This window comes from Xyrauchen texanus, chromosome 28 (genome assembly GCF_025860055.1).
Source record: "Xyrauchen texanus isolate HMW12.3.18 chromosome 28, RBS_HiC_50CHRs, whole genome shotgun sequence".
Classification (NCBI taxonomy): domain Eukaryota; kingdom Metazoa; phylum Chordata; class Actinopteri; order Cypriniformes; family Catostomidae; genus Xyrauchen; species Xyrauchen texanus.
This window is the reverse complement of record NC_068303.1, coordinates 12,175,230-12,720,068: the sequence shown is the minus strand read 5'-3', so window position 1 is coordinate 12,720,068 and position 544,839 is coordinate 12,175,230. Positions and strand designations below refer to the sequence as shown.

The 544,839-nt window shown below is 37.8% G+C and overlaps 15 protein-coding genes and 1 pseudogene across 27 annotated transcripts; 10 read left to right on the top strand and 6 right to left on the bottom strand.

The window, feature by feature from the left end:
• Positions 1–22,558: 22,558 nt before the first annotated feature.
• LOC127622501 (EMILIN-1-like) lies at positions 22,559–38,265 on the top strand. Its single transcript, XM_052096603.1, has 8 exons — positions 22,559–23,019; positions 28,822–28,941; positions 30,189–30,328; positions 32,848–34,914; positions 35,194–35,310; positions 36,190–36,207; positions 36,370–36,504; positions 36,625–38,265. Exons 1-8 carry the CDS (start codon positions 22,871–22,873, stop codon positions 36,951–36,953), a joined length of 3,075 nt encoding a protein of 1,024 aa, XP_051952563.1. The 5' UTR covers positions 22,559–22,870; the 3' UTR covers positions 36,954–38,265.
• A 2,522-nt stretch (positions 38,266–40,787) lies between these two features.
• Positions 40,788–51,102, top strand: ankef1a (ankyrin repeat and EF-hand domain containing 1a). Its single transcript, XM_052096377.1, has 10 exons — positions 40,788–40,853; positions 41,071–41,432; positions 42,796–42,995; positions 43,759–43,908; positions 44,071–44,194; positions 45,962–46,787; positions 47,322–47,548; positions 47,830–47,999; positions 48,999–49,139; positions 49,286–51,102. The coding sequence occupies exons 1-10, from the start codon at positions 40,825–40,827 to the stop codon at positions 49,436–49,438; spliced, it is 2,382 nt and encodes a 793-aa protein (XP_051952337.1). The 5' UTR covers positions 40,788–40,824; the 3' UTR covers positions 49,439–51,102.
• A 12,667-nt stretch (positions 51,103–63,769) lies between these two features.
• LOC127621577 (synaptosomal-associated protein 25-A) lies at positions 63,770–109,902 on the top strand. The gene is made up of 8 exons (XM_052095234.1): positions 63,770–63,938; positions 86,401–86,544; positions 90,130–90,171; positions 94,231–94,279; positions 98,931–99,048; positions 106,320–106,439; positions 108,067–108,211; positions 108,391–109,902. The coding sequence occupies exons 2-8, from the start codon at positions 86,473–86,475 to the stop codon at positions 108,457–108,459; spliced, it is 615 nt and encodes a 204-aa protein (XP_051951194.1). The 5' UTR covers positions 63,770–63,938; positions 86,401–86,472; the 3' UTR covers positions 108,460–109,902.
• Positions 109,903–132,979: 23,077 nt separating this feature from the next.
• LOC127622162 (consortin-like) lies at positions 132,980–146,341 on the bottom strand. 2 transcript variants are annotated; one of them, XM_052096133.1, is made up of 10 exons: positions 146,120–146,341; positions 142,272–142,505; positions 140,907–141,016; positions 138,534–138,564; positions 137,995–138,081; positions 136,791–136,908; positions 135,972–135,993; positions 135,580–135,873; positions 133,665–133,806; positions 132,980–133,546 (listed from the first exon to the last, which is right to left on the bottom strand). In XM_052096133.1, exons 2-10 carry the CDS (start codon positions 142,459–142,461, stop codon positions 133,380–133,382), a joined length of 1,161 nt encoding a protein of 386 aa, XP_051952093.1. In that variant the 5' UTR covers positions 142,462–142,505; positions 146,120–146,341; the 3' UTR covers positions 132,980–133,379. The 2 variants fall into 2 exon arrangements, with proteins under 2 accessions (XP_051952093.1, XP_051952094.1); XM_052096134.1 differs by having other exon boundaries at positions 135,589–135,873.
• Positions 146,342–147,220: 879 nt separating this feature from the next.
• LOC127621598 (kinesin-like protein KIF26B) lies at positions 147,221–170,700 on the bottom strand. Of its 2 annotated transcripts, XM_052095263.1 has the most exons (15): positions 170,253–170,700; positions 169,651–170,028; positions 167,728–168,087; positions 160,856–161,013; positions 158,644–158,815; positions 155,693–155,890; positions 154,889–154,982; positions 153,925–154,187; positions 153,287–153,470; positions 152,422–152,566; positions 152,163–152,322; positions 149,250–152,043; positions 148,966–149,135; positions 148,585–148,735; positions 147,221–148,399 (listed from the first exon to the last, which is right to left on the bottom strand). In XM_052095263.1, exons 2-15 carry the CDS (start codon positions 170,026–170,028, stop codon positions 148,200–148,202), a joined length of 5,427 nt encoding a protein of 1,808 aa, XP_051951223.1. In that variant the 5' UTR covers positions 170,253–170,700; the 3' UTR covers positions 147,221–148,199. The 2 variants fall into 2 exon arrangements, with proteins under 2 accessions (XP_051951223.1, XP_051951224.1); XM_052095264.1 differs by lacking the exons at positions 169,651–170,028; positions 170,253–170,700 and having other exon boundaries at positions 160,856–161,027; positions 167,728–167,790.
• A 1,968-nt stretch (positions 170,701–172,668) lies between these two features.
• On the top strand, positions 172,669–188,477 carry LOC127622125 (heterogeneous nuclear ribonucleoprotein U-like). Of its 4 annotated transcripts, none has more exons than XM_052096069.1 (13): positions 172,669–173,235; positions 174,365–174,479; positions 180,826–180,899; positions 182,694–182,833; positions 182,940–183,039; positions 183,307–183,419; positions 183,510–183,773; positions 183,858–183,977; positions 184,844–185,141; positions 185,279–185,548; positions 185,677–185,948; positions 186,134–186,232; positions 186,403–188,477. In XM_052096069.1, the coding sequence occupies exons 1-13, from the start codon at positions 172,818–172,820 to the stop codon at positions 186,451–186,453; spliced, it is 2,334 nt and encodes a 777-aa protein (XP_051952029.1). In that variant the 5' UTR covers positions 172,669–172,817; the 3' UTR covers positions 186,454–188,477. The 4 variants fall into 4 exon arrangements, with proteins under 4 accessions (XP_051952029.1, XP_051952028.1, XP_051952027.1 ...); XM_052096068.1 differs by having other exon boundaries at positions 185,677–185,960; XM_052096067.1 differs by having other exon boundaries at positions 172,669–173,262.
• A 1,645-nt stretch (positions 188,478–190,122) lies between these two features.
• On the bottom strand, positions 190,123–195,199 carry LOC127622127 (left-right determination factor 2-like; annotated as a pseudogene).
• Positions 195,200–197,722: 2,523 nt separating this feature from the next.
• On the top strand, positions 197,723–290,984 carry LOC127621740 (serine/threonine-protein kinase MRCK alpha-like). The gene is made up of 40 exons (XM_052095451.1): positions 197,723–198,694; positions 237,333–237,424; positions 241,326–241,409; positions 241,763–241,858; positions 242,848–242,996; positions 249,766–249,859; positions 249,964–250,164; positions 251,362–251,610; positions 252,118–252,197; positions 252,537–252,697; positions 255,752–255,874; positions 257,111–257,244; positions 261,226–261,468; positions 261,781–261,891; positions 264,189–264,439; positions 264,775–264,880; positions 267,935–268,059; positions 268,820–268,925; positions 269,252–269,400; positions 270,807–270,898; positions 271,282–271,358; positions 273,488–273,526; positions 274,242–274,358; positions 274,839–274,913; positions 276,882–276,987; positions 277,091–277,227; positions 277,520–277,659; positions 277,760–277,841; positions 278,990–279,209; positions 279,662–279,724; positions 280,247–280,539; positions 281,598–281,892; positions 282,022–282,119; positions 282,677–282,761; positions 282,888–283,011; positions 283,248–283,365; positions 286,043–286,160; positions 286,319–286,476; positions 287,673–287,747; positions 290,852–290,984. Exons 1-40 carry the CDS (start codon positions 198,517–198,519, stop codon positions 290,981–290,983), a joined length of 5,376 nt encoding a protein of 1,791 aa, XP_051951411.1. The 5' UTR covers positions 197,723–198,516; the 3' UTR covers position 290,984.
• Positions 290,985–295,859: 4,875 nt separating this feature from the next.
• On the bottom strand, positions 295,860–317,268 carry LOC127621742 (frizzled-3-like). The gene is made up of 7 exons (XM_052095452.1): positions 316,976–317,268; positions 315,646–316,071; positions 306,222–306,418; positions 304,675–305,692; positions 299,210–299,358; positions 296,742–296,987; positions 295,860–296,105 (listed from the first exon to the last, which is right to left on the bottom strand). Exons 2-7 carry the CDS (start codon positions 315,838–315,840, stop codon positions 295,874–295,876), a joined length of 2,037 nt encoding a protein of 678 aa, XP_051951412.1. The 5' UTR covers positions 315,841–316,071; positions 316,976–317,268; the 3' UTR covers positions 295,860–295,873.
• Positions 317,269–317,339: 71 nt separating this feature from the next.
• Positions 317,340–321,250, top strand: LOC127621743 (F-box only protein 16-like). Of its 2 annotated transcripts, none has more exons than XM_052095454.1 (9): positions 317,340–317,494; positions 317,707–317,791; positions 317,961–317,996; positions 318,188–318,394; positions 319,205–319,369; positions 319,493–319,737; positions 320,081–320,180; positions 320,428–320,656; positions 320,815–321,250. In XM_052095454.1, the coding sequence occupies exons 2-9, from the start codon at positions 317,711–317,713 to the stop codon at positions 320,841–320,843; spliced, it is 1,092 nt and encodes a 363-aa protein (XP_051951414.1). In that variant the 5' UTR covers positions 317,340–317,494; positions 317,707–317,710; the 3' UTR covers positions 320,844–321,250. The 2 variants fall into 2 exon arrangements, with proteins under 2 accessions (XP_051951414.1, XP_051951413.1); XM_052095453.1 differs by having other exon boundaries at positions 317,388–317,494; positions 317,663–317,791.
• A 1,489-nt stretch (positions 321,251–322,739) lies between these two features.
• LOC127622385 (CYFIP-related Rac1 interactor A-like) lies at positions 322,740–367,364 on the top strand. Of its 6 annotated transcripts, XM_052096476.1 has the most exons (13): positions 322,740–322,881; positions 350,705–350,758; positions 356,805–356,885; positions 357,375–357,454; positions 362,329–362,450; positions 362,584–362,689; positions 364,924–365,060; positions 365,162–365,239; positions 365,339–365,455; positions 365,586–365,665; positions 366,281–366,407; positions 366,508–366,578; positions 366,682–367,363. In XM_052096476.1, exons 4-13 carry the CDS (start codon positions 357,382–357,384, stop codon positions 366,743–366,745), a joined length of 975 nt encoding a protein of 324 aa, XP_051952436.1. In that variant the 5' UTR covers positions 322,740–322,881; positions 350,705–350,758; positions 356,805–356,885; positions 357,375–357,381; the 3' UTR covers positions 366,746–367,363. The 6 variants fall into 6 exon arrangements, with proteins under 6 accessions (XP_051952436.1, XP_051952440.1, XP_051952435.1 ...); XM_052096480.1 differs by lacking the exon at positions 356,805–356,885 and having other exon boundaries at positions 365,402–365,455; positions 366,682–367,364; XM_052096475.1 differs by lacking the exon at positions 356,805–356,885.
• Positions 367,365–436,249: 68,885 nt separating this feature from the next.
• Positions 436,250–485,014, top strand: LOC127622013 (visinin-like protein 1). Its single transcript, XM_052095867.1, has 4 exons — positions 436,250–436,547; positions 454,027–454,193; positions 482,423–482,638; positions 483,323–485,014. Exons 2-4 carry the CDS (start codon positions 454,032–454,034, stop codon positions 483,518–483,520), a joined length of 576 nt encoding a protein of 191 aa, XP_051951827.1. The 5' UTR covers positions 436,250–436,547; positions 454,027–454,031; the 3' UTR covers positions 483,521–485,014.
• An 818-nt stretch (positions 485,015–485,832) lies between these two features.
• LOC127622014 (splicing factor 3B subunit 6-like) lies at positions 485,833–487,923 on the top strand. Its single transcript, XM_052095868.1, has 4 exons — positions 485,833–486,046; positions 486,826–486,944; positions 487,149–487,287; positions 487,609–487,923. The coding sequence occupies exons 1-4, from the start codon at positions 486,017–486,019 to the stop codon at positions 487,696–487,698; spliced, it is 378 nt and encodes a 125-aa protein (XP_051951828.1). The 5' UTR covers positions 485,833–486,016; the 3' UTR covers positions 487,699–487,923.
• A 794-nt stretch (positions 487,924–488,717) lies between these two features.
• LOC127622010 (tudor domain-containing 6-like) lies at positions 488,718–510,356 on the top strand. The gene is made up of 16 exons (XM_052095865.1): positions 488,718–488,791; positions 492,636–498,049; positions 498,161–498,285; positions 500,588–500,668; positions 500,768–500,798; positions 501,008–501,060; positions 501,147–501,201; positions 501,360–501,421; positions 501,986–502,037; positions 508,862–508,929; positions 509,034–509,097; positions 509,197–509,261; positions 509,353–509,413; positions 509,545–509,609; positions 509,703–509,754; positions 509,872–510,356. Exons 2-16 carry the CDS (start codon positions 492,697–492,699, stop codon positions 509,955–509,957), a joined length of 6,273 nt encoding a protein of 2,090 aa, XP_051951825.1. The 5' UTR covers positions 488,718–488,791; positions 492,636–492,696; the 3' UTR covers positions 509,958–510,356.
• A 125-nt stretch (positions 510,357–510,481) lies between these two features.
• On the bottom strand, positions 510,482–519,857 carry LOC127622011 (platelet-activating factor acetylhydrolase-like). Its single transcript, XM_052095866.1, has 12 exons — positions 519,740–519,857; positions 519,579–519,624; positions 519,135–519,274; positions 518,905–519,055; positions 518,576–518,669; positions 518,405–518,473; positions 516,977–517,148; positions 515,490–515,603; positions 515,254–515,345; positions 511,842–512,012; positions 511,556–511,704; positions 510,482–511,249 (listed from the first exon to the last, which is right to left on the bottom strand). Exons 3-12 carry the CDS (start codon positions 519,228–519,230, stop codon positions 511,149–511,151), a joined length of 1,209 nt encoding a protein of 402 aa, XP_051951826.1. The 5' UTR covers positions 519,231–519,274; positions 519,579–519,624; positions 519,740–519,857; the 3' UTR covers positions 510,482–511,148.
• Positions 519,858–529,562: 9,705 nt separating this feature from the next.
• Positions 529,563–536,660, bottom strand: LOC127622312 (adhesion G-protein coupled receptor F3-like). Of its 2 annotated transcripts, XM_052096379.1 has the most exons (14): positions 536,525–536,660; positions 536,178–536,333; positions 535,971–536,020; positions 535,630–535,688; positions 535,365–535,501; positions 535,042–535,260; positions 534,612–534,845; positions 533,596–533,795; positions 532,874–533,053; positions 530,982–532,295; positions 530,854–530,895; positions 530,729–530,764; positions 530,544–530,615; positions 529,563–530,220 (listed from the first exon to the last, which is right to left on the bottom strand). In XM_052096379.1, exons 1-13 carry the CDS (start codon positions 536,631–536,633, stop codon positions 530,568–530,570), a joined length of 2,784 nt encoding a protein of 927 aa, XP_051952339.1. In that variant the 5' UTR covers positions 536,634–536,660; the 3' UTR covers positions 529,563–530,220; positions 530,544–530,567. The 2 variants fall into 2 exon arrangements, with proteins under 2 accessions (XP_051952339.1, XP_051952340.1); XM_052096380.1 differs by lacking the exons at positions 535,365–535,501; positions 535,630–535,688; positions 535,971–536,020; positions 536,178–536,333 and adding an exon at positions 533,944–534,087.
• Positions 536,661–544,839: the final 8,179 nt, after the last annotated feature.

The following is a 544,839-nucleotide window of genomic DNA, read 5'->3' as shown; positions in this document are numbered from 1 at the left end:
CAGCATCATGTCATCATGACTTTACTCGGTGTGGCACATCATTATATAAACTTACTATCAACTACACTTGTGATGCAGAAATAGCCTGAATTTGGATCATACCTGTCAACACTCCCGCTTTTCCCTGGAGTCTTATGTATTTCACACCCATCCCCATCCCTTCCGTTTTGTTATTTCTCCCGGGAAACTCTCGTAATTTGTATCACATCAATTATTATCCCAAGGTTGTCCAGTTGCTAGATCTTGTATGAAACGAATCCTACTCACACAATCGACACATCATGCAAATTTCAACCAATTTGTGACCTCAACCTGGCAACCTACATCCCAGTTGAGATGTTGATATCTGCGCAGGCAGTAGACGCGGGAAGTTGAATGAAGCATCACTGGTAGATGGGAGGAGAATACTCAGGTGGTGCTCCGGAGAAAAAAACAAAATATACTGGTACATTTAACAAGAGCTGGACGAAAGAATTTAATTTCATATCTCGAAGCCATATCGACAAGGCCCACGCCTTTTGCACAACGGCACAATTTGTATGTATTTAGACTGCCTCTGCCACCCAGCACCACTCAATAGTTACAGATGTATATACATCAACATTGTATAGCTATACTGAATTGAATCATTCTAGAACAGTGTCTCTTTTGGGGTATTTTCAGTCATTATAGTTTGACTATTTTTTTTCTGTGTGTTATAAGAAATTGAAAGTGTTATTAGGAAAAAATGGCTTTCATAAACCACTGGCGCTCCACTGAGCTGCTTCAGTATGGAGCTCAATGGAAAAATTAACTCCCTCTTGTGGAGAAAATAAATGTGCTGAGAGTATTAACTACTGATGTGCTGGTCCAATAGTTTTCGAAGTTTTCGAACATTTTCCACAAAGTAATTACCCGTTCCAGGGTATGGAATGAAGTCACTATATGAATTGTATCTCTCTCCCCCTTATTTGGTCTTCTTTTCATTGCAGTCAGCTTTTCAACATTAGAACAAAGGTAAAGAACTCCAACAAAGAGCAGTGTGGTACCAATGAAAGGGGAGAGGTGAAGTAGGCCTATACAACCCAAGTGACTGCATCCACAAGCTTCTATAGAGTCTGGGCGGAAAAGTCATACAGGCCACCGCAGTGGGTGATTGTGGACAATGTACCACCCTGTGACACCACTCTCTCTGCATCTTTGAGTGCAGATTGTCAGTATAGACTCTAATCAGCAGGGTGTAAGATGGTATTATCAATGGTCTTACCCAAATAAGCCCACACGGTCTCTGCACCTACAGAATTTCACAGATTTCTTGTCTTTCACAAAGATCTATACATCCCTTGCCCCTTGCATGTTTGTTTGTAAATTACTTTGGTGCATGTGATTATACTACCAGCTTCAAATAAGAACTTTCAATTTGTTTAATACATGTTACCATATTTAAATCTGTTCCACAGATTTTAATGTAAAATGCAGAAAATCTAGAATAAAAAAAGAAAATAATTTCCATAGACTAGGGCATGTTCACACTAATTTGTTGAAGTTTCAATGAAAGTGCCTGTTTTCATTGGAAGATAATGTCCTTTCCAGTGTGGATGAGAGGCGTAAACTTAGCAAATATATTAAGCAAATAGAGTATATGACAATATATGTAAAACACACTTATAATATTTACGTTCAAGTAAGGTATTCACTGATGTAAAAAGTCACGTAACTGTACGTATTTTGCAACATATATTTCAAAATAATACCTAAAATGATCGTTTTCATATATATAACATATTTATCCAAATAATAGTTTAATTTCAATATTTACATATATTACCAAATATATGAACTATGATTTTCTATGTATTTTCATATATGGCTGTATATCAGATTTTTGTATGGGCAATATAATTTACTTAATCCTAAAACACATTTTACTTTTCAATGGAAAATATTTGCAATAGGTAAAGCAATAAAAAAAGAAAAAAAAGAAATGCAGCTTATTTGATGAATTTGACTTTAGTAAAAAAGTAAAAAAATAAATAACTCTTCAAAAGGTCCATGACATGAGAAAATACATTTTCTTGATCTTTTCAGATATATGATTGTAATATAATAACTAACTCAAAACTGCCTCCTCGCTGCAAAAAGAGCATTTTTTTTTAAAACAAGCTACCAAAATGACTCATTCTCTACTTTCTCCATATTGTGACGTCACACCGTGGACATTTGCATCTGACTGCCTCCACAATAACACATGAACGCCAATTTTACCTTTAATTACTTCCGTAGCACGCCCAGTAGTGGTGAGCAGTGAGATGATTAGTAGAGAGAGCATGTCAGTCAAGAGCACAGAGCTCATAAGAGTAAGAGTGGACGTTAATGGTCAAGTCTTAAAGAAGAAGCAGCACCAAAACCGAATGTTTTTGACAGAGGGTCAGAATGAGGGAGGAAAATGATCCTGTTTTACAAATATAGGACTGTTTCTTGTTGAAAAAACAAAAATAACTTCACTAATATTATACATGTACCTCAAGGAACAAATTAAAATGAAAAAGGCATGACCTCTTTAAAAATAATTATTGTATGATTGAACACAAAGTTTTTAATTGAACTCCTAGACTTCTCTGTGCTTGTGTTTTTAAAGGTGCTTGTACTTTTATCGTTAACATGTCTCTTCCTATTAAATTTTAATTAATGATGTCAGTTCATCTTTAATTTTAGCCTCCACTGGTGGTTTTGGTTTGATACTTGAAATAATTTCTAGATTTTACTGATGGGAAACATTTGCTCTGATTCATGAGCTACAGGTTAAGCAGGAACAGAAGCAGACCAAATTGTTAGTTGACACAAGGGATCTCTTTTGAGGTTCAGGTAGCTCAGTCCGCCTTCTACACTTGTGACACTGACCTCTTGATCAGGGTTAGTAGAAAACAGGTCTTAAACTTCATTCCAAGAACTCTGTGTGGAATTTGATCATTTTAACCTGAAGTCTATAGTTTGTGCATGGTTGGGAGGGTTACTTTTTAAATGTATTCCACTACAGATTACAGAATAGGCCTACATGCTGTAAAATGTCATTCGTAATGTATTCCATTAGATTACTCAAGGTCAGTAATGTATTCTAATTACTTTGGATTACTTCTTTAGTACTGATCGATTTTTTCACTTGTTTTGACCATAATGCATGTTAAAAATACATTCTCTGAAAAACCTAAATATCTTATGCAGCGTTGTTTCTAAAACAAGATAAATATAATTGAATTGAATTGCCTGGTAACACGTGCATGTAAAATGGCTAGAAATAGCATTTTAGCTTAGCGTAAAGCTGACAATTTACACAAGGTTTATTTCTATTTCTTCTGCTCCAAACTTCAAACTTACTTCTCTGTCTGCTCATATGAATATAACACATCATAAGAAAGTGTTTCACCGCTGTTCAAATGCACTTTGGATCGCAACATTGATATGTATAAATGTTTTCCATCTGAAAGGACTAAATATTAAATGAAACAAATGACAATAAAATGCAAAGTAATCTCTTCAGTAATCAGAATACTTTTTGAATGTAACTGTATTTTAATTACCAATGATTTAAATTGTAACTGTAGTGGAATACAGAATACAGGAAATTTGACATTCTCTCTTAATACTCCTTTACAGGATATCAAAGAAAATTGCGTGTCTGGTTGGGTGTTTTATAAGTCTTGTGTTAATGGCTGAGATGATTTACATGGTCAAGCATGTAGAAATCAAGTGGGAAATGTTGCTCAGTTGATGCTCTTTCATATCTCTGGATGCTTAATGTAGTTCTCAGTTATGTCTCATGTTTTTTCCTTAATTTGTTTTAGGAGAAATACAAATAATTTATTTTTTTTTTTTCATTTTTAAAACAGAAAAATAAAATATAGAGCTAAAAATTGCATGGCTCAGGTAATTTGGTCTTGGAGGAATTTGGAGAAATATTCCTATTTAAATCTCTGACTTTAATCACAGACATTGGTATCAATGAAAATCTGAGCACAGTTAGAGATATGGTTGAAATCTTGCTGAAACTCCAGTGACACTTGAGATGGGGTGGTTTTCACAGGAGAAACCCCTGTAAAACATAAGACTTAAGCAAAGGTCTCCATTTAATATATAATACATTGCTGTCTAGAGGAAACAATTGAGATATTAGCAAGATCTCATTTGTGATTTTTCTTTCCTTTGGGATTATTACAAGGTAAAAAACAATGATTTGTTCATTCTTTTTTTTTTTTTAATAATTTTATCCTCTTTTCTCCCAATTTGGAATGCCCAATTCCCACTACTTAGTAGGTCCTCGTGGTGACGTTGTTACTCACCTCAGTCTGGGTGGAGGAGGATAAGTCTCAGTTGCCTCCGCTTCTGAGACTGTTAATCCATGCATCTTTTCATGTGGCTCATTGTGTATGACACCACGGAGACTCACAGCACGGGAGGCTCATGCTACACTCCGCGATCCACATACAACTTACTACACACCCCATTGAGAGCGAGAACCCATTATCACGACCACGAGGAGGTTACCCCATGTGACTCTACCCTCCCTAGCAACCGGGCCAATTTGGTTGCTTAGGAGACCTGGCTGGAGTCATTCAGCACGCCCTGGATTTGAACTCACGACTCCAGGGGTGGTAGTCAGCATCAATATTCGCTGAGATACCTTGGCCCCCTGCTTTGTTCATTCTTAAGAATTAGTTTTTTGCAGTATTTTTACCTTAAAACATATGTTTAATGTCATTGCTATTAAATACATTGAAACAGCAATGAGCAATCACTCTACTTGCTCAGTTAAGTAAGGCTGAGTTTGCTGTAAATTAAGAACAGTGGCACAAGCTGGCTTATGTCTGAGAGCCTTGTGGCATCTGAATATCCTGGAATAATTTAATCAGATGAATATAAATTTGCCTGTGCAAATTTCACCATTCAACTAATTTTGGTTGAGTTGTTTAAGAATTCCAAACTTAATTAAATCTATAAACCCCCTTTGCTCTCACTGTTGTCATCAGGGAAAAGAAGGTCTTCCATTTTCAGATGCAATGGTGCTATACTGAATGTTAGTAGAGATAAGACTACAAATCTCAAATTGAGATGCAGTAAATTAGTCAATTCATTACCAAGCATATGCACAGAATGCTGGTCAAGGAGCTCAGTGACTAGATCCAAGAGCAAACCAAGCTGTTTAGACAGATTACATGGAGTGACAGGAAACTCATGCAGTACAGGATCTATGCTGCTGGTATCTCTACAACAATTTGATATATCTATGACATACAGATGTTTCATGCAATAGTCTGCCAACACTCCTAAAGAGATAACCAAAGTATGTGATGAATTTGAGAATATTGTGGGTATTTTTTGCCTGCATCACAGCCCGATCATTTTTTAAAGGTTAAGTGTGCAATGTCTGTGTTACTCCCATCACCAGACTGAACTGCAAAAGAATGACTGTTTTCAAACTGGTTTTCCGAACACCCCTTTCATCTTCCATTGGTTGGACAAACAGATGGTAATGCCCCAAACTCACACCATTGGTTGAGTTAATGTTGCTTTGTTTGGCTGGTCGGGATGTTTTGAAATCACAGCAGAGTCACCAGACTAATCACACTATTAATTGTACAACAGTAGGCTGCTGAAAAGGGTCTGTGCTTACTGAAATTTGAATCACTGCTCCCTAGTGGCTGAAGTTAGAAGTGTTGAATAGGCACGTGTAAGCTTCAGTTTCTGGATGAAATATCCACAATATGGCACCAAAGCGAGTTGTAAATGATGTAATTTACCTTATTTTGCAACGTGGAAGTAGGCAAGAGGATGCATTTCCAGCAAGTGAGAGAAAGTTCCACCATTATTGACCACAATGTAAATAACTAGATAGATAATTACAGCAGAATTTAATGATATAGTCTTAAAGCAGTATAATATCCTAATGTTGGATACATTTCTAACGTTATTATTATTTATAATAAAATATTCACTTGTTGCTTTGTGTTGTTTTGGAGAGACAATCATAAAATCTGCTTCTTACTTTACCGAGAGCAGGACGATGCAGTGCTTTCATGTTTCGATAAACCTTCATTCATATGTGCCTGCATAAAACCCAATTATACTTTTATTTATTTATTTCCAAAGGTAATTTTTATTATGCTATGCTGAATGCAAGATCTGCATGTCTGTTTACAATACACAGAAAATAAAGTGAGAATGCTCTTGGACAAGAACGGAAAGAATGTGTATATTAGGGTTAGGGTTAGAAGTATCAATAAGTATTTTTGTATTGCTGAAATGGCTGGAGGTGATCCACATTCAAGTTTGATAATGGCTGCGGACTAGATACGCCGGATACTCTCAACAGGAATGCACATTTTATTAACCCTAACCTAAACCATCACCCTTAACCTAAATTTTAGAGTAAAACATTTGCTTTAAAGTAAAATAAAATGCAACCTCTTAATTCTGCTCAACTTTATTTCCTGGTTCCCATGGAGCCAGAACCACTGTCTCTAAGGTTGCTAGCACAATGCACTTTTGTCTAATGCACTCTGAAAATGGCTAGAATTTCCACATAATTTGCTACAAATCACTTCAGGTGGGAAACTAGACTAAAAATGTGCACAAAATGGTAACTGCTACATGTAAAATACAGAAATCATAGGCTTCTTTCACAATTTAGCGGTTTTCTATTAAAAAATACAAATAAAAATCTTTTTAAAAGATTGGTGCAGGATTAAGGGAAACATGAAGGGGAAAGACATATGGAAGCAGAAAGAGAGAGGTGGAAGAGGAATCCATAGATCTGATGGATGATGGGGGGAAAACGCTGATCAGGGGTCTTTAGTGTCAGACAGGAAAGGAATCTGCAGGGTATGATCATAACATTGAACAATGACTCCACTGTTCTCCTGGTTTTCATCATTATTTATTTCTTTCCAAACGCCCACCAATTCATTCTACACCATACTTGTTAATTAGAGACTGCCTGAAAACCAAGAAAACAGACCTATTGAATAATATTAATGTAATGACTGTATATGGCTTCATTATCTATGGATTGTCCATGATTTTCAAAAAACAGGGCTATCATTCATTATCAGTCTTTTTTCTTGTTGAATACCAGACTTTCAAGACAAACAGCAATTGAATGGAATTAGGAACAAATGAAAACCATGTTTATGATGAATGCAATGGAGAAACAGCTAAGTGATTTTGTAAAAGTATTTGTTTTTGGTATTGGCTCAATTGAATCAATAAACAAAATATTGCCTGGTATGGCATTGACTGATGCAAACCCTCAATTGAATAGGTCTCATAGACTGACCTAAATACACACTGTCCACTTTTCATTTATTTCTATGATTGAGGTTTTATTTCTAATGGCAGTTTGTTCTTGAGCTCTTGGAAGTTTAAATAGGCCCTACAGCAAAAAGTGTCTTCATTGCCTAAGCTCCAGAGATTTACATCTCAAACCTATACTGCTTATATCGGCCCATGCCTAAATGCTGTTACATGAGCCGGTTTTAAAGGAATGCTGGATTAAGCATGCACTTTCCCAGTCTTAGCAGAGAGTCAACAAAGAGAGCTTTTTATTTGAAAGACTTCCAGGCGCTTGATGCACTGCCTGTAACGGGCATCAGTGAGAAAAACAGACCCAAAATCAGAGTTCAAAGGATTTATTTACAATAAATAAGAGCAGTCACTGAGCTGTGGAATCCTCTGTGTAAGACCAGCTGACACGCAGCACACTGGTAAGCATCCACAATCCTGACACGTGGGCAGAGACGAAGTATCCTCCTTGGAAGATACGCTGACACGCATTAAAGTGTACCACACACCCATCATGCCGGCAAAAAACAGATACACGAGGCAGGACCAACTAGGCAGAGAGAGAGTGAAGTTAGTTCCTTAACAACAAACAACAATCTGGCAAAGATACTGAGAACATGAAGGGCTTTAGAAGGGAGTGAATTAGAGGAGAACAGGTGTTGCTCAGCATGCTAATCAGTGGCATGATCAGCGTTCCCCAGGGAACAATCAATGTTCCCATGAAAACACCAATCATGCATGCCGGCTGTGCCTGCGAGACATGAGGGAGAGAAAATGACAAATCATACTAAACAAACTGGCAACCTCACCGGAGCCGTGACACTGCCCCACCCAAGTCTTTCAAATGTCTTTCCATGTAGACATTCTCTTTTAAACCACCAGTCAGTTTATGGTCTATAGCATTCCTAGGGGCTGGCATAGACTCTGTAGTGTACAGTGTCTAATACATACCCTTTCTGATTTCAGTTAAATGTGAATGGGAATATAAACTCCACAACACTTTGGAAAGGGCCAGTGCTTCATACAATGTCTTGAATGGAGACGTAAGTTGAGATGTGCGTGGATGCTGCGGAGAATAGCGTGAGCATCCATGCGTGCTAGGTCTCCGCAGTAACGCGCTCAACATGCCACATGATAAGATGCGCGGATTGACTGTCTCAGACACATAGGCAACTGAAATTCGTCCTCTGCAACCCGGATTGAGTCACTATGCCACCACGATGTCTTAGAGCGCATTGGGAATTGGGCATGCCAAATTGGAGAGAAAATGGGAGAAAATAATTATAAAAAAGGTATATTAGTTTGTTTTCTACAGTTTGTAGAATTTAAAAATGAATTATTTTTATACGTACGTCTGTTTGTGTTTCTGTGATAGCTTAAATGAAAGAGTCATTGTAAGGGAAAAACATGTGATGCTGAGTGTGCGACTTGCGTTCAACAATGAAAAAGGTGGAAATATAGACATTATTTTGAATTCTTTAGCAAAAATACAGAATGTTTTCTGTAAAGATTTTTTAGAAAGTAATTTATATTCAAAGTGAATTTGATGATGTAACACAGTTGAAGGATGGGCAAGGAGGAGGCGAGAACCGGCTTGTCAACATAAATTATATTTTAATGAGAAACTCAAAAACACATAAACAAACACACATGACGGACATGTCCGTAATTCTCTCTCTCTCGAACAATCGTCACCGGCCGCCTTTATCCCTCGCGCGCCTCATCAGGCTGATTGGGGACCGGGCGCGCGATATTCCGACCGGCCCCGCCCCCCTCCGCTCCACAGATGAATTTTCCAACGAAGTAATCATTAAAGTAATCTGATTGCTTTTTCACAGACGTAATTCATAATTTGTAGTGGATTACTTTTAACAGTAAATTGCCCAACACTGGTAGTGTCTGTTTTACTACTGTATTTCTTAACATTCCCAAAGGATGAGGAATGTTCTTAGCTTGAATTTGTCTGGTCTGATCGACCAGTTAGGCACTGACAAAAATATGGAACATCCAGCTCTATGTACCTTTATTTTTTATATGTTCCTGACAGGACTAGCTGTCAAGTCACAAATCAACAAATCAGCTCTAAAAAGACAACTTGGCTGGAATCGCTAATAAGGATTACTGATGCAAAAGATAAACAGTTATATGGCCTATTATCAAAGTTGTTGAAGCATAAACAAACTTTATGGCATGATTTGTGTGATTATTTCCACAAATTTACCAATTAACAATTAACTAAAGACTGAAAATTAGGCTATTATCTATCCTCTTTCATTTACTGATGATCATAAAGCATGCATAACTTTAAGAAGGAAACAAAATGGCTTAATAATTGGAATAATTATTCTTTAAACATATAAACATGTTACAAAATTCAAGGGCACTACCTTTTTTTCTGTTTGGTTCCACTGGCCCCTTAAAACTAACAAACAACTATTGTTTATAGCAGGACACAGGCTCAGTCACGTTCTGTGTCAAGGTCAGCGTGAGTATCTTTCTGGACATTAGCGACAATGGAAAATAGTTCAGAATATGGACCAGCAGCCCTGGACATTCCCACTTAACAGCAGATGTCTGATCTCGGTCACTAGCAGCCAACCTGAGATCTATATTTACAGCTGGCCTTTCCTGTAAGTAAACCAAAAGCATTGAGTGCCTATATCTGTTGGAAGCAAAAACATCTTTCACTTTAAGTTTAGTGCCTAGTCTTATAATTGTCTGAAATTAATTAGTTAATTTTAATACACTGAATTCCTCTAACAAGATTTGTATTTGTTTAATCTGTTCTGTGGTGTTTCTTGTTCCTTTATATATAAAAAATGTAGAATGTCAGATTCCAATCTCCTGGCGATGTCTCCAAAGACTGATTTACTATAAACACTCTTTATACTGATTATACACTTGCTCTTTCTTTGGCTATAGTGAATGCAAGTTTCCAAACATTGGTGCTGTGAATCAAAGGCTTAGGCTTGGTTTGAAATTTGGTAGAGACATATTGCGAGAAGGATGATTTTCATAATGTTAGTATTTAAAAAAGAAACCCCACACACTTACCTGACAGTAAGGTTCATATTCAAAGGTGTTTTTCCTTTATGGACTGAAGCAGAATCATCCATTAATTGGGCAGTTTGCAAGCCCAGGATGTATAGTTTTCTTTATAATTTTTTTTTAACTTAGACTAGAAACATTTATAAACAAAGAAGCTTGTTTAAATTATTTCAATGGATAGAGGGAAATCTGCCCATGTAGTCTCCAGATAATTGATTAAAAAAACCAATTGTGATTGGAGCATCATGAACAGCTCTGAGAAAATGTACTTTTATGCGTAGCTTCAGAGGATGTAGGACAATAATTTACACATTAAAGATTACACTAAAAATTCTGCTGCTTACTGAAATTCAAACCACAGCCCCAGTGGCTGAAGCTGGAAGTGTTGTTGAATGTATGGGCATGTATCCAGATGAAATGTCCAAAGAGTGACACCAAAAGTGAGTTGTTTTCAGTTGTAAATGATGTAGCACAATCAACAGAAATGCATAACCTAATAGCCATATGCACTAATCCAAACTCAAACACTCAAACCTAATCGTCAGGGGGGAAAAAACGTAATATAGAGCAAAAACATTCACCTCATCATTGATCTGCCCAACTCGGCAGAATGGGATCAGTGTTAGGGTACTGGAATATTTGGTATAAACATTTCAACTTACCAGGTGATAATGTTGGTGTCACACAGGAAATGTGTTTATTTCACTCCACAATGGCAAGACATTGTTTCAAAGCAATGGAAATCATACTTCAACAGAAAATTAAACTCTAATATCTATAAATTTTTTGAGTTATCATTGTGTAATTTAAATGTGATGTCTGTTTACAACATATTACATGAGGAATTGTTTACCTTGGCTACTCATAATAACAAGTCGAGTTTGCTGTTAAAACCAATGGAAAATTATATCCAGAAGTTCACAGAGACTAACCCAGAAACCAGATAGGAGACTGCAGGCAAACAAGGACAATTATGTGTGTTGAATGATTTTGATTGCCTCTCCTATTCCAGGGGCCCTAAAGAAATGGCAAAAATTTTATTTAAAAAGAAAAAAAAAAAGAAATTAGAAGTTGGCTGCACACATATAGTCCCAAGTGTGTGATGTCTCAGGACACACAAACACTTTACTATTAAAATAATGAAACTGATGTGAATTTCTTATTTATGAGAGACTATGTTCTCGCTCCCACTGCACAAATTACCTTGACGAAGTCAAAATTAAATAACACTCACCATCCTCCAGCTTTTAAAGCACAAATGGTGCTCAGCAAACCGTATGAATCTGGATGTCCAGTTGGAAGGGGTTAGATTTTAAGTGAACACATTTCAAACCACGCAATTTTTGTTATGACTGCTTTTCTTGACAGATTTGGGTTATAAATGAAGAAATACTCTAAAAGAGTGCCCTTAAAGGGCGGGTTGTTGTTAAAGGTTTCTACAAATGACTTTTTATCCACAATTATGTATACATTTAAGCCAACTGTCAATTACTAGCTTTTTAAACAAAATGCAAATATTTACTGTACAAATTATTTACTACCCAGTGTAATATCTACTCCAGCGTAATGGGTTAACGTTTGTTTTGGAGCACCTATTACTCGCATGCTGTTTGAATAACCAGAAGTTTTAATTCGACAGCACTTTTTAAACCAGACTGCACACCTATGTTGATTTTGGCAGCTGCTGTCTCCTTATGGTCTTATTGCTTTGGCTTCTGTTTTAGAGCCCATACACCATTACGTTTGCTTTCAAATCTTCAGTGGTGGAAGTATGGAGTTTTAAAGCTAAAGCTGTTGACTCTGAATGTTAAGTTGGGATAGGAAAGAGTAACATCGAAAACAATTATACACATCACCTTAAAAAATGTCCACCATTCGAACGCTATTCATTCTTTGATCATTTATTTTAAGAATAAGCATACTATAGATTTCTTCCTAAGTGCCTGCTGGTTAAGTAATGGGGGTTAGCGGCAAGCCAGTAGGTTAATTCTATAAGGCATGCTACCAGATTCATTGTTCTCCCTGAAACCTCGTGATTTCCTTTTAGAATCTAAGTGGCAGTGAGCTGCATTTCTCCAGTCTTCTGCAAGTGTCACACTTGAGATGGTTTATAGGTTCCCTGCACCTCTTGCAGGTCCCTGTGGACTGATTTAAATTGATGGCTTGTGCTTGGAATGCTGTAGTAAAGCACTAGCTGTCCTTCCTCCACTTTTATGAAAAAATGGGGCTAAACTAGGCTTACAACAAGGGTGATGAATTGGCTGCAGTTTTTCACAGAAGAAGATCAAAGGCATTATCTTGGCCAGTGTTGTTTGTGTAAGTAGGGTGGCCAAATCTGGCACCGGATTCACGACTCAGGAACTTAATCAATGCACTTTGGAGTTAGGGTTCTTCTTTATGAGTGACCTGAACTAATCGGGTAAAATCAGTTGAACTTGTTACCATCTGCCTTTTTGTTGCTCAGTGCAGGAAGGGGGGAGGATAGAGGTGGAAGTATTATCAAAGTCTGTGCCATGTTCTCTATACTGTCCTGTCAAACATGGGAGCATATTTCTTCACTCCATGTAAACATTTGCGTCTTGTTTTTGGAAGAAGGACTGCCTTGGCAGTATGCATAAGTTTTGCTTACACACTTTTTGTATTTTATTGCTGATTAAAGACCCATTAAATTTGCCAAATATCTTTTTTTTTCCAATATCTTTGAAAAACTATTTTCATTTTCTTCACAAACAGCCTTTAGGTTAGGCATTCTACTTTAATAATGTAAAGGAGCACACACATTTTGGAAGAAAATATTGCTGGACAAAGGGATTTAAAATTACTAATTTTCCGAAAGACTTCTGTTAACATTTTAAGATTCTTGATTGAAGTTATGTTATGGTTATTTTAATTGCTATGTCAAACTAAAATGGCACACATTCTGTATCTTAAAGGAATATTCTGAGTTCATACAAGTTTAAGGGAAAGTTCACCAAAAATGACCATGAAAGTGAAAGTGGAGATTTATAGTAAAAAAGGACATAAATATTAATCTGTTTCTCACCCACACCTATCATATTACTTCGAAAGACATGGATTAAACCACTGGAGTCTTATGGATTACTTTTATGTGGCCTTTATGTTATTTTTGAATTTCTGGTCACCATTCACTTGCATTGTATGGAGCTACAGCATAATGTGGCATAATGTTGGTTACCACAAAAAAAAAAAAAAAACATACTTATGAGTATTTTACGTTTACGGATTGGCCTTCCATTACACATTATTCTGATATTAAAACAAAAAATGTTTTTAAATGAACTTAGAAACAAGAAGATTTTTTTTAAATAAGTAATTAAGCTCTGTATTTTAGAAATGCTCTCTTGATGTTTGTAGATAACATCAAAGATTTTCTTTGTTGCGTACTTTCTGTGGCAAATGTTATTTAAAATAGGATTTTTCTCTTTCATGTTTAGTTTTAAGGTGCAAATAATTTATGACTCTTACATTTTTGTTCAGTCTTTAAAGGTCAAAACATGACAGAGTTCCTGTCTTCAGTTTCAAAGCTTTTTTGCTCCCTCGTGTAATGCAAATATCGGCCCTAACCTTCCGACTTCCACTTGCTACAATTTATGAAGACGCACGAAAGGAAACGCCTCTTTTACTGCACACTTACATTTAAAGGGGGCCACCCTTGTCAAGGATTGAATCTATGGACAAAATCTCCAGTGACTCCTTCGAAGGGACAGTTCCTCCAAAATTAAATATTCTGTCATCATTTACTCACCCTCATGTTTTCCAAACCCATATAATTTTCCTTCATTGTGGAACACAAAAGGAGATGTTAAGCAGAACATTCAGTCACAGACAACATTCACTTTCATTGTCCTTTTGTGTTCCACAGAAAAAAGAAAGTCATGTGGGTTTGGAAGAACAGGAGGGTGATTAAATCTTGACATGATTTTAATTTTGGGCTGAACGAAAGAGCAATAAAGTTTGTGCTATGTTAAGAAAGTTTCATTATTCCCCCAACCACAAACTGTCTTTATAAACCACCCATTTTGGTCATCACTCGCAAATTATTGTGGTGAAAATCCCCTCACATTTAGAGAAAGAATGGAACCCATCTGGCCACATGGTTCATCCCATAACAACATAAGATAACACAGGCATTCTCTATACAACATAGACACTTATAGTTCATCTTGAATAAATAACCAATTAATTTACCCTAAGTTCTCTGAAGCAGGAGAGGACCTCAGATTTTAGAATGTTGTCAGTTCGCCAAAGGACAAAACAAACAGATGGATGTTCTCACAGATCCTTTAGTTCTTACTCTGAGATTTGGGGAGCTGGTGAATGCAGCCTCTGTGAGAAAAGACAGATGCATTAAGAGGAATCAAAACAGAAGCACAAAGTTAATGTGTCATGTCTCAATCAATGAGAATTGGGCAGCTCAAATACAAGACAATCTTTCTTGATTTAAAGCTTCATGATGCTTTAAATCATACTACTGGGTTGGATTTAACCTTAAAAGTCTTAACCTGCAAAGGTCTGTGAAAGTAAGCTACATGTAACTTTAGGTCAACCCAGAAGAATGCTGAACATGCTTACTAAAAATATAATATGATTGTAGGAATGTTAATGTTTTGAAAATCTTTATGGTTTGTTAAAGCAAACATCTATTTACTTTGTAACATTCAAAATGACAGTCACTGCAGCATGCCAAACCAGTGTTCAATCTTCTTTTCATGTCATTAATAGTCACACAAATCATTACATGAATTCCATTTTTAAATTCTCAGCCAAGAGAATACTGAAGTGCTGATGTACTTTTAAGGCAATGTGCTGTATGAATATTGCAATAATGATCTGCCAAAGATTGGGAAGCACATTTAGATATATGTTGCTTGTCACCTCAACGTTATCCTTTACGAGGATACATTTATCAGCCATAGACGGTGCAATGATGCTGCCATGTGCACATGCATATAAAAATGCTTTGAGTGCTTAATTTTGACATAGACCTGGCCTAAGCCTGTCAAACTTCCTCAGATTCAGCAGTTAATATTACAACACTGTGGTGCTCTATGAGTCTATTCCAAAACTTAGTGAGCTGCCCTACTGTCTACATAGGCAATATCCTTACAGTGAAGGAACCTCATATGTTTGGAAAGTTCTGCATAGGAATGATGTGAAAATGTAATGAAATGTTACAACAATTATTCAATTAAGACAAAAAGATTAAATATTTCATGAGGGTTCCAACAACGGGAGATTCAACTCACAGTTTATGGCTATAGGTTATGGCATTAACAGGTGCCAACAATCAGCCTGTGAGGAATAAGGTGAATACTAGGATTGCCAACTGTCCTGTATCATCCAAAACATCCCGTATTTTGACAGAAAAGAAGATGTCCCACGGATGGCTATTAATACTTATTTAAGCGGCAGAACGCATGAGACCCTCTGTCTGACAGCAAAACGTCCCATAATAAAGCGCTCAAAATACTCATATGTCCCGTATCCATGAGGCAAAATGTTGACAATCATAAAAGTGAGTAAAACCTAGATAGCACACACAAATGTTAGTTCATATTTTAATCTCCTGAGACACTATCATGACTGCTGTATGCATTTTCCATTCCCCTTTTTGATTCGTAACTAGTAGCAGCTACTTTGTCTAAAGTAAATAGTGTTCCTAAAAATTAATGTCCACATATGTGGGGGGCCTGGGTTGCTCAGCGAGTAAAGACACTGACTACCACCCCTGGAGTTGCAAATTCGAAACCAGGACGTGCTGAATGATTCCAGCTAGGTCTCCTAAGCAACCAAATTGGCCCAGTTGCTAGGGAGGGTAGAGACACATGGGGTAACCTAATGTGGTTCTCGCTCTTGGTGGGGCGCTTGTTGAGTTGTGCGTGGATGTCGCGGAGAATAGCGTGTAGCCTCCACACGTGCTATGTCTTCACGGTAATGTGCTCAACAAGCCACGTGATAAGATGCATGGATTCTCAGATTCGTCCTCAGCCACCTGGAGTACACCTGGATTCACTATGCCACCACTAGGACGTAGAGTGCATTGGGAATTGGGCAAGTCAAATTGGGGAGTAAAAGGGAGCGAGAAAAAAAATCCACATATGTGGACAGCCGGACTAAGTTGTGAAATTTTAAATAATAACAAGATATAGAAAGTCAGATAAAACCAAATTATCAAATTGTTTATTATATTTCCAGGACTGTTGGTTATTTATGTTTTTGAGACTTTACAGACATTACAGCTGATATTCTGTAAAGCTGCTTAGGAACAATGTGTATTGGGAAAAGCAAAAAAAAAAAAAAAAACTATACTAATAAAAACTAGTTGACTTGATTTTCCTTTTCTGTTACAATGGTTTTTTTTCTATTTTGGCAACACAATCTCAGTGTTCTCTCTTTGGGATGTAATCATTTTACATCAGAAATTAGCAAAATGAATTCTGATAATAAGTAATGGCTATCATCGTCCATTCAGTACCAACCATGTTAAAATAAAATGACATATTATAAATTCAGATTCTATGAATGGATTGCCATTGTCTCATGTCTGCCAACAATGTTGAGTGGTCCAAACATCATCTGCAGCCTGAAACTGAATGTTTGATAGGAAGTTTTGATTAAATGTACTTGGCTTCATTGGAAGGCTATAGGATACACCCTTGATCCCTATTTAGAGAATGGCTTAACCTCCAGTGTGCTGTCTGTCTGCACTGGTCTCAGAACAGTTTGAAATACACATTATTTTCATCCTAAATCCATAAAAATCTAAAAGTTTTTTCTCAATATGATAATGCACAGTAAATATAATATTTCTAATGAAAACCTAGTGCTCTTGTCCACTATAGTGTATATTGTGTGTATCAGTGTGCCGTTTTGTGATAAATTGCTAAAATAAAATAAAAACTGCCATCTTGGATGAAATTAGAAACTCTAATTCATGCTAGATAGCTAGAACCAACCTAAGATGGTTGGCTGGTTTTAGATTGTCTTAGTTGGTTCAAGCTGGTCTCCTAACACCCCCTCAATATTTATACCATGTCCAAAGGAAACATATAAATGCTTCATGCAACCCCCTCAATGATCAAGCCAAATCTATGCCCAAATCTATGGCACACTATTTGGGCAGCTGATAATTACCACCACAGCTCTAATAAATCTTTACATTTAGAAATTTTAATCATTAACACTTTCTTGTCATGAAACACAAAGGCAACAGTTACTTTGAATAAAATGTGGACCACTTCTCTTTTTCACACCCAGTATTTTGCATTTTGCTCAGGATGTAGACACTCCTTGACAGTCTGTGTATATGAGTTTATGAATACAAGGCTTTATACCGTCCTTGCGGTGGAGCACAACCAACTCCCACTTTTAATTTAAGGTGGAGAAAAAAGAAAACAAAGTATCACATGGTCTTTGTGAATGCAGTATCCTGTTGCAGTTGTAGTTTTTGGTTTAGAATGCCTCGAAAAGAAAACACCTTTATGCTTATCTTGTAATTAAATTTTATGCACTTTAGGGCACTCCTGATTTTGACTGGTTTAATTTCACTCTAAACATCTTAAGGGACTCATTTTCTTAAACATTCACATTGCAGGTTGGGCTGCAGCCACTATTAATCAGTTCTTTTCTTTTCTTTTTTTAACATATATTATCTGATTTAATTAAACCCAACCAATTAAACCAAAAGTGAAGCATGTTTGGCTTGTGTGGGGTTTCAGTGCTAGCTCCTCTGTGGACCTTGTGGCAGGGGCGCTAGTGCAAAACGATAGTAAAGCGAGAACTTATTGGGGGAGGTGGAGGTAGAAGGACGTGGATGGTCTCTCCCCTCATCCACTTGCACAAAGGAGGGCTTTCTTTCCTGATGCCTTTGCTTTCTTAACTCCTACCTCCATTAAACCCCTGCCCTCCACAGTTCACTAAGAACACAGTGGCTTCCCAGTGGAGAACCATTGCTCTGATTGGTTTAAAGACACAGCAGGAGCACAACATATTCAGAGGACCTCAGCGGACCACACCAAACCCTTTCCCGGGCTTGAATCCTCTGGGAAGGACAGCTGGAGTATTTCACTTCTGCACCATGTCAGAGTGAAAGAGTCTTACCTAAACAGAGTCATTCTAGCATTCTGGAACATTAATCACATTATTTATATAATTAATCAGCTACTTTGATCTTAAGTAGAGACTTATCAACTCACACACTGGCTCTGTTCATTTTTACTGAATTCCAAAATAAGCAGAGTTATAATGTGTTTTTATTTTTGGTGTTTTCTCATTGTAATTCACTCAGGATCCAAAGGGTCATATGCATAAACAGCAGAATATTGTGGAAATGTTACGACTGTTTTGATTTGTCTTTCCAAAATGAATAGAAAACCGCATGCTTGTTTTAGAGCAAAAACATAGTAAGGGTTTGATTTTCCCACGTGAGAACAATGCAAACAGCCAACATTTGTGACCGCTAACTGCGTGAATGCTCCTGAACGCAGATGGTAAACATTAAAAGCAAAATAGCTTTCTCTTAAATTAAAAGAGTTGTGTGATTAAGATGTTTTCTCACAGCAGTTTCAGCTCTGCATATACACTGTGCAGTGTATGGAATTGGTAATTAAGCAAAGGTTTAACAGGAATCCGGTGTGTGTGGTTTGATACAGCACACATACAGTATGTTAGAGGTTACTGTTCATTTGTTTCGTAATAGCAACAGAGAGGAGTACTGCTACCATCAGGGTTTCTGGAAAGCTTCAAGAGAGATGGTGGAATTGAATCCTATTTTCAATACTGATAATGCAGTGATATATCATGTTGCATGATAAAGTGAAAGAGACAAACACATTTTTTTTTTACTTAACCAGGTCCACTAACACTGATACATTAAATAATGACAGGATAATCACTATAAACACTGCACAGATCTTTTTAAAAGAGCACTGACATTCTCTAATGGACAATGGGCTACATACTGTGACATATATATAGTCTGCTGGTGAGATAATATAGAAATTACGTATCATAATATGACTAAGGGTCAGTAACAAAATCTATATTTTTATACTGACTGGAATCTGAATTATCAGATACGTTACATGTGTTTCAGAAAAATCGCTAATACAAATTTTAGGGGTTCAATACATGTTAAGCTTAATTGACAAAATTTGTGGCATAATGTAAATTATCAAAAACATTTACATTATGCCACTTTTTTTTGTTCTAAAAAGCAAAAATCTAGATTTTAGGGTTTATAGACATATCGTCATGGCAACGAAGATATAAAATTGGCTATAATTTTACATGTAAAAGGTCAGTATGTGATTTCATCACACTAAAATCACAAGCAAATTGCAAATTGTTTTATCTTGTGTCTATTTGAAACACTGAGTATATTAATGTTTACACATTGGCCCCATTCACTTCCACTGCACGTGCCGAGTCGAAATGCAATTTTGTTGTAATCAACATTATGCCACAAATGCTGTTGATTGAGCTTAACTTTTATTGAACCCGGAATATTCAGTCAAGGCTACTTGACCAGTTAAATCATGGGGTGAGAATTATCACACATTTAAGAAGGCAAACAGCAATTTGCAGTATCATGACACTGTGAAAATAATTCTTTCAAGTTAAAGATATGGTGACTGTGCTAATCTTAGAAGCAATGAGTCAAAGATCTGGTTTAATTAGACTGTGTTTTAGCAGGGGATTTCAGCTGTCATTGAAGTTGATTGAATGTATTTATGTTAACTTTTGGAATGTGTGTAGGAACACTAGCAGCGTGCTGGAGGCAGAGTACAGGGCAGTGCACTGGGGTTTAATGCTCTCGGTTACTCCAATTAAACACTGCTTATCTCCAGCCATGAAATCAATTGAATTTGCCTTTTTTTAATAGCACAATTCCTGTGATCTTGTAAAATACATACTGAAGGTGGGTGGCATTCCGCAATCTCTGGCATACTCAGGGTGCTTCTAAGTGCAAAATAACAACATGCAGAGAACACACACCACTAAACCAAACAAGACAGCATGACCCACTGGCGTTAGGATGGCGGGCCAAGGCAGAAACAATGTAAACACACTTGAACTTCAGAAAATGCAGATTCAGGCAAAAGATGCTCCCATGTTATTAGTTTTGACACAATGTTTTTAGACTTCGTCGTATATAAAAGTTCAGATGTTCAAAGCAGCGGAGGGGGATACATATCAACCTAAGTGATATCAAAGCCTGTGATTTTAACATAACCCAGTGGTTCTTGTCTTTTTTGTTTCAGGACCTAGATTTTCACTGAACATCAAGTGGCAACCCAACACAGTACTTAAATTGTTTGTCTAACAATATGCAAACTTATTAACATGAAATATTGGCTGAATAGAAAAGTGTTCAATTTTGTATTGTATAAACTACAACAGAAGTATGATTTACCAGCATATAAAGTAAACCCAAATTGAATGTATTCTAAATCATATTTTCTTTTATATTGCAATGGTTTGTAAATGGTTTTCGAAGATGAGGGTTTGTCAAATGACCTGTCCATTTTGGCATCTACCTAATTTGACCAGCTCACCCATGTGACATGAATTTGTGCCAAAAAACCATAGAGTTTGATTGGATGCCCATTCTTCGACTTCACAACACAAGATATGGGAAGTGTATCCATGACCCCCCTTTTTAAGATAAGCTTATTTATTTTGTTTACTAATTGTACACAATGATTTGGTTAGTTGCACTTTATTGTTTGCATTCACCATTGTTTTCCCCTGCTCGCCACCACGACCCTGTCTGAACAGACTGATGACCCATTTTTGGTTGATCATGCCACCATAACCCATGTCTACATCATTTCTCACAAATCTCTGTGAATCCATGTGAAGAATGTGACTAGCAAAATACCTACAGTTTGTTATATGTTGTGTACTACAGCTTTTGTTTAACTAATTGCAAATAAACTGTCCCCTAAGGAATTTTAATCTGTTGTGCAAAGTCCAGGGACTTACCAGTGCTTTCTGTTTCAAAATGAAAGTCAGGAAGATTCAGTGTTGGCTGAAGTATGATATTAATGCCAAGTTTAAAGGAAAATCTCAGCATATAATACTGCAGACTACAGTCAAAGCGAAACTGGAAAATGCCATTTTTGTGGTTGAATGACATTAAAATGCAATGAATATCAACATGATTCAGCAAAATTGCACTTTCAAGTTCAAAAGTGTCTCCAGCTTTCTGTGGTAAACAGACAGGGATAAAGCAAGATTTTGATGTGTCTGACACAAAAGAGTTTGGTAAAAAATATTAGTAATATGAATAATAAACTATTTGTGCTATTCCAAAGTATAAACTGTGGAGGGGAGTTTTAAAAGACACACAGATGCATTCACACACTTTTTCCTCATGTCTGGCCAAGAAGAAAGACCTCACTCAAAAACCAACCTTGAATACCTTAAACTTTATTCACATCCAGAAAGCAATAAAGCCTTGAAATGTTCCCTTTCATGTAGAAAACAGTAGCATTTCAGTAGACCATATGAAAGTGTTTTCAACCAGACATCTTATCTCTATAACACTCCTGTGATTGCTCTTCTAAGAATCAATTCAACTTTGAATTGCCGTCTCTCTGGGCTCCCAGAGTTTTTTTTTTTTTTTACATTACCACAGTCATAACTGAGATACTTGTTGTCATAGCAGCATTCATTGCTAATGTAAACCTCTCCAGACAATCCACAATAAGGGCTAGTGATGCTAGATACAATTTAAAAAAATTTGCTGAGGCTGTTGATCTGGTCCAATAGACCGAAGCTGTCTTTGATGATCAGGCTAGGTTAGGTCATGTCTCTTAGCAGCCCAGACCCTCCCTGGGACATTGCTTTGAGATCACAGCAATTATATTCAATGCTATCTTAGCAACCTTGAGATGACAGGAAACTGTTTACTCATTTTAAAATCCAGGACTGGAGCTGCACTGCAATTTTACCCTCAATCTTAACTTTTTGTTTACACCCACAAATAATAAAAAATAAGATTATAGAAACAAGCTTTATTGTACAACAGTTGAAATCAGAACGTGGTTCCTTATAACTGTGTGTGAGAGAGAGAGAGAGAGAGAGAGAGAGAGAGAGAGAGAGAGAGAGAGAGAGAGAGAGAGAGAGAGAGAGAGAGAGAGAGAGAGAGAGAGAGAGAGACGCTCAGGAGTAGTTTTCACATTATGACTGCGTAGACGATGAACAAAAAAACTAAAAAGAAAACCGGACACCTCTCATTAGTGTTTGACTGCGGTTCGTGTGCCATGGGAATACTGACGGGAGCATCTTTAGAGACTAATGGACATTGAGCAAAATGATGGCTAAATTAGTGCTAAATATTGACGCATGGAAAGTTAGTGGCTTTTTTTGGACTTTGCGTAAAAGCGCAATTTCGAATGCGAAGTTGTTTTGAGTTTTACTTCAAACTTTTTTTACTTTTTTTTTAACTCTAGTTTTAAATAATTGGTTTTACTTTTAAATCATGGCACTATACTATGCTCTTATATTTACTCTATCGACAATATGTTTTCCTGGAAATATTTCTGGAGCAGGATCTTATGCACGATACACTCAACATGTGGATCAAAGTCAGTCTTTACCAGCTGGATCTAAGGTGACCAGTAGACATAGGTAAGATATGAACTCAAGAGTTTATCATTAAAGGGATTTCATACATGCCAATAATAGGATTGATAATGTTATTAATAATGAACATTAATTGAGTAAAATCAAATTCTGCCTGTTTATTAATGGCTGTTAATTGGATGCTGCCCAGCTTGGTGTTGGATGGGCTTTTCCCATGTCACATTATGCATTAATGTGAAATTTGTGAGACATATGCTAAAATGAATAAAATGGTAAATGTGGCCTTAATATTCGAAGAGATAGACTTATACACTACATAAATGTTCATCTGGTAACCTAAAAATGTGCCTCATGTGGTAACATGGTTTTATCAGATCCAGAAATATAATGACTGAATCAACCTGGCTACTTAAGCAAATGAAAGTCATGTTTAAATGTCAGGTAGTACTAGAAATAGTTTCTTAAATTGACCCTTTTTTCAATGTGCATCTTGTTTAGCAATGCAATTCAGTGTCATTAAACCTGTTACACATGCTAATCAATTGTGAGCATGTGTGGTGTGTGAAACAGCACAATTGGAGTGGGGGTAAATGAAATAGCGTCAGTTTTAATTTGTCTGATCCTCATAATTGGGTAAATATTGCCAGTGCTAATAAACATTCAGACAAGCTTTTTAGGATCATTGTGGCATGATTGTGTGCCATGCATGTCTTTTATTTAAATTCAGCTGGTATGACCATACTACTGTAATACTTGCTTGTGGGTGTTCTCGGGGCTTAATCCTAAAAGACTAAAGAAATATTAAAATAAAACCCTTGTTCAACTCTTACACTACTGTTGTAAATTTGAGCTCAGAATGGTAGAACTTGAAAGATTGTCAGTAAGTCTATTAAGAAAGCAAGGAGCCATGTGAGCTACTGTTGGACTGGCCAGCCCTTTTTTGGCTTTACTGAGCAGGAGTCAATGCATGTGCATTTGGACTGTGACCAGTTTTTTTTCTTCTTTTTTTTTTTTTTTTGTTGTTGACTGTAGCCAGTTGTGAAGACCTTAAGTGTACTTATCCTGGCACTAGCACAGCCAAGTGGAGTAGAGAGGTTCTGCAATGTTTGGGAAAGAATGTGTTTGCCCTTGGCACAACTTTTTAAGGCTGTCTGTTTGAACTAGGTTTTGTTTTTACAGATGTGTGTAGAATATTATACAACTTGTGGTTGCCGAAAACCTCCTTATGTGTGTTCCACTATCTTGAATGGTCACAGCTGCATGCGTTAGAATTTTTGATTGAGTTGTGCTGTGTCTTGTATGCTACATTATGCCTCATAAACAGCTGGTATGTACAGTGCCAGATGCTTTCTCTGGGTCAGGTGCCAGTAAAATGAACCTTTTTTTGCCAAGCAATCTGTTCTGAAGCTGTTTCTTAAAAACAGATGTGTGATGAATGTAATATGCATTAATTTTTCCCCATAACGTTAATTTTACTGGCATACTTTTCTTCAAATGGCAAAAGTCTGAATATGTGACATGCATTTAAAATGACCTAATATAAATTGGCTTGTTTTGTATTTAATTCGCTTATTTTGTAATGTTATGTATCGCACAGAATCATAAACAACTAGTTCCTGCTATGATAACACTGCTGACATTTTTGTGCTGCTTGAAGTCTCCGAAAACTTATAATGATGACAAACTATTTTGTTAGCTTAATCCTTGATGTAGTGTATGCAAATATGTCCTAGCAAATTGTGCAACATGTTTTGCTTGTTGAGAGTATGTATAAGCATCCAAAAGAGTTTGCTGAGCTCAGCTTTCATGTTAAACATTTCATTTTCAAAGCGGAAATACACACTTTCTTACATCTAAACCATAATTGCAAACATTTGTGAAATTGGATAGAAGTAAATTGGATACGGGAGCAATGTAGGGACATTGACCAAGCCAATACAAATATTATGGACAGATTTTTTCATTTTAAACTTGGTTCTGTTATCAATTCCTGTGCTTCTGAATTGTGCACATTATTCTCCCGAGACCTGTGCATGACTGATGTGTGTATTTTCCATTTCCCTTTTGATTTGTCACTAGTAGTACCTAATAAACGAAAGAAAATGGAGCAAATCATTTTCCTACAAATTTATGGCAAAATATGTGGACAGCAGGACTAAGTTGTGAAATTATAAGTTATAGCAAGCTAGGAAAGTCTTGTTTGTTTTTGTTTATTATGTTTCCATGAGTGTTGTTTTTTATATTTTTGAGATGAAAGTTTAACCCTTTACAGACAGCACAGAGTCTCCTGAACTGAGATCAGTCGGTTTAAATTAATTATAATTACGCATTGCATATAACAAAGTCAAAATACAAACATCCACACATGTGTGCGTGGGGTAGCACGATGTTAACCCTGAATTGTTGAAATGCTGGTCTGATTCTATGTGGTAAAGTATGTAAATAAGTTTAGTGGAAGAAAACAGTGAGAGCTTCAAAAAGGTGGATCTGACCTGTAGGTTAGATCTTTGAAATGTAGGGTCCCCCACAATGTGCATGGTGGTTACTGCCCTGGCTAAACATTGGTTTACTATTTCTGTATATGACTACTCTTATAATAATCTCTGTCCAAGCTCTGTTTCTGTTTGACATGTTGAAGAGATGCTGCATTCCTTGCCAAATTGGGTTCTGTGGATTTATCCCTGTCAAGGGAAAGTGTCTATATTCTGCCCCTTAAAATGAGATTGTCTTTTAGTCTGAGGGACACAGGCATCACGTTGTAACTTGGCACTTTCGTCTGGGCCTTCCTGTCTATGTGGACAACTAGTAAATTGTATTTTATGCAGGCAGGTGCATCCTTACTGCTGCCTGGTTTAAAAATGACAACATTTCAAAATTTTTATTTCAGTCTAACTTAACAACCATTCTTTGTTAATTACCCAATGGTGAGAATACTTCGTACGAGAATGCTGTTGGAATAGGAATATTTTTTTAAAGTTGAAGTGTGTAATTTTTAGATGTAAAAAATTAATTCTCCCACCCCAGCTTAACATGCATAGCCTACAATCAAGCCATTTGTGGGTTGATTTCTCCAAACACATTAAACAATGTGGCTCTGTGGCGAGACATCACTCTGTTTCATTGTGCATCCTGATGAGAGGTATGTTTCTCAAAACCATCGTTAGCTAAATATGGTCACAAGTTCCATCATTACCAACACAGTTCAACGATTTGATGTTTCCTGAAACCATAGTTCCAAAGAAGATTCGTCACGTAAAAGCGAATGCAGCCATTTAAAGGATTAAAAGACTGTTAAGAGAAATCGCTTTAACACACACAGATCTGTCGGAAAACATGACTTATGTGTCCTTGTTAACTTATAAGTGAATTTCTTATATGTTTTTGAAGAGTGCACATATGCCTATGTGCTCAAGTGCATCAGGGGAACCCCAATGTCTGATGTAGAGGGAAACCCTACTATTGCAGTGCAATTTATCTGTTGCATTACACAGCCGATTTTGTGCATTAAACAGCTTTCTGGAGTATGTGTAAATGCCCTATTATAATTTAATATCCACACAAAATATTACTCCTCCCTCTCTGTAGCATCATTAACATCAGCTCTCAGTTTGAATGATGGAGGTACGTCATAGTTAATACAGTTTCAGGAAACAGTTGTAACTAGCTAGTTAATTTCTCTAATGATGCATTGTACTATGCTGGTTAAGCAGTGAGTTACAGCAGGGTTGGCTCAACCAATGGCGTGAGTTTGGAGCGGTACTACTATCTGTTTGTCCAACCAATGGAAGAATGGTGGGGTGTTTAGGAAATATGTTACGCCATTATGTTTGCAATTCCATTTGGTGATGCTAGTGGCACAGAAATTACACACTTAAACTTTAAGAGTGATCTTGTACTGAAGCAAAATGGACTGTGTGGACATGTGAGACAAAGAAGCCTTTGTGACTCCAAGTGTTTTTATTTACTTTTGATCTCTTTTGATCTTACTTTTGATCTCTTTTTACTTTATAAAGCTGAGAACTACACTGCTATTTCCTGTTTTCTAAGTTCCATGAACTTGAGTATTATGGGGTAATATATTAACTCTTAAATTTCGGTCTGTTCCTCACACATCACACTATATGGCTTCAGAAGAATTTCAATCTAAGGCACAAGTGTTATGGATTAATTTTTATGGTGCTTTTATGTGTGCTGAAAAAAGTCATACTGGTTTGAACGACGAGGGTGAGTAAATGATGGCTGAAAAAGGTCAGTTTTTATTTCAGTTGTTATTAAAGTCTGTCAGTATCATTAATCTAATGTTAATTGTTGTCCAGAGGTCCTGACCACTACCGAAATGGTGCATAGCCATTGATGGCACTGTATGATACTTGTTACTTTTTTCAGTGCTGGCCAGGATGGGCCAATCACAGTCAGTATTACTGTCAGTAATGCTGAGGCATATTTGCATTCACAATAAAATTCCTTGCAATTATCAGTTTTTATTAAAAACACCTATCTTGTGTAAAAATGTCTTTAATGAGATATATAACGTTCTGATAGTTAAATGCGGATGAATGGAGGATTACATTTTTTTATAGTTATGTAACACATAAAGTGTTACCCGAATAACAACCTAGGGACAAATATATATATATAATTAATTTATTTTTACTTATCAGGAAAAACTTGAACCGAAAAAATTGATAACCACTGCTTTAGTTCATGCTGCTCTCCATAAGTACATCAAGAAATGTGCTCTTCTTTGATCAGTGTTGAATTACTTAATTAATGCTGGCTGAATATACAGGTTTGTGCCTACTTGCTCATATTTTCCATTGCCTTAAAAAGGTCATAATTGTGCATATACCTGTATGTTTGTAGTAAAACTCAAGTTCTCTTTTGATCACATCCCTCACCCCAAATTACAGGCACAGTAGGATTCATCTGCATTCAAATAATTAACAAACACAACATTTTTTTTTTGATGATGCATTATGAAGAATTTATTGATTATTATAATCCACAAAGAAGCACACAGATTTATGCTCCAGATCTCATCTGAGACTGAGTGTGTAGAGTTTGAAAGGCACAGTTATCCATGGTGAACTTGTGTACTCTCAGTGTCCAGGCCCCATTTGTTTGTATGTGAGACAGCACTTGCAGTTAATGTGTTGAGACATTCCTGTCTCAGCAGTGCTCATGATAACGAATGATTAACCAGGCTCAATGAGTTATTGTGATAAACCAGAAGCTTTGGATTCCCGCCTGGTTTCCATCCCATCTAAACTAGCTCTATGCGCAAAAATAGCAACACTTATCACTCTAATCAGAAAATGTTTTTTAGTTAAGGAAAATATGGTTTTTACTCTGAACATGAGGACATAATAGAATGCCATATGGTCTTTTGTTTACAATATAAAAATATGTTTTTTTTTTAATAAATGCATTATTCATTATGAGGTACTTATTCTAAATTCTGTCTACTGTATGCCCAGTGCCCATTTTCCCTGCTTATATCCAGACAGCTATAGATCTCTGAACAGGATGGAGATTACCCCCCTCATTCTCTCACATGTTGGGTGGATGTCCTAAATAGAAATCAATCTAACTGACAAAAGTGTCTAGTATATTCTGAACTAAGCAATAAAAACCTTGCTAAATGCTTGCACCAATGCAATGCTTCTTGGTTGTTATGGTTAGAGTAGAGTTTGGGGTTTAATTGCAGGGTGACTTTAACTCGAGGACCAGATCAAACAGTTCATTGTAAATAACCGGCTCGATTTGTTCATGATTTGTTTCAGTTTGGGGTGAACTATTCTTTTAATAAGTATAGCATGCCAATGCTTTGGTTGTATATACCAACAGGAACTGGTGTGCCTATGTAGTGACGCGGACTGTAAGCTGTGTAATGGAAGATGGCGTAGAAACCTATGTGAAACCTGAATACCAGCGCTGTGCTTGGGGCCAATGTTCTCATGTGGTTTTGTAAGTATTTGTGCACTTAAAACAGCCGAATTGCATCTGATTTACTCTTGGTCTCCACTTTATATTATGATTGTGTCAAACTAACTAAGTTTGGCCCATGTCCCTCTCTTAACTGCACGAATGTCCACCAGAACTATGTGTGGAATGGGAGAGGAGTTGAGAATCCACAGAAATCTATCACTTAAAGACATTGTCTATGAGACACGAACAAGACTAGATACAACAGGCTCAGGAAAAGGGATGTTTTATCATTTAAAGTGCCAAAAAGTAATGTTGTTGTTGTACTCATTGTTTGTTGGCAAACAAATTTCAGTTGTATGTCCAAGAAGTGCCCCTTTTTCTTGGATCTCAATAAATCTCAATACGACTTCAAAGAAAGCCATATTAGAAAGCCCCCTATAAAATACAGAAGCCACATCATAAGAATGTATGGGGTATTAACAATGTTCTAACAATAGTAACAACTGAACTAGAAAAATGAGTAAGACTTACAAAAAGCTTGCATGAGCAAAATAAACATTTCCAATGATTTTAATATTGTTTCATGTATTTGTATTGAGAGCTTTGACTGAATAAAATAACAAAAACAAGCCCAGAAACAACAGCTCAAAGATAGGAGAACAAGCCTTTATTGTACTTGGTGGCCTAGCAGAGTTCTGACCTTTTGAATGGTGATACATAGCCAAGAATATGAATGGAACAGGACAAATATTTTCTGTCTGCTACTTGAGCAGTAGCATTAGAGACTCTTCAGTTAATCTTGAAAGATGATTAAATTAAAACCGATGGCTTTCACTGACAGTTGCAAAAAACTAAATAAAAAAGTACTGCACTGGAAAAGTACACTTATTTTAAGCTTAAAGGGACTGTTCACCCAAAATGAAAATGCTGTCATAATTTACTCACCATATTGTTGTGTTAAACCTGCATGAGTTCCTTTCTTCCATGAAACACAAAAGGAGATGTTACACATAACGTTTAGCATTAGTCACTATTAACTTTCATTGGATTATTTTTTATTTTTATTTTTACATACTGTACAATAAAAATGTATATGGGGACTGATGCTCCTTTTGTATTTCACAGAAGAAAGTCATATAGATTTGAAACAACATGAGGGTGAGTAAATGATGACAGAATTTTCATTTTAGAGTGATTCTTTTTTGGAGCATAACACATATAGCTCCTATTCATTTAATTAAATCCTCTTGTTTGAACTGAATATTATGAAATACCTCACACCACAGGTATCGGACTTACAGAAAACCAAGGTACAAGGTTGCCTATAAAATGGTGACAGAGTTGGAATGGAAGTGCTGTCATGGCTATTCAGGAGAAGATTGCAGTGACGGTCCTGGTGGTTCCTCTGTCACACAGGTCAACACAGGTAGACCTACTTCTACATCTGGGTCTAACACAGGACATGGCCAAAATGGGGAAGCAGATATGGCATTACACAAAAAAATACTTTAAAGAAATGTTCCAGGATTAATCAGATCAATTAAGATCAATCAGCAGCATTTGCATTATGATGTTGATTACCACAGGAAAACATATAAAGTGGTCATGAATTGCAATTTTTTTATAATTGTATTATTTTTCCTGAGGTCTACTGATAATCGTATTGTGGTGATGTGGGCGTGGCCCAGCGATATCTGTGGAGAGCGAGGCCGGGAGTGGAAGAGCGGTAAGGATTGACACCTGTGGAAAATCATTCCTCTCCCGGCCTTGCTCTCCACAGACGTCGCTCAGCCATGTCAATCCTTACTGCTCTTCCTCTCCCGGCCTCGCTCTCCACAGTTATAAAATAATAATAGTTTAATAATATATGAAAATTTTACACTCTGTTTTTGGCCCTCAATCTGAAATGCTCGGTTTTGGCTAAGCGCCTCCTTAAAACCTCAATGTAAATGCCCACTATTGTGACTGCCTTACATTGTGCAGCCCCTCAAATTCAGCCATATTTGTCCCTCAACATTATAAAATTTCAGGGTTTACACCTAACGTACATCCAACACATTGCATCTAAGTTTGTTAAACTTTTCATCTCAAGCACAGCAGCGCCACAAACATAAAACAGTTTTTAACTGCCCCATTCTTCAACAACAGTTCCTTTGCAAAGCTTGAATCATATTAGGACTGGTTCAAAAAGAATCCACACTGATGAGCTAAAAAAAATGCACACACACATAGTCCAAAGCACGGTGAAATGATGCACACATATACTGTAGGAGCACTGAGGCGCACCTCGCTGAAAACAAACTGAAGAAACGGGTAAAGATGTCCATCTAGTTCATGTTTTCATACACCAACAATTAAAAATGGCACAGATGTGCAAAAGAATGCATCCATGATGCGTTTGTGCTAAAAAAAAACAAGAGTCAGAGCAGATGAATGAAAGAGAATGGTCTCCTTTTCAGATTTGTAAATTGACATTGTGTATTTTAAAAGCAACGAGACACATGACAGTGGTCAAAGAGTTTGTTTAGTTCATGTTTATATACAAAATAATTCAAACTAGTCCAGATGGGTCCCCTTTGGTGTTCAGGAATAGTCTGCCACACAAGGCCTGCTCTCTCTGAGCGCCAATGGGAGGGGCCAAGCATGCGATGATGCATGTTGTGGGATATGCAAATACAAATGAGCAATGTCTCATGATGTCACAAACTGGCAGATTTAAAAATGAGAAATTGCAGCAGGGTGGTAACTATAAACACTCTTTTTAGACTGGGGAGGAAGTTTTGAGTTCTTTGAGTACAGTTACCTCTTATATGTCTAAATATGAAGGAAAATTAGATTCTCCATTTCATGACCCATTTAAACGTGTCCCTTGTCAAAAATCATGGTTACAGTAGAACAATTATAATAGAAGTGAATGGGGCCAGACCATAAACGTTAAATATATTGTTTCAAAAGTATAGCCATAAGACGCAAACGTTAAACATATTAACATGATTTTACTCTATATGTAATAAAATCTCTGTTCAACATGATTTTAGTGTGATAAAATCCCTTACAGGGTTTATCAGTGATATGTTGTTATGACAAAAAAGTTGTTATCATATTAAAATCATGTTCAAATGTATAACGTTTACATCTTGGGACTGCACTTTTGAAACAATGTAAATTTAAATTTTTATAGACTGGCCTCATTCACTTCCATTTTAAATGGAATTACCTTTAACAGCAATTTTTTTTTTTTTTTAAAGAGATGAATCAAAATTATATTTTTTGGTTATCAAATTTATAAATTTACATTTATGCATTTGGCAGATGCTTTTATCCAAAGCAACTTACAGTGCACTTATTACAGGGACAATCCCCCTGGAGCAACCTTGAGTTAAGGACACAATGGTGGTGGCTGAGGGGATCGAACCAGCGAGCTTCTGATTAATAGTTATGTGCTTTAGCCCACTACGCCACCACCCCTTTATATTACAAATGCTGTTGATTGAGCATAACTTGTACTGAACCCGCAACATTCCTTCAAAGCAAGAAGATGAAAACAATTATTGATTTTCCTCAAAATATGTGAAAGATATAGTTCAGCCAAAAATTAAACATTCTGTCATCATTTTCTCAGCCTCAAACCTGTATGACATTCTTTCGTATGAGGAACACAAAAGGAGAAGTTAGGCTGACAACCTCAGTCACCATTTACTTTCATTGCATCCTTTTTCCATACAATGAAAGTGAATGGTGACTGAGGTTCTCAATGACATTCTGCCTAACGTCTCCTCTGTGTTCCATAGAGGAAGGTCATACATGTTTGGAAAAACATGAGGGTGACTAATTGAGGACAGAATTTTCATTTTGAATTGAACTTTCCCTTTAAATAATTTATTTCTTTTTAATTACCTTGGTAAATTCTACATATATTGAAACAGTGATCGATTTCCTTTGTAGGGAGAGGTGACAGTGACAAAATTAGACAACTTGAGGAACAGGTTCAGAGCTTGAATAAAGACCTTCACAACCTCCAGTCTACTTTACACATTATGAATAAGAAAATACATGATGAGTCCCGAAAGGAAGGCGTTAGTGGTGGAAACAATCTGGCTGATGCTGCCCAGCCAGAAATGAGGGAGACCATCCACAGCATTCAAACCAAACTGGATATGCTGGACAACATGACACAAGTCCATGACAAGACCCTCATCACCATCAACAACCACCTTGTGGGTGGTAATGGTATTGGAAACGAGCTAGATGGTCGCTATGACACCTTGAAAGAGGAGATTCTCAGGGAACTGGAACGGAGGGTGACGCTGTCCTGCTCAGCATGCCAAACTGGAGTTGACGGCATACAGAGACAACAGCAAGAAGACAGAGAGAGGATCAGAGCTCTGGAGAAGCACATCAGTGTGATGGAACAGCACCACCGACAATCTGTAGAGATGCTTGAGAGGGAACTATCACGTTCTCAGAGTTGCTGTGATTTACTGACTGATCTAAACAGGAGGGTTGGTGCCATGGACAGAAAGGTGAGTTCCACTGCAGAAGCATATGATATTATTAGAGGACGTCTTGAGAAAGAGTTAAGAGAAACAGGTGGAAATGGAGGCCGAGGAAAAGCATTCGATGAAAAGATGAATGGTCGTCTTAAAGACCTGGAGAGAAGACTGAATGGGACTGTTAGAAAAACAGAGCAAAAATGCTCCCATACTGAGACAAGTATGAAGGAGTTTGTCCAGCGAGAGATCAATCAGATCAAGAACTCTGTTCTCAATCAAAATAATGATCACAGTCATAGAATATCTACTATAGAGAGAGATGTCCAAGTCTTGAGGGATTCTGTCAATGATCACAAAAATAATCTTGAAAGGTTGGGAAACAAAACATCCGATCTCGACAGCAGGCTTAAATCGACGATTTATTTGTGCACTGAGACATGCAGTCCAAAAGGGAGTGAGACAGAAGATACAGTGAAAAGTCTGGAATGGAAAGTCATTGCCAATGAAAAGGACATTAAGACATTTGAAACAAAGCTGAAGGACTTAAGTGTGTCTGGTGACTCCTTAATGAACCGTATTTTAGATCTAAGCCATGATGTCGAAAAAATAAAGGATTTTACAGGGGACAATGGAGAGCACATAAACAAAATTATCAAAGATGTGGAGAATCTGGGACGTGATTGCAATGTTTGCAGTTCAATAGATGGTGAACTTCATAAGATAAGAAACATAACTAGCAATGTTTTTAACACATTCCAGGGAGAAATTACTGACTTGCGCATTAAAGTAGACTCTGATGAATATGCTTGCTCGCAGGTATGCTCAAATCTGCAGGAGGAAGTGGGTAAACTCAAAGAAGAAGTTGAGAAATGCACAGAGCAATGCAAGAGTAGCATGATCGACCATCAGAGTAAAATAGATGATCAAAATACAATAACTTACAAACTTGGCAAAGACCTCAAATCCATTCAGGGTGAACTCACAAGGACAATCCAAACATTCAACTCCATCAATGACACTGTGAAAAGTCTTAGTAACACCATAAATAGGCACAACAACACTATTTATGATCTTGGAACGTCTAAGGACAAAATTAACTCTGAGTTAGATCAGATCCAAGAGGATTTGAACAAGCACATAGAAGACAGTAAAGAGCGCTTTGATGATATTGGGCATGATATCAGTAGCTTTAACAGCAACGTGATGAACGAAATAGGTGAATGCAAGCATTCTCGAGATGGGCTTGAGAAGAGGCTCTTGAAAATGGAGGGTGTCTGCAGCAGACTGGATTCATTGTCAGAGAACCTTCAGAGGATCAAAGAGGGCTTGAGCAAGCACGTATCTGGACTTTGGACATGTGTCAGTGGGCTAAACTCCACAGTGATCTCTCATGGTGAAGCTATCAACAGCATTCAGAACATTCACATAGAGAACATTCATGGCATGATGAACAACCTCAACTCTTCAATACTACATGTTCTCAAGGAGTTCCAGACCTTCACTGAACAGGACTTTACTGGTAAATTCCTGTTAGATGTTTGGCTCAAAGACAACCCTGCTACTCAAATCTTTTCACATGTACAGTACATTTAAATCTGTTAAATTAAAATGTGTATTTTCTGTAATAAAAAGATTTTATAACTGATCTCAGTATGGGTAAAAGAATGCATAATTTGTGTCAATTACATATTATGCAATGTTTATGATCAGTTTGATGACAGTAATAACAAGTCTTCCATTTTTAATGAATAGTACATTTTCAGTCTTTGAATGTAATGTCCTTTGGACCAATCCTCAGGACCTCCTGGACCACCTGGTTCAAAAGGAGAGATAGGATCCAAGGGGCCACCAGGGCCAAGAGGACCTCCAGGCCGTGAAGGAACACAAGGGAAAGTAGGGCCAATCGGACCCCCAGGTAAATACATGACATTCTAGATATGTAAAGTTTGTCAAGACAAACTTGGATGTTAGCTTGACAAAGCCTTGTCTAAAAATTGTTTTAAAGCTTGCATGGTTATGCAGACATTACAGTAAGACAAACAGCCAGCTAGCTAGATAGTCAGACAGTCACATAAATAGAGAGCAGAGAGAGAGAGAGAGAGAGAGAGAGAGATAGAGATAGATAGATAGATAGATAGATAGATAGATAGATAGATAGATAGATAGATAGATAGATAGATAGATAGATAGATAGATAGATAACAACTGAACTGGCCTTTTGTGGATTTGTTTCCCTTTGATTTTTTGGAGAGTTGCTCTGTGCCCATAATTGAGTACTGTTACATGTACTCTATTTGATGAAGGATGAACTTCTTGCTCGTAAAACATGTACTTTCTTTAGGTATGCATGTAAGTCTATGGGATTATTTGATGTTTGATTGTAAGATCAGTAAAAAAAAAAAAAAAAAGACAACACATTAAATCATTACAGTTTAGAAGTATGTACCAAATTTGGAGAATATAGCTTGAAAGCTCTTGGAGGAGTTACACATTTTGAGTTTTCCAAGTTTGTGCAATAAAAATATGTTGGCTTGACAAAATAATACAAATAATTAGGTTCCCATGGTCATGGAAAACAAATATCAGGGAATTTTCTAATTCAGATTTCCAGGTCTGGAAAAGTCATGAAAATTGTTAAAAATCCTATAAGTGAGGGAAATTTCTATAGTGAATATACTGTATATTCTTTTCTAGTCTTCCTCTGCTCTAAAATATCTCATCTTGTGTAGATTAAAACTTGCTTACAAGCCAATTCATATTTCTAATATTTAATATTTCTATGTCTCCTGTATAGGCCTCATAGGTGAACAAGGTCAGTATTTCCAGTGTTCCATTTCCCCCAAAGAACATTGTATTATGGAATAGCAAATTTCAGTGCTATATTTTACGGCTTATATATCTACTATCACTGCTATGACTAATACAATTACCACTACTAAAAATATAGTAAATATTTGGTTTCCCTGCTAACCAGGACCTCCTGGAGATGATGCCAATGTCCCAAGACTATCTTTCTCAGCAGCACTTACACGACCACAAGATAATGCAGGCACTATTTTCTTCAACAAGGTCATGGTCAATGAAGGAAATGTATACAACCCTGATACAGGTATGTTACTGAAAATATGCTGTATATAAATCTAGGATTCCTGTTAATTTGTTTAGGCTTTATGTAATTCTTATGGCGACACTCTTAATCATAAGTTCTCTCCCATATGTATTTTGACAGGTATGTTCACTGCACCAGTAAATGGGCGATACTTTTTCAGTGCCGTCCTGACCGGTCACAAGAATGTAAAGATTGAGGCAGTCCTGTCTAAATCCAATTATGGTATTGCTCGTGGAGATTCAGCTGGCTATCAGCCTGAGGGTCTAGAGAAACCCATGGCCGAAGCAAAACACACTCCAGGTTCCTTGGTCCTCTTCAATATCATACTCCCTATGCAGGAGGGAGATACTGTGTGCATTGACCTAGTCACAGGTAAACTTGCCCACTCTGTGGAGCCCCTTACAATCTTCAGTGGAATGTTACTCTATGAGGACACAGACATATTATAAGAACCATCGAAGGAGATGTCAGGTGTAAAAAGTAGTATGTGGACAACTGGTGAAAATCCTATTCAGAGACTTTTTTTATGAGCAATTTTACATATATTTTCGGTTATCAGAACAATGGACTGAGATTTTTTTTATATATGGTTACATTTTGTACGTTTATTCTTGTCATGAAGGACAGATCATATTCATTTATATGAAGAGCACAAATGCAATTTATTTTTGTTAACGGCACCACACCGATAAGTACATTATTCCCCTCTCACCTTGAGGCATTCACCACTATGCTTGGACACTACAATACACCTTAAGAAAATACTTCAAAAGAAGAGAGAGTCAGTTGGCAAACGTAGATCTGTTATGATACTGTGGTGTGGTTTCATTTTAAAATTAGTTGAGTTTACATTCTCAAAGTCTCCATTCAGGGGTTTTTTCTCCTTGAGATGAATGCCATAAATATCACACATGATCTTTTCTATTATTCCCCATTTCCTCTCAGTGTTATTCTTTCATATTTGTGGCACATTTTTTTCACTTACAGTAACCTCCAAATTTGGAAAAGTATGTATAAATGGACAAGCACAAATAAAGCAGGCTATGCTGTAAAGGAACAGTTTTAGACGTTCCAGAGGCTATAGGTCAGGAAGCCTCTCTAACCCATGCTTTTGTGACTATTCCAAAGAAAACCATCAAAGTTGTTTAAGCTAGATGCAAAATGATTCCATTCTGGCAAGCTTTTTGTCTTTGGATTTTTATTTTCTCCCTTCTCACTGCAGATTTTTTTCTAAATGGACTAATTTTAACAGCTCAAAACCTGTATCTTTGCCAGAAATGCATTTGTGTGACCTGAGCTGTCTTTGTCGTCTATGCCTGTTTGATGTTTTCTTTAATACAAGGGATTAAAAAGGACTTTGCATTGAAGAGTGTAGCACTGTGAGACCAAACACTGGCCATTCAGTCCATTTCAAACTTCAAAAGAGAGGAATTCATTAAAATGTCTTGATAAATATTACTTCACAATGTTTCATTTTGCAGTAAACCAGCTAATTTGCATGATTTGGAATTGGGACCAGATTATATCAGCTGGTCATTCATAACCTGAACCGCACATTCACAAGCGATAGTTTCATGCCCTCCTTACCTCTCATCACTAGTATTACTATGCAGTATTATAATACAGCAAATAAACTATTTGACTATTACACAATCCAAAAGTCCTCATAATTGTTTCAGCCCATACTTTTTTAATGATCACTAATTTACTGAAAGTACTCAGAGCATTGACTATACAATATCATTGCAATGCTGTTTTTTAATAAAAAATATTTAATTTTACACACCTTTCATTTTTAGTAGAGATTATTTTCCTCTTAACAGCCAAACCATCACTCAACTAGATTTTTAAATTGTATTGAGTGGTGCTTGCCTATGCAAAAGTTGCCGCCACAATGCTAGAGTATAGTGGATGGTTTAAGCACATTGCTTTGCGGTTTACGAGGATGATATGTGTAGCTGCTTACAGGCCCAAGAACCCACAAGTATGATATTTTTCCACCTGTGTGCATAAATGCAGAGGGTTGAGTTACATGCTAAGGTTTATGCTGCCTTCACGTGTTTTCAGAATTATAGTTAATATGAGTTTAACACCCTGAAGTTGCACATGAATGATCCCTCAAATCGTAATTACGACTGGGAATCTCTGAGATAATTCTGATAGCCGAGATTCCGAAATGGGAGGAGTCGTAAACCATCAACACGGCAGAGGAGAGAACAGTTTCTGTAGTAAATGACAGGTTTTATACATTTTTCTAAATATAGCTAGCATAATTATTAGTGCTTGCCATTTCAGCCATATTAATTTATGGATATCAACAAACATTTGATGCATGGTGTACATTTTTATATCATGTATATAGCTTGTAATAGACCAAATGTGTATTATTGTCAGCAAGCTAACTAAATATGGTGTCTTAAAGTTCCTCAAGAAATATGTATGACTGAACCTGGCATCGTCCATGTTTCACGTTCTTTCCGACAATAAAGCACTTGAACGCCATACTCATAATTACCACTTATGAAGTGGAAAGTAGGATAATTCCGAGAGCACATGGACCTGAGAAGCACGTACCTCCAAAGTTGTGCATAAGTTGTGCATGTCACGCATTCAAGTGGGAGAATCACAACATCACAAACTTTGTTTTGAGGCAAAAAGTATTTGAAAATCGGACAAAGACAAAGGTACAAGGCGGTTTACTTACCGTCTTTCATGAGGGTACAAACTACAATCCCATGAAGCATTGCGAATTATGTAATTGATTAAAAAACTATGGGCATATATAAAACTATTGATTTTAGGTTGTTGATTATAAGTAAAGAAACTATATATTTTACGTTTATTGCTAAATTTTACGATATGTAAAAATAAAATGATAGTTTATGGGTTAATGGATACTGACTCACATCATTCACAGTGAGTCATGAGAGTGGGCGGTCACTCTGAGGCATGTTTCATGGGTTTTGTTGGCAGCAGTTCTCTGATTGGTGGATCTTTCTGTGCTGTACCAAGGGTAATGTAGTTGTTGACCATACATTTTGCTATCAAACACAATTTTTAAACAATGACATTGAAATAACACAGATGGATTGCTTAAACGGAAGCATCGATGAACAACCTCAGCCAAGAGTAGGTCTGTATTTTAAGGTTTATAAGTTATCGTTGAAAATAAACTTGTCTATGGGATAAATTAATAGGATTTTTACTAATGATGCTTGCCTAAGCTGAATTTATCCCTATAAATATTGATGTTGTGTTGTTAATGTCTTTAAAGCTGCTTGAAGTCCTTTCAGCTGTTCTGCTAGATTTAGTCCCTGAATTTGCCACTGAATAGTAGGCTAAATGAATAAATGTAAATTTCACCACCCCTATCCCTTCAACACGCCCTCTCTCCAAAAACCACCCTTCAAACGACATGTCAGCATGGGCATAGATTTGGCTTGAACACTGGCAGTTTGCAGAGTGAAGCATTTACATGTTTCCATTGATCTTACAAATAATAGGGGGTTTGTTTTTATTATACACCCCCCTCCCCACCCCCCTCTACAGCCCCCTGAATCTACGCCCCTGCATGTCAGCCAACCCGATGCCAGCGCAAGCAGTGAATGTTCTCTTATTGGCTAAAAAACGCGGGCCGCTCACTCGAATCTTTTTGTTTGTTTGTTTTACAGAGCATACAGATGTCACATATACAGGTGTGATTTCTCAGGACCACAATTTGCGGTCAGTGATTCCTGTCAGATAGCAGAGACAATGTACACATAGTATTTTGCAAAATAAATAAATAAAATAATAATAATAATAATCGCTTGCGGCGTACAATTTATGCAGCCCGCGCGCCATCTTGTGGACAATCGTACATCTTCCACAAGATTTCGTGTAGAGGTCTAAACGTGCCCTTATTCTCAGAAGTATTGAGTGCGGTCAAATGTGGTTACTGATTAAATTATTCATGTATTTGACTTAATGGTAAGAGAACCACATCCTATATGAGCATGGCGCGAGTAAGCCTCTCTTTGTGATAGATGTAATTTATTGCACTTACTCAAACAACAGTACTCACACGCTCAAAGACATTTCAATGAAAGCCAATACGATGATTCACGACAGGCTTCTCAACCCCGGTCAAGTGATATCTTAAAAGTGCGGTAATTCTACCTGGCACAGCAACTAAATAAAGAAGAGGCGGGTACAGAAAGGAGGGAATTCACTTCTTGAAGGAGTTTTTAGAGAATCCATGGCGTTCTGTTACCATAGAGACACGCAGCAAGCATAGAAAGAGACGCGGTGCTTGAAAACAATGTTGCACGTAACAGTTACATGTTGATTTTAGGCGTTATCGACAAAAGGTAAGTCTTAAATGGAATCTGATTGTTGTTTGACACTGAATGTTGTTTTGTAAAACAGATAAAAGTTCTATAAGCGATTTAGAAGTTACCAACTTAAAAAAATCGTCTAGTCAAAATGTTAATTTTGAACTCCAATTAACATAACAAGTGAAATGCCTCCAGATAAGATCAAATCAAGTAAAATATTTATGGAACGGTGCAATTTGAATATTTGCAGGTACATGATGATGTCGTGCACTGTAGCTAAGGGTCGCCTTGAAGTTTTGCAGATCTATCGGCTGATTCAGTGTGTCCGGGCGGGAGATAAGCCGTACGTAGAGAAGTTAATCAGCATGGGTGTTAATGACCTCATCAATATCACTGAACCGCGCGAGGGTAACGGTGTCCTGCATCTGGCGTCGATGGCCAACGACTCGGACATGCTGGAATTCCTCATAGCTCAAGGAGCCCGTCCAGACGTGCAGGACAGGAGAGGGCGGACGCCGCTGATGATGGCCGCAGAGCTCGGACACGACATTATCGTGTCTCTCTTGGCCAAGAAGAACGCAGACATGAAACTTTTTGACAAAGAAAGGAAAGGTAATGTTATACATGTAATTTAGGATATAGTTTACTAGCCTAACTCGTATGATTTTCCCTCTTATGCGAAACAAAAACAAAGATATTTTGAAAAAGATACAAGGTGTTTTTGTCCATACAATGTAAGTCAAGGGGGTCCAAAACTTTCAAAATCCAAAAAGTACATAAAGGCAGCTTAACGGTAACCATATGATTTGAGTGGTGTAATCCATGTCTTCTAAAGCATATGATTGCTTTGGGTGAGAAACGGATAAAAATTCTTATTCACAATATAGCCTGGTTGGCATGAGGGTGAGTAAGGGATTGGTCAACTATTACTTTAATTAGCAGCGAAAAGTACTTTTGACAAATATGTTTAAAATGAAATCCACTCACATGGGATGAAGATATTAGTCATATTAGTGGCTTAGAAAAAGCTGTTTTAGTCTACATGACGGCAGTGTACTTTTATGGTGGCCGTCATGTTAACGGGACAGTCCACCTAAAAATGATAATCCTCTTATAATTTACTTAACCTCGTGCCATCCCAGATGTGAATTACTTTCATTCTTCTGTCTCTGCTGAACACAAACAAAGATTTTTAGTAGAATATCTCATCTCTGTAGGTCCATACAGTGCAAGTGAATGGTAACCAGAACAGATTAAGTCAGCATAAAAGTAATCCATATGACTCCAGTGGTTTAATCAATGTCTTCTGAAGAGATCCAGTTGGTTTTTGTAATAGAACAGACCAAAATATAACTCCTTTTTCACTGTACATCTTGACAGCAGTCTCCTTGGTGATCACAATTTCAAGCTCGATTACAATTACTAGTGATTGACGATGCGCAGAATCAATAGGAAGTTTGGAGTCCTGGTCACCATTCTTTTGCATTGTATGGACCTACAGAGCTGAGATATATTTTTAAAAATATTTGATTGTGTTCAGCAGAAGAAAGAAATTCATACACATTTGAAAAGCATAAAGGTGAGTAAATGATGAGAGAATTTTCAATTTTGGACGAATTAACCCTTTAATGGCATTGGTCACTGATACCTTAGCATTTGCACGGTGCTGCGTCAAAGCTGACAGTTGTCAGTATAAAGTGTCTAAAGCATGGGAAAAGATGCAAATTAAATGGTGCCGAAGCTGTCAGTTCCTTACTTTCTGAACAACATGAGGGTAAGTAAACAATGACATCATTTTCATTTTTGGGTGAACTATCCCTTTAATACTTGCCACAAAGTTAAAAGTGATCATCTGTATCTGGCAGCATCCATCTGTTTTAGAGGTTTATATGTAGTCTATCTAATTACAGATCAGGGCATGAGCAGTAAAACTAGTGTGTAAATTGATTAATCTGTATTCTGGCTTCTCTCCCAGGGGTGCTCTTCTACTGCATACAGCCCACCAAAAGGCACAAGCGCTGCCTCCAGGTGGCCCTAAACGGCAATGCAGATGTGAACAATATTTCAGCTAATGGGATGCCAGTGTTCCTGCTGGCCTGCGAGCAAGCTCAGGATTGTGAAGGCATGTGCCTCAGCATCCTAGAGAAAGGAGCAGACCCCAGTGCTACAAATCAGGTAGCAGATTGCAGATCAGTAGGATTGCTTCAGTGTGCCCATATTTCATGAGTTATGTAATCAAAAATGGTTTATTTAAGTTCAGTTTATCCTGAGCAGGATTCAAACCTCTGACCTTTTGAAAAAGATCAGGCATATACAGTTAACCAAAAACCCAAGGAAGGTATCACAATGATTGCAAAGGAAGACATGGCTACCACCACAGCATTTGCACAGTACAGCTTCACTTTCACCTCAGTATTGGAATGAACCTTACTTTCAATTAGATTGCAATTTGACGTGTCTGTCTACCATGACAGGTCATATACTAAATGGCAAAGGAAACTTAGAGAGAGTTATTACCAGGTTACTTGGTAGTCTCATTTAGGTCTGACCTTTCTTAAAAGAAACCATTATTATGTATCATACAGGGTGTCAGGGCTCCAAATGTTTTTATTTCATAAAATAATTGGTTTATCCTAACAGTGACATTCACTTTTGAGCCCATTTGTTCTGAGTTAATCAGATGAAAGGTCTGAGGTCATCTACAATAAATCATTGAGTCATTGGGGTATGCAATAAATGCTGAAATCCAAAAAAACTGACAATTGCAGCAAGTTAGAGAAGTTCACTTTCACATTCACTATTTAATTTAAATGTATTGTGTCAATCAAAATGTACTGTCTAGCATCCTTCAAAGCAATTTGAGGACAGAAATCATCATTTTAAAGTACACTCTTGTGGCAGATGTTTGTAGATTGATATTGTGTGTGTGATCCCCCAGGTGACAGGTCGAACAGCTCTGATGGAGGCAACAAAAGCAGGAGCACTAAATCTCGTGAGAGCCATCCTCAGGAAAGGAGGAAATGTCAACGCTCTGGATAAGAAGCTATTCCATGCAGCTCACTTTGCAGCTGAAGGAGGCTTCTTTGAGGTAATTGTGACAATTATATAAAAGTTATTACATTTAAAAAATATAAAATATTGCTGATATATTTACTGTTCTTGAATAAAATTATCTTAACATTAGGGTGTAGGCATTTGGCTTTCTCCCAATGATTACAATCGCTATTAACTCTAGTTTGGTTCTTAACAGATCATTAAGGTGCTGTCTGCATATGCTGCTGATTTTGGTGTGGTAACTTCAGAGGGGGATACACCTCTGCACTTTGCTGCCTATGGTGGCTACACCGATTGCTGTAGCTTTCTAGCTCAAAGAGGTAAATCAATTTATTTTAAGTATTTTATATAGAATAATTAAAGGGATAGTTTACCCAGAAAGAAAACCTGTCATCATTTACATTTACATTAGATTTACCCTCATGCTGTTCCAAACCTGTATGAATTTGTTCTGTGGAACACAAAAGGAGATGTTGGGCAGAATAAAAGTGAATGGAGGCTGTCATTCTGCCTTACATTTTGAACTATCCTTTTAAACCAGTGGAAGAGAGGTGCTTGTAAATTCTCAAATTATATAGAGGCTGTCCATAGTAAAATAAATTCTATTGAATATAACTGAAAACAAGAAAACTGGTAATAATTCTGTTTTCCTGTTATAAATGTATTCCATATTTTTTTATTTTATTTTATAAGTAAAGTTAATTTTACTTTCCTAAATAAATAATAAACTCCACTGATCTCATCTCCTCAAATAAAGCATATAATTCTATGACAGAGTCACTTCCAGTCCTCTAAAACATCTAAATACATAAAATAAATGACCATAATCCTCGAGAAATAACCTTAATAAATGCACTCATTCATCCATTGAATATTCATAGTATGGGCAAGTGAACATGATATGCCTTTTTATTATATTAATATGTTCCTTGAGGTTCCCTTATAATATTAGTATCATGTGTTTGTAAAAGATGATAATTTCCCACCCTCATTCTGACCCTCTGTCAAAAACATTCCGTTTTGATGCTGCTTCTCCTTTAAGTCTTGATAGTATGCCCACTGTTATGATTGGCTCTCTGCTCTTGACTGACCTGATCTCTCTACTTAGCATCTCACTGCTCACCGCTGCTTGGTGGGCTACAGAATTGATTAAAGGTAAAGTAGGTGTTGATGTGTTGTTGTGGAGGCGGTCAGATGCAAATGTCTACTACAGTGTGACATCACAATGTGGAGGAAGTAGAGAATGAGTTGTTTTGGCAACTTGGTTTAAATGAATTCTCTTTTTGCAATGAGAAGAAAGTTTTGAGTTCTGAAACATACAATATGTTTTTATAGTACAAAAGATCAAGGAAAATGTGATTCCTTATGTAATGCCTCCTTCAACAGCAGATTCCTGTTGACCCACATAGCAGTGTTTTGTTGTTTTCCATGGCAAAAATACTCTATTGTCGAATTAAGCCAGAAGATATATTCCATTCACCTCTAATTGCACGGAAGACGCTGTTGTGAAAATAGGGCTCACAGCATGTTACGTTTGAGTGTGTGGTGTGTAACTTTGGTACACAAAGAAACTCAGACTAGATTTTGGAGTAATTAGCTTTAAATGTACCTGATGCCCATTTTAAGTCACAAAAATCATGGATTGGAAGTAAAGACAGCCAGTATCAGAAATAAATGATTCACAAACTAGCTACTGACTAACGGCTTTGTTTTGTGTTTTCTTTTTTATATACATATTAAATGGTCAATTGACTTTTTGAATATTTTTTACATTTACAATTTTTAATTTAACTGATTGAGATTTCTTTTGGGACTTGTGTATTTGAAATTAACTGGTTGAGATTTTTGGACTTGGGTTATTAAAACCTAATAGCATTTTAAAATGTTTTACCTTAATTTTAGTTTATGTTGCCTTTGAGATAATTTTTTATTGATAATTTCTTTCATAAATCAACCACTGTGATGCCTCACGTATTTGTACAACCAAAAAAGCAATCGTGTTTCTTGATGTGGAACAAACATGATCAAGTTAAATATTCACATTTGATGCCTTAAACTGTATACTTATATTATGATACCTACTTTAGGATGCAATCCCAAATTGAAAAACCAAGAAGGCCTGCTTCCTCGTCAGATTGCTAAGGACTGTGGCCACAAAACTACAGTGAAAGAGCTAAAGAAGGCCGAACGGCTGCATGGAAAGTTCTCTAAAGGGATGGGTGGCACAAGTGAACCATGGGCTCTGACGCTCCACGACTGGTCTCATGAAAATGAGACTGCACTGAGAAGCGCTTTTGAGTCGGCATCAGACAGCTTCATGGACATAGAGACAGTATCCAGGGAGACATTTGTGTCAGTTCTTCAGGAACTTCAAGCTCCTATAGATGAGGACCAAATTCAGGCTCTTCTACTTGCCCTCGACAGGAGAAGAGAGGGCATCAATATTACTGATTTCCTAAGAGGTCTCAAATACCTTCCTAAGACACATGTTATGGCTTCATATGAGCCTAAGAAGAAGAAGGAAAGCAAGGGAGGAAAGACCAAAAAGAATAAGTTCAATCTACTGATGCCCATCTGCAAAGTCCCGCCTGATCTCAATCAACGGCGGGATGATGGTGGGCCCCCACATTTTATGATTGAGAGCTACCAGCATGCTACAGACATGCACAGATTTGACCAGGATCATCGACCGGTACATCCTATCGAAGATGACACAGTGTGGTACATTGATGATCCTGAAAAGATATACATAAATATAAACTACTGTGTGAAAACGGGAGATATTGAGTCTCTTAAGCTGGCACTCAAACAAAAGGTCCCTGTAGATGTTAAAGACTGCTTTTACAAGACACCACTCATGGCTGCATGTTCAAGTGGGAACTACGAAATGGTAAAGTTCCTTCTTGATAATGGGTAAGATTTATGAGCTTCTATATATCTGCTTAAATGGGTTAGTTCACCAAAACTAAATTATAACATTGGGTCAGTGTGGGGTAAGTTACTCAAAAAAAGGTAATTCACAACAAATTCCTAATTACTACTCAAAAGCTATAATCATATTACTGACTTTACTTATTACTTAATTGGAAAAGTAATCACATATCTAATTACTTTAAAATTACTTTTACTTTTCACGGAAGACGCATACAAGTTTACATATTAAAGTAATTTTTTTTTTAATGTATTCTACATATATAATATTATTTTTTAAATATGTGTAGCCCAAGGAAATTAAATGTAACTCAGAGTCAGTAACTTAAATGTAATGCAAGAATTTTAAATGTAATGCACTATACTACTTTTTGTAATAAAAATTAATTAGATCACATTAATTGCTTTTTAATTAGATTACAACCAACACTGCATAGGAGATTGTGAAATGTATATACATTGGCATACAGTATAAACTCTATGTAAAATTATACCTGAATGATGATCATATTACAGGGCTGACGTGAATACATGTGACCAGTTCAGCTGGACTCCTCTGCACCATGCCTGCCATGCCGGACAGTTGGACATCATACAGTTGTTACTGGAGGCAGGAGCTTCAGTGGATCCGCCCACTCTGAGTGGGGCTACTCCCCTAATGAGAGCCATTGAGAGCTGTAGGCCATCCTGTGTTGAATACCTCATCAGAGCTGGGGCAAAGGTCAATGCAGTAAATAAAACAGGTACAATTTAAATTCAAGAAAAGGACTGATGCAACTATTATGCAACCTCAACTACACATAAACCTGCTAGATCATACAAGTATAACTGTATTGATGCAGGAAACTATGATTAACTTTCCAAATGTTGCAGACGTTTCTCTCAGCCATTCTCACATTGCTACCTCATCTCTGTTGGAGAGTGGCTTTGAGCACCCTGATTTACAGTGCATTAAATCTCTGAGATTGATCAGTTTTTGCTCTGCTGTCATTTGAGTCTGGAACTTTTAATCATTTAATTGCAGAGCAAAATTGCTTGGATGTTGCCCATGCTTATGCAGACTTCAGGGTGGTGGATTTGATCAAGGCTAAGATTGATGCTCAACCCAAACATAAGGACAACAAGAAGGCACAGCCTGTCAAAGTCCAACGCAAACCAACACCAGCTTCCACCGCTGGCTCTACAAAAGAGAAGGTAGAATAAGTGTATGTGATTCACAATAATTACATCCCTGCCTTAATTCAACAATAATATTAATTTTCATGTCATTATCATTATACTTAAAATTTAAGTACCATCTGTATTATTTCCTATAGATGAAAATTTTACATGTATTCAATTGATATCCAGAGATAATCTGATTATATTAAGAATGCCAGAATGCTTGAAGAATAAAATATATTTGATTCTATTTTTAGTTATTATTTGTTTGTTCTAATACCATGGTAAATACCACTTTTTACTGACACCTACAGAGTGCAACAGTGCCTGTCCTCTTTTTCACCCATTTTGGTTGCAGAAATATTTTCCCCATTCATTTCTTCCATAGGGATTTCATAAAATCATTCATAAAATCATTCTAAGCCGTGAACCAAATGCCCTTTTTGCAGGTGTATTTTTCACCCATTCAATTTTTTCTTTGCAACTATAAGTTTTGATATTTATAATAATAAAGTAATAGTAGTAATCTGCTGGTCTCAACAAGACAGCCACCATGAAGGCGACCACTCTTAGGTAGAATAAAACAGCTTTATCTAAGCCAAAAAGTCTTCATCTCATGGAGTGTGCATCACTTAAACAGTTCTATTAATTCCCAGATGAACAAAAATATGTTACTTTTAAAATGACTTATGGATTGACACTAATTCTTGGTGTGTCATTTCAAATTGAAAAGAAAAACAGTGTAAGATCCTTTATCAAAAGTGTCTGGGAAGGAAAATGAGATGATACAGTAAATGACAGTCAAGCAAAATGTCATTACAGACAGTTCTATATTAATTATATGTACATGTAACACCAGACAGAGAAAACCCAAACAAAAGGTAAGTAAATGAGCCCAGGTATGTCCGATTATCTCGTGAGTCTGTTAGTGTGCTCAGGGGATCCCCACAGTACCTTTGTAGAAAGTCACACTGTTTCTCACTGTGTCATCACATGTGTCTTGATTATAGTGTTGACGCTTTATCTTCTCAGCAGGGCACCGTTCTCACACCGCTAGCCTCCTCAAACTCAGCAGTCAAGAAAGCGATGAAGAAAGACAGCGTTGTCGTGCACAGCACTCAGATCACCAGCGGCAAGCTCAACAAATTGGACATCAGTTTTGTGCCAAGAACGGTAAGCTGGATACCTCTCAATTACTGCAGCTCTGTTGAGAGAACTGTGAATCAGGCATGAGCCAAATTGCGATGTCATGTGGTACACAGATCAGGTCATTTTATTTTCAGTAGATTATAATATGTTTTCGCTGGTATATGTTCTAGACGTGGCAGAATCATCTGACAACCAGCCAACTAATCGAAAGGAAGGCGAGCAGGAGGCAGCGCTTTACCTATGAGGTGGACTTTGATGACTTCAGGATGCCATTCAATAAAAACATTCAGAAGAAGTCTGTGGAACTTGAACTCACTGAATGAAAGGCCAAGAACTTGTTGTCAACAAAAGAGAAGATGGTAAATATCTAAGATCTAAACTGCACTGGTGTAAAAATATAATTATTGGTGTTTGCTAAGGCATGGATCATTATTATTATTGCTCATATTTTGGGTTATGGATTTGAACAGACCTCCAGCCCTAATTTTTATGCTTTGCTGCATAGCCACGGATATGAATGATACCTCAATTCGCAGAACTTACAACAATGCTGTTTTGCTGTTACTTTTGTAAGCAGACAAGTAATTTTTGCAACTTGGTCTCAAAGAATCATGTTACTATACCTACATGTTTGCAAAATAATTTTTACATATAGTATCTTGTTGTACGTATTGCAGAACTTTTCACACAAGTGAAAAGTTCATACCATCACCTTTAGCCATGTTCCTCACAAAATGTTATACTATATGTTATTATGTTATAATGTTATTACTATAGTGCATGACTTGTAAGACGATATATTTTATCATTTGCATTACATAATGAACTAAATTTACAAGCTTGTTAGATTGTGATCGAAATGCTCTGTAGCCTTCTCTTGCGATGCAAAGGAGTGTCTTAGAAGGACCACAAAATGATGATGTTTTTAATGTCACTTTTATGACACTATCGTTTAGGTTTAGGGTAGTGAGAAAGGTTTTCTTGATTTAAAACTCACTAGAGCATTAAACGTCTAAACCTCATCTGTTTGGGAGACCTTTTAACTCGCTTTTAGTGCCACTCAGTGGACATTTCACTTCAGAACTGCCACAAGACCTGTAAGGGACTTTGCCAAAGTCACATAATATTTTTAATGAGGTCATGCTGGATTTTTGCCTGGCAGATGATAATATGGGTGAGAAAAATCCCATAGACTTACACTGAATAGATCTCGCAACTGCATAGCAATGCACTAACAACCAATCAAAACACCTTAGCAACCTCATAGTAATGCCCTGGCAACCACACATAACACCCTAGCATCATAGCAGCGAGTTTTGCACAGGCAAGCAACACTCATATTTTCTCTTTAGAAAATGTAAAAATCTAGTTTTAGTAACACACTAATATAAACAGTGGGTTTTGAGCTGTAGTTACTTAGGGATTAAAGACGCCATGTCTTACTGCTGTTTCCCTGTCACACATTAAGTAAGATTGATTATGCATTTATGAGAGGTAGGAGATGAGAGCTGCTGCCTACGTGCTGGCATGCTGTTTGTCTCTCTATTTCTCAGCGTCTGTCGTGTGTGTTGGGTACAGGCCTTTCACCACAAGCAGCGCTGCACAAAACCCCTCATGTTGTTTTCTCAGAAAGCCGAGCCACTTTATCCACATGCACCCTTTAGCATGAATCTAAAACATTAACTGCAGAATAAATGTGTCTAATATAGCCATATTGGAAATGTGTGTATTCATTGAGACTATGACTTCCTTGTTAAAAAGATTAGCATATGTTGTGTTTTGAAAGTTGTGTTAACTGGCTGGTTAACCTGTATTTTTCGCTGCTGAACAACATAGATATGCTGCCAGCTAAACCAACACCAAACAAGCATAAACCAGTTGGACTAGCATGGAAATGCATGTGGGTCTTAGCTGGTCTTTTCAGCAGGGTTAAAGAGAGACTTCCATTTCTAGTGCTGCAAAAAAAAAACAAAAAAAAAAAAAAAAACCTGTCCATATTATCTTTTTAGCATCTTATTTTCTTTGCAGATTAAAGTGCCGTCCACCAGTTATTGAGATGGCAGTGGCTTTGGAGTATGTGCTGTTCCACTACTTGATCAAAACCAACAGATGGCGCAACAGTGTTTACATATGATGTCAGTTGTGGAAGGCTGTGCTTAAGATCCGCATCCACTTTTGTGTTATAGCTCAGCACAGAGTACTGCAAAATGGCAGCTAAAACAATTGTGATTGTTTTGAGGCATACTCTGAGCTTTAAAATACCACGTGGTTCAGGGTTCATTCAAATATACAGGGATGGATTGTATGTTTTATATATGATAGCTGCCATTTAAGGCTTTTTGCAAAGTTATTCAGGTATCCTTTCAGGTACAAACTCTTGGATATAGAACAGTCCATGATATATTTTATTCCATTTTAAAACCAATAGAAATATACCAGCAATATGTGAACATGATTCTCACAGCATTAAATAAATAACCACATCAAATCGTTGCAGTGATATGTTTTACTGTAACTGCTTTACTGTAAGCTCTGTTGATAATGTCAACAGTGGCGTCTGAAAAACAGAGATAACGGCGGTTTGTATTTGTACAACGTGAATCTGATTAAATGCGCTCATGTCTGCTGAGACCAGCGTTTACCACTGAATTAGATCATTAGATGGCCTTGCCTTCAAGGTCCGTTGGGTATAGTTACATAACAAAATAAATTGACTCAACGAACAGCTATAAATCAAGAGCCTCATAGCTACCGAAATTATGGTGTTTACACATATCCATCTGATATCCCATCAGATTATCAAGCATTTATGATGATTTCCAGATACTGTATAGCAACAAAATAGAGAGTCAACATAATATATATATATGAATGTGAATGAGTGTGTCTGTGCATATGTACCAAATGTATATGTTTGACCGTACATGTTTGTAGAGCTACTGAGAAAAAGATGATAAACAATAACAGAGCAAACATGAGAGTGGAAGAGAGAAGTGGGGGTGGTTTAGAGAGCAAGTGCGTCAGAGTGACTGACTGAGCGAGGGAAGGACAGGGTGAATGAAACCGCTAGTGTGAGTGTGAACTCATCAGAGACATTCATCCCTGTATGTGTGTTACGAGACAGAGCAGTGCGGGGTGAGTCAGGTACGGAAAGAGAGCAGGAGGAGGAGTACATTTTTATTAAAATCAATGCTCTCAGCTTTAGTGTAAACAAGATCTTTAAAGGGTGATGAGCATGAACATGCAAATTGTGTTTTTGTTCACATAAGTGAACAGTTGGCTTCAAAAGTCTGATGAAAATAACAAAGGATTTTTTAAATTTGATTTAGAATTTTGAAAAATTTAAAACAAAGCAACATGACACGAAATTCTGAATTTCATGTGCAAGTTTTCACCTATACTATTATGTTGGTAATATACTTTGAAATAAAAAATAGAAGCATCAGACTTCAGGATTCTTAATCTAATTGAAACCTGGAAAATGACAGAAAGGATTTAGGAAAAATGTAAATAAACTAATAATATTTCAGATTTTTTTTTTTTTTTTTTTCAGAAGTCACTAATTAAGAAAATGTGTTACATTGACAATGTTAACACCTTTGTACAAGAGGTCAGATCTTGCCTCTATTGCATGCAAGATGCGCTTTGGAACAAATCATGCAGCGGATAACATGAATCATCAGGTTTGTCAGGTTTGGTTCTATCTTGTGGAGTGCATGCCAGCTGGAGAGCATGTTGCCATTAAAACCAAACGGGGACATTCAGAAAAAATTCTGAAATTCTTAGTTAATTTTTCAATAAAAAATGTCATCCAAATTATGACAAATTGTTTAGACAATACAAAAGTGGTTTTAGAAGTCAATATATTGTTTGTAACTGTCAGCCTATACATACGTTGCAGACGGATGCTTTTGTAGCATGTTACTGGTTTTCAGCAGCATAAACGCTGCATTGTTAGGACGCTGTGTCCAGATCTCTGAATTATTTTATGCCTCATCCACTGGGTTGGGAGGGTTACTTTTGAAATGTATTCCACTACATAATACAGAATTCATGCTGTAAAATGAAATTTGTAACATATTCTGTTAGATTACTCAAGGTCAGTAACATAATTTAAATACTTTGGAATACTTCTTCAGCACTGGTAGATTTTTTTATTTGTTTTGACTTTAAAAATAAATCTGCTAGTACAGTAATACAAAATACACATGTTTCAAATACATTCTCTGAAAAACCTAAATATCTTATGCAGTGTTGCTTCTAAAATTAGATTAGATCTTTTTTTAAGGATTTTTAAAATATTTTTACACAAAAACAATAGAAAAATTCTTATAAAGATTAACATTTTTGCCCTAATATCAAAGATCTTAATAGAGAAAAGAAATTATGAATGATTTTCTTGAATATGACCGTGCCTGGTAACAGGTATATTTAAAATGGCTAGAAATAGCATTTTACCTTAGCATAAAGCTAAATGTTTACATGATAATTTACACAAGGTGAATTTCTATTTCTGCTGCTCCAAACTTACTTCAAACTTACTTCTCTGTCTGCTCGTATGAATGTTACACATCATAAGAAAGTGTTTCACCGCTGTTCAAATGCACTTCCAATCACATCATTTATATGTAGAAATGTTTTCCAATTGAATAGTCTAAATATTAAATGAAACAAATGACAATAAAGTAATCAAAATACAAAGTTACATGTACTGTAGTTTGAATATCTCAGATGGTATGAATAGGGGTCTCGAGGCATGGTTAATTGAGTTAATATTTTAATTTTTTTTTACATAATTTCAGTAATCACAATAAATTAAAATTGACAGCCTAAACACATATCTATTCATGTTTTTTTTTTAAACACATACATTGATATATTGCAAAAATGTTTAATAGGATTTGTCATAACTATATGAATAGGTGTGTGTTTTTCTTGAACAGCTGTTTAGGGATCATATATTGGTGTGCATAGACAGTGTTGTTTTGCTCCAGCTGAAATTATATGCTTGGCCTGCTCACCCTGTTTTCAGGGATTAAAGTGTTGCAGCACTGGAGTGCTTTAATTTGACTCATACATACCCATGCACAGAGCTTACTCAGCATTTCAGTTCCTCCTGAGACCTAGGGGAGACAGAGAACTGTGGCCAGGCAGAGGTAGCTCAGCCTGGGTTGTTTGTGTTTTGTTTTTCAGTGCCTGACACAGTTCTGCTCCACTGCCAGGGGCCCCTGATCTGAGCACAGTCAGCTGGGTCGGGACTGAGAAGGACAACAGATACCCTCCCACATTCTCAGTTCAGAAACTGGGCATCTGCATATGCTTAAATAGGCACAGATTAACAATATAAATGTAGATCTCAGTTGTGTACAATGTCGTAAGGAAAGTGAAGTAGGGTTTTACCAAGTCTGGCAAATGAGCAGTGACTTTTTAAGCATAATCAGTCTCCAGATCTAGAGTTTTCTTTCATATACTGGATAGGTGAAGGTTACAGTCTGTGAGAAGTTTAGTAGGGGATATGTTTAAAACAGATGTGGATAGGAAGCCAAAACTAAAGCTGGATTGGATATATCAAATCTATATCATTACCTAATAGAATATTAAAGGTGAGGACTGTGATTTTTTTGTTACTATGCAGTTATATATATATATCATTTATTTTATTGTTTTCTTAGTTCAAAAACATCTCTCAAATGAGCACAGAAAGATTTTACTACCAACAGTCTGAAGTACAGTTGCTGTTGTAGAATGAAGGACTGTTTTGGTTTGAATCGCCACTCAAGTTCTGCTCCCTGGGACGTAGTGTACAATTTCGGTCGATAGAGGAAGATGGTAGAAGTTCAAGTACCTTGCTGTTGAGCATTTTCCTGCAATTAGAGTTTGCATTTGGAATCCATTCTTTGTAGTATTATTTTTGACCACCTTGGCCTTCCGATATTTTGCTGTCCTTCAATTACTTTGATAAATTCTTATCTACCCAGAGGGAAAAAACTAACAGCAGAGGAAAAGGTTTCTCTGCAGTTTTCCTTCATTGTTGAGAGGCCATTTTGAAAATTCATTAAAAATACATTACTGCATTAAAACAGGGCCATGAAACCAATGCCAGTGAAGACCTAGTAATACTCTGAATAATGCAATTACCACAGTGGTCATTTGGCATTTGAATGAGGCATATGCAAGAGTGCCATTGATGAAACCCAGAAAGACATTCAACTTTAATCTCACAACCAGATGCTGAGACGAAATAAATGATATTGTCTTGTTGCCATTCCTGCAGTCAGTGAATAAGATATTTTTATGAACCCTCCAGGGATAATATCAGTAATAATTATGTTGTAGTCAGGTATAAAGCAATGGTGTTGAGTTACATGCAGTGTTGGTGTAAGTGCGTATCTATCAGTGACAGGGTTCAGAGGCTGAACTCTGTGGAGCCAGCAGGGTAAAACTGCCAAAGATCTGCTCTGCACTCAATCGATTTGGCTGAGCTGGAGTGGGTCACGGCTTCAGAACTGAGGAGCTTAATTTTCACCGCAGTGGAGTCGTGTTCTGCTCCACCTCTGGGCACAAACACAGCCACATAAACGCATACGTACACAATCTTGGTTCATTAAGTGGCAGAGGGCACTGGTCTACCTCTGAGCAGCCCTTAAGGGTAAAGTCTGCCAGTAAACCACACTAGCAAAGTGCTGCATCTGGTCTGCAATAGGTATGTATTGCAGGTGCCAGACATGAAAACCTTGGTCCAGGTCTGTGCTATTGGATGCACTCAACATCAACATTGGGGCATTTATACTTGGTCAGCTCTCCTCCGATCATGAAAAAACTGCATACGCCCTTTAAGATGCATTCGATATAAATAGAGATCTGGCCACTTAAACCTCAGACATACAAGATGCAACTAGGCCAAGTATAAATGTGTCTGGCTGTTCAGGCCATGTATGTAAACTTTAGTTCTAAAAAATGGAACTATGTCAGCAAACGGATGTTGGGGAGCCCTGCAACCTGCACGTTAGGGGCAATCATGGATAAGTCACATGCAGGGGAAAATATTAAAGGGGGCTTTGGGCAAATATGCCTCCAAAATTGACAAAACATCCATCTTTGGGGGAATAGGTACCTGTTATAAAATTTTGGATTTGTAATCTGGTATACATTCCCTGAGCACGTCATTAAGAACACCTTTACACCTACTTATTCATGCAATCATCTAATCAGCCAATCGTGCGGCAGCAGAGCAATGCATAAAATCAGGCAGATACAGTTCAGGAGCTACAGTTAATGTTCACACCAACCATCAGAATGGGAAAAAATGGAATCTCAGTGATTTCGACCATGGCAATATTGTTGGTGCCAAAGGCTGGTTTGATTATTTCTGTAACTGCTGATATCCTGGGATTTTCACACACAACAGTCTCTAGAGTTTACTCAGAATGGTGACAAAAACAAAAAACATCCAGTGAGCGACAGTTCTGCGGACTGAAATACCTAGTTAAAGAGAGAGGTCAACAGAGAGTGGACAGATAGGTTGGAGTTAATAGAAAGGCTACGGTAACTCAGATAACCCCTCTGTACAATTGTAGAAAGCAGAACAGCATCTCAGAATGCACAACACATCAAACCACATCAAACATCAGAAGACCACATGTTCCTAACATGACTTGATAAATTACTTGATGTTGCTTTACTTTTATGGATAATAGGTAATAAATTCCCATTTTTATTCAGATGTGAATTTTTTATGAATTTATTAAATCAAGGATGACACTGAAATGTTTTTTAATGTTAAGAGAAAATCTCTCTTAAAGGAAAATAAATCCCCTAAAAATCTAATCCAGGGGGAAAATATTGCCCCTTATTTCTGACACTGGTCACATGGAAGGATCAACCATGAAACTTTAACACTAATTGCCATATGTTGTAGAGAGAGCATTCAACTGAAACGCTCAAGCTATGAAATCATAGCAAATTTAGCTTTCCAGTATTAGTATTATCACGGAGGTAACTTTTATATGCATATAACATGGAGTAGTTAATTGGATTTATACCTGTTTTATAAGGACAAAATGTTTTGCCAAGTGTAAATGGAATGTGCATAGCCAATCAGATAGCAATAGAAATCAATCAAAAGCGTAATAGGTAAATAGTATCATGGAATCTATGGCCTGGGGACCTCCGGTCTCACCTCTTCACATGGTTTCTTCACAAATGTTAGCATCTTGATTAAAAAATTAAGCTGAGTGAGGCTGGAGGTGATGCATGGCAAGAGAACCCCCATGTTTCCATGGCAACGTGCAGGTGTAAGCATCGAAGTCTAATCTGGTGTTCCATCTGTGAAGTTTAAGCATTTTTACACTATACTCTTTGCTTAAATCCATAACACACTCATTAACCATTACCTTTGTTCCGCTGATTTGTTCAACTAAGCCTACAATGATAATGATCAAAGACTGGCAGGTTTGACTCAGCAATCAGAATGATGCTCTACTCATAGCAGAGGAGGAAAATCTGAGAGTGAAAGACAGGGGAGTGATTGCACCATGTGTAGGAACATTGGAATACTGATAGCTTTGGTGACATGCTGAACTCTTCCCCACTTTAATCTAATTGGGAAACAAAACATACACACACATATACAGGCACACACAAACATATCAAAAGAAAATGAAATCAACTCAAAACATTCTTGAAAATTCTAACTAGACAAAGTGTACTACTATGAATTCTGGGCCAAAAACAAAGTGTATCCTACATAGCGGATAAGGCAGGGTTACTTGGCCATGATGCTGCCCAAACAAAACAGTGGTTGTAATGGCAAATGTGGCAACTGCTGAAATTTTGAGTCAAATTAAGTATACATTGAAATGCTCAGCGTTCCACTGCATTTCACGATAAGTCTTTGCATCAAAACTGAAGTATACTTTGGGCTTAAGGCTAACTGCAACACATGAGTTGCATTTGAAACATAACTTACTTCAACTGAAAAACAGCCAATGTTTCCATGTGGTAAAAAAAAACAAAAAAATGTTAGAATACTTTTCTTCATAAACTCGTACACTAGATAACATAGACATAATGTAAGTAGTGTAAAGTGTATGTTCACAGTGAATAGTACATAATTTAAGACAGAAATACTGTTTTTGATCCTGTGTCTGATATCCTTATTTTAAAAGTGTGGTCATTACATCTGCTCAATGGACACATCAGATGTTCTCATGCAGCAAAAGCAACTCAGCTGTTCCACAATTTCTTTCCATAACGCAAATGAGCAAAAGCATGCACACATTCATTGCTTAGCGTAAGTAGATTAGCAAATAGACATCCACACTGTACATGCATATGGAGGGAGGAAGTACACACACTCTGTGTTCAATTGGCAAACACATAAGTCTTCCTGTTCGTTGGCTAGAAGGGATATCACATTCCAGTTTAATGCACACAGGCATCCAGCCTGACAAACACAAAACAAAATTCTCTGCCCTATCAGACGGGATCTACTTAAAGGGATGGTTCGCCCATCCAAACTTGACTTTTTTTTTCGTGGAACATAAAAGGACATTTTTAACAGGATGTCCAAGCTGCATTTTGCCATGCAATGCAAGTGAATGGGATCCAGCAATTGTCAAGCCCCAAAAAGTACAAAAAGCACAATAAAATTACCATAAAAATAGTCCATATGACTCATGAGCTACTGTATACTTCAAGTATTCTGAAGCGTTATGATTGCGTTGTGTGCTTAGACATTCTGATAAATCTCTTTGTGTTCCATGGAAGAATAGATTTAAAACATTTGAGTAAATGACAGAATTTTCATTTTTGGATTTTCATTTAAGAATCTACTGTGGTTGCACTCTAGTACTGACACCTACATAAATACATAATGATGTTGTATGAGTTGGGATCAAATCAATTTAGGTAGTAATTACACTTTGACCTCTGTGCTACTGCATGCTGCATCAGTGCCCAGGGATCAATGTACCTCATGACCTCATGAAACAATATGAAACACAATTACAGCCACACCATTTTAATAACCACACATTTTGGTGCTTTGACGGTCGCTTCCTGTGCTTTCTGATGGTGTTTTTATAAACTTAATGTATAACCTATATCAAAGATGTTGCTTTTATTTTTGGATTGCCCAAACTGTTCTTGTTTGGTTGGAGTGAAAAGGCCTGAGATTTAATTAGTCATTTATAAAGAGGCTTGGTTAAGCTCAGATCAATACTGGTCAATATTTCCTCTGACATTTATCTGCACCAGGCCATTCAGAACCCTAGTAACACACTTATCAATGTTGGAACCCACCTCAAATCTAGCCAATCATTAACTATCAGACTGAATATCACTTTCCCAAATCATCAGGACTCTGGGCCTTGCATTCTAAATTGACCACTGAGGGGCCTTTACACACTTCACAGGGTTCAGTGGAGCAACTGGAGAGAAATCTGAATTACCCACTGTGGAAAATGGGTCATGCACATCAAAATAAAGGTGTTTTTACTAATGTTATTTTTGTATATTATTTTATTTTTTTATTAATTTACTTTTCATTGTTATTGTATTTATTGATTGCAACATTTCATCATGTATTTAATAATATAATTATATATTTATGTATTTAATTTGCCCACTACATTTCATTTTAAGGCATATTTCATGACATATATCATATTGTATTTAATTTCAAGGCATTTTTACATGGTTGTTACAACCGTGGCCTTTCTCTCTCTGTCCTACTGTGGCAGTGTGAGACAATTTCTGGTTGGCTGGGGAAGTTATTGTTTAATTGATTTGATTGGGGGTGTTGTGTATAAAAGTAACCACTGCTTGTGAGTTTCTTTGCTTTATCTTCGGTGTAGGTTCACCTCTCCAGAGTAGTCAACCAGACAACTTCCTTGATGTACTTACCTGCAGTTACCAGCTCCATGTTATGCTTGTTCTTCTGTTTAAATCCCCAATAAATTTTGCTTTATCTGTTCATTTGAATTTATTTAAATACAATTATTGAAAAAATGCATTTTGTGTCTGACTCCCCTTTATGTTGCGGTCTTATAAGCTGGCCGTAAAAAATAAATTGGTGGCACGTCCGGGATCATATGAAGCTGTTATTATGCGATTGAGTGTTCACCTTTTGTGAATGAGTTAACTCCAGTTTGGTAGTGTGTTCCCAGGATTATATTTGAAATCCTTCCTACGGAACACTATTTGTTGTTTTTTGTTTGTTATTCTGGGTGGAGGTTTAAATCTCTGTTTGGGGTACTCTTTCGGATCTTTGGTCTCAGAAACTAATTGTCTCAGAGCTTAATGTTTAATGCCACCCCGAGCCCAGTACACCTTTGAAGACTAGATAGGATTTAGTTAGCTTTGTATTTCTATAGTTAGGAACTGGAGTTTCAAATTTTTACTCAAATATTGTGACACCCTGTGGCTTTTCACTTGTGTTTATTTATTAAAAAGTCACAATATAGTAAACAGAGAAATACCTTGTTTAATTTGTTTATGCTGCTTTTTGCTTATGCCTACCTTGTTAGAGGATCTTCAGTGACTTTTAGTAAGTCTTCGTGGTTCTGTGATTAGGGAGGATTCGTAACAGGACCTTTTGGCTCATGGGATTTGTTGTCATCACCATAGTAATTTGTAGTCATGCCACACATTTGATGGCACTTCTTGCTTTGCTCTATCGAGTTAAGTTTTTCTGTTAACGGTTCACAGATTAAATATTTCTTTGGTAGTTGAAGATTTTTTATGTGTGCCTTTTTGTTGGCAGCTACTATTCTGGCTACAGGCTAGCTGTAATGGTGGTATTTCATGTCATTTTCATATTCCAGTCAAAAACTAAATTTCTTGTTTTATTTATTTAACTAATTATACTAAGTACACACAACCTGTCACTTTATTAGGAACACTATGGTCCTAATAAAGTGCTCAACGTTGTCTTCTGCTGTTGTAGCCCAACAACTTCAAGGTTTGACGTGTTGTGCATTCTAGTATGCTATTCTGCTCACTAAAACTGTACAGAGTGGCTATCTGAGTTACCGTAGCCTTTCTGTCAACTCGAACCAGCCTGGCAATTCTCTGTTGACCTCTCTCATCAACAAGGGGTTACCGTCCACAGAACTGCTGCTCATGTCTGGATGTTTTTTGTTTTTGGCACCATTCTGAGTAAACTCTAGAGACTGTTGTGCGTGAAAATCCCAGGAGAACAGTAGTTACAGAAATACTCAAACCAGCCTGTCTGGCACCAACAATCGTGCCACGATTGAAATCACTGAGATCACCCCCCATTCTGATGGTTGATGTGAACATTAACTGAAGCTCCTGACCCGTACCTGCATGATTTTATGCATTGCACTGCTGCCACACAATTGGTTGATTAGATAATTGCATGAGTAATTAGGTGTACAGGTGTTTCTAATAAACTGCTCAATCGGTCAGTCTATATATATATATATATATATATATATATATATATATATATATATATATATATATATATATATATATATAAATTCCTATTTGTATTATATGGAAAAATGTATCGTCAGCCTGATTCATATCACAAATTATACAGGTTGTTCAGAATCCTGACACAAATCTGAGGACTTACTGGCTGACTGTACATTTTCCCTTACTTAAGTTCTACCTCTATTGATACATGCAAAAAAGCCAGACATTGCCTTACAGTCACTTTTATTAAGGGTCAGTGTGCAGTGTATATTGTAAGCTAAATGTCTATGACAAAACACCACACACAAATATATATATATTTTTTAAACAAACATAACAATCTGAGCAGTCCAATAACTGCAGTTGTTTGTTTGAGTCATTTTTAGTGTCTGTTATAAGGATCCCTTTGTAGCAGCAGAGCATAAACATGTTTTTGGGAGACTCCTGAGTCACCGGTCAAATCCATTGCAAAAGTGTGATCCCCTGCTTCCTCATCTATTCCTCTAACACTCTCTCACTTTCTTTCTTCCTCTCATAACCCTGTTCTCTCCTTCCATCTCCCTCTCTCATTCTGATCTACTCCCACCCACTCCCACTGCAACTTTCTGTCTCTTTATCTCTGTCAGCCCCCACCCGTTTCCTCCAAATCTTTCCCTCTCTGGTTTAATTAAGGAGGGAATGAGTCTGTGAGTGATGTGTCAGAGAGCAAGGTCTAGTCTCAAAGACAGTTGATAATGCAACTGCTAATTCTCTCTGAGCCCAAAACAGGAGCAGGGAGTCAAACACTGAAGCTGGAAAAAAACAAAAAAAAACTTCAAAAGGCTTCAAAGATTCTCTTGGAATTCTTTAAAGGTTCTTTAATCTCCACATTACAAAAAAGAGAGCCAACTGAAAAAATCATAGTGTGATCTGCTTCGTTTTAAGTTACATTTCATGACAAGTAACTTTCTTTAAACAGTCTATGCTAATTACTGTAAACATGATGAGATAATATAACTTTAAAGCCAGTGATATATATATATATTTGTTTAGTAGCTATACATGTGTTTTTATTTGGTATGTACAGTATATACAGTATATACATTACTTTGCAAAAATCTTAGGCACATAAGATGTTTTGCAAAAAAATATATATATAATTTTTAAGATGGTAATTTATATCTTCAGCTTTATTGTGTTAATAGGAAATATACATTTGAGACTCCCAAACATTCCTTTGGCAACTAAATTAGAATAGAAGAACAGTGCCATTCTGAGTAAAGAGTTAAAGCGGCCCCAGCCGCTTTAACTCTATGCAAGAAACATAGAGAGAGAAAAGGCGCGGCTGGCATGGCCTGCTCCCATGCTTGGCACATCGCCTTGTTCCCCCCTGTCGGGGGTAAAGAACTAGAAGGCTCTGATTTTATGGGGCGTGGGGGAAGGGTATGTGCAGTCTGACACAGCTGGTCGAACCATTTTCGGCTCCTCAGAAAAATCCTGAATGAAACAGATGCATTTCCCCTCCTTTATACCGTATGTCCGGGGGCGGGACATGCAAATTCTGTCTGCCAATTTCTCATTGGCCACATAGATCAGAGATGCAAAAGGCACTCACGAGAGACCCCTAGTGTCGAAGTGAGCGATAGACGGGGAACCTCAAATTTCTACCTTTAAACCCTCCAAAAGTTGGCCCCATTCGCTTTCATTGTAAGCACATCACTGTAACCTCGATTCTGGCTTTTCTTTTCTTTTAAGAAAAGGAGGGACGAGTCAAATTAATTTTTTGTGGTAATCAACATTATGCCATAAATACTGTCGACTGAGCTTAACTTGCATTGAAAATTCCTTTAAGATATTTAATTAATTTGTAAATACATGAAAAATGACTGCTAAACATTTGGATAAAAACGAGGCTAAATTCAACAACAAAAAAGAAAATTCACTCTACTCAATGTAAGAGTGAAATGATATGTCTATGATATGTATGGTATTAGCTAAAGAAACTTAAGTGTGACTTTTTAACTTTTTGGTTTTCCCACAATTGAACATTTTTCTTCACAAAGAAAGGTCTCGTCATACAATTACTTTTGGCGAGTTGTGTGGTTTTTGTCAACAAAACATCCGCTTGTGGCTTCCAAACTATGTATGGTGGTGTATTGATTTGGGGTGGCACCTCCTTCAACAGATTTCTAATACACGTTGTTGACGTCAGAGCGGACGCCATCTTTGTCGAGGGCAGCGCCGCTCTCCATTGAAGAAGAACTGGAGAGGCGTCAAACACAAGCATTGCCTTTGCAGCAACTCAGTTCCTTCAGAAGAGGGTCGATGGTGGTTCGCTTTTGAAAATTTGCAGACATTTCCACTTCATTGCTGACGTTCATCCACCGACTACGGGATCAGGTAACCTTTATGTAAACTAGGGGATGATGGAATTGATTTGATGCGGTGACTTTTGTTTCTTCTTTCATTTAAATGTGTTTGACCAAAATGTGGTTTTACTTTTAAGTCGCAGCGCAAGCCTTGACTAGGAGTAACAGTAATGTTTTTTTGTTTTGTTTTGTTTGTTTTAAGCGCATTATGAAAACGAGCTTATTAATAGCAGTCAGTAATGTTTTATTTAGTTTATTCATTTAGCTAATTGACTTAAAGTTTGATAGCCTACACCATTTAGAGGATGTCCGATTTTGGCGTAAACTGGCAATCCTGTATTGTTTCTAAACACATTTGAATGGCGTGTTAGATGCGGCACGATGTGGGCGGTTTCTGCGTTTCGGCACCATGGACAGCGACTTCGTTCCCTCCACTGCATGCTTCACATTGCATCTCTCAATTCCATTGTTTGTCTGGCAAAGTTTTGCGCATTGTTGTTAATTCACTCTATCTGATTTGACCAGATGTTCGAGAAAAAACAAAACAAAAAACAGAAAACCATTTTTGTGAGGCTTTGTTGATGTGACAGTAGGCTATCAGGCCATTAATCACTTAAATAACACTGAAAATTAACGCCTTTGGTTTTCATTTTTTACTGCTAATAGTAGCAGCAGTGTGTGATCAGATTGACAGCTTTTCCCTACCTGATTTCTTACCTTTAAAAATATTGATAATACAGATTCGATCGTAGGAGGCGAAAATGAATCGAAAGTAAAAGTGATCAGCGATTGATTTTGGGGGATGTCAATATGACAAAGTGCGACAGGGTGGTTTAGAATTAATGTGTGTGTGTGTGTGCGTGCGTGCGTGTGTGTGTGTTGCAGAGGAAGCAATCGAGGTGTTTGTGTGGAAGACATTATGTTCAAACTTATGGAATGGAGTCGAACATATTCAAGTAAATTTAACCAAATAATCTCAACCTTGCCTTATGTACGTGATGAGGCAGCGGTAGTTATCAGTGCATGTCTTCCTGGTGGTAGACGATGGGCGGGGGCTTGTGCACAGGCGAGCGGGGGCGGATGCTGGAGAAACCCTCACTGAGGATGATTCTTTGGGTTCACTGATGATGCAGGTCCAAACCTCGAGCCATCTTTCCTACCTCGACCAAATCCTCACGTGTTGGCCTCACTATGATTACACAGTGGTATTATCTCGATCGTAAAATCCCTACATTAACTGGATATCTGTAACTACACGAAATGTGATCTAATCATCCAGTCATATATAGTGGAGCAGATTGACTTGGGTATGTCGGGGTACTGGAGAAGACTTGTTTTTCTGTCACGTGCCTTCCTTTGGAACATGCATATGTTAGGGGCCGTTCACACCGCGTTCTGTTCTTCTCGTTGTGTTGCGCTGCGTCTTATTTTTGGGTTTTCAGCGCAAGAACGCGTTCCGTCTGAAGGGCTAAACCATCAATAATTTGATATGGCCTATTCGATATATAGTTTAGTGTGCTGAAGGATAGTAAATACTCATTATCACTTACGCAGCCGCAAATGATACTACTTCACTACAATGAAATCAGCTTTCTTATGCGCTATTTGTATTCTGTTTCCTCGTTAAGGGCTGTGGTTGTCTTGCGGCGGTTGCGAGAGACAGGTTGGCAAGCTTCTAGCATGACTGTTGAATATGATGGTTTAATGCTGCTTATTGTGGCTTGACAGCAGAGCGCATGGGTTGTTCCCCGAATAAGTGGTGACTCACGATGCCATCTCAGACCTTGATTCATCTTGATTTATCGACAACAAGACCACTTAAATGCATGCAAGTCCCCCCAAAATTACAATTTCATGTAAGAATTTACTCATGCCAATCCAAATGTGCATGACTTTCTTTCGTCTGCTGAACACAAATAAAGACTTATAGATGAATATTTCAGCTCTTTAGGTTCTCACAATGCAAGTGAATGGTGACTCAAATTTTGAAGCTCCAAAGACGATATAAAGGCAACATAAATTCATATCTTCAGAAGCAATATGATAGGTGTGGGTGAGAAAAATATCAATATTTAAGTCCTTTTTTACTATAAATTCTCCTCCCTGCCCAGTAGGTGGATATGAAGAATGTGAATCGCCAATAACAAAAGAAAAATAATGTGAAAGGTAAAGTGGAGATTTATAGTAAAATGTACTTAAGTATTGATCTGTTTCTCGGCCACACTTATATAGTTTCGGAAGACATCGATTTAGCCTCTGGAGTCTTATGGATTACTTTTATTCTTCCTTTATGTGCTTTTGGTGCTTCAAAGTTTTGGTCACCATTCACTTGCATTATATGGACCAACAGAGCTAAGATATTCTACTAAAAATCTTTGTTTATGTTCAGCAGAAGAAAGAAAGTCATACACATCTGGGATGGAATAAGCAAGAGTAAATGTACATTTTTGAGTGAACTATCCCTTTACTAGATCATCAGCAAAACCAACAATATGTTCAAGATAATCAACATGATCCAGTGATTTATCTTGATACTATCTAGACTGTTATACACAGTCTAAGTATATGTGTATATGTGTGAATAATGATAAGAGAGAATAAAGAATAGAATCTGATCATAAAGACTCATACTTTATCAGTGATACACAAAGTTTAAATTAAATGTTCAGTAAACAATCCTAGGGTTTATTATGTGGTCTATATTTTTTACATGCCATATATATAATTGTTTTTGAAGCAACAAATGTGAGCTCAGTGGGCAGTGATTTACTGAAATAATTACCCCATTCCAATTAATGTGTCATTTGAAAATTGATTCATTCATTTTTGACACTGAGACATTGAAGTGCTTTGCTACAGTTGTTTTGATGTCTTGATTAATCACCTACAGTACATCATGATTGGTATCAAATTATTCAGATGAAATGTTTTGATGCACAGAGATATGGGGAAAAAAAGCTTAGACAAGCTTTAGCCTTTTGCTGGTAACTGTTTATGCTGCATTTACATGTGTATTTATCACCATGCATTTCTCGATTTCATATTCCTTATTTCAACACAGACTAGACTAGAGCACCAGAGGCAGTAGAGAATCACCAGCAGTGTAAAAATGAGAATTGATTTGCAATTCCACAGATCAAGAAGAGCATAAAGAGATAGAAGATTAAACACATACACAAAAGAGTAGCTTGCAAACAATAACATTGGCCAAAGTACAAAATGGCTACCAGAGATCTCTGTGACAGTCCTGCACAAGTGCACTTTATATTAAACACATCTCAGCCTGTAAGCTCTACCCACACATGTGGGTTTCCCTTCCATCACCATCATACCAATAGTGCTGGAGGTTTCTGTGGGTGGGAAGAGAGCTATTATAAATCAACATATAGAAATGTGTAATGAAAAATTAACTGATGTTGTCCTCTTTCTGAGAACACAGATTTCGAGAGATCACTTCGGTTAATAAGCACATTCTCAAACCTATTGAAAAAAGAAAGATTAGCAAAGTGCCAAAGGATTAAGAGCTTCTTTTTTTCTTATTTTTTTTGTTGCATTTGGCACATAATAGTGGAGGAATTGAAGCAATCGTAGTCTATGTATTTAAATTCTGGTTTAAGAACATTTTCATGGTATAAACCTAATCTTTATCCAATCATAACTAACCCAAAATAAATGGTGGTTTGTTACCATGTGAGGATATGCGTGAGAATAAAAATCCAGTTCATTGAGTGCTGTCAGAGGTCACACACTTGTCTGAAGCACGCCTGCTCTGGATTAAAACACTACCTCTAATCCCCTTATTCAGTGGGTGAGTTAGCTGGCTAATCTGTACTATCAAAATGACTATGTTGTAACCTGTGTCATCATTTGTCTTTGGTAGGCATCTACATTTTTGTGCCCTATTGTATGGCTATTTTTATGTTCTCGGCTACTTTTGCAGGCTGTGATTGTGAGCAATTTGGACAAATGTTATGGCATTTGTTAATTTGCTCATTACTGGAGTCTGAAGCCATTTTAGAATTGTGGCACTTTCACCATGTAACAAGAGTTTATTTATTGAATGCAATATGCAGCTTGATTTGAACATTTCTGCCTGTTGCAAATCTGCATTGAATATCCTTTTATTTATATGGTGTGATACATATGTTAGATACTTCTACAACTGCATTAATAGATGAGATTATCATAGATGATTCATGCTTACTCAGATTACATGTAAGATTGTAGACAAATTGGAATCAATTTGAAAAGTGGAATCATATTTCTGTTTTAAGTAGCATGCTATAGTAAATGTTACTCAGAAACTCCAGTTCAATATGAGCCTTGCTATATGTTTGCATATTTCTGTCTTAATATTATTAGACTGTTGACCCATGTTTCAAATACGCAAAACAGGGATTTGATAACAATACACACACTGGCTCATTCAAATAATTCAATAGGATGGTGAAAGATAAATGCACTATAAATCAAAATGGACCCTATTTACTTTACCAATGCACATGCCAGGTTTTATTGTGCATGATCCATTGGCGCACGTTATTATGAATAAAAAATGTTTGTCTTCGTAATCTTCTGTCATTCTATATGCAACGGCCAATTTTCACGATCCAATCAATTCCGATCAAAAATCAAGTGCCTGCCACACATTTTTTCTTGTTGGATATCTTTTTTTAAATACATCAGATTATATATTTAAAATGGGTTGCAAAAAATCACGGGGTTTCCATGCAAAAAATTAAGCACATTTCTAAAAATCTGACTTAAACAAATAAGAATTGTTGTGCTTTTCCATCCACTACATAATGTGCATTATCATGAGGGAGCTGCCTCAACATGATGGAGCAGCTGAATGACCTCTCCCTGCTTTGGGTACAGTTTTATTTGCATGATTGGAGCAAGTATCTCATTTTATTAAATGCATCCAGGAGACACTACAAAGTGTAATATCTGATATAATGTGGGCTGAAATAACTGTGATGCCCACACACCGCCAGTCTCCGCTTACCTGGGAGCACCCGCTCTCAAAACTGTTCTGGCAGATATTGAGGACCCACTTTATCGACCAGCTGTGGGTTAAACACTTCCGACTCACAAGCGCTATGTTCAAAGTATTATGTGCCAAGGTTGGACCTTTCGGTGGGCTAGTCACATCAAGCTATTGCACACTCATAACACATGCACGAATGGTCAAAATATGGCATAGTTTTGCGAATAAACCGTTTCCATCACCTTAATGCACATTTTGACTAATGCAAAACAAAGTTTATTCACATATCAAGCATTTCCATTCAGGATTTCTTATGTGCGATTTCAAAATGCGCATAAAAATAGTTGGATGGAAACCCACCTATTTTATGTTGACTTTTAAAACTTTAAGCTCATTCATCAAAAAAAATCCCCCTACACCTCTTCATTTCATGATCTCCACTTACTGAGCACTTTATTTGGTTTCACCTGTACACCTATTTATTCATGAGATTATCTAATCAGCCAATCGTGTGCCAGCAGTGCAATTTCAGTTAATATTTACATTAACCATCAGAATGGAGAAAAAAAGTGATCTCTGTGATTTCAACCGTGGCATGATTTTTGGTGCCAGACAGGCTGGTTTGAGTATTTCTGTAACTGCTGATCTCCTGGGATTTTCACGCACAACAGTCTCGCGAATTTACTCAGAATGGTGCCAAAAACAAAAAAACATCTAATAAGGGGCAGTTCTGCAGACGCAAACCCCTAGTTGATGAGAGAGGTCAATGGAGAATGGTAAAACTGGTTGGAGCTGATAGAAAGGCTGATAGAAAGGCTACAGGAACTCAGATTACCACTCTGTACAACTGTAGTGAGCAGAATAGCATATCAGAATGCACAACACATCAAACCTTGAGGTAGATGGGCTATGACCACAGAAGACAATGTCGAACACTTTATTAGGACCATTGTGTGCCTAATAAAGTGCTCAGGAGTGTATTTTTGTGTGAAACTTTTGTATTTTTTGTGGTTAAAGTAATTGTAATTGAGTTTTAACCTATACATTTTCAATAACAAACTAATTAAACACCATATACACTGGTGACCAAAAGTTTGAAACAATGTACAGCTTTTGTGCCTATGGAAAAATTGGTACTTTTATTCACCAAAGCGGCATTCAGCTGATCACAATGTATAGTCAGGACATTAATAATGTGAAAAATGACTATTACAATTTGAAAAAAAAATTACATTCTTAAACTACTTCAAAGAGTTCTCATCAAAACATCCTCCACGTGCAGCAATGACAGCTTTGCAGATCCTTGGCATTCTAGCTGTCAGATTGTCCAGATTCTCAGGTGACATTCTCAAAAGACAGGCGGTCTTTTTGGGCACCTTTCACATGCATTACAGTCTAGCTGATCTCACAAAAGCTCAATGGGGTTAAGCTCCATAATCTAATGTCTGTGTTTCTTTGCACACTCTAACCATTTATTTTTGTTTTTATGTTTAAAAGTGTTTTCTTTGCAATTCGTCCCATAAGGCCTGCAGCCCCGAGCCTTTTCTTTACTGTTGTACATGAAACTGGTGTTGAGTGGGAAGAATTCAATGAAGCTGTCAGCTGAGGATATGTGAGGTGTCAATTTCTCAAACTAGAGACTCTGATGTACTTATCCTCTTATTTAGTTGTACATCTGGCCTTCCACTTCTCTTTCTGTCCTTGGTAGAGCAGTTGTCCTTTGCCTTTGAAGACTTTAGAGTACACCTTTGTATGAGATTTTCAGTTTTCTGGCCATTTCATGCACTGTATAGCCTTCACTCCTCAAAACAATTATTGGCTGATGAGTTTCTAGAGAAAGCGGTTTCTTTTTTGCCATTTTAGATCTAATATTGACCTTAAGACATGCCAGTCTATTGGATACTGTGGCAACTCAAAGACAAACACAAAGACAATATTAAGCTTCATGTTATGAACAAAATAGTTTTCAGCAGTGTTTGATATAATGGCAAGTGCTTTTCTAGTACCAAATTAGCAATTTAGCATGATTACTCAAGGATAAGGTGTTGGAGTGATGGCTGTTTGAAATGGGGCCTGTCTAGATTTGATCAAAAATGACTTTTTTCAAATAGTGATGGTGCTGTTTTTTCAGTAATGTCCTGACTATACTTTGTGATCAGTTGAATGCCACTTTGGTGAATTAAAGTTCACATTTCCTTCTGAAACCACAAAATCTGTACATTATTCCGATATTTTGGCCTCCAGAATTTTAACTCTGTAACATAGATTAAAGGGGTAATCTAGCATTTACCATTGCTTTCATTCATTGCCATGACGATGTAACACCATAAAACCCTTTAAACAATTTTACAGCTCAGATAATACATTTTAGTAGAATAATTCATGTTAATTCTTTTATAAAAAATTATACGCTTTACACTTCTGCCTTTTAACCCTGCAAAAATTTGCCCCATTCACTTCCATTTAAGTGCATAACTGTAACCTAAATTTTTGCTTTTTTTTTTTTTTATATAAAAGATGGATGAGTTGAAATTATCTTTTGTGGTAATCAACATTATGCTACAAATGCTGATGATTGAGCTTAATTGAACCCTGAATATTCCTTTAATTGAAATGTTTATATAAAATAGCTTTGGCTAAAATGTACTTTGAAGAAATAAATGACTGTTTCCTGGATTCTGGGTTCCTAATTGCTTTTTAATGTCCGTTGTTTATGACTCCTCAAATTTTTAACACCTGCTGAATCTGATGCTATCATTCAGGTGTCATTTCTTCTGTGGATTTTGACATACATACTTTCCTTCCATCCCTCCTGTCTTATTAACTAAATAAATGTCATCTTCTAGAACCACTTAATAGCATCTGCACACTTTAGGAGATTTTCATGTAAATGACATTTGATGGCACTCAATTTGCCATTTTGCTGCAATGTCTGTTGTTGAAGTGTATTATTATGTAAATACAATGACACAATGTTAAGATGACAATCAAAGCGATAGTTTAAAACATATGCATACTGTACATCTTCTGCAGACATGAGTGTGTTTAAATGTGCTGTTGTTTTATAGTCCCTATAGAGTGGTCCTCTCTGTATCTGTAGAACGTGTCAAATAATAGCTGTACCCACTGTTGTGGCACCCTCATTCCTCTGCTGCTCCTTTTCATTTATCAGTACAACCCTATGAAATTGTAATAAAAAACAGAAATGTCACCTTCTTTATTTTTCACACACTCCAAGCACTCCCTCCCCCGAGTAAAGCCTGCCTCCCACATACAGCGGAATCCTTGCCATGTCAAGCTCATCGCTTGACATATCTCCAAGAACCTTGGAGCCAGATGGAGAGGCAAGGAGAATGGGGTGTTGGGCAGCGAACACAGTGTCTGCCTTAATGGCCGTGTTGTTAATAAATCCATCCCGGGGCTCCCCCATGAGAGGTAGTTTGGCTATGAGGTTTACAGGAAGCGAGGAGGGAGGGTTCTCTGCAGCAGGACTTGCTGCTGTTATTGCAGAGCTGAATACAAATGGTTTTGTGAAATTGACTCTTTTAAATCAGTCTGATTGGCTGTTGGTTCCCTGCTAAATCAGAAAGCCCCTTCATCCCAATGTAAAGGGGGGATATACATGAAGTTCTAGGGACATTGTAGTTTATGGCGCAACATCATGCGTGTGTAATGCACAAGCGTATGTCAAGAGAATATTTGTGATTGGAAGAATACTCAGCACGAGTTTAGTGTAATGTATAATTTAGATTGTTGAGAACTAATGAATGTCAAAGATCACAAGGCCAAAAATCTTCTGTTAGAATACATGGTTGGCTTTAATTTGTTTATCAATTTATTTTCATAATTGGGGTTCCTTATATATTTATTTTTATTCTATTAGATTTTTTTTCACCTTTTTCTCCCAATTTGGAAAGCCCAATTCCCAAATTGCTTTTTAAGTCCTCGTGGTCGTATAGTGATTTACCTCAATACGGGTGGCGCAGGATGAATCCCAACAGCCTCCACGTCTGAGAACATCAACCCACTCATTTTATCACACGGCTTGTTGAGCGCGTTGCCACGGAGACATAGCGCGTGTGAAGGCAACATTATAGCAATAACGAGGAGGTTACCCCATGTGACTCTACCCTCCCTAGCAACCGGGCCAATTTGGTTGCTTAGGAGACTTGGCTGGAGTCACTCAGCACGCCCTGGGATTCGAACCTTGCAATTCCTCTGGGGTGGTAGTCAGCGTCTTTACCAATGAGCAACCAAGGCCCCCTCCGTGGTTCCTTATAAGCATCATGATTCCAAGGTTAAATGTCCTCTGTTTGGCGCAAAAAGCAAGTTTTCTCCCAAATAGATGTTTTGAAGGTTAATGCTCTGTCAAGGTTTAAATCAACAAAATCAACCTCCCTACTTTAAACCTAAACCTAACCGATTGTGTGGTAAAAAGCAATTGTGACATGAGAAAAACAATTGCTGAAGCAATGGTGCTGCTGACACTTTTGGCTTACGTGTCGACTTGCATTCGCTTAAGGATTCTTACCACGGCCCTTTACATCGCAAATGTAACATGCTATCAGATGAGCTACCACACAACGTGATTGCACGTGAACAAGCTTGTAAGTGTAGTTAATCATTAAAAGTCATGCACTATAATAAAACATTTTTATGTCACAAAATAGCATTGGCTGATTATCTTCAAGTCATTGTTGTAGTAAAGCCTCTAGTGTTTATTTCACCAGGAAACTGGTGTGATATGAACAACAATTCATGTAAAAAGTATTTTTCAAAAATGTAGGTAAAGTAACAGGATTCTATGAGACCAGGTTAAAGATTTGCCACAATACTCCAATGATGGACCTTTTGTGCATTGTAATCAAATTTCAATATTTTTTTTTTTATCACTTTTAAAAATACATATTTTTCAAAAAGCAACATTTATACAGTACAAACTCAATGGCAGGGACTTTTAGATAGATAAGGAAGAAACCTTGGGAGAAAACATGTCTCAGTTGGGGAAGCCCATCGATAGAAGTGGAGATTCCCTAATTCACTGCAGTATAATCAAATGTAAAATAGATTGTAATACAGTAGAGGCCTTTTTTATTATCTTCAAATGAAATTTCCACAGACTTTAAATGAATGTGCTTATTTGTCTGTTTGCGTATATTACATACCTGATTTGTACAAGGATTGTGAACAGTAAGAGGTTACTGTATACGAGACACGTTAACAGAGCTCTGGAATCCCTCCATGCAATCCTCCACTCAGGAGGAAGGGAACTGATGCTATTATTCACTGCTCATGAGAGGAGGGGGCGGCATTGCTCAGGCCTGTCCTCATCTTGCTGGATTGCCTTGTGAATAATAAGCCATTGCCATAGTTTACATGTGGCCAGCTACATCCATTACTCCACAGCTTTCAATCAAGGGCAAGTCATAGCTGGAGAGAAATGGATGTAGTAATGATCTCAGAGTCCTCTGATAGCTCTCTAAATAATGCATCATCCACTGCAATTTATATCTTATATTTGTTCAGCTGCTGGAAACATAATTGAAACTGTTGACATGTATTCATTACCTTGCTAAGTAACTTGCCCTACCCTCTGATTTCATGTTATTTTCCTAAATACACAATGCAAATCCCATTCTTAATCAGTACTGTACCTTTGTCTTGTAAAATATCGAAACATGCTTTAAAAATATTATTTCACCTGAGAGGTAACATATGCAAAGAACCTTGAATGTACTGTAAGTGGATTTTGTCTTGTTTGATTGGCAGAACTGTGTTACATGTTTTAAACATACACTTCTCAAATTTTAGTAAATAAGTAAATAAACAATTTAAAAAAATCTGCCAATGGAACATTAACAAAACATAGTTTTTTAAGGATGTCATTTAAGATAAAGATAATTTGACAGGAAATTGACAGACACTCATTAAGAATAGGATTTTTTGCAGTGGTAGTTTTGCTCAGAGGACTGTGACTAGTGATAGACTGATATATCATCCAAGCCAATTTATTGGCTGATAGCCATGCTCTCTTGGCTGATTAACAGAAGTTTTAAAGCTCAAGAATGTAATTTCTGTGCCACTAGTGCCACCAAACAGAATTGCAAAAATGTCAACATTTCAAAATAGCTTTCTGAACACGTCCCTTCTACCTTTAAAAACAGATAGTCCCGCCCCCAACTCACGCCATTGGTTGAGTCAATGTTATTGTCTCTCTTGGGAGGCGTCACTCAAAATAAACAGATACATTTTCATAGCACCACAAAGACATAGTGTTAAAGGCTCTATTTTCGGCTTATCCATGTTTCGTGAGAGCACTAATTCTAAGTGTAATTTTCATGCTAGCGGAATGCGCCATTGGCCATTTGTGGGAGTATTTGTGCTACTGTAAGTATAGGCGTGCAAACTGTGGGTGTATTATATGTAAATGGCGCAAAACGCAATTTGCTATTTTCCTAAGAATTTGGTCATTGCGCTAAGATGTTTCAATACAAACTCTTAACTCAGCAGGACGCAATAAAGTTAATGTCCAAATTCTGAAAGTATTGAACATCAAGTCGTCACGCATATTGGTAGCGAAATAAATAACATAAGGCAAAATTGCCTTATTCACTTCTTCTATATTTGCATTTGTGAGAAATTACTGTCTTAGGGACTCTGATTTTGAAAGATGCCAAGTTTGATAGCTCATTGCACAGGAGTCATCATCATACATAACACTGCAGAGGGGAAATACCATAACCCGATTTCAAGGGTAACCTCGTAAAACACGTCTGTTTGCTCAGAGATGTAGAGGTCAGGCATGATAAGTTCATTCCATTTCAGGGGATAAAAGGTGAAGTTAGCACTTAGCTAGGCATGAGAGAGTAAGAGAGAATGGCCACTCAAAGCAGTATCAGTGTAGTATTTAAGCTTTGATTTAAATTTTTGATGAGGAACAGTTTTTTGTGCTGCAGAAAAGGGAGAGGCAGCACATTTGAGGAGTGAAAGCAAAATGGCAGCCAGCAAGAGTCGGAGGATGAGCGCACACACACACACACACACACACTGAGTCTTTGTAAATGATTGTTTGAACCATAGAGCTTCTCTTTGTCTCTGTTAACAAGCACTTTCCATTGTCAGTTAATATAACATAGACTCATACAGCAGACCAATTCTGGATGTTTATTTTATAAGCCATAGTCATATTCACTGCTTTAACAAACTTTATAAGAAACTTTCTCAATGTTTTAGCAGCTTTACTTTCTTGTAATCATGTCTAATCTTATAACTTTACCGTTTCTTTGAATATATAGGCTAGACGTGTTTTTATGCTTCCAAATCAATGTTTTGAAGTGATGCACACAGATCTCATCATATCTATGTTTGTCAGAGTGTTGTGGTTGATGTGAGTGGCTGAGGATTAGCATGGGGCCGATTGGTTTTCTGTATTGCCTGCCATTATTCAACAAGCAAGAAATAATGACAGCCATAAATTGAGCGGGAATGAGAGCATTTCCATGTTTGTAAAACGATACAGGAACATTGTTTTTGTTTCTGTACAGTGGTTTCCTTTCTGCATGCTTTAGTGAGTGGTAGAGCAATGGAAAAATGACAAAAAATCATTAGCCCAACCTAATCCATTATTAATGATACTGGGAGATATAGAAACTGAAAGTAGTGAACTGAAAGAAGAAGTGCATTATATATATATACAAATTCCTAGATTTTTGTACATTTTGCCCTCCACCTTTTCTACTAATACACTCACTTAGCACTTTATTAGGAACACCTGTACACCTAAATATTCATGCGAATTACACAGTTTTGTAAATTTGTCTTCTTATTTTCATTTACGTTCTAGTCAAAGTTTGAAATATTTTCTTTCATTCCGGAGCTGGTTGGTTTAGTTAATGGCTTAGAACATAGGGCTGACAACCATCCCGAATAATACGGAATCACCCCGTATTTTTAGGCAACAAAGTTGCACTCCGGATGAAATCCATACGGGATGCCGGTTGTCCCATATTTTAGTGCAGTGTTTCCCAACCACTGTGCAGTGAAAGATTGTCAGGTGTGCCGTGGAAATGATCAAATTCCACAAAATAAATAAATGCATGGAAAAAATGATTATTTCAGGGATCCAATCTCCTCACCTTTCGGAGAAATTTGCCATATTGAAACCATAATCGTCACTTTTGTGATTGTGAAGAGAAATTATTAATGTGCAAAAGTGACTGATATTTATATGCGTTACATGACTCGCGTCAGTGCTGCAGAATACATTGAAGTGTTTTGTGAAACAGAAGCAAGCCTCACCAAAATAATCTTTATTTTGCAGTTAATTCTACACAACTATAAACTTGAATAAATTTGAACCACTAAAATAGCTGGAATTGGTGCTTTTATTGGTGCTTTCTAATTCTTTAAAAATATATCCCAAGAAAAAATGCTCATGGACCAGTAATTGATTTACCTTACCTTTTGCATCCCTGTAATTTTTGCGGCATTGCAAGAACAAATCTACAAATTAGAAAAGTGATTTTCTTTTTTTCAAATTTGTTGTTTTTTCATTACCCATTTAGTGCTCTTCCCACATGTGACCTCACACATCATAGCCTACATATGTGATTTTTTTTTTTTTTTTTGCATAAGCCGAATTTCAAGTAAACATGCTACTAAGATGGACAGAAAACATATTGACGATGGTTAGCCTATGTGGGATTGTGGTGTGCCGTAGAATTTTTTAGTCGTAAAAAGTGTGCCGTGGCCGAAAAAAGTTTGGGAAACACTGTTTTAGTGTCTCTCACCCAGACTGCCAAGAATGTTTCATTTATCAGGAAAATGGGCTTGAATCACACTGTTTTCAAGTCAGTTGTGTGAGATATCAGCTGTTAAATGGTACACGGATGCTACACCTGACAGAAGCGGCCGGGGAAAATATAAATGAAAACCAGCACATGTCTTCTGTCGTGTTTTCATTGAGAAGCAGGATAATTTTGTCAAATATATAGCATTTGAGTGCATGATAATTGTTTATCACCATTGTGATTTCGAAAACACCAGTAATTATTCTACTTTGCATATTTCAGTGCTCAATCTGGAAGAGAGATTCCGTCAGTGGCCATGAAGTGCAAAACAAAACAACAAATCTAAAAACAAAACAGCAAATCCAAAGACAAAATAACAATTCAGAAACACATCAACAAATCAGAAAACATAACGGCCTCTGTGACCTTCGTGGAGGACTCGCAGGTCCAAGATTGGTCGCAACCTGCCACCTTTTTGGGTACGATGAAGTAAGGGCGGTAGAGACCCTTCTTCATCACAGCTGGAGGGACGGGCTGTATCGCGTCCTTGAGAAGCAGAGTTGTGATCTTTGCCCATAAAGCGTTGCCTTTTTCGCCACGTACAGAGGTGGAGCGAATACCGGCGAAATGAGGCAGGACCCGGGCGAACTGAGTCGAGTAGCCGAGTCGGATGTCCTGGCCAACCAGCGCGACGGGTTGGGCAGCGAAAGCCAAGGGTCCAAACTCGCCGCAAGGGGCACTAGTGGGACGATCGCTTTTGATGTACCGGGCGGGGCTTCGCGACGGGGGGAGGGGCAGGTAATAGCGTGTCGGGAGGCAGAAGAGTGTCCCGAGGCTTGGGTGCTGAGAAAAGACTCAAAGCACTTACCTTGCTCTGAGCACCCGGCAGGGGGCGGGTTACTAAGGAAGATGTCCCAGAGAGACGTCTTGGGAACTCGTCAGTGCTGGCCTACTGGGGCTGAGCAGTCGCGGGTCCGGAGGCAAGAGAGCTGCGCCGGGGAGCCGGGACAGTAGAGTTTTGGGGCAGGGGTGCCGTGAGAACGGCGCACACCGGCTGGATGACCCAGGGTGTGAGGAAATGAGAATGTGGGTGCCGCAGCCCGAAGACGGTGCGGCAAATGAAACAAGTATTCTCCTCCCAGCCCTCCACCGGGGGGCAGATTGGTCTTGGTACCAGCTCTGGAGCGAACGTCTGACTGCCTGGGTCACCCGTCTCAGGAGCGCTTCGGAGCTTTCCTGGTGCAAGAAGGGGTCCTGGAGATGGGGGGCATACGCCGCCTGCGAGGTGCTCGACGCTGGGTCTGAGAGCTGGGCCCAGGTTGAGGCGGAGCTACCTGTTGTTTAGCCGCATGGGGACGCCCTCGGTGAGCAGGTTGGGCTGGTTTGGCGGCGCCACCTCAAGATGTGCCATCTGCTTCTTCGCCGCTGAAAACTGCTGGGCGAAGTAGTCGACGGTGTCGACTGGCCACAAGGCCACAGCTGTTCGGCTTCAGAAAACACAACATCAAATCAGAAAACACAACAGCAATTCAGAAAAGACAACAGCAAATCAGAAAACACAACAGCAAATCAGAAAACACAACAGCAATTCAGTCGAAACGGAAAGGGTATGTACCATAGCTTCTCACCCGATTGGCTATATGAAGAACACCTAGTCCTTTCCTGACTGGTTCTCTGCCCAGTTGCACAATTATTTAAAAATTTATTGCAAATGTTAAATTATTTAAAATTGTGAGTGGTTTGTCACTCAGTAAATCAGTAATTGGACACTTTATAACACAGAGAACAAAAACAGCGATTGGGAAAAGATAGTTTTAGGTATGGTTTTACATATCGACGCTGTGTAAGCGTCAATCTATGGTGTGTAAGGGACCATCTAAAAATTCCAGAAACTGAGCTAAAACACCTGTGTTCAAGCTTTCATTCAATTGACTTACATATTCTAACATAACAAACACTTTTATTAAAAAAGCATTTCTCATTCTAAAGGTTGCAGTAGATTGCCAGTGTGATGGCTCACTTTCTACATTTGAAGCCAGCATGTCCAATTATGAGTATAGTGTTGAATTATTTTAGAAACAATATTGCTGACATTTTTACCAAGATTTTGTATTCATATTGTAAAGGTTGCAGAAGGCTACTAGTAGATATGCTGATTTACTCTGTGAGATTAAGCATACTGTGTGACCAGTATGCTTGCCCGGGCCACCACAAGTCTCGGGCGAGAGTGGAACCCTCCACCCACCCCTGAGCACTCGCGGCTTGAAGACCCATTCTTGGGGTCGGTGTGCATCTCACGGCCACTCACGGCTACGACCCCACCCACGAACCGTGAACCCTGGATGTCTTTCCTCCCTGGCCCTTTGGCTCATGAATTCAGTGGAGGAATTCGTAGTTTTGCCGGTTACCTTGGTAACCTCCTGTGATCTATTTTCCACGGCATGGTCTCCCTTCGGTAGACCCCTTTCTCCCTCTGCCCGTCACTGTGTTTGTAGAGCTCCTCCCCTCCGAGGCAGGACCTAACACCGCACCCCTTCCATGTGCGGCCCTGAGCCAATTTGAAGTATTTGCCAAATGTCAACCCCCGCTTCGGGGCAGGGAGTTGTCTCTGTGGGGTCTTTTCCCCCTGAAAGAACACCTTCGCCAGCACATATAATGAGCGTTAAATGGCCCCAGCTGAATCTATACTCTGTGGAGAGAAAAACATAGTGAGAAAAGGGCGCGGCTGGCGTGGCCTGCTCCCATATTAGATACTAGCTTAGTTCTTCTGACAAAAAGTCTAACTTTTAATTTACATTAAAAGTGAAGATAGAAATTTGTTTTTTCCTGGATGTTGTATTAAAGCATTTTTCATTTTAAGTGTATATGTGACCCTGTTCACAGGGTCACATCGAACATGTTTCTGTGTCCGTCCACATTGTTTTTCAATTGTTTCTATGTAAACAAGCTTTAGGTGGACCTCTTTAACCTTTGCGTGGCGTCTCATGCTGGAGCCTTGCTGGTTAAAAAGTGTTCTGTATTTAAAGCTGGAATGTCCCGTATATTTGGCTGGTAGAAAGTTGGCAACCCTACTCGTACTACTCAAAATAATATTATGTTTCCTCAGTTTAAATTTGACAATGAGAACAATGTGAAGAAAGGGAAGCAAATACACATTTGTTTTTCCAGCAGCTGCAGGAACAGCATGGAAGTAACAAGAAAGAAAATTTGCAGAAAACACGATGCCGAGGTTTCACCGAACAAGTTAACACTACTGTCTAATTTAGTTTTGCTTTTCCACATCACAAATCTACATAAAGATGAAGTACATAAAGCACTTTAAGGCAACTTCTGTTTTGGTCATATGTTCAGCAGCAGATGACAAATTTCCTGGTTATTTCAAGAATACTGTCAAAAAGAATTTACTATGACATCCTCTGACACTTTTGATGTACTCAGAATCTGAATGAGTTCATTCATCAGAGGTTGAGTGAGGACAAGTGAGAGAGAGATTTTACTTGCACTTTATTTTACAGTACATGTACTTTCAGTATACTTGCAGTGTATTTTCCCAAGAAAGTACAGAGTAATATTAGGTAGCTACATGTACTTAATTAAGGTTAGGGTTATGTTTAGGGTTTGTACCTAGTAATTAATATAGTTGTTGTAATTATATAGTGCATAAATGTATAACAGTACTTTAAAATAAAGTGCTTCTGAGATTTTCATATTAGTGTAATGCACTGGCACCAATGAGGGCTCCATGGCATATGCGCCATACTGCACATTCATCAAAAACATGTTGTACTCTATTACCCAAAGAGAGCTTACATCAGTACATAGACTGGGTGATGGGTCAATCAATTCTAGATCGACGTCGCTCCCTGATCTTTTACCAAGTAAGCAGTTGACATTCATTGTAGTGGTGAAGATGGGAGTGTGAAATAGTGTGCCTTCAGAGACTGCAGAGCATTGCACTGTAAAAGGTTCATCAGGCATTTTAAATGTAATTGCTTGAGTACAATTATGCAATTAATTTAGGCAGTATAGCTCTTTAAAACCATCTTAAATAACTGCTTGGAATTAATTGGATTTCTCAGTAATGGTATTGCGGGTGGTAAAGTTAATTAAAAATAGATGTCTTTAAATAAAATTTGTTTACAAGCATGTAAGTTTTGTCAAATAATTTTGTAGATTTTTGCCTTGAATAAGGATAGCAACATGGGAGCCCATGCACTACGGAGCTGTTTGGGGAAAGCTACATTAAAACGGCTGCTTCAAAAGTTCCAAGATACTCATAATTTAATGTAGTTAAACTACAGGAAAGCTACTTTTGAAAATGTTAACAAAAAGTAGCTAACACTGAAGCTATGTTCAGAGTATAGTATAGTATAGTATAGTATAGTATAGTATAGTATAGTGTAGTATAGAAGTATATTGCATAACTAGAATGTACATTTCCTGAAGAAAATGTGAGTGGTGCTTGCCGTGGCAAAACTCGTGAAACAGCATGTTATAACTTGAAAAGAGCAAAAATTATGGTCGTAAATAAATCAACCCAGAAGTCTGTATGATTTTCTGGTGCAGAAATATGTGATTTGTCGCTCGGTCGCTAGGGTAAGCCCGTGTGGTTGCTATGCAGTTACCAAGGTAATACAATACATGGCTCCTTTCGATCCTGAGTGAAATAAGTCAACCCGGAAGTCTGTAGTGTTTTCTGGTGCAGAGATATGTGATTTGTTGCTCGGTTGCTAGGGTAAGCCCATCTGGTTGCTAGGCAGTTACCATAGTGATACTAATGAAGTCTCCTTGGCATCCTGGTTGAAATAAATCAACCCAGAAGTCTGTACGATTTTCTGGTGCAGAAATATGTGATTTGTTACTCGGTTGCTAGGGTACTCTGTTAAGTTACTAGTGAGTGGCTTGGCAGCTGCCAATCATGAATCTCCAAAGGCTGCTTGTCAGTATGAATGATATAAACCAACTCCCATGCCTCTGTGACATTCAGAATGGAAGATATCCCTCTATGGATTTTGGTTGCTAAGGTGCTCGACAATGGTTGCTAGGGAGGGGCTAGGAAGTGTTCAGGTGATTCATGATTGGTTGTTTGCTGCCCCGAGTCAAACGAGACCACCCTGGTGTTTCTATGACACTTCTATCCGGAGATATCCCTTTGATGTCTTTCATTAGAAGTCTATGGGACTTGTTGCTAAGGTGCTTTAAATTGTTGCTAGGGCGTGGCTTGATAGCTTCACAATGATCCTGAGAGACTGATTGGTCATCTGAGTGAAATGAGCCTGCCCCTTGTCTCTATGACACTGTGATCCAGAGCTATGTTCAATATTAAATCCCTTTGAAATTTAATTTCATGGGCAGTCCTACACCATTGTAAGTCAATGGGGGCAACTTTGGGCAGCTCCTGCCCCCCAGGGGTGCAACATTTACCCCATATTGAGGTATGCTCTTACAGAGCCTGCCAGCCTCTTCAAATGTGGCAAATCACACGTTTCTGCGAAATCCTCGCTCGGAGCTGTGACGCGTCAAAGTTTGACGCAATGTTAAGTCTATGGGATTTTTCGGCCGCTTTTTTGCCCCTGGGGCAAACACCGTACCCCCGATCGCTTATAAAAGTCATAGCACACGTATCCTCAATAGGCCGTTCGATTTGACACCTCATTCGTGGGTCTACGCCAAACGGTGCGGGACGAGTTAGGTGGCGAAGTTTTGTACGGAGATATAATAAGAAGAAGAAAAATAAGTATGTGAGATTACAATAGTGATGCTTTGCAAGCACCACTAATAAAGTCATTTATAATGCAAAGCAATTAAATTATGATCAGTATTCCTCTGGACCACAAAAAATGAGGTTTATTGAATGATTCTCAATTAGGGTGGAATTAACATATACATTTACACCTAATACAACTAATCAACTGAAAATGAGTAAGTAGCATCACTGTTTTAGTTGATATTTTGCGATAGTTTGTTTCTGTAAAATCCACACTGTTTTAAAAACAGCTGAGCGGCACATTACTGAAAAATAAATAAGTGGAAAATTGCTACTTTTGGTTAATTCTCTGCTTAGGAGATATTTTGCAGTTGATGCATGTGGAAAGATGATTTTCTTTATTTTATAATTTAACTTATATAATATTATGCTTGAAATCAATTATAATCAGTTATAAAGGCATATACATATATTGGCATTCATGTAATCGTTTATCTAAACATTTATGTAATCAATTTACTTGATAATACTCAAAATGTACTCAGGGATATTAAGTATTGCTTTTTTCAATGTTCAGTGACTATGTTTTGTCCCTCATGATACCTAAGTGCTAGAATTAGTTAAGGCTTTGATAAAAACTGTTATGTCTTAAATGATACCACTTACACAGCTTTGGGCCCTGAATGTCATCCAGACCCAAGCTGAATGCGTTGCTTACTCTGTCAGAACAAAAACATTGAGATTAACCAAGCTTGCATGCAGATTGGTGTTATATAGGTTCGGACAAATATCTTTTCAGTTCTTCTCTTTTTGCTCTATGCATTGACTGCATCTCTGAGGCCTCAGTCTATCCTAATCCTTTCTTTTACTTAGTTCATTAGATGAGACAATATACTATAGACTTAATTAATAGATTATATCTTTAAAACCAATTTATTCAATATTCAAAATATAATTCTTTACTATTTTGCATTTATTCAGTGTTCATTATTATTGAATTTTACAAATCAATATTGTTATTCCTTCTACAATAAATCTGATTTATTGGAGTTATTTCCATCTGCTTGATCACCTTGCATCAGTAGTTTTACTCACTTAATGCAATTATTCAGTAAGCTGTTCCTCTATTCAGTAACAGCCCCCTGTGGATATCTTTCTAGCTGTCAAACCAGCCTTTTCTGGAATATATCCGTCAACCAGTTTCCATGACAGAGGGGGTTATAATTTTTCCTGGTACACCCAGAACCTCAGGGAATAATTTAATCAGCTAAACACAGCAGCCAGCACCTCACCACTGTTATAAAGTATGTATATGAGGAGGCAATGGGTTCCTTGAGAGCAGGTAATGTCCTACTGTCCTTTTCATGACATTTAATTATGCTGTGTAAATTAAATGACTTTATTAGCTGAATATCTTTGACCTCTGCAGTGCTTATTGTCATGTTAGTTGCTGATTCTCTGGATGTTATGGATTTGAGAAATGGAAAGTATTGGTTTAGGATGGGCATATACCAATGTAAAATGATTTCCTTTCTCATTTTCTTGGGTTGCTCTAACAAAACGACAGGGCTCCACATTTACCTGACCTTAAACATCACAAACATTGTTTACCTGATTCTGCTGAGCTTTTGTGTTAGAGATAGCCAACGTTTGAAATAGTTACAATGTTGCTTTCTCAGCTCAATTCTCTGCTGAAACTCACTACCTCTGCTTTGTACTACATACATTAAATACACTACAACTCGGACTGTGTCAGAGTGCAGTGGAACTGCATTTATAACGTTAACGCGGCCAAAGATGGCGATATCGCATTGAGAGAAATAAAAGAGTGCAGAAAAAGTGCTGTTACGTTAGCCGCAAATGCACAGGACTTTCTACCCCGTTTGAACTGAATAATTACGTCAGAAGCATGTACGACTCCTCAAGAATCCCTAACAAAAATTCACAGAATGATTTGATATATTGATTAAAATTTGTCATTTTTATATTTGAATGAGTTGTTAGACAAGAGTAAGATGTTAGGCTCAATAATAGACTATAATTTTTAAGAATTTAAATAGTGGTCACCGTGGCTGAGATGCATAGTGTATAGTAGAGCTATAAATAAGATGTTACTCTAATATGACAATTATGTGGTTTTTGTGATTTGTTTTCTCTGTTATCTCTATAGTTTATCAGCATGGCTTGCTTATTTAAAGGCCGGCTTGTCACTGGCACAGCATAATTTTTTTTTTTTATAAGATATTTTTCTTTGTAGCGTTCATGTAATAACTACAACTGCTTGACAGTGAGCTAACATGTAGTGTTAGATAAATACCAGAATAATGTTGTGCATATTAACTACATACATATTAATTCACCACTTGTGATGATTTAGTTCTAAGAAAGTCCAATCATGAAAATGCTTTTATTTTTTGTATTTATTTTTTTCATTATAACATTGGCAGACGCTTTTATCCAAAGTGACTTACAGTCGACTTATTACAGGGACAATCCCCCTGGAGCAACCTGGATTTAAGTGCTTGCTCAAGGACACAATTCTGCTTACCAGCTCTGTGCTATAGCCCACTACACCACCACCACTCCATATAAAATGCATATTGAAGAATGTAATAGTTTTAGGTGTGTCCCCCTTTTGCCCAAATGACAGCATGCAAGCTGGCATGGACTCAACATAAATCATCATATTTTGCAAAAACATGTTGTCACAGCATGATTTGAAAATGTTCCAAAGCGCATCTTGTTGCCGAAGGAAATCTGACCTATTGCCAAACAGATTTAACATGGTCAATGTCACAAATTTGCATACATTTGATTAGTGAGCTAGAAATATTTCTTCTTCATTTTACATCAAAAATGTATTTGCTTCACATTTTTGAAGATATCCCCCTTAGATTATTAGACTTTTTGAAGAGCAATGTATGGGTATTAGAAATATTAATTCTGAACTTTTTTATTAAATGTTTAATGTTTTTCTTTTTCCTTCCCATTTTTCGATTTATTTCAGCTTCCCCCAGATCTCCAGTAAGACCCACTCTTCCCAGTTGGAGACCAGCTCCACCCAGCCCATCCAGCAGCCATGGCAGATGATTCGGATATGCGCAATGAACTATCGGACATGCAGCAACGTGCAGACCAGCTAGGCGATGAGGTGAGGACATTAACGGCCTCTATTTAAACTTCACTGGTGGCCAAAAGTTTGGAATATTGTACAGATTGTGCTCTTATGGAAAGAAATTGGTACTTGAATTCACCAAAGTGGCATTTAACTGATCACAATGTATAGTCAGAACATTAATAACGTGAAAAATGACTATTTTAATTTGAAAACAAATATTCAGACCTTCTTAAACTACTTCAAAGAGTTCTCATCAAAACAATCCTCCATGTGCAGCAATGACAGCTTTGCAGATCCTATTTAGAACTATTTATCACTTGTCTCTGAATTGACTGATAATGATAAATCAAGAAGAATACTAAAATAAATGACTCTCATCTAACATTTTTGTTTAATTTAGCATTTGTTCATTTTTTAAGTCAATTTTGTTCAGCAGAATTTACATTTGTTTTGCTCCTCATCAGATTGCTGACACTATTAGAAGTTGTTTATTATTGCAAGGTTTTATCATCTGCTGATTAAGGCTTGGATGAATTGCTGGAATAGCATACATTATAACTGACTAGTGTAATTTAGGCCACAGATTTCTTTATTTTTATACAGTCTTTTCTGTGTGCTAGCCTAGGACTGTGAGTTGTCAGGGTCCATATGTGAATGTGCGTATGTGTGTGTCAGGTATTTTAGGAGGGTTCACCTGTACCCAACCTTACATAACGCTGTAGCATTTTCCATGTGTGTGTGTGTGTGTGTGTGTGTGTATAAGAGCTGGGGGTGGTGCTAGTGTGTGTTTGCAGCTTGATGAAGCTTCTCACTGCCACCCCACACTATGATTCTCACAGCTGAGCAGAATATTATAACGCAAACAGTACTCCACACTGCAAATATATCAGGCCTTTTTATCCATAGATATCTGAATTAATAAGAGCCATGACATTTGTGTAGAAAATGCTATAAATTACTCAAATAAACAACTACAAATATTGTGTTGAAATGTGTTCAGAATTCTTAAAAAGATAGCTCACCCCAAAAATGTTGTCATCATGTATTCACCTTCATGATGTTCCAGCCTGTATGACTGACTTTCTTCTGTGAACACAAAAGGAGATGTTAGGAAATGTGTTAGCCTCAGTCACCATTTACTTTCAGTGTTTGGAAAAAAGATGCAATGCAAGTAAATGGTAATTGAGGCTAATATTCTGCTTAGCATCTTCTTTTGGGGTTCTACAGAAGAAAGAAAGTTATACAGGTTTGGAGCAAAATGGGGGGTGGAGTAAATTATGACAGCATTTTTCAGTTTTGGGTGTCCCTTTAAAGGGATAGTTCACCCAAAAATAAAAATTATCTCATAATTTACTCACCCTCATGCCATCCCAGATTTGTTTGACTTTCTTTCTTCTGCAGAACATAAATTAAGGTGTTTAGAAAACTTACTCTGTAGGTCTAAACAATCCAAGTAAATTGTGATGAAAATCTTAAAAAAAGCACATAAATGCAGCATAAAAGTAATCCATAAGACTCCAGTGGTTAAATCCATGTCTTAAGTGATCCAGTTGGTTTTAGATGAAAACAGACCAGAATATAACTCTCTTTTCACTGTACATCTTGACACAGTCTCCTTGACAATCATGATTTCAAGCTGGATTACACTTCTTAGCACCATCTAGCGCATGCGTTAACAGGGTTGGGAGGGTTAATTTTTAAATCTATTCCACTACAGATAACAGAATACAGGCTGTAAAATGTACTTTGTAACATATTATATTAGATTACTCAAGGTCAGTAATTTATTCTAAATACCAGATTAATTCTTCAGTACTGGTAGATTTTTTCAATAGTTTTGTCTATAAAAACTCTGTCAGTACAGTAAGACAAACATGTTAAAAATACATTCTCTGAAAAACCTAAATAACTTATGCAGTGTTGTTTCTAAAACTAGATCAATCAAATTTCTCTTGTTTTAAGGATTTTTCTATATTTTTACAGGAAAAAATAAAAAAAACATTATCAAGAATATGATTTTTGCCCTAATATCATAGGTCTTACTAGAAAAAACTAAATTATGATCTTACATGAATTTTCTTGATTAAAACAATTATTGTATCTGGTAACGTGCATGTAAAATAGAAATAGCATTTTAGCTTAGCGTAAAGCTGACAATTTACACAAGGTTTACTTCTAGTTCTTTTGCTCCAAACTTACTTCAAACTTACTTCTCTGTCTGCTCGTATGAATAAAACACATCATAAGAAAGTGTTTCACCACTGTTTAAATGCACTTTGGATCGTATCATTTATATGTATAAATATTTTCCATCTAAAAGGACTAAATATTTAATGAAACAAATGACAATAAAATAATCTCTTCAGTAATCAAAATACTTTTTGAATGTAATCGTATTCTAAATTGCAATTATTTAAATTGTAACTGTAGTGGATCAATCTTATATTTTGTATTTTAAATACATAATCCTGTTAGATGTATTCCATTACTCCCCAACCCAAAGTGTAATCGAGCTTGGATATTGATTGTGTCTAGAGAGTGCAATGGCAAGATGTACAGTGAAAAAGGAATTATATTTTGGTCTGTTTTTCACTCAAAACTGATTGGATCACTTCAGAAGACATTGATTAAACCACTGGAGTTTTTGGATTAGTTTTATGCTGCATTTATTTGCTTTTTGGTGCTGCAAAGTTCTGTAAACCATCACTTGCATTGAATGGACCTACAGAGCTAAGATATTCTTTGAAAAATCTTTGCTTATATTCTGCAGAAGAAAGAAAGTTATACACATCTGGGATGGCATGAGGATGAGTAAGTGACGATTTTTGAGTGAACTATTCCTTTAATTTTTAGTTAGAAGAGAGAGACAAGGAGCTTTCACAATTCTAGTATTTTTGTAGGGCATTGATTTTGGCTCTTTAGTTCCCTCTGAGCTGAATAAACAAAGTCTCTTAGGCCATGTCCAAATGAAACACATGTGGGTTGATTTATCTACAATTATGCCACCCATTCCTGTTTATGAACATCAGGGTCAGAAATAAACCAGGGCTTAGGGCAAAAAATACCCCAGAATATTTAAAATGTGGGTACAAAAAAAAAATCCACCTAAACATTCCTCTTTTTTATGTATTATTTAACATTTGATATACTTCATAATATTTGTTTCTAGCCTTTTCTAATTATGGGTTTAGACACTGTATTGACCACTTTAATTAATTGATTAAATTAAAGTATTTTATATAAATGGATAACATGTAGTGTGTTCAAAATCTTTTATTATTTTTATTTGTTCCATTTAATGGCCTGATAAAAAAGAAAAGGCCCCTTAAAATTATCCCTGGGGGCAAATCAGTTCTTAATAAGGAGTTTATTACTTTTACAGCTTCAGAGGAATTGTGAAATTCTAGCACATAAATAAAATCAAAGCAACATTTTGTACGGAGTACAAGTTCACATTTCTGTTTTTGTAGTTTGTTCAACATTTGGGTAAATGCATGCTGTATAAAATTAATTAATTGTTTATTGATTATAGTGTTTATTAGAATTGCTTGCAGTGGTCTTTATCTCTGTAATTTCCTAATGAATTCTGTTTTTAACATCTCTTTTCTCCCCCCACAGTCACTGGAGAGCACCCGCCGTATGCTTCAACTAGTGGAAGAGGTAAGAGAAAGACAGCAAAGACATTATATTTAGCAAAATTATTTCTTGCGACATAAGTCAACACAAACTGCATAAGAGGACCCTTTATTCTAGAAGTGTTTAACATACAGTGGGGTCCTAGAGTCCACACTGAAAATCTGGTACTGAAAATTGTATTTTAAATAATAAAAATGAATAGAAAGCTTTAGGATTTAAAAAAATGTGAAATAAAGAAACATTATGATGCAGAAGGTAGAATTGAACTTTTCACTCAACTTTGTTTTGCTGACAATATATTCTGAGATGGAAAAAAATAATAAATTACAAAAATCCCAAGTGAACTGCATTATGTGGTATAATCCAGGTGAACCCACTAGGAGGGAATAGGGACAAACAATATGAGACATGATAGCCTGCCAATTATATTTGGGTATATTAATTCAACAACAACAACAAAGATTATTTATGAGTTATAAATTACATTTAAAATAATGATATGGTCAAACTGAGAAACAAGAGAAGGAATGTCAATGGAAACAGATCAATATGATGAGGACAAGGACCCTAAGATCCTTAGATCTTATAGTATATAACATATCTTACTTTTTGTATAGCATTAGTCTGCAGATAGACAGTTAAGCTAAGCAAAAGATGGGCTTTCCTAATCTTGTTTATCATGGGTTGAGGTTTTGTGTGTGTGTGAGAGAGAGAGAGAGAGAGGCAGAAAGGGAAAAAGGTGTGTATACCTGAGGGACAGAGAACTATAATGAAGTCTCCGCCGAAAATCTCAAGGTCATGTTGATAATCACGGCCCATATCTCTGCAAAGAGCACCTCCCCATTTCCATTACTGGCAAATGTGGGACATGATAAGTCTCCTTTGAATTGACAAATATACAAGTCGCCTCAGGATTCAGAGCCTGACAAACATGGACAGAGAAAAAGAAGAAAGAAAGCTGGAGAGCGAGGGCTGTATCAAATATAAGAGAGATCAAGTATAGATTGGCGCTGCTGACACAGTTGGTCTGAGATACAAGCTGTGTCAGCCTATCACTTGATAGATGGCAGCCATTTTCATGTTTTTAGTTAGACCAATCAAAACTTGCAGATATCTCAGCCCTAATAGATCAGCAGTATTCCTGTGTTTGGCCAAAACAGAGGTAAATCACTTTCATTATTTATGCCAGCATCGAGTTTGTTCCAGGCTTTTACTGCGGTGTGGAAATTCAGCGTTTATGGCACAAACAAATGAATCCCCAAGGACCCATTTAGGGCACTTTGTGATCCCATCTGAAGGGAGGAGGGTGCTGCTTCATGTCCACCTGATTTATGCACCACCAAGCCTTATGATTATCCCAAATATCGATATTATGATTTCCCTTATACTGCAGAAGATGCATTTCCTTGAAATGTCCCACTAAACCGCTGCTGTTTGTATAAAGTAGCTTATTACAGTAGAAGCTATCATTAAAACAGCTGAACTACTGTCATGGCACTCATAATTTTGCTATTGCTACTGTCCCAAACAGAAATCTGAAATATGGCCATTTATGAATATACAGTATATATCCTCCAGACACCCAAGCATGACTGCTGGTTGCATTTTCCATTTCCCTTTTTGATTTGTAACTAGTAGCCCTAAGAAACATGCAAAAAAAAAAAAGCCCCTATAGTTTTCCTAAAAATGTCTGTCCACATTTGTGGACAGTTGGACTAAGTTGTGACATTTTTTAATAATGCCAAGCTATAGAAAGTCAGATTTTAAAATCAAATATTTTATTATGTTTCCAGGAGTGTTGGTTATTCATGTTTTTGAGACGTAACAGACATTAAATCATAATTTAGCATAAATTATTCTGATTCAACGTAATGGCCAACATCATCCAATCACTGCCAACCATGTTAAACAAATTTTTTTGGCACAAAACATTCTGAATCTATGTACTGATTACCATTGTCCCATGTCTACAAAACATATTGAGTGGTCCAAATATCATCTGCAGACTGAAACTGAACTTTTGACCGGCTGTTAGGAGTGAATGCACTTGGCTGTATAGGAAAGCTATAGGATGCTCCCTTGCTCACTAATTAGATATTTAACCTCCAGTGTGCTGTCTGTCTGCACTGCATTCTGAACAGTTTGAAATGTACCTTATTTTCATCCTAACTCCATATACAGCCCCTGAGAGCAACATTTTCCAGTTTTTGGATGCATCCATTGACTCTCAATGTGATAATGCACAATGAATATAGGATATTTTAAGGAAAATAAGCTTATGGTCCATGTATGTGGTCATTGTGTTTAACAGTGTGCTGTTTCGTGATAAATTTATGACATTTATAAAATGCCAAATCGTATGAAACTAGAGACTACTCGTTTGACTCAAACAGGTTTTATTTGTTAAAACGTAAATTAGTTTTCTTACCAGATGTAGTTTTGTTGCTGTTTCTCCCAAAGACAAATTCAGCTGAGATCAGGACCATATTGTTTTGTAACATGACTCAGTGCGTCGAAAGGTTAACCCTTTAATGATAGCCTAGAGTCTATATTTTGAAAAATATGTTTTTTAACTAGTTTAATTTTATAGCACTTTGGCCAACAGTTGTTGTTTTTTAATGTGCTACATATATAAATGTGGCTGAATGACAGACTGATATGTAGCAAATATGTTCAAGTATGTTACTTTTCAGTAAAAACCATACATGGATTATAGATATGTTTCATATACTGGACTTTCATATATCAGATTTTTTAGTTAAGTACTCCCCAATACTGGTGTTGTTGTAGAAGATTTGGGACACCAGTGACCAAACAGTGATGGATGAGGGCCTCCTAAAGCTTATTCTTATAGTAAAGACAATTAATGATTCAGTGAGTAATATATTGAATGTCTTCATCCTTCATTGAGCCTCACCCCTTTGGCTCGCACCCACAGCACTGATTTATAACATTAACATGTAAAGGGCGCTATTAAATTATAAACACTTCAGACATCTAGAGCAAGATATGAATTGGAATTCCAGAGCACATCTACTGTATAGTTGTCTTTACGCCTTTGCTTTTAATATCCCCTAATAACTCTGTGTCTTATGTACGAGTGTAACTCACATAGTGGACTCATTTAGGCACAATCCTTCCGAATATTGCTTATTTCATTGATTGACTTTCATACCGCTTCATTATGAATGGCATGCTAGCATTCTCTTGTCATTTTGTCTAAATCTAGTTATAAATCTAACATATTCAGGGGCTGTCTGTTTCAGTTCAAATTCTGGTCAGTGAGCTCACAAAAGCCTCCACATAGATTCTCACATTAGCGCAGAGCGTGCATTTACAAACAATATTGATCAGGACTGTAATTAGATCTACTTTTTTGGTCGAAGTAAAAGAGAAGAAAGTTATGCAATTTCTTAGGTTTTGATTTCAGTAGTATAGCGTAAAAAGAACAGGTTCATGGGGCCTGGGTATCTCAGCGAGTATTGACACTGACTACCACCCCTGGAGTCACGAGTTTGAATCCAGGGCGTGCTGAGTGACTCCAGCCAGGACTCCTAAGCAACTAAATTGGCCCGGTTGCTAGGCAGGGTAGAGTCACATAGGGTAACCTCCTTGTGGTCATGATTAGGGGTTCTCGCTCTCAATGGGGCATGGGGTAAGTTGTACGTGGATCGCGGAGAGTAGCATGAGCTTCCACGTGCTGTGAGTCTCCGCGGTGTCATGCACAATGAGTCATGTGATAAGAGTGTAGTGAGTGTATTGACTGTCTCATAGGCGGAGGCAACTGAGACTTGTCCTCCGTCACCTGGATTGAGGTGAGTAACCGTGCCACCACGAGGATCTACTAAGTAGTGGGAATTGGGCATGCCAAATTGGGGAGAAAAGGGGAGAATTTTCCTTTTTTTTTAAAGAACAGGCTTAAAAGGGACACCATATATTGTGACTGTCCTGACAACCTTTCTCTGTAGACTAGTTCTGGAATTAATCTTGAGTTACTCTTGCTGATCTTACCTCTTTTTTCTTTGCCCTTATGTATTTTGCACTTTCTTTTCCACCTTCCTCGTCATGGCTCTTGATGCATAGAGTAAAGATGCTGGGATCAGGACTTTGGTTATGCTGGATGAGCAGGGAGGTAAGTGTGGGTGTATTTTAGATGTTGACAGCACTATTTTTTACAGTCTTGGCACATTGTAATTTAAATATGTTACATCCATAGAACAGTATTGTTAACATTTTAAATAAAATGTCAATACAATTTGTCTTTTGATTGGTTATACTTTGTAAAATACAACCATTGTGCCTCCTAAATTGTCATAAGTTAATTATTAATCAATGGTTATTTTAGCTAATTCAGTTGACTAATGCAGTCTGTCAGTTACAGTAATTAATATGAAATGCAATTCATTTTTGTTTTCCTCTGCTTTCTTTGAAGTAACACTAAATCTTTTCAGTCTTTTGCAAACACGTTTTTCTCTTTAATTTGATATGCTTTCAATGATACTGTTTTTACCAAAGAAACAGGACTGGCCACTGCAACTCTCCATTTAATTTCTGCATCTAAAATATATTTACTTCATGTAGTTGCCGTCATAGATTTTAGTCCAGCTTTTTAACAATAAAATAAAGGGACTTTAAGAAAACAAATTAAAGCAACGATCGATTTAGCTGGTAATGACAAATGACACTCTTTTCCATTAACTGCACTAATACTCTTTTGTATAATCCCTGGCCAAATTTTTAATCTGTAAAAAGTTGAAATGGGCCATCAAAGTATCTATGAGGATGTTACTGTCTTGCTTCCATGTTAAAAGCAAATGTTAGCTTGTTTAGCTTAGTGTGATGTAGTAAATTATATAATTGTTCATGCTATAAGTATTAGCTTCTTAGAGGCCCTCTGATTGGCTCCTTTGTGGAAGATCCCCTCTCTGCTATTCTTGTCATAAGGGGTATGAGATCTTACAGGTCCACCCCCTTAAACTATTGCCTAAAGACTATTTAAATGAAACTCTCAACTTAGAGGTAATACTAGGGCTTTGTTCACACTGTACATAAAACTGATTTGTTTTTCAAATCCTATCTTCAGGACTGACAATCTTGAAATGCAATAGGATGAGTTTGTTGATACTCTGTAGTCAGTAATTACATCTACCGGTACTGTACATCGATTTCCATACTTATTGTTTCAATGTCAGAAAAATGCCAAGAGGCAATATTTACCTTTTAATTAAGAAAGTAAAAAAGTTAATATTGTGCATTATTATGACATATCACTGCAGTGCTGACCTGCATACCGCATGAGACAAAATTAGAAAGTGTGAGATTCTGACAAAGACTACTGTGTTTTGTTGTACAATAAAACTACTTCTACTTTTCTGACCATTCAGATTGAAACACAATTCTAAAAATCAGATTAAACCACATATGGGACATCAGGGATAGTTGTCACACTACTCCAGTAAATATTTATCAGTGTACGCATATTTTTAGCTACATACCTTTAAGATAGCTACAAAAAAGCTATTGACCATTTTACCATTCTTGCCCAGGACAACAAAAAAAATACAGTTCATTAAACATGTTTTGTGACATCTTGTATCACAGTGGAACCTGCTACTAAACCAGTGGTGGAGGTTTCATGTGAACATTGTGGGGTGGCAAGGAAACGTCTCCCCATCATTACAACCATCAAAACAAAATCTACACCTCTCTATCAATCTATGCCTGCATTGAAAATCCTATTATAGCCTATAAATATTGTGATAGTAAAAATGTACTTTGGAGAGTAGATGACACAATAATTGAACTAGGTGTCTGAAACCATCATAAAACCTCTGCTAGAGAAAACACACATTTGCACAATTGGACTTTTAATTTATTTGTGTGACAACTAGACCTGTATATTGTTGGCTCATTTGTAAAAATCTAATTTCATGCATTTTATTTATTTGCTGTTGAGACTACAAACAACTAAACAGATGTCAGTTGGATATGCCAAAAAAATCGCATTATGCTGCCTGTGTGGACAAAACCTAAGCTTGTCTTTCTCTTTGACGTGAGTCTTTCTAGTGTTATCATGGAATATAATTTAAATTCTTGTTTTAAATTTTAAATTAGAATATATAGAATTTTTAAAAAAGTTAATTGTTTTTTCACAAAATGAAACAATAAACAAACAAACAAACAATTAAAGCATCATCGAATGCCAGGGATTAAACAAAAGTAGCTAATGTGGTAGGCTTCTTTCCCCTCAAACCATTCTCAGTTTGCCTCACCCTTCACTGTGACTAATACCTTCACTAAACCTCTTAACAATATCGAACACACCCTGTCTGCACGACAAAATGTCAGACTGGATCACCACAGGTCACCCAGCACCTCAGCCATATCATCCCCTACACAGAGACAAACAAACTATGAGCTGCAACCTCTTTCATTGTACAGAGGAGAAAAGAAGTCTGTCTGCTTTCAACAAATGAGTAAACAAGCTGCAGCCCCTACATTTTGGGAGAGATCAGGGCAGTCTTTATTCTGCGCCAAGGTCTAATTAAAGAGACAGATCTCTGAACTGCCGCCCTCCTGCAGCAGACGCTGTCTCAGTCTGCTACTGGCTGTTGGGATCAAAATCAAAGCAAGCTTGAACTGCCTTTAGCTTTGTCCTCAATGACTTCATCCACTTTTCCAAGCATTAAATGTTAAAGGGATAGTTCAATTAAAAATGAAATTTCTGTAATCATTTACTCAACTTCATGTCATTCTAAACTTTTATAACTTTCTTTCTTCCATAGAATGCAAAGGTGAATTTTTGAAGAATATCCTGGCCTCTTTTCCGTATAATGAAAGTGTTAAAACGTACCATTAAAGTATCCTGAAAATAGTCCATACAACTTATATTCCAAGTCTTCTGAAGCCATACAATAACAGATCAAAATCGTCATTTTTCACTAATAATTTTCTCCTTTGATGGGCTATTAAAGGATATTCTAGGTTCAATACAAGTTAAGCTCATTCGACAGCATTTGTGGCATAATGTTAATTACCACACAAAAGTATTCCAACTCGTCCCTCCTTTTCTTTAAAAATAGCAGAAATCTGGGTTTAGTGAGGCACTTACAATGGAAGTGAATGGGGCCAATCTTTAAACAATAAAATACTCACTGATTCAAAAGTAAAGCCACAAGACATAAACAATAAGTGTGTTAACATGGTTTTAATGTGATAAAATCACTGACTAACATTTTCTGTGTAATGTTATATCTAGTTTTACAACATCGTTGTCATGACAATGTAAAAACAATGATTTAAACTACTTTCCAGCTCAAATAATGCATTAGTTTTAACAGAAGAATTAATGCAAGTGCTTTTATAAAACTATAAGCTTCACATTTCTGCCTTTAAACCCTAAAAAAACTGGCCCCCATTTACTTCCATTGTAAGCGCCTCACTGTAAACTCAAATTAAGCTCTTTTTTTTTAAGAAAAAGAGGGATGAGTTAAAATACTTTGTTGTGGTAATCAACATTATGCCAAAAATCCTGTTGATTGAGCTAAACTTGTATTGCACCTGGAATATTCCTTCAACCACTATTACCAGTTGAACTTAAGAACTGGACCAGTTTGATTCATGCGCCAATGACAGCTAGGGCAGATATCAAGATTTTCAGTGAATTAGGACTTAGATTTCTGTCAGAATATAACACTATAAGTTTCAAGTTTTATTTGTCACATACATAACCATACACAGTACGACATGTAGTGAAATTCTTCATATGACTTTGCTCCCCACAGTTTACGATAAAGATTTTATATATATATACTGTATATAGATAAGGATAGAAATAAAACCACAATTAAAAAAAAAACTATTTAAAAATGCCCATTTAAAAACCAATAAAATACACAATAAAATAGGGGAAAGAGAATATATGTACAAAATATGTATATGATATGAAATAGTACAATGTGACAGATGTAGAGTAGCAGCAACAGTTTGACTGGCAGTATATGTATTGTGCATGGTAAAGTGCATTTTTGCAGTAATGTTCAGTATGTAAGAATATTCATTGGATAATTGGTTTTTTACCTTAACAGCCCCAGTCCTCATTCAATTACACTATATGGATAAAAGTGGCCAGTATATTATTCAAAAATGTCCCTTTTGTGTTCCACAGATGCAATAAAGTAATTTGGGATAGGAACAGGAAATGAAGCTGAGTAAATAATGGCAACATTTTCATATTTGGGTGAATGATTCCTTTAGTGCATCTTTAAATACTGAATGTATTTCTGAAAACATTGGTATTGTAACTCTTTTCTAACTCTTTTTTGCATCTAGGTCCATTCTAATGCATGCATCCCCTCTAGATGCATATAGCAATTGCACATTCCTTTTCAGCAGTGCTCATTTCTCATATATTGTTGAAAAAGGGCCAATAAAATTCATTCCACTGCTGTCATCCCTTTGTTCTGACCAGAACAACTCGATCGTGTTGAAGATGGCATGAACCATATCAACCAAGACATGAAGGAGGCCGAGAAAAATTTAAAAGATTTAGGGAAATGCTGTGGCCTTTTCATATGTCCGTGTAACAAGTAGGTACTGACCATGTGACGAAAGGGTCATACGTATGTGGTGGCGTCTGTTTTTTTTTTTTTTTTTTTTTTGGTTTCCTTTTGTCACAGTGAGTGTCTGAAGTTTTTGTCTTCTCTTCTTTGTCCTCTCTTTCCTCCTTCCTTTATTTTCCTGCTCTCGTTCTGTGGGGGATAAATTACTTGTTGTTTAATCAGAGCAACTGGAGCGCATCGAGGAGGGAATGGACCAAATCAATAAGGACATGAAGGATGCAGAAAAGAATTTGAACGATCTAGGAAAATTCTGTGGTCTTTGTTCCTGTCCATGTAACAAGTAGGTGCTGCTTGCCTGCCTGACTGCCTACCTAAAAGAAAGCCATTTATAGAGGCCTCATAGCGGCCTGTTGATCTTGTCAGGAGCACCCAGATGATCCAATGATCCTAAGTAAAGATTGAACACCAGATAAGCCAGTGAGCATGATGCATGGTCACACATGCTCACAGAAGTACAGCAGCACAATTGCCTTTGCTCTGGAACCTCGATAGACAGCAAAACTGCATGGATGTGCCAAAGTTGAGCAATAAACAAACAAAAACATACAAATTAGTAAATACATTTTTAAAGGTATAGTTCACCCACAAATGAAAATTCTGTCATCATTTACTCATCCGCATGTTGTTCCAAACTCACATGAGTTTCTTTCTTCCATGAAACACAAAGGAGATGTGAGGTAGAATGTTAGCCTCAATACCATTCACTTTCATTTAATCTTTTATCTATAATGAAAGTGAAAGGTGAATGAGGATGTCATTCTGCCTAATATCTGTTTCTGTGTTCCACAGAACAAAGAAAGTCATATGGGGTTTGGCCAACATGAGGGTGCGTATATGATGACAGAATTTTCATTTCTGGGCGAACTATCCCTTTAATAGTAATTATTTTTACATTTGATATCCTCTGGTGAGCTCTAGTTCTTTTAAATTACACTTAATTTCAAATATAGAATATTTGTTCAACCAATAAACTTTAATTATGTATAATGGCAGCGTCTGCTAAAAAGACCAAGATCTTCTATAGTAACATAAGAAAGCATACACTAACTACAGGTAGTATTTATTTTTGCTAGCCAGCTGACACAGTCATGTCATTTTACAGATACATCAGTGATGATAAGAAATTCAAATTCTATTCATCTTTTCTTTTAGACAGCACAAAATTAAATAAAAGATGACTGAAACAGGCAAATTGCTAGCAATGCAGACACAGAGTTTGTCTTGTACTGTGTGAACTTTAAAATTACATGTATCTTTTAAAACCAAAAATGTAAAATTTTTGGGCCTTTTTCACATATCAAGCCTTTATTCAGAAAATTATTGCGTTCAGCGCCTTTACTATATTAAAGAACCAAAGAGGACCATTATATTTGTGACCTTAACACCTATGACCCCCCCACTCCCAAAATGGTTTGATGACCCCCCCCCCCAATGTTCAAGACATGGTTACAGCCTTGCTTACAGGTCTGTTTATTTTTTTGCAACTTTGAAAGCACATCCATCAATGCTACCTGTATGACTGCAATAGCATGTCCCTGAATGCCAAATGCATGCTTATGCATCTCTTGCTAATGATACTGACATTGCTGCTACCTGTTAAATGATAATGCACAGTAAATATAGTAACAATGCTGATGACCAACTCCATTATGAAAGTAACTCAGATGATGCAACATTTTCAAGCCTGTCGCTCTCTGTGTGGGCAGGGATGGTTTGGCAGAGTACAGGACACAGAGTTCTGAGTTTTTAACGGAGAGTCTCAATGCTTTTGCTGGTTCCCCAAGGGGAGCAGATCTAGGTCAGGCAGAGAAAGATAAAGTGGAGACATCCCTGGCTGATGCCGTGGCACAAATGAGCATGAACCCGAGCATATCATCGGGTAGTAGAGTTTTGGTCGGATTGTGCAGTTCATATTGAACTCCGTATCAAAGTACTGTGGTGGGGTTTACTAGGGTTATAAGTTACAGTTCTTTGAAGTCAAATAGCTTTCAGATTTCTCAATTAAATTACTTTTAATGTAAAAAAAAAAATATATATATATATATATATATATATATATATATATATATAATTTATAATAATGTTTTATTATATATATATATATATATATATATATATATATATATATATATATATATATATATATATATATATATATATATTTATTTATTTTTTTATTAAAATGTATAAAAATGCTAAACTGTAGCATTTTCACTAGTGGACTTTTGAACCCTTCAAATATAATATATATATTTGTCTTTTTACAGTTTGAAAGCAAAATACATAAAGGGTTCAAAAGTCTAAGTCCACTACTGAGTATGCTTAGGTTTTGCATTTTTATACATTTTAATAAAAATAAATAAATAATATATATATATATATATTTTATAAAACATTATTATTAATTATATTTGCTAACACTTTACAGTAAGGTTCCATTTGTTAACATTAGTTAATGGCATTAGTTAACATGATCCAACAATGAACAATACTTTTAAAGCATTCATGAATGTTAGTTAACTTCAACATACACCAATACGTTTTTTAAATCTAACATTGTATATCTTAATATTAGTCTATGAACTAACATGAACTTGCAGTGAACAATAGTTTTTTTTTAGGAACTAACAATAACAAAGATTAGTAAATTCTGTAAAGAATACATTGTTCATTGTTAGTTCATGATACTTAATGCATTAAAGGGATAGTTGAAAATAAAAGAAAATTCTCTCATCATTTACTCACCCTCATCCCATCCCAGATGTATATGACTTTTTTTCTTTTGCTTAACACAAATCAACATTTTTAGAAGAATTTCTCAGCTCTGTTGGTCCATACAATGCAATGAATGGTAACCAAAATGTTTAAGTTCCAAAACATAAAGGCAGCATAAAAGTAAGTCCAGTGGTTAAATCTATATCTTCTGAAACTATATGATGTGGGTGAGAGACAGATCAATATTTAAGTCTGTTTTTCTGTTTATGGCGATATGTACAAAGAATGCAAATCACCAAAAACAAAAAGAAGAATGTGAAAGTGAAAATGTATATTGTACAGTGTAAATATCTATCTGTTTCTTACCCAGACCTATCATATAGCTTCTAAAGATTTAACCATTGGAGTTGTATGGATTACTGCCTTTATGTGTTTTTGTACAACCCCAGTTCCAAAAATGTTGGGACAGTATGAAAAATGCTAACAAAAACAAGAATGAGTGATTTGTAAATTATAATCACCCTTTTAGCTATATTGAAAGCTCTACAACGACACATTATATGATGTTTTACCTTGTAAATTACATACAAATTTTTTTTTTTTAAATGTACAGTAATTTCAAATCAGATGATTGCAACACGCTCCAAAAAAGTTGGGACAGTTGACTGATTACCACTGTGAAACATCACCTTTTCTTCTAATAACACTTATTATGCAATTTGGAACTGATGACAGAATTTTTTAGAAAGTGGAATTTTCCCCCATTCATCCATTATGCAGGTCTTCAGCTGCACAAATGTACAGGGTCTTCATTGCCATCTAATGCGCTTAATAATACGCCACACATTCTCAATTGGAGACAAGTCAGGACTGCAGGCAGACCAATCTAGCGACTGCACTCTCTGCTTACACAGCCATGCACTTGTAATCCAGGCAGTATGTGGTTTGAAGTTGTCCTGCTGTAAAATGCAGGGATGTCCTTGGAAAAGATGGTGCTGGATGGCAGTATATAATGCTCTAAAACGTGTTCATATCTGTCTGCATTCATGGTGTTCTCACAGATGTGCGAGTTACTCATGCCATGGGCACTGACACACCCCTGGCCCATACAGACACTGGCTTTTGGCTCTAACAGCTTGGATTGCCCTTTTCCTCTTTGGCCCAGATAACATGATTGCTGTGTTTTTCAAAAACTGTTTGAAATGTGGACTCTTCGGACCAAAAACACAATTGCCTCACCTGTTTAGCATCTTCTGTGTCACGAACTCCGCTCCTCTGCCCCATCCCAGCTTCCTCGAGCACGCACACACGCTCCCCTTCGTCCAGCTCACGCGCACGCTCGGCTTCACCGAGCACACACGCACTCCGCGAGAGTACTCGCTCGCTTCACGCTCCCTCGCTCTGCCCCCTCGAGCTTCTACGCTCGTTTTGCTCGCTCGAGCTTGCACGCTAGTTTTACTCCTACGAGCTCACATGCTCGTACACTATCTCACCTCCTCGGGCTCGCATGCCCGCTCTCCTATCGCCAGAACATTATGTACATCTGCACTCGTCTCAATCTCCACATTAGTTTCACCTGTACTCGTCTCATCACCTTTCATTGTTTACACCTGCACTTTCCCCTATATATATCACTGCCCTTTCGTCTCACTCCTGTTGGTTATTGTGTTTAGTTTCCCGTCTCTTTGCCCCCCGCTAGTCTCGTCTAGTTTTGTACTCCTCTAGTTACCCCTTAGCTTGCCAGCTCCCCTTGTTCCCCTGTCTTTTGCTCCCACTAGTCCCGTCTACTCTGATCCTGTTTCCCGGCTTCGACCTCCCCACTCTCGTTGACCACTCTCTCCCGGATTTGCCCCTTTACTCGACTTTGTTTCCCCGGCTTTTGACCCTACGCTTCCCTCGACAACTCTTCTCTGGATTTGCCCTGTTTGTACTTTTGCCTGCACTGCTATTAAATAAAAGCAGTTTCCTCCGACATTGTGACTGTCTCATCTTGTGTGTGTGTGTGTGTGCGGGTTACATTCTGTTTCATGTTGCCATGTTATTTCAATTCGTCAGATTGTTCTTAGTCTGAAATCGCCTCTGTCTCAATTTATTTGGAGCCTGTTGCAATCATCTGATTTGAAATTACTGTACATAAAAAAACAATGAAATTCACAAGGTAAAACGTAATATAATGTGTAATTGTAGTGCTTTCAATATAGCAATGGGTGAATATAATTTACATATCACACCTTTTTGTTTTTATTAGCATATTTCCTACTGTCCCAAGTTTTTTGGAATTGGGGGTATAGCTTCAAAATTTTGTTCACCATTCACTTGTATTTTATAGACCTGCAGAGCTAAAATATTCTTCTTAAAATCTTTGTTTGAGTTCAGCAGAAGAAAGAAAGTCATACACATCTGGGATGGCATTATGGTGAGTATGGTATTTTTGGTTGAACTATCCATTTAACTACTGTTAACAAATGGAACCTTATTATTAAGTGTTACCTTATATTTTCAGTATAATTTGAGGCTAAATTTAAATTGAATTCTTTCATTTGATATGTCCACCTTTTGCTTTAATGAAAGCATGCATTCGAGCTGGCACAAACTCCACAAAAACCTGATGATCCATGTTATCCCAGCTTATTTCTTTAGTGACCTCTGAAAGTGCAGAATCTTAAATATTTCATGTCATAACATTTCTTTGTTTAAAATTTCAAATGTACATTTACACGTCTTTACTGTGTGCTTTCTTATGTTAACATTTTTTATTGTTTTATATTAAAATGTTCAAACTTTTTAAACTCTAAAGTTTCAAATTAGATTTGTACTTTTTAGAGTGGATTCAGATTTTTGAAGCTACTGTATGTTTGCTTCTCTGTACTGTGACTTGAATATAGAGGGGAAAAAGATGATATTAATGGTTCTTACTATCAGTATTTTTGGTAGTGTTTGCCAGTTTGAGTTTTAACTGCTCCTTCACATTATATAAAGCCTAGTATGCTGTTCAAAGAGAGACAGCCTGGGGAATCGTAGCTTTAGTGCATCTCTATAAATAATACTGCAGTGGGAGGCTTGGCCATCTCGGTTTAGATAAATAAATAAATATATTTGAACTAAAATCCATATCAGCAACCCACAGCCAGTACAACACAGCAGATAAATAAAACATACTGGCTCAGTTATGCAAAAGATGCAATCAAGATTCAAGTTTAGGTGTATGATTTTCTTGCCTATCTAAGAAATGAATTCTTGGCTGTCATATTGAAAGCCTGTTACAAGAAATTCCTTCAGTAGCAGTTATGATATTACTTTTAATCATATGAATACTGCTGTTCTATACCTCAACTCTGGCCTTTATGATCAGTACAGACCATTGTCATGTGTACAACAATAAATGGTAATAATCCATAATAGGTTGTTGTCAGATTTGGCAAGATTGCATATGTTGTGGATAATTGCCATGTAAGAGAGTCTACAATTAGCAATAACTGATACTTTTATTCATTTGTTGCTCTGGGCCTAATCAAAACTGATACGCTCATAGGTTATTTGATCTGTCAGTGTCTGCTGTTACATAAAAATAATCATCTTAACGAAATCTAATGTGTGAAGTAAAAGGTGGCCAATGAAAACGCGAGATAGGATGATGTTCTCCTCCCTCCGGTTTATTTTCTTTTGAAGTTATTTGAACTTGTGTCCACTGATGTGGCTGTCCTGTTACTCTGTGTTGTCTGTCACCAAGGCCTGTGCTCTTTGTTATTTGTCCTAATTTGAGAGGGGGGACAGCTCATATGACATGGGGAGGAAGGGAGTGAGTGGGGGCAAGTAGTTCAACAGAGGGGAATACAGAAGTCCCATTTCTCTTTGCTTGGAAATGACTGTCCACCTCTGTCCCCCATTTTCAGTCTTTTTAGAAAGCTATGTGTCTCCGCATATAGTATATATGTATGTTATACACTGAAAAAAATCATTTTCTTAATCAGTATTTTTGTTTTGTTTTCTAGTAAAAAAATATTGAAAGATCCCAAATGCATATACATCACTTTAAAAAATTGAGAAAGAAAATTCAGAGAATCACAGAATATAGAGTTTCTCGAATTGACATTAAGGTTGTTTTAATATTAGTTAACTACATTAGTTAACATGAACCAACAATCACTGATACTTTTACAAAACCTATTACTTAAATTATTAATTTCAACAAATATTTTCATAATTTTTTTTTTTAAAGTTAACATTAGTTAATTTATTATAAACTAACATGAACTAACAGTGAACAATTTAAATTTTTTTTAGAAATTAACATTAACAAAGATGAATAAATCCTGTTAAATTCTATTGTTCATTGTTAGTTACCTAATGCATTAACTAATGTTAACAATTGGAACCTTACTATAAAGTGTTACCAGTTTATTTACTTACCCAATTGGCAAAGTTTTTTTTTTCTTTCTTATTTTTTTTCTTATTTTAAACATTAATCTCACTCAGTTTCGTTACATTTATGGTTTAAAAAATGTGCAAATAGGCTTCAATTAAAACATAAAAAAAAAAAAAATCTTAATTCAAGATATTCTCTGATAACAAATCTGAATATCTTATGCAATTTTACTTATCTATCTTGTTTTATAGATATTTTTACTGGAATACTAGATATTGAAAAATGCTGATTAGGAAACAGTGTTTGTCTGCTGGATGTAAAATAACAAATAAAGCCTGTATGAGTTGAATGAGCCCATCCCTGTTATGCTTGCCTGGTACTCCATGTTTTGATGTTGATCTGTGCACACACTGCTGCTATATGGAAGTGTCCGGTTACCTAGTGCTCACACTTCCCCTGCCTCTGTACAGAATGAAGAGTGGAGGCAGCAAGGCCTGGGGAAACAACCAGGATGGAGTGGTAGCAAGCCAGCCTGCCCGTGTGGTGGATGAGCGTGAACAGATGGCCATCAGCGGAGGCTTCATCCGAAGGTGAGAGGACCTGGATTCCAGAACACTCAATCGAGAGGTTTAGCTGGAAATGTGCAGAGAGATTCAGCTGTGTAGACAAAAGGTTAAACAAATCTGGTTTAGACAGCTGTGTACGTTCAGATAAATGGCTTTTGGGGGTCAAATGTACATCATCTCTTGGTGTTTGTTTACTTAATATGCATAGATAACCCATGTGCATACAGATGAACGAGATGATTCAGATGATGCTTAGTCTGACTTTAAAACCCCATGAATTCAAAGTGAGAGTTTTGTGGCTTTTAGTCCATGTCTATTAGCTTTGAGGTCTAAGCTACTGTAGAGTCATCCTGATCTCATAAAAATATGTGTCTGTGGTGACAGTTTGGGAAAGTTACTTTACAAGGTTAATTGCACGTATTGCGGCAGTTCCAAGGTGAAATGACCACTGTGTGGCGATAAAACCGAGTTACATTTTTTTTCCCAAACAGATGAGGTTTTTAAGGTTAATGCTCTATCGATTAGATAAAAAAAAAAAACGAACCTAAACCTTAAACCTAACCCATAGTGTAATGAAAAGCAAATGTGAGATGAAAAAGCACAACCTTGTCACTGAAGCATCCACATTATTTTGTGTTGCTACTAGGACACTTCTGGCTTCCATGTCGACTTGCGTGGTCTTCAGGACATGTACCCAGTTTATTTGCATTTAAAGTGTAAAAATCTATTAGTTGAGCTACCACACAATTTTATCATGCATGATTAAGCTTGTAAATGTGGTTGGTTATATAATGAAAATGATAACATAAAAGCTGTTGATCGATTACAATTTTTTATCGAATTAAAATACATGGTATGCCGATTCGTTTGAAACTTAAAAAAACATGTACTGAGATCCATGTGTTTAGATTTGTGTTTCATAAAGCTGTGTTTGAAAGCAAGAACATAGTCTTATTTTGTCTGTTGTGGGTAAGTGTGGTTTGTTCTCTGTATAAGCTGCGCATTGCTTGTACAACTGAAGTTTCGCTTACTGCCCCTTGGAGAAAACAGTTGGTACTTCAAGCTTGAATCGCTCTGATGGTAGGAATATTTCTTATTCCGGTCTGGGGACATGATTAATTGCATTAATGCTTTCATATTTGTTAGTACATTGTTTCTTATAGAATCAGTTGCACTGAATTAATGTGTTAAATCGGCAGCCCTAGTTAAAATTGATTGACTTACAAGTCGCCATACAAAGCGCTATAGTAAAAGTGTTTCTATGTCATAAAGCATAGTGTGAAGAACAGATTGAAAAGTTTGTGTTTATAAACTGATAACCTACGGTTTTACTCGTGATTTACTTGTTTGAAAGTGAATAAAAGTAGTTTTAGTGCCTCTAGTGATTATTTCACCTGGAAACTGCCACAATATGTACAACAAACAATGTAAAAAAGATTCAACATTTTTCAAATTCTATGAGACCAGGTCGGCTAGTGTATTCCTAAACTTGACTTAACTCGCTATGAATGGCAGGTAATGGACCAAAAATAGTGGTGCACTACATAGATTTCTAGAATGAAATTGTCCCTCTTTTAACACGGAAAATAGAAGTGTGCTTGTATGGACTTCAATGCAACAGCTACATTCCATCTTGTTCTTTTGGGTTCAGGGTAACAGATGATGCCCGGGAAAATGAGATGGATGAGAACTTAGAGCAGGTGGGAGGCATCATTGGTAACCTCCGCCACATGGCCCTTGATATGGGCAACGAGATTGATACCCAGAACCGCCAGATCGACAGGATCATGGAGAAGGTATGGATTGACTCTCAAGGCAATATAATGATGAATCACACAGTCCGGAATCCTAGATATATAATAATTGCAGTTTGAACTAACTAAAATGTAAACATAAAAGCTGAAAGGTTTGGTATTAATGAATAAATCTGTGCTAATAAAGTGCTCTTTTAACAACTCATCTTTGCTCCCACTAGGCTGATTCCAACAAGACCAGGATTGACGAAGCCAACCAGAGGGCCACAAAGATGCTCGGCAGTGGCTAAGCCTCTGGTCAGCCTGTTTTTACCAACCGTGCAGTTTGTCAAAAAGGCAATGCGCTTATCATGGTATTTACCTTCTAGGTTTGCACACATGCACATGTCGCCTGGTCCCCATTGTAAATGTTGTTCTATGTGTCGTATGTCATCTTTTTCAATGACTGTCCTCGTAAATTATTTCTTATACTCGGTATCATTCTTTCCAAAGAATATTGTATATAGTGCTGACTCGATGGCTCTTGCTTACTTGTGAAGTTTTTATTGTATTTATCAGCTATATACATATACGTGTGTATGTATACATATACCTGCTTGTATATGTATACATATGTGTGTGCATCTCTCTCTCTCTCTATATATATACTTTTTGCTGGAGGAAATATATAATAGGAATGCTATTCAAGCTGTCTTTTCTTTTTTCTATCTCAGTATTGTCTTGGTAAAACTGTCATACCACACTGCTACTGTCATGCTCCTTATATTGATGTTGTTATGACAACATGAAGAATGGGAAAAAAGATTGTGCAAATGATACTTATACAACAAGCACTTACAATCAATATCCTTGGTTCATATCCCTCATCACAACCATTATCAGTTACTGTTTAGACAATGTGCAACTAGATTCTGTAGCAGTAGTAGTAAAAAACATTGCATTCCAAGTGATGTGAATTGTGCGTTATGCATGACAAATTGTAGATTTTAGCGTCTTATAAATAAAACTTGTTTTAAAAAGATGACAAAAAAAATTAGAATCATGGCAGTAGCAAAATTGACAAAAGCATGCTCAGTATTAGGACACAGTGGAACGTTCCATATTACTGCAAGTTTGCAATAGTGCCACCATTTCAGTAAATATATATTCACAGACTGTGACCTTTGATGTAAAATAATGCAAAAGTGACTTAAAGAGGCAATGTGATGAGAACGCAAAATAATGGTGGTGAGCCTGTCCTGCAAAAATGACTTGTTTTCTAAAAGTGAATATGCAGTTTGGTGTAGAAAATGTTCTTGAAAGGTGGGGACTGGTTGTTTACTGTATCATAGGTTTTGGATGCTCTGAAAAATTATATAAATAATAATTTGCAATGTAAAGCAAAGACACATATTTCTGAGAGACCTTACTTTTATAAGAAGACTGTATCCTGTTAGTTTACTTCCCCCATGTGGTTTGTTATTGGTAAAAAATTATAATAATCCATAACCAAAAAAAATGTAAACAAAAGGGTTTTTTGTTGCTTCTGTACTTAGAGCTATGCACACCAAATCACTAAGATGTTGAATAGTTATCATAAGAAGTCAAATAAATACCTTTCCTGAATGACACATAGGTTCAACTGTGAGATTGATGTCCTCAACGCATGTAATATTGAAACTCCCTCTGTATCCTCTCAGTCTGTGAAGTGGTTGACATTTTGTAGCTAGCTGAAATGATTAAAAATAATAAACCCCTAATCGCTGTTTGTTTCATTATTGTCTTAAAATAACTTACCAACTATTCTGATTCACTTGACATAGCTGGTTATTGGAAGAACAACCAGAGAGCCAATTGGCCACACTTTAAGAAAAACTTCAAGTTTTATTTTGTTTCACATGCATTAAATCAGTAGTACATTGTCAAAGTGATTGGGGTCTCTTAGTCTCCAAACCAAACATGAGGGTTAAAGGGTTAGTTCACCCCAAAATTTTAATTCTCTCATTATTTACTCATCCTAATGCCATTCCAGATGTGTATGACGTTCTTTCACCTGCTGAACATAAATGACGATTTTTAGAGGAATATCTCAGCTCTGTTGGTCCATTAAATGCAAGTGAATGGTGGCCAGAAATTTGAAGCTTCAAAAAGGACATAAAGGCAGCATAAAAGTAACCCATATGACTCCAGTGGTTTATTACCATCAATTCTTCTTCCTGCCCATAGGTGATGGTATGCATGAAGAATGTAAATTGCCAAAAATAAAAGAAGAAGAATGTGTGAAATTGAAAGAGAAAGTTGAGATTATTGGTCAAATGTTCCTTAAATATTGATCTATTTCTCACACACACCTATCATATCACTTCAGAAGACATGGGTTAAACACACTGGATCTGTATGGAATACTTTTATGCTGCCTTTATAAGCTTTTTGGACCTTCAAAGTTCTGTCCACGATTCACTTGCATTGAATGCACAAATGGAGCTGAGATATTCTTCTAAAAATCTTTGTTTGTGTTCAGCAGAAGAAAGATAGTCAAACACATCTGGGATGGCGTTATGGTGAGTAAATAATGAGAGAATTTTCATTTTTGGGTGAAGTATTCCTTTAACACATAATGTAAACATACTGTACTGTATATCATTTATTGTAATGGCTTAGAAAATACCACAGAATGCTATGAGACAGAACTCATGGTTTGGAGTAAATTGCTTTCAGATCACCCTGTGTGCAGGTTGTCCTGTCTGTTTGGGGTGGTGCCCAGGAAGTGTTGATTAATGATGATGCAGTAATAAAATAATCAAGATACATCATCCTAAATTACTTCCATTAGGCAAGAACAACAACACAACATGTTAATATTGCTGATGCTTCACACAAACAGCAATTTAACCAAAAATTGTAATTCATGAAACACTTTCAGTCTGTTCATAGATCACAAGTATATAAGAGCAAAAGATATTCACATGTGCTTTCCCGTTTCAAAGAACTTACACTTGCTTACCGGGGGTACTTTGAAATCGAATACTTGCTTGAAGGTATGTTGAAAGTCATTGGGTGGTAGAGAGAATGCCAAAACACACATTTTAGACAACATTTACTCTCCCTCATGTTGTTCCAAACCTTTGTTTTTTCTGTGAAACACAAAGGGACGATATTAGGCAGACTGTTATGGGAGTGACAGCCAAAGTCACTTTCATTGCATCTTTTTCATACGGTTGTGTTCTATGCAAGAAAAGAAAGTCATATGGGTTTGGAACAACATGATGGGGAGTACACAATTTTAATTTTTGGCTGAAGCATCACCGTAAAAACACTGCTAGACAGAATGCATAGAGATGTTGCAAGCTTGGGAGCATTCTAGGAGATTTTTAGTAGAAAAGAAAAACACATGACAAATGCTCTATTTTTCAATCATTTTTAGACAATGGTAACATAATATGGATTTACTCATCATATACAACATTATAAACAGAAAACAGTTAGCAAGCTAATGTCTCTCCTATCATCTCACACTTGCAGTAAGAGAGACATTTGTGAGAGGTGTTGCAATATCAGGCAACATTGAGCCACATTAATTATTCAACAGCATAACAAAAATATCCACACTGCAGGCGTAGACAGCTGGACAACCCCTGTGTTTACATACCAGATTCAAAGTAAAGTCATACAGAAAAAATATATAGAATACCTCTTATAAGAGGCAATAGAGAATTATGAAGAAGAGATGTTAATGTTGAAGAGAGAGCTTGATGTTGTTATATCTATGGATATTTACATTTACATTTATGCATTTGGCAGACGCTTTTATCCAAAGCGACTTACAGTGCACTTATTACAGGGACAATCCCCCCGGAGCAACCTGGAGTTAAGTGCCTTGCTCAAGGACACAATGGTGGTGGCCATGGGGTTAGAACCTGTGACCTTCTGATTACCAGCCCTGTGCTTTAGCCACTACGCCACCACCACTCTGGATATAATGTATTCTAATAATAGGCCAGGCAGCAGCTGTTTTAAATAGGCCAGCGTGTTTATAAACAGAACCACGTCTGTTGATCGACCCCATAGGTGATAATGCATGCCGATTATGTTGGCCCCGACAGGTGCAGTGTGCGGCATGTGTTTTTATTTCAGACATGCGAGACGTGTAGCCCTTCGAGGTAATAGAATGGAAAAGTGCTGTGAGCTGCATTCCCTCCTGAGGAAGAACAAATGAGATCTCCTCTCATTCTGGCCTTGTGTGCGAAGCAGGCAGATGAATGATGTGTTGTAGTGTGCTTTTCTGCTGACCCAGAGGTAATTAAAGATGCTGGAGATTTACAACGAAGATGTACCCTCTTTCAGACGCAGGAATGGATTCTCTAATATGAAGCTACCTCCTAAGATACAGTAGCTGTTTCGTGTAGTATGATGTTCAAAATATTCTACATCTGTGTCCCACCCCTTCCGTACACTTACTTTATTTAAAACTGTGCTGCTTCCTTAGCTAAGGATCAGTGGGGATTTCTTTAAGACTGCAAGGGAAGCTCAGCTTCCCCTATAATGTCAAAAAAATAATGGTCAAATATGTACTATTGTGTAAACAATTTATTGACTAAAAATGCGTTAGAACACGTTCATCTCGAAGACGAGTTCGTTCAGAATCAGCTACATTACATATAGCAGGTTGACTGACTCAATTTACTTCTCATACATTCCCGTAGCATCAGTGCATTTCCCTGTTGAAGCCGAGCGTCCATTGACTTCAATGGGGCTGCTCTGAACAGTTTTTTCCAGTGCTCCGAAAATAGACGGTCATTGGATAAATGCTGCGATTATGTCCCGCCCACGGACGCTCAGCGTCTCTGGGGGTGAATGAGGAGTGGGCTGGCCCGGACTCCGGGCTTCCGCGTGATGATTGGAGGATCTGTCGAAAGCCTGCGTCTCCTTTTGATTGACAGCGAATCTGTACTATAAGAAGTCACTGAAGCTATTTCGCGCTCAGTCCCATCGCGGATTTCTCAAGTGTAGTCGAAAGAAAAATTGCTGCAACCTATTTCTTTATATTTGTTTGGCGAAATTGCTAGTCAAGTTGCATAATACATTTCACACAATTATACACCACATTCCTTGTTTCAGTTTTACCCCAAGTTTAATATATTTTGTTTTAGAGCGTTCGTTCGTTCGTTCGTTCATTCATTCATACAGTAGGCTAGGCTAGCGTCGTACGGGTGAAACTGCGCACGATGGCAGACGGTGCTAATATTGTCTACCTGATTTTGGCGAAGCCATTTGAAAGTCTTCCTTACGAGGAAAAAATTAGAATTAAACAGCAGGGCAGATCAACACCTAAGATTGATTTAGTGCAAAAAATAGGGTAAATAAGTTTATAATGTAGGCCGAAAATGAGCTTCCCCTCTTTGAAAGACCAGCAGCCGCCACTGCTAAGGATCTATTTTAATACTGTATATACATTTTTCAAAACCCCTAACCCTAAGTATGCATAACTTGTCACACGGCATTTGAACTAGGAACAATAAATCACGTGGCCTGTTGAGGAGAGATGTGCTATACAATTTTTAAGGAATCAGACTTAGAGGAATGTTCCGTGTTCAGAACAAGTTAGGCTCAATCAACATCATTTGTAGCATAATGTGATTTCCACCAAAAAATACATTAGATTCTCCCCTTATTTATTTTTAAAAAATAGAGCAAAAATCACAGTTACAATGATACAACCGTACAATCGAAGTGAATTGGGCCAGTCAATAAACATCAAAATAGAGTCTGGATCAAAAGTATAACCACAAAATGTAAACATTTCTCATGTTAACATGATTTTAGTGTGATAAAATTGCTTACTAACCTTATGTGTGAAATTATATCCAACACTGGGATTTCAGGGTTTTGTTGTTCTGACAACAAAGTTGTAATACTGCATATAACTTTACACAGATATCGTTATTAAGAATTTTTATCACACTAAAATCATGTAAACATGTATAATGTATACGTCTTGTTGCTAAACTTTTGAAACAATGTGTATGCTATTTTAGCATTGATTTATGGACTACTATGAAGGTAAAATAGTGCCTAAATGATTTGCATGTGCAGTGTAAGATTTGTAAAAGTGTTAATGAAGTTACAAGCGTGATAGAAAAATGTGCATGCACAGAGTAAGATTTGAGAAAGAGTAAATCAAATAGCAAGTGTAAAAAATAAATTCTGCATGCACATAGAACGCTTTGTGAAGGTGTATATCAAGTTGCATGCATAAGACAATAATCAATGCTTTAGCAATACTTTAATGCTTTGCATAAGTGTAATTCATGTGTTTTTGTGCCTTAACATGGCCAAAAACATTGTAAATCTGCAATCAGCGATATGCAAGCAAAGAAATGGTGTCTTGAACAGCAAAATGGATTGACTGCGTGGAATCAGTCTGTGTAAAATAAACAACAGCAAATGTGTAAATGACTTGTGGTCATTTACACATTTACAAAATGAGGTTTTCCTTGACCAGTTTACTCTGACCTGATTGTTTTAATAACGTGACAGACCGCTTGCTCTTCATATGGCTCAGCATCGTTCCTCTGGGTATCTCTCTTCTCTTAAATATTAAACTGAAATATTATCACATACTCAGATGCTCTCCTCAAATACCCCCTCCTCCTGTTTCTCATTCACCATCTCAATTTCACTTCTGTTTCACTTTCTCCTCTACATCTTCCTCTCCCCCTCTTTCCACCCCTTCTCCTCCTCCCACTGTATCTGTAACAGATGCTGCATACTGCTCTAGTGCTCTTCCCCTGGCCTGATGTCCCTGCTACCATAGAGCCACAACACACTGTTATAGAGTCAGCAAAGCTCACATGATACACCGAAGCCTGCCTGCCTGATCGGGACGATCTTTCTGTCCCGAACTATGACACGCTCCCAAGATTTGAAAGATCACACATGCAGGCGTTTAATGGAATCTGTCGGACAACCGTTTGTGGTTCGGGAGGGGTGGAGAAGGAAGGACTGTGATGGAGGATGATTTGGGTAGGCCTGTCCCACATAAAGAGGAGGAGTGGAAAATGAATGAGAGAAGGCAGGGTGACTTTACAGTAGTCATTGAGTCTTCTTTCCATGGAACACAAAATATGTTATTAAGAATGTTAGCCGCAGACACCATTCACTTTCATTTTTTTTTCATCCAGTTAATGGTGACTGAGGCTCTCAATCCCTAACATTTTACCTAACTTTCTTTTTTGTGTTCTATAGAAGAAAAATAATCATACAGAGTTGAAACAAAATGAGATTTTTTTTGGTGGCTAACCCTTTAAGGTGCTCGTTTTGTCACTTCACGTGTTTGCTGGAAATCGAACCTACCACATTGGCGTTGCTAGAACTGTGCTCTACTAATTAAGCTATAGGAAAAAGAAAGCGATTTAAATGTTTTTCTGTACAGGCCCGGCTTCTGACAGCTTTGCTAGGGTGGTCTGAGGGATAATATAGGTGGGCATTTGGGATGGGTGAGGGGTTACTCAGACTAGTAATTTAATGTCTTTAATTGGCATAACATGGCATAATTGTCAAGATCATAAGATCCAACATAACTATATTTTATAGTTTTCGTTTTCATGCCCAAAAGTTGTTGGGTTGGGCGGGGGGTTTCGTTTTCATTGTTGATGGGTTTTTGGGGGGGGGGGTTCACCAAAATGGATCATACAACCTTAAAGCCCAGGGCCCCATACACCCCCCACCCCATCAGTCAAGGGCACTGGCCCGGTCGATATTTTGAGAAACTGATATGGAGGGAGATATTGATAAGAGGGAGCCTGTGATACAATAACAGCAGCCACATGGTCACTGCACACTGAGATAGCACCAGGCTTCTATATGGGCACTAAAAACCTATAAATTGCACAAAAATATCTCTCAGTACCGTTCTCGCTCGTGTAACGTCTGGGACTGTCTGGATTTCAGCAGCCGTTTCTTGAGAGTGTCGTTGCTTACGGCCAATTACAAAATTTCTGGTGTTGTTTTGTAATTGGTTGGGCAGTCTATAGCCCATAATGCTTTTAACGAATGCACAAATTGGGAATTGTATTACATTTTTATTTAAAACTGTTTCCCAAATGTTTGATTGGGTGGGCTCAGCCTACATCCGTCCCGTTTCTGTATGAAATCGTACAATCTGCAGGAGAGAAGTCTCTAGACTTGGCCGCAGGCTGAAAACCAGAAAAAAAGAAAGAGGGATGAAAATGGGTGGAGATAAAGATGTGTTAAAGAGAGTGTGGTGTGGGGGAAACTGTGGCTGAGGATGTGATGAGAATATGTGAATATCAGCAGCACGGACAAAACGCCAGCCGTGATAGAGAGAAAGAGGAGGTGGTGGTATAAGAAGGGTGAGGCTCTAATCTACAGACACCACCACACTCTTTCTCTCTCTTTCTCTTTTATTTATCCCGCTCTCTGTCAGGTCATTAAGGTCATTTCTGCAACATCTGACATGCCCTTAATACATTTTCACAAGGGCTGTGTGTTTACAGTACTGTCAATACCTCTTTACTCAAACATGACCATACACATTAAGACAATCTTCTTCTTCTGTGAGACACTAGAAATAGAGTGTGCTATTATGGGTCGAGGCTGAGTCATACAATCTCATGCCTGCCAGCCTGCTTCAACCTTCTCTGCCATTTTCACACCCTGTTCTTTATCCACTGTGACCTCCGGACAACTTGCTTTCTTTCCTTAAAAAAGTACATTCATCACCACTTCTCAACACCCCAAACAACATCTACCCCTCTACCGCCAAATTACCTTTCCTGTCATCTCCTCTCACATTAATAATCAGTAAATAAGTAATTGGAAAAGGGAGAATCCGCGACCACTAGTGGCAGATGAGCGCCACTGAGTTTCAGAACATTTATGCATTAGCCAGACACTTTTAACCCTTTTAATGAGGTTATAGAAGTAAATGACTGTAAGGGCAAGAAATGAAGAGTTTCTTTCTGTGCCTGAAAGTGCTGAAAGTGAACAGTTATTGGAGCTCTTCATTGTCTTTAGTAAGGATTACTGTATCTCAGAGGCATGTTAAGCTACAGAGATTTACTCAATTCAAAGCCAAATTGAGTCAGGAATTAACACAAAACCTACATTTCCTACATGTTCTTTAAATATCTGAAAATATTATATAAATAAATGTATATACACTGGCGGCCAAAAGTTTGGAATAATGTATAGATTTTGTTCTTATGGAAAGAAATTGGTACTTGTATTCACTAAAGTGGCATTTAACTGGTCACTAATATTAATTACGATTACAATTTGAAAACAATTTCCAGAACTTCTTAAACTACTTCAAAGAGTTCTCATCAAAAAATCCTCAATGACAGCTTTGAAGATCCTTAGCTGTCAATTTGTCAAGATACTCAGGTGACATTTCACCACACACACTTCCTGTAGCACTTGCCATAGATGTGGTGGTCCTGTTGGGCACTTCTCACACACCTTACAGTCTAGTTGATCCAACAAAAGCTCAGTGGGGTTAAGATCCATAACACTCTTTTCGAATTATCTGTTGTCCAATGTCTTTGTTTTTTTGCCCACTCAAACCTTTTATTTTTGTTTTCTTGTTTCAAATTTGGCATTTCTCAGCCAATCATGTGGCAGAAGTGCAACTCATGAACGTCACAACGGTAGAGAGCAAGAGAGGACCCAGACGCAGGAGGCAATGTCAAAAAGGGCTTATTACAAAACTAAAACAAATCTCACGATAGAAAAAAAAAAAATTTAAATAGAGAAAACATAAACATTCAAAATCCAACAACACGACCGAAGTCTTCCGGATATCTCAGGAAACAGATCATCTGGAGAATCGCACAGGACAGAATACAAGCAGGACTTTAGTGTGTTTGTGTATGTATGTATATATTTATATACTGTATATATATACGTGTATGTATGTATGTATGTGTATATATATATATATATATATATATATATATATATATATATATATATATAGTGTATGTGTAATTGGTGTTGCGATGTATCCTGACTCTGCAATGTAAAGCAGCAGGGGCATTGCTAGACATAAATGTCTACTGGGGCACAGGCCCCCCCATTACTCATATGCTTTTTCTTATTTCTTCTTTCTTGAAAGCCTGCTGCATGCAAGAATTGTGCAACACAATGCACTATACAAAACCTTGCTTAACCCACTATTCCTACACTGCAACAAGTACTGGGAAAGGTAAACATGTAGAGATATTAATCTTTATGAAATATGTTAGTACCTTCAACATACTGCACATGAACATTCTCAACATGTTTTATGGCATAAAATGCCTACACTGTATATGCAAATAACAAACCGGAGAAAACTTTCTTGCACATTTGCATTCTTCTATATTACACATTAAACATCAGGAAAACCTCTGTCAAGTAAGTCTATGGAATTGCATTATGCAACGTCAGGCAAAATGGCCTCAGACGAAACGGCTTTAGACAAAATGTATCACGAGCAGAGAGTTGGTCGCTAGGCAGAGTTGATATACTGGCTGAGTTTGGTTGCTAGCTTGTGAAACTAGCTGAGCCATCTCTAACTTTATAAATGCAGAAGTGTCGTTTCTATAAATTAATAACTAGCTAACAAACATAATTGGTGTAAGTTTAAACTGATGTTTGAAACTCATTGTTTACTTGCAACAACAACTCAAAACAAGCCAAACTATAGTCCTTTTTAGTCGCTAGGTAATTAGCACATAGCAGCCAGTTTATGTAGTGTCCTAAACTAGCGCTAGTGAATTAAATTATTAATTTAATATCCAAAAGATTGATTCAATGTTATCATAATCAAAGACAGTACTACAGAACACAAAAATATGTTTATTTTCTCTGCAATTCCATAGAATTGACAGAGGTTTTCCTGAGACTTGATGCTTTTTCATCTGACGGCTGAGGATGTAGTTTGTTTATCATGTTTAGTTTCATCATGTTTTCATAGCCTACCTCAATTCTGACTTGTGTGCCGACACTTGGGCAGGGTTACGCTAGTAAGTTCTCAAGTAAGTTAGGAGATAAAGTTCACCTTATGGGCTTACTAGTTATTTTGTAACTAAGTATGTGCTTAATTTGGTTGCACCACCTGTTCTTAAGGCAAGACTTAACTAGTAAGTCATAAACTCTCCCATAAAGTAATGCGTAGTCGCATAATATGACGTTTACCTGTATTGATCCAATAAAAAGCTTTCAAATTTATACACAGAAGTGTTAAAAAGCTGTGAATTTAAGTTTTATCTCGCTATGGTTAATGTTCAAACCTTGTCTGCTCGTGTAACTGTCAATAAATTATATCCCCATTAAAATATGATCGGTAATAAAAGCAGATTTAATAAAAAGTATATTTGCCCTGTGTAAATAGCAATATGTATCTAAAATAAATAAGGGGTGATAAATAAATGCTAATACAACAGGCTGGAAAAATAGACATTTATTAATTTTAATATCTGCAACGCTCAAATATTTAGTAGTGCGTATGTTGTGACTTAGTGCCCATTTACGCCACAACTAGGCTAAGGTATAACGTACATAGCTGGTGCAACTGGCCACTGGAATGTGTGTGTGGCTGTGCGCGCTGCAGTGGCTTTGGTTGTAGCAACAGACGTGGATTTCTGCGAGCAAGCATCAGATTTGTGTTTTTGGTTAAATTGCGTTGCTTTTACAAGCGTTGATTGGGTGGGTTACTGCGTTGCATTTAGATAGACCCGTTTCTTTTTTCATGAATAAAATGAAATGAATGCACTGACGAATAAAGTAAATTGTTAAAACTCAAACTTGAGCTTTTACTGGGGCACAGCAGATTTGTACTGGGGCATGTGCCCCAGTAAAAGGGGTCTAGTGGCGCACCTGAATAGACCAGATTTAACTTCTACAACATAAATGACTGCCTTGTATAAAAGGGTGTTAGATTTTTGGGCTTTTCAATGTAAGCTTTTTGTTGTTTTACCTGCTTCCTTGATGGTTCAGTCTTGAGAACTAGCCAAAATAGTATAATTCTGGAAACTTGTGGAGAAAAACCCAATGGCATTGAAATTTGTGACCAGTTTGTACATTAATATAGCACCATGCAGCATTATCTCAACTGTAGTTTCAATGAGCAGATGTTGTTGTTCTGTGGAATGAATTAGAGTTCTTACCATTAGATTTAGTTACAAAACAGTGTTTTATAGGTAATCGTATGGCTTCTGAGAATGGTAGGGTATACCTGAATAATCAATCATCTTTCCAACACCAAAAAACACTCCTACAAAACAGGTCTTTGCCACAGAGAAGATACCACCGATACATACATATGCCCGTACTGGACAAGAGAACAAACTCATAGAGGAAACCAATTAAAACCTGCAACAGGAAATTGTGGGATACAGATTAGATAACACAAAGGCCATACATACAACAACAACAACTTGTGTATGGGTTTATAATCCAGGAACTGTATATCTATGAGCCAGTGGTTAGACATTGAACTGCACGCAATACAAACTGCTGAATTATTCACATATACTTCATATACTAAGTCCAAAGGAAAGACCTCAATCAGAAATGACCACATATTGACATACTGAAGAGCACCCTGTTGACCTATATGACATCACCCTGTGGTCATTGCTATGGAGATGAAAGAGCAGCATGATGAATCACAAAGAGTGTGAATCATTCCTTGCTCTATCCACGCAGACTTTCAGAGCACTATCACAGTAATCATGTTCACACAAGACAGAGATAGAAAAAAAATGTAATTATAACTGGTAGGGCAGAAAATGGTGTGTGGACAACAATAGAAGAGACTGTCAGAGATTATAATTTTTTAGACGATGCAGAGCAGCAGACAAGTACCTCTTGGACCTCCATTATGAAAAAATTATTTATTCAGAAAAACTACAACTGGGTTTCTTGGATTGAAATTGTTCTTCACCAAAACATCTTTGTAACATTTTTATAATATGTAACTATGTTGTAACATTTGATTTGTCTCATTAAAAAGAGGAACTGAACATTAAAACTGGATGCACTACATTTTGAAAGAAAACAATGTATATTTAGAGGCTAATATTTTCAAATTTGAGACATTGAACAAAAAAAAACGAATGACTCTGATCTATTGAGGACAGCCCTAATCATAATGTGTGAGTGCGTGTGTACTTGTGTGAATTTCTGCCAGACTATTAGCTCACAGGGGAGTATTTATGTTCCTCATGTAGGTAGCGCTGAGTCCGTCACACCAAAGAGGGATCTGAGCCCATGTTGAGCATACTGCTCTTTCTTCTTACAGAGCAAAAGAGCTCCCCTGAGGGTACACCAGAATAGCAAGCAAATTAACATGAATAAAAATTCCATCATGGAAACTTTTCGCCTTCAATACTTCAAGAGTCTGCTGTTATATAAAGCTTATGAAAAAACATGATCAATGGAAAGTATTAATAGACTAAAATCCAAAGAATTATTTTACAAATAAATCTGTGCTTCTGAACTGGGTTTATTGTACTCAAGTAGACTAAATGTCTAAGTCAAGCATAGAAATGTATCAATATAACTACAAACTGCAAAATTACTTACATGACAGGCTGAATAGAAAGTTACCATTCTGTAAATGCATAAACAATACAAGTATGAATTACCAGCCTAACATATGGAACAAACACTGGGATACATTTTGTATTAGTATTAGCCATATTACTAAATGACAAGAGTTTAAATTGATGAATGAACTTTGACATTGTAACGAATGCAGGAGGAGGCAGACGAGGAGTGAGGATCTACTCGCAGGCTTTATTTAACAGCGGTGAAAACAAATAAGACAGGAACAAAGGAAACGTCCACGATGGGAAAATGAAACCAAAAACATACAAGGGTACACGAAATGAGTCAGCAGGGTACAACATAGGCATCCAGGCATCTACAAACATCAACAATCGACAGGGGAATGGAGAAACAGCAGGGTTTAAATACACTGGAGACATGATGATGACAAACGACAATCAGGTGAGAACAATGACACAGGGCTGGCAGTGATGAATCATGGGAAGTGTAGTTTGTGACGGTGACACGAAACACGGGGCAGACAACAGGGGATCGTGACAGACATCAACAACAAAAGATATGAAAAGCATTTTCGCTTCCTTTTTAAATGTTGATAAACCTATTTATTTTGCGATTCTATCTATGCACAATTATATTATTAGTTGCATTGTAAAATTTGCATGTAGCATTGCTTTTTGGCCCTGCTATCCACAAAAATGTTTCAGTCACAACCAACCAGTTGAGAAGCCCTGCTTTAAATGAGCTCTTTGTAACCCTTGCATCAACAACAGACAGAGGTTTATGACCCAACTTCTTTATTCTTCTGATACTGTCATTTTCAGCAAAGCTAAAGATGTTTGACTGCCATATTGCATCATGGGCACAATCCTTCCTGGTTAGGAAAACAAGAGATTTAAACAAAAGCCAAACATCAATCACTTGATCCCAGGACATGCAATGGGCCTGATGCATAGAACCTGCTATAGCTCTTCATACCAAATCAAAACATTGGAAAAATGGAGTACTTATTAAATACAACATATTATGGGCTACAATTCTCTCTCTCATATTAGTTTGATGCTGTCAGCTCTCCTTACATCTAAATTGAATCACAGACTGTGGAAATACTGTTCTATTTTGCAGAACGGCTTCAAAATTCCCAATTTTAGCTCGTGTTATCTAAATGAATTGCTTAAATACATTATTTTCACGACTGCAGAAACACTTAGAAGTACTGATAACTAACTTTTCGCTCTCTGGTTTTGATGCTTAAAAAACTTGCCATACAAAATGTTGGTTTAAATTAATTCAGTTCTGGACATCAGTTCCCTACAATGAAAATTTGTTTCTTTGATATTAAATTAAAATCTAGGATCTACTCAAATATTTTGTGTAGTGAAAACCTAAATGAATTGAGTTAACAAACTTAAATTTGATCTATTCAAATAACTCTATTGAACCTTGCAGCGTGTTGTTAGCCAGCAACACACACATTAGCAAAGTATCAATATTTGTTGTACTGTATAACAAGTAGATGCTGCTGAGAATGTACAGATCCCCCCAATCAATCATTACACAGATGAATCCTCAGAATTGCTTCACAAGACAAAGCAATGCATAATGGATTGTAGATGTGAACGCAGCCTCAACCCAACTATTAGCTCTACTATTATACACAATGGTCACCTCCAAAAAACTTCAATTTGTTTAATTCGGCATATAAATACATTATACTTGCAATAACAGAAAAATGTACTCTCCCAATCCTGTCCCATGCAAAGCATGTTGGGAACAGAAAATCCCCTGCCCGGTTTCAGCAATACATTGAGGCAACAAATATTATTCACATAGTTCCAATGTGAATAATATGAACATAGATGGATTATACACATGTTGTTGGAAATTAAATTAATTTGAGACAAAATGCTAAAGAATTGTGTTGCATTAGCTCATTATTAATAAGTTAATTGAGCATGCAGGAAAATCACGTTGAGTGAACACCATCCATTAAACTCTGAATACATTTGAACATTTCATAGCAATGTCATCATGTCACTTTTTGATGACTGTGTTGAATGTATCCCTTGGACTTTATGCAATATAATTATGCTCACATCCAAAACATAAATGTATTAAGTTGATTTCCAGTGTACTGGTTTAGTATTTTCAACAGAGCTGATTTCCATTTTTTCTGTGTGTATAACTAAAGCTGTGTCCGAAGTTCTACTTTTAAAAGTAGATCAGAATTTATACTTATTTATTTATTTATTTTTACCTCTTGACCATTGATAAAGTATGTACTTTTTAGCTATTCAGTAAACTCAAAGGAAAATTACACAAACTGTAACTACATCCAAATTTCTGTACTTTCAGAGTGTGTTCAGAATTAAATTATCTTTGCATACTATATAGTAGGGAAGTATGCATATTTGGACACAGAGCAAGTCTCCATTGCACAATCAAGTTTCTCATTAACATGTTTTCCCACAAATTCATAGTTTGGTCTATCGGGATATGAGAGTACTTTGCATTATTCATTAGAAGAAAAGCATTGCTTCAAACCAAGATCAAACCAAAATTGTGGGAGGAAAAAACAAAACATCTACATAGTGATCATGCAGAATTCATTCTTTAATCACAGTCATTCAAATTCCTATGGAGCTGTTACATAGACCTGCAAATAGGACAATGAGTTCAAAGCAGAGCTCACCTCGGATTCCATGCATACAGTTAAAAAGCTCTCCACAGCACTGAGTGTTCCTATGAAAGCCAGGCAGAAGAGATGTTAGGCATCTGCCGCTCTGCAGGCAAGATTTGCTCACAGCGGGACTTCAAAGGCAAGCAACAGCCACTCACATCCTGTAAGCATTGAGCGTCTTTGCCTTTGTCACTGATACTTCCCACTAATTGGGATGGGATTAAAGAAACCTGACTGCAATGAGGATCGCGTGAAGCAAAGGTCAGAGGGCAAATACAGTCAAAATATTAGAGTAGTGCATGTATGTTTTTCCATTATGACACGGATGCTACTTTCAGCTCTAAGCCTATTATGTTATGTCAGGATTACAATTTCACTAATAGACTGGGGTTTCCCTCCACTACAAATTACAAGTAATCGTGTGACATGATGTGCACGGTGTCTGAAAAATGACCATAAAACATAAGGGAGGCTTGGGGCAATTGTAACACACTAAAGTGATGACATTTACTCAGCAAATGCTCATTAAGTTCTCTTTATGCCTGAGAAAAATCAGTGCAATTGTTTCAATTTGTGACGGATTTTCAACAAAAGATTATTTTGACATATGCATTTTTTGATGTCTAATATTTTTCTTGTGCTAAAGCTTTAATATCTTTGAATTCAAGCTAATATTTAATATCCCATAAAGGCTGTGAATTAGGCACTCAAGTGTTGAGTAAAAAATTCTGTGTTATTATCTAGTTTTTCATCTTATAAGTCAATCGGTTACACTTCACAATAAGGTTCCAATTTTTTATATTAGTTAACACCATTAGATAACATGAACTATCAATGAACAATACTTTTGTAGCATTTTTGTAGCAATTTTGACATAATACATTTTTTAATTCAAAATTGTTATATGTTAACATTAGTTAATGCATCATGAACTAACCTGAACTAGAAATGATTAGTTATATTTAAATGAACAAAGATATTAACAAAGATTAAGAAATGCTGTAAAAAAAATAATTGTTAATTCATAATACATAGTGCATTAACTAATCTTAACTAATGGAACCTTATTTTAAAATGCTACCGGTCAATTAATGGTACAGTTACTTTTGCCACATATAAATGTTTCTTATTACAACAGATGGGCAGATTTGTAGTATTCTGTGAGTTATGTAAATATACACATTTTTACAACTGCACCCAATCTTCCCTAATCACAGACACCTTTGAACCCACCTTTGAACTGATCCTGCCCATAACTCATGGAACTGAAACAAACCCACAGCTTTGTATACACACCATTCTCCTGAGCTTTAGCATGGTAGCAGCTCTGTCCCCTCTAAAAACTATACAATTTAGGAAGCAGAAGAGTTGGGTATGCTTGTTTTCTTGTTGGGTATGCTTCAAATGCACATAAGTATAACATTAGCTACAGTTGAAGTCAGAAGTTTGCATACACTTAGGTTGAAGTCATAAAAAAATATTTTTTTCAAAATATAGTTTTGGAAAGTCGTTTAGGACATCCACTTTCTGCATGACATGAGTCATTTTTCCAACAATTGTTTACAGAGATTGTTTCACTTTTAATTGACTATTTCTCAATTCCAGTGGGTCAGAGGTTTACATACACTAAATTAACTGTGCCTTTAAGCAGCATGGAAAATTCCAGAAAATTATGTCAAGCCTTTAGGCAATTAGCTTCTGATAGGCTAATTGGCTAATTGAAGTCAATTGGAGGTGTGGCTGTATCTTAAGGCCTACCTTAAAACGATGTGCCTCTTTGCTTGATATCATGGAAAATCAAAAGAAATCAGCCAAGAGCTGAGAAAAAAAATTATCGACCTCAATTCTGGTTCATCCATTGGAGCAATTTCCAAATGCCTGAAGGTACCACGTTCATCTGTACAAACAATAGTACGCAAGTACAAACACCATTGGACCGTGCAGCCATCATACCGCTCAGGAAGGAGACGCATTCTGTCTCTTAGAGATGAACGTAGTTTGGTATGAAAAGTGCAAATCAATCCCAAACCAACAGCAAACAACCTTGTGAAGATGCTGGAGGAAACAGGTAGACGAGTATCTATATCCACAGTAAAATAAGTCCTATAGCGACATAACCTGAAATGCTGCTCAGCAAGGAAGAAGTCACTGCTTCAAAACTGCCATAAAAAGCCAGACTACAGTTTGCAAGTGCACATGGGAACAAAGATCTTACTTTTTGGAGAAATTTCCTCTGGTCTGATGAAACAAAATGGAACTGTTTGGCCATAATGACCATCGTTATGTTTGGAGGAAAAAGGGTGAGGCTTACAAGCCGAAGAACACCATCTGTGAAGCATGAGTGTGGCAGCATAATGTTGTAGGGGTGCTTTGCTGCAGGAGGGACTGGTGCACTTCACAGAATAGATGGTATCATGAGGAAGGAAAATTATATGGATATTTTGAAGCAACAGCTCGGTCGCAAATGGGTCTTCCCAAGTGTCAATGACCACAATTATACCTCCAAAGTTCTGGCAAAATGGCTTAAGGAAAACAAAGTAAAATTATTGGAGTGGCCATCCCAAAGCCCTGACCTCAGTCCGACAGAACATTTGTGGGCAGAACTGAAAAAATGTGTGCAAGCAAGGAAGCCTTACAAACCTGACTCAATTACACCAGTTCTGTCTGGAGGAATGGGCCAAAATTCCAGCAATTTATTGTGAGACGCTTGTGGAAGGCTACTCAAAACGTTTGACCCAAGTTAAACAATTTAAAGGCAATGCTACTAAATTCTAACAATGTGTATGTACACTTCTGACCCACTGGGAATGTGATGAAAGAAATAAAAGCTGAAATAAATCATTCTCTCTACTATTATTCTGACATTTCACATTTCACAAATAATGTAGTTATCCTAACTAACAAAAGACAGGGAATGTTTTCTACAATTAAATGAAAAGTTAAAAACTGAGTTTAAATGTATTTGGCTATTTATCATGCTTTTTTTTTTTCATATGGGTGCCCTGGGACAGGTGTGAATGTACAGATGTGTAAACTCGTCCTGTGCATTTCAACAATAGTCTTTGTGGACTTACTGGTCCTACGCAGTTTAGCACAATGACAACTTGTTTGCACATGATGGCCAATGAGGCTCAAGAACATAATCTCCACACAATTCAGCTCTGGTTTACCTGCAGACAAACAGTGGCATGTCAGAGATGGATATATTTTTCTGGTCTGTGTGTACTATTGTGCAGTCATCATTTAGTTATTTATATTCTTTTGTAAAAGCACTCTCTTCTCAAGCAGCCCAAAATTGTTTTACATTTTATGTAAAATATAAAATATATATAATATAATGCATTTGATATATATAGATGTATTTAATAATAAACAAATATGGATGTAATTTAATAATAACTGTTAACTTTACTTCTTAAATTTAACAGTTATTTTCTATGTCTGCATAGTAATCTGACCCACACATTGGCAAAATAATAATAAAAACAAAATCCTTCAAAAAATAAATAAATAAATATCACAGGTAAAAATATATATATATTTTTATGGGTTTGTAGGACACAAAATGTTTACCACTGTATCCTTTTAACCTTTAACCTATTGCATAGTTTTTAAATCCTCAATAACCAGTACTGGCAATTTCAGATTATGATGGAATTGGCAAAACATTATGCCTTTATTCAACAATATTAACTAACCCTGTAATCTCATCAGATAATCTCAGTAGAAAAAAGAAAATCTGGTAAAGCTCTACCTCATGACAAGCCATGACAGTACAGGCAATTCCAATTTATACCTATAGAGAAAACAGATTTTGTCCTATTATACTGTAAATAAGCACATGTGCATTTTGATTCTGTATACCATAACAAAAATGTAACATGGTACAATGATAGCATCAGATAGCAGTATCATGGTACTTAGACACCATGCTGTATAATTTGTATATATTCAAATGGTATTTAAAGGGTACTCTGAGGTAATACAATGGTATATTTTGATAGTGTATTATTAAAAGGTCATTCGAGTGATCATGAAATTACAAAAGTACTGCATTAGTGTGATGATAAGGAGGGCGTGGCCAGGGCATGATGGTGCACAGCTGGCGCTGAATCAGATGATCAGTGGGAGAGCGAGATAAAGGGGAGCCAGAGGCACCAGTTCGAGAGAGAGATGAATGCGGCCATTTATACCATTAAACTTTATGTTGAGTGTTCAGTCGGTTCCTGCCTCCTCCTTGCCCGTCCATTAAGTGTTACGGTGGTGCTGAAACACAGGAGGGAGGAGGGATGCGCTGTCGCGGAGTCCTCGCTGCTGCCATCTACCAGGGGAGCAGCTGTGGCCGTCTGCCTGGGGACGGTGCCAGCTGCAGAAAGCTAGAAGAACCACTGCCATCCGCCGAAGAAGGGGAGGAGCGGTTCTGTCCACCAGGGGCCGGAGGACTCACTGCCGTCCGCCAGGGGAGGAGCGAGCTGTTGTCTGCCAGAGGGCGGAGGAGCGATTGAGGTCTGGGCGACAGTGCGTCCGGGAGCCGGAAAGCAAGTTCGTCTCTCTCTCTTTCTCTCTCTCTGTGTCTCCGCTCGCACTTTCCCTCTCCTCATGCCTCCCCTCGTCTCTTCCCCCATGTTCACAGGAGGCGGGGTGGACCACTGGCTGACGCAAGGGTAGCGTCTCCCCTCCAGAGGGGGGGGTAAGTCAGTCTGGTAGTGCCCCAGCCTGAATTGGGAAGGGGAGGAGTGTGACGAGGAGGAGGGCGTGGCTGGGCCGTGCTTAATCAGCGGGAGAGCAAGATAAAGGGGAGCCGGAGGCACCAGTTCAAGAGAGACACACACATGTGTCGGTGTTCGTTATGTTTATGTTGTTTTAAATTCATTTATACCATTAAACTTTACTTGACTGTTAAGCCGGTTCCCTCATCCTCCTTGCCCGTCCTTTAACTGCTACAGCAGCATATCCCTCCTCCCTCCTGGGTTTCTGCACCACTTTAGCAAGTAAGGATGGGCAAGGAGGTGGCGGGAACCAGCTGAACAGTCAACAAAGTTTAATAAGAAACTCAACATAAAATAAACATAACGACACACATGCAGCGCGGCCGCGTGTCACTCTGGAACTGGGGCCTCCGACTCCCTTTTATCTCGCTCTCCCGCTGATTCAGCGCCGGTGCACAGCACGGCCACGCCCTCCTCCTCGGCACAATAATACAAATAAACAAGGTATACACATAATATGCCGTTATTTTATAGAGCTGCTTTTCCATACTCTCTGAGTGTTAAACCTATTATAATGAATTATATTGATTTACTATGTAACCACTTTAATATAAGTGTTACAAAAATAAAGTCAAAATGTACCATTAAAAACAGAAATCTTCTTGCTTAACACATAATGGACAATTGACTAATTATTCGTCTTGCTCTCACGGCTGACAAACACGTAAACAGAGTCTCAGTTGCACGAATTAGAGCTTTCTTCAGTCGGTCGCGGTTTTTGACTGGACCCTCGGTACCCGTTCGCGCAACCTTCTCCACTACAAACTGACCGGTAAAACCAATTCTGCCACACATTGCACTAGAGACATCTTGTGATGGAAAGGTGCTACTACACCAACAGTGGAGAGTAAAACGGTAATGCAATGAAGGATAAATACATCATGTTTGCTGTATATTATGTTATGTTGAAATGTCAGTATATTACATATAAGTTAATATATGTGAATATTGATAGCAATAAAGATTTAAATGACCGCATGAATTAGACGGTAACTGCACACATACAACTTGTTAGTGCTAAATGAATAAAATGAGGTGACTGCATTTGAATGGATCAATCAGATTCTTTTAAAACCATATGTCCAAGCACCTCCCCCTAGAGTAATGTACAGTGCATCCGGAAAGTAGGCCTATTCACAGCGCTTCACTTTTTCCACATTTTGTTGTTACAGCCTTATTCCAAAATGGATTAAATTCATTATTTTCCTCAAAATTCTACAAACAATACCCCATAATGACAACGTGAAAATAGTTTGTTTGAAATCTTTGCAAATTTATTAAAAATAAAAAACTAATAAAATCATATGTACTATAATAAGTATTCACAGCCTTTGCTATGACACTCAAAATTGAGCTCAGGTGCATCCTGTTTCCACTGATCAGCCTTGATATGTTTCTACAACTTGAGTTCACCTGTGGTAAATTCAGTTGATTGGACATGATCTGGAAAGGCACACACCTGTCTATATAAGGTCCCACAGTTAACAGTGCATGTCAGAGCACAAACCAAGCCATGAAGTCCAAGGAATTGTCTGTAGACCTCCGAGACAGGATTATATCGAGGCACAGATCTGGGGAAGGGTACAGAAACATTTCTGCAGCATTGAAGGTCCCAGTGAGCACAGTGGCCTCCATCATCTGTAAATGGAAGAAGTTTGGAACCACCAGGACTCTTCCTAGAGCTGGCCGCCCAGCTAAACTGAGCAATCGGGGGAGAAGGGCTTTAGTTAGGGAGGTGACCAATATCCCGATGGTCACTCTGGCAGAGCTCCGGCATTTCTCTTTGGAGAAAGGAGAACCTTCCAAAAGAACAAACATCTCTGCAGCACTCCACCAATCAGGCCTGTATGGTAGAGCGGCTAGACGGAAGCCACTCCTCAGTAAAAGGCACATGATAGCCTGTCTGGAGTTTCACAAAAGTCACCTGTAGGACTCTCAGTCCATGAGAAACAAAAGATTGAACTATTTGGCCTGAATGGCAAGGGTCATGTCTGGAGGAAACCAGGCACTGCTCATCACCTGGCCAATACATCCCTACAGTGAAGCATGGTGGTGGCAGCATCATGCTGTGGGGATGTTTTTCAGCGGCAGGAACTTGGAGACTAGTCAGGATCGAGGGAAAGATGAATGCAGCAATGTACAGAGACATCCTTGATGAAAACCTGCTTCAGAGCGCTCTGGACCTCAAACCGGGGTGAAGGTTCATCTTCCAACAGGACAACAACCCCAAGCACACAGCCAAGATAACAACAGAGTGGCTACGGGACAACTCTGTGAATGTCCATGAGTGGCCCAGCCAGAGCCCAGACTTGAATCTGATTGAACATCTCTGGAGAGATCTGAAAATGGCTGTGCACCAACGCTCCCCATCCAACCTGATGGAGCTTGAGAGGTCCTGCAAAGAAGAATGGGAGAAACTGTCCAAAAATAGGTGTGCCATCTTGTAGCTTCATACACAAAAAGACTTGAGGCTGTAATTGGTGACAAAGGTGCTTCAACGAAGTATTGAGCAAAGGCTGTGAATACTTATGTACATGTGATTTTTTTCCGCCTACTTTGTGACATCACACAGATTAACACATTACCATATTATTGCCTCTACAGCAAGACATCAATGCCTACTTTTACATAATCGCACCCTGAATGCATATTTGCACCCATCTGCACTATTTTAAGTTGTTGGTAAAAAATATGTAAACATACACTAGATGGAAGTATTTGACCAGTTTGATGTTTCTGACAATGTGCGCCATGTTTTAAGAGCGGTACAAGCTCACCTTTTAAAAACACACTTGTCTGCTCAATTCCATTGCAGCTGCTGGCTGAGAGAACTGTGTCTCCTCCAGAGTAAAAAGATCATGGAAGATGTAAAATGTTGCGCCTGTAAAGACCAGCGTCTCCATGTCATGAATGCTTCATTTTTTCTATTGTGTTCTGAAAATAAATAATCTACTGTGGGGTGACACATTGGTTTCCAAAAAGAGAAGACTGCTACTTCAACATGGTTTTTATTATGTGAGCCATTTTCATTTCATGGTGTACCATCTGTTCATCCTTTCAGAGGACAATTTCACTATTTTCATAGATAGATTTACAGTACACAAACCTATTATAACTTTTAATATGTAAAACATTCCCAGAGGGGGATTTGTTTTATTCGGGAAAGAAAAGAAGAAGAAAAAAAAAAAAAAAAAAAAAAATATATATATATATATATATATATATATATATACAATGAAACATGTTTTCTGTTCTGAGGATAACATTAAAATGTTTCAAATGAAAAGGGATACAATTTAATGCTTCTGTCACTTTTCACTTTCACTGAATGAAAGAAAAATATGCAATGAAAGTGAAAGGTGACTGAGGCTGTCATTCAGCCTCACATCCATTTTTGAAACAACATGAGGGTGAGTAAATTATGGCAGAATTTTTATTTTTGGGTGAACTATCCCTTTAAGGATATTTCTTAATGTCTCAAACTCAATATGATGGTTTTAAAACATGTTTATATCTAGATAAACCAAAAAATACTATTGCTTGTTAGAGACCACAGAGGAAAGGATCTATCTCTGAATTGACAGAATCAAGTCAGAACCAATATATTGTACATCAAATGTAGTATGTGCTTGGAAATGTAAATTATAAAGCCATCTGTGTTTTATAAGTTAACATCCTATAAGTTATATACACACATTCTGTCTTATTCATGTTGATATCTTAGTTTCAGTGGTTAAAGTACTAATGTAAAGTGCCAAGACTATCTCAAAATAAAAAAATGAAGTACAAAGATAAGAATGGAGTGTAGTGTATTAAATGTACATGAAACATAAAGAAAATTTGTTTAAGAGTAACTGGCTCCAAAAGCAGTTCTTTCAATGTATGTAGTTGCTTATCAGAGGAATGGCAGTGGTACCTGCATATTAAGATCATCTTCTCATCTAAGCCTGATTTAGTACCAATATCAAGTATCCTAGCCTGTTTATGCATTATGAAGCCCTGTGTGATTTGTATAGGCTTAATGCATACATATTTATTAAGGCAAGTCTCGTAATGTGCATTAGTGCATAATAATCTCAGATGAATACTGTTGTCTGCCCATAGACAGTCTAAGGAAATTACAATATAAAGAAATAGTTCCACTTAAGGTTGAGTAAAATAACTACTATGATTCACCAGAAGAGCTCTACTGTGTGAGAGCGTCCACTCCTCATCGTACAGGTCCAAAATAAAAGTCCATGTTATGAGAGAAGTCGACACAAACATTAGAGTTCGCCTCTCCAATGAGGCAATAAAGAGCAGTCCCACTGATGCTTATCACGATGGTAACCAGACACAAGAGGAGAAGAATGAGGCAAGAGTTTCTAGTCGACTCATCTGTATGCATTAGAAAGGAATTAGCTCAAATCCTTCTCAAATTCATGCAAAACAGAAATTTGAACATATAAAAGGTCTTGTGTGACCATGTGTACACAATAATGTGGTGAAATCTTACCTTGATCGAAAGTATCATTTGGCTCTCTAAAGCGGACCTTGCGCTTAGTTGAGTCTTTGTCTGGAGCAGGATTAAGATTCTTTGCTCCTCTTATGCAAACCCTCTTTTTTAAAATAGACACTAAGCCATCTGAGGGAAAGATCTAGAGAGATAGCAGACATAAAGAATGAAAACTCTTGAAATATGACTGTACAAAATGTGAAGTGTAGAATCAGAACGTACTGGGTGTAGATTCGTTAAAGAACAGATTAAATGGATTTTCTTTCCTGTGTTGATGTATTTTCTATTTATATGAATTTTTGGCCGAGACATATCAAAGGGCTTGTCTCTTGTTCTAAATAACCATTAGGCTTTAGTTTAGATTACGTCACAGCTGTATACCATGTTTCCCCACTTGCTATTGCTAGTCAGAGGTAGGTGGTATTAGGGAACATTCTGATTCTAGCATTTTATTAGACATAAATGTGTATACGAGTGTTTTTGCCTCTGAACAGAATTTTTTAAATGTGTGTATCTGCTAATAATTAATTTGGTTAACTTTTAGGAGCACACTATCATATACAGTACATGGCCTTAAAGCTAGTAGACATGAATAATAATAATAAAATCTGATAGAAAATAAAGCCACAAAAGTCCAATTTTGAGTTCAAGGGGTCTTCAAAGGCATGCAAGTGCTAAATAGCAATTCTTTGCCATCATGTAATAACAACCATGTACCACATGGAGTCAGTATGTTCAACAGTGTAAAGAACAACATTATTCTGATCACACTCAGGCTTGTTCATCATGTTTGTCTTTTTAATATGCTTCATAATAGTGCTTGAGAGTTATGTTATACAGTCTTTTTTGTTTTTAAAGGTAATTTTTGGAACCAAAACAAAAGTGTTGAGAGCTCTCCAAATTACTATTACAAAATTGTCCCAACAATTGTGTGCAACAAGTAAACAAATCACGTAATGACTACTCATGTGTTGTGATTGTCTGAGTCACGGTATGAACTGTGAAAAATGTCTGTATGATGCAGTTCTGGTGAAGGTTTATGCATTTGGAGTGTTACATAAGAGAACCACGCCCAATAGCTAGGGAAACCATACACTCCCTGAATTCTTTTTCATCAAATTCCTGCAGCTGGCTGCCATAAAGCTATGGATGACATCATACTATTTTGCTTTGAGACGTGGCATCTATTACAGCATCACATAAACGCAATTTGAAGACCAATATTGAAGGATTAGTTCTCTCTGAAATGACATTTCTGTCATTATTTACTTACCCTCATGTTGTTCCACACCATATGACTTTCTTTTTCCATGGAACACATTAGAACAAATTCTGAAGAATGTTACTGGTCACCATTCTCAATGCAATAATGATGAATATGGATGCAAAAGCACCATAATAATCATAAAAGTGGTCCAGTCGGACTGATTTGATTAACTCAATCCAGCCGCAGTGTTTAGCTCACGCAGTGTTTAGCTCACAGATTATCAGTGAATAAGGACTCACAGAAAGCTCTCATATGAATTCAGAGGATGTGCAATATTGCGCATAAGCCAAATGGACCACTTTTATGATACTTTTCTGGTGCTTTAAGCCTTCAGAAGCCCCATGGACACTAATTGTATGGAAAAGAGTGCCCAGTACAATTCTCCTTTTGTGTTCTACAGAGAAAATTATGTAATTGGGGTTTGGAACAACATGAGGATGAGAAACAATGACTTTACATTTTTGGCTGAACTTTTTGTTTAATACATTGCATACTTGGGCTCTACTCTAAACAGTACAAATCATTCATAAAGAAGTTGATTTGGAGAGTCTGAAGCAGACGGCTGTGTCATAGCATGCTGTTCTTTCCTAAGGGCAGATGGTTTTATGCAAGAGATTATCATCACTCCTATAGAGTGATTCGTCTTACCTCCTCTACCTGAATGAGTTTGGCCAGCTCATCTACAGGCCCCTTGCAACTGATCTCTGCCTCTTCCTGCAGATCCTCATTCCAGCACTCATCTTCCTCGAGACCTTCCACCTCCTTCTCCTCCTCCTCCTCCTCCTCATTCACTTCACCATCTTCATCTGGCTCCATTTCAGCTTCTAGCCATGAGCTGGAATCATCCACCCAGTTTTCTTTCACGGTTGAGTTCACTAAAGCTTGAGCATGTTTTGAGCCTCTGTGTTCTGTCACATGGGTTGGGCTGTTTTGTAGCATGTTCTGCAATGACAGTCAGATTTAAAACAGACTCACTGAAACAAAGGAATTAATCACAGTAAGCTTATTGTGTGGATAAGGAATCGATTCCTAAGTTTTACCTTTACTTCAGGGTGGTTAGATCTGAAAAAAAAAAAAATAGTATTTGTCAAAAGATTAATTAATTTAAAAGAAAATTCGAGGTTCAATACAAGTTAAGCTCGATCAACAGAATGTATGAAATAATATTGCTTACCTCAATAAATTTATAAAATAAAATTAATTAATTAATCAACCTCCAAAATTAATTTAGTCTTTTCCCTCATTTTCTTAAAAAAAAAGAAAAAATATGGGTTAAAGTTATATACAGTTTTAAAGCGTTGTTGCCATGACGACGTAACAACGTTGTCTGTTCCTATTATCCTTCAAAAATGTCGATTTAAACAAATAATACACAAGTTTTAAAAGAAGAATTAATGCAAGTGCAATTAATAATTAATTATTAAAAATAAGAAAAGGAAGGATAAGTCGAAATGACATTTTTTGTGGTAATCAGCATTACACCACAAATGCTGTCGATTAAGATTAACTTGTATTGAACCCGGAATATTCCATTAAAGAACTTCTTCATTACAGTATATTATAAATCTGTATACCTTTACTGTATATGTTAATAATTCATCTAATGGTTTACCGTTATTTCCTTTTATTAATTTAGAACAGTAAATCTTTTTTTAAAGGATTGATTGTGAGGCTCACTGTGAGGCCTTAAAATACAGTATCAAACTTTATTTTCTATTTATCACATTTAAAATGTACACTTTAAAGAAAATAGTGGAGGGGGAGGGTGGACTCTATAATTGTTGTTTTATTTTCTAAAGTACTAAACACTGTTTTGGACAACCCTTGTCTATGACTCACAGGTTTACATCCAATCTTACCTCTGGTGTGTTCTGCAGATGTGAATCAGTGATTCCATATGTTCTCTCTCTCTGTCCATTCCATTAGCATGTAAAGAAGAGTTACTTTTAGTTTGGACACCGTCCTTCCACTGGGACTCTGAAACCAAACATATGGATTTGAGGCTTGTTTGTTTGTACTCACTCTCTTTTTTTCATGCTCACAAATACACCCAAAACCACTTATATGCACTTAAAAATACACATAAAACACATGACAGTGTTATCTCAGTTCCTGATTTTCAACTTGAAAAAATAATATTATAAAAACAACCCTTGTATTTACTACTGCTATGTAACATTCTTCAAGTTTCACTTTACACAGTTAGGTCTTTTTGAAAGTTAATCACAAAAGGTGGGGATGGGAGGGAGAGTTTAACCTTTGTGCTTCAGTAATATTTGTGGAGTAACAGTGGTCTGGGCAATGAAGCAGAGTTGGGAAATGAGCTGTTTCCTGAGATCAAACCATAGCATTGCTGTTTACTTTTAAAAGGGTCTCATCATTAAAATATAAAACAATATTAAAACAGGAAATCCTGTTACATGCAAACATGCTGGTTTTAGATGGTCTGTTAACTGGTTTTAGAGGGATTTTGGGCACTAGTAAGCTGTTAGGCTGGGAGCTAGACCAGCTGAAGGCCACCTTAGTCAGGCAGGTAGACCAGCTAGACCATCTTAAACCAGCGAATATGTCTAGTTTAAGACCAGCAAACATGCTTAAAGGGAGTTTAAAGGGATAGTTCATCTAAACATGAAAATACTCACATAAAATACTCACTTTCATGCCATCCCAGATGTATATGACTTTATTTATTCTCAAATAATGCAAAGCAAACAAATTCATATTAATTTAAAAAAAACACAATACTGTTTTAACTTGAAATATTAATCTGTTTCTCTCCCAAAGTGATTGCATTGCTTCAGAAGACATGTTTTGAACCACTGAAGTCATATGGATTACTTTTATGCTGCCTTTATGTGATTTTTGGAGCTTGAATGGTCTGGTGACCATTCTCTTGCATTGTTTTGACCTACAAAGCTGACATATTCTTCTAAAAGTTTTCATATGTATTCAGCAATATAAATTAATAGACATCTAGGATGGCATGAGGGTGAGTAAATGATAAGAGAATTTTCATTTTTGGGTGAACTATCCCTTTAAGACATTTTTCAGCAGGGCTCTTACCCCATTGTTCCTGTATAGAGGCCAGATTAGACAGCAGTCTTTCATGGTACAGCTTCTCTAGTTGGAGAAATTCCACTGCCCACTGATCTGAGAGAGTCAATGGCTTAAATAAACCAACACTTAGAAAGAAACTAAAATATTAAAATATCTAAGCATGTAAAACTATACCATAACAATAATACCTACTTTATCAGTATATCATTATATATCATTATGATACTTTATAAAGGCAGACTATATCGTGACCAGAGGTGGAAAATCATGTTCATTAACATTTATTATAGTCATTTACAGATTAAATATTTATTTCATTCTTTAAAATAACTTAAAAATCCACCAACACTTCCTTTTCTGCAACACCCTAAAAAACAACATGGAATAACACACCCTAATGAGACCTCTGATGTTACATTTGCCCTTGTCACTATGACAACAGCATCAACAGGGACCATTTAGCGATATTAAAGGAAAGACATAGAGGAAACAGACAGAGATACATTGGAAAATTACTGTGGAGGATTTAAATAGTAAAAGGATACAATCCTCTTCAAGGAAGTAGGCCTCGGCTATCTGTAATAGAAGGAAAATATCAGCAAGTAAAACATTACATCTGCTTTCCAATTTTGCTCCGAGCCATTTCTCCTTAAAGACTCCCAGTTGGTCCTCAATCAAGGCTGCATTTCCTGCTAGACCTGAATCTCGAGTCTTAATTTCATTTAATTCTCTAATCAAGAGAAGCTTCTAAGGAAAAGAAGATCTTCTTTAATATGACACTTAAAGAGCCCATATTATGCTCATTTTCATGTTCATAATTGTATTTTGGGGGTCTACTAGAATAGGTTTACATGCTTTAATGTTCAAACAAAAAACACATTATTTTTCTCATACTGTACATTGCTGGAGCACCTCTTTACACCCTCTGTCTGAAATGCTAGGTTTTAGCTCCTGTCTCTTTAAAGCCCCCTTTCCCGAAAAGCCTAGACTGCTCTGTTTGGTCAGCTGGCCCAGTCTGTTGTGATTGGTCAACCGCTTAGAGAGTGTGTCAGAAACGTAACTGACCCCTTGCCATAACTGAGTTTCAGTTCCAGAGGCTTCCTGAGCCGCTGTAAAAACGAATGTAACTACTGTAACAATGGCGCCGGTTTTGCCATACCAGTTTGAGCCCGAGTCCGATAATGAATGCTTGGAAGAACAAGCTTATTGACCCAAACTACCTTCGCAAGCACAACTTGAGCAGGACGTTGCACAGTGGTAAGTTTTTATTTTATAGCTCTCTTACATTTCAGATGTGATATTATAACTGTGTAATTTCTCTACAACAACAGTAGTATAACTCAGGACCAAGTGCACTGTTGATTATTGCGAACATAACAAAGCTTCAAGTAAAACACACATAGTACATATAAGTTAGACATCTTTTGCTGGAATGGGTGTAGCCGAACTTTTATTGCCGGAGCAATGAATGGAGAACAGAGGCTTACTCCCGGTTGGACATTACAGGGGGGTATTAGATAGTTGGTGAGCGAGTTAGCTGTGGACTACCATTACATTACATTACATTACGTAACATTACAGCTTGTTAGTATAAGTAAACCTCCTCACTTTACCACTGATAAAGGCTCCTGAGATCGACAATTTTGTTATTGTTGTGGTTGTACTGCTGAGGAATAGTGGTCAAAATGTATTCTGATTCTTCAATTCGTCTACCTTTGGAAGTCCATACAAAGGGGTTTTGCTTTCGCAGTGAAGAAAACAGCGTCTTCTCGACATGACGACAACAATAAACCAACTCATCCTGGCCTCGGCTATAACTACCTTTGTTTGAGGGTGGGCCAAAGTAGCTCTTAGTGGGACATTATACAAATGTGTTACATAGTGACGTAGCTATGTCATGGAAGAAATGGCTGGACTGCAAACTAGGCATTTCAGGCAGTTCAGGAGCAGTGTTTTCTGTGGGACAGAATAACTCCCTTTGGCATGGATTTTGTGCTTTGTATTTTTGCAGAACTTTTACATGCACAAACAACTATATTTCACACTAAAGCAAAGGTAAAATCCCAAAAAGCATAATAGGGCCTCTTCAACAGAATAAAACGCTAAAGGAATTCATATGAACATGAGAGCCACACGGGTCAGACAGTAAGGCTGGGCTGGAGAAGTCAGGCGCATTAAATAATTGACCTAATTATTGCCCCTCTGATGCATTCTCTTACATGGATCATGTATTTTTAGTTCAACAACAACAACAACAACAACAACAACAATTTTCTAGGCACTCAAAGCGCTTTACATAGTATAGGGGGAATCTCCTCAACCACCACCAGTGTGTAGCATCCACCTGGATGATGCGACGGCAGCCATAGTGCGCCAGAACGCCCACCACACATGGAGAGGAGATGGTAGAGTGATGTAGCCAATTCAGGGATGGAGATTATTAGGAGGCCATGATAGATAGGGGCCAGGGCTTAAGACATTAAACAGAGCTTAGGAAAGGAAAGTTTTTCTTGTGCTCTCAAATTGTAACTAATTAAAATATCAATGGCCCCGTTTACAATTTAAGATTTACAAAATTAGAGACAAGGCTATTTTACTAAGATCTGCTTCACAAGGGCTAATAGGCCCAAACTAAACAACATGAACAATTTGGCTATCCTGCAAATTTTTTTGCAATCTATCACAATCCACATGAGCATTTGTCAGGTTAACAAGACTGTACAGGCCATCATTCAATTGTATTGTTCCATTTATATCTTATGATTGATGAAGAGGTTGACAAAAAGGCACATGCAAGCTTTTAATAAAAAGAAACAAAAAGGCACATGCACCTGAAGCCTTTGTTTGATTTTTGTTTTGTTTTGCAATGGTCGTTATACGCGAGTAACCTTTTCAAACCCTATAGACTGAGCACACACCTGGTGTAAGGAATGAGGGAGGAGCATGTGATCATTGTCTTCAACAAGGGACTGCAGTGAAGCCAGAAGAAAAGGACTGGGCCCAGGTGGCTCCAGGCCAGATCGAGTGTCTGCAAACAAATGGTGTAACAATAAGAAAAATCTCCAAAACCTATACTAATTTATCTACGTTAAAGATACATTTCTTGCAAAATGAAAATTTAGTAATTATTTACTCACATTTATGTTGTTCCAAACCTATATGAATTTCTTTCTTTCGTGGGAAGACACAAAAGGAGATATTAGGCTGAATGTTTAACAGTCATCATTTATTTTCATTGCATCTTTTTCCATACAATGAAAGTAAATGGTGACTAAGGCCATCAACTCCTTTAGTGTTCCACAGAAGAGAGCAAGTTATTTTGAAGAACATGCAGGTGATTAAATGGGTGAACTATACCTTTAAAAATGAGTTTTTAACAGTTTATTTATGAAACACAACTACATTATGTGGACATTATGGAATGTTATTTTTTTAATGATGCTTTGGCTGTTAAATAACAACCTTATTTATGAACACTGAAAAAAATGGATTTTTGCTGCATGTTCAATGTACCTAATAAAACACTTTTTTTTTTACTTATTAAGACCTTTTTCAAGACCTGAACAAATAAAATTAATACTGTATCCCCATACCAAAACAAACCCAAACAATCTCAAAATATTTCACAGACTCTTACTTAAACAGGCAGGGGCACACATTCAACATGGCCTTACCATTGCTAATCACCATTATCATGGTCAGATGACCAATATTGGATTTTGCTGATATAACAATGTGTTGATAGAAAGACAATTAATCTGTCAGTAGTTTTTAAAATTGGTAGACTATATTAAATGTTCTTAGTCTTTCCTTCCTGTGATAGGGAGGGCCAGAAAGAGGCTACAACAGTCCAAAGTTGGTTTTTAACCAAGAGAAGGAAAAAAATTCACAGTGCAGAACTTTTCACTTTAAAGGCTGAAATATACCCAGGACTCTTACTTATTTATGTATTGTATGTGACTATACAGTAGGCGACAGTTTAACCCTTTAAATATTATTTTGATTCCTGTTTAATGTTAGAGTGTACTTCCACCAAAAACTATTAAATATTGTACTGAATAAAGCTACATGAGGCACAATTAATAAAACAGAACGCAGGAATCTCAAGACTTGTTTTTTTAAGTTGAAGTTCTTTTTAACTTGAGATCGTGAGAAGCAGCTCAATGGTCAAAGACGTCCATCTATTTCATGTTTACATAGAAAAAGAGTTAAAAAAAACAGTGCATATGGATGCATAAATGTGTTTGGTGTGAACGGCCTTACAATACAGCAATATGGAATACCTTGATCTAAAGAGTGACAATGGCTCTTGATGTTGTTTTGAGGCCTCTCTTGTGAGCTCCTGTTCTCTGAATTGTGATTAACAGCATCCAGTTCCATATCATCTGTCTCTTTCATCTTTTTCTGATTCACATCAGGGAATGTAAGGCAAGGGTTGATGATAACTTCTGTGGTCTCTGTAATACTGCTCATCTCTGTCTATTTTACAGACTCCTTTGTCTCAGGCTCCTCCATAACTGTGAAATGATCAAAATGAAGATCATAAAATGAAGCTATATGCCTATGACTACAAACCTGTATGACTTTCCTTCTTCCATAAAAAACAAAAGACAAAATGCTAAGGACAGACACCCTCAGTCACCATTCACTTTCATTGTTTGTATAAAATATTAAATTAAAGTAAATAGTGACCGAGAGTGTCTCTCCCTTTAGCATTCCATGAAAGAGAGAATGTCATACAGGTTTGGAACAATATGAAGGTGAGTAAATGATGGTGGAGTTTTCATTTTTAGGTTAATACCGCAGCAAAAATATTTTAGATCTAGTATTTAACACTTGATCTCTGTTTTCCTAACAGATATTACAACGCTACATTACCCTGCTGTCCCCCATGTTTATGTAGATATTATCTTTCATTAGTGAGAATCCATCACAATGTTCACAAAGTTCAAGTCGCTTTCTCCAAAAGAATTCAGAGAGGAAAGACAGGTAGGAAAATCTGTTATGGAAATCACACAAAAAAAGAAAAAACTTTTTCAAGCAGATACCAAAACCACACTTGAGGATTTCTCTCTCTGCAGTGCAACGCTGTCAAACAGGATGTCCCAACAGTGTACCAACACTCACTGTTGGCTCCACTAACTTCAGAGAGGCCCTTATTCCTAAAACCAGCAGCAAGTGCAAACTGACAGGTGTATTCCAATAAAAGGGACAGTAATAGCAGTGATGCATTATTCATGGGATGCTTGTCTTTCATTGTATCCATGCACTCAGAGGGATGAGCAGTGAAACAAGAGATAAAGAGATGGAAAAAACAGAACCCTGTGGATGTGTGAATTCATTTGATATAAAATGTCACTGTGTGGATGAATGGTGAAATGGGGAAGACTGAAAGCAAAGCTGAGATGCTTCTTGACATGAGAAGTGTCAAAGTGAAATTTTAGACCTCAATGTGGAGAGTATATAACAAGACATACTGAGATTGACTCTGTGCCTGGATGAGTTATTTAACGAGATATAAAGGTGAATGGAATAGTACACCAAAAATGTATATTCTGTCATCACTTACTCAACCTCTTGTCATTCCAAATGCAACTTTCTTGCTTACGTGGAACCCAAAAGAAGAGGCGAAGCCATCCCACACTAGCCGATTTTTCCAGTGATTTAAAGGTGCGATGCGTGCATCATTATAAACAGTCTGCATGTGTGACACCTTTGGCCAAAATCAAGTTGTTTTAAGTCTGGCTTAAGGTACCATTCACTTTCATTGTTTGGATAAAAGATTAAATGAAAGTGAATGGTGACTGAGCCGTCCAGTCCAATTATGCGTAACATCTCCTTTCGTGTTCCACATAATAAAATAAGTTATATGTGTATGGAACGACATGAGGGTGAGTAAATGATGACAGTTTTACAGTAGCACTACAAAACACACATAATCATCTTAAAGGTGCAGTATGTAAGATTCAGAAACCCTTGTTATTAATGACATATGTGACCGTTAAGCGAACTGCAGCCAGCTACCTGTTGCTCGTGCACACGCACACACTCCATAGGGATGTGAGCATTGACCAAAAGAATGACGTAATGTACAAAGAGACAGAATGTGATTCACCGGCATAATGCTGACAGAAAAGATGAGGTAGCATAATTAAAATTAAACAGTTATGATTGTTTTACTACAAATTTTGAGACTGTATATTATATTTGACTCGCCAGTGCTGGAACAGGGCTAAAACAAAGTGTGGATATTGGTTTGACTATGCGAGACTGTAGATTGAAGTAATCACTTTTCTTTGCAAGATACATTGACTGCATTTATACAATAGCCAAATGTCGGCGTTAGCAAGCTAGCCAGCTTAACAATAGCTGTTAGCTAAATTTGGTGGATGATGACAGTAGCTGTTTATAAAATAGACTGTACATTATAAATATGTTGACACAATTCAGTATTGATGTGATTCCATCACAACTGTCATTTTGATATATCGATGCGCTATTGTTTTATAATAATAGAATGTATATATTTTCTGTATAACCAAGTTATGTTACAATAATGAATGGAGCTTTTTGCATTATCTTGAACATTGTCTAGCATTCATTTCATGTGTTAACGTAGTTTACCGTAGTTAGCTAAAATTACACAGATCGATCCTTATGGCACTATATTTCACATGCTTTGCCTTTATGTAAGCTTACCTATCCAATAAGAAGAATGCCAATTCAGGGTCGGTTTTGATCCCCAAAACCGAACGAAGGACCCTCCAGGCATCAAATTCCCTGCTGATGTTCACTCTAGTTTTTGCTCGACCACGATAATGTTCCCGCTTAGCCAGATGGGATTCAGTAGATAAAAGGTTTTTTTTGTGGCTTATTCAGAGTTTGTGTAGGAGTCGGTGTTGTGCTGGGAGCTGGACGTTTGCTGAATTTCATCTCTACGATAACGTTACCTAGTGTTGCAGTTTGTTGTCGCTGTTGAATAGCGGAAGACAAGAAATTACTGTCTGAGGCAAGGCTCTCAGGAGCGGGCATAAACGTCACATCCTTTGGATTTTCCCGGCAAAAGCGACCCGCTCCCTCCCCAAGAAAACCAGTCTACAGGCTTAAATAGTCAACCTAGGAAGTCCAGGAAGGACTCATTTTTTAAGTTGTGTTACAATCCATTCACATTGGCAACAAAAAGGCGGATATTACATGACAAATTTTACATATTGCACCTTTAATCACCAGAGTCCAACTCCTTCTGCTGAAATATTTTTATAAATACTGAACAAATTGATTATATGCAATAGTGGGCAAACTTGTAGTTTGCAGTAATGAAGCACAACTGAAGAAAAAAAACTTGAATCTGAAGTTATGATCACTTACAAAGAAGTACCATGGTATTATTATGTTCATGGACATGTACTATGGTAATATCACAGTATTCTTAAACAGGGTGCCATTCAAATACTGTGGTATTTGAATATGTCAGTCATTCAGTACCATTGTATATGAAAGTCCCATGGTATTATCTTATACAATCACTGTATAATTGTATTAGTACTTTTTATAGGGATACTGGCTGTGCTGTTGTTAACTAATAAGTTGCTGGTGGGCCTTTAAGAAATAATTATAAATATTATTTAAATATTTTGTTTAAGAAAATAAGTCTAGATGGGTTTAATGATAATTTTAACAGATGAGAGCACACAAAACCATAGATTTATACTAATGTAGTATCATACGAATGAGTTATTGATGGTGCTACACACTTTTTATCCTTCTAAAATATACTTCTCAAACTTCCTAGAAATGTTTAGGAAGAAACTTTGCAGAACTGGTCAATAGCTGTCATCACACCAATTGAACTTTTAAAATACCTGCTAACTGTATACATGTAAATGCAAACAGTAAGAAGAGACCAACACCATAACGTCAATAAGTATATGACATTTATATTTACATTTTTGCATTATTACCTTGCACACATATAGCTTATACATAACCAAAAGATGGTGTAAATGCGTATGCTTTGTCCCATTCTCTGTAGTCGAAGATAATTGTGTTTATTACTATTCATTCTCATCAACACAATTTCAAAACGATACACAAAAACAAGCCAAACGACTCGTTGAAGTGTCATACCTACGTTTAGTTTCTAGTGATGTTACAGCAGACCACATCTGTAAATCCCTTCAACACGGACAGTTTCCATAACTGTTTCCAGATAGAGCTGCTGAATCACAGACCTCAGACACTCGTCTGTGAAATTGTCACCGATCTGAAACCAGTTTCAATACCCTGTTTTTTCTTTCTTGCTTGCTTGCTTTCTTTTCATCTGTGCTGTTGTTTACGATCCAAAAAAGGGCGTTTCTATTGAACGTTTCGGTCTACGGTCCTAGTTGGTGTTTAGCGCCACCCATCGTCTCATATGGAGCACTAACACGGTAAATGTGCTTTTATAATATAAACGTGTCCATTTCACTTCGTTTAGAAAAACATGTCCATTTGTATTATTGCCCACAGAATCTGAGAGACATCTAGCCTCTGTTATATTATACATTAGTCCTTAAATCAGGTAAATGACTGTTCTGTCGCATGAGGTTTACATAGCATTCGTGTTGCCTGTTAAATTTCACTGAACAATTTCATTTTCATGAAAACTGCCTCACATTTGCCTTAGAAGTAGTTTTGAGTGTGTGAACTAGCTTCCATTTTGATAGAACTGAAAAGTTTTTTTTATATACATTTTGTGATTGAATTTTTGTGCTAATGCTAACTGTGTATTGAATCTGAGGAGTGTGTTGTTTCAACTAAGCCCACAGAACCAAACAAAATCAGAATATCTTTGTTAGTTAACACAATTATTATTGTGTTAAAAAAAAAAAAAAAAGCTGTTTGGGGTTATTATTTACAAAAAAAAGTCTACAGAATATAAGTGTCAATAATCCAGTAGCCAAAACAAATTGACATATTTTTTTAGACCATTTCATCAAAATACAAATAAACTCTGAGCTTGCATCACCGCTTTAATGGGAAACATAGAGTAGGCATGAACATTTAGGAATTGGAGCAAAAAGAAGTAGATGCAGGCCCTGTCACTGTGGTGACTTTCTGCAGTCTGCAATGTCTCTGACTTCATAATTGGGTGTTTTTTGTCCTACTGTAACATCTGAATGAACTCCTAATGGATTATTTCATCTCAGTCTGTCAGCATGATGGGCCGATCAGTTGACTCATTGTAATCTGCTTAAATGTGTTGCTGTGTAAAGTGAACTGACACATTTTATATCGTCTGTTAATGTTCTGTGAACATGTTTCTCAGGTAATTATTACAGTGGGTTATTGGACATATAAATGATAACATTTCAGAAAAATAATGTATAACCTAATTTAAATAGAAAACAGTACAATGCATTACAACTTATTTATTAGTGCATACACACAAGGGCCTTACAATATAGCCTAAGCCTCAGCGTCCTCATAATGATTTGCACTTTCAGCAACAGCAATGGTGAAACAGAGCAACAGTAATGGTGACACACTGCACATAGGGTGTTAAAATTATATTTATTATATACAGGATGCAGCTATAGTAACTCTCAGTGAAAGTTGTTTGGGCTAGCCAGGGTCTGAGACCTTAGTAATTGAGGCCTTCAAAATTGTTGGTCAAATTGACTCAGTGAGACTTTTCACACTAAGCTAAACCCTAGATAAACATTTTTTTAAACTTGTGTTAAGCCTAGGTGAAGCAACATTGCATTCACACTTGTAATTTTGAACAGGGCCTAAAAAACAAAATGTTTTTAATTTAAATTTGTTCTGACCAAACCAGGTTAGAGTATGATCCGTGTGAAACATAACACACAATAGGGTTTTTTGTTGCTTTACCCCAGGTTAAAAGCAGGGTTAAGTGCAGTGTGAAAGGCCCTAATAACCTAGGATTATGTTAATTTAACACAGGGTTAAAATGTAGAGTGTTAAAAGGCCAAATAAGTTTCAATAGGTTGAGTTCAGTTATCCAAATGTTCTTTTAACCTCTCTCAATGCTAAAGCTGTCTATAACACAGGAATTTACAGCAAATTGGATTTCAAGTATGCCCATGGCTTCATCAGCAATGGAAGCTTCCATATTATTTAAAGACTTCTGTGGTGGATCAGAGGCATTGTTTTGCACACATATTATATTGCATAACAGGTACAAAATGGTCATCTACAGTCTTCACATGCTATATTCCTATGCACCCTTTATGATTTACAGAAGGCAGATGTCGCAACTTTTGCCTGCACTTGGTTGTAACATCAAAGCAGGTTACCATCAATACATGTGCTTTACAGAGATTAACATGTTGCTCTAGCCGTTCAGTGACCAGCTCCAAAGCCTCTAAGTGCTCCAGGGAGTCTACCTCAAATGTTTGCCATAAGTCAACTGCAAAATATATCACAAAAATAACATAATAATTATGGATAAGTCACAGTCTGAACTGTGAAGTTTAAGCAGAACCATAGACAATCATACAGTTTTCTATCCTATTGCAGTGCCTAATATTAGTATACATAAGAAGGAAATATACATCCAGTATCCATCTATATAAAATGGCTTTTAACCCTTACATTTGTGGGTCCATTTGGCAGGGTCCACCATCAGATGTTGCTTGGCATGTTCCAACTCCCTCTTGAGAGCATTATACTTGACCCTCACCTCTGCAATTCTCTGCTGTCGATGCTCCAGGAATTTCAACTTTGCACTAAAGTGGACTATGCCCTGAAAATGTAGATTTCGAGTTTCCCTCAATCACGTAAGATACTATAAAAAGTTATTTATCTGAGATTAGTCTTCTTTCACACCAACAATTTTAAGATCAAGTTAATATAAGGGTTGAGCCAGCTCTCAGTAGTGACCAACACTACCAGTTTATTGGATACACAAAGATTGCTGGTTGTGAATAAACAATAAAACACTTATTTTTGTCAATGATGTATTTTGAACCTCACCTTGTTCCCTGCCACACCTCTTTTCTGTAAAGTATCTACATTATCAATCTCATAGACTTTAATTTCGTAAGAGTCAGAAACACCCCGATCCACCCTGTGCATTTTGGGCCCACTAAAGGATCTATTCAGTGTCTGGAGGTTGTCTTTAGATGAGCATCTTAAATTGGATCCTGTGGATAAAGGAACTACAGTAAATATGAATATCATATTGTTTTTAACTCATCCAAACTATTAAAATGTTTTGCAATATCATTAATCATATGCCAGAAGACTTTCATCCTCACCTATGTTGGTTCTTTTCTTGGAACTTCTTGTGCCATTAGCAGCACCAAGGGTGCAGCTCTGATCACTGATGGAGTTGTGTGTTGAACTGCTGCTGATTGTAGCTTCACTGTCTCTAAGTACGCTTTCATAACCACTACTGACCATACTGCCCCTGCTATAGAGTAAAGCTGTTTTACACATGGCAGGAGGCAGCTCTCCACTAAGAACACTGGTGGTATCGCTGGTATGACCACTACAGTGGTATGATTCACGTGGAGCTGTAATCTGGTTGTATGGGGACGGCAGTGTGTGAATATAAGTTTTCGTTGCCATTAGTTCCTCACTTTCATCTAAATCAGACCCACCTTGGCTAAAACTGGAAAGAGAATCTCCACTACTTCTTAAAAGTTCAACTCTTCCTTTCAGGACAAAACCAGAGGACTTGGGACAAAGACCACCTTTCACCTGACTTCGAGATAAGGACTGTGTTGACCAGGAACTTTGGTTTTTGGAGATTTCATTATAAGAAAGGCTTGAGCTCCTGTTGATTGAGTGTCTGGTAGATTTGGGGGATAAGCTTGTATTCTTGGGACAAGCATCATAAGACATTTTGTGGCTCTTTAAACTTGGTGTACATTTTTTAACAGCTGTTGTCTTAGACTTACTGATTTTGGACGACTGAGTTGTGTCCTCTGCATCAACATCAGGCATGGGGAAAAACCTTGGAACTCTCCCAAGACTCTCACTGGCTTGAAACTTTACAAAGTCCTCCTCAAAGCCTTCTTTAAAACCAGGCAAGTTCATACTCTTTGACTGAGCTGGCATATAATCTCGCTCTAAAAGGCCTTTAGAGCCCACATCAATGCCACAAATGTCTTCAAGGAGTTTGGTCTTAAGACTTGTCGAGGTACAAATACCCTCAAAGCTTCCAGTTGATCTTAAAAAGTTCTCACTATTGCTCAGATCAAAAGTTTGACTTCTGCTAGATAATGCTTTCAATTTTGCATTAAATTGCTTCCTGCTGTCCTCAAGAGGAGATTTTTTTTCAGTCTTATTCTCATTTAGCAGAAGCTGCCACTGATTTAGCTGTGCACTTCTGACTATTCCTGGCCCTTCTTTTTTCTCTACATTCTTCTTTTTTGTATTGGGGATATTTGTATGTGTTGATGGGAGTGGAGCATTATCTTTGGTCCCTTCCACAATTTCCTGTTTCAAGATATATTGCTTCCTCTCAGTTTCTCTTGGACTTTGTGAATTCTTATGTTCTGTGTTCCCGTGTGGACATGAGTTATCCTTGAAGTCTTTCTTTTTGCTTAAGCACAACAAGTTCTGCTCAGTTAGAATTTCACAATTCTGTCTGGACTTTGAGACCTGAATGTACATTGAATGGTTACAATTGGGGTCAAGTGTTTCCTTGGGTCCATCTTCAATCAGGGGAACCTCTAACGAAGTAGCACACTGCGGCGGGTCTTTTGAATCAATGATGCCGCTTACCTTGTCAATACATGTATTGATTGTTTTTTGTTGGACAGGTTCATTGACAGTTGCATCAGATAAGGCCACTGAGATTTCAGTCTCTGAAGTTTGCACATTAGAGGTGGATCTATGAAAATTCACAGTTTGTTCTTCCCCTACACTCCCGATAATCCTGACAGGTTGACACCCATGTGTTAAAGTCTGGAGAGAGTGTGAATCATGAGCACTTAATATTTTCGCCTTGTCGTTTTCAGTGGCCCCATTTATTGTTACTTCTTCAACCACAGTATACACTAGCTCATCATGTCCATTAAGATCCAGTGGCTGCTGAACTGTCACAGTGATGGTGGCCTTCATCTCTTGTTGGTTCTTCATTGTAAAATTTAGAACGTCTTCATTCACATTTGCAGAAACAGCCAGTGGGGTGCCCAAACTGGCAGAGAAGGATGAAGAAAAAGAAGAGGAGGATGTAGATCTTAGTGAACTCTTGCCAGTGGGAGGAATTCGTGTCTCAGGTTTAATTGTGGGATCATCCAATGATATATATTTTTCTTCAGATGTCACGTCCATTTTTTCAGCTTGATGCTCAGATGTACTGGGCGACTGGCCAGATAGCGCTGGGTCACTCTGCCTCACAAAATCTAACTCTGTTGAGCATGTCTGAACAATATCTGAAATGCATTTGACAGCAGCATGTGGAATTTCATTAGTGTTGTGAATGATATCGTCCCTTTTTGTAGGGCTTCCCTGTCTGATACTGTTTGATGCCCATTCACTTGATGCTTGATCTTCAGATGAAATTAATTTCTTCTCAATTTGATTTGATTGAGGTGCTTTAATCACATTGTCCATGCCAAATAACTCTGTTCCATCTATGTTTCCCAATCGATTCTGGAGTTCTGCAAATGTGTTGCACTTCAAACACTCAAAATCTGACTCCAATTTATCTTGCAATATTGTTGGCTTTGACTCTTCTTTAGCCTTTTCTTTTGGTGTTTGTTTCATGCGACAGGCAAGTGGTGGAGAGATTTCACAAAATTTCATCAGAGAAAGCTTCTTTGACTCTAACTTGCTCTTGAGTAAAGACGGAATAATGGGCAAAACCTCTCGGCTTCTATTTGTATCCTCTTTATTTAGGAGGCCAAAAGGATCCATGTAGATGACCGACTCACAAGACTTATTACTCCCAGGGTGAAATTCTGGATCACCAAAGAAACCAGGAGAGGAAGTTTCCTGATCCAGTGTCCCTGTGGACCGGAATGTTCTCAGCCTGGTGGATTTATTGACTTTCCTCTCATTGCCTGAGCTTCTTCCTCCCGGTGAGCTTGATGAAGATTTCTAATAATGAAAAAAAAAATTTAAGATGTAAAGCACAGTCTAAAATTACAGTATTTGAAAAGAAGCCTAAGCACATGTCCATAATCAGTTAATGAAATAAAACACTTTCTGAAACGTACCCTGATCTTCTTTTTTTGCCTTCGGATTCGAGACACTGTCTGCATTGTACAGAGGCTTTCTGTGAGGTCTTGGGGTGAGGTGGATATATGGGCAATAATTGTGGTGGAACAGTTGATATTGTTCAGAGAGTCTTGCAGGAGCATGTCTAAGTAACTTCCACTGTAGTGAACAAATAGACATTCATAATGTGCTTTATGTTCATATACTATTGGTAAATTCCTCTGCTTAATTTTATAATTGAGATATACTTGGAAGTACCTATTAGGGACATGTTTATGTCTGTTGAGCTTGGCTATGATAGTATTTCCAAGGTCAGCAAGGCATATTCCACAATTGCTTTTGTCCCTCTCCCCTACACAGCTCCCTAAATAGATCAGGCTCAGCTTGCTTTGGTCCACTTTCACTAAAGAAAATATCCATTATATTTATAAACAAAATTAAACAGATACAAAATTAAAACAGAATGAAAAGTGAAAAAAATACAGATGTTATAAAATTACAAATGTATGACTATGCAAAAACGTGTGTCTAATTCGCTAACCGCCCACAATGTAGTTTAAGGCAGGCACAATCATTGCTAAAATAGTGCTGTGTCTTGAGTATTTAAATTAAGTGATTTTCATTCCTTTCTGCATAAACACACTTATTTTATTTAAAATGAATGTCTGTGTACATTTTCTATAAATCATGGCAGCAGTAATTCACCAAATAAAGATCAAATAATGGAGAACAGCGTAGTGGAGTGATGCTGTACAGTCCTAGCAGAGTTTGCCAGATGGTGGTCTGCAGCATCCACCACTGTAGCTCAGAACCAGCCTGAAAGATTGGAATTGCACCATGCAAACTGCATTCAGCACAGATTTTGTGGGCGCCATTAGTTGGTATGCATAATTTAGAGAATCGGGCTCTAAAGCAGCGCAAACAGCGCTTCGAAATAATCAGTGCTTTTATTGGGTGTAATTCAGTCTTAGTGACCTCCAACCTCAGTGTTGCATTAGAATTTAAATGTTATCTAATAGGCCTTTGCAAGACCACATATCCAAGCCCAGTTTTTTTAAGATCATTACTAAGAACCTGCACAGATACGCAGTTACTACAGCCATGAAAAAGCAACTGAACTCACTCCCAGATTTGGTGCTACTCCCTATGTGCTGTTGGCGAACATGCAGGGTGAAGAACATGTGACAGCTGTGCAGTGGTGTCCCTCCACTGTCCAACATCCCACTGCTGCGAGATGCAAGAGCTGCATCTAGTAGAAAAGCTGCTCTTTCTGGAGTTGGAGCATTTAGCACACTGTGGTTGCAAAGCTGTAATACAACAACACAGGTTTGACAACACAATCTAATAATGGGTCTCCAAAGTATAGTGCAGCTCGTAATTGCAACTTCATTATTTACATTTACATATACATTTATGCATTTGGCAGACGCTTTTATTCAAAGCGACTTACAGAGCACTTATTACATGAATTTGTATTGATAGTATGCCACGCAAAATGACAGATGTTTCTTACAGGGAAGGCTTCTCCTTCATCCTACCTAAATATCTATTTCCTTATCACCCAACTAGGACATTATTCTTTGCCTCTGTGCCCTTGGCTTGCCCACTTGTTTTTTTTTAAGGCACTTGTTTTTGGATAGCTGAGTTGGAGCAATATGTATTATTTATGCTATATAATTACACTGAAATTGAAACAATGGAGTATTTTCTTAGAGTTCACATTGTATGTATTAGAACAAAGAGAGTGCATTCATTACTTGCCTGTTGTTCATAGATGAGGTCTTCTTCGAGGTAAGCATCTGTCTTATAGGTGTCCTTACAGTTGCCTGTTTCAACACCAGAGAGTAAATCCCTGATGGAATTGTTTTCCCCACAGACCTCTACAGCCGACACGGAAACAGAGATGTTTGCCCATGTCTTGTCTTTCTTCCTGTTAATGAGCTTGAAAAGCCAAGAGATAGCACAAGGGAGGACTCCAAGGCTTTCGGTGCACCCATCATGGCCAATCATTGTGTAGTACGTTCCTTAAAACAAAATAAATAAAAGTGAGAATGCTATTATTTCCTTGCATCTTATCATACGAAATCTCCCCTTAGGCTTTCACAGAATAACAATTCACAGTAGTTTTTTTTGTCATTCAGAAATATTCTCAAGTGGCTATGGCCAATGACTTGACAAACTAGTATGTAAAATGCTTTATAGCAATGTCATCACCAATTAAACGCAAGCCACTTCCAGTCAAGCATAGATCTGTTTAAAAGAATTATGATGTTTGGCTGCAAGCCAAGGGCCAACATGGAGGCTGGGTAATTCAATCTAGCTAAAAGCCAATGATGTCATACTCCAAGTTACATGTTAGAGATTGTTGTCATGATTTTGGGTGAATAACTATAAAGTGGATTAACCATGATTATCTACCATGTAGCCACTCTCCTTGACATAAAATGCATGCCCATTAAGAGACTCCACAAGTCAAATGCAATAGCAAGTAAAGATATCTAAACCTGAACCTCTAAATGGGATGCAGTGCCTTAAAATGTCTCGTCTATGTATAATTGATTGATTTACTTTTTATTTATTTACAATGTAAGTGATGAGTAGAGCACAGGTTGAGAGTAGAGTTCTTAAACAATGCTAGTGAAATATTTACCTTATTATTGACAATTTCTTCTTATTAAAGGAAGATGCTGGAAGGTTTTAACAAAGAATACAGCTGCTGACTCACCCACTTTGGTTTGTCCAAAACTTAAGATGCAACCATCGGTCCCGGCGACCACACACTGAAGTAACTCAGACAAGCTGCTCTCACAAACTTCAGCCTGAAAAATAACACTTTAAATTTATTTTTTATAAAGTCTATTTTTTATTTTTTTGTAAGACAACACTGTTGTGCTGTAAACATTATACAAATTATACATGTGTACACTTAATAAAATATGTTTGTCTATTTACGCATTAACATTTCCTTAATTTAACATTTCCTTCAAATTGATTTATGTAATCTTTACCAAAAAAAAAAATTCAGACTGAAAATATGTTGTTGGGTTTTTTTTCTTTACATTTTATTTAGTTATATATATGCACTGGCCCCATTCACTATGAATACCTAACAGTAACAGTGATTTATGACCCTCTTATATATATATATAAATATAAGGGTCATAAATCGCTGGGGTTATAAAGGACAGATGAGCCACAAATGCAAGCAAGGAGCTTAACTTGTACTGAACCCAGAACATTCCTTTAAGATAACAATTTTAGATTTCTGCCTTTTACAGTATATTATGTGGAGATGACCTTGAATTGGTTTGCCATAAATCAAGCCAAATGTGAGAGAACATAATCATCTAAAAGTTAACTCAGCTCAATTGATTGTGCTAAGTATGCCCTGATACTGAATATCTGCTCTCAAGTAACCAAATCTGAATGTGTCATAAATGTTTGGATATTATATCTCTGATGGGCTCGGAACAGTAGACAGATCAGTTTTCAGATCATAAGACAGAAATAACAAAGCAGCAGCCTTGACCTGGGTTGAATCAGGGCCAAAGAGAGCATCAAAGGTGAAGGTTTTCGGGGAGACTGCAGTGCCAGTAGCCTGTCTCTGAGGGTTGTGGGAGGCTGGATCCAGCACTGTGATCTGTTTCTTGCGCAGGTCCACTTTAAAAGTGTGTGACTGGGAGGGCTTTGACACAGGAACCGAACAGACTCGCAGCATTACTTTAATCTAGAATTGGGCAAATGATACCAAAATCAATAATGTTTTTAAGGATAAAGACAAAGAATACAAAGTAAGTTGATGATAAATTTAGTTGATCAACAATATGCTAATTATATATTATGTATAACCTATAATAAATCTACAATAAACAGCAGTCAACATTGCATCATTTTGGAATTTTAACAATAATATAAATAATATTTAAAAAATGTGGACTAATTTGACACTTTAAAGTCAGTTACTGAATCACCCAATCTTAAAATATACATACAGTAACAAAATCATGGAATGGCTTACATGCCTTAATTTCTTTGTAAATTGTATTTTATTAAAATAATTACAAATGTTATAATGAAGTACTATCTAATGCATAAGATAAAAGGGGTGAAACAGACTGCCAAACCACTGTGGACAACAGTGATGTGCTACGCTAATGTAATGATCATGAAGACTGTATATGCATTAAGATTTAATGCTATCTGAATTGCAGAGTGCTGGATTAATTATTAGTTAGTTCGACTTTTACAGATACAAATGTCCTGGTTCCAGTAACTATAATCATACAGTACATGCAATGCTAATATTGATTACTCAAAACTCAAGACTTGAAATATCTCATTCTTTCATGATTTAATCAAATACAATTCTAAACCTTTTTAGGTTAATGCTTTGTCTGATACCAAATGCATTTTCTAGGGATATTATCTTCACTATCCTGAGACTGTCAAATCATATTTACGAGAAATGAATTATTTAAGAATCCATTATCTCTGCTACAGTTGCTGGATGTGCAAGGCTGAGTGCGATCTAACTGCAGGTGCTACCCTGAGAGTGATATAATGTGAAACTTAAGACCAGTCCCATCAGCATTAACTCTAGAGAGTGAAGTCAGTGCAATCTACAATTAAACTAAATTGATTTCCCTCCTCAAGGAGGAGGTGCAATGGAATGGGAAGGCCATTTGCTTCAAATTTAGAGGTTATACAAGTAACCCCATGTTTCCCTACAATGTGAGGCACGAGGAGATCAGACATATTTCAAGGAAAGACTGAAGGAAATCTAATCATCATATAAACTCAGCAAAAAAAAAAACAATGTCCACATTTCAGGACAGTGTTTTTTTTAAAGAAATGTTGTAAAAATTCTAATAACTTTACAGATCTTTATTGTAAAGGATTTAAACAATGTTTTTCATGATTGTTCAATGAACCATAAACAATTCATAAACATGCACCTGTGGAATGGTCGTTAAAACACTAACAGCTTAGGTAGGCAATTAAGGTCACAGTTATAAAAACTTCGGACACTAAAGAGACCTTTCTACTGACTCTGAAAAACACTAAAAGAACGATGCCCAGGGTCCCTGCTCATGAGTGTGAACGTGATTAAGCTGCATGGAGGCATGAGGACTGCAGATGTGGCCAGGGCAATAAATAGAAATTTCCGTACAGTGAGACACCTAAGAAAGTGCTACAGGGAGACAGGAAGGATAGCTGATCATCCTTGCAGTGGCAGACCACATGTAACAAGACCTGCACAGGATCAGTACATCCGAATATCACACCTGCGGGACAGGTACAGGATGGCAACAGCAACTGTCTGAGATACACCAGGAAAGCACAATCCCTCCATCACTGCTCAGACTGTCCGCAATAGGCTGAGAGAGGCTAGACTGAGGGCTTCTAGGTCTGTTGTAAGGCAGGTCCTTACCAGACATCACTGGCAACAACGTCACCTATGGGTACAAACCCACCTTGGCTGGACCAGACAGGACTGGCAAAAAGTGCTCTTCACTGACGAATCGCAGTTTTGTCTCACAAAACCTGGGTGATGGTCGGACTTGTGTTTATCGTCAAAGGAATGAACGTTCCACCAAGGCCTGTACTCTGGAGCGGGATCGATTTGGGGGTGGAGGGTCCATCGTGGTCTGGGGCGGTGTGTCACAGCATCATCGGACTGAGCTTGTTGTCAATCCAGGCAATCTCAACGCTGTGCGTTACAGGGAAGACATCCTCCTCCTTCATGTGGTACCCTTCATGCAGACCCATCCTGACATGAACCTCCAACATGACAATGCCACCAGCCATACTGCTCATTGTGTGCGAGATTTCCTGCAAGACAGGAATGTCAGTGTTCTGCCATGGCCAGCGAAGAGCCTGGGTCTCAATTCTATTGAGCACATCTGGGACCTGTTGGATCAGAGGGTGAAGGCTAGGGCCATTCCCGCCAGAAATATCTGGGAACTTGCAAGTGCCTTGGTGGAATAGTGGGGTAACATCTCACATCAAGAACTGGCAAATCTGGTGCAGTCCAATGAGGAGGAGCTGTACTGCAGTACTTAATGCACCTTTGTTCAGGGACACATTATTTCATTTCTGTTAGTCACATGTCTATGAAACTTGTTCAGTTTATGTCTTAGTTGTTGAATCTTTTTATGTACATATAAATATTTACACGTGTTAAATATGCTGAAAATATAAGCAGTTGAAAGTGAGAGGATATTTCTTTTTTTGCTGAGTTTACATGAAGTGTCATACTTAGGCTATACATGCAGAATATGCCTGTTTTGAATACAACAATATTTAAACCACAAAATGCATATTCATTTACTAATAGTGTAGCATTACACAGATAATCAAACTATACATTACAATATAACTAAACATTACTATTTTTTATTGAAATATAAGCCATACATTTTTGTTTAGTAAAATATTTTGATATCTTGTGTAGTTTAATAATAAGCATTTGAGCCATACCTTCCCCATCCCAGGTGTTTCCTTGCTTTTATTAGTTAACTGCAAAAGGTTCACTGGTACTGGAGGGGGAGACTTCTGCAGAAGACTACTGAAGTTGGTTGGGTGTTGGGAAGCACCACTCTCTGAGCAGTGCCTCCCTCTCCTAACCATTCCATTCAGCTTTTGTACTGCCCTGTAGATGTTGTCATTTGATATAGTAGAAAAGACAGATACATGTACTGAATACCTCGAAACAACATCTCATCTATATTCACTGAATATCAAAGTAAAAAGGGCTGTCAGTTGAAGAAAATGTTTAATCAAATTAATTACAAGATATGCAGATTAATTAATTGTAATTAATCGCAAAATTAAATATTTGCCAAAATAAGCCCCTAACTAATGATAATTAAAAACATAACACCAGGGGCATGGGTAGTATTGATGCTGAATACTACCCCTGGAGTCGGGAGTTTGAATCTAGGGTGTGCTGAGTGACTCCAGCCAGGTCTCCTAAGCAACCAAATTGGCCCGGTTGCTAGGGAGGGTAGAGTCACACGGGGTAACCTCCTCGTGGTAGCGATTAGTGGTTCTCACTCTCAATGGGGCGTATGGTTAGTTTATTCAGAATGGTGGCAAAAACAAAAAACATCCAGTAAGTGGCAGTTCTGCGGATGGAAACGACTTGTTGATGGGAGAGGTCTACAGAGAATGGTCAAACTAGTTTGAGATGATAGAAAGGGTATGGTAACTCAAATAACCCCTCTGTACAACTGTAGAGAGCAGAACAGCATCTCAGAATGTACAACATATTGAACCTTGAGGTGAATGGGCTACAACAGCAGAAGACCACATCGGGTTCCAATTCTGTTAGCCAAGAACAGAAAGCTGAGACTGCAGTGTGCACAGGCTCACCAAAATTGGACAGTTAAAGACTTGAAAAACATAGCCTGGTCTGATGAATCTCGATTTCTGCAGAGGTACACAGATAGTATGCCAACTGAACCCTCAGTTTCTGTTCTTTGATGACAGAAGTGGAACTTGATGTTGTCTTCTCTGTTGTAGCCCATCTGCCTCAAGGTTCGATGTGTTGTGCATACTGAGATGCTGTTCTGCTCTCTACAGTTGTACAGAGTTGTTATCTGAGTTACCGTAGCCTTGTTCAGTTCGAACCAGTCTGATCACTCTCTGTTAACCTCTCTCATCAGCAAGGCATTTCCGTCTGCAGAACTGCCACTCACTAGATGTTTTTTGTTTTTGACACCATTCTGAGTAATCTATAGAGACTTTTGTGTGTGAAAATCCCAGGAGATCAGCAGTTGCAGGAATACTCAAACCAGCCCAGCTGGCACCAACAATCATGCCACTTTGAAATCGCTGAGATCAAATTTTTTCCCTATATTCTGATGGTTGTTGTGAACATTAACTGAAGCTCCTGACCCATATATGCATGCTTTTATGCATTCCACTGCCGCCACACGATTGGCTGATTAGATAATTGCATGAATATGTAGGTGTACAGGTGTAACTAATAAAGTGGTCAGTAAGTGTATATAAAGTGTATATACATATATATATATATATATGTACACACACACACACACACACACACACACACACACACACACACACACATATATAAATAATCCAGATAATTCAAAGACATTACAATTTAATGAAAATGTATTATTATGAAATTTAAATGCAGTCAGGGTGCAGAATTAATAACTAATTAATCATTAAAAAGCGTAATCACACTGATTTAACTAGTTAAGCCGACAGCCTTAACATTTAAATGTTTAGAATAATTTTATAATCATGCACAAGGTGAAGATCAATAGCACATTACCAATATTACTTTGCTGATTATTTTGTTAATTTTTTTGTTTCGTTTTTTTCTGTCAAAACACAGGAGATTTTTTGCAGAATGTTAGCCTCAGTCACCATTCACATTCATTACATCTTTATTACATACAGTGAAAGTGAATGGTGACTGAGGCTAACATTCTGCCTAACATCTCATCTTCTTTTGTGTTCACCAGAGGAAAAAAGTAATATCAGTTTGAAATGAACATGAGGGTGTGTAAATAAATTATGAGTAAATAACGCATTTTAATTTTTGGGTGAACTATTCCTTTAGTAAAATTAATGGGTAAGCACCATCGGTATCTTTGGAGTTGAATGGTTCTCTGCTGATTAATTTCTGAAAATGGTTACTGACTTTAGCTATTACCTGGTTACAAATGACAAGGCAGCAGAGGTTCCTGCTGGTATCAGGGAGGACATACTAGAAGCTCTTGATGGCTGTGAGGCGTTGTAGTTGCATAGCGCTTTAGAAGACATGCAGTCCTTCTCATCCGCCTTTTCTGAATGCAAAGGAATCTGTAAGGTCTGAAAAAGATAACCTAATGTTATTATGGTTAACTGATAGTCTTAATCAGTATTTTTGTCTTGTTTACCAGAAAAAATGGCAAATAATTTTTCTTTAAAAAACTATTTTTGTGTTAGATTTATGCAAAAAAAAAAAAAAACATCAATCATATTGAATTGAGTAATGTTTTACTAAATTAAATTAATAAAATAAATATATTCAATTTTTATTAATTTAGTTAAAGATTTTGTTAAAGGATGTTTAGATATTTTTACTGGATAGTCACACAAACATATACATAAATATACATAAATATGTTTTTTTTTGCAGTGTATAATAACAATCATTAACCTTATTAAATATATTCTAAATCAATTAAACAAGATTATTTCTGACATTGATTTAAATACTTCATTTGCACATGAATACCACACCATGACCCCAAACAATATACAGTAAATAGCACATGAAAACACTGTGATACAATGCAGGTGTGTAATGCACTGCAGTCAGGCACTATTATTAGGGAATGTTACAATTTCAGCTGAAGCTGACTCAGATTTGCAGAAGTCATGAACTTCCTTACAATGTGTCTAAGCATAAAAAAATGCCTACCTGAGGCTACAGGCACTGACCGGAGGAGTCATGCTTCAGTCCAACATTTAACCTCTTCCTGGCAGCCCAAAACAATATTCAGGCTTTTTCCTTTGCCTCTCTTTGAATGAAGCCATCGCTTGCCTGCATTAATCCACATTTCCAAAGTCATGATCGCTGAGCACTCCCTGCCTTTATGTCTCATCAATGTTTAAATCCAGCCATGTGAAATAGGTGCCCCTCCTTGCTCCTTTCCATTAAGTACATCTTGCCAGAATTCAATGCCAATTAGTGCTGGGAGCAACCCTGAGGCTGAATAATATTGGCTCTACTGTTACTCTCCTCTCTGTCTCTTCTTTCTTTCTCTTACATCACTGTTCTACAGAGACAATCTAAGATTTAATTATTTGCATATTAAATGCGTCTTATTTCCGCAGTTACGCATTCCATAAAAGCATGCGGCCGTCCACTGGCCATCAGTGTTATGTTTACCATTCCAAATAAAATCCTACAAAATGCATCTGTTCTGCTTTTACTCCATGTATTAAAACAGTTTTTTAAATTCCACTTCAAGTGCATAAGGTTTGAGTGAATCCACCTTGGATGTTTGTGTAATGAAATAGAGCTGGAATAATGGACTTGAAATGCCATCATGGACTTGGTCAGTGTTGCATAAAGATCTTACTGTGAGTGCTGATGGAGCTGTCTAAGACTACAGTCTGTGCCCCACTCTTATAATGCATTCTCATTGCGTCTGTATTTACGATTAAGCCCAGAGTATGAACTTTTTAATGGCCCTTAAATATTGCAGTTATATTGATCACACTTATTTTTTGAGAAGGCTGCTCTATGGCAGACATAACTTTTAGGCTTAACCATATACGAGATAAGTTAGGCTGTATTCACTGCATGAATATAACTGAAGGTGATTTGAGGGCTGTAAATATTAACATACTTATAAAGTCAAGTAAAATCAATTCAATACAAATAATTTTTATTTGTATAGTGCTGTTCACAACACACATCGTTTCAAAGCAGCTTTACAGAAAATCATGCTTTAACAGAAAATGAAACTGTAACAATTATAAAGTCTTAGTCATCATTGTGTAGCTTGATTAAATATGACTGTAAATTGTGTATAAAAATAATTTTAAAATAATTGTATTATGAACCCTAGTGAGCAAGCCGAAGGTGACTGTGGCAAGGGACACAAAGCTCCATAAGATTTTGGTTGATGGAGAAAAATAACCTTGGGAGAAACCAGGCTCACTGTGGGGGCCAGTTCCCCTCTGGCTAACCAGCATTAATATAATGCCAATATTAGTTATTTATGTGCAGTGCAAGTCATGGTTTAAAAAGATTAAAAGTAACACTTACGATAAGTAAGTGTTAAGGACCAGTGCTTAAACAAAGATTTTGTATGAACTGGTTCATGTCTAATGTCTTTGAAGTTCAGCCTGGATTAACTGCAGAAATTCAAATTGATGCATTGTCTTTTGTCAGTTGGCCGATGAAGGCTTTTGTTGGCAAATAATTGAAAGTCTATGTATTCCATTTTCAGAGTGCAGTCCATCATTAGACCAAGGTGATGCAGGCAGTGACCAGTGAGGTGCATAACAGTTCAACCAGCAGGTCATTTCTGAGTTCATTCCCTGAAATCCATCATAATAGACTGTTGGCACTGGCTGCATTTAGTTGTCATCCCTCAGAGACACAGAGCAGTGGAGTCCAACACCAAGCAGGAATGGAGGTGGATCTGGCTGGCTCTGGTAACCTCGGGATACAAATACAAACTTGAGACAGGGAAACAAATAGAATAATATTAGCGTATATGCAATTAAAACATTTTCATAGTTATAGAGCATGATAAATGTTTCTGATAAATGTTTCTAGTTCTGGCAGACCTAGCTAAAGCAGCCTAATTGTGGATTGAAGGATAAATTAGGTGTATGCCTGGCTAAATAGATGAGTCTTTAGTCTAGACTGAGTTTTTGTGTCTTCGTCCCAAACAGTGTTAGGGAGACTATTCTTTAGTTTAGGAGCCAAACAGGAAAATTATCTACCTCCTTTTGTGGATTCTGATATTCTAGGAACTATTAATAAGGCAGAATTTTGTGATCATAATGAATGTGATGGAATATAGCGTGGTAGAAGGTCACTTAAGTACTGCGGAGCTAGACCATTCAAAGCTTTGTAAGTACACTACCAGTCAAAAGATTTGAAACACTTACACATTCTTTATTATATATTTTTTTTTTCACATTTTAGAATAATATTAAAGTCATCAAAACTATGGAATAACATAAATGGAACTATTGGAATTATTTTGTGACTAAATAAAATCCAAAATAAATCAAAATTGTGTTATATTTTAGCATCTTCAAAGTAGTCACCCTTTGCCTAGACTTTGCAGACATGAACTATTGACATTGTCTCAACCAGCTTCTTGAGATATCAGACTGGGATGCTTTTTAAACAGTATTGAAGCAGTTCCCATCTATGTTGGGCACTTATGGCTGCTTTTCTTTCCAGGGAGCTGCATTAAACTGTTTTTCCTCATATCTTAAGGAAGTAACGTTTTCTATAAGTATTGATAATCACTTCTCTTCCCCAACACTGCTCACATGTGGCATTCCACAAGGCTCTATGTTGGGTCTTCTACTTTTTTCTCTTTATATGCTTCCCTTTAGGCTCCATCTTTCAGAAGTACAGTCTAGCCTATCATTGTTATGCTGATGACACACAATTTTACCTTCCTGTCAGGTCTAACGATAGTTGTTCCATCATTAATCTCATCTCCTGTCTTGAAGAAGTTAAATTATGGATATCTGAAAACTTCCTCATGCTTAATGTGGATAAAACCGAGGTCATTGCTTTTGACTCATCGTCGACATTGAAAATTAGTTGGGTACTTTGTCTTTAACCATGCACAATAGAGTTAAGAACTTGGGTGTCATTTTTGATTCTGACTTATTATTTGATAAGCAGATAAATGCTGCTGTTAAAGGAACCTTTTTTCATCTAAGGTCCATTGCTAAATTAAAACAGTTTATCTCACAGAAGGACTTGGAAATAGTGATTCATGCTCTTATTACATCCCGGCTGGATTACTGCAATGCCTTATATGTGGGTCTGTCTCAATCTTCTTTCTCACGTCTGCAAGTAGTCCAAAATGCAGCAGCTAGACTTCTAACTGGTACCAAGAAAAGAGTGCATATTACCCCAGTTCTCGCTTCCCTACAATGGCTTCCAGTTAGTTACAGAGTTAAATTCAAGGTTGTGCTCTATGTTTATAAGGCCTTGCATGGTTTAGCCCCTCAGTACATTGGCGATTTACTTCATCTACATTCGGCACCTAGGTCTCTTCGATCATCAAATCAGTTACTCCTCTCTGTTCCTCAATCCCGTTTGAAAAAAAGGTGATCGGGCATTTGTGGTTGCGGCCCCCAGGTTGTGGAATGCACTCCCATTTGTTGTTAGGTCTATTTCCTCATTGCCTATATTTAAATCTAGATTGAAGACACATTTTTTCTCTTTAGCCTATAATGTTGGTTGAGAATTATAATTTTTTTGTGTAGGTTTTATAATGTTTTATTAATTTGTTCTTATTAACATTTTATAAGTTCTATTTAATTCTGTTATTAATGTTTGTAAAAAAATTGTACAGCACTTTGGTTACAACACTTGTTGTTTTTAAGTGTGCTTTATAAATAAACTTGAACTTGAACTTGAACTATTTGGTCCAAGACATCAATTTCAAAAACTTTTTTTTAATTACATTTTATTTTTTTAATGAAAAAAATTATATGGTGGCACAATTATATTTTATATTCAAACATTTCTGAAAAAAGATTTTTAAATCATGAGAAACATTTCAGTTGAGTGTTTCAAAAGTTTGAACTGGTAGTGTAGTTAACAAAAATGTTTAATGAATATGAAATTTAACAGGTAAAATTGGGCTAATATGATCATATTTCTTGTTCAAGTCAGCACTCTGGCTGCTACATTTTTAAACAATAAAAGTTTATTTATTGAACTTGCAGGACATCCTCCCAGTAATGCATTACAATAATCTAGTCTTGAAGTCATGAACGCATTAACTCTTTTGGCATCAGCAACAGAGAGCATGTGTCATAATTTAGCAATATTTCTGAGGTGGAAGAATGCTGTTCTACAAGCATTGGAAATGTGACTTTCAAAGCACAGATCGGTATCAAACATAACACCAAAAACTTCACTGTAAATTGCATAAACACCTCCTCCTCGACCATTCAGGCAAGGCTCATGTTTATAACAATAACCTGAGGCAGTAGATTTTCAAGTTTTATTTTAATAAATATTTTTCAAATGATTTAGTTATGGGTTTGTGTTTGGTAGTTCAGGGAACAGACATAATATCTATGTGATATCTTGGTGAAAAAGTAACTCTATGTGTTGTCATTTATGTGACCTGTGTGATGTCTCAAGGCAGTAAGCAGACGTTCAGATTAGCCAGTTGTTCTGCTTCCTGACCTGGGCCCCAGTTAGTCACACTATTAAGACTATGAGCCAAATTACTAGAGAGGAGAGTCATACATAGTTGTTTATCAAACCTATGATAATTTACAGACACCACTCAGACGTCCAGCCATTAAGTGACACTAATCTACCATAAACCTCGTCACCACGATGAGCAGGGAAGGGGCCATAGCAAATTATAGTGTATAATATCATTTTTGCAAGTTTAAACTCCTCTTTAACATACTCTAGTGATTTCCGACTGACGAAGCCAGACATCGTTAGTGCTGACATGAATAACAATTTTAGAAAATCTATGTTTAGCATTAGCCATCACTTGTACATTTTATATGATATCAAATGATCTGGCACCAGAAATACATTTAACAATAGTGGCTGGAGACTCTGTTTCCATGTTTCTTACATTAGAATCTCCTAAAACCAGGGCACTTTAAACATGTTTCTCTGTGGGTGCATCACTGAGTGGGGAGAATCGATTGGAAACCCTAACAGGAACAGGAGAGTGGTGTCCCTTTGCTGAGCGAGTATGTCGCCGAGACATCACCCAAACACCCTGCTGCGGGGGCTCTACAGCCGGAACCAAAGTGTGTGTGTGTTGCTCGCTGTAATGCCCACATCCGAAAGAATATCTACCGGCTTCTCTTTCTCACTGACCTCCACTAGCATTCGGATGCGTGCCTCTAACTCATCAACCTTCTCCATCAGCCTGACTAATTCCTTACATTTATCACATGTTAACCCCTCACTGCTGACTGAATAAGCTATAGTAAACATGTGGCATGCAATGCAGGAAGCAATAGTATGAGCTGATGTCATGACTTACCGCAATTGTTTGTTGTTGTTGTTATGGTTGTTCTTGAGTGGCAAGAATTTGAGATCGATGTGAATCCCTCATGCAATTGTTTGCTGTTGTTGTGTTAGTTCCTGATCATCAGATGTTTCAGATTGATGCAATAATCCATGTAAATCTCAGAGGAGAAAACTAATGCATGCAGACGAAACAAGTGATGTAGGCAAGCGGAAAAAGAAAAGAAAGAAAGCGGGTGCGCATGGTAATATTCACGCAGTTGAAATAGTAGAAAAGAAGGGGAAAAATGAAGCACGGGGTAAAAGGTTCAAACGATGAGCATAGATGAATAAGCAGGCTAGCAAGCTACAAACAAACAGACTCATTTGGTGTGCCGGCAGCCACTTGTGCCTTGGTATTTCTTTATAGTACACATAGTTATTGATTGTTATTATATTTTGCACACGCAGGATGTCCTGGACATAAAATGTGAACAGCAGAAAAATTGCTATTTTTATTTTTTTGTTATAATTTGGAAAAGTAATATGCAGTATCCAAAAAAAGTATTTGGACACTTACGCCTTAAAATGCATGAATGCCATTGCATTATGTAACAAAATATCCAATAAAGTGGCATTTTTATTATAGACATAATGAATAGTGCAAACACAGTTTACAACCAAACCATCGGATGCAATTTTTAAACAATATATTATGTATATGGCACTCGGTTTTATATTTTACTAGGATGGACATTGTTTGGACATAGAGTGAAGTGTGAACAATTTTATTTATTTTTTTTTTTTATTTTTTGTTTTGTTTTTAAGTTTCTTACCTTATGAGAGACTGAATCACATGGGGACAAGGGCCACAGAGACCCCAACTGTTTACGTCCTTTAACCCAGTAATTTGTTGCCACATTGCTGGAACTCTGATGGGACTTTGAGATATTAGAATGGCGGCATGAGGTTCTTGGGAGGGTTTGTGAGCCTGTGTCTAGGCTTGTAGATGAGATATTGGCAGTTGTAGGAGCGGCCCATATGGCCCGGTCCTGAGTGAGGATCGTGCGGATGGCCTCCTGCTTTAGCTGGCTAAAGTGAGTGAAGCAGACGCCACAGTGTCCCTCCACATCGCCCCAGGCTTCTACAGTAGGTGTTTTCATGCTGTCATAAAGACGAATGGAGAATTTGGGATCCTGAAGCACAAAAAGAACAATGCTGTTGCTGGTTGGATGGTCTTTTGTAAAACAGACATATCCAGAAACTCATGATCCCGACTCTCTAATTTAGTTTTTGTCACTTTTTCTGTGTTTGTACCTGTCTTGTGTATGTAGTGTCAGGATCCTGCCAATTCGGTTGGTCTTGTTTATAGTTTTTGTGGCCGGATCCTGAATCTGTGTTGTGTGAGTGCAATTGGTTGAGTCATTGCCACGTGCACTCATGTCTTTACTGTCTTAATTGTAACTCTGCACCCTCATTTTCCTTATTAGCAGCTTTTGTGTTTTATTTTTTGCCTAAATAAATATATTTTTTGTTACTTAACTGTCTGACAAAAACAGGATACTGAAAGAGAATTACCATTAAAACGGCCTTACAAAAATTTTTTGTTAATTTATTAGTGCAAAGTGCTACCATTGAGCAAAGTGCCTAAGCACGTTTATGGACTTAAATGTGTACTTTTGTTTTTAAGGCATGTGCTTTCAGTGCTCAGGCATGTTTTGGTAGTGTTGGGTAAGTTACTCAAAAAAATTTATTCACTACAAATGACTAATTACTTCCCTAAAATTGTTATCAAATTGATTGACTAATAACTTCACTACAAATGTACTCACATTACTAATTACTTTCAATTTACTTTCTAAAATGCATTTCACAGAAATGTTTTGGTTTTTCCACTCAACAAATTGAAAATAATGTCTTTGTTCATTGACGCACACTCTTCCCTTTAGCAGTCACAGAAACCAAAACAGACATACATATGAACATTAACATTTAGATGTATTCATTTAGTGGATGCTTTTATCCAAAGCAACTTACAAAATGATGAAACAACATATGAAATAATATATTAAATGTATTATAAAAATAATATTATTTTAGAAATATGAGTAAACCAAGTAATGTACTTAAAAGCTATTACATAAGTCAGTGACTGTAATCTGAATTTAAAATGTATTACACTACTTTTTACTTTAAAAGTAATTCGATTACAGTAACTAATAATTTTGTAATCAGATTACACCCAACACTCTCTGTTGGTGATTTGGTAGATAACCCCATTCTGTCTTTACACTCCTAAATTCTAAAAATTGCTCAGGAAGATATGCCGTATACTGGAAAAAAGAAAGTGGTCCACTAACCTATTTCTCTCCACCACCAAATACTTAGACATATGTCACCCGCAAATGTATGTGCTGTCACAAATGATACACTGAAAATGATGCTCTTCTTCTCATAGGAACTGAGTTTTCATATTCCACCAATTATGCCCCATATCCCAGTGTAATAAGGGCAGGACGAGTGACACATGAATCAGAGACCAATTGCAAAAGCTAATCGATTTAAACTCGTTTCAAGGGAAGAAAAATAGCACGCGCCCCATGTAATTGAAATATGAGACAGAATGTGGTTGAAGGTATGGATGCGCATGCAGTGGCCTGAAAACAATACCAGGACAGTCGAATTTGTCCCGCAGCTCAAAATGCTATGAAATGGATGCTACTATTCTTTTTAAGTAAAAAAAAGAGTAATTTGCTTACTTTGGCAGAAGCGTTTCCGTCAATCACTTGTTTCAGCGCTTCCCTTTTGAAGACATTGAAATAAGAGATGCACTTTTTGCATAAATGCCCCGTGTCGAATAACATCTCTTTTTTCGTCCCAAAAGACATGATTGAGTTGCATTCAGGGTAACCATTTAACGATTCCTTGGACCATTTTGACCGTAGGAGAGAGTTAGTGAGGGGTGCCGTGAGTGAGCCGGCGCTAGAACGAGCGACCCCTGTCCAAGGTGCTGCATGGGAATCATTTGCCGAAGAGCCAGCGCCTTCAGGCGGGGGACGCTCGACGCGCAAGAACTCCTTTTGCATTGCATGGCCCTTCGTCCCGCTGAACATGGGACCCATTTTAACGTTGGTCATCTGTGAAAATCAAAACGTTTCGACCTTTCTTAGAACCTCACATATAAAATATATATGATCACATTCAAACAGTGCAACAGCCTATTAACATTATGGGTTTCACATATTATGGAATTAAAACGATGCATTTAGTCATGATGGAATGAAACTGACTTTACAAATTATGCATATTAGCCTACTTTTATTTAATCACGAGTCACAGAGCTACCAAATAACCTACTTACCGTGATCGCTGATCGGTTGTTTCAGATTAGCCCGTCTGATCCTTCATATAGTAATTGAACGAATTGTGAATATTCGGTCAATAAAATTGTAATCTCAACGCATGTTCCATGACAAGTTTCCATTCGATCCATCCGAATAAATCAATTGCATGTTTCACCCCCAAAACTAAAAATAAATAAATAAATGCAACTTCACTCTGTTTAAAAAGGCACAGCGTTCTTTTGAAACGCGCACTGATTTTACGCACCGCGCCTTTATGTTCTTATTCTTGGAGAACTTGATGGTTCGCTGAGAAGTGAGTCTTTGATTTCTCTTTAACCAAATACAAGGATTAGAATTTAATCAGCCCATGCGAGCTTTTCTTTAAGTTACCCATGTTTAAATGCCAGTTGCTAACTTCCTTAGAAAGCAGTTCATGTAGCCTATACTGTATTTATCCTTGGATTGTTGCTGCATTATGTCTTCGTCTTTTTTGTTCTTCGTTACAGTACCACCCACATGACATTGCTCTAAGGAATAAAGATCACAAGCACTGCTGTGGTTACCGTGTAGTGAGATTAATTATGAGGTAGCGCCACCCAGCGTCAGTGTGCTGCCCAAATGCAAGTTGATGTAAAACACATCAAGAGTTAGGAAATTTAGTTCAAAGGACACATTTTTACTAAGTGCCTTTGTGTTTATTTGTTACTAAGCCTAATTCGATTATTTTGAAAAATGGCCATAAATCTAAGTGTTTCATTCAATACAATTCCAGTAAAGGAATGGATTAAAAAAATCAAATGAACTTTGCCGGTTCAAAACAAGTTGATTAAAAATAGTCACAAGACATAAACAGCATGCCTATTAACATTATTATAGTGCGATAAAACGAATATGACTCCAGTGGTTTAATCCGTCTTCTTAAGCAATTCAATTGGTTTTGGAAGAGAACAGATCAAAATGTAACTCCTAGTTCACTATAATTCTTGACATCAGCCATGTCCTATCTAGCACTCTGCATTAGTGCTAGGAAGTGTAATCGAGCATTATTCAGGGTAATGCCATATTTTGTTTGTGAGCAATAGACAAATTTAATGGCATACACTGTATATACCTTTCATAAAGGTTGTTGATTACATTAAATTTTAACAACTCATGTTTTCTGAAGTCTTTTGATTCTGCTTCAACAGTCACGTTTTAATTTCCATAAAAAAATATTTAATTGAGCAACTCCAAATATAAAGCCTCTTGAAATTTCATATTCATGGGCCAAAATACACTCAACAACCAATTTATTAGGTACAACTTATTAATGCGATTATCTAATCAGCCAGTTGTGTGGCAGTGCAATGCATACAATCATGCAGATATGGGCTAGGAGCTTCAGTTAATGTTCACATCAATCATCATAATGGGGAAAACGGGATCTCAGTGAATTCGACCATGGCATGATTGTAGGTGCCAGATGGGCTGGTTTGAGTACACAGTCTCAAGAACAAAAAAAAAAAATCAAGTGAGCAGCAATTCTGCAGACGAAAACGCCTTGATGATGAGAGAGGTCAATGGAGAATGGGCAGACTATAGTTTGAGCAGACAGAAAGCCTATTGTTATTAAGAACTGAGGCTGCAGTGGGCCTACCCTCTGTGTACCTCAGCAGGAATCGAGATACATCAGACCAGGTTGTTTTTTCAGTTTTTAACTGTCCAGTTTTGGTGAGCCTGTGCCCACTGCAGCCTAAGCTTTCTCTTCATTGCTGACAGAAGTGGAACCCGAAGTGGTCTTCTGCTGTTGTAGCCCATCTGACTCAAGGTTCTACATATTGTGCATTCTGAGATGCTGTTCTGCTCTCTACAATGATCTCTACAGTGTGGTTATCTGATTTACCGTAGACTTTCTGTAAGCTCAAACCAGTCTGGCCATTCTCTGTTGACCTCTCATCAACAAGGCATTTCTGTCCGCAAAACTGCTGTTCACTGGATGTTTTTGTCATTCTGAGTAAACTCTAGAGACTTTTGTGCATGAAAATACAAGGAGATCAACAGTTTCAGAAATAATCAAACCAGCCCGTTTGGCACCAACAATCAACAAAGTAATCATAACTGCATCACCCACCAAAAGTAGCCTACATTACTTCAACTGTAGGCTATATTACATTTTTCCCCATTCTGACTGGTTGATGTGAACATTCCCTTTAGCTCCTGACCCGTGCTTGCATGATTTGATGCACTGCTGCCTGCCATACGATCGGCTGATTAGATAATCGCATGAATAAGTAAGTGTACAGATGTTCCTAATAAAGTGGTCAGTGAGCGTAAATAATGTTGATATTCCCAAGGCAGCTACAAGGATCATTACGGTAGACCACGCCTATGTTCCCTCGACACAGTTGCACTTGAGTGGGGAGGGGTCTGGTACCGAAATGCTTAGCCGGTAGATAGTCACAGAATCATCGCGGCTGTGCGCAGATCAGAGAAGCAAAGGCGGCGCTCCTTGGATTGCATCGTGCAGTATAGAGAGCAATACTTTCACGATTGAACCTTTTATTTTTTTTATAGTACAATAACATCTACACTAAAACGACAACATGAGTGAAATCAACGTGAAAAAGCTCAAGGTAAACGAGTTGAAAGACGAGCTGAAGAAGCGCCAGCTCTCCGACAAGGGACTGAAGGCCGAGCTCATGGAGCGGCTACAGGCCGCGATCGATGCTGAGGCCAAGGCTGAAGAAGCAGCAACAGAAGAAGAAACCGAGGAAAACGAGGCTAGCGGCAACGGTGTTGCCAACGAACAAGATCACTTGGGAGAAGAAGAGCCAGAAGGCGAGAGCATGGAAGCCGAGGAGCAAAATGGCGACGTCGGTGATGCCGCGGCAGTGGGTGATGGTGAGGAGCTTGGTCAAGACGACGAAATGGGCGAAGAGGACGCGGGAGTGGAAATGGAAAAAGCAATTGATGATGAAGCGGAGGACTACGACATCCTAGACAAAATCGACGACGAAGATGGTGAGCCAGAATCCCATACAACAGATGGTGAGATTTGCTTTCTAAATGCCGGGAACATTGAATGTTCACGTGTGTTTTGAAGCCGGTGAGATCATCTCTTAGCTTAGGCGGCTAACGGCTAGCCAGTGGCTATTGTTGTGTTGTGTGAAAGGGCGGGCTAGCTAACGGGGGATAAATCCGGTCTGTTTCGGTGCATGTTTGTGGGTTTCAGGACTTTGTTAGTCGGAAATGCTTAATATCTTACTATTCTAGTATCTGTTTGTGATATAAAGTCTTAGCAAACGTATTCCAAATCACCCGCGCCAGCTTTCTGTCAGTTACGATATTTCACTGTATGCATTTAGAGGTTATATTTTCAGTTCGATACAATTTATTCGACAACTGAAGGACTGTTTATAGATTATTTTAGTGCTTTGGTTGGTTTATTGTTTAGTTTTGGTAGGCTTTGCATTGTCTCGCGACAGAATTGTGTCGTTGCATGTTCGAGGCGGACCGCGCACGCGCTGATTCAGTTGTTACTCTGCAGAAATGCTTCGGATAGCTAATGTAAACGTGCAGAGATTTACTGTAGAAGCAATGCACTTTCGGCGGGTGATGCATTTATGATTACTGTGTAGTGGTGGAAAACTACGTGCATCTGTTTTTAAATGTATAGAAAAGGGGGCCTTATTTAGTTTCCGTTCAGGTTGCAAGAAGGCTGTGTCGCCCTCTACCTCCGTTTAAGGTCAATTCAGGTAAACGACTTTATCTGTAGCAGTTTTTGTAGCTGTGATTCTAAATTATGTGAACAAAAGCTGGTTGACCAGCTACAATAGGCTAAATATACATTCCCTTCTTGTAACTGTATATTTGGTTGTGAATGTATTACATAAAAAACAGCAATTTAAATACTCAATGCTGAGTAATTGCACCACCCACAACATTTCACGTTTCTGTTTGATCTGGTTTATGCAACCAGATTATGAATGCCATTTATGATATAACCAAGCAAACTATTCTGTCTGATCAGAGGTGGTCTGTTCATTTTGCAACCCTGGGGGAGTCCAAGCACTCCTAATCGTGTGGGCCACCCTTAAACTCAGGGTCCAACACGTCCAGGCATTTCATTACTCTTTGTTTTATTTTCAAGGGGATGCGGACAAAGACATCAGTGCTGATCAGAAGAATAAGAAGGGTGTTAAGAGACGTCGGGAGGAACAAGGAAGGGGCTACTTTGAATATATTGAAGAATGCAGATACAGCCGGTAAGGATGGGAGTAATGGCCTTCATTATCCCCGAAGTGCCACCTAAAATAGCCTACATATTGGCTTTAAACGCCAATACCTTACCTACTGAAATACAACCCTTATCTAGCTCCAAGTAAAGTGAAATATTTGTTGAGGATCATTCCTGGCTAATACAAAACACCTTACCTTCTACACAAGAGATTCACAAAAAATAAGAATTAAAAACTGCAACATATAAAAGAGTCCTCAGCTGGAAAAGATAAATATTACTACCATCCACACACTGTTGTCAGTTGACTGTATGCACGTGTGGCGATTCAGGCAGCGAACAGTGGAATTTCGATAGCGCAAGATGCGGCTTCTGTCATGACGGGGGAGGGGGAGTGACGTAAAGTTTATATTGCTCAATGTTTTATGACGTAATGACTTTGGAGCCTTGTGTTGGGGGGGTCTTCAGACGTACCTTCCTCGTTTGCATGCTAGGCTAGTGTCATTTATATAATTTTTTCTCCCCATGTTTTTTTTATGGATCCTGTTATTCGAAAGAAAGCTCAATGTTTTGTTTTTGTTGTTTTTTCCTCTGTTATAATATAGCTATTTTGATGTGTGTGTGTGTGTGTGTGTGTATGTGTAACATTTCCTTAAAGTTTTCCATGCCTGGTCAGCGGGTAAGTACATCCAAACATTTGCAGTGCATCGTACTAATAGACGTTGTTTATTTATTTTAAATCAAAAGTTACATTTACCTTTTGCATGTACTTTCTCTTAAATTTGTGGTACATTACAAAAATCTATTGCAGACTCAATACATTACAGGTGGACTCAGTAACCTTTGTGTTTGTGTCATCTTGGACTTACACTGACACCTAGGGGCTTGGATGCAGCATAATTTAAAATCTATAGTTTTCAGTTTCAGGTGCATTGTAGAAATGTAGTATTCATAGTCAGCCATGATTACTTTAATCATTGAGTGAAAGTGTCAAATAACAGGACAGTTACTCAGATTAAGTGAGAAGTATTTGATTCTAACATGTTAGCCCCCATGTGTGGATCCTCCATGTAGTACAGGGGTGTCAAACATATGGCTTGCGGGATGATTTGCAGAAAAAATAGTTTTGAAAACATTCACGTTGATTTAGCCTGTAACTTGGGTAAGATTTATTCATAGTATTCGCAACAGCAGAACAGATAAACATTTTAATTTGTTACATGTAGCTATGTCATAGTTTGCTTGATCAGTGGAATTTTTTTTAATTCCACGGGACATTCAGCGCTCGCAGTCACGCGTATCAGCGAATGCCACGTGTCTGTGGGTGAAACAAGTTCCATGTTCCAAGTATTTCTGGTTTTAGATGGTATATTGAGGCTAAAGCTCCACCCAGAGAGCAAGTGGGTCTCTCATTTTCTTGTAAATATTTTGCTTGATTCCCTTCAAATAATTTTGTGTGTATTTATGTAACCTCTGGTTAATGAAATTGTGTTTTACCTTTTGTTCAGTTTAAAATAGCGCCTGCCAAATGTGGATATGTTATGCACAGTGGTGGGTTATTTCTGTGGCAGGCGACTTATAAAAAATCTTGGAGTGAAAAACAGACTAAATTCGCTGTGTATTCAGAGGCGCTCTGCCGCCCATAAGCGTATCGCTTCTTATAGAACACGCGCATGCACAGTGCTTACTGTTTCAGTCATCTGAAAATAGTTTGCAACTGCAAGAACAATGTCGTCCATACCAATGCTGCAAATGATCAAAAGTTTAGTTCGCTTGATTTCAAGTAGTAGTTCCAGTTTACACGCATTGTGACTGCAACATTGCCTAATTCCAAACATTTGTGGCTGAGTACATAACCATACAAACTTAGCAAATGACATGCAGCGACATTAATGAATTGTCGTGTCTGTCATCATAATTCCCTACATTTTCAGAAATGGTGTTTTATATACCTTTATGAATAACCAAAATGTGGCTGGTGAAATTGTACATTTATAGCAACTGTGGCTGGTGGGCAAAACAATGTGTATCCTTTTACCCCAGCATTAACTATGAAAACAGCATCTTTCTATTTTCCTGCTCCAATTTTCCTTTGCTCCTCCACTGATCTACCAGCATCACTAAAGAAATGTTATGAGATTGCAGTCTGAATTGAATGTGTTGACATAAAACTGCACCTTTCTATTGTGTTATATTCGCTGAATGTACTCCACATACACAGTGACTGGTTTAGTCCAATTCATGACTAAATGACTCTTACAACCCTGGCAAAAATTATGGAATCACCACACTTAAATGATGTTCACCCATCGTTTTTACTTTGTAGCAAATAAACAAATCACAGATATGACAAATACATTTTTGTTTAATAGCTGATCATTCTGGCTTCATAAAACATCCCCCAAACAAATAAAATTACATTATTTTAATTAATGGCAAATTTTTTCCAGATCAAGTGGAGAGAGAAAAATATGGAATAACTCAATGTTGAGGAAAAAATTGTGAAATCAACAACAAAAAAAATCCCAATTCGTAATTTGTTGATCTTCCTTTCGGCTTTTATGGCGGCCTGAATTATTTGAGGCATGAACTAATGAAAACAATATTCTCCATCAAGCTGGTTCCACATTTCTCGAATAGCGGTTGACTGATCAGCTTTGCGGGATGGAGCCTTGTCATGGACCAATTTCTTTTAATTTCCACCATAAATTTTCAATCGGATTGAGATCTGGACTGTTTGCTGGCCATGTCATTGAGTTGATCTGACATGCAACACCATACCCTAAATGACTGGGGAAATGTGATTGTTATCTTCAGGCAGTCATCTTTAAATTTCATTAGAATGGCACCAGACAAAAGTTCCAGCATCATCGCCTTAGCCAATGCGGATTTGTGATTCATCACTGCATATCACTTTCGTCCAATCATCCACACTCCACGATTGCTTCACTTTAGTCCACTGTAGCCTTGTTTTCTTCTGTTTAGGTGTTGGTGCTGGTTTTGTTTGGCTTTTCTATATGTAAATCCCATTTCATTCAGCTGATTTCTTACAGTGCTTTCACAAACATTGACTTATTTTTCTGCCCATTTGTTTTTCATTTGTATTGTTGTGCATTTTCTATTTGCAAGGCATATTGCTGAATGCTCAGCTATTAAACAAAAACTGTTAGTGTCATGTCTGTAATTTGTTTATTTTCTAAGAAGTAAAAAAGCTAGTAGTGATTCCGTAATTTTTGCCAGGGGTTGAATGAACCAGTACTTTTAAAACTGTGATTCACCAGCTCATCAGTTCTCGTTTTGAATCAGTTTGACAAATCCTTCAGTGAATGAACTTTCTGAATTACTCTGAATTATTTCTGAAACACTAGTGTTGTCTACTTTACTAAATCCACTCAAAGGTACTTGCAGTGCTAGGAGAGAATGACAACTGGATGCAGTGTTTTCAGACCTCAAATAATGCAAAGAATACAAGTTCATATTCATTTTTAAACGAGACAATACTATTGTTTTAACTTCGGAAGAGTTCAGAAATCAGTATTTGGTGGGATAACCCTGATTTTCAAATCACAGCTTTCATGTGTCTTGGCATGCTCTCTACCAGTCTTTCACATTGCTGTTGGGTGACTATTCCACTCCTGCATGGCACAAAAATTCAAGCAACTTGTCTTTGTTTAATGGCTTGTGGCCATCCATCTTCCTCTCTATCACATTCCAGAGGTTTTCAGTGGGGTTCAGGTCTGGAGATTGGGCTGGCCATGACACGGTCTTGATCTTGTGGGCCTCCATCCACACCTTGATTGACCTGGCTGTGTGGCATGGTACATTGTCCTGCTGAAACCCAATCCTCAGAGTTGGGGAACATTGTCAGAGCAGAAGAAAGCAAGTTTTCTTTCTGGATAACCTTGCACGTGGCTTGATTCATGCATCCTTCAAAAAGATGAATCTGCCCGATTCCAGCCTTGAAGCATCCCCAGATCATCACCAATCCTCCACCTGGTTGTCTAATGGTTAGACTGATACCTGGAGAGGCCTACAAGCCACAATGTGTCTCACCCACTGTAAAATTTGGTGGAGGATCGGTGATGATCTGGGGATTATAGCCGTGTTTGTGTAAACACGCTACTAAGACAGACAGAAAGCATGGGCAAGTTCTTAAAAATAACTACAATGGTTATGTGGGATAGTGGTGTGCCGTGGGATTCTTGTAATTTTTCCAAAAAAATTTTGACAGATTGTTTCGCTTTTAATTGACTCACAATTCCAGTGGGTCAGAAGTTTACATACACCAAGTTAACTGTTCCTTTAAGCAGCTTGGAAAACAAGCTCAGTCCAGTGATGCTGTGGCACACCGCCCAAGACCATGACGAACCCTCCACCTCCAAATTGATCCCGCTTCAGAGTACAGGCCTTGGTCTAATGCTCATTCCTTCTGATGAGTCTGACCATCACCCCTGGTGAGACAAAACTGCAAATCGTCAGTGAAGAGCACTTTTTACCAGTCTTGTCTGGTCCAGCGAATGGAGGGATTGTGCGTTCCTGGTGTAACTCGGGCAGTTGTTGTTGCCATCCTGTACCTGTCCCGCAGGTGTGATATTCGAATGTACTGATCCTGTGCAGGTCTTGCTACACACGGTCTGCCACTGCGAGGACGATCAGCTGCCCTGTAGCGCTGTCTTAGGCATCTCACAGTACGGAAATTGCAATTTATTGCCCTGCCACATCCGTCGTGAAAAAGGGATGTTTCTTTTTTTGCTGAGTGTGTGTGTGTGTGTGTGTGTGTGTGTGTGTGTGTGTGTGTATATATATATATTATACATACACACACGCACGCGTACATATATAATTTAGAAATATAAACTTCGGCCCTAAGCAGTGTCGCTTGGTCCAATCAGATCCACGACCCAAAATGAGTTTTGACACCCCAGATGAAGAATAAAACAAGGGTAATTTTAGTGCGAGTGGTCATGATTGCCTCTATATATTGCAAAATTACAATTAATGTCTTTAGGAGTTAAACTTTTTTTACTGAGTGCACCTTAAAGAATCTTCTGTCTAGGACGGTTACATTTTCTAGCTTTAGTGCTATACTGTAGTGAATGGATTCATGGATTGCAGTATGTTCATTGTCACCTTTGGAAATGTGGAACATAAATTTGAAAATTCCCATTTTTGAATGCATTCTAATTCTGGCCAATGGAGGCAATAAACATGAACAACATCATGGGTGTCAAAGGTATAGTTCACCCCAAAATGAAAATCTCATTTACTCGCCCTCATGCCATCCCAGATGTGAATGACTTTCTTTGCAGAACACAAAGATTTTTAGAATATCTCTAGTATTTCATAAGACTCCAGTGGTTAAATCCATATCTTCAAAAGCAATTTGGTAAGTGTGGGTGAGAAACAGATCAATATTAAAGTCCTTGTTTACTATAAGTATTCACTTTCACATCTAAAAGTCACATGTTGCACCTGTTTAGTTTTTCCACATTTAAAAAAAGTGAAAGTTTAGATTTATAGTAAAATAAAAGGACTTCATTATTTACCTTTTTCTCACTCACACTTATATTGCTTTTGAAGGAATGAATTTAACCGTTGTAATCTCCTGGATTACTTATGCAGCTTTTTGCAATCATCAGATCATTCACTTGCTTTGAAAAAAAAAAAAACAGAGCTGAAATATTCCTCTAAAAATCTTTGTGTACTGAAGAATAAAGTCATACACATTTGGGATGGCATGAGGGTGAGTAAACTTTCAATTTTTGGTTGAACTTATTATTATATTAGCTTATGCCATGTATGCCAAGTATTTATTCTAGCAAACTAACTTACTTTCTTCAGTGGAACACAAAAGATGTTGGGCAGAATGACAGCATTAGTCACATTAACGTAGGGTGAAAATGTTTCTTTTTGGATGGACTATCCCTTAAATAGAAAATTACAAACTGCCGAGTCTGTACAGAATTCCCCAAAAACAGCTGTGTGCTTTAGCTTGTAATTACCTTACCAGGACGACCTGCATGTAGGTATAAATACCCTCAGACCTTTTTAGATCATGGCTCAATAAAATTAAAAAGGTAACAACCTCTTAACTGAGTGAAACACATCAGCCTTTTATGTTGCTTTTTGAAATGGGTTTTCTTTCAGGCTTCACATAGTGGGGTGAACTGGTTAGCTATGCACTATGCAGTGTTTCACAAAACAGTGTGAGCTTCAATGAACAGCCAATGTAAGGTCATGTAAATCAACAGTTGTTGTTGCTGCTGTGACTGAGGAAGGACTTCAACTGGACATCATGGAAAGCATGTCAGTCCATCATAGTCCCATTTGTCTGCCTCTATCCATGCATTAATGGATGATTGCCTATATTTCAGGGTCAAGTCTCCCCTGCCACCTCTGGAGGAAGAGGATGAAGAGTTTGATGACACCCTGGCCTGCCTGGATCCATGTGAGTACTTTGTTTGGAGACAGAATTATTTTGAAAAACCTGCATTATCGAATACTACCTCAGGATAACATGCTCATAGATAAGGGCCTCATTCATGAAATACAAGCAGAACAAATCTCTGTAAAACTTTCATAAACTATCATTTTGCAAATTGTAGCATTAAACTGAATGCAACGATTTACACACGAATGGCTTTAAAAATGTACAGCCGTGGCCAAAAGTATTGGCATTGACATAAATATTTTGTTTTTCAAAGTTTGCTGCTTCAGTATTTGTAGATAATTTTTTCACATGTTTCTATGGTATACTGGAAAACAATAAGCATTTCATAAGTTTTAAAGTATTTTATTTGCAAAAACATTCGATATATGCAAGGAGTCAATATTTACATTGTTGACCCTTGTTGTTCATAAACTCTGCAATTCGCTCTGGGTCAAATCCTGACTGATGTCGATCCGTTCTTGCCTTATTAGTGCTCGGAGTTGATCACAATTTGTGGGCTTCTGCTTGTCCACTCGCCTTTTGAGGATTGACCACAGGTTCTCTATTGGATTAAGAGCTGGGGAGTTGCCTGGCCACGGATCCAAAATTTCAACGTAATGATCTCAAAGCCACTTCATTATTACTCTTTCCTTGTGACATGGTGCTCCATCATGCTGGAAAATGCACGGATCATCACCAAATTGCTTCTGGATCGTTGGGAGAAGTTGCTCTTGCAGGACATTTAGTGTTTTTGGGCAGAATTGTGAGAGAGCCCACTCCCTTGAATGAAAAGCAACCCCACACATGGATTGTCTCAGGATGCTTCACTGATGGCATGGCACAGGACTCATGGTAGCGGTCACCTTCTCCGGACTATCGATTTTCCAGATGTCCCAATCAGTCGGAAGGGGGGCTTCATCAGAGAAACTAACTTTGCACCAGTCTTCTGCTGTCAAATCCTTGTACTTCCTGCTGAATTTCAGTCTGTCCTTGATGATCTTCTTGGAGATAAGTGGCTTCTTTGCTGCCCTTCTTGACACCAGGCCATTGTCCAAAAGACTTTGCCTCACTATGCATGCAGATGCACTCACATCAACCTGCTGCCAATATTGAGCAAGCTCTGCACTGGTGGTGACACTATTCCGTAGCTGACTCCTGAAGCCGCCTTCACTGCAGTTGAACCCCTCTCCTTGAAGTTCTTGATGATCCGGTAAATGGTTCTTTCAGGTGCAGTATTCTTTGCAACAGTTTCCTTGCATGTGAGGCCATTTTGATACAAATCGATAATGGCTGCATGTCTTTCTTTAGAGGTAACCATTGCTAACAAGAACACAATGATTGGAAGCGCTTCTTCCCTCCTTTTATAGCAATCAGTCTGCTCCTATAATCCAATCAGAATGGTGGTGATTTCACCTGACTAGTACTCGTTCACACTTTCCCAGGTTCTGCTGATATGATTGGTGAAATTATGTTAGCTGGTCATTTTGTGCCAGGGCCAAAAAGCAGTGAAATTTGGGTTTTTGTGATAAAGTTAATTATTTTGGTCAATGACACTTTTTTCAATTATTTAAAATACATCTGATCACTCTGCACAATAATCTAGAAACGATGTGAATCAACACCACAACAACTGAAGCAGAAAATTTAGCAAAACAAAAAATTAGTCACTGCCAATACTTTTAGCCATGGCTGTACACTGCGTTTCATGAGGCCCAAGCAGTGCAAATGTTAGAAACTAGTGAGCTAGACAAATGACTTAACACTTATGTTGCTGTTCTTGGACTGATGCTTATTTTTTGTATTTTTTTTAAGACAACTGTGACCTGCATTTCAAAGTGTCCAGGGACCGTTACAGTGCCTCCTCTCTTGCAATGGAGAGTTTTGCTTATCTTTGGGCAGGTGGCCGTGCCTCTTATGGTGTAAATAAGGGCAAAGCCTACTTTGAAATGAAGGTGAATATACCATTGCATTATATGTAATAAGTTCAATAATGAAGGGGTGCAATTGGGATGAGCATGTATTCAATATATCTTATCCATATGTCTCCTGAACTTGCAGGTCACTGAGAAAATTCCAGTCAAGCATGTAAACAGCAAAGACATGGATGTCCATGATGTCCATATTGGCTGGTCGCTGGCTAATGGAAATCTTTTAGTAGGTAAGCACAATGAGCAAGACAGGTACACCTTATTCTCAACTGCTGTTGTGTTGGCACCCTTGTCCTTGCTTTGTTGCAGTTAAATTTGCTACAGAAGTGAGATTTACCCACTGGAGTAAAATCTTGATTCTGGCTACTGTTTACTTGAAAATTGTGATTTGTTTTCAATCTCAATTATTATATCTGGACATTTTTCCACAATATGTGTACAGTCTTATTTAAACGTCCTCTACAGAAAATTTTGATAACTGTTGATTGTTGTTCTAGGTGAGGAGGAGCATTCCTACTCTTATTCAAGCAAAGGGAAGAAGACCACAAACTGCGTGACTGAAGACTACGGGGAGAGTTTTGATGAAAATGATGTTGTTGGCTGCTTAATTGTAAGAAGTACAAAGTACTTTTTTTTTTTTCCTTAAGTTCACATACGTTCTTACTATATTCTTTCTGACAATTGTTTTCGTCTCGCCTAGAATTTTGAAGGGGCTGAAGTGGAGATCTCATTTTCCAAAAATGGCAAGGACCTTGGTGTGGCTTTCAATATCAATAAGGAATCTTTAGCTGGACAAACTCTCTTCCCCCATGTTCTTTGCCACAACTGCGCGGTTGAGTTCAATTTTGGTCAGAGCGAGACACCATTCTTCCCCCAACCAGAAGGCTTCACCTTCCTGCAGCAAATTCCTGTGGATGTTCGTATCAGAGGCCCAAAGGGACCTGAGACCAAGAAAGATTGTGAGGTATGCTTTGAAATATGTAACTATGACATTAAAATTTTGTTATGGATCATGACATAAGTAAATGATGATTATGGTTGTTTCTAGGTTATTGTCATGGTCGGTCTCCCTGGATCTGGAAAGACTACATGGGTGAAGAAACACAATGAAGAGAACCATGGGAAGTACAACATCCTTGGCACAAACACCATCTTGGAGAAAATGATGGTGAGTATTAGGGCTGAAACGATTAGTCAACATTATTGACAACGTCGACAATAATTTTTTTTTTTTTTAAACATTTAGTTGTCGAATAGACGTTTGATCTACTTAAAGTAACATGGGCTCACATTAAACTATAATGGCGCATGAGAGCAGCACTGAAGTTCGCACCTGACTGAGAGAAAGAAAACCGCTCACAGTCCACTCTAAACTTTCCAAACAGCTTCAGGTGATGTAGATCATAAAGTATGAGGGAATTATAAAAAAAAAAACTAAAGTAAATTCAGAAGCACTCTCATTGTGGAATAAGAGCCGGAGCTCTTTAAAGGAAACACCCCGGCGTTACATCTTAAATGTAGTTATATTTAATGCATTATAGCTTTATTAAATTTCAAATAATACAGAAGCAGATCATGTAAATAACTACAAACTCTGAAACTGGCATTTCTCTGTGTGGTCAGCGCCTCTTCTATAAATTGCGCAAATGTCCCGATCTAAGGGGGAGAGATTGAAACTGCACCCGGCTGAGGCACACTGTGCCATGGGGATGCTCATCCCTCGAGCGTGCAGGCTTACTGCAGCTAGATTATAACGCGATGGCTCACGACTTATTGAATCCATAATATATGTCACTGCATTTCTTATCGTGAAGACAATTGGCAATATGCAGCTTTATTAATAAGATTGTTTTTTTTAGTGAGTTAAAGATGGATTGTAGTGAGCAGAAAGGTAAGAGAGGGTAGTCTTCGCCCCATTGTACACTGCAACAAAATAAAAATAAAATTTCCTAAAACTTTTTAAAACAACATACATAGTTGTCTTGTGTAAATTACGAGGTCTTCTTTTGTCTTATCACCCTTTTTGTCTTTTAGATTGGCAGCATGAAGAGGCAAAACAAAGACACTGCAAAGCTCTCTGCCATCTCCCAGCGAGCTCCTCTGTTCCTGGGCAAGTTCATTGAAATCGCTGCTCGCAAAAAGAGAAATTACATCTTGGATCAGACAAATCTTTCTGCGCTGTCTCAGAGAAGGAAGATGTGTCTTTTTGCTGGCTTCCAGCGCAAAGCTGTGATTGTCTTCCCCACAGACGATGCCTACAAGGAGAGGGCACAGAAGAAAGCGGAAACAGATGACAAAGACGTCCCTGAGTATGTTGTTCTAAAAATGAAAGGTAAAACGTGAGCTCACATTTCACTATAGTGCACCTAGATTATTATTGGAAAAAAAAAAACAATTGTTATTCAAAGCCAAACTGGCATAAAAAGTAGTATCAGGAGACAGACAAGTTTACTTTTTACCTTTCTACAGCTATCTACACATTGCCAGAAGTAGGGGACTGCTTCTCAGAGGTCACCTATGTGGAACTTCAAAAGGAAGAGGCCACCAAGCTCTTGGAGAAATACAAGGAAGAGAGTAAGAATGCTTTGCCGCCAGAGAAGAAGGCCAACCAGGGATTAGTGACCCCCAAAAAGGGTGCTGTACGAGGCAAAGGGCCCAAGAATCAGTTCAGTCGTGGTGGCAGCCCAGGTCCTCGTGGAGGCAGGGGTGGATTCAACAGCCGTGGAAACTTCAGAGGAAGTAAGAGATATTTTCAAACAAAAGCTTTTTCATTGTCGCTCTTGGTGAACTGTATGTTGGTGCACTAAACTTTAATTATCTATTGTACCTAAAGTCAAAGATTAAACCTGCTTATTCTCTCCCTTCAGTGCCAGTACCGCGTGCTGGTGGTGGTTTTAACCGTCCCCCACGTAGCTTCTTGCCACCGCCACCTCCTGTCTTCCGAGGTGGGTTTCATAGCCGAGGCAACTTCAACAGAGGTAGAGGTGGTGGGATGCCTAACCGAGGCATGGAACCCAGACGTGGGAACATGAGGGGTAACATGGGAAACAGAGGTAGCGCAGTGAGCCGTGGAGGGCCAGGGAACAGAGGTCATATGAGCCGTGGTGGTGCCCCTAACCACAGAGGAAACTTCCAGCAGGTTGGATTTTATGTATGTGTATATATATATATATATATATATATATATATATATATATATATATATATATATATATATATATATATATATATATATATAATCAGATAAAAAAATAATAATAATCTCACTTTGTTTTGACTTAATCATGGAGAGTTAACTTTTTTTGGAATGGTCACATTTTTTAGAAATTCCATGGCAGAGGAGGTCACCAGCAGAGCCGTGGTGGTTACAGCAGCAAACATGGAGATTATGCCCAAGCCTTTAACCAGAATTGGCAGCAAGGGGTAAGCAGATTAAGCTATTAAATGTGAATGTCATGAAGAAAGCAAAAATTGTTCCAACATGAAATCCAACTTCAAAAGCATAAGTCCGGATATAATTTAAGTGTTCTATAAAATACCCTGTTAACTGTTTTGCCTGATAAAACTCTATTTTTATAACTCTGACCCTTTAGTTCTGGAATCAGAAGCCATGGAATCAACAGTACAACCCAGGATATTACTGAGTGGGCATTTTTATTAAAGACTCTTTGCCTCTGGCACGCTAAAATGCACAGCCACAGAATAACCATCCACTTTTACTGTCCTAATCTTTTTTTTTTTTTAAGGAAGTCCATTTTTAAATAAGAGAAGCAAATGACAAACATTCCATCTCTGAAGTTAACAGTCTACGCTCTCCATTGATGTGTGATGGCTTTGCTCTTATCAGATTTTTGTAAAATGTATTTCCTCCCCCCATTTATTTTATATCACAACTTTGATAGATTGTTATATCAGGAATCGCAGCATTTCTCTTGTAAGAGGAATGCTTTGAATTTCAGGGTTGTGCATTTTATTCTGTAAAATGTCATTTTTACTAAATGTAAATTATTATTGTTATTTTGCAAGGTTTTTTTTTAAGAATCCGAACCATAATGCTTTTGTCAATAATCATATTCATAATTACTCAGCACATCAGCCCTTTCATGTACACTGAAGGTGTGATATTGTTGCTCTTTACATTTTACTGATCAAATTCATTTTCTTTCTTTTGTAAGTCCAGTCTGTAATGGTTACATTTCATAGGCTTGCAATAAATGAATAATTTGCTTTTCTGACTTTTATGGCTCTTGAATGATACCTTTATTATTCCAAAGAGCCTTTGAATATCAGTCAGATTTGTCTCTTGATTCAGCCCTACCAAAATGCCATTTACATTTTTCTTCCTGTCTTGTAGGGCAAACAGGATACATTTTAAAAATGGCTTTTAGTCCAATTGTTTAGTAAAACTTTATAATGGGTTCAAAAACTTTTTTTCTCAAAGTGCAAAAAAAGAAAATGCATTGCATAGTTTCAAAGTAAATTTCTGCTCATTTTATTATCTATGAAACCTAGAAAAGTCTCAATGAAACTTGGATAATGATTGAACTTGTGTGCAGTTCATTACTTAGAACAATTCAATAGAGGCTTTATCTCCTAATTGTCATAAGATTGCTTTTTTCCCCCCTTGAATTTGTAAACAATGCAAATTCAGCTTACCAGTACTGTTAACATTTAGAGAATATTAAAATTACTTCCTAAAAATGTTAAGTACTTTCAGTATTCAGTTGAAAATTATATTTTCTGCTTTAAAGCTTTGCAAAATCATTGAGTAACTATTCTCTATATAACAATTCAATTGACCCATTTCTGCAGAACATAAAAATAACAGCAAACATTATACCATTTCTAACTTTTGCTCAAGAGATTTGTTTGTCAAGGTGGCCCTTTTTGATCTTAACAGACAGCACATAAGCAATTTCTTTATTAAATATTCAAGAAATGTCTCAAATGCATTATCAATGTTATGCCGGGAAGAGCTCTGCCTATTTCAAGGTCATCACAATTTCCCACTGAATTTACTATCTGCTATTACTTTTTGAAGTATTCCTAATTTGCCTACATGTCTGCATTTTTTTTATACACAATTTCACAGCGTAGATAAACACAGACTGCAATGATAGTCACATCCAAAACACAAACACATGAATAAAAATATTTACTGTACATATACATTGACTCTTTTGAATGAATATATTTCTTATAAAATGGCAAATGGCCAGCAGTATTTGGCAGCTATTTTTGACAAAACGTGTGAATTTGATCATGATCATATAAAGTGTTTGAAATGTATAATGGCTGTGTACTGTAAGGTGACCCAAGATCAATTTATTTAGAGATGTACATTGTTTAATTTTCTGAGTGATTTCCTGTGGTATGAGATGATGAAACTTTCCCTCAAAAGAAAGTGATTTCTAAATTGCATGGCATGAAATATTTTGTGATTATACTGTTGTACTGTACAGAGACCCTGCCTGTGCAAAAGACACTTTTGAGAATGAAAAGTTTCTTCACTAAATTATACTTAAAATATTTTGGCATTATGGAAAGATGGCAGTTTGTCCTGTTCATGATCTTTGTATTTTGATATTGATTTTTCCAACAAAATTAATGTTCTAGTATGTCATAATGTAAGGAAATGTATAATTTAATAATGGAATAAACATCTGAGATTATCTATTGAATGTTCCTTCTCATTAAAATGTTTTCAGAACCACATTATAATCAATATAATACAATGTGAAAACTGATTATTATATGATTACTTAATTATTATCATACAAACAATTTCCCTTTAAAATAATGTAAATTGCAACCATTCCCACCAAGATGTCAACTGGGTTACAAAAAAAGAAAAGAGGATTTTTGCTGCTTATACAATTTAATTAAATTGTATTAAAGCAACACGATTCTTTAACATTTGTCACAACAATTTGTCATTGTGTTCTATCCATTTAAACATGTAAAAATGGAAGTCTACTTAATCCATTTGAGTTGGGAATACATGAATACCTCTTGTGGTGTTTCCATTCCTCAGGATGCTTTGCATGGGACTCGATAGGGAAAGTAAATGTTAGCCTAATATTAAGTGTTATTTTATTTGTTTTTGTGCAAGATTTATATAAAGGGAGGGTACTTTTGTGTTTAATGTTTGTTTTGTTGAAGTTTTGGGTGTTACCATTATGGTGTAAGTGTGGAGCTTGATCTAACAATAAGGACAAGTAGATATAGCACATGAAAATTATTGCTTGTTTCATTGAGCACCTACCCATTGCATATTAGTTACTAAATTAACATTCACTTTATATCTAGTAAAGAAATAACAGTAATTTGAGTTACATTGACATGTCTAATTTTGTTGTGTTTACCCAATTTAACAAAGTTCTTTCAATACAAAGTGTTTATGTTGAGATTACATTGTAATTTTAAGTTAAAAAAAAAAAACATGTGGAACCACTAGAGTACAGCCAGGGTTGGGAGTAATGGAATACATGTAACGGGATAACGTATTTAAAATACAATATACAAGTACCTGTATTCCACTACATTCAAAAAATCATTTTAATTTCTGAAGAGATTACTTTAAATATTAAATATACAAATGACAATAAAATGCAGTCCATTCAGATGGAAAATATAAATATAAATGGAGCGATCCAAAGTGCATTTGAACAGCGGTGAAACACTTTATTCTGTTGTGTTACATTCATACGAGCAGACAGAGAAGTAAGTTTGAAGCAGAAGAAATAGAAATAAATTGTCAGCTTTACACTATTTGCCGCTGGTGCCCTCCAATTGCCAACGTTGTAAGACTTGAACGTGCTGTCTGGGTAAGCTAAAATGCTATTTCTTGCCCTTTTACATGCACATGTTACCAGACACGATCTTATTGCTTATCGGGGAAATTCACGTTAGATCATCAAACAAAACATAACTGACTTGTGTATTTACGTCTGCTCACCATGGCCAAATACAAACACTGAACGAGTAAAGAAACGTCTCAATGAAACAATTGTTTAATTTAGTACATAGTGACATTTACAACATTCAATTTACTGCTCAAAATATAACATCTCAATCTGATCACTTAATGTGACGTCATATACAAATGCAACTTAATATTTATAAATGTAAGTGGTTGAGGGTTAAGTTGCCAACACACCTTCTCTAAAGGGGCCGCTCACACGGTACGTGCTGTTATTAAATTGTTTTGGTATGTAAACACGCGCCAAACGGAAGTCTGACCGTTGAGCCGCGTCGAGACTGAAGTAGCCTACAGTGCGTCATGAAGACCGGCCGATGATTAAGTGGCATATTCATACAACTGAAATATTATCCATTGCGCATCCACACTTTTCAACAATCATATTAGGAAATTCAGCAACCTCAATCTCAGTATAGTCTCCCTTTTTCACTAAATACATCATAGGTAGCGGTGCGCTCTCCACAATGACGCATTTCCTCTCTCCGTAACCGTAGTTACGATTGGGCTGCTGGCAGCTACCAGTGCACCTGAACGCCTGATAACCGGATGGGTCGATGATCCAGTACTGGGTCCAATTGAGGGCTCGGAAATTTATTAAGTATTTTTCCCTGCAGCACATTGCATTGTCCTTGTTGGATTTAAAGTCTTCACTAGACCTGCATCATGGAAAATTGAGAAAAATTAACACACTTTTTTTTTTTTAATAAATAGGCTACATCCATTTTTATTTTCAAGCTCTAGACCGCCTACTTTTTACTATTGATTACATAAAGGAAAATCCCTGGTTCAATACAAGTTATGCTAAATCAACAGCATTTGTGGCATTATGTCAATATTATAAAAAAAAATTCAACTCGCCCCTACTTTTCTTTATTTTTTCCCCTTTTTTTTGTTTTTCTCCCCAATTTGGAAAGTCCAGCTCCCATTGCGCTCTCTAATGATGCGTTTACATACAATGCGAATCGAGCGTTTCGCGCTGCACGATTACATACAAAGTTAATGCAAATACGTGAATAGATATGAATTCACGGCGCGCGGCGAAAAAGTGAAATTGCTGCATTCGCGTGTTATCCGCATGACGCGTTGTCGCGAAAGCTTATCAGCATTGAGATTGTCCGGATGTCAATGATGTACTGACGTAGTAGCAGAAAAAATCTGGAAAAATCGGTGAGAAAATGGTTGTAGCGGTGTGTGGGCACCCCCCGGAATTTTATGACACAACGTCAACGTATCTGGGAATCCACAACAGATACAGAGCAGCAATCGTTGTGATATCGGCCAGTTGATGGCAGAAAGATAAGTTGTCGTAGAAGCCTCTCCTCCTGTCCTTTTCCAGAAGAGAAGGGGGAATACTCATGCAAATGAGAGTTTAAACACAAATATAATCCAGCGGTCAAACTTGCGCGAGCAATGCTTGGCCAATTTTTTCTGAGTTGTATGTGAACGCACCATAAGTCTTTGTTGTGGCATAGTGACTTGCCTCAATCCGGGTGGTGGATGATGCATCTCAGTTGCCTCCGTTACCGAGACCGTCAATCCGCGCATAGTATCAAGTGGCTTGTTGAGAGCGTTACCATGGTAACATAGCACATGTGGAGGCCCATGCTATTCTCTGCGGCATCCACGCACAACTCACCACACGGCCCACCGAGAACGAGAACCATACATTATAGTGACCACCAGGAGGTTACCCCATGTGACTCTACCCTCCCTAGAAACTGGGCCAATTTGGTTGCTGCGGAGACCTGGCTGGAGTCACTCAGCACACCCTGGATTCAAACTCGTGACTTTAGGGGTGGTGGTCAGCATCAATACTCTCTGAGCTACCCAGGACCCCACCCCTCCTTTTCTTAAAAAGTTTACAGTGTTTCGAGTTTACAGTGAGGCATTTACAATGGAAGTGAAAGGGGCCAATTTGTGGAGCAGAATTGTGAAGCTTATGGTTTTATAAAAGCACTTATATTAATTATTCAGTAGCCAATAATTTATTGTTCAAAGTTTTCTGTTAAAACTTTCAACTATTAAGTTGTTTAAATTGTTTTTGTGGCAGACTACTGTAACATAATCGTCGTGGACACAAAGTTGTAATAGTGGATATAAGTTTACGTAAAAAAGGTTAGTAAGCAATTTTATCACACTAAAATCATGTTAACACATTTTGATTACATCTTGTGACTAGCCTACTTTTGAACGTATTGGCCCCATTGACTTCCATTGTAAGTGCCCCACCATAACCCAGATTTTTAAATATGTTGTGATGTAAAGTGTGACCAAAAAATATCTGTCCTTTAGAAAACAAGCCACGCTTACCCAAACTCTTTGAGGTTGAGGGTGTAAAGAACTAGCTCGGGATTTCCCAGAGTGTTGTCGTTTGGATCTTGAGTTGTGAAGTGGACACACTTGGCCATCTCTGCCGCGTAACTGCCGGGTCTCTCGCCCTTGATCCGCACCTCAAGGTGCATTGGCATCTCCATGCAGCTCTTCGACCAATACTGCACCGCTTGGGTGACATCAAAGCTTTTCCAGCCGGCCTCATGAATGGGAATCAACCTGAGGAGATAATGGTTGTTGCAATGAGCACTAATTACATAATGATGGAAGAATAACGACTGTCTGTGGCTAACTCTGTCCTTACCTTGAGTCCACTAGTGAAGATCGGTTCGACCTGTTTTCCAGGGGTTCCACCCAGTAGATGCTCACCCGGGCGTTGTTGGCGGGTCGGTGGCCCTTTCTCTCCAGCACGGATCGTTTATGTGGGGCTTTCTTGTATAATTTAAGCTCTGCCATGGTCACTTCGCTGTTTTCCGGGATCCTTGATTTCATTTCAAAGACGACAAGTTTACGTGTCCTGTTGGAGTATACAAACTCTCCAGAGATGTCTGAAAAATACAAAAGCTATTAACTTAATGACTTATTTTTTGGAATTTACTTAGCAAGTGTCTTTTTGAAGATAGCAACCTGTTAAAATTGTCATATGCATGACATAATTTATTCACTTACTATGTTAGATATTCTAAATTATATCATTTAATTAACAAGCATTTTCATTTTGCAATGTAATCTTACCTGCATTACCGGGATTCCCCTCAGGATGCCGGCTAAACTGGGCAGAGAGCGACACTTCCTTGCGTGATGCAGTTTCAGCATAGGAGTATATTTGTTCTTAATGCGTGCTGGAATTACAAGGTTCTCTAAATCTCTCTTGTGAATTTTCAGAACGTCGCTCAGTCCCAGTTTCTTCAGCATGGCATCTTTCATGTCTTCATGGCTGAAACCCCTTTCCATAGCAAAAAAAGCTGTGCAAAGAAGGCAAGCAGCATGGATAGAGGTCATAATTTAGTAAATCTTCCAGGTGAGGGAGAGGCACCAAAGCTGTCCTGTTCTCGAGATTAAATGTCCCTGCTTTGACAGCGGCCGCCCTTATATGCATCCACTAGACCCCCAGTTGTTCACACTTTGACAAAAGGGGGTTGATTACTTCCGAGGGAAAGTTATAAATGAAAGTAAGGTTTCATCGGATAATTAACGTAGATTGCTTGACTTTAAACTAGACAGCTAAATCATAGAAAAATTATTCATTCATAAAACATTCATATACTGCATAGGCCCATTACATGTATATATGTAGCCTGTAATATACTGGATGTGCTAATAGACACATGTATATGGATGGATGATAGATAGATAGATAGATAGATAGATAGATAGATAGATAGATAGATAGATAGATGGATAGGTGGATGGATAGCTAGATGATAGATAGATCTCTGTTAAATGAGCAATAGTTTAAAATATATAGACTACCTACTTGCATGTAATGCTCTCTTTATCACTCTCACATGGTGTCTGGATTTACTGACCAGATCTAGTGAACCTAGAACACACCCTTCTTTTCAGTTTGCATGTGCATGTTGATGTAGCATGTTTGTTCATCGTGTGTACATTCTCCTGGACATTGTAAAACATTCCTAGTCTGGCAAGAGTCTGACATTTTCAGACTCTCTGTATAACAGCCATTCTGTTGATCAACTTTATTGTGGACTCATCATCATTGGGTGGGCTGAGGGATTGGATGTTTATTCAAAGACCACCATCCATCTGCTTTATGCGCAGATTAAAATTATTAGGCAAAAAGATCCAGGGTTGTGGCATGGATGTGGATTGGGAGGCTCTTCAAGGGTTGGTGATTAGCTGAGTCCATTGCCAGATTTGCCATGCCTTGTTTGGTCACACTAACATTAGAAGAGGGGCTAGTGGCACTGAGGGCCCAGTGTATGTGAATTGGCCCCTCTATTTGCTCTTAGATGTCAGACAGACTAAGTCCAGTCTTAAAAGAAGCTCACAGGAAGAACAGATGACAAATGACTGGCTGGAGATGGAGGCAAATTAATGCAATACAAATGCAGAACCAGACAAAAGAGCTCACTGTTTTAGCCCAGAGGAGTATTACCATATTTGCTACAAGAGATTATAAATTAGTCATCTGCTTATGCTTGGCCCATTCACAAAAACAATAATTACGAAAGGCAGAATGTTCTTTTTAGAAACTAATTTAGTTTGTTTGATAATTCTGAACAACAAAATTTGAAATAAAGTAATAAATCAATAAAATCCATAACAAAGAGTTAACAAAATCGAAATAATATAAATGCCTGCTGGCACACGCACACACACACTACTTAATGGTCACGTTAGTTAGGCTACACATGAACTTCAGTGCCAGTTTTCTGTCTAGGGGTGTATTTGACTTCCCAGCTACTATTTTGTACAATACACATGATCTGCGCATCAGTAAATTAAAGTCCTGAATACTTGTGTGATTTGTGTCAGCCTTGTGTCCGTCCCTTGTCTATTATTTTGAGTCCCTTTGGCCAATCTAAATACCTTCTAATTCTCACAGGTTGTATCCATGAATCAAAGGATGGAGGTACACGCCAATCACCAATACATGCGCTAATTAACACCTATCTCCTACATACGAAAGACAGTCCTAACCAAACGGATCCTGCCTCGATTTGATAAAACAACAAACAATTCTCTTTCTACGTCGTCAAGGTAACGTCTGTAAATGTCGCTGCGTTGAAAATAATTTCTGTCCGTGATTAGGGTCGTAATCGTGAACATGCAAATGCAAATCATCTTTGAAATGGTAAAACTTTAAAACAAACATATTTTGGGATGTTTATTGTTGGCCTATGCAGAATTATCATGATCCACACTAAATTAATAATTGAATGTTTACTTCCTGCACAACATTTTCTACATCCTGTCAGAGTTTGGTCCTATATCAAATGTTTTGACATGAAATACATGATTAGCACCTTATTAGGCCTGGTGTGGCAGTTGTCAGATTCATATGAGAATGTTTATGAAATAGACCTTGAGGTTGGGTTCTCATCAATGCCAAACGCACGTGAACAGCTGTACTATGCTAGAAACGACTGGCATTGTTTGATGCATACTGTTTGAAAAATTAAACACCTAACAGCTTGCAAGGGAAAATTTGTTTCCCTGAAAAAAGGTGTAGGCTGGTGAGCATAATAGCTGACCTATATATTTTCCACATTGTATATTCAATACAGCTGATTTGTAAGGCGAGTGTTGAAAAGAACGTTAAGTTGCCATTGATGTACTGTAAAATATAAATTTGATCTAATATACTATAGCAATGGACTAACCACAACGAGAAGCTTAGTCTTTATATTGGTCAAATCAGGAGAGACGAGCAATGCAATTGCAATGTATACCATTAACACAAGATGGCGAAAGTGCTCATGTTTTTAAAAATTACAAACTAGCTTGACATGAAAATTGTTGCCAAACTGGGAATAATGTAGGTTGTATACTGAACTTATACTAATGGACAATAACATTACATAAGGAAGCTTATCCATACATTTTAAGATTAAAATGAGAAAACGACAGATCTATTGGGTAAAATGAGAAAAAACATTGAGATTGTATTTTATTGTTGCAGTTTTCATGATGTTAACAGTGTAAAGAGAGATGTGTTAGGCCTACTTTGTCCAGTTTTATATATTGCCCCAAGTTTATATCATTTTAAGGTTTATGGTGTTATGTTGTCATGGCAACAAAGTTGTACAATTATATATAACTACACAGAAAAGTTTAGTCAGCGATTTTATCACACTAAAATCATGTTAACACGCATATTTTTTTTTTTTTACATCTTGTGGCTATACTTTTTAAACCACATTTTGCCACATTCACTTCCATTGTAAGTGCTTCACTGTAACCCATATTTTTGCTTTTTTAAGGAAAAAAGGGATAAATCATAAATAAATGTTTGTGGTAATCATCATTATGCCACAAATGCTGTCTATTGAACTTAATTTGTATTGAACCCAGAATATTCATTTAAAATACACTCACTGAGAACTTTATTAGAAACACTTTGGTCCTAATAAAGTGCCCAATTTGGTCTGCTGTTGTAGCCCATCCACCTCAAGGTTCTACATGTTGTGCATTCCGAGATGCTATTCTGCTCTCTAACATTGTACAGAGAGGTTATCTGAATTACCGTAGCCTTTCTGTTTGCTCAAACCAGTCTGGCCATTCTCTGCTGACCTCTCTCATCAACAAGCCGTTTCCATTCGTAGAACAACCGCTAACTAGATGTTTTTTTTGTTTTTGGCACCATTCTGAGTAAACTCTAGAGACTGTTTGTGTGTGAAAATCCCAGGAGAACAGCAGTTCTTGATATACTCAAACCAGCCCACACCAACAATCATGCCACGGTTGAAATCACTGAGATAACATTTTCCCCATTATGATGGTTCATGTGAACATAAACTGAAGCTCCTGACCCATATATACATGATTTCATGCATTGTACTGCTGCCACATGATTGGTTGATTAGATAATTGCATGAATAAGTGTACTGGTGTTCCTAAAAAAGTGCTCAGTGAGTGTATATGCAGAAATATTAGAAACTTTTTTTTTTATCAAACAAGATTATTTAGGCAAAATTCCCAATAAAATGCATTTTTCTTTTGTTAACATTCTTTTACTGTTTCCTCTTAGCTTATCTTCCTCATTAATAGACAAGGGAACATGTCCCTTAATTATTAATTGAGCTATCCATGACCATTGGCAGTTACCATTCATAATATTGCATACTTTGCTTATTCATTGTACCTATATTTATTTCTATTTTGTAAATGCCTTGAGAGTTAATCATACATACACGAGTTAAATGAATATTCCAGGTTCAATGCAAGTTAAGCTCAGTCAACAGTATTTGTAGCATAATTTCGATTACCACAAATATTTATTTCAACTCTCCCTCCTTTTCCTTTAAAAATAAAAAGAATCTGGGTTACAGTGATGTACTTACAACGGAAATGAATGGGGGACAATCTGTAAACGTTAAAATAGTCACCATTCCAAAAGTATAGCCACAGGACATAAACAATAGTCGTGTATACACGATTTTAGTGTGATAATATCATCTACTGACCAATTTTGTTGAAAGTTATCTAATTGTACAACTTTGTAGCCTTGACGACATATCAACATGGTGCCGTAAACCCTAAAATGACTTTAAAAACGATGACTTAAACAACTTTACAGCTCAAATAATAACTGCATTTTTTCAACTATTTTTTTAACTTGAATACTTGTTCTGAAAAACAGAAGATTTTAAACACTCTAAAAATTGTCCCCATTTACTTCCATTGTAAGTGTCTCACTGTAACCTCGATTTTTTAAAAGTTTTTTTAGAGGTAAAATAGGGACGAGTCAAAATTAATATTTGGTCAAATCAATATTATGCCACAACTGCTGTCGTTTGATCTGAACTTGTATTTATCCGGAATATTCCTTTAAATTTTTACTTGTATAGCCGTTGGCAACAAAGTACTCTACTCTTCCATATGCCTCTAGTATATCCCTCCATTCCCCGCAGCAGATGCCGTGACGGTCGCCATGATGATGTCGGGATTTGCCCGCAGCAGCAGCGAGCAGTGAGAGAGACACACGGCGACCGGGAGCAGAGCAGCAGAAGAAGGCAGAGTCCTCCACCGACATGACCGAGCACACACATTTTCTCCTCCTCGCAACGTACCTTCTCTTGACAAGTGCATATCACTTCGATTTGAAAACCAACGTGTTTAATCAGTCGCCGTTTTGAGGACAGCACGGTTCATATATGAAAAGAGGAGAAATTTAAAGGCAAAAACAGCTTGCAAAGGCTTTCGCAGTCCTGCCAGAGGAGGGGCAAATGGAGCTTTGTAGCAATGCAGATCCCGTAATGCTGATGCGCTTGTGTTACTGCATAATGGATGGATAACCACATGTATCACTATATTTCAGGGGATTATTTTAAACTTCTTTGGTGACTTATTTTGTGGACAGTGTTCCATAAAGGAGAAGCTGCAATCTGGAGAAGGGAAAGCAAAACATAAGGTCAGATAGTACGTCAAATCCACCAGCCAGGGCAGGGTCGATGGCTGAAAGTTATCTTTAATGCACCTAAGGACAGCAAATTCGTGATGTTGTGGTGATATGATGGTCGCCCTGGTGCGAGGAGGACCATGATTGATGCGCTGAAGCTTGACAATAATTTGTGCTTGCCTTGAGCCTTTGAGTTTGTCTTTTCCTTTTCTTTTTTTTAAAGGAGAGACATCTGAAGCCCAGTTGCCCGTTTGCTACTGTGGAAGCAAAGATTGACCATACTGTGAGACTGCAACACCATTTGAAACCATGTCTGGAGAGGTGCGTTTGAAGAAACTGGAGAAACTGATATTAGATGGCCCGGCTCAGTCCAACGGCCAGTGCTTCAGTGTGGAGACCCTGTTGGATATTCTCGTCTGCCTTTATGATGAGTGCAATAATTCCCCTCTGAGAAGAGAGAAGAATATTTTGGAGTTCCTCGACTGGGGTAAGAGCTATCTCATGGTTTGCACGCCACATGTTGTGTGTAAACTACACTATTATTTTGACGTACAGTTGTCACAGTGGATCTCACAATTGGCATTTTAGTGGCAAGTAAACTATTGTTTTATGACCTCACATTGGCCAGTTGCTTAAAAGACAAAGTTCCTGTAAGGAAAACCAATTTAGTTGTTTTCGAGGGGGAACAGAAGTGTAGATGACATCATCTCTGGACTGGCTTGTGCACAAATCTGGAATGTTAGGCTCACCTTAGATTCTTCCTGCTCACTGCTAAAACAAGGTGGATACAGTGTGGCCTGCAAAGCCTGCTTTCAGTTTGACATGAGCTACATTTAAGCAAATTTATCATGAGCACTTAGATGTAGCAGTTGGTGGTATCTTAGGCCCCTGTTGCTCTAAATCTCTAAATACATATATTTGCCAAATATACTGACCCCCCACATCACAGATTAAATTGTAAAACTGTAAAATAAGGTTGCATTTGTTAATGCAGAAGCTAACATTAACTAACAATGAAAAATACTTTTACAGCATTTGTTATATATTATTTTAATACATTTTCACATTCAAAGATGTATTAACAATAGTTAATGCAATCTGAACTAACATGAACCAATAATGAAAAATTGTATTTTGATAAATTAACATCAATCAAAATGATTAAATGGGTCAGTGGAATATAAGGTTATCTGAGGTGAAGTCCTTAAAATACAAATCAAGTTTGTCAAAATGTAATCTTTCAAAATAATAAAAACTCATTTTTGAGTCAAGAATATTAAGCAGTTTTCCCAGCGTAACTCCATATGACCTGAACAAAATGTGTCTTTTCATAAAAATTTTAAACATGAGTCTTGAGGGTCTAAAGGGTTTTTTTTATGTTATTTTTTTTTGGCCGCATTACAAGAAATTGGCAGTCTGCATGTTGGTTTCACCACCTGACTTGATTTGGTAGACGAGTTTTCCAAAAATTCATAATATTTTAAAACATAATTGTTTCACTGCTTGTTTAAAACAAATTATGATTTCTCTGTGTGGATACAAAATAGAAAAGGTGTATTCAAGTAATGGTTTTGTGTGACTTGCATTTTTTTTTATGTATTTTAGAATAACTTAATAGAACCAAGCAAACTTTTTTGCATCATGTTAGTTGACCCAAATGCTGATATATATTTACAGTATATTATTAAAATGTTCTCTTACTTGATGTATTAAGAGTATGTTAATAGACATGTCCTTCTGCATTATTGCCTTGTTCATGTTTACATGCTGTACATTAATTTTCAGGCCATAGTTAAGGCAAATAGGCAAACTTTACAGGGGCAGAGTTCACCTTGCATCTGTAAATGATCTAATTTACCATAGTTTTAAAGTTAGCACAATTAATAATCTCTAGCCTTTCTTCTCTGAAAAAAGTTTGTCTTAACTCACTTATATATTTTGTCACTTTCTGAGAAATTAACACAATGCAAAATACAACATGGGTTTATTTTTCTAACTGGTTTCTGTGAACATTAAATGAACATGCAAAGTTACTAATTTAGACTTTGCTGTCTTGTTTATGATTTCTTGACTCATTCTGGTTCTCAGATTTCAATGGAAATGCAATATTCAAGCAAATTAGCTCAGCCTGTGTGCTGGTAGCAGTGCCAGTAAGAGCCAAAAATAGCAATGGGCCTAGTTGCAGACAGGTGCATTACACTGTGATGCAGGCAGGGTGATATTAGAGCTTTGTTGTCGCACACAGATCAGGAAGTTTCTGAGATGGAGCTATTGGCTGTGTGAGTGCCCTTTTCCTGTGGGGAGTCTCGGGAGGGCAGCGTCAGGAAACTCAACTGAGCTGCTGGACATTATGTCATACAGGGAAACGGCTGTGCATTGTGTTTGTCCCCTTTGTGGGACTTGACTATTTAAAGAACGACTGTATAGGTTACACACTCACTCATTCATTTCAATGTACGCCACTGTGACAGTCATGTGCACGAAGGCCAAAGTCACAGAGAAGTGTATTGTCACCAAGGTCAAATTTAGCTTTACAAGGGACTGCATGGCTTGCTTCTTTATGACACACTTAACACATTTCTATAGCATTCATATTTCAAAAGGTGACTGTATAGGCTCAAACCCTGGCTTAACTTTGTAACCAAAAGTAAGGGAGGAATACATTTGGCTCGTTGCATTTGCTGAGTGCAGTTCATTAACAATTTTCTAGGACACTTTTGTCGCTGATGGTTTGGGGAAGGACTGCGATGAGAATTCCACATTTAGCATTGACTGATTGTAATTGATGCCTTGAGGCCATCACAGTGTACCATAACATAATGAGAATCACATGTACGTTGGGACGAGAACACGAAGCTGCAGTTATATGCAAAACTCAGTGGAATGTGAATCTTCCAGAGAAATGTATGCACAACCTTGAGAGACACACAATGAATGATTCATTCACATTTCCTTTGCCAATCAAGTCTAGACCAGTGACCCAGAGCAATGTTGTTTTGTTCTGATTGTTTTTTCAATTATGAAAGGGTTAATTCACGCAGGCTACTGGAGCTTTTCACTGAAATGGATCTGTAGCCAGTTTGAAAAAATGCTTACGTACTTTAGCTTTTTAATTTTTTTTCCCAATAAATAATGTCTGTTTTCAAATCGCCTTCCATTGATGGGTGAAAGTCCTGCTATAAACTCAGGCTATTGGTTGAGGTAAAGTGTCTATTCCATCAAGCCTTGTGCATGTATATTTATTCGTTTTATTACATTTTCAGATCAGATGTTATTTCTTTGCAAAATCGCACAAAAAATGCAAAGTTTTATTAAATCTTGATTTAGTGCAACGGGGAGTAGGCGGTGCTTTGCTGTTTTTTTTTTTTTTTTTAAGCATTCTAATAGCTGAGCGTTTACAGGGCTCCAGACTAACTTCTTTTACTAGGAGCACTGTAGCCCCTAACTGGCCTGCAACGCTATTATTCACATTTTCCCCATTTTAACTGTATCACTGATAAATGCTTTGGTAATAAATACAGAAACTACAATATGCTGTTTTATTTTAGTTCACAGTCACATTTGAACTGAATGGTGCTTAACAAATGCACATTCAGAAATGTAAACAAAGTATTATTACTGTCATTACAGTGCAAAAACCAAAACAAATACATTAAATGTAAACATGAGGTAAGTGGTCACTGGTCTTTACTGTCACTACAGCATCAGAATAAGTAAACAACTTGTGCCTCTACTAAACTGGAGTCAAATTATTTGCTCTATCAGCTGATGTAGTTAACGAACGTTGAGCATGTGCATGCTGGACTTCCATGTGGCCAATCAAAATATGAGTTGTTTTCCCTTGTTGCACGATCCTTGTATATACTATTTCACATTCTTTAGTTGAAACATCCGTATCACCATTGGTCATGTAAAAGAGATATGTGGCATCCTTAATCTTCTCATGGGTTTTCTGTTTGAGTGAATCTGAATTGGCGCCAATTAACTGCGTACGTACATGCTGTGTCGTTACTGTATATAGGATTAACTATTAAGCCATTTTTTTTCAACAATTCAAATAGAATAGAATTCAACACGGAAATAGGCCTCATCTGACTCTAACTCGTCAACCTCTACAATTTGCTGCTCTGAAAGGCCTGGCTTTGGTACAGGAGTCGTAGTAGATGGAAAAAATTTGTCAATGGTTCGTTTTCCCATGGTTGACTTTTACGGACGATGAGTGTGACGCCACGAAAGCAAGACACGTTACCCACGTGGTTGACTAATCACTCACGGACCCAACTCTGGAAGACTCGCTGCCTCCTCATTTTTCAACATGAAATAAAAAAAAAAATCATCAAATTTGCAGGTCGCACATGTGCGAGTAGTTGAAAAAACTACTCGCACTGTCTCAAAAAAAATCGCAAATTACGACCATTTGATCGCAGTCTGGAGCCCTTGTTTACTACTTAAAACCCAAAGTGTTTTCGATCACTTTCGATTAATTTTGAATGTGGTTGAATTGGACAAATTTCAAAATTTGTTTGGAACCTGTTTACACCTATCATCCAGTTTCAAAGGAATAGCTCAAACACATCTTAATACTAAGTATAAACAGAGCCACAGTGTTTACAATTTTTGGGGAATCAACCTACAAATGGCTTACTTAGAGGTGTCTTTGTATATGCTGGGATTGTTGAAAAAAATAAAAGCATCCTTAAATTGAAAAATGAGGTTATAGTACATAAATGTGTGACAGTATTTCACACTCTGTCTTATACACTACATGCTCCAAACTGAGGTGCAAGAGCAATGCCAAACCCCCAAAATAATGCCTTTCAATGCAGAGATCTGGATAAATTGATCCTTCATGTCACATGATGTTTCTCTTGCGGAGGGCTTGGCTCGGATCGCTCAGCTGTAATTGTATAGTTTAAAGCCAACAAATTCACCTTGTCTCCATCATCTGTTTTTTTCCACCCCTGTACCATTCATCTGCTCCCTCCTTCCACCACACCCTCCAGCACAGTCACACTCACTCTCAGACAGGAATATCTTATTTAGTACTAACATTATACACACAGATTCCCGCCCATGCCTGAAGCTGTGTTATCCACACAGATCTGGGATAGTAAAATTTTATTGTAGTTGTTTATTTACTGTAATGCATTCTGGACACATGAAGGGTGTGTTTCGGTAATAGAGATATGTTATTCAAGATAACATGCATCAGTAGCCACAGCTGCTGTGCACTGGTGCTTTGAGACCCTCCGAGCATGTTGTAGATGAAGAATTGCTGCACTCTGCTCAGGTTAAGCAGGACGGATCTGTATGGAAGTGCTGACTCAGAGCTCTAGATGTGCAGTGTGAAAAGGTTCGCATGGCAGCTGTTTGATGCACATGCTCTGTCCTCTTTTTCTCAGTCTGGTTGTGTCAGAAAGCTGAAAAATGCTGTCTTATTAGGCCGTATTAATTTACATCTATGCATTTGACAGATGCTATTATTGAAAGCAGCTTACAGTGTTCAAGGTAGAAGTTGGCCGATATATCGGTTTAACCAATTAATTGGTGCCAATAGTTCCTTTTTGGAACACTCAGTTATTGGCAAAAATCTATCCTGATAGTTGCAGATAGCTTTTTTTATTACTCTGTTGCCAGCGCTGGAAGATTCTACAGTTAGGATGACTTGGTTCTACAGTACAGCGGCCTACAAATGTTAAATAAATACAATCAATGACACCTTGTGGGGATTTGCTAAATCTAAATGTTTTATTATTGACAGTATTCATCCATATTTTAATCCTCAGTTCAATGCATTTTTTTTAAAATTTTGATTAGATATTGAAATGTTCTAAATGCAATGCTCTATAGTTATACAATATATTAAATATAGAGCATTGTAACAGAGCCAAGTCTCTGTCATTTAAAAACGAGTTGCATATCCGATAATGTGTGGTCATTAACATCAAACCCCAAAAATGGCATAAAAGCACCATTAAAGTAGGGATGCACCGATCCAATACCTGGATCGGTATCGGCTCCGATACTGAAGCTTTTAGACTGATTGGGTTTCAGTCCGACGAGCCAATCCAAATCCGATATTGTGTGTTAGTCATGTTCGTTACTGTCAAGCTCCAAAAATGACATTAAAGAACCATGAAAACACCATTAAAGTAGTTCATATTACTTCAGCATTTTATTCAAAGCCACTTGAAGACTTGCAATAGCTATGTGAATCACAAAAGGCTGTGTTTAATAAGTAAATATATAAAATGCACGCACAGCTCCAGCGTGTCAGTGAATGGCACTGCTCTGTTTACACACACACACACACACTCGTGGCTATTTTTAGTCTTCATGCGGTGCACAATAATTGTGCGCAACTCACGAACATCATCTCAGATGTAGATGCTCAATAGTTCGGTTCACTTGTAATATGTATTTAGAATGGCACTGGAGGTGCATTTTACCAGAATTTGAATAAAAAGCTAATGAAACTTCTTTGAACTTGCCTACAAACAGACACACTTACAGGACTTCTTGGAGAGTTTAGAATGTCAAAATAAAAGTGTGAGGGTTTAAAAGTTAAAGGTGCACGATTGAGATATATTACTATTATAATATATAATTATTATTATCATTTGTTAGCTAGTGAAGCTGTAAGCTGCGTAATGTTATACCAATTAACCTAGTAATGGTAACTTTAATTTACGTTAATCTTTGTGATTGTAAAATTATTTTTTTTTGTGCTTATTTTGTAACCCAGCCAACCTGTATAGCTATTATATTGCATTGTGTTGTATTACATTACATTATATTATATTAATTATATTATGCAATAGTAAAATGTTTTTGCCTTAAATTCTTCACTTTCACACATTATTTTAAGGCTCTCTGATTAACTCACAAGCCCTTATTTCTCATGAAGGATGACTTCGAGATTCTGTTTCTTGGATGTTATCATCTCCACAGAAATAGAGCAGGGCATCTCCTCTCTCACTGCCTGTTATTAACACTGCATGAATAAACCCACAATGACCATGGATATTTGACATAACATGGCTGTTAAGCGAAACTGTGTAAAAATATTTTAGTTGTGGTGGGCCGCCATAGTCTAGTCAATTAATGGGAAACACTGGGATTGACGACAGTAGTCATGCTTCAGATAATATGTGAGTCACTCTTAGGGGTTTACAAGTCCTTAGGAGAACTTCTAAGCTGTCGTGGGTTTAGGAGCTACTTTAGCATTAAAATGCTTCATGAATTACTCTCAGATGAAAATTTTACGAGTCTTAAAATTAGGAGTGAAACACCCTTAATTTAAGAGTTGCTCCTAAATTTCAGCGTTAGGAGCTACTTTTTGCCTTGAGATTTTTCATTTTGATGTGGTTTGATAGAAGCTTTACTTTCTTCTTCTGATGGATAAACAGTTATCTACATGGCCCAGTGTGAACGTTAAAGCGCATATGCTGTGATTTATATAAATATTCTACACATTGGATTAATGCTCTGTTTCTTTTTATCTTATGCAACGCAAATTATTCTCAATGTCAGTGGAGTTCCCAGTGTGTGAACGGTCTGCTATACGCATTCATGCAGCTTGAATGCAGATTACGATTGCAGCATTTCACAGTAATTCACATTTTAATAATCACAGTAGGATATATCACATTTTAATTTGATTAATTGTGCATTTTACTGTAAAAGGAGTAATGGATAATATGCTCAAATATGTGTATGAACATTTAAAAGCAGCCGAATGTGTCAGTCTGACTGGGTCGGTCAATCTAGGCATTGAGCATGCAAAAATTTTATCATACAACAGACCAGGATATCATGTCATGCGGGAGGACTTCTGATGTAAGTAAATAATAGATCACAAAAACAAATTATATGATGTTAAAATATATTGTCTGCTCACTTTCCGTGTCGCGTGTCCTCTTGTACAAATTCATGGTTCATAGTTCACCAAGCTTGAATTTTGGTACGCAGCTTAGTACGAAATTTCTTTGCATAAGCTTGCGTTTCTGCTCTGCTGCATTCGGATGTGTTTGAAATGGGAGTTAATGGATTGCAAAGTGTATTGTGACCGCCCCTTTAAGTTGGTGCTCGGTACTGCACAAACACTGGTATCGTGACTTATTATTTTAGTACTGACTTGGTACCGAAGTATCTACTTTTGAAAACACTACCACAAATCCACTGTAAGTCGCTTTTGGAAAAACGCATACATTTAATTGGTGCCTTGAAACCTGTTCCCTTAGAGGTATATTCTATAAAAATGTTGTCATTGACTGACTGGGAAGCAAGGAAGCTGCCTTAGGTTTCAGATGCAGCCTCTGTCTCCCTCTAAGTGCATCCTAGGTCTTGATTAGTGAGCATCTAAATCAGTCTGACAGTGCAGATCAACCGGTGGTGTTCTTTGTTCTCTGACACTGCTGACTGGCTTTAATACACACAGTTATCACTTGGCCTTACCCTGTGTTGCTTCCTGATTTATGTGCCTGAATTCTTTGTGTGTGTGTGTATGTGTGTGTGTGCACATTTTCAGTGTATGCAGTGGTTACTCTTGAGCTTTGATGCAATGAACCCACAGACGACTATCCTATCAGAATGCTATAGCATTCACTGCTAAGATGAGATATGCAGATCCAGATGACCCAGATATTTGACCCCAACACTCAATAAAGACTAAAAATGTGATGTAAAATTTGAAAAAGTGACAACATATATATACAGTTGAAGAAGTTTACATACAATTGGCTGAAGTCATTAAAACTATTTTTTCCTTTTTCTCCCCTAATTTGGAATACCCAATTCCCAATATGCTTTAAGACCATGTGGTGGCAAAGTGACTCGCCTCAATCCGGGTGACGGAGGAAGAATCTCAGTTGCCTCCTCGTCTGAGACCATAATCCGCACATCTTATCACGTGGCTTGTTGAGCATGTTACCGTGGAGACCGCACATGTTGAGGCCCATGATATTCTACTTGGCATCCACACACAACTCACCATGCACCCCACTGAGCGCAAGATCCACACTTTATAGTGACCACGAGGAAGTTACCCCATGTGACTCTACCCTTCCTAGCAACCGGGCCAATTTGGTTGCTTAGGAGACCTGGCTGGAGACACATTGCATGCCCTGGATTCGAACTTGGGACTCCAGGGGTAGTAGTCAGCGTTAATACTCGCTGAACTACCCAGGCCCCCAAAACCACTCCACAGATTTCATATTCACAAACTATAGTTTTGGCAAGTCGTTTAGGACATCTAGTTTGTGCTTGACAAGTAATTGTTCCAACAATTGTTTACAGGCAGATTGTTTCACTTTTAATTGACTATATCATTATTCCAGTGGGTCAGAAGTTTACATGCACTAAGTTAACTGTTCATTAAGTAGCTTGGAAAATTCCAGAAAAGGATGTCAAGCCTTTAGACAATTAGGCAATTGGCTTCTGATAGGCAGTGTACCTGTGGATGTATTTTAAGGCCTACCTTCAATTATGGGAATTATGGGAAAATCAAAAGAAATCAGCCAAGACCTCAGAAAAAAATTGTGGACCTCCACAAGTCTTATTCATCCTTTTGAGCAATTTCCAAATACCTGAAGGTACCACGTTCATCTGTACAAACAATAGTACACACAAGTATAAACGCTATGGGACCACACAGCCATCATACTGCTCAGGAAGGAGAGGCATTCTGTCTCCTATAGATGAATGTAGTTTGGTGTGAAAAGTGCAAATCAATCCCAGAACAACAGCAAAGGACCTTGTGAAGATGCTGGAGGAAACAAGTAGACAAGTATCTATATCCACAGTAAAATGATTCCTATTTCAAAATAGAAAATGTTGGGCAAAACTGAAAAAGCATGTGAGCAAGGAAGCCTACAAACCTGACTCAGTTACACCAGCTCTGTCTGGAGGAATCGGCCAAAATTCCAGCATTTCAACTTATTGTGAGAAGCTTGTGGAAGTCTACCCAAACATTTTTACCCACGTTAATCAATTTAAAGGCAATTGTACCAAATACTATGTCGGACCCACTGGGAATGTGATGAAAGAAATAAAAGCTGAAATAAATCATTCTCTACTATTATTCTGACATTCACTTTCTTAAAATAAAGTAGTGATCCTAACTGACCTAAGACAGGGAATGTTTTCTACGATTAAATGTCAGGAATTGTGAAAACTGAGTTTAAATGTATTTGGCTAAAGTGTATATAAAATTTTGACTTCAACTGTACACTCACTGACCACTTGTGCCCAACGTGGTCGTCTTCTGTTGTAGCCGATCTGCGTCAAGGTTTAACGTGTTGTTCTTTCTGAGATGCCATTCTGCTCACTACAGTTGTACAGAGTGTTATCTGAGTAGCCGTAGCCTTTCTATCAGCTCCAACCAGTTTGACCATTCTCCGTTGACCTCTCTCATCAACAATGTATTTCCATCCACAGAGCTGCCACTAATTGGATGTTTTTTGTTTTTGACACCATTCTGAGTAAACTCAAAATACTGTTGTGAGTGAAAATCCCAGAAGATCAGCAGTTACAAACCAACCTGTCTTGCACCATCAATCATACCACTGTAAATCACTGAGATCAAAGTTTCCCCTGTTCTGATGGTTGATGTGAACATTAACTGAAGCTCCTGATCTGTATCCACACGATTTTATTATTGCACTGCTGCCACATGATTGGCTGATTAGATGATCGCGCGAATAAGTAGTTCTTAGTGAGTGTATATAGTATTTTGCTAAATAACGGCATTTCACCTTTCTCTGAAAAGAAATATTTATACATATAAAAAAATGTCCCTGCTAAAAAACCCCAGCTCAAATCAGTTTAAGCTGGTTTAAGCTTGTCTAGCCCATCTTCCTGCCTGGCCTAGCTGGTTTAAGATGGTATCTAAGTTATGCTAAAATTGTGCTCAGCATCTTTAGCCTGACCAGCTGAAGAGTGCTCAAACCCCTGCTAAAACCAGAAAACAAACCAGCCTGACCAAGCTGGGAGACCAGCAAACCAGCTTAGGCTGGTTTAAAGGAATGTCCTCGGTTCAATACAAGTTAAGCTTAGTCAGACGCATTTGTAGGGAGCCTGGGTAGCTCAGCGAGTATTGACGCTGACAACCACCCCTGGAGTCTCAAGTTCCAATCCAGAGCGTGCTGAGTGACTCCAGCAAGGCCTCCTAAGCAACTAAATTGGCCTGGTTGCTAGGGAGGGTAGAGTCACATGAGGTAACATCCTCGTGGTCGTGATTAGGGGTTCTTGCTCTCAGTGGGGTGCATGGTAAATTGTGCGTGGATCGCATAGAGTAGAATGAGCCTCCACATGCTGTGGGACTCCGCAAAGTCATGCACAGTGAGCCACGTGATAAGATGAGTGGATTGACACTCACAGAAGCAGAGGCAACTGAGACTTGTCCTCCGCCACCCGGACTGAGGTGAGTAATCGCACCACCACGAGGACCTACTTAGTAGTGGAAATTGGGCATTCCAAATTGGGTTGAAAAAGGGGATAAAAAATAAATTAATCAGATGCAGTTTTGTCAATATTGATTACCACAAAAAAGTGTTTACAGTAAGACACTTACAATGGAAGTTAAGTATTTGGATATACAGTTGATAATGAAGTTGTAATATTGAATGTAACTTTACACAGATAAGGTTATTTACTTCCATTAAAAGTGCTTTACTGTAAACTTAATTTGTGCTTTTTTTTTGTTTTTTTTAAATGAGGGATGAATCGAAATTAAACGTTGAAGTCAACATTATTCCACATATGCTGTAGATTGAGCTTAACTTGTTTTGAACATTCCTTTTCAGGGTTTGAGTGATAACTCAGTGTAGTAGCATCAGAGCTAAAGCATTGTGTGGTGTCACTTGTGTAATATTTTGCTCTCAAACAAAGTCCAAACCATGCATAGTCCTTTTCCCTCCTGAAATGTTTACTTTGTTACTGTAGACACAGAAAAGTGATTTGAGGGTTCGGTGGTTTTGGTCTGTTTTCTCTTTCAGTAGACGTGTGTGTGTATGTGTTTTACATCATAGCTTCCAGTCCTCGAGGGTCACTGGAAGCTCTCGCTGGCCATGCGGCATGATGAAGCTGCCTCAAGTGACACAAAATTAGGAAATCCTGTGGTTGGACTGATTTTTTGTGTTTTGTTATCTTGGCTGAACCGGTAAACAGCCTCTATCTGGCCATCCTTATCCATTTTTGCTTGCTGTTGTACTTGTGTTAGCTTCACACATCACATCCACATGTTGGGCCACGTTTCTGCTGACAGTCAAATCACCCTCGTGAGATTTGCAAATTACAAAAATACCCTCACACGTCAGTAACTATCATGCATGACCTACATTAGATGAAGATATTGTATCAGCTCCAAATTGTAACTGTCCAAGTATTTATAGGATAATTATGCCTGCATGCTAAAGTGCTGTACCCCTGAGATGAATAGTTAAGCTGAATTGCTGTAATAGCTGCTCCGCTGTAAAGGAGTATGCTTCACAATTTAGTTCTGTTTGTAATGTGCAAAATAAGGACATTTAAATAGATTTAAATCAGTGTCAGACAGTTGATAAGCATCATGGAGTGATTGAGTCCTAAATAAAACCACTCGCATCAGTTTCTTTTACAAAAAACTGACCTTTTAAGATTGAATATCTCTATCTTAAAAATGAAATAGTCTTAGCAGAAATTAGACCTTTCAGATGATAGCCAAGTTACAAAACCTTGTGACCTTCCTACCTAGACAGCATTGTAAGCAGGTCAGATCTGCACGCTTCAGACACGTGGCTGTTCATTTTGTTATTAACATTTATCAACATCCCCAAAATTAATGACCGCCCCATCACCCAAAATGCAGAGTCTGGGGCAAAATGAAAATTGTGTCTCCAAAACGTCACACAAATCTCTGAATATTCAACCAAAATTCTTGTATATTAACACATCCCCAAAAAACATGTGTTGTGTCCCAATCTTCTGATTGGCATTGCCAGCAGGTGGGTGTGTCTTTAAGACCAAGACTATACGATCTAGAGGGTGTCCAATATAAACAATGCTAAATCTTAAATTGCATCAGATGCACCCTTGAATCTCTAGTCTAGATGTAGATGTGTTTTAGAATCATAGCCCATACTCCCTCCTCCAATACCAAGTTTAAATATCTCTCCCATAATCTCTTGAGAGAAGTGGAAGCTCTGTCCCCCAGACTCAGAATTAGCAGGTAGTAATACACTGATGCCTCATGACCCTTTCCAAAAGCAGTAATCACCAACTCTAGTGTATCTGCCCATTTAGGGGAGTGTATGCTACTCCCAAAAATAATACAGAGCAGGTGGCGCAGCTGTAAGTACCAAAAGAACTGAGATCTGGGAATCCTGAAATGTTGGACCAAATTTTCAATTGGTCACTCTCATATAGGTCACAGAGCGTATTAACCTCCCTCACAATCCACTTTGACCAGCATAAAGGGGACTTATCAATATGCAATTTTGGGTTTAGCCGTATGCTCGAGACAACATTTAAATATATGTCTGAATTAAACACTTTTGTCCATTCCGCATACTCGCAAATGCAAAATAACGAGGTGCGACTTAACTCCTCTGGTTAGTTTAATAGGAAGGCTCTGCAATGGCAAAATAGGGGCAAGAACTTCCTGTTCAATACCAAACCAGGGAGGGGCTCTCTCAGGTGGAAGTGACCAATGAGCTAAATGTCTGAGACCGAATGCATAATAATAAAACTAATTATTTTTGTCAACCGGCCTATGTAACTTATTGAAATGTAATCTGGGTTGCTTGCCATTCCAAATGAAGGACTTCACAATGCTATCAAATTGCTTGAAATAAGAGAGGGGGACATCTACAGGGAGAGATTGTAGCAGGTAGTTGAATTTTGGAATAAGATTCATTTTAATAACATTAACCTTCCCAATTATGGATATATGTAATGAAGCCCACATGCCCACGTCGCTCGAAACCCTTTTTATTAAGGGGTTAAAATTAACTAACTAATTCACACAAATTTGCTGGGAATAAAATGCCCAAATATTTCATGCCATGTTGGGCCACTGGAAAGCACCCAGCTGAAAAGCCGTTACTGGGCAGTACACTGTCAGAGCTAAAGCTTTTTGGATTTAGACTAATTGACTCTGCATCCTGAGAACTTAGAAAAGTAATTAATCATTCTGTGGAGGCAAGGCATACCTCCTGCCATCACCCCTGTAAAATCATCCTCTTTTCATATCGTGGCTGCTAATTGTTCCAAGCCAAGAAAGAACAATAATGGGGAAACGGGGTGCCCCTGTCCAGATCTGAAATTAAATAATTTGTTTGTACCTCCGCTAAAGTGTGTCTATAAAGTAGCTTAATCCATCCAATATAAATCTTCCCGAACTCGTATATTTCCAACATCTTAAAAAAATCCCATTCTACCATATCAAAAGCCTTTTCAGTGTCAAGCGAGATGGCAGCGACTGGAGTCTGATCATTCACCACTGACCACATGATATTGAAGAAATGCCTAATGTTATCAGAAGAGCTGCGGCCCCGAATAAACCCCACCTGATCAATATGTATAAGAGATGTCATAACTTTACTTAATCGGTTAGCCAAAAGTTTTGACAAAATTTTAATATATAGCTGGATCAGTGAATATAGATGGTAACTCTTTCACTCGCTTGGATCTTTGTCCTTGATAAGGACTGATCTGGGCTTGTGTCATGGTTGCAGAAGCTTCCCATTCTTTAATGATTACATATAAACTTCTAACAAAAGTGGAGCCAGTTCTGTAGCATAAGATCTAAAAAAACTCAGCGGCAAAGCCGTTTGGCCCCATAGCCTTGCCTGAGGGGCCTCCAAGGTTATCTCAGAATCAAGAGAATTTTTTTGCTCAGTCGTCAGTTTAGTGAGTTCTAATGGTTCCACAATGTTTCTTATATCTTCATCAGTGGACAAAGACGTGGAACTATAAAGATCAAAATAGAATTCTTTAAAAGCATAATTAAAATCAGCGGCTGAGGTAAAGATTTCACCACCAGCAGAGTGAATGGTAGAGAAAGATTAGCTCTGCTTTTATATCTAGCCAAAAATTTCCCTGCTTTATCCCCCAACTCAAAGTACTAGTATAGTACAGTGTAGTGTAGTGCCATGAATAGCCAAAACTCCACCTTCTGCAACAAAATAGTATTATATCTGTATTTCAGCCGGGTCGATTCTTGGAGGCCATCAAATGACATTTGCCGCTTCAGCTCTGCCTCTGTATTTTTAATATTCCCTTCCAACTCCATGAGTGCTCTTGCTTTGGATTTTTATGAATGAGGCATACCATATGATCTGACCCCTAAGAAAAAGCCACGCCCACAGATGATACTGAGGACCAGTTGGTCTCCATATAGAAATTGATTTCAGCCTTTAACATTTGTTGGAAATCAGGATTTTGTAAAAGGGATACATTAAAGCGGCAACTATATGATTTATTTTTCTCCGAATGTGGCAACATCTCTAAATTCACCAGGACGTAATCTGAGACTAAGATGTTTCCAATTGAGCAATCAACATCTGATGAAATGATGGATTGGATATCAAGAAAAAATCTATTCTAGAATAAATCTTATGGACTGATTAAATTTAGTCCCTCCCAGATTGGTTTAAAAGTCTCCAAATATCTCTAAGACCAAGATTTGTACACATCCTGTGAAGCATCAATAACTACCTTTCCATCCAATAATTTTTGGCGAAAAAAGTTTTAGCGTATCAAAATAAAGCTGATGGAAATGCAAATTATTGCTAAAATTTCACAAGTGTCAACATTCGATTTTTCTCTAAACTCTATGTCGTTACAACAAATGTCACGAAAAACTGGTTTGGAAACACTTTTTGTCGAGAAAATTGGCATTAACCAAAGATGTAGTGTCACATGACAGAATTTGCCCCAATCGTTAGCCTGTGTTAATCATGATGACAAGGAATACATCTTTAAAAGCCAATTTATTGTATGTGATTATGGATTGATCTTAACTGCATATAGACCCGATGCTGCAAACATGACACTCCAGGAGTGCCAAAGCAAATATCTCATATACACAAAACAAGGAAAAAGGCTCTAGTGTGCTTTTACACTTACAGCCCAATTCTATTAAATTATTGTTTAGTTTACTTTTGAAAAAATGCCGGCAAAATAATAATTATAAATTACCAAATGAAAAACATTACAGTATATTTTTAGACCTATATATGCCTTTCCTTTACACAAGCTTAAATGAGCCTTTCCCTGTTCTGTAGACTGAATGATATTCTCAGAATGTTCTACACTTTTTTTCAAGACTATGAACTCATTGGACAAATAGTTCTGATAGTTTACTTTCAGAAAACAATCTTTAGAACATTTTAAAATGTTTAAATATTTAAAAACTAACCCTCTTTACTTCAGATCGCATTTGCTGAGCTTCTTCAGAAAATTTAAATTGCATTATGATGCTAAAATAAATTTTAGGTGATAATCAAGTTCAGTTTGTTAAAAGTTGCTGGAGAAATATGCGGGACGTAATGCAGTTGTGATTGCAATGCTTTAGATTAGATGATTGTTCAAAATAGCCTGTTGAATATCAGGAATGTATCATATATGTAAACTCTGATATTACACTGCATAATTATTTCTTTATTTGGGAGCAATTATGCAAAATTCACTTTTACATGATCTATTCTCAATGTGGCTGGAAACATTAGTACAAAAGAGTTCCTCTGTCAATGCAAGAGTTTCTTGAAGGAATGTTATTACACACAACATACTTCAGCCAAGTGTATGTACAGCATAGAACTGAAACGATTAGTCGACAATAAAAAATTGTCAACAAAGATTGTTGTTGTCTAATAGTCGTTTGATCTCTTTCAACATAACATGAGATCACATTAAACTGTAATGATGATGCATGAGATCAGCACTGCAGCTCACACCTGACTGAGGAGAGAAAGAATTACAAAGTTCAGATGTACTCTAAACTTTCCAAACAGCTTCAGCTCATGTAGATTCCAAGGTACAAGGGAATTATACAAAAAATACCAAGTAAGTAAATTCAGAAGCACACTCGTTGTGGAATAAGCAAAGCCAGAGCTCTTTAAAGGAAACACCCTGACGTTACATCTTAAATGCAGTTATATTTAATGCATTATAGCTTTTTTTAAAGTTAAAATAATACAGAAGCAGATAATGTAAATTACTAAAAACTCCAAAACTGGCATTTCTCTGTGTGGTCAGCGCCTCTTCTATGTTCATCTGGAGAGATTGAAACTGCACCCGGCTGATGCGCTCTCTGTCGCAGGGATGCTACTGTAGATTATAATGTGATGCTCGCAACTTATTGAATCATAATATATATCACTGTGCATTTCTTATCCTGAAGACAATTGGCAATATGCAGCTTTATTAATAAGAGAGAGGTTTTTTTTTTTTATGAGTTAAAGATGGATTTAAGTGAACAGAAAGGTAAGAGAGGGTAGTCTTCGCCCCATTATACACTGCAACAAAAAACTTTTTTGATTCGATTTTGTTTTGGCTTGTTTTCCAATATAAACACTAATACTCCTTTAAAACAACATACATTTTCTTTAGCAGTAATTCTGCAGAATAAAAACTATTTCTGAGAATGTTGAATATAATACTAAAAATACAAATATTTTAAAATATCTAAAAATCCTTTAAAAAAAGATGCATTCACCTGAGAAGCAGCATATAAGATGTTTATACTTGGTCTTAGAGAATAGGTCTTGAATTCAAGTATATTTTGTCTTTACTGCACTCACAGAAGTATAAACAAGTGAAAAAATACACTTGTATACAAAATACACTTACTGTATATTTAAGATACATTCTCCTAAAGCAAGTCAAAATATCATATATGTTGCTTCTCAATTAAATGTGTCTTGTTTTAAGGATTTTTAGACAATTTTAAATGGAAAACAAGACAAAAACACTTGAAAACAATAGGATTTTTACAGTGAATTTCTTTACTGAATTAAACTTAATAAACCTCTTTGCCTTTAGTTCATTGAATGTCATTTAGAAATATTTTTAATAGATGATTTTGTCCTCTTTATTGTTAGGAAGCATGTTTAATCCAACCTTTTAAGTCGGGCCACAAGCTGAATAATCGGTTAAGAGCTAATGATTAATCTTTGCAATAATCGGTGAATAGTTGAATAATCATTCTAATAATCATTAGATGAATCGATTATCAAAATAATCGTTGGTTGCAGCCCTAGTACAGCTCACTTGGAGGCCACATGAGAAACACCAATTGGCTAACTCACCCCATTGACTCTATGAAAGACAATGCTTGCTGCAGGCATGTAAATACTTTGCAGCCATCCTTAGTATCTATTCACAGTTTTTCAGTTACAGTTATTCACAGGCCGGAAACATCACCGCAAAAGCGATCTTCCATTGATGTAAGAGTTTCTTGCATTTCTTGAATCGATCACGTTTCTCTCTTGTCGAATTCGCAAAGTCTGGGAACAAGAAAATGCTGTGATGTTTCCAAGAAATTCTCCTTCAGCGGATCTCTGAGCCGGGACTCTGTGAGCTTGCTCGATTTCCAGCTTGTGGCCTGGTTTGTCGAGCAGACTGTGTATGTGTTCGCCAGTTGCTGCTGTATTTCTCCTGCCACACCATCCAAACCGTGTCCCTGGTCTGCAGACGTGTCAGAGGTTTCAGCTTGAGCAGGAAAGTGTCTTTTAATATCTCAAGAGCCCAAGGATTTTGAATTTTTTGCCATGTTAAGTTCAAAGAACAGATATGTAGCAGGTTATATCGAATCTCACCGGTTTATGACACAAAATAGCCAAAAATGGAACTATCATGAGGCTGTTCCTAAAGGTTGTCAGAAAATGATGGTGCCTTCCAAGATTGCAAGTATCCTTCACAGAGTATACAGAATTGTGATGAGTTTTGTGAAAAAAATATCCATGTTGGGGGACTAGGCAGGATTCTATTATACTGTAAATATGCCTTTATTCAATACTGACAAGTATAGATAAAAATGAGTTCAGTTAGTAAAATTTTACCCAATTTTGTATTTGCTGTGTATTGTTTATTGTACTGTATATTTAAACAGGGTATGGCTTTGTTAGCATAGCTACATGCTAAAGCCAAACTGTTGGAATCAATTGCGAAGCGTTTCCTGTGCTCTTCACTTGAGTTGTGCTATTTTAGTGATGTGCAGAGTTTGCTCCAAATCAGTCACTTATGAGGCTCTATTTCAGTTAGGATACTTGCTGCCTTAGGGGCCGTTCACACTGAACAGGTTTTTGCGTCTGTCTGCACTGTTTTTTAATTGTTTTAAACGTGCTAGATGGACATCTTTGACCGTTGCGCCACATTTTGCTGTTTTTTTTCAGTGTTTTTTGCGATTTTTGTGCCTTGTCAAATTACAAAGACAGTCTGGAGGCACCTGCGTTCTGTTTATTGTGCAGGGTTAATTTTTTTCTTAGCACAAGAACTGGTTTGGTTTGAATGGACCCTTAGATGGCATCTGCCTATGTAGATAGATAGTAGACAGTGGCAAGGTAGCTCACTATGTTTTGGAACAGAGCTTGTGATTCTATCATTCAGCAATTTTTACAAGGTATATAGACATGGCAAATGGCAAAAAGATAAACCCAATCTGGTAACAGAATCTAATGGTGTTTCTGCTGGGATTTTCCTCTCACTATACGCCATACTACATTCCAGGCCTGAACCAAAGGGGCTTTTGTGGGAGTGTTTGGCACTCAGGCAGTAGACTAGATTAAAGGCGCTGTTGATGGCTGTCAAATGTCTAATATATCAAGGTCAGAGATGAGTCCTCTAATTATGAGTGCTGTCAACATGTATCTGACATGCTGCGGGGGTAAGGAGGAAGGCCATGGGTCGAGGAGATGCTCCGTGGCTGGGGGATATTTATTCATTTTTTTTTTTTTTTTAAGAGAATGGGATTTTCCCATAAAGGAGTTCATATATACAGTGGGGTTCAAAAGTCCATATTGAAAATCTGGGATTCTAAATCTTTAAAGATTTTTTTTTTTTTTTTAAGTTTTAGAATTTTGAAAATTAAATGATGTAAAATGAATAAGAATAGTTTAAAATTCTGTACTTTTTTCTTGTTCACCAGTCAAATAAGCAAGTTTTTGACAATGACCATGTCAACTCATTGACCATGGACAAAAGGTCAGATTTCCTTGCTTTAGATGAAGCTCACTAGCTTCATGCTCTTTGTGATATTTTCAAATCATGCTGGGATAACATGGAATTTTTCAATTAAAAAAAGCGTAAATTGTTTTTACACTCAAATAGTTAAATTGATAATTTAGATTGTAATGAAAAAAACAAAACTGTTAAATAAGAAAAATGCAAAATAGAAGCATTTTAAAATGGACTTTTGAAATGCACTGTAGAGTTTGTGTTTCAAGATTTCGGCAATGTGTTGGGTTCGGTTATTAAATAATTCTGTTCTGGAATGCACGAAGAATTCAAACAAAGCAGGATCTCAAAGGGTTTTGTGGTTGATATGGTATTTGCGTGTCGGCTGTTCAGTAGAGCTGAAAGAACATGGTTTGCCTCCCCCCACCTGTCTGTCATCAGTCGATGTGTTTTGAAACATCTTTCTTTTAGTGCCAATCCACTTTTTGAACTCTTGTGTGCATTTGTTCATGCACTTGTCGGAACACGTTTCGACATAATGCATATTTTCAGGATACTTATGGTTTCAAGTCCTAGCACTGACACCTTTCCTCTGAAGGTTATAATTAGTAGTTGTTTCCATCTCAAGGGATTGGCTATGGCCCAGAAAGTGTCTGAATTGGAGGCTGGAGATGTGTACGTGTGTGTGTGTGTGTGTGTGTGTGTGTGTGTGTGTGTGTATACTCTGACTTTGCTCAGAGTTGATTGACTCAAGTCTGTTCTATTCTCATCCAATCTTGACTCGAGTTTAAGCCTTGACTGCACACATATCAGTCCACCCTTTACTATTAGAACTCTCTTATTTTCTCATACTATTGTCATAAAAGTCTCTGTTATAAATGGCTAAACTACACATTACTCACCAGTGTCCACATTTGTTTTTGTAAATGTGACCAGTTTTCTTAACCTAATGTAAACAACATGGTGAGAACTATGTTAGTGTGGATCACATTACAAATTACTGGTTACTAAAAGGGTTTGATGTTTGTTTTTAATTGACAAGTACATTTGACACAGTGTTTGGAAAAATGACATTCTCACAGTGACATGTTTCAAAGCAGTTAATGGACGATAATGATGATTACAATGAATGTGATGCTAATTTATGTATATTTCATGGGAGGAAAAGTTTCCAGCGTTCTATCTGCCTCGAGGTAGGAAACGTCCAGTGCGAGTTCATTCACTTCTTTATACTCAGCAGGGGCGAGGCCACATAAGGGCCAGGGCTACGACTGGTTCACCCAATCAAAATGGCTGTAACGCACTAATAGTTTGCAAATGATAATAAAAAAACTACTTTGTAGCCAGGACTGACCCTAGCATTTTGGGGGCCCTGAGCAGATTTTCAAAATGAGGCCCCGTACCTTCAATAAACCTATCCAAACACATCCAACATCAATAACTTTTTTGTACCAGTAATTGTGCAACTATGTATTAGGCTGTGTTAAAGGAACAGTTCACCCATAAATGAAAAGTATCTAATTGTTCACTTACTCTGATGCCATACCAGATGTGTTTGAATGTCTTTCTTCAGCAGAACACATTTTTTTTAAAAACATTTCTTAAAATTTTAAGAATAAGATGGAGATCTGTCAGGTCCTTATAATAGAAGAACATGGTCCCAGCACTTTGAAAGCCCATAAGTCATATTTAGGCAGCAATAAATTAATCCACATGACTCATGTCGATCGATGATTTAAGATCAGCGTTAAGAATGTTAATGTAAGTTAATAATAGACTTTTTCTTTAATATTGAGACCCTGTGACGTATACAGAATGGAGGCAGCAGGGGCGCAAGACCCTTTCGTCCAGAAAAGGGGAAACATTTGAATAATTAAATTATAATAGTTAAATAAAACAAAATTTAAATCTTGTAATAATTTCACAATAACAGGAATTATGTAATATTATTTCTTTGTAAATCGTGGGCGTATTAAAGAAAAGTAAGTTGCCTTTAAGATCACGCAGATTGGGGGCAGATTGCAATTGCAAATAATCATTCCTATTCTCTGTACTCCAAAGTGCATAGCCCTTGAAGTGGGTACTCTGAAGGAAACATGTCATTTCTGTATGAATGTACAGTACCATTCACTAACAGTCTTGTAGGCCCCTCCGAGAAAAGCAAAATTTTCTCACTTTCGTTTTTAACAAGCTTTTGAGTGGCATCCCCTCCCGCAGCAGTGCCCTTCAAGGAAGCAAAAATTGCAGTTTTGAATTTGCACCAACATCAAAGTGCTGTTAACTCTGACGAGTAACAGGTCTGATAAAAATTCCACTCCACGTATTGTGTTGTAAGTTCATTAAAAGAATAATACTCGATTGCTACCGCATTTCCGACATAACATACAACTAGTGTAGACAAATGTATTAATTATAATGGGAGCGGTCATGTCGCTTTCAGTGATATAAATTAAATTAGTCATTTCTAGAATATTGACATAAACTGAAGAAGCTGTCTGTTTTTGTGAAACTAATAAGCCATTAGACTAATCACTTTAAAAAAATACCATTAGGCTATTAGAGTATACTGCCGCTCCCTATATGCATATTACGCAGTCTGCTTAGGGTAAAAACTCCCTAGTGGGCCACTATCGTACCCTAGGCAGGCACCAGAAACTCCACCGGCTGCCCTTCCTTGCATGTTATAGTATGTTATTTAAGGACCCTGTAGCATTAATGGAACACAGTCAATCTCCTCACTCTCACCCTTTCTCATCACACCTTTGCACCTTGTACCACGTTACCAGGGTAATGCCATAGTACTGAATGATTGATCATGTTCATATTTCAAGATACTATCATGGTACTCCAAGGTACTTAAAAAAAAATGCCAAGGAGAAATATAACAGAATAGGCTATTATTTGTGATAAAGGAAAAATGGAAATAATTATGTACAGCGTTTATACAGTATATATATACAAGAAAATGATTAAATACTCAAAAAGCAAAGAAATGATATTTACTGTATAATTTACTACTCATAAAAAAATATAAATAACTCCCTTTTTTTTTATCCTTCCACCCCGTCCCTGCTATGGTCTGTGCACATCACTGCTGAGACCAGTTACTCTGAAACATGGGAGACATGTATGAACAAAATTAAAATGTATTATTTAAATTTCTTTCAAAGTTATGTAATTAATTTTAAAATAAGGTAGCATAAAAAAGCAGAACCACCAAACTATCGGTATCGGCAGATGTTGTTCTAAATAATCAGTCATGGGTATCGGCACACATTTTGTATCGTGCTTCCCATCATTATAACGTTAAGGCTATATTTTTCCACATGTCTTATTGCAGGCCTAAAACATGAATAGTGCAAGCCTGCATGTGGGAATTAATTGGAATGTATTTTTAGTCCTTATAGATTTAATATCTAGCTGCTTGTGATATTTCTGGTATTTTATTGGCTGATCTGCAAGAAGAAAACTGCAGTTCCCATAGATACGATCACGACTGCAGTTCAGATTTCAGTCTCAGGTGTCATTATTCCACTAAACATGCAGAGAAGTATGCCAAGTATGAGGAAGAGTCACTAATCTCTGAATAGTCCATGCATTAGTAACAGTATAACTGCACAAATAACTGTAAGTATTTCAAATTCATTGTTGTAAAAATACTTGTGTTTGTTCTAACTGGGCAACTGGCCCCTGAAGGAGAACACCACCTGGTTAGTGGCCTCCAGATAATTTGTGTTTGGGACCCCTGGGTTAAATGGAATGGCACGTGGTGTTAATGATAAATCCAGCAGGTCAGCACAGCTGTTTCTTTCATGCTGTTTGGGTTCTTTGTATTCTGGACACACTCTAATGTCTCAAGTACCCATTGAAGTTGATTTCGTTTTTTGAAGGTGAATGGTGACTTCCTATTTTGGTGCCATTTTCATATCTAACCGTGGTGCAATAGCATGACTCACTCTGTGTACCTCTTATGTAGGTGGATGGAGAAAAATGAAAGAAGACTGGTTTGCTTTTGTGAATCATGTTATAAAGTGGGTGATGATACTGCAGGTACACAGAGGGTGCAGTAACCCGGAACACAGTAAATTTAGCTGTGCAGTCTAATGGAAGGAGTCAGTAGGGACATGGCAATGTGATATTACATGGATATCAAGGTCACAAATAAAAATATTATGATTCTTTATGTTAAGTGCATTGCGATTAAAAAATGATATATTGCAATCTTTTACTCACTAGTTTCTCATTTGTTTTCATTGGTCCTTGGCTCTTTGTGCAACGATCTACCTGCATTACTTTATCACTAAGCAATTGAAGTAGCATAGAGCATTTTCTGAAAAAATACAATAAAAAAATCCTCGGTTTTTCACATTCCTTCGAATTTTGTTATCAGCACAGTCTGCATGGACTGTCCCCGTACACATCTGTTGACTGTTCAATAAAATAGTCATAGTGCGGATGCATTGAATGCATTGATATGGGCTCACAGTCAATAGAGTGCATTAAGGCTAGGGTATTAAGAAGATAATCAGTGGATTTTCCAGATGATTATCGATATTTATCTAGAATGTTTCAGACTATTTGCTACTCGTTGCACAATAGTCTTTTTTTTTTTTTTAATATTTCTCAACACAACTTTGGTAAAGTGTGAGCGGCAGGGTTAATTAAAGTGGATCGTGCACCAGACTCGACTGGCAGACGACATGGTGTGTTCTAAAATTAGAAACAATTATTTTCTATGAAGGTATGTATGCACCAAGGAGCAGGTGTGTATGCACACACACCCGGCTTGTCGTCTCAAGAGGCTGTTAAAAATTCTGCATCGCCACTGAGCTCAACTCGCATAGTTTTCCATTAAATTCGACCCAAATCATTATCAAAGGACAAAGATTATTTACTCTAGTCATTACAGGATGATATATTGTGTATAAGTATCCATCATGGAGCCTACACTATTTATTTTTATTTACAACTGTCTTTTTGTGCTTTGACTGCTTGAATGAAAGACCTATTCAATGCTACATGCAGGGAAATTGCATAATATGCATCACCATTTCTAATTGTTCAGTTTGCACAGTTACACCATTTTCATACGCTAACCTGCAAACTCATCAACGTCACTTTGTTGATTCTTGAAGAAGTACAAAAACCTTTGTAACTTTTGACAGCCATCAGCTTGTAAAGTGTGTAAAAATATGTACGTAAGCCCCCTTGAAATATTGGTTCTTGGTGTTGGAATAACTTTACAGTTTAGTACAGAAATATATTGGAATACTTTGAAATATCGATTTTTCTCCAACTCTCTGAGCAATCCCTATTCTTCTTTAAAAAATGTGTGTGCTGGACCTTCTTTTACATGTTGATCATGTTTTTGACATGTTTACCTTTGTGTTTAGTCTGTCTTTTGTGTATACAGTTTCTGTAATTTGCCACACAACCTTCTGGCATTCGGTGAATTTTTTGATGTACTTACAGTATGGAGCTTCACATTCAGGTATGTCTAATGGGTGTTTAGTGGATTTTTCGCCCACCCCATCTGTTTGCATTTTTCCCTGATGAACATTAGCACAGGAGTCCCTAAACATCCAAAATATTATTGCTTTGTTTTTGCTGACATGTCTTCCTCTGGATTCCTTGTATTTTGGGAATATCCTGTTTGTGCAATGCAGTGGTTTAAACCAACTTTTTAGGCCAAGTACCTCCTTCAATCAAATCAGACCATTCAAGTACCACCTAGTCACCACCAATGTTCACTCAAATATTTTTTCAGCATTCGGCAGATATCATTTTATTTGAGCATACTCTTAAGGATTGTGAGCAACATACACAATGCCATATTTGATTAATATCAATATCCCTGTAGTTTACACAATCAGCAAGAGTGTTTCTTAAATCTAACATGCAATATTAACATTTAGAAGTTTTGCAATCCAGTTCAAACAAACTACTATATAGAGTAAATTTAGAAATTTGGAGCTTAGGCATTGCTACGCACTGTTTCATCTCAGCTCCCCTAAAATTATGCAGCTAACATCACCCTTAAAAATATGTGATAATGTGCATGTGATCTATAAAAACAGTGGCTGCAGAAAGCTATCTGAGGCTCATTTTACTCTGAATCATGCTCTTACCAGTCGTTAACTTTAAAAACTTGTCAAACTTATCACCCTCTAATCATAGGTGAACTCGTCCATAGGTGACAGCGGCAATGTTTGTCACACAGCGCTGCCTTGCGCACAGCTGTCAGACGCACAATCCATTTCTCTATCCTTCATCCGAGTAATCTTCCAGTGAAATCAAAAACAAAATGCAGCCAAATACATCCCAGTGTCTTGAGTCAAAAGCACTTTTTAAGATAATAGACTTTAAGGAAGTCTGAGAATGTTTCAAATAAATGGAATGATATCTTGCCTCAGTCGCATCAGTTTTTGCTGTTCTGTTTTCTGCATGGGAATAATATTGTGGTGTGCGCACAGAGACATCAGCGCAGCTGCACACAACGAGAACGTTACTTACTCTCATCCTGCACTACCGATGGAGGAAAAAAACTAAGAAAAAGGTGGGCTTAAAGATATATTACAATTGTAATCATTAGAAATAAAACATGGAAAACATTTGAATCAAATTTGTGTGTGTGTGTGTATGTGTGTATATATATATATATATATATATATATATATATATATATATATATATATATATATATATATATATATATATACACACACTCACCTAAAGGATTATTAGGAACACCTGTTCAATTTCTCATTAATGCAATTATCTAATCAACCAATCACATGGCAGTTGCTTCAATGCATTTAGGGGTGTGGTCCTGGTCAAGACAATCTCCTGAACTCCAAACTGAATGTCAGAATGGGAAAGAAAGGTGATTTAAGCAATTTTGAGCGTGGCATGGTTGTTGGTGCCAGACGGGCCGGTCTGAGTATTTCACAATCTGCTCAGTTACTGGGATTTTCACACACAACCATTTCTAGGGTTTACAAAGAATGGTGTGAAAAGGGAAAAACATCCAGTATGCGGCAGTCCTGTGGGTGAAAATGCCTTGTTGATGCTAGAGGTCAGAGGAGAATGGGCCGACTGATTCAAGCTGATAGAAGAGCAACTTTGCCTCGTTACAACCAAGGTATGCAGCAAAGCATTTGTGAAGCCACAACACGCACAACCTTGAGGCGGATGGGCTACAACAGCAGAAGACCCCACCGGGTACCACTCATCTCCACTACAAATAGGAAAAGAGGCTACAATTTGCAAGAGCTCACCAAAATTGGACAGTTGAAGACTGGAAAAATGTTGCCTGGTCTGATGAGTCTCGATTTCTGTTGAGACATTCAGATGGTAGAGTCAGAATTTGGCGTAAACAGAATGAGAACATGGATCCATCATGCCTTGTTACCACTGTGCAGGCTGGTGGTGGTGGTGTAATGGTGTGGGGGATGTTTTCTTGGCACTCTTTAGGCCCCTTAGTGCCAATTGGGCATCATTTAAATGCCATGGCCTACCTGACCATTGTTTCTGACCATGTCCATCCCTTTATGGCCACCATGTACCCATCCTCTGATGGCTACTTCCAGCAGGATAATGCACCATGTCACAAAGCTCGAATCATTTCAAATTGGTTTCTTGAACATGACAATGAGTTTGTACTAAAATGGCCCCCACAGTCACCAGATCTCAACCCAATAGAGCATCTTTGGGATGTGGTGGAACGGGAGCTTCGTGCCCTGGATGTGCATCCCACAAATCTCCATCAACTGCAAGATGCTATCCTATCAGTATGGGCCAACATTTCTAAAGAATGCTTTCAGCACCTTGTTGAATCAATGCCACGTAGAATTAAGACAGTTCTGAAGGCTGAAAGGGGTCAAACACAGTATTAGTATGGTGTTCCTAATAATCCTTTAGGTGAGTGTATGTATGTGTGTATATATATATATATATATATATATATATATATATATATATATATATATATATATATATATATATATATATATATCTCCTCGGACGTGTTATGTACCATCTGAGGGAACTCCGCGTAGTACTGGTGTACCACAGTTTGAGAACCACTGGTTTAGACAAATGTAATTCTTGTCTAGCCTGACACAAGCCATGCCATCCTGTTTCTTTGGTAGGGGGATGCTTTAAGGGGGTCTATATTGCTTTGGGAATTTGGGCATCATGGATATTCACTCTAGCAATAAACACAATTTATCGCATGTTTATGCAGTATGAAAGTGATTCTCGGGAATGTTTATGTACATTTGGTACTTATTAATGATTTAATGCTCTGCCCTGTCCTCATGGAAAGTTTCATATATCACCCCCTAGTAACTACATGGTACTGTGTGAGCCATGACTTTGCCTCAGGGATTGGAAGTGCTATGGCCTTTTTTTTATTCATTTGATATACTGCCAGCTTGTTTAATAACAGAATTCCATCATATCAGTGAAGGAAACCTCTTCCCTGCACCCTTTCATTTCATAAATGTAATTTATTTAGTCTTTTTGGACCCCCTTAGCTTATTGATGCCTTTATTAGCTGTGGCAATGTCCTGATTACCTTGTTACTTGCTGTTGTGAGGCACTGGCACTTTTATTCCAGTTTAAGCAGGGCATTGTAGGAAATGCAGGTTGTAAATCGGGCTGCACGATTATAACAATAATCATAATTGTCATTATTAATACATTTTACAATAAAATACTTATTTTGTGTGGATCAACTGCATACCATAATTATTTAGAATACACATCTAAAACAAGTCGAGAACCTTTTTCTAAAGTACTTTATATCTAGATGTTTTATCAGTAAATTAAGACATTGCCTAAACACCCAACTTCACAAGGCCCTCTTAGCAGTGTGAAAAAACAAAACTGTCAAATTGTCTTCAACACAAAGGACAAAAAACTAATTTTAGCTTCCATTTTTTATCATTTTATTGATAGAAACAAAATGAGAGAATATGGGAAACAGGAGGTGACACAAACCAAACTCAAAACGACCATTGGGCTGTATCTCTGACAACAATTTTCTGCCTTTTTCTGCATTCTATATAAAAAATGCTTCAAAGTAGCCATCCAATACTTTGTGTTCAAGATATCACACACCTTTTTTTTTTTATGCTTAAAATAACTGCGTAATCTCTTTTAAATTGAAGTGTGCAATTTTGGAATTGCAAAAAACAAACAAGTTTTCCAGAATACCCAGAATCAAAATTGCACTCTTCACCTTTTATACTTTTTTGTCATATATAAGAGACCTACAAAAGTCGTGTACCAGCACTGCACGGAGAATGTAAATGTGATATGAATCATAATTCAAATGACAGTGCCTAGAGTAAACTCTAAAAACCGTCCAGGGGAATTTCGTTATGAAGTTTCACTGTTCGTCCCTATTAGCATTACCATGTCCTTAAAGTTGTAGAGGCCAATGCACATTGCTGATTGTCATAACGGCAGTGTTGATGCTCTCCTTAATGCCCCATTAGCCTCTCTGGTTATGGCAGAGGAAGGCCTTCTTCAGGTCCTTTAGATCCAGAAGCAGGGACTTGTTCTTCTACAAGCAGCATTTTTAGGTTGTTACCTCACCTTGGCTGTAAATAATCCCTATTATGGCTTCCAGATGTCCCCGTGCCATAGGAGTAGATGTGTGGAACACACAAACTCACTTCACTGCCTTGAATTCCTCTTCGCATCCCTCATTTGTACACACTCCAGTCCACTCATACAGCGCAAATTTACACAAGCATGCGCAGATTCTCACAAGTACAGTGTCACGCACAACCTTAACCAGTCTGGTAGGAGACACAAAGACGGGACATGTTTTTCCAGTCCCTCAATGCTTTCCAGTCCCTCAATGAATTTAGTCTTGCACTTACTTTCAAACCTCAGTGTGCTTATTTTGCATAAATGCTTTGGTTCTTTCCTTTGTACAACCTCACTAATTCAATGTCAACCATTCTTTGAAAGGATCATAAACAGCTATGTAGTCAATAATGTGTGAAGAAGTTTACATTTACAGCATGGCAGATTACCTTACGCATTTGTCATGGCAACCGTTGCCATGTTTGGCACGGCTGTCCTTTTGTTTATTTGGTTTTCAGGTGAATGATACTGTATGGCTATTGTTCAGCTTCCAAAATTCAACATGAGATGCATCACTAAAGCTAATATTGTTAATCCACTGATCCTTAGATACATAAGGTGAAACTCGCCTCATTTAACAAAATAAAAAGCATTCAGGTAAAATTCAGGAAAAGCATACATTTCACCATTGATGGTCCCCCTCATTTGTCCTACATTTATTTGGTGTGCCGGTCCCACTTTGTATTAGGTGTCTTTAACTACAGTAATAACATTTAAATACATACAATACAATGTACTTATTGTTTAACTACATGTTGTTCTGCAAAATTGTAAGATTCACATTTGCTGCTACTGAGGTTGAGGAATTAATAGGTTTAGGGGTAGGGTTAGGGTTTAGACAAGGGTAAGGGGTAGGGTTAGGTTCAGGATGAGGGGTAAGGTTAACAGTGTAACTAAAGATGTAGTTAAATGCAGGTACTTTAAATGTACAATGCAACAACACATGCACATAATAAGTACATTGTATAAAATGCTTAAGTACGTAGTAGTTAAAAACAGTTCATGTAAAGTGAGTCCGGTTTACCATGCTGGTAGAGATGGGGTCACTGTGGGCAACTAGTCAAATGATGAGGGCGACAAGCTTATCTAGATATTTAGTTCTTGAGTTTTAATTTTATTTATTTAACATTTTTTAAATGCCAGTGCTTTAACTTTATGCTTTTGTTGTTATACGGTTTGCATGGTAAAATCTCTGAAAAGTTGTGGCTGCTTTAATGCAATGCCACTACAGCCATTCCCATGCATCTTACGCTATTTTTTTATAACATCCCGCCACTAGTGCTGCGTCTGTTAAGATGCCGTGCTCTCTTTCATGACCACACAAAGCGCAGTGGTATGTGCAAAGATTATCCAATTTTCGTGAGCACTATTTCTCAGCGCAATTTTCATGCCAACACAAAGCGCTAGTTGGCGTTGGTGGAAGTGTTTGCGATATCTGTGGGTGCATGCGCATACTGGGGGTATATTGTATGCAAATTAAGTGACACAATGAGCCATTTGACATTTTCCTGAGATATAGGTCTTTTACGTTACATCTTTTCTCAGCGAAAAGTCTAACCTCAGTTCCCGCATTTGTAGTTTGGAGATTCCACCAGCAGGTGGTAATAAAGTTAAGTTCCAAATTCTAAAAGTACAGAACTTAATGTTAATACTAGCCATTATGTGTGTGTCAGTAGATGAATGTGATTAATAATACTTGCATTCTCTGTCATTTAAGGAGCCTACTAAACCAAATTTTCCATGCGTATAAAAGGCATGTGTCAATGTCATAGAAATATGCCTGACATTCAACAACAGTTGTTAATTCACAAAAGAACACAAGCCCATATTTAGGTTCTTCTAATTCATTTACACCTCAAAATTAAACTGTACTTGACCCAGCCCATTAGTGCTTTGTTTGTGCAATTTCACCAAATTAATTTGCTTTTAGACTTAAAAGCATGCTTGCATGAAAAAAACTCTGTGGCCATGCCCATTGATATTGCATGTATGACTTAAAGCATACCACTGCGCTTAGCGCTCTTAATTTAGGGCCATCCATGTTAAGTTAAAACCATATTTTTTAACACGTCTCAAAACACCTGCATTTTCTTAAATTCCATTTCCATTCCAAATTTTTTTGGATGCAAGATTGTGTCTTATGTTAATGCCTCTAAGAAACGTGTCTGATCGTGTTGTGTATCGAAACCAGTCAAACAGGGCTTTCTTAAGACTGATTGTTTGACCAGTACAGTTTTTTTTAATGGCCAAGAACAATATCTAGAGAGCCAGGTGGCTGATGCCCGATATAGTGCTGATTATGCAGTGCATTAAAAAAATATTCAGACAACAATAACCCTAACCTTATGTTGAAATGCTTTATTTAAAAAACAGTTCTCGCATCAATCGACACTCCATACCCCATAACGACAAAGCAAAAAACTGATTTCTGATAACTTTGCAAATGTATTAAAAAGAAAAAACTGAAATATCACATTGATATAAGTATTCAGACTCTTAACTCAGTACTAAGTTGAAGCACCTTTGGCAGCATTTACAGCTTCAAGTCTTATTGGATATGATACGACAAGCTTTATACACATGGATTTGGAGATTTTCTGCCATTCTTCTCTGCAGATCTTCTTAAGCTCTGTCAGGTTGGATGGGGACTGTTGGTGGACAGCCTTTTAAAGTCTCTCCAGAGATGTTTGATTGGGTTTAATTCTGGGCTCTGGCTGGGCCACTCAAGGTCATTCACAGAGTTAGGGCTGTCTAATGGGGGGGGGGGGGCACGTCAATAGACCGTTCACATGGTGTTTAACTTACTGATGCCACAGTATACTACTACCTACAAACTTCATAAATACAGCGAAATACCACATTGTTTTTTATTTATTACATAGCAATGGTATTCAGCTGAACTCAGTGGTGAATCGGCTCTGACTACTAGCCCAATGGGCTGTTCAAACAAATAGAACACAACAGACTGGAGCCGAATGCGAGAGTCTCGAGACACATTTCCTAGTTGAACTCCTTTGCTGACAAAGTGTTTAAAAAAACTCATTGCTTAATCTGAAAAATTCTTACTAAGAGAGCAAGACACAATGGCCAAAGTCCTCCACCAACTGTAAGGGGCTGTACACACCGAACGCTTTTGCGAACATCCTTTGGTTTTTCTATGTAAACGTGCACTAGGCGAACGTCTTAGTTTTGCTTTGTTTTTGTTTATTCAGCATCTCATGCAGGAGCACTGTTTTTTAGATGCTGTGTCTAATTAAAAAGAACTTGCTTTCTGTTAAACTTTTTTAGCGCAAGACTGCGATTGATCTGAAGTCATCGTCAGTGCTTGGCACAAAACCATAATTCAAATGTGCATTTTTTCTTTAAATTCGAATATTCAAATAATCTTTTGAAAGCCCTACACAGAGTTGTCCCTAAGCCAAGGTGAACATTTGGCCCAGTCTGAGGTCCTGAGTGATCTGGACCAAGTTTTAATTAAGGACATCTCTGTATTTTGCTGCGTTCATCTTTCCTTCAACCCTGACTAGGGGTGTAACCATATGAAATGTTAACGCTACGATAACCTTCACCAAAAACAGCACGGTATCACAGTATTAAAGTGCCTTGCTAAAATTATTAGTAGTTTAAAATGTATTTATGATATGCCATTTTTCTGGAAATAAAGTCGCACCTGAATATAAGTCGCACCTGGTCAAAAACGCGTTGGTCAGAGAAAAAAACCCCACACAGATAAAGCCCCATATACTCATGCAGCGACTTACAGTAACAAAGCGACCTCATCTCATTAATTGTCAGTGAGACTAGATGTGGGCATGACGAGCGACACAACAAAGTTGAGAAAAGTTTAACTTGATGCAAATGAGGAGCGACTTTCAGGAGATAATGGAGTACAGGCAAAACAGAGGAAATGTTTGTGTGAGTGAGTTCACTGTACTTTATGATTAGTCTGTAAACACATACATATGGGGCGTGGCGGGATTATATAATTTCATATAATTTTCAAAAATTATATTTCAAATGATAATTTCGTTATTTTACTAACCCAACTAATGACTCGTCGGCGCTTTATCAGTAGGTTGCACGACACGTGAAGCATTTTTTTTTTTTTAGCTTTCACTTAAGAAGAGTTGTGCACTTTTTATTTTAATATATCTCTTTACATAAATACTATTTTCCACTTAAAAACTATAATTTCGTTATTTTACTCACTGATGAGCAAAAGGTCGAGGCAGAAATGACCATGTACCTGCAGGAAATGGCCATTGATGGAAAACGAACGACAAAAGGTTTCCGTTCATGGCAAGATTAGCACGGAAATATCTGTGCATATGTGCTACCAGTACTCCATCAGAGCGGGTCTTCAGCACAGCGGGTAGTGTAGTTACTCCAATCCGCAGCTTATTAAAACCAGATAAAGTGAATATGTTGGTATTTATGGCCAGAAACATAGAAATGTAAACATGGTCTATGGTGAAAGATATTAGACTTCTTTACGCATTTTTGGCCATCCGTTGCGGAGCTATTCGATTTTGCATATTATTTTTTAAACGTTCATTTGTGTAGTTCATATGACCACTTTACAATATTTCAATAACATAATTTATTTTGTAGCCTGTGCTGAAGTTAATTGTGCTGCTAATTATAAGTGAAATGTTAATGCCGAGTTTCGGTCTGAGTGTTGTTCCCGTTTTCTTTTTTCCCCGTTTCATTTGTTGTTCTTCTATGTTTTAATAAATGTGTGTTATTCATATTCACCTTGTTTCTTTCATTTGATTTGACATTATGGATTTATGGCCAAGGAAATTTTTCTTTAAAAGTATTAACCAGACAAAAGTTATTTGACATTCGCTGGTCTGGGTTTATCTTAAACTGCCGCTTCAGTGTATACAAGAGCTATATGACAATGAGCAAGATTTTCTGAGATACTACAACTACTAATAATTAATTCATAAAGGCTATTTTCTTGTAGCCTACAACATAAAATATTTTAATCTAAATGTACAGTGTAAGACATGTAAAAAAAAGACAAGAAGCTAACAATGTCAAGATCAATATTTGTGTAGCCTGCCTGACACGGTATTTTCACAGATTAACACGTCACGTCTCTGGCATATACTACAGTATTTAAAATAGCATATATGCATTAGTTATATTCTCAATTTAATTTACAGAGCAATCCCTGCAAGTTTTTTGGTTAACTATAGAAGAGACTTGGATTAGTGAGTCACACTAGCAAGACTCGCAAAAGGGGCGTGGCATCACGATGGTGGCTCTACATAGTGATGTTGGTCAGCCATCACGATGGACGATGATATCGTCCATCGGCACAACCCTAATGTAGAACAAGACTTCCACTGCAGTGGCACACTTATTAACATATGGCTGCCACAAACCTGTGTCAGAACTGTTGATGCCAAGCATGGCTAATTCTATCAAGGGATTTGGGTATTATTTTTCCCTGTCTCGGTTGTGTTGGTATTGTTACAGGATGTGTGATGAGTGCCTGACCTGTGCTATATTACTGTGACTGTTAGATTAGCTGCAGATCAGTGTATTAATGTGATTACAGTAGTAATGTGGAGCAGTTGTGATGAGTTGTAATGACCTGGCTGAGAAACTAATGGCCTGCTGGGACAAAAATGCCTGGGAGGCCCAAATTGTACCTTGGTGATTTACCCACTTATTTGCAATGAAAGACAGATGCTATATCTGCAACAGAACATGATCCTTTAAAGGAATAGTTCACTCAAGAATAACCCTTATGCCGTCTCATACCCGTATGACTTTAATTCTTCTGCGGAACACAAACGAAAATATTTTGATGGAGATAAGATTTGAATATTTCCATACAAGTATATGGGGTCAAACACTTCCAAGCTTCAAAAAGGTGGCATAAAGTTAATCCAGATGACTTAAATGGTTTAATCCATGTCTTTTGAAGCGATATGATCGGTTTTGGGTGAGAACAGACCAAAATGTAACTCCCTTTTGACTATAAATCCTGCAGTCTCCTTGCCCCGATCATAATGTGAAGTTTGATTACACATCCTTGCACTTGACATAAGCGGAGGGCACCCATGTACACACTTTACATGCGCCATTCAAATATATATACATTTTAAATGAACTTATGCAGTTAAACTTTGTGAAAATACTGTACGTTATTGCACCACTGCTAGTTTTTGATGTGCTTTTTTGTGCTTTTTACTGCTGTCGGTGATGCCTTTTTCTCATGATACAAATAATTTCAAATTATATTTCTAAATGGGAAAAATTTCATTATACACAGAAAAGCACATTATAGTACACAAATAAAACAAATAACCATTCAGTTTTATGTATGCTATATACGTATATGGTAAAACAAGATAATGTGTTAACTTGAAGATTACTACACTTATATTAGCTACAATGCTAAACAGTTTATTGCATATTATGAATTAGTTTATTAGATATAAAGTATTAACAATTTTCATAGTAGCCTAATAAAAGGAATATTAATGACACCTATTAATTTAAATACATATTTAACGTCAAGTTACCATAACATGGTAAGAAACTTACCCTGATATACATTTTGTAAGTTTATGTGGGACGATAATTACAACAGACCTTTTTTTTTTAATTTCATTTTACATATGTACTGTATATAAATGTAAATTATTTTTAGAGATCAGGTGCATTGGGTTGGGTGGGTTGGGTCTTTCATAAATTCACAGCATGCCCACCTCTTCAGACACTATTACACCACTGAGTTAAATCAAATGGCATCAATAAGAACGTGTTGAAAATTTACAAATAAAGCAGTATGTTTTGCAATGTATGCCATAATTTCTGCGTAATTTCTAGATTGATGGTGGCGTAGTGGGCTAAAGCACATAACTGTTAATCAGAAGGTCATTGGTTCGAATCCCACAGCCATCACCATTGTGTCCTTGAGCAAGGCACTTAACTCCAGGTTGCTCCGGGGGGATTGTCCCTGTAATAAGGGCTCTGTAAGTCGCTTTGGAAAAAAGCATCTGCTAAATGCATAAATGTAAAAAACGCACAACTGCCATCGAACAGAATTGCTATTATAAACATCGATTTTAAGCCGTCTTCGAAATACACATGGTTTGATATTTTGGTACCTAATAAAATTAAATTCACACATTTTAAAGGATGAATTTCTTAAGGGTCTAAATACTTTTTAGGGCCACTGTATATTCTGGGAGTGTTTTGTCAGAGTTTCCTCAATCTGAATGTGCCAAATAAGCTGAAACTTTTAAAAGAGTTCACTTTGACCTGTTTAAGTCTGACTGGCATTTCCTTTTTTCATTTTCCATTTTCTCAGAGGACCAGACTTTTTTTGAATTTCTCTCCTCTGCACGATCCAGCGTTGGTATGGCAACAGAGCCGCCCCACCCTGTGTGCACAATGTTGATTGGAAAAGAGTCTTGTGCAGCTGTGACAGTGTGCTCTTGAGGAAAGATTTAGCAACAGCACAGTTAAATAATGTGTATGAGAGCTATTAGATGAGGTAAGGCTTTTTCACAGGATGTACTAACAAAGGAAGGTCACTGTTACCTTGTTCTAAAATTCTAAGTTTAGACCTGCATGGACTCAATGACGGCAGGTGTGGGTGGCTTGTTTGTGCTCTTGTTGAGAGTAAGCCTGGAAGACTTTTATCTATTTGCACTGCGGTTGAGATTATCCCCTGTTCCCACGTTTTTCCACTTGTTAGATATTTGAGCCTACCAATGCCTCCATCTAGGATGACTACATCATGTGCCCAGACCTGGACATGACATGGATGTGGAACATATGTCATCATAGCCGCAAACAGAGAATAATGGCAGTGTCCAAATGTTTTCTGAAGATTATTTTTGTCTAGACAGCCATTTGGGCAAGTTAGTCATTCAAGTGTTGACAAGTGTGGTTTATTTATATTTATTTTATAACCCCATTCACCCCTCATTTAAAGGAATACTTCACCCATATTGGATTTTCTCATCATTTAGCATGCATGCATGACTTAACACCCATTATAAGTGGTGCACCGATCAGGAAATTTGAGACCGATACGGATCTCTGATTTTTTTAATACTAAGAACGGCCGACATCGATATGATTAAAAACATTTCTTAAAGTGCCCTTTGCCACACTTTTGCAAGTTATATGCTGCTGTTATATGTTTATGCTCCACACAGTAAAATTACGGTAACACTTTTAAAAAAGGTTCCATTTGTTAACATTATTTAACAATATTACTGTAGTTAACATTAACTAATGAACTTGATGTAAGTTACAACATATTCTATTAAATGTTTTAAATAAAAAGTTGTATTAGTTAATGCACTATGAACTAAATGAGCAATTGTATTTTTATTAACTAACATTATTATTAATAAATTCTGTAAAAAGTATATTGTTCATTGTTTGTTCATGATACCTAATGCATTAACTAATGTTAGAGAAATGAAGCCTTTTTAATTAAGCGTTACCAAAATTACATAAAAATTACATGAATTGTGAAATGGTAGCATTTATCTGTATTGAAAACCGTTATTAATAGTTCTGTTGTCAATATCAAAAGGTCAATGTGACATACTGGCAACCAAAGATCATGAGAGCAATCACACACAGCAGAGATACTTTCAAAAATAAGAAAAATATATCAATTACAAGCTTTAAACTGCTCCAGTGAGAAATCATTAATTTCTATGATTTGTTTACTGTCTTTGGCGTCTTGTTGTAACACAAATCACGAATTATTTAGCAAATGCGTGAAGACGCATGCTGTTATTGAAGGTTAAACAGTTATATATTTTATTAGTGTTATGGTGGCCAACATTAATCTGATTTAAATTGGGATCCTCACAGAATAGTGCTGAGACAGATGCCTGGCCCCCCATGTGCCCTCCCAGGTCGGTGCACCCCTACCAATTATGCTTAATAAGAAAAAACGGGGTAAGGTCATAAACAGTTTAAGCATAAACCGATTGGCACATGCACATTTTTGCCCATTATCCTGGTGAACGTTGCATATAAATACTTTTTACTGCCATTCTTACCAGTTTATCCAGTGTACCCAAGTGTTGTGTGCATGTCTGATGTTTAATAATCATATGATATCCACTCTCATGTGAACACATTTTTTCTTACGTTGCCAGATTTTTTGAATAAGCTGATTTTTGGTAGTTATCAGCATATTGATGTGCATGTAAATTGACGCAATGACAACAGAATAAAAAATTTTGGGTCAACTATTCCTTTAAACCCATTTTATTTTTTGTCTGATTATGTCCTGTTTCTTTTCATTTTTACAGCCAAACCTTTCACTTCCAGTGTCAAACAGATGCGCTTGTGCAAGGAAGATTTTGAGATCCTGAAGGTGATTGGACGGGGAGCTTTCGGAGAGGTAAGTATTGTGCCTGTGCTCTGTGGAGCATTATAGAATATTAGATCCCTTAACAGTCCCTTTGCATCATATAAAGTCAGAATTTTTTAATGAGTTACACAATTTAGTTTTTTCGCATCACAGGTACTGTATATTTTAGTGTAAGGAAATTGATCATTCAGTACTTTAAGAGCCTGTGGCAGCTCATTTTCTTTTATAATGACTTAAAGTGTGATGTAGGGACTGTGTGGTGGACAGGTAGGCCAGGTAACCAGCACTATTAGGTTTAGTGTGACCTAACTGTTCAGTATGGCCCATGAAGCTTGAACGTTGAATGGGAGCCACATTCTAAAACCCCATCAAACAGTTTTGTTGAATTTTTGAGGTTTTATTTCATTGTGACTGAGAAAACAGCTCTGTGGCACTTGGATGCTGATCTATTAAATTCCTCAGAAATCAAATACCTTAAAGGTGAAGTTAATTTCTGCACAACTAGTAGCACCAAGTTGAATGGCAAAAATGATGACAAACAGGTTTACTGAACATTCCACCTGTTTTCCATTGGTAGTTCACCCAAAAAAGAAAATCTTTCATTATTTACTCAACCCTTATGTGGCTCCAAACCAGGGCTGGATCTAGTGCGTGCCTGGGTAGGCTTTGTCCCTCCCCCCTTAAATGATCACCTTGCCCCTCCAAGCGCAAGTTAAGCAAAAAGTCGAATTGTATCGGCATCAGGCTTTTTTTATTTTTTATATTTCCTCCCCTATTCGGAAAGCCCGATTCCCAATGTACTCTAAGTCCTCGTGGTGGCGTAGTGACTCGCCTCAATCCGGGAAGCGGAGGACAAATCTCAGTTGCCTCCAGTCAATCAATGCATCTTTATCAGCGAGAACCTCATTATAGTGACGACGAGGAGGTTACCCCATGTGATTCTACCCTCCCTAGCAACCGCGCCAATTTGGTTGCTTAGGAGACCTGGCTGGAGTCACTCAGCATGCACTGGATTCGAACTCGCGACTCCAGGGGTGGTAGTCAGCGTCTTTACTCGCTGTGCTACCCAGGCCCCTGAAATCCCTTTTCTTCTGTGGAACACAAAAGGAGAGGTTTGACATAGTCACCATTCATTTTAATAACATATTTTTTTTTTCATGCAATTAAAATGAATGATTACTTAGGCTGTCATTCTCCATAACATCTCATTTTGTGTTGCATGGAAGAATGTCATACAAGAACAACATGACGGTTAATAAAATAATGTAAAAAAAAAAAAATGTGAACTATCCCACTAAGTAGTTTTTACTGGGCAAAATGTGTTTTCTCTACTTGTCAATGTCTGGTGAGCTATGATCCCCCACCCAGGGAACTTTCTCATTTGACACACCTCTCGACAGCTTTTCTGTCCTAGTGTCTGCTCCCTTCAGTCCATCTGGAATCAACAGCTCCTGGAACTCTTGCAGAAAGTCTGTTCTGCCTGATATGATGCCATTTCCAAAATAACAATGCAGCTGTGACAAACCGTGCAAAGGAACACTGGCAGAATGAGGATCAGTCATACACTTTCATCTCCTGATGGATTATGTGTAGTGCCCATGATGTAATTTTCTGTGTAGCCTTCTGAGCCAGTAGCTGCTAGTGAATTTCTAATTTGAAGACGAAGCACATAGTCAGCTGGAAGATAAAAGGTTTCTATAAAATGTTTACATCCCAGCTTCAAGGAAGCTTCGAAACACAGGACATTTAAACATGAGACTCAACCATTTAGGGGCTTAGAGTGCTGCATCTCTCTGTAGTTTGTTAAAATGGCCATTATTTATAAGTTTATGTGTAGGGTGTGTAAAATGGGATCTTTGAAGTTACCACCACATACTTGATGTCAGAGATCAAAGATGGGACAAATCACTGTATGGGACATTGCCAGAACATTGATGTGTTGTCTTGTCATCATTTTACAGAGTAAAGATATCACATGCTTAACCTAACCCAATGCTCTAAACTTTCTCTTCAAGGCAAACTTTTGACTAACAGTGAAAAGTTTGGTCGATTGTTCTAGTTATTTTGGCCCATGTAGAAAGGAAGAAACCATTTGACTGACAATTTTAGGCAAGCAACCACAGTTGTTTTTTACAGAATGATATTGTGGTAGAGGATAGTAATGCTTAAGTGCATTTCTTCTATTTCTTTATTTCTTCTAATAGGATTTATAATGCTTTTGCTGTATACAGTCACTGAGCAATTTATTAGGAACACTATACTAATATCCTTTGAGATTCTGGTCCATGTTGTCACGATTGCACCACGCAGTTTCTGCTAGTTTATCAGCTGCAAATTCATGCTGCAAATCTCCCATTCTACCACATCCCAGAGGTGTCTGGGAAGGCCACTGAAGAACCGTGAACTCATTGTCATATTCATGAAACCAGTTTGAGACAACTTTTTATTATGCTGGAAATAGCCATTAAAAGATGGGTAAATTGTGGCCACTTTCTAATAGGCGGTGGCATTCAAGCGATGATTGATTGGTATTAACAGGACCAAAGTATGCCAAGAAAACATTCCCCACACATTATACCAACGCCGCCAGCCTGGACTGTTAACACAAGGCAGGTTGGGTCCATGGATTCATTTTTTTTTTGAGTCTGTACACACTGCAGCATCAGCATTCTGTTCTTGGCTGACAGAAGTGGAACCTCACGTGGTCTTCTGCTGTTGTAGCCCATTCACCTCAAGTTTTGACATGTTCTGAGATACTATTCTGCTCCCCACAATTGTATAGAGTGGATATCTGAGTTATCGTAGCCTTTCTGTCAGCTCGAACCAGTCGTACTGTTCTCTGTTGACCTCTCTCATCAACGGGGTGTTTCCATCTGCAGAACTGCCGCCTGCTGGATTTATTTATTTTTTTGGCATCATTCTGAGTAAACTCTAGAGACTGTTGTGCGCAAAAATCAGAGAAGATCAGCAGTTACAGAAATACTCAAACCAGCCCGTCTAGCACAAACAATCATGCCATGGTTGAAATCAGGGAGATCACAATGTTTCCCCATTCTGATGGTTGATGTGTACATTAACTGAAGCTCCTGACCTGTATCTGAAAAAGTTGGTGTACAGGTGTTCCTAATATGTTAGTGTATATTCTGCTGGATTTTTCTACATTGTTTCTGCAGTTTTAACAAGTAGAGATTATTAAATAAACCGTTTTCTGCGAATAATATGCTGTGCCTTTCTTCTTTGAATGCTGATGTCCGCTATTAAATAACACTCGACTTCAGATTTTCTTTTCAATGGTTTCAGAACCATGATTGTTCTGAAGCAAGAAATGTCTTTTCCATCATATCTCATTTTATGTATTTTGTTTCATAAAATTCTTTGGTGGATATGGAGGAATAATAAAATGGCAGTAATATTTCCCTCACTTGTCTCGTATTTAATCTCAAGCATGTTCTTCTCTGACACTATAGTCTTCTTAGTAGACAAGTACACTAATTTTTGAAAACCTTAATTAGGGTAGAAATTGTTGTTTGTGTTGCAAATGATGCCTCAATTGTGGGTCGTTATTTGTGTATAATAAATTATTTGTACACAATACATTAATATTGAAATGGTTTATGTTTATTGGAGTATTTTGTTTAGATTATCACAGTTTTAAACGTTTTTATTGTTCATATTTTTATGATGGATTTTTAGAATTTAAGATCAAAAGTCTGCATCTGGGACAAGGGTAAAATAGCTGTACATAAAAACAAAGCATTTGAAAAGTAGCAAAAATAAATGATGATGGCGTGGTAATGTTGCTATGACAGTTTCTAATGTGAAAGTTAACCCTTGGACATGGAAGAAGTTAGAAACACCCGTAAATGCAATAAAGACGAGTGTTTTTAGTAAAATGATATAATCAGAACTCATGTTCTGGTCTTCTTTACAGGTTGCAGTAGTAAAGGTGAAAAATTGCGACAAAGTATTTGCCATGAAGATCCTTAACAAATGGGAAATGCTGAAAAGGGCTGAGGTGGGTTTCAGCTGTAAATTACAGTAAAGTAATTTACTGTATCTTTTGCTCAAGATGATTTTTGTATAATGAGAAAAAATGTGTCTAGTCCGCATGAGGCTTTACCATTCAGCTTATGCAGGCGTTTCTACTTTTCCCCTGTTGTGTCATTCATTAGCTTCCCTGTTGAGTGTTGATCTTTACCCATGACATGAGAAACCTGTTAAAACAAACATTTCTTGCTCTATATGATTCAGAAACCATTCCTCTCAGTATAGACCCCAAATAGACCCCTTGGTTGTGGGTCAGTCCAAGCATTTTTGATTGCTGAAAGTGTAATGTGGTTTTCTTTGACATTTCCCCTCTTTCCTCAGACGGCATGTTTTCGGGAGGAACGGGACGTGCTGGTGAACGGGGACAGCCAGTGGATCACGACATTACATTATGCTTTCCAAGACGAGAACAACTTGGTGAGTGAGACGGTGTTTCCTGCATTTCTGTTTGCTACAGTTACAGAATCCATAGTTTCACAGTGAAATACATTTTGTTTCTTAATTTATGAGCTTGTCAAAACTATTGCTGTGTACTCAAGGTTTGTGAAACTTTCATCAGTATAATTACTGACTGGTTGTTCATATGACAATGTGGAGTTAAAGATAGACATTTGCAACAGATTTATTTTCATAATTAATATTTGAATTATACAGAATTTATTTCCGGTCCACTTATCTGGTTGGACAAGTTGCTTTCCTTCCAAGAGTGCTAATATTTTTCTATAAAAACACTGTTTGGATTGCTCCGCTTGTATTCACAGCATTCAACAGGCTGTCGGCAACATGCAGCGTTTGGTCCTGCTTTGGATTTGTTTAGAACTATTTTCATTTGAATAGCAATGTTGTGTTGATTTCTGTTGGACTTTTATGGCTTTAAATTAAGTAATCTTTGATGGTTACAGGTTTGGAGGTGGATTGGCTCATAACTTCAAGAGACAGATATTCTAAAGGCACAATGAGTAACAAAAGCATCTGAAACCTCCAGTTTTGTTATCATTTGCCATAAGATTAAAAGGGGGAGATAATGTGAAGATCATCAGTCACTGGTTATGGAGAGTTTCATGGGATAGCAGCGTAAATATTTAACTGTGCCGTTTTTTTTATGTAAGGTTATGGGAGAAGAGAGACTCTTTTATTAAGTATTATCAACTGTGCGCCATGAGTGGGAGATTTTGGGAATAAAACTGGAGGAACAGAGTGATAAAGAGGTTTATAGAAGAAAGAATGCCATGGGTAATTGAGATAGTATGAATTAATCCGAGGGAAGAGTGACAAGGCAATTTTAAAGATGTAGGCTGCTTGCGATTACCAAAAGATTTATGTCTTTTTTTTTTCATCCCCTCCAGAATGTTTTTTCTCCTCCACTATTTCTTTCTAATTCCCTCCCTGTTTCTTTCTCCTCTCAGTACCTGGTTATGGACTACTATGTAGGGGGAGATCTGTTGACACTGCTCAGTAAGTTTGAAGATCGTTTACCTGAGGACATGGCCAAGTTTTATCTGGCTGAGATGGTGCTGGCTATTGACTCTGTACATCAGCTACATTATGTTCACAGGTGAGCCCTTTCTCTCTCTGCAAATTAATTGGAACCATATCACACCTGATTTGGGACTCTTTATTTCCTGTGAGTCTTGATATCTCTAAATGAAATGTTTTTGAACTAGAGGGGCAATTAAAGGAACATTACTGGTTAAATACATGTTTTATCAACAATTTAACGGATGTATAATTATATGTATAATAATTTCTAATTGTACTTCAATTTGTAAAAAAGAAAAAAAAAAAAAAAAAAAAAGAAAAAAGAATGTTCACATGTGCAGTTATAGTCAAGCTAGTCGCTAGTTTGCCTAGTCGCATGTCCTATCACCTCTGTCTTTCAGAGCATGAGCACAACACTGAATAACATACCAATTGTGGTCCAATTAACATGTACAAGCTGGACAAATCCAAGCTACAGCTGCATTTTCTAGGCCTGTTAGTCTGACTTCACAGAAATTGGAATGGAAAGATTTCTGTCTGTATTATATGACATTTTAAAAGTAAGTAAATTACATGTAAAAGTACTGAGTACCTTGACCCATAGACTTCTATTGTAAGTGCATTACTTACTGTAAATGTGATTTATATTTTTTTACAAACTGAGGGACTAGTCAATATAATTGCCTGTGGTAATTGATAGCATGTATTCTTTTTTTTATTTAGTTGTGAATATTTCTTTATTAAATGCCATTATATTAGGAAGAAGTGATTCTTTAGGACAGTTTCACTGCTTTTTATTGTTATATCAATCAACAACAAAGAACACTGAAGTCAGAGAAGCAGAAAAGACCATGTTTAGTCTGAGTCATGGTTGAATTGGAACCCATCTTCAGTTATCACACAGGAAGTGGCCTCTCCACATTTGCGTAATGATAGACAGCAGTTGCATAAAGTCCTAGCTGTGATAAATGTGTTTGTACTGGGACTTTGGGTGTGCTTCAACAGGCTTTAATTAATCCCACGAAGCACATTTGGTACATATACAGACATCATTTCTCTAATGTACTCACATTCTTCTCATAAATTTAAATGCAGCTGTTGTATTCTTGGTTTACCAATTGCACACTGTGTTTGGGTCAGCCAGAGGGACAGGCAGAGGGAAGTTTAAGGCAGTAATCATGGGGTTAGAGGTGTGGTCAACTCTACTCTCGTGAGATTTGGCACGCCTGGTTTGAGGAGGGTGGGAACAGCATGGATTGGTCTCAAGGGATGGGATTGGTGTGGGTGTGTTTTTGAATGAGCAAACCGTTTTGAAGGCTGAGCATATGGGAATAAGTGTATCTGTGTATGTATGTCAGTTTGCAAGAATGCACAGTCATGAGTTGACATTTAACAATGCACCATATCAGAAAACTGACTTTAAGGAATAGTTCACACCAATATGAAAATTCTGTCATCATTTACAGCATTCACCCTCATGTTGTTTCAAATCCATATGGCTTTCTGTCTTATGTGGAACACAAAAGGTGTCATTTTGAATAATGTCATGTTCATTTATTTCTGTACCATGGTATTCAATGGTCTCACTTTAAAGTTAAAAAAAGGGACCCACAAGTGTCATACATTTAGACCATGCAACTGCATGCATCATTTTCCAAGTTTTCTAAAGGCATACAATAGGCTTTAAAGGAGTAGTTCATCCAAAAATGTAATTTCTGTGATCATGTACTCACCCTTATGTTGTTTCAAGCCCATATGGCTTTCTTTTTACCATGGAACCTTATAGGAGTTTAAGTTCAGCAGAATGCTCATGCATTTCATAGTGAGAATAAATGGGGACAAAAAAGCACATCTAAAAATGTAATGAGACTCAAAGTTTTTTTAAGCCATGCACTTGTACCAAGAACAATACAATCAGATGTACGAATGTCATTCTGTAAACATTTAATGCACAATTTAAAATCACATTATGTCTTCGTTGTGATGATTAAACCGCAAAAACTCAGATTTAATTAGATAAATACTGTATTTAGTTTGCATGTGCTGTGTGCTTCAAAATGGATTGTGCCGACACTGGCTGCTCATACCATTTAGAAATTGAAATTGACGTCATTGAAATAAAATGTATTTATTTTTCTTGTATATATTGTCAACTAAATCGTATATATTGTCAACTTGGCATGACACGTCTTCCACGCAAAGAAAGTCATACCAGTTTGTAATGATATGACCAGGGCCAAATTGATAGTTTGCAACTGCTTTCGGGTACTTGAATAACGTATAAAGTGTGAGTAAGGGCAGCCGGTGGACTTTCTGGTGCCCTCCTAGGGTAAGATGGTGTCCCCTATGGAGTTATGCCCTACGCAGACTGTGTAGTATGCGTATAGGGAGCGGCAGTACTGGATAAGATGGTAAGTAAATGATGACAGAATTTTCAATTTCGGATTAACTAATCCTTTAAATGGATTAAACTGTATGCACTCCATGTTCTCTTCCTATAGTGTCTTTAAACCATTTCAAAAGAATTTTGTTTCTGTCTTAATTCACATTTACAATTTAAAATATCCTTCACACATTGTTTCCAGTCGCCATGCAGGTCACATTATCTTGCTGCTCCCCTGAAAGCTTCTTCCAGGAACAGCTTGGAGTGCTTGCTTTCACCCGGCCCTCATTAGACTAAGTGGGCAAGATGTTGTGCTAAAGTGGAGGATTTTTAGAGATTGTGCTTGTAAGTTGTGTTAAGTACCTGGTTACTCTCGGACAGATATTTGCATAGGGTGCCCTCTGTGTTTATCAAGCCCTTCGAGAAGAGGACCTGCCCATGTCACAGCTGAAGAGCCAGCCAGACACACTAGCATCTGCCCTTGTATGTGTTTTTGTTGTGTGTGACCACTGCATTATGTGTGTCTTCACTGGGTTATTGATCATGAATGCTATTGATTAATGCCTTGTGTGTGATGTAAGGTCCCTTGTCTCAGCTGATTCCTAAAGAGAAGCTGGAATTTTATTTGCCAACAAGACATGGCTCATCGCACCTCATAAGTCAAGAAGTAATCTCTTGTTACCTGTAAAGATTCCCATATTAAAGAGAGATATACACAGTCGTTGCCTGGCTGATCTCATAAAGAGCTTTGTTTGGCAATACCAGTGGCGGTCTTAATGCTTGTAAAACAGCTTTTTATTGAACCAGAGTGCCTTGACCTACAAGTTGAAGTTTCCAAATACTTATTAGAGGTCTTTGGATCAAGATCATGTAATGGATTGAGCTCAGTACGATAAATGATTGTTGAAATGCATCCAGCATCCTTATCCAATGAGTCCCACTCCCCTCTCTCTCTCTTCCTGTGTGTAGTTGACCAGTTCCCTCTGTGGTAGGCATGAGGCAGGGCCAGATGGTGCTTACAGATGGCTATTGTGGTCATAAAGTGGGATTACCTCCCTCTGCTCGCAGTCCACTGCTCCTTAAGATGGCAGCCGGGGACAGAGTCTCCCAATTATCACAGACACTACAACCCCTGCTGACCAGACCAAGCCCCATAATGGAGCATTACAAAGTGAATGGCTTTTAGAATAGCAGGAGGCATGGGGCCAGGTTAATCAAGTTTAACATAGATTTAAGGCAAGCCAGGTTTAACATACTACCAATGTTAAATTTAAACACGCTTGACTGAATTTACAGTATGTTTCTGATAATCTTAAAAACCTTTTGATCTAATCTTTAATGTTTAAAACAAGTTTTTCTGAAATGCTTTATTTGTGTATACTTATGTATTTCTACACAAAACGTATTTTATTTTTTTTTCAGTTTTTTTTTTGTTTTTGTTTTTTGCATTGTTTTGTTTTGTGCTGTATTTTTGCTTTGCTTTGTTTTTTTTGTTACATTATGTTATGTTTTGTTCGGTTAGGTGTTGCTTTGTTTTGTTTGTTTGTTTTCTTTCGTTTTTTACCTTTTGTTTGATTTTGTTTTTTGTTGCTTTTGTTTGATTTTGTGATGTTTTGTGTTGTGTACCGGATAGTGAAGGAAAAGCAGCCAACATGTGCGCAGCATACATAGAAACGCCTTAAATTCTGTTAAAATAGCATTTCAGGTGGATACCTCTAAGTTGATTGAGAAAATGGTCATAGCTTTAATCAAGGCAAAGGGTGGCTACTTATATCAGAAATATAAGATGGTTTGGTCATTTTTGGTCACCATATAATTCCCATACTTCCATTTGCACTATTTCAGAGTTTTGAAGACTTGAATATTATTCAGTCTGAAATGTGGAAATTAGTGATAATAAAGGTTAAGTGTGTCTAAACTAAGTGTGTCCAAACTATTGACTGATTTTAAAGGCAAGCTTGGTTACTACTTGATCTTTAAAGCAATATCAAAAAACACACAGCTGGAATGATATTGAGAATACTCAAGTCTGAATAGCTATCATCATCACCTGCTATACCCTAAACAGTTTACACATTGTTTGCTGTAAACTAAGTTAGCCTAAACCCTTGTTAGCTCAAGTGCAAATCTATGGGCTCCGTAGCGCACATTTGTTTGTTATGTGTTTTTTAGCGGCTCAGTGTCTTGCTACCTCCTTAATTGGTTTAGCGGGTGCTGCTTTATGCTGTTTGCTCTGTGGCACAGCACCATGACGCTGAGAATGGCCTGATCAAGCCAAGAGGAAACCGTTAAAGACCATAGTGACAGATTGAGGAAAAGGAGAGGTCTGGGTAGTGTGCAGGAAGTAATTTGGTAATGGATTATGGATATTTAGAGGTTTGCTAAAGGGCCTGAATGGACCTGACAAACTGGGTTTGGGTCAGATTTTGATGTAAGATAATAGATAGAAAAATAAAAGATCATTGTTTAATGCAGGGATTGGTCAGTTCTGCAGTCTGTTGTATTCCCGGGTAGTTGACTACATACTTTTGTAAAGTTGACATGTCCTGCAGTGTAACATGTTATACTATATAAAATTGTTTGAAACAGCAGTTTGCTATTTCTGTCTAGGAACTATGTGCTATGTATGTCATTTAAGACAAAGACTATTTCAAATGAACTAGTGAAGAAAAAAAGCAAGGTGATGGAAAAATTGTGAAATGTTACAGGACCTAATGCCATTTACCTTATACATTCATATACATTTTATTCTAATGTCTTGATGTTGGTGAGCAATTTAGTGTTCGGAAATGTTGACAATACCAGTTGGATAATATGGGTCACAAGGTTTTGTTTATGGGGTTGGGCTCTGACATCTTGCCCCACAGGTGGTTTTTGCATTGTGATATCAGTTGTTGCGATGAACGAACACTTAAAACATTGTGTAACACTTTACAAAAATGGTTCTATATATTTCCATTAGTTAATACATTAGGTATACAGTAATTACTAACAATCATGGTTAATTTATCAAATGTAATATTAATATAATATATTAATTTAAAAATGTGCTATGGTTCATTGTAAGTTTATGTAACTTTAAACCTGAAAACGTAGTAGTATATGAAGAAATAAACATTAACCATGTTTAATAAATGCTATGAAAGTACTGTATGTTAATTTAAATAATTTGTGTACCAAATTTTCACGTGAGCACCCTTATTGTTACAAAAAGATCATTGTTGCCTTTTGCTGGTTTTTGTTTTCAGTTTGATTTATTAATGGTCAGATTACTTATGAAATTTGACACTCAAAACAGGAGTGCTGTATATTATAAACATTGGTGTTTTGTTCCATTATTTGGTGTGGATGGAGGTCAAGCCATTATGGAAAAAGTTACACCACCCACTGAGTTTCTCACACACTCACAGACCGAAATATGTGTGTTAAATTCCTACTACAGGTTTCAGTTTAGCACTCTGTTCAACTGCCTGCCTCTCACCTCACACCAATGCACTCATCGTCTTTTCTTGCACATTGCTGATAATAATCAACACTTGGAATAAAAAAAAATCTCTCTACCTTCTACTGCTGCCCTCACTCAGTATATGCAAACCCCCCATGGTGCCAGGTCCATAAACCGTGGTAATAATATAGAGAAATACCATTGTTTCTGGTTACCCACAGAAGCTAAGCAGAGTTGAGCTTGGTCAGTACCTGGATGGTAGACCTCCTGGGGAAAACTACTTTTGTAGCTGGAAGAGGTGTTGGTGAGGCCAGAAGGGGGCGCTCACCCTACTGTCTGTGTGGTGGTGGTGTAGTGGCTAAAGCACAGGGCTGTTAATCAGAAGGTCGCTGGTTCGAACCCCATGTCCACCACCATTGTGTCCTTGAGCAAGGCACTTAAATCCAGGTATTTCCGGGGGGATTGTCCCTGTAATAATTGCACTAAGTCGCTTTGGATAAAAGCGTCTGCCAAATGCGTAAATGTAAATGTAAATGTCCTAATGCTCTAGTATAGTGATGGGGACACTATACTGTTAAAAAAAGCACCATCTTTCAGATGAGACGTTAAACCGAGGTTCTGACTCTCTGTGGACATCAAAAATCCCAGGGCACTTCTTGTTAAAGAGTAGGGGTCTAAGACCTGTGTCCTGGCCAAATCTGCCCATTGGCCTCCTAAATATCGCCTATATATAAATTGGATTCATCACTGTACTCTCTCCTCTCCACCAATAGTTGGTGTATGGTGGGTGTTCTGGCGCACTATGGCTGCCACCGCATCATCCAGGTGGATGCTGCACACGGGTGGTGGTTGAGGAGATTCCCCCTATACCCTATACTATGTAGAGTGCTTTGCGTGTCTAGAAAAGTGCCATATAAATGTAATTAATTATTATTATTAATACTATGGTACTTTTTTGTGGCTGCTGATTTGCTGATATTATAGAACTTTTGTGCTTGTTTGTGTTTGTATAATCAGGGATATTAAGCCAGACAATATCCTGATGGACATGAACGGTCATATCCGATTGGCTGACTTTGGCTCCTGCCTCAAACTCATGGAAGATGGAACAGTGAGTTCAACATTCAGTCCTAATTTTCTCATAATTTCTGAATCTCAGTACGTGTCAAGTTATAACTTCCTCTCTTCTTGTGCTTTGTACCTGTTTTCTCTCAGGTCCAGTCCTCTGTGGCAGTTGGGACTCCGGACTACATCTCTCCAGAGATCCTGCAGGCTATGGAGGATGGGAAGGGAAAGTACGGGCCGGAGTGTGACTGGTGGTCTCTGGGTGTTTGCATGTATGAAATGCTTTATGGAGAGACGCCTTTTTATGCCGAGTCCCTGGTGGAGACCTACGGCAAAATCATGAACCATAAGGTGAGATTGCATCATGTCAACATGTCAACATGTGATAGATTTTGTGCATCAATAATTTGACAGATCTTTCACATATAGTTATTCCTGGTGTGTATGTAATCATGGAGTTAAAAGTGAAGTGTGTCATTTTTTTCAATGTAAATCTTTTAAATTAAAATACTTTTTTCTATCCCATTTTAATATGCAAAGACAACTGTAATCAGCTATCAGACATCATTCCGTTTGTTCATTCTGGCATTACAAAATGGTGTCAACCAATGGTATGAGTTTGGGGCGGGACTATCTGTTTCTCCATCCATTGGCAGATTTGGGGTGTGTTTGAAAGGAAATTGGTTTGACAAAAGTAATTATTTATGGAATTCCATTTGAAGATTCATCACATAGAAATTACACACTTCAGCTTTAATCGTGGAGGTTAACTTCTGAAATTTTGAAGTTTGTGACTAAGTAGCTTAATCTCTTAGTAACCTTTTTTTCTTTTGCTTAGAATAAAACAACAAAGTCATTATGAGTGAATTTAAAATTCTTTTTGTCTTTCCTTTACTATTTTATTCTGGATTAGTCATCTGAACCTAACAATGAGGTAAAAATGCACCTTTTCATCAAGGTTCATTGAGTTCTGTCAGGGTTCCCCTGGTCATAGAAAACCTTTGTTTTGTCGCAAAAAAAATTATTTCCAGGCTTGGAAAATTCATGGAAATTAATAAAATCCTAAAAAGTCATGGAAATGTCTTTTGCGAATATACTGTACACTCACAGAGCACATTATTAGGAAGAAATTTAGACCTATTTATTCATGCGATTATCTAATCAGCAAATCATGTGGCAGTAGTGCAATGCATAAAATCATGCAAATACGGGTCAGGAGCTATAAGTGAATGTCCATTTTCCAGTTTTGCTAAGTTAAAATAAATTGGTTAGAAATTGCTATTTGTGAATGAAATCAAAATATTCTTAATCACAAACGACTGGAAAAGTCATGGACATTTTTTGGTCAAAAGGTGTGGGAACCCTGTTTTGTGCATAGCTGTATTATCTAGGACTTTGCCATGACTTATCTAGTAGAGCACATCATAAACCAGATGTAACTCTGTACTTTGTAAACTAGTGTAGTTTGCCAGAGATCTGCTGAATTAAGAAAGTCTTGCTCCACAGATATCCACACCCTCACAAATATTCCATCTCTTTCATTCCCAGGAGCGATTTCAGTTTCCCCTTCAGATGACAGATGTGTCTGATGACGCTAAAGATCTGATTCGACGGCTCATCTGCAGCAGAGAACACCGACTGGGCCAAAACGGCATTGATGACTTTAAACAGCACCCGTTTTTTGCCGGCATCGACTGGGACAACATCCGCACCTGCGAGGCTCCCTATATCCCTGATGTCAGCAGCCCCACCGACACCTCTAATTTTGATGTGGATGACGACTGCCTCAAAAACTGTGTATGTGTCTTATTTCATTCTCTTATATTAGAGACCATGTAAAGCCAAGGTTTTCTACAGAGGGCCTGCAGAACATGAGTTACTGCAAGGGGTCAATGAACAGATGTACTGTATAAAACCTATAGAATTTTGTATGAAATCAAAATAAAACTATTTAAAATATATAAAAACATTTCATGTTATACTCATATTTGACTACTTAAATGTAATTTCAGAATATATTTCTTAATGTGGTTAATAATACATTTAGCCTGACAGATCAGTAGTTCTGTTTAAACATAAATATATATATTAAAATACAATAATAGTTTATGAATGCAAATTAGCAGATGATATGAAGCATTATATTATTAAATAGTGTTTATATGTAACTGTTCATTCAGTGATCATTTATATAAGTTTAAATTTTTTCCCACACAAATGCCTTAGTCAGCTGTGTAGTTGATAGATTATGCATACATTTCCACCTTTTGAGTCTTGTTTTTTTTTTTTTTTTAAATATTCTAGGAGACGTTGCCACCACCTTCCCACACAGCATTTTCTGGACACCACCTCCCATTTGTTGGCTTCACCTACACAAGCAAATGGTGAGTCAGAAGATTATTTATTCATCATGCCTTCCTAAGTAAGGTATGTATGTTTGAAGTCACTTTGCCAATTTTATTTAATCTGTATATCATCATGTGTTTGTGATTAATCCTTGAGGAATTGAAGTCCCTTATTAAATTAAAAGCCCATATATGTCACAAAGATGAAAGTCTTTATAGTTTTGGTGAACATGCCCAAAATGCTGTTAACATGTCCTTTAAACATATCCATCTTGAAATATATGGAAAATGTCATGTTTCAGCCTTAGTATTATGCAACAAGAAATCTCTATTCTACTCTTTATTTAAATATTCTGTGTGGTGTGTGTGGATGTGTAGCACACTGTCAGACCGAGGTTGTCTACAGGAGTCTATTGGACCTGCACAGGTAGATGCTGATCTACAACGCAGTCTGGAGGAGAGCCTGGCCTCTGAGGCCTATGAGAGAAGGATTCAACGCCTAGAACAGGAGAAGACCGAACTTTCCCGCAAGTTACAAGGTGAGGACTAAAAACACAAACACAATCAGAGGTTCTTAATTGGTTCTGATTGAGGACCAAGATTTTACATTGGACATCACATTTTGACCCAACAATGTACCAAAAATGTTTGTTGTACAAAAAGTAAACAAGATGTCTGTAAAATCAAACATTACAATTATTTATATTACCAAAAAATGCATGTGCCAAAAAATATGCAAGTGAAATTGAAATTCAATGTAGTTTGGTTTTGCTCATGGTTTTGAGGATGAGGGCATGGCACTCAGCCTACCCTTGATGGAAACTGACTATGTTTACATGAACACCAGAAATCGGCTTATTGCGAGAAAGCTGCGTATTGTGAGAAAGCGGTGTTCCCGTTTACATGCTCTGTATAAGCGCTGTACTCTTTACTCCAGTATACATGTGGCTCGGTCATTAAGTAGCTTTCCACAGTAACAATTTTCCTGTGATGCTTGTGTAAATAACAAACATGGCATCCGAGGAAGACTTCAATATATTATTCTCTGTTGCTTCGCTTTATTTCCAGATATTCCAGAGTTGTTGCTGTTTTGGTTTCCTTACCCTTCGAAATTGCGCTTCAATAGTGGGGTTTCCCTCTTTCTTAAAACTCCGGGATTCCCTCAATGTATGAGTGCATATACGTTAACGTGAGGGGCCGTCGATATTTTACAGTGTGTTTATAAATGGGTATAGTTTATACTCTTTCTTTTCCCACTGTACTCCCAGAAATGTTTTGTTGACTTGCTGTTGGGCTCCATCCTATGACGTTTGTTATTTGGTCTGATCCACGCTCATGCGCACTCTTCAAAAACCTGTTAAAACACCATGTAAGTGTTTACATGGCCACATAAGTAGCTTTCTCTGGGAAAACCTAGGTGTGTTAAACTGCTTTCTCTTAATCCCTTAAACTGCATAAGGAAATCGACATTCTGAAACATAATGTAAACGAGAATGCAGATTTCCTTACCCCGTTTAAGGGATTAAGAGAATTTAAGCTTTCTTCAATGACCCTGGAATAAACCGCTTTCTTAAGTGCATGTAATACGAGGTCAGAGATGAATTTGCACCAAAATACTGTAGTTTGATTGGATGCAGATCATTTGCTCGTCCCATTTAAAAGTAAATGTATTTTTCTATCCTTTACAATTATATTGTGCACTTATATATATTTTATATGTTTAGCATTGTTGCATGTTGAGAAATAATGCTCTAAAAATCATATTTGTCTACTTCTACGGTTCTCACTTATAGGGCTGTCATGATTAATTGTCAAACAAATAATTGTGATTTATGATGATTAATTGTCCTTTTAGTGCTTTCATGATTGTCACATAAATTGTCATATTTCTTATGGTGCATGTGTGCTTCATACATCTTGAGTCATTTTTACATATTTAACTCCAAATATATAAATCAAATAATACAATAGGGATATAAGATTTCCTTTTAAGGCTTTAAAACTATATGAATGACATTAAAATATGTTTTTAGATATCAAAATATTTTTAAATACTTAACTAAATTTGACCAAAGAGGCACATTTTTTGGTCAATTTGACATTTACATGTTGTTTTTGGAACTCATTTTTATATTTATATATATAATATATATATAACAATTTCACACGTTTATTCAGTTTGATAAATTTTATTAAAATGCAATTAATCGCAATGCCCCCGGACCATAATAAGGAAGATTCCTGAGAAATGCAAGCTTGTAGTACCACCTATTTACTGCAGAGGGCAGCAATTGAAATTTCTACTGTGTGGCAATGCGCAGTTTATGTAGTGAAGAAAAACACCCTTGAGCAGACACATAACACAAACATGCGTTACATTCTTACGGTCAAAGTACTTGATGGAGCGCAAATTTGAACTTAGTGATCTCAATACGTGTGCTAATTGTTAAACTATATTTAACTTGACACATTGACCTAAAAATGTTATGTTTATGACACCCGAGACGCTACACAAGCATGTCTGATGCTTGTTGAAATTGACGGGTCCTTAAACAAGCCCTCATAAATCACGAACTGATTGACAAATTCACTTGCGAAATGGATTGCTGTGAACTGTATGCCAATGATTGACTTCTGATCAATAATATGGTGGTAAACAATACATTGTATTCTAAAGCCACCTTTTGTATTGTCTTATCAGTGATGAACTCTTCTGCCAAAAGAATGTAATGCACTTTAATTATCTGAATATTATATATATATATATATATATATATAAGATAACTATGTATAGTTATTTCATCTTTATATATTGTATTTTTGTTATATGAGGGGCTTTCTCAGCAAATATTTGTATATGCAATTAAATGTGATTAATCACGATTAATTAATTACTGACACCATGGAATTAATTTGATTTAAAAAATGTAATCGATTGACAGCCCTAATAAATAAATACATATATATATATATATATATATATATATATATATATATATATATATATATATATTTTATTGCATTGATATTATATAGCTAATATAATATTATGTTATATTAAGCAATAGTAAAATATTTCTGTCCCAATTTTTTACTTTTACACGTTATTTTAATGCTTTTGATGAAACCCACAAGCCATTATTTCTCATGAAGCAAAACCTTTGAGATTTCATTTTATAATTTTTCGCTCCACAGAAATAAGAGTAAGCGTGCTGCGTGTGTCCCCTACTCTGTGTCATTAACAATGTGCGAATGAACCTGCTTTGACCAGGAACATTTGCCATTACCTGATCATTAAATTTAAGTGAAACCTGAGCGCGATGCACTATCAACGTTTATTTTTGCTCATTTATATTTTCACGGGAGTTTGGCGTGAGCCTCTGCTGATGAGAGTTTTACAGGGGCTGCTCTGGGTGATGTCTGCGGTGTGGTGCTTGGAGTTTGAATGATATGCAAATGTGCCTTTCATGGCATTTATATATTCGCTTAAAATTCCCTTATTATTAAAATGTTATTGGAATTTAAAATGCACAATAATCAGACAATTATTTAATAATCGTGACAGACCTACTCACTTACATTTTGTCCCTTAGAGTCCACTCAAACAGTGCAAGCACTGCAGTGCCCTGATTCAGACTCCCCAGTGAATGCTAATAAAGAGGTTGAGATTCGGAGTTTAAAGAGTGAGATTGACATCCTGAAAAAACAGATAGCAGGTAAGAACTCCATTATGGAAGTTGTTGAGTGACGAATGACTTTGAAACATTCTGAATTGCACTAAATGAAAAAAAAAAACACATTGCTTTACCAGTAATTTTGGGGATGCAGTTTCATATGGTTGTATATTTTAAGCTTTGAATATTTCAACTGGGAAATCATTTCGAACAAATATTCACCTTCCAAATTTAAGTCCCAAAAAATATATATTTTTTATTTCATATTTATTATTCAACAGGAATTATTCTATCCATTATATTTAGCTTTGCAAATAGTATATACAATTTTACTGGTTAAAATTTGCATGAAAAAAGCAGTCGAGTACCGGTGGTGCACAATCCTCATTTGATGCTACTAGGCTTCACTTCTAGGTGGTGCAATCGGGTGTCGATGAAGACCAAGAGCAACATGGAGAGGTCCTCACCAAATAACCTGTATCACAATCTGTGTGTCATCACATTCAGCTCTGATTTGTTGGGTTATCGAAGTTTTACCTTTAGTCTTGTCAATGTACATTTTCATTACATTTGTCAACTGTAGGAATGCCGAAGTGACTAAAATGTTAACAGAATGTTGCTATAAAACTGCATTTCTTTATTATTATTATTATTGACATTTTAATTACAAACAAATCTTATAATACAATTAAGTGCACCCCCTAAAAAAAAAACAACAACAACAACAACAAAAAAAACATAACAAATGACTATACAGTATATATACAGAATACAGTATACAGAATAATAAATATTATTCAATTGACTAGAAAAAAAAATTAAAAAAAATCAGAAATCATGAAAATGTCAGTATTTTTTCCCTAGTGTTTATAAAGTTATATAAGGATGACCATATCCTACCAAATTGCAAAAACTGTGCATTTTTATTCATTACCACCACCTTGTACTAATACCAGCAATGGAAATCTGTGCAGCGCAAATGTTTTCATTTGAAATATTCACTGCTTAGATATACAATCATATGAAACTGAATCCCCGAAAAATGCTAAAGCTGTTAATGATTATTTTTTTCAATTAGTTCAATTCAGTGTATTTTTTTTTGGTTTCAAAGACATTTGTCTTTAAAATACTTCCATACTCAATATCGGGTTGGAACACACTCAAAAAGTTCTGAATTCTGGTCTTTGGTTCTTGTTGTACCATATGAATTACCCACTGTGGACTTGTGAGGCAAGTAAGATTCCTGTACAAAGACTCAGTAATGTTTTGTCTTGTCAGACTCCGGTCAACGGGAACAGCAATTGGAGGAGGCCACCACAGCCCATAGAGACCTGGAAGACTCTTCTAAGTTCATCAAGAATTTAGAGAAACGGCTAAAGAGTGTCACACAAGAGAAAGATGTCCTGCACAAGGTATGTGTTATTTTTCATTTTGTGAAAGCAAATAATTGTGCTGCTGGAAAAACCAAGTCATAGCAGCCCTAACCCTAAGATAGTCAAACTGAGCTATTTTTTGGAACCGGGTTAAACAGAACAACCAGGTCTCCACTAGCTTAGCCAAGGTTTTTGACCTTGTCCAGGCTAAAAATAAACCACTTGAACCTCCTCCCCCTTCTGAAACCAGTCTAAGGTGGTTTGCTGGCCATCACTGGTTTAAGATAACCTGGCAAAGCTGGTGTTCAGCTGGTCTAGATTATTGATTTGCTGATCCCCCTACCTGACCAATTAAAAAGTCTCCAAAAGCTATGCTTGGTAGACCAGCTATCCACAGAATGCTGGTTTAAGGCTTTTTTTTTTATCAAGGAAATGACTATAAATTAACATCTAGAAGCCATGCTATAGCCGGTCACATCGACTTTAGCTGAACCATGAAAGTTAACTGTTCAATCTTAACATGGCTTAACATTAACTTTTTGGCTAACTGGCCACTATGATTAGTGGTATTTCAAAGTCACTAGCCACTCTGAAACTAACTGAAGACTTTAACTGCATGCATTTGTTTTGGACATTTTATTTTAACAAGAACGATATGAGTTCAGCAGGACCCAAGCCTAACGATTTAAGTCATCTCTTAGAATATCTAAAGGCAAACATGGAGTAGGACAGAACAGTAGGAAAACGTTGTCAATCATTTGTCCATGAAAGTGTAGATTTCAACCCCTTTAACCATTCTAAAATGTACTTGCCTTTATTAAAGTTTACCATTGTTCTTCCAATTTTTTTATCAGTGTCATTTGTAATGATAAAGCCATTGCATCAGGTAAGACCATGGATGGCTACACATTACTGTGTTTAGGCGAATACATAGTCTTCCTAATAAATCTGCAATATATTTTTATGAAAAACTAAGAACCTAAACATGTTTCGAAACCTTTAAGTACAACTTTCACAGTTAATAATTCCATGGACTACAAAATGGATAATACAATTGAGATATTGGGTAGATTAAACTCAGTCACTATTTACTTTCATGTACAGGTGAAACTCGAAAAATTAGAATATCGTGCAAAAGTTCATTAATTTCAGTAATTCAACTTAAAAGGTGAAACTAATATATTATATAGACTCATTACAAGCAAAGTAAGATATTTCAAGCCTTTCTTTGATATAATTTTGATGATTATGGCTTACAGCTTATGAAAACCCCAAATTCAGAATCTCAGAAAATTAGAATATTGTGAAAAGTTTCAGTATTGTAGGCTCAAAGTGTCACACTCTAATCAGCTAAACACCTGCAAAGGGTTCCTGAGCCTTTAAATGGTCTCTCAGTCTGGTTCAGTTGAATTCACAATAATGGGGAAGACTGCTGACCTGACAGTTGTGCAGAAAACCATCATTGACACCCTCCACAAGGAGGGAAAGCCTCAAAAGGTAATTGCAAAAGAAGTTGGATGTTCTCAAAGTGCTGTATCAAAGCACATTAATAGAAAGTTAAGTGGAAGGGAAAAGTGTGGAAGAAAAAGGTGCACAAGCAGCAGGGATGACCGTAGCCTGGAGAGGACTGTCAGGAAAAGGCCATTCAAATGTGTGGGGGAGCTTCACAAGGAGTGGACTGAGGCTGGAGTTGCTGCATCAAGAGCCACCACACACAGACGGGTCCTGGACATGGGCTTCAAATGTCAAACGTCTTACCTGGGCTAAAGAAAAAAGAACTGGTCTGTTGCTCAGTGGTCCAAAGTCCTCTTTTCTGATGAGAGCAAATTTTGCATCTCATTTGGAAACCAAGGTCCCAGAGTCTGGAGGAAGAATGGAGAGGCACTCCAAGATGCTTGAAGTCCAGTGTGAAGTTTCCACAGTCTGTGTTGGTTTGGGGAGCCATGTCATCGGCTGGTGTTGGTCCACTGTGCTTTATTAAGTCCAGAGTCAACGCAGCCGTCTACCAGGACATTTTAGAGCACTCCATGCTTCCTTCAGCAGACAAGCTTTATGGAGATGCTGACTTCATTTTCCAGCAGGACTTGGCACCTGCCCACACTGCCAAAAGTACCAAAACCTGGTTCAATGACCATGGTATTACTGTGCTTGATTGGCCAGCAAACTCGCCTGACCTGAACCCCATAGAGAATCTATGAGGCATTGCCAAGAGAAAAGTGAGAGACATGAGACCAAACAATGCAGAAGAGCTGAAGGCCGCTATTGAAGCATCTTGGTCTTCCAAAACACCTCAGCAGTGCCACAGGCTGATAGCATCCATGCCACGCCGCATTGAGGCAGTAATTAATGCAATTAATGCAAGGGGCCCAAACCAAGTACTGAGTACATATGCATGATTATACTTTTCAGAGGGCCGACATTTCTGTATTTAAAATCCTTTTTTTTTTATTGATTTCATGTAATATTCTAATTTTCTGAGATTCTGAATTTGGGGTTTTCATAAGCTGTAAGCCATAATCATCAAAATTATATCAAATAAAGGCTTGAAATATCTTACTTTGCTTGTAATGAGTCTATATAATATATTAGTTTCACCTTTTAAGTTGAATTACTGAAATGAATGAACTTTTGCACGATATTCTAATTTTTCGAGTTTCACCTGTATATCTGCTTCTTTCATAAATGAAAAAATACATGAAAGCTTCTTCACGGAAGAAAGTCCTAAGGGTTTGGATCAAGTTAAAGGTTGAATGATGACAGAATAATTATAATAATAAAAAAAGTCTTATAGATTCACCCTAATTGATTTAATTAGTATCAATAACAGTTACCAGTTATTGTTACTGCAGTAAAATCATTTTAGTTTGGATAATAATATGTATTTAAAAAAAAACTTGTAATCAATGTTGATGTTGATGCACGTTATCTTTTTACCTCTTCATTTCCATTTATAATGTCAGGACTGTATAGCAGTTAGAGAGGTTTGACTTCCTCCATATAGAGCTTTTTATTAGAATGTTCTTTGTAGAAACCAAATGGGTCGCATAAGTTTTGTGGTCTCCGCTGGTTGCCACGATATCGAAGCCCATCTGAATCTAGCAAGTTTTGCTCTGCTGTCCCAGAGCTCTGGCTCTCTCTCTGGAGCACACCGATGTATGTTGTGGCGCTTCGCATGAAACCACGCCTCATTCTAATCGCTGAGATGTGCATGTCAGATATGACAAGCATATTTATTGCTTATAAAATGCTGGATGCGAGATGAATACAATTAACTTTGCTTCGGCTGCGGTCACCTGCCAAAAGTGGCTAGTAATTGTGACTGAGTTATCCGCCACTGCCGATTTTTACCTGCATTTGATGGGTGTTAATGTCAAGCCCTGCTTACCATTACATGCCTGATACTATTTAGTAAGTTAAATTACATTTTATTCTATTTGATTACTTGTGTTAAAATTAGTTCACCTAATTTTGTGATGAAAATTCTCTCATCATTTACTTACCCTAATGCCATGCCAGATGTGCATGACTTTCTTTCTTCTGCTGAGCAGAAATAATATTTTAAGAATATTTTGCTCCAAAAAGAATATCAGCATAAACTTAATATGTAAGTGTCCAGTTTTTCAATCTATATCTTCAGAAGTGTGGGTTGTGGGTGAGAAAAAGACAAATATTCCTTTTTTACTTAAAAAAATTATCTTCCCTGCCCAGTAGGCGGTGATATGCACAATGAATGCAAGTCACCAAAAACAAAAGAAGAAGAACCTGGAAGTGTATTTATAGTAAAAAGAAAAGTACTTAAATATTGATCTGTTTCTCACCCACATCGCTTCTGAAGATATGAATTCAACCACTAGAGTCTTGTGGATTACTTTTATGCTGCCACTGTGTCCATTTTTGTACTCGTTCACTTGCATTTTATGGACGGACAGAGCTGAAATATTAGTCTAAAAATCTTCATTTTTGTTCACATCTGTGTTGGCATGAGAGAACTTTCATTTTTTGGTGAACTATTCCTTTAAGGAGCTGCTTGATTTGGGGGAAAAAATGAAAGCTCAAGGGAAGGAACTGAAGGAGGCTCACACTCAGAAAAAGATGGCCATGGAGGAATTGTCTGTGCTGAACGGACAGCTAAGCGATCTGCGCTCACATAAGCAGTGGCTGAGCCGACAGCTTCGAGACAAAGAGGAGGAGCTGGAGGGAGTGTCGCAGAAACTGGAGGCTCTGCAGCTAGATATCCGCAAGTCTGAGAGAGTACGCAAAGAGGTATGTGTACGCAATGCCAAGCCATGCTATACTATAAACTACAAAAGTGTAGAGACACCTACTCAACCTTTATTATTATGGTTCCTACCATTTAAAATAATAGTAAACTCACCAAAACTATAAAACAAATTAAAAGGTTAATTAATAGCATCCATATCTTTGACTGAAAGTGTACCAGAATTTGACCTTGTGGACTTTCCTAATAGTTAAACATCAAGGATGAACCCAGAAAGGGGTTTAAATATGTAAAGTAGACTCATATATGTGTATTTGTTGGGTGTGTGTATGATGTTTGTGGTGTTTTGCTCTCAGTTTGAGGCCCAGGCTGAGGAACAGGCAACAGAAGCTCAGAAAGAAAGAAAGCTACGAGAGAGAACCGAACAGTACAGCAGACAACTGGAGGAAGATTTGGAGGGGATGAAGGTGATGTACAGTGCATTCACATTACTAGCCGCTTTTCCACTATCGGGCCAGTGCGAGCCAGGGCTATCAACTGGCCAGCCGGGGCTAATAGACTCGGACCTCAATCCAAAAGAACAAAATCTATCTACTTACCCACCATCGGGCCAATAACTCCGCAGTGTTGCCCAAAAACCCGCCCTTAATACGCCACTAGGTGCCAAAATCTCACACACCCTGCCCATTTCACAAGCAAGAGGGAAGCTCAAGCTGAGGTGTCATGTAATCTAGTTATCTAGAATATTGAGTTTATATAAAATGTAAACAGCAAGATAACTCACCGACTGAAACTCCCATGGTGTTTCAAGTAGTCTCTTCACTAACAGCGGGATGATGTCCCAGCACACCATCCATGAAAGTTCACCGAACCATGGAAAGTAATTTCTTTGGCCACCACTACACTCACCTAAAGGATTATTAGGAACACCTGTTCAATTTCTCATTAATGCAATTATCTAATCAACCAATCACATGGCAGTTGCTTCAATGCATTTAGGGGTGTGGTCCTGGTCAAGACAATCTCCTGAACTCCAAAATAAATGTCAGAATGGGAAAGAAAGGTGATTTAAGCAATTTTGAGCGTGGCATGGTTGTTGGTGCCAGACGGGCCGGTCTGAGTATTTCACAATCTGCTCAGTTACTGGGATTTTCACGCACAACCATTTCTAGGGTTTGCAAAGAATGGTGTGAAAAGGGAAAAACATCCAGTATGCGGCAGTCCTGTGGGCGAAAATGCCTTGTTGATGCTAGAGGTCAGAGGAGAATGGGCCGACTGATTCAAGCTGATAGAAGAGCAACTTTGCCTGAAATAACCACTCGTTACAACCGAGGTATGCATTTGTGAAGCCACAACATGCACAACCTTGAGGCAGATGGGCTACAACAGCAGAAGACCCCACCGGGTACCACTCATCTCCACTACAAATAGGAAAAAGAGGCTACAATTTGCAAGCGCTCACCAAAATTGGACAGTTGAAGACTGGAAAAATGTTGCCTGGTCTGATGAGTCTCGATTTCTGTTGAGACATTCAGATGGTAGAGTCAGAATTTGGCGTAAACAGAATGAGAACATGGATCCATCATGCCTTGTTACCACTGTACAGGCTGGTGGTGGTGGTGTAATGGTGTGGGGGATGTTTTCCTGGCACACTTTAGGCCCCTTAGTGCCAATTGGGCATCGTTTAAATGCCACGGCCTACCTGAGCATTGTTTCTGACCATGTCCATCCCTTTATGGCCACCATGTACCCATCCTCTGATGGCTACTTCCAGCAGGATAATGCACCATGTCACAAAGCTCGAATCATTTCAAATTGGTTTCTTGAACATGACAATGAGTTCACTGTACTAAAATGGCCCCCACAGTCACCAGATCTCAACCCAATAGAGCATCTTTGGGATGTGGTGGAACAGGAGCTTCGTGCCCTGGATGTGCATCCCACAAATCTCCATCAACTGCAAGATGCTATCCTATCAATATGGGCCAACATTTCTAAAGAATGCTTTCAGCACCTTGTTGAATCAATGCCACGTAGAATTAAGGCAGTTCTGAAGGCGAAAGGGGGTCAAACACATTATTAGTATGGTGTTCCTAATAATCCTTTAGGTGAGTGTATGTCCATTGGGCATTTTAGCGGATTTGTACCGTGCCCTCATTTATTTACCCAACCTGTACCGTTGTTTGCTGGATACACAAAATTGGAAGTTCGGTGAAACTCCGCCTTTGACATTGACCCAGCCTCAATCCCCTGTTGGCCTTGTTTGGCCCAAGGGTAATTTGGCAAAGACCATTGGTTCCGAGAATCCCACAGGCATGATGAAGCCCCGGAAATGACAGTGGGAACGCAACTGGCCCTGGCATGCACTAGCACGCCCTCATTTTGCCCGATAGGGGAAATGTGGCGATTGATAGACTGAAATATCGGTGGGGCCATATTTCTGTGTATTGGTATAGATAGATCTATAAACTAATACATTGGTATATTCGAATGGCCCATTTTGAGATTAACGACTTTACAGTGGACGTTTTGAGTTAATATTTTGTTAAATACATTTGAATGTATTAGTTATATAATAGTATTATTTCAGCCATTGACCATTTAAAACTCACATTGGTCAACCATAATTCACACATGTACTGTAGTTGATTTGGTGTCACTCATAGCACTTGCACCCTTTCTTAGCATTCACTCTTCAACTCCATCACTCTTTTTCTCCACTTCCATGTTGCACTCACATCTCTCTGTCCTGATCTTCATGCAGCAGGTGAAACAGTCCGGGCCCCCCCACACAGCTGCGAGCTCAGACCAGCAGCAGGAGCTGATGCGCGTTCGGGCTGAGCTGGAAAAGAAGAACGTGCAGTACGAGGAGGAGCTGTGTCGCCGCGAGGCGCTCCACAGCAGTGAGCTGAAGGGTCTCAAAAAGGAGCTGCATGATGTCGAGGGTCAACACCTCACACTCCAGAAAGAGATTCTCATGCTCAAAGACAAACTGGAGAAAACACGCAGAGAAAGGTACACGTGGGTCACTAAATGGGAACATATATCTTCACAGTTCAAAACTTTCAGTGATAGCATCAGGTAATTGATGCTGAATATTTGGCCTCTACTCTTATTAGAAAAATACTTCAAATGATATGTGTATATCTGCTAAATGTTTATTTTGTCAACTTATTGCATATAGATGGATTTAAAGCTAATAGACATGGACAGCAAGCAACAAAACTCCAATCTTTAATTTTTTTATTTAAATATCTTCATGGTAACATGGTAGCAGAATGTAGCTGTTCTGTAAACTTCACTGTACTGTAAACCTCTGATGTTCACCACTTCTGATATGTTTGCAACAGCCAAACAGAGCGAGAGGAGTTTGAGACTGAGTACAAGCAGAAATACGAAAGGGAGAGAGTCCATCTGACAGAAGAGAACAAAAAACTCACTAGCGAAGTGGAGAAGGTGAGATCTTAATCACTCTTAAAAACACATGTGCCATTGCTCATGATATCTATTAACCTGTCTCTTTCATCGCAAAGTATGCATCAAAAACCTGTCTGAAATCCCCCCCTTCTCCCTTGGCACTCTCTCCCCAATTCTGCAAACATTCCTAGAGAGGGATCGTAACCACACACACACACACACACACACACACACACACACCAAATGATGGCATACCAAATGATGGCACAACTTATATGTACTTTGGACTGTGGGAAAAATCGGAATCAGTCTGTCAAATAATTCTGCATGTTTGGATATATCAGATTTTAAAGGGCTCCTTAGTTTTTATGGCATGGCTTATAAACATTATTAATTTCATATAAATACCTGGAAACCCAAAACACAAAGACTGTTTAAAACAATAGTGCAGCTGTCCAGAGCTGTCATATCAAATGCCAGATTGGATGGAGGTTAGAAACAAAAGCAAGAATGATGGCATTTGGAAATAATTAAACCAGGATGTGAAATGGCTGAATAAATTTGCATTCCTTTTAAAGAGGGACCACAGAGGTTTTTATAGACATGCAGCAAAATATAATGTTTGCTTCCTGTCTTTCGTAGGATGTTCACTTTCCTACAGAAAAAAGAGATGATAAATGCTAGTGGAGTTAGTCTGGGGTAAATAATAAAATGTGCTGAAAGCGCACCTCTGCTAAACCTTTTGACGTTGAGAGCTGAATTATGAAATTGTTTTGCATTATTGGCAAGCACCACTATTGCTATTGCTCATACTTCAAATCCTTCAAAGTTTGTTGTTCCTGCATGAATGATGTCTCAAATCATGTGGCATGTTAAGAGGACATTTTTTATTTCTAGGGTTATTGATTTAACATTTTAATTTAGTTTGATTAATTATCTAAAAAAAAATAATTGTTAAATAATTTAATCATGCAATTAATCATGCCTCTCTTACCCGTATGTAAATTATGTTGTAAAAGTACATATTTTCCTAGCATCTGAGAAATTAAAGGCTTTTTACAAGCCTTGTCAGCAGGGGGCAGTCAGTGATTCTCACCAAATTTCACAGGCAGTGCCTAAATGTACCTTAGAGGACAGGGCAGGAATTTGTTTTCTGGAACAGTTTTGTGTGCCCTCACAATAAATTCTGCTTCTCACAATTGTTTGCATCCCCTCGCCATAAGTTTTATGTCCTCACAATCATTTTCTTTTTGCGTTCCCTCTCAAAAAGTTTTGCATATCCTCTCAATAAGTTTTGCATCCCCTCGCAATAACCATGGTTTGAATACAGTATACTGTATCCATATAGTATCCATGGTTTTACTATAGATTAACCATGGTAATTCTTGTTGTTACTATAGTTTTACTAGAAATACCATGGTTTTTGTGTCCCCTCAAAATAAATCAACACACAGTCATTAATGTCTAAACCGCTGGCAACAAAAGTGAGTACACTCCTAAGTGAAAATGTCCAAATTGGGCCCAATTAGCCATTTTCCCTCCCCGGTGTCATGTGACTCGTTAGTGTTACAAGGTCTCAGGTGTGAATGGGGAGCAGGTGTGTTAAATTTGGTGTCATCGCTCTCACACTCCCTCATACTGGTCACTGGAAGTTCAACATGGCACCTCATGGCAAAGAACTCTCTGAGGATCTGATAAAATGATTGTTGCTCTACATAAAGATGGCCTAGGCTATAAGAAGATTGCCAAGACCCTGACACTGAGCTGAGCACGGTGGCCAAGACCATATAGCGGTTTAACAGGACAGGTTACACTCAGAACAGGCCTCGCCATGGTCGACCAAAGAAGTTGAGTGCATGTGCTCAGCGTCATATTCAGAGGTTGTATTTGGGAAATAGACGTATGAGTGCTGCCAGCATTGCTGCAGAGGTTAAAGGGGTGGGGGGTCAGTCTGTCAGTGCTCAGACCATACACCACACACTGCATCAAATCGGTCTGCATGGCTGTCGTCCCAGAAGGAAGCCTCTTCTAAAGATGATGCACAAGAAAGCCTGCAAACCGTTTGCTGAAGACAAGCAGACTAAGGACATGGATTACTGGAACCATGTCCTGTGGTCTGATGAGACCAAGATAAACTTATTTGGTTGAAATGGTGTCAAGCGTGTGTGGCAGAAACCAGGTGAGGTGTACAAAGATAAGTGCGTCTTGGCTACAGTCAAGCATGGGGCTGCATGAGTGCTGCTGGCACTGGGGAGCTACAGTTCATTGAGGGAACCATGAATGCCAACATGTACTGTGACATACTGAAGCAGAGCATGATCCCCTCCCTTCGGAGACTGGGCTGCAGGGCAGTATTCCAGCATGATAACGACCCCAAACACACCTTCAAGATGACCACTGCCTTGCTAAAGAAGCTGAGGGTGAAGGGGATGGACTGGCCAAGCATATCTCCAGACCTAAACCCTATTGAGCATCTGTGGGGTATCTGCAAATGGAAGGTGGTTGAGCGCAAGGTCTCTAACATCCACCATCTCTGTGATGTCGTCATGGAGGAGTGGAAGAGGACTCCAGTGGCAACCAGTGAAACTCTAGTGAACTCCATGCTCAAGACGGTTAAAGCAGTGCTGAAAAATAATGGTGGCCTCACAAAATATTGACACTTTGGGCCCAATTTGGACATTTTCACTTAGGGGTGTACTCACTTTTGTTGCCAGCGGTTTAGACATTAATGGCTGTGTGTTGAGTTATTTTGAGGGGACAGCAAATTGACACTGTTATACAATTTGTACACTCACTATACAGTGTTGTCACATGAAAAGATATAATCAAATATTAACAAAAATGTGAGGGGTGTACTCAATTTTGTGAGATACTGTAATTTGTATTTTATTTTTACTTTCCCGTCCTTTAACATTCTTCCATTTTACTGTAATTTCCACCCAACTTCCATCTGTCTTCTTCCTCTCATGTAGTTAATTAAAAAGTTATCTTATGGTGCGAAAAAGTTACATATTAAAAGTAAAAATATTCCATGTAGTCTCTCAATATGTCATAAAGGCTGCAAAAAATTGGCATGTCTGTCTCTCTCTTCAGCTGAGCTCTCTGTGTGAGCTGATGAGCAGTAGTCACAGGCAGCAGGAGGAGGAGATGAGAGAGCTGGCTGATAAGAAGGAAAGTGTGGCCCACTGGGAGGCACAGATCACAGAGATCATTCAGTGGTGAGTGGAGCCCTCTACCTGCAGCCACTTGATATTACACCTGCAGAGATGGTCACTTGATGACCTTTACCTGTGTCCACATGACTGTGCAGATCCAAATGGGTGTGGTGATAATGATCCAGTGGCTTAAGAGAGAAGAGCCCTCTTGTGGCCATTCTTCACTTTAATGCATTTGCAATTTGGTGTTTTGAAACAAAAACAAACATCTTTACAGAAGAACTGATATTTCTCTGTGATTATATTTTAGTGGGTAGTGTTTCTTTTAGGATTTTGTTTTGATACAATAGGATAGTACTGTATTTATCCACTGGGGATAACTGGGACATTGCAGCTGTAGAAAAATTCTAAAATAGATAGTTATTTAAAGCACACGGACAACTTCACTGATTAAATATATATTATAATTGCATTTTCTCCTACAATCTGCTCATACATTATATGCACTATATTGTGTAGAATTTTATATATATATATATATATATATATATATATATATATATATATATGTATATGTATGTGTATATGTATGTGTGTGTGTGTGTGTGTGTGTGTGTGTATATATATATATATAATGTATGTATATATGTGTGTGTATGTGTATACCTATAGTAGACATGCATATTAAGCTGTGAGAATGAATGTAAACATCCAAATATTACTCACTTGACCTATAAATCAGATCTTAATGAGTCAAATATTGCAAATGCAGTCTCACTATGCCAATAAACATCTCAATTTGAGTTGAACTTCATTTGTGCAGGGTGAGCGATGAGAAAGATGCTCGTGGTTACCTACAAGCTCTGGCCACAAAAATGACAGAGGAGCTTGAAGGGCTCAGGAACACCAGCTTGGGGGCCAGAGGAACGGTAAAACACGCACGCACGCGCACGTTGGTACTCCTATCAATATAAGGACTCTCCATAGACATAATGATTTTTATACTGTACAAACTATATATTCTATCCCCTAAACCTAACCCTCACATAAACCGTTTGACATAAAAAAAATATACATTGTTTAGTATGTTTTGAATGCTGTTTGAATTACATGGACACTAGGGGTGTCCTCATAAACCACATTTATTGCACAATAACCTCGTAATTACTACTTTTTAACCAAAAAAAAAAAAGGATGATACTCATTCTCCTCTATATGCTCTTCTGATGTGGTGTGGCCTCTATCGATTTGTCAGGACATGCCGTGGAAGATGAGGCGCTTGGCTAAGCTGGACATGTCTGCCCGTCTGGAGCTGCAGTCTGCATTGGATGCTGAGATCAGAGCCAAACAGGCCATCCAGGATGAGCTAAACAAAGTCAAAGCATCCAACATGGCCACTGATTGGTGAGACCACACACACATGCATATACTGCTTATGCACATACTTCTGCCCAAGTGTACTGAAACTAGAAATTTGGTATGAACCCCTTTGGTGGGAAAACTTGTCTGATTACAGAACTGTTTATGTATTTATTTATTTTGTCTTTTAGGGTGTTTCTTTGCTTTTTGTTTTACTCTTGGTGTGAGTAGGCTTTAAAAGGAATAGGCTTTTTTTGTTCTCATTTACTCCTATTTCAAACCCGTTTGACTTTCCTCCATGTAACACAAAAGGAGATTTTAGGCAGAATGACAGACCCTGATATACTTCCGGAGAACTTCTTCTTTGTTCTTCGTTCAGGGGTAAAGAGAAGTTCTAAACAGCTGAGCAACGGTATACTGTTTGCGAACATTCAGAGACCTGCCACATCACTGTGGGAGCTGTTTAGAGGAGCATTTAAATAGGAGGACGCAACATGTAAAACCAAAACATATTTAACATTAAAATGTGATGTAATGTGATGATGATTTAAAGTAAAATATGCAGTAGAAATATTAAATTTATCTTGTTTAGATTTATGCCGCTAATGCACTAATAAGTGGCCATAATATGTGCCGATTACTCTCTGTTATTGTAATTTATGATGACACTGATACTACTGCAAAGATAGGTTTATAAAACGGTGTTAATATTCAGAATAAAGACAAAAGAATGGAGATAGTGGAATATCTTACTTTAGACAGATGTGTAAAAGGCTTTCACTGCAGATGGCACATGAGTGAATGGGTACTTGACAGTATTTGAGTAGATTTGATTCCTTTTTTAGACTAATTAAACCCCCCAAAAAATTGCATGACATGGTCTTGGAAAATGTCTCTATGCGAATGATCATACAGATGTTGGTAAATTTGCACCAGCTCGCTAATAACTCTGCATGCAGGTGTGTTCATGTTGAATACTTATTGAAAAATGTAAACAAAGCAGTAGGTGGAGCTTCAGGTCACACCTACTGATGACGTGTGCCAATGGCAGCAAGAAGGTGTTTAGCAGCCGGTTAGAAGTTTTCCTAAACTTTTGCCCAGATGAGCTGTTATGAACCACCGAAACGAAGGCAAAAACACCTTTTTGGCCAGATTTGTTCTAAATGATGTCATAACAGTTTGTTCTCAGATTTTGTATGAAGTATATCAGGGCCTTAAGTCACCACTCACTGTCATTCTATGGAAAAATTATTCAATTAAAACGAATGGTGACTGAGACTAACATACTGCTTAAAATTTACATTTGTGATCCACAGAAAAAAGACAGTCATGAGGCTGAGGAAATGGCAGAATTTATCCATTTTTGAACGAACTATCTCTTTAAGATGAGACTATCTCTTTATTCAGTTTAAATAGTGACAGTTTCCCAATCTGTTATTTCTGTCTTACAGCAAACTGCAAGAATCTGAAATTAAGAACCAGGAACTGCTGACAGAAATTGAGAGACTGAGGAAGGAGATGGAGGAACTGAGGATGAGAAAAGGTGAGACAATCAAATATCCACATAAAACTTTTTAATAATAGCATTTGACAGTTATTTTGTAATTATTATGCAGCTTTCATAACCTCATTAATTGAGACTACATTAGATATTTGTACTTTTAAATATTAACTTGTCATACAGCCGTTCCATTAAAATGAACCAGTGAAATTCTTTAAATCAATGGCGGTGATCAGTTATATATTATAAGAGATACATTTTCCGGTTTACGTTCACGTAAATATTTGAACCTTAAATCCTGATGTTAATTTAAAAATATGCATGGATATGTTCTGCGTCAACTACCCACATTTTTCAGCAGTACAATTGACATATTTGAATAATTACAAAGTCTCAAAGCAATAAAACTCTGTCATTTTTTGAAGGTGTGAAGCATCAGGATTCTCAGAATTCCTTTTTGGCCTTCCTCAATGCACCCACCTCTGTTCTGGATCAGTTTGATGTAAGTTTGAGAACAACTACATGAGAGTTCAACATCATCATTCTTCTAGTTTACTTGAACTTTCTCCATTGTCATCTGTTTCAATACATTCTCCTCTATTTTATTGTGTTCTGCTTTTTCTCTTAACAATATATGTGGTTACTGTTTATTCTTTTTCTTTCATTCTGTTGTCCACTAGGACTCATTTTCCTCCTCTTCATCTTCTTTAGTTGAATTGTGGGAAGATGTAAGTTCTTCTTCAGTCCTATTTTAGTGGAATGACAGTATCATCCAAACATGTATTGTTTACACTTGTAAAAGCAGACGTGCAACATCCACATCTGCCAAATACAATGAGCCAGTTTGAGCCTCTCAATCGTGTCTGATTTGGCCCATTCATTTGTTAGGTTTGGGAACAGAGAGTTAATTGACCGTGCAGAAGTCAGATTGAACTTTATTCTCGACACAGCAAAAAAGGTGGAACAGGGTATGTGTGTGTTCACACCTCAAATAAAAGTGTTTAGTTGGAGGGAATTTTTGGAAATTTTCCAAATATGTATGTGAGTAAGACGACCAAATGAATTGGTATCTATGTATATTTACACTATATGTGCATTAATATAAAATGTGTGTGTGTCCTTGAAACCATGCTGAGGATCATAATTTGTATTCTACCGGCAATGAAATTCAAGGATATGTCTTACAGTGGCCCCAAAAAGCATTTAAACACTTAAGTTGCACTAATTATTATAATTTAAAATATGATGACATTGATTAGATAACCAGATATCAAGTCAAGTGGCATAACTTTGCAAAACATTTGACTGAAAGTAATGTGTTATGTTTTAAAATTTAAAACAATATATATATATATATATATATAAAAGTTTGAGGTATTTGAACACTTTCTGGTTGTCATTAGTTAATAAGTTAATGTTGAACTACACCTATGGTTACTCTGCTAGGACACCCGTGTGAACTTGAGGGAACTGAATTCATACATCTACTAAAATGACCTTGGGACCATTTGGTGCAAGTCATTGCCTAATGGCTCAGAAAGTTATTTCTGAGAAAAGGTCTTACATCATTTGTTTTCAGATGCCAACTGGTTTGAGATACTGTTTCTAAAGCAAAGTAATTCATACATCAAGTGTGCCTTAAAGGAACAATTCACAAAAAAAAAAAAACAATTCTCTCATTATTAACTCACCCTCATACCATCCAGATGTTTATGCTTTCTTTCTTCTGCAGAACACAAATTAAGATTTTTAAAAAGAATATCTTAGCTCTGTTACAATGCAAGTGAATGGTGTCCAAAACTTTAAAGCTCCAGAAAGCACATAAAGGCAGCATAAAATTAATCCATAAGACTCCATTAGTTTAATCCATATCTTCTGAAGAAATCCAGTTAGTTTTGGGTGAGAACAGACCAAAATGTTGATATCAGCAGTCTCTTTGGCAATCATGATTTCAAGCTCGATTACACTTCCCACCACCATCTAGTGCATGCGTCAAGCATTAGGAAGTGTAATCGAGCTTGAAATCATGATCTTGCCTAGAGACTGCAATTTGGTCAGTTTCTCACCAGAAACTGATTAGATTGCTTGAGAAGACAGATTAATCCAATGAAGTTGTATGGATTTCCTTTATGCTCCCTTTATGTGCTTTTTGGAGCTTCAAAGTTTTGATCACCTTTCACCTGCATTGTATGGGCCTACAGAGCTGAGATATTCTTCTAAAAATCTTTCTTTGTGTTCTGCAGAAGAAAGTAAGTCATAAACATCTGGGATGGCATGAGGGTGAGTAAATTATGAGAGAATTAAATTTTTTTGGGGAAATTATTCCTTTCAGTTTCCAACTGCTTTTTAGGGCCGCTATATCTGATCCTACATCGGATTAATTACGATCCACCCCAGTCTCTTGTGATATTGACTCCTGATGGGAGTTCTTTAATGTGAAGTGATTCCTTTGTGCGTGTAGACTAGGTACTAGGTACGCCCAGAGATCCAATCACAGATTAGACGTGTTCCTTCACACCCTAATTCCCTACCCCTACTCTCTCCTACCTTCAGTCCCAGGTCTTTATCCTATTTATCCAACATGCACATAAAGTTTAACGCTCTCTCTTATCTTCTCTCTCTCATCTGAAGCGGTCACCTTCTTTTGGTCCTGGAAGCAAAACCAGACGTGTAAGATGCATTACAGTAAAATTCCCCCGTCATATTGTGACCTGTAGTTGTGACAGTCCATTTCATACACTGCATGGGTGGCGGTTGTTTTTTGGTGATATTAGTATTGCATGAGTCCTTTAACACTTGCATCTAAACTGTGTTGATGAACCTTTCTGTCATGTGCCTACTTAAAAACTCCCAATGGTCAATGGTCCCATTGACTTCCATTGTAAGCGTCTTACTATAATCACTTTTTATATATATAAACAAGGTGCGTCAAAATAATTTTTGGTGGTAATCAATTTTTGGTGTTTATTAAGCTTAACTTGTATTGAACCCAGAACATTCCTTTAATATAAGTCCCTCATAAACATTGGATCTGGTTCTTTTTATTGTTTTCCATGTAGTTCAATGGGTTTACGGTTGCTCCATGCTGTTTCTGTCCTTCATTTCATATTGCATGTGTTGTTGGTGTGTGGTCTGTGTTGTGGGTGTGTTGTGCCGTTACTGATGTCTTGGCTGAGAGCCTGGATCTTTACCATGTGCTTTGTACTGCATAGTGGGTGTGATTCAAGTAAAAGTATGATCGTGCTGATAAGCTTTATAGTCTTACCACTATGAAGTCTTTTAAGTGTTTTCGTTCCACTCTGCATGGTGGCATGTTGTTCTGGTTTCATGACGCATGTCGTATGATGTTATTGGTAAAGATAATTACTCTCTTGTTCCTTCTCAGCTTGACTCTGCAGATTTTACACCCTCCAACACACCTTCACGAGATGATGACTCGAGATCTCGCCGTATATCACGCTCACGCTCCCCATCCACCGCCAGTGATATGGAGCCTATTGAGGTACACTTTAACTTCTTAAAGGCCCCATGAAATATCTTTGATATATTTCCTCATGATATTAGGGTGGAACATATTGATTGGCCTGTCCCTTTTTTGTTAAATAGCCAGTAGGCTAAATTTAAGTCACAGCCATGAACCATTTTCTACTTTCATTTGGGGGAGGGACATTCTCATTCTAGAGAGCATTTGATTGGGCAATAATCTGTGAAGTGCGAAATCAGTCATCAATATTTCTGGTCTGTATTCCAAGAAGAGGAATACTGTAAATTTTAAATGCGTATATCTGTTAAAGGTTAATTTTGATAACTTTTGAAAGTACACTAGCACATGGATGGCTTCAAAGCTAATGAATATATACTAAAACCTACAAAACTCCCATTTTTTCCCACTTTAACTCTTGCCATTACCTTTGTTTATGATGTAAAATGTGTTTGTGATGTTAGAGAACAGCACTGATATGTTGGTATGCTCTCTTTCTAGTTGATTGACCACTCGTCACGTAGTCTTCAGACTCCAGTCAGGTCAGGCTATGGAAGTCTGGGACACTCTGGAAAGGTAACATGAGGAATTTTGACCACATTTCAATATCTCACAGTTCTTGTCCAATAGGTATTTAGAGTCCAACGGTACAAATGTTAGAATCGGAAGAGATTTATACTGCTGTAGACTTTTTGTGTGACTTTCAGTGGGTAGGACTGCTTTGCACTATTTATATGTGAGAGCAATGAAAAACATGGAGTAATGCAGAAAAAAGAACCAAGCAGGACGTCACATGTTCCAAACAAGTCATGGCCTGGAAGAACTTTTTATTAAGAGGCCTTGTTGGCACAACACAAATTTAGGCACCACTAAATGAAGAAATTTAGTTATTTACTTTGCCGAGCAATGTTGCAACTTGCCTCTAACTGGGTAAAAGGGAAAGGAGGAGGTGAGAACCACCTTGACGATACAAATAATAATTGAATGATTAACTTAAAGCAAAATAACACACACACACACACACACACACACACACACACACACACACACTCACACACACACACACACACACACACACACACACACACACACACACACACATACAGGGCAGCTGCATGTAGTTCTCTCTCTCCCGAACTGCCGCCTCCGGCCAACTTTATCCTTCTCATTGGCTTGATTAGCCTGATTAGTGTCCAGGCGTACGTCATCATGGACCAGCCCCGCCTTCCTCCTTGCCACATTCCTCCCTCATTTGCTTCCCTGCCTTCTCGGACCTGGGAGGGAGACAAGGGGAGGGAAAATCAACAACAAAAAAAGAGGGAAAGGCAGAGAGAGAGAGAGAGAGAGAGAGAGAGAGAGAGAGAGTGAGAGAGTGAGAGAGTGAGAGTGAGAGTACTTGCCTGGTCCTCGGTCACTCCTCCACCCTCTAGTGGATTACAGCCGCTCCTGCTCAGGTGGATCGGAGGCAGTCCTCCTGCCCCTGGCAGACGGAATGCCCCGCCACGTTTTTGTGTATGTAGGGGTCTCCTCCGCCCCTGACAGCAGTTCTCCCGCTCCAGTCAGTCGGCCATGAGACCCTTCCTGTTTGCGGATGGCAGTCTTATCTTTGACCCAGGCACATTTTAGCGGCCTGACCGTGTTTGGTAGCGGCCTAACCACTGCAGGCATTCGGTAGGGAGCCCCTCTTCCCCTCGTGGTCAGCGATCGTTCCTCTGCTTTCAGGCAGCCGGGCTCCTCAGTCCCCAGGTGGATGGTTGTGGCTGCTCGTTTGGCGTGGATGGTAGTGACGATGACTCTACTACGGTGCATCCGTCCTCCATCCTAGTTTTCAGCACCAATATAACAGGGTAAAAGGGTAAGGAGGAGGCTAGAACCGGCTTGACGATACAAATAATTATTTAATGATTAACGTAAAGCAAATTAACACACACACACACACACACCCACATGCAGTGTGTTATGTACATATCTATTTGTTATGTATTTAATTTATTGGATTATCAAATAACAGGCATTATTACCTCATGATTATTTAATATATATAAGGCTTTTTACCTTGCATTTAAAGCAAAAATAACTATATTGAGATATATTCCATTACCGTGATAATAAATTACTTATACGGTGAGGTTTTGGTCATAATGCCCACCGTAGGGGCGGTAGAGTGGGTTGGCTGCCAATCACAGGGTTGGCGGTTCGAGTCCTGGCCTACACGACTCCACATGCCGAAGTGTCCTTGGGCAAGACACTGAACCTCAATTTGCTCCCAATGGCAGGCTTGCGCCTTACATGGCAGCTCTGCCGCCATTGGTGTATGAGTGTGAGTGTGAATGTGTGTGTGATAGTGTGAATGTGTGTGTGATTGGGTGAATGGGACACAGTGTAAAGCGCTTTGGTAAACTCTAAGGTTAAAAAAAGCGCTATATAAGTGCAGACCAGTTACCATTTACCCAATTATACTTTATGTATTGTTTCCATTGGGAAATACAGTATTTGGAAGCAGAAGTTTTTTATATAACATAACCGATTTTCTGTGCTCCACAGCCCAAGGCACATCAGTTTATTGTGAAGTCCTTCACTGTTCCTGCCAAATGTAACCACTGCTGCTCTCTGATGGTGGGACTGATCCGTCAGGGCTGCACCTGTGAAGGTAAGATCAACAAAAGTGATGCTGGTTGTTAAAAAGTGTAAGGAACTGCTTATTGACACAATACTCAGTAAAACTTCTACATCTTTTCCATCTTTCCCTACAGTCTGCAACTTCTCCTGTCACGTCACATGTGCTGACAAAGCCCCTTCTGTATGCCCTGTCCCACCAGACCAAACCAAGGGCAAACTGGGCATCGACACACAGAGGGGCATTGGCACCGCATATGAGGGACATCTGAGGGTAATATTTGCTCTTCATATGTTGCCCACAATGGGCCAGTCTGTCTTTATTTTGGGTCTCCTGTCTCTATAATCAAAGGTTTGACACTGAGGACATACAAAATGTTATAAAGCAGGTTTTGCACATTTACCATGTCTCTTTCATTTGTTGTACATTTGTTTGTATGTACTTATTAGCCAGTATCATATTTTAAATGTTTTCCATTGAGATGTAAGAAGCTCTCGGGGTTTACCTGTGAAAATGTTTCTTAAACTGTGGCATTGTATAGTGAAGATGTGGCAATCTTTCCCAGGTTCCAAAGCCAACAGGGGTTAAGAAGGGTTGGCAGAGGGTCTGGGCAGTGGTGTGTGACTTTAAACTCTTCCTGTATGAGCTTGGAGAAGGAAAGGGTGCCCAGCCTGGTGTCGTAGTTAACCAGGTCATTGACATGAGGTAAAGGTCGTCATCCATAAAATACGGAAAAAAGATGGTTATACATTTGAATTCTTGACTTCTATATCAAGTTTGACTTTCTTTTATCATCTGTTCTCAGGGATGAGGAGTTTTCCGCAAGCTCTGTTCTGGAGTCTGATGTTATCCATGCTAACAAGAAGGATATCCCGTGCATTTTTAGGGTATGCATGCATGTTGTTTTTTCACCCATGATAGTGGTTCTTAACAGGTGGGTTGTGACCCAAAAATGTCTCACAGGTCTGTTCTGATACAGTTGTGGACAGCTGTGAAAATAATGCTAAATGCACATAATAAAATGCAACTGACCATTTAATTGTGCATAGCAAAGATAGAGCAAAACAAATGAACAAAACTGCATCAGGTACAGGAAAATACAACCCCAATTAAATAAAATACGGCTTCACTGGCGACGACTATAAACATGGAATGTGCTGACCATGATTCTAGGTTATTAGCTGGTGAGAGCATATTTAGAAACCAAAATTGTGGATGTCATGGTAATAATGTTGCTATTTTTGATAATGTTGGACCATGCAGTTCATGGTAATATTAATACATTTCAGCATTTGATTTTTGTTTACATGTAAAATCTGGGTCGTGAAGCAAAACCAGTAAAAACCACAGCTTTAGGATAATCCTTTCATTTAAGGGGATAGTCCACTCAAAAATGACAATTCTTTCACCATTTACTCACCCGCATGCCATCCCAGATGTGTATGACTTACTTTCTTTTGCTGAACACAAATTAAGATTTTTAGAAGATTATCTCAGCTCTGTAGGTCCATACAATGCAAGTGAATGGGGGCCAGAACTTTGATGGTCCAAAAAGCATATAAAGGCTGCATAAAAGTAATCCATATGACCCCAGTGGTTAAATCCATGTCTTCAGAAGTGATATGAGGGGTGTGGGTGAGAAACAGATCAATATTTAAGCCCTTTTTTACTATTAATTCTCCTCCCTGCCCACTAGGTGGCGATATGCACAAAGCCTGTGAATTGCCAAAAACAAACAAAGAATGTGAAAGTGGAGATTTATTGTAAAAAAGACTTAAATGTTGATCGGTTTCTTACACCTGTCATATTGCTTCTGAAGACATGGATTTGCCACTGAGGTCATATGGATTACTTTTTTACTGCCTTTATATGTTTTTTTTTTTTGACCTTCAAAGTTCTGGCCTCCATTCACTTGCATTGTATGGATCTATTTAGTTAATAATTTTAGAGAAAATAATGAACTAAGTGAACTATCCCTTTAAAGATTTAATTCTTTAAGTATTGTCTACTGTCTTTTTTCCTTTTAATTCAACAGGTAACAGCATCTCAGCTGTCCGCATGCTCCCGTCAGAAGACATGCATCCTGATACTGGCCGACAACGAGCAAGAGAGAACGAAGTGGGTGTGTGCACTGAACGAACTTCACCGAATCCTGAAGAAAAACAAGCTGAAGGAGCGCTTCGTCTATATGCCTAAAGAAGCCTACGACAGCACGCTACCTCTCATCAAAACCACCCAAGCTGCTGCTATTATAGGTGGGTACCATAGATGGCATGAAATACTCTTGGAAAGTTGACATATCCTGTGATGTGACATGTTATAAGCCATTTAACTCTATTTTAAACTATGAGCAATTCTAGCTATTCTTTTATATTACGTTTGTTGTGATCTCATAGTAATTAATGATTTGTAATATATTTAACAATATATTTGTCATACGATTTCAAATGAAAGAATAAACTAAGATCTAATTAAAAATACAAATTTGATCAAAATGACCTAAAACAAATGACCTATTCTAGCTCCTAAAATGTACACTTTCCCTTATTCATTCATATTACCTGATATGTTGATGTTGAAGTCCATGGACATGTTATGCATCAACTACATGTGTACAGAGACACCCACATATCATGCCAGATCAGCACTGTATGAAGCAAAAACTGTTGCCTTTGCTGAATGATTAACCAAGGATTTCTGTCTTAAGATCATGAGCGGGTTGCTTTGGGGAATGAAGAAGGCCTGTTTGTCATCCACGTCACCAAAGATGGTAAAACATCATTAATCTTTCTTCAGTGCCTAGCATATTTGGTGCTGGGGCTTTGTGGTAAAATATCTAGAGTGGTAGCCGAAAAGGTTGTATGTTTAAACCCAAGAAGGGCTGATTCATGAGCTTCCACCACAGTGTCCTTGATTAAGGCACTTAAACTTAGGTTGCACCAGGACATCTTTTCCTGCAATAAGTGTATATTTGGTTGCTTAAGATAGAAGCATCTGCTAAATAAATGTTTTTTTTTTCTGTATTTGTTGGAGCAGACAGACATATTTTAACTTTATGGCACTTTGTACATGTACTGTACATGTATGTATTTTGTAGACACCTTTATCCAAAGCCACTTGAAGTGCATTGAATGTATACAATTTATCAGTATGTGTATATGTGTCTAATTCCCTGTGAATTAGAGTTAGCTACTATATAAGATAGGCTCTACCAATTGAGCTACTGATATTTTAAAAAGAGCACACCATTTTCTGACCATCATCTACTGAACACCTTCTCTCCTCCTTACAGAAATCGCCCGTGTGGGTGACATTAAGAAAGTGCAGCACATAGAGCTGATCCCATCAGAGCAGCTGCTGGCCGTCATTTCGGGCAGGAACCGGCAAGTGTGTCTGGTCCCCATGGCTGGGCTTGACGGGCGAGAGATGGACAAGAATAAAGTGGCAGACACTAAAAACTGCCAGGCGCTGGTGTCCGGTGTGGTGCGCAATTGCACCTGCTTCTGCCTGGCCATTAAACGACAGATCTCCTTCTTTGAAATAAACAAGAGCAAGTCTCGCCACTGCCATCTCATGGACATACAAGTACATCATTCAAAACGTTTTGTCTTGCTAAAATTAATAAGTAAAATCATTTATTGTTCATGTCAATGCCATTTAATTTATAAATGAACCATGAATATTTCTTTAAATTCTACATTTGTTTGATTGTTGTTGGTTGATAGATTGCAATAATATCTAAATAGAAGTGCCTTGCTGTCCAGTGTTGGGTGTAATCCAATTACAAAATAATTTGTTACTGTAATCTAATTACTTTTTAGTCAATAAAAGGCAGTATAATTCATTACAATTTAAATACTTGGAATCAGATTAGTGATACTGACTTACAATTAATTTAATTGTAAGTACGTTATAGGGTTATGCTTATTTCTAATGTATTATTTATGTAGAATACATGAATTATGACCCTGTAACGAGTCATTGTTTAGGAGAAATATGAGGTGCTGAGTGTATGACTTGTGTGTAACCATGAACAAAAAAAATATAGACATTATTTTAAATTTGTTGAGCCGAAATGTGTGTTAGAAAGTAACTTATAAGTAATTATTAAACTGATTACGTTTTTACAGTAATTAGTAAAATCATCTGATTACAATTTTACAGAAATAATTTGTAATTTGTACCGGATTACTATTTTTAAGTAACTTAACCCAACACTGTTGCTGTCTGATGCCTACATAGGCAGCATCCAAATTAAAAAGAAACCTCTTAAAGGAACAGTTTTCCTCAAAATTTACTCATCCTCATGTTGTTCTCATGGTTGCCAACTTTCACGCATTTGGCGTGAGACACACTCTTTCAGGCTCTGTCTCACACTCTTACTTTACCCAAGTAAATCTCACGTCAAATAACAAAAAAATGTAATTCAATATAAAATAAATATTTCCATCAGCACAAGACTTGTTTCGAGCCGGAAACAAATGTACCACCGCAACGCACATCAGCATGCCACAAAGACAGGATAACCAGAGCTCTGGTGTAACACATACTGATAACATATACCGATAATATGCTAATCGGATCTCCAGTGATTGTATTTGTAACTGCGCACAGCACCATCAACTGCCCTTTTTGAATTGCAGGCTCCTGGAACTGTCCAGTGGATGGCGCTGTTCAGTCAGCAGTTATGTGTAGGCTATCAATCAGGCTTTATGCGGTATAGCATATATGGAGAATCCCCTCCGGTCAGTTTACTCCATCCAGATGACCCCACGCTGGCCTTCATCAGAGCGGAAAACCTGGATGCACTTTGTGCTGTGGAGATCACCAGTAAAGAACTGCTGCTCTGCTTCAGCAAAATCGGAGTGTACGTGGACACACATGGCAGACGCTCTCGGCAACAGGAGCTCATGTGGCCCGCGATACCCACGGCCTGCTGTGAGTGTAGAGGAACCAAAAAAGCTCAAGTTTTTCTGTGCTAATACTATACAGTAATAGAGAAGACTCAATATGTAGCCATGAAAAGGTTTGGTTGGATTGACCTTGTGTCTGTTTAATATCTCACAGGCTACAACGCCCCCTACCTTTCAGTTTACAGTGAAAATGCAGTGGATGTGTTTGATGTGAACACTATTGAATGGATTCAGACCATTCCTCTCAAAAAGGTTTGCTTTTTTCAATTTCAACAATAATAATAATAATAAAACACCTCTTGCACACCCGAATGCTTGCAGATAGATGCATTGGCCACAGGAAATAATGTGTAAAAATAAGAGAAAGTCTTACAAGAGATTCAATATTTCTTGAGATAGAAAAGTTTAGGTGATGCCACCTTCATTAGGCATTGAAGTCCATTATACGATACTATTGCAGTTCATTTCCTGTATTGTATAGTTTAGTGTAATGTTATTTAAAACCGATATATTGTACTCTTTTGCTCTTTTCTAATCTTTTCTTTCATCTGCACTGAACTTTGATTATTTGTGCAAATATATTAGCTTGTTCTGAGTTTGAGATGTGGTCAGATTGAAATGATCGAGTGCTCTGAGTGGTGGCCAATTCCCCCCTTCCAAAAAACAAAAACGAATGATTGGTGTTACAATATCAAAACTTATATTTTGAATGAAAGTTTTTTTCGAATTATAAGTCATGAATCCGAAGCCATAAATGAGTCCTTTTATAAATGCATGAACAAACTCAGAATCTCATTGGCTATGCACAGGTTCGGCCGTTGAACACGGATGGCTCTTTGAATCTGCTGGGCTTAGAGACGGTCAGGCTCATCTACTTCAGAAACAAGACTGCAGGTATGAAAAGACTATCCCAGAATCCATAATGGCATGAGTTGGTAACTGATGTATGAGCCTTTGTTTTAGTAGTGCTGTTTGAAATAAATGACTAATTCTGAGATGTGTTTACGTGTTTGCCTCTAGAGGGGGATGAACTGGTGGTGCCTGATGTGTGCGATAACAGCAGGAAGCAGATGGTGCGCAGCATGAGCAATAAGAGACGATTCTCATTTCGCATTCCTGAGGAGGAGCGACTGCAGCAGAGGAGGTGACACACACACACACACACACACACACACGCACGCACACACGCACGCACGCACACACACACACACACACACATGCATTGGCGCAGCTATCCTTATGAGGGCTCTTAATTTTTGGGTGAACTATTCCTTTAAAGATTAACAAATGCTCTAAAAAGAATTATATCTTCCAGATAAAACTGCACACATCTAATAGACGTCTCTGCGATATAACTGTGCTATTTGTGTGTGTTTGCAGAGAGATGTTGAGAGATCCAGAAAAGAGGAATAAGCTGATCTCAAATCCTACGAATTTTAACCATGTTGCTCATATGGGGCCTGGAGATGGAATGCAGATCCTCAGAGATCTGCCCATGGTGAGAGACTCAGTGCACTCAACAGTCAGTAGCAAATACGTCACGTTGAATGCTAAAACCAACTGTTCATGTCCATCTGTAAATCATGCTTTTTTACAAGCTCATTGTGCTGTTTATGTTCCTGTTCATTAATCAGTGTGGTTTCCAACAAACCTGTTCATGGATCTCTATTCATTGCTCTTATTATATGTCAAAAGTCATTTATCCATAATGCATTGACATGTAAAGTGGTCCCAAAAAGTATTTGGATACCCAAGTCACAAATGTAAAAAAAAAATATATATAATAATTGCATCACATGCAATATCAAACCAAGTGGCATTTATTTGAAAGAAAGATAGTACAAGCAGAACAATTTGCATGAGATGATTGTAAGGTTAAAATGGTTCAAAAATTTGACAAAGTACTTGCAAAACTTTCTGGTTGTCAGACGTAAGTGGAATTTTACACTGCCTGGCCAAAAAATAAAAGTCGCTGTTTGGATTTAAATAAGCAGATACTTGAGAGCCTATGATTGGATCATTATTGCAGTGATTAGTATGTTTCAGCTGGCAATAATTATTTTAACCCAAACTGATGCAGTGTGTAGCTTCTCATTTCTTAAATAACCATGTCAGATGACATGTCACGTGTTCGTAGAAAAGATGTTACTGTGTTCAGAAGCCAGATGTTCAGAAGGGGGCAAATTATTGGCCTGCATCAAGCAAAGAAAACAACTAAGGAGATTGCTGAAATCACTGATATTGGGTTCAGAACTGTCCAACGCATTGTTAACCTGGAAGGATAGCTGTGAAACCTCAGCATCGTAGAAGAAATGTGGTCTGAAAAAAATCTTTATTGATCATGATCAGAGATCACTAAAATGCTTGAAGCCACATCTTAAAAAATTACAGTAGAACTCAAGGCTATGTTTAATAGTGAAAGTAAGAGCATTTCCACACGCACAATGTGACGAGAACTTACAGGATTGGAACTAAACAGCTGTGTGGCCACAAGAAAGCCATTTGTTAGTGAGGCTAATTGGAAAAAAACGACTTAAATTTGCTAGGGAGCATAAAGATGGGACTGTGGAATAATGGAAAAAGTAATGTGGTCTGATGAGTCCAGATTTCACCTATTCCAAAGCGATGGGCTCGTCAGGGTAAGAAGTGAAGCACGTGAAGCGATCCACCCATCATGCATAGTGCCCACTGTATAAGCCTCTGGTGCCGGTGTTATGATCTGGGGATGCTTCAATTGGTCAGGTCTAGGCTCAGCAACATTATGCAGCAATAAAATCAAGAGTCAGCTGACTTCCTGAATGTATTGAATGACCATGTTATACCATCAATGGATTTTTTTTTTCTACCCTGATGGCACGGGCACATTCCAGGACGGCAATGCAAAGATTCACCAGGCACAAATTGTGAAAGAGTGGTTAAGGGACCATGAGGAATCATTAACTCTATTGAAAGTCTTTGGGATGTGCTGGAGAAGATATTACGGAGTGGTTCGATTCTCCTGTCATCAATACAAGATCTTGGCCAAACATTTATGCAACTCTGGACTAGGGCTGGCACTGTTATGATACCTGGATCATGGTTACTGTCAAGCTCAAATAATGTCATTAATAACCTTCAAATCACCATTAAAGTTGCTCATATAACTCGTGCATTTTATTCAGTCATCCAAAAGTGAATTAGCCTTCAAACAAAGACTTTCTGGAGCACTGAGTGCCAGACTTTCAAAATAAAAGCCTTAAGAAATTACAATTGAAATGTATTATCAATGTATTGTTAACTTGTTATTATTATTTTTATTAGAAATTACAATAAAAACAAATTGGGTTCCAAAAATTACTGTGTAATTGAAAAGTGGATTGTTATACTAATAAAAATAAAATGGAATAAATGAGAGAGACAGAGAGAGAGAGAGAGAGTGAGAGAGACAGAGCGAGCGAGAGAGAGAGAGATCTGAAACCATTCACAAGTCCACATACAAGTTCAAATGTGTAAAGAGATCTGGCTTCTTTGCTACTGAAGACTTTGACTAGAATAACTGTTGTTTTTGCTGCTGCATCCTGCAGACTTGTTAGCAATAACGTTTTGCACATGCTCTTATGTAATTGTTTTTTTGTTTTCCTATTTTATATTGAAATAATGTATTGTTAGAGGTTTTTGTTTCTTTACTCATAGAGTACTCCCAATCAGTTCCACTGTGAAATATAGATGTTTATAGATTGGGAACGGTATTGGCCGATACTGATTTTTCAGATATCAGATCGGAAGAGAAAAAATGGTATGGTTTCATCCCTACTCTGTATGGAAATAAATGTTGTGATGTTGCATAAGGTTGTCGAAACAATGCCACAACGAATGCGAACTGTAATCAAAGCTAAAGGTAGACAATCAAAATATTTAGTGTATAATTGTGGTAAAATTACTTTATGACCACCAAAAATCTGTCAATAATTTGCAGATGCTACTTGTTTTGATGTTTTGCTATATACTGTAATGCAATGAAATTCATTCAGTTTTAAGTTTGGCTTAAGTTCCTTATAAGATCGTTATAAAAGTAGATCCCTAGTTCATAGCTCAAACATTTGTTGTCATCATGTCACATCTGTCCCACTCATTGCATGTTTGTGTGTCCCTGCTTTGTGTGTGGTGGTCTGTTTGTTTCTTTATGTAACCTGTAGAATGTGCGTGCTCAGGACAACCGGGCCGGGTTCAGTGGCTCTGTCAGCATCCCGTCCATTACCAAGAACCGAGCTGAACCTGGGAGATCCATGAGCGCAAGCAGTGGGCTGGGAATACGTAAGTACTGCATTATGTATAATCTAACTGCTATTATTCTGCAAGAACGCCACACGTGACTGTATTTGCTGAATTCCTTCCATTCTATCCTCAACCCACATTCTCTTCCTTCCTTCCTTTGTGTCATTCTATGTGTCTTTCTTTCTTTTCTCTCTCAGGGTCTTCCTCACAGAATGGCAGTGCTCTAAGGAGAGAGATGTCGGGTGGCAGCTATAGCTTTAAGCGCCAGACCATGACATCACCCTCAGAGAGCTCGCTGTCGTCAGGTGGAGGCATGGATGTGGGCGAAGCTCCGCTCTCTCAGTTTGATCGAGAGGTGAGTCATGATATAGGAGGAATCGGAACAGTGGTATCTTCATTACTTCATTCATCAATGCCGGGTTAGCACTGTGCAGGGAAGTCACAGCTCATAACCTCCATGGTGATTGCCTCTGGATAGACATACTAATATAAATATCCCATAATAATAATCAAAATTTTGAGCATTGCTCAGGTAATAAAAAAACGTTTTCATTCCAGATGCATTTAGAAAAAGGGACTACAAAAGGAGATTTTGTTGTACAAAGGATTTCTCTTATACACCACTTCACATTTAAATCACATAATAAATAATCAGAAATGTCTGTCAGTGACCTGCTTTAAAGGGTAGTTTGCCAAAACATTATCTCATTTTGTACTCACCCTCATACCATCCCTGATATGAAGGACTTTCTTTCTTCTGCAGAACACAACCAAAGGTTTTTAGAAGAATATTTCACTCTTTTGGCACTTACAATGCAAGTGAAGGGTGACCAGACCTAATGAAGCTCCAAAAATCACATAAAAGCCACATAAAATTAATCCATACAACTCCAGTGGTATAATCCATATCTTCAGAAGAAATATGATAGGTGTGGATGAGAAACAGATCAATATTTGAGTAATTTCTAACATAAATCTCCACTTTGACTTTTACTTTCAAAATGTAAATGACACTTTCATTGTATGAAAAAGAGCAGCATAAACATTTTGTTAAACATTTGTTCCATGGCAAAAAGAAAGTTATACAGTTTTCAAACAACATGTGGGTGTACTATTGGTAATCAACTCCTTAAAAGACGACATTTAAATTACCCTGCACACTTCCTGACATCTCCTGACTTCTAAAGATATGTCTCATCCCATCCCTCCCCTTTCTGTCTGACCTGTATGGGGTGTGTTGGAGGACCACTCATGGTGCCATTAGGCCCGTTGCAATCAAATACAAGTTAGCCTGAGTGCTGTGTTCTCCCCCTACCTTGCTTTGTCAATGTTTACTCAACTCTATGCCTGCCACCCCATTCTAAAAGATCCTAGTTAATAGAATATTATCCTCTGCCAGGCCCCATTGCAAACCAGCCGCCCGCACCCTTATCTCACCCCATCATTTCCCCATACTGCAGCGCTTTGCGTCCCTGGCCGACCTTTTGGCTGACCCATTTTCCTTCAAGTATGAAAGCCATTCTGGCACTCAGTCTGCCCTTTCCTTCTCAGTGGCAGGCCGTATCACCCTCGGAGAAGACCCCCGATTTGAAAAGGGCTTTAAGGACCCTGCTTAGTAAGATGAAGGTAAATTTCACATGTTTGCAGTGAAACACGCACACATACACGCCTGCTGTCATCCGCACACTCGGGCACCCCTGCAGAGTGCTTCTTAAATACCCACTGCCATTTTGTGCACTTTGAAGCACTGCCTTGTCCATCACTGCCTAGAAAAGATTCTATTGAAGCAGAGAGCTTCAATTCAGCAAGAATGGCAAGCTTCCATCTGCATGTTTTACTGTCATGCTGCTCCTGCTGGCCACCCACACTGTGTCCACTAGAACAGTAGTTCTCAACCTTTTTGACTCCAATGCCCCCCCACTGTCCAAGACAATATTTGAAGGCCCCCTCGCCCGAAACTAGACGTGTCTGATTAAATTAATTAATCATGGAAAATCTTTGATTCTAGAAGTTTCAGAAAGAGTCTGTTTATAATTTGTATGCATACATCTTAAAGAATTTTTTTAGCATTTTCATTAAGTTGAATTATTATTATTAATTACTTTAATATCTCTAATTTTAAAAACATTTTAAGTCAACTTGAGGCCCCCTTGGAAGTGTGCTGAGGCCCCCTAGTGCATCCCGGCCCCCTGGCTGAGCACTAGAGAAAATCAGGGTCTTTACGGGAAGCAGAGAGAGTTGTTTGGTCAGAAACATACTCTACACAAGGTGACATTTTGACCACAACATTGCAAGTGTTTTGATGTACATAATTTTATTAGAACTAATAATTATTCAAATTTGAATTTTGAAATAACATTTTTAGTTATTTCCAGGCATGGAAAAGACATGGACATTTCTATATAGTGTATATAAGACTTCTTTCACACTGCAGCTAAATGTGACCCAAATCTGAATATCTGCTCAAAACTGATTTTTATAAGGTTCTTCACATGATATTTTAAATGTAGCCCATTGCAGATACTGACCCGCATGCATGCACCACTTCATGTGCATGTGTATAACAAACTTCACCTTTATTCATAAGCAAAGAATTAAATTGCATTTCAAAATATTTAGGTATTTCGTTTTAGCTGATAGGACACATAATGCCTATATATCTAATAATGTGTCAGAAAGTGATTGAGAAAGACCATATTGATTGATACGAATGACACAAGTGTGTGACACAAGCAAAGAGTGCTGTTACATAAATCTATCTTTTCATGTGCATATTTTACTATTGGTAATTGTAGTCCAAATGAATTGCTAAACCCAATTGTTATGCCTAAATTGAATTTGCTTTCCTTAAAAAAAGAACTTAATGCATTAACATTTTTAATTTCAGGCATATGTAGATGTGTTATTGTTGAGTTGGATTGATGTAAAAATCACATTAAATCCAACCTGGCTGTTAACACAGAAGGCACATTGGAAATAATCAGATAGAGAAATATGAAAGTGGCCCAGATCAGATTTGAAAATATCAGATTCAATGCGCTTGTGGCTGTTCACATGGTCTTCCAATAAACAGACTGTCACATGTGTGTCAAACAGTCTGATTTGGTCCACATTCAGCTGCGGTGTGAATGTTGCTAGTTATGTTTCTAGTTATGCTCCCCCATAAAACATTTAATCATCATGAAATTAATCTTTCCTAGTCAAGTGAAATCTCTATAAAATAATTTGAAAATTCATGGAAAATCATTTATCAAAATCATTGGTTACTGCAATGCTAATGGCTGCTAAAGCACCCCCTTTCGACATTGCTAAGAATGCAACGTGGCATGAATTTAGTTCTGATAATTTCAAGCAGGTATAGCTGCCGGCCGGAGATCTCAAAATGGGGCGGAATCTCCAAAAGGGGGGTTGCACCAACTCCAAAAAGGGGCGTCACTTTCACGCACGGTTAGGGAAGGGATACCATAGGTTAAGGGCTCCCTAGATCTTTGCTGGCGGTTTGGGGCTGCCGCCCTTTTTTGAAGTTCTGCCTGCAGCTATATGCAGCTTTTGCACTCACATACTTGTGTAGAGTTTGTCTCTGTCCTTAGAGTGTGGATTTAATATTGTAATGTCTCCAAAGCTTTGATGCAAAGCAACACCACTAAATAGACTGCTTGAATATGTTTTTGCGGATGAGTGTTTAATTAAGTATCAATGTATTTCATTTGTCAGCTGACATTTTTGTAGTCTAGCAGTGTTTCCCACGGCACACTTTTTACAATTAAACAAATCCCATGGCACACCTCTATCCCACTGTCCCACATAACCATTGTTGATAGTTTTCCTTTTCAAGAACTTCCACGGAGCCCAAATTTATTTTGTGGAACCTGATCATTTTCCATGGCACACCTGACAATCTTTCACAGTGGTTGGGAAACACTGCTCTATAGTACCTTGTCCTCAAAATAATTTCTGGAGTAATGCACCACCTCAATCAGCTTTTATGTTTTGTAGACATGTCAGATCTCAATCAATAAGACAGGTGCTATAGAATATGATGTAAGCATTCAACACTTGTGCTGTATAATCTGCTATAACCATGCCAAATACAGATAAATCTTGTACAGTAGATGATTAATTGAGTAAGATTAATACGTTTTGATTTTTTAAATGAGCATGGCATGTTTACAAAGTGATTCTCTATTACAAAACCCACTTATTTGTTTTTTGTATTTGAGCCCTTGCCATATTTGGCCAGTGTAAGAAGACCCTTGCATGTATAGTTAGAGTCAACATGAAAATCTGTTTGCAACCCAATTTGCTTGCATAATGTGAGAAAAATAAAAACTTGATTGATTCTATTGAGAAGAATGGGCTCTGTATGGTTGGAAGGTAGGGGTTGAAAAATAAGAGGACTTGAGAAGGAAATTCCTTTTAGAGGTGGAGCAAATTATCACATTATGATGCAAGATTATGACGACAAAATGTTTTTCTTTGAAGTAACGTGTGCCAATGAATCGCTCACAATAAGACCAGGAGTGTATATTAAGAAAGTAAAGCGGGTCAATTTTGTTTCATGTTGACTTTAAAGGCATCCTATGTCCATCTTCATTGTGTTTTTTATATTTTTGGAAGGAAACCTATAGGGCTAGATTCTCATCGTAAATGTTGGCCGAGTACCAAACCTAAACTTTTTCTGTAGGTATTCTTTGTTCTTAGCATAATTCTTTTTATTTTTTGTTTTGTAGGACTCTGATTCGCCGCGGCACTCCACTGCCTCCAACAGCTCCACCTTTAGCAGCCCGCCAAGCCCCGCCTCTCCGCACAAGACTAAGTCCCTCTCATTGGAGAGCACAGACCGCACAGGGTGGGACACATGATAGACTCACCAATCAACCAATCACAACGTACTATGGGTGTGCCTGTCACCTTGCCCTTCCCCTCCCATACAACGTACATAGGCACAGCAGGCCCCTCCCACTTTTGCATAAAGGGTATCCACTGATCAATATACAAATGAGCAACAACACCACCTTGAGCAGTGGAAACATGACTGTGAGTGTTTGTAGGTTTGCGTTGTGCGTTGCAATAGTCATGAGCCCCCAAAGCTGATTGGACAAAAAAAAAAAAAAACAGTGAACAGCCCTAGCTAATCAGCTACAGGCATCTCACCGGCAGCCAATGAGACGTAATGTCACTACTACAAACCGGAGATGTGAATTTTATTGTGTCTGGTGTTTGTACATAGACTGGGTTAGAGGTGAACTTATTTATTTATCATTCAGCCATTTCAAGATGGAAAATACTATAATGTCCCTCACTATGTTCAGCTGTGGACCATATGGAATATTGACTCCTTTATAGAGTCCCACTAATATACCTGAAAAAAAAAACTAAATACAATGATGTATATTTTTTATTTGCTCTTAAAAGTGATGTGTGCACTAATTTTTTTTTTTGTTACATCTGGAAAAAAGATGAGGCAGCAGATTTCTGTGCGGTATGCTTTCAGGCGACATCATCTATTGCTTCCTATTCTAGATATGTTGGAATTTATTGGGGTTTTCTGTCATATTTTGATGACATCTTGGAATTTGTTACAGTCATTATTTCCAGTCTCCATCTAAAACTTCCATAAACCAAAATGACCTGAGTAAACATGTCACAGTGATGTACATAGGTTAAAAGTATAGCATAATATATAATAAGGAAGTATTGTAGAGATACACTAAGTGGAAAATTGCTTTTATTTTTAAAAACATATTTTAATATACTCACGCCAAGACCATCTGAAAAGCTTCAGTTGCATCTGTTGTTTTCGGTTTTGTTTTATTTTTTTTTACAAGAAAATACTGCCTTTATCCTTTCTTTTCTTTTAATGATTCCTTTAGATTATTTTGTGAGACACAAGCTAAGCTGTTTTGCTACAAGTGTGCTTTGACCATAAAAACTGCATCAACTCTATTTCTTTATAAGATAGCAATACATGCATTGACTGAAACTGTTCAAATACTGAGGTTGTGTGAGGAGACATGCAGGTATCATATTTCTTTAATCTGGAACTATTAAAACCAAGTGTGGAACTTGTTCCAACATGTAATTTGCAGACAAACAAAAGGCATTTTATTTTGTCCCTGGATGCATGGTCTCGTCTGTTACAGTATAGTTTCTTTTTTCCATGGAAAAACTTATTTTCAGAAAATGTTTTCATGCATAACAGCAATTTTGTCCTGTTAAGTGTTGAAACATATAGAACTATTATAAAATGTAAGGTTTAACTCTACCATTAAACTGAATTACATGAATTATCTGAGGTTATAACAGCAGTGCTCAGTTAAAATATTTTTTCTTTTCATTCCTGGGGTGTACTGTACAAAAATAACTTGTTAAATCTAAAGCTTTTGGCTTTAAATTAATTGTATTGAAAGCCCACTAACAAACACTCCATTTGATCCCATAATGTCATTCCACTTTTGTGATGTTTCTGATTATTCTGTTGTCATTGTATTTGTGGTGGTTGCTTTTATTCCATCCAATGAAAAAGGGACGATCTGAGAAATCACAGGAGTTTAATTACCAGCAAGGCTTCACTTTGTTCTATATTCTGTTTGGAGGTAATTGAATTATGAATTTCACATGAAAATGAGTCTTCAGCACTGTTTTTGTTTTTCAAAGTAAGACTCTTAGTAAAGTTCACCATATTTTCTTTCCACAGAGGGAAAATCACTGTAATTAAAAATGTTTTGATAGGTTTGGTATTCATTTGCGAGGTTAAAGGGACAGTTCACCTAAAAATGAAAATTGTCTCATCATTTACTCACCCTCATGCATCACAGATGAGTATGAATTTCTTGCTTTGCTGAACATGAAGATTTTTAGAAGAATATCTGAGCTCTGTAGGTCTATATAATTCAAGTGAATGGTTACCAAACTTTGAAGCTCCAAAAAGCACATATAGGCAGCAAAAAAGTAATCCATATGACTCCAGTGTTCAAATCTGTCTTTTGAAGCGATATGATAGGTGTGTGTGAGTCTTTTTCACTATATATCTCCACTTTCACTTTTTTTTTTTGGGTGATTCGTATTATTTGTGCATATTGCCACCTACTGGGCAGGGAGGAGAATTTATAGTAAATATGTCTTAAATATTTTATTTTTTTAACCCACACCTATCATATATCTTATGAAGACATGGATTTTACCACTGAAGTCTTATGAATTGCAGCCTTTATGTATTTTTTGTAACTTCAAAGTTCACTTTCACTTGCATTGTATAGACCTACAGAGTGGAGATATTCTTCTAAAAATCTTAGTTTGTGTTCAGAAGAAAGAAAGTCATACACATCTGGGATGGCATGAGGGTTAGCAAATTTTTATTTTTGGGTGTACTATCCCTTTAAAGGAATAGTTCACCCACAAATTGTAATTTTCATTATTTACTAATTTTACTCCAAAACCCCAATGACTGACTTTCTTCTGTGAAACACAAAAGGAGATCTTAGGCACAATGACAGCCTCAGTCACCATTCACTTTCATTGAATGGAAATAAGATGCAATGACATTGAGTAATAACTGATACCAACATATTTTTGGGTGAGCAATCCCTGCAGTATCATTCCATCTGTAGTAAGCCACAGCACGTGAATTGACGCTTATGGCAGCTTTTGCATGACTGCAGTAACGTTTAGGAAGCTACTATACAATCACACATTGAAATTATGTCTTAAGTGTGAACGTTTGATAGAAACCTAATAGAGATCCCAACTGAAAATATAACATCTGCATTTCAGCAACTTCTCTTTCACATCACAAATATATTTGCTCATTCTCATCTCAGTTGTTTATTTTTTTCCACAGATGTCCTTTGTAATAATTTGTACAGTTTTGCATGCATACTGTAAATGTCATTCCATTTGTTTCATGGTTGTATTATGTTTCTCACTCACTTGAAAACCTGTTTTAATGTGGATTTTGATCATTATAAGCAACAAGGAAACTTTTTTGCACAGAGGTATTTATGGTGAAAGGTAAATCAAAAACTGGCCGCTATGCATATATGGAGACTTTACTATATTAACCTGACACCGAGGTAATTCAATAAACAGAGGGAAATGACACACATGGATGCTAATAATGGTTTTATTTTATTTTGTATATAAAGCACTCAGGATGTTTATTTCTGGATATTACAAAAAAAAATCTCTTCACAGTTTTTGGTAAATTACATACAAAAATGACTCGATTAACAACTTTAGTGCTAAAACTCAGAAGAGCTCAGTTGTAATGGATATGCCAACTTCCTTTAAAAATAAACCTAAAATATCTATTCTAAAATTACAAATTTAACACTTCTATTCTAGGTTTTTTATTTGTTATTTTTTAATTTAAAGGTGCACTCAGTAACTTTTCCCCCCTAAATAAATGAATAGTACTTTTGAAAACTTGCTTAAAATCATGTATAGTTTTACCAGTAGCCTAATAAATGCTGTTTAATTATACATGGAGCTGGGCTCCCTCATGTGGGCTGCCATGATAAGATCACATGACCAGCTATATGACTGTAACCTCTTATTATTGAAAATGTTTACTCAAGGGATAAACTTTTGCCTTTGTGTGGTGCAGCACCAACACCACTAGGTTTCAGTATAAAGGAGGTCGTACACTGACGAGAAGTGCCGTATCCCGTAACAGGTAGGACAAAACATCGTGCAAATCGCGAGAGCTCAGATTCAAAGTCAATTGATGATTGAATTAAGATGGGTTTTATCTTCACACACTCAAAGAGAAAAGTTTTGATTGAATGCTAAATCTTGAACTTTAATCAAATACATTTTGTTTCTAAATTGTTTCTAAGTAATATTTTACAAGGTTCTATTTTTTAGGTAGCTGTAAAGCAGTTGAAGTTACATAATTATTGGGTCAAATTGAACTAAAAACTATGTAAGTGGAAATTACAGGCAGAGAAGAATTTGGAGCAACTCCTGAAGACATGGATTGTTGCCACTGATGGACGCCAAACACAATGCGAGTACATTACATTTTAGGATGTTATATGTCATCCGCCTGCAGTGTCCGTGGGCGACCCCTTTAAGTTCAAGATGAATACAATATCAGTGCAACATAACAAATGACTGAGTGCACCTTTAAATCCAGCTCTTCACACTTAAAACAGTCTGACTTAAATGTGCAGGGCTGTCATCATCATCCCTAATTCTCTTCTACAAAATGGTAAACAGTGCAAAAAAAAAAAAAAACATTCACTTCAGAACCACAATTGTAGTGGTAAAAATCTGGAATCTTAAAGCGTTGGAGCATAAAGCAGCAAGAGCTTCAAAACATCATAGAGCGATGATGTATCAAAAGCCCTTACGTTTAACCCTGTTTACCCCCGTCACTTTGACGAGAGGCTGCAAACAGCTTTGAATGTCTCTCCATCTAGCACAGTACATGAAAGTATTTCAAGTGTTTGGCATCCACCATAATTGAACTTGACAACCTTTGATTGAAAGTCTTGTTTGAATAAATTAATTCACAAAGTCCTTTCTCTTTATTGAACATATTTTGCTCCAGTAGCTCAACTGCTAAGGTCATGGGTTTGATTCCTAGGGAACGCACATACTGAAAAAATGAATAGCTTGAATGCACCAAGTCTATTTCTATAAAAGAGTCTGACGAATGCATCAATCAAACTTTGTGCCTGAAAAGTAAACGTGGATTCCCAATCTCCATGTCGCATTTAGTCTCTCCCCATTTGTTGGCACATTAAAGTTCACGCCTTAGTTGCGTCCTCCTCTATGACACAGTGAATGCCGTTGCCAGGACCGCACTGGATGGCTTGGGCTGTGATGCTGAGGTCACGCACGCTGCTGTGCCGCGATTGGCTCTCCAGGCGCTGCAGACTGCTGTGTCGCGAATGGCTGTCAAGACTTTTGACGTTGCAGTGCTGAAGCTGATCGTGAGGGAGACGTTCCTCGATGCCGCGGAAACTGCAGGCTGTGTACCTGACAGGAAACACAAATTTAATACATGTGTTTCCAAGTTTGGAAGAGATGTAAACTTTCAACATGGTGGAGGGGAGTACGGTTTCTGTTGTGATAGAGAGGTTTTAGTAATTTTCGAAATGCAGCTAATTGTTAGCGCTTGCCGTTTCGGTCATATTCATATACTTGTATCAACAACTATTTGATGCATATTGTAAAAAGAAAATTGCATGTATTAGCCCAAAATACCATTATCATCAGCAAGCTAACTGAGTAATATGTATTATGGTGTCAAAATAAATGTTCCTCAAGAAATATGCATGAATGAACCCGGCATCATCCATGTTTCCTGTTTTTTCCGACAACAAAGCACTTGAACATGTAATACTCGTAATTACTACTTCAGAAGTGGGGAGTATGATAATTCTAATAGCACATGAAGTAACTGAATGATCATTGTAATGCTCTAAAAAAGAAAAATAAATAAGTAGAAAAACTTGTTTTCTTACCACTTTGGCAAATATTTTTCGGCATAAACCTCACTTAATCTTGTTAGATTTGACTGAAAACACTTATTGTGTCATCCTGACCCTCAAGCAAATGTAACTTCCTTTAAGGATGTGAAGATATCTGGAAAACAATCCCGATCTATCTCACCTGCCTTCTCGGGAGCGATGCAGGCTGCCATGGTAGCTGCTGGCCTTGCTGCAAGTGCTGCCGGCACGGCTGGTGCTTGCGCTGGGGGGCTCGTCCAGCATGGCAAGATGTGTGGAGGAGGCATGGGTGGAGGTGCCCTGCGTTGAGGTACCTCTGGACTTCCTCACCACTGGGGTATTGGGGTCTCTGAGGAGCAGCTGGGTGAAGTCGGGCTCCTGCAGCACCTGCCTGCTCTCGTGCACTGTACTGTGGAGGGTGGTAGAGACAGTTGGAGTGGGGTGTGAGAGAGGGAGAGTGACAGGGAAAAGAGTGGTACAGAGGGAAGGGAGTGGCAGAGGAGTGAAGGAAGAGAAAGGGGGAAGATGGAGGGTAAGTGAATGAGGGAAGAGGGGGTTATTGCCCTGATACAAGGGACAGGGATGTGGGTGTAGAGAGGAGGCCTTTACACTAACCCTCCCATGATACATTTACCGTAGTACACTACTACTAAACAATTTTTTAAGGCCTTGAAAAAATGATGGGAACTTATGAAAATGCACATCAACTGAACAAATTTTTTTTTGTCCTTAAATACATTTATTAATTTACATTTGTTTATTTGCCAGCCATCATACATACATACACACACACACACACACACACACACACACACACACTGCACAGTTCTATCCTACAATGGCAAAACACAGTAACTACGCCAACACTGAAACTAAGAAAACTGTCTATCCAAATGTGTTTTATTAACACACACACACACACACACACACACACACACACGCTTATGAGGCATCATAAGCCTTTGTCACACTTGCCTTTGAGCATGCAAAATTTCTTTAGAAAACACAATGGGAAGGGTATGAGGGTGATTCTCACTAAATCTGTCAAAAAAAAAGACCTGGTCCTATTTTACTCCAAAATAAATTATATAGAATAGAAAATCAAGCCTATTTTTAGGGCCATTAAGATTTTTTTACACGGATTCTCCTTACCAATGCAAAAAAAATAAAAAATGGCCATTATTATATATCATACATTATTATCGCAAAAATATTATTTAAATTATGCAGTATTATTTATACTTCATACATTGCAAATAATCATTTTCTTGCTGAGTATTTTTGTCTTGTTTTCCAGTAAAAATATAAATTCTTAAAACTCAAACTTTTTCTCAAATTCTTGAAAATAAAAATTTCCAAATGGGTTAGAACAAAAAAAAGAGAAAACAAGCTAATTTTTCTTACTTTAAGTATAAACCGCACCAAAGTTTGAAGACTTAATATTTAATGTCATTCCGCTTCTCAAGTAATTTGTTTTTGTTTTATGCATGTTTACATATTTTTACCAAAAAATATGACAAAAATAAAAAAATTGTGAAGTAGTTCTCCCTAGATGCTGCCTTTAATTTTTTATTAATTCTACAACAGCAATTTTGATTGTAATACAGTAAAACATGACTGTATTATGGTAATGAGAATCACTGCAAATGATAGGAATAGTAAAAGTAACATGTCCTGATGTGTTATGTAATGAGAATATTTATGGTCGACTGATATGGGTTTTTCAATTGCCGATGCCGATATTTAGAGAGCAGAATGGCCGAGATAAATGCAAATAAACCTAATACAATTTAACAACATCAAATCAGATGTACACCAAAATTCTAAAAATATCTAAATTTCTTTTCATAACCTTGAAATGAATAACCTTAAAAACAAGTGACGTGAACACAAGTGAAAGTGTTGACTATACAAGGACAAATCTATTAGTAGATTTTGAAACTGACACAAGTGAATGTTAACACTTTTGTTGATTGACCAAGCAAATATGTTTTTTTGTCCGATGTTTGTTTTATCAGCTGATTAATCGGCCTGGACGATATATCGGTCAGAGAATATGGGGGTAAAATGTGCTCAAGTGTCCTGAAAATAATGCCACAATGCACTACAATGCAAGAAAAGAAAGACAAAAAAATGAACACAATGGTCCAAAATTTAGGATAAATGTTTTTTTTTATGTAAAATATAATTTTATATTCTTTGTATAGATTTAGGGTTAAATATGACCAGGACATTTTCTTGAGGAGTTTCGTGAGAATTGCCCATGATGTCACACTTGTGTAGATTTAATAAATAATACAATCACAAATAATATTATATACAAATTATTAAAATATAATCTCCAACAATATAAAAACATGCAGCTTTGACATGTGTATTCTTTGCATTGAGCGAAGAGACCAGTGTGTATGGTTTCGATCTACTGGTCTCATTGTTCTTGTCATATGAATTTGCAGGTCAGAGTTCATCAAACTTGAATTTTCATGCACAGCAGAATATGAAATTTCTTTGCATGACCTTGTGTTTTCAGTCTCCCACGTTCGGATGCGTTTGAATGGAAGTAAATGGAGCACAAAGTGCAATGTGACTGTGGCTTTATAATTACAGCCAGTAGAATGACATGAAACTCACTCTTTTCTGCGATGCCCACTGAAGAAACTGGCCCACTCAAAGCACGTCTTTTTACTGCCAACCCAAAACACTGATGGGATGCCCACCACCAGCATCATCAGGTACTTGATGAGGAACAAGGCGATATCAGGCCTGCTTGTCTGCTCCACCTGTGAAGACAAAAGCAATGGATTCATATTAAGCGCTTGTACCAACAATACATTGTAATAGAGATAAGTTTAGTATAAAACCTAATGACTGGGGCTAAAAAGGGTAAATGAAGGTAATCAAACATGAAGGCGTAATCTCCCTTGTGAATCTCTGTACTTGCACATACAGTACATGTACAGTGTGCATGTGTATGAATAGTTTTCTGTATGTCACTTTAGCCTTGTGTTGTGCATGTGTGATTGTCTGGATGGGAAGTGCTTTATCTCAGCTCATTGCACAATTGCCAAAAGCATAAACAGAGCTGCAGCCAACACAAATGTCTGCCTCTCTCTTTCTCTAATACACACACACTCACTTTGTGCTTTAGATGGGGCATTTCTTCTGCACTGAATGCTGTCAGCTTGCATTTATGTCCATAAATACTGTACAATAATGTACAATATTTAATACATATTCACGCAATGTCATAGAAACAACCTAATAATATATGACATCGCCAATGACTAGACAATAAAGTAAATACATTTAAATGATACACAAACAATGGTAGACAAAAACATCATAACAAAGAATTACTGCACAGTTTATTGGTCAACCGATATATCACAGAGGCCAATAAATCTGCTGACATTCTCAATTTTTTAATTAATTATCGGCATCATCTGATACATTTTCCCGTTTGGCCGATTGGGTGCCGAAAATCACCTGTTTACATTTGAAGTGACTGAGACATGTAAACAACCAGTCCCGGTTAGTTTTTTTCGCGGTTCGTGCCATCATGCAATACTGGACCGGTGTGAAACACAGTCTCATTTAAACGGTCCGTATATCAGAGCCATGACAGATGCCTTTGAGCTCATAATGTTAAAGTTCTCACCTGTTTCATTCTCCCTCTCTATCCTCAACAGTTCCCTGTAACTTTCAACTGTCTTATATAATGATAAAAGGCAAATATCAATAAAACTTCTATTAAATACCGTTTGTGAATATGCAGATATCTCATTTAAACCTCATGAAAATCCAGCATTTTCATCCCGTCAAGTGCTCATCTAATATCTTCCTCTGAAGTGCGTTTCCACTTATGTCACTGCTTGTGCTGGATCCTCACGAGCACGTGAGTGCAACTTCAAGTAAACGTCTTATTCACTGTATGTACATTTTGTTTGATTTGTTATGTTTGGAGAAAATGCGATTGCTAACGTGGACATGCCATCCATGTTTGCTGGACTACTGTGTGTACTTTCATTTTCTTTTTCCTAATATATTAGCAATTTCTTCATGTGAAAAAATATTACTAAAATTTGATGACAGAAGAAACTGCTGTCTACCCTTTAAAATACAATATTACTGTTTTAGATGATTTTTTAATTGAGTAAATTGAGTAAACAGTGCTAAATGAGAGTTTATTTACTATATTAAATTGTGTGATATATCGGCATTGTATCGGCCTATCAGCCACTCTGCTCTCTGGATATTGGCATCGGTCGACCACTAGCACAGATAGCATGACACATCACGGTTCATTTCTATCCACGACAACAGAAGTTGCAGCAGTAGATATTGTAGATTTGACCTCATTAAAACTAATCCCACACTGCCTCAGGCATCTCCCACACACACATATGCATCAACATCATTACTGAGAATGTTTTACTCAGTGAAACTCAGCAATGTTCTATGACAGTCTCTTAGTTTCATTTATTTTATATAATTTTAAACATGAGATATATTCAGTGGTGTGCAGCTGTTGCCGTATGTTTACTGAGATACACATTATTAAATGTCAGATGAAGCTCATTTTAGTGGTGAAAGTCAGTGAAAATGTATTGTAAATAAATTTTATATGCATCTACCGTTATCTTCATTATTTGTTTTGTTGACCTACTCTTTTAGTGCCGCTATTCCATACATCTAAAACAAAAAATTAATTTGGAATTAACATAGTACTTTAAGACCCACTTTATATTAGTTGTCTGTAATTACTATGCATTTAAGCATACATGTTCTTGCATTGTACTTAAAGTACCTGCCTTTAATTACATCTGTCGTTACACTGTTAACTTTACACTTAATCCTAATCTTAACCTAAACCTACCCGTACCTCAATCTCGGTAGCAGCAAATGTGAATCTTGTGAGAATTTTGCAGAACAACATGTAGTTACACAATAAATATATTGTATTGCATGTATTTTAATGTTAGTACAAAGTAGATAGATGGTTTGTTTTATTAAGCATTTTCTATTATGTAATTTTGCCTAAATTTGTGCAGAAGCACCGGATTTGAGCAATCCGATGGCATAGTTGTGGTGGGGGCTCTAGTAGACGTACATGGACCTTTTGAGTTTAGAGGGATTGATGCGCTATCTTGTGCAGGGTTAATGCAGGGTTTGATTGTTGCACTAATGTTGGAATGTGGTCTGTATAATCTTGTTTTTGACACACAATTTATTTTGTATGTTATATCAAAATGTGAAATGTTAAAATGAGTAGGTTATCTTTCTCAGGATAAAAAATCAATTGGTCTAAATCTGAAGCTTTGGCTCTGATAGTGTACTGTCCAGTAACAGCCTTCCAGTGGCCTACACAAGGCATTAAGTATTTGGGTATTTTATTCCCAGCAAATTTGTCTGATTTAGTTAAGAGTTCATTTTGACCCTTTAATAAAAAGGTTTTCAAGCGATGTGGACAGGTGGACTTCATTACATTTATCGATGATTTGGAAGGTTAATGTTATTAAAATTAACTGCATTCCAAAATTCAACTACCTGCTACAGTCACTCCCTATAGATGTCCCCCTCACATATTTCAAGCAATTTGATAGCATAGCAAAGCCCTTCATTTGGAATGGTAAACGTCCCAGTCTACATTTCAACAAATTACACAGGCCGACTGACAAAGGTGGGATAGGCCCACCCAAGATCTTGTTTTATTATTATGCGTTTGGTCTCAGGCATTTGGCTCATTGGCCGCTTCCACCTGAAAGAGTCCCTCCCTGGTTTTCTATTGAACAGGAAGTCCTTGCCCCTATTTTGCCATTGCAAAGCCTTTCTATCAAACTAACCAAAGAAGTTTAGTCACACCTCGATATCTCAAATTTGCACGTGATTTGAACAAGAGTGGCCAAAGTATTTAATTTAGACATTTATTTAAATGTTGCCTCAAGTATATGGCTGAACCCCAAATTATGTATCAACAAGTCCCCTTTCTGTAGGTCAGAGTGGATTGTGAGGGTTTACTACACTCGGCAACCTGTATGAGAGTGGATTGTTGAGATCTTTTGAGGTAAAAAAAGGTTAAGCCTGCATCAAGAGATGCAAGGGTTCGCCTTATGCAATTTAAGACATGTCTTTTGGGGATGTGTTAAGATCCAAGATTTTTGGTTAAAGGTTCAGAATATTTTGTGTGATGTTCTGGGAACTCAAATGTTACTTTGCCCCAGACTGTGTATTTTGGGCGATGGGGCAGTTATACATTTGGGGGACAAATATATAAAAAATTGGGTTCTGACTCGCATGATAATTGGCAGACAAATTATTTTAATGGGTTGTGAAGTCGGATGGAGCGCCACCATTTCCGGAGTGGTGTGCGAAGATTGGGAGGGTGGCAGCTTTTCAGGACTCTTTTTCAGGGACTCTCGGGGAAGGGATGAGGAGAGAGAAGTTTAGTTTAATTACGTATGTTTATTATATATTTTATTTTTATCAATTTTGTATTTTATGTGACCACAGGTGGGTTCTTGGGGTTAGGTGGGGTTGGTGTTTGGGGAGGGATATTAGTGTGGATTAAAAGTTAAATGTTTTTTTGGTGTGTATGTGTTGTGTTATTTTCTTTGAATCAATAAAAAAAAATTAATTGCAAAAAAACAATAGTTATTTCACTATGAACTAACAATAAACAATAGTATTTTTTTACCTTAACAAAACAAACATTTTATAACAAACATTAAAAAAGATTAATAAATGATGTAAACAAATATATTGTTAACTGTTTATTTATGATATCTAATGCATTAACTAGTGTTAACGAATGGAACTTTATTGTAAAGTGTTATGTTTTGTTTTATTTTTATTAAATACCATTAATTACAACAAATCTCGTATTGTGTATCATTCCGTAATTACTTTGATTTAAAAAAATATTCCGGGTTCAACAGACAGCATTTGTGACAATGTTGATTACCACAAAAAATTTATTTCAACTTGTCACTCTTTTTCTTAAATAGTTTTTTTTTTAAATCGAGGTTACAGTGAGGCACTTCCAATGAAAGTGAATAGGGCCAAGTTATGGAGGGTTTAAAGGCAGAAATGTGAAGCTTATAATTTTATAAAAGCACTTACATTAATTCTTCTGTTAAAACGTATTTATTATTTGAACTGTAAAATTGTTTAAATCGTAATTTTTACAGTCGTTTTAGGGTTTGCTGACATAACATCATAAAGGCAACGTATACCTTTACACAGAAAAGTTAAGTAATGATTTTATCACACTAAAATCATGTTAACATGCATATTTTTTACATTTTGTAGTTATACTTTTGAAACAATAAGTATTTTAACAATTATGGATTGGCCCCATTCACTTCCATTGTAACTGCCTCACTGTAACCCAGATTTGTGCTTTTTTTTTTTTTTAAGAAATTAATCTGTATGAGTCATTTTTGTGCTAATCAACATTATGCCAAAAATGCTGTAAATTAAGCTTAACGTGTATTGAACCCAGAATATTCCATTAAGTCGCACAAGCCCTAAGGACACATAAAACAGTTCTTGGTTCTTTTTCAGAATCAGACAGGATGAAATTAATGACTTAAGGTGCGGTACATTTTTTATTCACTAAAACAATCTCCCTCAGTTTCAATCTCCCTTGACTGTCCTATAAAATAAAGGCTAACCCCCCCAAAATAAATAAATAAATAATTTGTTCATAAGGTAGTGCTGTTTGTCTTGAAGTGTAGATTCCGAGAAAAGAAACAACTCAAGAGCTATTTTTTCAGGAATCGTGCTAAACTGGTCACCTTGCATGTTTTACACTCCTCAATCAATAGCGGTGTTGCAGTGCTGCTGAATGATAGTGCAGGAAACAATGTCAAGTGTATTTTAGCAGGTGTCCCATCAACACTGGCGGAACAATGCACATTCGAACTATCAATGGAACCGAATGTCATGAAAAACATTATGCTCCGGTAGTTTAAAAAAAATGGGAAATGGTTCCTAACCCTGTTCGTAACTGGAGGGATGCAAATTTATGAATGTCCTACCATTTAAGTATATATGAACACATATTGGATAATTACTTCACAACGTTGGGTTCTTACCTTAAGCGGGCAGGGGACATGGTACTCTCTGCAGCGCTCCTGTACCCATGTATTCTCCCACACAGATCTGTTGCTCTGCTCGTATAGATAACAGCCAATAACTGTCAGCAGAGGCACCAGATACAGCACAGAGAACACACCAATCCGGATCATGAACTTCACCAATTTGTCCTGGTTCTCTTTCTCTAACGGAATCTCCATTCGCACCCTATTCAGTGCCACGATGCCTGCTAACAACAGCACCACACCCACAACCACATCCAGTGCAAGAGGCACCAATAGGAACCACCGTAAAGCCATTAGGTCATAGAGCCCCACAAAGCAAACACCGCTCATGCTGTCACCCTCGATTTTGTTCATTGCCATGAGTGTGATGGTGAGGGCCCCTGGAACTCCCCAGGCCACTGCATGAAAGAGCAAAGCCTTCTTCTCAATAGCCTCACTGCCCCATTTGGGAACAGCAGCTAGGAACCAGGTGATGGTGAGGATGACCCACCAAACGCTGCCCGCCATGGTGAAGAAGTAGAGTGTCATGAAGAGGAGTGTGCAGGCTTTGTTGTGAGAGCCCTGAGTGATGGTGGAGGCACGGAATCGACCTGGGCTTGCAGAATTGCATGACACACGATCCTGCAGTAGGAAGCCCAGGAAGAACACCACGGACACCATCATGTAGCAGACAGCATAGAAGATGATGGGCCGCTCTGGGTAACGGAAACGCCTGACATCGATGAGGAAGGTCAAAAAGGTGAAGAGTGTGGCTGACAGGCAGACAATGGAGGTAACGCCAATAAAATAGCGGGCGAAGATGAGCTCGTCTTTGCGGAAGTACATATTTGTGCAAGGAGGCGAGCAGTCGCGCACGCCCATGAATGAGTAGCCCAACTCAGGGTCGATCTTCAGCTCTCGTGGGCACCAGAAACCATAGTCCCGTTGAACAGATGAAGGCGATTCCTCTGTGCTGACAGTGTTGGGGAGTAAGTCTATCGTTCGGGGGTAAGACTCATCACATTCTGGAAACCTACGAGACAGATTGCATAAATTGATTATTAATCAATATTAATAAATGGAAAGGTTCCTGTAGCTCAACTGGTAGCAATTCCAAAGTCATGGTTTTGATTCCCAGTGAACACACAAATGGATAAATTGTATACCTTGAATGCACTGTAAGTTGCTTTGGATAAAAGTGTCTGCCAAATGCATAAACGCAAATGTAAATGATTACGTACAATTTCACAAAGTATCAGTCAAGGTTATTATCGTTAACGAAAACTATTATAAAACTAGTGTTCGCAAAATTAATTTGTTAACTAAAATAAAAATAAGAGTTTGCAAATAAAACTTTGAAGGTAATTTGGTATTATTTCTTATGATGGAACTTTTCTTTATAATTTGTGGGGATTTTTTTATTATTATTACCCTACTAAAAGTGATGTCAAAACAAACAAACAAAATAAGCTTTATGCACCACAATAACTAGATAAAAAAAAAAAAAGAAGAAAAAAAATGAAAAATGAAAAGTGCAGAAGATCAAAAAAGAGATTCTGTACCTACTACACTCCATCTCCTCTGGCCAGCTGACCCCAAACATTTCCATGAGTCTGTAGCAATCGCTCTTGGCACGCTGGCACAGGCGCCGACATGGCAGGGTCACTCGGCCGTACTCTGTGCACACGGGTGCATAAAGGGCACAGAGGAATGGCCGTATTTCAGTGGAGCACTCCAGGTTCACCATAGGATGAAAGGGCTGTATAGACAGAGGATGGGCACAGAGAAAAATATAACTCTCCATATATATATATTATACACACATACATACATATATACACACACGTACCTATGTATGAGAGAGAGAGAGAGAATTTGAGGTAAGTTTATCTTTTTGTTTGTGTTTATTAACTCAATAGAATTGCAGGGTGTGGCTAACCGTGTGATTTCAACATGGCGGCCATCATGTCTGTGTTTCTTTATGAAAACTATTGTTTTCTATCCTGCTTCTCCTATTTCCAGTAAATGAGAATGGAAATTTGATCTGTTGAGCAAGCATGGTAATGTACTTCCCTTGTGTCTCTGAGAGGGCCTTTGTTTGGGGCAGAGAGACATGCTGTTTATTGCTGGGGCTAACTTACACCATGAGACAATCTGGGAGTAGTACCAGCTTTGGGGCCGGACATAAATATGCAAATCCTATGGGGGGAAAGGAAGAAGGCTTCACCAAGGACCAGACAGATAGACAAAAAAGCCTACACCCCTGCCGAGTAAAGGCCTTTGTGATGTAGGGTGGGGGTTCTGAGACACCCCTGGTGTCACAGCCCTCATGAAAAAGGCTTTGAAAAACGAAAAATGTGTATTTGCTCTATTCCCTTTTCTCTTTAAGCTTTTTCTCAAGAAAACAGTGCAATCACTAATGCTAAAATGACATAATAGTAGAAAATAGCCATAGTATATGGGTAGTCAATGCATGTCTATAATTTTTGTTTTTTCAACATCAAAGGTTTTTGGTTAAAGGTTATTTTAAATGGTCTTGCTGTGTGACAATTTCATTTTTAAAAGTACAAATATTCAATGTATCAATTCATATGAGATAATAAGTCTGTATTATAAGCATAATTAGCAAAATGACTTAAGCTAAATGTATTTCATGTCAACTATCCATACACAGTATATTGCTCATAGTGTTTGGCTATTAAACATGTTCTTGGTTACATAATACCTGCAATACTGTTTCTTTACATTTCTAAATACCAGTTATTTATTTAATATGAAGAATACTACATTAGCTCTCATAATGGATACATAATTGCTACAGTTTTTCATTATTGAAAAATAGACAAGCTTTTAGGTTATTGCAACAGTCACAACACATTTACGACATACTGGATGTAGCCTACAAGACATATTCATTATGAGATCGTTCAGCCAGTGCCAGCACACCAGGCTAGGCTACCACCCAAAATGTCTGTAAAAAGGGATTAGGACAGATATTATGTTTGCCCATTTTGACACAAAGCATATAAATCCAGCAATCGATTCCACGCACCTAATCCATATTTAACACAGCATATACCCTTGAGCTCAAGATGTGCTGCCAACATGACATATGTAAGAGCACCAGCTTAAACAAATCACACCACAAAAGTCATTTTCATCAGGTAGCTTCCATAAAACATAACTAAACAGTTAAATTAACTTTTGATTTTTAAAAAAAAAACACAAAAAAACGCTTCATCGTTTTAATGGACTATAAAGAGGCCTATCAGTGTTTTCAACAATTAATCTCCATGGCTTTTCCTTTACTTCTCCAGAAATGCATGATTCATTTCTAGCAGAAAAAATATGTTAAAGCTGAGAATAATTAGAAATAAAATGAAAAATTGCACAATTCCTACACTGAAAAAAAGTGGTAACCTGCAATTTTTACCTCAAGAATTTATTTCTACTTGATATAAGGGCTGAAACGATTAGTCGACGTTATTGACAAAGTTGACAATAAAAAATATTTGCATTGTCGAATAGCGTAACATGAGATCACATTAAACTCTAATGATGACGTGTGAGACCAGCACTGCAGCTCGCTTTACTGAGGAGAAAAAGAATTACACAGCTCACTGTCCAGAGGCACTCTAAACTTTCCACCAGCTTCTCAGGTGATATAGATCGCAAAGCATGTGGGAACTGTAATGCAAAAATACAAAATCTCAGCTGAAGCAAAACTTGAGTGTCAAGCGTCTTTAAAGGAAACACCCCGGCGTTACATCTTAAATGCAGTTATATTTAATGTGTTATAGCTTTATTTAAGTTAAAATAATATGGAAGCAGATCATGTAAATAACTACAAACTCCGAAACTGCCATTTCTGTGTGCAGTCAGCGCCTCCGAGTTTCACCAATGTCCCGATCTAAGGGGGAGAGATTGAAACTGCACCCGGCTGAGGCACACTCTAACGCGGGGATGCTCGTCCCCCTCATGTGCACATGCTTGCTGCGGCTAGATTATAACGTGATGGCTCGCAACTTATTGAATCCTAATATATGTCACTGTGCATTTCTTATTGTGAAGAAAATTGGCAATATACAGCTTTATTAATAAGAGAGAGTTTTTTTTTTTGTGAGTTAAAGATGGATTGAATTGAACAAAAAGGTGACAGTGTAGTCTTTTCCCCATTATACACGGCAACAAAATATGTTTTTGTTTTGGCTTGTTTTCCAATATAGACATCTAATACTCCTTCAAAACTATGTACATTTACTTTAGCAGCTATACTGCAGAAGAAAAAAAAATTCTGAGAAAGTTGAATATAATATAAAAAATATTCTAAAATATCTAAAAATCCTTAAAAAAAAAAAAAAGATGCATATAAGCAGTATATAAGATATTTAGACTTACTTTTAGAGAAAACATCTTGAGTAGAAGTATATTTTGTCTTTACTGCACTCGCAGAATTATAACCAAGTGAAAAATACACTTAGATACAAAATACACTTATATTTAAGATACATTCTCTTAAAGAAATTCTAAATATTATATATGTTGCTTCTCGAGTAATTGTATCTTGTTTTAAGGATTTCTAGACATTTTTAAATTGACTTGCAGTGAATTTCTTTACTTTAAGTCGGGGCACAAGCTGAATAATCGGTTAAGAGCAAATGATTATCAAAATAATCGTTAGTTGCAGCCCTACTTCATATAAGCATTAAAAAAAACTTTTGTTGAAATGGTAAAAAAAAACATTTCTCAGGTTTATTTAGTCACATTAAATAACATTTTATCACCTGAATAAAACCAGTTAATTTTTAATAAACAAAATATTTTTACAGTGTATAGCTACAGCTTGATATGCTAAATGTGAATGAGTTATATTGCTGGATACTGAGAAAATAGAGCTTCACGCTTGTTGTTGTCTATGTACTGTACATTATGTGCAGCTTCTGCTATACTCCCTACAAAAGGTCTTCCAGCATTCTGAGCTCAATTGAGTGGACATACACTGGCTGTTAGGCAAGATAAAAATAAAGTGAGTGCCCTTAGTTGGTGATCTTGTGAAAAACATTATCTCATAATGGCTGTCATGCCACATTACATGCAATGATGTATGATCTGATGAACTAGAATGTGTGCATCTGTGCCACTGCTGTGAAGGCAAACATAGACTTTGTACACAGCAATGTCCATTAAATTGCTCAAGGGCTTTGCTGAATATTATTTAGGATATTCAAAACATGCAGAAATGGTAAACACAGAAAACAGAAGAGGCACAATAATTGTTTCTTTCTGATTGGGCAGAGAGCATACTTTTTTTTCCCACCCTTTACCTAGATTATAGTTTTGCAAACTACCAACCAACTTCAATTAGCTATCCACTTGGAATACTTGTGAAACAGTATTAAAGGACCATGTCCTTAACATGCTGGGTAGTGTATTAGACTGGTAGAGTATTTTCAAGTTAAATTCAGCAGTTTGGATCTTTTAGCATGTTTGATCATACAGATGTGGGATTCCCCTGTTTGTTTTTCTCTTTTTTTTTCCTGTTAATAATTCTAGTGAATTTAATACTGAATCTATTTGTCTGAAAAAGAAAAATGGAAAAACAAGGAGGCAAACAAAAGACATTAAGTCATCTAACCTGACCATTTGAATGTGTTCATTCACAAGTAAATAAGTTTTCTACCTCCCTCTATCCATAAATACAGAGTACATATGCCTTTTTCTGTGCACTCCCAGTGCTTTTTGATAAGGAATGTGCTTTTTCACAATATTTGTTATTTACATAATAAGGCAACATTCACTTCACAGCATTCAACTTCACTACCATGGCAACCAGTGATGCATAAACGGGCGGGGTTTGAGAGAGGGGTCTAATGGAGAGGTCAGAGTGCCAGTGACGACCACCTCCTGAGAGAGAAAAAAACTGCTCTTTTGTTGCAATACAATTGGGATCCGTTTCCCCAGCAACCGCAGTACCTTGCGTGGGGGAGGGAAGAAAAAGAGAGGAGGGAATGGAGAGAAACAGACAGAAAAGAGACAAAGAAGAAGATATGGATGGGAAATAATGGTCAACCATGCCATTCCAATAATATATTAGTTAAGCATTAATAAATATGCCTAAATGTTTATTATGTTAAAATATATCATCTTCATTTTCAAGAATAACCAGTTCCATTCAACACATTTGTATTTAAAATAATAACCTTTTACAAGTTGTTTTTTAAATGGCCAATATCTAGAGAGCAAGTTTAGAGATACAAAATTCTGTCTGTATTATGAGACTAACACTAAGTGGAATGACCACTTCTTTTAATCAGCCTTTCTCAAAATGGCCAAAAATCCAGAATGAATTGTCCTGGTCCATAAATCGATTAGTATATCACTAACACTGAGATCACAATCCTTCAGGAACCCTGAAAATTTTGTCTCCTGTCATTCTCAAATGTTATAATTATTGTAGTGTAATACAAATACGAAGTTATTAAAATCGGAAACAAATAGCCTTATATGATGTAAATTTTAAATTTGAGTTGCCATATTACATGCCCACTGCTGAATGCCCTTAACCATCACGCTGTGGTAAAAATAACACAAGGACAAGGTCAAGCATCTTTGCATGTTTGGCAAACAGGGGTGGAAGCTTAAAATAACTAGATATCAAACTAAATCAATCAGTGCTACTGAAATGCTGAATAAATATTGTTAGGTTGACCAAGCATCCTCTTTGCTTGCACATTTCAAATCCTTTTTTAATCTTCCCATATACAATCACACCAATCCCAGAAACCCATCCCTTAAGGCAACTGTCCCAATTTACAAATGGGGTTATCCAGAGTTCAGAACAAGATGGTGCATCTGTCCTAAGTCTTTTTGAATCTGAAAGCAAGGACCTTTAATCTGCCCCTTATCAAGCCCAAAATAAATAAATGGTTGGCTGTAGCTACTGATGAAATGAAGGATTCAGTATTGTTTTCTTTTACTCGAGATTAATTGTGTAGCAACTAAAGCGTCACCTTGGTCCCACTTCTAGTCTGTTTGTAACAGTAAAGGCTATTCATCACCATAATCATGGTTATTCAGCAGACTTCATTCCTATTTAAAATCACATGTCAATCTTCATTTGGAATCTGGAATCATGCCAAGAAAGAAGAGTAACAACATGTAACATTGGAGCGCACAAGTTTTGCATTAACTGGAAATCTAAATTCATAAATCCATATAATTCCATAGTAACTCTATATAAAACTGCATAAATTATTTTAGGCCACGTACACACTAACACATTTTTGTTCAAAAATGTATTGATTTCGCTATGATTAAGCCTCTCATCCACACTAAAATGGTGATTTACGCCACCTAAAACCATTACCACATACTTTTTTTTCCTGTTAGTAGTGAAGATTTATATATAAATCTTCATTTTATTTTGAAAATAGGCAAAAGGTAATAAAGTTCTGTACAGTACAACCATTTCATTTTTTTTGTTTTGCCAATAGCATTTGACACTTTTCCACTCTTAAAACTTACATCTTTTGCTCAAGGAATGTTGCCTTTGTATACTGTTGGTGCAGGCCAAACTTTCATAGATCTGATCACATTTCTCTGGATCTGTAATCTGTGTATTCTCGCCTTCTCTGAAAGCACTGGCCACTCTTTGATGTAAAAACCTTGTTAAATCTCGACCTTTCTTGAATTCGTCCCTCAGCCATTCCTCGCATAGCTTGAGAAACCAACGGTAACTCCATTACCGCATACTTTGGTATTCATTGCCATAAAGAACTGCAAATTATTTCAGAAATTTTGTTTTCATCTGTATGCTGATGATTCTCAACTTTACCTTCCTATTAAACATGGGAAGCACCCTTCTATTGAGTCTCTGCATAAATGCATGGCCGATGTGAAGTGTTGGCTGGCAAACAACTTTCTTCAATTAAATGAGGATAAGTCAGTTTATTGTTTTTGGTCAAAGGGGATATGAGGTAAATTTAGAAAGAAATTTGTCACTGCTTCCAGGGAAAAAACTTCCCTATGTAAAAAACCTGGGTGTTATATTTGACTCTGAGCTCAAATATGATTGACAAATAAATGCTGTTGTTAAAAATATTTTTTTCCATCTTAGAACTATAGCAAATTTGAAGTCCATCATTTCTTTTGATGATTTGGAGAAGGTTGTGCATGTTTTTGTGTCTTCTCGATTGGACTATTGTAATGCTTTGTATCTAGGTGTGAGTCAGGCCTCTCTCTCTCGCCTGCAGCTGGTCCAGAATTCAGCTGCTAGGCTTTTAACTTGAACCAGGAAAAGAGACCATATCACCCCAGTTTTGATTTCACTAAATTGGCTACCGATCCAAAACAGAATCCAGTACAATGTGTTGATGTATGTATTTAAGGCTCTTCATGGTCTTGCACCTGAGTACATCTCTGCTTTAATAAGTTTGACTCAACCTTCAAGGTCTCTCCGCTCTGGTGATCAGCTGTGTCTGTCAGTTCCAAGATCTCACCTAAAAACTAAAGGTGATAGAGCTTTTGCAGTGGCAGCCCCTAGACTTTGGAATGAGTTTCCATTGGTCATAAAATCATCTCCGTCTCCATTCTCTTTCCAGGGGGCCTTAAAAACGTATTTATTTTCCCTAGCTTTTAATTAATTGCATTATAAATTGTACTAGGTCAAATTTATCTTATTCTTGTTTTATTGGTTTTAAATGTTTTTAGCATTCTTAAGCTGTATTTATGTGATTTTATTTATTTTTTGTAACTCCATGTACAGCACTTTGGTACCCAGTGTGGTTTTTGAAAGTGCTCTATAAATAAAATTGAGTTGAGTTGAGTTTCATTGTACATATTGCTTGGAAAACAATGTGTAACATGTTACATTCCTACATATACTTACTAAGCACTTTATTAGGAACACCTGTCCAACTTCTTATTCATGTGATTATCAGCCAATCGTGTGGCAGTATTGCAATGCATAAAATCATGCAGATACATGTCAGGAGCTTCAGTTAATATTCACATCAACCATCAAAATTATCTCAGTGATTTCGACTGTGGCACGATTTTTGGTGTCAAGACGGGCTGGTTTGAGTATTTCTGTAACCGCTGATCACCTGGGATTCTGCAGACAGAAACGCCTTGTTGATGAGAGAAGTCAACAGAGAATGGCCAGACTGGCTCGAGTTAACAAAGGCTACAGTAACTCGGATATCCACTCTGTACAATTGTAGTGAGCAGAAAAGCATCTCAGAATGCACAACACGTCGAACCTTTAAGAACCATAATGTTCCAAATAAAGTGTTCAGTTAGTGCATCATGCTAAATTTATTTTTATCTTTTTTTATTTTTCCCCATTTTCTCTCCAATTTTGCATGTCCAATTCCTAATGCGCTCTAAGTCCTCGTGGTGGCGTAGAGACTACCCTCAGTCCGGGTGGCGGAGGATGAATCTCAGTTGCCTCTGCGTCTGAGACAGTCAATCCGCACATCTTGTCACGTGGCTTGTTGAGCACGTTACCGCGGAGACCTAGCACATGTGGAGGCTCACGCTACTCTCTGCGGCATCCACACACAACTCACCACATGCCCCACCGAGGGCAAGATATAGTGATGTCACAGTATAGCAACCACGAGGAGGTTAACACAACGTGACTCTACCCAATTAGTTGCTATGGAAGCCTGACTCGAGTCACTCAGCACACCCTGGATTTGAACTTGCGACTCAAGGTGTGGTAGTCCGCATCTTTACTTGCTGAGCTACCCAGGCCCCCTAAAACATAAAAATATGTTTTTAATACTATCTGTACATACCCATACTCATTCTACTTTGCACATCTGTGTTTAGCAACCCCATAGAGAACACATACTTCTCTGTTCGCAAAACTATGCAAGTATATTGCTCATGTAATTCAGTGTCTAGCTGTTCTGTAAACTCTGATTTCTGATGTAATTTGACCACGGTCAGTTGCATAGATTTAGACCTTGTAAAATTCAAGAAAAATGTGCATTTGAATATATTTCTACACTGACCTTTTAATCCTTTGTGCAATACTTGGTTTAAAAGTATCATCAGTTTGTGTGTGTGTGTGTGTGTGTTGGTTAATACAGAAGGTTTCGTAACTCCAAGCAGATGAGCAGATGTGATCCTCTCTTTTTTAATTTAGATTCTCCTTTAATTTCCTGTCCAATGTCTTTCTCTATATTGAGGCAGGACAAGAGTAAGTTCAAACTTTGTGACTGAGGACAGCAGTTTTAGATAGGGTTTACAGTGCTGTGTGTGTTCAGCAGAGATCCGCTGCCCACTGTAACAAGCTAATGCAGCTGCTCTCAGTTGGGCTCAGCAGAATATTGCGTCCCAGTAAAGAGGATTAAACAACAGCTAGAATCAATCCAGGCATTATGGCTGCAGATACAAAGCTTATAGAGCAATCAAAATAAACAACGTGCCCAGGCACCATTTAGTGCTCATAACATCAAGCATTGTAGCATACACTCTAGCAATTTGGTGTGATGCAACCTTGTTATATAAAAATGCAAAAAGATACTACTTATTCAGTCATAGCCACATCCCAAAGAACTAAAGGTAGACTGATATACTGGTTTTACCAACAAATTGTTGTCAGCAAAATCCACTCTATGCTGACTTCTACAAAGAACACCCAAAATGGTTTACAACAGCAGAATGCTTAGGAAAGGTTTAGGAAACAGTCCCGTTGGTCAGATTAAATAATAATTTCCCTTTAAACATTTTTGTAATGTGATCTGACTGATCTGTTCTGCAAGGCACAATAAAGAACTGGGTCAAATCTAAACCAACAAATCTTTGATGCCGTTGGTCCATACGGTTGTGTTTGTTTTGTAACAACACATTTAAACATTATTAGCATTTAGTTTTTTTTGTTGTTTTTTTTTGCTGTGAAAATAAAAAAAGCTAAATTACAGGCAAAGGGGGTGCCATAAAATTGTAATGTTTCGCTATTTAGGAAAGACACTTTACCTCCATTGTGAGAGCAGCGGTCTGCTGATCATAGTGATTTAGAAGATTGGGCATGAAGGTGGTATTGTAGGAGAGGCCCTGACACATCCTTAATGTGATAGGTTCACAGGTGAACATGCTATGGCTTCCAGTATCTTCCATATTTATTGCCATGCATGTAGTCAGTGTAGACATTAGAACCAAAAAGAGATCCATTTTTGGTAGTTCACTCCAGAGCAAGGCAGGTAGTATGTACAGTGTCTTGCAATTGACAGATGTGTATCAGGAAAATCTGAGTTTCTCCATCTCCTCAGAAATTATCTGTTGCTTGACAAACGTGCTTCTCCATTTTTCAGGGTCATTATAGATCCAGGTTTTTTTCAATGCACATCCATCTTTTTTTGTTTTCTGGGTTTCAGATTTTGTAATGTTAGATCAACATTTCATCTGTGGGTGACAGAATGTAAATTTTGTTAGATGAGCAGACTAGCATTAATTTTTCATTAGTGGGTTAACAGTTAATTCAAATCTCCAGGAGATTTCTGAGACTGTGGGAAGTATTTTCAAAGTGAACAACTGCACAATAAAAAGCACTGTCACATTATAGTGGCAACAACAACAAAAATATGCTTTATAATCTGTTTACTTAAGGGACCAGAAAACTTAAATGTAGCCTATTTATGTAGTATAAAAAAAGGAAAAAGCACAGTATAAAACAGAACAATAGAATGCATAGAATGGAACACAGAACAGAGTTATAAACGAAGAATAAACTGTTCAAATTATGGTCCAGTTTCAGACTGGCACCTCTATTTGGATTTAATGGCATGCAAACGTTAAGCAACGTAATTCAGTTACGGATGTTATTGCAAAAACACATTGCACAGCTAATAAAGTATTATTTAATAACTACAGATAAACAATAGGCAACATAGCCTATTATTTAATAGAAAATCTGTCGCGTGTGTCCGCGTTAAAAATTTAAATAAAAACGGCGACTTAGCGAAACAGACTTCTACACAACACCGGCATAATGCAGAACGGGGATTTTACAGGAGATGATAACGTGCTAAAATGATTGTATAACTTAAATCATTTTTACGTCCTTTTTTTAAACTATCGCAAAACACAGCGCGCGTTCGTCAAAATAAAAACGAACAAAGATAACGTTTTTCTTTACTAACAGATGGGATATCCATTGGGAACCGTGTAGACACTGCGACGTAACTGAACTACCTTCATAATATGTTTTTGATTTAATAGGTGTATTACTCTTATTTTTATTCTGTTTCCGAAACATGCTTCTACATTCTTTCTAAAAAATATATTTCTTAAAAAAAAGTATTCTTACCTCTCTGAGGTAGATCATTCACGTGCTGGACCCCACTCTGCTGCTCCTCTAACAATAAGATCCCTGTGTGTCCCTTTCGGGCAGGTTTGGAAGATTTGTCCGGGCACGCGCAATTGGCGGTGACGCGCAGACGAATATTGCTCTCGCTTCTCTCGGTACAAAAGCACATAACATCTTACGTCACTGGAATGAGCGCGAAAGAACACATCCAGTACTTGCGCCTAGAATGGCTTGGTTTTATCCACAAATATCATCACAGCAATGGCCGTTTTGGAGAGAGGCGCGTCACCGCACAATAATAAAATGAAGTTGGCGCTGTTGATTTGTGGTTGCCAGGAACGAGGGGCGGCGTATTTGGAAAGAGGCGGGACAGAGTGAGGAGGGAGTGTGATTGCTATGGAGACTGGTAAACTGTGCTTTAGGAAGTCACCAGAACCATCAATTACGTATCAGCAGGAGCAAGAAATGGTCGTGCGACGAGAACAATCATGATTATTCGATTTGGCCTGGCCGCAGATGGTAATTTTGTTGTTTCCAATTTGAAATTACCTACTGTAATGTGCTTATACTGTGTATATGTTTCATTGTATTGTTGCAAGTGTGGAAATCACTGCACATCTGTTTGTCAGACCGTTAATGTTGGTGATCTTGATTTTGTGGTACCTAATGCGGTTGAGTTTTACACAGGTATGATTTGATGGAGCTGAGTCTTAAATGTCTGAACTTTTTAGAAAGATGCCCCAAGCTCCCAGCTCTAAAATGCAGACCACACTAAGTACCTGGACACCTCTAAATCATCATCTCTCCAATGTTCATGTATGTGCACCAGTCACTATGAAAACAATATTGTATGTGGTCTTTTCCTTTGTTTACCATCTAATAATTGCAGTTTCAATGGGATAACATAGAGTTCAAGTTTTTATAGTTTTCAATAACAGTAACATAAATATTAGCGAAGGCGAATTATGTGCATTAATTCATGCAGGTTTTCGAAGAGAGAAGAAATCTGATTGGAAAGTGGGTAAGGTGGACAGTTTCTCCAAATAAACTTCTCTTGGTATTTGTATTGACATCCTAATCTTAACATGTGCAGATTGTCATGATTAATCATGACTGCACATTTGTCTCTTATTTCTCCTCTTTCATTTGCTTTGATTCACAATTTCCTGTTGGTCTTGATGGTAGCTCAATTTCTCTCATTCTCTGCCCTAGTTTGAGAAGTGGACAGATAGCCAGCGGAAACAGGTGCTGCAAGACTTTTTCTCCAGATGTTCGGTTAGCCAACTGAAATATCTCAGACAGACTCTGAGCAACTTGGTTCCAGAAGAAGCTCTAGACTTTACTAGTGCCCTTCCCAGGGTCATATCCCTTTATATATTTTCCTTCCTGGACCCCCGAAGCCTATGTAGGTGTGCACAGGTATGTGTAACACATGAACATTGATAAATTCACCAATAAATTAGTAATCATTATTAGCATTGCAGGATCCAAGTGAGTTTCAATGGCATGCATTAAATGCAGTATTCTGCATGCACAAAAAATTGTTCTTTTGCTGAACTTGATTCAATCGTTGTTCCATGTTTGAAATTAGTTTTCTTTACTTAAAATGACTATATAATCTCAACACAAACACTTTGAAAGAACCTAGTTGAACTGGGTAAACCCAACAAAATTAGATGTGTCAGTGTACCTCAAATAAATCTCTTAATTTTTCTATGTACTAACTAATGAAAGTTAAAGTTATCATGCTAAATACATGCTGGTTGGAAGCACTACAGAGTGTGGTTTAGTAACTATGCTATGGCTAGCACAGCATTTGCTAAAAAAGTAAGCAATCAGTTTTGTGTGCGACATCTACTTGTCTTCATAGTTAACTCAAGCTGCACTCACTAATAGTAACATAACAGAAACTCTTCTAAATGTCAACATAACAAAACATTAAACACCAACAAGTATCCCCCTTTATATTCATCTTGCACATAAACATGTAATATAACACTTAATTTTAACATTTACTCTTCCTATGAAATCCCATGCAAAGCATGCAGGGAAATGGAAATCCTCTGCCGTTTCATCAATGTTCACGCAATGAAATCAAGCTGTGACAATTTTTAGAATTGTGTTGCTTGGTAAGTTCATTTTAATTAAGTAAATTGTACAAGCAGCATGTAGGCCTATGCCATGCATATGTATAATTATGTCAAAGTACTAGTTTTTCTTTAATTGCAGGTGAGTTGGCATTGGAAAAACCTTGTGGAGCTTGACCAGCTCTGGATGCCTAAATGTCTGAAACTAGGATGGTGCATAACTTTTTCTCCCACACCATTTGAGCAAGGTGTATGGAAGAGGCAGTATACAGAGACAGTGCAGGAGCTTCATATTAGCAGGCCCAAGGTAAGACGATGCTATTAAAAGTTTGGGTCAAGGTAAACCTTAATGTTTTTGGTGTCAGTGTTACCCTAAGTCACAATCTGTAGTTGGTGTTTTGTTCTGTCACATATCACTGTTTTTGATTAGATGCCTACAAAGGAGTTTTTCATTATCCCTGAGGTGAAAGTAATTGGCAGTGAAATGGAGGGGTCACTTCCTGTGACTGGGAAGTTAATCCTCTCAAGTCAGAATGGGAAGAGTAAAGATGGGAATAGCTTTGTGAAATCAGCCAAAGCAATTCTGCCGTGGAGAGATTCGGACAGGCATCCCACTGACACGATACGCTTTAACTATTTGGATAACCTCGACCCAGCTGAGCAAGCAAGTAAAGAGTAAGTCAATGGCTTCAATTAATCAATTTGACTTATTTTATCCAACATGCATACACATAGATACATATATACTGTATTTGAGTGGATTTCTTTAGTGAGGTAAAATAAAAACATCATAAAACTGGATGCGACCCACTATTAGGTATTCTGCTCTACTAATAAAAAGAATAAATAATAATAAATAATTCCTCCCATATATTAAATATAGTGTTATCAAATTCTATTAACTATATTTATATTGTAGGTAAACATCTGTTTGCACAGGTAAATGTGTCTGTGTGACCATTTAATAATGTTTAGCTCAACTACTGCACAAAATCCAAAGCCATCTTTTTCTCTGCAGACTCATAAAGGGAAGATTTAATTCCAATACAACAAGACAAGAAAATTCAAAAAAAGAACCATCTCACACAACATACAAGCTGCGCAAGGCCAAATCTTTGGTAAGCCAGTAATTGTCATGTGACTGCTCTGTTGATTCTCATACAAATCAGCAGAAGCATGCAAAGAATTCTCTAGAGACTACATAATCAAGAGGCATCATGCATACTAAACAGACTGTACAGTACATGGAATATCACAGACATGTGCTGCCCAGAGGGAAAGGAGGGCACTGTGTTGCTAGGAGAAGAAAACAGACATAGAATAAATGAAGTTAGAAATTAAGGCTTTCATTTGTGTACTTTCCAGATGTTTTTGTCCTTGGATCTCAGTACAGCAGGTAAGCAAAGACATAACAGGCCACAATGGGCAACAAAGAGTTTAGAAGCGCTTTCGGGAAACATGGACTCCATAAAGAGACTTGCCCAGACCTCCCAAAGGAATGCAGGGATACGTCCGGGTCCAGTAAGGCCTTCAGTGCCCAGACTGAGTAAGGAGGGGCACCGTGCATCAATGAGATCCCATCGAAGCACACCAAGTAAGTTGCTTTTGTGTCAATCAAGTCAATCTGACCAAGGATGTCAAATAGTGTCTGGGCCTATGGGGAAATAATTGAATATTTGCATTTAAATGAAACTATTGAGTGTAATACAATTTGTTAGATTATCTGGTCTAATAAACATTACTTTGTTTCAGCTGTGTCTCTTTTTGAAGGACAACCATGAAGGACACCAACATATCAGTGATCTAAACTGGATACACAAGGCCACCTTCTGGAGGATGTTGGAATAGCAAAACGAACAACTTCACAATTAAATTATTACTAAATGATTAAGTGATTGCAGCACAAAAAAATAAAAAATAAAAAAATATTTTATTTATTGTAAAAAATAAATTAATAGTACACAAACATAGTAAAATAGTTATTGTTTATTATGTATTTGCATAACTATGTCATGATTTCTTCCTCTGTGTTTCCTTTTCCCCCTGAATCCCTTGTATTATTTAAAGGCCACTAGATGTCCCCTTTTGCTCAGTATGTCTCCCACTAGTGAGTAGGACATATGAGCTACTATTGTTGTAGTTTTTCTGTTTTATTAACTTGGTGAATTAATGATTAAAATTAATTGTTGAATTATTTGAAGAATGATCAGCTTGCTTTCCCGATTTTCTCAGATATACACTGTTTATAAGTTTCAAAACTTAGAACTTTGTCTTTGTCCTGGAAACTGCTAATTTCATCTAGTAAAATGTGTTCTAACATTTGTTTGCAACAAATTACGGTATATGACAAAATACCATCCATCCATCCATCCATCGTCAACCGCTTATCCTGTGTACAGGGTCGCTGGGGGCTGGAGCCTATCCCAGCTAACATTGGGCGAAAGGCGGGGGACACCCTGGACAGGTCGCCAGTCCATCGCAGGGCCAATGACAAAATACATTTATGTCAAATTTAAATATATGAAAATTACAAATGTATTAGTTTACTTAATTTTCACTGACCTTTATGAGTAGTCGGGACCAATTTTCTTTTGCAAATCTTTACAGTTGGGTTGCTATTGGAAGTTTAATTTAATTTATTTATCATGCATTTTGGTGGATGGCAATGTATTTGACTCAATTACTTAATTGTCAACTCAATTTAATCATTAGCACCATCATGAACCATCAGGCAAATCATTCCTTTTTTAATTGTTATGAGTCTGAATAAGGCCTTATCTTATCTGACCAAGATTGGAGCTGTGTGTGCACACCATCCGCAATAGAGAGCAACAGTGACCGACACGCTCACTTTTTCAGCCGACTGGGTTCCGGAAGCATTTTTCCCCATTCATTTTTTACATAGGCTTTTCATAAAAGAATTTGAAGCCATGAACCAAAGCAACCAGCTCTGAGGTGAATCACAACATTACAAATTGTTTTGAGGCAAAAATTTATTTGAAAATCAGACAAAAAGACACAGCTAAAAGACTTTGTACTTACCGTCTTTAATGAGGGCATGGAATACAATGGCATGAAGCATTGCGAATGATGTCATTGAATATAAAATTATGGGAATATATAAAACTATTGATTTTAGGTTGTTGATAATAAGAACAGACACAATATATTTTACATTTATTGCAAAATATTCCGATAAGTACATATAAGTAGTATAAGGGTGAAGAGACGCTGACATTAAGTCATTCACAGTGTGTCATAAGAGTGGGCGGTCGCTATGAGGCACATTTCTTGGGCTATGTTGGCCGTGGTTCTCTGATTGGTGAAGCTTGCTCTGCTGGTAAGGTTATCATTGAAAAATTAGTTTATGGAAAAAAAATTATAATGGGATTTTTACTTCCGGAACCACACTGTTGCACTCTGTTACACGCCCATGTTTATTAACAGAACAAAATAAAAAATAGCTGTTTATCAAGGTAAACATAATTGTCTTAATAATTGTACAAAAACTTCTGTCTGTATATATATATATATATATATATATATATATGTGTGTGTGTGTGTGTGTGTAAAGTCTGTCACGTCGTAAATGGAATAAGCCCTTAATTATGAAAATCTGTTTCTCAAACCGCCATTTTGGATCGGTGCGCCTGTCGCTGTGTTCACGCTGCTGACTCTCCTGTTGAAATATGTAATACACTCACTTTACTTGAATGCAACTGAAGTAGGAGAGTAGAAGGCGGAGCTCTCTCAGGGCTGAGTTGGTGGACTTTGACAGAAGCAGATCCCTTGGAAAAACTGTATTTGCGGAAATTATTGGTAAGTGTAATATATCTTCCTTTGTGTCTGCCTTCTTTTTCAAGCAATTGGAAAAATTATGTATTTCCCCGAACTCTTGTGAAAGTCAGCGCGTGAGCCACAAGACTGCTGTAGCTAGCGCTGTAGCTCTCTGTGATGTCTCGGTAGGAAGTCCTTCTAGGTCTTAGCGTTGTTTCAGTCATATTTTTTCATATTGATTTCGTTGTTAAGTTCTATAAATTTTCTTGTTTCTGTAAATTTAATATAATATTTTATATATAAACTAGAGAGACGTTAGTAGTACTCAAGATTCAGTTGTTGTCCATTATTAGTGATAATTAATATGATAATTTTAGAAGTTCTAACTTGCATTAATATTGTTGCAGATTCGTTATGTAGTTATATAAAATGTGTGTACTTCATTCAGTTGTCTGGTTTACGAACGAACTAATATTTTACAATGAAGCCCCCCCACTGTCGGTTAAATTGAGTTGTCAGTTAGCTGTCTCGTGCGAGCAACATATTTACTACCAACGGGTTTTATCCGCTTGCTGGCTTTTTTATTTTTAAACTGACGTTGATCCAATATAACGTACTGCGTGTGGAGTTGTTTCCTCGTGTAATTGGTAAAATATCTCAAAGTAATGACTTATTCAGGTGATTTTTCATTGGGTGATTTATCATCACAAGTTTTATGCCTTAGTTCAGTTGGCACATGAACTAGAGATTTGCTCAAATCCTGCTTTACCCAGTATCATCATTACCAGGTTAGTTTTGACGAAAATAGTCTGTTAAATGTTTGGTAGCTTTACTTGAAATTACTTTCAAAGCATTGTTGGCTTAGTTTGTCAAAATACCTGCATTCTAGTCATGCTTTGTTCATGGACTTTTAAAATGTATTTTTTGCCTTAAATGCAAGCAAGAACATTGTTCAAGAAATGTTTTCTTTTGTGTCAAAGTGTCAAAATGGCAAAGGGAAGCTTAAAGTTGTTATTGTCTTCTGGCCACAACAGCTGTTTCTTCACTGACACTTTACTAATGGAGAGCAAAAATCCTACCCATTGGATCCTGTTCAGGGACTGTAGAGGATGACATCAGCGTGGACATCCCCATAGTTTGGAGTGATTTTGACAAGTTGCCAAATGGTAACTTGGGATATTTCGCTTCTTGCTACTTCAATGACCCATTTTTTCAGCATGCTTCTCTGGCCAGCCAGAGGGTTTGTAGATTTATTGTTTTCTCAGATCAGTTTTGAAATGCTGCCTGTTGCCAGACAGCCGGTGACAGCTGCAGTCCTCTGCCTAGTGGTTGAGCCTTTGGGTATGCTTTTTTGCATGATATCTTTTGAAAGGATAAGGGTCTTATTTCAGAGTGGTTTGACCAGTCTCCCATCCTGACAAAGATTCCATTGTGGTTAGAAAAGAGCAGAAGCACCTGGAGATTGATAATAGTCTAATTTTCTGGGTTAGTACTTCCTCTCAGCTCTATACTGTATATTACCCCTGCAAAACTGAAAACAAGACACCTAAATGTCTTTTTGTACAGATCTTATTATAGCTGCTTTGTTTTAACCCTCGTATTTTGTTTGGAATCTGCATTTGTGGGTCAATTCTGACCCGGTGGAATTCAAGCTTCTAAATCATACATAAACCGATGGTTTTCATTAAAAAATATATTCCAAGTCATTTATATGTTCTTTTCTGTTCATATGTGTAAAAAGATTGATATTTTTGGCATGATAACTGACAAATATAAAAGTTACAATTAAATATGCCTCTTTTAAAAATAAATAAATAATAGAATGTAGAAATTCTTTGACATTTCAAAATATACATTAACTACAGCAAATCAGTGTGATACATGTGAAGACATCTTTTTATGAAATTTTCTGTGAAATTTCATTAAAAGATGTCCACATGTGTCACACTGGTTTTGCTGTAGTTAATGTATATTTTGAATTTTAATTAAATATAACAAAATATATAATTTCTTTTAACATCTTATGCAAGTGTCAGCAATCTATGGCACGTGGATGGGTAATCACTGGTAGAGGTCTTCATGGGTCCAAACATTCATATCCTGGGAGAGAGAGACCTGATCGACACCGATTTCAAAGCTGATTGCTATTAACAAATGAATTTACAAGTTGTGAAAGCAAGACTTTGTGTTTTACCTAATGTAACGTTAGTAGCTCTCTCCCCTGTGCCTGGCCGTGACGCATATAATCAATCCTCCTTGCCAAGAAAGTTGGTAAAATACATCCAGATTTTCTGTGATTCCTCTCTTGGTGATTAAAACAGCATAGCTAATCCACTCATTATTTCAGCTTCTGAAGTCCACTTGCTGTCACGTTGACAGATGACAAACATGATTTGTTTAGAATCAGCTTTGCAGTTTTTTTGTATCTCGCATAAGATAACGTAGACTGCTTGCCCTTTTGAAATATAATAAAGATTGCTCATTCATTGCCACTGCTGCTAATGTTAGCAATGCTAATTTGCTATTGTGTGCTTTAACTCCGCTCTGCCTCTGACGTCACTCAGTTCGTTGTGGATCTTATGTCCCGGCCCACACTTTCTCATCCTAATTTTACAATGTTACAACACACACACACACAGCATCATCATCATCAGTGCTGATCACAGTCGGGTCTTCTCAGATCGACTCTGGTAGTACACATAATGTTAAATAGACCCGGGAACCACAGCAATAGAATGGGACCCGACCCGGACCCGGCCGACCATATAAAACATTGAACCGAACCCGTTCAGGTCCCTGGTGGGGTCTCGGGTCCTCTGATTAGGGTGGACCCTTGAATACCTCTAATTACTGAGATGGCAGCAATGGCATGAGAGGTGTAGACTGTTTTATGTATATAAATTCCGCACCTGTATTCCAATCCACATCTTTATGTAATCCTTCCTCATGATCACGCAGCGTGTTTTCATGAACTGAATGGGAGACCAAACAAAAATGTATAAATGTAAAAGACATTAGTATACACAACAGACCCGTGCAGCACAAGCAAGCCATTTGCATCACAAGCTGGCAGTGCTTCACTTTCGGTTAATCGTGCAAGTAAATGCGCCCACTTTGCTGTCTCTCCGCTAGCAAAGTCTTTCTCGGATGCCATGTTTGTTGTTTACAGAAGTGTTGCATGGATTACTATAACGTCGACTAATCGTTTCAGCCCTATAAGTGTGCATATTTTTTAGATAATTCCTTGTCTCTCTGGAAAATGTTTTTTGTTAACAAAGTGAAAATAAATAATCCTTCAATCCCCCTATTGCAATTATAAAATATGTCTGTTTGAAAATATTGTTTTAGAAATGGTGCTCCCTCATGTAAGGTGGACAAACTATGCCATATAAAAATTACTGCACGAAATTACATTAAAATCAAATCGAAATCGAAATGATTAATTTAAAAGGTGTTTTGTGGCATTGCTTAAAACGTTTTTTTTTTTTCCATGGTACGGTTGACATTTTTGTAGAACTGCTCATCAGCATACATGGAATATTTTAAGGAGAACTGCACGTGTTACATTGATTTTCAAGGCCTTCAGTGCTGGCTAGCGTTGAATAATTGATTAGTCTTTGCCTTTTTTCTAGGCTTTTATAGGCGTTTCATGCCATGCTGAGTGTGGTGGCAGAGCATGTGAAGGATCACAAAAGGGAGTGCAAAGATTGTAGTGAATGTGCAGTGTTTTAACAGCGTGTAAATACATTGTGTGTCATCCAAAAGGCCTCTGCTGCCTCATCCAGCTGGCAACAGGGCATGCATAAAATCGCTTGTTAATCCACAGAGGCCGTTTGACTGTTCAATGCAGTGCAAGTGTTGCAGGGTAAACAGGATGCACCCTCCATTGTTTTAGCTGTCCATGGTTTTCTAAGTGTGATTGGATTAGTCCACTCATGTATTGGCCAATCACAGTTTTCAATATTTTATGTTGATCAGTTTAGATGCTGTGTCTACTTCTCTATTTATCTGCAATTCCAAATTTTGGATGCAATGCATTTCTACAATTTGTATTTTATTATAAAATATGTCATAATGACAGTGCAGGTCATTCATAATAGACTGATTCTGATGTGCTGATTAATGAGTGTCTGGTTGTGTATGTTGTGAAATTGCAGCCATTCTATTTTATTTGCGAAAAAACATTAGATCTGTCCACCTGGCTTTGTTTTGGATCATCTGGCTTATGCCTTGTCCACACTAATACGTTTTCATTTGAAAACGCATATTTTTCTCTCCGTTTTTGCCTTCCGTCCACACTGAAACAGTGTTTTTGTCTGCGAAAACTGAGCTTTTTGAAAACGCACTTCAATGTGGATACATTGAAAATTGATATATCGGAAAATTATTACGTATTTGTTGTCACGTGACGCAGTCATGTGATCTATCCAACCAAAACAATGAAGATGGCGACCCGTGTCATAGCGGCACTGTTGTGCCTGATTCTCATGAGTGTCGCTAAAACACAAGCAGTTCGGCTTTCTCAGGCTGCGTTTCCACTGGGTCGGACGAAATCCGCTCAAAGGCGCTCACAGCACTAGGAGAGAGCTTGTTCCGCACCTCTGCCAATCCTACGATCCACCTTGCGAGCATGACGCTCTGCTTTCATAGGAATTAATTGAAAACACTCCTTCGCTCACAACAGGCCAATGTAACGTAGGGTCAGACTGGATGAACTTGCTAATGCTTACCGCCTTGCTAACGATTAGGTTACGTCAGACACCGGATTGATTCCATCCTCACCACAAGACTTCATGACAGCGGTTGCACCCTCTCATCGTCTCTAGTGAAGAGCACGACAGAACAACAGTCATGTGGACAACAGCTCTGATCTGTCTTCGCTATAATCTTGAATATTGTTCTCTGGCACCAAACATGCATCATTTCTACCCTGTCCCGCTCCGAATGCGTCGGCTCTTTTCCCTGCATGTGTGTAGACAAGAAGCGCCACATGAGTTAACGTGGTTTCAAAGCACCTTTTAGACATAACGTTTTTCCCTTCTAAATGTATCTTTATTAATCAGCATTTTACGAGCTTCTAATAATAAACAAATTGATTTCGGTTCTAATTTTGTGAAAATTAATTAGATGTCAGGAATGGATAAGGAAAGACTAAAATTACTAGTTGGTAGACTAGGCTCTCACTTTAATGATAATATACAAATGTTTTTAAAAAATGTTTTCTAAATTTTCTCTCGGGACACCCCTGAACCCACATTCAGCATCATCATTTGACCGTCTCTGGACCCCCTGTGCAGTTTTTTAGAGACTATTTTGACTGTTTAGAATTTATTTATTTTTTTAAAAAGTGCAATGTGTAAATATATCGTGATAAATATCGATATCGAACAATATGAAAAAGATTATCGTGATAAAAATGTTGTCCATATCACCCAGCCCTATTGTACAACCATCACATTGCGTTTCTTCAAAAGCAAAGGGAAGTTTACTCAGAATTGGTGTTTGGCGACGGAACATGAGGACAATTTCGTTTTAGACCGTACATGCAATGGGGATTTTCCGCATGCGCAATAACATGATTTAAGCGTTTTCGTACGTTTCAGTGTGGACGAGCAACTTTTGGAAAACGCTTGAAAATGCTAGTGTGGACGGAGAGCGTTTCTAAACGAAAATGCCGTTTTCAAATGTATCCGGATTAATGTAGATGTAGCCTTAGTTACCATTGTGCAAACAGAAATACACTTCAGAGACTGTTATACCTCAGCTTGATGCAGATGGGGCCTAGCTTGGATTTACTATCTTAATATGCTTTTTAGCTCTGAGCTCTATTAAAAACTTAAATGTTGTGTGTTCATAAGCAAATTGCAAGCGAGAGATTTAACACATACAGAAAAATCATACAGCCTGAAGTGTGTACAATAAATACACATTGAACTTTTTATACCTATGGAAAGGGAACTAGATCCAGCTTTTACTTGGGTCAGAAATGATCTTTGGTTGTGGCTGATAGGGTTGATCCAATATAGGGCTGGGCAATATGTAAAAAAATATATATAATTTCATATAATTTTCAAAAAGTATATGAAAAATTATAATTTCGTTATTTTACTAACCCAACTAATGACTCGTCGGTGCTTTATCAGTAGGTTGCATGACACGTGAAGCATTTTTTTTTTTTAGCTTTCACTTAAGAGTTGTGCACTTTTTATTTTAATATATCTCTTTACATAAATACTATTTTCCACTTAAAAACTATAATTTCGTTATTTTACTCACTGATGAGCAAAAGGTCGAGGCAGATGGGGAAGAGGACCCGCTGACTTGGTGGAAAACGAACGACAAAAGGTTTCCGTTCATGGCAAGATTAGCACGGAAATATCTGTGCATATGTGCTACCAGTACTCCATCAGAGCGGGTCTTCAGCACAGCGGATAGTGTAGTTACTCCAATCCGCAGCTTATTAAAACCAGATAAAGTGAACATGTTGGTATTTCTGGCCAGAAACATAGAAATGTAAACATGGTCTATGGTGAAAGATATTAGACTTCTTTACGCATTTTTGGCCATCCGTTGCAGAGCTATTCGATTTTGCACATTATTTTTTAAACGTTCATTTGTGTAGTTCATATGACCACTTTACAATATTTCAATCACATAATTTATTTTGTAGCCTGTGCTGAAGTTAATTGTGCTGCTAATTATAAGTGAAATGTTAATGCCGAGTTTCGGTCTGAATGTTGTTCCCGTTTTCTTTGTTCCCGTTTCATTTGTTGTTCTTCTATGTTTTAATAAATGTGTGTTATTCATATTCACCTTGTTTCTTTCATTTGATTTGACATTATGGATTTATGGCCAAGGAAATTTTTCTTTAAAAGTATTAACCAGACAAAAGTTATTTGACGTTCGCTGGTCTGGGTTTATCTTAAACTGCCGCTTCAGTGTATACAAGAGCTATGTGACAATGAGCAAGATTTTCTGAGATACTACAACTACTAATAATTAATTAATAAAGGCTATTTTCTTGTAGCCTACAACATAAAATATTTTAATTTAAATGTACAGTGTAAGACATGTAAAAAAAAGACAAGAAGCTAACAATGTCAAGATCAATATTTGTGTAGCCTGCCTGACACGGTATTTTCAGACTAACACGTCACGTCTCTGGCATATACTACAGTATTTAAAATAGCATATATGCATTAGTTATATTCTCAATTTAATTTACAGAGCAATCCCTGCAAAGTTTTTAGGTTAACTATAGAAGAGACTAGGATTAGTGAGTCACACTAGCAAGACTCGCAAAAGGGGGCGTGGCATCACAATGGTGGCTCTACATCGTGATGTTGGTCAGCCATCACGATGGACGATGATATCGTCCATCGGCACAACCCTAATTTCTATACAATAGTAAAAATTTTCTATCACAATGTATTTAATGTCACTCCAGTTAAACAGCTTTACTGTTTGCGGAACTTTAATTTTGACAGACATTTGAGTTCTTCCTGTGTGTTTTTGATGGTAGTTTTTAATAAGGGTCTCATTCCAAATGATATACTGAAATACTATCAAGCTGGAATATTACTGGAGAAGGAATTAATGTATGTGTGTGTGAAGACAGACAGCAGCGTGGCCCCTCTCGTTCATTCTGAAGTGCGCAGCCCATGCACACTTTTAGAAAATGACATCCTTCTGTTCAGTTATCACACTTGGCCATATCAAGATTTGATTTTGATTAATTGTAATTTTGTCAATAATTTTCATCAAAAATGGACTGGAGTATACTGGAGTATAGTACCGAAATTAGCAACAAGATGATATCATACCATTTAAAATTTTTTGGTATCACAATGTTTTGTAAGTACCAGTATTTTACGCAACTCTGATGACTAATGAACACCGTCATCCACACTTTAAGTTGATGCTGTTTTTCCCTTATATGTTTTTAGCAGCTCACCACCGCTGCTGAATTATGAGTGCATGTGCTGAAATTTCACATGGTTCATTAATATTTTTGACCAGCGGAATGCTTGCTAGCCCCAGTAAGCAGTGTTTTAGTAATAGTTTTTTGTGGTGTTTGGTATATCTTTAAACTATAGAAGTTGTGAAATGATTGATTAATATTTAATACTTTTTGTTAATAAATGGAGAACAAAAAGGAATGTTAGGACAGATTAAATGTAGACCATTACAATAAAATATTTGTCTGTATTCTTCAAGCAATTTTGGTTATTTTTATAACTTTATAAATGTTTATTATAGAAAATGACAATATTCTGAATTAAAATTAGCTGACTAGCTTTAAAACTTAAAAAAACAGTTTAAAAAAAAAAAAAAAACACCATCTTTGCAAACAAGTTGAATACATTAAATGCATCATTAAATTTAGGGCTGTGCCAATACTATCAAATATTGATATATATCGCAATGCTTTTCCTCATGATAATGTTTCTATCCATATTTTATTCAACTCTTTTTGTATTCCTATCATGTCCAACAAGTCAATAAAGACAGAGCAGGTCATCTAAATAAGTGCAAACTCAGAGTGCCGTTTCTCAGTGCAGTCAGACATGCATGCTTCTATGTGGCGCAGGAGTGACTGAATCTGAGCCTGTTTCTGTACATAGATTTTTTTTAAAGAATTAAAAAAACAATGCCTGTATCCTCTAGGCACCTGCTACAAGTGACCCAGCAAAAACATTTTTTTTAAATTGTGTGGATAATTTTGATAAAATCCTGCTTCAAACTACTAAAACACACATTACTCCCATAGGCTCTCATTGTAAAAAAGACAACACTTGTCAGAGAAATGGCGGCATAGCAACTGTTGCTAAGATAGGATTGGTCAGAAACGCTTTTAAGGCAGGGCTTAGCAAAGGGTCAATTGTATTCTATTTAAGCAATATCTCAGATATGTGATGATCTGTTATGCAGCACTTTATTTGATCAAATATAACTCCAATGTTGTATTTTGGATTGGATTGTGCTTTGATGTTCTGTTTAAAAGCACTTCATTAATTAAAAATAATACTGTCTTATATTTAGGGATGCTCCGATCAGGATTTTTACAGCCGATACCAATCTTGTCAGCTGATCAGTCAATACCGATTATTTCACCTTTTATCAAGACCTCTGTCATAACTGGCTATATGTAATCTTTCTGCACACTGTCATTTTAAATAGAATTTTCCTCCTCCCAGTAATATCACTTTTCCTAGTTTTTTCTAACAAAAACATAAACTATTTTTAAATTCTAATTAAAGATTTCTTTTTTTTTTAAATACTTTAAATCAAGTACAGGCTGACAAAATATTCTGTATATTAAGATGGATAAAAAAAAAATTAAGCTTTGCGTCAAACTGTAGACAAACTGATAACCCATTGGTGCAATTAAACTTAATGTGACTTGTTGATTCATTGTCATTATTTCATATGTTTATTATTATTACTCATTTTATTTCTATTTTATTTTTGCATTATATTTAATACATTATATTATCTTAATATTGTATAAAGGATTATTATTATATTTATAAATTCCTTCTCTGCCTTTTCATTTAGTTGAATGATTGTATTAATAGTTCATTTTTCACATGTTGCTGCTTGAACGTTATTGAAGGGAACTCACGCTCTCTTATGAGGCCAAGAGATGAATGGAAAGCAGAGAAAGAGTGCATGTTTCTGGACTCTACAAGTGCTACTATTGTTAATGCTTTTTAATCAGGAGATATTTTAAAAAGATGTTTGAATTACACCACATCTTGTAACTCGCGTTATTACTGAGATATTTGGCTCGTTTTCCCAATGTATTAAATTATTATTATTTTTATTATTATTAGGATATTACTATCAAATTAATATTGAAAATGATTTGCCCATAGACACACAGACATGCATTTGAAAAACTCTATTATAAAAGCCATCTATGCACATATATGACATGCTGATACGGAGGTGTGCAGTCTCGTGGAACACGCACATCTAAAAGGTTCTCACTCTTTGTTCCTGTCTTCCGATTAATTTTTTATTTTTTTTTGCAAGAACAGTATCGTGTATGAGTGCTGCAAATGACCTCAGACATCTCAGTTCATGAGGTGCTTTGAGTTCACTTTATTTCCACAGAGCAGTTAATTGTGACTACAAATCTGCAACCTATACATCTGTGGTTAAAACATAAAATAATACAAAAACACATTCACATTGAACCATGATTTATATTTAAGTGATTATTATTGTCATCATAATTATAATTTTTAAATTTATAATTGTTTTTGTCATCATTTGTGTAAGTAATTTTCCGCCATGACGTTAAGACGGGTTCCTGCATGAAGGTAAATTGAAAGGTGTCTGTGTGTGTGTGTGTGTATATATATATATATATATATATATATATATATATATATATATATATATATTATTCTTTTATCACTTCATTATTTTAATTGCTTTTCTGTTTTCGGTTCTGACAACTATTGTAAAACCATCTTTCAAAAAGACACACTATGTGGTTGACCAATCACAGCAGACTAGGCCAGCTGACCAGTAAGACTGGGCTTTTCAGAAAGGGGGCTTTAAAGAGACAGGAGGTAAATTGAGCATTTCAGACAGCGTATGAAGAGTGGGGAAAAGAAATGTACATTTTGAGAATTGTTTTGGGTGTTTTTTTTTGTTTTTTTTATTAAAGCATGTTAACTTATTCTAGTAGACACCAAAAATAAAATTATGAACATGTAAATTAGCATAATATGGGCTCTTCAACTGCTGAATCAAGTTTGTTGTCTTGCAACACTAGGTCAGGATTCCCAACAATCTGTGATGTCATGACATTGCTGCTGAAGTCTTAAAGGAGCCAGGCATCTTTTGCGATACGAGCAGTTGGTTAATGCAATCGGCCAAATTACCATCATAGGACGTGATTATCGGCCGACACCGATCGGTGGCTGATCGATTGGAGCATCCATAATTATTTTGAAAATTTGTTGAAAAAAGTTATATTTTCATTTGATTGAAACAATCTCATTTTGCATTTGATTGATTTGGAATTCAGAAAAAAGTCAGTAAATAAAAAGGTATTGGACTGTATCGGTGAGCACCAAAAAGTATCGGTACTCGTTCTAAAAATAAAAATGGTATCGAGACATCCTTCTATGAAGTTCTTGAATGTTTTCTGAAATTTCTGTTTAAACCTGATAATGGTAGTATTTTTACCAATAAATTCATAGTATGTTAATATACATCGATGAGCCAAAACATTATGACAACTATGCCTAATATGATGTTGGTCTTCTGTGTGCTGTCAAAAACAGCACTGACCTGCCGAGGCATGGACTCTACAAGACCCCTGAAGGGGTGTCCTGTAGTATTTGGCACCAAGACATTAGTAGCAGATCCTTCAAGTCATGTATGTTGCGAGGTGGAGCCACCGTGGATTATACTTGCTGCTGCACATCCCACAGATGCTCAATCGGATTGAGATCTTGGGAATTTTGAGACCAGGGCAACACTTTGAACTCTTCATTGTGTTACTCAAACCATTCCCGAACAATGTGTGCAGTGTGGCAGGGCACATTATCCTGCTGAAAGAGGCCACTGCCATAAGGAATACCATTTCCATGAAGGGTTGTACCTGGGCTGCAACGGTTTTTAGGTTGGTGGCTTGGTCACACGAATGGCCGGATCCACAGTCCCTTCACTGGCTTTTCATCTTGTATTCAGTGCATCTGGGTGCAATCACTTCCCCAGGTAAACAGAGACACGGTCATCCACGTGATGATAAAAAACGGGATTCATCTGACCAGACGACCTTCTTCCTCTGCTCCAAGGCCCAGTTCCGATGCTCGCATGCCCATTGTAGGTGCTTTTGATGGTGGACGGGGGTCATCATGGGCACTCAGACCGACCTGCGGCTACACAGCCCCATTTGCAGCAGTGTACTGTGCACTGTGTTGTGACACATTCTTCCCGTAACCATCATTACAACTTTCTATGACTTGTGCCACAGTAGACCTTCTCTCTGTTTGGACCAGATGGGATAGCTTTTGTTTCCCTCGCAAATCGATGAGCCTTGGCCACCCAACTCCCTTTCAGCATTTTATGGTTTGTCCCTCCTCGGAACACTGTCGGTAGGTACTTATCAATGCTGACTGGGAGCCCCCCACAAGCCTTGCTGTTTCAGAGATGCTCTGACACTGTCTTCTGTCTATAACAATGTGGCCCTTGTCAAAGTTGCTCAGGTCTTTACTCCTGCCCATTTCTCCTGCATTCAACATGTTGACTGCAAGACCTGATTGTTCGCTTGACAACTAATCTACCCAGACCTTGACTTGTCTTTGTTAGGAGACAATAAATGTTATTCGCTTCACCTGTGAATGGTCATAATACTCATCTGTGTATTATGAAAGCACAGTACTTTCTCAACCAAATACATGACAGGTTGTTGGCATTGCGGAAACTGCATTATACTGGGAAACACCAGTGTGGTGTTTTCTGTTGTTTACTTTCAGCAAACGTCCTGCCTATTTTTCACTTTCTTATTTCCTCCCTATGTGTCAGAGCAGCCACTACGCTGAGGTTAATCAGAGGGCAAGTAGCTTATAGTATGTGAAGTGCAATGATTGCAGAAACCACTGGTAATATTTGTACATAATACCTTAAGTAGAGTATTTGCTAAATGTTTTAGCCCTACTGTATTGCCTGAGAACAGATGCATAGTTTTGCTAACTGCAGGCGGTTATGTAAGTAATAAGCTGTATTTACCAGCATAATGTAAAGTGGAGTGTTCCCAGAGCTGACTCCCCAGCTGGCATATGAACTTGACTGTGTAACCTTGTCCTCCTGAGCTGTCTGGCTGTTCTCCGTTATGCTGCTTTTTTATTGATTTTGGCAGTTGCTGGGATTTAAGATTTATGATGTTTTTGTCCATGGTAACAGTCTGTGAAAGTACTGTGAACAAAATGCATCATAGCTCAGATATTCTTTTTCCTCCCTCCCCTTTCTCTCTTTGTAACCTGGTCTTTGCTTTTATGTTTATTATGTCTTTGTATTAATTTGGAATGGAAGGTTAACCAAGTACCATGTGCTCTTTTTCTATGACATCAGGCAACCATGAACTGGTTATGAAGACCGCATGACCCAGATATCTTTTGATGGAGTCAGTCAGGAATCCAAAATAGATGCAAAGCTAGTAACAGGTTTAACCCCTTTTTGCAACAAACTCCAGGGCACCGTGTTGAATGCTAATTATGTTGGGTGGACCTGTTGTAACTCAAATCATTTTTTTTTAAGCTAGTAGGTCAACTCCTTTGTCTTCAAAAATTCCATAGTCATGCTAATTACACTGTAAGACATGAGCTCAATAAGCAAAGTGTGTGTGTGTATGCAGTACTACAGACTCTGATTGGGCAGCTGGGTGATCAGTGAAGTCACTCTCTTCTCCAATACTCTGAAACATGTCTCTTTGTATCTCAGTGCTTTTGAGATGCAGAGATCACAGAACAGAAGTGCCATTCAGACCAAAACCAGTCTGTAAGGAGAATTGTGTGCCTCAAAGTCCTACATGTTTTATGACGGGCTGTGGAGGCCTCTGAATACCAACCAAAGCCATATGCACTGAGTTTTTCTCTTCCCCTCTGCCTGTTATAAACAATTTAAAGTAAACTAGCTACGTAGATAACCCATTGCCTTCTAAAAGGAGAAGCTGTGATACAAAAGTGTTATTTTGAACTTTCATACTGTTAAAACCAGAGGTTTATATGTACTCTTTGAATGGGGTCCGTTTATTTGGAAGTGTTGCTCCACCCCTGTTGACAATATCTAACAGATCCACAACCCTATTGAGGACAGTGATATGGCAGAGGAAGCAAGGCAACCATTGTGGCACTGTTTGTCACCCCCCCACCCCCACCAGTGCCCATATAGGGGTAAAAATCAACCAGCCTTCTTGAAGCTGAGCTTAAGCCTTAGTCACATTTGCTGCAGCCGGAGGGAGGCACAGTTCTCCTAACCCAATTTTAGGTATGCTCTCCTCCTCCTCATTCAAAATAGAGAGGTCTTTAAAATTTGATGAATACATGAGGACTCGCCCTGTTGTGTCTCTGTTACGTTTTGAATGGTGGAACAGCCTATGTCCCTTTTAGCCTTTTATGACCCTTACAAGTCTCTTGGTTAAAAAACTTCAAAGCCTTTTATTATGACAGGCCTTTTAGTCTATTGATGCAGTATATCACAATCAGTGGTGTCTGTTGACTGTCAGTAAGAAGTAGAGATGTAGGTTTAAGCACTGTGTTGTGCCTGAAAGCTTCTATAAAGCAAACAGTATGCACTTGTGCATAGCTTGCTGACCTTTTGCACTAGTGGCACTAAATATTTTATCTTGCTTTGGACCACCCTTTGTGGTTAGCATACTCTTTGAGTTTGAGCTACAAGCACAGATTCTTCTACAATTATGGAGCCAGGCAGACTTTAAACCATCATATTATTTGAGAATATTATATGCGCCCTTGCTCACTATTTAGTGAATGACTTAACATCCAGTGTACTGTCTGTCTGCACTGGTCTCAGAACCATTAAAAATGCAGCTTATTTTCATTTTAACTCCATATAATGCCTCTGAAAGCAGCTATTTTCAGCTTTTGGATTAACCCACTGATTCTCATTTTGAAAATGCACAGTGAATATAGCAATGTATTTACTAATACTAATGAATAGAACAGTGTTGTACAGTGATAGCAAAATGTATATAAAAATGAAACGAAATGACCTTCAGATATGTGGACATTGTTTATCAGCTTACTGACATGTGAAAAATAACAAATTTTTTAAAGCAGCATGTCAAAGGAAGCTAGAGGCATTACTCTTTACACCCAAACAGGTTATATGAATAAACTTGGAGGTTTCTTACCAGAGGCCCTAGAAGCTATTCAAGGAAATCAACGCCACGCTGTTTTGTCATGTGACAGGGTGCAGCCGAACTTTAACCCTTAAATAAGAGTCTAGAAGTCTTATGAACAGTATTCATTCAGTTTAAATTAATTTAAAATATGTGTTGCGTATAAGTTAAAGTCCTGACTTGAACCTGATTTGAAATGCTGTAGCTTTACCTTAAACAGGCAGTGTATGCTCAAACTCTCCAATGTTGCTGAACTGCTTTAGTTAATAGTAGTTAAAAGTTAAAAGAATAGTGGACCAAAATTCCACCACAGTGTTGTGAAAGACTGATCTCCAGTTATCGGAAGCGTTTGGTTGCAGTTGTTGCTGCTTAAGGTGGCACAACCAGCTATTAAGTTTAAGGGGGCAGTTAGTTTTTCACACGAGTGATATAGGTGTTGGATAACTCTTTTGCTTCAATAAAAAATATATCTATTTTGAAAACTTTATTTTGTTTTTACTCATGTTGTCTTTTGTTTTGTTATATCTCGTTTGAAGATCTAAATCAATTTAGTATGAAAAATACACAAAAATACTTTTTCACATCACTGTCAAATTTAGTCGCACTTGCAGGAAAAATTGCCATGAAATCCTTTAGTTGAAATCAGGAGCCCTGCTTGGGGCAGGGTATTGATACAGATTTTCCACTTTGATTCCGATTCACATGCTTGATTTGATTTGGATCAATTTGGTTATTTCACGTATAATTTCCAATTTGCTTGCATATAAAAGCAATTTGACCAGTCTCAATATCAATTTCTATTTCACAACCAGGGTTTCACAACCATGTGGTCTTGCAGAATTACAAATTAAATGCAGCTGTTGGGCACACCTTTAATTGAGAATTTATGCAAAGGGCCAAATTTAAATGAAAACTAAAATATGAATAAAAAATAAGAATTTACTTGCAAAAAGGGCATTTATCTAGTGAAAGAGAGTGTGTGCTTGAGCACCACTTGGGGTCTATCTGTTCATTTTACTGCCTGCCTGTGTTTCGTCTGCACGAAATTTGATGGAGGTGGCCGCCTCATAATTATCTATGCAGGAAAAACCCTGACAACTAATTTGAGTAAACGTGTTTTAAGTTCTTAATTATTCAAGACAAGTAAGCAGTCAGTAATAAAGAACAATGAAACCAAATTATAAGCAATAAAAACAGTAGAACAAAGATGGGCTACAAATTAAGAAACCGTGCTTGAAGTTTTTAACAGAAGTGTAAATTAGGCTGCACTTGGGGTCATCCTTCACCCTCCCGAAATGATCCCACACTTTGGATTTCCTTCCCGACATAATTACCGCATGGACCAACCATGTAAACAATCATGCCTGTCCATCACTGACTGCGTGACTTCGGCACTTCCTGTGGAGGTTTTTTTTTTTTTTTTGGCTGCGACCAACTGACCAATCAACTTGGTCAACCAAGACTCTTCTCATCGACTAACTTTTGGTCGACTACTGTTTATATTAATACCTCACCAGGTAAAAACCTTACAGTTTAGACAAAACAGCCCTGCACCACCTGCTGGAGTAATGATTTGAGGGACCGTTTCCTGATTCATCCAGCATAGCTGTTACGGTTTATGATATTTTGCCTTGACTTTGTTTAGATGCCCCATTACAAGTTCAATATGTCACAATTAATATTTCTCTGTTGTGAGTGCTAGTCATGCAATCTCAGCAACAACAGATAAGATAAAAACAGCTAGAGATATGCCTGCTCACAGGCTTGTTGTGGAGACCGAGACAGGAAATAGCTGTTTTTTTTACTACACCGTTATTGGTTAGGCTAGACTTTCATGCTTATTGTTTAATGTCCTGTTTCTATGTTTTTAGCACTGCTCTGAGACTGCAAACTGTACACCTTGAAAAGGTCATCATGACCTCCCACACATTGTGAAGTAATTTAACCTTGCTATTTGCCTCCATGGGTGTCATCACAGAGGAAGCTCTCTTTCTCATGTTATTCTGTATCATTACTGGAATGTGTGCACTTGAATCTGGCGCATGTTGTTTAGTGTACATGGCCCTATTTTGTTTAAGAGCACTCATGCCCCCAAAATTATAAAATTAGGAGCAAAGTAAAAATAAAAGAAAAGAAGAAAATGTAACTTTAACTGTGTCTCAAAGCAGCATATGCATGTTCTAAAAAAGTTTAATTAAGGTTTACTACAAAAAATATGAAAGATAATTTATGCCCTAGGTCTACTTTATACATTACATGGCACATTAGATACCTTCACTGTTTAATTTTCAAGTTTATATTGTTAACCTCACACTCGCCATTATACTGTACAATAGAGGATGTGGCAGATCAGAACATCTGCCAAACAAGGATGCATTGGTAATGTTAACAAGAATTTTTATTTTAAGAAAACATTATTCATTGCAGATCAGTTCATGAACATTCAAATATGAATACACAAGGAATATACACTGCCTGGCAAAAACTACAAAGTCACTTATTGGATTTATATAAGCAAATACTTAAGAGCCTATAATTGGATCATTATTGCAGTGGATAATGTTTCAGCTGGCAACAGTTCTTTTAACCCAAACTGATCAGTGTGCAGCTTCCTATTTCTTAAACAGCCATGTTGAAATACATATACCATTGTCATGGAAAAGATGTTATGGTGTTTTAGAAGGGGCAAATTATTGGCCTGCATCAAGCAAAGAAAACAACTAATGAGATTGCTGAAGTCACTGAAATTGGGTTAAGATATGTACAACGCATTGTTAACCTGGAAGGACATTGGTGAACCATCACTGGAAGGACATTGGTGAACCATCGGCTTCGTAGAAGAAATGTGGTCGGAAAAAAATCTTGAATGATCATGATCGGAGATCACTAAAACGCTTGAAGTCACATTGTAAAAAATTGACAGTACAACTCAAGGCTATGTTTATTAGTGAAAGTAAGAGTATTTCCATATGCACAATGCAACGAGAACTTAGAGGATTGGGAATAAACAGCTGTGTGGCCACAAGAAAGCCACTTGTTAGTGAGGCTAATCGGAGAAAACAAACTACTTCAATATGCTAGGGAGCATAGCGTGCTGTTAGATGTGCCTCTCCATTCAACCATTTTAAAGCAACACCACCACTAATATTACAGAGAAGACCAACAACTGAAATACTTTTTTAAAACGCTTCTCTGCTTGCTTTGAAATCAGTGAAAATATGCCAATAACACTGTTAAAAGTGGTTTGCATAAATGGTTCAATGCATTGGGGAGTTTTAATCTGATGTTGTTTTAAGGTTCAACTACAAGCTAGAAAAAGAGAAATTACTCATTCCATATACAGAAGGAATTAAATGTAATATTTCAGTTATAATACAGTGGCTTTAGAGTTGGGCATGTGACTATCATATTTTCGCATCATGATAATTGCTGAAGCTTTTATCACGGTACAAAGTACTATCACGTTATTGAATTACATTACAAAAAAAACAGGTTGAACGATAAATACATTTTATTGTGGTTCTCTTAAACAAGTTGAATTACTTTTTCATTACCAAACTAGCCTTTTAAATTAACAGATAACAAATAACTTTGAAAAGAACCCATAAAATTAAATAAAACTACCTTCAACACAATAGATACATAGGTAAATATAACTAAGTTGATGTCTTAATTTTTAAATGGTCACTATGCCATTGGGCCACTGATCATTACAGATCATACAGGTCAGTATATAACTTGTCTTGTTGAGGCTAATGTTAATGTAAGTCTAGACTAATTTTATTGGGCCAGCTACTAGGCTGCAACAATAGTATGCATGTTTTTTTCTAGATAGCTAGCCAGTTGCTTATTTATAGCTAGGCGCTAACTAGAAATATAATAACCAAGTTAATTTGCACTGTATGCAACGTAGGATTGAGTGGTGTTTCAACATTAACTTAATATTGAAATGATATTTATCTTAGTTGACACTTAGCTAGTTGTCTCTTAGTTTTCAAAAACAGTTTGAAAAAATACTTCCGCACTTACAACTTTACCCTATTAGAAGGCGAATAAGGTGTCTGCTGTGTTCCTCCTTCATTTACATCAGAGTGGGCATGTGTCATTTGTTCTGCATACATGCAGTGTTGTGAATCTTGAGTCACTGATGTGAAATAAAAAAAGATCAGAACAATCTAAACATTTTGGCTACAAGGTTATAGAGAATTATATACAATATTTTTAAGTGCCCACAATAATATCATGCATGTTAATTACAAAGATATACCATATTACAGAATACCGTCACATGACTATTTAGAGTTCATGCTGTTCTGAAAAAACTATTATTCCTTTGACTTTTTTGTCCATCTGCACTGGTTTTCTCTGGTGACTTTCTAAGTTTTACACTTCGTTGACTCTTCATGCATCTTAACCTCAGGCAAACTCCGGGGAGTGGCTCTTATGAGCGTCTTGAATGGCTGATGTGTTGTCTTTTTGTCTGGGTTAAAACACTTTGCCATTGCCATAATAAAGCACAGAATAGATATCTGAAATTGATTTAGACATCTTTTCTTTCTCTACTTTAAAGGTGGGGTATGTGATTTGCAAAACGGCCGGCAGATTTTGAAAATACACAACTCTAAGGTCCTACCTTCTCTCCTCCAACGCTGGCCCTGACTCCACCCATTCGAAAAACATGGACGCGCAATCATGCACGAGCGAAAACTCAGATGCGTAGTGTTCTAGCAGTGTTCTAGACTCACTAGTCAAACAGTGCATTCACCTGCCAGACAATTTTTCAGAGCAAATTGTTGACACAGCAGGAGGAGGGGTTCGCATACCACTCTTGAAAGGTGTAGAGCTGATTTTCTCATAACTGTAAAAAAAAAGAACATAGCCAGCCCTGGCGTCTGTACAGCGGTCTTCTATTCAAAACAGGATTCATAGAAATGTGGAACAACCCCACTAGCACTATAAAAGCTCTATTCTCCATACATAAATACAATCGCTTCCTGTTACTGGGTCACGAGCTTTGAGTATGCGCATGAACGGGACACGCGCGCCAGGGTGGTGGGGGGAGGGGGGCATGGTACGACCGTTTGATTGACACATTTTCTGTCCAATGATTCTAGATGGTTTGGAAATGATTGGCTGGAGTTTTTCGAGTCCTGCCCGTTCCACAGATGATTAAATTGCTTAATTTTCATTTCAGTGCTTCTAATTTACAGCCAGTAAGTGGGTTAGGAATAGGATTTCAAGTTATTTTGAAAAAATGGTCAAAAAAGAAAATCACATACCCCACCTTTAATAAAGCGTTTCACACAGGGGTTGCGTTAACCCAAAATTCTCCATGATTTACAGAATTATTTAAACATTGACAGATAATTCCAAATGCTGTCTGTCATTTTGACAGATAAATAAGAAGATTGTTTTAGCTTAGAGCAAAAGTTTTCACTTCATTAACTCTTTCATGTACACTCCCACTGTGTGTGCGTGCCCCGTTTATTGCCTGGTATTAAGATGTGCATTTAGAGGCGTCATCACCATTAACACCTGCAATGTGCATCTCTTTTGACCAACTGTGTTCGGATTTTGAGAACAGCGACTCTAAATTAATGACTGCATACATCAATCATTACGTTAGTGTGTTAATGCATGACTAGTGTTTTATTTTATTATAATAAAGAGCAAAGTATGATATCAAAATGAAAGAGCAAAAAAGTGGCACATTGTTTTTGCTAACTTGAAATTTTAATCTAAGCACAAACATGACATTTAGAGCAAACTTGTCAGTTATTTTTGTCAAGTACCTGCATCAGAGGCTCAGAGATTTGTGTGGTTCTCATCTGTGACATTTTCTGTATGCATGCATGCATGTGCATTTTCAGACGTTTAGTTCCTTTTAATGCCGCACATAACCGGAATAGTATAAAAATCTTGTTTTACTGTGGTGGCTGATTGACATGTAGAACAAAAAACATATAATTCAAATGGTAAATGGTCTGCACTTATATAGCATTTTTTTCAACCTTCGAGGTTACCAAAGCGCTTTACACTGTGTCCCAATCACCCATTCACACTCACACACCAATGACAGCAGAGCTGCCATGCAAACTTGGGGTTCAGTGTCTTGCCCAAGGACACCTCGGCATGTGGAGTCGTGTGGGCCGGTAATCGAACCGCCAACCCTGCGATTAGCAGCTGATCCGCTCTACCACCCCTGTCCACTGTCATTTATATAATAGATTCTACACCTTTGAATGTTGTAGACTCTGACAGGTAAAAATAGACTCAAATTTTACAACTCGGCTCGTCAAAATGATGGATAAAGAGTTTTTCTAACACAACCTCTGGTTTCACAGTCAAGATGCTGAGCAGAAATCTTACATTTTGAATTTTTTCATCAACCCTACATATTCCAAACAGTGATAATGGAGAGTAGAGCTGCACAATGAATCATATTTTAACAGCAATCACGGTTTCTGCCTCTCACATTTAATTGTGAAAATTGTTAATTTTCATTATAGGCTGTTTCGACAGATGATAGACCAAATTACAAGCAAATTACAAGCTCTCTCGAAGTTTATTTTTAACTCCACTGAGCCTTCATTCTCTCTTTAGAAGTTCACCACTTACCAATCATGCATCTGAAAACGTAGCAGAAGAAGTTTGATTATCGGTTGTCTTGTGTGTCTACCGCACTGGCCTGTAGTGTGTTTTACATACGCTGAATACTCACAAAGTTAATGATAAGGTGTTTCAGCAGTCTCTGTGCTCGATACACACAAAATGTATTCATCTCATACTCTGATTATGTGTTAACAGAACAGCTGTGCTCTGAGTTCGGTTTGTGTGCATCCCTAACGTGCACTGACCATGTTATATGGGAAGCGCAACAGATTTACTTCAGTTGCACATTTGCGTAATTACAAATATGTTTGGACATTATAAGTTTCTAAACAAATCTAAATGAACCCATAGCACCATCGTTTTATAGAGCAAGGAGGAGATGAGAGCATTTCACCATGTACAGTATGGAAGGAGGAGCACAAAGCTGTTGTCAACAGAAACAATAACACAACATCTTCCTTCAGTTTTCCATCAAAAGTAAAAGCTTGAGACTGTATATCAATGCAAAGTGCTATATTATTACAGAAATATATTACTAGTGTTTATTAGGGGCACTTTATTAGGAGCGTATTGTTCCTAATAAAGTGCTCAGTGAGTGTATGTTGCTATATTATAATAATATTAATTATAAAATAATAATAATTTAAAAATGGTTATCTTTGAGAGAACTTAAGTGCAAACATCCTAGAGAGTTACTCTTTCTATTGGCAGTAAAGCATAGGCAAAACATGACTTAATTTTGGTACTTTCAACACCTTGTGAGCTGCTGTTTTAATAATAATAAAAAAAGTTATTGCTATCCAAGCAATGGCAACAGTTGTTTTTTGTTTGTTTGTTTTTTTTTGTCCAAATTGTGCAACCCTGTCATACATTTTTTTTCTCCCCTCAAATTACAGAATAATCATGATTAATAATTATGATTACAATTTTGAGTAAAATAATCGTGATTTATCATTTTCACCCTACTTGAGAGTACATTTGTTAATGTATGCATGTGAATGTGTGTAGCCTCTTGATTACAAGACCTTTTAGAGCCATTATGTCACCATCTAAAAGGCCAGCCATTGCCTACAATTTCATAATGTTGTCAGTGTTTTTGCAGACAGATCACCATCTGTTTCAGCACTATGGGATTTGTCTCAGCCTCTGACCATGCTGCTAATTCAAGTTATAAGACCCACACAGACTGCAAGTTAGCTCCCCCTGCTGGACTCCCTAATACCTCTTCCAGCAGCAACCTTTGTTTTCCCTTTTAGGTCTCCCATCCAGGTATTGACCAAGCTCAACCCTGCTCCAGTGGGCAACCCTCTCTCTAAAATTTTTATATTTACATTTATATACAGGACATATGTAAAATGTTTCAGAAATATATTTAATAAATAAAATTGGCTGTTGTAATTATAGTCCCACATGAACTTACAAAATGTATAACAGGCTGCCGTGATATACAGAACTCTTTTCCCCACCTCTCCAGAGCTGGGTAGGGGAAAAAGGGGAGAGAAAAACAAAATAAAGAGGAGGGAGAAAGTGCAAGGTGGAGCGAGAGAAGATAGAGAGAAAAAAAACTTGCTTGCCGTTTCCCAGACACGCCTGGTCCTCGATCACTCCTCCACCCTCTGGCGGACGACAGCCGCTCCTCCCCGGGCGGACTGGAGCAAGTCCTCTGACCCCTGGCGGATGGAACGCCCCTCCACGTTTTGACGGCCGGTAGGGAGCCCCTAGCAGAGGACTCCATGACAGCGGGTACCGGCTGAGTGGTCAAAATAATTTTGAATGAAACAAAAAGACATGCAACACAAATGTACACACGGCAGCTGCATGTGGCTCTCTCTCGAACTGCCGCATTCCGCTGCACTTATCCTTCTCCTCGGCTTTTTAGCCCGATTGGCTGCTAGCGGGCATAGTCACGGCACGGTCCCACCCTCCTCGTAACAGTCTCATTAATGTTCCTTTCATTAGGCTACTGTGAAAATTACTCTTAATACACAATAAGTAATAAACTGTTAAGCATTGTATAGCTAATATGAGTGTAGTAATGTTCACGTTAACAGGTTATCTTGTATTACCTTATATTGCCTACAAAATAATTAATGGGTATTTGTTTTGTTTGTGTACTATAAAGTGCTTTTCTGTGTATAATGAAATTGTTTTCCTACTTGGAAATATAAATTTAAATGATTTGATATCACGAGAAAAGGCACTTCCGACAGCAGAAAACGAAACACACAAAAGACATTTGATATAGCTACAGGACACCGGTGTCCAGCATCTGCAAAATCTAGCGTACGTGTGTGTGTGTGTGCGTGTGTGTGTGTGCGTGTGTGTGTGTGTGTGTGTGTGTGTGTGTGTGTGTGTGTGTGTGTGTTACGTTTAGCAGGGAAATACATACAGTGCAAAATCTGGTTACTTTAGGGATTCTTGTGCATCAGCATTAGACGCTGGAAATGTTCCGCCTCTTACGTTTTAGAAAATTATGGAATCAAAGGAAAATATGATTGACTAGGAAATATCCAATCGTGTCTGAAATGAAATATCTCATTGGTGGATCAGCTTAGTCGGACTGTCTGTCTTGCCTGTGCCATCAGTTGCATTCTTGCCTCCCACTGCTATGTGCGCATTTAGAGAGAATCCCTGTACACTTTTTTAAATAATAATTTATATATTTATAAAAAACACTATTCACTCCATGGTGCTGCGGCACCGCATTATTAGAAAAAGTTCTGGGTCAAAAACCTACTCGTTGTAATGGCGGCCATACGGATCATCACTTATTTGAGGTGGGCATATGCAAAATATAGGTGGGTATACGGCATATGCTCTAGACTACACTACTGGTGTAAAAGTATGTGTGTCCAAAGAATAGGTTCACGCGACCCATTTGTCTTTGAATAAAGTCTCTTTTAATACCTTTTCTGTTCTCTACAGTCAGTTGTTGATTACATTTTTTTTTATAAATATACATTTAATTCGAATCATGCATGGCACAGATAAGATAAAGCCATTTGAGTTTCTCTAGTAAGCATACGCTTATCTATAGACACTGTACAGAAATGCCGGTTTTGTTAAAAAGACTGTACCGGTTTTACCACGTGTTCAAAAAATCTATATAAATACTTGTAAATATTAAAGAAACATGTAACGTAAAATAATATATTAAATGGAATATCTTATTTATTGATTGAAAACATGGATTTGTTCATTTAAAAAAAAAAAAACGAATAAAATATAATTAGTAAAACTAATATTTTTATAATATACCTAGTTAGAAGGTCCCCTGTATAATTAACAGCATTAGCTGAGAGTCAATATCTTTCATATGTAATTAAAAGGGATATTAATATACCCATATAAATCAAATCAAAATCTGAATTGAATAGAATTGTCAGCTTGTGAGTCGAATCTGGAAATCTGTATCAAAACACAGCCCTAGCAAAAAACCTTACGTGTTAGGTTCAGCCAAGTATGACACAACTGTCTCTCCCCTTGATATAGGTCACCCAGCCCTACTGAAAACCTTATGTGTTAGGTTCAGCCAAGTATGACATGACTGTCCTCTCCCTTTGATATAGGTCAGTATGTAATGCTCATCATCCATACTGCTGTAGTTCTGTTGCCTCAGGAAAGCTGTTACTTGCATGTGCTTCGCTGTGCAATTGCCCTTTGGTTACCATGGATTGTTGTCATTCTGGCAGACAGCAGCAGCCAAGTTGTGGTTATGCTTTATATATGAGATTTTTCAGAGTGAACAGACCATGAGAAAGATCATTACTGACAACCATGTGAACATAATTGTTGTATGTTTGTTTGTGACAAGTAGCCAACTTTATCTTTTAATTTTTTATGTGGTTTGCAAACATTCTTTAATTTTAGTAAGCAAGTGGATATTTTTAGTGGAGATAATCTTCAAACCTGATAGCCAGTACCCTCCCTCATTCATCCTTTCAGTTCAATCTCAAATTGTAACTGCTATTCAGCATGATGCAGCTTGTGTTATTGGGGTCACTGGAAAATTCCACTGCGAGTTCTGAAAAACATGTTTATTCACTGGGATTCTCTTTTCCTGATTCCAGTACCTGGACCTGGTAAGTGGGAAATACCATGGATAAAATATCCCCATCGCATTAAAGGCCTGCTTTTGGCCTAGATCATCATTGCCTAAAGGTAGATCTTCCCATGTTACCCTGCACTTATGGTGTTCCTGCAGGTGCCCATTTGCAAATGAATGCCAAACGCTATGGCATTTATTACGTCTTGTGTTGTTTTCTTATTCGGAAATTCCTCTGGTTTTCCAGAGCATGTAGAATGGAGTGATTGCTTCATAAGTGAGATTAAGGTGTAGACATGGAGTAGGAAGAGGGAAGAGCATTCATATGCCCTTATAAGGGAGTGTGACTCCATGGCAGGGTCCCCGTGGGGTCTGTTCATGCCCTGTCCTCAGGTTTGAGTGGGGGAAGGGGAGCGTGAGCAGTATGAACACTGACAGATGGAAGGCTAGCCAGAGGGAGGGAGTTCTTTATCCCTGTCTCTCTCTGTCTATTAGCACTGTTGGTCCCTAGCGATGCGTCATTGCAGAAGAGAATGATATAGTAATTTGGATCGGTATTCTTTATCTTCAGAAGATCAAGAAAGTGTGGAACTGGAACGCCGTCTTGTGGGAGGAGACTGTGAGTACTACTCTGTGCTGATAAATCCTCTCTGGGGGGAAGAAAGGTCAACACATGTTGATATCTGCTAATCTTTTGTTAGGGCAAATCTAGATGACTTGATCATTGGTGTAGCTTCCTACACATGAATGCTTTTTTGTTGTTCTTTTTCCTTAACCTGTAAAAAACTTAGCGAACCAAATTGTTTAATGATGTCTTTCAAAAAGTGACAACACTTATGCCTTTATTGCTGTTGTCCATTCTGTGTTAAAAGGCTGCTGTATGTATATTTTCTGGTGATCCTCTTACCATGACAATACCTCAGGTTGCTATGAGTTGCCTAGGCAGGGAGGTTACTGGATATTTAATACCTTAGTTAACATGAAGCTTCAAACTGAAACTTTTTTTTATCTCGTGAAGCTACTCATTTGACATTTTAATGACATTTATTGATATTTTATATTTATTTAGTCAGTTGTGTGTATAATAATTAGTTGCATTTATCATTTAAAGGAATATTCTGGGCATTTGTGGCATTATACTGATTACCACAAATTTATTTGATTTAACAGTCATAATTTAGTAATATATTATCATTTTCCACCCTGTTTTTTGTCCTCTGTCTGAAACACTCTGTTTTGGCCAAGTGCCTCTGTAAAACTTCAACATAAGCACCCACTGTTGTGATTGGCTAACATCATGCAGTCCCTCAAATTCATCAAACTCAATCGGAAGAGAATGAACAAGCCCCTCAACATTATTAAAACAAAATTGCAGGGTTTAAATATAACGCACATCCAGCACATTGCATCTGAATATATTAAACTGTTCATCTCAAGTACAACTGTTAACACTCAGCACCATAAAATATTAAACTCATGACATTTGAAATATTAATTAAAGAAATGGTTTACTTGTTTATAAAGTGTTTTAACTGCCCCATCCTTTAATAACAGTTCCTTTGAAAGCTTGAATCGTAATATGACGATTCACAAACAACGCTGACATGAAACATAAAAACAAACACATCATAGCCCAAAGAATGGCAAAATGACACGCACACATACTGTAGGCGCACTTAGGTTGTAAAAAGGCAAACGCTTGACAGAGAAATGGCAGCGGGGCAACAGTTGCTAAGACAGGATTGGTCAGAAACGCTTTTAAGATTGAGCTTAGCGAATGGTCAATTCCACCCTAATAATTGGCCCCATTCACTTCCATTTGTAAGTGCATCACTGTAACCTCAATTTTAGCATTTTTACAGAAAAGGAGGGAAAAGTCAACATTTATTTTTGTGGTAATCAGCATAACGCCACAAATGCTGTCGAATGAGCTTAACTTGTATTGAACCTGGAATATTCCTTTTAAATTACATGGACGGAAACTACTCCCCATTCAGCTATACATTTTTTTAAAGCTAATTTACCCAAATTGTTTGGTTAAATTTGATACATTTTCCTTATTATAATAACTTGAAAGTTACTTGGAGCTTAAATTATTAAAAACAAAAAGCTTTACATACAACAAACAAATCAACAGAATGTATACATCTGGAACACCTGCTATGACTTTCTCACCTTTTTCAGTGCTCATGAGTTTGTATCCCTGAAATTTGTGCATCTTGGTGTTAATGAAGTAAAGGTTAGAACAAGAAAAAAATAATTGTTGTTTTTCTATATTCAACACAATATGCTGGACTGATTTGCTGTTCTTTCTTTTGTTTCAGAATTAAAAACAAGTGGATGATCTAGAACAAAGCATACATTCTCCTCCAGAAAAGGTAATGATGACAAATATACGCTGTTAGTGGCATTGTGTTGATATCCGGAGGATCAAATTTAAAGCTTTACCAATCTTATCATTTCCACTAGGTTCAGTAGGCTTCATGAACCGTGATTTTTGAAGCAGTAGTTTGCAATATTTCCCTTTCTGTGTAGGCACGTGACTAAGAAACACATGCAGACATTATAATAAACACAACTGACGTGAACTCTGAATGAGTGCTATAGTGTTTAACCTCCGCAAAACAGGAAGAGTTGTAGTGTAGGCCCGGTGCCTCGTTACACATGCGGATTCGATAAACACAAACAATGTCACTCTGCGAACCTCATTAGGAAGTTAATAAACCAGTTATTTTGTGAACCTCTAAATATAAGACCCGAGCAATTGCAGGCTCTGTTTAAGACCAACCGAGATGCAAAAGTTAATTCACTGCTCTGTTTATGAGCTGCTTAGCAGGCTGAGGCTAACAGAGGTCTTTTCAAACACGAATAAAGGGTCTTATTGTTCTGCTCGTTTAGCCTATAATTGCAGCATACATGGTTTAATCGCAAAGCACAGAAGTATTTAATTTCATCTAATTCCAGAAGCCATGGGGGTCTCAACATTAGTTTACGTCCAGTGCCTCTGTCTTACAGTTGGACCGAACTTAAGGCAAAGCAGCTTGGACAATGAAGTAGTCTGCTACCATGATCTTATATCTTTGAGAACTTGCAGCCTACAGCTAAAGCAAAATTATTATAATAAAATGATAAGGTACAAGAGGTCACATGTTGCATTGATTTTACCATGGGTTCTTAGGCACAATACGAAGCGGTTTAATATAATGCCAGCAACTGCAAAATAATACACCAATGTTCTATAAACAATTACACTGGCAGCCAAAAGTTCAGAATAATGTACAAATTTTGCTGTTTTGGAAGGAAATTGGTACTTTAATTCACCAAAGTGGCATTCAACTGATCACAAAGTATAGTCAGGACATTACTGATGTAAAAAAAACAGCACAATCACTATTTGAAAAAAGTCATTTTTGATCAAATCTAGACAGGCCCTATTACCAGTAGCCATTACTCCGACACCTTATCCTTGAGTAATCGTGGTAAATTGCTAATTTGGTACTAGAAAACCACTTGCCATGTACATCAGAGCCAAGTACATCAGAGTCTCTAGTTTGAGAAATGGACATCTCACATGTCCTCAGCTGACAGCTTCATTGAATTCTACACGCTCAACACCAGTTTCATGTACAACAGTAAAGAGAAGACTCCTTCTCAGTAAAGAGAAGCAGGCCTTCTGGGAAGAATTTCTAAGAAAAAGCCACATTTGAAACCGGAAACAAAAATAAATGGTTAGAGTGGGCAAAGAAACACAGACATTAGACAACAGAAAATTTAAAAAGAGTGTTATGGATCTTAACCCCATTGAGATTTTGGGGGATCAGCTAGACTGTAATGCACGTGAGAAGTGCCCGACAAGACAGCCACATCTTTGGCAAGTGCTACAGGAAGTGTGGGGTGAAATGTCACCTGAGAATCTGGAAAAACTGACAGCTAGAATGCCAAGGATCTGCAAAGCTGTCATTGCTGCACGTGGAGGATTTTTTGATGAGAACTCTTTGAAGTAGTTTTCCATAAGAGCAAAATCTGTACATTATTCCAAACTTTTGGCAGCCAGTGTACATTTATTATTAGTAATAGTTGGAATAAACTATTAATAGGATGTTCCATGTTCAACAAAATTTAAGCTCAATAAGCATTTGTGGCAATTTTGATTACAAATAAATAAAATACTCCTTCCATTTTATTTTAAAAAAGATGCAAAAAACATATGCAATGAATGTAAGAGCATGGGGCCAGTCCATAAACGTAAAAAAAACCACTTTGTTTCAAAAACTACAAAAAGCCACTACATAAACATTATACGTTACATGACTTTAATGTGACAAAATCGCTTACTAATCTTGTTTGTGTGATGTTATATCCAATATTACAACTTTGTTGCCATGATCACGCAACGTCGTGAACCCTGTGAGCAATTTTATTGCACTAAAATCATGTAGAATAGAGATTTTTATCACACTAAAATTGTAACATTTGTAATGTTTGCGTCTTGTGGCTGGCTGTGTATTAGAATATTTATTAACAGGCCCCATTCACTTCCATTGTAAGAGCCTTACTATTAACGCAAGCCATTTGATTTTCCTTTCAAACCTGGCTTATCCAATCAGAATTTAGATTCAAAACTATCTGTTTTACTACAGCTAGTATTAATATCACCAGACACACACAAAAACACACACACACACACACACACACACACACACACACAAAATCTGAATCAATTTCCCTTTATTTATAATAAGTTTTAAAATCTTGAATATCTTTTTATAAACGGGTATTTTTCTACAACACTCCCTCAACAACTTTCCTGGTTATTCTGGTTCACAACATTCACATGCACAATGAACATGTTGAAGTTTTTTCATTACACTGCATAAACACATTGCCATGGTCCCTCCAAAATGTTTACACCATAAGATCACCTCATTGATGATGCAGGTCAAGGCCTGTGTGCGTGTGCATGTGTTTTCAGATGCATTTGTAATAGCTTTTTGACATGCAGTATGTGGGCAGAGAGCTGGTCTGAATGCTGGCTTGCTGAATTTGTCATACTGTGATTCACTTTGTATGATGAATAGGGTTCATAGTGATGGACGCGCACATGCACACTCGCATAGTGGCTTAGAAATGGGCAGAACGTTCAGTGCCCACTTTGTTTCACAGCCACCCGAGTGAGTTTCTCATGCTTTTGCAAGTGCTGTTGTTCCAATAGTTGAAGAACTGTAGATTTGACAGGAAGCTCATTTGAATTACCTGCACTCATGTGTGGCAGTTAACCACATACAGCAGAAACAGCATTGTCTTTGCATCCTCTTGCATGGAAGATTATGTGGAGAATCTGTGACTTGTGGATTCTACATTGTTCGAAGGGGCTGATGTTAATACATTTGTAGACTTGCTAATGAATGTGTGAAATAAAATGCAAACTCATCATTAAATATTTTGGCTTGAGATTAGTTAGTCACATCACACCACATCCTTTATAGATGGTGAGATTCACTGCCACTATGCCAGATAATAGCTTTATGATGTGTACTTGCTCCCTCTGCTGTATCAAGGAAGAGTTGCAACCATTGCCATGTTTTATTTTAATGCATTTCAGCTGGGGTTTCCAATCCTTTTTTTGTAAGCCAAGCCCCTATTACCTAAATTATTTATTTAAAGTAATAGTTTACCCAAAAATGAAAATTCTCCCATTATTCACTTACCCTAATGGCATCCCAGATGTGTATAACTGTCTTAAGCAGAACACAAATTAAGATTTTTAGAATAAGATAGAGCTCAGTGGTCATGTGTCGGTCTGCGGGAGAGAGAGAGAGAGAGAGAGAGAGAGAGAGAGAGAGAGTAGTAAGGCTCATCACCTGGTGCATAACTATCTCTAGCACTCATTGTAGTGATGGCGGAGGGAGACTTAAAGGCACGCCCCCATGCCACACATGTCCTAATAACAGAAGTACACTGGTGCCAGCACAGTCCAAAAAGTCATATTTAGGCAGCAATAAAAGTAATCCACACTACTCCATGCGATCAGTCAATGTCTTCTAAAACAAATCGATGCATTTTTGTAAAAAAATTATATAAAAAGCTTGACATGACGTTAGAAAGTTTATAAGGACCCAACAGAGCTCTTATCTTCTAAAAATCTGCATTTGTGTTCTTCTGAAGAAAGACAGTCATACACATCTGGGATGGCATTAGGGTAAGTGAATAATGAGAGAATGTTTATTTTTGAGTGAACTGTTCCTATAATATACCTTGAATTTTAAGTAATGTGAACCTATTAATAAATGTAAAGAATTTTACAAAGTCTTCACATTCTATCCCCCTCATTTGAAAATAAAGAACTTAATAATTATTTTGATAAGATCATGCTAGTGTTCCATTAAAAAATACTTGTTTAAAAATTATCTGATCTGACATGTTGTCAGTCATCATATGGACAAAAATTGAAAGGTGCATTTATTTTAAGTTCTCATTTGTTGCTTTATTATTAAATGCCTGGCAGTATAAACAGGAATAGCATTATTATATTAATTGAGTGAAGTGGCATAGCATTCTGAGATGCTATTTTTCTCACCACAATTATACAGAGTGGTTATCTGTTACCGTAGACTTTATCAGTTTGAATCAGTCTGGCCATTCGCTGTTGAACTCTCTCATCAACAAGGTGTTTCCATCTGCAGAATTGCCCCTCACTAGGTGTTTTTTGTTTTTGGCACAATTCTGAGAACATTCCAAGACTGTTGTGCGTGAAAATCCCATAAGATCAGCAGTAACAGAAATACTTCCAACAGAAACATGCATGCGATTATCTAATCGGCCAATTGTGTGGCAGCAGTGCATTGCATAAAATCACACATATGAGTCAGGACCACTAGGGTGGCCATCGTCTGTCCGAGTGCCTGTGCTGTGGCCTTCGTCGCTCTCAGGGCGAGGCCGGTTGCTGAGCGCAGTTCCTGCAGCACATCAGGATCAGGTCCACCCCCGTGCATGCTTCTGAGAGCTTTGGCCTGGTGGACTTGCAGGAGGGCCATCGCATGCAGGGCGGAGGCAGCGCGTCCAGCCAGACTGTAGGCTCTGCGTTGAGCGAGGATGTTGTCCTACAGGGCTTGGATGGGAGTACGGGCGACCACGCCAGGAGGTAGGGCTACCGGGGCATAGATGGTGCGCAACTGCCCTATCGACCTGGGGAATCGCCTCGTATCCGTGGCGCTCTCCGCCGTCAAGGGTGGAGAGAGTGGAGCGGGTGGCACCTAGACGAGAGGAGAGCGGGGCTCTCCACGTAGACGTCAGCTCATCATGCACCTCTGGGGAAAAACGGGACCGGGGGGATGCGAGGCCGCAAACGGCGCGCTGCCCCCAGGAACCAGTCATCCAACCGTGAAGGCTGTGGGGAGGACGGAGGGTTCCAATCCAACCCCACGCTCACGGCGGCCCGGGAAAGCATGTTGGACATCTGAGCGTCGGCATGATTGTTGGTGCCAGGTGGGCTGGTTTGAGTATTTCTGTAACTGCTGATTTTGGCACCATTTGGAGTAGAATTTACTCCAAGTGGTGCCAAAAACTAAACATCCAGTGAGCGACAGTTCTGCACACAGAAATGCCAGTTTTGGTAGCACGAGGGGGACCTACACAATATTAGGCAGGTGGTTTTAATGTTATTTCTCCACTTGTCATTTCAAATGAGGTCATATACGCTGGGTAAACCTTGTTGTAGTATTGTTTTCTTTAGTTTAGAAAACATAGGTGAGATTCTCTTCTCTGAAAACACTAATTCGTTAATTGCACTTATTTGATTGAGTAAACTTGTCCCCACAATTCCATTAAGTAATGGGGTCTCCCAATTCTTGATTATTTCAGTTAAATGAACTTGGTGTTCAAGTAGAGTGAACTTAACTATTTAAGTTGAGTTAACTAGATGCAATTAGTCTTAACTTGCTATTTAAATATTGCTGTTTCAACTGTTAATTTAATTGATTCAAACTGTAGCACAATTCACACACAACTATTTGCAACAAAACAACATAATTAATACAACAAAAGAGCTAAAACGTCTATAAATTCTTAATAATAACTATTTAAACCTCTGACCAAGGAAACATAATTAAATAATTATAGCAACAAGGGATTGTGTGCACCATTTTGTACTGGGTTAATAACACTTAAAATCTTAAGTCTTTGCCTTTTTAAGATGAATATGTTTAGTGAACACATTTTTGAGTTATGAGCCCAAATCTTGACATAATTAAGACAACTTGATATTTCCATTAATGACAACTTACAGTGTAGATTCTCTAGTCTAGAGCATTTATTATTTAGAGTACTCTGATCAGTTGCTTTGAAACAGGTGGTATTGTTTTAATATGCAAGAGGTCTCATTGCTCATTTTTTAAATTCATGTCTTTATCATTATATCTTGATTAGGTTTCGCTGGAATGGGTAATCTTCTAAAAGTCCTTACAAGGGAAATAGAGAACTATCCACATTTTTTCCTGGACTTTGAAAGTAAGTTTTGTGAAGAGGTGGAATTTGGGGTTGACGAGACTATAACCAGTTGTTTTTCTCCATAGCAGTAGCGGTATGAGCTGGACTGACAGTCTAATTGCTTTCTTATAGGACAGTTTTCTCACTTTGCTTCCCTTGGTGAATAAATGGTATGAAATTACAATAATAATTGATTCACATTTCTGGTTTATTCTTTGCAATTGTAGTCTTGCACTTGCTTTGTTTAAAGCTTGTCCTGAGAATAAACTAGAATAAATGTGCTGACAATGATTCGGAAAATAAAAAAGGTTCTTGTATGGAAATGGTTTCGATTTAGGAAAATGTCCATGTTCACCATGAGAAGCTGATGAGGGAATGCTGTATTTAGGAGCATGAGACTAAGCAGAATCACTCTTTAACACTCCGTGATGTCCTGTGCTGTGACTGTCCTTGACGTGCAATACCTGTCTCTCTCTTTCTCTCTTTTCTCTTCTTGCTTTTCTCTTTCAGAAACCAAATGGGGAATCTGTTAAAAGTGCTCACTTGCACCGAGCTTGATCAGGGGCCAAACTTTTTCCTTGACTTTGAAAGTGAGCAGAGCTTTTGCCTGGCCTGGTGTCTGTCAATTTTTCCAACTTCTAACCTTTTGCAAGTACCATTGTCTGAATTGTCTTTGCAAATGTACTCGTTATAACGCAACCGCAAAACAGAGCTTCTAAATGCTTTTGCGTTGCAAATGAGTTTGAGAGAATATGCAAACTATTTGAACATTTTCTGAACATGCAATCTTTTAATGAGTCTAGTTACTCCAGTAGGATTGCAAATGCTAAGTTATTTTCCTTCAAAATATTTTAAATTCTGACTTGTTGCTGGTAAACCTATATGTGCAGTTTTCAATCTTCAGTATGTGTAATTAACATCAAGTCCAATGTTTGTCTGTGTAGCAGTACTCACTCCATACTACATTAAAAGCATGATTCATTCTCTGAGAAATTACCTTATTGCTCTTTTCAACTGTGCTCCTCCTTGTTCTGTGACATTTTCCTGACATTCTATGTTCTCTGGTCTCTACTTTTCTCATTCTGAAATCTTATACGTGAAAACCTTTATACCACCATATACTTATCCAGTTAACATTTAAAGCTGAAGTTTGTAACTTTCGATGTTACAATACTTTCTCCATCTAATTTTATATGCAATGAAAACAATAAGTAACCCATTTATAGGTTATTTACTAGGTTATTTCATTGATTAAAATGTTTATTTTTGCAATTCTGTTTAAAAGTGCTTGTGGTGCAAAAGATTTCTCACTTCAGCATTAAACCCTCTGTGACCATGTTCAAACCCAATTGTATTACATTGCACTGTAAATTTGATTTATTTTTCTATTTATTGACTTTAAAAAGAGCTTCTCCCAAAATGACCAACATATCCTTGATGCTGTTTGTGTGAAGGAATGTCAGAAGCATAACCAACAAAAAAGCTAGAAATTCACTTTTGGTATAAGCATCTCTATGAAATGTTGAAATATTGGGGAAACTCTTTTTTTTTTTTTTTTTTTTTTTTTTTGGCTAAGCAAAATATATAATTAGTTAGATTTTTGCAGGATGCATATACATTTGAAGTCAGAAGTTTACATACACTTAGGTTGAAGTCAATAAAATCTTTTTAACCACTCCACAGATTTAATTTGAGCTAACTAAGTCGTTTAGGACATCTACTTTGTGCATGAGTAATTTTTCAACAATTGTTTACAGACAGATTGTTTCACTTTTAATTGACTATATAACAATTCCAGTGGGTCAGAAGTTTACAAAACTAATAGCAGCTTGGAAAATTCCAGAAAATGATGTCAAGCCTTTAGATAATTACACAAATTAGCTTCTGAAAAGAGGTGTATTAAATTGGAGGTATACCTGTGGTCTTTCCTTGACATCATGGGAAAATCTAAATATATCTGCCAAAACTTCGGAAAAGAAATTGTGGACCTCCACAAGTGTGGTTCATCCTTGGGAGCAATTTCCAAATGCCTGAAGGTACCACGTTCATGTGTATGTACATTTCTGACCCAAATGTGATGAAAGAAATAAAAGCTGAAATAAATAATTCTCTCTACTATTATTCTGATATTTCAAATTCTTAAAATAAAGTTGTGATCCTAACTGACCAAAGACAGGGAATGTTTTCTACGATTAAAAGTCAGGAATTGTGAAAAACTGAGTTTAAATGTATTTGGCTAAAGTGTATGTAAACTTCTGAGTTCAAATGTGTACATGTATACACACATATACATGGTGTGAGTGTTATTTGGCCATTTGTATGAATATCATTGCCTAAAGATAACATAATATCAAACCATGTGGCATTTATTTTAAAGATAGTACAGGCACACTTTTACATCAAAACATTCCTCAAAAAGAAGTTTGTTAGGTTTTAAATTATAAAATAATAGAAGTAGTGTTTAAAAAAATAAAATAAATATATATATATATATATATATATATATATATATATATATATATATATATATATATATATATATATATATATATATATATTAATATTAGGGCTGTCAATCGAAAAAATTTGTAATCGAATTAATTACACTGTGTCCGATTAATTAATCTCATATACAAATATTTGCTGAGAAAGCCCCTCATATAACAATAATTCAATATTTAATGATACATAGTTATCTTTAAATATATTTTAAAAAATGTGTGTGTGTATATATATATATATATATATATATATATATATATATATATATATATATATATATATATATATATATATATATATATATATATATATATATATACACATTTCTCAGCAGATAATTAAAGTGCATTACATTCTTGTGGCAGAAGAGTTAATCATTTATAAGACAATTTACCACCATATTATTGATCAGAAGTCAATCATTGGCATACAGTTCACAGCAATTCATTTCACAAGTGAATTTGTCAATCAGTTGGAGATTTATTATGAGGGCTTGTTTAAAGATCCGTCAATGAACATCTGCGTCAGACATGCTTGTGTAGCGTCTTGGATGCTTTGCGTCTTAAGCATTACAATTTTTAGGTCACTGTGTCAAGTTAAATATAGTTTAATACTTAGTGCACATATTGAGATCCCTTCGGATTTGCGCTCCATCAAGTGCTTTGAATGCGAGAACGTAACGCATGTCTGTCTTCTGCTGCTCAAGGGTGTTTTTCTTCACTATAGTAAGTTTCACGTACTGCCCTTTGGAGTAAACAGGTGGTACTACAGGCTTGCATTTCTCAGGAATCTTCCATATTACGTTCCGGGTGGCATTGCGATTAATGGCGTTAATTTAGTTTTTATTAACACGTTATTTTTAGTCAAATGAATTGCACTGAATTAAATCGACAGCCCTAATAAATAAATATATATATTATACATACACACACACAGTAGTGGCCAAAAATATTGGCACCCTTGGTAAATATGTGCGAAGAAGGCTGTGAAATAAATCTCCATTGTTTATACATTGTTTATACTTTTTATCTTTCATACAATTTTTTTTTAAAAAATCTAACCTTAAGAGTAAAACAATTGAAAGATGGGAAAATCACATTATTAAATAAATATTTTTCTCCAAAACATGTTGGCCACATTTATTGGCACCCCTAGAAATTCTTATGAGTAAAATATATCTGAAGTATATAAATGTATATAAATATATATCTGAAGCCATATTCCCTTAATCATCAATCACTATGGGTTAGATTAAAGAATATAGTTCTGATGTGCAGCAATTGTTTAGCTTCACAAAATGGGAAGTGACTAGAAGAAAATGACTAAAGCATTCAGAATACCCATTTCCACCATCAGGGCAATTATTAAGTAGTTCCAATCAACTGGAGATGTTGAAAATTACCTGGAAAAGGACGCATGACTATATTGTCTCCACGCACGCTGAAGAAGATGGTTCAAGTGGCCAGAGAATCTCCAAGGATCACAGCTGGAGAATTGCACAGTTGTTTGGTAGGGTTTCAAGGAAAAAAAGCCTCTGCTCTCATCCAACAACAAACTCAAGCATCTTCAGTTTGCCAGACCCTACTGGAACTTCAAATGCTACCAGGTTCTATGGTCAGATCAAACAAAAAAGTGCTTTTTGGCAGCAAACACCAGAGATGGGTTTGGTGTTCACAGAGATGAAGTACCCAATGCCCACAGTTAACTGTGGGGCTGTTTTTGAGGTTGAGGTCCTAGACATCTTGTTCGGATAAATCGCATAATGGACTATCAAATGGACTATCAAATACCAACAGATAAAAATTCAAAACCTGACTGCTTCTGCCAGAAAGCTTACAATTGTCCCTGGTTGGATCTTCTAGCAGGACAATGATCCAAACATACATCAAAATCAAAACAAAAATGATTCACTGACCACAAAATCAAGGTTCTGCCATGGCCATCCCAGACACCTGACCTGAACCCCATAGAAAATTTGTGGGGTGAACTGAATAGGAGAGTCCACTAACATACTTTAATTTGAAGGATCTGTAGAGATTCTGTATGGATGAATGGTCTCAGATCCCCAGCCATGTGTTCTTCAACCTCCATTAGGCATTATAAGAGAACACTCAGAGCTGTTATCTTGGCAAAGTGAGGTGGCAAAAAGTATTGAATAGAAGGGTGCCAATAATTATGGCCAATGCGTTTTGGAGAAAATATTTATTTAATAATGAGATATTTCCCCTGTTTCAATTGTTTAACTTCAATTAAAGGTCAGATTTTTCTTATTGAAAGATAAAAAGGCTAAAGAGTGCAGATTTTTTCACAGCCTTTGCGCATATTTTCCAAGGGTGCAAATATTTTTGACAACTGCTGTGTGTATATATATAATTTTTTTTTTTTTTTTTTTTTGGGACACATCCTGGTTGTCAGTCTAAGTAGAATATGTCTATTAATTTGATTAACTATATTGCAGTTGTGGTTACTCAGCAAGGGCACCATGTGGGGAACTGACTTCATATTTTCACTAAAATTAATTTTAAACAGTTTGATTATAAATAACAGCTAAAATGGCAAAGTAAGAAAAGTAAAGCTAGTTCTGAGAAAAGGTCTAGCATACTTTGCTTGCAGATGCCACTTTGTTTAATATTTTATTACCTAACACCTGTCCTAACCAGATGTGACAAAGTGACCAGCAATAAATCTCTTCATGAACATTTAAGTGACGAGTGTCAGGACATTTTGTCAATGTTTATGTTGTAAGGTGCTTGGTGGCCCTACTCGCAGTGAAACGTTTCCAAAATCATGCTCCATATAACTTCAAATATGTTCTAATTGGCTGAAAAACCTGTTGCTGGAAATAGTGTTGCGCTTGTTTAGGACATGTAACATGTGTAATTAGCATATTTAGATAACATGTTTAGTTATCGCATTAGATAACTAGTGTTTGCTAGTGTGTAATAAAGTTGATTTGTTTCAGATGCACAGCCAACAGACTGTGAAAGAGACGTGTGGAATCAAGTAAACGCTGTCCTCCGGGAGTCGGAGAGCATCTTGTCTGGCTTACAAGCCTATAAGGGGGCGGGTCAGGAAATTCGAGATGTAAGTCTTGACACATGCACAAAAATGACAAGAAATAGTGTTATAATACTGTTTTTTGTTTGTTTTTGTTTTTTTACGTGTATGGGTCAGTCAACTGTATTTAAAAGCTTGCTTGTCTTGCTTGTCTTTTTAGGCAATACAGAATCCTAATGACATGTTCCTTCAGGAGAGGGCATGGAACTCTGTGTGTCCCCTTGTTATTCGCCTAAAGAAGTTCTATGTGTTTTCATTGAAACTAGGTAAACTTGCATAATTAATTGGATCCATATATTGGTGTTTCTTCAACTTTTTTTTTTCAAATTGAATCTCCCATGAGTTTTTAAATTTTTATTTTTTTTTTTTATCAAAACAGATTTCAGTATTTGACTTATTATGTGAAGGTCACATTTATACTGACTTGAGCCCTATTCGGACAGGACTATTTTTCCTGAGGAGGTTAGGGAAATTCATGTTTCACAGATATACTATATATTTTAATCCCCTCCGAATCTGACAAGTCTGTATTTTTCTCACACAACCTCTGTAATAAATGCACAGCAAATTACCTTCTGTTTTTCGGGTTAAGGCCCAGATATGCTTCTTACGAAATCGAAGAACGAATGTGAATCTGGCCAAAAAGGTATTTTTTGATAATTTCTGTTGTTCGTAACAGCTTGCCTGGGCGAACATTTAGAAAAACTTCTAACCAGCTGCTAAACACTTTCTTGCTGCCATTGGTCCATGTCATCGGTAGGTGTGACCTGGAGCTCCACCTATTCCTTTTTTTTTTTTTTTTTTTTTTTTTCAATCAGTATTCAACTTCAACACACAAGACAAGACCATTTCATGCTAATCGTATACTCTCAAGTGCCCATTCACTCTTGTTTTATATGCTGCTTCACTCATGTGCCATCAGCAGCAAAAAACATTTACACATTTGCCCATATATATATATATATATATATATATATATATATATATGCCTCTCTTATCATTCTTTTGTATTTATTCTGAACATTAACACTCTTTTATAACCCCATATTTGCAGTATTATCAGTGTCATCATAAATAACAAGAACAGAGTGTAATTGGCGTATATTATGGCCACGTATAGCATGTTAACTCATTAGCGTTATGGATTCAGAATCTAAACATGACCAATTAAAACATTTCTACTCTCTACATATTAAATCATAATCAAGTGGTTAAAACAGCTTCTTTTATTGACCTAATGTGAATTCTGCTTATAGAATGAGGCATAAAGCCATTGATAACACATGATTTACATGTATATTTAAATGCTCCTCTAAACGCCTCCCACAGCAGTGGCCAGTGCCTGAATGTTTGCAAACAGTATACCGTTGCTCAGCTGTTTAGAACTTCTCTTTACCCCTCAATAAAGAAGAACTTCTCTAGAAGTACTTTATGTCAGGGCCTTAACTCAAGGGTCCTCCAAGAAATCTGATCCTGTCTGAATGCGAATGTCTGCGATTGCTGAAATTTGAATTTTCATGCTTCTCATGTATTTTAAACTACTTGAACTACAGTTAAGACTGTACTTGTGCGTGCTAATCTTTCAGTATGAATGTAGAATATTTGCTATATGACAGAAAAATAAGAAAATAAAATCAATATAGAGAGCCAAATCGCAGAAAATGCTAAGATTTGCCACTGTAATATCAGCGCCAGGTGAGATATTTAAGCTACTTAATTTACTAAGGTAATAAGATAGCACAATTATGTATTGTTATAATGATGGCGATCATCCACAACATTAAAACCACCTGCCTAATATTGCGAAGGCCCCCCTCCTGCCGCCAAAACAGTGCCAACCCGCATCTCAACTATTTGAAAATATTATTTGAACATAGGAAACTGAGTTAGTGTTGACTTTGTCAGTTCCTTGTTGATGAGATGGCATCAGAGAATGGCCAGACTGGTTCGAACTGACAGAGTCTACGGTAGCTCAGATAACCACACTGTACAATTGTGGCGAGAAGAATATCATCTCAGAATGCTTTTCTGAGATGAGGGTTGGCGCTGTTTTGGCGGCACAAGGGGGACCTACACAATATTAGGCAGGTGGTTTAATGTTGTGGCTGATCGTGTATATAATTCATAGATAGGTTTTGTTTATTTTAGTGTGTTTATTATAAGCAGCCAGTTCTGTAAACTCATGTAAAGTTTATTTTAATAGGCAAGAAGCTGGCCTTTATATCTCAAAGTACAGTTTTTATTTTCATCTCCACCACAGAATTCTATTAAACACAATTCAGAATTTGAGCTGTGCTGGAAATGTCCATGACTTTCATGCATATACACTGTTTGACATTTTGTTAGTAGTCAAATTATATAAAATAGTGAGTGTGTTAAATATTTTTTAACAGGATTTTACGTACTAGAAATTCACAGAGCTAAAAGTGTTCTCTCCTTGATCTGTAAAAATGTTATGCCAGCTCTATATCTGATCAGACTTCTCCTCTCTTCCATGTAGAGGAAGCGCTGCAGAGCCTGTTACATTCTCTGACATGTCCACCGTACACTCCCACTCAGCACCTGGAGAGGGAACAGGCCCTCGCTAAACAGTTCGCAGAAATCCTACATTTCACCCTCCGCTTTGATGAGCTGAAGGTGCCAGCTGCTTCGTTCTTATTCTTCACTGTGTTCACTTGTCATATTAGGGGAATTCAAGAAAGAAAAGCATAGCTCACCACGTTGTGTCATATGTTTAGATGAGAATTCCGGCCATCCAAAACGACTTCAGCTACTACAGAAGAACAATAAGTCGAAATAGATTAAACAACATGAATGTAAGTTTAGTGACCTGACATGTGATGAAACAGTACCAAAGATATTGTGCCCACAGCTGTTTTAGCTTCTGTATGTATGTATTTTTCTTTTCTATCAAGTTGAATATTGAAAATGAGGTCAATAATGAAATGGCAAACAGAATGTCTCTGTTCTATGCGGAGGCCACACCCATGCTGAAGACCTTGAGCACAGCGACAACAAACTTTGTTACAGTGGTAGGTCTTTCTCATCACATAATGTAAAATAGATGGCTGAATGATTCAAAATTATCAATTATTATTTAACTTAAAGAGAATTATTATTTTTTTTTATTTTCATATTTATAAATATATTTCCTCTGTGCAGAATAAGACATTACCTCTTGAGAACACCACAGATTGCCTGAGCACCATGGCAAGTGTATGCAAGGTCATGCTGGAGACGCCGTGAGTACCAAGTCAATTTTCTCCTCGTTGACGTTTTAATATTTCTGCTTTGATAAACATAATTTCATATATGCTATATTAATGTAATTTAGGATTGGAAATGTCAGATTTCTTGGTGGTTTGGCATAAGACTGTCTGGGTTTCTACAGTCTTGGAAATACCAGGACATTTTATAATAGTTTTTTCCATGGCTGAAAATGTCATGGAAATCACTAAAAACATGGAAAAGTCATGAAAGTTTCTGTAGTGAAATTTATTTTTCTAATTTGATTCTGAAATATGTCAGCAGCTATATATTGATCTTCTATATCATAACTTCCTCCCAAGTTGCACATCAGTCTGTCCATTGAAGGAAACCACTTGTGTGACTTATTGGCTGGCAAATGTTGCTAAATAATAAACATTTCTTATGGGACACATTATGGGTCTTTCTCAAGGGCGTGCGTGGGGGCTCAAAAAGACGATTTATTATCTCAGGACCTTTTATATCTTAATGGAGACACTAGTACTCTAATCATTATAAATAATCAGTCAAGTAATCATAAATGACTGCAAAAGTGATGAATTCTTTATTAATTTGTGCCAGTAAGCTCAGTCTTTTTGTTCTGCTAACAGAGAATACACAAGCCGGTTCAACAGTGAAGATACTCTCCTCTTTTGTATGAGGGTAATGGTGGGGGTTATTATCCTTTACGACCATGTGCATCCAAACGGTGCCTTCAACAAATCCTCAAAAATTGATGTAAGTCTACATCCACATATTTCCTCAATCATCCAATACATATTTCCTGATTTGATTGGGTTTAAAATGTTTCTCAATGTAATTTACAATATTTCTTTAGATGAAAGGGTGCATTAAAGTCTTGAAAGATCAGCCAGCAGATAATGTTGAAGGTCTCCTCAATGCCCTCAAGTATGTTTTCCTCCTTTTTCTTAAAGAAATATCCTCTGTTTTGAACTTTACAATGATTATTGCATAATTTTTAAATCACTTTTTTTTTCTCCCTTTCTACCAGGTTCACCACAAAACACCTGAATGATGAGTCCACACCAAAAAATATCAGAACAATGCTCCAGTAATGGTTTTAGGTGAAGTGGGTCAATATTCTGACCTCAAAAGATGTACATGTTTACATTTATTTAAGGACTTGATGTTAATAATTGGGTGTATTTACATAATCATTCCATCCAAGTTACTGCAGTGTAAAAAAGCAGACCTTTATTTTAAACGAATGCCTATACTGCTGACAAAAGCACAAATGATGAAACCAAGCAGCCTTATGAAAATTCACAAAATGAACAATATTTGCCATGTTGCTTTTATATAGATAACAGTGATCATATTAACCAAAGGGGCTAATGCATTGGTTGTGAGTTACAGTGAAGTGCTATTGGCTAAAATGTAGTCAAAAGTGCATGAGTAAGGTGTGTTTGGATGGTTGTGCTTTTGTATTTTGTAAGATGGTAATGATCAGAAAAGACAGTTCTGCAAAACACCATAATGTGATGGAACCAATTTTGCTATATTTTCAAATCTATGTTTTGGCTAAAGGTGGAGACATCAGCTTTTATTTTTGTTATTATGTGATGTGTGCTCTTCATGTCTGTGTGCCTCTTTGTTTCTAACATGTGTTACTCATCAATACAGCTTTACATTTTGAAATAAAATTGACATTTTGATTATATCTCATCTGACTCTAAATGGGGAAAATAAATTAACTGACTATCCTGAATTTCAGAGCTGTATTCAGGCAGATTCTTCAATGCCTAAATTAAGGCTGATTTATTGTTAAAACATCTTGACAGAATAATCTACATTTATATTAAGCTAAATATTTGAAGATTTAAAGGTGTATATGCATGCTTAACAATTTTTGTAATTCATAGAAACTGCAAAGCATCTTTAAAAAAGAGCTACATGTAAGCTTTCAAAGTTAAGCCCTTAAAGAGTTGCTAATTTTTTCCAGTACTAAATATCAAAATACTGTTGCAGTCTTTAAGATAAGTTGGCAAAGTGTAGCTTTTCCAAATGTACAACCTTCACATGGGTAAGCACAGACAGCACCCATTCAATTAAAACTTAATTACATTTAGTTTCAGTTTGAAATATCAATTTATAGCTCAGGATGTCCTCAATGTATTTAGGTTTCTCTGACTAAACCACACTGGTTTTATTTTCAACACCTGATGGCAGTGTTTCTCTAGCCTTGCTCTTGAGCTTGCTGGAAATATCATTCCATTCCAGGGAGCGCCATCTCATCCCAGCCCAGACTGCCATTGAGCATATGTGTATTTTAAGGGATGGTTCACCCAACCATGTAAATTCCCTCATCATTTACTCACCCTCATGCCATCCCAGATGTGTATGACTTGCATTCTTCTGCTAAACACAAACAAAGATTTTTTAGAAGTATTTCATCAACGCACGCTACCCCGACTGAAAAAAATAAAATACAAAATTAGAAAGGTAAACATAGGAAACACCCCTTAGGCAGAACTGTACATGCAGTGCTGTATGGGGAATCTTAGGCCTAGTCCACACTAATATGTTTTCGTTTGAAAAGCATCTTTTTCTCTCTGTTTTACCCTTCCGTCCACACTGAACACACTCCGCTGAACATCGACGGCTCCTCTGTGGAGATCGTCAAGAGCACCAAATTCCTTGGTGTTCACCTGGCGGAGAACCTCACCTGGTCCCTCAACACCAGCTCTATCACCAAGAAAGCCCAGCAGCGTCTCTACTTTCTTCGAAGGCTGAGGAAAGCACATCTCCCAACCCCCATCCTCACTACATTCTATAGAGGGACTATTGAGAGCATCCTGAGCAGCTGCATCACTGCCTGGTTTGGGACTTGCACCGTTTCGGACCGCAAAGCCCTGCAGAGGATAGTGAGGACAGCTGAGAAGATCATTGGGGTCTCTCTTCCCTCCATCAAAGACATTTACAAAAACACTGTATCCATAAAGCAACCAGCATTGTGGACGACCCCACACACCCCTCACACAAACTCTTTACCCTCCTCCCGTCTGGCAAGAGGTACCGAAGCATTCGGGCCCTCACGGCCAAACTGTGTAACAGCTTCTTCCCCAAGCCATCAGACTTCTCAATACTCAGAGACTGGTTTGACACACACGTGTCCTGAGTTGCACTTTAATAACTGTCACTTTATAACTGTCTGCTACCTCAATAACTGCTATGTGCATAGAACATTATCTCATAGTATGTTATGTTTACATTTTAGAAACTGTCATCTTTTTGCACTACTGAGTACTGGTCGGTGCTGCACTGTCTATTGTCCTGTTCATTGTCAGTAATTTGTTGTACTGTCCTGTACTTTTTGCACATGTTTGCACGTGCACTTTATATAGGTATATATAGGTAGTTTATATAGGTATTTTATTTCGTTGTGTAGTCTCATGTGGTCCTATGTTGGTCCTTTGTTGTTTTTATGTAGCACCATGGTCCTGGAGGAACGTTGTCTCGTTTTGCTGTGTACTGTACTAACTGTATATGGTTGAAACGACAATAAAAACCACTTGACTTGACTTGACTTGAGACAGAATTTTTGTCTGCGAAAAAGGAGCTTTTTGAAAACGCACTCCAAAGCGGATAACTGAAAGCGATGATGTATTTTTAGTCATGTGATCTATCCAACAAAACAATCAAGATGGTGGCCTGTGTTATAACGGCGCTGTTGTGCTGGATACACTGATAACGTTGTTAAAAAAATAAATGTTACTTTGTACAACCTTCACATTGCATTCCTTCAAAGGCGAAGTGAAATTTACTCTGAAATGGTGTCCATCGACAGAACACGAGGACAATTGCGTTTCAGAGTGTACATACAGCTGGAATTTTCCGCATAGGCAGTGACACGATTTAGGCCTAAGCATTTTCAACTTTTGGAAAACGCTTAAACGCTAGTGTGGACGGAGAGCGTTTTGAAACAAAAACACCATTTTCAAATGTATCCAGATTAATGTAGACATAGCCATAGCGCAGTCTTTCTACACCTGATGTCCCGGTCTGTCGGGCCACAGATTCTCATCCACATCACAACGGATAACTTCCCTTGCAATGCAGCATGAAAAGCAATGTCTTATCTGCTGTGATGTCCTCACATGCTGCATCCATGGCAGCCAGGAGGGTCATCTTAGGATGTGGACCTTCCACCTCCATGCACAGTAGAACTCTTCAATCGGGTTAAGGAATGGGGAAAAGGGTGGGAGGAATTCCATCAACATCCTGTAGTGGGTCACAAAACATTGCCTGATGGTGTTTGAGCAATGGAAACTCTTCATATAGTGTATATCACTATAAAATATACAGTATACTGTAGTTACTGTATGCACTATATATGTTTAACCTGTACATACTGGTACCGTAACTCCTCCACTCTGTCACCATTCCTTTCAAATGGTAAATGGTACAGCTGTTTCATGCTCCTGTGGTGTCTTTTCAACACCCTGTCGATAGTTGAGTTGCTAAAAGATTGTATGTTTTCAAAGACATTGTTGTCTTCTATAATGGCACTCTGTATCTCCCTTAGTCTACTGGTATTATTTGCTCTGACCATGGTGCAATAGTCTCCTCTTGTTGAGGTGTGAGAGGGCCTTCTACCACCCCTGTGAGGTAGTCTTGCAGTCCTATGTGGAAAAAATACAGTAATGCAAACACAAGATTGAGGAAGATTTTTAAAAAATGTCACCGTGCATATATATATATATACACTGTATGTAAGTTTACGTGTGTTTGTGTGTTACAGTATGTATCTGTATTAAGAATATTTTTACAGTATACTGTAAAATGCAAGTAGATACTGTAATATGAAGCATTATAGTAAGTATCCATTATTACAGTACAGACAGGATTACAATCCTGTTCTATCTACAAAATGTTTGAATGATTGAGGACACGGTTGTTCGCTCAACATTCGGCTTCACCCTTCGACCAGCCTTGGCCATGATTGAGAGCGTGCACTATAGTGGCCCTTATTTCATATGTCCTTGGCCCAATCAAGCAGCAGGGAAGAAAATAATTATTGGCATTGTGCTGTAGGATTGATGAGAATAGCAGAGGCCTTGAGACTGTATTGTCCCGTTTAAATTACGGCATTATAAACGTGCAGATGTCATCTTCTATGTGGATACTTTCACTATATTTCTGTAACCCTGTGTGAAATTATCTTGGATATTTTCGAAATAAGAGTTAAATATGTAAAACAACCATCAGATGTGTAAAAATATGTCTTTTGCTGAAATTTCATGTCTAACATTTTTTTATGAATATTTTTTGGCCCAGCTGGACCACCTGATTGAGTGGTCACTGACTCCATGTTGTTATGGAATCAGGAAAGGTGTCTCTGTATGGAAGAAGAAAATCCTGTCAGGTGCCAGAACCTGATGGTGGCGCTGCACAGTCATGCTGCCTCAGAGTAAACTTGGCATCACAAACAGGATCTAAACCTGTGAGACGCTGCTTGCAAGAAATATTGCACCAGTGAAGACATTTGAGTTCTGCTTTTCTGTCAAATAATTTCTTTTTAAAGAAGGCTAGGTTTTGATGAAAGCTGTAATTATTATAAAATGATCTTTTGTTAAATCATCTTAAAAGGTACTGTCTAATGCTTTGTGCTCGTTTAAGCACTTTCTGTGCTTCTTTAATACTGTAATCTCTTTTAACCAGCACGTGTCTTTAATGTTCCAGAATTCATTCAGTGCTCTTGAAGTGAATAATTTAACAAAAGAACAATTAATGTCAGATTGTTAATGTCAGAACATTTAAAACATTCAATATTAATATATTCCAATTCACTTTCTGCTATTTCTGAACACTGTCCAATACTCTTAAAGGTATAGTTCACCCAAAAATGAAAATTCTCTCATCATTTACTAACCATCATTCCATCCCAGATGTATAAATGTATTTCTACTGAACACAAAGATTTTTAGAAGAGTTTCTCAGCTCTGTAGGCTTATACAATGCAAGTGAATGGTGACCAGAACTCCAAAAGTTCCAAAAAGCAGATGAAGTCTGCATAAAAGTATTCCACCAGACGGTCGGTGTCTTAGGCAATCCAGATGGTTTTGGATTTAATTAGACTAAAATGTAACTCCTTTTTCACTGTACATCTTATCATTGCAGTCTCTAGGCATGATCATGATTTCAAGCTCGATTATGCTAGATAATCGAGCTCTAGAGAGCTAGATAGCGCTATAGGAAGTGTAATCAATCTTGAAATCCTGATTGCCAAGGAGACTGCCGTCAAGATGTACAGTGAAAAAGGGGTTGAGTTGTGGTCTGTTCTTACCCAAAACCAACTGGATTGCTTTAGAAGACATTCAACTGCTGGAGTTGTATGGATTACTTTAATGCTGACTTTCTCTCTCTCTTTTTTTTGGAGTTCTGGCCATCATTCACTTTTATTTTATGGACCTACAGATCTGAGATATTCTTCTAAAATTCTATATGTTCTGCAGAAGAAAGTCATACACAACTGGGATGGCATGATGGTGAGTAAATGATGAGAGAATTTTAATTTTGGTGGGAACTAACCCTTTCATTGGAACAAAGATTCAGAAATTGACTGATTTGCCTGGGATGAGATGAATATTCATTTCAGGCAGTAGCTTTGAAAGGCATGCTCTCTGCAGTCATTTTACAAGCCTTATTCAGAGGTCAGATGCATAGATATGCAGTGTTCCAGTCTGTCCTGTATTAGTAACTCAGTCAGTTAATCATTTAGTCACACTTCTTAAATCTGGCATTTTTTATTAAAACATTTTGCGATCTGGCTTATTAAACACAAGTGATTCATGATCCCTTTCTGTGATATTAATCACATTATGCCATATATAATGAAGTTGAAACCTGAACGGTATTCACTTAGAACCAGGCACAGTGGTTCTCCGTGTGTATTCCAGAGGAAATCAAATGCCATGTTTAGCCTGTAGGGATTTAACTGATTCGAAACCAGTTGAGCGTGACGGTGCAGAAATAGGAAAAGAAAGGATTTTTGAGTGTTCTGAATTCAGTGTTTAGAAATTCAGAGCACATGCTATACAACTGGGAATATGAATTATGTGAACAACTTGAATAGCTGATCAAATGTTTTCTCCATGGAAGAGAGAGCACATTGATGAGAGCTTTTGACTTTGGGCATAAGCTCACAAACGGTTTATGCTCACAACAACAAAAAATGCTCGTATAATCCAGTACATGCAAAGTAGCTCCTATTGTCTACTACTTTATTCGTTCTTTAAATTGAAGTTGTCCCTTTAGAATTATTTAGTGTTAGTTACAGCTTAAATCAGTAAAATTCTATGACACAGTTCAACATACTAAAATAGAAATTTGTCACTCATTAAATAAACTATAAAAAATATTAGGACATTTTTTAAAGTAAATGCACAGTAGCAATGGCAGTCAATCAACAACATGTGTGTCTTGATCAGGGATGGACAGGGAAGAGAAATCGGCTCAGGATTTTACATATAGCAACTGACCCAAAAGTTGTTGTTGGGGAGGGCCATTTTGTGGACCTTTTCTGCATATCGCGGTGCCGTTTTGTAGTCCGTTCTTTATAGCGCGGCTGCTCATTTTGGCTCGCTCAGTTCTCCCGATGGCCAGTCCGCCCCTGATCGGCCCCAAAGTGCATCGCCCACCGGGAAAATGCCCAATATGCCAGATTACCAGTCCAGCCCTGGTCACGATGTTGATTACCACAAAGATTTATTTTCACGCATCCCTCTTCTTTGAAAAAAATAAATGGATTGGCCCCATTCAATTCATCCATTATATAAACTCAGATTTAAAAGAAAAGGAAAGTAGGTACAAGTGAAAAATAAATTTTTTGGTAATCAATGTTGTGCCACAAATGCTGTCAATTGAATTTAACTTGTATTGAACCCGGAATATTCCTTTAAGAACAGCATGCTTTATGCTGTGTTTTAACAGCAAAGCTAATCTTAGTCAAGGTGGATTCACTGGCTCGTTCTTTTTTATTTTTCCAGTAGTGGTTTGTTTGCTTTTGAAGATTTTATAGAAATTCTCAGAGCAAAAGTTAAACCTCTTCGTGCTGTGAAAACCCTGGAACCATCTGAAAGACCTTGGCACAGCTCAGTTCACAGGTTCAGTCAAACCTTAGGTTAGCTCGCTCACAAACTCTCTCCTTCTACTGAATAATAAATTCCTTTTTCTGAAATTACATGAAAGCATTCATTGTGCCCCCTATGTGAAGTGTGGCCTATTACATAAGCAGAAGCTTGATGAATGATACCCAATTCCATCTTGAATTATGTTGAATAACTGGCAAGATGCATGCAGAGTCCTTGGGGCCTTTCTTCGCTTTTGATAAAAAAAAAAAAAAAAAAACAGCTTTTCTCCTTTATGCTGCCACACATTTCTGTGCCTTTTCTTGTGCAACGGCCAACAGTCACATAATGCCAGATAATTGCTGTTCTTGCAACCTGCGTTATTGGCAAAGTAAGACCTCGCTGATCTGTCTTTTGTTTTTGAAAGAAGTAACAGCCATGTAATCACTCAATTAGATGGTGATTGGTGTTTGTATGAAAATATGATTCGAGGGAAAGGACCACAGTGGATCTGTCTGAATTACACAGAGCACAATGTCTTGTTATAATTGTGTGGAAATGCTAATCGTATGACAATATCAGGTTTAATTATTTTGATACACTCCAGATGATGTTTGCTTTCTGGAAATTAGTTAGACGTGCCCATTGTACAGGTTGTGTGTTTCTATGCTACTAATTCATGTTTAATGCCTCAAAGTCAGTAATACAGTAACTGAATGCCAAAACAGAAAATCCCCTATGGCAGCTCATTTAATAGGCTAAGGAGGGAGATATGTAAGGAGCTCAGGCAAAGCCTATTCGCTGATTGTGACATTTGGATGACTGAAAGGGCCAGGGAAATGGAGGTAGCATTCACCTCATGTAACATTAGGAGATTGTTTCAGCTTATCTGTACTATGGGTCCCAAGCGTTTGTCCGTTAGTGAAAATGTTAGATCAGTAGATGGCCCACTTATTTATAAAAAGGAGCAGTTTAGCTGGCCACCTGCCACAATGAGTCTTTCCGTGATTCCTTGTGAGGCTGTTCCTTAGTCCATTTGCTTAGAACTACTAACTGAGGCTGCAGTCCGCGAATGCACCACAGCCCTCAAACGTTATAAAGCGGCCAGTCCAGATGAACTTGTGGACTCTATTCAAGGAGGGTGGTGATGTACTAGTCAAGGCTTTAACTGGCTTGTTCAAACTTGTTTGGACAACAGAGACGATCCCCACTAATTGGGGCGAGTCTATCATCATAGTATTATTCAAAAAGAGAGAAAGAAGCTCCTGTGAAAACCACAGGGGAATTAGTCTAACCCTTGTCGTCGCTAGATTATTGGCATCTTTTTTTGCTGTAATCTCACAGCAGCTAGGGAAGCGAATACTAGGGAAGAGCAGGTAGGCTTTTGTCCAGGGCATGGTTGCATACTGTAGATCAAATCTTCACCCTCTGCCACATTTTAGAACTGCATCACATGTACCGTAAGCCAATGATCACCATATTTCTTGACTACAAAGGGGTGTTTGACTCTGTGGATCGATGTGCTATTTTGGAGTCAATTAGACATAGGGGTATGCCGGACAAATATGTGAATATACTGGCGGCACTGTACTCAAACACATCAGTTAGGTGTCTACAGAGAATTGTCAAATGCGTTCTGAAACTTGAGTGGTGTTCGTCAGGGCTGTCCCCTATCCCTGCTCTAGTTTAACTTTGTCATTGATGAAATAATGGAGGACTGTCTATGTCATTAACAGAATCCAGGTGTTGACATGCTTTCAGGGGACAAGACATTGAATCTTGAATATGCTGATGTTAAAGTTTTGTTTGATAGTATTTCTCGCTCTGCTCTAACACGCCTCGGCATGTGCTTTGCACCTTCAAATTGTAAAGTGGTGCTCCAAGACTGCATTAACACTACTAACCTGAAACTTGATTATTAAATAGTAAAGGTAGTTGATGGGTTTGTGTCCTTGGGAAGCTATATCAGTAATGGCAGAAGTTTAGGTACTGAGATAGGACTTCACCTAGTTCACCAATTGCATCAAATCGGTATATCACTCAAGCTGAAAGGGCGTGTCTACAAAACTACAGTGTGATTCTTATTCTATGGCTGCGAATCCTGGCTGCTCAGAATGGAGAATTTGAGGTGTCTTCAGGTCATCGACAACCGATGCTTGCATTCGATCATAAAAATTTTATGGCAGCAGAGGAATGATAAGCAATGATGATGTCAGAATGTGGATTCTGAGAATCAAGGTAGTTCACACTCACAAGCCATCAAGATGCTACCTAACCACCTTTTACCACACCACACACTTTTCAATTAGCCACCAGCTAATTGGCATAAGGTTAGTGGTGTTCAAAAAATGACCTGGCAATGAGGAAAAAAAAAAAAGGCTACAACGAAGATGTATTTGCATTTTAATCAAGAATTTAATAAAAAATGTATAGGAGCATTTTTAACAGACAATTAATTTAAACTGTCATCATGCTGGCTATCTGATTCAAGGTCACTTTCTAACTGCAATTGTCAATAACCTCACAGACGCAAACCAGATTCCTTTTTTCAATCGTAGTGGGTCTGGTCCCATACTGTCTGTGTCCTGAGGGGAATGATGCATAATTTTTCAATTGCTTGGGGAAATTTATCATGTTCAGTGCACTCAATTTGTGGGCATTATAGCTGTATTATGCCCATTATAGCATAACAGAGCACGATGAATTCCAATCAGTCCGAATCTTTAAACTGCTGTCTCTGCTGTGCGTGTTAGTCCATGTGTTGTGATCCTCACCACTCTGGTCAGGGTCTGCACCATGCAGCTGTCTGCAGTGAGAAGGGCTGGGACTCACAATCCTATCCCAGATTTCTGTTCTTGGTATGCAACACCAGATGTTCATGTTCTGCTGTGTGGGTTTCTGAATGCTGGTGTGTGTCAGAGATGTACTTCAATAGGGTGGAAGGAGACTTTGTGTGTGTGGGTGGGTTTGAGTTGTTTACGAGGACATTTTTTAAGTTACAAACTGGTATTATGAAGGGTAGTATGCTTCCCCATAATTCAAATCTCTTTAAAAACATTCTAAACGATAAAATGTAAATGTAAAAAGGCAGAACGTTTTTTGTGAGGGTTAGGGTTAGGGGATATTATCTATAATTTGTACAGTATAAAAATCATTATGTCTATAGAGAGTCCTCATAAGGATAGCTGCACCAGTGTGTGTGTGTTGAGGGTTGGGGAATACCCCACACAGCTCTGTGCTAGAAATCTCTTTTGGAATGACCAATGAAGTCATCTGTCTTACTGTGAGTGAGAGCACACTGAAAATCATTTTGCGGCATTGAAAGCCCACTGCAAATTTGGTAAAGGGCTGGTTTGTGTTGTCCTCTGCAATATGTGCTAAAAATAATACGAGTATGCAATAACACAAATTCAGATTTGTTGTCTTATTTTTAAATAATTTTCACATAAAACTAAATATTCTGTCATCATGTACTCACCCTCATGTTGTTTCAAACCCATATGACCTTTTTATTTCAGTGGTGCACAAAAGGAAATGTTAGGTGGAATGTAATGTAATGGACTGGCTGCCTCAGTCACCATTCCCTTTCATTGAATGGAAAAAAGCTGCATCATTCTTCAAAATGTCTGTTGTGTACCATGGAAGAAAGAGGACTATTGGAGTTTGCAACAGCATGAGGGTGAGTAAATGTTGACAGAATCTTAATTTTTGGGTAAACAATTTTATGAATTGTAATTTTGGGGGGTGAAATAACCCTTAAAGCTACCTTACTATGAGTTTACATTTATGCATTTGACCGACGCGTTTATCCAAGTTACAGTGCATTCAAGTTACACAGTATACAGTATTTATCAGTATGTGTGTTCCCTGGGAATCAAACCCAAGGAGCTTTAAAATACTTGGAGAAAGCTATCTATTAGAATTCCCATTCATTTCATCTGCTAAATTAAGTGATCTGGAAGCTGCCATTTTTCCTCATGATCATTCAGTTCTGGGATCAGGTGTCATGTGACCAATCACTCATCAATGGCAACAGACAGAGGAAAAACTAGGGCGGTCAATCGACTACATGTTTTTTTATCGAATTAATTACATATGCCGATTATTAATTGAATTCATCGCATTTCAATATTTGACGAGAAAGGCCCCCATATAAAAATTATTCAATAAATAATGATAAAACAATTATATATAAACAATGTTGAATAGAACATTCTATCTCTCTCTCGGTTTGAGTACTCCGGTTCAATAAAATAAGGCTTGGCATAGAAATGCATCTTCAACTACAAATTCTTCAGACATGTTTAGTAAGTTCTGTTTTCTGGTTTGTGTGCAGCTATGTTGTGTTTTGTTGTTACAATCACTGTGGCAGACCTGTTTTTAGACAAACAAAACACGTTTTTGCTTGAATGCCCCATCTTGCGAGCATGTGCAGCGCAACTGCTGCTCCGGTGCACTCTCATGAACGTACAGAAATGGTCTCCTCAAGATTTTCGCCAAATAATATATTTGATTTCGGTTTGTTTCTCACTAAATCTTATTGAATTAATTCAGAACAAGACATGAGTTGTATACAGTAATTTATTAGACTTCTGAATTTTACTTTTGCATCCTTTTGAAGCTTCAAGTTGTGGTCACCATATACTGCCATTGTATTACATCACGGAGCACAAAAGCATTTGTTGCCTGTACAGCTGCATGTTGACTGTACTGCTGTAGTTGTGCTTACTGCCCCCTACTGACTTGGACAATAAAAATATTAAGGGTGAACAGTCCTTATTTCAGTCCAGGAGCATGATTAATTGTTTAGTTTTTAACTAGTAATGTTTTTAATATAATTATTCAACACAACGTGTTAAATCGACAGCCCTAGGATAAAACATAAGTCCTTCTGACACTTAAGAGCCCTTCAAAAACAATCTGTTACTGAAAAAGGACTGCACTGTATAAGTAATGAAATAATTGCAATTAAAATCTTTTACAAAAAAAAAAAAAAAAAAATATATATATATATATATATATATATATATATATATATATATATATATATATATATTGTCAGAAAACATGACTACTTTTGAATGGAGAAAAAATTGCATTATTGGATGACGTTCCAGCATCTATCAGCAGGGGCTAGCGGGGACCTGCTAACCAGCAAATTCCTGACCATGTGATATGTGCTAATTGCGCTATCACAATGTGTTACAAAGGAGCTATTGTTTTAGCCTTTTTACAAATTAGCATGTATGAGCTTTGTAACTGTTCAGAGCGCAGGCATTTGTCTGAAAAATCCCTAACTCATGCTTTTCACAGTGAATAAAGGCTGCTGTAGATGGAGCGTTCAGGCTCTATAGCCTCTCACACTTGCTGACTTGAATGGATTTTCTCTGAGCACGGGTTGAACCCAATTAATCTTAAGGCTATAAATCCTTACCACTGCAATTTCCCCAGCAGACCTACAGGGCTTCCCCGTCTCTCTCTTTTTTTTTGTTAGTTAACTCTGTTGTTCATTCTATTCCCTCTCTCTCAGTACCCTACCCACATTTACTCCCTTTTATCCCTGCCTCCTAACCTTTCCTAGCTTCCCACCTCATCTCTTGCAGCCTCATGCTATCTTTTCTTCAGTCGTGCTCCCCTCCCCCCTCCCTCCTCCCTATCACACTATCTTTAGCTTGTACCTCACAGCTCCCCTTTTTACTCTCCCGACAGTTGCTTTCTCCATCTCCTCTCCCTCTATCCTGTCTCATCTCATTTTACTTGCCTGTGTAGCTTCTGTACCTGTGGGCAAAAAGAGCCCAGGAACATCAAGGGGCATTAAGCTTGATTCTTTGGCCCGATCAACCTTGACTGAACAATAAACCCAAAAGAGAGACCCTCTGTACAGCACTTGTTTATTTAATCTCTAATCGTCCCTCTGCAATATGTCAGTGTGAAAATCTTAACTTATTACTTAAAAGTCTCACGTTATGCACCAAATCTTCATTTCTTCTGGTTATTATTGGGATTTTGGTTTAACTAAATTCCCAGATGCAGTTTTTATTCATTTTGTACTCTTTGTCTTTGCCTGCAATAATAAAGTATAATAATTTTATGTACATTTCTATAAATCAATTAGAAAAACTATCGGCCGATTAATTGGATATCAGCCTTTCTCACTACCTTAGTTATCGGCAATATCCACTTTTGGGCATCCTCTAGTTAATATTACATTATAGATATCTAAAATGAACTTTGCCACTAGTGAAGTTTTTTGCATTTTTACTAATTCAATTGTTGATATCAAGAACAGACATTTGTACTAGTAACTACTAATATATAAAACTTATAGTTTTTACAATTAAGTAGTACAGTACATTGCTGATATATGAAGTTGGAATTTCAAATATTAAGAAATGATAGATATCTGTAATCATATTTTGAACAGGAGGGAATGAAAGATCATTGTGAAAATCTACCAATGGAAATTCTCTTACGGCTTTCAAGAATTGTATTTCACCTGTTCAAAGTCCATTTTAGATATCAAGAATGGCTATTTACAACACGATAACACGGGAAGTCATCATGTTGTTTCAGAGAGTACCAATACCCTAGGATCGGCCACATTATGCTGACTCACTGACAACGACTCCTATCAGACTCAGACATTATTGCATAGGCTGCCATGTGTTTACCTTCCCTTGTGGCATGACCGGAAGCCTGGTGCATCAGAAACAAGGGAGTTTCGGTTTATTTCCTGCTTTGAAACCAGGAAGTAACTGCATTAGCATAATCAGTGATGAGCGTGATTCGGGGGTTGCAATTTTCCCAGTTTATAAAATATGTATTTCTCTTCTCTGTATTAAAGCCTCTATATAGTTTATAACAACTCTCTTCACAACTCGCTTTTGCTGCCCCTCTGTGGACATTACACTCATAAGTGCCTATATGCCCAACAACATTTACTGCTTTGGATACTAGGGGTAGCGTTTTAAATTACAGTTAGCACAGATAGATTTTACCTAAAGAAATGTCACCCTTCTGTTTCCGATTTCACTGAGATCAGTCTGGTATTTCCTCGAGTTATGACGTAATTTGTTTTATACAAAGAATTACAATTTTTAGTGGTGCAAACTTTTTATATGCTTTTATTATGTTACATTTTATTATTCAGAAAGTCAAGCTGGAGGAGTTTACAGGAGGACAACCAATATATGTATCCCGGCTCATCCACAGACAATAAATATTTTATATATTTTGAGATTGCGATGAGTGGTAGCATTTGATACATTAGCACCAAACTAATTAACATCAGCTTTGATTCAATGATATGATCAGCATGCAAGGCCATTGTAATATGAACATCTGATTAATTGATTAAGCTCAATGGTACCTTACATAACCCTCTGCAAACGTTACAATGTTTTTTGGTGTATGTTTACGAATTAAACATTAATATCAAACTTGTGGGCACAACACAGCAAGCATGCTGTTAGATTAAATGTGTAATAGTGGGAATTCAGGCTCTCATGAGCACTTGGCAATAAAAAGTTAAGTGCTGTGCCTAAAGACTTTTTATATTGTTGACACAAACATATACAGTATATATTGATAATAATGCAGGACTAGGCTCCACTGTGTTCTGGGTGTTTACATGATGCACTCCTCTGTGAAAGGAGCAATGCTGGTTCAGGCTTTTTACATCTATAAGCTGTATCTTTACATTAGTTTACCCCATTTGAGAGTCTATATGTATTGTAGATGTCCTCTCTTAAGCTTTTAAAGGGTGAAGTTTGCTATTTCTTTGCCAAGCATTACCAATCTGATGGTTTTCAAACAGATTTCCTGATTACTCCCCTTTAAGTTCTTTGCTCAAAAATTATTTTAGTTTTTCAAGATATGAAATTTAATACTGCATTACTGAATGATTCATGTATGGGTATTTTACATGAGTATTTGCACCCTTTTTTGGTTCCCCTTTTAAGTGTGTTTTTATTACTGTTTTCTGATAGGAAAAGGGAACAGAGTGTTTTATAACATGTCCCCAAGAACTTCAGCACCTCACTGCCACCACAGTCATGAGCAGAATCATGAATAAGCATTACAAATTCTAAAGGAGAAAAGTGCTATGCGTGATTTGGAGCTATAAATGCAAACAGATGGAATGGGCGCTGTCCTCGTATGGTTGTGTGTGTGAGAAATCATCCACTTGTGTTTTATTGATCTCAGCATGGCTCTGGCTGGGTTCACAGGTACCTGATGGGAGACTGGGAACTGCCAGGTTTTAATAAACTGAAAAGCAGAACAGACAAGTGCAAGCCCATCTTTTGTGATGCTTTCTCAGCAACACTGATAACAGTTGCTCTCCATCTGGATCCTGTTGTGTTGGTTTAGGACTTATTTACACATTGTCACTTCAAGTGTCTTGATCGATAGAATTGCATTGTGATTGGGTAAATGTGTCTCTGTGAAACAGATATTAATCTGATCCACTATTCCCATGTTAAATGCAAATTAGGAATTGCACCAAGCTGCCAACTAGTCAATTTACTCACCCTCATACTGTTCTGTAGGACTTTTTAACTTCTGGCAAATTAGAAATATGTACAAACTGTACTCAAAGAATCACATTACTATATCGAAATGTTTAATTTTTTTTCTACTTATTGTACTTATCCAGTACTGCTGCTCCCTATACGCATATTGCGCAGTCTGCATTGGGCAACAACTCCCAAGGGGGCACCATCTTACTCTATGGTGGCACCAGAAACTCCAACGGCTGCCCATATTCGCAAGTTATCTGTTATTCAAGGAACGAAAGCAGTCGCGGAACACAGATGATTGCCTCACGCTCACACCTATATATTGAACTGATATATTGATCCAGCAGAGGGGTTACCAGGATATCATGTTTGGGGGGGCATTTGGCTTGTTTGGGGGGGGCAACATAAACAATTGAAAAAATCGGTGCAAAATTAAGCTATACTACACACAATCTGTTTTAGTGCATATCTTTTTCTAAGCCAGGAACCCAGAGATAGGCACAGGGCCCCTATTAGACTATAGGGCTTAAACTGGATTTTTGTTGTGTCAGACCTCACTCATCTGCTAGCGATGGAAAAATATGCACAAAACAATCCACTTTTAAATTGTAATTTATCATCAGATGCAGAGGCGTTTCCAGCATTGAAGGACATCCGGGGCTTAGCCCAGACAATTTTATTTTCACACTAGCAACCACTTCCCTGTAGTCCAAAGCTGGTGAGAGGGTATTCTTTGAGTTTTGCTCTGGCTGGGCCTGTTTCTACAGTTCCTAAATCTTCCACTCTAGTACTATCCTCAACATCCTCTCTCCTCCCTGAATCATCTGTGATGCAAAAGAACAGATACAGCACATAACTTATTGCAAATCAGCTTCAAACAACTAATTCATCAAGTGGGACATATGTCAAATTGTGGACCAATACCATTGAAGAAAATGTACTGGGAAGAGCAGATCAGTGGGATTGCCCTAAGATCTATCATGATTCTTGAATTGTCATGTATATTAACATGAAGTCATCACAAAAGAGTTATATTATAGTGAGCAAAGTGAGGTAAAAAAAAATATTGAATATAAATAATTTATATTTTTTGACTTAAATAGTCAAAATGATGTATAAGATCCTAAGTTAAAGCAATACATGAATAACTTTAGTTAAAGTTCATTGACACACTATGGCATCAAACTGTATATAATTCTCATCATCTCTATGAGAATAATTCATCTGTCAAAATCCTTTCATTAGGATCATTGAGATAAACAATGTTTCACTTTTAACTTTCTCTAAATTAAAGTGACTGATTAATTGTTACCAGTTTCCATGCCTGATTCTGGCACAGCTGCTGCTGCTGCTCCTCAGTCTGTTTTGCTACACTCTACAAAACCATTTAATCAAATCAAAGTGTATATTTCCTACAAACTAATATCACGAAACAAGTCACACATACATTTTATGTTAATCTTATTGGTTATCCTTAGCGAAAACAACACCTGATAAACAAGAAAAGTACGATCCATACAGGGCTTGAACTGTGGTCTCCAGCATGAGAAGCGACTGCGTTAACTCGGAGCTACAAAGCTGTGTCAGTCTAAATAAGGAGGTTAGAGGCTACAACTCTTGAGGTTTAGCCTACTGTGGGTGAAAGCCAGCTAGATGATGATCTTCAGACTTTAAGGACAAAAACAAATGTGAATTCTTACCCACTGACTTCTTTCGGAAAAATCCCCAAAGCCTCATTTGCTTAATTTTTGCTGTCTTTCCTGCTTATTGCCGTTAACTCGCCACTAAATAACCTTAGTTGCTGTCAACGACTGTGCAAGCTCCTCCTCTACCTGCTGCATATTCAACAGAGAGGAAGAAACGGAGTCGCCCATAGGCTACCGACAGCAAAGGAACTTATTCTATAGGCTAGATTATGCTTATGTCTATTTTTACAGGCTGTATGCAGTATGTGCAAAGCCAAAGCACAATGAAATAAGGCAACTTGTGATTTCGGGGGTTTACATAGGCTTTTGTCCGGTTTCATATTTGTCAGTCAACTATTCAAAATACATTCGGGGCTGAAGCCCCGGCAAAATCGGCTGCCGCCGCCTCTGATCAAATGGACAGATTATTTCTCAAATTCTCAGGGGTGGCAGAGCTTATCCTAGGGGAGGCACTGCCTCTCCCAGCCTCTCCCTAGACACGCCCCTGTGATCCAGTCCTGCTGGCTGAATTTTCTACAATGGCAGTAGACAGTATCTCATTTATAATGGTTCTATACACCCAAGTGTTATAAAAGTAGTCCATGAATCTTATTCCAAGTCTTCTGAAGGAATATGATAATTTTGTATACTATGTAAACAGTGCTTAATACTACATAGTGGAGACGTAGAACATCAAACCTTACTGGTTCTTGTGTGTCTCGTGACTGATTCATATTTGTAACAGACCAGTGGGTGTTCATATTGTGGCACAATGCTTCATATCATCAACAAGTTGAACAATCTATCAATGTAATCAAACTCATTTTGACTGCCGACAGATTATTTTCAACATATCATTTTATTATATTTAAGTATGTGGTTACAACCAAATCATATAGAACAGTGAAATTCACACAGAAACTTCTTGCCTACACTCAACTCAATTGGCTCACAAGAGATGAGTTACGTGAGCTCCAGTGAGCTTACTCCTATTGGCTGCCACTACCAAAAGTCACTCCTCATTTGCATAAATTTGAACTTTTCTTAACTTTGTTGCATCGCTCGGCAAGCCCACATCTAGTCACAATAAGTCGTTGTTGCTCGACCTATCGATCCCGTTAACACTCGCCGTTGCCACTGTTTTCCTTTCTCTTCTCATTCCTTAAAGTTGCAGTGTGTAATATCTGTTCCACTTGCAAGCACCAAACGGTTTAGCAATATAATGACTGTTGTCAAACAGGTTTCCCCAAACAATCCCCTGTCTTCTATTGGTCAGAGAAACAGGTAGTCCTATTCCAAACTAGTGGCTGACCTAATGTTGCTTTGTTGTGCTTCTTAAACCAAGGGGCCAAGGTTTTGCTAGTTTGCATGGTCCAGTTATCCCCTGGAAGTAGATATCACAACTACACCATTCTGCAGGAAAAAGTCTTTCTCCATTTATGGCTATTCAAACGTTTCATTATATTCTGATTGTTTGCAAGCCACATATACATTGCATTGCCAAATAAATCATAATATAATACTAAATGCTTTACTATTGCAAAAGTTTTTGGGAATGGTTATTTTCCTCTGGCTCTAGAGTGATAAGTCACATGGCTTTTAGCCACAGTGTATCAACCTGCAAATGGCTTACCTACAGTTGTCTGCATTTTAATATGAAATAGGAGAAAGTATTTTAACAAAAAAATACTACACCAGCTTTAATGATAGATCTTTTAAAAATATGTTTGGCCTTTTGCTACTTTATATTGGTGAGAGTAGAGAGAAGATTCAGTGAACTTCCCAGTCAGGGATTTGGATTGGTTACCATAGCTACGGTAAAACAAAGGTGGATCCCAAACCATCATTCCTTATAAGGTTGATAATTGTTTCAATGTTTAAAGTTACTTCTCATTGTGTCTGGAAAGTTTTCCCTGCAGTTTTAAAACATTTATGCCTGGTGCGTTCTGTGCCCTGTATCACAATTGTGCCATGTGTTCCAGCTGTAAACAAAGTACCAGAATGTAATAACTTTGTCAGTTAGAAAGCAATTAAAAAGATTTGTTTAACATCCCACAAGTTTGTTTTTACAGTAGCATACAGTATTTTGCTGACAACCGTATTTATAACTGATTGCTGTATTGAAGTCAATGGATATCTTTTTGTGCTTTTCACTGTATGGCTAGTTGACACACTTTTTATTCAAGTGAATATATTTCAGGGTAGATTTATTTTCGGAAATCAGTTTCTGTATTGGCGCATACCTTGACGCATACCTTCACTGAAAATAAATGATTTTGTGGTGAAGTAAATATAGTAGAATAAGTTTAAGTACTTTCTACATTAAATAAGTTAGTTTAAGAGTGAACTTTTAAGTAAGAAAATTAAGTAAATTCTACATTTGAACTCAAACGTGTAATAATGAATGCTCTATTAAGTAAATATTATTTATGATTGTTTATCTTTACAATGCATATTCATGTACCAATCCTAAAGTAGAAAAGCTTTTCATATTTATTTGCTAATTTGAATCAATTTTACAGGTAAAAGAAACAAGTACATTTTACTTAACATTTTGAAGTTGGTGTTCCCAGCATGCATTGGGCTTGAATAGTTAAGTTTCACTGTTTGCAAGTTTATTTACACAATTTTAATTGTTGATTTAGTTGTTATTTCTAGAAACTTCTTGTTTTGTGATGTTGGAAGTTCATTTGTTACTAAAAATGATCTGTTGATTACTGTTAGCGTTGAGGTCTGTGTGCTCAGCTCAGGATCTTGTTCCTATTGCCATAAAGCAAGGTGAAGTGGTCTAATAGACTACAAAGCATTGAATTAAGCTTCCTTGTGTAAGGATTCCATGTGTCGTGTGGTACGTGATTAAGTATGTTAAAAAGTATTGAAATTCTAGTACCCTTTTAAAAGCATGACTTAATACAGTGCTACATTACTACTTGTACAAGTTAAATGTACAAACAAAGAGTGAGTTAAATGACTAGAAACAGAGTAGGCTATTACAAAGTAAACTTACTTGATCATTTCTAATAACAGCCACCAAGAATTGTGAGTAGCCTTTACTTGAAAATATGGTCTGCTAAATTTACTAGTAATTTCTGCGTCGGAATTGTTTCCTATGATTTTTTTTTTTTTAGTAAACCCCACTCCAAGTTATTCAGTGTTGGCTACAGAAAAGCACGCAAACATTTTCACCATAATTGCCCAGGAAAAAATTCAAGTTTATTGAACACACATTGAACTTTTGTGACAACATGCCCCATTTGCAGGTGAAATTGACATATTAACTGGGCTAAGTTTACAATGGAACTTCCCACTAAATAGCCTCTTATAGGTCTTTTTATGAAATACAAAATTTATGAAACAGCAAAAATACATACAAAGATGCACCCTTTTGGCCAACAAATATTGTAATTAATAAATTGTATAAATGCAACACTTCAATAATATTTACAGCATACGTGAAAACTTTCCCTAATTAAAATGTGTTAACTTGCCGTGACATTAATAAAATATACTCTTGTCCTGAGAACACAGTTCTCAAAGATCTAAAATCTTTATTATATAGTTTACCTTAAATTTTATTTTGGATGACGAAATCTTCCAAAATTCTATTATATTCTAATTTATGACAGTTTTGAACTAGGTGTTTAAAACCAACTTGCAAACCACGTCTAGAGAAAACAAGCATTTGTGCAATTGAAAAAAAGAAATTGGAGGATCATCAGAGACTCCAGCCACCCGAGTCATGGGCTGCTCTCACTTCTACCATCAGGCAGGCGGTATCGCAGCATCAGGACCCGCACCAGCCGACTACATGACAGCTTCTTCCTCCAAGCAATCAGACTTTTGAACATTTGATCACTCACGATCAATAATCAGCACTTTATTAATCTTATATCTCACACTGGACTGTCATAATTATATTCTCCTCAATACAACTACTGTATATATATTTTTATATACTTTTTATTTTTTATTGTATGTGCATTCAATATTGAGTGTATTGTTTACTGTACATTGTATATTATTATTGTGTTGTGTAAGTATGTGTCCATTTGATATGTAAATTGTGATGTGTAAATATGTTGTTTATTGTAATTGGTATATGTCTTGTCACTGTCATGACTGCTTTGTTGCTCAGAACTGCACACAAGACTTTCACTTACTGTTGCACTTGTGTATATGGTTGTGAGACAATAAAGTGATTTCATTTTGATTTGATTTGAATTGGACATTTGTCTTTCACTGAGATCGTGGCCTTGTTATGATTTTCCAGTGTGGCAGCTGGCCAGGTCTACCCTTTTTATGTGGTCCAGTTTTGTTTGGGTAGAACAAATTAACTTTTTAATAGAACTATTCCATCCTTAATCTTAAGAGACTGTGTACTTCTACTCCATTTGATTTACTACTCTGGCTGCAGGCCAGTACAACAGTCCAGAGATCCTCATTGCAAATACATTGCATTCCCACACTAGGTTCACTGCATGAACCTTGGCTGCCCATTTCGGTTTGATTTGGTATGCTCGGAAAGAGCGCTTGCATAAAGAGCATCGCATAAATATCATCCGAGCAGTCCATACATTTCCCTTAGCGCAGAATTCTGCATTAATTCTGTCTGCAGTATTAGGCCATCTCATTAATGGACAACCATGAAGCAGACCCAGCTGAGCTTGCATAGAGTATTTGAAGTGCTTATTTCTGGATAATATATCACAGTCATGGACAAGCTTCAATTCCACAGCTCTATCCTAGGCACTACCGGTCATATTTTGTCTGTTTATTTGCTCATTTTGTCAGCTGAACTTTTCATTTAAATTGTGCTGGGTTTGAAGTAGTCACAGATAGATATATAAACAAAGGTCTGTAGAATCATAATTCTGCTTTAGTACAATGTCAAAAGAGACCAATTTGTAAAGGATTCTGTTGCTGGCAATTCACAATAACACTGAAATAAATTTACTTAATTATTACACCCTTGTAAAAGCAAATTATAACATAAAAGGAACCTCAAAAGTATCTGTTTGAAAAAATGTGCAACGTAAGTTCTTCATGAGGGTGATTGACAAATGGATATGCACACGAACGTCAAGATCTTATGTTAAAATTTAGTGCATATGTTTGCATCCACTTTTAGTATCATATGTTTGCCCTACATACAAATATAAGAAATAAAAGATTGTATTTTTCATTTAGGGCTTCCCTTTAAAAGCTGCATAACAGATATTTAAATAAATTCCAACAAGACAAAAACAATTTACACAACTCAGTCTGTTTAAATGTTTACATCCCCATGGTTCCTAATATAGTCTGTTGCATCAAGGAATGTTTGAAACTTTTTGTAATAGTTGTGTATTGAGTCCCTCAATTGTCCTAAGTGTGAAAAGCTGTATCTCAACATCATGTAGGCCCCTGCTTGGAAGAGCTCAAATGTGCTGAAGATGCTGGAAAACCAAAGAATTTGCAGGGATTCATGCAAAACTATCACAAAACATTAAAACAGTCATTTACCATCAATAAAGCAACACTGTATTAAGAACCAAGGGGATGTAAACTTTTGAACAGGATCATTTGTGTAAATTCAGTTATTATTTTGTCTAATGGAATGTATATAAATATCTGTTAGGTCAAATAGCTTCATTAGGGCAGTACACTGAAAAAAATTATAATTTTGTGATTAAGTAAATATAGCCGAAAATATTAAGTACTTTCAATATTAAATAAGCTAGTTTATGTGTGAACCTGAAAATATTAAGTAAATTCTACATTTGTACTCATTTCAAACATCTAAAAATGAAAAAAGCTTAAATAAGTAAATATTATTCATAATTGTTTGTTATAATGGTGTTATCAGGTAAGTAGAAAACCTTGTCATGTTTACTTGCTTCTTTGAGTCTCAAAGGTGAATATAATGTTACTTAACGTTTTGAATCTGGTGTTCCCAGCATGCAACAGGTTTGAATTATTAATATGCTAGGCCTGTTTGCCCAGGCTAATCAAGCCTCTGAGAGGGATAAAGGCCGACTGCGGACGGTGGTGCGACAGAGAGAGCGTTTACGGGCAGCTGTCTGTCATATGTTTGTGTCTTTTCTTTTAAGTTCTTAATTACATATCATTTATATTGTCAAGCCGGTTCTCGCCTCCTCCGTTCCATTAATCCCTTTACAGCAGGTATTTATTGAAAACACAAAATAGTGAAACAGAGTATCAAACATAGGATATTAAGCAGAAGTGATGAGCAGGAACCTGATGAGCAGGAACCTGATGAAAGTTTGTATTAATGTAGGGAGTGATAATCCTTGAAGAGCCACACACACAAATTTAAGGAGACATTGGAGTGGAAGAAGCTGGAGTAGAACTTTGGAGACTAGCTGGAGAGCAGGTAAATTACATGTAAGTAAGTCTGTATTCCATGGGAGACCAGACATCGCTTGAGGAGTGATTGAGGCTTATATTGGGGAACTGATTGGCATGGTGATGGGAGGTAGGTGCAGGTGATTAGTGTTCGGGAGACAGGGAAGGTTGTGTTTGTGTGGCAAGAGTCTTGTGACAAAGTGATTTGATTTAATCAATATTATGTCATGAAGTCATGTAGATATGAGTTAGAACTGTGTGCAATAAGATATTAAAGAATAAGAAGATAGAAAAGTGAGTATTCAAATGAATTACCAAGTCCTTTATTTATGTAATCAAAACATTTCTTTTTTTTTTCTTTCTTTTTAAAGCTTTTTTGCAAATATGCATAATCAAATTGAAATCAAATTGTGAGATATATTGTATGTATGTGTATGTGCATACAAAGTGTTAACAAATACATGCACTTGTATTTCTATTTATTTTGCCATTTTTTTATTATAAATAAATAATATATTTTAAAATAAACAAACATGCTCATTCCTCACCCAGACCAAAGTCAAAAAAAAAGAAAAAAAGAAAAACTGATTTGAAAAAATTAAAATTAAGTACGTTTTATTAGTTGTTTTTTTCAGTGTTTTTTTTTAAAACAAAACACAATTTTTATGTGCCCTCTTATTTATTTAAATGATAAACTTCTTGCAGATTCTGCAAGCGGGATGCAAACTTATGGAACTGTATAAAATTTTTGGATTTCACTCTTTCAGTAAAAACAAAAGCTGCCATTTTATAGCTTTAAAGCAAGCACTTGACCTTTAAGATATTTCTTTATAATCCCACATGTGGTTTCCCTTTCTTTATCTTTCTTTCTTTTTTCGTTTTTTTTTTTTCATTTTTATTTTACAAAATAATTATTAATTTAACAATATTCTTATTTGCTATTCAACACTGGTGAATTTTGCATAATGCAACATTTTATCAAAATTGCATAATAAAAAAAAATTTGAATTTTACTTTAAAGAGACAATAAGAATAAAAGCACATTATTCTTCAATAATGAAATTCCATTATATCTTTTAAAATATTTTAATATCTCAAACCATTAACCTACCAAGCAGGACAGTGAAATCATATTGATATGATGGAAATGATCATGGTCAATAGTTATTAAGCACAGTCAGTATGAATATCCATGCATATGCTTGCTCTAATTATCCTCATCTCTGCGGTTGTTTTGAGCCTCTTATACTCTTCAGGGAAAATATTGCATTTCCGTGCATTATTGAAAAAGGACAAAGTCAGGCATGTAGTTTTTCTTTTTGTAATTTTTCCCATTTGTGTGGAATCTAACATTTGAGCTTTCAAATCAGTGTGTGTTTGCTCTCTAGCAAGGTGTAAACTGGGTCAGAGGTCATCATTGCACCCACACCACAGAGAGGAAAAGCTTTGTAACCTTTGACTTCTCTGAGAGATGTTCAGAATTTGTTTTGCACACAGATGTGGTCGATGGGCTTTATTCTTTCAGGTCACAGTCATCTGCTAATTTAAAGAATACATTTTACAGTGTCAAAATGAATTTTCATAGAGAAAAAGAAGAATGTGTGGAGAACATAATGTTGAAAAATAGACAAAACAAGTCAACAGTGATTCAGGCATTGGTCTTAATCAAAGCACAATTATACTGTATTAAAGGAATAGTGCATCCATAAATGAACATGTTGTCATCATTTACTCACCCTCATGTCATTCCAAATCCTAAAGGGAAGATTGTAAGTGAATAATGACCTACATGGTCTGTTCCTCGCACAAAGCTATTGTATGGCTTCAAAAGACTTTGAAAATAGTACATGAGTCAAATGGACTAATTTCATGGTTAATTTAACACATTACAGATCAGAGAAAATGTCGTTGGTTGCATTTATAGATGTGCTTTTTGTCCCCAACATTAGGAAGTTGATTAGAGAGTTCAGCTTTTTAGCAAAGTAAAAATATATAAAAGCCATGAGAATAAGATGTCTTGAAGTGTCGTCCCCCTGTTAGTGAATATTGACAATGAATTTGATTCAAAAATTGCAACACAGAGTGCTTTATTCAAATAAAATTATAAAATAGGTATCAAAGCAATTATCAACAGCAATAACGAAGTTTGATTTATCATTTAGATCCAGCAGTACATTATATTAAATATATATTATCAAAAGCCTATTAAAGAAATCAATAGAAATACTGGATTCTTATTGCTCAGTTCCAAATAAAATAACCACTATACTGTATATTTGAATGTTGTCTCTGACAACCAACTGAATATCCCGTGCCAGTGCCATATCTCCATGTCTCTTGTTACACTCTGCCGTCTCTTTCTTATCACATAATAAAATAATTTCAAATCAAAACAGTGACACTTTTCAGAGAAAACAAAAGGCTGCTTTTTTTTAATTTTTTATATGTATTATTTTTTAGCTTTTCTTTTGGAACACTCAGTTGTCTTTCATTTTAAGATCTAAAGGTGCATATAGGAAGGTGATTACTGTGACTCGCTGACATGTCATAAGGTACTAAACTTTAGAAATTGCAAAACGATTTTATAATATCTGTCCTGGTATTGATGCCAGAACAGTAATGTGCTATAACTATCTGGATATTCTTAGGACTATCTTTAGCATTTTGTACAGGTTGGAAACTTGTCTTTGGATAGCCAAATAAAAAATGCATTTTCATGTTATATTCATGAATATGGGATGATCTAACATTAAAATTTTTGGTGACACTCTGAATGTAGAATGCACATCTACATTATTTATAGCTGAAGGATCCATGTTTATTTAATACATTTTCACCTTTTACAAGAGGACCAGATATAAGAACTTTTAATTTAATTTAACTTAAGTAAATTCATAGAGTTTGCAATGCTAATAGACTGTCAATGAACAAATTCAGTTCAATAACCTTGTCTGGTACTATCGACCTGTTTTTCATTATAAAATAATAGTGACTTGAAATAGACACAATATATTACTTTTGTCTAAAATACTTATGTCATGTCATGTGATTACTGGGGCAAAAACTAGTTGTCTAGATCTATATAAATCCAGTGCTAAAATGGATTATTGATTATATCTTAAGCATTTAGTCTAAAAAAGTAAATTTAAGAGAAACATCAGTTCTCTGAAATAGATTCTCATTCATAGTCACATGCATATTTTTAGAGCTAAACAACAGTTCTCATATAAACACGCAAGCCATTGTGAACGAGCTTCTCTCATAGTGCTTATGAATGCTCAATGGCTGTCTAGATTTACACTGAAAAAGGACTTATTAGGTTGTTTTGCACCAAAAACCTAATTGTCTACCTTCAGAAGACTTCGAAATATGACACAAGTTTCATGGACTACTTTTATAATCCTTTGGGTCCTTTTTTAAGCTTTAAAGTGAGATATTATCAACTGCCATTGAACTGAGAAGACAATTCTCAGTTCTCAGATATTGGATATCGAAAACAGGAAAAAATAAAGAATGAGAAAGAGGCTATGGAAAGAGAGCAAAGTTCTATAAGTGGTAACCAATCCTGAGATGATCGTCACATAACTGTTTGTGTGGCAGGTTTGTTTTTGTGCAGACTAAGGCCACAACATGTTTTGCCATGAGCTCAGTGTTCTGCCTATAAAATTAAAAGAATGTCAGAGAGCCATAGGGGAAGAGGGGGAGAATCTGACCCTGATTGCTGTCATGGGCACAGTCTGTTTCTTTAACCCTGAAAAATGCTAGATGATTGGCCCCTGGCCTCCACAGAATGAGGGCTAGGGCTTCACTGTCTGTGCTTTTTATTTAATATTCAGGTTTACATGGAGCCTCCAACTCTAGATATTCAGAGAGAATTCCTTCATCCTTAGCGAATACTCATGTTCCCTGTAAGACCTTAGGGTTGAACATGGATAAAAGGGGACGAACTGAATCAGCCTAAAGTGATGTACATTCCATTGTAGTGATGAATAGAATTTTAGTTACTGGCCTGCCATTGCAAACTAAGGGGGAATTGGCTAACAATGAATTGTACCCGCTAATAGCACTGCAACTCTGATAACATAAATCTGCTTAATAAATCTGCACTGAATGCTATTTGCATACTGCAAAGTTCTGAGTGCTAAAGTTGTGGAGGATGCAACAGACTACCAGAGTTTGGCTTAGGTTACTTTGCTGGGACTGTATAGCATCACTTTTTTACTATGTGTCATTTTACCGCCAGATTTCAGTGGGTTGTAATAGTGCAGCGTTATTTGTGCCATGCAAATAGCGCTGACTTTTGGGAATATAGGTAGATGGGTAAAGATTGTCAAGACAAACTTTGATGTTGGCTTGACAAGACTTATCTGAAATTTTAAACATGTTTTAAACGCTTGATGGTTATACAGGCATGACAGTAAGATAAACAGCCATCCAGCCAGCCTGCTATCTATCTATCTCTCTATCTATCTAGCTAGCCAGCTAGCCAATAGAGAGTTTACATTTGAATTTTTTGACAGTTGGAGTTTGTAATGTCTTGGATCATCTGAAAATTATGTCAATGTAAGCCTATGGGATTGTTTTGGATTTGTTTTTTTAAATCACCAGCTACGGAAAAATCATACATCTAATCAGTTAGAAAAGATATAGCACACTCCAGCCAGAACAGTCTGAAGGTCTGTACCAAATTTGCTCGATGTACTGTAGCTTGAAAGCTGTAGGAAGAGTTATAATTTTTATCATGTCTGCAGAATAACGGTATGGCTTGGTCAAGCCAACATAATAAGCATAATTTATTTAGAAAGTCGACTTCTTTGCACTTAAAAGAATGACAGTGACTATACCAGCGCAAACTGTGCATCATTAAACTGCACTGAAAAAAAATCTCTTAAATGATTGATAAAATAATGGCAGCTGTGGAAAATGGGTCAAAAATGTATTGTAATAAATACAGTAACCCTGTTTTAGACATTACGAGATGGAATTTAGATGCCTGTATATTTTACGGTTCACTACAGATTATACTATTAAATGACTGCATATAAACTTAATATACTAACCTAATGGAAATACAGAAACCTGCTTTTCACTTTTAAAATGTATTTTTAAACATCGTAGAAAATACAGAAGGCCACATGATGACTTAAAGTAAATCAAGAGTGGATCTTTCAGGGGCATTAATTAATACACATGTATAGTCAGTGCACAGTGTCGCACAAACAAAAAAAACACCATCAGGTTAACACACGTGACATTAAAATAATGCAATAAACATGAACTAATCTACAGAAAATAGAAAATGCTGAAATAAACAAAAAATATGAAAACTATTTTCATAAAATATAATGACATGTGAATTTGATGGGTCATCCAGGGACTTCTAGGAATGCCCGATTATAGTTTTTCACCATAATTTTAATGATACTTTACCATAAAAGTACATATATTCTCTTGTTAAATATATTATACAGTAAGAGGTTCGTTGGAAAAGAGGAGATGGGAAACTGGGAACTCAACTCAAAGGTAGGCTTTAATTAAACAAACTAAAAGTAGCTTTTCAGCATCACACTCATTAGGTCACAGTTCAAGACAGTCTCTTTCTGACTTGTAGCTCTCTCTCCCTCTCCCTCTTCGCTGGCATGGTCCTTTTATACCACTCTCCAAAAAGCTTACTGCAACTGGAAACAGGTTCAGGCTCAGGTGTATGCACCCTTACCACTTTTTCTCTCTCTCCGGATGAATGCTTGACCATGCCACCACATGTACATTTATACCATTAATTGTAGGGTGAAATTATACTTTATACATATATATTTTTACAATATTTTACTGTAAAATTACATGCATTGACTTGTTGAATATATTGTAATTTTTTACTGTATGTGTAAATAAATTAACTTTTTTTTTTTAAGTAGCATTTTATGGACGTTTGATTGTAAGTATTAATGAATATGGTGCAATGTAGTTCAACTGTTTAAAAAGATTTCTATGTCAGGCACAGGAAGGATGAGGAAGACAATTGTGGGAGTATTTTAATAAATAAAATTAAAGAACAGTACAAATGAAAACAATAACAAAATTAGCACAAAGAACAAGTAACACTAAACTTAGCAAACACTGAAGAGGATTGAGTCAGATGATAGCAGGATACACAGAAGCGTGTATGCATAATCAAGACTTGACAAAGCCTGAACTAACTGAAGGGCATACATACACAAGACACTGATTAAGAGAATGGGGAACAGGTGGGAGGAATGAAGAACGGGGGAAAATTAAAATACTGGAGAAGTGGTTCTCATGAGAGTGGGAGAGGGAGAGACTGGAGAGGATGTGACACCCCCCACCCCACGGGCTGCTCCAGTGGCCCAAACTCCTCAATATTGGACACCCCCATGGATGAGATGCTGAACAGGCTGGATGAGAATGGTGGAAATCAGTGAGATGGGCAGGATCCAGAATGTTGTCTTGTGAGATCCAGGACTGCTCCTTGGGACCGTACCCCTCCCAGTCCACGAGATTCTGGAGTCCAGGAGGGTGCAGACAGTTTACGTTGGACCATTAACCTCACCAGTCCCTGGGGAGTCAGAAAGAGAGGGAGAGAATGGTTTGAGTAAAGGTAGGGTTGATCTTATATTGTTGGGGAAGTTGTAACCGGTATGTGACAGGATTTACTTGATGAAGGAAAAGGAATGGGTCAATGTAAAGCTGGACTTAGCTTTCAACTTTAATGATTGGAGATGAAGATGGATGTCCTAGGTCGAAACCCAGACTTGGTCTACTGTATGGCACTGAGGGACCTCTGAAATGAATGAGGATGCCTGTGTATCTGTATGCATCTCACTGCCCTCTGGAGCCGAAAATGGGAAGCTTCCCACATTCTCTCACTCTCCCTGAACCAATGATCGACAGCAGTCTTTGGAGGGCTCACCCGACCATGGGAAGAGTGGAGGCTGGAAGCCAAAGATGCATTGGAAGGCGGTGAGTCAGGTGGAATTATGCCGTAATTTTGGGCCTACTCAGCCCATTGGAGGAACAGACTCCACTCTGTCTGGTTCCTGTAGCGTAGGTTCTCAGAAAGAGAGAAATTTCCTGAATGGTGTGTTATGTTTGGTCATTTTTCTGGGGATGGTTGCCGGAGGAGAGGCTGATGGAAACCCCTAAGAGGCGCTCGGTCCTTCCATGTCTTCTGGAAGGCCAAAGTTGTGGAACAGATGATGGAAAAGGGATTCTGCCATCTCTAGAGCTGTGGGAAGCCTCTTTATGGGAATCATACAGCAGGCCTTGGATAATCTATCTACTGACACAAGAATGCAGGTGTTGTGGTCAGATGGAGGGTCAGATTGGTGACAAAATAAATGCCCGAAGGGCAAGTGGGGAGTGGTATGGTGAGGGGTAGCTGACGCTATCTCCCGGTCAATATCCCACTGGATGGGATTGACATAGACAGAAGACAGAAGTATAGTCTCAGGGTCTTTCATGGGGGGTCAGGAGTATGAAGCCATGAGATGGCATCGGGTCTGAAGTGGATTCGGGTGCCCACAGTATCTGGAAAGGGTTAAGCCATTTGGCAAAGCGGAGGTACTCTAGATTCTGATGGGATGATGACTTGAAAGTGGACCTTTCCAGCCAGTGCCTCCACTCCTAGGCCATCTTGATGGCCAGAAGGTCATGGTTGCTGATGTCATAATTTTGTTGTGTGGGAGAAAGCTTCTAGGAGAATGAGTAGGGATGTAGCTTTGGAGGTTTACCATGGTGTGTAATGCCCCAACCCCAGTGGCAGAAGCATCCACTTCTTTGCCGAATGGGTTAGGCGGATCTGGGCGCTTCAGGATTGGGGCAGTAGTGAACATGGACTTCAGGTATTGGAGAACAGTAATATTTGGACTTATTTCTGAGGAGTGAAGTGAGAGGGTTAGCCACCATACTGAAGCCCCGAATAAATCGCTGATAGAAATGGGTGAACCTGAGGATGCGTTTGGGTTCCTTGATCGTGTTGAGTTTTGGCCAATTATGGATTGCCTTAAACTTCACCATCAGGTACCCAATGAAGGGGATGGAGTTCTGGTGGAATAGAAACTTTCCCCCTTTGAGATAGAGATGATGTTGTTGGAGGTGCTGCAAGACCTGTTTGACAAGGTCTACAAGGTGAAGATGAGGAGCTTGTCTATGTAGACCATGCCGAAATGATGGAGAAAGTCCCGAAGCACCTCATTCATATAGGCCTGGAATACGAAGCACCTCATTCATATAGGCCTGGAATACGAGGGGGAATTGACCAGACCATACGACGTGACTAAGTATTAGTAGTGTCCTGTGGTTATGATGAAGTCTGTCTTCCATTCATCCCCTTCTTGGAACATGATCAGGTTGTAAGCACTGCAAAGGTTGAGCTTGGTGTAGACATTGGCCCCGCGGAGGAGCTCTAGAGCAACAGGTACTGGGGAAGAGGATACATGTACTTTACAGTACTGTCATTAATAGTCTGATAATTGATGCAGAGACTAAAGCCACCATCTTTCTTGGCCACAACGATAAAACTTGAGGCTGCAGGTGACATAGATAGGATGGTTGTGATGGAAAGAGCCTGTGAATGGTCTCCTCTAGTCCAAGGGTGTTATCTTTTCCTACAAGATGGAATTGGATCTCTGGGTGGAGTCAAAGGCAAAAATTTGTAAGAAGGGCTGGTTCATTCCGCTCACTGGCGGCTGTGAGGATGTGGATGGCAAAATCTGCCACAGAGAAGTTACCTTGATGCAGATTGGAGTGTTGTTTGCATGCCTGTTCCCCTTCAACTGTAGTGCCAAAGACTTCTTGGAAGTTGTCCATGAAGGTTTGGGAGGAGTTAAGAACCTGTCCATCCTGGTTCCACAGTGACGTGCCCCACTGAAGAGCTCTACCAGTGAGGTGGGAGATGAAATAAGTGACTTTGTCTCATTCGGTGCATGGCTGCATTTCGAATGCCAGTCAGGAGCAATAGAATAGTGTGGAGGACTTGCCACAGGAAAGGAATTGGAGGTGTTGGCCTGAGGGGAAATAGTAGAGTTGAGATGGTGGTAAAGATGAAGAGGATGAAGATGGAGTCGGGAGGAAGAAGATGGGGTAGACAGACAACCAAGGGCTGTTGCATGGTTTGCGTGTGTAAGATTGGCTGTCAACTCCGCTGGTCGATTTCCTTAGGTCAAGTCTTTTTTCAGGCACAGCAAGGATGAGGAAGACTGACATTTTTGGACAACCCAATTGCTGGAGTATTTTAATCAAATATAAAAGAATAGTACAAAGACATGACACTTCAAAAGTGCTTTACAGAAGACAATTTATCAATTTAAAGGTTTCATTTGTTGAATGCCCTTTTCAACTTTTTTAAAGAAGACAATGTGGATGTTCATGTATTCTTGTATCTTCCCTATATTTCACCTAAATTTAATTCTGTTCTGTCACCCTTTTTTCCATTACACTTCAAATGGAAAACCATTGTCATTCCACTGTTTTTCAAAAAAATAATGATTTTACATTTTATGGACCATAAACTCAGTCAGAGGGGGTAGCAACATCTGGTTTTCCATCTATGTGATAAGTCCCTGCTGTCAGGAACAAATATCTGATGATGTGCACATCCACAAATAACAGAGAAAGCCCAGAGCCTCCAGACCATCCACAGACCATAACTTTAGCACCCAAACAAGACCCCATAGATCAATGAGTCTACCATCAACCAATCAGCTTTCACCCTGTCAGCAATCAATATCTCATCATGGTCTCAAAATATCTCCAAGTGCAGGATCTGGAAAAACTGCCCTACCGCTGCGCCCATGTCTATTTCAGTCATATATTGCCGGAACATAGTCAGTGGAGGGGCTCCATTGAATCTTATTTAATGAGCCCTGTAGTCAGTGCTCTTTAGTGGGTTCCAGTGAACGGCTTGGAATATAATAGAATCACTATGGATTTCCTGGAACCTTTTTACAAAGTAAAGTGTACTCAGAAGCCTATCAAATTATTATTTATGGGGGTTGTTTTGGTTCAGTGCAGAGCTGTCCTGTGTAATAATACATCAGGATAATGCATATTGACTTCTTGATGTTAAAATCCAATGCTGCAGAGAAACAAGAATTCTCTAGTGTGATGTTTCGCAATGCACAATGTTATACTATTTGTTAACATTCTCCAGGATGTTTGAAAGAGGAGTCTCAGCGGGGAATTCACTAAAATTTAATTTTGTCCACTGATAGTGGCGTAGATACTTGCACGCACTGTCTGCACTGTTTCAGCACCAGATTCACTAAAGGAGTTATGCACATAAGGTCACGTGCAAACACTGGCAAACATTTGGTGCAGCAAGCAATTTACACAGAACAATTCTCAATTTTGCAAGTCTGTCTGAGTGTTTGGGATTGTAGTGATAGAGAACTTTATATCCTTGGCAAAACTGGTTTTGCAGTTCTCAATACTTACACCACACATGACAAGGTTACAATAATACAAAGAATAAAAAACAACAGCATAAAACAAAAAAGCTCAATATTTACTGCACATTGAGTAAAGATATTACTCAAGGAATAAAGATTGCTTCATTCAATGTGTTTTAGCTATTGGAGTCAAATACTTTCTGCCTGAAGGAAGTGGTACACATATTTCTCAGAGGGGGTGCTTAGGATCCCCTAATATTTTAACTGCTTTGTTCATTGCTCTATCTTTGTAGATGTTTCCAAGACACAAATCTCCACCGGAGTATCAATATTAGTGGTGTTGTGTATTTATGAAACAAGAATTTATCTTTTTGTGTTCCTCTATGCCCTTCCTAGTGTAAGCGTACAGTGTGTCATACATATAGGAAACCCAATGGGTAGACTATTCCTCTCTACTCTAAAAATAAGAAAATGTGTGTAACACAGTTCAATGGAAAGGAGGAGGTGAGAACCGGCTTGACAATATAAATTATAGTTTAATTATTAACTTGACTAAAAAAACTAATACACACAGGTGTTGGGCAGCTGACCGTAACACTCTCTCTGTCGCACTACTGTCTCCGGTCGGCCTTATCCCTATCCGGCTTCATTAGCTTAATTAGGGTTTGGGTGTGCAGAATCACAACCCGGCCTGCCCTCCGCACCTTCACAACATGTTTGATTACACTTACGTCTCGCGTGTAATTCTTTGGTGAATTATAACTAAAAGCTAGACCTGTCGCATACACAATCAAACCAAGGTTGAAACTGAATTAGAGAGCCTGTTAAAGACTGGAGTACTGTGGCCAGTACACTTCAGTGAGTAGGCCCCACTAATTGTGCCAGTCATAAAAAATAAGGATCACTTTGACCGTGAATCTGGTCCGGACCATAGAACAATACCCTCTGCCCCTAATTGAGGATATTTTTTCAGGTCTGGACAGGGGTCAAAGGTTCAGTAAAATAGACCTGTGACAAGCATACTTACAAATGCGCATTGACGGATCGGAGGCAGTCCTCTGGGGCATTCTGTCTGCCAACTACTCACATTTGAAGTGCGCAGCACATACAAACTATACATTTTATTAAATCAAAGCACTTTTTGTTTAATAATCACACTGGCATTACGTGATTTTAATTTGTGCGCTAATATTTACGGAATGACATTCGTACTTCAGATGTATCGTTTTTTGTTATCTGTGCATTTTTACATAAATACACAAGCGCAGTATCAGACTGGATTCCAGTAACAGTATCAGCATAACCAATATGGGATGCCTATTGCACTGTATTTAAGCAGCAAAACACTTGAGGTGTGAGTTTGAGATGTGACGTTTCTTAATCAGTACACTCTTCATTTTGTAGGAAAACAGTACACAGAAAGCTGCAAATGAATTAATGTTCAATCTCATGCATTACTGCCTTGCTTCAGTGAGCTATCCTATACCAAAGACTGTCTGCAAGTAGATATGTGACTGCTCGAGATTCAAATAGAACATTTTCTCTTTCATTTGCACATGCTCAGCAACGTTAACTGTGAGGCGAAGAGAGAACAGAGAGCACAGAGTGGAAGAAATAGACAAATCATAGGTAGCCAAATGTAAAATGCGGATTATTGTAGGACCAGCGATGGTGTTCAGAGGGCATTGTCAACCCATAATAATGACCAGGACTGCTAACACACAGCTGTGGAATTGAATAGAATGTGCTTTGCATAGATATTAATAGAGCTCTTTCAAAATACCATTTGGCCGGGACTCAGAAATAGCATGTGCCAGATATTGCCCAGGGAATTGAAACCAGCCTTTCACACAATAGCTGTGCTTTTAAACTGGGTTGATGTATTCATCAATGAAAATTATGGCAACTGTGATTTTCTTTTTTTCATATTCAAGTCTTGAAGGTGGAAAGAAACCATTTGCTGTTATAATGATGTTAAAGGTCATTTCTCTTTTTTCCCCATTCAAGCCATAAACACTTTATTCAAATGAGAAGGTCATATTTCTATAGTTCCAACTAATTAATTTGTGCTTTGTTGGTCATGTCCTTTACAAGAGGCCTGTGGTGTCATGCTCTATTGTAAAAAAAGAAAATATATATTTATTAAAGTGCGAAATGGTCTTTGGCAAAACATTGAATATTCCCATAACTTTCAGAATCATTCATTAAATTTTTTTAAACATTGTGAAAATAACTCATCTACAATTCAGTATGCTGCAATGTAATGATTTTGCAGTATGTTTTAGAGCTAATGTAAATAAAACCACTTCAGTTGGCTATGACAATGACTCCTCTCTGATCAAAGTAAACTATATTAGGTGCTGTGAGGTTGAAAAGAAAGTAATGGGTCTATTTAAGGATTTATTTAAGCCTCTTTTTTATGGATAATGGGTGATCTGTGAACTTCACAATTATTTCTGCCTTTTTATGAAAACACAAACCTCAAAATTGGCACCATCCTAACAAAATATCCTCCAAGTCAATGTTGTGGAGAGCCATCCAAAGGTATTTCTAATCATCTAGCATAATCATTGGTGTGAATTCCATTTAACAGCCTCTTCTGGCATTTAAAATAACCATATATAACTGTAAATGTATTGTTGCCATGGTTACAGAGGAGCATATAAGGGATAGCCTCTGGTTTGTCCTTTAAGAAGACTCCACATCCGTCATGTTTAGTGCAAGGCTGTTGTTTGTGGGTTGGCTGCAATTGCTTGTTAAATGCCACAGTGTGACAGATTTTAATATCATTCTAACATCTGCCAGCTGAGATGTTTGCTTTTATGGGAGAAAGAAATGCAAAATATGAACTAATCAATTAGTTTTTAGTGAAGAATGGTAAACTTAAATACATGGCATATGTTTTAGTTAATATCTTAAACATTAAATAGAACTGTAAAAAAAGAAGTGTGCTGGTACATTTTGTAGCTCTTTAAAGAGAGAGCCAATGTAGTATCTGATGTTCTTTGAAGTGAAGGGCTCTGCTGATAGTGTGCAACACACATGATTTCACTGATTCTGGCTGTAGGCAAATTTCTGTATGTTTAATAATGAAACAAGGATCTTGACAGACCAAAGGAGATGGAAGATGAAAACGGCACAAACCCGCTTGCAGAGTACATTTGGTCCTACTTGTGTAACTGTGCCAAAGCCTGCTCTAGTAAGAGTTGAAATCAATGTGATGACAAAACAGCTCAAAGCTTGGCTTCTGCTCATGATTTCCTAATTGGTTGAACGTAAGCGCAAACCCCTGTCCACATCCAATACATTAAACATTGCTTCTAAAAGATATACAGTACTTGAGTGTTGGGGAGGTTGTAGCACTTCTGGGGCAGTCAGCAGGGCTGATGCTATTGAGTAATCAGAGGAGCACATGGCCACCGGAGAACCACTCTTACTGGACACTCATTTCACCCTATCTCTCCCAACATGCATCTGAGATAGGAAGGAACTGAAATTTTAAAGAAGGTGTGCTCTGCAAGATGAAGATTAACTGGGGGTGTTTTCCTTTGTGAGAGTATGTTATGTCTGTCACTCAACACCAGAAGGTGTAAGAACACTTGTTAACTACACATCCTGCTGAAGCATTTGCTCCATGCCAGGTTTAAATAAAAATTTTTATTTAAATAAAAAAAGTTCTGACAAACTGCTTGATGAAACATTGAAGTCTTCATCTGTCTTCTGCCAGAGAAGAGGCAGGGCCCACAGTTAACCAATAATATATTGTAATATCAGAGAAAAGTTCAAAAGAGAAACAAAAAATATATATTTCTTTCACAACACCTTACTTAGTATGCTGAAATATTCAATATTCTCTAATAATTCTGTCTTGAGTTTAATCTAGTCTAGAGAATCCACTTACTTTTTGACACACACATACACACAAAAAAAGAAAAAAGAATCCTTGTTTGTCTCTTCTGCACTAGCATCTTTACTATTCCAGCCACTTGGCAATGGGATACTGAAGATAATGTTGACTTTTGTATGACAAAAAGCTTGTTAGGATCCTCATTTTTAAGTCGCTTTGGATAAAAGTGTCTGCTAAATAAATAAATGTAAATGTAAAATTAATCCAGTGGTTCACTTGTGGGTCGCAACCCAAATACGGGACATCGGTCTGTTCTGATAGGGTTGTGCACAGAAGGGAAAAAAGAATGCTAAATGTAAATAATAAAATCAAATTTTGAAAATCAAAAATTTACTTTTAAAAGGGAGGAGAAAATGCTTCCAATTTTGATGATGTCAAAGGCTGTTCATCCAGTCAAACTCTGTATTTTGCTGCAAATTGGTAAAAGATTACTACTGTTAATTACTGTAAACAGTTCTTGTTCTTCTAAAAGTACACAATAGGTCCTTAGGGTAAAACTGTGTACCCACAATTTGTTATAAAGTGCATCCGGAAAGTATTCAAAGCACTTCACTTTTTCCACATTTTGTTGTTACAGTCTTATTCCAAAATGGATTAAATTCATTATTTTCCTCAAAATTCTACAAACAATACCCCATAATGACAACATGAAAGAAGTTTGTTTGAAATCTTTGCAAATTTATTAAAATGAAAAATGAAAAAAATCACATGTACATAAGTATTCACAGCCTTTGCCATGACACTTAAAATTTAGCTAAGGTGCATCTTGTTTCCACTGATCATCCTTGAGATGTTTCTACAACTTGATTGGAGTCAACCTGTGGTAAATTCAGTTGATTGGACATGATTTGGAAAGGCACACACCAGTCTATATAAGGTCCCAGTTAACAGTGCATGTCAGAGCACAAACCAAGCCATAAAGTCCAAGGAATTGTCTGCAGACCTCCAAGGCAGGATTGTATCGAGGCACAGATCTGGGGAAGGGTACAGAAACATTTCTGCAGTATTGAAGGTCCCAGTGAGCACAGTGGCCTCCATCATCAGTAAATGGAAGAAGTTTGGAACCACAAGGACTCTTCCTAGAGCTGGCCGCCCGGCCAAACTAAGCGATCGGGGGAGAAGGGCCTTAGTCAGGGAGGTAACCAAGAACCCGATGGTCACTCTGACAGAGCTCTAGCGTTTCTCTGTGGAGAGAGAACCTTCCAGAAGAACAACCATCTCTGCAGCACTCCACCAATCAGGCCTGTATGGTAGAGTGGCCAGACGGAAGGCACATGACAGCCTGCCTGGAGTTTGCCAAAAGGACCCTGAAGGACTCTCAAAAATGTATCTCTTTAGCCTGAATGGCAAGCGTCATATCTGGAGGAAACCAGACACCACTCATCACCTGGCCAATACCATCCCTACAGTGTGCACCAGTGCTCCCCATCCCACCTGATGGAGCTTGAGAGGTCCTGCAAAGAAGAATGGGAGAAACTGCCCAAAAATATGTGTGATATACAAAAAGACTTGAGGCTGTAATGGTGCCAAAGGTGCATCAACAAAGTATTGAGCAAAGGCTGTGAATACTTATGTACATTTGATTTTTTTTATTTTTAATAAATTTGCAAAGACTTCTTTCACGTTGTCATTATGGGGTATTGTTTGTAGAATTTTGAGGAAAATAATGAATATAATACATTTTGGAATAAGGCTGTAACAACAAAATGTGGAAAAACTGAAGTGCTGTGAATAATTTCCGGATGCACTATATATTTATCAAGAGCTACAAAAACCTCTAGTCACCTCAGTGATGACCATTGTACCTTAAACAGTAACTAGAGTAGAGCTTATATCATTTTATTTTTTAAATATTTGTTCGGCCTGTGCAGTATAGGGTAATATTAATAATATTTCAAAATTTGATTTTGAGGACATTTTTGTTTACCTTTGTACGATGAAAATTTTTTGGACTAAGTTGGGTCACCACTTGATGTTCAATGTAAAATCTGGGTCTTGAAACAAACCAATTTTAGAAACACTGATTTAATCCAGATATTTACAGGTGAAACTCGAAAAATTAGAATATCGTGCAAAAGTTCATTAATTTCAGTAATTCAACTTAAAAAGGTGAAACTAATATATTATATAGACTCATTACAAGCAAAGTAAGATATTTCAAGCCTTTTATTTGATATAATTTTGATGATTATGGCTTACAGCTTATGAAAACCCCAAATTCAGAATCTCAGAAAATTAGAATATTGTGAAAAGTTTCAGTATTGTAGGCTCAAAGTGTCACACTCTAATCAGCTAAACACCTGCAAAGGGTTCCTGAGCCTTTAAATGGTCTCTCAGTCTGGTTCAGTTGAATTCACAATAATGGGCAAGACTGCTGACCTGACAGTTGTGCAGAAAACCATCATTGACACCCTCCACAAGGAGGGAAAGCCTCAAAAGGTAATTGCAAAAGAAGTTGGATGTTCTCAAAGTGCTGTATCAAAGCACATTAATAGAAAGTTAAGTAGAAGGGAAAAGTGTGGAAGAAAAAGGTGCACAAGCAGCAGGGATGACCGTAGCCTGGAGAGGACTGTCAGGAAAAGGCCATTCAAATGTGTGGGGGAGCTTCACAAGGAGTGGACTGAGGCTGGAGTTACTGCATCAAGAGCCACCACACACAGACGGGTCCTGGACATGGGCTTCAAATGTCAAACGTCTTACCTGGGCTAAAGAAAAAAGAACTGGTCTGTTGCTCAGTGGTCCAAAGTCCTCTTTTCTGATGAGAGCAAATTTTGCATCTCATTTGGAAACCAAGGTCCCAGAGTCTGGAGGAAGAATGGAGAGGCACACAATCCAAGATGCTTGAAGTCCAATGTGAAGTTTCCACAGTCTGTGTTGGTTTGGGGAGCCATGTCATCGGCTGGTGTTGGTCCACTGTGCTTTATTAAGTCCAGAGTCAACGCAGCCGTCTACTGGGACATTTTAGAGCACTTCATGCTTCCTTCAGCAGACAAGCTTTATGGAGATGCTGACTTCATTTTCCAGCAGGACTTGGCACCTGCCCACACTGCCAAAAGTACCAAAACCTGGTTCAATGACCATGGTATTACTGTGCTTGATTGGCCAGCAAACTCGCCTGACCTGAACCCCATAGAGAATCTATGGGGCATTGCCAAGAGAAAGATGAGAGGCATGAGGCCAAACAATGCAGAAGAGCTGAAGGCCGCTATTGAAGCATCTTAGTCTTCCATAACACCTCAGCAGTGCCACAGGCTGATAGCATCCATGCCACGCCGCATTGAGGCAGTAATTAATGCAAAAGGGTCCCAAACCAAGTACTGAGTACATGATTATACTTTTCAGTGGGCCGACATTTCTGTATTTAAAATCCTTTTTTTTATTGATTTCATGTAATATTCTAATTTTCTGAGATTCTGAATTTGGGGTTTTCATAAGCTGTAAGCCATAATCATCAAAATTATATCAAATAAAGGCTTGAAATATCTTACTTTGCTTGTAATGAGTCTATATAATATATTAGTTTCACCTTTTAAGTTGAATTACTGAAATTAATGAACTTTTGCACGATATTCTAATTTTTCGAGTTTCACCTGTACATTAAGTAAACACATTGCATGGCCTCTTAATTACCATGGTAAAAGTTAGCAAAGAGCCTGTTCTCTGGCCTCGCTGTGACAGAGGCCTGGTCTTGCTGTTACTCATTTTTACTGAGAGAGGAGTGATATTGCTAATTATGAGTGTGATGCATCCACAGGATATTGTATCCATGGTGCTTAGTTGGTGGTGTGGACAGGGGGCGTCTCATGCATATTTATGGTCCAGCGTGACAGTACAGAGAAATAAGCAAATGGTTTTGGAAAATGTGATGCATAGTTTGTTACAATAGAGATACATCTTCAGTCAGCCCACACTAGATAATTTGATTTAAAAAATTGTGTATGCATGTGATATTTTGCCTAATACTCTGACTAATCCTTAACTATCCTGCTCAAGAGCTTATTTTTTTTACCAATTATGCCCCTAAATCTCTAAGGCTCAGACCCCATCAACCTGTTTTTATTTGTGCCCTAGATCTGAAAAAAAATTATAATAGAATAATTAGACTAGCCATGTAAAATAAAAAATTATAATTATAATTTCTTCTTTTGGTAATACTTAATGTAAGGTTGTAAATGTTAATATCAGTTAATGCATCAGGGATTATTAACAATAAACAACATCTTTTCAACATAATTTATTCATCTCTCTATTATGATTTAAGTTAATTTATAATGCATTGTGGAGGCGAGTGCATGGTCGAGCATTCGTCTGGAAAGAGAGTAAACGTTAAGGGTTCTAAGCCGAGATGAACTGCTGGTTATCGCTTGTTTCTGTGTTCACAGTGAGAGACAGGAAAAATAAAAGGGCCAGTCCTCAGAGTGTGGTGGAGAGAGAGCCCAGCTGACAAGCTGTTTGTTTGTGTTGGACAATGCCATTTTAAGTTTATGAAGCTTCAGCGTTAAGTATTGAAGAGAACACATTAAATAAAATCAAGTAAATAAAAGTGACATTTCTGAGTTGGAATCGATGTCTCCCACTTCCTCATTCCTCTGAACTTTTTACACTAATGCCAAAAGCCAGGAAAATAAGGAAGAGGATACTTCCAGCGGAGACGACATGGAGTCGTCTCCGCTGGAGAGTGTCTTCAGGTCTATGGCCAGTGTCCACCAGGCCCAACATCAGGCCCTCATGGACCTACGAACAGAGATGCAGCAGCGTTTTGAGGCACACCTGCGGGCCCAGGAGGATGACCGGCTGGTGCTGTGGAGCCTCATACCCCAGGAGGGAGTAGCTGCAGCCTTTCCCTGGCAGCAGTGAGCCTTCATGTATTGCTCACAAAGATGGGCCCTCAAGATGATCCGGAGACCTACATCAGGCTCTTTGAGCACACAGCCAAAGCCCTGAGATGGCCACAGAAGCAATGGCCGGTATATCTGCTGCCGCTGCTGACCAGGGAAGCCCATATTGTGGCTTCTCAATTTACGGTCACCTGGGACTACGATTTATTGAAGATGTCCATCCTGCAATGAGTCGGCCGCAGCACAGATGTGCACCACCAGTGCTTCCGCTAATTGACGCTGAGTGAGTTCGGCCACCCGTTTGCTTTTGCTTAGCAGGCTGGTTTGAGTAATTCTGTAACTGCTGATCTCCTGGGATTTTCATGCACAACAGTCTCTAGAATTTATCAATAGAATAGAGGTCAATCTATTTTTAAGTCAACAGATAGAATTGACCAATCTCAGAATGGTGTCAAAAACAAAAAATGGCAGTTCTGAATGGCAGTACTGTGGATGGAAACTACTTGTTAATGAGAGAGGTGAACAGAGAATGGCCAGAAGTCTATGGTAAATCAGATAACCGCTCTGTACAATTGTGGTGAGAAGTATATCATCTCAGAATGCTATTCTGAGATTCCGGTTGGTGCTGTTTTGGTGGCACTAGGGGTACCTACACAATATTAGTACCTACACAAAATTTAATGTTGTGTCTGATTGGTGTATATATACACACACACACACACACTGTACATTAAAATGAATTAAAGGAATATTTCAGGTTCAATAGAAGTTGCTCAATCGACAGCCTTTGTGGTATAATGTTAATTTCCATAAAAATGTATTTCAACTTGTCCCTCCTTCTCTTTAAAAAACAAAAAAACAAAATCTGTGTTACATTGAGGCATGGGATTCCCAGATCAGTTAAGGGTCCAAGATCTCCCTGGCAGGAACCCAGGAGTGCTCCTCTGGGCCGTAGCCTTCCCAGTCCACCAGATACTGGACCAGAGTAAAATGGCAGGAAAGAACAGGTTTTAGGATCGAGACATGGAACGTGGTGTTTATTCTCATGGATCTTGATAAGTATAAATGGTAAGTGACTGGGTTGAATTTCCTTGCCACTCTGTAGTGACTGATGTAGCAAGGAGTCATTCTGCGGTACTCAACCCACATGGGAAGGTCTTTGGAGGAAAGCCAAACCCTCTGTCCTGGACGCAGGTTGGGAACTGGTCTACATCGATGGTTGAATCACTGTGGCAGAAAGGGACCCCAAATTCGGCTTCTTGGACTGGGAAAAGAGGTGCCAGCGTGTTATGAGCGTACACAGGGTGTTATGAGCATACTCCTCTCACATAACATGGGATGCCCAGGAGGACGGGTTATTGGCAGCCATACACCTCATGGTTGTCTCAAGTTCCTGGTTAAACCTCTCCGTTTGGCCATTGGACTTCAGATGGTAGCCAGAGGACAGACTCACTTTAGCCCTAATGAGTTGGCAAAAGGCACGCCAGAACCGAGAGGAAAACTGGGGACCTCAATCAGTAAAAATATCATGTGGCATGCCAAAGTCTCTAAAAACACTGTTTACTAGCAATTCATTTTTTTCTTTTGCGGTAGGTCATTTTGCCAGGGGAATAAATCTGCAAGCCTTAAGGGAACCGATCAACAATAATGAGGATAACAGTATAACCTGTGATGGCGGCATTCCAGTGATAAATTCCATGAAGAAGTACAACCAGGGGCAGTTTGGGATGGGAAGCAGGTGGAATAAACCCTGAGGTGATCAAAGAGGCATCTTCCATTGATTGCACATGGGACAGGCTGCCACATACATCCTAACGTCCTCTTTCTTAGTTGGCCATCAGATGCGCCGCTGGAAGAACTCGAGTTTACATGCTGTGCTTGGTTGACAGGTGAGTCATGATGAGTGTCCCCATTGGATAGGATTGGATTTTCCTGGGGTCCTTCTGAATGTTCCCTGGATTTATGATACAGTAAATTCCAGGAACTGAACTTGAGAGACATGGAATTTGCACATTTCAGGCTTGGATAAAACCAAAAAAAAATAAATATCTAGTTTATTAACAACTTAAAATGAAGCAACAGAAATCCTTTATACAGATAAAATCCAAGTTGATGAACAAAATGGTATCAGCTCAAAAGGTAAAAACATAGTCCTTTAGGCGAGGTAATCTCAAAAAGGCAAAAACAAAAGAGCATGTCCACAAAATTGGGAAAACGCATAATCCACAAATGTTTCAGTTAGAAGTAGGCTACAAGTCATAATCCTTTAGGCAACACAATATCTTAAAAAAAGACAAAAATACAAAGATAAAAACCAAGAGATGAAAAATGAGGAACTAAACACGATATAGACCAAACACCAAGCAAAGAAGCATGGAACAAACTTGACTTAAAGGGTAACTAAACCGCTGCTCAGAGTCTGACTCCACCCACTAGCAATATTTGAAAAATGCTGGAAAAGTGGGCAGACCCCAGCGGGAATAGAGAGGACGAACCACGGGTTGGGGGGGGCGTGCACCTGAGATCCGTAGTGACGGATTAATTGACAGCTGCTGTCAGACTCTAAAATGGAGAGTGACTGGAGTGACGCAAGTAGCTTTGCCACGGAGCGGTCTTTTGAAGTCGAGGACTTTTCTCCCCCACCTTCACCTGAAGTGGAGGAGGGTGAATTGTCTGTGGACACAGGGCCGGAGCCATATCAATTTGAGCCGCTGGCTCAAACTGCGGTTTTAACTCCTGCATCGCGATCGGCATCCGACGATGCTAGCGAAGCAGCCGCGCAAGGGAGAATGGGGCCAGTGTCTAGCTCGTACCAAGGGCGTGGTGAGCTGGAACCTGCTAACGTCAGCTCTCACCGCTTACGTCACGAACTACCGCAAACAGCCAATAGGAAAATTCAACTGCAGTAGCCACCGTTCAACCTGAAGAGGGCAGCACTCAGACGTTTTTACACCATATATTGTAGAATTAAAACACTTTATACACAAATGTCAAAAAAATTACTTGAATCAATGACCAGTACTAATAAAGCCCCATTCTTACAGATCATTAACTAAAAAAAGTTGGTTTAGTTACCCTTTAAATACACAAAGGGAAACAAGGCACAGGTGAGAGCAATGACAAATAATGACACTTGTAAGGACCACTGAGATCCTCTGTTGACAAAACCAAGAATAACCAGTTCATAATCATGACATTACTTACCTTTTCTATGTAAAGTTATACTCTCATTTTAAGCTCCTAAGACCCCTGCGTCACTGCTGTGTGCTTTTTCCATTCTCCTTTTTTATTTGTAACTAGTTGCCCCTAAGAAACATACATAAAAAAAATTTTAAAACGTTTTCCTAAAGATTTATGTCCTCATGTGGACAGTGGGACTAAGTTGTGAAATTTATAAATAATATCAAACTATATAAAGTCATTTTTTTTTTTAAATCAAATTGTTTATGTTTCCTAGAGTGTTGGTTATTTATGTTTTTGAGACATTATAGACATTACATCAGAAATGGGCATAAATAATTCAGATTTAAATTATTGGCCAGCATCATCCATTTACTGCCAACCATGGTTGGGTAGAATTACTTTTAAAAGTAACTTGTTATAATATTGCGTCACTCCTTAAATAAAGTATCTTAACTAATTAAACATTTATTTTATGGAAAGTAAAGTGTTATGTTACTTTTTAGTTACTTTTTTCTCACAGCCACTTTCTCTTCTGCTATTCATTCCATACAAATAAGCCATGCTTTGCATACAATAGATATTACAGGACTTGCTAGCTGCTGTACAACACTCTTACAACATAGTAAACAAACAGATATTTAGAAAGTAGGTCTTCATGTCATATTTATAATAAAATCAATAACATGAATATGCATAATTTTTCTCCCCATCAACATGACAGCTAATATGAATAATGAAAAATAACCTACTTCTTACCTAAAGCAGCAAAGTCCATAACTTGAACCTGCATGATATGTCATCTTAAGTCAACTTAAGATTTTTTCAAAAGTCAGCATAAAATTCAGAGGGTAAATCAGCCTAACATGTTCAAGGAATAAATCTAATGAATAAATTAATATTTTTCACTTAAGTCATCTCAGTGCACAGTTGTTCTGAGTTGTTCCACAATGCATACAGATGCCACAACTTCAAAAGTACCTGTTCACTATAATATAACTCTTTTGTGATGACTTTATGTTAATATACATGACAATTCAAGAATCATGATAGATCTAAGGGCAATCCCACTGATCTGCTCTTCCCAATACATTTTCTTCAATGTATTGGTCCACAATTTGACATATGTAGCACTTGATGAATTAGTTGTTTGAAGCTGATTTGCAATAAGTTATGTGCTGTATCTGTTCTTTTGCATCACAGATGATTCAGGGAGGAGAGAGGATGTTGAGGATAGTACTAGAGTGGAAGATTTAGGAACTGTAGAAACAGGCCCAGCCAGAGCAAATCTCAAAGAATACCCTCTCACCAGCGTTGGACTACAGGGAAGTGGTTGCTAGTGTGAAAATAAAATTGTCTGGGCTAAGCCCCGGATGTCCTTCAATGCTGGAAACGCCTCTGCATCTGATGATAAATTACAATTTAAAAGTGGATTGTTTTGTGCATATTTTTCCACCGCTAGCAGATGAGTGAATTCTGACACAACAAAATCCAGTTTAAGCCCTATAGTCTAATAGGGGCCCTGTGCCTATCTCTGGGTTCCTGGCTTAGAAAAAGATATGCACTAAAACAGATTGTGTGTAGTATAGCTTAATTTTGCGCCGATTTTTTCAATTGTTTATGTTGCCCCCAAACAAGCCAAATGCCACCCCAAACATGATATCCTGGTAACCCCTCTGTGTTGAGTGGTCCAAGCATCATCTGAAGCCTGAAGCTGAACTTAGCTGCATAGAGAGCTATAGGATGCTCCCTTGCTCCCTATTTAGTGAATGACTTTACCTCCAGTGAACTGTCTGTCTGCATTTGTCTTAGAACAGTTTGAAATGCACCTTATTTTCATCCAAACTCCATATAAAGCCTCTGAAAGCAAAATTTTCCAGCTTTTGGATGAATCCATTAATTCTCAATGTGATAATGCACTGTGAATATACATAGGATATTTTAACTAAAAATGAGCATACAGTCCACGAATGTGGTCACTGTGTTTAACAGCATACTGTTTCGAGATAAATAGCTCAAATTTATAAAATGGCATATTGTATGAAACTAGAGACTATATATTTAGAATATTTAGGCTCAGACAGGTTTCAATATAAAAACTTAATTAAGTTTCTTACCAGCTGAGTTTTATTGGTGTTTCTCCTAAAAACAAACTCCTCTGTGATTGACACCATATTGTTTGATCACATGACTCAATGCCTCAAAGTTTCACCCATTACCAACAGCTCAGATTCTCCTGAACTGAGATCAGTTAGTTTAAATAAAAAGAGAAATAATGCGTTGCATATAGCAAAGCCAAAATGTAATGTCCATGCATGTGAACATGGGATTTCAGGAGGTTAAAGCTGCACTCAGTAACTTTTGTGTTTGTGTAATCTTGGACATAAATGTCTTCGATGCAGCATAATTTAAAATCAATAGTTTTCAGTTTCAGATACCATTGTAGAATTTGTTAATGTGTTCAATACAACTTTATTGTAAAGGGTTACCTGTTTTAATTTAAAAAACTTTGAGTTTTTAAAAGGTTTTTAAGGTTGAATAGCAACTCACTATGATGAACCTGTGTTTTTATCTTTATCTCCAGATGGTTGCTGGTATAAAGCAATGACTTTGCCAACACACATCAACTATTTGAACCCATCCCACTGAGATCACCAAATAATGCCAATGATTTCATGCCCTGGCTGGTTCCTGATGCCAGAAATGTTCAGTTTGCATCAACTGCAGTAGAAAGAAATATTTTGGAACCCTGGGTTTCACAAACATAGAGTATGCTAACTGCGCTTGTGTAGTATGAACTAACTATTTTCTTGTATGAACTGGACTCTTACTTTTGAGGCTGCCCTACCTTGAAGGTAAAGTGTGTAATTTCTGCACCACTTAGCATCAGCAAGCCTAATGGCAAAGATAATGCTGGTCAGGATGCTCAAACAAGTAGATCAATGTATTGATTGTGCCACAGAGCCACATTGTTTACGAACTAGTATTCAATTATTTATTACTAATATTACTAAAACACATCAGGCCTTATACAACTCATAGAGCTGAGTGCTTCATCCAAACTGTAACAATTAAAATATGTTTTATCAGGTAATGTCAGCCGAATGGTTACAGATCTTGGGGTGCTAACACAGAGTTGGCTAGCTCAGTCTCAGTGACTCAGGAATAGAACAACTACTACTGGAGCTTGCTAAGGCAAGTATTGTTAGTGATAATTCTTTGGGTTAGAGGATTTTCTATACCCCAAACCCCAATTAGACTTCAGCACTTTAACTCATCCTGCACTGTTTATTTTAATAACATGACTGATCACCTCAAATCATGCGACGTGTCGAGGAGTGGTGTGCAGTTTCTGTTATCAAATTTTTGCATGGCTGTTGATAAAAAAAGCCAAAAAATCTCATGGATTTACATTAAAGGAAGATGGTGTCAGGAGGCAATCAGGCTCACTCACATCCACAACACAAAGATCACACTCACCCGAATACTAATCACCTGCACCTGTCATCAATCCAGCAATCCAGCAATCACCAGCACTATTTAAGAGCACAACTCACCTCCAGTCTCTGTCAAACCTTGAACGAGGAAATATCCACTAACCTGCTCTCTGTGCTTTTCAGACGATTGTTCCTGAGACTATTCCAGTCTGTTTCCTCAGTACACCCTTGTGTTACTTACCTGTTTTCCCTCGTCTAGAGACTCCTCCATCTCCCTGGTGTTCATACTCCGTGTCCTTTGGATTGTGATACTTACCACACTCAAGCCTGCCGTTATCTGCAAGAGAAGACGGTCATTCATCAGTATTATACTCACAGCGCCCGTTGATGCATCTGAACTTCCCTACTGTCCTACGAAAGCTTCATTAAAAGTTATTCTGAATCCTAACCTTGTTGTCCTAGTGTGTATCCTGAGAGATGGGAGCAATATCAATGGACCAGAATATTATAGAGGCTTGGGGTGGGCTCTTCTGGCTTGGGCCGTAAGTTCATCTGTTAACAACCACCTAGCAACTACAAACCCAGATGTGTTTGACTTTCTTCTGCTGAACACAAACAAGAGAAATTCTTCTAAAATCTTTTCATACACACCTGGGATGGCATGAGGGTGAGTAAATGATTCATTTAAGCCTAACATATTTATTTGAAAAACAAGGTTTAACATTTCCAAATCACAATTTATTTGAGTAATTATTATAATTTTTTTTTTTACTGGGTTAGAAGCAGTGCTGTTTTTCTATAGCACATTTTATTTCTGATCCATCTTTTGCTGTTGACAGGAGAGTAAATACTGTAGTCAGCTCTCCTCAGTGAAACAGTCCAGATTTGTGGGAGAATTTGAATTACATACAGATCAATATGCATTACATTCTCAGCCATCCCACCTGCCTTCAGGGATAAATACACCCAGTATATCATGACCTCAGAGACCCACTTATAACATGCAGGTATCTGGATAAGCCACAACCGTAATACTGTATGTCAACTGTACATAAATATCTTCCATAGAAAAACAGATATGTAAAACAATGTCATAAAAAAAATATGAAGCACTTTTTTCCACTGGTTTTCTTAAAGGGGTATTTAATGTGTATTGTTAATAACAAACCTGCTTTCTTATTTTAAGCTACTTTAGTAGTCATATGTCTGATAATTATCATGCATATTTTGAACACTTAAAAAAACGTTAAAAAGTTAATCTTACTGCATATATCCTTTACCTGGATTTCAAAATGGTGCTATGTGCACCAACAGGTAAGCCTTGATGGACTTCTCAAACCAATACCTGTTTGTCAAAAGAATACGATAAGGAAATTATACAACCAAACCTAGGCATTTTAAAATATAAGTAATTTAAATTGAATAATTTAATATTTTCCAGAAAACCCAAAAGGAGATGTTATTGACCGATAGTCTCGGTCACTTCACTTTCAATAAAATAAAACTGAATGGTGATTTAGACATCTCCTGTTGTATGATAATCCCAAATGTTGTATTTACTATATTGTACGCTTTCTTATAGGATTGGTTGCTCTGGAGCATACTGTACAGAGAATGATTTTGCCATGGTGTATTTCATGTTCCAGATTTCTTATAGAGGAACATGTTTCTGTATCAAGGCAATATTTCTTTCACTCATCATTATTTGACCTGGGACTCTGTATTTCCAAGCCTGACAATGAGACGTTATTTAATTTAATCTGTCTCTGTGCCTTTGTTTTTTTGTTTTTAAATTTATTGGATATAGCCAAAACCTGCTAGAGCCTTGGTCCCTCATTTGCATTAAAATATTCTATAAAAATGTTTGTTTGTTTTCAGAGAACTCTCTTCAGAATTGCTTTAGAATCATTACTGCATACATTTTTGATTGAATGAACGGTGTTTGAGAGGTTCTACCCCTGAGAAAAATGGCCTTCTGATAATGTTAGATGACACATCTGGGGTTTGTGAGGAAAGCTGATGCCATTTATAGTCTTACATGCTGCAAACAAATCAAACTCAATTAAGGAGAAATGTTATAAAACGAGTAACTCCCAACTTAACATATAAACTGTGAGAATTTTCCGTGTGAGGTGCTTCTACTTAGATTTAGAGACCTAATATCTTGCAGCCATAATTGACAGCTTTTTAAGAGAAATTACATGGACACATCTGGCTTATAGACATTCACATTAACTATCCATTTCCTCTCCAAGACAAAAGCCTGTACACATTACAACAGAGAGGCTTGGCTATTCAGCAAAGGCATTCATCATTCATCATATTTTATATGTACATTTCAATGTTCCATCAGACAGCAAAACAAGGACAAATAGATTAAAAATTACTTTTCATTGAAGTATTGATGCATTCAGCATCAGAACTTGAATTTTTACCTTAATTCAGAATTTGGAAGCCTCTGTTAAAATCCTTGGAACATGTTGCCTTTATGGTAATTGCAGAGGTCTAAAGTTGCAAATCTGCAATTATGTGACTCCCACATAGTGTGCATTAGTAGAGCCCGTAGGTTGCACTTAAGGCTTGTTTCATTATTACAAATTGTGTCATGTTATGATCTTTTTCTTTGTTTTTGAGTTATTATGTACTAAAACTGAAATGAACCACTCTAACTTCCTGAGACCATTTTGCTCTGATCAAATTAATTATGTGAAATTCATAATTAGTGAAAAGAGCCCAGAGAGGGTTGAGTTATATTTACCTCCATACAGCAGATCATCTAACGGGTGCAACAAGCTGTGATTCAACAGACTGCAGCCAACACTTTCTTCCTCATTAAAGACACTGTGAGAACTGCTTATCACAAGATTATGAATTTTTTATGCTTTTTTCATAGTGTTTGTTAGGAAAGGGTCTATTGTAAGCCAAATGGAAACCAAATTTGGCTCACACTTTATACTAAGTGTCTCCATCCATCCATCCATCCATCCATCCATCCATCCATCCATCCATCCATCCATCTCGTGTATACACCAGTGTATATAATTTGATCAAAAATGACTTTTTTTAAAATAGTATAATTTTCAAAGTATATACACTGGCAGCCAAAAGTTTTGAATACCGGTAATTACAATATTCACATTTGCTGCTACAAAGGTATGGGTTAGGGTTTGGGTTAGAGGTAACCCTAACCCTTGTGTAAATAGTAACATATACTTTGATAAAAATATACAGTGTAATTTTAAATAATAATTGAAGTAATTAATTAAAAGAAAATAAAAATGATATATAATCACTTACAGTATATATACTACTCACTTAACACTTTATTAGGAACGCTATAGTCCTAATAAAGTTCCCAGCATGCTCTTCTGCTTCTGTAGCCCATCCGTTTCAAGTTTCGACATGTTGTGTATTCTGAGAGTTATCGTAGCCTCTCTATTAGCTCAAACCAGTGTGACCATTCTCCGTTGACCTCTCTCATCAACAAAGTGTTTCTGTATGCAGAACAGCCACTCACTGGATGTTTGTTGTTTTTGGCACCATTCTGAGTAAATCCTAGAGAATGTTGTGCGTAACAATCCCACTGAGATCAGCAGTTACAGAAATACTCAAATCAGCCCATCTGGCATGAACAATCATGCAATTGTTGAAATCACTGAGATAATTGTTTTCCCCATTCTGATGGTTGATGTGAACATTAACTGAAGCTTCTGACCCATATCTGCATGATTTTATGCATTGCACTGCTGCCACATAATAGGATGAGTAGATAATTGCATGAATAAGTAGGTGGGCGTGTTCCTAATATAGTGCTCAGTGAGTGTATATATGCTAATGTATTACATACTATTTTAATAGTTTACATTATGCTACTCTACAGTAGTAGTTAGACACCTAATATTACTGTAAATGAAGCCCAAAATTGTGACAATTTTATTATTTTTATTTTTTATAGAATTCTAAACCATATTAAATAATTACTTGGTCTCATTTTGTCCACAAATGAATCAGACAAAGGAGCATCTGCTTTGAGAACAGCTCATAATTTCTTAAGAACTTCAAAAGGATGGGAGTACCTTCTGGCTCAGCAAGAAACGTTTATGTCTATACGTCCATCAGTGTTGGGTCCTTTTCATGTTACAAAGGCAGTTTATTAAGTTTAGATAAACCAAATGAGACCATTAATGAAATCAGGGCTGCATACTCCATGAAAACTTGCGGGGTCACATCATTGAATATCACCAGTATCCTGGCACTGTTTGTTTTTCCTGTAATAACATATGGGCTCTCTGAGTGAATTTGAAACCAGACTGCATATATTTGGGGTATATTATGCATTAAACCTTGATCGCAAATCAAACAACGTAGCACTCAGAGATGCTTGTCATCTGCAATGGCCATATTTGTTAGAATACAAAGCAGCTGTTGGCATTAATGAGAGGGTTTGGATTGTATTTCCATAAGAACTGGCCAGAGGAGGCAATAGAGCATTCTAAACCAGATGCAAATTATCGCCATTTGCTGAAAGACATTGCGATGAGGAGGAGGTCATAGCGCGGCCGTGTATGTGTCTTGAATTTTGTCCCTAAATGAATAGGTTATTATATATCCCTTTCTTAAATATCTCTGAGGTTTCAGAATCATAATCAGAATGAGCTTTATTGCCAAGTATGCTTACACATGTAAGGAATTTGTCTTGGTGAAAGAAGCTTCCAGTGCACAAACAATACTGCAACAAGACAGAGATAATAAAAAAAAATAAATAGAATAAAAATAAAAAGTGAATAGAAAATAAATAATTTATAGGACTACACAATATGACAATATATATTTATATACGTATGTACAAAATATGTTGTAGTTAAAAAGCAAGGGAATGTAATGGCAGAAGAGGTATGGTATGTTGGATAAATATAAATAGATTAAGGTGGGCAGGGTGAGTGGGGTCCAGAATGAATTTTCAGCCCATTTCCTCACTCTGGAAGTGGACAGTTCTTGAAGATAGGGCAGGGGGCAGCCAATAATCCTCTCAGCATTCACAACTGTCCTTTGTAGTCTTCTGATATCCGATTTCGTAGCTTCACCAAACCAGACAGTTACTGATGTGCAGAGGACAGACTCAATGCCTGCTGAGTAGAACTGTATCAGCAGTGTCTGTGGCAGGTTGATCTTCCTCAACTGGCATAGGATGTGCAATCTCTGCTAGTCTCCCACTTCAGGTCCTCTGAGATGGTAGTGCCCAGGAACCTGAATGACTCCACTGCTGCCACAGTGCTGTTTAGAATGGTGAGGGGGATCAATGTTGGGGTGTACCTCCTAAAGTCCACAATCATCTCCACCATTTTGAGTGTGTTCAGTTCCAGATTGTTTTGAATATACCAGTGAGCCAGTCATGCATCCTCCCTTCTGTATAAAGACTCATCGTCATCTTGGATGAGGCCGATAACAGTAGTGTCATCTGCAAACTTCAGGAGCTTGACAGAGGGGTCCTTGGCGGTGCAGTCATTTATATACAAGGAGAAGAGTAGTGGGGAGAGCACACATCCCTGCACGGCACCAGTGCTGATTGTACATGTGCTGGAAGAGTCTCACTAGCTGCTGCCTATCCGTCAGAAAGATGGTGATCCAGTGACAGATAGACGTGGAACAGAGAGTTGGTGTGAATTAGTCTGGAGAATATCTGGGATAATGTGTTGAAAGCCGAACTGAAGTCCACAAAAAGGATCCTTGCATATGTCCTTGGTCTGTCCAGATGTTGCAGGATATGATGTAAACTCATGTTGACTGCATCATCCACAGAACAGTTTGCTCAAAAAGCAAATTGAAGGGGATCAAGAAAGGGTACAGTGATGTCCTTCAGGTGGGCCAACACCAGTCTCTCAAATTATTTCATGACTACTGATATCAGAGCGATGGGTCTGTAGTCATTAAGGACTGTGATTTTGGGTTTCTTTGGGACAGGAATGATGAATGTGTGTTTGAAGCAGCATGGGACTTCACACAGCTCCAGTGCTCTATTGAAGATCAGTGTGAAGATGGAAGCCAGCTGGTTAGCACATGATTTTAGACAAGTGGGTGAAACACCATCTGGGCCATCTTGTCTTTTGTTTTCGGAAGACACGGCATACCTCCTCTTCACAGATCTTAAGTGCAAGTTGAGTAGCAGGAGGGGGATGATGGGGGTTGCAGGAGGTGTTGATGTTTGTGTGAAGTGAAGGACAGTGTAGGTATGGGGTGTAAAATTGTGCCTTTCAAATCTACAGTAAAACACATTCAGGTCATCAGCCAGTTGTTGGTCCACTACAGTTTTGGGGGTAAGAGTCCTGTAGTTAGTAAATTTTTTCAGGCCACTCCAAACTGATGCAGGGTCATTAGCTGAAAACATGTTTTTCAGTTTATCAGAATAGCTTATTTTAGCCACTACTTAGATTTCCTTATTCAGTGTGTTCCTGGCCTGATTGTATGAATGCACATATCTTTACAAAAACTTATATATGATGTAACAGTATGTGTGAGCTCATCCAGATTGGTGTCTGAAGCCTCAAAAACACTCCAATCAGTGCAGTCAACGCAGGCTTGTAGTTCCAGCTCTGTTTCATTGGTCTACTCTTTACAGTCTTTGCTACAGGTTTAGCTGATTTTAGTTTCTCCCTGTAGGTTGTAATAAGATGAACCAGACAGTGTTCAGAGAGTCCCAATTCTGCTCTAGGGACAGAGCAATAAGCATCCTTTATTGTTGTGTAGCAATGATCCAGTATATTTCTGTCTCTGGTTGGGCATGTAATGTGCTGTTTGTAATTGGACAGTTCATGTGTGAGGTTTGCTTTGTTAAAAGTCCCAAGAATAATAATAACTGAGTCTGGGTGTTGTTGTTCCATGTCTGTGATTTAATTAGCCATATGTTGCAGCGCTTCGTTCACACACATGTGTGGTGGGATATAAAAACTCACCAGAATAAATGAGGAAAACTCCTGCAGCAAGTAGAAAGGCTTACATTTAATAAAGAGCACTTCCAAATTAGGACAGCACATCTTCTTTAATGCTGTAATATCTGTACACCAACTTTCACTGATATAAAAGCATGTTCCACCGCCTCTCTTTTTCCTCATTAATGTGATGCATTCTGCTCTGAACAGCTGAAAGCCCGGCAGATGTAACACGCTGTCCAGAATGCCTTCACTCAGCCAGGTTTCTTTGAAGCACAAGGCAGCAGATGTTGAAAAGTCCTTGTTTGTATGGGTGAGGAGATCTAGTCCATCCATTTTTTTAGGAAGAGAGCGGAGATTCACTAGATGAATACTCGGCACTGCCGTTCAAAAGCCACACTGACGAAGCTTGACCAGCACGCTTGCTTCCCTTGCCTGCGTCTCTCACAGCTGCACATCTGATTAAAATGTCCAGCAAAGCATCTGAATAGTCAAGAACTAGGAAAAGAATGTCTGGTATGTGCTGCCGAATGTTCAGCAGTTCATCCCTGGCAAAACTGATTGGAAAAAGATTACTAATAACAGGACACACAAACAAAAACAACAAAAGCTCCACACTGGGGCTGCCATCTGCCAAATATATTTTGTTTCACTCGGCCGCTGTAATGTATAAACCCCCCAATAATCAAAACAAGTACAACCCCCCAATATTTACACCATGATCAATGGAAACATGTAAATTCTTCACACTGTGACCCTTCCAATGTTCAAGCCAAATCGATGCCCTTGGTCTCGCCCTAAACTCACGCCAGTCGTTGAGCCAATTATCTACTGGTCAGGATGCTCAAACAAACTGTTTTGATAGTGCCACGGAGCCACAGTGTTTACAGTTTTTGAGGGAACCATCAAAATAATTTTGTAGCTAGTGTCTGCATATTAAGCTGTGATAGGAGAAAATGATTTAACCTTTGTGCAACTTTCAGGACATTTTTTTCTTTATCATTGTTAAATTTGGCTAAAGGTGTGTATTTTTTGGGGAATACATCATAATACACTTGTATACACAAAATAGTTTCACTCAGGAACTTAAGGGCAAAAATGTCCCCATTGAAACCCATTAAAATGGTAATATTTGATCACAGTGCCATTAAAGCATAAAATCATGAATTCTATGATATTATGCTTTCATTCCAGAGCCCTGGCTTTTTTCTCATGTTTAGCATATGGAGCAAATACATGCTTTTTTCTTATTTTCTGTTTGCTGTATTATAGAGCACTGTAGGCCAATTGAATAAATGATGCAGCTAAAATTGTGTGGGTGTGTTGGTATGGATTGCAGAGTGTGTTTTATATGTGTTTATTATTGAGAAATGGGGGGCATTGTGTAAACAAACTGCCATTTAAAGGGTAAGAATTCTGAAAATGAATGAATTTTTGGTAGTTAGGATCAGCCTGATCTTGGTTAAAAAAAATCCAAGTCAGTGAAAGTAAATATATAAGGTTATTATGGTAGTTTTTTTGACATGGACATTTTTGTCCTTTAAGGACCTCTGAGTAACTTTTTTTCATTGATGCGCAAGGGTTAAACATTTAAAAAAACACTTTACTTTCCTCAATCAAAATTAAAAACTATTTTTCAAATGAATTCTAACACTGTACACATGGATATGTGAGTGCAAAGCTTTGAAATGCACCAGTCAAGGGGCTGTAAATGGATGTTGTTTTCTGGTTCAGCTCTATTGATTGTCACAGAACAATCATTTTACGAGTCTCCCCCTCTGAATCATAACATTGTGTAGCAATGGTCCCTTGTGGGCTCCAAGCTGTGGACTGCAGCTTCTGATGTTGATTGCTGGGGGCATGCATCATCCTCACTGTAGATACAGAAATACAAACAACCCTTCAAATGCTTAATGAAAATGTTTCTCATTTTCAGTATTGTCAATGGCAGCTACTGAACGAATTGCAAAGTGTTCTATGTAACACCATGGGGAAAATCAGTAACTGTATTTCATATTTCTGCACAAGAGAAGTCCTGTTCTATGTATGTTGAAATATATTATTTATTTCACCTCTTTTGATGTTACAAATCTTAATGAATTCTTGAATAACATACCTCAGTCTTATACAATGTAAAAATGTATATCTGGTATCCTTCAGGAGCTATTTCAGTCATGCTTAATAATTATAATTTTTTTGTCTTGACTAAAAGCAGTTAATTTAGATGAATCCACATTTTTGACACACTTTCTAGGTTACCTAAAAGGGTTCTTTAATAATAGAAATAAATCCTTAAGAAACAATTGCAGGCTACATTTTTATAGTGTTTGTAAAGTGATGCAATAGTGTGGTCTAGAGCATACGGCCTATGCCCACCTATCTTTCTTAGTACTTTGTGTATGCCCACCTGAAATAATTGATGATATGTATGGTCGACAGAACAACAGTTAGTAATGCTTCAGCGCCGTTGAGTTAATTGTGTATCCAAATTGTTCATGGGGGTCTTACTTGGTAAACGGACGTGGGATGAACTTCCACCGGAAGTCGTTCTGTAGCATTTGCTAATGTTGGCAGCGGTCATTTAGACCCTGGGTTCAGCTGGTATTAGGATGTGATTCAGATGATCCAATGACAAGTGATCAGCACTATATAGAGGTGTAAATGGGGCGCAAAACCTTTTGTGATCGAATCACAAAAAACACATACGGAGGTAGTCATAAACGCATTTGAAACACTGTAAACACCATCCGGGATGCAGCGCCACTCCTTATCTGTCAATCAATCACTGTGCTAAATCAAGAGTTTAAACTGTTCATGACTCTGGTGACACATAAAAGGAAATAACTGTACGATCAGAAAAAAAGTTACATATACATGTACAAGATCATTACGAATCTTCTTCAGCGTGTCTTCGTGTGACCTTACAGTAGACTACATTTCAGCTGTTCCTGGTGTGCCATTTTTCCATGCCTCTTTGTCTTTTGTGAAATTTGTCTGGTTTATTAACTTATGATGTAGGGATGATATAAGCCACCATGAAACCCTCCCCTCAAAATCCGATCACAAGTGCTAACAGGAGATGCTTTTGTGCGACCAACAGTGATGTGTCTTGTCTGACCACATGTGATCGGATCACCCAAGATACATCTTAACGTGATGATAGCTATTAATTACAAGACCTATTGTTCTTCATGAATACAGTAGATGTCACTGTGTTACAGCAAATGTTACAAAAGTTTTCAGAAAGTGACTACAAGATCAACATGTAATGTGCGATCAGTCAATAAACAGAGACATGCTGAGATTTGAGTCAAAAAGTGAGTCATTTTATTTTGAATCACTGAACAAAACAAATATCAGCTATAAACAAGGTCTAAGTGAGCATTGTATTATGTTTTACTCAAATATTTCTGGCTAGAACACATTACGATGTCCTTACAGAGATCAGGAATAACATGTGGGGTTCATGGCTCTTCATACATCCTGAGGCCACTTTTTTAAATCATACACCCAAACCTCCATTAAAGATGGAACGGCTATCCGTATTATCCTTATTAAACTCCGTGCTCACATATCTAGATGTATGAATGAATGATCAACACCGCAAACATTTTTTAATTAATGTACTATGCAACTACAACTGTTTTTATTTCTTAGCGGAAGTACCGCCCACAGTGCAGTCAAAGCATAACGGGTGTAGGAATAAGCACGGAGCTGCGGGACCGCAACTGATTTTTTCCATAACCAAGGAATTAACCAGTATGATTTGTAACCAGGGATTTTCAGGTTTTATTACCGACACGTATAATATTCATGAAAGAATGTCAAATTTGGTATGCAAATGCTCGCTTAGTTACAAAGAGGAAGCTGATGACAACGAATATCATGCCTCTTGTACCATTTGCACTATTTTTGAGCTGGAAATGTGTGAGACTCTGAAACAAAGGACCATAAAATCAACTATCGTTTTACCTTTTACAATTAAACTTTGTTAAAATACTGCATGTTATTGCACCCCTGCTAGTTTTTGATGCTGTTTTTTTTTTTTTTTTTTGTCTTTTACTGCTGTCTTTCATAAATTTAAAGTATGCCCACCTCTTCAGGCACTACTACACCACTGCATTGATGGTATCACATACTATGTTACTTTTAAATATACACTCACTGAGTACTTTATCAGGAACACTATGGTCCTAATAATGTGCCCAACGTGGTCTTCTGCTGTTGTAGCCCATCTGCCTCAAATTTTGATGTATTGTGCATTCTGAGATGCTATTCTGCTCACTACAATTGTATAGTTACCGAAGCCTTTCTGTCAGCTCGAACCAGTCTGGACGTTCTCTCTCATCAACAATGTGTTTCCATCCACAGAACTGCTGCTCACTGGATATTTTTGTTTTTGGCACCATTATGATGGTTGATGTGAATATTAACTGAAGCTCCTGACCTGTATCTGCATGATTTTATGCATTGCACTGCTGCTACATGATTGACTGTTAGATAATCGATAATGAATCAATGCTCTGTGAGTGTAAATATTATATATTTATGTGCCATGGTATTAACATGGTTCTCCAAAATACTCACTGTAAAGTGGATTCTGGAGACTATTGCATGTTCACAATTCAGATCGAACAATTTTGTTATTCCTGGAGTTGTGTACTTGAGCAAGGCACTTAACTCCAGGTTGCTCTGGGGGGATTATCCCTGTAATAAGTGCATTGTAATTCGCTTTGGATAAAAGCGTCTGCCAAATACATAAATGTTATTCATCATGTAGAAGAAACATTTCCATTTTCCCCCAGTCAATTTATTATACACAAATTAAAATGGCAGTCCCTCTGGAGCTAGGGTTAAGTGTCTTACTCAAAAAGCACCATGATTATAGAGAGGAAATTGAGTCTCAATAACTATGAAGTGTATGGGCTGCCCCTGGGTCAAACCTGTGACATTTGGCCTTAACTAATAGGCTAATTCAGAACCAAGATTTGTCCATTGCCAGTGTTTAGTGATAAAAAGCAATGCTGTTGCATATTTTTTTTAAGGATTTTCTGTTGCACTTTGATCACTGTATAAGTAGCAAGCTGTAAAATGACTACCTCTCATTTTCTTTATATTAACTCAAATACCTTGTGTACACTCAAATATTTTAGTCTTCACTTTATGCAGACCTGGCGTGCAGGGTCCCTGTCCTCCTCCTCCACACCTGCTCGGTCTGGTTTAGTCTCTGCCGCTCGACTAATGCCAAAACTCTCCACAGGCCTTCGGAGCATTCCAAATGATGGATCACCTCAGCTCTGCATGACACAGCAGCCACCATTGCACTACCATGTTTTTTTCACTGATAACTGACCCCCATAATCATCTGCATGTTGAGTTTAACTAAGGAACCCTGTAGGCTCAAGCTATGTTATTCTTGTTTCCTGTTTTACACAGATGCTTGGAGTCCAAGTAAAGTCTCAAGTCTTTTAAGACTAAATCATGTCTCAAATCTGTTTTGGCAATAGTTTTCTATAGCCTACACCACATGCTAGCTTTATAATCCTTTACAAAGAGCAATCAATTTAATTTGTATTGGTATTCACAAGTCTCCATTTTTTAGTTGTTTGAGTTGAATGTTTAAGTTGAATGCAAGTCAGTTTCCACCTTTGAATCCAATTAACTACATCTTGAACTGCCACAGAGGTCTTGTCTTCTATTTTCCTCTGAACTTTCTATTCCATTAGCACGTTTTTGTATCAATATTCTCTCTTTGACAACTTCAGATTCACTAATCAGACTAAGGAGACTACGGACATGCTACTAACTTGAGTGGTTGCATGGGAGGCATCAGATTTTTATCAAACTTGACATTTCATCATCTTGATCTGATTTCTCTCTCATTTCCTCAATAGGATTCAAAATGTTCTCATCAAATTCCTGTGAGGTCTTATCTCTTGTTTAGTTAGTGTCAGTTTGCTGTAACGTCACTATCCACAAAGGATTCTTTTGGTGTGATTTCAACATTAATGTTACACTCTCTGCATCAGAAACAACTTCATAGCAATTGATCCTGTTGCCTAATACATCTGCAGTGTCCACAATGCTGCAAAGGAAAATTCATTGTCATTTCAGTTTCATTTACTGTGAAATGTGAAATTACATGTTTAGCAGAATGTCTGAGCTCCTGTCCTCATACAGTGAATGTGAATGGGGACCACACAAGCATTATAAAAGTAGTCCTTGTGACTCATGCACTATATTTCAAGTCTCCTGAAGCCATATGATAGCTTTGTGTGAGGAACAGACTGAAATTAAAGTTATTATTGACTGTATAATTTGTATGGACAATAGCATCTTGGAAATTCTGCTGTAAATATCGCCTTTTTTTGTTTCACAGAAGAAAGTCAAGGGGTTTCAAAAACAAGAGGTTGTGAAAATGATGAACTTTTATTTCTGAAAGACCTATTCCTTTAACTTCTCAATCCAAGGCCTTCGCATTTCTTTTCAAAGCAACTGTCAAATTTAGCAGTGCTTGCACTTGCACTTTCTCTGCCTGGGTGACTCTCTTCTGTTATGCGATTCATTGTGCCATAAAAAAAGACGTGATTGTGAGGCTGGGTGATCAGCGAGGTCTGGATAACCCCTTGATTATTCCTCATAGCTCTGATTCTGATTATAATAGACTAAATCCATTCCCAGTTTACAGTATTCCTGCCATAACAAACCCTTGCATTTGCCTGACTTCTCACTTCCACTGTAAGCTCTCAGCAAGAATTTTTCACAAATGGAATCAGTTGTTAAAGCTTTGTGATTTGCACTGACCAGTGGAGTTTGAAATGATTGTTCAAGGATGCTTCAACTGTCTTCATGTGCCGATGTTCAAATGGTGTGCAAGGCCCAGGCCTGGATTAAGAATTCAGAGGCCCCTGGGCACAATGTCTTGTAGGGCCCCCCACCCCACCCACACAATCAAGCTTTTGAATTTTTGGATATTATTTTCTGGTAACACCTATAGCGAGCAACTAGCTAGCATATGCAAGCACATAGTGCCTCACCTTTACCAATCCAGTTATATGAATCAAATTCTTCCATAATTAACACACAAACACGTACACACACCCATTAATGTAGCTTTCCTGTCTGTCTCTCTCTTCCTCTCCTGTCCTCTACTCCTCGGCTCTACAGGGGCTGCCGCTCTTTGTCTCTCTCCCCCTCTCCTCTTCCTGTGATGAAAAGGATGCAAACAGTATAGGTCATCTTAACTCAAATTTTTTACTCTTCTTTATACTAAAAAAATTCTGCACTTATGTATTTAGCACTTTATTATTCATGACCCCTAATAGCACTTTGTTTGATGATTGAATGATAGTGAAATGGTAGTAGACACATTACAAGATGCTGTAAGTATTATGGTATAATATTGGTTGCTTACAATACAAATTACAATTGCTGGTGTATGACCTGTCCAACTATTGACAAATGTACTACATGTAAGTCGCTTTAAATGTCCTAAATGTAAATGTAAATCAAATGTAAAATAAAGCAGCTTGTTTTTGTTTTTTTTGATAATTTCATGTAAGTTGTTCTCTCTCTCTCTCTCTCTCTCTCACACACACACACACACACACACACACACACACACACACACACACAATACCTCCTCCTCTCCTCAGGGTCTGTCTGTCTGTCTCATGCTCTCCTCCTCTCCTCAGGGGCTGTCTGTCTATCTGTCTGTCTATCTGTCTGTCTATCTTAATAATACTAATTTAATAGATCAGATTCACGCACAATTATCCGTGAACTTGATAAATGTTGCAGATATGTTCTTCTAGGATAGCCTGTGCCTACTATCCACAAACAAATTGCTTTCAACTTATGTGTGCAAAATTCAGAATTCAACGAATGTGCAGCAATTTCTACAAATAGAGACATTTTTGTGAATAAAATGTTGTATTTTGTATTAGTGATCATAATTTGCGCATGCAACAAAGAGGATGTAGCAGGTGACGCGTGCATTTATTGACGTCTTTTCTGAGTCGATCTCATTTGAGTGTATTCGGCAATGCTTATAACGTGTAATTAAACACGTTGAGTTTATATTCTTTACATAGTATTATTAGTATGATTTTTACTGTCTGTTAATAACACTGTCCGTCCCTTTATGTTAAGGTTTGTATTAATTTCGATATGCCAGAGGGCAGAATAAGACAGGGAATTAAAGAATGCATTGTAGTTATGTTGACCTACTGTTTTCATAACACTGGATATTCTGCTAATTCGTACTTTTCTAAAACGTTGCATAATGACAATTAACTTATTTAGCAATTACACTAGTGCTAGTTTTGTTGCCAGTGTTGCTCAAATGCACGCGTACGTGTCACCACCAGCAGTAAGTACCTGCATGTGTTGGGAAAAGGGAGAAGAGCGAGTTCGGCAAAAGGCGGATTCGAACTCTGGCCGAACGCGTCAAAAGCCATCATGCACCTCACGCCTTACGCTACAATAGTTATTTTGTGTCGAGCGTCTTTTTGCTAAAAAGACAGGCACCGGGCCGGCACGTATAGTGCAAATATACGCTCCGTTTTCGGAAATGAAATAAAAAAATCTTCCCCTCGCTTGGGCCCCAAGTGCGCATGGGCCCCTGGGCCCATGCCCATAATGCCCATTGGGTAATCCGGGCCTGGCAAGGCCTATTTGTCAAGCAACTATCAAGCAACTATAACAATGGCAGCAACTTGCAGTGTGATTCTTTACGAGCTGCTCTTCATTTTCTGCGAAAAGATACTGAATTTATTAACATTTTGTTAGTATAAAGTCTAGCAGTCTGCTTTAACACCAAGTAACATCGTTTTGCATTTCATGAATTTAAAAGACATGTAGGCAGATGAAAATGACAAATAACAGCACATTGTGACAATAAGATGGCACATTGTGACAAAGAATGTGATTTTCCCATTTTTCTCTTCAATGCAATGCAAACCGGCAGGAGGTGTATTCTCCATTTAAATGAAATACGATGTCTCATCCACAACAAATGTAAATTGCAGATTAATTAAACCTAAATTGAATTAACCTTGATATCACGTAGTTCTACACAAAAAAAGGTGCTAGAAGGCTTAAGTAGTAGGGTTACTTACCTCCAAAGAAAACTTTATGACAAAAAGGTTCTATTTACAAAGATTTAAAGAAATAAATAACCCTTTTACACAAAAGGGTCCTTTAGGCGTACAACTGCTTAATGAGAGTGTGAGAGTGTGTATGTGTGTATGTATAGCCTTTGCATAAATTACATTATTGAAAGTTTTGTTTATAAATAGTTTTGAACACTACACTAAATGTCTGCATTTGCATTTCACACTGCAGAAAAATAAAACGTTTACAGTGTACTTCTACAGCTTTGGGTTTGATTAGAAAAGAATAAATGACAGATGATCAGATCCAATGTCCTTTCTCTTTTAGACGTCATGCTTATCTGAGTGAGTCTATATGGTATAGTAGTCTGTTCTTGACTCATAATTCAGCAAAATATGCAAAAAGTATATTTGTCATAGGCTAAACAGCAAACAACTTGAGCGCGTATCGTTGTTTTCCTACTTCTATCTACAGCACAATGTATGGCACATTTAAGCCGCAAGCTCGCAGATGCGCAACTCGCACGAGCGATCAAAACGTGCGAGCATCCTATTTCAAATTTTAACGGTCACGTTGAGCTGAAAGTCTGAGAGGGCCATATTAGGCTACCTTGATAGGTGAGAGAAATAAATTAATGTGTTGATTAATTTTATATTATTTTTGTATTTATTTTGACCTAACTCCTTGTCATTTGTGACTTAGGCTACATGTTTATTTCAGCAAGCAAAATAATAAATGTTGACAAAATTGTTTCGTCCATGCCTGCGAATTTCTCCACCAGGAGGTTAGTAATTTCACACTTGAATCACTGAAATCTCTGTTGTGGACATGTGTTTTATTATTTATTAATCTCACTTATGGCTATAATGTTAACTTACAATTAATGTTAAATGATTTAATGTTTATTATTTTTATATAAATAATATTACTACTAAATAACTTTTAGCTAATTATTAAAAACCTGTGGAGTTATTAAATTCTCATAACTATTGCATTGTGAATTGTGTTATTTATTGCTGGTGTTGTTGGTTCCAACTATGAAGTGAGCGATAGAACACTTTTGGGCTCTATATGGAACCTTTGTGTGTACATAAACTATTCATGAAACATGAGTTGTGCCAATTCTGAGCCACTAGTGTCACCAGATGGAAATGCACAAATTGTTGTTTGCAAACAGGTTTCCAAAACACTCCCAAAACTACTCCACACGCATGCCATTGATTTACCCAATGTTTTGTATTCAATGCCTCGGGCTGTTTGGGATGCTCAAACAAAAAGAGAAATGTTTTGATAGCACCATATATCCACAGTGTGTACACTTGTCTGAGAAATCAGCCTAGAAATGGTGAGATGTCTCTGATGTCAGAAATGTCTCTGCACATAAAGCTGGGATAAGTTTATAATATCTAAAAAAATTACACACATTTCTTTGCTCTACAGCATTACATTTTAAACCAGTTTTATTACATAAATGTGGATACACACATTTTTTATGAGAAAGGCGTTCATTGAACAACTCAGGGTATTATATTTCAGTGAGGCTTTCCATCAAATCATACTGCAGCATTCAACTAATTTTTCATTTTTCTGTTCTCCTCTGTTGCATTTGACAATTTTATTCCCAGTAGGCAAGTCACAAAATGCTCTAAAACTGTTTCGAGGGCTGTTTTGTATGCAAAGAAACCGCTGAGCTAAATGTCTATTAGACTATAGCCACAATTACAGGGTCTCTTGTCATGATCTGAATGATTCTCTAGTGCAGAGTTTCTCAGTCTAGGGGTCCTGAATTTTTTAAATAATGGATCTACAAAATTTTCAGATTGTAAAATAATAGATTAAAAAAGCAATATATTTGTATATATTACTTTCACATTTAAATTTCATGACCGTAGCTGGCTGTCAAACACATATTGAGCAACACATACCCCTTAAAATACACATAAGCTACACATACTAAGCTATGCATAAGTATTTTCTCAGGCACTTATTGAGTCTAAATTGATGTACAACTTTATTTTAGTAGTATACCCAAGTATCAATAGTCATAACATATTTTTCATGTGTTGTACTTACTATAGTTTACTTCCAGATTGTTTCTTCATCAATTAGCAATGTCAAATATAAATCAAGTCAGTCACTGAAACAACAACGCCATTTTGAGTAACAAGTAGCATGTATAATATGTATGTGCACGTGCAAATGAAATACAGATAATTCACAATTTTTGCACAGAAAATCAACATGATATAGCATAGTATTTATGTGTATTTCTCTTATAATAAACAAAGAAATAAATATGTCATAGTAAACTTATAAACTGTACATATATATATATATATATATGAATAAAAGAATTTATCGGAGTGCAAAAAAAATCACACTATTACATACTGTACAGGGTCTCTAATGACCAGGGTCGGGGAGTAACGAAATACATGTAATGGGATTACATATTTAAAATACAAGATACAAGTAACTGTATTCCAGTACAGTTACAATTTAAATCATTGGTAATTAGAATACAGTTACATTCAAAAAGTATTTTGATTACTGAAGAGATTACTTTGCATTTTATTGTCATTTGTTTCATTTAATATTTAGTCCTTTCAGATGGAAAACATTTATACATATCAATGTTGCGATCCAAAGTGCATTCGAACAGCGGTGAAACACTTTCTTATGATGTGTTTTATTCATACGAGCAGACAGAGAAGTACATGTTACCAGGCACGATCATATTTTTTATCAAGAAAATTCACGCTGGATCATAATTTATTTTTTCTAGTTACACCTTTGATATTAGGGCAAAAATCATATTCTTGATAATAATTTTTTTATTGTTTTCGTGTAAAAATATCAAAAAAATCCTTAAAACAAGAGAAATTTGATTGATCTAGTTTTAGAAACAACACTGCATGAGATATTTAGGTTTTTCAGAGAATGTATTTTTAACATGTTTGTCTTACTGTACTGACAGAGTTTTTATAGTCAAAACTATTGAAAAAATCTACCAGTACTGAAGAATTAATCTTGTATTTAGAATAAATTACTGACCTTGAGTAATCTAACAGAATATGTTACAAATTACATTTTACAGCCTGTATTCTGTAATCTGTAGTGGAATAGATTTAAAAATTAACCCTCCCAACCCTGTTGACGCACGCGGTAGATGGTGCTAAGAAGTGTAATCCAGCTTGAAATCATGATTGCCAAGGAGACTGCTGTCAAGATGTACACTGAAAAGAGAGTTATATTCTGGTCTGTTTTCATCTAAAACCAACTGGATCACTTAAGACATGGATTTAACCACTGGAGTCTTATGGATTAGTTTTATGCTGCATTTATGTGCTTTTTTAAAAAAGTTTTTAAAGCTTAAGATGGCAGTTTTTATAGTCAAAACAAGTGAAAAACTATACCAGTGCTGAAGATGTGTATAATTGTATAATTCAAACTTCTGTTAAAACTTGTGTATTATTTGAACTGTAAAGCTGTTTAACGTTTTAGAGTTTAAGGGTTTAAGGCGTTATGCTGTCATTGCAACAAAGTTGTAAAATTGGCTTTAGTTAGTAGGCTAAGCAATTTTTTATCAAACTAAAATCTTGCTAATACACATATTGTTTAAGTCTTGTGGCCATACTTTTGAAACAGTGAGTATTTTAACGTTCACAGATTGGCCCCATTCACTTCTATTGTAAGTGCCTCACTGTAACCAAGATTCTTGCTTTTTGATTTTTAAGAAAAGGAGGGACAAGTCGAAATTATTTTTTGTGGTAATCAATATTATGCCATAAAATATCCTGTCGATTGACCTTAACTGGGATTGAACCCTGAATATTCTTTAAAACAGGGGTCCATTGAGAAAAAGGTTGGGAAACATGCTCTAGTGCAGACCACATTACTGAGCTAATCTTGGCATGCAATTGCTTTATTGGATCATTGATAGACATTTATAAAATTAAAAAAAAATATAGGACTAATAAAAGAAAGAACAAAAATATGGGAATATGGGAATCTCAAAGGCTTTCACATCCAGCTCACAAGTTGCTGATGTAATTTTCTATCACTTGCTGGGACAGAGTGCGGACAGAGTGAGAGCGTAGGCTACAATTTACGCACACTCAAAAGAGCACACACGCCACACCAAAGCCAAGCGGCGCGCGGTGAGAAGACGAGATAGGTTGGTTTGGTGGTGATGAACACAATCCGAAGCTGAGCTATATTGTATATCTATTGCGTCACATCACCTCGAGCGCTGCGTGTGGACTGTCCTCGCTGCCGTAATTGCTGCGTTTTTCCTGCGCGTCTGTCCTTTCACCTCACAGAAAGCCCACCGCAGCTGTCAGCCGATTAGTGAGCACTTTTATCGCGTTTCACTTTTACTGTTGCCCGAAGCAGGAATCGTCAGACCTCCTTTTGGCTCTCTCCTTTACGGTAAGCCTCCTTTTATGAGTGCTTAATGAATATGTGCTACACGCTGGAATCAGAAATTGTTCAGACCGAACGCGTCCTTGCGCTAAAACCCATGCGCTGCGCAAAGGTGTCTCGAGATGCGTTTTTAAAAGTTGCCGTTATTTTTTACTTAATATGGCTGCGCAAGACGCTACGTTCAAAGACGACCATCTAGCGCTTGTTTAAATAGTAAGGCAATTGAAAAACAGCGTTCGGGGTGAACTGCCCTTTAGAAAGTTGTTCTGGATGAACGTGAAGAGGCGAAGCGGATGACTGAGCTGCTTCAGTAACCTGCAGTATTGCAATGCATTGATTCATTACAGAGGATGTAATGTACATGATAATGATATTTGGAGAGAATTCCAGACGTATTTTGCATAACCACGAACCCTAAACTTATTTTTCTTATTTTTCCATGCTTACTCAAATAGGCAGCATTATGCATCACATTGCCATGATTACCAATTGTACAAATGCCACATTGGTTTAAAACAAAGCAGAAAAAAAATGAATTGTTTAGACACTAGGTAAAGTTGAGGTCAAAAATGTGGCTTGCTATGACAAATGAATGGACAATAGTTGGCAAAAGCTCCATGTCTCAGCTGCATTTCTTATGCCTTTGATGCATCATAGTGTGTCGATATGTCGGGATGCGACCAGGGCGATTCATACAATTTGTATTCTATGTATTTTGACATATTTTTTATAGGTAGTGCTATTGTACCATGATATTGCTGCTTCACAGTTCAAATAAAAGGGAATTATTCGACTGTCCTCCCTATCGACAAATGTAAACCAACTTTCCATACTGTTCAGAATCAGTGCCTTTGCACTTATAATTTAAAAGCAAATAGATATATTATATGTTCATTTTATGTCTTAAATATATTCCTTATTCAACACAGCCCACATTTTCACACTCTCAAGGTCATCCCATAAAATAATAAAATAAATTAAAATGTTCTTATATAATGTGCCTGTCTAAATAAGATGGATGTGCTAAATCTGTGAGGCTCGTGTGGGCATGGGCACCATTGTGTCAACTCGCAGGGTTCAAAACGCCTCTTGATCTCTGGACAGGGCTCAGATTGCATAGTCATCAAAACCTCTTAGGCAGTTCTTGTTCAAATGCTTGTAAAACACAACACAGCATTGTTTTGCTGATCATAACACATTTTCTGCATGGATATTGCAATCAAGAGTTTAACACATAGTCTACAGTACACTCTACTGAGTGTAATCAAATCAGAATATTGTGTGTGTATGCTACAACCTCAGTATTGTTTTAATATAGCGCTGCTATTTCATGTGTGCTCTAAAGATCTATCTGCATTAAAGCAGTGTCGCATATAAATTACAAATGATTTTATGGGATCGATTCAACCTGTGCATTATAGTCACAGGGGACGAAGCATTCTATCTGGTCTCCTTTTGCAGCAGAAATAACCCAATACCTAACACCTAAATGGAAAACAGAGTGGACTATTGCTTTTTAGGGAGACAAGCTCTTTGGTTCCTTTTATAGCCTGCAGTGGCCAGTTCTTTTCAATAGAATATATCAGTGCTCCATGTACTGGAGGACCTTATTGTTCAGCCTGAAACTTCTTAAAGGTACCAACATATAATTATGGGTACATACGATATACACACACGGTCAATCCAGACACAAGGAAAAATACTCAATGATATTTGGCTAAATACTGATTTTGGCAAAATATCAGTGCTAAGATCAGGGACTGAAAAAAAAATGTTTTTAATTTTGGGTCGTTCTGAGCAAAAACTTTATTTTTTCGTTCCACAGCCTCCTTTCCAATTGGTTATCGGTTAGAACAAAATAAAAGTATGGATAATAATGTTCTTTTTAAAATGACAGTACTCTACGATAATAGGTGGGTGAAATACCAATTGCAGTGTTTCCAGATCTCACAAAATAAGCCACTTGCCTCACTAAAATAAGTGAAAATTAGCAATTATTTTTTTCCTGTGTAGTGAATTTATTAGCATAGAAATCATAACAGCATAGAGTACATTCACAGTTAAGAGTCTTTTTTTATTACAGATCTGCTTCTCAGTCAAATCTAGACAGCATTGAATCTGTATTACTAACAATAATTCAGTGAAGACTTGGAAACAACTGAGAAAAGTACTTTTTACCTCCTATAATGCTTTCCTTGTATCTGGATTAGCCGTGGATGTATATGTTTTTTTTAAAAAGGACAGAATGCGACATCCACAACAGATAGTTGTGGATGCAAACAGACAGAAATGTGTGATGCAACAGTTTCCTTCAGCATCAAAGCACATGATTAATTTTTTCGGGCAAAATCAAGTGGTTGTAGCTCCAAAAACGTACTGTGATAAACCCTTTGGCCTTTGGATTCATCAATAAACGACTAACCTCGCACACCTGAGAAGCAATCGATAGGTGCGTATTACACAAGCTTCAGCAAAGTCAAGGAAATGGACAAAATCCAGCACACTATCCTGACGAAGGCATTACAAACAGTATAACCGTTATAACCGGTTACCAGCATTTAAAAACAACGTTTTCACTCCTTTGTTCAGGTTTTCGGTTATGTTCTGCTAAAAATGTTGTTAGTTTTTGGATTTCGTTCCTTGAACCATTCTTAGTCCCCCTCTGGTATTACTAGTTCTTAGTGCTGCCTTTGACAGTGTAGACCACAATATATTCCTAGACAGATTAGAAAACTACATAGGGTTCTCTGGGACGGTCCTCATATATGACTGATTCAGGTCATATCTAGAAGGGAGGGGTTGCTATGTTAACATAGGCAACTATCAATCTAAGTTAACGTCCATGACGTGTGGAGTCCCACAAGGCTCTATTCTTGCACCACTCCTGTTCAACATGTATATGCTCCCACTAGGCCAAATTTGGAAAAAGAACCAAACTGCGTTTCATAGCTATGCAGATGGCATTTAGATCTACCTAGCTCTTTTGCCAAATGACTACAGCCCCATAAACTCTCTGAGCCTGTGCATTGAATAAATAAACAGTTGGATGTGCCAAAACTTCCTTCAGTTAAACAAAGACAAGACAGAAGTTATTGTATATGGCAACAAATATGAAATTCTCAAGGTGAACACGTACCTTTACTCCAGGGGTCTAAAGACCAAAAAAAATCAAGTAAGGAATCTTGGTGTTATTTTGGAGTCAGACCTTAGTTTTAGTAGTCACGACAAAGCAATAGCTAAGTCAGCTTACTCTCATCTCAAAAATGTTGCAAGGAATTTGATGTTTCGTATCTAGTCAAGGCAGAAAATTGTTCACGCTTTTATCTCCAGTAGGGTAGACTACTGCAATGGACTTCTTACCGGCCTTCCCAAAAAGACCATTAGATACCTGCAGCTCATTCAGAATGCTGCTGCCAGGATTCTGACCCAAACCAAAACATTTGAGCATTTTACTCCAGTCCTCAGGTCTTTACACTGGCTTCTAGTTACATTTAGAATTGATTTTAAATAAATATTGCCAGTTTATAAATCACTCAATGGCCTAGGACATAAATATATTGCAGATATTTCTTTTCTCCCAATTTGGAATTCCAATTCTCACTAATCCTCAATCCGGGTGGTGGAGGACAAGTCTCAGTTGCCTCCATTTCTGAGACTGTAAATCCACGCATCTTATCACATGGCTCGTCGTGCCACCGTGGAGACAATGCATGTGGAGGATCCAGTCAGTTAGAAATACCACAGGTTCACTTAAAACAAGGTGAGACTGCATTTAGCTATTATGCCACTCTCAGCTGAAACCAGCTTCCAGAAGAGGTAAGATGTGCTCCAAAAATAACCACATTCAAATCCAGACTGAAAGCACATCTGTTTAGCTGTATTTGCTGATTGAGCATTGTGCTGCACTTACAGACTGCACTTTAATATTTTACTTGTGTATCGTATTTATAAAATGTTTTAATAATTTAAATATCTGGTGGAAACATCTAAACAATAAAGGTGGAGGGTTATTAAAGTCTACGACAACAGTGACTTCAAGATCGCTTGGTGATAGACTTTAGGACCGCATGAAGGTGGTTATTATAGATCAGGGGGTTGCTGCATCATGGGGAACTGACCTTCGGACCCCTGGGGCACCAAAGAACGCAGATCTGCATTTGACAAATAATCAAATCGGTGGAACTGTAGTCTTTTTATTTATGAATGTATTTATTTTTTGGTATAAATAATTGAAAAAGTAACTGAAGGCTACTTTTAAGTCTTTGGAAAAATCTTTGAAATTAAGGAAAAGTTAACCAATAGTATTTGACCAGTTATCAGATCAGTGGTACTTTCAATTTTGTAGTTTGACAGAAATCATGTAAATCTTTGAAAATGGAGGGCTCAGCTGGAAAGAGATTCAACTAAGGATGATGATGATCATCTATGTTTTTAGCACTCTAAATTGGTTGATCTTGCATAGAGTTATTCCCCAAGGACACATGCAGGGCCCAACATAATCACACAGGAAGTCAGAATTTGGGCAGTACTTTGAATTTAATTAATCACAGACCGAGTTTAGCTCAGGAAACTTCAGGCTACTGTTTCAGAATTCACTGTGAGATCAGTCTTCAAATGTGGTCTGCAGACCGGGAAAGCTCAAACTTGTTCCATTAAAAGATCACTGGCCCACAATCTGAGCATTGCTGATGTTGTTGTGTAGCAGGGCCATAGCTAATGGGATGAAAGGTGGTAATAATTCTAGTGGCCCCACAGGTCCAAGGGGGCCCACAAAACTTTTAAACTGTAATTTTTAATATGAAAGGGGCCCAGACCAAAAAACATCACAGGCCCCGAATTTCTTGCTACGGCCTTGTTGTGTAGCATTGTCTTACTGATTTGTTGATCTTATTGCATTGTAAACAGTTTAGAAATGTTTGTTTTATGTTGTTATCTGAATCCATGTCCATGACCTCACAATTGTTAGGGACTATTCAAAGCACTTGCTCACAAATTATTACTGTGTGGGAGGTTGGTTGAATACAGTATCTCTACCAATCTCTGCCTCTGTTTTTGAAGAATAAATAAGCTGTGTCTGGTTTGGAAGGATGCGTCCTCCGGAGGTCGCATTTGTCAGCCGCATACGTCATCGAGGCTGTCTCGTTTCAGAAAATCGAGTAGGACACTTCAAATGCAGCCTTCGAATGTGACCTTCTTTCACAGGAATTCGGAGGATGCATGAGGTGTATCCTTCGTGGGCACTCACAACCCAAAATTCTTTGGGTCAACGGAAATGTCTAAAAATAATTACGCCAATTTGCCCATAAATATGATGTTCAAATGCAAGGAATGATAATTCCCAAGTTGACGTACCTCAGTAGATGGGTGCAGAGTGTATAATATGTATAATTATATTAATAAATAATTAAAATAAAGAATTAGACTAAAAGTACACATGTAAAACCTATTTTCTTTTCTCTTTACATCATTATAACACTCCTAAATTATACCTCATACATTCCCTTCCAGAGGGACTTTGTTCCCTCCTCACTCAAAGTGCTCATGCTTGTTAAATAGGGGCGTGCTGTCATAGCAACCATGTTACGTTCCGTTTCCATTTGTCCTACGAAGGCCATCTCGTTTAAAGGAGGACGCTAGGTATACTGTAGCCTTCAAAGGACGCGTCCTACCTAGCACGCAGCCTTCGAAACGAGATTCAGCCATAATATAATTTTTTACAAATTATTATTAATAAATGAGAATAATACAAAATAAAAGCACTTTAACTATTGATATCAGACTATTGGACTTACAGTATGTCTTTTCAAGATACAAGATGCATGTCTTTTACTTGGCCATTTCCTTAAATATAAAATGCTGATATCATCTACAAAACTGCAACTATTGTCTCTCTCTATGCTTTCATTGTAGTTTTATTAATATACCAGAGAAGGAAAGACTTTTTTCAATTTGTCCAAAAAATTAAATAATATCACACTGAAGTTTAGGATGTGATGACCTTTTAGTAATTATGCTAACGATGCTTTGTTTAATTAACCCATTTCCCTGACAGTGTGTGAGAATACCATCCAGACAATGGGGGAAAGAGCTTCAGGCTGCTCTTATAAGCATATGTGGGTAGGATGAAACACTGCTCATTCTCAAAAGGGACAGACCAAATTTTATTCACAATGATAAGCTGAAATAGTAGATTTCATATGGGGATTCTCACATGCCTAGTGAGATATTATTTAATGTGTATCACAGACTACACAGGAACATTCAATAGCCTGTGCCTCATTTTCTCACTGCTAAATCTATGAGTGGCTTCACATCGTTTTTCTGGTCAAATATTAAAGCAATAAACAAGGTTGGGAGGGTTACTTTTGAAATGTATTCCACTATAGATAATAGAATACATGCTGAAAATGTAATTTGTAATGTATTTTGTTAGATACTCAAGGTCAGTAACGTATTCTAAATACTTTGGATTACTTCTTCAGCACTGGTAGATTTTTTCACTTGTTTTGACTATAAAAACTCTCCCAGTACAGTAAGACAAACATGTTAAAAATACATTCTCTGAAAAATTATTAGAAATATTTTATGCAGTGTTGTTTCTAAAACAAGATAAATCAAATTTCTCTTGTTTTAATGATTTTTATTTATTTTTAAAATAAATATTATCAAGAATAAGATTTTTGCCCTTATATCAAAGGTCTTACTAGAAAAATTTTTTTTTTGTTCCAACGTGAATTTCTTGATAAAAAATATGATCGTGCCTGGTAACATGTGCAAGTAAAATGGCTAGAAATAGCATTTTAGCCAAGCATAAAGCTGACAATTTACACAAGGTTTATTTCTGTTTCTTGTGCTCACTTCTCTGTCTGCACGTATGAATAAAACACATCATAAGAAAGTGTTTCACCGCTGTTCAAAGGCACTTTGGATCACATGATTTATATGTTTAAATGTTTTCCATCTGAAAGGACTAAATATGAAATGAAACAAATGACAATAAAATGCAAAGTAACCTCTTCAGTAATCAAAATACTTTTGGAATGTAACTGTATTCTAAATTTCAATGATTTAAATTGTAACTGTAGTGGAATACAGTTACTTATATTTAGTATTTTAAATATGTAATCCCTTTACATGTATTTTGTTACTCCCCAAACCTGGCAATAAGCCACGAGAGGCCATGTGTTACAGTGATTTTACATGTGTTACACTGGTAAAGCCAATGTAACGTACAGTTCCCCTTCTGTCGCTCTCTCCACGTTGTGTCAGAGAAGCGACACTAGGGGTCTCTCTTGAGCGCCGATATTCACCTCTGGACTATGAAAAAAAGGCCAATGAGAGTTGGCAACCAGTATTCGCATGTCCCGCCCCCGGACATACGGGTATTTAAGCAAATACGGGAGTTCATTCAGAAAATTTCTTCGGAGCCGATGGTTGTGCATGCAGTTACACACCAAGTTCCTGTTTAATCCTCTGACGCTCTGCATGCTGTTGGATCTGACGGCGCACAACAGCGGCTTTCTCATTAGTGCACGGCTGTGCATTCTTGCCCCTGGGCGCTTTGACAGCGCAGACAACTCGAAAGAGTTATTCTAAAAGAGTGAATTTCACTCTAAAAGAAGGCGTTGAACGTCCTTCTCAGGACGCGTCTTTTTAAAGACGATTTTCCGCCTCGTTGATTCGTTGATTCTCCCCACCTCTGACGGCCATAAAAACTGCCTTGCATTCCTGGGTTGCGATCACACGCAGGCAGCGTTTTTATGAATGGTCTATGTTTTCAGTACGAGAACATAGCCATGACAGCATTGCGGTCGTAGGCTTTTTCTTGTAGTGAGAAAAAGCCGCTTCAGCGCCCCGCGCCTCGCCTCCTTCCTACGGGATTGAGGCAGGCGCCGCGGGCGATGAAAACGATCTGGGGACAGTGACGGGCTCCGTTTCGCCGGGTGAACCCCCTCGGAACCCCCCGCCTCCCCGGCACGCTTGCTTGTTTCCGTCCGAGCTCGGGATGAGCATGCTCTCCAATGGGTTATGTTTTCAGAGTGAGAACATAACCGCGGCAGCGTTGCGATCTCTGCTTTCTCTTGTATTGAGAGAGAGCCATTTCAACCGCCCCCCGCACCTCGCCTCCTTCCTACGGGATTGAGGCAGGCGCCACGGGCGATGGAGAACGATCTGGGGAGAATAACGGGACGCTTTCGCCGGGTAAATCCCCTCGAAAACCTCCCGCCTCCCCGGCACGCTTGCCTGCTTCCCCGAGCTCGGGATTAGTGCGGTCCGCTAACAGCCTACCGCCGGTCCCTCGAGCTCCCGGCATTGGATGATAACATCACCGCTGCATCGGAGAGCGTAACAGCGGCGCCGAATCGCGGATAACTTCGCCTGGGCCGCCACCTTCGGTCTCCGCCCAGTCTGAGCCTGACGCAGGAAGGTCCGCTATGCTTCCCGGGCTTAATTGGTTTCGCGAGGCATGTCGCCGCTCACAGCCACGCCCCCGGATTCCTTCCCGGATGTGCATGACGAGCTGAGCAAGCCCAGCTTCCTCGCTCCTCGCTCTCGCTACCCTCGGTGGTAGAACGGTCCCAGACCGCTCCCCTGCACGCCATGGCCCCCTCCTGCAAGTCCACCGGGCCAGGGCACTTCAAATCTGCACTTGGGTAGTCCTGTTCTTGACGTGCTGCAGGAACTGCACTCAAACAGGCGATGGCCACTCCGTGGTCCAGAACGCTAACGATGGACAGGCAGTACGGGAGGCAGACAAAGCACGCTTTCTCAAACGCCCCCGTCTCCCAGCTCCGTCCATTCGGCGACACCACTTGACGACTTCACCCAGCAGTCCTCAGTGGTGAAGAAACAGACCAAGGCTATTTTCAAGCAAAAAAGCATCCCGCCCTGCCGCAAACCTGCCGCCAGGTGCCATGCCCTGTCTGCTCGCCGAGGGCGTCCTCCTGCTGCTTTCAAGAAAGAAAGAAAGCGGTGCTCTGCCTCAACTAACAAGTGAGTGGGCCCAGCTCTCAGCCCCAGCGTTGAGCTCCCCGCAGAAGTTGGACGCCCATCGTCTCACGGACCACCTTGAGGACCCAGAAGGCTCCCAGGCGCTCCTGAGATGACAGACCCAGAGACCGAGACGTTAACTCCGGAGCTGGTAAGACCACTCCGTTCCCCGGTGGAGGGCCGGAAGGAGAATTTTTTTTTTGTTAAATTCTTTACACTCTATAGAGCTATTTCCTTGTTGTCTCTGGGGTCACCTGGCCCGCAAATGCCGTTCTCACGGCACTCTGATTTCAGGCCTCAACAGTCCTGGCTCCATGGACGTGGTGTCCCCGCCTCCAGCCCCACGACTGTTCCCCGGCCGGCCGGTTCAGACGAGTCCAGAGGACGGTAACATCAGACCTCCTCCTCAGTCACGAACCCGCCCCCCCGCCGGGTGCGCGGAGCAAGGTAAGTGCTTTGAGTTTATTCTCAGCACCAGAGCCTCGGGACGCCACGTTGCCTCCCGACGCCGTGTTACCTGTTCCGCACCGCTGCGAAGCCCCGCCGGGTACGTCAAAAAAACCCGTCCCCTTGGTGCCCCTAGCATGGAGTTTAGAGGCGTGGCTTTCACTGCCCAACCCGTCACGCTGGCTGCACCGGACCATTCGACTCGGTTACGCAATTCAGTTTGCCAGGTCTCCGCCCCCCTTCGTGGGCGTACATTTTTCCACAGTACACGGCCAACATGCCCTCTCCCTGCGCAAAGAAATCGCCTCCCTTCTATTAAAGGACACGATAGAGCCTGTCCCTCCAACCGAAACGAAGAAGGGTTTCTACAGCCCTTACTTCGTTGTACCCAAGAAAGGCGGCGGCTTACGACCGATCTTGGACCTGCGAGTTTTCAATCGGACCTTGTCCAAACTCCCGTTCAAAATGCTCACCCAGAAACAAATTCTATCTGGCGTTCGGCATCTAGATTGGTTCGCAGCGGTAGACCTGAAGGACGCGTACTTCCACGTCTCAATTAGCCCTCGACACGCCCCTTCCTAAGGTTCGCGTTCGACGGCCAGGCGTATCAGTACAAAGTCCTCCCCTTCGGCCTGTCTCTGTCCCCTCGCGTCTTCACGAAAGTCGCAGAGGCAGCTCTTGCCCCACTCCGAGATGCCGGCATACGCATACTCAATTACCTCGACGACTGGCTCATACTGGCCCACTCCCGAGAGTTACTATGCGCACACAGAGACCAGGTGCTCAGCCACCTCAGCCGTTTGGGGTTTCAGGTCAACTGGGAAAAGAGCAAGCTCTCCCCGGTCCAGAGCATCTCTTTTCTCGGTCTGGAGTTAGACTCAGTCCCAATGACAGCACGTCTCTCCAATGAGCGTGCTCAGTGAGTGCTGAAATGCCTCGCTTCCTTCAAGCCAGGCGCCATGGTCCCGGTAAAACGTTTCCAACAGCTCCTGGGGCATATGGCATCCTCCGCGGCGGCGGCGCCGCTGGGGTTGATGCATATGAGACCACTTCAGCGCTGGCTCCGGACTCGAGTCCCGAGACGAGCATGGCGCCGCGGCACGCACAACATAAAAGTTACCTCTGCCTGCCGCCAAACCTTCAAACCCTGGACAGACCTCTGCTTCCTTAGGGCAGGAGTACCCTTGCAGCAGGTGTCCCGACGCGTTCTGGTCACAACCGACGCCTCCAAATTGGGTTGGGGTGCCGTATGCAACGGGCGCGCAGCCGCAGGCCGGTGGAACCGAGGCCCGCTGTGCTGGCACATCAACTGCCTAGAGCTGCTGGCTGTTTTTCTGGCCCTGCAGAAGTTTCTTCCGTTAATTCGGAACAAACACATCCTAGTCAAGACAGATAGCACCACGGTTGTAGCCTACATAAACCGCCAAGGCGGAGTACTCTCCCTCCACATGTCACAGCTCGCCCGTCGTCTCCTCCTTTGGAGTCAGCAGCGACTGGAATCACTGCGTGCCACTCACATCCCCGGCAACCTCAATGTGATAGCGGACGTGCTGTCAAGACAAAGCTTGCCTGGCGGAGAGTGGAGGCTCCACCCCAGTCAGACCAGCTGATTTGGGACCGGTTCGGCAAGGCTCAGGTAGACCTGTTTGCCTCCCAAGAAACCTCCCACTGCCCGCTCTGGTATGCCCGGACAGAGGCTCCCCTCAGGGCAGACGCGTTGGCACACAGCTGGCCTGCGGGGCTGCGCAAGTACGCATTCCCCCCAGTGAGCCTTCTTGCACAGGTGCTATGCAAGGTCAGGGAGGACGAGGAGCAAGTCATTCTGGTAGCCCCTTACTGGCCTACCCGGACTTGGTTTTCGGACCTCACGCTCCTCACGACAGCCCTTCCCTGGCGAATTCCCCTGAGGAAGGACCTTCTTTCTCAGGGACGGGGCACGCTCTGGCACCCGCACCCAGACCTCTGGAACCTCCACGTCTGGCCCTTGGACGGGATGTGGAAGATCTAGCCGGCCTACCACCGACCATCATAGATAGAATCAATCAAGCCAGAGCCCCCTCTACCAGGCATCTCTACGCTCTAAAGTGGCGTCTGTTCACGGACTGGTGTTCTTCCCGAGCCGAAGACCCGCAGAAGTGCACAGTTAGGTCAGTGCTCATGTTTCTTCAGGAGAGGCTGGAGAGGAGGCTGTCCCCCTCCACCCTCAAGGTGTATGTCGCCGCTATCGTGGTCCACCACGACACGGTAGACGGCAAGTCTCTTGGTAAGCATGACTTAATCGTCAGGTTCCTAAAAGGTGCCCGGAAGATAACTCCCTCCCGGCCTAACCTTTTCCCCTCCTGGGATCTCTTGGTCGTCCTTACGGGACTCCAGAGACCCCCCTTCGAGCCGCTTGACTCAGCTGGACTCAGGGCCCTCTCTCTCAAGACTGCCCTGCTGATCGCGCTCGCTTCCATCAAGAGGGTCGGGGACCTGCATGCGTTCTCTGTTAGCAACGCTTGCCTGGAGTTCAGTCCGGCAGATACTCTCGTGATCCTAAGACCGCGACCGGGCTATGTGCCCAAGGTTCCTACCACCCCCTTCAGGGATCAGGTGGTGAACCTGCAAGCGCTGCCCCGGGAGGAGGCAGACCCAGCCCTTTCACTGCTGTGTCCAGTATGTGCTTTACGTATTTATCTGGACCGCACACAGAGCACCAGATGCTCTGAGCAGCTCTTCGTCTGCTTTGGGGGACAACAGAAATGGAAAGCTGTCTCCAAGCAGAGACCCGCCCACTGGGTTGTCGACGCCATTTCCCTGGCTTATCACACCCAGGCCGTGCCCCCCCCCTTGCGGGTCCGAGCTCACTCCACCAGGAGTGTTGCGTCCTCATGGGCACTGGCTAGGGGCACTGCCCTAGCAGACATTTGTAGAGCAGCGGGCTGGGCAACACCTAACACTTTTGCGAGATTCTACAATCTCCGAGTTGAGTCAGTATCGTCCCGTGTTTTCTCAGGTACCGCGCCCATAGAACTCGGTGGCACGCCCACGATCTGACCGGGTGAATCGCTTGCACCTAGCGCCCTTCCCCCTAACCAGGGGAAACAGTGTACCTTCATTCCCAGGAGATCTCAGGTTTGGGACACTGGTCAATTCCTCCCTAGCCCTCGTGGGTCGCAGTTCAGCGGAGGAACTCGCTGACCCAAACCACTGCGGGTACCGCAAGCTACCCTGTACTGGTATAGGTGCTCCACAGGTAAGGCCGCCTTCGGACTCTATGGAATGATTTTAATCTCAATATGATTAATGAATGCACACACAATTATGTATGTACTAGATAAATGTTGTGAATGTATTTTACTAACCACAAACAAATGCCATTTGATTTGAATCTGTGGAATTCGGGATTGAATGATTGTGCAGCGATTTGTACAAATAAAGACATATTTGCAAATAAACATGTTCTGTTCTACATTATTAAATCAAAAATTGCTCATGCAAAAATGAATCCGTGCATTTGTGGATCAGAAGACACGCGTGCATTTATTGACATCTTGTTCGAATCGATCGTGTTCGGTTCATTTGGATTTTGAGACTTCCTTTTCGCAGTTTACAGCATTCCACCCACACATACACACACACACAACTAACGAACAAGCCAGTGCTATTCATTAACGTGATCACGATTCGTAAATGTGTGTCACTATACAATGAAACAAATGCTTTTCAACCGGTGTCTGTAGAATTAAGAATTACATATATGTGCAGCAATTTGTACAAATAAATTCATGTTTGTGAGTATAAATGTTCTGCTTTGTATTAAAGTGTGATAATTTCCGCGTGCAAAAAGGAATCTGTGCATTTCTGGATCAGTCGACACGCTTGCATTTATTGATTCCTTGTTCGAGTCGATCCTGTTCGGTTCATTTGGATTTTGAGACTTGCTTTCCGCATTTTCAGCATTGAGGATCCACACGTAACTGAAAGGCAAGGCATACAGCTACCACTAGATGGCAGTCGCAGAATTAAAGAGTTGGCCTGTCCTGGTTTGAGAACAGGTGATAATGGACATTGTTCGCGTTCTCCCGAAGAACCTTTAAAACATGGATAATACCATTTTAAACCAACAAGCTGGTTGGGGGAGTAAAATTAATCTTTTTGTATTTTTTTTTTATTTTATTGCATACTGAAAAAAAAAAGAAAAAAGTAACTTCCTATAGACTAGCAAGTTAAAAACAATGTACATTTTATATATTTGACATATTAATTACATTTTATAAATATTCATTTGATGAGATATTAACAAAGAAATGTTGGCTCTTCATTATGTATGTTATATTATTGTTTAGAGTGCGAGCTGATCAGGGAGGAGAGAATGTTGGCGTGGCTCGTCTGATGTTTTCTGTACGTGGGCCAGACAGTAACTGCTTTATAGCAGGCAAAAGTGTGCACAATCAGAAGATTGTTTAAATGTCTTTAACTACTACTTGAAAGACATGTAATGTAATTATTTTTTGTAATTTGTCTTTTTTTAAATGAAGAGTAGAGAGACTCTGGTGTGATCTCTGGATGGGAGTCACCAGCGTGTTCTACCAAATCTTGCACACTTGAGGAACAGGACATGCTGGATTTGAGCAGCACTCTTCACCTGTTTTGCTGCCATTATGTATTTTTGCCCCGACTGCAAGCAAACCTCAATGTGTTCCGTGAGGGATGGGACAACCACCCATTGAGAACAGAGCAAAACCTCTCACCATTGACTACTAAAGGAGTCAATGGGTGCCACCAACTGTTTGATTACCAAAGATTACCTGAGACTCGTAGTGACGGATTAATTGACAGCTGCTGTCAGACTCTATGTTATTATTATTCCTCACACAGTCGCAAGACGATATGTACATGAATCTGGCGTGGTGAGCTGGAACCTGCTTACGTCAGCTGTCACCGCTTACGTCACGAAGTACCGCAACAGCCAATAGGAAAATTCAACTGCAGTAGCCACCGTTCAACCTGAAGAGGGCAGCACTCAGACGTTTTTACACCATATATTGTAGAATTAAAACACTTTATACACAAATGTCAAAAAAAGTACTTGAATCAATGACCAGTACTAATAAAGCCCCATGCTTACAGATCATTAACTAAAAAAGTTGGTTTAGGGTTTAGTTACCCTTTAATATCTCATCAAATGAATATTTATAAAATGTAATTAATATGTCAAATATATAAAATGTACATTGTTTTTAACTTGCTAGTCTATAGGAAGTTACTTTTTTTTTTTTTCAGTATGCAATAAAATAAAAAAAAAAATACAAAAAGATTAGTTTTACTCCCCCAACCAGCTTGTTGGTTTAAAATGGTATTATCCATGTTTTAAAGGTTCTTCGGGAGAACGCGAACAATGTCCATTATCACCTGTTCTCAAACCAGGGCAGGCCAACTCTTTAATTCTGCGACTGCCATCTAGTGGTAGCTGTATGCCTTGCCTTTCAGTTACGTGTGGCTCCTCAATGCTGAAAATACGGAAAGCAAGTCTCAAAATCCAAATGAACCGAACAGGATCGACTCGAACAAGGAATAAATGCAAGCGTGTCGACTGATCCAGAAATGTACAGATTCCTTTTTGCACGCGGAAATTGTCACACTTTAACACAAAGCAGAACATTCATACTCACAAACATGACTTTATTTGTACAAATTGCTGCACATATATGTAATTCTTAATTCTACAGACACCGGTTGAAAAGCATTTGTTTCATTGTATAGTGACACACATTTACGAATCGTGTTCACGTTAATGAATAGCACTGGCTTGTTCGTTAGTTGTGTGTGTGTGTATGTGTGGGTGGAATGCTGTAAACTGCGAAAAGGAAGTCTCAAAATCCAAATGAACCGAACACGATCGATTCGAACAAGATGTCAATAAATGCACGCGTGTCTTCTGATCCACAACTGCACGGATTCATTTTTGCATGAGCAATTTTTGATTTAATAATGTAGAACAGAACATGTTTATTTGCAAATATGTCTGTATTTGTACAAATCGCTGCACAATCATTCAATCCCGAATTCCACAGATTCAAATCAAATGGCATTTGTTTGTGGTTAGTAAAATACATTCACAACATTTATCTAGTACATACATAATTGTGTGTGCATTCATTAATCATATTGAGATTAAAATCATCCCATAGGACTCCCCTATGTGTAACACCACGGTTCTGTCCCCTCTGGCGAGCTGACTCCCGTGTTTCCCTTAGGCAGTCATGGCTGCCTCGGCTGCCGTGCTGTATGTTCCCCCCTCTATGAGGCTGGATCCACCACCGCACCGACTTTTCCACATAGGCCTAAGCAGGCCTCTGATGGTTTTGCCACTTAAACTTGCCTCCCCTCTCGGGTAGGCGTGGCCTCCGCAGGGTCTTCTCCGCCCTGAATAAGGGCTAAGACCCCCTTCCCTCAATGCGTGTAAGGGCCCCGGCCTTAGTTGCTCTATGCGAGAAACAGAGAGAGAAAAGAGGCCCGGCCAGGCTTGGCCCGTTCCCAGGTTGGCGGCCAGCACCTTTTTCCCCTCCAGGATAACGATATGGAATCTTGATGGCTTATATGGGGCATTGGGGAAGGGTACGTGCAGCCTGATACAGTTGGTCGTCCTGCACGTAAGAATACCTGCTCGCTCCTGTATCAGCAGTTCACGTACACGGCTCAGCGCATGGCACTTTTATAAGTGGACCCCTAGTGTCGCTTCTCTGACACAACGTGGAGAGAGCGACAGAAGGGAACGTCTAGGTTACGTATGTAACCTCCGTTCCCTGATGGAGGGAACGAGGCGTTGTGTCTCCCCTGCCACGTCGCTGAGCCGAGCCACTGTTGTGGCCGGACCATTTCCGGCTCCTCAGAAAAATCCTGAATGAACTCCAGTATTTGCGCGCTTAAATACCCGTATGTCCGGGCGGGACATGCAAATACTGGTTGCCAACTCTCATTGGCCTTTTTCATAGTCCAGAGGTGAATATCGAGCTCAAGAGAGACCCCTAGTGTCGCTTCTCTGACACAACGTCTCGTTCCCTCCATCAGGGAACGGAGGTTACATACGTAACCTAGACGATTCAAGTGGCTTCTTATTTTTATAAAATGCCTGCAACAGAAACATGACAAAATACACCACAGTTTAATTTATTATTAAGCCTTGTGATTATCAGAATAAATAATTCTTCTACCAATTAATATGAAAGCAAATTACCACTGTGTTTAATCCATTTAAAACTGAGTGTGAATTATCCATTTAATAATAACTGTTTTAATTTTCACACACCTGGCTTTAAGTGCTTTACTAATTTTTGAATTGCGATATGATATTTGTCCTAGTGATTACACCAAGTCTATTTGATGTAATCAAACAGTATGGACTGATAATCCACAATGTCTCACTCAAACCAACACATTTATTCAACCGCTTGATTAAGTCTTATTTAAGCCATGGTATTCATTATGAAATTAGTTTGTGCAGCCAGCAATTTAACTTTACAGTGCATTGAAAGAATAATTCAAAATGAAACTTCTGTCATCATTTACCACCCTTGTTTTTCCAAACCCATATGACATACTTTCTTCTGTGTAAACCACAGAAGACTTCAAGACGGAAACTTTCAAAGTAATTTTAAAGCTTAAATTTTGGTCTGTTTTTCATTCAATACTATCATATGCTTTCAGATAACTTGGAATAAAACACACCAAGTCACATGGACCACTTTTATTATTCTTTTATACTACTTTTGCATCCTTTTTGAAGCTTGAAAGCTTCAGTCCCCTTTCATTGTAAATGCATGAAAAAAAAGTGACCAGCACAGTCTTCAGAATTTCTCCATTGTGTTCTATAGAAGAAAGAAAGTCATATGGATTTAAAGCAACATGAGGATGAATAAGTGACGATATAAATTTAATTTTGGGGAGAACTGTCCCTTTAATGTGTGTGCGCTTGGCCAAATTAACAAAATATCCTATTTTCTCAAATGAGTTAGAGCTCCAGATGAAGTGATTTCACAGCAATTTTGTTTTCTGGGCCTTGCAGACACCATGGGGAAACAGAACAGTAAGATGACCCCTGAGGTAATGGAGGACCTGGTGAAGAACACAGAATTTAACGAGCACGAACTCAAACAGTGGTACAAAGGCTTTCTGAAGGATTGCCCCAGTGGCCGACTCAACCTGGATGAGTTCCAGCAGCTTTATGTTAAGGTGGGGACTCTCTTGTCACTTTATGATACATTTCCCTACATGTGCTGGCATTTTGATGGTGTTGTTCCAGACTGGAAAGGTCACTGAGGATTGCATCAGATGTACAATGTGATTTATACGTGACTGTAAGTCATACAGTTAGTCTGGCACTAAACTCACTTTAGATCTCAGGGGCTATGCTAGCTGCCCGTACATACACATTTTTATGGCAAATCAAACACCACAAAGGCAAAAGTTACTTATATAAAATTATGTTTTACTTCCCGTGGTTAAAGGCATTTATATTTCTATTTTTTATTTTTATACAATTTCTATGTGCTTTTTTGCCTTTATTTTATTATAGATTAAACAGGAAAGTAGGGATGAGAGAGAGGGAATGGAATCCAGACAGGACAAAGGCCACACTCGATACTGGGTTCCCATGAGCCAACAGCTCTTGTATGTCATAAATATGTGCACAACCCTCTGCACCACAGGTCAGACATTAGTCATCCCTATTATAAAATAACAGTTCGCTACCCATTTAACTTCTGCATTAAGGCCAGGACATGATTTTATCCACTGGGAACTGACTGGATTGTGAAGAGTAGGCATTCCACACACTAACCATCGGTGCTGGGTATGTTACTTTAAAAAGTAATCCACTACTGATTACTAATTACTTTTGTAAAATTGTAATTAGATTATTTTACTAATGACTTCATCTGGAAAGTAATCAGATTACTAATTACTTTACTTTGAAGTTACTTTCTAAAACCAACCAAACCTGTGAAAATGTGACAATCATAAATCTTTTAGTACTTTAATATTGACTGAAATATTAACCAAATTACAGCAATATGACAAAGACAGCAACTTGGCTAAAGAGATCCAATGCATTTCTAAAGATGCAACTTGACTTTCTTATCTCAAATATGCTGTAGTAAATGTGTGTGTGTGTGTCTGTGTTCGCTATCTACAACCAAAAGCTGTGCATTTGCAGACAGCTTTGGTAGTAAAACAATTTTGTATTTGAATGCTTGTTGTTTCTTTTCGGTATGCATATACAGCTATGCTTGTGTGTTGCATCATGCATGTCTGTGTGCATGTATGTCTGTTTTTGTGTGTACATGTGCAGCATGTGTGTTTACACAACTTTACAGAAAGTGGATTATTTCTACTTCCCTGCTTGTGCTTGGACGAATTGAGTATCCTTTATCACTTGGCCATCTGTAATGCTATTGCATTGTGTTTGTTTTTATTGTGTAGCCTACAGTACATGTAGTGACGCCTTTTTCAAGACGCTATTCTGCAAATGTTTCCTCCTTGCGAGCGATATATCCCTTTGTCAGATGGGAACGAGTGCTGTTTTCCATATCGAAACAGATCCCCTCTCCTACCACGGCAGCTGCAGAGGGACACTCGAGGGAGACGCGCGAGGATGGGGCGGAGCACGGATATTTAAGGAGGATTTGTTGGTGGCCCAGCCTTGCATGCCTCAGCCAGGGCTGTGAGCATGCTTACACAGAGCTCGCTGAGATTGACTGTGAGCACATGAAATCTTGAAACGCTTTAATTTAATTTTCAATAATTTTGAATAAACAATAACACTCCGCTGCATCCATAGTAACACCGCTACCACATCTGCTGTCGCTTTGATACATGACTTTCTTTCTTCTGCAGAACACAAACAAAGATTTTTAGGAAAATAACTCGGCTCTGATGGTCCTTTCAATGCATTTATAATAAATAAATAAAAAAATCTATATAAAAGCAGCACAAAAGGAATCCTTAAGACTCCAGTGGTTAATTCCATATCTTCAATAGCGATATGATATGTGTGGATGAGAAACAGATCTATATTTAAGACCTTGTTTACTATAAATCACCACTTTCAAATATGAAAGTCACATGTGGCGCCTGTTTAGTTTCACTTTTAAAAGTGAAACTGAAAGTGGAGATTTAGATTAAAGAAAAGATTTTTTCACTCTGTTTCTCACTCACACCTATCATATATCATATATTTTCTGAAGATATTGATTTAACCACTGGGGCACTTTATTTTTCCTTTATGTGATTTTTGTAGCTAAAAAGGATCACAATTCACTTGCATTGTAAGGACCTACAGAGCTGAAATATTCTTCTAAAAATCTTTGTTTGTGTTTTATTATGGCATGAGGGTGAACAAATAATGAGAGAATTTTTATTTTCGGGTGACTTTTATTTTTCCCCTTTAAGACCAGGAACATCCATAAAGAAAGGAAATAGTGTTAACTCTGATTTCATATTGACTAAAAAGTCAGCAGACCAGTGGCCATTATCTTAAGTTGTTAAAATGGTTTTTCAGAAATGTTTGAAGTGCTATTTTTTCTGTAGATACCACTGCCTGTTGAGTTTCTATACAACCTTGAACCAATTATAAAATGACACTACATGCTTTATAATTTGAATATGAATTGTGTAAAGACATTTATGCAAGAACATTTCTACCAACACAGCCAGAGTAAAGAACCACAGGTCTACTTAAAAACCACAATGCACTGAAAAACTGCTGTAGGCAAGCAGGGATAGTGGTTTCCAATAAAGTGATATCAAGAGTTAGTTTTATTAAAATCCAGGGGAGATGTTGGAGAGGAAATGGATGACCTCACATTAGCAGGGCACTGAGTTGCTGGGGACTGAAGTGATTGTGTATGTTTGTATGTGTGGGGGTTGGGGGGTTACAAGGACATTTTTTTAGGTTATAAACTGGTAATTACAAGGCTTTTATGCTATAAATGTGGTTTATGAGGACATTTCTAGTGTCCCCATAATTCAGATCGCTTAAAAAACATACTAAACAACATTTTTATTTTTGAAAATTTTAAAATGCAGAAAGTTTTTTGTGAGGATTAGGTTTAGGGAATAGAATCTATAGTTTGTACAGTATAAAAATCCTTATTTCAATGGAGAGTCTTCATAAGGATAGCCACACAATCATTTACATTTTACATTTATGCATTTGGCAGACACTTTTATCCAAAGCGACTTACAGTGCACTTATTACAGGGACTGTAACGAACACTGGTGAGGGCACCTTCCCCTTCAGTCATCGGAGATCGGGTTCACCTGAGTATTAACCAGTAAAACCACATTTCCTATTAACCCACATACCTAGGTCTGATTATGCCCCAGCTGTTCTTTGTTATCTCGTCCCTATTTAAATCATGTCTGTTTTCCACTTCACTGCGAAGTCTTGTTTGCTCCGGCTACATTACCAAGCGTTATCCTGTTTACTCTGAGATTTACCGTGTACCAACCTTGCTTTGTTCTCCGACCCTGTTTGATTGCCACTGCCCTGTGAGTACCCAGCCTGTTTATCGATCTCCATTGTCTGCTGCCTGCCCCGATCTTCTGCTTGCCCTGTTATCGTATCTGCCTGCCTACTATATTCCTGTCTGCTTGTGGTTTGACCCTGCCTGTACGTTTGACTATTCCTCTGTCCAATAAAACCCGCTTATGGATCTCAACCCACTTGAGTCTTCATTACAGAAGACTTCGCCAAACATCGATCCAGCGGTGATTTCACGTATGGCAGAAGAACTCTCTGTTCAAGCTAACCTGCTGGCTTCACAACAACATCAACTCGGTCGGCTCACGTCAGCGGTAGAGGAGATGATGCGCTCCATGCAAGCCGTTCACCAGCCCGCGCCTGCACCGGCGCCGGCAGAACCTCAAGCCAGCGCGGAAGCCGGCGTCAATCCCCAGCTCCTCCCATCCGCCAGCCCACGATTCGCACTACCCGACAAATTTGACGGTACGCCTTCAAGGTGTAAGGAGTTCATCATGCAGTGCTCGGTTTTTCTCTCACAACAACCGGTGCTGTATCCCACTGATGACAGTAAAATTCTCTTTATGAGCGCTCGACTGGGACACCGCGGTCTGGACCAACCAGGGGTTCACCCAGTTCTCCTTCGACTCGTTCAGGCAGGGGTTGATTGACGTCTTTGATCACCCCGAGGGCGGTAAGAACGCCGGCGAACAGCTCCTGGCTCTCCGCCAGGGAAACCGCACGGCGGCGGATTACACACTCTCCTTCCGCACCCTCGCCGCGCAGACCGGTTGGGTGGAATCCACTCATAAGCTCCTCTTCCGGCAGGGTTTGAATGCGGAACTCCAATCTGAGCTGGCCTGTCGTGATGAGGGAACTTCACTAGAACAGTTCGTCTCCCTGGCGATCCGCATAGACAGCCTCATCCGCTCCAGACGTCCAGTTCAGTGGTCCCCAGCTCGGCGCTCCGCACCTTTTCCAATGGCACACCAACACCAATATACATCAGAGCCTATGCAGGTCGACCGAACCCACATCTCTCCTGAGGAGAGGGAGCGCCGTTTCTCCAATCACCTTTGTTTATACTGTGGCCATGCAGGACATCAACGTTCCAGCTGCCCTACACGCCCTCCACAACCACAACGGCCAGGGGTGAGTCTGTTAATTTCCTCTATGCAGTCTAAGACCTGCCTCGAAGTTCCCGTTAAGCTCATTTACCTAGCGTCCAGTACCGGTGCGCATGCCATGATAGACTCAGGAGCGGCGGGCAACTTCATTGACCTCATTTTTGCAAACTGCACCATATTCCTCTGACGGCTTGCTCTCCTTCTTTGACAGTGGCGGCGCTAGATGGTCGTCCGCTGGGATCCGGCCGAGTGTGTTACACCACCATCGATATCCTCCTGCAGGTGGGTGTATTACACACCGAGACCACGTGCTTCTATGTCATTCACTCCCCTCACAACCCAGTCATTCTTGGTCTTCCCTGGCTCCGATTACACGAACCACAAATTTCATGGCGGAACAGTCAAATCACGCGGTGGGGTCCTGACTGCTCGGCGAGATGCTTGAAGCCCGTTCAACCCGCCACCGTGGGGGCTACCAAAGTCTCAGAGGGGTCTGACGCCTTCCCCTCGATACCCCCAGCATACACTGACTTGAGTGAGGCGTTCAGCAAGGCCAGGGCATCACTACTTCCGCCTCACCGTCCCAGCGACTGCGCCATCGAGCTCAAGCCAGGAGCTACATCACCCCGAGGCAGAATCTTCCCCTTGTCGGAACCCGAGTCCCTCGCCATGAAATCATACATCGAGGAGGAGCTGGCCAAAGGATTCATCCGTCCATCCACTTCTCCGGTGGCAGCCGGGTTCTTCTTCGTAGGCAAGAAGGATGGTTCTCTTCGTCCCTGCATCGACTATCATGGCCTAAATGACGTCACCGTCAAATTCCGGTACCCTCTGCCCCTGGTTCCCGCGGCACTGGAACAACTGAGGTCAGCAAAGATCTACACTAAGCTGGACTTGCGCTGTGCTTACAATTTGATCCGCATCCGGGAGGGGGACGAGTGGAAGACCGCCTTCTCTACCACCAGTGGCCATTATGAATATCGGGTCATGCCGTTCGGCTTGTCCAATAGTCCCTCGGTGTTCCAGTCCCACATCAACGATGTCTTCAGAGACATGCTCAATCGGTGCCTGATCGTCTACATTGACGACATCTTAATTTACTCTAACTCTCTCGAAGAACACGTCATTCAGGTCAGGCAGGTACTGAAGCGACTGATCGAACACCAGCTATACGCCAAGGCAGAGAAATGTGAGTTTCACCTGAAGTCCGTCACGTTCCTAGGATACATCATCAGCCCTGAGGGGGTGGCCATGGACGACAGTAAGGTTCAAGCCATTCTAAACTGGCCTCAGCCCAACACGGTGATGGAACTCCAGCGTTTCCTGGGATTCGCCAACTTCTATCAGCGGTTCATCAGGAACTTCAGCACCGTCGCCTCACCACTCACCGCCATGGTAAAGCAGGGTCGAACCAAGCTTCTCTGGTCCATCGATGCTCTTCAGGCCTTCGACCATTTGAAGGAACGCTTCACCTCCGCGCCGATCTTGCATCACCCCAACCCTGACATCCTCCTCGTGGTGGAGGTTGACGCGTCTGCCACAGGCATTGGGGCTATACTCTCCCAGCACCAAGGTAACATGCCTAAACTCTTCCCCTGCGCCTTCTACTCCCGCAAACTCACATCGGCCGAACGAAATTATGACGTTGGCAACCGCGAACTCCTGGCCATGAAGGCCGCCCTGGAGGAATGGCGACACTGGTTGGAGGGAGCCAGACATCCATTCCTGGTCTTTACGGATCACCGCAATCTGGAGTACCTACGCTCTGCCAAACGACTCAGCCCCAGACAGGCCAGATGGGCCTTGTTTTTTACTCGATTCAACTTCAGTATCTCCTACCGCCCAGGATCCAAGAACGTCAAGTCCGACTCACTCTCACGACTGTACGAGGCCGAACCTCAAGGCCCCGTTGCCGAACCCATAATCCCCTCCAAGTTGATCCTAGCTCCCGTCCAGTGGGACCTCCTATCTGACATCACCCAGGCCACTGCTACGCCTCCGCCTGAATGCCTGCCTGACCGGACATTTGTGCCTCCCAGCATTCGGGAGAGGGTAATGCGCTGGGTGCACGACGCCCCGAACTCTGGGCACCCTGGCATCACGTCCACCGTTCGCCTCTTAAGGAACCGCTTCTGGTGGGAGACGCTGGCCACCGACACAGCCGACTTCGTGAGTAGGTGTCAAACCTGCAACATGGCCAAGACCCCAAAACAACCACCTGCAGGCCTGCTCCAGCCACTACCCATTCCACAGCGCCCCTGGTCGCACCTCGCCGTGGACTTTATCACGGACTTACCCAACTCCCGAGGCCATACCACGATCCTCACCATCATTGACCGGTTCTCCAAGGCCTGCCGACTGATACCTCTACCCAAGCTTCCCACAGCCCTCGAGACCGCCGAGCAGTTGCTGCAATGCGTCTTCTGCTACTACGGACTTCCCGAGGATATTGTCTCGGACCGGGGTCCCCAGTTCACGTCCAGGGTCTGGAAGGCATTCCTCCGGCTCTTGAACATAAACGTCAGCCTCACTTCAGGGTATCACCCACAGTCAAATGGTCAGACGGAGCGCCTGAACCAGGAGATCACCAAGTTCCTCCGAGCATACTGCCACTGCAACCAATCGGACTGGAGCCGCTTCCTTCCTTGGGCCGAGTACGCACAGAATTCCCTTCTCAAACCAGCTACCAACCTGACCCCCTTCCAGTGTGTTCTGGGGTACCAGCCCCCTCTCTTTCCTTGGTCCGGCGAACCTTCGGAAGTTCCCGCAGTGAACGATTGGATTCAGCGCAGTGAGGCGGTGTGGGACAAAGCGCATGTCCACCTACAGTGGGCGTTAAACCGTTCCAGGGAACAAGCAGACCGCCATCGCCACCCCAGTCCAGATTACTCCCCGGGCCAATGGGTTTGGCTGTCCACCCGAGACCTTCGTCTTCGCCTACCATGCAAAAAGCTCAGTCCTAGGTATGTGGGTCCCTTCAAAATTCTAAGAAAGATTAACCCTGTCTCATTTCGCCTTCAACTCCCTACTAATTATCGCATTTCCCCCACTTTCCATGTCTCCCTGTTGAAACCGGCCGATGGCCCGATGGCTGAGGAGGGGACCCCCGGACCCTCCCCCCCCTGACTGTGGGTGGCGAGGAGGCCTTCCTGGTGCGAACTCTGCTCGACTCCCGACGACACCGAGGTCAGATCCAATACCTGGTGGACTGGGAGGGGTACGGTCCGGAGGAAAGATCCTGGGTCAGTACGAACGACATCCTCGACCCCAACCTCATCACGGAGTTCCATCAGATCAACCCGGAGAAACCGGCCCCTCGACCTCGGGGAGACCTCGGCGCGAGGTCGGCGTCTTGGCGTCAGGAGCCGCTCACGGGGGGCTCTGTAACGAACACTGGTGAGGGCACCTTCCCCTTCAGTCATCGGAGATCGGGTTCACCTGAGTATTAACCAGTAAAACCACATTTCCTATTAACCCACATACCTAGGTCTGATTATGCCCCAGCTGTTCTTTGTTATCTCGTCCCTATTTAAATCATGTCTGTTTTCCACTTCACTGCGAAGTCTTGTTTGCTCCGGCTACATTACCAAGCGTTATCCTGTTTACTCTGAGATTTACCGTGTACCAACCTTGCTTTGTTCTCCGACCCTGTTTGATTGCCACTGCCCTGTGAGTACCCAGCCTGTTTATCGATCTCCATTGTCTGCCCCGATCTTCTGCTTGCCCTGTTATTGTATCTGCCTGCCTACTATATTCCTGTCTGCTTGTGGTTTGACCCTGCCTGTACGTTTGACTATTCCTCTGTCCAATAAAACCCGCTTATGGATCTCAACCCACTTGAGTGTTCATTACAGGGACAATCCCCCCGGAGCAACCTGAGTTAAGGGCCTTGCTCAAGGGCCCAACAGTGGCATCTTGGTGGTGCTGGGGCTTGAACCCCCAACCTTCTGGTCAGTAACCATGAACCTCAACCACTGAGCCACCACTGCCTCCACAGACATAAATCAGATGAGCCAAAACATTATGACCACTTTCAGGTGAAGCAAATAATGAGTTATTCAAATAATCAGTTCTCGTAGTCAATGTATTGAACGCAGGAGAAATGGGCAGGAGTAAAGATCTGAGTGACTCTGACAAGGGCCAAATTGATTCGGACAGACGACTGGGTCAGAGCATCTCTAAAACGGCAAAGCTTGTTGGGTGCTCCTGGTCAGCAGTGGTGAGAACCTACCAAAAGTGGTCCGAGGAGGAACTAACCACAAACCGGCGACAGGTGTTGTGTGCCTTTGACTCATCAAAGTGAGAGGGCAACAAAGGATATCCTGTCTGGCCCGAATCGACAGAAGGTCTACTGTCGCACAAGTCACAGAAAATAGTGGTTACAGAAGGAATGTGTCACAACAAATCGCACCCTGCTGTGTTCGGGGCTGCGTAGCCGCAGACCATTCAGAGTGCCCATGATGACCTCTGATGATGTGAACTGGTCTTTTGGACAGTTCATGTAAATGAATTGGTTAAAATAAATGATTCCCTTATCTTTAGTGTTGGGAAATTTGGAGAAGCATCGCAGGGTATCCTAGATGTCATATTTATATTTATGCGAATAAAACCGAGGCTTGGATCGATGTACAGTCGGTTCAATGTATTCCATGTGCATAGTTGCTTACCTTTGTGTCAATTGTTCAGCAGGTTCAACTTTAAAAATACATCTTTTATTGTATTTTCACAGCCTCATATTAATTTACACATTTCAAGGTTTGAAGTGAATTTGAAGTCAAAAAGTCAAAGTTAAAGTCAGCTTTATTGTTATTTTTACCTTTGAAAGGCAGAGAGACATACGAAATACAGTACTCCAGACTGTGAATTGACCCAATAAGTGCTGTTACTAAGTCCAAATGTTATCATTTTGCATTTATGCATGGCACTTTATCTGGGGAACTGGGTTATTATCATAAACTAATAGATGGCCTGACCTCACTGCATCAGCAACAGAGCAATACCAGAGAGGCAAAGCAGGTAGATAGAAAACAGGCTTTTCACTCATTCTGTATTATACTGTCAATCTGTGCTTTGTTTTACATTTAATTTGGAACTGGTAAAGAGTTTGGTTTGAAGTTCAGCAGGGCTCCACATTAACATTTGAAGGGGCACATGAAAGAGAAAAGCACCCTGAATGTCAATAATAAAAAAATAATCAGAAGTAGTTGTGATATAACCAAGGCCTAATTACAAAGTTAATATTCTTATTCTGTTGTTGAAAATAATCCAGAGCGTGTAATTTTATAATTCGCTAACCGTCTAATAATAGCTGCAAGTTTTCACTGACAAGAGGCTTTGTGCGCTTTCATACCTGAACGATCAAATACATTTCAAAATTCCACCAAAATGCCCATCTTGTTGAGGTATTCATTTAAACACAGAGAGTGATGATTAAAGGGAATGTAAACAGTGGGGGGGAAAGCTGATTTGCATCAAAATATAGGATTTAATGTAACCTAATAAACTACCTGCACTCTGACCCCAGCTTAGCTGGGATATGTGAAAAATAAATAATTTCACCATGTATATGCAGAAATGTATGTATAATGTGTGACAATTGATCAATTTATTTTAATTTATTTATTATTAATAGACCTGCTGCTGTCTGTGTTGTTAATATCAAACAACCATAACAAGAAAATTAGAACATCACTCACTGCTATTGGCTGGATAACTTTATTAGCTTGAAAAAGCATTAATGTGTTATAGAGTACATTATACAGTCAAGACCTGAATTAGTTTTACTTAGCATTTCATTATGAATGTTTACTTGAATACTTGATACTGAAAGCTGCTAAAAGCACTGTTTTCTTTTGCAATTTTGTATTTTTTGTTCTGTTGCTTTTAATTTATTTCTATTCATTGCTGTATTGTTATTTTATTACTGACTGTATAGTAGTCTTGAATAATTATTTGAGTACAATGCTTACATTACAAATTAGTTTGTGTCATTATTTGTTGTGAAATGCTGGTATTGAGAATCAACAAATTTCACTTACAACTACAGAGATATTAGTTGTTTTGTTTTTTTGACAATGTACATATTGTGCATGGTGGATCTTGCTGCAAATTGCAATAACATGAAAAAGTAGATCTCATTCCAAAGAAATGTGAGCTGTAGATGATGGACATGGAGGCTTTTCTTTATTTGGCTACCATACATAACATAATTAAATTACCATATGGCAATAGCATCATCTCCTAACCCAGTTTTTCAATTTACATTTCTGTCACAGAGGATCGAGTTGATTGCATATGTGTACTTTCAACAGGGCCGATTCTATGGATATTGGAGCCCTAAGCAAAATCTACTTGGAAGGCACCTGCAATAATTTTATCTACAAATTGGACATTGGGGAGTCCAGCTATACGACCCACATTACACAAATGATTCTCCAATGATCCCTTAATATAAATACAAAAACTAAAACGAAATGTAATGAAAAACTAAAAATAAACTAAAACTAACAAAGAGCTAACAAACTAGAGTGAAAATTTGAAAATTAAGTACAAATAAAAACTATATAAAAAATTCTAAACTATTATAACCTCGGGGAACACTCCTTGCAATGTATTACACAAAAGTTGTGATGAGAATTGTTGGCCAGTGGATTTTCATAATCCTTTGGCAAACATTGTCTATAACAATCTAAATAATGGAGGGGAACTGGCATTTTGAAAATGGCTTGCTATTTATGTGGCGAAGTTCACAGTTCTATTTATAGCATTTTACTCCACTGCAAAATAGAACCTCTCTTACAGTGCCCTACTAATGGAAAATTTTTAACTTTACGGTTGAATACTGTGTTGCATGTTGATTAATCTGTCAATAGCATCCAGAGTTGTACTTCATGTCAGTAAAATGATTCCTTTGTCTCTCTGTTTTTTTTTGCTGTAGTTTCAGATGTTATGACTGTGACAACAGCAATGAGGTGCTGTGTAATGGAATTTGGGTTTGTGCTGAATGAAGCACTTGAGTGTCGAATGTTCAAATCGAATTGGTTGCTAAACAGACGACATATATACACAGTGATGGAACATGTGGTGTGTTGGCTGGACTCAAAAATGTGACACAGTTAATTTACATGCACTTTAATGTTCAATTTCAGTCAAGCTGAATCCAAGAATTATCTTTGAAAATGTCATGTTAATGCTGACTGAAATCAGCATCAACTCTTTCTGACTGAAATCATAAGAGTTTGCGAAGCGTCACTAACAGATCATGATATTGCGATTATTTAAAGGAATTGTTCACCCAAAAATATCTGACTATGTGTTGTGTCTCTGAAAGACAGATGAAGACCCCCCCCAAATGTCTTCCTGTTTGACACCAGTTTGTTACATCACCCTCACTAGACAGATCAAGATCCTGATCTTGTCGCCAAATGGAGAAATGTGTAGATCGAACATCAGTCAAGATCTGAGCTAACAGTGTGTGAATGTGGAATGACAGGATGGCCTCTGGTTTGCAGCCCTGGTGTGGCAATGATGTGGCTAGACGACTTAAAGTCAAATCCTGGGCAAAATGCAAGCTTTCTTTTATTTAATGGTTAAATGATCCATCCATTCATCCATCCATCCATCCATCCATCCATCCATATAATGGTTCATGTGATATAATTGAAAAGTTATTGGCTATTTGAAAAAAAAAAAGGAGGAGCTCTTGTATATGTCAGCACTCCAACTTCTTTTTCAATAGGAAATATGTCAACACAGGACATAAAACTGCAATTGTCCAGATGTTTCATGGGGTCTTCAGTCACTGTCCTTTTTTGTCAATCACACATAGTCATACACACAAATATAACTGGCAGATTTTCCAAAATTAGCAACTGTTCTCATTCACTAATTTTTTCATGGAGAGGATCGGTATGTTTCTCTTTGCATTACATTCACATTAGTCTTGGAATGTAGAAAGAGATTGAAAAATCAGAAGATGCTTCTGATTTATATTTTAGTTTTTAATTTATAGCTTTACACAGGTTGTTACATTGTATAATCAGTGGTTAAGGCTCTGGCTTACTGACCAGAAGGTCGGGGGTTCAAGCCCCAACACTGCCAAGACACCACTGTTGGGCCCTTGAGCAAGGCCCTTGACCCTATCTGCTCCAGGGGTGCCGTATCATGGCTGACATTGCACTTTGACCCCAGCTTAGCTGGGATACGTGAAAAAAAATAATTTCACTGTATATATGCAGAAATGTATGTATAATGTGTGACAATAGATCAATTATATTATTTAATTAAACCTACAGAAAATTCATCAATGTGGTCAAGGCCACACATGAGAAAATTGTGATACCCTCTCCTTTTCATCTTCTTCATAGCATCAGTGCAAATGCAAGAAGTTTAGATATCCATTGCTCTGTCATAGATGTCGGTGTATTGCTTGAAGAATTAACTAACAATGTTGTTTCATTGCCTAGTTACCTTGTTAGTTCAGTTTTTTCATTGGTTGTCACATTACCATTGTCTGTGTATTTATAGCCCTCATGTTCTCTTGTCCAGGGTTGAGTATTGTTGGTATAACATCATGTCAGTCTTCATGCTGTAAATCAAGTCATCGTTTATAGTTATGTTCTGGTTTACTGTGTACTGTTACTTTGGACTCAAGTCTTTGGATTTGAAAATAAACTGCAATTGGATTCTCCCATCATTATTGTAATTCCCCTTCTGTCACTAACTTGACATTGTGTCGAATGTAGTAACACAAGGGGTCTTTCTTGAGAGAGAACTTGGAGAGACTTCAGCCGCCCCCCCGTGTCGCTCCTTCTTCTCATGGGATTGAGGATGACTCGGCTGGCGATGGAGGCGATTTGGGGATGGCAGCGGGCTCAGTTTTGCCAGGTAAATCCCTACGAACCACCTGGCACACTCGCTTGCTTCCGTCCGGGCTAGAGGTTAGTGTTTCCAGCCTGCTTTCTCCCTCGAGCCCCCGGAATTTGATGATGATGTTGCCGCTGCATTGGAGAGTGCTCAGGCGTCTGACGCAGAAGACTTGACTGGGCTGCCACCTTTGGTTCAGCCTGCTCAGTCTGAGGCCGACGCGCAGATGGCCGACATGCTTGCCCGGGCCACCGTGAGCATGGGCTTGGACTGGAACCCTCTGTCCTCCCCACATGTTCGGGTCAGGGTGCCACTCCCAGTTACACCCCCCCCCCCCACCCCACACCCCACACCCTGGTACCTTTCTTCCCGGAGGTGCATGATGAGTTGACGAGGTCGTGGAGGGGACCTTTTACTGCCCGGAACCGGCCTCCTCACTCGGAGGTTCCCCTGGTGGACAGAGCGGCGGAAAGGACCTTCATTCCCAGGGAGGGGGCACCCTCTGGCATCCACGCCTAGACCTCTGGAACCTCCACTTCTGGCCCCTGGAAGGGACATGGAAGATCTGAGTGACCTAACACCTGCAGTCGTAGACACAACCAACCAAGCCAGAGCTCCCTTTAAAAGGCAGCTTCACGCCCTAAAGTGGCACTTGTTCGTGAATTGGTGTTCTTCCTGATCTGAAGACCTGCAGAGATGAACAGTTCGGTGAACAGTGCTTTAATTCTCATTGAGAGAAAATTAGATTTAATTTGGGTATTTCAAATTGAACTTTGACACTAAATTATGATCCATTAATTATTTTTTATATATATATTATTTTATTTATGCTATTACATTCAGTCACACTGATGTATTTAATAATAATCCTCATGATAATTACCTTGTTGTTTTTAACAATAGATGTATTTTGGAATCAAACTTTCAAAAGAACAGTCTATCGGCTCACACAGCAGTGCATGACAACAATTCACAACAATTTGGCTTTATTTAATATAATGACAGTGCACTTTCAAAACAATTGAATCAACAATTTTCATAAATAATATCAAGTGATGCTCTTGAGTTGTAGTGTGTGTGTGTCTAGGCACACATACACACACATTGCTTCCATTGATTAGAAGTACTCTTCTATGCCATTACAGAAAGGCTAACATTTGTGTTTGGGTGATGAGCCCAACCTGCCCTATGTGAGTTCTCGTGACGTACAAGGGTTGGGTGGAAAAATCTCTGATGGCTCTCTTGATTAGCCGGCGGCCACTACAGCAGCCTGGTGCATCTCTGCTCAATGTCACCCCAAGGTCTTCCGCACTGTGCTGCCTGTGATCTATGGTCAGCTGGGACTGGACTGCGTCATACAGATGAGGGATTTCGATTTGCCAGACTTTGTGAAAGAGAGCTTGTATCACTCAGGATTGCACACTTATAGTATCTTTACTGACATTAGTTTTCATTGTTTAATTATCACTGGTTACTTATATATATATATATATATATATATATATATATATATATATACAGTGGCATTAAAAAGTTTGAGAAGATGTGTGAAAATGCTACAGTTAGTCTGTTCTAGTTTAACACGATTATTTTCATTACACATTATATTATCAGTATAATTTAAGTGAAAAGTTGAATCAGACATTTTTTTATTTAATACAGCATGCACTTGAGCTGGAATAACAAGTTTATGCAAAACCTGATAATCTATGTTATCTCAGCATGATTTGAGAATGTTCCAAAGAGCATCTTTTGTACATCAATGTAAGCAAGGAAATGTAAACTTGCACAAAGAATTTAAAGGAATTGTTCACTCAAAAATGAAAAATTTCTCATCATTTACTCACCATTATACCATCCCAGATGTTTATGACTTCTGAAGCATTCTGATAGGTGTGGGTGAGAAACACAACACTATTTTTTAAAATGTTACTACAAAATCTCCTCCCTGCTCAGTCGATCTCCACTTTAACTTTCACTTTCACATTCTTGTATTTGTGTTTCTCGTTGCATATTCTTTATGCATACACCCCCTACTGGGTAGGAAGAAGATTTTTCAAAAATGGACTTAAATATTAAACTGTTTCTCACCCACACCTATAAATATAACTTCTGAAGATATGGATTTAACCATTACTGCCTTTATGTGCTTTTTGGAGCATTTAGCACCCATTTACTTGCATTTTGAGGACCTACAGAGCTGAAATATTCCTCTAATAATCTTAGTTTCTGTTCTGCAGAATAAAGTAAGTTATAAACATCTGGTATGGGCATGAGGGTGAGAGAATGATGAGAAAATATTCATTTTTGGGTGAACTATTCTTTTAACATGATAAATGTCACAAATTTCCTTATTTGATTTATTATGATCATTATGATATTTTTATTACCAAGATGCTAAACAATTATATATTATTTAAATTGCAAAGTATTTCTACATCAGAGTAGTGCTCCCTTGGGACTGAGTTTCATTTTTTCTGATTTTATATATATAAATGACTGTACTCCATCCATCCATCCATCCATCCATCTTCAACTTGTTTATCCGAAGTTGGCTCGTGGGGGCAGCATCTCCAGCAGGGAGCCCCAAAATTCCCTATGCTGAGCTTCATTAACCAGCTCTGATTGGGGGACCCCGAGGTGTTCCCTGGCCAGTGTGGAGATGTAATCTCTCCACATTGTCCTGGGTCTTCCCAGAAGCCTCCTCCCAGCTGGAGGTGCCTGATGCCCAGGGGGCATCCTTACCAGATGCCCAAACCACCTCAACTGGCTCCTTTCGACGCAAAGGAGCAACGGCTCTACTCCGAGCTCCTCACGAATGACTGAGCTCCTCACCCTATCTCTAAGGGAGAAGCCTTCTGAGGAAACCCATTTCGGCCGCTTGTACTTGCGACCTAGTTTTTTCGGTCATGACCCAGCCTTCATGAACATAGGTGAGGGTAGGAATGAAAATTGACCGGTAGATCGAGAGCTTTGCCTTCCGGCTCAGCTCTCTTTTCGTGACAACTGTGATAGAGCGAGTGCAATACCGCCCCCGCTGCCCCGATTCTCCAGCTATCCTCCCGCACCATTTTCCCCTCACTCGTGAACAAGACCCCGAGGTACTTGAACTCCTTCACTTGGGGCAATACCTCCTTCCCTAACCGGAGTACGCACTTCATCGGTTTTCTACTGAGAACCATGGCCTCAGATTTAGAGGTGCTAATCCTCATCCCAGCCGCTTCACACTCGACTGCCAAGCGATCCAGTGAGAGCTGAAGGTCACGGACCGATGATGACAAGAAGACCACATCATCTGCAAAAAGCAACAATGAGATCGTCAGCCCACCGAACCGCACCCCTTCCCCACCCCGACTACGCCTCGATATCCTGTCCATGAATATCACAAACAGGATTGGTGACAAAGCGCAGCCCTGGCAGAGACCAACACCCACATGGAACGAACTCGACTTTGTGCCGAGGACCCAGCTCTCTCTTTGGGCGTACAGGGATTGGATTGCCCTAAGAAGGGACCCCCCCCACCCCCTACTCCCGCAGCACCTCCCACAGTATCTCCTGGGGGACCCGGTCATATGCCTTCTCCAGATCCACAAAACACATGTAGACTGGATGAGCATTTGCCACTGCTGAGTTGTTTGCCTACCTCAGTGACCTCCCCAGGGAAATTTGATCTGATCCCCCATCAGCCTCCAGCTCTGCCTCTAACATAGAGGGTGGGTTGGGATTTAGGAGTTCTTCAAAGTGTTCCTTCCACTGCCCAATAACCTCCTCAGTTGAGGTCAACAGCGTCTATACAGCTTGGATGGTTCCCTGTTACCCCCTCCTAAGGTGGCAGACGGTTTTCCAGAGGCACTTTGGTGCGGACCGAAAGTCCTTCTCCATGGCTTCTCTGAAATTTTCCCACACCCACTGCTTTGCCTCCCTCTGCTCACAGCAGAGAACGCAGCCCTTCGGGCCTGTCGGTACCTTGCAACTGCCTCCGGAGACCTCCGGGACAACATATCTGGGAAGGCCTCTTTCTTTAGTCGGACAGCTTCCCTGACCACCAGTGTCCACCACGGTGTTCGAGGGTTACCACCCCTTTAGGCACCTAAGACCTTGAGTCCGCAGCTCTCCACCACGGCTTTGGCGATGGAAGCTCCTTGAGGCACCTGGTATGGCATGAACATCTGGTATCACATGAGGGTGAGTAACCACTCCGGTTCGATGTCCCCAACCTCCGCAGGAATGCCTGAAAAGCTTTGCCAGAGGTGTGAGTTGAAGATCTCGAAGACAGGGGCCTCCTCCAAACGTTCCCAGTTCACCAACACTACTCGCTTGGGCTTCCCAGGTCTGTCCAGAGTCTTTACCCACCCCCTGACCCAACTCACCACCAGATGGTGATCGTTTGACAGCTCCACCCCTCTCTTTACCCGAGTGTCCAAAACATATGGCCTCAGATCCAACAACACGATTACAAAATCGTTCATCGACCTTCGGCCCTAGGGTGCTCTGTTACCACTTATGAGCATCCTTATGTTCGAACATGGTGTTTGTTATAGATAATCCATGACTAGCACAGAAATCTAACAACAAACATCCACTCGGGTTCAGATCGGGGAGGCTGTTCCTCCCAATCACGCCTCTCCAGGTGTCCCTGTCATTTCCCACATGCGTGTTGAGGTCACCCAGCATCACTATGGCGTCCCCTACTGGGGCCCTATTCAGGACTCCATTCAGTGCCTCCAAGAAGGCCAAATACTCTGAACTGCTGTTCGGTGCATATGCACAGACAACATTCAGAGTTGCCCCCCCCCCCCCCATGAGTATCCCCACACCCACCTGTCACTTCACACCCTGGGAAACTCTAGAAAAGAATAGAGTCCATCCCCTATCCATGATTACGGATCTAGAGCCAAGAATGTGCGTCAATGTAACCTGCACCAGATCCAACTGGTAGTGCTCCACCTCCCTCACTAGTTCCGGCTCCTTCCCCCAGCGAGGTGACATTCCACGTCCCCAGAGCTAGCCTTTGATGTCCGGTCTGGTCCGTCGAGTCCCCCTGCCTTCACTGCCACCCATATGGCAGCGCAACCGACTCCTGCGGTTTCTCCAATGGGTGGTGGGCCCAATGGGTCACTTCTTTGGGCTGTGCCTGGCCGGGCTCCGTGGCAAGCCCGGCCACCAGGCGCTCGCCGATGAGCCCTCTGTCTGGGACTGGCTGCAGACGGGGGCCCCGGGCTTCTTCCGGGCAGGGTAACTGCTCCTCTTGCCATTATTTCCATGAGTCTTTGTGAACCATTCTTAGTCTGGCCCCTCACCTGAGAAAACTTTGCCTTGGAAGACCCTACCAGGAGCACCTGGCTCAAGACAACTCAGCCCTCAGGTTCATAAGGGAACACAAACCTCTCCACCATGATAAGGTGATGGTTCCCGGAGAGGAACCATCTGTATTACAGTAATGAAATTAATCTTTGACAACAATGGGAATAGTAAAAGTAAAATGTCCAGACGTGTTAAGGTAATGAGAACTGGGGTATAATGTGCTCAATTGTCCTAAATAAATCGTATTAGTCCTAAATATAGGCTTACATTTCTAAGACAAAAATGTTACATATACATTTTTTATTGATTTGGGGTTAATTATGACCAGGACATTTTTACAGGTTTTTTTAGAACCACCTATACATACAGTATACTTCATAGTCCCTCTGGAGCATTCTAGGGTATAAGTGCCTGGCTGTCTCAGAACCTACATTCTTTGAGCTACTGACCTGGTCGTAATCATTAAACTACAACCACTCTGTAAATATTAATGAAAGAGCAAATTGAACTATAAAACAACACAACAGTTATTCAACAATATGTTAAAAAATTGTATCTGAAACAGATAACATGGAAGGAAATAACAGCTCAGATAGGATTAGTATAACTATGCTTGATTATGTTCTTGATTTTAGATGTGAATGTTTACAAAAGCAGATCCACTGTGGTATTCTGGGGCTGTGAGGTTCAGCTCCCAAATCACTGTACATGACAAATTCCAACCTTAGTCCTCAGCTGTGAATTAAAATGTGTATTGTGTCATCTGTCATTTTGAGAGAATTTAATTTAGCATTTTTGCTATCTGTATTGGCCTTTAACCTAGTCCGTTTACAAAAATAAATGAGTAATTTTCTTTTATTCCCATTCCGATATGGATCAAAAGTAAGCTGTTGAGAATAAAAAGTGTTTACATAATGGTACTGTGGGCCTTTGTAGTAATGGAAGGGCAGTGCAAGCCATGATCAATTATCCCTTTGGGCATTTTACCCATCTAATTCAATCAGTAGTCCGGAGGGAGTGTGATTAACTATGACCCATGTGTTACAAAGAGGAAGGGGGAAATCAGATTTGTTTGTGCCATTACCTGCCTTCTTAGAACATGATGCTTACTTAGTCCTTTTATTTTTGAGACCTTTTTATCTGCCTGTGAAAATGCCTAAGGGTTTTCTCATAGGCATGTTGTTTTTGTTGGGGCTGGCTACAGCATGCAGCAATAATATCAGAAATTAAGACTTATATCACAGCTTACAAAATTATGAAATTGGTAGTGCTTTTTGTGTATTAAAGAGCCCATATTTTGCTAATTTACAGGTTAAAATTTTTATTTTGGGGGTCTACTAGAATAGGTTTACATGCTTCAATGTTAAAAAAACACATAATTTTTCTCATGATGTACATTTATTTTCCCCGCTATTCATACTCTGGCCAAAATGCTTAATTTACCTCCAGTCTCTTTAAAGCCCCCCTTTCTGAAAAGCACAGTCTGCTCTGATTGTTCAGCTGGCCAAGTCTCTTGTGATTGGTCAACCATGTACTGAAACCATACTGAAAGTTTGGAAGAACAAGCTGATCGACCTGAACCACCTTCGTAAGCATGACTTGATCAGGACGTTTCACTGTGGTAAACTCAGATAGCTTTCTTACAAGTACACTGATGATTATTGTGAACCTGACAAAGCTTCAAATAAAAGACAGATAGTGCATCTAAGTTAATCATCTTTTGCTGGAATGGGTGTAGCCAAACTTTTTTCGAACGAGATATGAACAGAGAACAGAGGCTTACTCACGGTTAATGAGCAAGTTAACCATGGACTATCAAGGATAGCGGCTGTAACGTTACAGCTTGTAATTATATAATTATATAAGACTCTTGAGATTGACCATTTTGTTATACAGTTTAAGTCAAATCCGGCCCACAGCTGAATAGTAAACCCTTACCAAATCAATAACATTGTAATTGATACAATGTAATTGAAAAAATAGCAGCAATTGAAAAAAATAGTTAGCCGAGCACTACCGTGGATTGCAGACATAAAATTACTGTTTTTAAACTCTCCACACTTGATCACTATTCATGATAGTAAGAATGGCAAATAATCTTCTTAATTCTACACAATTGTAGGTAAAATTGGGCCTACAGCAGATTAGCAAAACTATTTCAACACAATAACATTAGCTAGCAGGTTAGTAGGAGCCTACAGCTGTGCACTGGGTGTACCCATAAATACAACACAAAACTCTGCATTTGAACTCTAAAAATACACAAATAATCAAGTATACTTACAGGTTGTGATCCTGAAGCGCCAGATTGTCTTGAAACTCCAGCATTGGTTGTGGTTGTACTGCTGAGGAATAGTGGTAAAAATAAATGTTAACCACTGATACTTCAATTTGTCTGTCTTTGGAAGTCCAAAAAAGAGGCTTTGCTTTTGCATTGAAGAAAACAGCATCTTCTCGACATGGTGACAGCACTAACCCAACTCATCTTGGCCTCTGCTATAACTATGTTTGTTTGAGGGTGGGCCAAAGTAGCCCTTAGGCGGACATTATGCAGATGTGTTACATAGTGACCGATACCTTACGGAAGAAATGACTGGACTAAAATCCAGCCATTTCTTGTAACTTTCTAACAACTTTTGTGATGCCTCAGAGCAGTAAGCATGCTAATCACATCAAGCATTACAGTGCAACCACAACAAACTCAAATCTTCATCAGTCCGCTCTGTATCACAACTCACATGACACTGCAAGAACCATTCCAATACTATGCTCCATAGGGCAGGTCAAATGTGACTTTGAAAACCAGCCATATGAAAAATACATCACAAATGAGATATCATTTATTTATCAGTTTTTCTTTTAGATAGCAATGAGATGGAGAGAAAAATGAGAGCAAATACTTATCAAATATTTTTGTGAAACAGACCCCAATAATCTTGCATGCATTCTGCATTCTCAGCGCTCCCACGATCTTAGTACTGTCTCTAAAAGTAGGCATCTGAATGTGTAGTATGTTTAGGTGTGTGCGTCTGTATTTTACTGGAAGTTATGACAGTCTTCCAGCACAGGCATTACTGTCCACACTGGGTGCATTATCACTGCTGTGGTCAAGCGTGCTCTAGAAGCCAGCCCATTTGAACAAAACACTGAGCTTCCACAGCTGGCTCTCCTTTGCTTACAGTGGAGGTACTGTATATCTATGTGATGACAGCTTGCATAATGACTTGCATGCAGATGTTATAGGAATGTGCTTTTGGTTAACATTGGTGATGGCAAGCAGGGGAATCTGAGTCTGTTTCTCTTCGCAAGGACACCACCCAATAGTTTTGTCTCTTATGAATAATATACTGCAGTTTCCAAATACGTACAAAATAAGGCCTGAAACTGTTGAAATGGTTGGGTAAATGTATTTTTCCCCCTCTTTTTAAACAAAGTGGTCAGTGAAAAAAGGTGATTAACCTTCAAACTAATACAGTATATATATACTGTATATATAGATATATATATACACTCACCTAAAGGATTATTAGGAACACCTGTTCAATTTCTCATTAATGCAATTATCTAATCAACCAATCACATGGCAGTTGCTTCAATGCATTTAGGGGTGTGGTCCTGGTCAAGACAATCTGCTGAACTCCAAACTGAATGTCAGAATGGGAAAGAAAGGTGATTTAAGCAATTTTGAGCGTGGCATGGTTGTTGGTGCCAGATGGGCCGGTCTGAGTATTTCACAATCTGCTCAGTTACTGGGATTTTCACGCACAACCATTTCTAGGGTTTACAAAGAATGGTGTGAAAAGGGAAAAACATCCAGTATGCGGCAGTCCTGTGGGCGAAAATGCCTTGTTGATGCTAGAGGTCAGAGGAGAATGGACTGATTCAAGCTGATAGAAGGGCAACTTTGCCTGAAATAACCACGTGTTACAACCGAGGTATGCAGCAAAGCATTTGTGAAGCCACAACACGCACAACCTTGAGGCGGATGGGCTACAACAGCAGAAGACCCCACCGGGTACCACTCATCTCCACTACAAATAGGAAAAAGAGGCTACAATTTGCAAGAGCTCACCAAAATTGGACAGCTGAAGACTGGAAAAATGTTGCCTGGTCTGATGAGTCTCGATTTCTGTTGAGACATTCAGATGGTAGAGTCAGAATTTGGCGTAAACAGAATGAGAACATGGATCCATCATGCCTTGTTACCACTGTACAGGCTGGTGGTGGTGGTGTAATGGTGTGGGGATGTTTTCCTGGCACACTTTAGGCCCCTTAGTGCCAATTGGGCATCGTTTAAATGCCACGGCCTACCTGAGCATTGTTTCTGACCATGTCCATCCCTTTATGGCCACCATGTACCCATCCTCTGATGGCTACTTCCAGCAGGATAATGCACCATGTCACAAAGCTCGAATCATTTCAAATTGGTTTCTTGTACATGACAATGAGTTCACTGTACTAAAATGGCCCCCACAGTCACCAGATCTCAACCCAATAGAGCATCTTTGGGATGTGGTGGAGCAGGAGCTTCGTGCCCTGGATGTGCATCCCACAAATCTCCATCAACTGCAAGATGCTATCCTATCAATATGGGCCAACATTTCTAAAGAATGCTTTCAGCACCTTGTTGAATCAATGCCACGTAGAATTAAGGCAGTTCTGAAGGCGACAGGGGTCAAACACAGTATTAGTATGGTGTTCCTAATAATCCTTTAGGTGAGTGTGTGTATATATATATATATATATATATATATATATATATATACACACACAAAATTAAAACCACCTACCTAATATTGTGTAGGTCCCCCTCGTGCCAGAGCAGTTATCTGAGTTACCATAGACTTTGTCAGTTCTGACCAGACTGGCCATTCTCTGTTGACCTCTCTCATCAACAAGGCATTTCCATCCACAGAACTGCCGCTCACTGGATGTTTTTTGTTTTTGGCACCGTTCGGAGTAAACTCTAGAGACTGTTGTGTGCGAAAATCCCAGGAGATCAGCAGTTACAGAAATACTCATACCAGCCCATATGTCACCAACAATCATGCCAATTTTTTTCCCCCATTCTGATGGTTGATGTGTATATTAACTGAAGCTCCTGACTGGTATCTGCATGATTTTATGAACTGCACTGCTGCCACACAAATGGCTGATTAGATAATCGCATGGATGATTGTTGGTGCCAGACAGGCTGGTTTTAATATTTCTGTAACTACTAATCTCCTGGGATTGTCACACACAACATTCTCTAAAATGTACTCAGAATGATGCCAAAAAAAAAAAAACATCCAGTGACGGCAGCTCTGTGGATGGAAATGCCTTGTTGATGAGAGAGTTCAACAGAGAATGGCCAGATTGTTTCGAACTGACAAAGTCTATGAGAACACAGATAACTGCTCTGTACAATTCTGGTGAGAAGAATATCATCTCAGAATGCTATTCTGAGATGTGGGTTGGTGTCTTTTTTTTTGGTTATTTTTAATTTCAAATTTATTTATAGAAGGAAAATGGTGTGGTAACAGGGTTGTGCACAAACTGTGGGGAACAGATCATTTTTATGTTTTTATTTTAATGGTTGGAGTCAAGAAGGTCAAGATATCTGAGTAGGGACAGGCCAAAATTCCATGTAATATTATTTTTATGTTAGGTTCTCAATCACGCTAACAAACAAAAAATAATGCATCTATCTATTGCTTTAATAAATGAATGGAATACCAAATTGTAAATTTTTCATGGAATGTGCTATATCACATTTATTAGACAAAGAAAAGAAGCTGATTATTTGTAATGATAATTCACTTTCATTACACTTTGCAGACAGCATGTCCTAAATGTTGAGGCTTTAGATTCCACTGTGCTATGAGATATTTTTAATGGGTTCAGGTCATTAAAAATACCAAGATTTTAAAATGACCTGCATTAAGAGCAGCATGACAGGTTGGAACAGTCTGACGCAGAGGGGGCAGGCGCTGGCACAGGAGGTGGCATCAGCTTGTGCCATTGCAATGGATTTAGGACCCACTAAGTGGTTGGAGTCTGTCTGCAGGGCTTTTGGCTGATCCTGAAATTTGCCTCAGTTTAATACACCAGCTGTGCAAGGGCAGACGGTCTCTCTCACCTTCTATTTTTCTCTCCATACCATTTACATTTGTTTATTTGGCAAATGCTTTTATCCAAATCGACTTAAAATACATGTCTTTACTACAGGGTCATTATGAGACAATAAAGGTAGCTCATGAATTGCCCCTTCTGTAAGTTACCAGTTGCACTATAATATATGTCTTTTGGAGCCATACAATAGCATTGTCTATCTTATCCGAAGCTTAATTTTAAGAAAGGAAACATCAGTAAACAAATGTTGTTACTCATTCCATATTTATTTATGTAATACAAATGACTGATGGATGTCAATAGCCTTTAATACGCTTTCTTCCGTGGTACACAAAAGTTATTTCCTATCAAAATCATGGTTAGGTTTATGGTTTGAGTATGGTTATGTTAAGGTTAGGGGTTAAACATAATAACATTGTTGTTTAGTTTTTCTATGGGAGTAAATATGGTATGTTTTTGATAATTATTACTACTTGTCATGAGAAATCACTGAAAATCTTCCCATTTCCTCAAATCCCATTTGTGGTCAAGTATATTCAGAATGGTCACAAATGTCATGTAACATGTGAGAACCAATGACATTCAGTATCAATGACATCAAACCTGTCGCAGCTCCATTTTCAACTGTACACAACAGCAAATGAGATTTGAGAGCTTTGGTGAAGAAGATGATTATCAATAATGGCTTAAATGAGTAATTAATAGATTTATAATGGCTTAAATTTTGGTCTGTACACATAAAGTGTTTAACACAAAGCATTTGGTCTACTTTTATGATACCTACGATACCTATGGTGCTTTTTTGTCTTTTTTGGAGCTTGGCAGTATAAATGACCATAGACTTTCCTTGTATGGAAAGGAGCATCTTAGACATACTGCTTAACATCTCCTTCTGTGTTTTACGGAAAAAGGAATATAATTGTTTTAGGTGAATAATTCCTTTAATATAACTATATTTAATATAAACCAGTCTACTGTCAGGAGAGATGAAAAACACTGATATATAAGCTGGCATGACATTAAGCATGGTCTTGAATTATATGAAATTACTGTTCATCTCTGTTATGGACTCATCAGTGAACAACAGATATTGGAATCTTGATCAGATGGCATTTTCATGTTATAGCAAATCCCCTGACAGATCTTAGTAGACGAGAAAATATCTAATTCTACCTTTGGATGTGCTTGGATCAAAAGAAAAGAGAAAATATTAATGTAATGTGAAAATGGTGAATTTCACACAGACTTTCCCTAGATAGTTATTAAAAAAAAAAATGTAAATAACAAATCATTTCATAACCTGCCCGATCTGCACAGAAGAAATGATTGAGGGGGCTGCGCAACAGCAGATCTCCAGTTCTTCATGACTTGCACTTTGTTTGTTTTCTTTTTCAACTCCTCTACTTTTGTGAAGGGCAAGGCCATATGAAGCAGAAGGACCAGCCCCATGAGAGACTCATTTTGCATGTGTGCAGGGAACACCACAGTGTACATTTCTTCCTGTCTCAGCTCTTTCCTCCACCAGTGCCAGTCTGACAGGGGTTTATAATGGGACCCAGAATCATTAGGCCCATTCAAACTGATGTACCCCCACCAATTTTTAAGTGGATTTTGAACACAACTTCAAAAAATATATATCTTTACTAATTTAGTTGCACAGTTGTTGTAGCTAAAAAGGAGCATTTGTCATCACTGCAGCAGAAATCACATTGTCTAAAAAAGGATCTTCAACAGAGGTTCCATGACCCCTAGGGGTCTGTGGCGATACTGCAGTGTTCTGTCAGTCTTAAAGTAATTTAAGTGAAAATATGACAATATTTTCATTTTCCACATTAAATTGTATTGTAAATAAAATGTATTTTAAAGTAAAATTTAAATGTAACATACAAGTATATGAGTCACATCAATAATGTTTTTTTAATGGCTTTGCAATTTAAGCATTATAACAAAGTAAATAGTTTAATATGGTACTATACACGTTATAGGCCAGGCTTAAAATGCAACTATTTTTAAACAATGTCTAACAGGGGTCCATGCTCCATTTCTCTATCCATCAATGGTTCCGTAACCGAAAAGAGGTTGAAGTCCCTTGGTCTGAATTTACATGTTTCAGTTTGGTCATTTCAATCTGGTTGCACATTTCACAGATCATTTGCTTTACACTGAAAATTCTGTCATCTATACACCCTCACCCTCAAACTTTTTGACTTCCCCCAGTGGAATAAAATGAATTATTCTTATTAAAATGTCACAGCTGCTCTTTTCCATAAAATGAAAATGCATTGTGAACATAGGCTATCATCACCAGTTGCAATTTTGGTTGGTTTGTTAAAAATAAATGTTAGATTGGGATTCAAACCCAGGTACCATTAGACTAACACATCTCACACTTATGTAAATAACTTCTAAGTTGCTAAAGTGTTTCCCCAAACCCCCTTTGATCATGTCTTACCTCACCAAGGGCACCAAATGAGCCGGAACTGCCAGAACAGGTTTCTCCTCAAATAAATTATAAATGTGACACCTGGAAAATGACGTACAAAGAATAAGAAATATTTAAGATTGTGCACTATTTCAAGGTCACTAATAAAATTAGAAAATGTGTGTCTTGTTCCATGGTAAAAAAAGAAAAAAAAAAGGTCAGATTTTCCACTGAAGCCCACAAGATGCTCTTTGGAACATTTAATTGCATAAAATAACAAAAATGCTAAATAGAAATATTTTTTACAAGTGGACACAGACTTTTGAACCCCACTGTATTCAGAATTTAGCAACATTTTTTTTTTTTTTTTATGTTTTGGGGGTTCTCAAATATCAAGTGTAAGATTGCAGCTCTTGATTTTCATAACTGTCAAACATAAGATTTGGATTCACACTGCTCCACAATTGGCTTATTAAACAGTATTAATTTTATCTTCATTCAGTGGTGCCTGTAAATCCTCACTTTCATTGAATCTCTGCAGCTTGATGTCAGCATAAAAACACATTACCTCCCTCTGTTGCTCATTAGATTGGTGGTGTTTTGGGAACAATAGGAAACAAATAGTACTTTAACTGTAAAAGTAAGGACTGAATTGGGAATGGGTGAATGTCAATTTTGCCCCTTGTCACTGAGAGGTTAACAGTATTGTAAAGGGAATTATGCCCCCTTCAAAGAGGAACTACCCTTTGAGGCTGCTGTACTGGCTGATGCACGCAAACCGACAGCCAATCTCACATCCGCACTGCAGCACTCTTCTGCATCGAGGGAGGCACTACATTGGGCATTGACGGCTTTAGTTAACACATGCACAATTCCCCACTAATGTCTCCTTCATAAAGAACCTACAGATAAAATAGATATTAGTTTGAATATAAAAGCAAAAATTTTAGACAGCGGCATTTGACATACAAAAAATAATTATTATATCTCTCTCTCTCTCTCTCTCTATATATATATTGAGATTAATCTGACAAGATGTGAACACAAGCATCCCTGACCGACATAAATAACAGTATTGATTAAGTGTATTGTTTCGCCTCTTTTTCAGTTTTTCCCCTATGGTGATGCCTCAAAGTTTGCTCAGCACGCTTTCAGAACCTTTGACAAGAATGGAGACGGCACCATCGACTTCAGGGAGTTCATCTGTGCGCTGTCCATAACATCACGAGGCAGCTTTGAACAGAAACTCAACTGGGCATTCAACATGTATGACCTGGATGGAGACGGCAAAATCACACGAGTTGAGATGCTTGAGATCATAGAGGTACATGATTCAGTCTGTTCTCATTTTTACTTACAGCTATGAGAGATAATTAAAAATCTTTTTTCCCAATGAACTGACAACTTAGTAGTTATTACTGAATAATCAGATTTAATATCTATCAATTGACAATCAACAGATAATGCTGTAAAACGGACTGCATTCACAATGAAATTTCCAGTTAAACTTAATTAATTAACGATATTTGTTGAGAAAAGCCCCATAATGAAAATAATTTAAGACACTATTGTAGAAGGTAAGTAAAGCATTGAGTATAAATGACAAAAAGTGTATATAGAAGCTGCATCTTGCTGTTTATACAGCTTATAGTTTAAACACGTACTGTCAAGTTAGTAGTAGTTGCACTCTGTTTCTTTTTGTTGTGCTTCATCCAGCTATTCTGAATGCAAGAATGCGTACTGTTTTTATAATTTGCTCAATGAGAGATTGATGTGAACTGCAGGCCAATGGTGCTTGTGTTCATTGATATGGAATGAAAACAAAGAATTAACTTATAAAACCACTTTTTGTCATGTATATTCAGTTATTTACTTGTCTGTCACAACAATGTGTCTTTGAATTATTAATTAATTATTCAGCATATCATGTAAACAATTCAATTAAAATTTTAATCAATTGGCAGCCCTAATTGTAGTCGAAAATGTTCTATTTTGTTTCCATCTGAAGGCAATTTATAAGATGGTGGGGACAGTTATCATGATGAAGATGAATGAGGATGGTCTGACGCCCGAGCAACGAGTAGACAAAATCTTCAGTAAGATGGATAAGAATAACGACGACCAGATCACATTGGAAGAGTTCAAAGAAGCAGCAAAGAGCGACCCGTCCATTGTATTACTTCTGCAGTGTGACCTGCAAAAATGAGCATCTCAGAAAAGAGCCAGAGACTGCACAAATGATTATTGTTCCATTCAGTTTGCAGCTATTTCCACTGAAAAAAAAAAAAATTGCTTGGACTACCTTTCAATGACTTCGCTTCCTGTGTTTGAAACACTCGTATGCATGAGAATGTTCTTTGCTGACAAATTTCACATATGCACAAAAAACTTCACACACACATGAATACATGGCAAAAACATACACATACAGACTATGCCATGCACAAATAGAATTATATGAATATTAATATACATATATATCGAGTTAACTGCCAAAATGTGAAAAGAGTGAAAAGTACCTTCTATACAGTCTGAATCCACTGGAGCTTGCACATCATTGATGTGCTGTATTGAATTAAGCTACTATTTATTGTTCAAGTTTACTGAAGCTCACTATGTGTACCATATACTGAGTACTGTCAACCAGACAATTCTTCTGATAATCATAACTTTTTCAGATTTACCCGCTTGTCTGGATGGACAAAAAGATAAAACTCTTATCCATCAACCTTTTCCCTCCTAATGTGTTTGTACTGTTGGTGAATATACTTGTAGTTAATTTGCATGCCATTAGGTTTGCCTAAAGAGTACTTCCCTCATTTGCATCCTGCATAAATAATGCTTACAAGCCTCGTTTCAAAATAAACTATTGAAATTGACATGTACAACAGAACTGGATGGAAAAAACAACTGGTTTTGTCACACTGGACATGCATTTGTGATCCATTGAGGCTGTGGTTAGGTATTCCCCTTCTATGTCTAGCATGTACTTCACATAAGGGGGAATGAATGTGGCTGACTGAAATCTCTGAGAACAAACCTATTACTAAGACACTGTTTGAGCACAAGTAATTTTTAAATAGACCATAGTATACATTCATACTCATGGTCGCAATATTATGCTAGTCATAAAAATGTATTCCCATATTAAAACTACAAGCTTTGCAGTTCAGTTCAAATCCGTTGCATATCAATTTACTGATTTATGTGGGGCCCAAGCAAGGAATTAATTGATAAACATAATGTTTTGTTGTGTCAATAGGTTTAAAATAATTAAAATAATGATCATGCCTCAAAAAAAATTATTTTTGAACTCCAAATTTAACTTAATACTTTTTTACGTGCTGCTCTTAAAGGAGGACTTCAGCTGAGGGTGTGCGTTCTAGGGCTCAGACTGGGCTAAAAATATCACTCTTTGAATCCAGACATTTGCACCAACTGCACATTTTGAGCATCTACTCCATTTCTAAATAAGCACACTACTGTGCTCCATTTAAGACTGCATTCTGCCAGTGTTAAGAGCTTTACACAAACATAAAGTTTGCCATTATTATGTTTACCTAGCCACCACACCAAATTCATGCAATGGCAACCTTTTCCAATTGAAGAGTTATTTTGTACATGTTGCATGTATTATGCCCCTAATGCAATGGCTGCACTATTCCTTGTGTTGTGGTTTAAACTAATAAAAGAGTATATGGGATGCTTCCTCAATGTCAGAGTTTGATTTCAAATTCTACATATGAAAACCTGTCTTCCCCGAGAGACATTTTATTATACTGTACAGCTTATTTATTTTATAGCTTAGGTGGAGACGTCATGGACTTTGTACCAATACAAAGTATTGTATAATATATATATATATATATATATATATAAATCATAAACACAAAACGCCTGCAAGATGGCAGTAGAGTTCTTCGAACAAAAGTCCTTCAGCTTTGTGACGTTGTAATGTTCAGTCAGACATAGATTTCCGCAATGTAAATAAAAATTAGGAACGATGAAGTGTACTGAATAGCATTTTAATTCCATGACGCAGCCCTACCAGATAATCTCCGCGATTTTATTATAGTAGAGAGCGTAAACATAAACATATATCTATGAGCGTAACGGTCAACAAGTGTGTTACGACAGTAAATCACCGTTTGCGGATACCATACAAACGAAAGGGGAGAGCCGTTAACTGACACCTTTCTGTCGCAAAATGGTCCGCCTCTTCGCTCTACACGTAGTTAATTCAAAAAGTATTATTTTTGCGTGTATTTGTGTGTGTGTAAAACACGTTGAATACTAGCGGAGAAGTGGTTAATTCATTAAGTAATTAACTGTTTCCTCACAAAAAAAGTTTATACAGCAGACTGAAGGATCTCTTCCATAGACATCCATTAAAAAACGGCCTATTGTCTCATCACCAGTAGACGGCATTGCGATGCTAAATTTGTTGGCATTGCGATGCTAAATTTGTTGGCAGTTGCTAGAAGAGCTCTGGTCTTACCAGCTCTGACGGCATCATCCCGGAAATACGCCATCACACTGCGCTATCAAACATTAGAAAGTGCGCAGCTAGCAAACAACTACTTCGTTTATGCTAGCTGTTCTATATTATAACGGGGAATTATAATAGTTTCTTCATAATTCAGTTTAATTTCCTATATTCGCTAAATTTGATTATATTCCAATAAAAAAAAAAGATACAGCCATGGCGATGCAAGCAGCTAAACGAGCGAATGTAAGTACAGTTCTGGTGCTAATGTTCATAGCATTGATAGCAGTTCATAATGGCGGTTGTCTCAAAATAGCTAGCTCGTGCATAGAAGATTGATGTTTGTTGTTATTCCCGGACAAACGAAATCATTTTGTTTGTTAAGGCAAATACTTAACAAACAAAAATAGTTAGTACTATTGATATGTTGAAATGGAGTCCCTGATTTTTGTCGTTGTTATTAAGTATGTTAAGATCTGCCAGATTCGTGTATCTCTTAATGCGCAACATGTGACATTATATTAATATGTCTAGTAATTAAATCTATATCATACTTGTTTAGTAAAATAAATATTTGGCATTATTAATGATATCCGATTCCAAGCGTATGCCTTAAGTTCAAACTTATAATTCCTAATTGCTAAAGAAAAGAGGTAACACTTTACATTAAGGTTACATTAGTTAACATACACTAACAATGAACCGTATTTTTTTTAGCATGTATTAATCGTGGTTCATATTAATTTCAACAATTAATTTGTTAAATCAAACGTTTAGTTAATGCACTATGAACTAACAATGAACAATTGCATATTTATTAACCAACATTAGCAAAGATTATTAAATGCTGTAAAACACATATTGTTTATAAAATGTTTAGTTCATAATGCATTAACTAATGTTAACGAAATAACTTTATTATAAAGTGTTACCAGAAACTCATACATTCAATGGATATTGTTTCTGTGATTTGCATTTGATTAATTGTAATATCCTAAAGTTTTGATCGTGTTGGCAATTTTCAGATTCGTTTACCTCCAGAGGTGAACAGGATATTGTACATACGTAACCTTCCATACAAGATCACTGCAGAGGAAATGTATGACATCTTTGGGAAGTATGGGCCAATTCGTCAAATCAGAGTGTAAGTATTTTTTTATTCTTTTTACTTATGTTCTTAGTAGACTCTTTTGCGCAAAAGCAACACTGCACATAACAGTTTAGAGTCTTTAATGATGTTCTTCCTGATGAATATTTTCAAGCTGACAACTTTCAAATTTGTATGTATTATTTGATTAAGTTGATAATTGATTCAGTTTATTTTTGTTCTTTTATGTTGTTCTATTAGTGGAAACACACCAGAGTCAAGAGGAACTGCTTATGTTGTATATGAGGACATCTTTGATGCCAAAAATGCCTGCGACCATCTTTCTGGATTCAACGTCTGCAACAGATACTTGGTTGTATTGTACTATAACGCAAACAGGGTGAGTTCAAATTCTGTTGCCTTTGTGCACAGATATTTATTGACTTTATCAGGATTGGTATGTGTATTATAATGATACAATGTATGCTAGAAGAATAGTTTCACATAAACTGTATATTTTTAAATCTATATTTAGATTTGTAAATTTACTCACCCTCAGGTGGTTACAAACCTGTGGTTTTTCTGTGAACCAAATGGAGATGTTGTGCATAAAATGCCATTAGACATTGACCAGCGGCTGTCAAACTTAAAATTTTTGTGTGATCAAAAAAATGTGAGTCAAAAGTTAAATATTACCTCTCTTTTTTTCCCCTATTTCAAGGCTTTCCAAAAAATGGACACAAAGAAAAAGGAGGAGCAGCTGAAACTTCTCAAAGAAAAATATGGAATAAACACAGACCCACCAAAATAGTTGGCAAAGATATTTTGTTTTCCTGCCTTCCACCATGACATATTCACATTAGATCTTTAAGTAACAATCTTTTTGAAATACCTGTTGAAAGTGCTCATTTTTTGACCTGAAGAATATTCATAGATGTTGACCTAATTTTTGTTTTATGTTAATATTGAATACAAGAGATATGCCATTTGTTTGTCAAAATTTGTTGTATTAAATGAATGCTTTTCTTTTTTAAAACAAGTGCTTGGTGTCTTATCTGCAAATCTTTATTATACAGGTGTAGCTATATCAGTTTCACAATTCTAGAGTTGAAAAATCAATTAAACTTTTTTTTTGGACTATAGAATGAACATCATGAACTGGTGAATATTTTACAGTCTTTATCTAAAACATAACTACAGTGAAAACCTTAAAAAAAAACAAGGCATGACTTTATTTGAAGATAGCACACACTCTCAGAGCAACTGCCATTCCATACCAGCATATGCTTTTTAATTCAAATTTAATGTAGAGATTAAGAGAAATTAAAATGTCCCAAATATAAATCTTCAGATAGGCTACCTTAAGAGCTAAATGAAATAGTCTCAGCCATGTGGTTGCAGCTGTTAAATACCATGGAAAATAAATCTCTTATTAAGCACAATGGCAAAAAAATGTTTTAGCAGTTATTACCCTTTTCGGGGAAAGAAATATTGTAGAAAATGTGTAGTGATTAAACAAATCTATATATCCTACATTAATTGGATGCATAAAACATTCTATATCTTGTGTTTGATTAGGAACGGCATTGAATGTTGCCTCCATTTTTTAAACGATCTTCCATCTGACCTTGATTGAGCCAATCAGCCATGAGCGCGAGGATGAGGCGCCAAAGCCACTTTCCTGAAATCTAGATACTTTTATTTTCTCCGCAGCAGCTCAGTTTACGATTATATAAGTCTTTTGTTTTCCATAAAATTGTTAATCGTTGTTCGCTAAAACTATTACTGGACAAAAATCTGGCAACTTTTCGGTTGGAGTTGCTTTAATACGCCTTGAAGTTGACGAGAAGCAAAGATGTCGTTTGCCAACAGCAAGATGAAAGCTCCTAGTTTGTGTTAAAGCGGTGAGTGTTTGTTTGTGTATTGATTAGCTGTACAAGTTAAACATGATTTAAATTCGACGAGATATTCCATTTAGCTGGTTGTTGCCATCCCATTTGCTGACAATCTGTATAGGACACGTCGATATTTGAGCGATTTCTTCTCATTTTATTTTGGTGATTCACACACTACCAAGGAGGAATGTTCTGCTTGACTTTAAATTGTAAACGGTAAGAAAGTTGAATTGTTTGTTGAGGGGTTGATATTAAGCCCAATTACATCACACCGTTTAATGAGAACCTAATGAGTTTGGATATTCTTTAGAGCAGGTTCAATTGGTCTGCCTGTTATTTATGTGTGTGGACCTAAATATTTCGTGACGTTTTCACGTGAACAATTAAAGTGGTCTCAGACCCACTTAACAGGACCCAAAAGCGAACAGCACTCAGACCACCATCGTCTTGCCATCGGCTTGCCATATATGACTGCATTGCATACTTCATATTCCAGTCAGTCACAAATTACTGTCTACCAGGCCCGGTTTCATATCCAAATCACCGCTTCTGAAAGGGATTCCAGGGATTTTTGTGTGTTTAATGTTATTAAAGGAAATTTGCTCGCCAATTTACAGTATTAGAGTTAAATATTCAGTTGAGCTGAGATGTGCAATTGTTTTGGTACAGGAGCCACATCAGCTGTTAAGTAGAACATGAGAGAAGATAAACATTTCTGCATAGTTGTATCTTTTAATCCCAGAAGTAGTTGTGCACTCAGTGAATGATGCACAATTATCTGAACTGTATTCTGATGGGACCATTCTGCGATTACTTGAATTTTTGCTGCTACGTTTCTATCATGTGTTAGTAAAATTGAATTAAGACTGAGTATAATTATTAATAGTTTATTTTACCATACTTCAATGCAGTGGTAATTTAGTATTCAATTTAACACTACACCAGGAGTCTGGTTTAATAGTAAAATAACATATTTGGAAATTAGAGATTCTAAAGGCTTATATTAATGTTGGCTGCAAAGTGGACACAATTGTTTTATTCTCGGAACATTATCAACTGTTTTTTACATGCTCATGGGTCATGACGTGGGTCTCGTCAATGGTTTATTTTGCATCCCATTCAGTAGACAACTGAATAAAACAGGCTGCATGACCGTGATAAATGATTACTACCAGAGTAACATTCACACAAAAGTGTGAGGGACAAAGAACAAACATTTTCTTCTCTCTCTTGGATTTGCTCACCTGTGCCCTCCGTGTGCGAATGTTGCTAAGATCTATTGGGATTTTACTAAAGTTTATCACTGAAAAGGTTTGCCCTCAGACTTGGCACTAAACGGCACACCCAGCATCACGAATGCACATGTCATTCTGTGCACACGGGTGGCTGCATCACTCTTTGAGCATAATATTGCACTAATGAGCACTTTAAGGTTTTTTTTTTCAAAGAGGAGAGAGTGCGTGCACTCACATGCATGGTTGTCAGATTGCATAAATTAAAGGGTAACTAAACCCTAAACCAACTTTTTTTTATTTAATGATCTGTAAGCATGGGGCTTTATTAGTACTGGTCATTGATTCAAGTAATTTTTTTGACATTTGTGTATAAAGTGTTTTAATTCTACAATATATGGTGTAAAAACGTCTGAGTGCTGCCCTCTTCAGGTTGAACGGTGGCTACTGCAGTTGAATTTTCCTATTGGCTGTTGCGGTACTTCGTGACGTAGGCGGTGACAGCTGACGTAAGCAGGTTCCAGCTCACCACGCCAGATTCATGTACATGTCGTCATGCGACCGTGTGAGGAATAATAATAACATAGAGTCTGACAGCAGCTGTCAATTAATCCCTTTAGTATGACATAAAGTGAAATATTTCCTATTTGTGAAAGTATAAATCTCTGATTGGGGTGTTGCATCTATTATTTGGGAACCCTGCGCATATTAAAAGCTTATGGATGCACAATAGGTCCCAAAGCCATATAAATAAAAGATCTAATAAAAACCTTGATAATTCGACCTGCGGGCAGCTGTTTGCCCTGGTCTGCAATTGAGGTTGCTTGGCATACTGATACTGAGATTTCCGATATAAGAATCAGATCATAAGAGGAAAAAGTAGTATCATCTCAAATATCTTCTTGAAATCGTCAAAAGTATCAGCTATTGGCGATCACTTTCAGAATCATTACAGCTTTTACCGGTGTTGCTTTGGCTCGCTTCGTGCGTGCGCTTGTAAGATTTATATTCTAAAGGCTCATTATTATGGTTTAGTATTTCTCTGTAATGTTGAACATGTTAGCAATGTTACTTATAACATTCTCAGCCCTGGAACTCGAACCATTTTCTGATGCCCCCCAAAATATATATATATTTAAATAATAAAATTAATATCATAAATCCGCGACAACTAGTCACATAATGGCTTAAACTAAGGATTACAAGTAAACTAGGAAAATCTTTGGACGGAGGCAGCCCTAAGATTTACATTAGTCTATTATTTTCTCTATCCCACACTTTATTTTTGAGAACATATTTTACTGTTATGGGCTTTGGATTGGTGCGATACTTTACCTTTGTTATATTTTGTTCTTGATTTAATATTTATAATGATGCAGCAAAAGATAATTTAATATTTAATTTTGTTAGTCTATTATTTTTGTATACCACCATGCTTTCAGATTGTCAAGAATAGTATTATTCTTAATGTTGTTATGTATGCAAATTGGCACTAGTCATATACTGTAATTATTGTATTGATCTTACAATTCAAGTTATACAATACAAGATACATTAACTATATTCGTTTCACATATAGGTGCTTTAGACTTATACTGCACCAATATGTCTATGATGTTCTTGGGTTCATAACTAATGAAAACTACAAGCAAGTGTAGTGTTACTATTATCTACTTCCCTACGTCATAGCAGGGCATATGTACTACAATCTTTAATTTTAAAAGAATACAATTTTCTTTCATTTAATAGCATGGATGGTTGGAATTACATTCTGTTATCACACATGCCACGTTAGAAGATTCGTGTGTCAACAGTCTATTTAAATACCTGACGACCGCAGCCTTAGATTTTCAGTGCAACTGTAACTTTAAAACAATTCAGCCAATGAAAATAAGTTGGAGGACCTATATGCCACCCACCATTTTTTTAAGGTGGAATGGTTATTTCGGCGAATAAGGATTCAGCCCTGTGCGTGTTCACACTGGTGTTCATCATGATTATTTTAGTATTTATGAAAAAATAAGGACCAGATAAATCTTGAAACTTTAACTACAACTGCCACTGTTGATATAAAATTATGTCTAATAGATTCTACCTTTTAGATTATTTCATAAGAAACTATAACATTTTGTCAAAATATAAGTTACTTTTATTCATGTAAAATCGTGAAACAATTTTGTAAAAAAAATAAACACTTTTTAAAATGAAGAGATTAACCATTTTGTTTTTATCATGCATGGATCAATCATTATTATAATTAAAACAGCAACATCCTATAAGAAAGTAAGAATTGTCAATTTTGTATTCATGGTGACTTTAAGAAATTAAATGGCCAAACAGGAAAATGTATCGCCCGATGGCAGGAATTAAAAAAGTTCCAGATATCAGCCTCGGCAATATAACAATTGAGCATTCATTTTATATATGCATTTCTATATTTCAAATAAAATCTTTCTCTTCCTTATTTGTAACCTGCACATTTACAAAAGGAAAGAGTCATTCTCTGTATGTGAGTTTTTCTGGTTTCTCCTCTGAATGGATTTCTGCATGTTTCAGTTTCACTTTTACTATAAACGATTACTTAACCAACATTAATTGATTTCACATTTCTCTTTTTCTAGATACACTTAACAACAGGGCATTGAAAAGACCTTTAGTTTGTGACTTGTGGAAAGAGCCAAAATGTGTTCCATTCCAGGACTCCCATCAACAGGTTCAAATGTACCTGTAATTATTACCAGAGTAAATTTGAACCCCTCGTGTGTTTTGGTGGAGTTCTGGGGTAATTTTGACCAAGACCGGAAATTTGCATATCAGCAACTGAAAATTGACATTCAGTACCCTAGAGAGGGTTTCTGTGAATCGGATGGAAATCCTGGTGACTTGTGCCTTGTACGTGTGTATGAAACATGGTACAGAGCCCGTATAGTGTCAAGAGACACTGAAGACTACAGTGTGTTTTTAATTGATGAAGGCAAAACACTTGGTGCTACAGTTAACACCTTAGCATGGGGCAAAAGTGACTTTTTCTATCTGCCCCCTGAGGTTGAGTTCTGTGTTCTAGCTAATGTTTTACCATTGTCTCGAGAAAACAAATGGTCTGCCATGGCTTTTGAGTTTATGAAGACCTTCTGTGGTAGAAGTGTCAATGCCTCTGTTCAAGATGTTCTTGTGCCTCATCGAACATTTCTACTTGACATTCCTTGTCTGTCCAGACAGATGTATGAAATGGGGTTTGCAAAAAATGTGTCCAGTGAAAGGTTCAAAGAGTTTGTTACTTGGGCTTTGCAGGCTAACGGTGGAACTGCAGAACCTCAGCGAATTGATTCCATTAGAAACAAACCAATTGAGATCTTTGAACAAATTGAGAAACCTCAGTCCTACATGTACCCTGAGTTGCAAACTGATACTGTTGAAACTGTGGTTGTCACAGAAATCACAAATCCATTTAGAATATTCTGTCAGCTGAAGGTTTTCTCTCAGGAGTTAAGGAAGTTAACTGAACGGATAACAAAGCATTATGAAGGAAGAATTGGGGCTAATTTCGCAAGACCTGAGAATTTGGGCAGTCCTTGTGCATCAAGAGGAAGTGATGGCAAGTGGTATCGTTCTGTGCTGCAGCAAGTCATGTCTGCCAACAATGTGGTTGAGGTTTTGCATGTGGATTATGGAAAGAAACAATTTGTACAGGTTGAGAATGTCAGGCCTCTTGCCTCTGAATTCTTCAGAATGCCTGTTGTGACTTATATTTGCTCCCTTCATGGAATAATTGACAGAGGTGTTGGTTGGACAGCTTCACAGATCGATTACCTGAAGTCTCTCCTGCTCAGCAGAACAGTGATCGCCAAGTTTCAGTATCAAAGCCTTTCAGAGGGTGTCCACTATGTCACGCTTTATGGAGAGGAGAACACAAACATCAACCAGTTGTTCGAACTGAAACAGAAATATTCACTGGACTCTGATATGACCCTTGCAGATTTTGCTGTTCAGAAGAGCCCGTCATCTCAAAACAGCTCAGAGAGAAATGAGACCAAGCATGCTGAAGACACATACTCTGACCTTAAAGAGAACAAACCTGTCTTCTTTACTGAAACGCTCTCCCCTAATACTTCACATGTAGCTGTCGTGCAACATGTTGACAGCCCTGGAAAGTTTTGGATTCAAACTCTGCGATATGCTGAAGAATTCGATCAGCTAATGGATGGCCTTAGAAATTTGTACAGTGATCCAACAAGTACTGAAGGTTTGATAAACAGGCCTGTAGCCGGTCTACTCTGTGCAGCTAAAGCACAAGATGGTGTGTTCTATAGAGCAGCTGTCTATAAGGTAATAGACAAGAAAGCAGAAGTTTACTTCCTTGACTATGGAAATACAGAAGTTGTTGATTGTTTCAGACTCCGACAGTTGCCTCTGAGATTTCAGCAGCTTCCAGCTGTGGCTGTGAAATGCTCTCTCAATGGCATTAAATCCAGACTGAAACACTGGGATGATAGGGCTACATTGTTATTTTCAAAAATTGTTGAAGATAAAATACTTGACATGCATGTACAAGACAAGTATCAGGACACTCACATGGTTCAGTTAGTGGACACCAGTTTAGATGGAGAAAATGATGTCAGCAAGTTGTTGTGCAATGCAGATTTTGCAGAAAGTGAAAAGAACATTGTGGATAATTCTTCGGTACAAAGCTCTGGCATATTCCTGACAAGTACTCAACCTCAGACACTGTCCAGTACTTCTGCTGTGACAGAAAATGCATCTGCATTCAAGGAATATTTGTTTCCAATTGGAAGTTCACTGGAGGTCACTGTGTCTTACATTGAGAGTCCAAATGACTTCTGGTGCCAAAAAGCCAGAAATGCAGCATGTTTAGAAGTACTAATGCAAGATATCCAGCGCTTCTATGCTCATAGTGAATTTCAGTCACCATTGGAAGCAGCTTGCGTTGCCCGTCATCCTGAAACTGGGACATGGTACAGAGCCTTGGTCATTCAAAAGCACCAAACCCAAAATGTTGATGTGTTGTTTGTTGACTATGGGCAGACAAAGACAGTTGCCATAGAAGATCTTCGGAAGGTAAGTCCAACATTTTTGAAGATGAAAGGGCAAGCCTTTCGATGCAGTCTGTATAATCTGATCCACCCAGTCTCTCGGTCAACTTTAGACTGGACCCCGGAAGCCACATTGCAGTTTCAAGGGTTTGTTGACATGGCAGCTTCCATGAATGTGCCCTTGAAATGCACAATTTTTGCTGTAATGTATGACTCCCAGAGAGTTGTGTTCAATGTAGTGGATTTGGAGACCCCATTCCAAAGCATTTGCAATCTCCTTGTCCAGAGACGACTAGCTGACCGTGCACCTTCTAAAATGGCTCCACTTCCACCATTTCGTCTGGACACTTACTACTACTCCACTCATGATATCAAAACTGGGTGTGAAGAGAAAGTTCATATCACCTATGTGAAAAGTGTCACTCAGTTCTTTTGCCATCTTGCAAGGAATTTAGACCAGGTTGGAAAACTTGCAGACAAGGTCAACTCCATGTGCAGTCAACTAGAGGTTAACAAGTGTCCTCAGGCTTTTGGAACGGTTTGTTTTGTAAAATACACAGATGGACAATGGTACAGAGGACAAATAAAGTCTAAAAAAACATCAGTTGTGGTACATTTTGTGGATTACGGCGACACATTGGAAGTAGATAAATCAGACTTGCTACCAGTCCCAATTGAAGCAGGAGACATCATGTCTGTCCCAGTTCAGGCAGTTGAATGTGGGCTGTCAGATATACCCGAGGATGTGCCATGTGAAGTGGGAAATTGGTTTCAGAATTTTGCAGACGGTCACTCTTTTAGAGCTTTGATTGTTGCAAAAGAACCTGGAGGAAAGCTTATAGTTGAGCTTTATGATGGTAAAACTCAAGTAAACGCATTGATAAGACAAAAGTTTCCCAATGAAATTCATAGAAATGACCAGAGCACATTTCAAGGGCGTAGTTCCAAGAACAGAATTGCAGAAAGTGTAGAAGTCCATTTGAGGAAAAGTTCCAGTGATCCAAGGAGAAATCCCATGGATAAAACTCAGCAATCCTGCAACAGTCACTTGGCACAAAGAGATGATCATTTTAAATCGAAACCAGCACAGAGCAAGTTGGGATTCCAAAAAGATGGTAGACCCAAACCTACAAAGGTACCTGGAAGATGCCATAATGCCTCAAAACAACATGGATCACAAAGAAAGTCAGATGATGGAGATGATGGGCTGCTCCCTTATCAATCTGGGAAAGCTGATGGTGTTAAAACCAAGTCCCCTACTTATCTCAAAGAATCTTTGCTCCCATTGAAATTAATAAAACCAGGTCTGGAAGCTGAAGTATTCATCTCACATTACAACAGCCCTTTTAGCTTCTTTGTTCAGATGGTAACAGATGAGAACGACATTTACTCGCTTGTAGAGAAATTAAATGAAATTGAGTCATTCATTACAAACATTGCTACCTGTGATATTCATAAGGGAGACTTGGTCTGTGCAATGTTTCCTAATGATAACTCGTGGTACCGTGCAGCAGTAAGAGAAATCATTGGTGACACAATTGATGTCGAATTTGTTGACTTTGGAAACACTGCTTCAATTTCTGCCTCAAAAATATGTGGTCTTGTTCAATCGTTTGCTTCACTTCCAAGGTATAGCATCCAATGCACACTACATGGACTAAATGTTGACAACACAGATGAAGAGTTTGCATGCAATTTCAAACAAGTTGTTGAACAATACACTGGAAAGGTCATGTGCACATTTGTCAAAATGTCAGGGAATGTGTGGGAAGTCAAACTTGACATGGCTGGTGTAGTGCAGGGATCAACCTGCAGGGATGAAATTCCACCAGCAGTTGCTCTTAAGATCCCAGGTGTCAAGCAAACTTTGTCTGATATCAAGGTCTGTACCCATTACAAGGACCCTGACTTATCAGTTGGAATGATGGTCAGCGGATACGCCTCATTCATCAGAGGTCCTCTGCTCTTCTGGTGCCAGTATGCAATAACAGACAAACTCCAAGAGATTTCAGATATGTTGCAGAATGTTGGTAATTCATTGTCTAAAACTTTGAATGAGGAAGCTGTGCCAGTTGGAAGTGCTTGCATTGCCCTTTTCAATGAAGATAATCTGTGGTATCGGGCTAAAGTAACATCTAGAGACCTAGACACCCTGTTCATTACATTTATCGACTATGGAAATGAATCAAAAGTCAATGTAGGTAAAGTGAAAGCACTTCCACCTGAGCTATTGGATGTGCCCCCACAGGCATTTGATTGTCAGCTTGAAGGCTTTGATCTTTCCAAGGGTTTCTGGGATAAAAATGCAGATGATCAGTTCTTTGAGTTAATTAATGACAAACCCTTAAACATCACTGTTGAGAAAATGGGGAATTCTGAAACACCATACTTTGTCAAGCTGGAGTCTAATGGAGTTGACATCAATGATGCCATGAGAAGTTACTGGAAATCTCTCAGTCCTGAAAGCCCATCAGTTGAACTCCTTGATGGAGCAGAATTAGTTTCTTCTGATGACACTGTGGCCACTGAAATGAATATTGGCTCAGTAGCCACTCTTGAAGCAGGCACTATTTGTGTTGCCAATGAAGTATGTGCCTCTAGCCTCAAAGACATAGTTGTTATACCAGTAAGCACAGAGGTTGGAAATGAAGCACAGTCTGACCCACTTGTGGTGATAGATGAAAATGTTGCCTCATGTGATGTGAGTATGGTGCTCTCTGAAACCCAAGAGGACCTGGAAACCACATGGGTCACAGAACATGAACCAGTTCCTGGTTTCACAAATTGCCCATCAGACCCAACAAACCTATGTGACCTTGATGAAGAGGCACATGTTGATCTACCACCCATTCATTCAGTTTTGTCACATCAGTGTGAGAGAGCTTCTTCAGAGGACATAGATAGCTTCCTGTTAAATAACACTGATCCTGAATTATGCATTGTTGAGGAGCCATATTTACCATCATACGAGGTCATTCAATCAGGTAAGCCTGAAATTGAAGAAAAAAAAAAACATTTTTGTGACACTGTTAGGAATGCATTACACTCTGCATTAAGTCGTTGCTCCTCTCTTTTTTTTGTTTGTTTTGTTTAAGACTTAGGCAATTTAAGACAGGCTACAGAGAAGAAAACCGTTGGGTCAGAATGTGTTATCTGGTCTCATGCAAGAAGGAATTGGTGCAGAGCACAAATTTTAAAGGTTTCTGAAGATGCTGCATTGGTAAGTATTAGGGTTGCAACGGTATGAGATTTTCACAGTATGATAACGGTCTCAGAAAATATCACTGTACACGGTATTACACAATTACTATTATCAGTGAAAACAGAAGGGTTATTTTATTTATTTATTTTTGAGCAAACACTTTATTATAATTGAAACTTATTGAAGTACGTGTGAAAAAAAAAAAGTCTCCCCTTTGAAAATAAAATAAATAGAAAGAATAAGAACTATAATAAACAGAATTATAAACATGATAAAAAATATCATGTAACTATACCATGTTATATAACTAAAGCATGTTAGTTTACATGTTAAATGAACCACTAAATGAAAAATAACATCAGCTTAATGTCCTGTGATTATTAACAGTTAACATATACTGCTCCTGACTGTACCTTTTATCTCAGTGGTTCTCAACTGGATTTGCTTCAAGACAGATTTTACATTGGAAATCAAGAGTCGACCTGTATTTAATGTATCCTGGGTCGCATTTCCTTTTATGTTATATCGTTTTGTTCATGGATTTCCAGTACAAGGACATGCATCAAGTGACATTATTTTTGTTGATGTCAATAACAAAATCTACAGGAAGTTTTCTCTCCCCCTTTTAAAAATTGAAGAACATATTTACTTATATGAGCCCATTATTATCCCATTTGTTACCTAATATTACATATTTATACACATATTACACAGAAGGAAAGGCTCCTCGTTACCATGGTTAGGTCAGTGTGCTAGTCTTAAATAATGGTAATAATAATAATAATAATAATAATAAATTAATGTATTTATGAAAAATAAATACTAGCTGAAACACATCTTGAATCTTTAAAACTGCCACTGTTGATATAAAATGAGGTCTAATAGATTCTACCTTTTTAGATTATTTCAAATGAAACTTAAACATTTTGTCAAAATATAACAGTTTTTTTTACTAATGTAAAAATCCTGAAACAAATTTGTAAAGGTGATGGTGTGTAATTATTAATATTTTTAACTATTTTGGTAAAGGGGCCACATTGGGCTGTAAGTATTGCACGGGGGGCCACATTGTATTGCTTTTGAGATACAATGTTTTGCATTGATTTGCTTTTTGTATCTTTTAAGCCCAGAAATAGTTGTGTACTCAATTTTCTGAAGTGTATCTGTGACTAATGGGACTATTCTGCAATTGCCTAAAGTATTGTATTGCTCTACAAAGATATACTTTTCTATCAGGAATTAAAAAACTGAATAAAGGCGGAGATCATAAATGTATTTTGCCATCTCTACTTCCCCGTTAATTTATTATTCAGTTTTAATAATAATAAAAAAAAGAAGAAATTTATAGAACTTTTAATGTTTGTCGCAGAGCGGGCGAGTTTACTTTGCACAAATAAAAAATACATTTACATATTCATCTCTGGCTTGCTTTTGCTTGCATGTCAATGATTACACCTCCATGTGTCAATGATGCTGAGATTTACTTTTATGTTTAATCACTGCGAAGGTTTACCTGCAAAATTAGTAGCACCAAACATCACAAGCAGCCTCAAGAATGGGCACAGAGTAGCCGTATAACACTTTTTCTTGAGCAGAATATTGCACTACAGATCGCTAAGTTTGTTCAAAGGCGAAAGCAAGTGCACTCACGTTAATGGTTGCCAGATTGCACAAAATAAGTATAACATTAGGCGGAATATTTCCAATTTGTGCAAGTATAAATCTCAAACTGGGGGTGTTTCGTCTCTTATCTGGCAACCCTGATCATGTTAAACGCTTGTGGAGACGCGTTACGTCCCAATGCAAGTTAGCTGAAATGTCCAATGAAAAATAAAAACGCTTTTACGATAAATGAGCCGCGGGTCGTATGTTGCCCATGTTTGCTTTAGCCGTTTGCGAGATTATCATTAAATCTGCGTCGGCAGTCATAAATAGTCTATCCCTTGGGCGGCGCCGAAATATCTTCAATAGGAGAACCATAGCATTGTTCTTTCTCTGCTGCACATGCAGGTCGACAGGCAGACAAGGAATAAAGGAGACGTGCGCGTGCGATTTTCCGTCCAGTTGCATTTTTTTCTCAATACCGTAGATAAGCAAATGTACATGGTATGATAACCACGATTTGAACATTTACGGTATACCGTGAAACCGGTATACCACTGCAACCCTAGTAAGTATATCTGTCACTTCTCACTTGTTCACATTGGTAATGTTAAAAGCTGCCCCTTTTGTCTGTTAATTAAAGCATGTTTTTTTTTTTTTTTGCTTTTTTGATCTTATCTGAGCTTAATAGCTTTGATTTTGTTGCTTAATATTGCAGGTTCTGCTTGTGGAGCATGACTCTGAGGTGATGGTAGATCCACTCAACATCTTCAGAATTGTGCCAGAGGAGCCATTGCTTGTACGGAAGTGTGTGTGTGTGTGTGTGTGTGTGTGTGTGTGTGTGTGTGTGTGTGAACTTTTAAAAGTCTTGTTGATTCATCTATTGTTCTAATTGCAGACTTCAAACGTTGGAGCTGCAGTTCCAAGTGGTACGTATTTAGTTTCTTTTTTGTTTCGTTAAAGAATATGGTTGAGAGCAAATTAGTTATGCTCATTGTACAGCAATACAGCCTCAGAACATGACAGCAATTTACTAACTGATTATACTACTTACTAGAATGAATACATAACCATGGTACATTATGCTTCCACATTATGCATTCTTGCGTTCATTCATACTCTGGTTCATGTTTTGTAGATGGAGTAACTAAGGAAAAACATATTGCACCAGTAAAGAGCAAGGACTCCAAGGTAAATGGACATTTAATTGTGCTCAGCAGAACAGACGTTACGAACAGAATGGCATGGAGCAACAAGTTCTTCTTTCATTACAATAGGCTGAAGATGAAGATAATGGAACTGCCATCAGCTCTGCTTCTGATGAATCAACTAGTAAGTGTTTGTATGCATAACTACACAATGCCCTTGTCTGATCCTGCATAGGTAGAGGATAAAATGTATACTTCCATTATGTAACATTATGGTGATTGGTGGCAAAACATTTCTAAGTTGGTAGTCCACAATTAATAATGAAGTTTTAATATGTCAAGGTGAAGAGATATGTAAAAGTCCAATTGACCAGATGGATCCAGGTGATGAACCTGCAGACCAGGTACAGTGCAATGCAATTTTAGCAATTAAAAAATTTGTTTAACTGTTAATAATCAGAGTGTGTGTGGTCCTGGGTTACTCTGTGAGTAAAGACGCTGACTGACAACCACCCCTGAAGTCGCAAGTTCGAATCCAGGGTGTGCTGAGTGACTTCAGCCTGGTCTCCTAAGCAACCATATTGGCTTGGTTGCTAGGTAGGGTAGAGTCACATGGGGTAACCTCCTTGTGGTCGCTTTAATGTAGTTCTCGCTCTCGGTGGGGCGCGTGGTGAGTTGTGTGTAGATGCCGCAGAGAATAGCGTGAAGCCTCCACATGCACTGTCTCTGCGGTGCTCAACAAGCCATGTGATGAGATGCGTGGATTGACTGTCTCGGACGCGGAGGCAATTGAGATTCGTCCTCCGCCACCCGGATTGAGTCGAGTCACTACGACTTGGAGCGCATTGAGAATTGGGCATTCCAAATTTGGGAGAAATTTTGGAAATTAAGAAACAAAAATAATGTATGTTTATTTTTATAAATAATGAGTGTAATTTCTCAACATGTGCTCATTCAAATTAATGCAGCCCCCAGCTGATGGTTGTTTGTCCTACTCTGGTTTGGTTGAAGTTTCTGAGGGTAAGTGATCTTGATTGATTTACCTACTGATTAAAAGTATGGGGCTTCATTTATAAAGTACATGTGCTCATCGTACTGCGAACGTACTATAATCCTATGACAAAATCTTGCAAATTACTTATGAAACATCTGTATGCATGAGAATTTTTTCCAAAATCCATTTATTAAAGGGGTTATGACATTCTAATGACATGCAAATTTACAAATTCCACAAGACCACAACATTTATAAAACAAAATTTCAGGATTAACATATAACTCTCATCCAAACTGAATGTAATAAACTGTTTACTAAAAGATTTGCAGTCAAATAGTGTTTTAACTGCCCCTTCCTTCAATAACAGTTCCAGTTACAGGTTCACAAGCATACAATACAATCCATGCTGAAATATTCTAAATACACAAACGTAATACAGTCCGTGGTGATACTGGGGTGCTTCAACCTTCTTTAACAGGCCAAAGCAGAGACGATGGTCTTCAAATCTCACATATTCTGTGTTAGTTTCCACACAGGACTGCATCAAAGCTATGCACGTTTATGTGGAAAAAAAGGTTTTCTGTTAAGGAGTAAGTTTTCAAACTGTTTTTATAGTATAATGACCTCATATGTCAAAAGATCAAGGAAAATTTGATTCCACATTTCATGACCCTTTTAAATCACAAACCAAAATGTGAACAAGTGTACCACTCTTGTGCAAAAAAAATTTAAAACAGTTCTAAAACATTAAGCTTTTAATGGTCTTAACCACAAATCAGTAGTCAGGAAATTAGCAAGAATTGAACTGATACAGTTCATGGAAAACAATCCTTGTCTTTTGTCGGTTAGGATCACTGCTTTATTTTAACAATGTGAAATGTCAGGATAATAGTAGAGAGAATTATTTCAGCTTTTATTTCTTTCATCACATTCCCAGTGCGTATTAAGTTTACATACACTTTGTTAGTATTTGGTAGCATTACCTTTTAAATTGTTTAACTTGGGTCAAAAGTTTTGGGTAGACTTCCACATGCTTCTCACAATAGGTTGCTGGAATTTTGGCCCATTCTTCCAGACAGAACTGGTGTAAATGAGTCAGGTTTGTGGGCTTGCTTGCACATGTATTTTTAGGTCTGTCCATGAAATTTCCATCAGATTGAGGTCAGGGCTTTGTGATGACAACTCTAATACCTTGACTTTGTTGTCCTTAAATCATTTTGCCACAACTTTGGAGGTATGCTTGGGGTCGTTGTCAATTTGGAAGACCCATTTGCAATGAGCTTTAAGTTCACGGCTGATGTCTTGAGATGTTGCTTCAATATATCTACATAATTTTCCTCCCTCATGATGCCATCTATTTTGTGAAGTCCCACCTGCAGCAAAGCACCCCCACAACATGATGCTGCCACCCCCATGCTTCATGGTTGGGATGTTTTTTCGGCTTGCAAGCGTCACCCTTTTACCTCCAAACATAACGATAGTCATTATTGACAAAAAGTTCAATATTTGTTTGATCAGACCAGAGTAAATTTCTCCAAAAAGTAAGATCTTTGTCCCCATGTACACTTGCAACTGTTGTTGGGCTTTTTTTATGGTGGTTATGGAGCATTGGATTCTTCCTGCTGAGCAGCCTTTCAGGTTATGTCGATATAGGACTCTTTATTTTACTGTGGATATAGATACTTGTCTACCTGTTTCCTCCAGTACCTTCACAAGGTCCTTTTGCTGTTGTTCTGGGATTGATTTGCACTTTTCATACCAAACTACATTAATCTCAAGGACACAGAATGCATCTCCTTCCTGTGTTGTATGATGGCTGCATGATCCAATGGTCTTTATACTTGCATACTATTGTTTGTATACCTTTTAGGCATTTGGAAACGTCTTGACTTTCTTTTTTGATGTTCCCACACTATCAAGCAAAGAGGCACGGAGTTTGAAGGTAGGCCTCAAAATACATCCACAGGTAATTTTCTGGAATTTTCCAAGCTGCTTAATGGCTCAGTTAACTTAGTGAATGTAACCTGACCCTCTGGATATGTGATAGTCAATTAAAGGTGAAACAATCTGTCTGTAAACAATTGTTGGAAAAATTACTCCTGTCATGCACAAAGTATATGTTCTAAATTACTTGCCAAAACTATAGTTTTCTCATATGAAATCTGTGGAGCAGTTAAAAAAATGTGTTTTAATTACTTCAACCAATGTGTATGTGAACTTCTGATTTCACCTGTAGATAAAGTAACTTAGTATGGTATAGTTTTTCCCTTTTGATTTCTTTAAATGTTTAAAGGGGACCTATTATTCAAAATTCACTTTTACATGGTGTTTGTACATAAATGTGAGTCGGCAATGTTAAAAGTCCACACACTCCACTTTCTTATATTTCCATTAATCAAAAACAGTGTGTCAAAATTAACTGTTTTAGTTTCTGCTCTAAAGTGACGTCACGTTGGAGCAGGCCTCGCCCACGACTGGTGACAGACTCCACCCTATTATCATATCTACATACAGTTTGCCATTTGTTTTCCGAGCTGGAGCAAATACAGTGAGAAGAATAATGTCTCTGCTTCATAAGCATCATAAGTGTTAGATTGTTGGCTGTAAAAGTGAACTTAAGAATCTTCATGTAGGCCTACTCCCGGCATCAGAGTCACTGAAGACGCAGTGGACAAGTTTTGTTTTTGAAGGAAATGTGCCCCAAAACATACAAACATTTTATGTTTGTGCAAATTATTTTACACCGGACTGCTTTGTGAATGAGTATCAATATAAAGCAGGATTTTCAAAAAATACGACTCTTAAGCATGGATTAGTACCAACTGTTCATGTTCCAGGCTTTATATCCTGAAGGTGCTAGGGAGATTTTTCAGCCTTCTAGAGGACCAAATCTGAAGTATGGTCATATTTTGGGTTTTACAAGTGCTGAGGTAATCTTAATCAAAGATGGTCACCCTGACTGCAGAACATGCAATAAAAAAAGTGTTGCAAATGGGGGCAACACTTCCATCTTCCACCCACTACTTTGTAGCGAATGCAAGGTAAGAGTTTTTAGCTCAATGCATGATGTGGGGACTTTGGAATGGGGGGAAATGTCATGGTTTGTCTTTCTAACTTGCTAATAGCTTGTCAGTAATGTAAACTGAAGCTTTCAGTGTGACTTGCTCTTGTAAAAACACTACACGTTGTTCTGCTGCTGTATGTGTTATGTGTCTGCAAACTCCATTCACCCATTGCACATAATAACACCTTATGTAGTTTAGTCACCAAACCATTTTTTTTGTTCATTTAAAATCCGGCAGTCCTTGACTTGGTTGTAAAAGTGTTCCATTAGGAAAAACACTACAGACTCTTATACAAGACTGCTGTATTTATGTTAGTTGTTGGGCTCATTGTAATCGCCATCTGTGTGTGTGTGTGTGTGTGTGTGTGTGTGTGTGAAATAATAATAATAATAATAATTACACTGGTGGCCAAAAGTTTTGAATAATGTACCGATTTTGCAGTTTCGGAAGGAAATTGGTACTTTAATTCACCATAGTGGCGTTCAGCTGATCACAAAATGTAGTCAGGACATTACTGATGTAAAAAACAGCACAATCACTATTAGAAAAGTCATTTTTGATCAAATCTAGACATGCCCCGTTTCCAGCAGCCATCACTCCAACACCTTATCCTTGAGTAATCATGCTAAATTGCTAATTTGGTTCTAGAAAATCACTTGCCCTTATATCAAACACCGTTGAAATCTATTTGGTTCGTTAAATGAAGCTTAACATTTGTCTTTTTGTTTGTTTTTGAGTTGCCACAGTATGCAATAGACTGGCATGCCTTAAGGTCAATAATAGGTCAGAAATGGCAAAAATTGAAACCGTTTTCTTTAGAAATCCCTGACAAGACTGCCACATCTATGGCAAGTGCTACAGGAAGAGTATCTAGACAAACTTTCAGCTAGAATGCCAAGGATCTGCAAAGCTGTCATTGCTGCACGTGGAGGAGTTTTGGATGAGAACTCTTTGAAGTAGTTTAAAAGGTTCTGAGAATTTTTTTCATATTGTAATATGAATTTTTCACGTTATTAATGTCCCGACTATACATTGCGATCAGTTGAATGCCACTTTGGTGAATAAAAGTACCAATTTCTTTCCGTAAGAGCAAAATCTGTACATTATTCCAAACTTTTGGCCGCAAGTGTATTAGGGCTGAAACGATTACAATAAAATTTGTCGACAAAAATGATCATTGTTGAATAATCGTTTGATCTCATTTAAACTCTAATGATGGTGCACAAGAGCAGCACTGAAGTTCACGCAAGACTGAGGAGAGAAAGATGTACATTTCTTATCATGAAGAAAAGGCAATACGAAGCTCTATTAATAAGAGAGATTTTTGTTTGTGTGTGTGTGTGAGTTAAAGATGGGTTGAAGTGAACAGAAAGGTGAGAGGTAGTCTTCGCCCCATTATACACTGCAACAAAATAAGTTTATGATTTGTTTTGGCTTGTTTTCCAATAATTAATGTATGAAACTAATTTAAAACAATGTACATTTACTTAAGCTGCTATACTGCAGAATAATTTTTTTTATCTTAGAATGTTGAATATAATATTAAAACAGTTTACTAACATTCTAGATACTGCTCAAGTAATTGTGTCTTGTTTTAAGGATTTTTTGACTATTTTAAATGGAAAACAAGACAAAAACACTTGATGACAATAGGATTTTTACAGTGAATTTCTTTACCGAATTAAACAACTTATTTTCCCCCTTTTATTCATTGAATTTTAGAGGTATTTTTTATAAGATAATATTTTCCCTCTTTTGTTAATAACAATGTTTAATACAACCTTTTAAGTCAGGACACAAGCTGAATAGTAGGTTAAGAGGTAATGATTAATTGTTGCAATAATCGCAGAATAGTCGTTCTAATAATTAGATTAATCGATAATCAAAATAATCGTTAGCTGCAGCCCTCAAGTGTATAACAGCACTAATAATAATACATTTGTTATTCCCTTGTTTACGGAGTTGGTTTTCAATATTAACCAGCACATTTTAACAATACCACGATAATACTGATATCATGATAATTTTGGTCACTATAATCGTGAAATGAAATTTTAGTACAATGAACTGTCAAAAATGTAGTAAAATTTGATTCCTCGTGACATGACCCCTTTAAGAGACAACTATATAGATTTCATCATTGTTTTTTATTTTATTTTTTATTTGTGAGGAAGATAATCTAGCGACGCTTCTGACTAGTCCTTGTGCAGCCGCAGGCTTCCCAGAACACACACGCAATGCTCAGTTTCTGTGATATCCGTGTGTGGTTCATGTAGCCTATAACAGGTTTCACTTGATCTTATCTGGATGCATAATGTTGATTGTGCAAGACTTTTCTGCATTCTGCACTTTTCTGCATGTTTAATTATAATTGGCTTCAACGTGTGTGTTGTGTTTTGTTGATTTGTTACATATCTACATATTTGTGTATAAAAAGAATAGACGATATAAAATTAAGTGATTGATGAATGGGCAAGGAATCTTTACTTATTATAGATAATTTATGCATTTGCGTAGGGCACCGACTCCCTAGGGGGACACCAGAAACTCCCCCGGCTGCCCTTACTTGCACATTATACATTCAAGGACCCCATGTCATTGAACACGCCCATTCGCACCCTGCTTTGCGCACATACCTCCACATTTTAATACATTTTGTATTCAATATTTTAATAAATGTGCAATATTTTCCTATATGTAAATTATATTGCTAAGAGAAAATTTGCTCTCTTCTTCAGTCCTCTCTTCCACACTGTGGCTCTGGCCGGGACTTTTTCACCTTCACTTGGCATCATTTATAAGGCATGCGTGCTCTCTTGTGTCAGTTTTGTATTGTCTTGTTTAGTAAGTATCAGAAAGAGCAAGCAGCGGTTTCAATGCGTAATGTGAGCAAGTTCAAAGTAATTATTTATAGTCTATTTCAATAACGATATCAGACAACGCAGTGCCGTTCCTCACTGTAGGCAAACTAAGCGAGTTGCTCTGGGCCTCCTATCTGCAAGGGGGTCCCCACACTATGAAAGACATTAGTGTTACGAACATACTGATGCGGTGTGTTTCAGGCTTGTTTATAGTTAAGGTGTACATTATGCACCATCTTATTTTTCTGGTTATTATTGGAATTTTGGTTGCACAATAAACTGCTTTGATGCTATATATTGTGGACTCTTGTAGCTTAAATGTATTTACCATTCATAGTAATGAAAGACTAAACTCTTGATCATTCTATTAATCGATTTTAAACTATCGGTCGATTAATCAGTTACTGAACTTTTACACCACCTTCGCTATCGTATCGGCAAAATCCACTATTAGTCGACCTCCAATATTGATTTATGCACATTTCTTTTCATATTTTGAATGCCTTGCTGCAAAATGCGTGCTTAACATTTCACAATTGCTTGATACCTTGTACCTCAATAACTTCATTATAAATGCAAAGACACACACACCCACTGTTTCATCTGATTTTATTGTAAGAAATACAAGACCAATTGATATGAGTGCTGAGGAGTAGGTTAGATGTCTAGATATTGGATTTGGAAAAATACATATTTTTTTGTAAGAGTGTAAATGCAGCCTTATTTGTGTCACTTGAACAAATGATCAAATCCATGGATTGTAGGATCAAATCTTATTGTATGTGCATTTTATAAATTAAGCCCCTTGATCTATGCCAGAGTTTGAGTGTATTGCTAAAATCTGTTTTAATTTATAGAGAACCTAGATTGACCTGCTTTGATTTAATGTGTGAAACATAGAAACTTATTTTGTGTGTTAAAGTTGAAGATACCTCAGGGGCAGGTGCACAAAGGCATGAACTATTTCAAATACGGACTAATACTACACATGTAAGTAGAAATAATTTTCCAGAGATTTTTATTTTTTAGTTGTCACACTTTTCTATAAATACTATATAACCCCGCTGGTCCTTTCAAAATTATTTATACTCCAGTCTGAACAGATACAGAATAATGAGCCTCAAGAGGACTTGGATACCTCAGCAGGAGAGCAAAGAGGTTTCCTTTCATATTTTCAGTGAAATTGTTGGTATTTTTGTCTTTTACCTGCATGAAGGAATGATTAACCGCTCAATTTTATTTGTATAATCTGTTTAGGAGAGGGTGTCAAGATGAATAGTGGAGTGGAATTACTGATGGATTTCCTTAATGTGACTCCCCAGGTTACGGTGTTTGTCTTTTTACTTGTTTTTCTTCTTAAAGATCTACACCACCCTGTAGCCAAGATTATATTCCTCTCATCATGTTTTGCAGATACAGGAGAATGTGAGCGTGACTAAGCCTGGAATGGATGCCTTGCTTGAGGAGTTCAATAGTAAGTCACTTTCAATTGAAAAATGGCATATGAATGATAAGTGTGCTTTCAGTTTTAACAATATGGAAGATGTGTTCTACCTAAGGTAGTGTATTACCTGAAATTACAAAATTATCTTTTTTTTTTTTTAGATGTTACTGAAGATCTTATCATTCTGACCAGTGATGATGGAGCAGACGCTGCATCTGATGGCACAGTAGTGTAACCTTTATTTATACATTTACTTAAATCATAAACCACGAACATGGAAAATAGTTATTTCTGATTCTTTTAATTCTTCGGACTTTAGCTTCAGGAAGAGCTGGTGATAGCAATCAATCCTGATGCTGAAGATTCTTCATGTAAGTCAGTAATGTGTTTTAAGTCACGTGAAAAGCCCAATGTTTTTTTCTGATGAAATTCTAAAATCCAAGCCCCATTTTTTGGTTAAATGGAAATTAATACAATATGCTTTGCAGGCTTGCAAGAAAAATTAAATGCATCAGATTACACCAGCTCAGAGGAACAGGATTCGACAGTCAACTCATCTAACCCTAAAAGTTGAGGACTCGTCTGATGTCATTTGTGTTGGCGTTTTGCAAAAATCACATGAAGGATGTGAGCCAGGTAGTGAAAATGAAAAACAGAAGCATAACTAATGTAAACATGGTCAGCTTCTGGGGAATGGTTGCCAAAGGGCCTGTGCTTATATGATCAATACCACAAACATTGTTTAAAGGCAGCAATGATCTGTTTTGTTTGTACATAAATGTGCTGCTGAGTTTTCACCAGTATTTTTTGTTTGCTTTCCATTTAGCTCGTTTTGTATTGTAGTTCTGAAGGCTGTTTTGTTTTTCCTATTACACAGCCTTTCTTCATTGCATTTCTTAAGGGGGTTTCTATAACTAAATTAAATTAAATTTGTTTTTGTTTAAATGTTCATAGATTTGGAGAGGAGAAAAGATGATTGCTGCATTTTTGTTTAATAAATATGCATCTTTTGTTAGCAGCACCTACATGAACATTTTCTACTGATATCCTGTTATTCCAAATTTCTGTACGTTTATAAGGTTGAAATAACTAAAATACCAAAGATATTCTGTTTAATAAACAATCTCAAATACATACAAAGATTTGTACAATTTCATACTGCATTTCTTAAACAAAACATTAGTAGTGTAAACATTTTCATTTCTTTGACTTGTAAATCAGAAGTTTGAGTTGCAGATCATGAGATAATCTAAAAAATCTGAGACTATGATGTGCTCCATAAAGTTATATAAGTGTTCTTGCTCTTTGGGCAACACACATGTATGCTATATCTGTGGCACTGTGTATATATACATCAATGGTTGTCTGCTAACTGCCTCCTTGAAACCAACATAGTCAACAATGTGGAAAACGTTTCTTATATATACCCAATTTCTCAGCTTTACATAACTAAAAACACATTAAGGCAGGGGACAAAGGACGGGAGATGTTCAAAATTTTAAAATAATATATTGCACTTCTGCTTTGAAAAGTGTGTGGCTGTTGGCTTGTAGTAGCTTCCATGAGTCATCCTGAGTAGGTTGTAGTTTTTCCCCACATAAAATTTACATCAGATCACTTTCAAATCCATAGTGCAAATCAATCGTACACAGCAGTCATAAATGGTTTCCTTAATAAAAATGCCAATGATAGATTATTCTAGATTAAATTAGGCCTTTCTCAAACATGTAACCTTTTTTTTCTCCATTTGTTCCATGTAACTGGATTAAACGGATGACTGTGGTAAAGTTATATTGGTGCCTGGAATCAAGTTATCATCTTTTCCATCAATTAGAGGATCCCACTGATTGAAGTTTTTTTCCAGATCTGAGAAATAAAAAAAATAGTTACAGTAAGTGAACTACTGACATTTCAAACCAACTTGAGTAACAAAGAAACCATTAACATTATTGAAATAATATGTTTAATCTAACATATACAATAATTTACATTGCCATCTTGTAACTACTTTTAAACTAATTAAAAACCTGCTGCTCCATTTACCTGTTTAAAGGTGTTTTAAAACAAATTGTTCATCAGATTTGCCTAAATAGTGTCAAAGAAATTCGGGGGTATAAGTTACGCTATGACAATTATAATAGTAATGTTCTCCCCACTCTCATGTTTACTTACTTAAATGGCGTTGAAGAAAAGCCAAAGTTGCTTTGTTGGACAGATCCATGGCTACATGTGGATCAATCTCTCCTTTCAGCTTCATGAGCTTTCCAATCCAGTTTCCAGTAAGAAATGTGAAATCTGTGAAACTCTGATGGACTGCTCCCCTGTCGAAACATGGTATAGGTAAGGCACAACTGCATGGGAATATATTCATATCAAAGTACTTTCTGATTGATTTGGGTGTGGGGATATGAAAATACAATAACCAACTACTTTTTTAATACTAAAATGCATGACTGACTTGATGGTTATCATTTTTCTGGGAATGATGGCCGAGTCCAGTTTCTTCATTTGGATTATATTCCCAATCCATTGGAATTTCTCAGAATTAATAAAAAAGATTGGCTGCTTCACTCTTGGGAAGATCTCCTCATCCAAAGGAAACATCCAGGAGTCCAATGCAACACCACACCTAAGAAAAAAACATTTCTGTAAAACTCTTCAGAATTAAATTAATAGCTGCATGACATGTTTGGTGCTATCAACAAACTAATATGACAGATGTATTAGCAATAGTCTGTCCTTGTTTATCCCTTGTGCATTGTTCAAATTCACTACCCTTTCGTTATGTTCGTGGCTGAAAACAGCCACTACTTTAAACTGCTGTAACAATTTATCAGATAAATATTTTTTAATTTTTTTTTTTTTTTGCATAAATCTATTAATCAACCTCAGTCCTGTTCAAAACTACTAAATGTTTAAAAAAAATTCAGGATTATAACTCTTTAATTGCCAAATTCATAAATGATGTCACTGATTTGGGGGAAAAAAAAACACAAAATGACGTATTTTCAATATAAAATGTGATTGTGGACTGGATTTTTTTTTAGCTTTTATCACAGTCTTGGACATGTCAAAGATTAGAAACAACATTGGTTTCGATGCATTGTTAGTTTTTGTGCAGCATCAGATTTAAACTTTTTCTCCCTCATTTACTGTTCGTGGCTGTTTTTGCCCCATTGACTTCCATTATAACCACATTTTTTGATTGCAAAGCCATGACACCATATAGTCATGCATTTTTGATTGTTTGTGGTTGTCCCTGTTGGGAAGAGGTAAAATTTGTAATTTTTACTGTTGATAACCACGTGGCACCATTAACCCTTTAGATAGGCCTGTGCAAAAAAAAGGCTTAGTTTCTGGCTTTTACATGGAGTTATATGGAGTATAATAGCATATTAAAATGTGTGTGTGGGTGTGTGTTGGTGTGTGTATTTGTGTGTGTGTTTGTGTGTGTGAGAGAGAGAGTGTGTGAGAACTCACCTTGTTATTTTTTAGTATTTTTGAAGCTGCACATAACAATGAGAATAATCATGCAAACATTGTCAAAACACGAACAGTATCTTCTAAATTTATCTCTAACAAGCACATGAATTCAAGTAAAAATTAACAGGAATAGGATGCATGTAGTAACAAATGTGTAATGGCACATACCTTGTCTAGATTGTCGACACCTCCCTTGCAACGGTTGTAATCTGTGATTATCTCTAGCTTCTTTTTTGGTCCCTCTGTCTTTTACATGGAGTTATATGGAGTATAATACCATATTAAAGTGTGTGTGTGGGTGTGTGTTGGTGTGTGTGTGTGAGAGAGAGAGTGTGAGAACTCACCTTGTTGCGTCTGAGAAAATCAAAACATGCACCTCAGCTCTCACAACTACATGGAGTAAACAAAAACAAAGTGCCTTTTGATGGTGAGAAATGCAGAGTAATCAAAAACAAAGCAAGTGGATTTAAACACTTGCATGCAAGCCTGCTGGTCATTTGATGGTGAGAAGAGCAGCAAGCAACATGAGAAAGGGCTTGACTTGTAGTTAAGTTTTAGAGATGATAAGGTGTCGACAATCTAGACAAGGTATGTGCCATTACACATTTGTTACTACATGCATCCTATTCCTGTTAATTTTTACTTGAATTCATGTGCTTGTTAGAGATAAATTTAGAAGATACTGTTTGTGTTTTGACAATGTTTGCATGATTATTCTCATTGTTATGTGCAGCTTCAAAAATACTAAAAAATAACAAGGTGAGTTCTCACACGCTCTCTCTCTCTCACACACACACACACACACACACACACACCCACACCCACACTTTAATATGCTATTATACTCCATATAACTCCATGTAAAAGACAGAGGGACCAAAAAATAAGCTAGAGATAATCGCAGATTACAACCGTTGCAAGGGAGGTGTCGACAATCTAGACAAGGTATGTGCCATTACACATTTGTTACTACATGCATCCTATTCCTGTTAAATTTTACTTGAATTCATGTGCTTGTTAGAGATAAATTTAGAAGCTACTGTTCGTGTTTTGACAATGTTTGCATGATTATTCTCATTGTTATGTGCAGCTTCAAAAATACTAAAAAATAACAAGGTGAGTTCTCACACACTCTCTCTCTCACACACACAAACACACACACACACCAACACACACCCACACACACACTTTAATATGCTATTATACTCCATTATAGCTCCATGTAAAAGCCAGAAACTAAGCTTTTTTTTGCACAGGCCTATCTAAAGGGTTAATGGTGCCACGTGGTTATCAACAGTAAAAATTACAAATTTTACCTCTTCCCAACAGGGAAAACCACAAACAATCAAAAATGCATGACTATATGGTGTCATGGCTTTGCAATCAAAAAATGTGGTTATAATGGAAGTCAATGGGGCAAAAACAGCCACGAACAGTAAATGAGGGAGAAAAAGTTTAAATCTGATGCTGCACAAAAACTAACAATGCATCGAAACCAATGTTGTTTCTAATCTTTGACATGTCCAAGACTGTGATAAAAGGTAAAAAAAATCCAGTCCACAATCACATTTTATATTGAAAATACGTCATTTTGTATTTTTTTTCCCCAAATCAGTGACATCATTTATGAATTTGGCAATTAAAGAGTTAAAATCCTGAATTTTTTTTTAAACATTTAGTAGTTTTGAACAAGACTGAGGTTGATTAATAGATTTATGCAAAAAATTTGAAAAAATATTTATCTGATAAATTTTTACAGCAGTTTAAAGTAGTGGCTGTTTTCAGCCACTGAACATAACCAAAGGGTAGTGAATTTGCCCACAGTGTACTGTTGAGTTTTTGAAAATTTTCAAAGCATTTTCCTAAAATATGTGTGAAAATAAGATTTGTCACCAAAAATCATTCCATTAGCTGAAACACAGAGAAAGTTATGGCCAAAAAACGACTCAAAAAAACACCCTAGTGGCTGAAAACAGCCCGAACAGCACACAAGGGTTATGAATGTAATTTTTCATGAAAATAACCTCTGAAATTAAGTTTTCAATTAAACACATCCTTTGAAATTGAGCATGATTAAATGGCAAGAATTTAGACTTCATCATTGTGGTAGCAAGTCACAACATGCTAAAAAAACAGGAAACTTGCTGAGGTTTTTGCAGACATTAGTGTGATGTATAAAGTAAGTGTATATAGCAGTGACTGCCAAATTTATCAGGCTGTATCAAAAACGTGCTGTTTTCAATTACCCACAAGATCTTTTCTACCCACAAGATCTTAACATCACAAGATGTTATTTATGGTACGTGCTAGTCAGCTGGATTGCTACCACTGTATCTCTATTGACACTATGGTTAATTATTGCCCAAATCATTTTTTTTAAAACATACTTGAATTTGACCTCCTTGCACAAACATTCAATCACTGTTGCACCTCCAAAGGAATGTCCCATAACCGTTATTCTACACAAGTCCATTGAATTCTGAAATGCAGATAGTCTTGTTATTGCCATCTCTCCAGTTTGCTTAGATTACGCTTCACTACAGTACTATAACAAATAAACAATTAGAGAATGTGAATAAGCTATTTGTATAGAAACCAAAAATATATTTAATACAATATTTACCTCCATTGTTGACAAATCAAATTGACACTGTAAGACGTTTTCCACAGACTTTCCTGAGTTGATGTCAAAGAGAATATTTAAGGCTCTGATGCATTCATCAGCTCTTTGCTTCACCTGAAACATTAAAATGAAATACAATTTATTACATGGAATATAGATCTTCTTTAGATACACTGCCTGGTAAAAAAATAAAATAATTTGCATACTCTAATATTTAGTTGAACCGCTTTTAGTTTTGATTACGGGGTGCATTCATTTTGGCATCATTTCGTCAACCTTATAGCAACGTCACAACATTTATTTCCATCCAGAGTTGCATAAATGTTTGGCTGAGATCTTGTATTGATAACGGGAGAGTCGAACCACTCCGTAAAGGCTTTCAATGGAGTTAAGGTCAGGACTCTGTGGTGGCCAATTCATGTGTGAAAATGATTCCTCATGCTCCCTTAATCACTCTTTCAAAATTTGAACATGATGAATCTTGGCATTGCCGTTCTGGAACGTGCCCGTGCCATGAGGGTAGAAAAAAATCCATTGACGGTATAACCTGGTCATTCAATACATTCAGGAAGTCAGCTGACTCTTGATTTTATTGCTGCATAATGTTGCTGAGCCTAGACCTGACCAATTGAAGCAACCCCAGATCATAACACCGGCTCCAGAGGCTTGTACAGTGGGCACTATGCATGATTCATGTGCTTCACTTCTTACCCTGATGCATACATTGCTTTGGAATAGGTGAAATCTGGACTCATCAGACAACATTTCTTTTTCCATTATTCCACAGTCCCATCTTTATGCTCCCTAGCAAATTTAAGTAGTTTTTTTTCCAATTAGTGGCTTTCTTATGGCCACACAGCTATTTAGTCCCAATCCTGTAAGTTCTCATCACATTGTGCGTGTGGAAATGCTCTTCTCATTACTTAACATAGTCGTGAGTTCTACTGTCGTTTTTTTACGATGTGACTTCAAGAGTTTAAGTTGCCTCCGATCACGATCATTCAAGTTTTTTTCCGACCACATTTCTTTCACGAAGCTGACAGTTCACTGCTATCCTTCCAGGATTTAGCAATGTGTTGGACAGTTCTGAACCCAATATCAGTGATTTCAGCAATCTCCTTAGTTTTTTCTTTGCTTGATGCAGGCCAATAATTTGCCCCTTCTAAAACACAATGACATCTTTTCCACGACCATGGCACACGTCTTCCGACATGGTGGTTTAAGTAATGAGAAGCTACACACTGCATCAGTTTGGATTAAAATAATTATTGCCAGCTGAAACATACTAATCACTGCAATAATGATCCAATCATAGGCTTTCAAGTATCTGCTTATATAAATCCAAAAAGCAACTTTTTTTTTTTTGGCCAGGCAGTGTAGTTCCTGCAATGGCTCTGCTTACAACACCAAAAATATTTTTTGCTTCACAATGAACAAAGCATAAGAAAGTTTCTCTGTAACAGCACAATGAGTAAGGATTATCTCACTTGCTTGTTTCTTAGAGGAAACTCATTCTCGCCTGGTTTCAGTTGCCTGTAATACATCCATTCTTCTTTCAGATTATCAGCCACAGGCTTGGAAATGTCACATGATGCATGTATTCTTGTTCCTGGCTCAGTATTTTCCCTGAAGTAATATGTTGCAGAGGCAGATTCATCCCTGCAATTCAAAGACATTTAATTGAACAAAAGCATACCAGAACAAATACAGTGAATAGTAATCAGCTGTCACTTTATTAGATTTTTCAAAAAACAAAATTCATTCATAAGATTAATTTTATGAATTTTTAATTCATAATCATATCTGATCTTAAAGGAATAGTTTGCTTAAAAATAAAAATTCTCTCATCATTTACAATAGTGCCGTCCCAAACTTTGTTATCATGCCATATGATTTTCTTCTGCGGAATGCAAAAGAAGATATTTTGGAGATATGAGGAGTTTTTCTCCATACAATGCAAATCAATGAGGTCCAACACTTTCAAGCTTCAAAAAAAGACAAAGGCAGTATAACGGTAATACAACTAGAGTGGTTTACTTCATGTTTTCTGAAGCGAGAAGCTCGTTTTTAACCAAAAGGTCATCTGTAGTCTCCTTGATGATCATGTTATAGATTTATAATGATACCAGGATTGAGGATCTGCCAACCACATGCAGCATCAAAGCATCACCATATTGAAGCCTGCACGGTGTTCCAATCAGGCTGGATGTCAAGATTCATAGTAAATAAGTACTTCAATTTTGATCTGTTCTTCACCCAAAGTGATCGTGCCACTTCAGAAGACATGGATTAAACTACTTAAATCATATGGATTACTTTTATACTGTGTTTGTTCTTTTTGGAGCTTGAAAGTTTTGGAGTATGGAAAAAAAAAACCCTTATACATTCTTCATAATATCTTCATTTGTGTTTCTCAGTAGAAAGAAAGTCAAACAAGTTTGGGAAAGCATGAAGGTGAGTAAAATAAGAGTGAGGGTATTTTTTAAAGTTTCATAGAAGCCATCTAGTCAATAATATTTATCAAAAAATTGCGATTTCTAATAATAACATACACAGAATTCTTAGTAATACTACTTTAAAACTAGTTTGAATTCACATTGTAGGATCACAACTTGAAACTCAGTGTGTAACTTGACCTATGACCAGCTGCTGTTAGTCATTTATGTGTCATTTGTGAGCACAGAGGTAAACACTGGTAAGAATGTGATGACCTATTTTATACTATTGTCTACACACACTATGACCATTATAACATACACAACCTTATATTAACACAGGGCAAGGAGAATACATCAAATGTAAATGTGATCATGGCAGTTTCTGGCTAAAAAATGGACTTCTCTCTAAACTAAGATACTGGACCAGTTAAAAATAATGTTTTTAATAACTAATAAAATCCAATTGAAAGCAGTCACCTGTGTTCCACAGCTGCAACAATGAAGCCCTGTGAGGCCAATTCAACACATATGGCTGAATACAATGTCCTGAAAATACACAGAAAAACACAATGGGATTGTAAAATAGTTTACCAAGAATTCATCTGAGATTGCATCGTATTTACGTCAACATTTTCAAATCGACTTTACCTGAAAGCTCCCAGTCCATGAGAGAAGATAATGACAGGATATTTCCCATCTGGTTTAAATGAGGCATCCCAGGCTGCTGGGATTTTAAAAGACCCTAATGTAAACAAATACACAGTAAAATGGTCAGGGCAGGACAGTGTAAAACAGTAAAAACAAGCAATGTTTTCTATGCCAAATTGACACAGAATTTCTCCAAATCACGCTTTACAGAAATGATATGATGAGTGCCCTATTTGGCAACAAAAATAACATTTAGCACAAATCAGCAAAGAAAAAAACTTACACAGAAGACCCACAAACAGCACAACACTGTAAAAGGGTATGTTTACCAAAGAGGTAGTTGAAAATTCTTTCACTCAGTGCTCTGTTCATCTTCAAAAAGTCTGCAAGACCATTGAAATACTCTCGACACGGGACCCAGTCTGGCAACTTTGGATTCTCTGATGCTTGGCATGGATAGTACAGTCTAAAGAATGTCCCCTTGAAGAAATGTAAGTTATATTTTTTAATCAGTAAGCTGATGACACAGACAATTCAAGTGTGCACAGTGCACAATTACCTGAACCGTGTGGCCCACCATCAGGTCTGTGCATCCTACTTGGTGCGGTCCTTTACCTGGCAGGATCCTCAAAGAGTGGTCACATGAATTACCCATTGCAAACACACACAAACAGTTCCACTTAGGGCTATGTATTAAACCTGAAAAACAAGACAACCAGTCTCAACTCCATATAGTCACAAGGTTTACTACATGACATGGCAAGTCACAATTCTCCCAAACATTTTGATGACTATGGCTTGGTAACTGACAACTTTTAATCGACTCAACATTTTAGTTTTTAGTCATCTGAAACTTGTCCTATATTAGTCACATGAAACGTGTCTAATAGAGAAGTAATAATCAGCTGGTGTCAGCTCATGCGAGTTGATTGTACTTCTCACTGCAATTGTCACATTATATAATTAAAGTTATAAGTTGTTAAATGAATGGTTTGACACTTACCATAATATGCAAACACTTTAAATTAGTGACGTGACTGGAAGTAGGTCTGTCAAAACAACGAAAACACGTTCAGCATGTTTACTGTTAGCATACTAGCCAGTTAGAACTTAACACTTAGCGAGCTGTTAAAAAGCTTTTAAAACTCATTCTTATTGACTTACCCGACGTTGACTTTGACAATTCAAATGTTTTCTTAACCAGCGTCAGCTGAACGAGTCTGCCAACAGGAAACATGGACTAGCAAGACTAGACTACCGAGTCTGCAGGCGGAGCTTCACGTCTTGGCATCTGGATCGAGTCACAGATCCTACTGATAGTAGATCAGTGTGAAATGCCCAAAGCATGCGTGAGTGATTCACTGCAGGTTGATATTCAGTGGAGTAACTAGACTGCCAGATCTACTCTGTCTGCATTGTGAATAATACACTATTATATACGTGGCGTTTTCAAGAACGTGTGGTGATAGTCATCATGATTCTGATCATTATCATTATTAGTAGGCCTACTCACATCATGTTAAGTTAACTTATACTTTATTGTTCTTTTGCAAGGAAATTTGTCTTGGTCTCGAAGGCCGCAGTGATACATAACAAAAACCAACACATTATACTAAACAATGACAATTAATACAATCATAAAATTAATTGTTAAGACGAGCTAGCTGTGATTTTGACTGAACTGAAAGGTTCCCATCCAAGCTTGTTTTCCATAGTATGGGGACTACCCAGAACTGCCTGATAAAATAGAACCACCCTCTTCTGATTAACGCCAAATAACCGAAGCCTTCTTAAAAATACAACCTTTGCTGGAATTTAGAAAAAAGGTTTCCAATATGAGCTTTCCAAGTGAATGAACAATCAATGACTATTCCCAAGTACTTATACGTACCCACCTGTTTAATAACGGCATCATGGATGGTTACTGGACTAATCACCAATTCCTTTCAGGTCAAATATAATTTCCTCTGTTTTCCTTATATTTACAATGAGTTGATTTACGTCACACCACTGCACAAAACTCCCAATTTCAGAATGGTGATCAGATGTAACATGGTTTCTGTTTAACAAACTTAAAATTGCAGTATCAGCAGAGTACTTTATGATATAATTATTCTTATTTCTACTGATACAATAATTTGTATATATAATAAAGAGAACAGGATAACTTGCACAGCCCTGGGGAGCACCAGTATTGATAGATTATTGGTTAGAAAGGGTGTTATTTACTTTCACATATTGTGTAAGGTTAGATAAAAAAGAAAATAACCATTTGATAATATAAGGATCAATAATCAAAGTTTTCAAGCGACAAATGTGGCTGAAGTGTATTAAAAGCTGAACTTAAATGTTACTTAAAGGATAGTTCACCCAGGGGCATACCTCCCCCCAATAATCAAAACAAGCAAGTACAACCTCCCCATTATTTATACCATGATCAATGGAAACATGTAGATGCTTCATGCTCCAAACCCCCCATAATCAACCCAAATCTACACCCTTGAGTTCACCCAAAAATGAAAATTCTCTCATCATCTACAGTTGTGTTCAAATATATAGCAGTCCTTTAATAAAAGTGAATAAAGTGCAAATATTTTTTAATAGCTTTTATTTCCATATTTCAAATGTATTGGAAACATTACACATTCTATTGCAAACCAAAGCATTAACTAATTTTATCAAGTCTGCATAATTCTTTTACAAGAAGCAAAGAAAAGGAATATTAGTCTGTAAAAAAATAAATAGCAGTCAACATTTTTCAAGATTTAACTTTTTCAATGGATGTTTCTTGTTGAAACATCCATTTCAGGGGCATTCCATCTTCGGCATAAGGCAACATAATCTCTTCTAGTATTTTGAAGTATTTAAACTGATCCATGATCCCTGGAATACGATAAATAGGCCCAACACCGTTGTATGAAAAACATCTCCATACCATGATTTTTACGCCACCATGCTTCACTGTCTTCACAGTGTACTGTGGCATTCAGAAACTCAGGGGTCACCTGACGTAGGCTACTGTCAATGACCACTTGACACGAAAAGAACAAATTTACTCTCATCAGTCCACAGAATGTTACACCATTTCTCTTTGGGCCAATCAATGTGTTCCTTGGCAAATTTTAACTGATTCTGCACATGGCTTTTTTTTTTTTTTCAACAATTGTGCTTAACGGGGGCTTCTTGCTGATAGTTTAGCTTTGATCAAGCGTCTTCTGACTGTAACAGTACTTACAGTTAATTTTAGATCATCTTTGATCTTTCTGTAAGTGATGATTGGCTGAATCTTTGCCATTTGGACTATTTTACTTAGCAATTCAGAAGGAAATATATTTTATAACAATGTGTGAAACATTTGCTTCCCATCATCCTTAAAAAGGACAATTAATGACACCTGTTTTTTCACAGAATTAATTAATTCTATAATGTCCACATTATATTCTAATTATTTTGAGTCAATTACTCAGAACAAGCAGCGTGCATGTCATGACAGTTGGGTCTGTTGTTTTATTATTACACTACTACATGGACGAGAGGATTGCCATTTGGCTAAAATATTCATTTAACAAAACAAATTAAATATAAATAGTTAACATTAAAATGATAAAAATATTTCCATAATTAGAGAACATACACACTCACAATGGTATACAAAACAAGTTAGAGTCATAGCCTTGCTCGAAAATATGATGTTGTTGACTTGATTTTAAGTCTTATCTTGTGAGGTGTTTTCCTGATCCCATTCCCACTCTTCTCTCCTGTCATTGTCTCTGCTGTCAGATAAAGCCAAAAGGCAATAAAATAATGTGGAAAAATACTGGCCCTTTATAGAAAGGTTTTGACTTTTCAACCTGAAAACTGAAATAGAAGCCATGAAAAAGGAAAATATGAAACCAATGACATGTATGTCAATCAAACATTTACTGCTAGTGATGGTGGGTCGTCTATTTAACAGCTCTGGACCACATCAGACTTAAAACAACATTCTTGAAAGCAAATTCAGGTATATAACTTCAAATTATACCTACAGTCAGGGTTGACACATTTTGCAAAAGCATGGGCGATAATGTTGTCACAATGAGCCAGTGTTGAAAATTTACTAAAGCTGTTCACAAATTTAAATGTGCTACTCTGTTTGCCCGTCAGGATAGTTGCGCAATGCATCGTCATGGCTTCAAATTATGATTTTCTGCGGAGAATATTTTTCAGAACATCAGCGAATACGAACAAAAATGTATTCATTGGTTGACGCAAAAAGGGTTACTGCGGAAATACATGTATTGCCCATCATGCCACCACTTCATGAAATTCAAGGACTTCTACAAAAAAAGGAAGCTGCATGGTAAGAAAAGTGATATTATCCCATACTCATCATTATTATTCATTACAATTCAAATTACTCGCCAAATTCAGTGGGAAGCCTCTCTTTCTCTCTGTCTCAATTTACAACGTCAAAGTGCCCTATATGACCTTATTGGTATGATTGTTTACAATGTAATATATTGTAACATCATGTGAATTGGAACAATGGCCTATATTATTTATTATTTTATGTTATTTAGATATTTTATTTATTATTATATATTATTTACTATATCATATAATATTTAGTATATTATATTGTTGTATTTATATAATATATTATATGTAGTGTATTATATTTATTTTTAAATGAAATTTCAGTGTAATATTTTATTTAGTAGGAATTTATTTGTTCAGTTTAATGTTGAGAATGCAGCCCTATTTGTTGCATGACTCTTTGAGTTGTTATTCAGATTTTAGAATAATTAACTTCTTATAACTCAAAGATTCAAACATGTTGATTCAGACTTGATTCAGAGTTTGTAATTCTACAGGAAACAATGCTATTCATATAATTTGCTTTCTAATTCAATGTTCTTAATTCAGTATATCACCTGTCTTTAAACTATGCATTTGCTTTGAAAGTATAACATTTTTAAATCATTTTGGTGTTGTGAAGCTAGTATGCTTATTTTAATTCTGTTATCCTCTGCTAGGGTGTGTCGAGATAAATGCCACGGGATATCTTATAGCAAGAGCATCCAAAGTGGCTCAATAATTTCCTAGTCTCATATCAGCCTCCAGACATGGATGCATTTAATTTACAGGTAACAATATATCATCCTGTGTTTGTTAATTAATGAGAGTTGTTTTAATAATGTAATTATGTAATAATTATTGTATTTGTGTTGAGAGGAAACTATTTTGAAGTATACTACCCAAGCAGATAATATCATAACTTCACTGATAGTGAATTGAGTATTGAGAAATGTGTTATGATCCTGTATTATCCTATGTGCTTGCTTTTAAACTATAGATTTTCACAAGGACTCAGTTTGCAACAAGTGGACATGCTACAGGAAGGTATCACTGGAAGCTTTTCCACACTGACTAAACTTGCTTATCGTCTGCGTGGAGTCTGCAAATCTACAAATAAAAGAATGAAGAGAAGAGGTGACCTGAAAATTGGAAAAAGACAAAATTGTTTTGATTGATGAGAGCAAATTTGGCCACAAAAGGAAGGTAATATATTTTCAATTAAATGTGGTCACACTTTATAGTGAAGATGAACGATACAATATATTTATCCTAACAGTTGAAATTTTGTCATTTTTAGTACAACCGAGTAAGACAGAGCAACAGGATGTCATGGGTGTTTGGAATTCTTGGAGTCAAATAGCAAAGCAGAAGAACCATTCTGAGAGTTGTCAGTCAGCATTCAACTCAACACCTCATGCCCATTCTCCAGAAGCATGTTAGACAAGGAAGCAATGTTGTCTCAGATGGGTGGAGAGCCTATAACTGTCTCAGAGGTGCTGGATATAACCATCTAACTGTGAACCATAAAGAGGTTTTTGTTGATCCTCGGACAGGTGCTCACACACAAAACATTGAGAGATTCTGTAACGACAACAGCGTGGAGATTTAGGGGGAACCGCACAGAAAGCATCTTGAAACGTGGCAAAGCAAGACATGGTGTGTCAATGGAAAGTAGGGCCCTGAGAGGCTCATGGGCCGGAGCCTTGGAAGGCGGGGCCATGAGAGACTTGAGGGACAACACCAGGTAACTTGGAGCCTGGAGAGTAGCAAACGACTCAAAGGACCATGGTGGATCTGGAGGTTCGGAGAACCGAGGTGGAGCTGGGGGATAGGAGGACAGAGGCGGAGCCGGTGGGACTGAGGACCAAGGTGGAGCCATAGGGAAGCAGGCTGAGGATCCGGTGCAAAAGATGGTGCTAGTTCAGTGGCCATGACGTGGAACTCTGGCTTGGCGTCCACGACGTGGATCTTTGGCTTGGCAACTGCCTCCCCCACAGTGAACACAGAACCAATAATCTGTAGGCAAGGTCAATATAATGAGCCAGGCTGTGGGTACTCCGACTGCCTGGCATCAAAATGATAGTTAAAACAAAACAGAAAATGCCTTTGAGGGCTACCTAATTGAAGTCTACTCGGCATGCCAGAGCGCAAAATTCTTCCACGTAATCCTCCAGGGAACAATTCCTCTGACACAGGCATAGTTAGACACAGGCATAGAGTTAGACTGCTGGGATCATATTTGTCAGTCAGATATTCTGTAATGCTCTCTCTGTAATGTTCTGTAACGATGTTGCTGGCAATGACAAAGATGATGACGATGAAGTATAGAACCCAAGTGCAAATTTATTCCAACTCGTGATATCCAGACACCGTAACTATAAATATGAATAAAACATAAACATGAACTTGACCTATCCAACAAAGTACATCACAAACATCACCTGACAATGGACAAAGGAAAACAGGAGGCTTAATTACATGACATGGGAGAACACATGACAAAGATAACCAATAAACACAAAGAACTGTAAACAAAATAACAAGACAGTCAACCAATGAAAACAAGACACACGTGCATGGAGGGAAACATGAAATCACATGAAAAGGGAACCACATGGCATGAAACAGGAACTAGAATTTCAAAATAAAATAAATGAAAAACATGAACTAAAATACACATGACACTAGTAATTTGGATTACAATTTATGATGGCACTGGCACTGTTCGTAAAGTCAGGAAAGCTCACACTGTCAGAGGTCAGTTATGTACTGATTTTTCTGTTTGTTTCCTTATTTTAGGATTGTCTGACAATTATTTTAACATTGACTCAAAAATTACTAAGAGAGATACTGAATATCATGTACAGCTGGTATCAAAGTTAATTACAGACATGCTCATTGCGAGTGTGATATTGCTTTTAAAAAACACTCTTGCAAACATAGCCAAGCAAAGTGATTCAAGCAGTGAAACTTTGCAAACAGTGCCGTTATACTTAAAACAGCACTCTTGAAACTGATTGTCCAAACACATACTGACAGTCACAAACACAGACAAGCAGAGTGAAATAAAATTTGAAGCAATCCATTGCTGTTATATTATATACAAAATATTAGCAATCATGGTACCATGCTGGTCCAGTCAGATTAAAAGATTGGAACTAACAGTTGTATAATACAATTTGAATGCCATATGTAAATGATCAATTCAATTCAATATTTTTTAAGGGAGGGTGATGAGTTATGGAAGATTCAGATACTTCTTCCTGGGAATTGTGGGGTCCAACAAACCATCAGGAGGGATCTTTATTGATGACAACACTCTGACTGAGACATCCTTCCCAAATGCTGTTTGAACTTCACCATCCTCCTGAATAATACCCCACATGGTGATATTATTTGGAGAGGTCGTTTTTACAACTCAGGGTTATGCTTATGGAATTAACGTTTATCCAAATGGCAGGATCAACTCATCTGAAGAGTTTTTTAGGGGTCACCTTTCATCTCTTCAGCGGCGAGAATGATGCAGTATTAGAATGGCCTGCAGTGAATCAGCAAATTACGGTCACGGCTATGGATCAAAACACTTCAAATGTCTAACAGCAGAAGCTTCACCACTGGTGAGTCTTTATTTCAGGCATTACATTTGACTGGATTCATTAGTATTAGTATTTGGCCAGTAAAGGTCACAGCAATCTTCCGTCCTTCCTTCCTTCCTTCCTTTGATGTGCTTTGTAATTGTTTATTGAATTGAATTTTAAGAATAAAGTATGCAAAAGTATTTATTCTCTTTTCCACACACGTGTGTTTGCATAATTTGTAAAGTTTACAATATGTTCTCCCTATACACATAATGATTTACTCAGATGGCAACACACAGTGGAGTAAGCCATCTACACGTGAACAATGAGATTAAAGTTGCGGTTGCTTCAGAGGTCCAGAGTTTGGCTGGGGCACCTTCATCTCACACAATTAGCTCCGCAAGAGCGACTTTCTCAAGAATGACAAACTAATCATCACTGTTAGTTTTGATGGTAAAATTCTTTTGTTTTGACTGAGTGAAGAAAGTTGTCTAAATGCCAGGCATTGACTTAGGCCTCCTTTTGTATGATGACAGTAACAGAGTCAGAAATTAATCAGGGCTTGGTGCGAAAATGTCACCAAAAGTGTGAAATAATTCATCTGTTTATGTAATTTAACAATATTACATAATATTCTAGCCCTACAAAGTTGAGCTTAGTGCCTCTGTAGAAACCGTAGTTACCCATACTTACACAAATCTGTAAAATATAGGTAATACGAAGTAATATGTAAAAATACAATCAGCTCATAAAAAAAGGTGAAGGTGAAAAAAACACTCCAAAACAGAACATTTATTAAGTTGTTTATTGTGCATTATGTATATCTACTTTTGTATTTGATTTTACATGTAGTGGTCATAATTGTTCAGATTGAGAATTAATTTAAACTAATTGATTCATTTGAAGTATTTGACAAATACTTTGGCAAATGGACTGTAATTTAAAAAATATATGACCTCATTAAAGTAAAATTCCCCTGGAATTCCAGTTTTGGGGTGCAATTATTGCACTTTAATGTGAAGTTAAAGAAATGTATTTCGGGTTCAATACAAGTTAAGCTTGACCAACAGCATGTGTCGCATAATTATGATGACTAAAAAGATTCATTTCAATTCGTACCACCTTTTCTTAAAAAAAGCACAAATCTCAGTTACTGAGAGGCACTTACTGTATTATTGAAGTGAATGGGGCCAATCTGTAATTATTAAAATATTCTTGTTTCACCGTTGCCCCTTTGTTTACCATTTTTGTCACTTTTGTAATTCCGTAGATTTCACTTTTGTCCCTTTTGTAGCTCCACAGTCTCCCTGTTAGTGTTAGTGTTCTCCATTCATTGTTTTCACCTGCCCTCGTTAATTCGCCATTGGTTTCTGTTTATCCCCTTGTTATCCTGTTTGAGTTCTGTTTGTTCATTGGCCCCTTTGTCCTATGTCCATGTATTTAAACCCTGTCGGTTTGTTCAGTCGCTGTCTATCGTTGAATGTTGTTAGCCTGGTATGTGTTCCCTGCCCGTTTTCTCAGTCTTGTGTTTATTTCCCCATTGAGGGTTTTCCTTTGTGTTTATTTCCCCATTGAGGGTTTTCCTTTGTGTTTATTTCCCCATTGAGGGTTTTCCTTTGTGTTTATTTCCCCATTGAGGGTTTTCCTTTGTGTTTATTTCCCCTTTGAGGGTTTTCCTTTGTGTTTATTTCCCCATTGAGGGTTTTCCTTTGTGTTTATTCATTTATCTGTTCCAATAAAGTAATTTTGCATTTAGACCCGCTCTCCTCGTCTGCCTTCGCTGCCTCCGTTCGTTATATGTAAACAATAAGCATGATTTTAGTGTAATAAAATTACTTGCTAACCTTTTCTGTGTAAAGTTATTTACCATTTTAAACTTCGTTGCCATGATGATGTAATGCTGTACACACTGAGATCCCACAAAAACAACGATTAAATAACTTTACAGCTCAAATAATACACACGTTTTATAGGAGAATTAATGTTTTTATAAAAAAATATAAGCTTCTGCCTTTTAACCCTCCAAAAATGGTCCCCATTCACTTCTATTGTAAGTGCCTCACTGTAGCATAACATTTTGTTTCTTAATTTTTATTTAAAGACGAAAAGTTTAGTCTAAATTAAAATAAGGTAATCAACTTTATGCCAAAAATGCCGTAGATTGATCTTAACTTGTATTGAATCCAGAATGTTTGTTTCATGGCCTCAAATTAGTTTATTTTTTGTATGTGAAAAAAATATTCAACAATGGTTAGAAATGTAAATCATTATTGTCCACTCGTCCCCATAATAAGAAAATGTATATCTATTGAGATAAAAATATTTACATTTCTTGTTAAGAGTGAGTTATTTTGCTGCCAGATTTGATACATCTTGTGAATTCAAAAATTCCAGTGAAGACCAAACTCTCCAGCTACCCCAAGCCTGCAGAAAAAAGCTTTGAGAGGTCAAAAGTTTGTGAGCCATGTGCTGTCAGCTCCCCATGTCAGCCCAACCCCTGCTGTAATGTAGGACTGTGTGTCATAAACCAGGGAAAGTCAACATGCAGGTTAGTGCACATTTAATTATCTCTATTTATTTAACTATCCAATTGCTGTTTACTGATTAGGAATACATAGCTTTATCTTGCTTGATATTGCATCTGTGGCTTAGATAGTGACATTTATGTTGTTTGCAGGTGTGCTTCTGGACAGGCAATAATGTACACAGCAGATACCTTTGAGAACCAACAAATTGATGGAGGAATTCTGGGTATTATGCTCGGTGGTGCTGCAGGCACTGTAGCCATTACTGTTGCATTATTGCAGTGATCTATAGAAAGCAGTAAACTTAATAATGCTAGAACTGAAAATGTAATTATTTCATATGTATAGTCAATGTGACAATTTATCAAGAACAATTTTATCAATTTTCACTCATCAAATTGTACTTTTCCTAAAAAGATCACTTAATGATGAATCATCCAACAATAGCATGTCCATAATTTATCTTTTATTCATACTTATATTTTATTTGTATGGTTAACAATAAAATCTCAATTTTTTCATAAAAAAAAGCAAATAGATCTCACAAGGTAAAGAATAAAACAAATGTAACAAAAAAATACAAAATAGTTGTCAAGCTGCCTTGCAATTTTTAAATCCTTACTATCATTGCTTAGACATGTTACATGAACTTTGTTTCAGATATTTAGTTAGAAGTGTGTTGTTTTACAGTAAAACCATTATTGATGTATGAAAATAGCTCATAAAAATGTATGTCACTGTTTCATTTGCTTAAAAAATAAGAAGGAAAGTACATTGTTATTACAACCGAAGTACATAACCATTAATATGAGATTAAAACAGCACAAATTTTACATAGCATTTTAGAGATATATATAATCCTTATCAGATGTGCAGAACTGTTTTAAATAAGACAAAGACAATGAGGGTAGAAAACTATAGATAATTGCAAGATATATACAGCAGCTATTACATTGTTCTTTTAGAAAAAACTAACAACATCTATTATGAATTAGTTCACTTGGATTGTTATCAAGGATGCTTTCTGTGTCTGTTTCATACTGTTTGTGCCTAATTGTTAAGGAGTATGTACAAAATAAAATACCACAGTCTTTACTCCAAAGATATTTAAAGTCTTTGTCAAACAGCTCCTTCTCCTATTTTTGGAGCTGCTTCTGTGGTTTCAGTGGTGGATCCATCTTCATTGTTTCATATGCTCCTTCTGCAGTTAAAATTTGAAACAGAAAAGGAATTAAGGAATGTGCCCCTTATTGGGATGGTTCTTTCTTCTGTGGAACACAAAAGGAGATGATCTGGCAGAATGACAGCCTCAGTCACCATTTACTTTCATTGTATGGAAAAAAATATATATATAATGGAAGTGAATAGTGATTGGGATTAACATACTGCCTAACATCTCATTTAGAGTTCCACGGAAGAATGTAATTCGGGTTTGGAACAATATACGGGGCAGAAAATTACAGAATTTAAATGTTTAAACTTTTAAAATAAAACAAGGTTATTAAGCTTTGTCCAAACGCTTACCTTGTGTGCATTAACTTGTATGGATCATTTATTTGTGATGGTTGTTGTCGTGCCTGGACCTTTGCCTGATTTCTGAGCATAGAAAAAAATCTAATTATAATTTTTCAAATGAATATAGTATTTGGAAACATTTTTTGCTGTAAAAACAGTTGTGGTCGGACAGGAAGGCATTAAATTACACTTACCCCAAACATAACCATCCTTAAAATTTCATCTCGGACCTAGAGAGAAAAAAATAAATATATATATTAGTGTTCTGTGGCTTTAACCAAACTGGACAGCCATAATCTCAATAACAATACAAACACACCCTCTTTTCTGCTAAACATCCCGTCAATAAGATGAAGAATCCCTGGAAATTAAGGTATAAATTATTAAATCAGTTTACTAAAATGTTTTAAAAAAAAAATGTATTTGTGTGCAGAGAACTTTGAATACCTGAAAAGAGTTGAGTATGGTGAACAGGTAATGGACCACACAAGTAATAAGCTGTTTAAAGTCGTTCATTATAAAAACAAATAGTCCCAGAATCCAAGTTCCACCAAAAATAGGCGTGAGAAAGATAATCACTTTGATTATGCTCTTTGTTGCATCTCTGTCCCCCTTTTTGTTGGTCTCTGCCCCGGATGGCTTTAAGACCGTTACAATGACCGTCACCATGGCAAAAATGTTCACCAGCACAATGGTCCCAACAGGTAAGAGAAACGCATGGATGGATCCTACCATTGCTGACGTGTAGGTAAGCCAACATGTCTTAGTGTCGTAGTAGGGTACGTCAGTCAGTTGGTTGTAGTACAAATACGTAACTGCCACAGTCACTGTTGGACACACATAGCCGATGGTGAACCCCAGGATCATGTAGACCTTTTTCCCAATGTGGCTGAAGACAAAAATGAGCTGGTGGACCAGCATGACGCTCAGACACAGCATCCAGAAAAACATGGCCAGGAAAAAGTAATGCTTTGCCACTACCAGAACCAGGCACATGGTGTCATTTAGGATAGAGGGGAAGGAGGAAGCTAAGAAGCTGCAGTCAGCCAGGAGCAGACACAATCCAATGTTGAGGAGAGCGGTGTGCCGAAAGTGGGAGAGGTTGGATATGACAATGGCACTCCAGACCAAACACTCGATGATGATGTAGATGATTAGGGAACAGATTGAGGTTCCCAATCCGATGTAAGTGATCAGTTCCATGAAAGGCAGGTTTACAGGATGCTTGGACATCAGCACGGAGAAAGAGGTGAGATGATCGCATTCGCAGTAGGGAATGTTTCCAGGTCCTCGAACAAACTGGCAGCCTTCGTCTGACCAACTCTCCTCGGTGACATTCCAGAACACACAGAGCATTTCGGCATCTGCATCTTCATTTGGAAAAGCTAGTTTGATGTTTACACCTGGAGATGTATTGTTCTCAACAGTAGCGGACACAACTATGTTAGAAACATATGCACTTTTGTATTCCAGCATCGGTAGGTGGTTGGCCAAGCTCAGTAACCCTACAGTTTTCACCATGTCTGCTGTGGCGTTCAGCTCAACATCCACACCGAAGACAGATCCGTTGCAAGACGGGCCGCTTCGGCAGACCTGGAACTGAATGTTAGAAGCATTATAACCATTGCTGGCATTTATTCTGATGCTTTTGATGAGCCCTTCTACAGATGAAAGATATTGCGTCGCCAATGCACCATTTTCCTCTTTGTCTTCTACATTCCAGGTTATGTTCAGCATACTGCTGGCCGATTCGATGAAGTCCTTCAAGAGAACAGATTTACTTCAAATAAGTGGTATATTTGCCAACATTTTAAAGCCATTTAAGAGTTTTTAATCATTCAAGTATATGATATTTTGGATTATGTAGGACCTTTCAATATTATGTCAAAGCCTAATTTTTGTATACCATCTGTCATAACTATTCATGGTGTCTTTACATTTTTGGTGCTTTTAGATTTTTTTTTTAACACTAGAGCATAATTTTAAATTTGTAATAGATAAATGTGTACAGTTTAATGTAGTTTCATATGATTATTATATGAGTAGTCTATTTTTATAGAAAAATGATGATGTCAAGGAACATAGTTGGCAGCATTACACTGTGAAACACTGACCCTGTAATAAACTATGCATAAGATATGGGTACTCAAAATTTATTTTCTGAGGTTTACCATAATTACCTTTATTTAGAAATGTATAATATATAGGTTTATAATGATTGAGTGCCAAAATCCAAATAATTTTTTTCTATTGAAATAAAGACATGGTTTGATTATGATATCATGAGGTCACAAATATTTAGAAGTTGTGGGTCTTCAAGATGCAAATTAAATTCTTACTTCCAGAAGGTTCTCTCGCATTGGCATGTTTACTGATGCATTTTTCATAGTTTGGAAAACAGTTAGTCCAGTCATGACATCACCAAAAGTGTTTTCTCCCACTTCTGATGTGTTATTTCTCAAACTTTGAAAGATTAATTGAGCTCCCTCTTGTGTTGCTCCAAGTCCTTTTTCAAAATCCTGGGTTGAGAAAACAATTAGACTGTTAGACTAACTATTTCCATGTGTTACGTGTGTGTAACTTTTTTTCAGTGTTAAAATACTTTCTATAAGTAAGCCAATCGTATGTTAAATTTATTGAAAACTGTAAACACATAGTCTCTGTGGAGCTATGAAAATTCCCGTTTGGTTAGATTGACCCATCTCATGAGACACAGCCATATTGGCTGCGTCCGAAAGCTGGATGGTAGGATGAAAATAAGGTGCCTTTCGAACTGTTCTGTGACCACTTTCCGAGTTCCATTCATTAAAAAACTTCAAGCCATTAATTGATAAGGCAGCAAGTCAGCTGCATAAGCTTTTGGATGTAGACACTGAGTGTGTAGTCAATGGTGTGAGTTGAGAAGTGGGGGTTTCAGAAAAGATGTCCTGAAATTCTGTTCGGTGACATTAGTGTCACAAAAATAAACACTTTGGTTTAAGTCCTTAGATCAGTCAGCACTCTTCCAATATCGATACTGTGTTCATATATTATAGTTATACACAGCTCACAATTAGCTTACCTTTGCTTGCAAGGCCACTGCATTCAGGATTGTTTTAACACACAGAGAAACTTCTTCCCCCCATTTGTTTCCAAGGCATTTGCGTTTCAGTATTCCCTGTCTGCCTGGTTCAACACAATCTATAACTGCTATTTCATTATTCTTTGTTTTTGGCCAGTTTTTTCCATCAGTTGAATCCTCTGTACAAAACAGGTCACCTGCTGCAAATACAAAGATTTGTTTTTATTTGTATTCAAACATGTTTTGTTTTTTTTTCATTTATTGTGTGATGAAACTACAGATGTTGTATAATTGCATGCATTCAGTGCAACATGAGAGTTATTCTGTAACTTTGTTTTCAATACTTACAATATATTATCGGTATTTTTATTATGCGATTTTGAGTCTGATTCATACTGTTATATATAGTACAACCACCTTCAATTGAAAGCAGTTTGTCTCCTGTCACACATTCAACAGTGAAATTTTCAGTAAACTTTATTCCATTGCTCTCTGTAAAACAAATGTAGATCATCACTTTAACAATGCGCATGCTCCAAGTTTGAACATACCAGAGAGTTTTTTTTGTCTTAATTTTGATTAAAAGTCTAAATGTATTGTTCATATATACAATAATATACAGTATACAGTATATATAATTTAAAACCCAACTTTTTTTTTCAAAAGTATACCACTTGTAAATGCCACTTGGCTTAATATTTCATTTTTATGCAATGACATACCTATGTTTTTAAGTGTGACTTAAGTGCCAAAATACATTTTGACCACTTACAAACCTAACTTCATTCTAACAGTGCTTATTTTGAAACTAGTTCATCATTGCTTCACCATATTGGAAAATTCCTTTATACAAAAAGCAAAGAAAGCATACTGTATCTGTGAAGCCGTAGACTAAGCTTTGTGACTTGGAGTATTAACATGTTAATTGTACATCTACAGGAAATGACTAATGATTATTAAAATGTTAGACTAACATGGTTAAGTGATGCCAAGGAATAATGTATTTTCATCCTTACCATATTTAATTGGTGATAATTTTTCTGTAGTTCCAAATTTTAAATAAGCTTTGTAGATTTCAGTGCTGTTCTCGATGGAACATGAAATGGTAACTTTGGTGCTTTTTTCCGCAGAGCAGTCTGCAGTCTGTGGCATGCTGGTCACATTAATCACCTCTGGTAGCAGTGCGATTTGAAGAGGTGCCGAGGCCATGTGAGCTATGTTCCCAGTGATAAAAAGGCACATGTATGTTCCTGGAATATGAAGAAATATTGATACATCAGAAGTACAAAAAGTAACGAAGTAAATGCCAGAGCATTTCGTGGAGCGTGGTGCTAGCAATACCAAGTTCATGGGGTCAAGTCCCAAAGAACACATTAACTGATAAAGTTTATACTTTGCACTTTGCATAAAAGCGTTTAATTGTTTAAATCATTTTATTGTACTCACCTGACCAATATCCATTTGTCTTTAGAAGTGTGACTGTTGTTGTTTTTGTACAAGTGTCTGAAAGCGTTAGTTCACTCCCCGGTCCCAGAATCAGAGGTGTTTCGTCCCCTCTGACCATTTTCCACTCACACTTTTCCATCTGTTCCACGCTCATGCAGTTCAGTTGTTGTTTTGAATTGTAACACACTTTCCCTTCAGGTGCCTCAATGTATACCATTCCTGTACATGAAACAAACATAATACTGTGATGGTGAAAAGAAGCATGAATGGATAAATAGATAGACCAAGTGGCACAAAATATTAGTGTGGTTGCAGTGTTTTACCTAGTGACATAACATTGAGGGAATAAACTGTTGTATTATTCAGCAATGCATTTATTATGCTTTGAACTTTGGTGGTGGAAAACACAGAACTCAGAGACACCGAGAAATTGTGAGTGTACGTATTTATCCCTGTTTTACTGTGTGACATAAAAGAGAAGGGAAAGATGAAGTTCTTGGTGACATTTTTTAGACAGTCTTATAAAACGAAGAAATTAAAGCAATGAAGAGTAATTTAACAAAGATGAAATGAAAAATATTTCCTCACTTGGTGTTAAGTATAGTCAATGAGTTGAAGGCATTTAGCACACGGAAAGAGCTGTCCAGCTAAAATAAATTGGACAAATATGTGAACAAATGTGTGTGTGTTTAAAATGATTGATGTTAGGATTATCTCTCTATACAGTCTTTATACAGCTTTAACATTAGCAATCACTGATTCAACAACTGAGATATGCATTTTAATATGTATAGAATATAGAATCTCTTCATCAGAATAGGCCTACTTTTGATTAAAAATACATAAGGTTCAGAAAATGTTTGTCTAAATATGGGGCTGCCTACAGATACTGCATTTTAGAATTGCATGGAAAGGAGCTGTACACGTACCAATGCAATGACATTTGAGGAGGAACCAGTGAGCAGGCCACTGAGTGAAACTGTAGGAAAATCAGAAATGTTCCTCAGATGTACCTTTGTCAAAGTACTGTAATGTGTTGTAATGTAATATACTGTAATGTACTTGAAATTACATTTATGTTTCAGCTTAAACGTTTTTTTTTTTTTTTTTTTTTTGTATTCCATCAGACAACATACCATTCACTTTGGGCAGGCACAGTGGTGTGTAGTGTGATATATTTGCCACACATTTGTCCACATTGCAGCATTTATTGACGGAGTCACACACAAGGTTGCTCCAAACATAGTCTCTTCCGCACCAGCATGTTGAATTTGTGCCAATTATCTCACACTCTACAAAATGATACATGATCAAAAAATTATTATGAAGTGTATTTATACTATTTTGAAATGTACAGTAATCTTGCAGACTGGTAGCTCTGTATTTCATTTAGCTATTGAATTTGTTGTTTATGGAACATTTTTGAGTGAATTTAAATGTGACATTTAATATATATTAGCTTACCATGGTAGATTTAACTCACCTGCGACTATTTCAGCATTTGTAATCGTCACCCCTAATGTATCCAAAGAAATCCCGATGATTCCAGGCAGATTTTCAGCAACATTTAGGGTCTTATTGCCCTCAATCATGACCTCTGCCCAATAGGTCACATCTGCAGACCCTGTAAGTTTAGTTTAGTTGTGAGTTTGATGCTTGTTTTATTTGTCTGAGTGTGATTTGTTTGTCTACATACTTACCCACATTTGAGACCTGTTGGGTCACAGAAGGAAAGTAGTCAATATGTTTGTTCTACTTGTTTATTAAGGTCATAAACAAATGATCTCTCATAATGTATAATAAATAAAATAGTGTTCTTATATGTTAGAAACCATACATAATATATTATACAATAGAGAATATAGCGCATGCAAAGAATTCAAAATATATATATATATATATATATATATATATATATATATATATATATATATATATATATATATATATGTTTATATGAACAGGCATCATATATAGCTGAATGACAGTGGTGTATTGTGAATAAAAATGTATTCAGTGTCAATATCATTGATAAGAAGAGAGCAGAAGAACTATTAATTTACAGGGTGGTTGTATGCAGCAGTCTGACAACTACTAATCATGATATGTATTACTGAGGATTGAAGCTGTTTTTAAATCTGTATGCAAGATGTAAGTTGTAATGTATATTTGTATACTGTTGTTATTAACTTTACCTGGCTAAAAATGAAAAGTGCTGCAAAAAGCAACATGCCAGCATCAGACAGTTTCTTGATCCTAAAAGGGAGATATGTCATTGAACATTGTTATAAGTCAAATATTAGATTTTTTCATCAACATCAAGACTTTAGGGTAAACATTGTATGTATGTATACCGTAAAGGGAAGTGTATTTAAATTGTTGTGACTGATTCTTTTAAGCTTTTCACCATTTTTTTAATCACCATTTAGCTTTCATTAGCTCATTTTAAGTTGTCCTGTAATCTGAAAAATTAGTACAAATATTCCATGTAGTCTTTCAATTAATACTTTGTATAATCTAATTAGTTGACCTTATTTAGATTTTTAAGGCAACAAGTTTTGAATGCTTCAAAACATATTTGTCATTTAAGTTAAAGTAGCATTAACTAGTAACATGTAAACAACTCATCTGTGATTAAAGTATCATTGCTTTATATATTATTATTTAAATTAGGATATTGCACATCTTATACAGTATAAGAGTAATTATGAATGGAATTTTGGTTACCCATATGGCACATTGAATTCTCCTCAGTACTCCTTAGTGCACATACATGGCACTTTTGTAAAGTACAATTGAGTACAAACAAAAGACTTACATTTATCAGGATACAAGTTCACCAGAGGTAACACTAATCACCCTAATGGTGACGTCACACAAATCACAACCATCAACTTGATTCAGTTAAAATTAATTATCACTACTTGATCATTTTGAGTTAATAGTACTTGAAGCCAAAGTTTAAAGAACGTATATATTTGAGTTATAATTCCAAAATATGACATTTGAAGTATTGTTATAAATGACAAATTTGCAGGGATGGGAAACTGGCGGCCCTCTGTATCGTTGAAAATGTATTTCTTTGAAAAAGAGCTTATGTATAGATTACATTCAGTTTATGATGTTATTACAACTATTGACCAGAAGAGGTCGCTTGTTCTTAGCAGACCTGCTGATCGCTGTATGATTCTAGCATGCAACATCTTACACTTGCTCATCATTTATAAGGTAAATTGAGCTAAATTTGACCTCAATGTACGCAGGTGGAACCCATGTCTTTTGTTTGCCTGGATACGAAATCTGTCATTAAACATTTTAATTTTATTCGCAAATTTGAAAATTGAATTCAAATTCAAGTGATCAAAGAGGCGTACAGTATTAGAGATACATACACCAGCGCTGCTCTTCTCACAGATGTAAAGGGTAAATAAAATACAAGGGTAAAAGGCATCAAAAGTTTTTACGAAATCCGTGACAGTGCGGTAATCACCAATGACATCTAATGCTGTTTCGCTCGCGCTTGTGAAAAACAAAAAAGTGGTTAGAAGAGGGAGAAACTTTGAAGAAATTCGCGATAGAGATGCCTGACTGATTGTTGAGAAGTCTTGCGAGAATGTTCTCTGACGCACAGGACTGTTCGGCCCGTGCGTGTATGTTGTGCTGCTGAATGTAGACAATGCAAATGAGATATATTTTCTTGAAAATGTAAGTCTGAAGTATATTGCTTGTCAGTTCAACATGAGTTTGTACATGTGAACGGTATGTTTTTAGCAAAAATGGAAGTTACAAAATAATTATATTTGTTTTTATAAATATTGTTAAATAGAAATGTTGATATAGGTAACACAATCTTTAAAAGAACATTGCAGTTGTGCATAGATTACCCACAATAATGAGGAAATAGAGTAAAGTGGAAAACATTGTCAGAGTGCAGATTTGTAATCCGGCCCCTTGTGGTAGAAAGAATAAAAAATGTTGGCCCTCGCCTCCTTCAAAGTTGCCCATCCCTGGTTTAGAGCGTAACGGTAACTTAATTAAAACAAGTAAGAATAGTTAGAAATAACGCTTAAGTTGAGTAAACAATTGTTTTACAATTTGAGACTTTTAATATTTACAGTGTATTACGTCATAACAGCTACATACATTATAATTAGAAAATAATTTTTTAACATATTTATTAGATAATGTATAATAATATCAGACCGTAAAACATGTTACCGTCCCAAAGTATGTCATGTCAACTACCAAAAGGCTTTTTATTTCATGAAAAGAAAGGAGGGCATGTCACCTTCAACCTATTTAGCCTTGCCAAACCATATCTTAACTTCTAGCATAAAGCCTTAATATGAACACACACACGCACACACACACATACACACACACACACACACACACACACACACACACACACACACACACACACACACACACACACACACACACACACACACACACACACACACACATGTTGTGTTTCCATGTTTTATGGGGACTTTCCATAGACATAATGGTTTTTATACTGTACAAACTTTATATTCTATCCCCTAAACCTAACCCTACCCCTAAACCTAACCCTCACAGAAAACATTCTGCATTTTTAAATTTTCAAAAAACATAATTTAGTATGATTTATAAGCTGTTTTCCTCATGGGGACCAACAAAATGTCCCCACAAGGTCAAAAACTTCGGGTTTTACTATCCTTATGGGGACATTTGGTCCCCACAAAGTGATAAATACACGCTCTCACACACACACACACACACACACACACACACACACACACACACACACACACACACACACACACACACACACAAAGCTACATTCAATAATGCCTGTCAAATCACCATATCCTTTTAGTAATTTAGTCCCTTTAGTGAAGATCTCACATTGTGATCCTAGATTTGTATTGCAATCAAAAAAACATGTTAGCCTATTTTAAAGATTTACGTATTTCAGTTTCATAAAATCACATTACATTGAATTGTGTAATTTAAAAGAATACAATTTAAAATATTTTGTTTATATTATTATTTTATTTTATTATAAATTACTCAATTCAATTTGATGGAATTTTGTTATGAAATTGAAATGCCTAAATCTTAAAATAATGTTGTTAAGAGTGTGGAAGATAAAGTAGAGTATAATAATAAATACATAAAGAAATAAAATACAGACCCAAACCAGACCAAACTTTAAATTTGTTCAGTTTAAATGACACAATGAGAATGAAAATGAAAACCTTCATATTTTCCAACATCTTTGAAAATCAAATATGTATCACTTAAAACAATAAACATCTGATAAATTAAATTGTTTCATTGTAAAACAGTTCAAAACTGTGGAAAAAATAGTTTTATTGTACTGCTGAAGTTATCAAAATGTCAATTTCTTTAAAAGATGTAAGTAGTTTCTCTCTTTTTTAAGAATTTAATTGAATCCTTAATCCTTAATTTTAAGAATCCTATAAAAATGCTTCTTAATAATAATAATAATCTTAAAAATAAAGATAAAAATATATTAACATACAAAACAATACTAACCTTGAAATCTTCATTTCTAAGAGAGAAAAAAAAAGCAATGGCATCTGTCATAACAAACATGTTCCCCATGAAGAACCTGTTGACAGAATGAAAGTGGGTGCTGAATGAGAATTGGAAAGGTGATGAGTACAATGGGGGTGGCAAAGGCAAATTCGCAAAGCTTACTTTCACATTTGCGTTGTACATTCTCTAAGTCCAGAGTCCACCCGGATTAGTTAGTCCACATAGTTATAACTTCAGACACTCCAATGAAATTTGGCTAACAAATACAACACAATGCTCTGCATGCCTTTTCCGTAACTACTTTTGGTTAGATTGTCATTTGAGACTGATTCTGACAAATCATTATAATAAGACAAAATCTAGAATACTTTCAGGTTTTAGAAATAAAATTGTTGTGTTTGAATTTTAAAATGGATGATAGATGTGAATTTCACTGAAATGGTGTTTATTGACCATGTTTATAACTATGTTAACTATGTTTATTAATAAGTGTATTAAAATTATTTAGTTATATGTTCTGTTATACATAATATTTGTATTCAATGCCGTAGATTTGGCTTGAACATTGGAGGGGTTGCAGCATGAAGCATTTACATATTTCCATGTAAATGGAAGGATCATAAATAGAACTCATCCAATTTGTTAAACCAAAACTATTCATACCAAACAATCAACACAGGCAAGGGCGTAGATTCAAAGGGGGCTGGGGAAGGGTTGTAATTCCTTAATTGGATTATTACCCCCCTTATATTTTATCATCTTCAAAGTGGCCACACTTTGCCTAGATCTTGCAGAAATGTACTATTGGTATTTTCACAACCAACTTCTTGAGTTATCACACTGGGATGCTTTTTAAACAATATTGAAGTAGTTCCCATCTATATGCTGGGCTCTTAGAGGCTGCTGTTCTTAATTATTATTTTTTTTGATAAATTTTAGTTTTGTAATTAAATAAATTAATATGTTGGCACAATTATATTTTTATCTGCAAAACTAATTTCAAACATTTAAGCATACGCCTTCAGATCAAAAGATTTTTAAGATCATGAGAAACATTTCAGGCAAGTGACCCCAAACTTTTGAATGGTAGGGTATGTGATCGAATTAAATTTAAATTGAATGTGTGGATCATAGTCCAAAAGTTAAACGTCCAAGTGGTCAAATATCTGGCTGCCTTTGAAGGATTACAGTAAGGTTGTGTATGTTAACATTAGTTAATGCAGTAGCAAAAATGAACATAATTTTTTTATATATTAATGTGTTAATTTTTACACAAACACACACGCACACACACATACGCATTATGTATAATTTGCATACATTTGCAGAAATAGCCTAAGCTTATATATGTATAGAGTGTATATAATTTACATTCAGTGTTGTGGTAATGTGGCCGTTATACTGGCCAGTACTGCTTCCTGCTCATCTAACCCAACCATGGTAATGCTTGGTATGGTAATATGTGATAACAGACAGGGTACAAAGTATCTACACTGATAATGTTTATTCAGCATGAGGTTATAGCACTAAACCACATCATTTGGCTGGTGCATTCCATTGTATGGTAGTTGTGGAAAACATGATCCTCAACAGCTAAATGTATTATTGTATAAATAGCGACAGAAATACAGTTGAAACTTGTGAATTCAAATACTATTTAAAAATCTAAAATGAAAAGTGTAACTTTTACTAACAATCTGCTGCATTGCACACATGATTTTTTCTTATAAAATTATTTTTAATTATAAAACATACTGTAACTCTTGTTATTGTTATATACTGTAACATTTGTGTTCTTTGGTGTCTAGAGAGATGATATTTTCATGAAAAAGTAAAGGTTTGAGAAAGATTTATTGTAAGGGAACTCACTTGAAAAACAATGCCTTTGTTTTCATCCAATGTATTTGTTTGTTAAATAAGTATCCATGGAAATGTATCTGTTTTGCATGCTCATTCAAAATGAGCAATCATACTCTTGAAGGTCAATTCCATTAAAGAAACCAAATAAAGTTTCTAAATTTGTTAAAAATGTGTAGGGTTGGTATTTATTTCAGACTTTTTTTTTAATCGATTTCCATATGTTACCTTTTCGATTGCTTTTCAATTTATTACATTTAGAGCCAACCTAGAATTTCATTCAAATGTATAACTCACTCAGTATGAGGTAATAAGCACAATGGCAGTGCTAATACATTTTCTGTCTTCCAAGAATAATATGAATATTTGAATAGCTCATTTCAATTTGTGGCCCTTGGATCATAGCCACAGTATAATTTAACCCACAGCGGCACCACTGGACACAAAAGATATGTCCTTATCTATTTATTCATACCGCATGGTGAAACTTTGCACATGTACTGAAATGTTGCCATATACAAGCGTCCTACCCAATTTATTTCATGCTGTAGTTCTGGTTTGAGTTTAAATGATATATGCATGCTTTTTACCTGTAATGTTTTTTCTTTCTATTCTATATTTTATATTATCTATCAAAAAACTTTGCAAAGCTCTTTGCCTTAAAAAGTTTTCTTCTCACAATTTGTCTTGAATATTGTCAATCAGCAGATAATGTGAACTTTATTCATGTGTACTTTAGGTACAACTGGGCTAAAGGCCCCTCTGGTAAAATACACTTTTGATTTTTATTTTCACCCCACCCCCCCAAAAAAGAAAAAAAGTAGCAACAAAAACTATCACAGCAGTTGCAACATTTTCCTGATCCACAAGGTCATTGCCTGCAATTCTAAAGGTTGATTTTGAGGTCAATTGATCTAATATTAAATAATTACAAAAGTATGCAAATGTCTTTACATAATGAAAATAGACAAAATACTTCTGTCACTTTCAGTTTTGTTCAAGGTAATTGAATCAAATGTTTTTCAATAGTCTAAAAAGTTAAAGGATAGTATTTGTTGTAAAAAGTCCCATTATTGCAGGGGTACCTTAATTAGGCTCACACTGACTAAAAATAACAATAGAGATTAATTTGTTTTTTGAATATTTAAGATGTTATGAAATAACAGGAAATGGTGCACCCTTTTCTAACGTGGCTATTTTGAATAAGCATTATCTTAATGTGTTATTTAAAAAAGAAAAGCATTCATCTGTTTCTAAATATTTGCATACACGGACACATTTTGCCCTATCTATATCACTATAACCTGTGAGGGCCTTTCACTCCTAGAGTAAAGTACCTTAAAAAAAAAATAATAATTTTAATGAAAACAACTTCTGTCATTATTTTTTACATTTAAATTGTATTTATAAAAGAAATGTATATTTTTTCCAATCTTGATTTACTTTGTGAGCAGAAAAAAAGCACATTCCCCATCTGTCGCTCGCCGGGTAGATACCCACGAACCACCCGCACGGCACGCTCGTTGACTTCCGTCCAAGCTCGAGGTGAGAGCAGCTCGCCTCACGGCCAGTCTGTTTACTCCCTCGAGCCCCCCGAGCTGGATGATGAGTTCACCGCTGCATCGGAGAGCGTTCCGGCATCTGATGCGGAAGACTCGACTGGACTGCTGCCTTCGGGCCGGCACGCCCAGTCTGAGGCTGACGCCCAGATGGCCGACATGCTTGCCCAGGCCGCCGTCAGCGTGGGGCTGGACTGGAAACCTCCTTCATCCCCACAGCCTTCATGGCTAGACAATTGGTTCCTTGGGTCTGGGCGCCGCAGTTTCCTTTCTTCCCAGAGGTGCATGATGAGCTGACGAGTTCATGGAGGGCACATTTCACTGCCCGCAACCAACCTCCTCACTCATCTGCTCTCACTACCCTCGACGGCAGGGTGGCCCACGGGTACTCGGAGGTCCCCCAGGTGGACAGAGTGGTTGCGATCCACCTGTATTCCGAGAATGCCTCCTCCTGGTGGGATCGCCCAGTGCTCCCCTCCAAGGCCTGTAGGATGATGTCGTCACTGACCGCAAAAGCCTACAGCACCACTGGACAGGCCGCCTCTGTCCTGCATGCCATGGCCCTCCTGCAAGTTCTCCAGGCCAAGGAATTCAAAGATCTGCACTTGGGCAGTCCTGACACCGATGTGTTGCAGGAACTGCGCTCTGCGACCGACCTTGCCCTCAGGGCCACGAAGGTCATAGCTCAGACACTCAGGCAGGCGATGGGCACCCTCGTGGTCCAGGAGCGTCATCTATGGCTGAACCTGGTCGAGATGCAGGATGTAGACAAAGCACGCTTTCTCAACAGCCATGTCTCGCAGCTTGGTCTATTCGGCGACACCGTTGACGACTT

What these genes read in the sequence shown, in the direction of transcription:
- LOC127622125 (XM_052096066.1), top strand. Translation starts at nt 172,818, where the DNA reads ATGAGTGAAATCAACGTGAAAAAGCTCAAGGTAAACGAGTTGAAAGAC. An exon ending in AGAATCCCATACAACAGATG is followed by an intron (nt 173,263 to 174,364) that starts GTGAGATTTGCT and finishes TTTATTTTCAAG; the next exon opens with GGGATGCGGACAAAGACATC. An exon ending in TGTTGTTCTAAAAATGAAAG is followed by an intron (nt 185,142 to 185,278) that starts GTAAAACGTGAG and finishes ACCTTTCTACAG; the next exon opens with CTATCTACACATTGCCAGAA.
- ankef1a (XM_052096377.1), top strand. Translation starts at nt 40,825, where the DNA reads ATGTTGATTTTAGGCGTTATCGACAAAAG. An exon ending in TTAGGCGTTATCGACAAAAG is followed by an intron (nt 40,854 to 41,070) that starts GTAAGTCTTAAA and finishes GAATATTTGCAG; the next exon opens with GTACATGATGATGTCGTGCA. An exon ending in ACCCCAGTGCTACAAATCAG is followed by an intron (nt 42,996 to 43,758) that starts GTAGCAGATTGC and finishes GTGATCCCCCAG; the next exon opens with GTGACAGGTCGAACAGCTCT.
- LOC127621740 (XM_052095451.1), top strand. Translation starts at nt 198,517, where the DNA reads ATGTCTGGAGAGGTGCGTTTGAAGAAACTGGAGAAACTGATATTAGAT. An exon ending in ATCACAGAGATCATTCAGTG is followed by an intron (nt 268,060 to 268,819) that starts GTGAGTGGAGCC and finishes TCATTTGTGCAG; the next exon opens with GGTGAGCGATGAGAAAGATG. An exon ending in GTCTGGGACACTCTGGAAAG is followed by an intron (nt 274,914 to 276,881) that starts GTAACATGAGGA and finishes TGTGCTCCACAG; the next exon opens with CCCAAGGCACATCAGTTTAT.
- LOC127621743 (XM_052095453.1), top strand. Translation starts at nt 317,690, where the DNA reads ATGTCTGAACTTTTTAGAAAGATGCCCCAAGCTCCCAGCTCTAAAATG. An exon ending in GAAATCTGATTGGAAAGTGG is followed by an intron (nt 317,997 to 318,187) that starts GTAAGGTGGACA and finishes TCTCTGCCCTAG; the next exon opens with TTTGAGAAGTGGACAGATAG. An exon ending in ATCCCATCGAAGCACACCAA is followed by an intron (nt 320,657 to 320,814) that starts GTAAGTTGCTTT and finishes ACTTTGTTTCAG; the next exon opens with CTGTGTCTCTTTTTGAAGGA.
- LOC127622385 (XM_052096475.1), top strand. Translation starts at nt 357,382, where the DNA reads ATGGGGAATCTGTTAAAAGTGCTCACTTGCACCGAGCTTGATCAGGGG. An exon ending in CGGGTCAGGAAATTCGAGAT is followed by an intron (nt 362,451 to 362,583) that starts GTAAGTCTTGAC and finishes TTGTCTTTTTAG; the next exon opens with GCAATACAGAATCCTAATGA. An exon ending in TCCGCTTTGATGAGCTGAAG is followed by an intron (nt 365,061 to 365,161) that starts GTGCCAGCTGCT and finishes TCATATGTTTAG; the next exon opens with ATGAGAATTCCGGCCATCCA.
- LOC127621742 (XM_052095452.1), bottom strand. Translation starts at nt 315,840, where the DNA reads ATGGATCTCTTTTTGGTTCTAATGTCTACACTGACTACATGCATGGCA. An exon ending in CCGCTGCTCTCACAATGGAG is followed by an intron (nt 306,419 to 315,645) that starts GTAAAGTGTCTT and finishes CTGTCTATACAG; the next exon opens with CCCTTTCATCCTATGGTGAA. An exon ending in ATGTCCCCTGCCCGCTTAAG is followed by an intron (nt 299,359 to 304,674) that starts GTAAGAACCCAA and finishes TTGTCTTCACAG; the next exon opens with GTGGAGCAGACAAGCAGGCC.
- LOC127622312 (XM_052096379.1), bottom strand. Translation starts at nt 536,633, where the DNA reads ATGATTGAGGGCAATAAGACCCTAAATGTTGCTGAAAATCTGCCTGGA. An exon ending in CAGTGGCCTTGCAAGCAAAG is followed by an intron (nt 533,054 to 533,595) that starts GTAAGCTAATTG and finishes TTCTCAACCCAG; the next exon opens with GATTTTGAAAAAGGACTTGG. An exon ending in TGCGAGAGAACCTTCTGGAA is followed by an intron (nt 532,296 to 532,873) that starts GTAAGAATTTAA and finishes GTTCTCTTGAAG; the next exon opens with GACTTCATCGAATCGGCCAG.
- LOC127622013 (XM_052095867.1), top strand. Translation starts at nt 454,032, where the DNA reads ATGGGGAAACAGAACAGTAAGATGACCCCTGAGGTAATGGAGGACCTG. An exon ending in TCCAGCAGCTTTATGTTAAG is followed by an intron (nt 454,194 to 482,422) that starts GTGGGGACTCTC and finishes CCTCTTTTTCAG; the next exon opens with TTTTTCCCCTATGGTGATGC. An exon ending in AGATGCTTGAGATCATAGAG is followed by an intron (nt 482,639 to 483,322) that starts GTACATGATTCA and finishes TTCCATCTGAAG; the next exon opens with GCAATTTATAAGATGGTGGG.
- LOC127622011 (XM_052095866.1), bottom strand. Translation starts at nt 519,230, where the DNA reads ATGGGTAATTCATGTGACCACTCTTTGAGGATCCTGCCAGGTAAAGGA. An exon ending in TTCCTCTAAGAAACAAGCAA is followed by an intron (nt 515,604 to 516,976) that starts GTGAGATAATCC and finishes TTAATGTTTCAG; the next exon opens with GTGAAGCAAAGAGCTGATGA. An exon ending in TTGATTTGTCAACAATGGAG is followed by an intron (nt 515,346 to 515,489) that starts GTAAATATTGTA and finishes TCTGCATTTCAG; the next exon opens with AATTCAATGGACTTGTGTAG.
- LOC127622014 (XM_052095868.1), top strand. Translation starts at nt 486,017, where the DNA reads ATGGCGATGCAAGCAGCTAAACGAGCGAAT. An exon ending in AAGCAGCTAAACGAGCGAAT is followed by an intron (nt 486,047 to 486,825) that starts GTAAGTACAGTT and finishes GGCAATTTTCAG; the next exon opens with ATTCGTTTACCTCCAGAGGT. An exon ending in TGTACTATAACGCAAACAGG is followed by an intron (nt 487,288 to 487,608) that starts GTGAGTTCAAAT and finishes CCCTATTTCAAG; the next exon opens with GCTTTCCAAAAAATGGACAC.
- LOC127622010 (XM_052095865.1), top strand. Translation starts at nt 492,697, where the DNA reads ATGTGTTCCATTCCAGGACTCCCATCAACAGGTTCAAATGTACCTGTA. An exon ending in TTTCTGAAGATGCTGCATTG is followed by an intron (nt 498,286 to 500,587) that starts GTAAGTATTAGG and finishes TTAATATTGCAG; the next exon opens with GTTCTGCTTGTGGAGCATGA. An exon ending in TTTGGTTGAAGTTTCTGAGG is followed by an intron (nt 502,038 to 508,861) that starts GTAAGTGATCTT and finishes TGTGTGTTAAAG; the next exon opens with TTGAAGATACCTCAGGGGCA.
- LOC127621598 (XM_052095263.1), bottom strand. Translation starts at nt 170,028, where the DNA reads ATGACCAACGTTAAAATGGGTCCCATGTTCAGCGGGACGAAGGGCCAT. An exon ending in ACGGAAACGCTTCTGCCAAA is followed by an intron (nt 168,088 to 169,650) that starts GTAAGCAAATTA and finishes TTTGTGCTTCAG; the next exon opens with GATCCCAAATTCTCCATTCG. An exon ending in GCCTTGTCATTTGTAACCAG is followed by an intron (nt 158,816 to 160,855) that starts GTAATAGCTAAA and finishes CAACATCTACAG; the next exon opens with GGCAGTACAAAAGCTGAATG.
- LOC127622162 (XM_052096133.1), bottom strand. Translation starts at nt 142,461, where the DNA reads ATGAGCAGTATTACAGAGACCACAGAAGTTATCATCAACCCTTGCCTT. An exon ending in TCCCTCATTCCTTACACCAG is followed by an intron (nt 138,565 to 140,906) that starts GTGTGTGCTCAG and finishes CTTCTATTACAG; the next exon opens with ATAGCCGAGGCCTACTTCCT. An exon ending in AACTCATTCAGGTAGAGGAG is followed by an intron (nt 133,807 to 135,579) that starts GTAAGACGAATC and finishes CTATCTCTCTAG; the next exon opens with ATCTTTCCCTCAGATGGCTT.
- LOC127621577 (XM_052095234.1), top strand. Translation starts at nt 86,473, where the DNA reads ATGGCAGATGATTCGGATATGCGCAATGAACTATCGGACATGCAGCAA. An exon ending in TGCTTCAACTAGTGGAAGAG is followed by an intron (nt 90,172 to 94,230) that starts GTAAGAGAAAGA and finishes CTTGATGCATAG; the next exon opens with AGTAAAGATGCTGGGATCAG. An exon ending in AGCGGAGGCTTCATCCGAAG is followed by an intron (nt 106,440 to 108,066) that starts GTGAGAGGACCT and finishes TTTTGGGTTCAG; the next exon opens with GGTAACAGATGATGCCCGGG.
- LOC127622501 (XM_052096603.1), top strand. Translation starts at nt 22,871, where the DNA reads ATGGCACTATACTATGCTCTTATATTTACTCTATCGACAATATGTTTT. An exon ending in AAGGTGACCAGTAGACATAG is followed by an intron (nt 23,020 to 28,821) that starts GTAAGATATGAA and finishes ATATACCAACAG; the next exon opens with GAACTGGTGTGCCTATGTAG. An exon ending in CAATGTTCTCATGTGGTTTT is followed by an intron (nt 28,942 to 30,188) that starts GTAAGTATTTGT and finishes CTCACACCACAG; the next exon opens with GTATCGGACTTACAGAAAAC.